General features: G+C 36.2%; 1 protein-coding gene and 1 pseudogene across 1 annotated transcript; one reads left to right on the top strand and one right to left on the bottom strand.

Annotated features, from left to right (window-relative positions):
- Positions 1-189,954: 189,954 nt before the first annotated feature.
- LOC116758356 lies at positions 189,955-191,679 on the bottom strand (annotated as a pseudogene).
- A 128,559-nt stretch (positions 191,680-320,238) lies between these two features.
- Positions 320,239-321,881, top strand: LOC116758355 (DPEP2 neighbor protein-like). The gene is made up of 2 exons (XM_032641178.1): positions 320,239-320,305; positions 321,433-321,881. The coding sequence occupies exons 1-2, from the start codon at positions 320,239-320,241 to the stop codon at positions 321,879-321,881; spliced, it is 516 nt and encodes a 171-aa protein (XP_032497069.1).
- The last annotated feature ends 254,835 nt before the right edge of the window (positions 321,882-576,716 follow it).

The following is a 576,716-nucleotide window of genomic DNA, read 5'->3' as shown; positions in this document are numbered from 1 at the left end:
CAATCTTTGCCTCAGTCTTCATATGAATTTTCACATGGACTTCTTCTCCCTTTTCTGTCTCTTATAAGGACATTCTCATTGGATTTAGGACTTGCTCTAATTCTGTATGGTCTTATATGGATCCTTACCTTAATTATATCCACAAAGACCCTATTTACAAATAAGGTCACATTCTGAGGATCCAGGCAGACATTAATTTGGGGGGGGGGGCACTGTTCAACCCACTGCAGTTCCATCATATCCTATGGGCTTCAAGAGATGCCTAACAGATATAGTCCAATTGGAGAATACCAAAAGTTGGCTTATGTGTTTCCTTTTATTTAGAATAGTGGCAAGTAAGTGGGGACATATTTTGAAAACCCTACTTATTCCATTTTGGGAAGCAAAGGCTACAGACATCAGTACTTTATTTGGTTGATGTGAACCACTATATGTAGAACACTTTTCTCTGTTTCAAAGAAATACCATTAAAAGCCTGATTTTCCTGGGTAAGAAAAGAAATTCCATGATTATTCAATATTATTTTTTAAATCTTGTTTCACTATAGTTATAATATCATGCTAATATAGAAGGAATCCCCTAATTGGGACTGATAAGTATTGAAGGGTAGGGAAACTGATAGGTGAGCTGAGAGCTCACCCCTTGATTTTATCACAAAATGTCCTGAAAACCTTGGATGAAAGAAATTTACTTGGCCTGACAAATACAAAACTTTTGTGTGGGTTATAGACCTTTAAGCTGATTGCTCTCCAGTATGTTTGATTTATTATAAATCTGTGGAGCAGTTTAGAATGGGTAAACACCAATTAATTCAGTTTACTTCCTGAACTCAACAGAGCTGGATGGACTTCAGGTTACTGTTACAAGACACTTAAACAAAGATGAGAGAGATGAAACAATACGTCAGAAATCAAGTTTTCTGACTGCAAATGTTAAGAATTTCAACAATATTCCTCATATACCATCACACTGCTACTGTCAAAAAAAAAAAAGAAAAGAAAAGAAAGGGTAGGTAAAAGAATAGATATCCATACATCATTCATTATCTCAATTTAAATTTTGACAGGAGAATTTTGCACACATAAGTAGGAAATGGTAAAAATACTCATATAATTTTTCACACTTAACAGATGGCTTGGATACATGTGCCACCCATAAGAATATGAAAATATGAAGATAAACATTTAAAATATATATTCTGAAACAAAAATGTAAATAAAGAAATATTTATATGTGAAAATTATATATATATATATATATATATATACACACACACATATTCCCAAGTGAACATAAATTGTTTAGATATTCTCACAGTACTTATTTGTTTGCATAAAATTACAGTCTGAGAGCACAGGACATTGGAGGAAATATGGTAGGGTGAAAAAAATTATGTCATTGAAGAATTTAAAACGGCAATAGAAGCCAGATAGAGTAGGATAAAAACTAGAGAAAGTGAAACCAATGATTTCAACAATAGGTTTGGGAAATCACACCCAAATCAAAATGAGACAAAAAGAAATAAAATGTTCTTAGAGAAGAATGTAGATATGAATGGCTGAAACACAGAACCAAAACTCAGGTATAAAAGAGACAGAGACAATGGTCATAGATATACTAAAGGAAATTTCACTGATGTATGTATTAGTCTATATTTTAAAAGAGCTAACCAAATAATAAGTGAAATAAAGATATACACTGTGAAATTATCAAATTTATTCTTTTTTAAAAAATGCAATAATCATTAAAACAGAATAACCAGGCAAGCCACTATATCTCCTTCAAAGGAGAAAATTCTCTCTCTCTCTCTCTCTCTCTCTCTCTCTATCTATATATATATATATATATATATATAGATAGAGAGAGAGAGAGAGAGAGAGAGAGAGAGTTCTAAATATAGCTCCCAAGTTGTCATCCACATTTAAAAGCCACAAAAATATTTTCTTTTAAACTGTGGTATAATTCACATAACATAAACTTTACATTTATCAATAGAATCCATTTATCAATAGAATCCTTTTTTCTTCTCTTGTGTTTTGTGGTTTCTAAGCTTTTCTTATAATGTCAGTAACAAATAGCTTGTCAATTCAGACAAGTTTAGGTGCTGTTAATATAAAAAAATACATGCCTGATTTAGAGGGTAGTGAGTTATGCACATAGTTTCAAGGATATGGATGTGATCCACTTGGTAAAGCATAAGAGTGTCAATTAATTCTACTTCTAGAAATCATGAAAGTTTCCAGAAAACTACTAGGTTAAAGAGGAATTTTGACAACTTAATTTTTAAATATTCTATATAAATATTATACATTTGTTTTACTGATTCAGTTATTTAAAAATGCATATAGTAAACACAAATTCCATTTCTTTATATCTCTTAACAATTCTGCTGCCCAGAGATAACCACTTACTTTAATGTGAATTGAGGAGAATTTTAAGTGGCTTATGACATTTCAGTTTGAAGACTAATGTACATCAATAACACCAGAGATACGTTAAAATGTATAAGGACTGAGATTGGGGGAGAGGAAAAAGAAGGTTAATGAGAAGGATCAGAACTCCTCCTTGTGGAACAAACTTTGAAGTGATTTCGCTCTCAGGAATAATGATGCTAGGCTTCTAAAATGAATTTCAAAACTAATATATATTGTAAAATACACCCTTGCTTATAATTCAAGGTTTTTTTTTTCAACTAAATCAATCTGTTTTTAGTTTTACATCCTTTATTTTGTTTTCCTATTTGAGACAAAGGAATCACATAATCATGTTTCAAAGATTTCTAGAAATCTCTTTAATCAAATGAATTATAGGTTTATTTCCATTATCCTAAGATGTAATAATTTTACAGATTAATAATTATAAATGTCGGACATCATGTATAAACAAAAAAATTAGTATTTTGTTCTATTGTTTAAAAATATAATTTTCGGCTAAATTTACCCTCAGTCATTTTTTCCAATGGGTTGTTCTGAATAATTGCAGAGAATTGTATGTGCATACTGTTTCATTTGCAAAGAACTAGTTAACAGTATGATTAAGCTAAAGGAAATTTTAGAAGCTTTTTTAAGGAAAAAATGAAACACATTGTTGAATAGAAGGAATGGGAATAAAAGAGAAAATATAAATGTGTAGAATAAGGTAAAAAATACACATTGACTTTATTTATAATGTATTGTGTGGTTGAAAGTAGAAATAGAATTAAAATACATGATAATCAATTTGAAAGCAGCACAATAATTTGTGTTGGACAAATTCATTCACTGAGAGCAACCAGCCAAGCTGGGAAAAAATTAAGATAAAATAAGTTTGATGGTACAAAAGAACAGCAAAGACGTATTGTAATTATCATTCCCAGAGAGTAAGGAAGCTAGGCAAAATGAGTCAGACATTTGGAAACACTTTTCCTATTGAAGTATTTTTCCAATTTACTTAAAAAAAAAAAAAAAGTGTTCCTGAGATGAGAAGCTAAGCAGAAATCTGATGCTGACCATCTGAGGGTCCAAAGTATACTTTCATCATACCACGAGACAGATAGAATAAAAATTAGAGGCTGTCATGTTATAGAGGCTCTGGTAAACTTTAATTCAGGATTTTCTACTAGAATCCAAAATACTATAATCCAAGAAGTAATGCTAAACTGGAGATAAACCAGCTGTCACTAAAAATAAATCTGAAGCATTTAATTTCTGAGAGGATTAAGGTAATCTAATCCTAACCTAGCCTGAAAATCAAATCCTATCTAGAACTTATCTACAGAGATACCAATGAGCTATAGAATTTTTATCTACATATTAGTCCAAAAACTCAACAGGAACATTTCCAGATAAGATACAGTAGTTTGTGGCAGGGTAATTCTACTGTTACAGCAAATAGTAAAGCCAGATAAATTACAAAATCATATTTTTAAAGGTATCAGAGGCATTTGTAGGCAATAAGGCCTAGATGAGCTACAATTCAGAGAAAAGAAAACTGCTTTGAGATGAATTGAGGATGGCCGGCTGTTTTGCTTTCCTTGGGACATTTGCTGGTTCTGCATGTGGACTGAGGATGAAGCTTGTCCCAAACAGATACATTTCACAAGGAGAAAGATAATCCAGCAATGCATTTTGCAGAAACTTGGGGCTAGAATGACATGTGAATCTTTCAGTGGCCTCAAATTTGAAGTTAATTCTGAGCTGTAGAGCTGCATACAAGGCTGGGAAACTAAGCCAAAAGCTTAACAATAAGAAAGTTCACTATCTTGCAGGCTCCCCCATTCTTAGGGGAAAATAGATACACATGGGGCGAGATCCTGTCTCAATCTTAAGTACTGTCTTCCTTAGAGATATTTATAAAATTTAAAATTGCATGGGCTAGAAAGCTCAAGGACTAACTTGGGATCCCAAGAATGGCTCAGACATATGGCTCAGACAGGACTGAGAGAAAAGAAGCTCCTAGACCTGAAAGAACCATGCAGAGAAAATAGGGATAAACTTGATGTAGACTGACTCTTTCTAAAAATTAATAAAAGAGATAATAAAATATGGCTAATAATGAGAAAAATGGACAACAAAAGCAGACCTACAAATGAAATTGATATTGAAGTTCAGAGGTAAATACTCAACCTACAACATAAAGAGATGATTGAATAAATAGTGTAAGAGACATGTGAGACACAGTCAAATGTGTTAACATACATGCTGTTCAAGTTATTTGGGTGAAGAGTGAGAGAGAGGAGAAAAAGCAATATTTGAAAATATAATGACTGAGCAGTTTTCTAAAATTGATCGAAGATGTAATACACAGATTCAAAAAGGCTCGACAAATTCAAAGCGGTATCAATACACACACACTCACACACACTACTTCTACACATAATAATAAAACTGCTGAAAACTAACACAGAGTGAAAATCTTGAAAATATACAGGCAAAGAAAAAAAATTACTGAATAAAGAAATATTTGATGTTGACATCTCAGTAGAAACAGTGGAATACGGAAAGCAGTGGTATGAAATATTTAATGTGCTAAAAACAAATAACAGCCAACCTAGCAATCTATACTGAGAAAAATATATTTAAAAATAAAGAGGAAAAATAGATGTTTTCAAATAAAGAAAAACAGGAAATGTGAAGCAAGCTTACCCATAAAGAAAGGACTTTATTCAGAGGATTTTCAAGAAACACCAGTGGAAGCATGGGTACATAGGAGAAAATGAAGAAAACTAAAAATGGTAAATAAATAGGCAAATATAAATAAGTATTGACTGAACAAACACAAATTATATTTATATTGCTCTTATGAGTTTAACCTTATGTTAAACTAAAGGCAATAAAGGTGCCAAGGTGGATATAATTTAATAATCTTAGCACTCTAGCAACAGTAGGAAAGATATAAATATGATTTTTATTAGACAGTAATAAAATAATGGTTGATGTTATAGCCCTTACATAATCACTTAAAGAAAAGTAAATGCATAAGTAATAATTTAATAGAAGTTTTAAAAATATATGTACATATATATAAGAAACATATATAATCACATATATATGTGTATGTATATATGATTAATTCAAAAGATAAGAGAAAAAAGGTAACATAGACCAAATCACACAAATGGGAATCAATAGTAGGAAGGTAAAATACAACTACATCAGTAATTACACTAATTGTAAATATATATTAAACTCCAAGAAAGATCCTCTACCTGAATTCTCTCAATTCCACTCCAAAATATAACTGTTAAAAATTCCTTTGTTTCCTTGTAGATAAATGTATATATAGATGAATACATATAATGTAATATAATATAATATAATGTAATATAATAATTTTCACTTACTGCACAACTTGTTTTTCTTTATTAGATAACATACAACCCTTGTCAGTATAAATGATCTATCTACATGTCTATATCTATATGTAAATCTACTGATATATAAAAATTATATATCATTTTGAAAAATTCTTGTTTAATTATTCCATAAGTATACACAAATATACATATCATAAAGATACAGATCAATGAATTACTGCAAAGTGACCAAACCTTTCGAGTTAACTTCAATTCAAAAAACCTAAGAAAAAGGCATGAAAAACATATGTAAAATTTAATTACCAAATGATAGTTGGAAATGAGCAAGAAGGAGAAATATTTTTTTATCTTGTTAAGGCAAGAGGAAGAACAAATTTTCAGGGAAAGATAATATAATTGCCTAGTCTGTTTTATATACTCTTACCATTAAGTTACCTTCAGCATTTTCTCAAGGATATGGTACATTATTGTATTGCCTCTCTTCACAACACTCTAGACACTCTGGCAGAGGGAATTCCAACCCAGCTGCACAAATCTGAATTGTTATTGATCTTGAAAGTAATAGAATTCAAATTCCTGTGAAGTATAAGTTTCAAACCTTGTCACCTTGGAGATGAATTGCCAATAAATTCAAGAGCAACTGAAAGTGGCTTGCTCCAGTTGATGAGAAGATCTTTATTTTCAGGGTGTGCTTTGAATGATTAAAGTTCTATTGTCTCATCTTCTGGTGCAAGGGGAATAGTCTAGGAAGGAGCCACATAATCTGCTGAGTAAATCAGCATAGACTGATTCAGTTAGTAGAGTGTTGTACTCATCCTTTTGGGCAGAGTCAGGATAGTCTTCTGATCCCAAAGAACTTGAAGTTTCTAAACTAGAAGAGGGGAAGCACTTGGCCTTGGGGACTATATCAGGTCACCTCTGTTGGGAGATCCAGCCCTCTCATCCCTCCAATGGAATTAATCTGTCGCTTTTAGTTTCCCTCACTTCTGTTGCCACAGTAAGTAGTTAACATCCCTACAGTTTAGTTCACCACTAAGAAGGCAACATTTTAACATTTTCTGACACAAATTGGCAAGATACGTAGCTGCTGGATTGGTTCCCGAGGATGTTAAACTCTGCAGATGCTCAAGTTCCTTAGATAAAATGGTGTAGTATTTGCATATAAACTACACACATTCTCCTATATACTCACTCTAAATCATCTCTAGATGACTTATAATAGCTATTACAATGTAAATGCTATGTAAATAGTTGTAAGTATAGTGTAAATGCTATGTACATAGTTGCTGGTGCAGAGCAAGTTCAAGTTTTATTTTTTGAAAGTTTCTGGAGGACTTCCCTGGTAGCACAGTGGTTAAGAATCCGCCTGCCAATGCAGGGAACATGGGATTGAGCCCTGGTCCGGGAAGATCCCACATGCTGCGGAGAGCAACTAAGCCCATGTGCCACAACTACTGAGCCTGTGCTCTAGAGCCCGTGAGCCACAACTACTGAGCTTGCATCCTACAACTACTGAAGCCAGCGCATCTAGAACCCGTGCTCCGCAACAAGAGAAGCCACCACAATGAGAAGCCTGTGCACCTCAACGAAGAGTAGCCCCCACTCACCACAACTAGACAAAAGCCCATGAGCAGCAGTGAAGACCCAACGCAGCCAAAATAAGTAAATACGTAAATAAATAAATTAAATTAAATAAAATATATATGTATATAAAAAAAAGAAACTTTCTGGAATTACACCACACCCCAATATTTTCAGTCTTCTCTTGGTTGAATCCACAGATGTGGAAAGGCAAATACAGAGGGCTGACTGTAATAGGAAATGTGTGGTAGAAAAATGAAAAAAAACACCAGCAGATAACTGAACATTCTATGTGTAAACAAAATGTCTTTGGGAGATATGCTACAGTACTTCTAGTATTTGGAATGCACTGTAGTTTAGTAGCAATATCCAATTCAATGAGCACTTTGTGCATACAGCCATATGCTGACCATGAAAATTACATACAAATAAATTGACATGATCTCTCACCTCAAGGAACTTGCACTCCACTGGTACAGGTAAGATATATTCAATCACAATTAAATCAAGTCTTAGTGTGAGAGCACAAACATGGGACTATCAGTTCTGAGTGAACAATTCTAGGAAGGCTTCACATATGAGATAAAATTCTAGGTGTCCTCTCTTGCCCCTCTTAAAATAAAGTAATGGGGAGGGCACTGGAGACAGAAAACTACATGAGTAAAATAAAAGCATGGACATCCTTTGGTCAGAAGATCAGAGAAAGGCAGAAAGGCAGAAAATCCTCCATGAATTCAGAGTGGGTATAAATAAAGTGGCAAAATATAAAAATAGAAAGGTAGATAAATATTTACTTGGGTATATTTTCTACCAGTCTTTCAAATTATTCTATAACAAGAACTAAGTTAAGTTTCTTTCCTAATAAATAATCATAGGACTGCCGAAAAAAAAAGAAATTGACTTTCCATTTAAGTTGAAATAAAAATACCAAACAGTATTAATAATGTCAGCTTGTTGCTATTGTAAAATCTAGTATTAGGTTCAACCATTTAAAATGACTAGCTTTAGTTTTATGAAAAACAGTTTAATGCCAAATCTTTATACCAATCAATTTAATGGTAATATTTCCATGTCATAGGCTTATGTGTTGCTTAATACACTAATTTATAAGTTCTCAGATATTTTTAACATCCGTAGACATTTTAGAATTTCTTTTTCTTCTAAATAAGTGGGTCCTAGAATTACATGTAAATTTACAGATAAATTTCCATATGTGCGAACTAAACAAATTTTGTATAAGGAAGTGGCTTTCAAACAGCATTGGGATTTTTAATGTGCATAGTTACTTAATATGGAGGTCAATTTAGGATCTGCCTTTGGAGAAGAAGAATATCAATTCATGCCAGGATGCACAACACATTCAAATGATAGAATCAATTAACTAGAAGACCTCATGACTCTGATGGTTTCTAACTCAAAAAAATTAAAAGTTCTATTATAAATCAGTGTCTTTCTTTACTTTTCTAAGGACACATGTCTTGTCATGAGATTATCACAGCTTTGAATTAGGCTAATAGTGCTGTTAATTTTGTCTTTGCTTGGCTTATACTTTGTTTTATGAAACTATGTATAACTGATTGCTTTCTACTTTGAAGCTCAAGATCAACTCATATTACTAATTGGTGTCTGGGATGAAAGTAGAAAATAAGATTTTCATTCATGAAAAGGCATTTCTTGTTTTGCTCTTAGTGAGAAGAAAAATTATTTCTCTTAGACAAATTTCCTTACAGAATTTTAAAAACTTTGAATTATTTAAAATACCAGAATTTTGTCATATTTGTGGGGTATTTGTTATGTTTTACCCTTCAAATCACAAACAAAATCTTATTTTACAATAAAAATTGAATAGTCACAATTTTCAGGACCTAATCAAAGGTGTCAAAAGAATAACACCTTCTCAACACTTTATTATGAAAAATTTCAAACAGAGAACAATGTGGACAGATTTTCACGATAAAAATAAGTATAGCTACTACGTATATATGACCATTAATATTTCACTATATTTGATTTATTACATTATCTCTCCAGTCATTCAAACCCTATCCATTTTATTTATTCTGATGCATTTCAAAGTACATTAAAGAGATCAATATTCTTTCCATTACTGAAAATTCTTTTTGAAGACTATAAGATTTTATATTAGAGGTTTATTCTTTTATAATTTGAAAGATGCCTTCTGTTTTCCATCATTTCTTTTCATCAGTCACTTATCTTACATTGCTCTTTGAAGGTAGTGCGTCTTTAGTGTTTAAATGCTTTGAAAGTTTTCTCTTTGAATTTTTATCTTTAGCATGTCTGTTATTGTGGATCTGATTATTGATTTCTTTTAATTTACATTACTTGTGTTTGTTGTAGATTTATGAATACGTAGCTTGACGTATTTTGTATGTTTTGGAAAATTATTCTGTATCTCTTCAAATATTGTTTCTGCCTCATTTCTTTGCTCTCCTTATGGCACCATAAATATACTTGGTCAAGCCTTTTGCCCATAAGATATAAGCCTTCTATGAATTTTCCCATCTTTTTTGCTGCCTCTGTATATTATCCTGGCTGTGTTTTTCTAACCAATTTTTCACTGTTCCTCTCCTCTGTTGTGTCTAGCTTACTTTTTGTTAAAATAAACTTATTTATTTATTTTTGGCTGCATTGGGTCTTTGTTGCTGCACACGGGCTTTCTCTAGTTGCAGCGAGCGGGAGCTACTCTTCATTGCGGTGCGCGGGCTTCTCATTGCGGTGGCTTCTCTTGTTGCAGAGCACGGGCTCTAGACGCGCGGGCTTCAGTAATTGTGGCCCACGGGCTCAGTAGTTGTGGCTTGAGGGCTCTAGAGCACAGGCTCAGTAGTTGTGACCCATGGGCTTAGTTGCTCCGTGGCATGTGGGATCTTCCCAGACTAGAGCTTGAACCTGTGTCGCCTGAATTAGCAGGCGGATTCTTTTTTTTTTTTTTTAACGTCTTTATTGGAGTATAATTGCTTTACAATGTTGTGTTAGTTTCTGCTGTACAACAAAGTGAATCAGCTATACGTATACATATATCCCCATATCCCTTCCTTCTTGCGTCTCCCTCCCACTCTCCCTATCCCACCCCTCTAGGTGGTCACAAAGCACGGAGCTGATCTCCCTGTGCTATGGGCAGACAGATTCTTAACCACTGCACCACCAGGGAAGTCCAGTGTCTAGCTTAATTTTAAACTCATCTGTTTAAAGTCTTTAATTTCAACTATTATGTTTTTTCAGTTTTTTTTTTTAAACGTAACATATTCTTTGGGAAGTTCTCAACTGTGCAGTACATTTTCATGGAACATTTAACTGTAGATACTTTAATATTCATTTGTGAAAATTGCAATAACTGGCTCATCTGTCTATGTATTGTCTTTTTTGTTTCCTCTCTCTTAGTTCAATTTGTCGTTCAATTTGTTACAGTTGTTACGTTTGGAAATTCATGATGGAAAAGTGGAAATTATTTATAAAAACTGGAAGTCTGTTTGATAATATATTCCTTGCGTGTGAGTTTATACTATTCTCCGGAAGACAGCATGAATGAGGTCATCACTTTAATCCAATTTAGAAAAAAAAAGTAAGCTATAGTTGGCCAGAGTTATTTTAAAGTCAGTGACCATCTCCTGTTTGTCCTCTCCAACCGAGAACTTGTTTTGTTTACTAGGGACTCTGCCTTGGTGAGCTCTCCATCTCACATGTTTTCCTCTGCGATATTAAAACCCACTGCTCATTTTTAGCAGCTTTTTGCCTGATGTCTTGACCTCTTTCCTGGTGCAAATTAAAACTTCAGTAAATGCCTCAAATGGCAGAAAATATGTGGTTCGGCTTACTTACTTGCACTTCTGTTGAAAATCTGTGCTCCCTACCTCCTGTGTATCTTGATAGCTCTAAGGTCTAATTTTTGTTTACCCAGCCCTGTGAGACAGCCAAAAGCTATGCTAACTTCTTTACTTCTTAGCTGAAATCCTCTCACTGAAATATTTTCATCAACTCTCCCTTTCTTAAGAATGGGCCTTTGGAATGGCATATTCCATCTCCCAAGTTGCCTTTTCTCTAGGATCTTCTATCCTTAAGTTCTGATTATCTCAAAAGCCCCCTATTGCCTTAAAGCATGATATTTTTGTTTTGTTTTGTATTCAGCTTTTATTTTCTTCTAAGAAATGTTCATTTTCTGCAAGAAAATGGAAGACCCAAGAATTTAATTTATAGGAAAAATATTGGTTCAAGAATGAATGGAGGTTTTATTGCTTTCTAGTGCTAAATTTGGACCTAGATTAGAATGGGCTGAACAAGATGGTATCTGTGTCAGATAGTCCCTTTCTTTCTGGCTCCAACCTAATCATGTACAGATAGGGATAGAAGCCAGAAGTTGAATGAGATACTTTCACTCCGTTTTTGACAACTGACACTATTCAGGAGTTAACAAAGAGGGGGAGTTTGCTGTATCTTAATAGAAAAACTATGTGGCTCTGGCACTGTGAGGTCTCAGTAGAAGATAGCATCACTTTTGCTACCCAATTATTTGTTTTAGCTTAGGTAGTACTGAGAACCAACATCCTGAGCCATGGCATCAGGGTTGTCCTGCAGGAAAACAGCAGCCATGGTAACAGCATAACTCAGGATTCAAGTGGTGTTTTAGACAGAAGGCCTGTAAGAGAGTACTGAAAACAAATGTATGATGAGAAAGTCCATGGGTACTTGAGAGATACAGTTTGGGATGCCAGCAGGCTAGTGGGGAATGAAGTGACCTGGAAAGTAGCAGGATTAGTGAAATGTTATGAGATGAAGATATATTCTATTTACATATTTTTAATTTTAATTTTTCTAATTTTGACTTAAAGTCTGTTTCATTCAAGCAGTGTATCATAAAATATATTGGTGGTCTCTGGACACACTCGTTTCCTCTTTAAATGCATTAGAATTTGTTTCATACTTTTTTTTAGTTATAATTTCTGTCTATATGATTAGCTCACAGGTCCTGCGGTTGGATGCTGCATGTATTCTTGTTCCATTGTTTCTCTAGCAAATTGCCACAAATTTAGTGACTTAAAACAACACAAATTTATTATCTTACAGCTTTGTAGCTCAGAAGTATCACTGGCCTAAAATCAAGGTGTCAGCAGGGCTGTGTTCCTTCTGGAAGTTCTAAATGGAAATGGATTTTCTTTCCTTTTCCAACTCTTAGAGGTCAACTTTTTGCCTTGCTTGGCTCATGGTCCTGTATCACTCTGACCTCTGCTTCCATTGTTACATGTCTTTCTCTGATCCTGACCCCTGTGACTCCCTCTTATAGGGATCCTTATGATTACATTGGCTTCCCAGATAATTAGCAATAATCTCTTCACCTCGAGATCCTTAATTCCATGAGCAAAGTTCCTTTTTCAATTTCAAGTAACATATTCACACATTTAGGGGATTAGGACATGAACATTCTTGGGAGGCCATTATTCTACCTACAACTTAGTATACAAGTTATTTTACATTCCTCTTAAATCAACTAATAAACCATTCTGAAGAGAATAAGGTGCTCAGAAGATATCAGTTGGCTCACTGGAACAATCTTTAAAGTCTAATACTTGGATACTTGGAAATTACTTAGAAAATATTCACTGAAATAGACTGATGGTTGTCAAATATTAACTACTAAATTCCTGAATAAATCATGAGCAATCATCAATGACCCATTTCATATAGGAATAATTGAATCATATTTGACATATTGAGAAATTATATCGCTAATGTGTCTATTAAAATAAGCATATAGAATATGTTCAGAGATGGAAGATTTCCAATTGAGCATAATAAGATTTTATTGTTTGTTCATACAGATCTATACTCTGGGCTAGATTGGTCCTTGAACTCTAGGCTTCAGAAACAGTCAGATCTATATGGTTTGGACAATCCTTATTATATTTCCTACTCAGTTCCTTCTGGTGAATTTTTCACATAGAAGTAGTGTAAAAGCTCATGGGACTATGCAATTATATATATATAGGGGCCACATGCATTGGCCCCAATCCTATGTTTAAATACATTTTATACCTTTAAATTTCAAGTATTTATCCCACTCATCATCTGGCTTCTTAAAAGAGGTCATGTACAGCAAAAAACTAGCACTCTTTTTGAAAAAGAGAACATATTTTACTTATCTAGTTACCTCATAAGACTGGGACCATTAATTTAACACCATATTTACCTTGATTGTATTTTGTTTAATGAAGTAGACTATTAACTTGGAACAATGAACATTGCAAACAGCAGATGATGAAACTTCTCATGTCCCTTAACAACTATAGGATTTGATATACTGTGTTTCCCAGTGCCAAAAACATAATAAGGAAAAACAACAATTATGTATTAAAACACAAGATTACATATTCATTAGAATGAAAACACACATTTAAAAGTGAAAATTATGTTTTTTATACTCATGGTCAAAACAGATTTCAATGTTATTGAGCAGGTCAAAAGTTTTTTCATGACAGAACATCAACTGTGTCTTGCTAGTGCTTAACTAGCAATAAGATAATAGCTGTGTTGCTTTAATGCCAAGCACCTGGTTGATTTATCTTTTCATTTTGTTTTAAAATATCCATAGAGTAAACATTTCAGAGGGGTAGGTCTACATTGTATAAAGCAAATAAAATTGTATCATAGAGTAAAAACATTTACAGTAATTAAAAAAAAAAATACAACTGTAGTATTGAGTGGAAAATAATCTTCCAGGGAGTTAAATGTTTTATCTACATTATTTTATTAAAACCTCACAATTAATACAACATATTAAAATCAGTTATTAAAATCTCCATTTCAAGATGAGAGTGCTGAGGTAAGGAAAGGTTAAGGAGTTTACCCAAGATAATCCTGGTTTTTTGTTGTTGTTGTTGTTTTTAATAATCAGACTTACAAACTGAATGTTGACAAAGCAAACCTTAACATTCCCCTCAGCTTGACTAAACTTCTGGCAGCCTTCTTCCTGCCTCTAGGCCCTGAATTCCCTTTTTTTAGAGTATTTACTTTAGGAAAACTTTCATTGTAACTTCTTTGCCTGCCCCTTTGAAATATATCTTTTTTTAAAGCCTCTTGTCATTTACAACCCAGGACTTTCTCAAGGACCTGGGAGCCATTCCCTTGAAGTATAACCATCAAGGAAGACAGTGCTCTGTCTCCCAGTCTCTACGGGAGGGTAGGAGCCTAACTTCATTGTGTGCCTTGCCCCAAGTTATAAAACTACCACCTGCCGTGAATATATAAAGTTTAATTTGCCTTTGGTTAAGGCCAGTTAGCAAACACAAATGACCTACAATCGCCCCCACCCCAACTCTTAGAAATCTTCCTCCTTGGAAGGAAATGAGTTCCAAGTGTGTCTGGCCTCTCTCCCTCATTGCATAAAGTCTTCCCTTACCTGTCTGACTTTGTCTTGTGTAATTTTTGCTTTGATGTCTTAAGGCCTCAGCTTCTGAATCATTAAGCCTATGCTTCTGATTTCAGAGGGGCAGCAGTGAGTGCCTGAAAAGAGATCTTAGTTCCCTGCCCAGGAATTGAAACTGGGTAGCCTGGATGAAAAACCAGGAATCCTAGCCACTAGTCCACCAGGGGCTAGAGGCTAGAAGCAAAGTTTCCCTGGCTTTTGCCCCATTTGAAAAATGAATTTCTCAAAGAGGCAAACTGTAAAAACAGGTACAAGTTTATTATCAGAGACACAGCATAACATGTGCGAGAGCACAGAGAGAAGCAGTTTGTTTATTTAAGACAGAAGCAAGGCAGAAATACACACCTGGAGAGAAAGGGTGCGGGCATCCTCCCTAATGAGGACTGCCCAGAGAGGTGATTTAAATTACTAATATAGAATAGTTCTTCCGGGTCTTTGTTACGTTTGGTCAATTATTTTGTTTCTTTTTCCACACCTGACCTGTCCTAGGGCCCTCCCCAACATGCGTGCGCAACTTTTTGCCAAGATGGATTCCAGCGCAGAGGCCTGTGGGAGGCTTGGCATCACCTCCATGGGGTGGCCCGCCCTCCTTTCTCTACCCCCAGGGAGCCTTCCTGCATAGGTGCAGACAGGGAGGTTTCCTTGACCTCAGGAGTGGTCATCTTATCTCTTTACTCCAGCAGAGCTCAGCTCCTGACATTAACTTTGTTCTTGGAGTGTCAGGGAAAACAAAGCTTCAGCTTTACTCTGCTTGACAAACTCCAGCTGCTCTGCCCAAGGGCCCATCTATCTCCTACCTCACTTCCGTTTCAGTATTATAGGAACAATTACCTTGCTTCTGGAAAAAATACGTATGTACGTATATATACCTTGCTGGAGTTTTTTTGTTTCTGTTTTTTGTTTTTTGTTGTTTTTGCTGTATACGGGCCTCTCACTGTTGTGGCCTCTCCCGTTGCGGAGCACAGGCTCCAGACGCGCAGGCTCAGCGGCCATGGCTCACGGGCCCAGCTGCTCCGCGGCATGTGGGATCTTCCCGGACCGGGGCACGAACCCGTGTCCCCTGCATCGGCAGGCAGACTCTCAACCACTGCGCCACCAGGGAAGCCCACCTTGCTGTTTTATTTTTGTTTTGTTTTGTTTTTTTTAACATCTTTATTGGGGTATAATTGCTTTACAATGGTGTGTTAGTTTCTGCTTTATAACAAAGTGAATCAGTTATACCTATACATATGTTCCCATATCTCTTCCCTCTTGCGTCTCCCTCCCTCCCACCCTCCCTATCCCACCCCTCCAGGCGGTCACAAAGCACCAAGCCGATATCCCTGTGCCATGCGGCTGCTTCCCACTAGCTATCTACCTTACGTTTGGTAGTGTATATATGTCCATGACTCTCTCTCGCCCTGTCACAGCTCATCCTTCCCCCTCCCCATATCTTCAAGTCCGTTCTCCAGTAGGTCTGTTTTTATTCCTGTCTTACCCCTAGGTTCTTCATGACATTTTTTTTCCCTTAAATTCCATATATGTGTTTTAGCATACGGTATTTGTCTTTTTCTTTCTGACTTCACTCTGTATGACAGACTCTAGGTCTATCCACCTCATTACAAATAGCTCAATTTTGTTTCTTTTTATGGCTGAGTAATATTCCATTGTATATATGTGCCACATCTTCTTTATCCATTCATCCGATGATGGGCACTTAGGTTGTTTCCATCTCTGGGCTATTGTGAATAGAGCTGCAATGAACATTTTGGTACATGACTCTTTTTGAATTTTGGTTTTCTCAGTGTATATGCCCAGCTGTGGGATTGCTGGGTAATATGGTAGTTCTATTTGTAGTTTTTTAAGGAACCTCCATACTGTTCTCCATAGTGGCTGAACCAATTCACATTCCCACCAGCAGTGCAAGAGGGTTCCCTTTTCTCCACACCCTCTCCAGCATTCATTGTTTCTAGAATTTTTGATGATGGCCATTCTGACTGGTGTGAGATGATATCTCATTGTAGTTTTGATTTGCATTTCTCTAATGATTAATGATGTTGAGCATGTTTTCATGTGTTTGTTGACAATCTGTATATCTTCTTCGGATAAATGTCTATTTAGGTCTTCTGCCCATTTTTGGATTGGGTTGTTTGTTTTTTTGTTATTGAGCTGCATGAGCTGCTTATAAATTTTGGAGATTAATCCTTTATCAGTTGCTTCATTGGCAAATATTTTCTCCCATTCTGAGGGTTGTCTTTTGGTCTTGTTTATGGTTTCCTTTGCTGTGCAAAAGCTTTGAAGATTCATTAGGTCCCATTTGTTTATTTTTGTTTTTATTTCCATTTCTGTACGAGGTGGGTCAGAAAGGATCTTGCTGTGATTTCTGTCATCGAGTGTTCTGCCTATGTCTTCCTCTAAGAGTTTGATAGTTTCTGTCCTTACATTTAGGTCTTTAATCCATTTTGAGCTTATTTTTGTGTATGGTGTTACATCGAAACTATTTTAGACTGAGACATGGAGTCATTTTCCTTTTTTTTTTCAAAGTTGCATATCTGTATCTGCATACACAATATTGTGTGTGTGTGTGTGTGTGTGTTTTCTGATTCCCAAATATATTATAAAATTCTGTTGATTTGCATGAGTGACATCTTTGCTTCTCTTCAATAACTGAACACCTTGCTTTTAGTCTGTCTGTACATGAAGAGACAAAATGGAATAACTACAAGGAGATAGGTTTAGCATAGATGCTAAAATAGAGCAGCAGGGATTAAAAGAGAAAGAAGTGTATATTTGCATTATGTGACAAGCAGTTTTTAAGCACTTTTCGGATATTTATTCTTTTATTTTTTCCAACAAACATATCACTAACTTACAACGTGAACATTGACCCACATTATACACTCTGGAAGAGAAAACTGAGACACAGGGAGGTTTCTAACTTATTTCAAAGGTAGGAAAAACAAGGCACAAGGAGGTTAGTAAATTCCTCAAGGCCAACGAGTTAATAACTCACACAGCTGGGATTTGAAATCCCAGCAGTTTACCTCTAGAATCTGACCATTTAATCTTTATGCCATTCTGTCTCTCTTTATCCCATACACACAGTACCTTCACCAAGTACCACGCAGAGACCACAAAACCTACTGAGACGTGCATCCATCTGATTCTGGAGTTTGTATGGAACTCTAATTGTCCTTGATTAGCTTAGAATAACTCAAAATAAATTGCAGACCTCTCTGAAAAATGAACTCTAAACTGAATTTTATCTACAGAGATAATTAAACCTCTAGTCAGAAGACAAGAACATGGTGAAGGATTCGTAGGATCTGGTTAGCGTTTCCATTGTGAAGGTGGGCCTGGACACACAGCTGCTGCTGGACTAAGTTGTTTCAGGGAGTTATTCCAAAATTGGGTATTGTAATAGTCTAACCCAGAGGTCACAAGGAGAACAAGTCAAATAGCATAAAAACACTCCTTAATTAGGATCATCTCAGTGGTTTACATTTTTATGGCTTCTTGAGACTATACAGATAATTTAACAAAACAGAATTGACAGTATGGATAATTTTCAGAAAGGTAGTCAAGAAATGCCATTTTTCTCCTCACATTAAGGTTAAACAAAGTTAATGGGGAAGACAACAAAGTCTTACTGTATAGCACAGAGAACTATAATCAATATCCTATGATAAACCATAATGAAAAAGAATATTTTAAAAATGAATGTGTATATATATATGTATAACTGAATCACTTTGCAGTACAGCAGTAATTAACACAACATTGTAAATCAACTCTACTTCAATAAAAAATTAATCATTCAAAGTTAATGGGGTACAGGCCAATATCACTGATGAACATAGATGCAAAAATCCTCAACAAAATACTAGCAAACAGAATCCAACAGCACATTAAAAGGATCATACACCATGATCAAGTGGGGTTTATTCCAGGAATGCAAGGATTCTTCAATATACGCAAGTCTATCAATGTGATAAACCATATTAACAAATTGAAGGAGAAAAACCATATGATCATCTCAATAGATGCAGAGAAAGCTTTCGACAAAATTCAACACCCATTTATGATAAAAACCCTCCAGAAGGTAGGCATAGAGGGAACTTTCCTAAACATAATAAAAGCCATATATGACAAGCCCACAGCAAACATCATCCTCAATGGTGAAAAACTGAAAGCATTTCCACTAAGATCAGGAACAAGACAAGGTTGCTCACTCTCACCACTCTTCAACATAGTTTTGGAAGTTTTAGCCACAGCAATCAGAGAAGAAAAGGAAATAAAAGGAATCCAAATCGGAAAAGAAGAAGTAAAGCTGTCACTGTTTGCAGATGACATGATACTATACATAGAGAATCCTAAAGATGCTACCAGAAAACTACTAGAGCTAATCAATGAATTTGGTAAAGTAGCAGGATACAAAATTAATGCACAGAAATCTCTGGCATTCCTATATACTAATGATGAAAAATCTGAAAGTGAAATCAAGAAAACACTCCCATTTACCATTGCAACAAAAAGAATAAAATATCTAGGAATAAACCTACCTAAGGAGACGAAAGACCTGTATGCAGAAAATTATAAGACACTGATGAAAGAAATTAAAGATGATACAAATAGATGGAGAGATATACCATGTTCTTGGATGGGAAGAATCAACATTGTGAAAATGACTCTACTACCCAAAGCAATCTACAGATTCAATGCAATCCCTATCAAACTACCACTGGCATTTTTCACAGAACTAGAACAAAAAATTTCGCAATTTGTATGGAAACACAAAAGACCCCGAATAGCCAAAGCAATCTTTTTTTTTTTTTTTTTAAACATCTTTATTGGGGTATAATTGCTTTACAATGGTGTGTTAGTTTCTGCTTTACAACAAAGTGAATCAGCTATACATATACATATGTTCCCATATGTCTTCCCTCTTGCGTCTCCCTCCCTCCCACTCTCCCCATCCCACCCTTCCAGGCTGTCACAAAGCACCGAGCTAATATCCCTGTGCCTTGCGGCTGCTTCCCCCCAGCTATCTACCTTACTACGTTTGTTAGTGTGTATATGTCCATGACTCTCTCTCGCCCTGTCAAAACTCACCCTTCCCCCTCCCCATATCCTTAAGTCCGTTCTCCAGTAGGTCTGCGTCTTTATTCCGATCTTACCCCTAGGTTTTTCATGACATTTTTTTCCCTTAAATTCCATATATATGTGTTAGCATACGGTATTTGTCTTTTTCTTTCTGACTTACTTCACTCTATATGACAGATTCTAGGTCTATCCATCTCATTACAAATAGCTCAATTTCATTTCTTTTTAAGGCTGAGTAATATTCCATTGTGTATATGTGCCACATCTTCTTTATCCATTCATCCGATGATGGGCGCTTAGGTTGTTTCCATGTCCTGGCTATTGTAAATAGAGCTGCAATGAACATTTTGGTACATGACTCTCTTTGAATTTTGGTTTTCTCAGGGTATATGCCAAGTAGTGGGATTGCTGGGTCATATGGTAATTCTATTTGTAGTTTTTTAAGGAACCTCCATACTGTTCTCCACAGTGGCTGAACCAATTCACATTCCCACCAGCAGTGCAAGAGTGTCCCCTTTTCTCCACACCCTCTCCAGCATTTATTGTTTCTTGATTTTTTGATGATGGCCATTCTGACTGGTGTGAGATGATATCTCATTGTAGTTTTGATTTGCATTTCTCTAATGATTAATGATGTTGAGCATTCTTTCATGTGTTTGTTGGCATTCTGTATATCTTCTTTGGAGAAATGTCTGTTTAGGTCTTCTGCCCATTTTTGGATGGGGTTGTTTGTTTTTTTGTTATTGAGCTGCATGAGCTGCTTGTAAATTTTGGAGATTAATCCTTTGTCAGTTGCTTCATTTGCAAATGTTTTCTCCCATTCTGAGGGTTGTCTTTTGGTCTTGGTTATGGTTTCCTTTGCTGTGCAAAAGCTTTGAAGTTTCATTAGGTCCCATTTGTTTATTTTTGTTTTTATTTCCATTACTCTAGGAGGTGAGTCAGAAAGGATCTTGCTGTGATTTATGTCATAGAGTGTTCTTCCTATGTTTTCTTCTAAGAGTTTGATAGTTTCTGGCCTTACATTTAGGTCTTTAATCCATTTTGAGCTTATTTTTGTGTATGGTGTTAGGGAGTGATCTAATCTCATACTTTTACATGTACCTGTCCAGTTTTCCCAGCACCATTTATTGAAGAGGCTGTCCTTTCTCCACTGTACATTCCTGCCTCCTTTATCAAAGATAAGGTGTCCATATGTGCGTGGGTTTATCTCTGGGCTTTCTATCCTGTTCCACTGATCTATCTTCCTGTTTTTGTGCCAGTACCATACTGTCTTGATTACTGTTGCTTTGTAATATAGTCTGAAGTCAGGGAGCCTTATTCCTCCAGCTCCTTTTTTCGTTCTCAAGATTGCTTTCGCTATTCGGGGTCTTTTGTGTTTCCATACAAATTGCGAAATTTTTTGTTCTAGTTCTGTGAAAAATGCCAGTGGTAGTTTGATAGGGATTGCATTGAATCTGTAGATTGCTTTGGGTAGTAGAGTCATTTTCACAATGTTGATTCTTCCCATCCAAGAACATGGTATATCTCTCCATCTATTTGTATCATCTTTAATTTCTTTCATCAGTGTCTTATAATTTTCTGCATACAGGTCTTTCGTCTCCTTAGGTAGGTTTATTCCTAGATATTTTATTCTTTTTGTTGCAATGGTAAATGGGAGTGTTTTCTTGATTTCACTTTCAGATTTTTCATCATTAGTATATAGGAATGCCAGAGATTTCTGTGCATTAATTTTGTATCCTGCTACTTTACCAAATTCATTGATTAGCTCTAGTAGTTTTCTGGTAGCATCTTTAGGATTCTCTATGTATAGTATCATGTCATCTGCAAACAGTGACAGCTTTACTTCTTCTTTTCCGATTTGGATTCCTTTTATTTCCTTTTCTTCTCTGATTGCTGTGGCTAAAACTTCCAAAACTATGTTGAATAAGAGTGGTGAGAGTGGGCAACCTTGTCTTGTTCCTGATCTTAGTGGAAATGCTTTCAGTTTTTCACCATTGAGGATGATGTTTGCTGTGGGCTTGTCATATATGGCTTTTATTATGTTTAGGAAAGTTCCCTCTATGCCTACTTTCTGGAGGGTTTTTATCATAAATGGGTGTTGAATTTTGTCGAAAGCTTTCTCTGCATCTATTGAGATGATCATATGGTTTTTCTCCTTCAATTTGTTAATATGGTTTATCACATTGATAGATTTGCGTATATTGAAGAATCCTTGCATTCCTGGAATAAACCCCACTTGATCATGGTGTATGATCCTTTTAATGTGCTGTTGGATTCTGTTTGCTAGTATTTTGTTGAGGATTTTTGCATCTATGTTCATCAGTGATATTGGCCTGTAGTTTTCTTTATTTGTGACATCCTTGTCTGGTTTTGGTATCAAGGTGATGGTGGCTTCGTAGAAGGAATTTGGGAGTGTTCCTCCCTCTGCTATATTTTGGAAGAGTTTGAGAAGGATAGGTGTTAGCGCTTCTCTAAATGTTTGATAGAATTCACCTGTGAAGCCATCTGGTCCTGGGCTTTTGTTTGTTGGAAGATTTTTAATGACAGTTTCAATTTCAGTGCTTGTGATTGGTCTGTTCATATTTTCTATTTCTTCCTGATTCAGTCTTGGCAGGTTGTGCATTTCTAGGAATTTGTCCATTTCTTCCAGATTGTCCATTTTATTGGCATAGTGTTGCTTGTAGTAATCTCTCATGATCTTTTTTATTTCTGCAGTGTCAGTTGTTACTTCTCCTTTTTCATTTCTAATTCTATTGATTTGAGTCTTCTCCCTTTTTTTCTTGATGAGTCTGGCTAGTGGTTTATCTATTTTGTTTATCTTCTCAAAGAACCAGCTTTTAGTTTTATTGATCTTTGCTATTGTTTCCTTCATTTCTTTTTCATTTATTTCTGATCTGATTTTTATGATTTCTTTCCTTCTGCTAGCTTTGGGGTTTTTTTGTTCTTCTTTCTCTAATTGCTTGAGGTGCAAGGTTAGGTTGTTTATTCGAGATGTTTCCTGCTTCTTAAGGTGGGCTTGTATTGCTATAAACTTCCCCCTTAGAACTGCTTTTGCTGCATCCCATAGGTTTTGGGTCGTTGTGTCTCCATTGTCATTTGTTTCTAGGTATTTTTTTATTTCCTCTTTGATTTCTTCAGTGATCACTTCATTATTAAGTAGTGTATTGTTTAGCCTCCATGTGTTTGTATTTTTTACAGATCTTTTCCTGTAATTGATATCTATTCTCATGGCGTTGTGGTCGGAAAAGATACTTGATACAATTTCAGTTTTCTTAAATTTACCAAGGCTTGATTTGTGACCCAAGATATGATCTATCCTGGAGAATGTTCCATGAGCACTTGAGAAAAATGTGTATTCTGTTGTTTTTGGATGGAGTGTCCTATAAATATCAATTAAGTCCATCTTGTTTAATGTATCATTTAAAGCTTGTGTTTCCTTATTTATTTTCATTTTGGATGATCTGTCCATGGGTGAAAGTGGGGTGTTAAAGTCCCCTACTATGAATGTGTTACTGTTGATCTCCCCTTTTATGGTTGTTAGTATTTGCCTTATGTATTGAGGTGCTCCTATGTTGGGTGCATAAATATTTACAATTGTTATATCTTCTTCTTGGATCGATCCCTTGATCATTATGTAGTGTCCTTCTTTGTCCCTTTTAATAGTCCTTATTTTAAAGTCTATTTTGTCTGATATGAGAATTGCTACTCCAGCTTTCTTTTGGTTTCCATTTGCATGGAATATCTTTTTCCATCCCCTTACTTTCAGTCTGTATGTGTCTCTAGTTCTGAAGTGGGTCTCTTGTAGACAGCATATATAAGGGTCTTGTTTTTGTATCCATTCAGCCAATCTGTGTCTTTTGGTGGGAGCATTTAGTCCATTTACATTTAAGGTAATTATTGATATGTATGTTCCTATTTCCATTTTATATATTGTTTTGGGTTCGCTACTATAGGTCATTTCCTTCTCTTGTGTTTCGTGTCTAGAGAAGTTCCTTTAGCATTTGTTGTAAGGCTGGTTTGGTGGTGCTGAACTCTCTCAGCTTTTGCTTGTCTGTAAAGGTTTTAATTTCTCCATCAAATGTGAATGAGATCCTTGCTGGGTAGAGTAGTCTTGGTTTCAGGCTATTCTCCTTCATCACTTTCAGTATGTCCTGCCACTCCCTTCTGGCTTGTAGGGTTTCTGCTGAGAGATCCGCTGTTAACCTTATGGGGATTCCCTTGTGTGTTATTTGTTGTTTTTCCCTTGCTGCTTTTAATATGCTTTCTTTGTATTTAATTTTTGACAGTTTGATTAATATGTGTCTTGGCGTGTTTCTCCTTGTATTTATCCTGTATGGGACCCTCTGTGCTTCCTGGACTTGATTAACTATTTCCTTTCCCATATTAGGGAAGTTTTCAACTATAATCTCTTCAAATATTTTCTCAGTCCCTTTCTTTCTTTCTTCTTCTTCTGGAACCCCTATAATTCGAAGGTTGGTGCGTTTCATGTTGTCCCAGAGGTCTCTGAGACTGTCCTCAGTTCTTTTCATTCTTTTTTCTTTATTCTGCTCTGCAGTAGTTATTTCCACTACTTTATCTTCCAGGTCACTTATCCGTTCTTCTGCCTCAGTTATTCTGCTATTGATCCTATCTAGAGTGATTTTAATTTCATTTATTGCATTGTTCATCGTTGCTTGTTTCATCTTTAGTTCTTGTAGGTCCTTGTTAACTGTTTCTTGCATTTTGTCCATTCTACTTCCAAGATTTCGGATCATCCTTACTATCATTATTCTGAATTCTTTTTCAGGTAGATTGCCTATTTCCTCTTCATTTGTTAGGTCTGGTGGGTTTTTATCTTGCTCCTTCATCTGCTGTGTGTTTTTCTGTCTTCTCATTTTGCTTATCTTACTGTGTTTGGGGTCTCCTTTTTGCAGGCTGCAGGTTCGTAGTTCCCGTTGTTTTTGATGTCTGTCTCCAGTGGCTAAGGTTGTTTCAGTGGGTTGTGTAGGCTTCCTGGTGGAGGGGACTAGTGCCTGTGTTGTGCTGGATGAGGCTGGATCTTGTCTCTCTAGTGGGCAGGTTCACGTCTGGTGGTGTGTTTTGGGGTGTCTGTGGCCTTATTATGATTTTAGGCAGCCTCTCTGCTAATGGGTGGGGTTGTGTTCCTGTTTTGCTAGTTGTTTGGCATAGGTTGTCCAGCACTGTGGCTTGCTGGTCGTTGAGTGAAGCTGGGTGCTGGTGTTAAGATGGAGGTCTCTGGGAGATTTCCGCTGTTTAATATTATGTGGAGCTGGGAGGTCTCTTGTTGACCAGTGACCTGAAGTTGGCTCTCCTACCTCAGAGGCAGAGCCCTGACTCCTGGCTGGAGCACCAAGAGCCTTTCATCCACACGGCTCAGAATAAAAGGGAGAAAAAGTAGGGAGAATTAGTAGAAGTATGAGGAAAGAAAGAAGGAAAGGAGGAAAGGAAGGAAGGAAGAAAGAAGCAAAGAAGGAAAGAAAGGAGGGAGGGAGGGAGGGAGGGAGGAAGGAAGGAAGGAGTGAAAGAAGGAAAAAAAGACAGAAAGAAAGATGATACAGTAAAAATAAAATAAAGTATAATATAGTTATTGAATTAAAAAATATTTAGGAAAAAAAAAAAGGGACGGATAGAACCTTAGGACAAATGTTGGAAGCAAAGCTATACAGAGAAAATCTTACACAGAAGCATACACATACACCTTCACAAAAAGAGGTAAAGGGGGAAAAATCATAAATCCTGCTCCCTGAGACCACCTCCTCAATTTGGGGTGATTCGTTGTCTAAAGGAGGGAGGGAAGGAAGGAAAGAAAGAACGAAGGTAAAGTATAATAAAGTTATTACAATTAAACTTAATTATTAAGAAAAAGAATTTTTAAAAAAAAGTCATGGACGGATAGAGCCCTAGGACAAATGGTGGAAGCTAGAGTATACAGACTAGATGTCACACAGGAGCATACACGTACACCTTCACAAAAAGAGGAAAAGGGAAAAAAATCATAGATTTCGCTCCTAAATTCCACCTCTTCAATTTGGGATCATTCCTTGTCTTTTCAGGTATTCCACAGATGCAGGGTATATCAAGTTGATTGTGGAGCTTTAATCCGCTGCTTCTGTGGCTGCTGGGAGAGATTTCCCTTTCTCTTCTTTGTTTTCACAGCTCCCAGGAGCTCAGCTTTGGATTTGGCCCTGCCTCTGCGTGTAGGTCGCTGGAGGGCGTCTGTTTTTTCGCTCAGACAGGACGGGGTTAAAGGAGCCGCTGATTCGGGGCCTCCGGCTCACTCAGGCCGGGGGTTGGGGGATGGGGGAAGGAGGGGCACTGCGTGCGGGGCCGGCCTGCGGCGGCAGAGGCAGCGTGACGTTGCGGCAGAGGCCGGCGTGACGTTGCACCAGCCTGAGGCCCGCCGTGCGCTGTCCCGGGGAAGTTGTCCCTGGATCCCGGGAACCTGGCAGTGGCGGGCTGCACAGGCTCCGCGGAAGAGGGATGTGGAGAGTGACCTGTGCTCGCACACAGGCCCCTTGGTGGCGGCAGCAGCAGCCTTAGCGTCTCCCGCCCGTCTCTGGGGTCCGCGGTTTTAGCCGCGGCTCGCGCCCATCTCTGGGGTTTGCGCTTTCAGCCGCGGCTCGCGCCCGTCTCGGGGGCTCGCGCCCTCAGCCGCGGCTCGCGCCCGTCTCTGGGGTTCGCGCTTTTAGCCGCGGCTCGCGCCCGTCTCTGGAGTTCCTTTAAGCAGCGCTCTTAAACCCCTCTCCTCGCGCACCAGGAGACAAAGAGGGAAGAAAAAGTCTCTTGCCTCTTCGGCGGTGCAGGCTTTTCCCCGAACTCCCTCCCGGCTAGTCGTGGTGCACTAACCCCTTCAGGCTATGTTCAAGCCGCCAACCCCAGTCCTCTCCCTGAGCTCCGTCCAAAACCAAAACCCGAGCCTCAGCTCGCAGCCCCGCCCGCCCCGGTGGGTGAGCAGCAAGCCTCTCGGGTTGGTGAGTGCTGGTCGGCACCGATCGTCTGTGCAGGAATCTCCCCGCTTTGCCCTCCGCACCCGTCGCTGTGCACTACTCCGCGGTCCCGAAACTCCCCCCTCTGCCTCCCGCAGTCTCCGCCCGCGGAGGGGCTTCCTAGTGTGTGGAAACTTTTCCTCCTTCACAGCTCCCTCCCACTGGTGCAGGTGCCGTGCCTATTCTTTTGTCTCTGTTTTTTCTTTTGCCCTACCCAGGTACGTGGGGAGTTTCTTGTCTTTTGGGAGGTCTGAGGTCTTCTGCCAGCCTTCAGTAGGAGTTCTGTAGGAGTTGTTCCACGTGTGGATGTATTTCTGGTGTATCCGTGGGGAGGAAGGCGATCTCCGCGTCTTACTCTTCCGCCATCTGGGTAGCGTCGCCAAAGCAATCTTGAGAACGAAAAAAGGAGCTGGAGGAATAAGGCTCCCTGACTTTAGACTATATTACAAAGCAACAGTAATCAAGACAGTATGGTACTGGCACAAAAACAGGAAGATAGATCAGTGGAACAGGATAGAAAGCCCAGAGATAAACCCACGCACATATGGACACCTTATCTTTGATAAAGGAGGCAGGAATGTACAGTGGAGAAAGGACAGCCTCTTCAATAAATGGTGCTGGGAAAACTGGACAGGTACATGTAAAAGTATGAGATTAGATCACTCCCTAACACCATACACAAAAATAAGCTCAAAATGGATTAAAGACCTAAATGTAAGGCCAGAAACTATCAAACTCTTAGAAGAAAACATAGGAAGAACACTCTATGACATAAATCACAGCAAGATCCTTTCTGACCCACCTCCTAGAGTAATGGAAATAAAAACAAAAATAAACAAATGGGACCTAATGAAACTTCAAAGCTTTTGCACAGCAAAGGAAACCATAACCAAGACCAAAAGACAACCCTCAGAATGGGAGAAAACATTTGCAAATGAAGCAACTGACAAAGGATTAATCTCCAAAATTTACAAGCAGCTCATGCAGCTCAATAACAAAAAAACAAACAACCCCATCCAAAACTGGGCAGAAGACCTAAATAGACATTTCTCCAAAGAAGATATACAGAATGCCAACAAACACATGAAAGAATGCTCAACATCATTAATCATTAGAGAAATGCAAATCAAAACTACAATGAGATATCATCTCACACCAGTCAGAATGGCCATCATCAAAAAATCTAGAAACAATAAATGCTGGAGAGGGTGTGGAGAAAAGGGGACACTCTTGCACTGCTGGTGGGAATGTGAATTGGTTCAGCCACTGTGGAGAACAGTATGGAGGTTCCTTAAAAAACTACAAATAGAATTACCATATGACCCAGCAATCCCACTACTTGGCATATACCCTGAGAAAACCAAAATTCAAAAAGAGTCATGTACCAAAATGTTCATTGCAGCTCTATTTACAATAGCCAGGACATGGAAACAACCTAAGCGCCCATCATCGGATGAATGGATAAAGAAGATGTGGCACATATACACAATGGAATATTACTCAGCCTTAAAAAGAAATGAAATTGAGCTATTTGTAATGAGATGGATAGACCTAGAGTCTGTCATACAGAGTGAAGTCAGAAAGAAAAAGACAAATACCGTATGCTAACACATATATATGGAATTTAAGGGAAAAAAATGTCATGAAGAACCTAGGGGTAAGATAGGAATAAAGATGCAGACCTACTGGAGAACGGACTTGAGGATATGGGGAGGGGGAAGGGTGAGTTTTGACAGGGCGAGAGAGAGTCATGGACATATACACACTAACAAACGTAGTAAGGTAGATAGCTGGGGGGAAGCAGCCGCAAGGCACAGGGATATTAGCTCGGTGCTTTGTGACAGCCTGGAAGTGTGGGATGGGGAGAGTGGGAGGGAGGGAGACGCAAGAGGGAAGACATATGGGAACATATGTATATGTATAGCTGATTCACTTTGTTATAAAGCAGAAACTAACACACCATTGTAAAGCAATTATACCCCAATAAAGATGTTTAAAAAAAAACAATACTACAGTATAAATAAAACAGTGGCTAATAAAGTTTCCAATTCTAATTCAAAAAAAAAAAAAAAAAAAAACAAAGTTAATGGGGAAAGACAAGATCCCTCATTCAATCTAAGTGCCACATAACCATAGATGCAGGAGATAGGACTCACATACTTTACATTAGGAAGTGAAAAACACTTAGGAGTTTCAAGCTGGCAGTAAATGCAGTATCTGTCAATGGTGTGATGTGCCAACCTTGCCCACCCACCAAAAAAAAAATAATAAATGCCATTATAGTAGGTGGGAATATTACATAAAAATAGGTACCACTCTACTCTGTACCAGTTACCAGAATATCCTTGGGATAACACAATCTTTAGAGAGAACTACTCTTTAAGAGCTGTATAGATAAAATGAAATTTATTCAATGGAAACCAGTTAGGTTGGACTTATGTAAAAACTGTTTAAGGAAGAAATTGAAAGACAGATAAAGTTAAGCCTGGGGAAGTACATTTGCAGAAAGAGGTCTAAGACTCTATAACTTAAATCATGACCTGGTAACTGGTTTTGGAAGCTCTAGAGAGAGAACATTTTTACAAGCAGAGCTACCTCAGAGAGGTGACTCAGTAATTAGCTTCTCAAGGTAGTCAAGCCTCACTTTACAACTTGAAGATATTGTATGGGATTAAATATTCAGGTGGAAAGTTAAATTAGATAAACTGTATGGTTCCCTTTTAACTTTTGATTCTATGATTCTGATAAGTGAATTTTTTGAATGATGTGACAATTTGTAACATGTAAGCTCTCAGTTGATGAGGGGAATGTGGAAAATTATACTCTTATCACTTTGAAGACATGGTGATAGCTGAATTTCAGCCCACTTGTAGTATCACTTGCATGTCTTGGATTCTAGGAGGATGAGGTAATCTTGATCGCTGTTTGTAGATTGTTCCTAATTTTTGTGCCTTGAAAGAAAACGAACAAAAAATACAGGATATAATTACATAAAATTTCAAGATAAACATCAAAGGAAAAACTGATGTTGGTAAAGCAGATACAGCAGTGGTGTATTAGAGGGGGTGTTTCCACCATGAAATGTCAATTCAAGGAGTCCTCACAGCTGGACTTTAACTTGATGGATTTACCAAGGCTCCCATGATCTTTATTCTTGTACTGGAATGAGATGACTAGGACCTAAGAGGATCCTAGGATCACAGGATCCACCCACACTCTTATACACATAGACTTTCATTCAATTGAAGTTCTTGGAAAGCCAAAATAGAAAGATGATGCATTTGTGGTGAGTAGAGAATTAGAGAAAATTCAGAAATGGGGGATAATCTAAACTTAATTTTCTAAGTTTGTCATGTCCTTCTCTTGAGACCATGTTTCTTTCAATTTAATAATATAGATAGTGGTTCTAGCAGGGTTAGCAAACTTTCTGTCTCATCCCATCTTCTATCTTCCTTAGATTGTTTTTATCTGTATGAAATTCCCATTTTATGGTCTAAGTCTTTAGAGATACAGCTTTATCAAGTTGAAGTTGCTTATACAGTATACCTTACTCCTGTATTCTCTCCCCTCTGGACATAGTTCATATTTCCTTAAAGCATTTTTAAAAGCCTAATTAAAGCATTTTTAAAAGCCTAATTATAGTTTCTTCTGTAGAATCTTAACTTTTCCCTTATTTTGGATTACAAATGTCTTAAGAGTTGGTATTACTAGGTTCCTAAGTTGTCAGTATAAGTACTTTCATCACTACATTAAAAAGGAATTAGTTAAAAAAATAAAAAGGAATTAGTTAATGCAATTTAAATCATTTTGTCCCAGGTTTGATTAGTTTAAATCTCAGAGGTCAACTCTATTTTCTTTATCTCTGAGGTCCTGTGAACCATCTCACTATTCCTTATGTACTGCTGACAAAGAGCAAGAGACAGTATGGAGTTCAACCAGAAACCCATTTGAAGAACTGTAGTAAGCCAACTGATTATTTCCATCACTTTGCTCCTGAAGGAAATATCTCAATCTCTCCAGTAAACATTTATTATATAGTGAATGAAGGAAAAAGAAACATTTTTATCACTCTGAGTTCTCTGATATATTTTTAATCAAGCTACCATAACAATCTAAAGTGAATCATAGAACCCTCAGGAACCTCTACTAAGAGGAGTAACCAAGGTGACTAAATTGCAGTCTTGGCCTAATATTTTTAAAGAAATAAAAAATCTTTCCACTTTTACCAGAAATTGCTTCAGTGGATAATGCATGTCCTTATTCTCCCTGCTAAGTCCCTGAATTTCTGCTTTGTGCAGGATAGGACCATTTTCTTCCTTAGTACTTCATCAAGGATTTTTTTTTTTTTTCCCAATTTGTTTTAAGATTCATATTATGTTTAGTATTAGATGATTTATTCAACTACACAAAATAATGCAGAGTAAATTTATAGATCAAATTCCCCTTTAACATTTTCCTTTTCATTTAATATTCACTGATGACTTTTGAGAGGGCCTGCAATATGCTTGACATAATATGGTTATACAATAGAGCTCACTAGTTAACATAGGAGCAGAAATGCTTAAATATAAGACTTGTATTGCCATTACATTAGTATAATATAAACACGGAGAGGAAAAGTAATCATATCAAGGTGAGCAGAGGCATGACAAGGAAGACTTCTAGATCAAGGAAACATTCTTTGAGGTGAGGCTTGCACTGAAAGGAGAGAATCAGAGGAAGGACTCTTGGTAGGGGGACTAGAAGATGTGAAGGCCCAGTGAAGTGAATAGCATGCATAGAAAATAATTGAATTGAAACTTTCTAGATATGACATTTTGTATTTTAAAATCAAATCCAGTCAAATGCAATAGATTTTTCACTTAGAATAGGATATATAATATACCATTTCTGGTAAGACAGGGAAGAATGAAGTAGACCAAGGAAACATATGGCAGATAAAGAAGATTTGGAGGTAGTTTCACACTTTTTCCACAAGCCCTAAATTGAGTTTAATGTCAAAGGTCAAAGGACAGTACAAGCACTTTTAGCCAGATTATTATTTGTCTGTTCTTTCTCCTCCTGCTGCATGTAACTGAATCAGAGAATCTCTTCCCCAGGAGCAAACCTCAGCTATCTAAAATAATTTGTCTGCTATGGTAACTAAATCTTCATGCCAAGGTGGTTTAATTATGTTAATTTGTGGATCAACAGTTGGGTTTTTACAGTTTGTTATATTAACTATTCTCTATTTATGCTCAAATCTCAGCTTTGCTAGTAATGGAACATGGTGCAAGTGACTTAGGTTTACAAAGCTCTAATTCCCTCATCAATAAATGGGAGCACATTATTTTATCTATTCAGAAATGCCTTTGATTATAAGATACTCCATCTTTTGCTGTACCTCAAAGAAAAACAAATCTACCAATTAAAATTAATTTTTAGTAAATTTTTATTTTATATTTATTGGAAAGAACTCTTTAATCCTTATTAGAGATTTTATTACTAAAACACTCATAGATATACAAAAAGAAAAATATAAGCAACTTATTGATTAAATTTCCTCAGTCTTTCACATTGAGTCAAATGTTTCCAACTGAATTTTCAACTCAGTGATTAATTTTCTTGTTTTTACATATAACTCCATCCTTCGTGCCATAAATAGCATTGGCAATATATCTCTTAATGTATAAAATATTTTAAAACATAATGGTACTGAGCTCTTAAATTGACTTTGAAATTAAGTTTAACATAGAAAAACTTTTTACTTCAACTTTAAAAATGTTTATAAACAATGTTTGATTCACCATCTCCCCTTTCCACAGTCCTTTGGTGCCTCAGAGTTAAAACAATGCTTCACTATTCACTGCTACTAGAATTTTCTTCCTGACTTTTTACTACAAATCTGCAAGTTTTGATATTGCTTTTTCTTGATAATTTTTAATGTTTAGGCATCAACAACTGCATCATAGCTGACCCCAGGCCTAATAAAATAGCAAACTATCATTGCTTGTAAGATCAACCCTGATTTTAGCGATCTTAAAATATGAAAGATACAAGCCTAAATATCTATGAAATAGTATTGATAACGTCTATCTCCCAATATGAATGGTAACTGAGATAACTTCATAAACAGAATATATTGAATACTTAGCAGACTATTTAGTACATAATAAGTACTTGTTATTGCCCAGTTAGAAAGCTGGTCAGCACTTGTTCAGGAATACTTGCCTTCTTCAGAAATCAAGATATTTGATTAACTCAAAGAATAGAGAATGATGAAGCTGTTATTTCATTTGATATTGAATCTGAGTCAGCATATAAGTAACAGATTTGACAGTGTAGTAATAAAAGTTAGAGTGTTTCTGATCAAATATTTAGTGTTCATATTAGTTTTTCCTAGCAGTAGATTCTAGAATTTCCCTAGCAAGATACAAGGGACTAATATTCATTTCAGTTATTAAGCTATCACCACCTTTCTTTGGTCTTGCACACATTTATTCCTCAAGCACGTGGCACAAACATAGTAGTGTGGGACACATGTGGGAACTAAGGAAGAGGGAAACAACAGTGCATTTTAATAACTTTATAATAACAGAGAGAAAACGAAGGCAAGTATAATTACACTGTTACCTCATAAGTGAGATATTTATTATAAAATAGTTACCATATATAAATATATTTGTATGCACTTTTTACAGTAGTTAAAACTTCAGGGCTTCCCTGGTGGCGCAGTGGTTGGGAGTCCGCCTGCCGATGCAGGGGACACGGGTTCGTGCCCGATCTGCGAAGATCCCAAATGCTGCAGAGCGGCTAGGCCCGTGAGCCATGGCCGCTGAGCCTGCGTGTCCGGAGCCTGTGCTCCGCAACCGGAGAGGCCACAACAGTGAGAGGCCCGCGTAACCGCAAACAAAACAAAACAAAACAAAAAAAACCGTTCAAATCTATCTAAATTGTTTTTTAAGATAACTATCTGGTTGAAGAAAACACCCATAAGAAAAATACCTCTTAATTTTCAAATTTCTAAAATCAAACATATATCAGAATATCTTCCTGACATTATGGAAAGAGGACCCTGAGCATTATCTAACATGCAAAGGATAACATATAGATACATTTTGCTAATTTGATATGTGTAAAATATCATTGGTGTTCATGCTATTCTTGTAAAGTTTTAACAAATAATTTTAACTTTAACAAATGTACTAAAAATCAGTAAGGGGGTCCTTCATATTTGGCCAATGACTCTGGTTTACCAGTGCTTCTGTCTGCAGGTATTATTCTTCATTTGGGGGAGTGATAGCAGAAAGGAACGAATATTATCAGTTATGAAATCTAGTATCTCTCTTTAGTGAGAGATAAAAGAAGAAAGGATCTAGTCTCTTCTAAACATACTAATGAGAGATGACCTGTCAAACTTACTGGCTAGGGAGATTTTATCTAATGAATGATTTCATGAGGATGAACCTGGTCTAAGTTGCTATTTTAAATTAACCAGGAATTTATGGATTTATAAATCCCCAGGAAAGCTTATACAAGCTATGGATTTGATGGGATATGTAAGAAATATAACATAAATGAAATAATGAGGTAAATATCACCTCACCTGGATCATTAGTGGTGTCCTATCTGAACCAGCATGCATCTGAATGTAGGAAAAAAAGACCTGAAGAGCAACATTGGTCTCAGAATGGTTCCATAATTTTATTTTTCCTGTGTTTTGACATTTCTCTGGACTTTGGATGACTAATACATTTGGTTCTAGGTAAGAGCTGTGATTACTGTGACTCTGATCTGGCAATTTAAGCCTTCTTTATTTTTTTAATTGAAGAATAGTTTATTTACAATATTGGGTTAGATTCATGTGTACAGCTAAGGGATTTTGTTTATTTATATATATGTATATAGAGAGAGAAATTCATATATATACAGATTATTTTCCATTATAGGTTATAACAAGATATTGAGTATAATTTCCTGCGCTATACAGTAAATCCAGCAAATCTATTTTATATATAGTAGTTTGTATCTGTTAGTCCCATACCCCCCTCCCTTTCCTCTTTGGTAACTACAAGTTTGTTTTCTATGTCTGTGAATCTATTTCTGTTTTGTATATAGACTCATTTGTAAGTATTATTTTTTTGATTCTACATATAAGTGATATATAATATTTGTCTCTGACTTACCTCACTAAGTATAATATTCCTCTAGGTCCATTCATGTCCACTGCAAATGGCAATATTTCATTCTTTTTTATGGCTGAATAATATTCCATTGTATATATATTTATACCAACATCTTCTTAAGCCAATTGTCTGCTGATGGGCACTTGGGGGTGTTTCCAGGTCTTAGCTTTGTAAATCGTGCTGCTATGAAAATTGGGGTGCACATATCATTTCGAAATAGAGTTGTCATCTTTTCCAGATATATACCCAGGAGTGGGATTGCTATATTCATATGGTAGCTCTATGTTTAGTTTTTAAGGAACCTCCATACTGTGTTGTATAATGGCTACACCAATTTACATTCCCAACCAACAGTGTAGAAGGGTTTCTTTTCCTCCACACCTTCCTCACCATTTATTATTTGTAGATGATGACCCTTTTAACTGGTATGAGGTGACACCTCATTGTGTTTTTTAAAATTTATTTTATTGGAGTATAGTTTGCTTTAAAATGCTGTGTTAGTTTTCTTACTGTACATCAAGGTGAATCAGCTATACATACATATATACCCCTCTCTTTTGGATTTCTTTCCCATTTAAGTAACCCAGAACACTGAGTACCCTGAGCTATACTGTAGGTTCTCATCTGTTATCTATTTTATACATGGAATCAACAGTGCATATATGTCAATCCCAATCTCCCAATTTATCCCACCCCACCCATTTACCCCTTGTGTTCATATGTTTTGTTCTCTACACCTGTGTCTCATTTCTGCTTTGCAAATAAGACCATCTATACCAATTTTTCTAGATTCCACATATATGCGTTAATATACGATATTTGTTTTTCTCTTTCTTACTTCACTCTGTATGGCACTCTCTAGGTCCATCCACATCTCTACAAATGACCCAATTTTGTTCCTTTATATAGCTGAGTAATATGCTATTGTATATATGTACCACATCTTCTTTATCCATTCCTCTGCTGATGGACGTTTAGGTTGTTCCATGTCTTGCCTATTGTAAATAGTGCTGCAGTGAACATTGGGGTGCATGTGTCTTTTTGAATTATGGTTTTCTCTGGGTATATGCCCAGTAGTGGGATTGCTGGGTCATATGGTAGTTTTATTTTTAGTTTTTTAAGGAACCTCCATACTGTTCTCCATAGTGGCTATATCAATTTACATTCCAACCAACAGTGCAAGAGGGTTCCCTTTGCTCCATTCTCTCTCCAGCATTTATCATTGGTAGATTTTTTAATGATGGCCATTTTCTGACCAGTGTGAGGTGATACCTCATTGTAGTTTTGATTTGCATTTCTCTAATAATTAGTGATGTTGAGCATGTGTTCATGTGTTTGTTGGCCCTCTGTGTGTATTCTTTGGAGAAATGTCTATTTAGGTCTCCAGACCATTTTTTGATTGGGTTGTTTGTTTTTTTTGATATTGAGCTGCAGGAGCTGCTTATATATTTTGGAGATTAATCCTTTGTCTGTTGCTTCGTTTGCAAATATTTTCTCCCATTCTGAGAGTTGTCTTTTCATCTTCTTTATGGTTTCTTTTGCTGTTCAAAAGATTTTAAGTTTAATTAGTTCCCATTTGTTTATTTTTGTTTTTATTTTCATTTCTGTAGGAAGTGGGTCAAAAAAGATCTTGCTGTGATTAATGTCAAGAGCATTCTGCCTATGTTTTCTTCTAAGAGTTTTATAGTGTCTGGCCTTACATTCAGGTCTTTAATCAATTTTGAATTTATTCTTGTGTATGGTGTTAGGGAGTGTTGTAATTTCATTCTTTTCCATGTAGCTGTCCAGTTTTCCCAGCATCCACCATCCACTCTTCAGCAAAACATTGCTTCTTCAGTGGTTCCACCTGTTCCTTGGATCATCATTTCTTGTCCACATTATATCTATTCACTTCCATGTCTTTTATATTAAAAAAAAAAGTTCTCCGACACTTTCCAGTTACTATCTTTTCTGCCCTCCACTGGTTAGAATGGGCATCATCAGAAAATCTACAAACAACAAATGCTGAAGAGGGTGTGGAAAAAAGGGAACCCGGGAACCCTCTTGCACTGTTGGTGGGAATGTACATTGATACAGCCACTATGAAGAACAGTATGGAGGTTCCTTATAAAACTAAAAATAAAACTACCATATGACCCAGCAATCCCACTACTGGGCATACACCCAAAGAAAACCATAATTCAAAAAGACACATGCACCCCAATGTTCACTGCAGCACTATTTACAATAGCCAGCTCATGGAAGCAACCTAAATGCCCACTGACAGACGAATGGATAAAGAAGATGTGGTGCATATATACAATGGAATATTACTCTGCCATAAAAAGGGATGAAATTGGGTCATTTGTAGAGACATGATGGATCTAGAGACTGTCATACAGAGTGAAGTAAGTCAGAAAGAGAAAAACAAATATCGTATAATAATGCATATATTTGGAATCTAGAAAAATGGTACAGATGAACCAGTTTGCAAGGCAGAAATAGAGACACAGATGTAGAGAACAAACGTATGAACACCAAGGGGGAAATGGGGGGGGTGGGATAAATTGGAAGATTGGGATTGACATATATACAACTAATATGTATAAAATAGATAACTAATAAGAACCTGCTCTATAAAAAATAGATAAAATAAAATTCAAAAAATTAAAATAAGCCTTAGGATTGGAAAAGAAATTATTCAATGGAAACTCCATATCAATTTTTCAGTTTATGGTGTCTTAGTGCTTCAGTAAGTCACGATTATATCTGAATTTTCTTCTTTTTCTACTCTACTAAAACTAAGTTTGCCATCTGGACAGCTGCTAGTGGGGTCATGTATCTGAAGAGTGTTTAAATTTACTGCCCCTTTTCTTAATTTACTTTTATATATTTTTAAATTCAGCTATGATACATTTGTCTTTGTACAGAATAGATATTCTGTGTGTAATATATATCCCAAGATGAGAGAGCATATTTGTATTGAAACTATAATATATAAATATTAATTCCAAAATGTAAAATATGTGATAATCTTTTTCACTTGCCCATAAGCATGTATATATGAGCAGCTCATGGATGAGGAAGTAATCAAAAGTTGTCAGGCTGGGTAATAGGGTCATCTCAATTCAGGATAATGTAATACCATCTATCATTTTACTTTCTGTGAAATAAAAGAATCCATTGAAAGGAAATGGATGGAGGAGGGATAGAAAAATACATTTTTTTTTCTGTTTCAAGACTTTATATTTAGAAAAGGACATAAGATAAAAGTTCATTTTTATTTTGCCTGAGCATTCATGTGAGACCCTAGGAACTTTCTAGTTGTGGTTTTGAATCAATGAAATTGAGTATATCAAAGCTCTGTGGGAAATGCCAGAAATATTGAACAAATTTAGATGAGTTGGTGGATTTTGAATATCAGGATCTACCTTGTCCATACCTCTGATCCTTTAGAACAGTAAGGGAATTTAAAAGAAGATATGGCTCATAAAACCTCCACTTTACTGTGGAGATGACCCTTATGGAATCTCATCAGTGCTAGCTATGCAACTTTGTTGGATTTTCATCTTTCTTGTATTACTTGAAGGTTTTCAGAGCTGAGGAAGAAAGTTAATCATTATTCTAGAGAAAGAAAGAAAGGAAGGAAGGAAGGAAGGAAGGAAGGAAGGAAGGAAGGGAGGGAGGGAGGGAGGATGGGAGGGAAAAAGAAAGGAAGAGAGATGAAGGGAGGAAGAAAGAAAAGAAAGATGGCCTCAAATTTTTGAAATCTGGTGATGCCCCATTGTTTATATTATTTATATGATTCTTACAAAGTTCATACAAAGTGGTATCGTTCACATTTTCCTTCCTTGGATTATTTTCCTGTTTGTGACATAAAGCAGACTTTGCTGTGAGTGCCATTAAGACGATTAACAAAAAGATAACTGAAACTGTCAAGGTCACAAAATGTGTCCAGGAAGCTAAAAAGGCTGAACTGATATTCTGTACAGTAGCTTCTTTATAACACCAACTACTCAAGGCTCAGGCCATGGTGGGAGAATAATTCTGGAATCAATGTCTCAGCTGACCCACTCTAGTCTTCTTTATGTCAACTACCTTAATTACATCCACAGGTGCTTTGCCCATTACATCTACAGGACATTTGCACAGTCAGAACATCTGCCAGGCATGCTTTTTTTTTCTCCTTTTCAATCATTAGTAATCAATGCCTTTGCATTTCAGCCCAAATAGCACATTCCTTCCATTACCTTTCCTCTATGTCCATGAAGAAGTCAAATTGCCCTACCATAACCTAGAACACTATGAATCTTACCTTTTTAAAACAGTCACAGTTCAAATATTACAATTCATATGTGGCTATTTCTTTAAAGTTTAGCTTTCTCTTTGGTTTATAAATTCTACATGTAGAGGAGAATGTTTTATTCTTCCTACCATGATGCATGACTAAAATATAGCCACCAAAATATTTTAAAAATATATAAATGAATCATCTGGAGAGGTAGCATTACAGCAGATTTGAGTGTGCCAAATGTAGCCAACCCACAAATCTGTATAACATAATCTCTGTTTCTATTCTCAGAAAATAAAATTTATTCCTATTTCTTTACATAGAATTTTATCCCATATAGTTTTCATTGACTAATTATATATTTTTTCAATAAAAAGAAAAATAGGACTGCTAAATAAACATACTGAAACCCACTTTTAAGTTGGCTTTCATTATGGTCATTTTTCTTGTAACATTTGTATTCCATCAACGTGAAATTTATTACCCCTCAGAATTTTGCAAAATAATGTTTATTAGAAGTCATTTAAACACCTGTGTTTGAGGTCTCTCTAGACCCCAAAGACAATACATTTTCCTCTTATTACAAAAGCTCAGGATATAAAGAAATGAGGACTCAAACCTACTAAGCAATAAAATTGACTTATCTTTTTTTTCGATAATACTTCTAAATCTTATTTTTCCCAAGGGATATTTTTGCTCAAAATAAATATGCAAAAGACATGAGCAAGAACTGAACCCTGTATGACAGATGAACTAGGACTCAGGGAGTAACAAGTCTGCAGGGGAAGCAGGAACATATGCGTAATATAAAAGTCCCTGACCTGCACCTCCAGCCTGTGGTCAAGATTAGATCACATTAACATTTGGCTCTCACCTGCTCAGTCTGGGCCTCAGCTTTCCCACCTCACCAAAATCCTCATTCTTTGTTGGTTATGTCAGGAAGATCTAGGGACTCAGAATCACAGAAGCTAAGAACAAGTCAGCTCACATTTCCTTTCTCTGGTCCAGTCATGAGCCGTGCCAATGATTACTGCCTTTGCTGAAAGTGTCTTGTGGAAGTTTTGCTCTGTAGAGTAAAACTAGTATGAGATGATAGCACAATTGGTAATGAGTCTCAAAAAACTTTTCATTAGTTCACCTCCTTGAGCTTCCAGTCATGATTTTCCTCTTCTAATGTGTCTCCAAATCAGTCTCTCAAGCTAAGTAGGGAAAAATGTTACCTTATTTGCCTTCTGCTTTCTTGTTTCTTCTTCTTGTGTTGATGGAAAAGTTTCCAACTTCTCCTTTTATCCTCCAAATCCCAAGTCTATCATGACAGCTGTGCAACCAGAATTAGAATATTAGGTTGGTGTCTGCTTGGACACTCTGCAGGAAGTCAGTCAGTGGCCAAAAAATCTATGAGCTACTGCAGAAAGAAATAGATGAGAACCACAGTCTTGGATACATAGGAAGTCTATGGATTTAGTCACTGGGTTTCAACTAATTACCTAATTTTTGATGCTAGGAAACAAAGTGGTATGAGCCTTATCAAAGGTGTGACCAATTACTGCTGGTAATCTAGACAAGGAGAGTGGTAACAGGCATAGACATCATCAATTTCACAGTCTGATTTTCTGAGATCTGGTGCCCAAACTTGCTTATTTGGGACTTCTTATTTGTGTTTTAAAAACATTTTTGATTATCTATGTTTTGAGATACTGCAGACCAGTAACCATGATATATGCATTTAATTCAGGCAAATTTAGTTGAATTTAATTCAGTATAAAACAAAAAAATATCATACCAAATACTAAGCATTAGGCACACGATTAAGACACTGAAGATGCAGAAATAAAAGGAATGTTATTATTGGATTTGGACATCTACTGAAGGTAAACTCAATAACTAGCGTAGTGTATCATATCTAGTTGATGAATGACCAGAAAGGAATACTTGAATTTGTGAATTGTGTGAATGAGTATCAGCCCATTTGTTTTGCTTAGACAGATTTGTATCAAAGCTATCTTAATGTCAGCTGTGAAGCTTCCATCTTGCTTTATATTACTTTTGCTAAGATACAATCATTTACAACTGAGTTGGAAGGGGATATAAGTTTATAAATAAATTGGATATTATTTCAAGCAAAATATTAGCATTCTGTCTGTAACATAAGTATAATATCATGCTTTTGTAGGTATAAGATGGCTGTACTCACACTTTTTCCAAGTTGTTCTGCTATGTTCTGTGGCTTCAAGCTAAGGAATGAACATCCAGAGATAAAGGGGATTTTTGTGCCAGATCCTATATTTCTTATTTCACTGATATCTAATAATCTGGTAATTATAAAGTGAAATTATCAGAGAAATGTAGTTTTACAAAATGTTCTTACCTTTACTTAAATATGTTCTATAAATTATAGCACATAATTCTTAAGGATAATGTTCTCCCCATGAGCAAAGTGATAATGATTGATCTAAAGAATTGTCATCTTGGGCCTCCCTGGTGGCGCAGTGGTTGAGACTCCGCCTGCCGATGCAGGGGACACGGGTTCGAGCCCCGGTCCGGGAAGATCCCACATGCTGCGGAGCGGCTGGGCCCGTGAGCCATGGCCGCTGAGGCTGCGCGTCCGGAGCCTGTGCTCCGCAACGGGAGAGGCCACAACAGTGAGAGGCCCGCGTACCGCAAAAAAAAAAGAATTGTCATCTTCACTAAAAGTCTTATTTCTAAAGGCAAACAGCTGAACCTAGATTTGAGCACTGTTGTCTAAAAAGGCTGAGTATTTTGCCAACTGAAAAACATGACTGGGATTTACATAACATTCCTCTCCAAGACCTAAAGGGCTTATTTGAATTTGGCTTATATTGAACAAATGTGCAAGTAAATCTCTATTTTTAACTTATCATTGTGACAGCATGTAGCAGTGTTTTCTTTTAAAACTATGTATTTACTGTAAAATGATACATTTTCCATTGTAAACAGTTGGAACAAACAAAAGTGTGCTGTTTGGATTTTGTAGCTAAGGTAACCAGTGTTAACATTGTGATAAATATTCTGTCAGACATTTTTTTACACACACACACACACACACACATACCCTTACATATGCTATCTTTATTTTTTAAAAAACATATTATCAGTACATATTGTTATGCAAAATTCATGTTCACTTCACATGTTGGATAAAATTTTCCATGTCAGAACATGTAAATTCGTTGTATTTATTTTAATTAGAACTTGATTATTTTGAAAAATCCATCTGTGTTCTTTCTGTGACCTACTGGGTAAGAAGTTGTAAAAGGGAGGGATTCAGGATCTACACTACTACTTTAAATAGGGAAGCCCTTTTTATGGCTGTTTTATATATTGGGGATTCTCATATAGTTTTATTTAAATAATTTTATTTCTAAAAGCTAATGTAAATCTAGGATCACTAAAATAATATTACTTTCAGAACAATGATATGTGGAAAAATAATGATTTTAGATTTCTTGGTATATGTTTGAATAAAGGACTTTTCCCATGATTTTTATACGTTTTTTCTTTTTCAAGACTTGAAATTCACTTCATAGAAAGGGAGAGAAAATGTTCTCTGGAGACCCAATTCATTTATTTTCCTTTGTGAAGAATCTGATGCTAAAATTAACTCTGCTGTAATCTTGCTGCTTCTGTCCTGTCTTCTGAGAATAAAGTATGAAAATGCATACATAAATATGGAATTCTTAGCTTCCTTTATACAATAATTTTTAAGCCTCAATTTCCATTCAATTTTAATTTTGATTTAATATAAAATTAATTTCTGTGTTTCAGAATAATAAATCACTGAATAAATGTAGGATGGCTGGCTGGATCCTGTGCATATTGTTGAGAGATTTATAGTGGATAATCTATTGAATCCTGTAATTTTTTTTTTGAAAACTTTTGTGGTTTGTGGTTTTTAAAAACTTTGCCCACATTTCTAAAGTGATTCATCTCTTTAGAAACTTTTTCTAACCCTATTTCTTTAAGTTTCATCATACTTAAAGATTAACCAGGTACAGGGCTTTCTACCATGAGATCTGTATTTTCCCTATGCTATAATCTATCTTTATCTTCTTAATTTCCCTTTTCCCAAATATCATCATCTCTTTTTGGTGATGCTGAACATACGCCGCTTCGTTAAAGTTGTTTCTCAACTTCCTGGAAGCTCCTTTTCCCCACTTCTTCATAGACATTGTTATCCTTTATGCCTCTGGTTTCCTGCCTTACCATTCACACTTTTGTTTGTTCCCATAGTCCTCTTCTATTTTCAGGTCAGTTGGCCACTTGGACCCAGTCAGTGGTAAATTCTTTTTCTGATCCTGACTATTGGCTAGGCTCCTTTCCTTTGCAATGAATTCCACCAAGAAATTTTATAAAAATTCCCAGGGGCCAAAGGAAAGGAATCTATGTGTGATGAAACCCTGATGCACTTCTAAGAAATGCTTCTGCTGACCATGAATAAACCTGTGCCTTACACATGGACACCTCTTTGGCTTCCTCTTACATCTGGAGAGGTTACTAGTCTTCTGTGTCTATGTGGCTCCATCTCTTTCCTCCAGTGACATCATTTGTCTGCCGTCTTTGCTCAGAAAAGTCCATCCCAGTGTTTCAATTACCCGACTTTCAGCCTCTATAGCTTCATCACTATTTTATCAGATGGTGTAGAAAGCAGTGCAGTCAGTGAGGAGAATAAAGAACTGAAGCTTTGGTGTATATATATTTTCCAACTTATAAAATATCTTTAGAGAGATTATAAAACTATATGTATATTACCATAATATTAAAAATAGATTTGAAAATCTTGGAAAATGACAAAAAAGAACCAGAGTAATAATAATGTCTGTATTGTGATTTGTACACATAAAAGCATGTAAAAATTTCATTCAACGTGAGTCCCACTCAGTGTTTATGCATGTATGTGCATATGTGTGTGTGATACATATGGGTGTTATATTTGAGCCCATGAATATTTTTTTTTCTTAGAATGAGACAGAAGTGGATCCATTATGTATATTCTACAGAGATATCATGGATTAAAGGCTTTTTGTTGAGTTGATGTGTGGAAACAATGCACATCCTGAAAATTGCACACAAATTACTAACACTTGGGAAACATGGCTTACAGGGTAAAATCCAAGTCTGTGGCACAGGTTGTGAGGTCGTTTCATAACTTTCTCTCAAAACTTGGCTACTTTACCTGTTTCAGTCCCTATCATTTTTCATCTTGCTGCCTACACTACTCCTTTATTATTTCCATTTTTTATATGTGTATGTGCTGTATACATACTATCATAATGCATTTGTATTTGGTCTACTTTTCTCTCACCTATTAGAACAAACTGAATTATTTGATGGCTAAGACTTTATCTTATTTATCTTTGTACTCTCAAGGTCTAGTACATAGTAAGAGCTCAGTAACATTTTAAAATATGAGCATACCATTATGATATACCCTGTACCCCCTAAAACAATACAGTAGCTGAAAATGTACAAGGCAATATGTATCCCTTAAATCACTTAAATCTGACACTCTACTTATCCAATTATCTTTAATAATATTATCATGTAACAAACTAAAAAGAGTGAGAGAAATGCTTAATCATTTAAAATCATGTTGAAAATGCCTATGTTGTAGTGCTCTATAAATTGCTGAGGATATGCTTGAATTTTATTCTTATTTAGACTAAGAATACAAGCTTAATGCCAAGTGAGTACACATAGAAAATTAAAAGGTATATATAGTATTGTGTTCACTGTCATATTGTTCAAGGTGATCATGCTTAGGTCATAGTAAATTTCCCAGTGAGAACCTACCTGAAATGTCATGAAAAGAGCTACATTTAGGCATAATACTTTCTATTATTTTATTTCCCCTTATATTGGGATATTATAATTTTGTACCATTGCCATTGCCTGAAAAATATTTGTTACTAATATTGTTTGTTTTCTATTGTCACAGTAACAAATTACCATAAATTTAGTGACTTAAACAATACAAATTTATTATCTACAGTTTTGTACTTCAGGAGTCTGACATGGTTCTCACTGGATAAAATCAAGATGCCAGCAGGGCTAAGTTCCTTTATTTGTATGCTCAAAAAAATAACCAACTTACTTGCCTTTTTTAGCTTCTAGAGGATGCCTACATTTCTAGGCTAGTAATCTTCTTTCTTCTCAAAGTCAGCAATATTAAATCTGTCTGACCATGACCAAGTGAGGTTTATCCCAAGATTACAAGGTAATCAAACAGATGCCTGAAAATCAATTTTTCATTGATTTTCAGTGCCTGAAAATCAAACAGATGCCTGAAAATCAATTAATGTAATACACAATATCAATAGGATAAAAGATAGAAACCACATGATAATTTCGGTTTTTTTGTTTGTTTTTTTTGCGGTATGCGGGCCTCTCACTGTTGCGGCCTCTCCCATTGCGGAGCACGGGCTCCGGACGCGCAGGCCCAGCGGCCACGGCTCACGGGCCCAGCCGCTCCGCGGCATGCGGGATCCTCCCGGACCGGGGCACGAACCTGCGCCCCCTGCATTGGCAGGCGGACTCCCAACCACTGCGCCACCAGGGAAGCCCCCCCACATGATAATTTCAATCAACACAGAAAAAAGTGAAAAATTCAATACATTCCTGACATATTTTAAGCTATTCTCTTTCATGTGTGATATGCTCTAGTCCAGGAATTTTATTGTGCATTAAAGTTGCTCTCAGTTTTTAAATGAGTACAAATTGTCAAAATAAGACATACCTTTATCAAAAGAAAACCTAGAAAAAAATGCAAATCATTAACCTCTACAGTAGTCATCCCAAGAAAATGTTGTTTCCCAAACCTAAGACATACTATAATTTAAAGTCACATTACTGCTTTTGGTAGTCAGTTACTCTATAACAGCTTAATGTATCCAAGAATAAAGGCATTCAGAAAAATCATTAAGAACAAAGATAAGATTTCTTGGGTCAGTCTAGCCAAGATATCAGACAACAGGTCTTTGATAGCTTTTTAGAATTCCAACTTTTTGGAAGTTCAACTTCTGAAACCAGATTGGGGAAAAAAAAAAAATCTTTCAGCCAGAGACCAGTTGTTGTGCCATATGTTTACAGAGTCTAGGTTAACACTCTACTTACCTGTAGCACCTCCTTTCTCATAGAATGCATCTTTGAATTTGATTTTCTAGAACTCACCCACGCTTACTGCATTTTATTGAAACCCCCTTTTCTTTTCTTTCATGTCCATGTACTTTTATTAGAGTTACTATGTATTTATTGTATTTTAAAAGTAATTTAATGGATATTAAAGATTCAAATATGGAGAAGAGCTTATGAGATTTTCTGCCCCACTTACCAGCACATCCCATTTTTACTTCCTAAGACAGCCACCTTTTTGACCCTTAACTATTTCTTCTGATAGGTCTATGATAGCAATGTTATTTCTGAAATAATTAATTTTGGATATTTAGATATTTTTTGTTTACTGCCTGCCATATTATATGAGGATTTCTCTCTCTTACACCAATAGCTCACCTACTTTGCTGGAAAGACCAACGGGTACATCACAATGATTATTATTTTGTTTTCACTGAGATTTTTATTTTGCAGGGAATTTTTATTTTGTAATGTTTTGTATTTTAATTGCATAATGGTGTATGTATCAAAAATTGTACATGAAACACATGTAAATGTTTAAGGAAACTGTTCCCTTCAATAAGCTTCATGAACTGAAAACCATCATACTTTGAATTCCTTTGTAAACCTCTCTGATTGCATATACCTCCTCTAAGAGGTAAGCAGTATCTTGAATTTTGTGTTAATTATTTTCTGGCTTTTATTTGTGATTTTACCATCAATAAATATATGCACTGTACATATAAATTTTATTTTGATGCTTTTAGATGTTAACATAGGAATTTTACCCTGCATACTTCACTTAACAAACATATGTGTTTAATAGTACTTTGACTCCATTCTTAAACCATAGAGGGATTTATGCTTTAATTGTATCTATGCCAGTTATTTGTTGTTGAATATCAGTCATTATAAATTTAGTTGCTTAAAAATTTTTAATATTTTATTATTATTCAGCCAGATAATTTCTTTTGTGATTTCTGATCCACATGCTATCAGACAGGTGGGGTCTGGAATCATTTGAAAGTTCATTCAATTGCATGTCTGGTGCCTTGGAAGGGCAAACTTAAAGAGCTTGGAACTGAAAGAGCTGGAGCTCTTTGGGCATCTCTCTGTCTCTAAGTGGTGTTTCCACATGTCCTCTCTAGCATGTCTGTGTCAAGGGAACCAGATTTTCTTAATTAAGTCTCAGGCTTCAAAGACATCTGTCCTTACACAGAGAATGTCAAGCCCAGACTGTATTGTCCTTTATGACGTAGCCTTGGAAATCAAGCAATGTCAATTCTGCTATATTAGAGGCAGTTACAAAAGTCCATCCATCATCAAGAGGAGAAGAAGTAGGCTCTACATAATGATAGTGAATAAAAAGGAAGACCTTATGGGGCCAAATATAGTTCCATAGCTATTTTGGAAAATATAATATGTCACAACTCTTCTTTTGGCCAAAAAAATTTACATCTCTCTTCCATCATCAGATTAAAATCAACCCTTCCCCAGGATACCTCATCTCTTTGCAACATCAAACTCAGTCTTGAGGTTCAGGATATCACAGTACAGATAAGGTTTATGTACAGTTAACTTTGTCAGCTAATTGATCTAAACACCTGTGAACTAAAGAAATACATTATCTGCATCCCTCCTCCCTACATACACACACAACCTACAATAGTGAAACAGTCATATGATAGCAATTATAGACCATTCCAATTAAAATAGTGAAAAAACAAGGTTCCAGATGTCACCAATCTATAGTAATTCCAAAATACAGTATTTTGGAATTTCCTTGAATAGGACTCTGTCCCATTGCTTGGGAATGATTTGCAACAGCTCTTAGCTTCAACCTCTGGATTCTTAAGTCATCCTTTGTTTTGCATAAGAAATAACAAGTATTTGAAGCTGGGTTGGCTTCTGTTAGTCATAATTCTAGGTTCCAAATACTTTTTCTGACTTTGCATGGTCTCTGTCCATTTTAGACCTAGTTGATGATGTTTGCCAATATAATTCTTTTTAAAGCATTGTGTGGTAACTATAAACCTTATTGCAGTTCACTTCATTAGACAAAAGCCCTCTCCCCAAATCTCTTCAAAATAAGCCTCTTCTGTCTAGAATTTCCTATAATGTAGCTATTGGCAGCATTCTTAAAATTCTTAGAAGTTCTGTTGTTTAACAGGAAAGATTTGTATGGCATGCTCTTAAGATGCTTAAATGGAGTTCTGTTTGTGACACCACCTTAAATCTTTCTGAGGTGTTAACAAAAGATTATAAAGTCACATCCTTGTCACACAACATATTTAAACCATTTCCCTTGACAGTGCACTGAATTTTATTTATGCCCAGAAGCTATGTCTCAATTTTAACAAAGAAAATAAGATAATCAAAATAAGAACCAGTTTTATTTTAGATTCATGCAGATCCTGGTGCCTTTATATTTACCAGTTATCTCACTAGCTTATCTCTCTTTTCTCATATTTTATTAGACAAGAAGACAGTCAGCAACTTCAACAGTCTGCCTAGAAATATCTTAGTTAGATCTCTTAGGTTAATAGGTACTTTTTCTTTTTTCCATGTCACTGCAGGTAATAGTGTTGCTAAACTTCCTGTTACTATAGGACAAAAGCCAGTTTCCTACAGCTCCTAATATCATTGTACTCACTTTCCTTTTAGCTCTCATTTATTGCCGCCTTAAGGGCCGTCAAGCTTTTGCCAAGTTTCTTTAAGGCCATTAACATTACTTCTCTATCAGGTACCAAAAGAGCTTCCAGTTACTATTGATATACAGCATACCAGCACAAACCTTAGTGAATCAAAACAACCACATATTTAATTATTATCTGTCATGATTTTGAAGATTGGCTGGGTTAGCTAGGTTGTTTTTAGATCCTCTCAGAAAGCTGCAGTCAGACAATGGCTGGGCCTGAAATCTCTCTCAATTACACATTAATTGTCCCAGCTAAGAAATTCAAAATGAGTTGAGGACAGGAATAATGGGGTCTGCTTGAGCACTTCTCTCGGTCTTTATGTGGTCTTTCTATATGATCTCTCCAGAGCCAGATAGAAACCACATCAACTTTTATAACCTAATATCAGAAGACATTAATTATAACATCCACCACATTCTATTTGTTGAAGCAGTCGCAAAGCCTGTCCAAGTTAAAGATGAGAAGAAATAGGAACCATGTCTTGACAAGGGAGTGGCAAAGTTTTAGAAGCGCATAGGGGTCCAGAAATATTTTTTGAAATACAATATGTCATACATCTAATCTGCTTCTAAATTATACACTATTGTCAAGATTTCATCAAAAATTTTTCTTCCTGGGTCATTTATCTTCCTTCTAAAGACCACCTTTAGAAGTATCTTTAGTAAACAACTGTCTGTTGGTAATGGACTCTCAGACTTAATTTGCCTGAAAATATTTATGTAATTCTCATACTTTAAAGAAAATGTGGTAAACATAAAATTCCAGAATCACAGTTATTTTTTCCTCAGAGCTTTGAAAATATTATTCTGCTGTATATTGGTATTCTATTATTTTGTTTGTTTGTTTGTTTATTTATTTATTTTTTTGCGGTATGCGGGCCTCTCACTGTTGTGGCCTCTCGCGTTGCGGAGCACAGGCTCTGGACGCGCAGGCTCAGTGGCCGTGGCTCACGGGCCCAGCCACTCCGCAGCATGTGGGATCTTCCCGGACCGGGGCACGAACCCGTGTCCCCTGCATCGGCAGGCAGACTCTCAACCACTGCGCCACCAGGGAAGCCCGGTGTTCTATTATTGATTTCTATATTGGTTTTTATTGCTGACCTTGAATAATCTATTGCCAGAAACTTTGGTTGCTCTTCTCTACTTATATGTTCCTCTCTTCATCTTTGCTATTCTATAATTTTGTTGTGAAGTGTCTAGATATCAATATCCTGTTTTAGAAAATTCTACTTTGAATTTATTGGGCTTCCTAAATGTATTAGTAGCTTTCATTAATTCTGGGAAACTTTCAGCCATTATCTCTTTTCATATTATCTTCCCCAAGTTGTTTTTAACTTCTACTTTAAATTTTCTCATTAGATTTATGTTACATTTTCTCACTCTATACTCCATATTGCAATTCTTCATTTCATATATTTTTCTTATCTTTGTGAAATGTATTACGGGTTATTTCTTGTGACTTCTGTGAGAAATTTCTTTTGATATTCCATATTTCTCTCTTCATCTGTTAAGCTTTAGTTCAACCAATTTAATCTGTTCATTGGATTCCAATATTAATGTATATTTTAGTATATTCTATATATTTACAGATTCCTAATTATTAATATACTTTATTTTTAAATATTTGTTCTTTTTCTGATATGCCTCTTCAATTTCAGTAGCCTCATATTATTGTATAATTCTTTTTTGTATTTTTAGTTATTAGCCATATTAAATGTATTTAATTTGTATATATGATAGGGGAGAGGTCATCTACTTTGCTGATCCATTTCAATAGATTTTTTTATTTGCTGACTCTCTCTCATGATTAGTTCCTTTAAGGGCTTAATGATACTTTTCTATAACCTCATTTTCCTGAAATTATTTAAAGCCAATGTCTTAAAGAGGGATTATATTTGTTTGTCATGCTTCTACAACTTTAACCACCATGAAAAGTTAACTAAATTTTCTGCTTATTTTTTTCGGGGTGGGGTTAATTATAAAAGTGCATAAATTCTAGACCCAAACCCACATGAGTAAAAGCCCTGAGTTTGGGAGTCTTCAAGTAGCATTCTTCTTCTTCCCCTCCTCTTACACCTCCTTCTTCTTTAACTCTTCCTTCTTCTCCATTTTACCCCCAAGGGTATCACTATATTAGGTGTCTCTGATTTTCACAGTTGCCTCTGATCTGCCCACCATCCTATTGGCCTCAGATTTTGTATCTTTTTATCCAGTTACACAAGCTTCCCACCTGCATTTTTTTTTTTTTTTTAAGAAGATGTTGGGGGCAGGAGTTTATTAATTAATTTATTTTTGCTGTGTTGGGTCTTCGTTTCTGTGCGAGGGCTTTCTCTAGTTGTGGCAAGCAGGGGCCACTCTTCATCGCGGTGTGTGGGCCTCCCACTATCGTGGCCTCTCTTGTTGCAGAGCACAGGCTCCAGACATGCAGGCTCTGTAGTTGTGGCTCATGGGCCTAGTTGCTCCGCGGCATGTGGGATCCTCCCAGACCAGGGCTCGAACCCGTTTTCCCTGCATTAGCAGGCAGATTCTCAACCACTGCGCCACCAGGGAAGCCCCCACCTGCATTTTAACTGTCCTGAGTTCAGTGATCCACCCACAGTAGATGCCCATCACTGTTTGCTAAAGTGTCTTTACTAAAGAGAGTCAAGCTCTAGGATCAGCCGAGGCCTCAAAGCCAAAAGCTGGATCCAGTTATAACCTAAACCCCTGACTGAATCTGTTTTGCCACTTTTGCCTTTCATGGAGCATCATCTCAAGCATGCATTTCAAAAGCAATATTTTCTATTATATGCTGCATTTTTAGGGATGCTATATTAGAATTGATTTATCTGAACATATAAATTATTATAGGATTAGAAGCACTAGTTTTGATATTTGAACCTTGTGTCTTTGGCAGTCCATTTTAATTCTGAATTTGATGAAGGCTCTAAAAACTTTAACTCCACCCCATTATATTAATATATATTTGGTATAGAAAACTTTTTAAGCTCATATCTTAGCTTTGCATTCACCACATTCCTAGTCTCCAACCTATGTATTCATATTATATTATATTATATATTATTGTAACACAGATCTTTCCATATGATCTATGGATAGGCCTTTGACTATCATTATCTTATTTATGGAAATTTGGGGGACTACAAATCCCTGTTTGTCATCCCCATATTTGCTTTTATAGAAGAATTACCTGTAGTAGTTTCTTACATTTAAGCTACATTTAGCTTTTTGAAGTTTTATGTCTTCAGGAGCCCAATGAAGACCAATATGGTTCCCTTCAGTAACCAATATCACCTTGAGGTCATCAAAAGCATTGCTGTGGGCCACATATTTTCCTGAAGTATGGCATATAGCCCTCATTTTCCACTTCTCTCTATCCCCCTCCATTTTTATTCAGGCAGCTTTCTTTAGTTTGTAACATTTAAGCCTGCTTATTATGCTGGCTTTTTTGCTTTTCTCCTTTGTGTAATGTTACCACTGCGATTGGATCAGAGCAGCGTGTCTTCATTTATTTTACATTTTGTTTATTTGCCTTTTTAAGGTCAAGCTATTTGTTTTGATTATGTACTTCTCTGTATTTGGATTTATGGATAGCCTCGAAAGCAAGAAAAATGAAGTAAATGAGGGTTCATTTGTTCAAAAAATTTGGCTCACTTCCACCTCCTAAAGCAGTATAATTCCACTCCGGAAGTATCTCCATTTATTCCTATTCCTCCCCTAGACTTTCTTCCATATGACTTATCTTTTCTGAGTTTCACTTAGAGACTTAATTTGATATATATGTTGGGGATGAAAGTCATGAATTGCCTTATCTACACACCAGCAGAAATAATTATCACCCTTGAATCTCACCTGATAAAGCTTGATATATTTTATCTATCTTTCAAATTTGTCATAAAGTTTTACATAACAATAGAATATTGCTATTCCAAATTTCTCAATTATTCCTGTTAACTCTTTTTTTTGTTTGTTTGTTTTTGCGGCACGCGGGCCTCTCGGTGCCGTGGCCTCTCTGGTCGCGGAGCACAGGCTCCGGATGTGCAGGCCCAGCGGCCATGGCTCATGGGCCCAGCTGCTCCACGGCACGTGGGATCCTCCCGGACTGGGGCACGAACCCGTGTCCCCAGCACCGGCAGGCGGACTCTCAACCACTGTGCCACCAGGGAAGCCCCCTGTTAACTCTTTAGTTACATTTTAAGAGGCAAACTCTCACTGTCCCCCTGGTTCTTGTTTACCTCTGGGGGTAAGTACTCCGTTTGATTTTTAAACTCTTATCTGTTTTCTTCCATTTAATCACTTTGGCTCCCAGAAACCCTAGTGACAATTGAATTAGCTTCCATTTTTTTGGTTCCATGTCAAATAGTAGTTGGTTTTAAATATACCTCATTATCTTTTTTGTTTTTGGTTCCCTTAACCTCTGAGATGTTTGTATTTTATTTTATTTTATTTTTTAATAGATTTTATTGGAGTATAATTGCTTCACAATACTGTGTTAACACAATACTCTGTTAGTTTCTGTTGTACACCAAAGTGAATCAGCCATATGCATACATATATCCCCATATCCCCTCCCTCTTGAACTTCCCTCCCATCCTCCCTATCCCACACCTCTTGGGCATCACAAAGCACCAAGCTGATGTCCTTGTGCTATGCTGCTGCTTCCCACTAGCTAACTGTTTTACGTTCGGTAGTGTATATATGTTGATGCTAATCTCACCTCCCCCCAGCTTCCCCCTCCCACCCTGTGTCCTCAAGTCCATTCTCTATGTCTTTATTCTGCCCTGCAACTGGGTACCATTTTTTTTTTATTCCATATATATGTGTTAGATATGATATTTGTTTTTCTCTTTCTGACTTACTTCACTTATCAAAAAATCTAGAAACAATAAATGCTGGAAAGGGTGTGCTGAAAAAGGAACCCTCCTGCACTGTTGGTGGGAATGTAAATTGATACAACTGCTATGGAAAATAGTATGGAGGTTCCTTAAAAAACTAAAAATGAGATGTTTATATTTTAAAAATGCTATTGGCTCACCAGATCAACTGACCTCTCTCATTCTTCCTTCTTTCCTTCTTTCCTCCCTCCATGCTTCTTTGTTTCTTTTTTTCTTTAATTAAAAAAATTTTTTTTTGGCCACACTGCATGGCTTGTGGGATCTTAGCTCCTTGACCAGAGAGTGAACCCAAGCCTTTGGCAGTGAAATGGAGTCCTAACCCCTGGACCACCAGGGAATACCCCCTCCCTGCTTCTTTCTGTCTTTCTATCCATCTTTCCTATCTTTTCTTTCTTTCTCTCTTTCTTTTTTGTATTCATTCTTTATTCTTACTTTTGATTCTAAGACTAGAGCATTTTTCATACTATTCTAGTTACTCATTGAGCAAACTTGATTCCTAGAGAGAGAGAATCACAGGCACAATATTTAAATTGCCCATTTTATATTTTGTGTTTGTAATTTCACTCAGGTTTATTTATTTCTCAATCAAAGAAAATAAATTATATTCTGTAAAATAAGAACAGTTGGTTCTCTTTATCTTTTCACTGACATAGCCCATCACTTTTGTGTTATTAAAATCATAATCAGTCCTGCAAAGGAGTTTATTAACACTAAACCAATCTTACAATAAATGTTAAATGGACTTCTCTAAGCAGAAAGAAAAGGTCACAGCTACAGATAAAAAATTATGAAAGAAAACAAAATCTCACTGGTAAAGGCAAACATTAATAAAGGTGGTGAATCAACCACATATAAAGCTAGCACAAAGGTTAAAAGACAAAAGTAGTAAAATCATCTATATCTACAATAAGTAGTTAAGGGATACAAAAATAAAAAGATGTAAACTATGATGTCAAAAATATAAAACATTATTGGGGAGTGTAAAAATGCAATGTTGTTAGAATGCATTCAAATTTAAGAGATTATCAGCCTATATATCTATATATAGATATATAAATAAATATAGGTATATAGTTATATATGACATATGAACCTTGTGATAACCATAAAACAGAAATCTATAACAGGTACACATACAAAAAAGAGAAAGAAATCCAAACATAGAACTAAAGATATTCATCCAATCACGAGGGAAGAAAGTAAGAGAAGAAAAAGGAAAAAAAGAAGAACTACAAAAACAACCAGAGAACAATTAACAAAAAGGCAGTAAGTACTTTAAATGTAAACAGACTAAACATTCCAATCAAAAGACAGGTTGGATGACAGTTAAATGCAAGACCCATATATATGCTGCCTACAAGAGACTCACATTAGATCCAAAGACACACACAGACTGAAAGTGAAGGGATGGAAAAAGAAATCCCATGCAAGTGGAAACAAAAAGAAATCTGGAATAGCAATACTTATATCAGATAAAATAGATATTGAAACAAAGATTTGTCTTAGCAATATCTTTTTGAATCTGTCTCTTTAAGCAAGGCCAACAAAAACACAAATAAACAAATGGGACTACACCAAACTAAAAATCTTTTACCCAGTGAAGGAACGACAAAACAAAAAGACAACCTACTGAATGCGAAAAGATATTTGCAAATAATATATCCAATAAGGGGTTAGCATCCAAAATATACAAAGAACTCCTGCAACTCAACCTTTAAAAAAAAACAACCTGATTAAAAAATGGGCAGATGGGACTTCCCTGGTGGTGCAGTGGTGGGGAGTCTGCCTCCCAGTTCAGGGGACACAGGCTCAATCTCTTGTCCGGGAGGATCCCACATGCTGCAGGGCAACTAAGCTCTTGCACCACAACTGATGGGGCCCGTGTGCCTGGAGCCTGTGCTCTGCAGTGGGAGAGGCCACTGCAACGGGAAGCATGCTGCAGCAGGGAGCGGCCCCCGCTCTCCGCAGCTAGAGAGAGGCCCGCGTGCAGCAGCAATAACCCAATGCAGTCAAAAATGAATAAATAAATAAATAAAATTTAAAAAGCGTGTAGAGAACCTGAATAGACATTTTTCCAAGGAAGACATAGAGATGACCAATATTCCCATGAAAAATGCTACATATCACTAATTATCAGGGAAATTCCAATCAAAACCACAATGACATATCACCTCATATCTGTCAGAATTGTTATTATGAAAACGACAGCAAATAACAAGTGTTGGTGAGGTTGTGGAATAAAAGGAACACTAGTATAGTGTTGGTGGAAATGTAACCTGGTATAGACATTATGGAAAATGGTATCAAGGTTCCTCAAAAAATTAAAAATAGGACTACCATCAGATCCAACAATTTCACTTCTGATTATATATTTCAGAGGAAATAAAAACACTAATTCAAAAGATGTATGCCCCTCTGTGTTCATCACAGCATTGTTTATAATAGCCAGGATATGGAAACAACCTAAGTGCCCATCAATAGATGAATGGATAAAGATGTGAGATATATATATATATATATATATAGTAATAACTTTGTATGGTAACAGATGCTTACTAGACTTATCATGGTGACCATTTTATAATGTATATAAGTGTCAAAACACTATATTATGCACTAGAAAATAATAATATATCAGTAACATTGTATGTCTACTATATTTAAGTTTTTTTAAAAGTCCTACAATCTCAGTCAGGGCTTAGGAGATTTTATTCTTTCTCCTGGCATTTGTACCTTGGTTTAAAAAAAGATAGAAATTTCCATCCTTTTGGAAATGCTGAGAAAAAAACTTCTATCTTGACCTCTTGTTTTCCAGTCATATTTATTTGGTTGTAAGATCCGGAGAAAAAATCGTCATGACACATATGTGTTGTAGCTTACTTTTGGGTCTATTTTTGGGTATCTTCCTGTTTTTTAGCCTGAAATCATTCTCCAGTGATTCATGGAGGAAAGCCCACTTGGGCTTTTTTTTCAGCAGTCTTTTTTTTTTTTTTTTTTTTTTTGCGGTACGCGGGCCTCTCACTGCTGTGGCCTCTCCCGTTGCGGAGCACAGGCTCCGGACACTCAGGCGGAGCGGCCATGGCTCACGGGCCCAGCTGCTCCGCGGCATGTGGATCTTTCCCGGACCGGGGCACGAACCTGTGTCCCTGCATTGGCAGGCAGACTCTCAAACACTGCGCCACCAGGAAGCCCCCTTTTCAGCAGTCTTGACTCTGCTCTGTGTATGTATATGTAGATAATTTCAATTCAATAGAGGAGCTGTTAAAAGTCCATTTTGTCCCTGAATCTGTTAAATTCTCCAGGTAAATCACAGCAACAACCATCTTGATCCTTAGATCCTTCCTCTGTTTCTCCATTTGGATCCCTAAGAACTCCCACAGAATCTTTTAAGAATGATAAAATCCTTTATAACATTAAATGTCTACAAAATCCCTTGAAAATCTATTATCATTATGGATTTGAATGATAACTAAATGTAGAAGTTATTCAAGTTGTTAAAGTTCTTTTAAAGAGAAGGAAAATGGGACTTGAAGAGGTGAAATAACCCACCAGAGTTTTACAGAGATGTCATGTTGCAGAGCTGAGGCAAGAACTAAGATCTGTTAATATAAAATTACACTCCAGGAAAATTACAAACCCTTAAAGTGCATTTAGGTAATTGAGCTGAAGAGTATGGTGCATTTAGACCTAAAAATCTGAACATTCACAGTTGATTCCTCAGGTGGTAGCTGTCAAGATGTTTGACACTGCCATTTTCAAGCTTCCTTGCTGCCAGTGAACCCAAGCTCTGTGTCTCCCTAGGCCAAGGACACTCATGCAAATGACCCACTTAGTGTAAGGAAGCAAACTTTTGACCATTGTTTTCAAAGAAAGGTGAAGAAATTTAAGTAGAGAAATGTGAGCTAATCACTGCTTTAGCTACGGGGAACAGCTAAGAGTTTTTCACAGTGTTAATGAGATTTTTAACACTGTTCTTCCTTTGTTATTTTTTCTTGCTTGTTCTACTTAGTAACTCTTTTTTAACCACATTAGAGAGGCTTGGAAATTACTTGATGAAACACCCATCTATTCTGGTAAATGTGCTTTCATGATTAGATTTCTGGCTGTGTAATTTTATTTTCATTGTACTCCATCCAGTGCAATAATCGGAAAGGTCATGAGAGTAGTTCTTTCTAGACCAACCAATGTACAAAGCTGACAAAATGCAGGAAGTGGATTTTTGTCATATGTCCCTGATACAAAAGAATCAGCAGTGCTGTTCTCTTTAGTAACAACAGTTAGTATAAGTTTATTCCAAAGAAACACATATGATAATTAATGATCTAGAGATGGTCAGAAATGTGCACAGAAATGAGAGTTTTTTATGATCAAAGCTGCATTTTGTCAAAAAGCTTAGCAACTTTTGTTTCTTCATGACCCAGTGTTTAGAAATGTGCAGTTGTCAAGGCAGCTGTACAGAGCATCTGCTAAATAAATCGTGCAGAGCCGAATGTGGGAAAGTAAATTGAAAACTCGATTCAGTTACCAAGGAATGAGTCCTGTGAGATTGTGGGAGCTCAGCTAAGCCGCCTCTGTAGGGCTTTTGTCTGATGATGGAGCTTGAACTTCACTGGGCAGGCAATTAGAAGCGATGATGGCTTGTAATGTGGGGTAGATCAAGGGCAGGCTGGAATCCACAAGCATGAGCTGGAATCTTACAAGATGTTAGGAAACTCTTAAGAGATGCAGAGCTGAGAGAACAATGCAAAGATGATATGTAGATACATATAAAGACAGGGAAATCACATACAAAAAATAAACTGGTCTCATTAATCTCAAACAGGGTTGGACTATTCTTATTTTTTTCATGTACTGTACACTAAGTGGTATATAAGACTAGAAATTCTAGAAGATACTACTGTTGGCTTGTTTTTTTGAAATAAATTGCTCTCTCTTAGGGGTCATTAGACAAGATCGAACTCTTGTGGGTGATTAATGAGTTTCTCTGAAAAAGTGGATATTTCTGCTGTTAATTATGTATTCTAGGAAGAGATCGGGGCCAAAACACAAGAACTGAGGAAGGTAGGAAGAAAAACACTCTCTTATAAAGCACTGACACTGACATTGACACTGGAGATAGAAAAAAATTTGACAAAATCTGTGAAGAGGCAGCCCTGTTCTCAACAGGATCACCATGGCAGTGGCACTGGATGTGTGGGCTTCAGTAGTCACTGTAAATTACTCCTCTTTTGTGTTATACTTCTTTCCTTATATTTAAATCTGTAATAATATCTCATCACAATTTACCATCAGGTCTTAGCTGTTATTGTGAGTAATTAAATCAAAGATCTGTGACCTACTTGGTACCAGCCTGAGGAAAGATAGGTGTCCAGGAACTTTAGAAAACAAGTCCCATGAAAAGAGCAAAGGCCTATGGAGAAAGTGTGCAGCAGCCATTGGAGCAGAGGGCCCCCTCCCCAGGACAGGTTTGTGACAGATGGGAGCATCCTCCTGTTAATCCAAGATGTACTTAACAGGTCGCTGTGGGAACATATAAGTAACCAGCAAAACAAGACTCCCCACAGTAAAGCAGGAGGAAAGAATGTAGTAATAATAGTTTAGTTTATGAAAAACAATAAAAAACCATTAAACTGATAAAATAATTGATATAAGATTCATATTATAAAAAACTGAGTCACTAAATTGTGTCATTCTAGAATTATTCATTTAAAATGAAAATTCATGTGCCAAAATGAAAGTATGACAGCTAAGCATGAACAAAAGATTTTTTTTAAAAGGAAAGCACAACACTAACTTCATATTTTGTGAGAACAGGAACAAATGTATTAAATCTCTTAACTGACATTAAAGGGGAAAGTATTTTAAATTCAGAGGAGACGATATTAGACTTTGCATCTGAGCCAATTTGTCCTCATTCTGACACTTCTTTGGGCATATGGATCCAAAAATCTAGACAAACTGCCCAGGGAGCCCTAAATTTTTTCCTGAAATGGACAAGGCAGCCTGCTGATGGCTAGATGCTTGTTTGAAACTGCTTGGATGCACAACAACTGTGATGCCTATGGGATATCACATCCTGAGTTTGTGTTTGCCAGCTATACTCAGCCTGTCTGAATAGGAGAAGATTAAACAAAGGTTTTCTTGCCTGGGCTTGTCTGACAAATCACATTCTTGGACTGATCTTCTTGTAGAAGCTGCAGTTATGTTTAGATCAAGGACTAAAAGCACCTATTCCCACCACAACAACCTTAGATTCAGTTGGGTAACTGTTGTGACAGTTCCTCTTTATTTGTCCATTCATCAAATATTTACTGAGTGCCTATGATGCTGTGCTGGCTACTGGGAATACAGATGGACAGATCCTCATTTGTCAAGGAACCCAGCCCAGTGATGAGGGAGGGAAGCAAACAATTACAATAGATCCATCAGTAAAACTGCTTGACCCTGAGCAACTGAGGGGTACTGTGTAATCCCACCAAGATGCTACCATTGTCTGCTGCTGTCACAGAAGGGGTTTTTATAATGTGGAGAGTGGGAATGAAAGTCTTTAGAGGGAAAAAAAATCAAGATGCTGATGTGTGATAGAGATTTTTTTTTCACATCGATCATGTTTAATATGTGGAATCGAGTTAGGAAGCTCAATTTTTTTTTTTTTTTTGGCTTGGGAGACAGCATAGGCATTAAACAGATTTTATAAAGCAGTGATAGGAAGTAAAAGTGGGCAGGCACCACTCCTCTCCCTAACACCCAAGGCAGATATTTCTAATAGAGCCCACATACATAATTTCGCCTTTCCAATAAACTGCTCCCAATCTGTCACCACCAGCCATCAGGCTCCCTGTGTGGAACAAAGCTTTTCTCTATTTCTCTTGAAGTAACTGTGCTTTCTGGTATGGTGGAAAGCGTCTGTCTTAGTTTTCAATCTCTCTGAAATGTTCTGGAAGAGAGATAACAGCATTATTCCAACAAGACCTTGAGCCAACTTTGGGTTTGGCTTTAAAATTTCCAGGGGCTATATTTGAGCTGTTACCTAGTGTCCTGTCAGTCTGTCCTAGCTGAGTGAGCTTAAGATTGAATTCCAAGTGAACCCTCTTTTGCTTTCAGCATTTCTCAGATAATAATAGGGTAATGGTATTTTTATCTCTATATATACGTAGTTCCAATATTCAAGGATTTTTTTTCCTCTAATCATATTTAATACTTGGTGCATGTATCATTCCTTAGAGACATGTTCCTTGATCACCCTGTGTGGTGAAATCATATTTTCTATCCTTTGTTCTGCCGTATTTTTATTCATAATACATGACTTTTTATACATTAACATCTTTTCCCTCTCGAATACAGCTCATGAGGGCAATAATTTTATGTCTTATTCACCATGTAACCTTAGTACCTACAATTAAACCTGTGAAATATTTAATGCTTAATTGAAATAAGAAACAATTGTGAGAGGCAAGCATGGCACAAGCATAATTTTGTTGAGAAAGCAAAATCAGAGGATCTCTTGGCTTGATTAAAGTACACACGGTAAACAGCAAAATCCCTGCACCTCTGCTATGGTGCCTCTAAAGCTTAAGTTTACGTGGTGCTTGTTAATAGCCTGTTCTCACTCAAATGAGGTTGATAAGTAGATACAACCAGAGAAAATCCAACAAAACCTAGAATTTAGAAAAAACTGTATGATATACAGAGAAATCTGAAAAGAACTCAGAGTCATTAACTTTTAAAAAGAGACTAGCACTTTTACGGCTAGCCATAACATGAGTGGTGCATGCAAGACCGTACAGGATTCATTAAAGCTCCTTGAAAGCTGAACAGCTCACAGAACTAATAAAAATTTCAGAAGATTTCTTTTATGCTCATCACTCATCAGTTAATTCTCCTAAATTATTTCGGTTCATCTTTTATTGCTTGACACCTACTATCACAACAATGCATTTAATTGACATTTTCCTTAATGAACATTCAAGAGAAGCACTTGAAAATGAATATTTTCTTTCAACTACCTTATTTTGTCCTTGCAAGTTTATTCCTGGTTTTCCTGTTTTAAAATAATTATGATCCCCATTTAAAGGAATTCTAAATTTCAATATTAAATTTGCTGTATTCTATGAAATAATAAAACAATAAAGGAAGACTTTCACAGATACTTAGGATTAATTTAGAATTTCACATGCCTGTTTTTATGAATATGTAATAAAGGTATATATGTTCCAGTTGCCTAAGTTACATAAATATTGTTAGTTGCTAAATTGCTTGACATGAGTTTTTGAATTTATGGCTTTACCAGAACTGTCAACAATTCAGTTTGGTTAAAAGCAGAATTTGTAATACAGCAACCTTGAGATCTCTAAGCAGCAAATAAAAAAAGTTCACCCTCTAACAGATATCTCCTCCGACCAAACTCAATAGCAACACAACCTTCCTCTAAAAGTGTCCAAACACAAAGCTAACACAATATGGGCTTAAGCTCATTGCAGGGACGCCAGAAATACTGTTTACCCAGAGTTCTTTCAATTTCATTTACTTTTTTAGAATTGAGAGAGGTGAGCAAATCACCAACAAGGCTAAAACTGTCTCCAATATATTCATTTCTACCCTTCTTTTGAACACTCAGAAAGGTAGTAAATTGCTCGGTAGTGAATTGTTTCCCAATTTCCCTGTGAACTGCTTTTTCAGACAGTGATACAAGCTCTATTTACAGCATACGCTGGACTTCAAATTTTCAGAATAGAGTAAGTCTTGAGTGTCCTTGTTCTCATATATTGATTACAACACAATGCCAAAACAAATTATGAAGTCAGCAAAATTTGTCCTGAGAATTTTTTTTAAAGTAGAGATTGGCCTATGTTCCTTCATGGAGTGGTGGATTTAGGCCAAATCTCTACTGGAAGAAAAGTTTGTGCTTCCACTACCTGAGTTCAGAGACCACTACAACTACTTAATAGGCATGTGAATCCAGGCAAGGTGCATAAGTTCTCTGTGCCACTGTTTTCTCCCTTGTAAAATGGAAATAATAATGTTTACTCATAGGATGGTATGCAAATCATTTCATAAATATGAAGTGCTTAAAATGGTGTGTTGCATTCTATACTTTTATGTGAGGATTTGCTATTACTGTTACTCAGTACACGCACACACATATACACATTAATGCTCTTTCATTACTATCAGCATGAATTGTGTTTGCTTTCCTCCTTTTAAAAAATGTTCCATTTCTTCCATTAATCTTGTTAATAATTAACTTGATATACTAATTGATGCAAATAGATTCTCAGATAAAGCCTTGATGTCTGTAAACCTTCCATGGTTCTCAGCTATTGAGACATTTAAACTACTCAGCCTAACTTGTAAAAGCCTTGGTACAATTGTTCCCTTTATTTTGTTCCTAGATATTTACCCACTCTCTAACTATGACAAAATTCCTTTCCTTAGGAGTTCTTCCACATCATATTCTCTATATTTTGGTTTTACTATTCCCTCTCCCATAAATATCTGTCTTATTCTTCCCTATCCTTAAGTGCCCAACTCAATTTCACTCTGGTCCTAAAGCCTTTCCAAAATTCCCAGTGATCTGATTTGTTTTATGTTTCATCATAGTTCCTTTTTTTGTTTCCTTTTTTAGTATATATCTTTTACATACCTTACTGTGGAAGGATTTACACACAGTGAAATGTATAAATCTTAAGTATGCAATGTGATGAGTTTTGATAAGTGCAGATACCCATATAACCCACACTCCTATCAATTCACAGAATATTTCCATCATCCCAGAAGGTTACCTGAGCCCCTGCTGTTCTCAGGCAACTTCTGTTCTATGTCCATCACTCTGGCTAGTTTTGCCTGTTTTAAAACTTCATAGGAATGGGATCCCTTTTGAGTAAGTATGTTGCCCTACGAGTTTAAAGCACTGTGCATATAGTCATAATCTAGAGGTTAGGCAGCACTTTAGATAAGAAATTGATAAGAATTTGAATTAGGAAAGAGGCAAGGGTTAAGGAAATACTAGAGGAGTTAAATTATAGGGCTCTAGGTAAAATATCTATCGGAGAAAATTCTGAGGGACTCAAAATTAAGGATGACTTATTGGCTAATTGAATTTTCAGTTATTGATTATATCACATGTTAATATAGATCCTCTTTATTTGCCACAAACTACTGAAGTATTACTGCTCCACACAGGCCTTATGAGAGTAGTATTTAAGAAAAGGAGGATTCAGCTCAGCAACTTGAACTGGAAAGAATGAGAGGTACAGGAGGCAAAGCACAGATGCTTTCCCAAGAACTCATCAGAAGCAGAGAATTAGAGGAAGATAAACACCCAAAGTTAGGAATTGTTAGGAAAAATTTCCAATTCAGTACCACATAAAATATTGGGTATTTAAGCCAATTTCAGTAGATACTGATGGTCCCAAGATATAAAATTAATAAAATCCTGGAAACTGACAACTGGTTTACCTCAAAAGATAGTTTTCTCACTAGTTGAGTCACATTTATCTTTATCCTGGTCACTCTGATTCTTGCTTTTCTGAATCATTCCACAATTTTACCCCAAACCCCTTTAAACTACTCTTCTTTCACTGCTGTGTTATTGTTTACACTGTGTTACTGATCTAGTTTCGATAGCACAAAGCCAGGTATAGCATAGTCTATCCATTTTTTAATCGAATCATATTGTAACTGTTATGTTTTGAAGGACAGCAGCTTCACTTAATGTTGCAATTTTAATCAAGTAAGGCAGACTGACTGTTTAAATAGTCATTTCTCACATTGCTCCCCTCATACACACTTTGTACTTAGGTGTCAGAATTTACCCTACATTTCAGATGTGCCTGTATTCACCCAGGAGTCATGAAAGATAAACTTAAGACCTTGAGAAAAACATTAAGCTGAGTCTGGAGAGTACTTACGATTTCTATTCAATGTCTGCCTAAAGCACTCCAAGGAAATTCCCATGAAAACAACTTGAATCGTGTGTAGAGACCTTATTGTATTAGGTTTCTACTGCTGTGTAACAAATGACCACAAACTTGTGGTTTAACACAACACTCATATGCTATCTCACAGTTCAATAGTTCAGAATTCCAGGTGGACTTGACTGCGTTCTCTGCTTAGGGTGTCAGTCGGCTGGGTTGGGTACTTATCTTGAGGCTCTGGGGAAGAATGTACTTCTAAGCTCATTCAGGTTGTTGGCAGAATTCAGTTCCATGTTCTTGCTGAGTGTTGACCTAGGACTGCTCTCACTCTCTAGCGACGGTTCCAGGTCCTTGCTTTGTGCCCCCTCCATCGGAGCAAAGCAGAAACTCCCTCATATTGAATCCCTTTATTCAGTCTGACTTCCCCTTCTGCTAGCACCCAAGGAAAATGCTCCACTGCTAAAGGGCTCCTGTGAAAGTTAGACCAACCTAGATATAACCTTCCTACCTCCTAGCTTACTCTCTTACTTATCTTACTTCCACCAAGATAATCTTACTAAACAGATTAGTAAATTTAATTGTATCTAAAAATCAGTTTTACTATATATGTAACATAATCACTGGAATAACACAAGATGGCAAAGTTAGTGGGGTCAAGTTTAGAATTCTGCCTACTACAAGTATTTGAAAGGGTCCAAGTTCCATAGCTTAATCCACAGTGTACATTATTTTATTGCCACTAAGTTGGTACTATTTGTTTACTATCTCTATAAGTAATTGGCATTTGCAACAGTATATCATGTTGGCAAAATACAGAAAATTTTCAAATTCCTTCTTGGTTAAATGTTTGGTGTATTGTGGGAATGAAAGAAATTTTTAAAAATTTAACATTTACAACCACAAACCCTAAATGTTTGAAGATTACACATAATCAGATTATGGCTAGTGATCACTTAGCTTGATTTTTAAATCAAGATTTCATTAAAAAATAAGTAAATGTTGACTATATTCAAGTAATCCACTTTGAAGTTCATGCATACATTTCTTTTTTAGAACCTTTGGGTGTATTTTAAACACAGTGTTTTGTATGCCCATTAAAGACTTCTTCCTTACTTCATTGCATACTTTATTTTCTATTTGAATCACAAACTATAGACTCTATAGTTAACTTTGAATAGTGGTTTGCATAATCCTGACACCAAACCCACCCACAACTAACAAATATATAACACAACCCAGAAAACTCTTATGAACAAGACTCAAATTCAACCCCAAAACAAGTAAAAGGGAAATTCCAAAAATATTTTGAGCCAAAATGACATTACTCATATGGATAGTTAAGTTCAGAAGTATATGTACATAGGAAAATTAACATAAATGCAGCAAGAACCTCCTTATCCAGTTGCTTTGAGCAATCTCAAACCTCTGAAAATACAGCCCCCAATAGAACATTTACTTATTCTTGCTGTTCCAAAAAAAAGGTCTAAATAGCAAACATGACAGAGTCCCTACTTTCAAAGAGTTCAAAGTTTAGCAGAAGAGGCACACATTATATAAATAATTAGGAAATTATTAATCATCAGTATAATAATGGTAATTATTTGATATGTATGATATGGGCTAGTTTTTTAAATTATCTGAGCCTCAATTTACATATCTGTGAAACAGGAATTACAAAACATATTTGGCAAAGTTTGTATTAGGACCACAGATAAAATGTATAAAATGTTTGATATATGGCAGTCACTCACTAAATAGGAAGTATTTAATAGAAAAACTATACTTGTAAAGAATTTCTATAATTGTAACAATTAATAAAGAATTGTTATAATTTTCAATTTTATAATAAATCTAATACTCCATATTTTACATTATCCAGAGCACATATAAATACATTCACTCTGCTGATCACTCTGGGCCATAGATTGAAAATTTTCCATGTAAGAAGCAGCCTAATCAAAACTGAAGCCTACAATATAGATCTTCTTTGTTGGTGAAGCTCATTAAAATCTGAAGAAATTTTAAAATGATTTCCTGTTTTGAGGATTTAGTTATATCTGGGTGATAAATATTGATCCATTCTTGTTTAACACTTTTTCATATGCACTATTGTAGACTCAATGTCATGTTCTTTTGTTTTCCTGTGTCTGGGTTCACGAAGTTTCTCCCTTAATAAAAATTTTTACTGAGGTCACAGAAATTAATTCAAACATGCTCTTACCAGTAATCTACCTAATATGTATAAAATTGCCATTTTCATGTCAGAACTTACATTAATGGAATATTTCAATAGTGAACCACTTGACCAGTCCCTTAATATATTTGAAATATGATTTGAAATCATCAGTTTCTTGCATTCAGAACATCCTGATACTGTGGACCAGCCTCTTCCAATTATTTCCTGAACATTGCTCTCTTTGGACTAATTTTCATTTTCTAAGGCTAGAACATATCACATCCAATAGACAGTTCAACAGTTTATTCATTTTACTTCAGGGCTAGCTTCTCTGGAAGTAATAGCTTCTTTCTTTAGGTGTCTATACTTTTCTTAAAGTCTTTTGGCATTGAGAAAGTACATTCCTGCCGCAATTCCATATTGTCTTGAATTTATCTATCAACCTCTCTATCTATCTGATAAGAATATATATAAATTATATTTTTAAAGGATATATATTTAAAGGATAAAGATTATAAACCGTATATATATTATATATGTATTTTTTATTTGTGAATATATATATATATATACATATATCTCCTTTAAATAGTCATCCCTCTGTATCCACAAGTTCTGCCCCTGCAGATTCAACTTACTGTGAATTAAAAATATTCATAAAAATTTCAGAAAGTTCCAAAAAGTAAAGCTTGAATTTGCCACGTACTGGCAATTTTACATAACAGTTTACATTGTATTCACAGCTATTTACACAGCATTTATATTTTATTAGTATTATAATTAATCTAGAGACAATTTAAAGTATATAGGAGTATGTGCATAAGTTATGCAAACACCCTGCCATTTCATATAAGGGACTTGAGTGTCCACAAATTTTAGTATCTGAGGGGATCCTGGAACCAAACCCTCATGGATATCGAGGGATGAATGTATTTAATACCTGCGTATATCATTATATACTTTTAAAAAGTTGTGGGAATGTAAATTGATACAACCACTATGGAAAACAGTATGGAGATTCCTTAAAAAACTAAAAATAGAACTACCATGTGAGCCAGCAATCTCACTACTGGGAATATACCCTGAGAAAACCATAATTCAAAAAGAAACATGTACCACAATGTTCGTGGCAGCACTATTTACAATGGCCAGGACATGGAAGCAACCTAAATGTCCATCAGCAGAGGAATGGATAAAGAAGATGTTGTACAGCTTTTTGTTTCCTGGTGTGCAAGGAGAGGGGAGTAAGAGCGCTGCTTAAAGGACTTCCAGAGACGGGCGCGAGTCGCAGCTAAAGGCGCAGACCTCAAAGACGGGCATGAGACGCTAAGGCTGCTACTGCCGCCACCAAGAAGCCTGTGTGCGAGCACAGGTCACTATCCACACCCCGCTTCCAGGGAGCCTGTGCAGCTCGCCACCTGCCAGGTCCCGGGATCCAGGGACAACTTCCCTGGGATAACGCACAGCGCGACTCAGGCTGGTGCAACGTCAGGCCGGCCTCTCCCGCCGTAGGCTCGCCCCTCACTCCGTACCCCTCCCTCCCCCTGGCCTGAATGAGCCAGAGTCCCCAAAGCAGCTGCTCCTTTAACCCCGTTCTGTCTGACTGAAGAACAGACGCCCTCCGGCAACCTACATGCATAGATGGGGTCAAATCCAAAGCTGAGCCCTGGGAGCTGTGAGAACAAAGAAGAGAAAGGGAAATCTCTCCCAGCAGCCTCAGAAACAGTGGATTAAAGCTCCACAAGCAACTTGATGTACCCTGCATCTGTGGAATACATGAATAGACAACGAATCATCCCAAATTGAGGAGGTGGACTTTGAGAGCAAGATTTATTATTTTTTCCCCTTTTCCTCTTTTTGTGAGTGTGTATGTTTCTGCGTCAGATTTTGTCTGTATAGCTTTGCTTCCACCATTTGTCCTAGAGTTCTGTCCGTCCGTTTTTTTTCTTTTAAAAAAACTATTTTTCTTAATAATTATTTTTATTTTAATAACTTTTTAAAATTTTATCTTTATTTTATTTTATCTTCTTTCATTCTTTCCTTCCTTCCCTCCTTCCTTCATGCCTCCCTCCCTGCCTCCCTCCTTTCTTTATCTTTCTTTCTTTCTTTCATCCTTCCTTCCTTCCTTTCTTTCTTCCTTCCTTCCTTTCTTCCTTCCTTCCTTTCTTCCTTTCTTTCTTTCTTTCTTTCTTTCTTTCTTTCCTTCTTTCCTTTCTTCTTTCCTTCCTTCCTTCCTTCCTTCCTTTCTTTCTTTCTTTCTACTTTTTCTCCCTTTTCTTCTGAGCTGTGTGGATGAAAGGCTCTTGGTGCTGCAGCCAGGAGCCAGTGCTGTGCCTCTGAGGTGGGAGAGCCAACTTCAGGACACTGGTCCACAAGGGACCTCCCAGCTCCACATAATATCACACGGCGAAAATCTCCCAGAGATCTCCATCTCAACATAAACGCCCAGCTTCACTCAATGATCAGTAAGCTACAGTGCTGGAAATGCTATACCAAACAACTAGCAAGACAGGAACACAACCCCACCCATTAGCAGGGAGGCTGCCTAAAATCATGATAAGTCCATATACACCCCAAAACACACCACGAGACATGGACCTGCTCACCAGAAAGACAAGATCCAGCCTCATCCACCAGAACACAGGCACTAGTCCCCTCCACCGGGAGGCCTAGACAACCCACTGAACCAACTTTAGCCACTGGGGACAGACAACAAAAACAACGGGAACTACACACCTGCAGCCTAAAAAAAGGAGACCCCAAACACAGTAAGTTAAGCAAAATGAGAAGACAGAAAAACACACAGCAGATGAAGGAGCAAGATCAAAACCCACCAGACCTAACAAATAAAGAAGAAATAAACAGTCTACCTGAAAGAGAATTCAGAATAATGATAGTAAAGATGATCCAAAATCTTGGAAATAGAATAGAGAATATGCAAGAAACATTTAACAAGGAACTAGAAGAACTAAACATGAAACAAGCAATGATGAACAACACAATATATGAAATTAAAAATACTCTAGATGGGATCAATAGCAGAATAACTGAGGCAGAAGAACAAATAAGTGACCTGGAAGATAAAATAGTGGAAATAACTAAATCAGAGCAGAATAAAGAAAAAAGAACGAAAAGAACTGAGGACAGTCTCAGAGACCTTTGGGACAACATTAAACGCACCAACATTCGAATTATAGGGGTTCCAGAAGAAGAAGAGAAAAAGAAAGGGACTAAGAAAATATTTGAAGAGATTATAGTTGAAAACTTCCCTAATGTGGGAAAGGAAATAGTTAATCAAGTCCAGGAAGCACAGAGATCCCATACAGGATAAATCCAAGGAGAAATACGCCAAGACACATATTAATCAAACTTTCAAAGATTAAATACAAAGAAAACATATTAAAAGCAGCAAGGGACAAATAACAAATAACACACAAGGGAATCCCCATAAGGTTAACAGCTAATGTTTCAGCAGAAACTCTGCAAGCCAGACGGGACTGGCAGGACATACTTAAAGTGATGAAGGAGAAAAACCTGCAACCAAGATTACTCTACCCAGCAAGAATCTCATTCAGATTTGATGGAGAAATTAAAACCTTTACAGACAAGCAAAAGCTGAGAGAGTTCAGCACCACCAAACCAGCTTTACAACAAATGCTGAAGGAACTACTCTAGGCAAGAAACACAAGAGAAGGAAAAGACCTACGATAACGAACCCAAAACAATTAAGAAAATGGGAATAGGAACATACATATCGATGATTACCTTAAATGTAAATGGACTAAATGCTCCCACCAAAACACACAGATTGGCTGAATGGATACAAAAACAAGACCCATATATATGCTGTCTAAAAGAGACCCACTTCAGACCTAGAGACACATACAGACTGAAAGTAAGGGGATGGAAAAAGAAATTCCATGCAAACGGAAACCAAAAGAAAGCTGGAGTAGCAATTCTCATGTCAGACAAAATAGACTTTAAAATAAAGACTATTAGAAGAGACAAAATAGGACACTACATAATGATCAAGGGATCAATCCAAGAAGAAGATATAACAGTTGTAAATATTTATGCACCCAACATAGGAGCACCTCAATACATAAGGCAAATACTAACAGCCATAAAAGGGGAAATCAACAGTAACACATTCATAATAGGAGACTTTAACACCCCACTTTCACCAATGGACAGATCTTCCAAAATGAAAATAAATAAGGAAACACAAGCTTTAAATGATACATTAAACAAGATAGACTTAATTGATATTTATAGGACATTACATCCAAAAACAACAGAATACACATTTTTCTCAAGTGCTCATGGAACATGCTCCAGGATAGATCATATCTTGGATCACAAATCAAGCCTTGGTAAATTTAAGAAAATTGAAATTGTATCAAGTATCTTTTCCGACCACAACACTATGAGACTAGATATCAATTACAGGAAAAATCTGTAAAAAATACAAACACATGGAGGCTAAACAATACACTACTTAATAACGAAGTGATCACTGAACAAATCAAAGAGGAAATCAAAAAATGCCTAGAAACAAATGACAGTAGAGACACGAGGACCCAAAACCTATGGGATGCAGCAAAAGCAGTTCTAAGAGGGAAGTTTATAGCAATACAGTGCTACCCTAAGAAACAGGAAACATCTCGAATAAACAACCTAACCTTGCACCTAAAGCAATTAGAGAAAGAAGAACAAAAAACCCCAAAGTTAGCAGAAGAAAAGAAATCATAAAGATCAGATGAGAAATAAATGAAAAAGAAATGAAGGTAACAATAGCAAAGATCAGTAAAACTAAAAGCTGGTTCCTTGAGAAGATAAACAAAATTGATAAACCATTAGCCAGACTCATCAAGAAAAAAAAGGGAGAAGACTCAAATCAATAGAATTAGAAATGAAAAAGGAGAAGTAACAACTGACACTGCAGAAATACAAAAGATCATGAGAGATTACTACAAGCAACTCTATGCCGATAAAATGGACAACCTGGAAGAAATGGACAAATTCTTAGAAATGCACAACCTGCCAAGACTGAATCAGAAAGAAGTAGAAAATATGAACAGACCAATCACAAGCACTGAAATTGAAACTGTGATTAAAAATCTTCCAACAAACAAAAGCCCAGGACCAGATGGCTTCACAGGTGAATTCTATCAAACATTTAGAGAAGAGCTAATACCTATCCTTCTCAAACTCTTCCAAAATATAGCAGAGGGAGGAACACTCCCAAACTCATTCTATGAGGCCACCATCACCCTGATACCAAAACCAGACAAGGATGTCACAAACAAAGAAAACTACAGGCCAATATCACTGATGAACATAGATGCAAAAATCCTCAACAAAATACTAGCAAACAGAATCCAACAGCACATTAAAAGGATCATGCACCATGATCAAGTGGGGTTTATTCCAGGAATGCAAGGATTCTTCAATATACGCAAATCTATCAATGTGATACACCATATTAACAAATTGAAGGAGAAAAAACATATGATCATCTCAATAGATGGCAGAGAAAGCTTTTGACAAAATTCAACACCCATTTATGATAAAAACCTTCCAGAAAGTAGGCATAGAGGGAACTTTCCTCATCCTATTAAAGGCCATATATGACAAGCCCACAGCCAACATCGTCCTCAATGGTGAAAAAATGAAAGCATTTCCACTAAGATCAGGAACAAGATAAGGTTGCCAACTCTCACCACTCTTATTCAGCATAGTTTTGGAAGTTTTATCTACAGCAATCAGAGAAGAAAAGGAAATAAAAGGAATCCAAATTGGAAAAGAAGTAAAGCTTTCACTGTTTGCAGATGACATGATACTGTCCATAGAGAATCCTAATGATGCTACCAGAAAACTACTAGAGCTAATCAATAAATTTGGTAAAGTAGCAGGATATAAAATTAATGCACAGAAATCTCTGGCATTATTATACACTAATGATGAAAAATCTGAAAGTGAAATCAAGAAAACACTCCCATTTACCATTGCAACAAGAAGAATAAAATATCTAGGAATAAACCTACCTAAGGAGACAAAAGACCTGTATGCAGAAAATTATAAGACACTGATGAAAGAAATTAAAGGTGATACAAATAGATGGAGAGATACACCTTGTTCTTGGATTGGAAGGATCAACATTGTGAAAATGACTCTACTACGCAAGGCAATCTACTGATTCAATGCATTCCCTATCAAACTACCACTGGCATTTTTCACAGAACTATAACAAATTTCACGATTTGTATGGAAACAAAAATGACCCGAAATAGCCAAAGCAATCTTGAGAACAAAAAATGAAGCTGGCGGAATCAGGCTCCCTGACTTCAGACTATAGTACAAAGCTACAGTAATCAAGACAGTATGGTACTGGCACAAAAATAGAAAGATCAGTTGAACAGGATAGAAAGCCCAGAGATAAACCCATGCACATATGGTCACCTTATCTTTGATAAAGGAGGCAGGAATGTCCAGTGGAGAAAGGACAGCCTCTTCAATAAGTGGTGCTGGGAAAACTGGACAGGTACATTTAAAAGTATGAGATTAGATCACTCCCTAACACCATACACAAAAATAAGCTGAAAATGGATTAAGGACCTAAATGTAAGGCCAGAAACTATCAAACTCTTAGAGGAAAACATAGCAGGACACTCTATGACATAAATCACAGCAAGATCCTTTTTGACCCACCTCCTAGAGAAATGGAAATAAAAACAAAAATAAACAAATGGGAACTAATGAAACTTCCAAGCTTTTGCACAGCAAAGGAAACCATAAACAAGACCAGAAGACAACCCTCAGAATGGGAGAAAATATTTGCCAGTGAAGCAACTGACAAAGGATCAATCTTCAAAATGTATAAGCAGCTCATGCAGCTCAATAACAGAAAACCAAACAACCCAATCCAAAAATGGGCAGAAGACCTAAGTAGACATTTCTCCAAAGAAGATGTACAGACTGCCAACAAACACATGAAAGAATGCTCAACATCATTAATCACTAGAGAAATGCAAATCAAAACTACAATGAGATATCATCTCACACCAGTCAGGATGGCCATCATCAAAAAATCTAGAAACAATAAATGCTGGAGAGGATGTGGAGAAAAGGGGACACTCTTGCACTGCTGGTGGGAATGTGAATTGGTACAGCCACTATGGAGAACAGTATGGAGGTTCCTTAAAAAACTACAAATAGAACTACCATATGACCCAGCAATCCCACTACTGGGCATATACCCTGAGAAAACCATAATTCAAAAAGAGTCATGTACCAAAATGTTCATTGCAGCTCTATTTACAATAGCTCAGAGATGGAAACAACCTAAGTGTTCATCATCAGATGAATGGATAGAGAAGATGTGGCACATATATACAATGGAATATTGCTCAGCCATAAAAAGAAATGAAGTTGAGGTATTTGTAGTGAGATGGATGGACCTAGAGTCTGTCATACAGAATGGAGTAAGTCAGAAAGAGAAAAACAATACTGTATGCCAACGCATATATATGGAATCTAAAAAAAAAAAAAAAAAAGGTACTGATGAACCTAGTTGCTGGGCAGTAATAAAGACATAGACATAGAGATGGACTTGAGAACACGGGTTGGGATGGGGAAGCTGGGGCAAAGTAAGAGTAGCATCGACATATATACACTACCGAATGTAAAATAGTTAGCTAGTGGGAAGTAGCAGCATAGCACAGGGAGATCAGCTCGGTGCTTTCTGATGGCCTAGAGGAGTGGGATAGGGAGCATGGGAGGGAGGCCCAAGAGGGAGGGGATATGGGGACACGTGTTTGCATATGGCTGACTCACTTTGGTGTACAGCAGAATCTAACACAGTATTGTGAAGCAATTATACTCTAATAAAGATCTATTAAAAAAAGATATATGTTTATATATAATGCATCATATATTTATAAATAAATATTTTATATATGTATATATATATTAAATATATGTGTATATTTTAAGAATTCCCTATGGACCCTCCCATAAATCAACATACGTTTCCATATAGTTCATATGTTAAGTAAAACTATCTTAAACACATCCTACCAATTTGAAACATATGTATAGATTATATAAATATGGTTTTGGTTGGTAGGTAGATAACAAAATTCCTCCTACCTTACAGGAGTTGCCAGTGACATCCATAAGGTAACAAGGTAACTTTACCTAAGTTGTTCCCCTTATATGATACAGAGAATGAATACTGCCTAAAATGTTAGGGGTCTCTGCCAGATTCTAAAAAACTACTTGAAAAGGCAAGAATAATGGAAAGTTTAAGATGACGAATAGGAAAATTGAACAAACTAGTTCAACCAGAGGATTTGAATGTATTTCTGGGAGCTAAGAGCTCTAAGTCAGGTGGGATCTGAGCTTTTTAGTACAACAGTGGGAGTATGAACCTAGAAGTAATTTTCGTTTAAAATGCCAAGAATATACAGCACTAATGCTAATTATCACAGCAGTGGTCATGGAAACTTTTCAATACAAAATTACAGCTCCACACACTGTAAAAAGTGTGAGTATAACTTACTGCTCCTACTTGCTCACAACTCCTCACTCTTTAACCCTTTTTAATCTGTTTCCAAATGTCCCTCTTGAGAAATGGTCATCTTGAGTTTTACTGTTGGTCATCTTTCTAGCAATTCAATTGAAAAAAAAGTTTATTGAGTACATTCTGTAATCTCAGGGCTCTGAATACAGAGTAGAAAAGGGCAAGAAAATTTGTTCCTAAAAAACAAACAAAATACTATTCAATGAGAAACATAATATCATATGATTTCACTTATACAGAACTCTAGCAAGTGCAAACTAATTTAGAGGAAGAGAACAGCTAAATGGTTGCCTGGCAGGAGGCTAGAAGGGGCCAGAGGGAGGAATTACAAAGAATCATTAGAACAGTTTTTCTGCTGATGGATATGTTAATTTTCTTTAAAATGGAGATTGTTTCATTGTGTTTACGTATGTTCACATTTTGTGCTGATTCATTGTCTGTCAATTATTCCTCAATAATAAAGCTGTAAAAAACATTATGGCCATGTGAATACATTTTCCAGGCCTTCTCTAGGGCTTTGGAAAAGCTCTGTTAAAGTGAACACTTCTGGAACTTTACTTCCTTAGATCTACTCTAAACCTATAATGTTTATGAGATACAGCTAGACTTATACTGAGCAGTGTCTTATTCCTCAAATGAGGTAAGAGTGTGATCATAAAGCCCTATGAGGACAGGGAGGTTTTTTTTTTTTTTTGTGGTACACGGGCCTCTCACTGTTGTGGCCTCTCCCGTTGCGGAGCACAGGCTCCGGACGCGCAGGCTCAGCGGCCATGGCTCACGGGCCCAGTCACTCCGCGGCATGTGGGATCTTCCCGGACCGGGGCACGAACCCGCATCCCCTGCATCGGCAGGCGGACTCTCAACCACTGCGCCACCAGCGAAGCCCGGACAGGGAGGTTTTAATGCTTGTGGCTGCACAACAGTGTTTATAACTCTGTGGCCAGAGAGAGTCAAATGTTTGATGGAATAAATCAGCTCATCTCTCATGATAATCAATAAGGGCTTGGTGATCAGAAATTCATCTGCTTATCATTAAACAGTTAAATTCCTCTAAAAGAATAGGTGCAGCTAAATGATTCATCACATCTTAAATATGAGAAAACCTAGAGATCCATTTTTACTAGTTCATTTTTTTTTCCTCGAACTTTTGAGAAAAGCAGGAGAAAGTGTGAGGAGTGAAGAAAAGAGGTATTTCTCAGGAGTAAGTGAAAAATGTGCTTGAAATAAAGATCACACCAACATCATGATCAAAGAGACTAGTGAGACCAAGGAATACACAGGCCTGGGCAGAGCAGAGCTGCACTGTCTGCTGCCGTCATGCTTACAGGACTTGCCCTCCTGGAGAAAGAGGCCAAAGTAGTCATCTAGTCAAGAATTCTTTTTTAGGGGCTTCCCTGGTGGCACAGTGGTTGAGAGTCCGCCTGCCAATGCAGGGGACGCGGGTTCGTGCCCGGGTCCGGGAAGATCCCACATACCGCGGAGTGGCTGGGCCCGTGGGCCATAGCGGCTGGGCCCGTGAGCCATGGCCGCTGAGCCTGCGCATCCGGGAGAGGCGGCAGCAGTGAGAAAAGAATTCTTTTTTACACAGGTGGAGAAACTGAGGTCCAGAGACTTAGCCAAGTTAACAAGTTCATACATTCCTGGTTCTTTTTATTGTATCATACTGCCTTTTATTTTTATCCAGGTTTAGTCTACACTTGGTTTCATTTTTTAATGTGTATGCATATATGTATGTGTATCATTCTAAGGAAAGAACAGAGGGAGCATGTCACCTATAGAAAATTGATCTCGTCACTTTGTCTTAACCAGTTATTTCAATTCTGTATGCAAAATACCAAGTGGGCAAGGGCAGGAGTGGTATGACCCTTGCTTAAACCTTAGGTCTTCCCCATATTCTCCAAGCTTTTCAACTCATTGGAGGATGAATCTGTAAGCTATTGCCAGCAGCCTGATAAACCTCAAAGACAAGGATGTTAGATCAGCTAGCCCAGCGAGTATTAGATTGAAAAATTTTCTGCATGTAATACTTCAAATGACATCCTTCTATTTCTATTTTATTAATCTTAATTCAGGTGAATTGTATTGTATGTCACTAAAAAGCCTTCTAGGAAGTACTCTGGATATAAATTATGAAGATGTACGTGGACTAGCCTGGGAGTCAAAAGTCTCATGTCAGTTTTAGCAGTCATTTGGTGTGTGACAAGAGGTTTTTGTTTAATGTCTTTGTGCTGTGAGCTTCATTCAAGATAATGAAACAGATGATCTGTATTAGCCCATCAACTTTGACATTCTGTAATCTAGCATAAAATGATAAATAGCCATCTTCTGTAGACTTATAGCAACGTAGAAGACCCTTTTCTCACTGCCCACTGCCCACATCCTATTCCCAAATTCTACTGCTCCGTCCACAGTCCTCCACTTCCACCCAACCAAATTCAAGCAGAAATGAATGTAGGACAGACTATTCTATGTTATGACCAAGGCTGGGACTCTTTTTGTATGAAACTTGTGGTATGTGTTGTTCTTTGATTATTTCCTTAATGACTTTTCAGGTCATTGAGGGGGTAGATCACAGTCACCTACCTGGCTGAATAAAAAAGTATATTTTCAGACTGTATTTGAAGGCCTTTAAAGAAATTTCTTTCTACTTGTTGTGAAATCATTTAAAGATAAGCCCTCATCATCACCACTGGAAGCCCTGTTACAAAACAGGAAAATATATTTAATCATTGGGAAATAATAGCTAAAAACATAGTTAATCAAGAATAAAAATTATTTTTGGCAAGAGACCACTCCAGCAGTTTCTTTTTTTTTCTCCCACAAATACTTAATCTATTTTTACAAAATATCTGAGAGAGTGTTCCATTATTTTGGTTAGCAAGATGAAGTTTGAATGTAGCATCTTGTTCTTTTTCTTAATGTTATTAATTCAACAAATTTATTGATGTCAAATATACATAGATATCATACTTAGGCACTAGACATACAAGGTTGAATAAAGCAGGTGTTTTTAGTTCAAGTTCAGTCTACAGTGAAAGAAGCAGGACTCTAAATAGAAAATTACCAAACACAATTAAGGCCAAAATAGAGGATTTCACAAGGTGTTACTGAGAACAGAGAACAGGGGGCAATTAATTCTGTTTGAGGAAGAAGGACAATTTCACAATGAAACTGGTTTTGTTGAATAAGAGATTTTCCCCATAAATAGTGGGAGTTTCCTTGGAGGGAAGAGCAGAGGAAGCATTCCAGATAGAACAACTGGAGCAGAGACATAAAGACGGGAAAGCCAATAGATACAGTTAGAGAATAAGTGATAATTTGATGTTGTTGGAACATAAGCCTAACCAAAAGAAGTATCATGGAAAAGCTAATGAATTAGATAGAGACAATGTCTTAAAAAATTTATATGTCAAACTAAGGAATATGGATATGGTGACCCATGCTAATTTTTAACACAAACTTCTGGACATAACATGGTTTTGTTTGCCCAGTGTCTGACTCCTTCCTTCTCCATTTTTTTCCTAATAAAATAATTACAATTTATTTTAAAGATCTCATTCCCTCCTATATTCAGTCAATATTATTTGGCTACAGATGACTCCACCCCTCCATCCCCCAACCAGGAACGAGAATGTAACCTAGGCCTGCAAGGCTGTGTATTCCTTCTCTTGACTACTGTCGTTAGTTCAAGAATGGATATGACCTGTGTTGGTCCACTAAAAATACATTTCAGAAACATCGCTGTGATGATTAAACAAGAGAAACTAAAGCCAGAGCCTAATCTGAAGCCATAAATGCCCCTGAGATTTTCAGTTTGTAAGGCAATTAAAAAAAACAAACAAACGTTTTGCTCAAGCTAGTTTGAATTGAGATTCTTTCATCTGCAACCAAAACAAACAGACAAAAGAACAAGGATTTAATATGGTTATATTTTATAACATAAGATATGATTTTATTTTAAATATAGACCACTGATATTCTGATGCTGGTTTACAGCAGAGTTTGGAGTGAGAGACTGAAGCCAGAAAGATCAAGTTAAAAGTTATTGTAACAGGAAAATACTGAAGATAATCTTGATTAATGCAGGGGTCCTCTAAATAAAGGTTGGTGCATTGCTTATTTTATTCTACCTTGAATCACTAGGTCTAAGCTCACTGCCTGGCACACACAGTATGCCTAATACATGGTTACTGATAGGAGGTCTGGGGAGTGGTGAGGAAAAAGTGGAATTTAGCAAAATGCATATATTTTTAGTGAAAACAACTGGTAGATGATAATAGTGTTACATAAACCAGAGAATGAGGAGAAGGAGTTAATAATATGGGAGTAGGATGGGTAAGTGGCTAATAAAAATTGAGTTTTGAACATCTGGGGATATGACAGGCAAAATTCTAAAACAATCCCCAAGATCCCTGCTCTCTGCTGTACGTACCCTATAAAATCCTTTTTCATGAGTGTGGGTGGGACCTGCGAATCTGATGTAATGTTACTCATGTGATTAGATTAAATTACCTGGCAAAGGTGGAGGATTTTTTTTAATGTAATTAATGTCCCAAATCAGTTAATTTTGAGTTAAGTAAAATAGACACCACCCTGGGTGGGCCTGGCCTAATCAGGTGAAACCCTCAAAGAGTGGGGCTTTTGCTGAAAAGGGAGAGGCTCCCTTACTGGCTTTGAAGAAATAAGCTTCCATGTGGCAAGAGAGCCACGTGACTACATGTGAGCACCTTCCATGTGCTAGGCTTTGGGCTTGGACCAGGGAACTCATGGTGGAATACAATGGGAAAGGGTTCCAGTCTCCATTTCCAGGGTCACTTCATTAATCTAGGCACTATTATTTTCCTAAGATAAGTACTGTAAAATTGAGTTTCTATTTATTTTATGACATTCTTCATATTTTAGTGTGTGTCCTAATTAACGAAAAAACCTTAAATTTGCTACTCAACTATGAGTCCCTTGAGGTCAATATTTATGCTTCATTCCTCTTGATACATCCCAGAGTCCCTCAGAAATACATGGCACTGTATAGATGATCAGTAAATGTTTGTGAAATGTAATGAAATTAGAAGCTTAAAGTAATAAGCATCTTTTACAGAAATATAGTTCATTATATATACGTGTATGTGTGCATATATCACACTTCTGTGTTTCTGTGTTCAGGCTTTAGCATCAAAATAGATCCAGAATACAAGCACTTCTCACTACCTGAAGCAGCAGCTTTCACAGGCCCATCTACATCCTCTCAGCACCCACCTGTACATGCTAAAGTCTAGTTATTACGAAAAATGTGAATCTCTCCCTAAGGACTATGGACTTGCTATAGTCAAGGAGCATTCTTGACCAGAGGAGGGCAAGCCAGAAATGTCCCTTCAAACAGCCCTCAACCACTGATTGACAAGAATTTGATAGAAATCTTTTTGCAGCTTTCTGACCCCTTAGCTGGAATAACTCTTCTCTATTCCAGTTGCCTACCTCTATCTCCCTTCTATTTGCCCTGAAATACTTACCTCAAAATCTGCTTCTGGAGAAACACAGATAAAGATTACATCTCTACTGCTACACTCTTGCCCAAACCACCAATATCTCTTATTTGGACGTTTAAAATAATTTTTGCAATTTTCTTCTTGCTTTCAAATTTGCAGCCCCTACAAAGTTTTCTGACTTCAGAAGATTAGAATGCAGTTAGAATGTTCCTTGCAAACTTGTCAGACCATGTCTCTTCCCTGATCAGAATGTTCATTACACCCCTCATTTATTGACATTAAAGAGTGTGGAAGGCCCTACAGGGTCCGACTCCTCTGTGGCCTCTCTTTCTCCTCCTCCTTCTGGCCACTCTGCGATGGTCACACTGCTCTCCATGTTGTCTTTCAACGGAGTGGGCACAGTCTTCCGCCAGTTCCATCAGCCAGGGATTTTGTGCTTTCACTATGACCTGAAATAGCCTTCCCATTTATATCTGATTGACTCTTTCCCTTGCCTATCTCAAGTTTTGTGCAAATGCTATCCTCTCAGTGAGGATAGCCCCCATCAGAATTTAATTTTTTGTGATTCATGGGTCACCATTGCAGTTCGTACCTTTTAATCTGCCTCAAAATATATACCTCCAGCCCAGAACTCTCTCCAATTCCATATCCACCAACTTTACTTTTCCATGTAGATGTCTAATAGACATTCAACTCAACACGTCCCAAACTGAACTGCTAATTTTACCCCCAAACCTGCTTTCCCTCTCAGCTGATGAAAATTCTATTAGCTCATTATTTAAAATATATTCACAAATTCACCACTCAGCAGCACACCCATTGTTACCGCCAGTTCAAGCCACCATCAGCTCTCATCTGGTCTCTCTATGACCTTTCTCTGGTTTCTTTGCTTCTGTGTCAAGAAAGAGTAGCCAGAGTGATGATTTTAAGACATAAGTCAAACTATTTACTTCACTTCTCAAAAACCTCAGTGTCTCTGAGTTTTACTCAGATTATGTAAATCAAAGTCCTTACAATGGCCCACAAGACCTTGTATTACTGATTTCCCCATTATCCTTCTGAACAATTTAGCAGTTTTGGTCTAGTTGCTCCCACTTCCTGGAATACACTGTTTTTTATTTCTTGGACTCTGGCAAAATCCCTCACCTTCTTCAAGTAATATTTACCCTGACAACCCTATATACTGCTGCTTCAAAATGTGTCTACTGTTAGCAATACCAACTCAGGTCCCCTCACCTTGTTTTCTATTTTTATTGTTTTTTTTTTTAATAGGACTTGTCACCTTTTAGCAATGACTATAATTTCATTTTTAACTTTTTAAATGTCTGCCTCCTCCCAATAGAATACAGAGGCTCTATGAAATTTGGAATCTATGCTTATTTTATTCTTCCGGTTATTCCAAGTAAGTTGAACAGGGAAGTAAGTAGTTCATGGAAGTAGTCAAAAAGATATGCTGCATAAATAAATTCACTACATTTTATGTGTTCATTTTGTTTAGTATATCTCTACCTACTAAAGCTGCCACACTGCGTAATATACATATTACAGTCTATGTGAATGACATCCTTGGTAAAGCTGTAGGCATAGCCTTTGAAGCCCAGTAAATTGTAACATACACAAAGGTAAAGATTGTTGTCTATTTTGTTCCCTACCATATCTTCAGATCCTAGAACAATGCCTGACATATAGTAGACATTCATTAAATTATTTAATAAATGAATAAATGAGTAAAATAATCCAATAAAAATATTAGGAGAGTGCAACTGGACCAAGGTAGATGCCTTAAACATTTTAAATATAGGTTTCCCCGACATTAGCACAGTGAATGAGACACTTAACTATATTCTGTCAAATAATAGATAAAATCAACACACAGAACTTAGTGATTATTTATGACTATAAACATAGGTGGAAGAGTAAAAAATCAAGAATAATAAGCTATAAATTTTATTTTTTTACATTCACATTCTTTCAAACTATACCCTATCATCTTTGACAGCCATAGGGGAAGGGGAAAGGAAAGGGAAGATCAAAGATGTAAAATGTCTATTGCTGCACACAGGTGGGGGATTGGAATAAGAAAGATTTCATAAGCCAGGGCCACAAAAAACAGGGTGAAACAGATTTTCATTACATGCTGGTTCTCTGATATAGTCTAGTAAATGCCATGTGGGTGAAGCAGTCATTTAGATATCTTCTGTCAAAAGTAAGAAATAAATACCCCCAAACTTGGAAATGACAAGAGAAGACTTCTGAACATTTCTGACAGGGAATGCAAGTATACTGTATTCACTTACATAGTCTCACACACACACACACACACACACGCACACTGCTCCAAACTCCTGGATCTGAATTTCTGTACTCTGAAGTAGGATGTTTAGGGTGGAGGTAGTAACAGAACCTTCAATACCTCTTGTTATTTATGATCAGATTCTACTCTGCAAAGAAGAATAACAGGGGCTATAAGTTTACAACTTCAGTCATCAGTGTGATGCTGGGAAAGACTTGACTACCAATTTTTACTTTTTTTTTTTTTTTTTTTTTTTTTTTTTTGCGGTGCGCGGACCTCTCACTGTTGCGGCCCCTCCCGCCGCGGAACACAGGCTCCGGACGCGCAGGCTCAGCGGCCATGGTTCACGGGCCCAGCCGCTCCGTGGCATGTGGGATCTTCCCGGACCGGGGCGCGAACCCGCGTCCCCTGCATCGGCAGGCGGACTCTCAACCACTGCGCCACCAGGGAAGCCCCTTGACTACCAGTTTTTAACTCTGCACCATTGATTGCCTAGGGCTGATGCTTGTCCACATTAATTTCTCCCAAAGACCCTATTTGTTTTAAAATTGTACAAATTTTCAAAGCTTAGGCATCATCTAGGACCAGCTGCTTTTTAGACTGTGATTGGGCTCGGTAGACTTCCAAGATAATTGACATGTTCATTTTTACTTGGCCACTAAGCATTACCCTGACAGGGAAACTGCTAACATTCTCAAAATAATGAAAAGAGCGAAACTCATAGAAAATAAATCAGATAATGATTCTGCTTAGTTGAACTTACTTATTAGTTGTGGGCGACATGCAGTAATTAATAAATGAGTAAATTGTGTTGTACATTAGAAGGTAAGTACTATGGAATAAAAGAAAAAAATAAGGGATATCAGAGATGTATGTGTAGGTGGTAGGCATTTTATAGGATTAAATTGGGTAGTTCTATTAAGTCAGATTCTCAAGAAGCTGATCCAGAGGTCCAGGCTAGTGTACAAATAATTTATTAATAATGTTTTCAAGAGAAAATGGTAATAGATTGGGGTAAGCAAGATAATAATGAGGAAGAAAACAAACAAAGGTTCAGTCTCAAGCAAATGATTGGCCTCAGCCTCATACTGTAGAGCTGCTCTGAAGTGTGTATCAGTTTCTATCTTAGCAAGAGAAAAGAGGACTGTGCTATTATACTTCCATATCAGACAGTCATTGGCTAAAGGCCACCTCTGGTGGAAATAAGGTGGAACATAAACTCCCGGGAACTTCTGGATCTGTGCAAAAGGTTAAGCAGCTTCAGTAACATAGGGACAATCCTCCAGAGTGTCCCAGATGCAGGTTTCAGGAGGAAAGCTGGGGAAAGGGCATACGGAAATAGTAAAATGAATATGAGGAGATCTGGGCAGAGTACCAATTGTCTGCAATAGTCATGGTAAATTTCATTGACAAAGTAGATTTGTGCAGACTTGAAAGTTAAGAGAGTTAGCCCAGCAGAAGTCAGAGGAGAGCATTTCAACAGTGGGGAAAGTCAAAGCAAAATCATTATTTAAATAAGTCCACAAATTCTTTGATACTTTCTTCAAAAATTATATTCCAATCCCCTTCCTCTTTAGCATGGACTGGACTTTGTAATTTGCTTCTAATGAATCTGTAAGACAGAAGTGATGGTATGTGACATCTGAAACTAGATCATAAAAAGCATTGAAGCTCATTCTTGGTCTCCTTCTCTTGGATTACTCTGACTGAAGCCAGCTGCCATGTGCTAAGGACATATCAAACCTCCCTAAGGCCCTCTGGTGAAGACTTAGGCCTCCTGCCTGTAGCCATGTGAGTGTGCCATCTTCAAGTATATCTTCCAGGTCCAGTCAGTCTTTCAGATGACTGCAGCCCTGGCCAACATATTGACTGCAAGATGATAGGAACCCCTCACTAGAGCTACCCACCTAAGCCACTCTCAAGTTCCTGATCCACAAAATCTGAGAGGTTTTGTAAATTTGTTGTTATAAGTCACTAAGTTTTGGGTTATTATGCCACAATGCATAAGTAATATAAGCCCTAAGTGGAGGACATACCTAGCATGTTCAAGAAACAAGATAGCTAGTTTGAAACAATAAAGACTAATTTAGTAGCAGGAAGACAGTTAAAATGCTCGATCATCCTCAGTTAGCTATTTGGCTTGGAGTAGATTTTTAAAAAACGTAATCACATACACAAAGTCAATTTTTCCATGTAAGTTGCATAGTCACAGGTTCTGGTGGGCCTGGACATTTTGGAGAGACCATTATTCTGTCTCCCTCAGTTGTTAACACTTATTTGTACAAGACAGGTCTTGCAAAATTAAGGTCTGTTAAAGCTACTTTCTGCAAAGGCAAGCAAAGCAATGGAGTTTCCTTTGCTTTTTTTTCCTTAATGCAGCTTCTTGAAATGACCTGGTATCAAGGTTCACTAGGATAGGATTAGAATGAACAGGGCTCAGCAGGCTTGTTGCTAATTTCCTTTGAGAAAGAATTGTGTAGAGAGTGGGGTTTGAATGTGTGAGCTTTGTTGGGGGGTTTATTTTTATTATCTACTTCACCTCTAATGACTAAAGTAACTGTCAAAGGCTGCCAGTCAGGAGACAGAATGAAATTATAAAAATCTGTCCTTTATTTATATTAGCAAAATCTCCATAAGATTCATCACAAGGTGGACCAGATGTGGAGGCACAACTTGAGGAAAGACTAAGTCCTGGTCCTGACAACTGGGACACAGTGTTGTTGTTTCCTGGTGTTAGAGCAGAGGCTCCTAAAGAGGAGAGGGAGTGGACAGAGGATAGGGGATGGCAGGAATTCTGGGAGAAGATAGGGTAGAGGAATATATGTATTTGAAAAATTACATGTGCTGTAAGAATATCATTTTATATCTGAGAAACTTAAAAAGGTACCATTGTTCTCATAATATAAATTACAAAATGCACAGCTCGGAAATTTTCATGAGTTGAGAATTTGGGGTTAAAATGGTTGGCAAACACTTCTTTAGAGAATGTGTATGCTTAATCAAATATATATATACATACATATATATATATAGTTTGATGAAAAGCTTTCATATGTGGTTACATTTGTCTTCTTTTAGTTATTAAGCATATTAGGAAAAGTTATAACACATTATTTTAAATAGAGCAGTGCTCCCGAGTCTCTGAGACAAGTGCATCAAGATAAAATGTTTTTATGTAAGAGACTGGCATTAAGACGGAAGAAAATGCATGAATTTGTCTTTAAAATTCTTATGCACTAAACCTGCATCCCATGCAGCTTGCACTTAGCGTGATGAAGGATTGTTGGTTATATGAATGTCATCAGTTGAAGGGATAAGAAAGGCAATTGTTAACGCATACTTAGAACATGTCATTAAGGCAGGTTTATTGAGGTATAATTTACATAGATAAAATTCAGCTTTTCTGGGAGCATTCTTCTAGGAACTTTGTCAAATGTATACAGTCATATAAACACTACTACAGAGAAGATATAGAATTATTTCCATCACCTCAAGAGTTCCCTTATGCTTCTTTGTAGTCTACTCCCTCTCCTTCCACCCTAGAAATCACTACTCTGTTTTGTTTCCCAACATTTCTGCCTTTTCCAAAATGTCTTATTAATGAAATTGTATCGTATGTAGCTTCTTTACCCAGCACAATGCTTTTGATATGAAATGTATACTATTGCTTACAGTTTATTCATATTTAACGCTGGGTACTTTAACATATGGAGGTATCTCAATAAGTTTAATAAAGCTGGGCAAAACTTCTGCATATGCCTTTTAAAAAATGGACATACAGTATACTGCATACATTTAAGAAATACAATTAAATATATTTGCCACTTGTATACACTCATGAAAACATTCCCAGTTGAGATTATGAACGTACATGTGACCCTCAAAAATTTCCCCATGCTCATTTGTAATACCTCTCTCCTGCCTCTACCTCACCTTCAAGCAATAACTATTTGCTATCTCTTACTACAGAAAAGGCTTCACTTTCAAGAATCTTGTATAAGTGGAATCACAGAGTATGTTGTACTTTTTAACTGGTATCTTTCACTCAGCATAATTATTTTTAAATTCATCCATGTTGTTGAATATGTGGTTCATTACTTTTATTTTATTTTATATTGCAATCTAGATATTTTAATGATTAACATTAGATAAACATCAGAACATTATTCCATATAACTGTAACCTGTATGTGCAAAGATATATTTGCTAGATTACATGAATTAATGGAAGTAATTTTATAAAAATGGCATCACTGTACAATCTACTGTTTTAGTGCTAAATTTAATTTTAATTTAATAACAGTAAATTTGAAGGAATTGTAGAATATTAGATAATTTTTCTTTACCACAAACAATACCAGTTTTCTGGGTTAGGGAAAAAACTATGAAAAACTAAGAAGTTATTGCTTTTAAACTACATTTTAATTTTGTTTTTTTTTGGATTAAAACAATAGAGACATATTCTTTCACAGTTCTGGAGGCCAGAGTCCAAAATCAAGGTGTTGGCAGAGCCATGTTCCCTCTCAAAGATACGGGCAGAATCCTCCCTTTTCTCTTCCTGTTTCTAGGGGCTCCTGGCAATTCTTAGCATTTCTTGGCTTATAGTGGCATCATTCTAATCTCCTCTAGTCAAAATGTTGGAGACGATGTGGAGAAATGGGAACCCTCGTACACTGTTGGTGGGAATGTAAACTGGTGCAGCCACTTTGGAAAAGAGCATGGAGAGTTCTCAGAAAAACTAAAAGCCATATATGACAGACCCACAGCAAACATTCTCAGTGGTGAAAAACTGAAAGCATTTCCTCTAAGATCAGGAAAAAGACAAGGATGTCCACTCTCGCCACTATTATTCAACATACTTTTGGAAGTCCTAGCCACAGCAATCAGAGAAGAAAAAGTAATAAAAGGAATACAAATTGGAAAAGAAAAAGTAAAACTGTCACTGTTTGCAGATGACATGATACTATACATAGAGAATCCTAAAGATGCCACCAGAAAACTACTAGAGCTAATCAATGAATTTGGTAAAGTAGCAGGATACAAAATTAATGCACAGAAATCTCTTGCATTCCTATACACTAACAACAAAAATTCAGAAAGAGAAATTAAGGAAACAGTCCCATTCATCACTGCAACAAAAAGAATAAAATACCTAGGAATAAACCTACCTAGGGAGACAAAAGACCTCTATGCAGAAAACTATAAGACACTGATGAAAGAAATTAGAGATGACACAAACATATGGAGAGATATACCGTATTCTTGGATTGGAAGAATCAATATGGTGAAAATGACTATACTACCCAAAGCAATCTACAGATTCAATGCAATCCCTATCAAATTACCAATGGCATTTTTTACAGAGCTAGAACAAAAAATCTTAAAATTTGTATGGAGACACAAAAGACCCCGAGTTGCCAAGGCAATCCTGAGGGAGAAAAATGGAGCTGGAGGAATCAGACTCCTTGACTTCACACTATACTACAAAGTTACAGTAATCAAGACAGTATTGTACTGGCACAAAAACAGAAATATAGATCAGTGGAACAGGATAGAAAGCCCAGAGATAAACCCATGCACCTATGGTGAACTAATCTATGACAAAGGAGACAAGGATATACAATGGAGAAAAGATAGCCTCTTCAATAAGTGGTGCTGGGAAAACTGGACAGCTACATGTAAAAGAATGAAATTAGAACACTCCCTAACACCATACCCAAAAATAAACTCAAAATGGATTAGAGACCTAAATGTAAGATTAGACAGTATAAAACTCTTAGAGGAAATCATAGGAAGAACACTGACATAAATCACAGCAAGATCTTTTTTGACCCACCTCCTAGAGTAGTGGAAATGAAAACAAAAAAAAAAACAACCCATCAAAAAATGGGCAGAAGACCTAAATAGACATTTCTCCAAAGAAGACGTACAGATGGCCAAGAAGCATATGTAAAGCTGCTCAACATCACTAATTATTAGAGAAATGCAAACCAAAACTACAATGAGTTATCACCTCACACTGGTTAGAATGGGCATTATCAGAAAATCTACAAACAACAAATGCTGGAGAGGGTGTGGAGAAAAGGGAACCCTGTTGCACTGTTGGTGGGAATGTAAATTGATACTGCCACTATAGAGAACAGTATGGAGCTTCCTTAAAAAAACTGAAAATAGAACTACTATACGACCCAGCAATCCCACTACTGGGCATATACCTTGAGAAAACCATTATTCAAAAACAGTCATGTAGCACTATGTTCATTGCAGCTCTATTTCCAATAGCCTGGTCATGGAAGCAACCTAAATGCCCATCGACAGATGAATGGATGAAGAAGATGTGGTACATATATACAATGGAATATTACTCAGCCATAATAAGGAATGAAATTGGGTCATTTGTAGAGACGTGGATGGATCTAGAGACTGTCATACAGAGTGAAGTAAGTCAGAAAGAGAAAAACAAATATTGTATACTAACGCATATAGTGGAACCTAGAAAGATGGTACAGATGAACTGGTTTGCAGGGCAGAAATAGTGACACAGATGTAGAGAACAAATGTGTGGATACCAAGGGGGGAAAGTGGCAGGGGGGTGGGGGGGTGGGATGAATTGGGCGATTGGGATTGACATGTATACAGTGATATGTATAAAATGGATAACTAATAAGAACCTGCTCTATAAAAAAAATAAAAATTCAAAAAGAAACACATGTTTGGGGCTCAAGGATTTGGCAACAGTAGCAATATGGATCTCCTTGGTTTTCCTGAAGTAACTCAAATCATTTGAAATTAAAGATGATCGTATAGACATCTATAAACAGTGATAAAATATGCATTCTTGTTTTACTTCTATTTCTGTCATCATGACTTCTGTGTTAGATGTCCTTTACTGATTTAATAATGTAGTACTACAGCTTCCAGCAAAATAGTCACCCCATGTATTTCTGAAGAAGCATGGGTTCCTTTTAATGAACAGACTTTTATTTCACTTCTGACCTCATTCAACATTTGTATTTTGATGACTGTGACTATTGGCTACACAGTCTCTTTCCAGTTTCCATACAGTAGAACAGTGTATAAGTAGACCTGCCTGGGTGTGAAGTGTCCAGATCATTTACTTCCCTTTTCTCCCCCTTTGCTGTTTCTGATGAATCTTAAATGGTGCTGTTTGAACCTCAACTTGTTTAGCAATCTTTTAAATGAAGTGCCTATTTTTGTCTTTTCCTCCTTAACTAGGCATTTCTCTACCACCAAATAACTCATACATTATTCCATAGAGATCTGTGCAAGGAGCTTCTTCAGACAAGAAGGTGACATTTTTAGATGTCCACTCTGACAGGTAGACGATGTCTTTGCTGTTGCTTTAAAGTTTTCCTGGACTGGGTGTTCTCAGAATCATTTTCTTCTCAGGAGCCTTAGTACACGCTCAAGTAGATTTGTTTGACTTTATCCACCAGTTTTCTAGAGGTTGCTGATCTTTAGGACTAGGAACAATGTAGGGTCAATACAAATACAAATAACAAACTCAGAGAAATAATTTCATTGTATGGATATATATGTATATGTTTACATTAGAGCCCAATTAAAGCCTAGTTGTGCATTGAGGCCACTTAGTCTGTTGACATGTAAAATGCATGCCTGAGAGCCACCAGTTTATGAAAAGTGTTTTAGAGAAAATGACTCTACATCAGGCCATTATAATGCTGACTAAAATATTCTAAAACATTAACTCAAGAACTTTGAGAAGTGACGGAAATTGGTGGAACAAGCACCAGGCTTCAGCTGCTCAGAAGATTTTTGATCCTGAATCTTAGTTCTGAACATAAATTATTTTATCACTTTTAGAAATTGGCAACATTTCTGGGTCTAAGCCTCCTCACCTAAAAAAGAATAACCCAGCATGCCTAATCTTCTCAGAGGAATAATAAATAGAAAATAGAAGTTAGAAGTTCTCTGTTAAGGGGAGGTGAAATTTTCCTTATAACAATGGCATAATACTAATGCATTGGCATCAATATACCAATATATGAACTAATATTAAAATGCAATTACATTATCTAATACTTAATATACATTTTATTAAATAATAATAATTTATATGAGGTTATAATAAAATGTATATTTTAGCACAGGTCACTGTGCTAGCGCAAGTTTTGATCTCAGAAAATAAAGACAGTATTAAAGGCTAAGTGGAGAATAGCTGGAATCTGAATGAGGAAAGTAACCATAATGATATGTTTAACAGCAAGTCCCTATCACACCATTGCCTTAACTCTTGGCAGATAAGCACCTCCTTTTTCTACATTTCCATACTTTTTGTCCTTATGAATATATTACCACTTACCTAGACCTCATTTTCCTCAGGTGTAAAATATAGGCAATTGGATTCCATCTTAAAGCCCTAAAGTATTTCTAAGAAATTCTGGTATTATAAGATATTTGGGAAATAAAAGTAGTCTTTGTTAAACAGTTTGGGAAACACTGATAATATGCCCCTATCTTAAAGCTACAATGTACATTTACATTCACATGCTAACAGACCTGAGAAGACTTGGAGTTAAAAAAAAAAAAAAAAAAGATCCTACTTTGTTTGCTTAACCTACCTTTTATCAAAGTAATGTCTAAGTATTTAAAGTCTTTCATCCACCCAGATCCCCTTCCTCTTACTATTTTAGTACAAATCTGCCTAACTTCAATCTGTCAGTACTTGCTTCATTTTGCCTGAGGGATTTTCTCTGTCCCTCCCACCAGTGTTTTGCGTGCCCATAAGGGGACCAGAAATACTGATAAATTAGCTCCACCTACACCCCAGCATCCCTCTGCAGGAGTTGATGTGCTGAGGTACTCTGGTTTCTCACACTCTGAGGTATAACACTGGCTTCCAGTTTCCCCAAGGACAAAGCTTAGAATCTGGCACCATAATGTACCCTTTTTGCTGACATTCTTCCTTGCCCTTCTTTTCTGATGTTTGCTTTGCATCCCAAATAAGCTGTTTCCTTCCACTCACGGTCTTCTTGGAGGAAGGGGAGAATCTAAGTTAAGACACATATTTGGAAATTAGTGTGCTACAGTATCTTAATGACTATTCCCAGCTCCATTTTTCAATGACCCAAATATACTGAGATTATTTCTGACAGATTCAGGACACAAGCTTCCAGTACCTGGCTTCTATGAGTCACTTACTAAATGTTTCCTGAATAAATCAATTTATCCAGAGGGCAATACCATAGGTCTTTGCAAAGGAAAAAGCATGAACTCAGAGGACAGCACTTTTAACCTTCCTATCTTTTGGGAGACAATGGACATACAGGCTCTGTCCTGGCTGTTTTTCCACCACCTCCCTGATCTGCCAGTGTCACTGAACTCTGTCTGTCCTGTAGCACTTACCTCCAGTAATGCAATGTCTCAGTACCCTTTCCTTCCCTCTTCACACTTTCAGCTTGTTGAATAAGAAATTCTTTTCCCCTCTATGTTCTTGCAATTCATCTTTGACAAATGGTGGAGAAGGAACTCTTTAAATCCAATATTAATGCCCTTTTTTGAGAGCCTACTATGTACACTATGGTAGACTATATCCATATGGTGCTCTCATTAGATCAATTAAATATTGATATGTGAAATAAAATCACATTTTATGGTAAGAAAAGAAATATTTAAACATAAAAAATTTTCTCTGGGGCTTCCCTGGTGGCGCAGTGGTTGAGAGTCTGCCTGCCGATGCAGGGGACGTGGGTTCGTGCCCTGGTCCAGGAGGATCCCACATGCCGCGGAGCGGCTGGGCCCGTGAGCCATGGCCGCTGAGCCTGTGCGTCCGGAGCCTGTGCTCCGCAACGGGAGAGGCCACAACAGTGAGAGGACCGCGTACCGTAAAAAAAAAAAAAAAAAAAAAAAGAATTCCCACGTGGGGGTGGGGAACATACAGTAGTCACTGCATGGTAGCAATGAAGGAATCCTGAAAGACAGGAGTTGTTAAGACCCCTACCCTTGATTATATACTCTCCCCAGTTACCACCCCTATCTCCCCTTCAGGCTTATTTGCCTCCAGAAATATCCAGGTAAAGTAGTTATGTTCAAATAACTTTCTTAAGTCATAATTTTAAAACTCGGATTCTCCTCACTCTTCTCCCTGTAATCTGAGACTGCTCTGCTTACTTATTCCTTCTTCCCTTTGCTAGTGACAGTCGTCTACACATTTTCTGAGATGATGCTTAAGTGAGTAGGCAGTTGGCCTAAGAGCTAGCTTAGCTGGTCAAGCTAGAAATATTAACCAGAAGACTTTGAAAGAAATGCTGAGAAACCATCTTATACATTTTGTTTGGGATAAATGAATAGTTAACTTTTCCAACCCTTTAAAGCACTGAAGTTCAGCACCCTAAGTCCGATGGCCACAGGGTAATCATCTACCTGTTTCCAAATTTTGTATTTTTTTCTGATAAAGCAATTATGTAAGTAAATTGTGACTTTAAGAATCTATTTGGGGGCTTCCCTGGTGGCGCAGTGGTTGAGAGTCCGCCTGCCGATGCAGGGGACACTGGTTCGTGCCCCGGTCCGGGAAGATCCCACATGCCGCGTAACGGCTGGGCCCGCGAGCCACGGCCGCCGAGCCTGCGCGTCCGGAGCCCGTGCTCCGCAACGGGAGAGATCACAACAGTGAGAGGCCCGCCCACCGCAAAACAAAAACAAAAACAAAAACAAAAAAAAAAAAAAAAACAAAAAAAAAAAAAAAAGAATCTATTTGTACCATAAGAAAACCTTCTGCTAATAATTAGGTTTTTCAGTGGAAATTGATATGAAATTTGCATATTTAGAGGAACTTTATAGTACTTCCTACAAGCTCAGTTGGTGAATGGTGCCAAGTAGTCCTGGCGAAATGTTTTCTTTCAGCTCAGTGCTCAGTTTGACTTTATATTGACTTGGCAATTTACAACTCTGTAAGGGCAGAGATTTACTTGCTGCTTTTTGTCTGTTGGAGATACAAATAATTTCTGTCCACTAGAACAGATAACCACAGAGATTGTATTTCATAGCGCTATTAGATGTTAAACTTTTTTGTATCTAACTCAGCATTCTTATCCTGTTTTTTAAATTGTCTCTATGTGCCTAAGTTTTTAGGTGGACTTTAGACTTGCTGAACATCTTAATGCCTCTATTTATTAATGAATTAACTAAAATCATTTTATATTCAAATGAGAGTCTTGATTTTACCTCTTAAAATTATAAGTTAACCTCTTATATTAATCTGTTTATTTACTAGTGCAAATTATTTCCACCAAATGCTTATAAATTGCTCACATTCAATATCAGTTGTTCCTATTGAACAACTAATTTTAATGAAAAGTTTAATAAAAACATACTGTAAGGTCAAAATTTTGCTCACTTCATTTTGAAACAGGATGGTTACTGTTTCTATGAGAATGCAGTACTCAAATATTCAGAGCTTTAAAGTATATCTAGATAATTTCAAATGTATTAGCATTTTGGAACTATTGGCCTAGATAGAATTTCAGCAGATTTTAACCCTACTGAAAAAATACTCTTAGAAAATGGTTATAAAATAAGCTTCAGAAAGATAATACTTAGTTTTTCACTTTGAATAAAGAATGGAAAAACATAGTATTTATTCTTAATGAAAGTCAAAGGTTAAAACTGAATCTTACTTTAAGACAAATTATGTTTCATTTAGAACAAGCAAAGCCATAAAAATAATCAGAACCAGTGAAATGCATCAAGTGCACTTCGATATATTTAAATACTCTCTTTGGCCACACATGACAGCACATTTGCTTTGGAAGTCTATAAAAGTTTTCTATTGGGGACGTAGGTTTCGATAGATTTGCCACTTTGCTAATTTGCTTAGGGGGAAAAAGTGAAGATCTCAGGAAATAGTATTTGTGAACAGAATTAGGTCAAAACAAGTTTCCTGCCTTTTAAAAAATTGTCTTTTTCTATATTTTATGATATACCATCTAACACCATCTTTATGTTTTATAATGTTTATCTACCGATTTACTGATAAAATTGGTGGGTGCTTAAAACATTTTTGCATAAATCATACATATTTCTTTTCTTTCAAAGAGCTAAAGGCATAATGATCTAAGAATAATAATGATAATAAATAATAATAATAAATTCTAAGAAATAATACAGAAAAGCTTTTAATATCTTTATCAGAAATAGAATTAGTGTTCTTAATGAATATTTAGATGATCAAATTGAAATAATTAAGTATTTTATAACCATTAAAGAAATGCTCTCTTTTTAATTGAAAAATTAACTATTATATAAGATAGGAAAGAAGACTTATTCTAATTCATATGTGTACATATGGTGTGCATTCTTGTTACACACCATAACATCCTACATATTTGAAAAACAATTCTGCTGTTAGAAGAGCGGGCACTTTTAAAATTCTTTGTTAGCATCTCAAAGTGTGGGAACCGTAGCTTCTTGATATTTTCTTTCCTTCCATTTTCGTACTTTTCTGCACTATCAATTATTCCCTTCATCAGTGGTTTGCAACAGGCTGTCTCTTTTTTTTCTGTGTAATATTCTTATATATGCCTATGCCCATGTTTATCTACTTCTTTCTAGATGGACATTTGGGTTGTTTTCACATTGGGATACTTAAGAAAAAGTTCTCATAAACATTAATATTATAAGCTTTTTGTGGACATTTGCACTGTCTCTTTCGAATGTTTACCTAAGAGTAGTATCACTTGGTTACTAGATACATGTAAGTTTAATTTTTTTATGAAGTAACATAGAATAGTCCCAAGCGTTTGCACCATATTGCACTCCCACCTGCAATGTATAGAGGTCCCAGTTGCTCCATATCTTTATCATCACTTGGATTTGTTATATGTTAAAGTTGAACCATTCTGGGAGATATGTAATAGTAGTTACTTGTGATTTTAGTTTGCGTTTCCTTGATGACTAGGGGTGCTTGGCACATTTTCATATGCTTCACGGCCATTTGGATATGTTTTGTGAAATGCCAGTTGAAGTCTTTTGCTTATCATTGTATTGGGATGTTTGTCTTTTTCTTATTCTGCTGTACAAGATATTCAGACTTGAAGGGTACAAGGCTTTTGTTGCATATATGTACTGAAAATATTTTCTTCCAGTTGTGACTTTTATTTGCTTATTGGTATCATTTGATGAGTGGAAGTTTTAAATTTACATATCTATATACCTGTATCTATCTGTTTTCTCTATATGTATACTACATATGTAGACATTCTGCAATAAATTGCCTTTTTTGTGCTTTAAACAGCCAATAGCCTTTTACTTTTTAATATTCTTTATATTTCCTCACATAGTTTTTGTTTCTAGTAATGTTTATTCTTCCTATAATTCCCTACTTTCATGTAGATTTATTTTCATCTTCCTGAAGAATTTCCCTCAATATTTATTGAATAGAAGAAGTACTATTGATAAATTCTTTCTGCTTCTCCTTGTCTTCAAAAAAATATATTTCCTTCTCAGATGTCTCTTTGTCTGAGCTGACTTTGAATGACCTCTGGAAGAGACTTAATTGATTCCTTACTTTAATAGAAAAGAGAGAAAAGAAGAGAGACACAATTAATATAATAAGACTGGAGAGCTATTACCATTGACTGCATACCGGGGTGTGAAGTTACCAGCTAGAAAAGAATTACTCAAGCCTTGCTAATAGAGTAAAATCTCTGTTCACCTCTGCTGCTCCTGACTGATTAATTCCTGCTTACTCGGAGCTAAGAGGTAACAAAAATTCTTTATGCGGCCTGAGTCTTTGTGAAAATTAAGAAAGACATGTTCTCTATTTGAACTTTAGAGTGGCCTTTTTGACAGGGAACACAGTAAAGAAGCGTATGTCAGAAGCACTTTTCCCCTTTGGGTTACAATGTTCTTATAAGCCTGGGCTTTGCTTCACTTGTTGAAAATGGAAAAAAAAAATCCACCAAATATTCTTTGCTCTACAAGTTTGCCATTTACAACAGATGCTTTCACAGGTAACTTTTTGTTTAAAAAAGAAAACTATATCACTATTTTTATGACACTTTTTATGTGTCATAACCTTACTGAAAAAGAAAAAAAGTTGCCCTGATTCCTGTCAGCTTGGCGATAATCTGGCTGCAGTGACTGTGCCATACAAAACCTAAACAATGTCAGAGAACTTCAACATAAGACATAGCCATTCTCTGACTGTAACAGACGGAGACAAAAACAAGACCACTCTGTAATTATGTCTGAACACAGACAAAAATAAGAACAAAATAGGTGGGGGAGATTAAGAGGTACAAACTTCCAGTTACAGAATAAAGGAGTCACGGGTGTGAAATGTACAGGGTGAGGAATACAGTCACTAACTATGTAATATCTTTGTAAGGATGATAACAGATGGTAACTACACGTACCATGGTGATCAGTTTGATATGTATAGAAGTATCGAATCATTGTGTTGTGTAACAGGAACTAACATAGTATTGTAGATCAATTATACTTCAAAAACAAACAAACGAACACATAGAAAAACAGATCAGATTTGTGGCTACCAAAGGCAATAGGTGGAGAGAGAGGGAATTCAAAAATGTAGTCAAAAGGTATAAACTTCTAGGTATAAGATAAATAAGTACTAGAGATGCAATGTACAACATGACAGGTATTGTACAACATGTTATGTGTGAAAGTTAAGAGAGTAAATCCTAGGAGTTCTCATCACAAGGAAATTCCTTTTTCTTTTTCTTTTATTTTGTATGTGTGTGAGATGATGTATGTTCACTAAATGTATGGTGGTAATTGTTTCATGATGCATGTAAGTCAAGTCATTATGCTCTACAACTTAAGTTTATACAGTACTGTATGTCAATTATATCTTTATAAAGCCAGAAGGAAGCAAATAATTATTGATAAGGAAACAAACAAAAAACAAGGATACATTTTAAAAAGACATCACTGAGAAAAGAAGAAAAGGAAACAAAATGAAAAATATAAAAGTCAACAGGTTTGGGGCTTCCCTGGTGGCGCAGTGGTTGGGAGTCCACCTGCCGATGCAGGGGACAGGGGTTCGAGCCCTGGTCCGGGAAGATCCCATATGCCATGGAGCAACTAGGCCCCGTGTGCCGCAACTACTGAGCCTGCGCTCTACAGCCCACAAGCCACAACTACTGAGCCCATGTGCCACAACTACTGGAGCCTGCGCGCCTAGAGCCCGAGCTCTACAACAGGAGAGGCCACTGCAATGAGAGGCCCGCGCACCGCAACGAAGAGTAGCCCCCACTCACTGCAGTTAGAAAAATGTCATGCGCAGCAGCGAAGACCCAACACAGCCAAAAATAAATAAAATAAATTTATTTAAAAAAAAAAAAAAAGTCAACAGGTTTAAAAGAATAGAAACAGACGTGCTAAACTCCAAATAATAGAAATCACAGAAAAAAAGAAAATTTAAAAAGAGAGGTAAATATCTGAAGAAATAATGTAGACTAATGTCCCAGATTTCTTAAAAGGTAACAGGCCTAAGGTTGAAAGTGCCTACAATGCCAAAGAGGAGAAAGAAAGAAAAATCCATACGTTATACTAAAATATAAGAATAAAGAAATAGAGAAAATTCTAACTGCTAAGAAAAAGGGATAAGAATCAAATAATTCAGAAAAAAAAAAAAAAAAGAAACTTTCTAATTTTTGTTAGAATGCCCCCTCTAGTTCTCATGAGACACGGACATGGGGTTTCTGTTTCCAGTGCCATGGAGTCAGCTCCTAATACATGACTCTCCCCAAAGTAATAACTATAAACTCTGAGCAAATGCAGAGTCTCTGGAGGATGAACAAGAGCAGTCAGATTTTGGCAGTGAGTCAAAACTTGGAATAGGGACTGGCACTGCATAAATTCCTCAATTTTTCAGCTTTAGCTTGAAGGCAACTGCATTTGCAGTGCAGTGCAGCTATATTCCTGATGGAAAACTCATCTTTGTGGTCTGAAGAACAAGAGAAGAGAGCTCAGGACAACCACAATTATTCTGTGTATAAACATTAGTTCTATGTATAAGCTCTACATAATTGACGGGCTGATTCCTGAAACATGCATATACCGGGCAGTCTCAATGCAACTTGTAATTAAGACCAAAAGAAATAAACAGATTAGAAATGTTATTCAATGCAGATAATATAGAGTTAGCAGTTTGAGTGTAACCTGATAAAACAAAAACATCAAGACTCTTTGGAAAAATATAACAGAACAAAGAATCTCAACAACAAAATATAAAACATGTCCAGAAATTGTCATTTTATTTATTTTTATTTTTTTATTGAAGTATAGTTGATTTACAATATTATATTAGTTTCAGGTATAAAACATAGTGATTAAATATTTTTATAGATTATGATTAACACATTGTACAGACTAGATTAAGTTATATTTCTATAAAAATTTTATTTATTTATTTTATTTAGTAGCATCTTACTTGGTTAGACTTAAACTCCAATCCCTCTCTCACTTATGCCAGGAAACATCTGAAATCTTTGCTCACTTCTCTCAGCTTCCAACTGCTGTCTTTGCCCAGTGCTCTGGAGTATCTTCCATGCACATATAGGTCAGTGTTTAGGGAAGCATTTGGAAAGGTTTACGTACAAATTCTGAAGCTTACACTTCCTGAGACTCCCTCCTTTCTAGGACTCTACTTTATGATTTTCTACAGATATACTAGTCTGGAAAATTGTCTTCTGACATATCCAGCCAGTAAAAATAAGCTTTCAATATCACCCTCAGACAAAAAACCAGAAATATTTAAATCTCACCCAGTGTCATTCCCATCTTTAAGAGTTGATTTCCTTCTAGTTTCTGAGTACTTTTGGTAAATCTACATTCCATTAGTTTGTAAAAAATAACATTTTATCTAAACTTCATAATTTTTATCTGTGTGAGTGTTAATTCAGCCAAGCTACTTCACAACTACAGGATGCTAAATTCTCATTGTGATACCATTATATATATTCCATTGCAGTCAGTGTAATTTTGTATACCTGTGGAGAGGCAGACACTTATTAGGGTCTATCTGACTGAGGTATATAGAGGAAAGTACAGTAGAAAACCAGGATATCAAACTATATTCAATAATTTTACTAGAATTTGTTTATTATACATTTATATATTCAGTGGTCTTCTGAACTTTCAGATTCTCATTGAAGACTAGAAAGTATCAAAAAGTTCTTTATATGCGGCTCAAACAATCTGGAATTTTTAAAAAACTCTTTTTAACTGTTGTCCATGACTTCCTGTCTCCATAACTGTGGTATGTTTCACAGTTTGTCTTGGAAAAATAAAAATTTATCATTTCATAGCCACTATGGCAAGCAGATCTGGGTTTAGGGGTTAGGAAGACAGAATAAAAACATAGGAGAAGGAAAATGGCTGCGTAATTCTAGATTTTAGAAGATTCTGGACACTACTGTTGGTTGTTTCCTTGTGGTTTTCCAAAGACTTTTAAAAAAAGTGGAGGTGGGGTGAGGAAGAGATTTTCTTTGGTGAAAAATGGAGGCTTATACTACTTTTAGCTCTATGGACCATGATATGCCAGCACTTACTCTCAGAAACAGTAATGTGCAAACACACCGTGCTAGCAGGTACAGCTCTAAGAACACACACAGGAATTTATGACACCAACTGATGCACTTCAGTCTATCTAGGTTTCTTTTTATAACAGAATATAAAAATAGTATCTCTTCTCTCTCTTTGAAGTCTTCCTGTGCTCTCTAAAGATATGATAATATGGTGTCAAGCTTAGTTTCTACAAATACAAGGGTGAATAAATAGTGCCCCTACATAAACCCAAACATTAGACAGGTCATGGCCAAAGAAGTCAAAAATAAGTAGCTGTTTGGTCCTTTCTATTTATTATTTATGATTTATGCATTAAGTCCACAGGAATCTGGAATCCATGTTTAAAAAAAAATTAGTCTGTGAAGATAAGGTACTAAGAAAAACTGTTAATATAATACCTTAATCAGTCATTGTTTAATCTGAAAAAGTCAACATTAGCAGACAATGATTTAAACATAAAAAATTACCAATCCTTTTCTATGGGAGCCAGCCTCTAAAAGGACTACCAATGATCCCCATCTCTTAATATGCATTCCCTTGTGTATATAATTCCCACACTTGGAATGCGGGCTGGACCTACTGACTTCTATTCAATATAGAATATAGCGCAAGTAATGAGATGTCACTTCTGAGACTGTGACGTTTTGTGTGCACGTTTCTCTCTCTTTTTCTCTCTGGAAATCCTCACTCTGAGAGTAACAGGCTAACATACTGTTAGCTACTGTGTGGAGGGACCCATGTGACATGAAACTTATGTCTCTGCCAATAGCCTATGAGAACCTCGAATGAGCTTGGGGGTAAATCTTCCCATATCATACCTTAAGACTATTGTAACTTTGGCTGACACTTTAGTTGCAGTTTTGTAAGTAACCCTGATCCAGAATTACAGCTAAGTCACACTCAGATTCCTGACCCAGAGAAACAACAATAAATGTTGTTTTAAGCCACAATATTTTGGGGTATTTGTTATATAGCAAATGCACTGTCTTACCAAGCATTCTCTAAGAGTTTTGTTAGTTGAACACTCCAATTCTCATAACTATCAATTTCCATTACATTATTATTTCTATTATATTAGAAGTTGAAAACTGAGACAGTGTAGTATGCTGAGACGTGTAGGGATAGTGGCAATAGAAAGGAAACAAACTCTTATTTAAATCCTGTCTCTGAAACTGACTCACTGTGTGTCACTGGGGAAACCACTATACGTTTTTGGATGTCAGTGTCTTCACCTCTAACACGAGGATAACAATAATAGCCTTTCTGTGACAATTGCATGTATTGTATCAGTGAAGTACCTATCACAGGGTCTTGTAGATATTTAACAAATTAAAGATGTTGGCACCTTCATTACTATCATCCTATAAATGCAAAGACAGCTAAGGAGAATGTGGAAAATGGTAAATGATGGTGACTGCTATGGTTCAAACCCAGTGTATTGCAAGTTAAAATGAGAGATTCTGAAGTCAGACTGAGTTTAATTTCTTTTATTATCTCTATGTAATTCAACAAGTGACTTGTTCAATTTAAACCTCTTTTCTCACCAGTAACTTGGTGGAAAATCATAATAGTATATACTTTTAAAATTTGTCATTAGAATTAAATGAAATAATGGATGACAAAACTCTTAGGACAACTAACTGCTCAAAAAATATTAGTTATTTTGAAGGTGATATATTGCATCAGATATTTGCTAGCCCTTGGCTTTTTTTTTTTTTAACCTGAAACTTTACTTATTACAAGCAATTACTTTCATCATAATAATTATCCCTGGCATTTTTAGTAGAATCTAGATCAGTGTATGCCTTAATTGACTATGGGGTTGTCTTATTTCTTCTCCTAAAAATAGTTAAAAATAAGGTAAGTTTATAACAAAACCATGTAATCCCACAGTAGCCACCTAATAAAGATATAATCACTATCTCTAAGGAGTTTGGCATGCTTCACAGCTTTTCTACAGAATTAAAAGAAGCTGTGTCTACCAATGTTTTAAAAGGTATCATCTGGGATTTTGTTTTTATTCATGTATAGTGACTCCAACAGAACAGAAGAAAAGATAGTTTATTACTCGCAGTTTCTAAGAGAAAGGGGCACAACATGGCCACGCAGAGCCTCACAAGAGAACACTGAGCCCAGTCAAAGGTGGAAAGAGATCCAGGGGAACTGCAAAAAAGCCTTTGTTGTGATTTTTATGGGAAGAAATGGGTGAGGTAGGGTAAGTGGGCTGGCAGGTTTTAGGAATGGTTAGTTTGAATAATTTCAGGGGACTGTGTGGTGTAGGGGCAGCCCCTAATTGCCTGATGCTTGGCCCCAGAGTGATTATGGAAGAAGAATTGTGTCTCATGAGTTTAAGAGCCTGATAACACAGGAGAGTGGGGGTTAGTTTGCATATTGGGAGAGTTGTTTGCTATCTCTAGGAAACTGCTAACCCTGGGAAAGGCAGTCCTTGCCTACTCAGGAAGACCTCAGATGCCAAAACATCAGATACAGAAACTAGAAAATGTGGTTAATACAGCCAAATGCTGTAGTACTGACTAATAAATGCACCCCATTCCCATCTACAGTGAGTTTCTATTAGAATTCCTTCTTCTCACCTTTCTTGATGTAGGTCTCTGGAACTGATCACATCTATCTCCTTTGAGAGGAACTGGAATGGTTCATTGCTAAGAACCACAGTATTTCTTCCTGACGTACTTTCCGCTGACTAAGAGTAATCAGCCAGTAATCAGACTGTTATTAATGCTTCCAGGTTTCCTTTCAATCTTATTAGCAAAGTCACATAATAAATGGGGAATCACATTTTCATTTTCTTCCAATTGTACAACTTCAGTTCATGCCCCAGTTTATTTATCCCAAATGTCTGTGACAATAAGTACATCTCCAAAGTTATTTTAAGTGATTGTAATTTATTACAAAGGTGAATGTAATATACTGAACACATACTATGTGCTACATCATATTCTTACTACATTAGCACACTAATTCATTTAATCTTCAAAACAACTCTGTGAGGTAAGATAAAGATTAGTTTTGTCTTACAGTTGAGAAACTTGAAGCACAGGGAGAATGTTACCCACCCAAGGTAACACTTCTAGCAATAAGTGGTATCTCAGAATTGAACCCAGACAATGGTTTGTTCTAGCTTGATTTTCCCATTTGGCTCTATCAAAAGTGAGTACAGATGAAATTCATATAAGAAAAGTGGAAATGGACCCCAGATAACCTCAATAGAAGTAAATTGGGTGCAATTTGGTGACCCAATACACATGTAACTCCTCTCCAGAGGTAGACCAAGAACATTTATGTGAAGCCTTATTGTCCAGCTGCATGGAGATGTATTTGAAGGTAAATGTATAAATAGAAATGAAAGTTCCATTGGCATATAATATTTTTGGTTGCATGCCATTGTTCCAAAAGGCATGAACCTGATAGTTTCAATGAGAACAATACATGTAAAGGTTTGGTCTGTAAAGGCCAAATTTTGCCAGATGCTTTGTGGGGCTTTTAAGTGCTGCTTTGGTGGGGATACTACTGAAGCCAACTGAAAGGCAATGCTAAAGTCTCACCATGATGAAAAAGGCTTGCTAATCTATCCAAATAGTGATGCTAATAAGAACTCTCTTCCAGAAGAGTGATTGTGGCTATCAGTCAGCCTGGGAGGTCAGTAAAGGTATAAGTAACTTGGCTAATCAAGTAATTACTTCAGTCAATAACCCTGGGAGAGGACTCGTCCTTTCACCAAAGGCTACTGGATATTTTAATTGCTATAGAATCTGAGTCTTTATTGTCTAGGGTGCTTGAGGTCCAGGTGAAGGGTGTATATCTATGGGAACATTAAAATACACCTAAATTATGATGGGGCATCATTGGACATTTTGGCCTTTACCCATTGTTCTATAATAGTCTGGTTACCAGAGACAAAAAGGAAACTAGTCAAAGATTGGATAGAGAATGTCACCTTTATAGAAATTAGATTGACAGCATTATCTAAGTATTACTGGGAAGCTGTGTCTTTAAAACACTATAATACATGAGCTATGGTTATGATCACAAACTATATGAAATAATATTCTACTGAACAATGGCTCCTAGTCACAATTCCAGTCACTGGGAATATGTGACCCATAGGAAAGGGTCAATTCTGTTAGGAAGAAATAGAGAATGGTGCTCTAGTTTTGTTAGATGGATGATACATTAAATATCATTTCAGTCTCTCTGCTATAGATCCAAGGTGTATTAAAGGGTTTGTAAGTTCACTAGTAGAATTTTTAAAAAATTATGTGATGATGTCCTCAGATGAGAAAATTAAAGAGGTTTTGGTTTGAAGTTCCCAAATAATATAATAACGATGGTAAGTGATTGGCCAGAAAAATTAATGAATTTGGTCTTAAAATTGAATTTCACAATTAAATGCCTCCACTAACACGTGAAATGGTACAAATGACTTTGAATGATGAAAAAAAGAGCAATTAAGTGATTAGGATAAGATCAAAAGATCCCTATAGGGATATTATAACAATTAACATGCTTTATAGAGGGAATCTCTATTCCCTTATTGGGTGATTTAAATCCTGGTGGTCATATGAGGTGTCAGTGGGCTTGTTATTATTATTTTTAATGAAAGATTGAAGTAAGATGAATTATTAAGAGGTACCTGAGTAATATTTGATAAGGATATATTGACTGGGGTTAGGCTAAAAGTGAAAGTTAAAATCAGGTCTATAGTCTATATTCACCTTCTGCAATGATGTTCAAGAAAAACAGAAGCATGCCTCAATAATATACTTCATAAACATGCTAATAACAGACTTCCTGGCAAACATAATAATGATATTTAAAATAGGAAAAATTATTATCATTAAGTGGTTTTAGTATGAAGTGCCTTGCTTATATACATTGCTTATTACAAATAAACTTGGAATGGATGGAATGGGGAATGGCTCTTTAGAAAATGTCATACAAGCTCTCTGACTTTTATAGTATAAAAGGAAGATATATTCCATGACAAAAAATCTCTCCCCTTTGTTAATAATGCCACAAATGGTCTTATGTTAAATTTGGACCAGGGAGAGTTTAAAGTAACAAGAAGCAACATTGACGGTTTCGAATTCTTGCTTTGCCTTTATCTGTGAGCCTCTGTGTCCTTGAAGTCATTAGCAAAGAATGATCTTGGGAAAGATCCCCGATTCTTATGAGTCTTACTGAAATATTGGGCCAATTGTGCCATCTAACCATTTCACTATTGAACCACAAAACAATGAGGTTTTACACTGCAAAGATTGACTACGTAGCACCATTTTCTACAGAGTACTTGGCACACAGTAAGATGCCTGAAAAGCATGAATTAACTGAATAAAATCCTATACCTTGCTTTTAAACAGGATGATGTGCCCTAATGCACTATCTGTCAATCTAGGTGGACATACTAGGTCACATCACTTCCTTCTTCAAGTCTCTTCCATATCATCTTTCCCTCTTTTGATCCTGTGTCCTACATGTTCTCCACTACACCATTTCGTGATTAATAATTTAAGATTTGTACTTTTTAATAAATGATTGTGCTATAGTCTTCCATCCCATCTCTTACAGTAATGTTTTTCAAATTTATTTTACAACTACCCTCTGTGAAAAATACCTTTCAAATAACTGACCCACAAAGAGAGACATGTATGTATCTGAACATGCATATTTGCTTATGAATTTAAAATATTCATAGAAAAATTCTTATCCTCAATACCATGAGTTATATTCTGGCATTTTCTATTTTATTTTACTTTCTCTGTAATTTTTAAAACTGGCCATAATGCTGAAATTTGATTTTATGATACGTTAACTGAGTCACAAATTACAGGTGGAAAATTACTGCCCTAAATCTGCTATTATAGTGCTAGTGACATATAGTTGCTGATTGAACATTATTGATGGATTATATATGAGACAATGTCATATTGTGGAAAATACAAAATAATAGATATTCTATTGTTGACATTCTTGTTGTTGTTCCTATGTCCGTCTGCCTCAAAGTGTCTGAAAATATATTCAAAATGCAGACACAGAATAATCAATGCTGATTTTCTCTAAAAAGTATTTTAAAATTGTGTATATTTGTATTATTAAAGTAATACAAGGAGGCCATTAGACTGAGGTGGTTCGAATGTTTGGGGAGCATGTCCTTCTGCCGCAAAGTTGATTGCTTGTTGATTGCTTTTTAAATGATGTCAGCCAGATTTCTCCAGTGTGAAGTTACTATTAGCTTCCATACTCTATTCTTTGGAAATATATCACTAAGTTCAGGCTATACTCAATGAGGGGGGTATTAGGCTTCACCACCTGAATGAGTGTGTATCTGCAGTTATGCTTTGAGAGTCTTCTGTAAGGAAGACTTGTCCCTTATCCACCCTTTGTACAATCAGTTATTTATTTATATCAATATAGGTTCATATTTCTGTTCTTTGATTATAATCCAATATTATCATCATTTTTTGTTGCTCAGATAATTCCAGTTTTGACTATTGGGAGCTCTTTCACGTTGGCTCTGTGTGCTTTTGACATGGCTCAATCTAAAGTGTTATTTTTATTTTACTGACTGCTATGAACTGAACTGTGTTCGCTCCAATATTCACATGCTGAAGTCCCAGCTTCCAATATGAATGTATTTGGAGAAACCAGGTAACAAAGGTAGAATGAGGTCATAAGTGTGGGCCCCTAATCCAATAGAACTAATATACTTATAAAAAGAAGAAGAGCCACCAGAGATCTCCCTCTCTCCACTCCTGCAGAGAAGAAAGGCCATGTGAGGACACATCAAGAAGGCCATCAAACCAGGAAGAGAGACTTCACAAGACGCCCACCCTGATAGCACGTTAATCTTGGACTTCTAGTCTCCAGGACTGTGAGAAAATAAATTTCTGTTATTTAAGCTACACAGTCTGTGATATTTTTGTTACAGCAGCCCAAGCAGACAAATGCATTTTGACCTTAGAACTTAACTGATTGACTCCACTCTGTGATAGCTCAAGAGCAGTGGTTATTAAACTCTGAGACTTACAAGCTTCCTTGAGAATCTGTTGAAGGTATGAACATTCTACCCAGAAGAAAAATGTACTCATACACATCTAAAATTCAATGAAAAATCACAGATGCCCAACCCCTTGAAACCTTTCTGTGAATCCCCTATAATTAATGTAGGAATCCACTATCAAGCCATAGACTCTTTCTTAAAAATAAAGAAAACAGACCAACAAACAAACAAAAAACAAAACCTGGCCGGTTGAAGTCCTTTAAACATTTAGAGTCTTTCTAGATGAGTTTCAAAAGGTAAATCACGGTTTGATTCATCTGATAGCTACTAATAAGGAGGTGTAAATACAATTTACGTCTATGTTATTTATATATTTAGACATGTTTATATCTTTTGGCATCAAACACAGTCAGAGAGGGAGAAAAGAGAAGGGTAGAAGAATTTAAGTCAGACTTCTGTTCAGCAGCAAATTGAGTTTCCTAGAGGAGCTCATGGATTAAATAGCTGCTGTGGTGTCTGGCTTCTCTCAGCTGCTGGTTTAATCAGACCCTAGATTATGAGACAATTCCAATAACCATGTGCCAGAGTCTGATCTCTAGTTAAATATTCCCACCTTGGGGAGTAATACAAATTCACTCCTCTGGAGAGAACAATTTTCTTTGCCCCCAGGTTAATTGTTATTATCATTTGCTTGGTCCAGACCCACTTAACACTTTAACAGGCCAATGTCAGTGACTTCATGAGCAATTGTGAGGATCAGTGGGAAGCCATTTCTGAACCACTCAGCTCCTGAAACGAAAGGATTTATGTATATGAAAAGTGATGGTTTCATTACTATAAAGGTGGCTTTGAAGATTTCCACATGTACAAGCAGAGGGATCATGCAGGCCTTATGCCTTTCATTTTCTCATTTAGTCTTTTCCTAACCAGATACGAGGTGCAGAATGACAGATCTGAAAACCACGCAGCATACCAGGATTGCCGAATCAATATAGCTCTATCAGTCACATACATGCTGCAGAAGGTTTATTTTATAAATCAAACAGTCATGGGTACATCCTCTACTAGTGAAATGTGGTTTTTATATAAACACACAAAGTTAATCAGAAGGCAACACATCTTGCCAAATTTATTTTCTCACTTTGCTTATATATCAAGACAAAAGAGTTGCTGTGGACTGTGTATGCCCCCTAAAATCCAGTGTCGAAGCCCTAATTCCCAATATGATTATATTTGGGGATAAAATGTAATTAAGTTTAGGTGAAATGATAAGAGTGGGGCCCTGATCTGATGGGGCTAATGCCCTTATAAGAAGAGAAAAAGGCAGCAGAGCTTCTTCTCTTTACAGTGTGAGGACACAGCAAGAAGGCAGCCATCCACAAACCCTACTGGTAACTTGGTCTTGGACTTTCCCAGCTCCAAAACTGTGAGAACATAAATTTATATTTTTGAAGCTACCCAATTTCTAGTATTCGGTTATGGCAGCTCAAGCAGACTAAGACAGAAGTAGATACAGTAATGGGGGAAGATAGAAGAGAAGAGACACGTAAGTTCTCTGTATTCATGGTCTCTGTATCTATCTTTACTCTGAAACAGAAGTGTTCAACATACACCTGGTAAAAAGCTTATGATGCAGTTAGGGTGGGAATTCAATAAGGGTGTGTAATGAGGAACAACAATAGGAAACAACCACGGCTGCCTCTTCCATTTTATCTTTAAGTATATCTACACTGAAATCTTTATATGAGGAGCTCAGTTTTTCTTACTTTCTGGTAATTGCCTTAACTGTCCGTTATATATACATATTTTTTTGAATTTTATTTTATTTATTTTTTATACAGCAGGTTCTTATTAGTTATTTTATACATATTAGTGTATATATGTCAATCTCAATCTCCTAATTCATCCCACCACCACCCTGCCCCCCACCACTTTCCCCCCTTGGAGTCCATACGTTTGTTCTCTACATCTGTGTCCCTATTTCTGCATTATCCATTATATATTTTTAACAACAAACATACCTCTAATAGTCAAAGGTCAGTCGTGAACTTAATTGTAACATTTTGTAAAATATATTCTTTCCTCCCACAACTCCTCAAATGTTATTTACTTGAAGACCTAATAATGCAGTACCTGATAATTATATCCAAGGTGATAAAAAATGTTATATCCAAAATGACTTAATTAAAATGCTTTCAGACTACCTCCAGCAGAGATAGCACAGAAATAAAACGTGAGACTTTCCAAGGTATCTTCTGAAAGAATACATAGGTTTCAAAGCACAAGTGTTTGCACAGGAGTTGTTTAAACAGGGAGATAATAAATGCCTAACGGATTCAACAAAAGACCTGTAGGCAAAGATGTTAATTGATAAAGTATCCTACACATACTTTATAGATTTTCCTGCAAATATATATATGTCCATTTAAAATATCACATCTGTTTGAAAACACTCTTTTAGATACTTGAATTACTGAAACCTCTGATATAACTGTATAGAGTTTGATTTTATACGTAATAGTTTGTACATCTTACCCCCCATCCCTATATGTCCCTGCCCCCTTCCCTCTCCCCACTGGTAACCACTAGTTTGTTCTCTGTATCTGTGAGTCTGTTCTTTTATGTTAGTGCTGTCATACAGTATTTATCTTTCTCTGTCTGACTTATTTCATTTAGCGTAATGCCCTCCAAGTCCATCCATGTTGCTGCAAATGGCAAAAATTCTTTTTTTTTAATATATAGATATATTAAATCTCTATATATGTCATCTGTTGATGGACACTTAGTTTGCTTCCATATCTTGGCAATTGTAAATAATGCTGCTATGAACATTGGGGTGCATGTATCTTTTAGAATTAGTGTTTTCATTTTTTTTTTTTTTTGGATATATATCCAGGAGTGGAATTGCTGGGTCATGTGATAGTTCTATTTTTAGTTTTTTGAGAAACTACCGTACTGTTTTCTCTAGTAGTTGTACCAATTTACATTCCCACCAGCAGTGTACAAGGGTTCCCTTTTCTCCATGTCCTCGCCAACATTTGTCATTTGTGTTCTTTTTGATGATAGCAATTTGGACAGGTGTGAGGTGATATTGTGGTTTTGATTTGCACTTCCCTGATAATTATTGATGTTGAGCATCTATTCATGTGCCTGTTGTCCATCTGCATTTCCTCTTTGAAAAAAATGTCTATTCAGTTCTTCTGCCCATTTTTTAATTGGGATATTTGTTATTTTGATGTTGAGTTATACGAGCTGTTTATATATGTTGGATATTAACCCCTTATCAGTCATATCATTTGCAAATATGTTCTCCCATTCAGCAGGTTGTTTACTTAGAGCCTTTCTTCTTGTTTTGCTAAAGTTTATTTAACACTCATTGCCTTATTGGCCTCAAGTCTCTCTGTATTTCTTTGGTACTTACTACCATCTTAGATACCAAGAAGCTTTCCAGAATTCCAGTTGATGTCATTGAATCTGCTTGTTCTAACTGTTGGACTAAATGCTGGCTATGTCCTAAAGGACTAAATGCAACATATATATGTGTGTGTGTGTGTGTGTTTATATATATAGATATATAAAAAACAATGTCATAAAGCAAACAAAACATCCAGGGCAAGTGTCCATACCAACAGGCATACTGATGTATATACAAACTCTAACTCTCACCAGCTGTGTGACTTGGACAGGCTAATTAATCTCTGAGTCTCAGTATTCTTATTTTAAAAGTGAGACTATAAACACCTTTTTTGAATAAAATTTACGTTTGTAATGCAAAATACCTTTTAGATAAAGATTTAGTGTTTGTTCTTTTAGTTAGTAAAATGCACTGATTGGTCATTTTTTTGTACGTTTTTTAAAAATTGGGGCATATTTGCTTTACAATGTTGTGCTAGTTTCTGCTGTACAACGAAGTGAATCAGCTGTATGTATACATATATACCCTCCCTCTTGGACCTCCCTCCCATCCCCCCTCATCCCAACCATCTAGGTCACACCACAGAACACCAAGCTGAGCTCCCTGCTATATAGCAGGTCCCCACTAGCTATCTATTCCACACATGGTAGTGTATATATGTCAATTCCAATCTCCCAGTTCATCCCACCCTCCCCTTCCCACCCCAGGTCCACACGTCTGTTCTCTACATCTGCATCTCTTATTGGTGCCCTGCAAATAGGTTCATCAGTACCATTTTTCTAGATTCCACATATATGCATTGACATATGATATTTGTTTTTCTCTTTCTAGCTTACTTCACTCTGTATGACAGTCTCTAAGTCCATCCACATCTCTACAAATGACCCCATTTTGTTCCTTTTTTATGGCTGAGTAATAATTCCATTGTATATATATACCACATCTTCTTTATCCATTCATCTGTCAATGGACATTTTGGTTGCTTCCATGTCCTGGCTATTGTAAACAGTGTTACAGTGAACATTGGGGTGCATGTGTCTTTTTGAATTATGGTTTTCTCAGGTTATGTGCCCAGTAGTGAAATTGCTGGGTCATATGGTAGTTCTATTTTTGTTTTTCTAAGGAACCTCCATAGGCCATTTTTGTGTAAATGTATACGTTGAATCTCAAGATGTGGAAGCTAATGAATAAATAAATGGATGGCTGATTTGATCTGTGAAAGAAGTAGGAAGAATTATATTTCTGTGAGGGAAGACAGGGAAAGTGAGGCACACCCTAAAGAGGTAGTATTGGATAGGGGTGGAAAGAAGGAGAAAGGGAAGAGTTGTAAGGAGGGAGAGAGACAACTCAACAAGTGGCAGAAGAGCAGGGCCAGGCAGAAAACTTGGGCCATGCAAAACTGCCTATAAGAGGGAGGGCTAATAAACATTCAGGTACAAATATATCTTTTAAGCTATTACATTTTACATCAGTTTCTGAACTATGCTGTTCCCTGATTATCCAATATTTCAGTAATTGTCATGTGTCTGTTGAGTGTTGGGAGCCATTAAAGGAAAGGGAGAGCTTCACTTTACTTTGGGGTTCATATGAGATATAGATAAAAGAATAGACAAGCAAAGTAACACAGAGGAGAGCAATCAAGCATAAATGGAAGGAAGAAATCTAAGCAGGAGTTTCTTAGGACAAAAGGAAGAGCTCAGAAAATTCTTAACGTTACTGATAAGAGGACACTAGATTTCTGTCTGCATATAGCATGGGATTGGGGATCAAGACAGTTTTAAAAATAAATTTTTTAAAAAGAAATTTGGATTATTGGGTATACCCAAGCTATATTTCTCTTAAAGAAATCATGTATGTGAAAATCACTTGGCATTCAGTAAATATTTTTTCACCTCTTTTTATATTTCCCTCTCAATATATAAAAATATATGGTAATTTTAAAAAGGATTGTCATCATCATTTCATTGTCAACATCACCATCATATCATTTTAACACAAACATTGAACATAACAGACACATGAGCCATATAGTCAAGTTTTGGGGGCCTCAAAATATGACTGTTTCTTCACCCATCTGAAAAGGGTTTGTCAAGGACAATTGGCTGTACGACTCACAAGGAAAAGGTCCCCGTGGTTTTAGGAGGTAGTCTCACCCTGAAGGTTACATGCTCTGGTCCACCTGCCCTCAGTACTTTCTAAAAAGGCCATCAGCAGCCTCAGGACACTTATTTATCTATTTATTTATTTTAGTATTGTTAGCACATGTGTCAGTTTAAAAGTTTTTTGGAATGTTAACTAGGAAGTTTATCATATTCCCATGTGAATATGTCATATTTATTTGGAATTTTGCATCAATATGATAAATTATTGAATGTATGTATGCACCGATTATATTAATAGCCACACTAAAAACATAAAAGATCCTTTTTTAAAGGTCCAGGTGGCATAACAAACACCTATTAATCAAGGTGAACAGTAGTAGCAATTGACATCATTTCAATCAGTGGAGGCCATCTGCAACATTTTAGTTGTAATTGTTTAGCTTCAGTCCCAAACTCATTGTTGTAAAAATGAGCAATTCACATGTTATCTTGTTACCAGGTTGCTACCTTCAAATGGTGTCCAACGGGCACAGCTGTTTATTACCATCCACAATGAATATCTGCTGTACATACTGAAACCTATAGCTTCACAATTGTTTAGCTTCATATCTTCAGAGAACACTCTACCTAGTTCTGGATGTCCTAAATTTTGTAAACTGACCCATTGGTCTTCAAATCCAGGTTGGGTTTGTTCTGGCAAATAATGACATGTTAGCTATAAAGAGATGGATTTGGAGAACTGTTAGGGAAAATAAAACATGACTAAAATCCCTCCCACAAATCCTCTTAAGATTTTTTTTCTACTAGTCCTTTCTTCCATCACCTCTTCTGCTGTTTTATTATATTCAAGGAAAAAGCATAACCTACTTTAACTATAAAAATTTAGGCAGAAGGAAATATATTTTTTAAAAAATATAAAGTTTTAAAGTAATCCTTGCCCTTGAAAATTAAAGCTTGGATGGGTGGCTTATATCAAAACTAAACTGATTTCACTTTTTCCTTCACAGAAGGAAGAAGTTAAAAACCTGACATTTTCCGAATATACAGTGATAACTTGTAAGTTCCATAGTGCAAATAAAACCTCACTGTGTCTACTATGTCAGAATAATTACCAACACATGGAATTACTGTAGTAGAGGTGTGCCCATCTAAAATTTTATACATACTGCCCAATTACCCTCTCTAAGTTTTGTATTACATTACCAGCAAACCAGAAGTGTTTGCAAGTTTCTATTTCTCCCAGCTTTTTAGCCATAACTGGCTGCCAATCCTCTTAACTTCGGCTAATCTGACCAGTAAAGAGCATATATGATTTATACTTTATTTTATAGTATAATAATCAGTGAGTTCAAGTATTTTTCATATATCTATTGCCCATTTGTGCTCATTTGCCATTTGAGTTTTTATTTTTATTTATATGTACCCATCTAACATTTTCACTACAATTTCAATTGAAAAGTAAATGTATCTTTTGTCTCTGTTTTGTCACATTAAAAGTCAAAGTATCCTATAAATATAGTGCATGAAAATTGTTCATTTGATAAAAGAGCAAATAAGTTTAAGCCCTATTATTAGCTTAATTCAAAATGATCTCTTTCATAGAAATATTATTATTCAACTTTCATTTTATAAGAAAATGCATATTATTTATGACTTTTATCAATATAAAGTTTATTCTTTCCATGTCAGGCAATGATCATATACTTCATTTAAGATGAAACACAAAATAATGTTATAACATGCAGAAAAAATATATTGTAGAGATTAAGGGTCAGACATTAAGATGTTCCCATTTCTACATCTGTGACTCTTATTTCTGTTTTGGAGATAAATTCATTTGTACCTTTTTTTAGATTCCACATATAAACGATATCATATGATATTTGTCTTTCACTGTCTGACTTACTTCCTTCAGTATGACAGTCTCTAGGTCTGTCCATGTTGCTGCACAGCTATAGAAAACAAACTTATGGTTACCAGGGAGAAAGGGGAGAAGGAATAAATTGGGATATTGGGATTGACATATACACCCTACTATATATAAAATAGGTAACTAATAAGGACTTATTCTATAGCACAGGGAACTCTATTCAATACTCTGTAATGGCCTATATGAGAAAGGAATCTAAAAACGAGTCGATATATGTATATGTATAGCTGATTCACTTTGCTGTACACCTGAGACTAACACAACATTGTAAATTAGCTATACTCCAATAAAAAAATTTTTTTAAAAAGATGTTCCCATTTTTGGTTGTGTAAAGAGTGATACAGTGAATATGAAAGTCAAATTTCTGCTTGTGTTGTTTTGTTTCATTTTCATGGTCAAAGGCAACACAAAACATCAAGGAGCAGTCAACAATAAAATGCTTGAAGCCAACTTATAGTACTTTGTACTTCTGCTTGAGAGCCTTGAGATGAAACTAGTTTAGTAACTTGTATAGTGTGGGCTAAAAACTGTAGATCCAGTACTAAAAATTTTCTAATTTTTCAAGAAGAGTAGATTGTCCTGAGATTCTATCAATTTTGAAAGGAGATATTGAAGAAATCACTGGGTTCAAGTGAATATAGAGACCACAAGGGAAAACAAAAGGCTTCTGAAGTAAGTGTGTATGGCTATAAATTTTTTTTCATATATCAATTCTTTCTAAGAATCTTTTCCCATTTACGTTATTACAGAATATTTAGTACAGTTCCCTGTACTATACAGTAGGTCCCTGTTGATTATCTATTTTATATACTGTAGTGTATATATATGTATACCACATCTTCTTTACCCATTCATCTGTCAATGGACATTTATGTTGCTTCCATGTCTTGCCTATTGTAAATAGCGCTGCAATGAACATTGGGGTGCATGTAGCCTTTCATATTATGGTTTTCTCTGGATATATGCCCAGTGGGATTGCTGGATCATATTGTAGCTGTGTTTTTAATTTTTTAAGGAACCCCCATACCGTTCTCCATAGTGGCTGCATCAATTTACATTCCACCAGCAGTGCAGGAGGGTTCCCTTTTCTTCACACCCTCTCCAGCCTTTATTGTTTATAGACTTTTTGATGATGACCATCCTGACCAGTGTGAGGTGATACCTCGCAGTAGTTTTGATTTGAATTTCTCTAATAATCAGCAATGCTGAGCATCTTTTCATGTGCTTTTTGGCCATCTGCATGTCTTCTTTGGAGAACTGTCTGTTTAGATCTTTTGCCCATTTTTTTATTGGTTTCTTTTTTTTTATTGTGCTGCATGAGCTATTTGTGTATTTTGAAGATTAATTCCTTGTTGGTCGCATCGTTTGCAAATATTTTCTCCCATTCTGTGGGTTGCCTTTTTGTTTTGTTTATGGTTTCCTTTGCTGTGCGAAAACCTTTTAAGTTTAATTAAGTCCCATTTGTTTATTTTTGTTTTATTTTCATTGGTCTAGGAGGTGGATCCTAAGAGATCTTGTGTGATTTATAAGAGTGCTCTGCCTATGTTTTCCTCAGAGTTTTATAGTGTCCGGTCTTACATTTAGGTCTTTAATCCATTTTGAGTTTATTTTTGTGTATGGTATTAGGGAGGGTTCTAATTTCATTCTTTTACATGTAACTGTCCACTTTTCCCAGCACCACTTGTTGAACAGACTGTCTTTTCTCCACTGTATATTCTTGCCTCCTTTATCATAGATTAATTGACCATAGGCACATGGATTTATTTCTGGGCTTTCTATCCTTTTCCATTGATCTATAAGTCTCTTTTTGTGCCAGTACCAGTATAAATTATGTTTAAATGACCTGATTGACATAATTTTACTGAAAATTTCAGAAGGTGCAATATATTGTTTTTCCTGTATATGATAATATTTTAATTGATGTGATAGAATTATTGTTCTAAAATCAACCCATGGAATCAATCTTTGTATTCTCAATTCCTGTTACTAGTACACACCATGGTTCCTGGGAAACCATAATCAAGAGAAAGTCCCATTTGGCTGGCTGAATTTCACTGGGCTTTATTGGTCCATGGAATACCCCATGCCATTGATAACAAGTTATGTGCTACTTGAGGAAACCCAACACAGAGAGATATTTTCTTACAAATTTATAAGCTCCAAAATTAGAACTTCCCAAGTCTGTATCCACTGTTTCCAATTCATCCTTCTATGTAAGTGAAAACTGTTCCCTTTTATCTAAGAGGAGTTACCTTGTTCTTCAATGTGTCTATAATGACAAGGCACATTCTTGCCCCTTGCTAATCCACAAGGGAGGAAACTGTATACTTTATCTTCCATTTTCTCCTTTAGGAGCAGATCCAGATTTATAGACCTGAAACTTTTACAACTGCTTATTCTCTTTTTAAGGAATTTTATGAATACTAAATAAAATATATTTTTAAGTGAGAAATGCCAAAACTATTACAATATTCAGAAAAACATAACATATTATTTTATTAATAAATTACCTGACATACCTCTTATACTAATCACATTAATTTATTGATGGATATTCACAGGAGCTTATCCCAGGAACACTTCAATTCAGGTTATTTCACTACAACCTGGTAATATTGCCTGCCTTTTTACTAGAATCACTCTATTTTATCAGGACAAGATGCATCAGATACTGTAAGATGGACTGGATAAAATACGACTTCACACACAGGTACACACACTGTGTATTGCAAGAAATACAGGGATTCTGATTAATTTTGTTTCAGGATATTCCAACAAAAGTATACTATGTTTATAATTGTATACGCTTCATCATCATCACTGGATATATTCTTAGCAAACCTGAACTTCCATGTTGAATGGGCCACCATGTGAATTAAATCCTCTGCTTCAAAGTTCACACTCTGGATGCTTATGGAATTTTCCATGTACCAGATTCTCTTTCTGTATATTTCAAACATTATTTCTTTTCTACTGCCCTCATATTTCCTGTGTTCAGACCTCTGAACCTGCACTTCAGGCCATGACACCAGGTGAGTTGACACCATGGACAATGGAACTCTGGTTCTGCTTCTATCTCTATCTCCATTTCTCACCTCAGGCCAGGCCCTAGCATCTCTCTGTCTCCAGTTATTTATGTGTAAGATGAAAAGTCTAGACTAGATATTCTTTAACATTAATCACTCTAATTACTGAAGTTTCTAAAATACTGGGGAGAAATTTATTAGGGGGTCAAGAAGTAGATATTTGGCTAAATTAGCTATAGTGGGACTCCTCTAATCCTCAGTTTGCTCATCTATAAAATAGTATCTCCAGGAACATTGCGAAGACTAGAGGAATTAATGTATATTAAATATGTAAACTGCTAAGAGTGCCCAAAATACAGTAAATGTTAGCTTTCTTACCAGATTTATTGCAACTTTTTATAGTGATTGTTAATCTTCTGAATCTCACAGACAAGTAAATATCTCCAAAATAGTTTTGGGGAGAGAAAAACAAGCTTTTTAAATTTTGATTTTTTCCAAGTAAAGACATTTAAAATTTATTAACTCCCGTCTACTGTCATCATCATTTCATAGGACAAAGGATATTTTAACACAAAGAGTGTAGGAGAAGACATTATCTCAGAATGAAAGGACATCCATTAAATTAACAAATCAGCTTAATTGAAGACTCTGGGGTACATTGTTTTTCTTTTCTTTTCTTTACTTTTTCTCAGACACATTAAACCCTCATCATAGAACAATTTATGAGGCACAACCCAGTGGATCCTTTGGCCATGCAAGTGTTAATATGTTAATAAAACTTATTTTGTGAAGTTTCAAAGTTTGATCTCCATGTCAAGTTCCTTGACATTTCTGTGGAGGACAGAAGGAACAGCAAGACTAGGGTCAGGCCATCAGCATAAAAACATCAAGGGCTCCAGCTGTGATGTAAGGAGGTTGAAACCCAGATATATTAGGGAGAATTAACAAGTGTCTACCTAACGGAAGCAGAATTTTGGATGTCACTGTGCTCATAAGCACTGGACCATCATATTACTGCCAAAAGAGCTAGAAGCCAGCATTTGGGAAGCCAAACTCCTAAGAAGTATTGGATTGTTTCCTATAGATACTAGATGAGATGCTATTTGGATGAGCCTCTAGAACAAATTCAATGGGAGGAAAATGCAAATGTATGTTGGACAGATGCACTTAGGTCTCTGAGTGGGAAAATGATTTTGTAAAGCGTATTTGCTGGGATGTGTAACTTTACGAAGGGGAAGGGGACTTCATAGAACATACTAAACTTCTTTCCCAGTACATCCTATAACTAGCTTGGGAACATTCCAAAGCTGCCTTTTAATTGTTTATGTTGAAACAAATGTCTAGGGAGCAACTGTTCCAAGCACTAAATGATACCACTGTTAAGCGGAGAATATGGCTTTGTGAAGGGCAATTAAAAGCTGCAACAATAAGTTATTCAAATGACAACGAAATCAACTCAGTGAATTATCACTTTGCAAACCACACTTGTTTTCTTCCCAAATGTTGCTAAAAACCTAACGTCCTATGTTTTATAAAGCAACTTTTCACATTTGCTTATTTCATAGTGAAAACAAAGGCATAAAATGATGTTTGCCAACCTCAGTAACCATTAATACGATCGATTTACCTACTATTTCAATATTATGATGCACAATTTAAAAAATGTCAGGAGTGAATAGTACATATATGATAGTGTCAACCAAACGTGAGAGAATAAGTCCTCACATTCTGTTCAAGTATGAAGTAGTATAGTATAATACATGCTTTAATTCTCTTTCACAAATATTTGGGAATAGGTCATCAAAGTGCTTTAGGTGGTCCCATCTATTAGGCAAAGCAAAACTCTAATAACCGTTCATTCAAAAACATGTATTGATTGTCTATTCTCTGCTAGGTAGGAACTGAGGAGTTACATCAATAAAATAAAAAAACATAGTTTCACCTCCCAGGGGCAATCACAGACTACATTATTTAACAGAATATAAGCAAGAAGACATTAATTAGAGTTGATGCATGACCAGGGGACTACGGGTACAGAGAGGCTAGATAGTTAAGCAGAGTCAGAATGGGTAGGTGATCAGGAAAGTCTTTTAGGAGATGATATTTGAGCTGGTTACAACATGAGAAAGGAAACTGTATATCATGTTACAGGTAGAAGGCAAGTTAAGTGTAAATGCACAGAGGAAAGAAAGCATGATGCTTTCAGAAAAATGCAGCCATTTTAGTATTCACTGTAGGAAGGCCCTATGAGAGGGTTGCTGAGAGAAGAAAAAAGTTGATAGGTAGGTGGATGCTGGATCTTGAAGGACTAGGGAACTTGAATTCTATTGTGAAAATGTTGGGTACATGCTTACCCTGCCCATTCGTCCCATCTGGACGACAGTCTGCAAAGACTAAATTTATACTTAGAAGAAAATGTGAAGAATTTTATTTTTGAGAGGGTTGGTAAGGCTTAGAGAACAGAGATGTCAGATTAACTTAGATATGGGCTCAGAAATGCAACACGAGGCCAGGTTACTAGGAGCAAAGGTATTCAATAAATCATTTGTGGTGCCTCGAAAAGATAATTTGATATGTGTCTTAGTCCATCCAGGCTGCTACAACAAAATACCACAGACTAGGTAGCTTATAAACAACAGAAATTTACTTCTTACAGCTCTAGAAGTTGGGAAGTCCAAGATCAAGCTTCCAGTCCTCGCCAGTCACACTCTGGTGAGGACGCTCTTCATAGCCAGGGCCTTCTTGCTGTGTCCTCATGGTGAAAGGGGACTAGGGAGCTCTGTGGGGTCTTTTATGAGAGCACTAATCCCCTTCACAAGGGATCCACTCTCAAGATCTAAGCACCTCCCAAAGGCCCCACTCCTAATACCATCACATTAGCATTAAGATTTCAACATATGCCTTTTGGGGGAACACAAGTATTCAAACTATAGCAATATGTCATTTAATTAAATATGCTATTATTTCTTATTTCAATAATCCTTTGCAAACTTCAGTGACATAATGCTTTATGGAAGGGAAACTTTGGGAAATAGGCAGTTAAGGGAAAAGTAACTGTGTTATTTGGGTTAATCTGGGTCTGAGAAAAGAGAACAGCTAAAGTAAAAGGATGAGACAACAGAGCAAGGTTGAATAAGAAAACATAAGCCCTTAGAACCCCGGAAATACTGTGGGAGATGGTGGTTAGACTCAGATATAAGGTTGTGGAACATTTCTTTTTTGGTTGTTTCTTTTTCCTATAGGCAACAAGGAGCAGATGAAAGGATGAAAGCAAAACTAAGCTTCAGAAAGATGAGTTTGGTAATCATGTTTAGGATGGGTTGAAAGGGAGAAAAAATTAGAGAAAGGAAAGAGATTTAGGAGGCATTTCAAGAATCACAAAGTTTTGATGATTTGCTTTAGACAAAAGGTCAGTGGAAAGAGAGAAGAGGAGAAGGTAGGAGAAATATTAGGAAGGTAGAATTTCTGGGACTTGAAGTTTGGCTATAGAAAACATAACAAAAAAAGGGATCAGGCATGACTCCCTAATGTTATTGCCAGTTGAAATCAAAAATTTAAAATACTAATCTTGGCATGGAATGGGGGTGACAATAAAGGGATGATGGGTCTTCTTTTGGATGAACTGACTTTTAAATGTCACTTGGAAATCCAGAAAAATAATACACATGCCAAGAAAGGTCAAATTTCAGTTGGCATAAGGTGGGTCATGTTAGACCTATTGAAAGAAGTGAAATGGTTTACCTAAAGGAGAATAGTGAACAAAGTTGGCATTGCTGGTCAGGTAAGGTATGTGTCTGAGGAAAGCAGATGCCAATGGGAAAAAAATGAATAATATGTAAATAAGAAAAGACAAACCAAGCTCTTTCTAACTAGAGCCAACAGAATGTATTCTGAGGTACTGAGAGATGAAGCCCAGTTCCATGGAAATGCACCACTATTACAGAAAGATATCTGATAGCAGAAAAAGGGGCAATTCAATTTCCATGAATTGTATGCTTGGCACCACTGAGCATTCCTAACAATAGATAACTGTGATATTGGGTTGACCAAAAATTTCGTTTGGGTTTTTCCATAAGATGTTATGGGATACAATGGTTGGCTTGAAGTAGAGAAACAAGAAAAAAGGAAAAAGAAAGAGGAACCAGGAAAAGAAGAGAAGACATAAAAGAAATTTAATAGTGCCAGATGAAATTCTTTCCTCCAGCCATGCAAAAGGGAGGTGAAGATTCCCTGATGCCCTTATGGCAGAAAAGGATCAAGGCTCATTATTTCCACATTTCTAAAGCTGCTTCCAGCTTCCCTGTGCTGCTTATATAGCAGCACTAAATTTGCTTAGAAGGCAAACATGTCAGATAGTTTTAAATCTTAAAAATGAATATCCCTTGATCATTATGTAATGTCCTTCTTTGTCTCTTACAATGGTCTTTATCTTAAAGTCTATCTTGTCTGACATGAAAATTGCTACTCCAATTTTCTTTTGATTTCCATTTGCATGGAATATCTTTTTCCATCCCCTCACTTTCAGTCTGTATGTGTCTCTAGGTCTGAAGTGGGTCTCTTGTAGACAGCATATATATGGGTCTTGTTTTTGTATCCATTCAGCCAGTCTATGTCTTTTGTTTGGAGCATTTAATCCATTTACATTTAATGTAGTTATCGATATGTATGATCCTATTCCCATTTTCTTAATTGTTCTGGGTTTGTTATTGTAGGTCTTTTCCTTGTCTTGTGTTTCCTGCCTAGAGAAGTTCCTTTAGCATTTGTTGTAAAGGTGGTTTGGTGGTGCTGAATTCTCTTAGCTTTTGCTTGTCTGTAAAGGTTTTAATTTCTCTGTCGAATCTGAATGAGATCCTTGCTGGGTAGAGTAATTTTGGTTGTAGATTTTTCCCTTTAGTCACTTTAAATATGTCCTGCCACCCCCTTCAGGCTTGCAGAGTTTCTGCTGAAATATCAGCTGTTAACCTTATGGGGATTCCCTTGAATGTTATTTGTTGCTTTTCCCTTGCTGCTTTTAATATTTTTTCTTTGTATTTAATTTTTGATAGTTTAATCAATATGAGTCTTGGCATGTTTCTCCTTGGATTTATCCTGTACGGGATTATCTGTGCTTCCTGGACTTGACTGGCTATTTCCTTTCCCATATTAGGGAAGTTTTCATCTATAATCTCTTCAAATATTTTCTCAGTCCCTTTCTTTTTCTTTTCTTCTGGGACCCCTATAATTAAAATGTTGGTGCATTTAATGTTGTCCCAGAGGTCTCTGAGACTGTCCTCAATTCTTTTTATTCTTTTTTCTTTATTCTGCTCTGCGGTAGTTATTTCCACTATTTTATCTGCCAGGTCACTTATCCGTTCTTCTGCCCCAGTTATTCTGCTCTTGATTCCTTCTAGAGAGTTTTTAATTTCATTTATTGTGTTGTTCATCATTGTTTCTTTGCTCTTTAGTTCTTCTAGGTCCTTGTTAAACGTTTCTTGTATTTTCTCCATTCTATTTCCAAGATTTTGGATCATCTTTACTCTCATTACTCTGAACTCTTTTTCAGGTAGTCTCCCTATTTCCTCTTCATTTCTTTGGTTTGGTGGGTTTTTACCTTGCTCCTTCATCTGCTTCATATTTCTCTGTCTTCTCATTTTGTTTAACTTACTGTTTTGGGGGTCTCCTTTTCACAAGCTGCAGGTTCGTAGTTCCCGTTATTTTTGGTGTCTGCCCCCAGTGGGTGAGGTTGGTTTAGTGGCTTGTGTAGGCTTCCTGGTGGAGGGAACTGGTGCCTGTGTTCTGGTGGGTGGGGCTGGATCTTGTCTTTCTGGTGGGCAGGGCCGCATCTGGTGGTGTGTTTTGGGGTGTTTGTGAACTTAGTATGACTTTAGGCAGCCTCTCTGCTAATGGGTGGGGTGTGTTCCTGTCTTGCTAGTTATTTGGCATGGGGCGTCCAGCACTAGAGCTTGCTGGCCATTAGGTGGAGCTGAGTCTTAGCACTGAGATGGAGATCTCTGGGAGAGCTCTTGCTGATTGATATTATGGGGGGCTGGGAGGTCTCTGGTGGTCCAATGTCCTGAACTCGACTCTCCCACCTCAGAGGTTTAGGCCTGACACCAGGCTGGAGCACCAAGACCCTGTCAGCCATACAGCTCAGAAGAAAAGGGGGAAAAAAAGAAAGAAAAAAATAATAATAAAATAAATTTTAAAATTATATTAAATTTAATAAATAATCATAATAAAAGAAGAGAGCAACCCAACCAACAAACAAATCCACCAGTGATAACAAGCACTAAAAACTAAACTAAGATAAGTATAAAAGTCAGAAAAAAATCAGTCACAGACAGCAAACCCCAAGTCTACAGTTGCTCCCAAAGTCCACCACCTCAATTTTGGGACAATTCTTTGTCTAATCAGGTATTCCCAAGGATGCAGGGTACATCAAGTTGATTGTGGGGATTTAATCTGCTGCTCCTGAGGCTGCACGGAGAAACTTCCCTTTCTCTTCTTTGTTTGCACAGCTCCTGGGGTTCAGCTTTGGTTTTGGCCCCACCTCTGCGTGTAGATCTCCCTCAGCATCTGTTCCTTTTGGGAGGTCTGAGGTCTTCTGCCGGCATTCAGTAGGTGTTCTGTAGGAGTTGTTCCACATGTAGATGTATTTTTGATGTATTTGTGGGGAGGAAGGTGATCTCCACATCTTATTCCTCTGCCATCTTGAAGGTCCCCCCCAAGGCACTCTTATCACTTAAGATTTTTGGTTGTTCATTAATATTTTTCAGTTTTTCTCAGCCCGATGCCATCTGCAATTTTGACATTAGTTTCCTCTAATTTGTATGACTATGGGATTGCTTTTTGATATTGGTGTTATTATTGTTTATTTTCCCCTTTAGAACATTTTTCCCCTGCCATTATTACTTTCTTTTTAAATTAGTTATTAATGCTTTGCAGATGTCCTCTAAACTCACGTATTATATAGTTTAACCAGAGTTGTTGACTGGCAGTATTACAGCTCGAAAATCCTGAAGTACACCAGAAGATTTCAGTTTTAGGGCTCATGGATTGCTGAAAGGCCAATTCTAGTCTGAGGGAACATTTTCAAAGTCATGGTGACACACAGGGTCACAAAATCTGGACTTCTTTTATGGTGTATTTTATATTTTTGACTAAATCTATTTATCACCTACTGTGTTTGCTCACTTGGCCCCCACACAGGTCCTTAGATTGTTGAGGTTAATTGTTCTTGAGACCTTGGACTGCAGGGGAGGGAGCAAATCAAGAAATCTGGTGACAGCAATTGAATCCTTTAAAGATATATGCTCTCTCTGTCTTCTCAGCCTTCACCAATTCTCCCGTCTCCCCAAGAAAATACCTACTACAATTTCGTTAACTTAGTAGGCATTCAATAAATGCACTTTTTTTTTTTCATTCAAGCAGCACTTATATATTTGGGGGTAGGGAGCTGAGAGATAAGTGTTTATTTTGGGAAAAAAACATGAATAAATAAGGAACTCCTCTTGGTCAGTGTTCATAATGACATTCAATATACTTATGGTACCTTGCACATTTCAAAGCAGATTTCCATAATTTATCGCCTTTTATCTCTACAAAAACTCCATATAAGGCCAGCTGAGGGGACTCAAAAGAGAGGTTAAGTAATTTTTATAAAGCCCTAAAAAAAGTGAGTATTGGAATAAAGGGCCTTTAACACTGTCTTAAGATATTGGCTCAAATATTTTTTTCTACTGTGTTCTGCTCCTTTCCCAAATTTCTTGACAGGATCCTTTTGGCTTCTTCATTAATTTTTTCGTCCATTATTTAGGATTTACATTAAAAGGCATTTTGGCTTCCAAACTTAGAAAGCAAGGGATTTTCTTTTTTGAAAATTAATCTTTCTCCTACATCTACTTCACTAATCATTCATTCAAATGGGAATCTATATCTGAGCGTAAACTTTCTTCTAGGTCATAAGAACAGATATCTTTATATAACTTTCTCTTTATTTCATCAGATTTGTATATAATGCTGGAAATTAAATCATCTCAGAAAACTACCAACATCCTTTTAGCTTTATGTTTGAATGTAAAATACAGTGATGGATTTCAATGAGTTTTCAACTGTTCCTCTCTTTCCTTCTTTGCCTGAGGGGAAAAGGACCAACACAAAAGTGGTTTTCCATTTGGAAATTTACATGTCTCTGAAATAAATTGTTCTGGATTACTTACGCTTTTCATAACTTTTTTGGTTAAAAAAAAATGACTTGGTGCTGGTGAGTTTGGATCCAATAGACACTCTTGGGTTGAAACAATGCTTATGGAGATTGTTTTTCTTCCTACAGCTCCAATCCCCATCTATGGGTCTCCTCTTTTTATGATATCACTGATAAATTTGAAAGATATATACAATGAACTCATGAAAGTTCTTTATCTATTATCTCTAATTATTAATATTTTGCCTTATTTGAGAAAGTATTATTTTTCATGAGCTCTGTTACTGAGATATGTAAGTACAGAGTCCCAGGAGAGTGTGAACCAGTCTCATCAGCCCAAGAAAAGAGACTGATGGTCTGTCTGCATACGGTGAGATTTCAACCCCAGAGAAAACCGAGGTCAGTGGAATCAACAACATAATCTCAAACTCAGTGTACTGAAAAGGACAGCTGTGCCAACAAGGAGAGATGAATGGAGCAGAAATGTGCTTGTTGACTCAACAGCCCCAGCTGTGCAAGGTGACATCTGATCCAAGAATCTGTTTGTAGCCCATTAAACAGGCAGGGCCCACAGAAAATCAAGAAAAGATGCAAATTGTTTCAAAAAGGCAGCAGGTGTTGCTTCTAACTTGCAACAATCATCAGGAAGTTTCATTTAAATTCATATGCCAACATGGGCAAGATTTTTCTCCTAATAGGCGATCACTTGACAATGAAGCAGAGTAGCTCAAGCTGAAATTTTCCTGGGATTCAATATTCAGTATTGTCTACAGATTGGCAAGAATTGCTGAAAGATTAAGGTAACAAAGAATATTGCATTTTTAGTGTATCACAGCATCAAATTCTTTTGTTAGGTCATTCAAAAATCTGAAACAAATGAAGTAAATTTTTATGATTTTATAACATGTAAAAATATGACTTGGTGATAAAGATCTGTGTTATCTCGTAGATTCATATTTTTTCCCTTGAGGAGTTATGAATTCAATGCTTTAGTTAAAATATGTGATTGTGAAAAAGAAACTGTGTCTGAAAACAACAATGCAAGTATAATCTATGAAAAATAAATTTTTATTTGTCATAGCCTAAAAGAGTAGAACTTACTTCTATAACATAAAAGAATATAGAAATTACTAGGAACATATTTAGGTTTCTGATAAAATTTTCTATTCATGATCCCTGGTAAATTAGGTTCTTGGAGCCAATTCCAATGTTGGGGTTGGGGGGATCTCCACACAAACAGCAAGCAATTCTCAGTACATCAGCAAGGTGTTCAAGAATTCAACTCAGTTCTGACAGTATCTACTCAGAGATAGCATCAGATTCCATAGGTTAAGGGTTCAGTCCACAAGACTGCCCCCCACCTCCACTTCACATCCTTGTCACAAGTCCAAGTTATTACTTGTTCTAACCAGCAGACTACAAATCAGAGGTTCCAAAGACCACCCCACCCCACCTCAGGATGCCAACTACAAGTCCAGGTTCTTTGTTACCTGTACTTCTGAACAACTAGCTACAGATCAGAGGCTCCCATGACCCCTCCCTTAAGTTTGATTAATTTGTTAGAATTGGCTCACAGAATGCAGAGAAATAGATTACTTGTTTATTATAAAAGGATACAACTCAGGAAAGGCAGATGGAAGTCATGCACAGAGCAATATATGAGGAAATGGCTCAGAGCTACTATGCTCTCTCTGAGCCACTCTCCCCAAATCTCCACCTGTTCACCAATTTGGAAGCTCTCCAGACATCCCCCTTTGGGTTTTTATAGAGGTTTTATTACATAGACAAGATTAAATAATTGGTCATTGGTGAATGATTTAACCTCTAGCCCCTCTCCCCTTCCAGGAAATCAAGTGGTGGAACTTAAAGTTCTACCTCTCTATTCAGTGTTGGTTTCCCTGGCAACCAGGCCCACCCTTAAATGCTCTCCAAAAGTCACCTTACCTCATTAACATAAACTCAGTCATGGAAAGGACTTATTATGAGTAACAAGTTATCCATTTCATTTTTACGGCTCTGAAGCAGATTTTAGAAGCTGAGAATAAGACTATATATTGTGACAAAGAATGCTTCCATTGCTCTTATCACTCAGGAAATTCTAAGGGTTTTAAAAGCTGTGAGCCAGGAACTGTGGAAGAGGACCAAGTATATATGTCCTATAAATCACAATATCACACCTGGTCGTATGGATTTTCAACTCAGTCTTCATTTAAACAGTACAGTTTCATGTCTCTCATCATAAGCTTAAGTAACCCGAATTTCTTTTTGAAAATAGTGTGAGTAAAAATAATGAAATTTGGAATCCTAATGTCAATGTTCTAGTGGTATTAAAGAGCACAGTAAACATGTACTAACTGAAATTGCTGCCTTCTTCAATTGATTTTTTTCTGGCTAACTGACAAAGTAAGACCATTTCAGTTACAATTTAGGCAGTGTGTACAGAATGTTAGTGAAACTTCTCACTTTACCACAGCACTCGAGAACAGACATTCTTTTATTTATTTATTTTTTTTACATCTTTATTGGAGTATAATTGCTTTACAATGGTGTGTTAGTTTCTGCTTTATAACAAACTGAATCAATTATACATATACATATGTTCCCATACCTCTTCCCTCTTGAGTCTCCCTCCCTCCCACCCTCCCTATCCCACCCCTCCAGGTGGTCACAAAGCACGGAGCTGATCTCCCTGTGCTATGCAGCTGCTTCCAACTGGCTATCTATTTTACTTATGGTAGTGTATATATGTCCATGCCACTCTCTCACTTTGTCACAGCTTACCCGTCCCCCTCCCCATATCCTCAAGCACATTCTCTAGTAGGTCTGTGTCTTTATTCCTGTCTTACCCCTATGTTCTTCTTCACAATATTTTTTTCTTAAATTCCATATATATGTGTGTTAGCATATGGTATTTGTCTTTCTCTTTCTGACTTACTTCACTCTGTATGACAGACTCTAGGTCCATCCACCTCATTACAAATAGCTCAATTTTGTTTCTTTTTATGGCTGAGTAATATTCCATTGTGTATATGTGCCACATCTTCTTTATCGATTCATCTAATGATGGACACTTAGGTTGTTTCCATCTCCTGGCTATTGTAAATAGAGCTGCAATGAACATTTTGGTACATGACTCTTTTTGAATTATGGTTTTCTCAGGGTATATGCCCAGTAGTGGGATTGCTGGGTCATATGGTAGTTCTATTTGTAGTTTTTTAAGGAACCTCCATACAGTTCTCCATAGTGGCTGAACCAATTCACATTCCCACCAGCAGTGCAAGAGGGTTCCCTTTTCTCCACACCCTCTCCAGCATTTATTGTTTCTAGATTTTTTGATGATGGCCTGATTCTGACTGGTGTGAGATGATATCTCATTGTAGTTTTGATTTGCATTTCTCTAGTGATTAATGATGTTGAGCATTCTTTCATGTGTTTGTTGGTAGTCTGTATACCTTCTTTGGAGAAATGTCTATTTAGGTCTTCTGCCCATTTTTGGATTGGGTTATTTCGTTTTTTGTTATTGAGCTGCATGAGCTGCTTATAAATTTTGAAGATTAATCCTTTGTCAGTTGCTTCATTGGCAAATATCTTCTCCCATTCTGAGTGTTGTCTTTTGGTCTTGTTTATGGTTTCCTTTGCTGTGCAAAAGCTTTGAAGTTTCATTAATCCCCATTTGTTTATTTTTGTTTTTATTTCCATTTCTAGAGGAGGTGGGTCAAAAAGGATCTTGCTGTGATTTATGTCATAGAGTGTTCTGCCTATGTTTTCTTCTAAGAGTTTGATAGTTTCTGGCCTTACATTTAGGTCTTCAATCCATTTTGAGCTGATTTTTGTGTGTGGTGTTAGGGAGTGATCTAATCTCATACATTTATATGTACCTGTCCAGTTTTCCCAGCACCACTTATTGAAGAGGCTGTCCTTTCTCCACTGTACATTTCTGCATCCTTTATCAAAGATAAGGTGACCATATGTGCGTGGGTTGATCTCTGACATTTCTATCCTGTTCCATTGATCTATATTTCTGTTTTTGTGCCAGTACCATACTGTCTTGATTACTGTAGTTTTGTAGTATAGTCTGAAGTCAGGGAGCCTGATTCCTCCAGCTCCGTTTTTCGTTCTCAAGATTGCTTTGGCTATTCAGGGTCTTTTGTGTTTCCATACAAATTGTGAACTTTTTTGTTCTAGTTCTGTGAAAATTGCCCGTGGTAGTTTGACAGGGATTGCATTGAATCTGTAGATTGCTTTGGGTAGTAGAGTCATTTTCACAATGTTGATTCTTCCAATTCAAGAACATGGTATATCTCTCCATCTATTTGTCTCATCTTTAATTTCTTTCATCAGTGTCTTATAATTTTCTGCATACAGGTCTTTTGTCTCTTTAGGTAGGTTTATTCCTAAATATTTTATTCTTTTTGTTGCAGTGGTAAATGGGAGTGTTTTCTTCATTTCACTTTCAGATTTTTCATCATTAATGTATAGGAATGCCAGAGATTTCTGTGCATTAATTTTGTATCCTGCAGCTTTACCAAATTCATTGATTAGCCCTAGTAGTTTTCTGGTAGCATCTTTAGGATTCTCTATGTATAGTATCATGCCATCTGCAAACAGTGACAGCTTTACTTCTTCTTTTCCGAGTTGGATTCCTTTTATTTCCTTTTCTTCTCTGATTGCTGTGGCTAAAACTTTCAAAACTAGGTTGAATAAGAGTAGTGAGAGTGGGCAACCTTGTCTTGTTCCTGATCTTAGTGGAAATGCTTTCAGTTTTTCACAATTGAGGATGATGTTGGCTGTGGGTTTGTCATATATGGCCTTTATTATGTTGAGGAAAGCTCCCTCTGTGCCTACTTTCTGGAGGATTTTTATCATAAATGGGTGTTGAATTTTTTCAAAAGCTTTCTCTGCATCTATTGAGATGACCATATGGTTTTTCTACTTCAACTTTTTAATATGGTATATCACATTGATTGATTTGCATCTATTGAAGAATCCTTGCATTCCTGGAATAAACCCCACTTGACCATGTTGTATGATCCTTTTAATGTGCTGTTGGATTCTGTTTGCTAGTATTTTGTTGAGGATTTTTGCATCTATGTTCATCAGTGATATTAGCCTGTAGTTTCCTTTCTTTGTGACATCCTTGTCTGGTTTTGGTATCAGGGTGATGGTGGCCTCGTTGAATGAGTCTGGGAATGTTCCTCCCTCTGCTATATTTTGGAAAAGTTTGAGAAGGATAGGTGTTAGCTCTTCTCTAAATGTTTGATAGAATTCACCTGTGAAGCCATCTGGTCCTGGGCTTTTGTTTGTTGGAAGATTTTTATTCACAGTTTCAATTTCAGTGCTTGTGATTGGTTCTGCTCATATTTTCTATTTCTTCCTGATTCAGTCTTGGCAGTTTGTGCATTTCTAGGAATTTGTTCATTTCTTCCAGGTTGTCCATTTTATCAGCATAGAGTTGATTGTAGTAATCTCTCATGATCCTTTCTACTTCTACAGTGTCAGTTGTTACTTCTCCTTTTTCATTTCTAATTCTATTGATTTGAGTCTTCTCCCTTTTTTTTCTTGATGAGTCTGGCTAATGGTTTATCAATTTTGTTTATCTTCTCAAGGAACCAGCTTTTAGTTTTCTTGATCTTTGCTATCGTTTCCTTCATTTCTTTTTCATTTATTTCTGATCTGATCTTTATGATTTCTTTCCTTCAGCTAACTTTGGGGTTTTTTGTTCTTCTTTCTCTAATTGCTATAGGTGCAAGGTAGGTTGTTTATTCGAGATGTTTCCTGTTTCTTAGGGTAGCATTGTATTGCTATAAACTTCCCTCTTAGAACTGCTTTTGCTGCATCCCATAGGTTTTGGGTCGTTGTGTCTCCATTGTCATTTGTTTCTAGGTATTTTTTGATTTCCTCTTTGATTTCTTCATTGATCACTTTGTTATTAAGTAGTGTATTGTTTAGCCTCCATGTGTTTGTATTTTTTACAGATCTTTTCCTGTCATCGCGTTGTGGTCAGAAAAGATACTTGATGCAATTTCAATTTTCTTAAATTTACCAAAGCTTGATTTGTGACCCAAGATATGATCTATTTTGGAGAATTTTCCATAAGCACTTGAGAAAAATATTGTATTTTGAGAAAAAAAATGTATTTTGTTATTTTTGGATGTAATGTCCTATAAATATCAATTAAGTACATCTTGTTTAATGTATCATTTAAAGCTTGTGTTTCCTTATTTATTTTTATTTTGGATGATCTGTCCATTGGTGAAAGTCGGGTGTTAAAGTCTCCTACTATGAATGTGTTACTGTAAATTTCCCCTTTTATGGCTGTTAGTATTTGCCTTATATATTGAGATGTTCCCATGTTGGGTGCATAAATATTTACAACTATTATATCTTCTTCTTGGATCAATTCCTTGATCATTATGTAGTGTCCATCTTTGTCTCTTCTAATAGTCTTTATTTTAAAGTCTATTTTGTCTGATATGAGAATTGCTACTCCAGCTTTCTTTTGGTTTCCATTTGCATGGAATATCTTTTTCCATCCCCTCAGTTTCAGTCTGTATGTGTCTCTAGGTCTGAAGTGGGTCTCTTGTAGACAGCATATATGCAGGTCTTGTTTTGGTATCCATTCAGCCAGTCTATGTCTTTTGGTTGGAGCATTCAATCCATTTACATTTAAGGTAATTATCAATATGTATGTTTCTATTCCCATTTTCTTAATTGTTTTGGGTTTGTTATTATAGGTCTTCTCCTTCTCTTGTGTTTCTTGCCTAGAGAAGATCCTTTAGCATTTGTTGTAAAGCTGGTTTGGTGGTGCTGAACTCTCTCAGCTTTTGCTTGTCTGTAAAGGTTTTAATTTCTCTGTCAAACCTGAATGAGATCCTTGCTGGGTAGACTAATCTTGGTTGTCGGTTTTTCTCCTTCATCACTTTAAATATGTCCTGTCAGTACCTTCTGGCTTGCAGAGTTTCTGCTGAAAGATCAGCTGTTAACCTTATGGGGATTCCCTAGTGTGTTATTTTTCCCTTGCCTCTTTTAATATGTTTTCTTTGTAATTTTTTTTTTTGACAGTTTGATTAATATGTGTCTTGGCATATTTTTCCATGGATTTATCCTGTATGGGACTCTCTGTGCTTCCTCGACTTGATTATCTATTTTCTTTCCCATATTAGGGAATTTTTATTTAATATGGAATATTTCCCATATTAGGGAATCGTTATTCTGAATTCTTTTTCAGGTAGACTGCCTATTTCCTCTTCATTTGTTAGGTCTGGTGGGTTTTTATCTTGCTCCTTCATCTGCTGTGTGTTTTTCTGTCTTCTCATTTTGCTTATCTTACTGTGTTTGGGGTCTCCTTTTTGCAGGTTGCAGTTTCATACTTCCCGTTGTTTTTGATCTCTGTCCCCAGTGGCTAAATTTGGTTCAGTGGGTTGTGTAGGCAGTGCCTGTGTTCTGGTGGATGAGGCTGGATCTTGTCTTTCTGGTGGGCAGGTCCACGTCTGCTTGTGTGTTTTGGGGTGTCTGTGGACTTATTATGATTTTAGGCAGCCTCTCTGCTAATAGGTGGGGTTGTGTTCGTGTGTTGCTAGTTGTTTGGCATAGGGTGTCCAGCACTGTAGCTTGCTGGTCGTTGAGTGAAGCTGGATGTTGGTTTTGAGACGGAGATCTCTGGGAGATTTTCGCCGTTTGATATTACATGGAGCTGGGAGGTCCCTTGTGGACCAGTATCCTGAAGTTTGCTCTCCTATCTCAGAGGCTCAGCACTGACTCCTGGCTGGAGCACCAAGAGCCTTTCATCCGCACGGCTCAGAGTAAAAGGGAGAAAAAGAAGAAAGAAAGAAAGGAAGGAAGGAAGGAAGGAAGGAAGGGAAAGAAAGAAAGAAAAAGAAAGGAAGGAAGGAAGGAAGAAAGGATAAAAGAAAAGAAAATAAAGTACGGTAAAATAAAATAAAGTTATTAAAATAAAAAATAATTATTAAAAAAATTTTTTTAAAGTAAAAACAAAAACGGACGGATAGAACCCTAGGACAAATCGTGAAAGCAAAGCTATACAGACAAAATCTCACACAGAAGCATACACATACACACTCACAAAAAGAGGCAAAGGGGAAAAAATAATAAATCTTGCTCTCAAAGTCCACCTCCTCAATTTGGGATGATTCGTTGTCTATTCAGGTATTCCACAGGTGCAGGTAAATCCAGTTGATTGTGGAGATTTAATCCACTGCTCCTGAGGCTGCTGGGAGAGATTTCCCTTTCTCTTCTGTGTTCTCACAGCTCCGGGGGTTCAGCTTTGGATTTGGCACCGCCTCTGCGTGTAGGTCACCTGAGGGCATCTGTTCTTCGCTCAGACAGGACGGGGTTAAAGGAGCCGCTGATTTAGGGGCTCTGGCTCACTCAGGCCAGTGGGGGAGGGAGGGGTTCGGAGTGTGGGGCGAGCCTGCGGCGTCAAAGGCCGGCCGTGAGGTGCGCTATGCGTTCTCCCGGGGAAGTTGTACCTGGATCCCTGGGACCCTAGCAGTGGTGGGCTGCACAGGCTCCGGGGAGGGGAGGTGTGGATAGTGACCTGTGGTCGCACACAGTCTTCTTGGTGGCGGCAGCAGCAGCCTTAGCGTCTCATGCCCGTCTCTGGGGTCCACGCTGATAGCCACGGCTTACGCCCATCTCTGGAGTTCCTTTAAGCAGCGCTCTTAATCCCCTCTCCTCGCGCACCAGGAAACAAAGAGGGAAGAAAAAGTCTCTTGCGTCTTCAGCAGGTCCAGACATTTCCCCGGACTCCCTCCCGGCTAGCTGTGGTGCACTAACCCCTTCAGGCTGTGTTCACGGCGCCAACCCCAGCCCTCTCCCTGCGCTCCGACATGAAGCCCAAGCCTCAGCTCCCAGTCCCCACCCGCCCCGGCGGGTGAGCAGACAAGCCTCTCGGGCTGGTGAGTGCTGGTCGGCACCGATCCTCTGTGCGGAAATATCTCCGCTTTGCCCACCGCACCCCTGTTGCTGCGCTCTCCTCCGCGGCCCCGAAGCTTCCCACCTCCGACACCAGCAGCCTCCGCCCACGAAGGGGCTTCTAGTGTGTGGAAACCTTTCCTCCTTCACAGCTCTCTCCCACTGGTGAAGGTCCTGTCCCTATTCTTTTGTCTCTGTTTTTTCTTTTTTCTTTTGCCCTACCCAGGTACGTGGGGAGTTTCTTGCCTTTTGGGAGGTCTGAGGTCTTCTGCCAGTGTTCAGTAGGTGTTCTGTAGGAGTTGTTCCATGAGTAGATGTATTTCTGATGTATCCGTGTGGAGGAAGGTGATCTCCGCATCTTATTCTTCCACCATCTTCCCCCTCTCCAAGAGCAGACGTTCTTAACACAGGATCCTTGCATAAGAATCAGGAGACCCATGAATTCGGATAAAGATATTTTTATATCTTTATTTTTACTAACCTTTAATTCATGTTTAGAATTTCGTTCCATTATTACAGCAAAAATCACAGCTGCATGAGCAGTATTATGATTCTATCCTCAATAGAAATCAGAGAAATTCTTATATAAAATATCTTTGCTGTAGCAGACACCTCAAAGTATCTTTTTTACATGTCATAACTTTGAAATTATAGTATTGATTCCATTGCTAGGTCTTCTTAATTAAAGTACTTTTTATAACTTCTGAAAGGGTTCTGCACCCAATTTCCAATGCCTGAGGGAGATTTCTCCATCACCAACAATTTTTCACACCAGCTGGGTGTCCTACAATTCAACTCAATTCTGAGTGTAAGGCTCAGTGGGGCAAGACTGTCCTCCAGTTCAGACCCCAACCAGAAGCCCAGGTTTTTACCTGTACTTCTGAATGACTGACTACAAATCAGAGGTTCCCATGGCCCCCTCCTCACTTTTGATTAATTTGCTAGAGCAGCTCACAGGACTCAGAGAAACATTTTACTTACTTGGTTACCAATTTATTAAAAAGACCATTAAAGGATACAATCATGAAGAGATATGTAGGGCAAGGTCCTAAATAAAGAAGTTTCTATCCTCATGGAGTTTGGGGCACAGTGCAGTGCCATATGGAAGTGTTCTGTTTCCTCAGCCTGGAAGCTCTCCAAACCCCCTCCTTTTAGGAATAATTAGAACCAGTGAGACTATTTTGGATTATGATCTGGAAATGAATTGAGAGTGATGGATTGCAAGGTAGTGTTGAAATTCGGGTCCTACAGATCATGATTGCCTTAGACTGGAGATACTTAAGAAAGCATTATAAAAGGCAATAGTATAAAAATTGATAAAACGAAAGGTAAAATATTAGGCTTTCAAAGATGACTCTAAGAAAATGACTGCAGAGTTTGTATGTTATGTGGGAAATCCCAAGAGGAAACATGCCTATGTGCAGTGTCAAAAGGAAAGATTCAGTGTTGGAAATTTAGTCACTAGTGTTGGCGCTTCTAAAATTTTTTTCCCTTGTCACTTTAAAGTTTCATCTGTTTTCTTAGAGGTCTCAGAAAAAGACTTTTGAATCTATATATTTTTTAGGATCTTCTAGTTGTTAGGCACCCTCTAGTTTAGCTCTTTGTATGATCTAACTCCTACTCATGTGTCTAGTTAGAAATTATACCCCAGTCTTGAAGGCTAAATGGTTTTCTCACATCCACAATATAGGATCTTAATTATACCTTAATTATATCTGCAAAATTCTGCGGATTGTAAGAGTAGCTTATGGGCAACAACTTGATGACCTTGAAGGATCTGCTCTCCTCCTTGCAAAGCACTTTCCCTAAGTCAGTGGAGGTTAAAACCTTTCATTTTAAAATTAGGGGAGTGAAATGTACAAAGTAAAATTTTAAACTTAATACCTTGCCATATCTATTTTTAATAAAGCTTTAAATCCAGCAAAGGAAATACATTTTCTAGCCTGGTACCTTAACTCTTTCCATAACTGTGTTACATGAGTTGATGGATGGTGTTCAGGGCTGGGACAGAGATTTACAGGTCATTATCTTAGATGAGATGAGTGAAACTAAAACTATGGGACTTGTGCTGGGTAAACAGCACAGACAAGAATGGATTCTTGCAGAAAAAGGCTGGCACAAAATGCAGGAAACAAAATATTAAAACAATAAGACCTTAATAAGCATCAGAGAAAATGAGGACAATTACTTTGATCATGGCCTTAACGCAATTGCTTTATTAAAGTGTTGGGTGGAAGGGAAGGAGGTTCATAGCACTTCAACCACAGGGTTCTAAGGAAAGGATAAGTGATATAAAAATAGATATTTTTTTTCTTTGAGAATTTGGCTGAGAGAAAGAGTTCAAACCATAGTTGTAAATGGTAATGAGATTTTAATACAGCCAGTATCTCAGAAATAATGAGATAATGATGGGAACCATTTTCCTTGAAATAAAATATAGAAAACAAAGAAGCAGGTCAATAAGCATTCTGAAATCAGTAAAGAAATTCAAAAAGTTAAATAAGAATATGACACAGATTTAAAGTACTGTTAATTTTGCTTCCACCAATAGATTTCTAAGTGGTATTCAATCACTAAAATGTTGGCGTAGTATTACAGAACAATCATATTAAGTTTGAAAACAATTGAATTTCAAATAAAAATTCAAAAAGAATTAACATTATTAATATTTATTTTATTTTATGTTGGATAATGTATCCAAAAAATTTAAAATGCAGACCTACCAGCTAAAAAATATATTATATTTTATAAAGTAAATCAAATATTTTAAGTCAGGGCTGCCCAATAGAAATATAATATGAGGAACATATATAATTGTAGACTTTCTAGTAACCACATATTAACAGTATAAAAAAATAAGAGGTGAAATCAATTTTAATATATTGTACTTAACCTAATATATCAAAATACTATCATTTCAATATTTAATCAATATAAAAGTATTTAATGAGATATTTTTTGCCCTTTTTTTCATAGGCTTTTGAAATCTAGTGTGTACTTTACATTTATAAGACATCTTATTTCAGACCAGCTGCAGTTCAGCTGCTTAGTAGCCATGTGTAGTTCTGTACTGGGAAGTACAGATTTAGATAATTTTTCATCTCAAATGGAATATTTTATTTCAAAGTGACCATTGTATAATTTAAGATTCTGAAGAATTTTAAAAGAAGTCACAATTACCTATGTGATTCAGTATTACATGTTTTAACTCTTTCCTATAAGAATTCTCTCTTTAATCTCTTCCTTTCTCCTGGCCTCCAATTGAGTTATTCTATTTGTTTAGACTGTTGAGATTTAGACCATTTTTACTTTCCTCTATAAACGTATTTCTCCAACAATATATTATTTTCTTTGTTTTACATGTAAATGTGTTAAATGTTCACACCATTCTTTATAAACCAGTTCCTCCAAACTAAATTCTTAACATAAATGTATTGTTCTTTGGACTTAACCAAAACCTCATCCTTGATGCCCATTAGGAAGGGATCAGAGGAGCTGCAGTCCTTGATTTATCACATTCTTTCTTCTTAATTGACTATGGCAGGTACAAAATGGTTGCCACACTTTTTCTCAGATATTGAGATACTGGTCTTTGGCTTCTCCCTCTGAATATAGTTAGGCCTTTGATTGTAGGTCTTTCACTGTCTATTGACTGGATTTTGTCACTAAGTCAATTTTGGAGGTTGCTTTGAAATCTACAAATGCTCATCTGTTGTCTTTATACAACAGATATAATACAAGTGCAATACAGAGATGTAACAAGTATGTACAGACACATACAACAGGTTTAATGTGATCAGGATGCTCTTTGTACCCCACTCAGAATGCTGTAGACATTTCTACTATCTATAGTCATTACACGTTGCTGTGTTAGAAGTGAAAGTCCAGCCATGTTTTCTTCCTCATTAAAGTTGATTAAATTGTACTTCTTTGGTTCTTTTCTGTTTGTTTTTCTTTTATGTTTGACATTCAACAATGTAACAAAGCATGGCTTGATTTTTTTCATTCTGGATCATTTTTTTCTGTCTAACACAAGCTAGTCCTTTAAATATTCAGATCCAATTCTTGTTTCAGGAAACCATTTTTTAATCATAATATCTTCTTTATCTTTCTAATATTATTTTTTATTAATTATATTTCTGTGGGAGTAATTTGGACCGTGTGTATCTTTCATTCTCTTTTCCACTGTTCTAAGTGAATTTTTTCTTCATTTAATGAAAAAACCAATCTTTTCTTCTACAGAAGAAACATGATTTTCAATCTTGAATTATCTCATCCATTTATATATGAGTTCTTGATAGATTTATTTTGTTCGTCAGTTTGTTTCTTTAGTTCTGCAATTTATATTTCTCTCTGTTGTTTCATCCTCAAGTCTTTGAGATCTTGTCATATTGAATTAATTTTCTCAGCAAGTTTTTCTACAGCAATTCTTTATGAGTCTGAAATGTTATACTCTTCTTAGAGGATTTAATTTTCTGTCTTAGTATTTTTTACTGTTCTTCTGCATGTAAACTACTTTTATTTGTTCCTAATTTTCTTTACCTAGATGATTTTTAAAAGAGATTTAATGTAATCTATTTTCTTTATTTATTATGTGGAAATCTTCTGTCACTCATTTTACCTTACCTGAAACCTGTTTGTCTTCTTCACCAAACTGTAATCTAAATGTCCTTTGTTTTTGTATGTGGGTGTAACCAAAGAGAGGGAGAACTCGGTAGGAATACTGTGATTACTTAATTGAAGGAAATGGTTCTAGGTTTGTTTGTTTGTTTGTTTGTTTTTCTATGACATTTTGGTAGAGGTTTTGTCAAATGTTCTCCATCAAATACGAATTATACATCCCACTTCTATGGGGGGATATTGTTGGAATTTGCACTATATTCCCAATTCAGCTTGTGGAACCAGGACACCTACTTACTTAAGAAGCAGTCGCAATTTTTTATTCATTTAAAAAATTTACCCTTATATAGTAGCTGTAATCACAAAAGATCACAAAAACATATGAAGAATTAAAAGAATTATTTTATATAGATTTAATTATTATTACAATATATATATATTGCCCATGTTTACAAGGTGAAATTTTACAGTGATTTTGCAAAATAATCATATGATCCTTGCCAAATTACATTATATTGAAACAAAACATAAAAAGCATAAAATCTCTTTTGCTTTCAGCCTAAATTCAGTTACTCTATGTTATAAAAATAGTAATGCAAAGAAAATTTAATGTTATATATGCACATGTGTAAGGAAGAGACATATATCTTCAGAAAGAAATGTTGACTAGATTCTATGATGTTGACATTGCTTACAAATGTTATAGATAAGGAAGTCAATTAAAAATCAAGATTAAAATGAATTAGCATCATTTAGTTCAAAGAAGAAATTAGAAATAAATATTCATTAGTTCTTTCAAAAATATACCTACTGAGCTTCCATCGCAAGTGCAGAAGTTTTCTAGATTCAAAGTATACAGCAGAAAATGAGGCAAAGTCTTACATGCTAGAGGAGGCGATAGACAATATATTGTTATAAGTAGACAAATAAATATGCAATACAACTGGAGACTCCATGAAGAAGAATGAGGTAGAACAAAGGATAGAGAGATATAGTTGGCTAATTGGGCGTGTTGCTTTTCAAAGAGACCTAAATGAATCGATTTGTGCATCTAATATATTTTATGAAATAGCTTGGGGAATGTAGTTCAAGCAAAATATTTCTAGTTTATTTTCATGAGAGTTAGATGTGTTGTGTCTATTCATAGGATTTGGCACTTATACAAGAGAAAATATTTCTGAGTATTTAGATAAATTTTGAATACACTCTCAACTAAATAATGGAAAATCATAGGACAATTGTATTGATGGTGTGAAAACAATGGCAGAAATTTAAAGGAGTGTCAGCTCATATTAAATCTGCTATTGAAATGTGTTCAGACAGTCATGGGGTGTTAGGTAGATAAGCATTAGTAAATTAAGGTGATGACAGCATTAACCAAAAACATGTCAAATTATGCCATACAAATGTAAATTGATTAAGTTTTTAAATTGCTGACATTCCAAATTCATTTTTAATGAAACAAGAAGTGGTTTACAGAATGTCCATTTTTATACTTAATTTCATTGGCTGTCCTGAGGGAAGGTGATGGTACAAATTTTTCTGAGACAAGAAATCACTATTTTTTCATGACAAAGAAAATTCATTATTGGAATACTTATCTGCTATAACATGATTTTACCAACTTGCATGCTTTGCTATTTTTAACAAGCTAAGTAAACTTGATTAGATAATTCTGTGTTGCAAAGATACCACCTTGAATTCAATTCTCATTGATGCAGAATTCAATGAGAAAATTCGAGCAAGGTTTGGGCTCATTTAACGATTTGACTTTTACAATTTTGAGTGCATTAATTTAAAAAATAAGCAATACAGTCTCAGAGATTTTTAAATTATATTCTTGGGAATGCAAAAATGTTATATGGTATATTTGGAGAGGTACATCCAACCTGAAAAATAAACTACAATTGCTGTTAATCTACTCAACTCCCTCTAAATGAAAAATTGACTAATTCAAGAAAGTACTTTCTACTTTAATTTTTTAAATAAATGGCATTTTATTTTTATTTTCATATTTCTGGCCCAAGCAAGCTGAGCATTGCTTGCTTAGACATTACATAAGTATTACATTCATAATATTTATGATTAGAATGCATTTTAGTATCCCATTTTACAATGGAAATATGATTCACAATGTCTGGTAATCCAGGTTTTCTAGATAGTATATATCCAATTTAAAATAGAGAAATAAATTGATATAAAATACAACTGTTATCTGGAATAGCCAGTTTAAAATTTTTATTAAAATTAAAATGATTTAAAAGTAAATTAGTAACTAGTTTTATAATAAGCAAATGTTAACATTTTATGGTATATAAACATTTAATTACATAGAAAAATGTCATTATTTAAATATTAGAGTCTCGCATGTAACTATATGTATGTGGAATAAATGATTCCTCAGCTAGAAATTTTGGAAATTACTATTATGAAAAATATAGAACCACTAAAGGGTTTTGCAAAGGATTATATTTGAATTTAGATAGCTCCTTAAGGCTGCACAGTGAAAAATCTAATAAGGTGGGTACAATGGGAAGCAGGAAGGACAATCCGAACCCTATTATAAAATTGCAGAACATAGTGATTAAAAAGCTAAATTTTGAAGGGTGGTAATAGAGATTGAGAAGAGGGAAATTACCCAGATGGATTCAGAATTATTTCGGGAATGAAATCAAGATGTTTTTATTAATTGGAAGTGAGGAACAAAAATATATTCTGTGCTATAATGATAAGGCTTCATTATTGCCAAGACTGGTCATATAATTAACCATGGGAAGAACCAGGACTAAGAACATATTCTTCTCACTAAATCGAAAAACATAGTAGCTGTTAGTCTCCTGGGAGGGGTGCAAGAGTAGTGTTAATATTCCTACCATCTCAGTGAAGATTTTGGTCTCACCTATAATTCTCTTTCTACCTCATGGCAGCAACACAGAGTCTATACAATGTCCCATTGAACTAGGAACACATATGGACTAAACAACTGATCCTGAAGCCTGAGGATTTACTGTAAGGGAAATGGAAGCAGGCCGACTAGGTGTACTGTCCTAACTTCATCATTAGTTGGCTAATTAATGACTAATCATTGGAGGGTACTCATCTAAGACTGAATATGCTCTATATCATTGTGTTGGTGCTTCTCGAATACTTCCAGTAATGGAGAATTCTGTTTCCTGTGACTACACACTTTAATTTGGATAATGCTAAACATTAGGATGCTCTCTCTTGATTCCAACTAGAATTACCTTACCTTTCAACAAGTAATGCTGGATTTATCTACAATCTGGGGCCACACAGAACAAATTCTAATTTCTCTTTGATTTTCTACTGCTTCCAAATATGCAGGCAATTTTCATACTTACATCCCTGACTAATAATTACTTCTGTAGCTTAAATATCCTTATTTCTAAGTCCCTGCATTGATTTCTCACATGATATGATTCTAATCCTGGCAATTGTCCCTTGAATGTGCTACAATGTGTCTGTAACTCTCAACTCTTGTAGCATTTTATGAAAAATTCAGACCTTCTATCCTACAGTCCCATGGTGCTTCTAGAGTAGAAGATGTTCCTTGGCTCTGCCTTGTGTTTCTGTCATGTCATTTGCTGGCAGCTGGGCATTCCTGCACAGTATCAAGTTGAAAACTTCAGATGAGGGCTGTAAGAACAGTATGATAGTCACTCATGGTCGGTTTTCCCTGGGAGCTTCAGTGGAACCCACTCAGGTGTTGCATACAATTATGCAGTGAAGGGTAAGTGCCACATCAGCTGCCATCCCCCTGTTCTCACTGCATCAAGAAGAGTGCACCACCCTCCCTCCCTCACTTGCAACCTTCCTTTTATGCACAGCTACCCAAACCAAATGGGAAAAACTGGAATAAATAGCTAAAATACTAGCATGTTTCTTTGTAAACCCACTCAAGCAGGGTTGAATATGCAACATTAAAACTCACGCCAGGTTTCAAGACAGCCAGATCAACAAGCACTTGAACACAGAAAACTAACTCAGAAAGGAAAACAGGTGGAAATCTTGGCTAGGTTATGTCACCTGATACATTTCATGATAGTTCTTTTTCATTAGAGTAGCACTAAGGTGGTGCGTATCATGAAGCAGCGAGCACCAGGAAGCGGACTTGAAATTCCCTTCATTATCTATGCCCTAAAAGTTAATTATTCTTGAATAGTTTCTCTAATTCCTCAAATCATTGACTGAGCAGGTTGCTCAATACCCAAGAAACGTATTTTAATTTTTGTTCTCTAGAAAAGTCTCATTTAAATGGAAGAAACAGACACTTACTGAACACCCCCAAGTACTAAGTACTATACTAATACACAGGCTATATTCAAGAACTTTAGCACTAGATCTTGAATATTTACTTGTGTGTTCTAATTTATTTCTCAGTAGTATTTCTATAGGCACCATTACCATTGTTTTATAGATAAAATAAACTGAGGCTGAGAAATCAAGCAATGTGCTCACAGTGAGAAAACCAACCCAGAGAGAAGTGGGATTTGACTCTCATCTGACTCAAAGCTGACACCTATGGTCTTGTCCACTTGTGCACTCTATTGTGACTCTGATTTCATACCTCCCATTAAACCGCTTTTCTGTCAGTGAAAGGCTACATCAATTTGATAGAACATGTGTTTGTCCGTACGTTTCTAACTATACATACAAACGATAAGCATTCAAGATAAAGTACTAAATTATCAAGTGTTTAAAAAAATTAGGAGTTTCTCTCTTGAATAAAAGGATCAATTTTTATGATACAGTGGCTTCCCTCTTCTATATTATCTAACTCCTACACAAGTATGAGGTCAATTTAAATTTCCTCTGGGTCTTGAATACCTAATCCATCTTTGGTTAACACCAAACAATTTAGTGCTGATAGTAATTGATTTTGTTTTGTTCATTTAGCTTTTACTGTACTCTGTTATTTTTTTGTGGAAAGCAATAGAAAAGAGGCCTTCCTCTTGAATATCTGATCAAACAGGCATTCAACAGATCTATCTGATCAAGGGGAAAAAAAAATCCAATTTCTAAAAGATTATCTTGCTTCTTAATGTTCATGAAAATGCATCTTGCAATACTCAAGTATTTTAACATTTTCGTGATGCCCCCTAGTAGAAAGAGAAGCAGTAATGACATCAACAGGACCTAAGCTGAATTCTGGCTTCAACATTTTCTGGTTGTATAACCTTTAGAAAGTATTTAAACATATATTTATATTCTGTCATCTGTAAACAGAGTTTCTTTCCATCATGAAGTTGGGTTGAAGACAAAGGCGGTGACATAAAAGGCAACTAGTATTGTCTCTTATTTGGTTTATTCTTGCCAGAACTAAGGAGTATAACTAACTTCAGGAATAAAAACTGCAGATGTTGTCAAATAATTCCTAACAAAAACAAAACACTTCTCACAAAAAAAAAAAAAAAAGAAAAGGACAAAAGTCAGCATATCAATTCTTATTGGGCCGAAGAGTTAGGAGTGATAAATATTTAAAGAAATTGAATTTTCATGCCCCTGATTCTAATGCTTTTTTCTATTTTCTCTCCCTTCCCTAAGTATGTTATTGGTCTAAATCTGCTTAGAAAAATGCTTTTGTGTTTGTTCCTTTTTGAGTATAACACTAGCTATTCTGAAGCCTGCTGACATTGTGTACAATAATGATTTGAATACTCAGCTCACTATTTTCCTACCTACCTATTGCCAATTTCATAATGAAAGAAGAAAATATGTTTTCAGAGGAAAAGAAAGTGAGAGAGAGGGTCAGGAGAACGGTGAGAAGCACACAGACAATAGCACTGTGAGGTTTTCAAGCATTTCCTCTGTTTTTCATTAAAGATGAAGAGCATGAGATAGTTCTCTTGAATATATTGGAAGCTATTTAACTCATTTATGTAAAGGCTTCTTATTATCAAATTGTTATTTTCATAATTGTAAGGAGTGGAGCGGAACTGGCCAGACTGCAGCCACTCACATTTCTTTGAAATGCAGATTCTGTAGTTTACAAAATCCTGAAATTAGGACACAGCTCCAGGGGTGGGAAGGTAAGATGGTGGGAGCTCTAACTCATGAACATTTGACTGCTGCAGTTGTTATGTTCAGATGTTTCCACAAATATTATTTTTCAAAACAAACAGAAACACACTGTTTTCAATAAATCTAATTAGCAAAGTGCCCGGTAATTGGCCTCTTAACAACTTGTTAATATTTTCCTTGAAGTAGTCCTCCAAAAAATTTAAAACATGCATTACTTGGCCATTTTAAATTCCATTAGGGATAAATTTTGGCACTTTGGTTACCATTATTTCTCAAGAGAGAATAAAGAAGCTATTATACAGAAAATTATAGAAGTATGCATAAACAATGAACTTGACCACCTACAATAAACACATATATTGTCTTAGAAAAAGTCTTTTCCACTTTCCCCTCTTTTTCTATCAATCCTGAGCAAATCAAGTCTTGCACATTACTTAAATTTCAGTCTCTTTAACCTTGTATAACAAAATGGATCATTGATTTTAGGAGGTAATATTGCACAGTGATTAAAAGTAGAAGCAAAACATACATGAGTTCAGTACTACATTCTGTACACATTAGTGGCATACCCTTGGACTAGCTACTTCATAATTTTGAACCTCAGATTCTATCTATAAACTCTGAAAATTATAACACTGTATTTATTCAATACAAGGTTTCGGGGATAAATGAAAGAGAACTGGCTTTCAGATCTTAGGCAGACACATAGTTAAGAGCTCAGTGACTACAGGCCCCTTCTTATTTATCTCCATTAAGCCCAGAATAAGTGGATTGAGCACATGTGTGATGCAGCAAGGTTACAGTGTCACCAAAGAAAAAAAGAAAATGAATCTAATATTTCATAGTTGTGTTTCAAATAAGTATCAAAGGTTGTAGCGATTACAAAAGTGTTTATTGTAAGTGAAAAAAGCCCAACCATGAGTGTATTTACATATGAGGGTATCATTTCCTTATATGATATGAGGTGTGTTACTACTGGCATCAGTGGTTCAGTTTCTCAATGACACCATCAGAGACTCAAGATTTTCTATTTTAAAGTTTCATTATTTTTGGCTTTTAAATTTGCTCCTCTGCATTTAGTCATGGGTGTTATATGACTATTTCTTTTCTAACCACCATATCCATGTTCAATATAGCACTAAGTGGCGTGTGGGTGCTATATGTGGGGGACAAATAATTCTGTTCTGATGATTTCCAATATCTCAGTAAAGACTTTGGTTGATGTTTTATTGTCTAGATCTGGCTCAAACTGTTACTTCCAGTAGTAATTGATAGCAAGTTTTTCACTGGGAAAATTGCTACTTTCAACAAATTAAAGCCTTTGTTCACAGGAAAAACATTCTCCACAAAGTGAGTATAGAGAGAACATACCTCAAAATAATAAAGGCCATATATGACAAACCTACAGCCAACAACATACTCAATGGTGAAAAGCTGAAAGCATTCCATCTAAGATAAGAAACAATACAGGGATGCCCTCTCTCAACATGTTTATTCAACATAGCATTGGAAATTCTAGTCACAAAAATCAGACCAAAAAAATAAATAAATTCCAATTGGAAAGGAAGAAGTAAAACTGTTGCTGTTTTCAGATGACATGATACTATACATAGAAAATCCTAAAGATGTCACCAAAAAAAAAAAAAAAAACATTAGAACTAATAAATAAATTCAGTAAAGTTGCAGGATATGAAATTAATATGCAGTAATCTGTTGTTTTTCTATACACTAACAATGGACTATCAGAAAAAGAAATTAAGAAAAAAATTCCATTTACAATTGCATCAGAAAGAATAAAATACCTAGGAATAAATCTAACCAAAGAGGTAAAGAACTTGTACTCAGAAAACTATAAGACATTGACAAAAGAAACTGAAGATGACACAAACAAATGGAAAGACATACCATGCCCATTGGTTGGAAAATTAATCTTGTTAAAATGATCATACTACTCAAGGCAATCTATAGATTCAATGGAATTCTTATCAAAATACTGATGTCAATTTTCATAGCAATAGAACAATTCTAAAATATGTATTGGAACACAAAAGACCCAGAATTGCCAAGATAATCTAGAGAAAGAAGAACAAAGCTAGAGTTATTATGCTTCCTGATTTCAAACTATACTACAAGGCTAAAATAATCAAAGCAGTATGATACTTGCACAAAAACAGACACAGAGATCAATGGAATAGAATAGAGAGCCCAGAAATAAACCCATACTTGCATGGTTACTTAATCTGTGACAAAGGAGACAAGAATACACAATGGGGAAAAGACAGCATCTTCAAAAAATGATGTTAGGAAAACTTGAAGGCAACATGCAAAATAATCAAACTGGACTAGTTTCTCACACTATAACCAAAAATAAACTCAAAGTGGATTAAAGCCTTAAATGTAAGACCTAAAACCATAAAACTCGTAGACAAGAACATAAGCAACTTGCTCTTGGACATGTCTTAGCATTGTTTTTTGGATGTCTTCTCAGTCAAGGGAAACAAAAGTAAAAATAAACAAATGGGGCTGCATCAGACTAAAAAGCTTTTTCATGGCAAAGAAAACTATCAACACAATTTAAAAGTCATGTACTGAATGGGAGAAAATATTTGTAAATGATATATCTGATAAAAGGTTAATACCCAAAATATAAAAAGAACTCATACAACTCATCATAAACAAACAAACAACTGGATTAAAAAATAGACAGAGGGGGCTTCCCTGGTGGCGCAGTGGTTGAGAATCTGCCTGCTAATGCAGGGGACATGGGTTCGAGCCCTGGTCTGGGAAGATCCCACATGCCGTGGAGCAACTAGGCCTGTGAGCCACAACTACTGAGCCTGTGCAACTGGAGCCTGTGCTCCGCAACAAGAGAGGCCACGACAGTGAGAGGCCCATGCACCACGATGAAGAGTGGCCCCAGCTTGCCACAACTAGAGAAAGCTCTTGCACAGAAACGAAGACCCAACACAGCCAAAAATAAAAATAAATAAATTAAAAGAAGGCTCAACATTAAAAAAAAAAATAGGCAGAGGTCTTGAGTAGATATTTTCCCAAAGAATACATATAGATGGCCAATAGGTACATGAAAAGATACACAACATAACTAATCACCACAGAACTACAAAATAAAAGCACAATGAGATGCCACCTCACACCTGACACAGTAGCTATCATCAGAAAGACAACAAATAACAAGTATTGGTGAGGATGTGGAGTAAAGGTAACCCTCATGCATTGCTATAAATTGATGCAGCCACTATGGAAAAATTATGAAGTTTCCTCAAAAAATTAAAAATAGAACTGCCAATATGATTCAGCAGTTTTACTTCTGATTATTTACCAGAAGGAAAAAACCCCACTAATTCAAAAAGATATATGGACCCCGATGTTCATTGCAGCATTTACAATAACCAAGATATGAAGCAACCTTAATGTCAATCAACAGACAAATGGATAAAGAAGTGGTATATGTATACAATGGCATATTAGCCATAAAACGGAATGAAATCTTGCCATTTGCAGCAACATGGATGGACATGAAGGGTATTATGCTAAGTGAAATAAGTCAGACAGAGAAAGACAAATACCACATGATCTCACTTATATGTGAAATCTAAAAAAGAAAACATACAAACAAAACAGACTGAAAATAGACTCATAGATACCAAAAACAAATTGGTGGTTGTCAAAGGGAGGGTGGCTTAAGGATTGGCAAAATAGGTGAAATGTGGCTAAAATTTACAAACCTCCATTTATATAATAAGTAAGTCACAGGGATGTAATTACAGCATAAGCAATGCCAACATATATTGTAATAACTTTGAATGAGATAGGTGGTTACTAGGCTTATTATCGTGATCATTTCATAATCTATGCAGATGTCAAATTATCATGTTGCACACCTGAAACTGACCTAACATTGTATATCAACTATATTTCAATTAAAGGAAAATAATTACTTCTCCTCCATAAAAGTAACAAAGAAGTGGCATAAACTGTCAGAATTAACTTTTTTGGAACTCTGGAAATTCACCAGTTTTGCAGCAGCCCAAGGATCACTTATTTTTTAAAAAAGATGAGAAAGATGTGAAATGATGATGAGAGAAGATGAGAAAGATGAGAAATGGCAGAAACTATGAATAACAACTCATGTAGAGAAAATACATGTAGACTAGAAGATGAAGGAGACTGATCAAAAAAGGAGAGAATAAGAAGCAGATTTAGTTACTTATTCCCACATGTGGCAAATCCTGAACATAAGCTCTAAGTAACCACCACTACTGAGGTGTCTCTGATTGCCTTGGAGCAGAAAAAAACCGTCAACCGCTATTCACCTGGAATCCTGTGTTTTCAGTTGAGGCTTCCATAAACTCAGCATGATTTCAGTTAACATGAGAAAGCCTAGACAAAATAGCTCAATAATATCTGACTGTGGATGAAGTCAAATAGGATTTAACTCACACAGAACTCAAACAGTAAAATGTGTGTTTCTAAAGGATTAGCCCATAAATGCATGAGGGTCACATTTAGCTGTTTCACTATAGTGTTAGGTTTATTTGCTTGATTCTGATTTAAACAAATCTCCAAACCCAGATAAAATTAAGTGATCACTAATGTCTTAACTAGTCATCTCCCAAGACTACACATCTTCAAGACATGTTATAAAACTTCACCTTACAAGTTACCATCTTGTAGAGAGAAAAATGAATCATTATTTTTATCTCATCTCATTAAAAACCGTATTACGATGAACTTCATAATCTTCCTTATATAGCAACTAGAACAATTTGCTGTTTTTAAAAGTTGATCACCTATCTGTGAAGAATGAAAAAGTTCATTTACTGAGTTTGTTCAGAGTAATTTGTTCCAGGTTCCAGTGACATATCCTACTGAGGAGTTCTAGAAATGTCTCATGTATCATTGAAATAACTCCCCATCTATCCAGGGTGACTAAATTGAAGAACATTCATTTGAATGATGTAAAAAAAAGTTCTGGCTAGAGCCTGTGCCTTTTATTTAATAATAGGAGGAGTTCAGAAGTCTAAATGATGATACTGTGTTTTCTCAAGATTTATTTTTACTGTGTCAAAAATTAACTTTAACTAGTTTTGAAACTCTTCTATCATGTCAACCAAACAGTTTATTTTATTATATTGCCTGAATTTAAATGGCAGATCCTCCAAACAAAAATAATATTAAACGTTAACACATATAGGACACTCTCCATGTCAGTTACAATTTTAATGCCTTTAATAATTAAAAAAATCCTTACGACATATACAGACAAGATAACTGACACATAAAGTATTAAGTAATTCATTCATGATCACATACCAAGTGAAAAGTGAAGTTGGGAAATTCACAGCTATAAATGCCTATGTTAAAAAAGAAGTATCTAATAGCAATAATGTACGCTAACATTTCAGAAAGTAACAAAAAGAAGAGCAAAACAAAATAGAAACCCAAAGTAAGAAGGAAAATAGTAAATATAAGAGCAAAAAGAAAAAAAGAAAAAAATTATTTATTTAAAAAGATAATAATATAGAAAATCAATGAAATTAGAAGTCAGTTTTTAAAAAGTTCAATTAAATTGATAAACCTTAGCTAGACTGACCAAAATAAAAAAGACAACATACAAGTCACTAAAACCAGCAATGAAAAAAGGGCCATACTAAAATCATTACCAAAATTTCAAATATTGTAAGAGAATGTTATGAACAACTTCATTTTAACACATGACACTACTTATATAATAGATAAATTCCTAGAAAAACATAACAGCTATCTGAAGAAGAAATAGATATTTTGAATAAAGAAATTAAATTTTTAATTAAAAATCTCCCTACAAATAAAAGTTCAAGCCTGGATTGTGTCACTGGTGAATTCTAACAAATATTTAAGGATGAGATAATATGAATCCCATATAAAATATATCAGAAGATTCAGGAGAAACCACTTTTTAAAATTTATATTAAGAGAACATGAAAATCCACAAAATAAGACAAAGTACAGCCCTATATACTTCATGAACATAGATACAAAAGCCCTTAAAAAAACATTAGCAGATCAAATCCAGCAACATATAAAAGGGATTACATACTATGACCAAGTAAAGTTGATCCCAGGAATGCAAGGTACATTTGACATCTGAATGTCAATTAATATATTGCAACCTATTAATAGAATAAAAGATAGAAAACACATGAAAATCTCAAATGACCCAGAAAAAAATGGAAAAAATCTCAACATCTATTCATAATAAATACTAGCAAGCCATTAGGTATAAACAGCAACTTTTTCAAACTAAAAAAAGAAACATCTACAGCAATCCTATAACTAACATCATGCTTAATAGTGAGAGACTGAATGTTTTCCCTCTAACTTCAGGGACAAAGCAATAATTTCTTCTCTTACAACTCCTGTTGAACGTTAGTACTAGAAGGTCTACCCAGTGTAAAATTATAAGTCATAAAAATTAGAAAGGAAAGGCAAAACATTCTTTATTCAAGGAAGACATAATCTTTTTTTTCTTTAACACCTTTATTAGAGCATAATTGCTTTACAATGTTCTGTTAGTTTCTGATGTAAACAAAGTGAATCAGCTATATGTATACATATATCCTCGTATCCCCTCCCTCTTAAGCCTCCCTCCCACCCTCCCTATCCCACCCCAATAGATGGTCACAAAGCACTGAGCTGATCTCCCTGTGCCATGCAGCTGCTTCCCACTAGCTATCTATTTTACACTTCGTAGTGTATATATGTCAATGCTACACTCTCACTTTGTCCCAGCTTACCTTCCCCCTCCTCATGTCCCCAAGTCCGTTCTCTACATCTGTGTCTTTAATCCTGTCCTGCCTCTAGGTTCATGAGAACCATCTTTCCTTTTTTAGATTCCATATATATGTGTTAGCATACGGTATTTGTTTTTCTCTTTCTGACTTACTTCACTCTGTATGACAGACTCTAGGTCCATCCACCTTACTACAAATAACTCAATTTTGTTTCCTTTTATGGCCGAATAAAATTCCATTGAATATATGTGCCACATCTTCTTTATCCATTCCTCTGTCGATGGACACTTAGGTTGCTTCCATGTCCTGGGTATTGCAAATAGTGTTGCAATGAACATTGTGGTACATGTCTCTTTTTGAATTATGGTTTTCTCAGGGTATATGCCCAGTACTGGGATTGCTGGGTCATATGGTAGTTCTAGTTTTAGTTTTTTAAGGAACCTCCATACTGTTCTCCATAGTGGCTGTATCAATTTACATTCCACCAACAATGTAAGGGGGTTTCCTTTTCTCCAAACCCTCTCCAGCATTTATTGTTTGTAGATTTTTTATGATGACCATTCTGACTGGTGTGACGTGATACCTCACTGTAGTTTTGATTTGCATTTCTCTAATGATTAGTGATGTTGATTATCCTTTCATATGCTTGTTGGAAATCTGTATATCTTCTTTGGAGAAATGTCTATTTAGGTCTTCTGCTCATTTTTGGATAGGGTTGTTTCTTTTTTTTGATATTGACCTGCATGAGCTGCTTGTATATTTTGGAGATTAATCCTTTGTCAGTTGCTTCATTTGCAAATATTTTCTCCCATTCTGAGGGTTGTCTTTTCATCTTGTTTATGTTTTCCTTTGCTGTGCAAAAGCTTTTAAATTTCATTAGGTACCATTTGTTTATTTTTGTTTTATTTTCATTTCTCTAGGAGGTGGGACAATTAGGATCTTGCTGTGATTTATGTCATAGAGTGTTCTGCCTGTGTTTTCCTCTAAGAGTTTGATAGTGTCTGGCCTTACATTTAGGTCTTTAATCCATTTTGAGTTTATTTTTGTGTATGGTGTTAGGAAGTATTCTAATTTCATTCTTTTACATGTAGCTATCCAATTTTCCCAGCACCACTTATTGAAGAGGCTGTCTTTTCTTCATTGTATATTTTGCCTCCTTTACCAAAGATAAGGTGACCATATGTGTGTGAGTTTATCTCTGGGCTTTCTGTCCTGTTCCATTGATCTATATTTCTGTTTTTGTTCCAGAAACATACTGTCATGATTACTGTATCTTTGTAGTATACTGTGAAGTCAGGGAGCCTGATTCCTCCAGCTACGTTTTTCTTACTCAAGATTGCTTTGGCTATTCGGGGTCTTTTGTGTTTCCATAAAAATTGCAAATTTTTTGGTTCTAGTTCTATGAAAAATGCCATTGGTAGTTTGATAGGGATTGGCTTGAATCTTTAGATTGCTTTGGGTAGTATAGACATATCACAATGTTGTTTCTTCCAATCCTAGAACATGGTATAGCTCTCCACCTGTTTGTATAATCTTTAATTTCTTTCATCAGTGTCTTCTAGTTTTTTGCATACAGGTGTTTTGTCTCCTTAAGTAGGTTTATTCCTAGGTATTTTATTCTTTTTGTTGCAGTGGTAAATGGGAGTGTTTCCTTAATTTCTCTTTCTGATTTTTCATCATTAATGTATAGGAATGCAAGAGATTTCTGTGCATTAATTTTGTTTCCTGCTGGCCTACCAAATAAATTGATTAGTTCTAATAGTTTTCTGGTAGCATCTTTAGGATTCTCTATGTATAGTATCATGTCATCTGCAAATAATGACAGTTTTCCGATTTGGATTCCTTTTATTTCTTTTTCTTTTCCGATTGCGATGGCTAAAACTTCCAAATCTGTATTGAATAATAGTGGTGAAAGTGGGAAGCCTTGTCTTGTTCCTGATCTTGAAGAAAATGTTTTCAGTTTTTCACCATTGAGAATGATGTTGGCTGTGGGTTTGTCATATATGACCTTTATTATGTTGAGGTAGGCTTCGTCTATACCTAGTTTCTGGAGAGTTTTTATCATAAATCGGTGTTGAATTCTGTCAAAAGCTTTTTCTGCATCTATTAAGATTATCATATGGTATTTATCCTTCAGTTTTTTAATATGGTGTATCACATTGATTGATTTGCATATATTGAAGAATCCTTGCATTCCTGGGATAAACCCCACTTGATCATGGTGTATGATCCTTTTAATGTGCTGCTGGATTCTGTTTGCTAGTATTTTGTTGAGGATTTTTTGTCTATTTTCATCAGGGACACTGGCCTGTAGTTTTCTTTTTTTGTGACACCTTTGTCTGGTTTTGGTATCAAGGTGATGGTGGCCTCGTAGATTGAGTTTGGAAGTATTCCTCCCTCTGCTATATTTGGGAAGAGTTTGAGAAGGATAGGTGTTAGCTCTTCTCTAAATGTTTGATAGAATTTGCCTGTGAAGCCATCTGGTCCTGGGCTTCTGTTTATTGGAAGATTTTTAATCACAATTTCAATTTCAGTGCTTGTGATTGGTCTGTTTATATTTTCTATTTCTTCCTGATTCAGTCTTGGCAGGTTGTGCATTTCTAAGAATTTGTCCATTTCTTCCAGGTTGTCCATTTTATTGGCATAGAGTTGCCTGTAGTAATCTCTCATGATCTTTTATATTTCTGCAATGTCACTTGTTACATCCCCTTTTTTATTTCTAATTCTGTTGATTTGAGTCTTCTCCCTTTTTTTCTTGATGAGTCTGGCTAATGGTTTATCAATTTTGTTTATCTTCTCAAAGAATCAGCTTTTAGTTTTATTGATCTTTGCTATTGTTTCTTTCATTTCTTTTTCATTTATTTGTGATCTGATCTTTATGATTTCTTTTCTGATCCACTGCTGACTTTGGAGGGTTTTTTTGTTCTTCTTTCTCTAATTGCTTTAGGTGTAAGGTTAGATTATTTGCAATTTTCTTTTTTTTTTTGAGGTAAGGTTATATTGCTATAAACATCCCTCTTAGAACTGCTTTTGCTGCATCCCATAGGTTGGGTTGTCATGTTTTCATTGTCATGTGTGTCTAGGTATTTTTTGATTTCCTCTTTGATTTCTTTAGTGATCTCTTGGTTATTTAATATTTATTTTGTAGCCTCCACGTGTTTGTATTTTTTACAGTTTTTTTCCTGTAATTGATATGTAGTCTCATAGCATTGTGGTCGGAAAAGATACTTGATATGATTTCAATTTTCTTAAATTTACCAAGGCTTCATTTGTGACCCAAAATATGATCTATCCTAGAGAATCTTCCATGAGCACTTAAGAAGAAAGTGCATTCTGGTTTTTTTTGCATGGAATATCCTATTAATATCAATTATGTCCATCTTGTTTAATGTGTCATTTAATGCTTATTATTCCTTATTTATTTTAATTTTGGATGATCTGTCCATTGGTGAAAGTGAGGTGTTAAAGTCCCCTGCTATTATTGTGTTACTGTCGATTTCCTCTTTTATGGCTGTTGTCATTTGCTTTATGTATTGAGGTGCTCCAATGTTGATATTTTCAATTGTTATATCTTCTTAGATTGATCCCTTAATCATTATGAAGTGTCCTTTGTCTCTTGTAATAGTCTTTATTTTAAAGTCTATTTTGTCTGATATGAGTATTGCTACTCCTGCTTTCTTTTGATTTCCACTTGAATGGAATATCTTTTCCCGTCCCCTCATTTTCAGTCTGTGTGTGTCCTTAGGTCTGAAGTAGGTCTCTTGTAGACAGCATATATACAGGTCTTGTTTTTGTAGCCATTCAGCCGTCTATGTCTTTTGGTTGGAGCATTTAATCCATTTACATTTAAGGTAATTATATGTATGTTCTTATTACATTTTCTTTCTTTTTTTTTTTTTTTCTTATTACATTTTCTTAATTGTTTTGGGTTTGTTTTTGTAGGTCTTTTCCTTCTCTTGTGTTTCCTGCCTAGAGAAGTTCCTTTAGCATTTGTTGTAAAGCTGGTTTGGTGGTGCTGAATTCTTTAGCTGTTGCTTGTCTGTAAAGGTTTTAATTTCTCTGTCAAATCTGAATGAGATCCTTGTTGGGTCAAGTAATCTTGGTTGTAGGTTTTTCTCTTTCATCACTTTAATATGTCATGCCACACCCTTCTGGCTTGCAGAGTTTCTACTGAATGATCAGCTGTTAACCTTATGGGGATTCCCTTGAATGTTATTTGTTGCTTTTCCCTTGCTGCTTTTAATATTATTCCTTTCTATTTAATTTTTGATAGTTTGATTAATATGTGTCTTGGCATGTTTCTCCTTGGATTTATCCTGTATGGGACTCTCTCCCCTTCCTGTACTTGACTGAATATTTCCTTTCCCATGTTAGGGAAGTTTTCATCTATAATCTCTTCAAATATTTTCTCAGACACTTTCTTTGTCTCCTCTTCTTCTATGACCACTGTAATTTGAATGTTGGTGCATTTAATGTTGTCCCAGAGGTCTCGGAGACTGTCTTCAATTCTTTTCATTCTTTTTTCTTTATTCTTCTCTGTGGTAGTTATCTCCACTATTTTATCTTCCAGGTCAATTATCCGTTCTTCTGCTTCAGTTATTCTGCTCTTGATTCCTTCTAGAGAGTTTATAATTTCATTTATTGTGTTGTTCATCATTGTTTCTTTGCTCTTTAGTTCTTCTAGGTCCTTGTTAAACGTTTCTTGTATTTTCTCCATTCTATTTCCAAGATTTTGGATCATCTTTACTCTCATTACTCTGAACTCTTTTTCAGGTAGTCTGCCTATTTCCTCTTCATTCCTTTGGTCTGGTGGGTTTTTACCTTGCTCCTTCATCTGCTGCATGTTTCTCTGTCTTCCCATTTTGCTTAACTTACTGTGTTTGGGGTCTCCTTTTCACAGGCTACAGGTTCATAGTTCCCGTTATTTTTGGTGTCTGCCCCCAGTAGGTGAGTTTGGTTCAGTGGCTTGTGTAGGCTTCCTGGTGGAGGGGACTAGTGCTTGTGTTCTGGTGGGTGGGACTGGATCTTGTATTTCTGGTGGGCAGGGCCATGTCTGGTGGTGTGTTTGGGATGTTTGTGAACTTAGTATGACTTTAAGCAGCCTCTCTGCTAATGAGTGGTGTTGTGTTCCTGTGTTGCTAGTTGTTTGGCATGGGGCGTCCAGCACTGAAGCTTGCTGACCATTAGGTGGAGCTGGGTCTTGGCATTGAGATGGAGATCTCTGGGAGAACTCTCCCTGATGGGGCTGGGAGATCTCTGGTGGTCCAGTGTCCTGAATTCAGCTCTTTCACCTCAGAGGCTCAGGCCTGACACCAGGGCAGAGCACCAAGATCCTGTCAGCCACGTGGCTCAGAAGAAAAGAGAGAAAAAAAGAAAAAATAATAATAAAATAAATTTTTTAAAAATATTAAAATAAAAAATAATAATAAGAGAGCACCCAAACCAATGAACAAATCCACCAATGATAACAAGTGCTAAGAACTAAACTAAGATAAACATAAAAATCAGAAAGAAATCAGTTGCAGACAGCAAACCCCAAGTCTACATCTGCTCCCAAAGTCCACCACCTCAATTTTGGGATGATTTGCTGTCTATTCAGGTATTCCACAGATGCAGGGTGCACGAAGTTGATTGTGGGGATTTAATCTGCTGCTCCTGAGGCTGCTGGGAGAGATTTCCCTTTCTCTTCTTTGTTTGCACAGCTCCTGGGGTTCAGCTTTGGTTTTGGCCCCACCTCTGTGTGTAGGTTGCCCTCAGGCATCTGTTCCCCGTCCAGACAGGAGGGGGTTAAAGCAGCGGCTGATTAGGGCTCTCTTGCTCACTCAGGCCAGGGAGAGGGTGGGATATGGTAGTCCTAACTGAAATGCAGGGCGGCAGTGGCCACCATGATGTTGCAACAGCCTGAGGTGCGCTGTGAGTTCTCCCAGGGAAGTTGTCCCTGGATCACAGGACGCTGGCAGTGGCAGGCTGCACAGGCTCCCAGGAGGGGAGGTGTGGATAGTGACCTGTGCTTGCACACAGGATTCTTGGTGACAGCAGCAGCATTAGTGTTTCATGCCCATCTCTGGGGAGCTGATAGCTGTGGTTCATGCCCATCTCTGGACCTCACTTAGGCAGTGCTCTGCCTCTGTGGGCACACGGGGAAGGAATCCCCTCTCCTTGTGCACACTAAAACAATGGTCTCTTGCCTCTTTGGCAGGTCCAGACTTTTTCTGGGACTCCGTCCTGGCTAGCTATGGTGCAGTAGCCCCCTCAAGCTGTCAAGGAAGTCATAATCTTATAAGCAAAAAATTTTAAGGACTCTACAAGAATATGAATATGTGAGTTTAGTGGTACTGCAGCATAAGAGATCAATATATAAAAATCATTCCGTTGTTATGTACCTAGAATAATGCATTCTGAAAATGAAATTAAGAAGGCAATTGGATTTGAAATAGCATCAAAACTAACATAATGCTCAAGAATAAATTTAGCAAATAAAGTGCAAGATTAGTACATGAAAAATTATAAAACATTGCTGAGAGAAATTAAACAAGATCTAACTAAACAGAGGTACATCACGTTCATGGATTGTAAGACTCATTGGATTGGGATTTTTGCAATTTGATATATAAACTCAATGCAATCCCTATGAAAATCCCAAAAGGCTACTTTGTACAAACTGACAAGTTGATCTTAAAATTAGCATATTATCACAGAAAGGGATATCAGTCACACCGAGGGGACATTTGGCAATGTCTGCAGGCATTTTGGCGTTCATGACTAGGTAGAGGCCAGGAATGAACCTAAGCATCCTATAATGTATAGGGTCACCTTCCATAAGAAAGTATTGGTCCCCAAATGCAAATAATGCTGAGTGTGAGAAACCCTGATTTAACAGCAGCAAAAAAATAGATTAATACCCACATTCCTTAAATTGGGGTATACTGTCCCACCAAAGCCAAAAGATCTAGTAATAGAGAAGAAAAAGAGCCTTTTCACCCTTGGAGAGTACCTAATGTATACTGCCAGCTCTGACTACATACAATCCCTCTCTTGCATATTTACATGTCTTAAAATTTTTCTTTTTTTCATGGACACTTTCTTCCAATGTTCAATTAACTGATCATGGTCACATCTTGCCAGCATGATAGCCATTTGCCTTTGCTAATAATCTGTCCTAAGGCATTAAATATAATTTTACAGAATCATATTCTCAGATAACAAAATTTCACATATTTCTTATATTTTGAAGGATTTGTCTGTAGCTTCTGTGTACTAAAATTTTATATTAGGAACATTTCTAAGTGGTTGACTTACTTTAGTATTATTATCTATACAGTGGTGATTTATCATATTTCTCCCTTTATGTTTATTAGGCAACAAATGCCCCAAAGTCTCTAATAGTTACTTACTTCAAATCTTTGAATTTCTGCACTTCTGTGCTTCTCAGAGACTAGATTGCTTTGGGAAGTTTTAGCGTCAGCATGTAATAGTATAATTGATCAACTGCACCTCAATTAAAAAGTACAAATTTGATTTTCTTGTAAAAAGCGATTATTTGTCTCTGAGGTAAAATAAAACTCATATTTAATGCATGTAGTTTATACAATGTGTTATTTTACTCTTCACATTTAGAAAATGTTGTATCTTAAGTTTGGATATTGCAATTCTGACAACTCCAACTTCTGGGTTTTTCCTCATACCACCAAGCAGTTCTCCAACACCAGCTGGATGTCTTACAATTCAACTCAGTTCTGACACTATCTACCTGGAGATAGCCTCAGTTCTCAAAGGTTTAGGGCTCAGTCCCACAAGACTGCCTCCCACCCTCACTTTTGATGCCAATTACATGTCCAGGTGGTCACCTGTGCTTCTGAACTACCAGTTTTAGATTAGAGGTTCCAACAACCCCCTCTCTGGGTTTGATTAATTTGCTCAAGTGGCTCCAGAACTCAGGAAACCAATTTACTTATTAGATTACCAATTTATTACCAAGGGCATAATTCAGGAACAGCCAAATGGAAGCAATAAATGCATTGGGCAAGGTATGTGGGAAGGAGCACAGAGCATCCATCTTCTCTGTGGCCACACTAGTCTCCCTGCATCTCCATGTATTCACCAACCCAGGAGCTCTCTGAACCTTCTCCTTTTGGATTTTTCTGGAGGCTTCATTACATAGACATGATTGATTATATCACTGGCCATTGTCATTGTTGATCTAGTCAACCTCCAGCCTCTCTCCCCTCCTTGGAGGTTGGAGTGGGTCTGAAAGTTCCAACTCTGTAATCATTTGGTTGGTTGATTTCCTTGGCAACTAGCTCCCATTCTTAAGTGCTTCCAAACCTCAGTCACCTCGTTAACATAAACTCAGGTGTGGTTCAAAGGTGTTTGTTATGAATATCAAGAAGCCTTTATCACTTAGGAAATTCCAAGGGTTTTAGGAGCTCTATGCCGGGAACAGGGATAAAGAACAGGCATGTATTTCTAATTATAAACCACAGCATTATATATATGAAAAATTCTTGCTTAGCCGACCAATTAATATTAAGGTCTGTAGCAAAATTTCATTTAGCACATTAAATAATATGATAAGGACTTCCTATGGTCTTTTGCACATGCCAACTTGGATTTTAAATCAAGCCTTGAATTTGTGAGCCATAACGAATTGAAATACGTACTCAGTACCATAATTTTCAGTTCATTTAAACATTTAGTTTCATTTAGTTCAAATCTAATTAAAATCCATCTTCTCTCCACCTCTATCATGTTATTACCTTGCCATCATTATATTAACAGTTGAGTTTTTCCACAGTAGTCTTTTCTTTACAAATAATTGAGTAAAATGCAGCAGGTTAGAAATTATGAAACTGGCTGTGCCATTTACAAAACCTGTAAGATTCATTGATTGCTGCTCTCCTGCATCATTCTATAGCTGGCTAAAATTTACCTTCATTGATGAAAGTCTACCAGGAGGCATGGCAATAGAAGGTATTGATGAAATGTCTATAGGGAGAAAATGCAATTGTGATGACTGTGAAATTCCACTTGGGAATCTGTTTTAAACTTCACAGTTGAGCGGTAATTCCATTTGTTTTCTCCTGCTTATAAACCAGTGTTTTAAACCATAGGTAATTGCCACAGGATACTGCAATGACAGTTTCCAAGTTGCTTTCCACAGATATGATTGGAGCAATAGAGACTCTTTCTTGCTACTCCTTATTTTAACTGAAACTTACCTTTCTCCAGGACTGTATCTTTCTGTCTTTTCCCGGTAAAGGATAATAATAGAAATAGCTGCCATTTGTTGAGGGATTACCAGTGTCCAGTCCTCTGCTCAGCATTTCATAGAATTGCCTTTTTTATCAGAACCATAATCTCCTAATTTTGATATTATCACCCCTATTTTATAGAATCTGATATTCAGAAGACTTTAATAAGTTGTTTGATGTTAGATACACAGTGTGTAGGAGCATTTGAGCTGTAATACTTGCTCTTAACTGCTAATTTTTCCTCTCCCTACATAACATAACCCCATTAAGTGGAGGAAACATCAGTATTCCCCAGGCCATTATTACCACTTCCTATTCACTATACCTCCACCTTCATGTGTAAAAATGATTTTTTGAATGGCATGTCATCCTGCTGTGCTTCTGTATATCATTATTTTATCAATATCATCCACAAATCTCCTGGTTTATTTCACTATCTATACTGAGCCTTTGTCCCTGGACTTGGATGATTTCAATATTCATGTTGACCATCTACTTTTTATCTTAATACTAACATCTCTTAATCACTTCTCCAATGCCCTGCACATCCACTCTTGCAAACTATACCCTGGGATGTGCCTAAACGTGGCCATTAACCCAAAATGCTTGATGTAGGAAATATTACACTCCAACATTGTACTCAAAACACAACCAATTGTTCATCTTTATTACTTTTACTTTTCTTCTTTTTTTTTTTTTTTTTTTTTTTTTTTTTGCAGTACACACGGGCCTCTCACTGATGTGGCCTCTCCCGTTGCGGAGCACAGGCTCCAGACGCGCAGGCCTAGTGGCCATGGCTTACGGGCCTATCCGCTCCGCGGCATGTGGGATCTTCCTGGACCGGGGCACGAACCCATGTCCCCTGCATCAGCAGGCGGACTCTCAACCACTGCGCCACCAGGGAAGCCCTTTACTTCTTTATTATCTTTCATGTCTCGACTTCTTTATTTTTATCTCAGTCTATTAAATCTGTTATTTTTTCAACCAGTATCTCAAAATAGCAAAATGATAACATCAAAAATAATTAATGCCATGTATTATTTTTTAACAACTATGTGCTAGGCACTTTATATGTTATCACAACTGTGGATTATAGAGGTACAGCAAAGCACCCAAATTCAAACAGGACATAAATTATATATTTAGAATAGAAAAACATGTCTACCTGTGTGATTCCAAAGTCATGTTCCTTTCACTGCACCATACGACCACAATAACAAAGACACAGTCCTTTAATTATCTGTCATCTTTTTGATCATATTTATTCTCACCTATCTTGCAGAGTTCAACCTCTGAGTCATTATTTACTCCAATGAAAATTGGTTCTAGGGGCTTCCCTGGTGGCGCAGTGGTTGAAAGTCCGCCTGCCGATGCAGGGGACACGGGTTCGTGCCCCGGTCCGGGAAGATCCCACATGCCGCGGAGCAGCTGGGCCCATGAGCCATGGCCGCTGAACCTGCGCGTCCAGAGCCTGTGCTCCGCAGCGGGAGAGGCTGCAACAGTGAGAGGCCCGCGTACAAAAAAAAAAATTGGTTCTAGGTGGGGGAGAGGATAGCAAATAATTAGATATTATAGTGGTTTTTCACCCTTCAAAAGGTATAATGTACATACAGAGTATATAATAATATTTAAATTTTATCAGGAGGGCAAGTAAAAGAAATCTAAAAAAGGCTACTTAGAGGGAGAAGAGAGGCGGAAAAACACTGCCATGGTCGTGTTTTCAAACTATAGCTATGAATCCAATATTGTGCTTGATCTCTCTGTATTATTCTAGTCAACTCTGTTCTCATTTATTTAAGCACTCCAAAGTTTATTATTCCTTCGATTCTTATATTTCTCAGCAAACAAGTAGATATAAGAACACACACATGGATGCACGTACATATCAAATGATCTTGTATCCTTCCTCATGGAGAAATTTGAAGTTTCAGGTGAGAGATTTCTCAATAGTCTGCCCCTCCTTACTTGTCAGCCTCTTATATGAACCTATACTCATGCTCACAGTATTCCTCCTTTCTCAGTAGAAAATGTATCTCTCTTCATTTGTATTCTGAAATGACACCTCAGTATCTTGCACCATCAAAGTATTTCTCTATTAATTATATCTTCTCTTTTCTTTCCAGTATCCACTGACTCATTGCACATGCTATGTACGCTTTGCCTGCAAGAAACAGAAAACACAACTATGAGTGACCTAAACAAATAGAGGTTTTCTTTACCTAACAGAAATTCTGGAAGTAAGCAGTTGCTGTCATTGGTTTAGTAGCTTAGCAATGTCAAAGGCTGTAGCTCCTTAATTGTTTTGGCCTTTGCCTCCTGGTGTAGATGCTGCAGCTTCATGAACCACATCATTTTAGAAGCCTCCTACAGACTTCTACTTTGGTCATACTGGCTAAAATGCATTGGCCTGATTTGTTTCATGTGGCCACTCATGCTGCTTTAGAGTCTGGAAGGGTGAATATTTAGTTTTTCAGGCCTCAGAGTAGGGGCAGAAAGAAAGAAGAAAGTTGAGAAAGAATATAGAGTTAGCTAACCTATAGTATCTAACGTAGCATTTCTATTTACTCTTGTGTCTTCTGTTTCATAAAAGAAAGGTTATGCAAAAGAGGACTGTGCCAGGTACAAAACTGTGATTTTCCCTGTGTGTTCAACCTCACATTTTTCTCTTCCTTGCATGATAGTCAGTCTCTAAGTCTTATCCTCTGCAGAGTTTGCCTGAACAACCCACTTTTCTATTTTCTGGATCCCTCTGTATGAGCATGTCTAGGACTCTCTCTAAAAGCATTCTGAATATTCCAGAGAGGAATACTTTCTAGATACCTCTGCCGTGACATAGGAATAATTATTTTCCTTCCTATCTTAACAACATCAACAAAAAGAAGTACCTTTAGTGCTAAGTAATCTTTCCTTGTTTTCTTTTCAGTTATGAGCATTTGTGTATCTTTATCCCTTTAATAATACTTAAATTTATTGTGATAGAGAAGAAATAAAAGTATGTTCAATATGCTATCCTTAACTAGATGTTTTATTAACATATATTGTTATTATTATTTCATTTATCTGTATCAATCAGAAGATGATGAGTCCTTGAAGGCAGAGACCCTCAATTAATGTTTTTCTTAAGTCTTTAGAAACAAACATGGTAATTAAATAGCACTCACTCAGTTATTGCAAGATGTGAAAGAAAGAAAGAGAATGAGAAAAGAAGGGAGGAAAGAAGGAAGAAAGAAGGGGAAGAAGGAAAAAAGGAATGCTTACAGATTGTAATACAAAGGCTTTACTTGGACTTCATAATTGGTATCTTTCAAACTTTGTGAATCATTAAAATATATTTCATCTCTGGCCATTAATTTCCTTCTTGACTAAATTTGAAATGATACTATCTGTTTACTGTATTGCAAATGGTACCTCCAAGATGAGATAAGAATATGAGCATGTTTATGAATTGTAAACAGTTACAAAATATTAGGAATTGTTACTTGACAAATTTTGTCCTTTGACAATTACTATATTGTGACATTGATATATTGATGAATAAAACCACATTCAATTTCAGTACACTAGGAATGGAGGGGAATACCTTTAACTTGATAAAGAACATCAAAAACTCCTATAGTTAACCATTTAATAGTGAGAAACTAAATGCTTTCTTGCTAAGATCAGGAACAAGACAAGGATGGCCCCTCTCACCACTCCCTTTAAACATCATATTGAATGTTCTAGCTAATAAGACAAGAAGAGGAAATTAAAGGTATGCTGACTGGGAAGAAGGAAATAAAATTGCTTTTCTTTGCAGATGACATGATTGTCTGTGTAAAAATCTGAAGGAGTCAACGAAAAATTCTGGAACTAATAAGCGATTATAGCAAGGTTGCAGGATATAAGGTTAGTATATAAAATCAAATCCCTTTCCTAAATACCAGCAATGAACAATTGGAAACTGAAATTAAAAACACAAGACCATTTACCTTAATGACTCCCAAAGTAGAATGCTTAGGTGTAAATCTAACAAGATATGTGTAAGATCCATATGAAGAAAACTATAGAACTTTGATGAACAAAATCAAAGATGACTAAATAAATGGAGAGCTATTTCATGCTCACAAATAGAAGACTCAATATTGTCTGAATGTCAGTTCTTCCCAACTTGATATATAGATTCAAGACAATACCAATCAAAATCCAAGGAGTTATTTTGTGGATATTGGCAGATGGTTTCTAAAATATATATGGAGAGGCAAAATACCAAGAATAACCAACATAATATTGGAGAAGAGCAAATTTGGAGGGACTAACACTACTAGACCTCAAGACTTAACTGTAAAGCTACAGTAATTAAAACAGTGGAGTATTAGGAGAAAGAATAGACAAACAGATTAATGGAACAGAATAGAGAGTTCAGAAATAGACCCACATAAACATAGTCAACTGTTCTCTGACAAAGGAGCAAAGATAATACAATGGACCAAAGATAGTCTTTTCAACAAACAGTGCTAGAACAACTGAGCATCCACATGCACAAAGGAAAAAAAAAAAGAAGATAGACACAGACCATACACATTTTACAAAATTAACTCAAAATAAATCAGAGACCTAAATGGAAACTCCTAGAATATCACATAGACAAAACCTAGATGACCTTGTGTTTGGTGATGGACTTTTAGATTTGACACCAAAAACTATTCATGAAAAAAAGAATTGATAAGCTGAACTTATTAAAATTAAAAATTTCTGCTGCATAAAAGGCACTGTCAAGTGAATGAAAAGACAAGCCACAGATAAGGAGAAAATATTTGCAAAAGACACATGAGATGAAAAACTATCATCTAAAATATACAAAGAACTCTTACAACTCAATAATAAGAAAATGAACAACCAGATTAAAAGATGGACCCAAAACTTTAATAGCCATCATACCAAAGAAGGTACATAGATGGCAAATAAACATATGGAAGTATGCTCCACATCATATGCCAATAGAAAATGAAAATTAAAACAAAAACGTACCACCAAACACTTAATAGAATGGCCAAAATCCAGAACACTGACAACACCAAAGATGTCAAATATGTGGAGAAACAGGAATTTCATTCATTGCTGGTGGGAATGCAAAATTCTACGGCCACTTTCAAAGACAGTGTGATAGTTTCTTACAAAATGAAATGTACTCTTATCATATGATCCTGATTGTGCTCCAGAGTATATATGCAAATGAACTGAAAATTTATATCCACAAAATACATGAACATGGATTTTATAGCAGTGTTATTTCTAATTCCAAAACTTTGAAGTAATCAAGATGCCCTGCAGTAAGTAAATGGATAAATACACTGTGATACATCCAGAAAATGGAATAGTATTCAGCACTGAAAAGATATGAGTTATTAGGCTATGAAGAAACATGGAGGAAATTAAATGCATAGCACTAAGTGAAAGAAGCCAATCTGAATAGGCACATGCTTTATGATTCAAGCTATTTGGCTTTCTGGTAAAGACAAAACTACAGAGAGAGTAAACAGATCAGTGATTTCCAGGGCGTGGGGGAAAGGGAAGGTCAAAAAGACCTAGAGTCTGTCCTACAGAGTGAAGTAAGTCAGAAAGAGGAAAACAAATACTGTATGCTAACACATATATATGGAATCTAAAAAAAAAAAAAGGTTCTGATGAACCTAGGGGCAGGACAGGAATAAAGACGCAGACGTAGAGAATGGACTTGAGGACACGGGGAGGGGGAAGGGTAAGCTGGGACTAAGTGAGAAAGTGGCATGGACATATATACACTACAAATGTGAAATAGATAGCTGGTGGGAAACAGCCACATAGCACAGGGAGATCAGCTCCGTGCTTTGTGACCACCTAGAGGGGTGGGATAGGGAGGGTGGGAGGGAGACGCAAGAGGGAGGGGATATGGGGATATATGTATATGTATAGCTGATTCACTTTGTTATAAAGCAGAAACTAACACACACACAGAAAGACCTCTAAAAAAAAAAAAAGACTAGTACAGAGGAGTTTTAGGGCAGTAAAACTATTCTGTACAATAATATAATGTTATATGCAATACATTATACATATTTCCAAACTCATAGACTGTACAACACCAAGAGTTAACTCTAATATGTGAACTACGGACTTTGAGCGATTATGATGGGTCAATGTCAGTTTATCATTGTAACAAAGGTCCCACTCTGGTGGGGGGTGTTGTTAGTGGAAGGGCTATACGCGTGTTGGGGGTGGGAGTATATGGGAAATCTCTATACCTTTCATTTAAGTTTGCTGTGAAACTAGAACTTCTCTAAAAAATATTTTATTTGAAAGTAATAACAGAAAACAGCATTCACCAAATACTTACCTCTTACCTGCCATGTCCCTGTTTGTGGTGCTGAAGACATAACAGTGATCACACAAACCCATCCTGGACCAAATGACACTGAGCTTATGTTATATTCTACTGGAGAGACATTGATTTCTTAACTCATTGTGATACTTTTTACTAAAGACTAACACCTTACATACTGTGCTTTATATGAGTCTGTTACATACGAAACTGGATGGGAAAAAAAAGAAGAGAGCAAAAATCAAACATTTTTAATGCTTGTTAGCATTACAGTGGCAAAACCTTAGTCCCCAAACCCTGGCTTTATTAAGTTTAAGTTTGATTAATCTTTTTAACCTTTATGAGTTTTATAAATATTTTCCTTCCTGAGTTTTATATTTAAGTTTTAATTATTTTACATTTTATATAAAATCTTATGTATTTTAAATATTATATTTATATGTTGATTATTCCAATATTTCTTAACAATGAGGAAAATAAAGTCTCAGCAAGATTAATAACATGCCCAAATTCAACATGCAATTGTAATAGATCTTGGAATCAACACACTGTCTCCCACTCTGCATGCCTACTTGCTTAATGTGTATGAGGCTTTCTTTATTGTGTTCTCAACATGCTCTTCCTTTATAAAAAGTAGGAGAAACCACAACATAATCAGTGAGATCACAAGCCACCCTATGCCATTAATTTAATATTTTTTCCCACAGAATTCAGGTTGATAAAGACAAGATAGGGAGACAAATTAAGAAGACAGTTTTCTATTAAAGTGCAGAGACTGTAACTCTTCTGTGTGAGCATGAAAATTGTAAACTGTTTTTAAAAAGCTACACCGTTAAAGATTGCTGCATAGATGCAGTAAAGAAAATAATAAGTGAATACAGAAACACAAAGCTTTCAAGAGTAAGAGTCTCAGAATTTTAACTATTGACAAAGAGAATTTTAACCTTTAAGCCAATTTTGATTTTGATTGTTGAATCCAGTATGCCATTTGTGTTCCAAGAATTCAGTATAGGATAAACTACTTTACAAATGGTTAGACGTTTTTTTCCAGATTTCAATGGAGAAAAGCAAATTGGATATTGAGACATACACAAACGCTCAGTTCCCTTAGAAGCTAAACAGAAAAGGATGTATTTGCAAGTCACTAGGAAGGCAGTGTGATATTGCTGAAAGAATAATGATATTGGAGTCAGAGAGACTCCAGCTCAAGTCTAGGGATTATGCACTCAAGAAAATTAGTTCATCTCTCTGAATTTTTATTTTTTCTTCAAAAGAATGATTTCAAAAGGTAAAATTTATAAAGAACCTATCAGAGGGCCTGATATATACTTTGCCTCCATGTATTAACTGTATCTATTCTTTTCTTTGTGACACCGTATGCTAAGCACTGGACAACAAACTCCTGCCTAAGAAACATGAATCTAGAAGGAAAGATACACACAAAATTAGGCAATTACAGTGTAGGGTGACAGCGATATAGATGGAAAAAATACATGGTGTTAGGAGAATACACAGGAGTATCTTCCAGATATGCCAGTGTCAGTAAAAACTTCCAGGAGGAGGCATGTCTACGCTGGATGAGGATGAAAAGAATTAGTCAGATGAAGACAAAAAAGCATTCTAAAGCTAGAGGAACTGGGAGTAGCCCAGAGTCAAGACATATTGCAGTAGCCCACTACTACTAGCCACTAAGAGTAGATCCTGGTGGATAAGAGATACAGAAGCTGGAGAGGAGAGTAGAGATCAAATTATCAAGATTAGAACCAACCCAAGTCTGATTCATCCATCATCTTTTGAGTTAGGAAAAGGTGGAAATTATGATATCAATCAATGAGAACAATAGCTGCTTTAGCACTGGAAGAGGGGCCAGGAAGACCCTGCTGGTCTAGGGTCTAACCCTTAGAAGCTGGGTCCTCGGATATTCTAGGAAGGTAGAATCAGGCTACTGTGGTGGGGCTCTTGAGGACTCAGCACCGTAGCTTCATGATGAAAAAATTTCAACATTTAGAAAACCATCATAATCTTTCTTTTGTGTACTAGCTAAATATCAGTTCTAGATTTAGGTTTAAAGACTGGTAAATTAAATCACAGCTTAAATTTATTTTTGCTCTGAAGTCATGTTAATGTGGGCTAATATTCTGCTCCTGTTCTGTGTGAGTGTGTGTGTGTGTGTGTGTGTGTGTGTGTGAGATTGTTCCACAGGATATACACTCCAGCTATCAATAAATAGATCAGGTTTTATTTAAAAATTACTTGTTTATTTGAATTAAACTGTAAATGAAATTTACAATTCCAAATTAAATTTATGATATTAAATTGGTGATTCTGGTACCATACAGACTGTGTCATCCAGCTAAACTGACCTACAGTTTACAGACAATCACATTTGTATAGAACCTTGCCATTTTTAAAAACACGTTCACACTATCAAATGTAATCCTCACAATATGGGGAAGAAAATGGATCAGGTTTTCAATAATTTACAAACACTCTTCAAGTTAACGTTCATTGCTGCAATATTTTCAGGAGCAAAAATGGGCAGGTATTATCAGTATCTCTACTTTGTAAATGAGGAACTGGAAACCTGTGAGATAAAATCTATCTTGACAGCTAAAATGAGTTTGGTATCTCTGGACTGAAAGATATGAAGAAATATATACAGGATTAAATTTTTTTAATTAAGGAATTTTCACAAATGTTCTCACTTCAGTCTTTATGAGTAAGTAAAAACCTAGAAATTACTTTCTTCCATGGTCTCTAAAGCATACCAATTTTGGAACCAGATTCTATCTCAAAAGTGGCTTTTCAGTACACCATTTTTACAAGGAGTTGAAGAAATTAGAATTTGGTTTTGGAATCAGTAACTAAAATATGTCTATTTAGTGAAAACTTGAAACTAGAATTCACAAAAATACTTTCGATATGACAGGAGGCAACAACAAGGTTGCAAATGAGAACAATAGAAGAATACGAGTAAAATAATGACCACTTTTAGTAAAACTTTTTCGAAACATTCGTTCAGTGAAACTTACTACTAACATTAATTGCACTAAATAATTATTGGCCTGAGGATACAGAAGATACCCTTGTACATATAGCACTATGTTTGGTATGGCACATACATATACAGAAGTATTATGGAAAATATTGTATTTCGGATTAGAGAGAACACCTTTAAAAGTAAAAAAATAAGAAGATTCACTAAATATGCCTTCTAGTTGAGTACATTTGGCCCGTTTCTTTGGAGGAATTGGTGCCTACAATACATTATATGTAAAAAAATATGATGTGTTGTAAAAAAGTAGAAATAACACAAGTGAAAAATAGAAGAAAAGGGAGAGAAAAAGAGGAAAGCAGAAAAAACTCATTGATTAGTCAGTAAGCAGAAGTTAAATGATTACATTGAAACTGACAAAGCAGTTAGTACATTAAATAACATAGCAGACAACCAAGGAAATTTTTTTTAATGGTATAAATACAAAAATTAGGACTAGAACAAAAATTCCCTAAATATCCCCCCAAAAAGTTTGTAAATTAAATAACAATGAATACACATTTTCTAGAGAAACATAGCAAATGTAACACAATGCACAAAATTACAAAATATTATGACTGAATTGAGATGAAACATATATGTTACAGAAATAAATAGTGTAATATACCCACTGAAAGATATTTTTCCGTTGGACTTACAAAGCAAGGTCCAACTATGCTCTGTACATAAGAGATACATCTAAAACAAAATGATTTAGAAAGTCTAATACTAAAGCTATGGACAAGGTGAGTGGAAAAAATGAGAAAGCATTGGTAGTGATCTTGATATCAGATACAGTAGAAAGTAGCCTAAATAATATAAGTGGGATAGCTCTTATAGATAAGTCAAACTTTATGCCCTAATAAGAGAGATATAACCTCTTCTTGGGTCCTCATGCAACACTCACAGAAAATGATCATATAATTGGCCACAAAGGAAATGTTGATTAGTTCCATGAAGTAGATGAATTACAGACAAAACCCAAATGTGAAAAACTTGAAAGTGCTCCTGAAATAACCAAAAGTTGACTTTAACAAATAGTAAAACATCCCTTCCTCTTAGAATGACTCATATTAAGAAGATATCACTTCTCCCTATGCTGACTTATAAATTTAATACAACTTTAAAAAATAAATAAAGATGTGATGTGCAATAAGATGGCTCAAAAGTTCATGTAGATAAACAGTCAAGAATAGCCAGTAAAACACTGAAAAAAGAAAACCTAAAAATAAGGATATAAAAATAAAAAAATAAAAATAAGGATATTAAAACAGACAAACCATATATTAAGACATATTACAGAGACTCTGTGATTAAACAGTGTAGTACTTGTCCATGAATAGAAAAATATACTAATTTCAATTGTATTAGTATAGATCTAATTTTATCTCTTTAAAAAAGGATACCCAGTTGTCTGGCCATCACTTATTTAAAATTCCATCTTTGTTCCTGTGATCTGAAATGCCACCTTTAGTATAACATACATAAGAATAAATTCAAAATGTGTCAGAGATCTAAATGTTAGAAATTGAAGTCATAAAAGCCCTAGGGGGATAATATAAGTAAAGAAAGTCTTTCTAAACTTGATTTAATATTCAGAGGCAATACAGTTTTGATAAATATGAATATATAATTTGTTTAATTCTATGCCCAGAAGAAGCACTATAAGCTACATCAAAAGACAATTGACAAAGGGAGAAGATCTTTGCAAAATATTTCCAAAAAATTGAGAAATAATGGACAAAAACATGGAAAAATAGAAAAATTCATGAATAGATAATTCACAACAAAGGAAATAAAATGGTCCTGACTCACATGAAAACACATTCAAATTCAGTTAAAGAAATTCAAATCAGAAAATTATTGATACACCATTTCTCACATATCAGATTGGCAAAAATTTTTTAAGTGGCTACGTATTCTATTGGAAACCAGTGAGCTAAGGAGCATTCTTATGCACTGCTGTTGGGAATAAAACCTGTTAACTCTTTCTCATGGGAAGTTTAGAAGCTACATATGCATTTGCCACTTGATCCAGCAATCCACTTCTTGGAGTGTATCCTGAAGATTCAACAATACAAACATATATATGTACTATCATTTATTATACAATTGTTTGTAATTGCAAAACTTTGCAAACAGCTAAATGTCCTACATAAGAGAGTGGTTGAGTAAACTATAATACATTTACACAATGGAGTATTATGCAGCTATATAAAAATGAAGGAGGAAGATCTCTACAAACTTATGTGAATGAACTTTAGCATATATTGTTAAATTAAAAAAATCAAAGTGCAAAATAGTATCTTTAATGTTTCCTTTCATGTAAGGAAGTACATGTATATGATATGATATGATATATATAACATACATGTGTGCAAAAAATTAAATAAATACAAGTAGGAAAACCCAGAAACTAAAAAAATATATTACCTACAGGGCATAGGTTGGAATGGGGTGAAAAAATGGGGAAATGGAAACAGGGTACACGATATGGGAGAAGTAATGCTTCCCTGATCATACATTTTTATATATTTTTACTTTTCAAACCATGATATAATTTGACATACTACCAAAATAAAGTACTTAAAACCAACCAGGAAGGAATTGGAAGATAAAATGAAATACAAGTGGCAACAAACAACACTAAATATATTGCATACTTATAACTCACTAGGGGACGGTGGGACAAATGAAGTTAATTTTAGAAACAGGATTTTGACAGAAATTCAAAATAACTGTACACGAATACTGTGCTCTAGTTGATAAATTTGTTTTTCACAGGAATATAGGTTAACAATTCTGAAACTGTGTATTCTAGGTTTGAAAAAAATAAATATATTGTATAGAACTTGCTATTCAGGAAAGAATTTACAAATAAAGAAAGAGGAAGACTTGAATGAACCTTTCAGTGTTGGATTAGAGTCAGAAATATGAGAATGTCATAGATACAGATATAGAAATAGTAAAAATATGTATATGAATAGTATAAATGTGTGTATTTCTGTGTTGATGGTATATTCGCTTCCCAGCTATGTTGCTTGAAAGGGTCTAAAAACAATGACATTCCAGTAGCAATGAACACAGAGAGTTTTGATTTCTAAATATCACTGATATAAGAGAGAACTCCTTGGGAAAATTGACAGATTGCAAGGTTGGGGCAAGGCAAGTACAACATAAGTCTATGTATTAATATTTTTGTGGCACAAGAAAGTGCTTAAAAAAATGTTCAGGCCATTTGAAATTACACAGAAGCCAGTGGTTGGATCTGGGACAATTTGAGCAAAATTATAAAGTAGAGTAATGGATTAAAACCCATTGAATAAAATAAATATTAGTGAGTCTATACTGGTAATTGAATTAATAAATGAGATAAAGGGACAGCCTTACTGAGAACTCAAACTAATAAATGCAGAACTCAAACTCAAACTAATTAGAACTCAAACTAATAAATGCAGAAGGACTAAAGGAAATTATCATTCAGCAAACACCAGAGTAATATTTATTGTAGAAAATGTTCATGAATGAATGCCAAAATTAGGGAGCAAACATCATGAGAAAAAGTGTATACTCATAGTTTTAAAGTATCTACTCCAACATATTTGTTCACTACGAAGGGAAAAATTGTAACCTTACAGGGGAGAAACCTGATTTACACCACCTCTCTTAAATAAGGGATCAAAACTAGCATCAATAAATTAGAAATTTAAATAGCATGAATCCTCTGATATTATGCGCCAAGAAGAGTTTATCATCACTCCCATGGCAATCTAGCCCAAAACATATCTGAATTTGAACATGAGAAAACATGAGACAAACCCAGATAGGTAGACATTGTACAAAGTAACTAGTCAGTACTCTTCAAAGATGTCAAGGTTATCAATGCAAACAAAGTCTGAGGACTGTCCCAGACTGAAAAAGACCAGAAAGACATGACAAACTAAATATTATCTGAGATCTTAAATTAGATCCTATATCAGAAAAAAAAAGACATTAATGGGACCACTCCTAAATTTGAGTACATTTGTAGATTACTTAATGTTACTATTACTTAATATTAGATTACTTAATAGAATTGTATCAAGGTAAGTTTCCTGATTTTGATATTTGTACTCTGGTTGTGTAAGTTATAATGTTTGGAGCATCTGGGTGAAATATCTAAGATACTTTACTGTATTTGCAACTTTTTTCTACGTCCAAAATTAGTTTTTATATAATAAGTAATAGCCAGAAACTAAACAAAAACTTGGAAGAGGACTTACAGATTCATCCATACTTCATTTTTTATTTATTCAGTGAAGAATTATTAAGGCTTATTATATGCTAGGAATTGTTCTCTGCTCTGCAAGTAGAGACATATGTACAATAAATAAAACAACTGCTTTCTTGGAGCTTCTGTACCATTTGAAGGGAGAAATTGTAAAGAAGGAAAATACAAAGTACTTTATATGATAAGTAAAAGTCCCTTTTAGATTTACAAACATAAAGAAAATAAAATAGACTGCTGGTGTGATTGCTATTAACACAACAGAGACAAGGAAAAGAGACACCTTTATAGCCAATCATTTTGTATGGCACTTCTGCAAATTAAACCAAACCAGACCACAAGAGGATCTGACAGGAAAGGAAAAATCTACCTCAATGAAGAAAATTAAAGCAACAGAACCTACAGGATGGATTTTTCATCTTAAAAGAATGTTTAAGCTATATTATTAGCTTTAAATTAAAAAATGACTTTGCTCTAAGAGCCATAAGATGTCTGTGATAAACTGTTTATATACAGGAAACTCAACATTGCAACATGCTTTTGAAGAAAAATTGGATTAGTTGATGAGGGAAATGCTTATTTCATTTACATGTTTATTTCCAACACAAAATATGTAAGACCCATACTCACCTAGCTGTACATGTTTTACAAACCGTTGATTCCCTTTAAAGGAAAATAAAACTATTTCATTCACAAGAAAATAACATTTCCAAGCCAACTTGAGGACTGCATACTAAATTATTTTTTGGAATGGGAAGACTAGTACCAATAGAGTTACTTCAAAGTTAGGTCATATTTAATAGAAAATATAGCATAACAAAATGATTTCACAGTGACAGCAAGGGTGGATTTGAAGTCAGAAATTTGAAGTCATTTTCCAAAAAAATGAAGCTCAGGAAATGTAAATTTGCTAATGTTCCAAAGTTGCAATTATTATCCTCCATTAAAACCTGTTTCTTCCCTTGCATTCCCTGTGTTTACTGATGGCCCCTCCCTCCGCAATTTGTCCAAGTCAGAAACTTTCTCCTTTTCCTTTTAGCTACTCTTTGACAGAAACTTGATTATCACATCTGCTCTACTATATTTTTAATTTACTAAGGCTTAAATTTCTTCTTCTTTTTTCTATTTCCATAACTGTTCTCCTTGGTTCAAACTCTCATCCTTCTTGTCTTAGACTATTCTTTTCTCCAAGTATATTTCTTTTCCTCAAATATCTTCACTACCTGAATCAATTCTCCATGGAGTGATCTTTTGAAAACAAATGTCGTTTCATGGATTCATCAAAGACTCAATATTTCCACAAGTCTAAATATAATGGCATCACAAAGACTGTACACTCTAAGACTTTTATATTCTTCATCTACTATGACTACCTTAACATCACAACCATAATTATTTGCCATTTCCCAAATATGTTATGTCCCTCATGAGAGTCAGTATATTTAATGGTTAAGAGTGTGGGCTCTCTAGGGAGAGACATCCTTGTTTAAGTTCTGTTTTGCCACTTATTAGCTGTGTAACTTAGGGTCCTCTTTGTGTGTCTTTATTTCTTTACCTGTAAAATATTGATAAATATGGTATTGACACCTTCAGCTATTGTAAAGAATAAAAGGGTTCATCCTTAAATATTTAATGACTGACATGAAATACAGTGATCTCTCAATAAATATTAGCTATGATAATGATGATGATGGTACTGAGGCTGATGCAGAAGCAAATCTCAATATTTTTGTAAATGTTTGTTTTCTTTTCCAGAAACATAATCTTTCCACTCTAGTTCTCTGCTTGGCAAACTCTGAGTCATATTTCATGGCATAGACATTTCACATAAATAAAACAAGTATTGCCTGAGTTTACAAATATCTACTACAGAGCATATCCTATTATATTGTGCATATTTACTTGCCTTTTTATGCATATGATATTTATATAGTATCAATTCGTGTATCTGTAAATTGAACATAATATTTTCTACATCATAGGATTTTATGGACACTTAATGAGATATCTATGTAAATTTCTTCCAAAAGTGCCTGGTACATTATGAGCAACGTTCAAGTGTTATTTGTTATTGTTGTTGTTTTATTTTCTAGATTTTGAGTTCCTTGGTGTGGAGGCTGTGCCTTACTTATTATCACATCTCCACTAACCAGAACACAAATAGCACTTAATAAGCATGATCTTACTAATATGCGGAACCTTAAAAAGTCAAACTCATAGAAATAGAGAATAGAATGTACATAACAGGGACGGGGATTGTGGGGTTGGAAGGATGTTGGTTAAAGGGTACAAAATTTCAGTTATAAGGTGAACAAATTTTGGAGACCTAATGTGTATCATAGTTAACTATAGTTATAATGTATTTTATATGTGAAATTTGCTAAGAGAGTAGATGTTAAGTGTTCTTAACCATACATGTACACCCACACCCACACACAAGGCAACTATGTGAGGGGATGGTTATGTTAATTAACTTGATTGTGGTAACCATTTTACAATATACGAATATCAAAACATTATGTTGGACACCTTAATCATATACTATTTTACTTCTCAGTCATATCCTAATGAAGCTAGGAAAAAAAGAGTTAAATAACTTGTAAATGAATGTTCTAATTGAGCAAGATTTAGAAAATTAAAACAAATTAAGGTTTTTTATTACATATATAGCCCTGCAAAGTCAAGATTTATAGACATTGGGGAACTTGTAGGTCAAATAAGGAATATTATTACAAACCATGAAATGTAACAAAATATTATAAAAAAGTATTCATTATTCCAAGTCCCAATGCCACTATCAGAAGTTAGTCTTCTGGTGTACCTCTTCAAAATACTCTAAAATTCTGAACACTTGAAAGCTCTGAATACAAGAAGACTGGTCCAGCCCGGAAGTAATAGTAACCAACTCAAAAATCATAAGAAGAATTCTGTGACCTTTGAATAATCTTTATTGGCTACACTAAACAAATGTCTCCATCCAAGACAGGATGCCTAGCAACATTCTTTCATTAAACAAACATCTATTGTGTGCCCACTCTGTGCCAAGCATTGTGCTAGGTGTTGGGACAGTGGCTAACAAAATGAACATACTTGTTTTACAAGGAGATCTGAGTCTATAGGGAAGATAGGCCTTAAATAAGAATAGCTCTCACATCTAAAGTCTTTCTCAAGGAAAGGCACTAAATATCAAGATATTTGTAGAAAGTATATGTTATTATCTGCCATTTATTACCTTTTAGTTGCTTCCCCATTTTATATTTTATTTCAATTCCATTTAGTCAAGTTTAGAGTCTTCAACAGAAAGCCATGCCGACAGCCTTTTAAGATGTCCTGTAGTTCCTGGAAATGTACTGTTAGGTGCCTTAGTGATGCTGTTGGTATATCAAATTCTTAATGACCTCTTACTGAACTTAGAGCAACAGGACAGATTTTACAGTGGAGTTCAAGCTCTACAAACACTAAGGGCTAATCAATGGTCCTTTAGTAGCTTGTCACAGTGTCAAGACATGGCACATGATAAACTCACTCTCTGTAGTTATACAGTGGCTCAGGCTGAATTTCCCAGGTGTCTGTTTGGAAGTCTGTCATTTGGCTCTGGGAAGCCAAATGGCAGCTGGAGAAAAGAGAAGCAGTGAGGCTGAGTAAGCAGGAGCATTTCATAAACGAAAGGTGAGACAAAGCATTTACATCCTCCGTCCATATTTTTATCAATTTCAACTTTAGAGCACGGGGAGAATTTAAGGGCTGTGGCTAATTATCCTCCTCCAACTTTAACCACAAAATAATAAAGTTCATTTAAAAAATATAATCACCACAATCCTGGAATATTTAAATAAATAAAGCCCCACAGTGTCTAAATCTTTTTTTCTGTTAGGGTAGAGACACATGTTTATGTGGGTTTGTTTGTATGTAACTGTATCTCACATCCCAGAATTACTCTTATGATCAAGGACTCACAGATCTGGCTAAGACACAGGGAAACTGTTTATAACCTTTCAGGTGCTGTCTCTACGTCTGGATTTTCTAGAAATGAACACAGTTCAGGTTTAGTGTTGTGCCCGTATTAATCTTTAAAATACGATTTGCATTTTTAAGATAGCAGTACCTTAGATTTCTATTGCACAGAGGTATTTTGAAATGAATCCAACAGAATATTTGTTATGATATATACTTGTTCCTCAATTCAATACCTACTTTCCTTGATTTGCACTTATTTATATCAGCAGAAACAAGGGTATAATCTGTAATCATGACTTGTGTCATTTATTTTTATTTTTTGACCATATAGATGGTTGTAACTTTATTTATTTAATTTTTATCTTATATTGGACTATAGTTGATTTACAATGTTGTGTTAGTTTCAGGTGTAGAGCAAAGTGATTCTGTTATACCTATACATGGATCTGTATCATTTAAAGAAAGCAAGATGTGATACAGGGAATTAGGGTTGTCATTTTATTCTTACTTTAGGTAGCTGAATAAACTTGGGCAAGACATTTCAGTTTTGAAGTCCTTATTGCTAGCACTTACTGTCCAGGAAAGAAGCCATTATTTTTAAAGTAGATGTGAATTAGATGTCCTCCCTGCAGCATTGTAACATTCATAGAGCATTTCCTATGAACAAAGCACTACCTATTCTTCATATTTTCCAAACACCCTTTCATTTAATATTAACACAATTTTTTGAAAGTGGTCTTCATTTAGTAGATATAAACATTGAGAATTAGGGAAGTTAATAGTTAGTTGAAGGTCACAGAGCTGTGATGTGATAGAACAGGATTTATACATGGATCTCTCTGCAGACTGAGTTTTCTGGTATCTTATGCCAATACTCAAACATCAGGGAAACATTTCATGACATGTGAACCCTAAAAATCTCAAGAAAAAGAAGTCCAGTGCATTTACATTTGAATCTCCTGTCCCACGTCTACAGGCAGAAACCTGTACCTTAGTGTGCAAGTGATTGGGAAAAGATTTGGGTTATTGGTGATGACAATTGCATGAAGACAATACAAGTAAAAGAAACATTCGTATCTTTATTACTTCCCAAGTTTAATAGGGTCTCTAAAATACTAAGGGACATTGACACATATTTCAGACTAGGGGAAGTCTCATAAGATCTTGCATTTTAAGAAAAATATAGAGGAAATGTAGCATATTCTAAATGAGGCGGGTGAAGAGAACTCATATGATGTCACATGCAGAACATTTGAAGGGACTGGGAGTTGTTTAGCCTAGGTAGGAAAAACTTATGAACTATGTTTGCCATATATGGGCATTGGAAGGGTAAGCAATCAGGAAAACAATCAAGCAATATCTTAAGCAATTAAAATATTAAATGGTAAGTTCAGCAGATAATTGCAAGCAAAACATGGAAGGATTTCCTAAGGATTAAAGTGGCCTAAAGATGAAATGTGCTATCATCTAAGAGGGAAATAACCAACCACAGAGGTCAGCTGACCATCTGGCACTGAAGGTCTGGCATGGATTCACTGATAAATTCAGACCTGGGGTGATGATATTGACATCAGATGTTAATTATAATCTTGGTATTTCTTCCTGGTTCAACTGTAGCACAGGCCTTTGGTGACTCTGTGTGCCTTTCTTTCCACTTGACTGCCTCAAGGACAAAGGAGAGACTGTCTCAACATCCTCATTCCTTTGTTGATGGTTGAAAAACATTTGTCTTAAATGAGGCCGATAAACCTTAGTTGAGAACCCAAACAGTATAAAAACAAATAAGCTTTGGCTATAAGCTATCTATCTAGATAAACTATTAAAAAATTTTTCAAAGACAACAATCTAGCTTGGCTGAATAAAAAACAATCATTTGGCCATTTGTGCAGACTCAAAGTTTTTATTATCATGACAACTTCTTATTTGTTCCTGACTTTTTTGTATTGGCAACAAGGCTATCTTTTTTTTTTTTTTGCGGTACGCGGGCCTCTCACTGTTGTGGCCTCTCCCGTTGCGGAGCACAGGCTCTGGATGCGCAGGCTCAGCGGCCATGGCTCACGGGCCCAGCCGCTCCGCGGCATGTGGGATCTTCCCGGACCGGGGCACAAACCCGTGTCCCCTGCATCGGCAGGCGGGCTCTCAACCACTGCGCCACCAGGGAAGCCCAACAAGTCTATCTTTGTTATTGTTTCTTTAGAGGCAGAAATATTCCATTGTGCTGTCAACAGCGGCAGCCTTCCCATATCCCATCAAGTTTCATTTTAGATGGACACAAACCAGATTGCTTCCTTACTGTGGCAAATCTCTTTTTCTGAAGATAGCATAGTAACCCCCCAGCCCCTACCCGGTGAGTTACCTTTAAAAAGACAACTTTGACTCTAACTCATTTAGCTCATTTTCAGGGACAGAGTGGCAGAATTTATTTTTCCTTCCATCAACGAAGGAGAGACGTGTACTTCAATGTCTAGTGTCTATCTGTCCTCACTTCCTCCCAACCCTACCCACATACATGCATACCTTCTTCATCGGAAATATCCCAAAATGTACTTAAATAAGTTACTCAAGCATCATCTTCTCTAAAAGTTATTGTTGCCACATTCTGCTTCTCCTTTACTTCTTGGGAGCCCTCTTCTGGGTTCATAAATCACTGGAAATAATGGGTCTTATTATTATCACTGAAATCATCAATTTACTTGTCTCTTACAAATACTGCCGCTGGGAGGCAGCAACTCTGGTTTTGCTCATTTTATTCTCAGAGTCTGGCCAGATACTCCTGTTCCTACAAAACAAGGAGTAGGTACTTGGTGAAAGTTTTTTAGCCAGGCAACAAATGTGTTAATACCGTTTCTTACAGTCTGAACTGTTTTCTGGAGTAAAGGTGGTAGGGAGTGCTAACCAAGTGTATACTGCAAGAAGAATATGTTATTTTGCTTCATGCAACATAGGATGTCTTGTCATGAAGCCCAGCCAGTCCTAGAATTCACGCAGTCTGCTGCTTTGACTAGATATGTGCTTTTTGTCAGAAGAAATAACTCCTTTTAGAGGCACATCATATCTCATCCTCTTTTTGAGTCAGTTACTATTTCGTTCTTAAATATGCCTGTATTTAAAGATCTTCAAAGCCACACCATCCAGCATATTATACATAGAGTCAGAAAGTTTGATACCTCTGAATATATGCTGACCCACAATCTGATTATAGAAAAAGTAAATGATGTTATATCATACCTGGGGGTATTTTGTGGCAATCATATGGAAAATTATGCAAGATATTCCCTTTGTGCAGTACACACAGCCTTAGTCTAATGCATCACAATGAAGTATAATAAAACACTTCAAGAACGCCTTCATTAATTACATATTATAAAAAATAATGACAATCATCTCCCACACTTTACCTAATGTCTCCATGTAATGAATCTTCAGTAATGGATGTGTGCCTGTCTTTGACAGCCTCTATTTTTCCTTCCTAATAGCCCTCTCATTTATTTTACTGCAACTATGTCTTCACTACTGGAAGTGTTTAAGACACACCCTGTAAATAGTAGTTACATCTTCCCCAAGACAAGCCTAACAGACCAGTTAGACCAATTAGATGCCCCTTTCTCAGAACTGGACAATTCAGTAGAAAACTGTTTGGTTTCCATTTCTTCTGAGCAGCAGTATATTAACTGGGTTGTTCCTGCTGTGAAATTGCCTTTTTGGTCCTAATCACCTAGTACCTGGATCTTGATGACTCTGAAGCCTACTTTTCTAGCCTTCTGTACTTTCTTTCATCTCCTCTTTCTGGGCTGTAAAGCAAGTTTCTCGTTTTCAACAGAACTAAGTGAAGAAAAATGCAAACAAAATAAAATATAAAATTGTACCAAATGAAAGAAGAATTGATGAAATTAGGATTAAAATATTCCCCTTTGTATTTATTCAGTGAGTTATATGGCTTTCATTAAATGTAATGTGCTCTCGGAGGTAGATGTACCTGAGCTGGCCTAACTACAAATTGATTTCTGACCTCAGGAAGTTTTTATAACATATGGAACAAAATATCAGGCCTAGTGGAGAGTAGGAAGCATCTACATAGATGGTGTAATGTATAGTAGAGGATATAATGTAACATTGTATGAAAGATCAGATACATTGCTATGAGAGTTCTGAAGAGAGAAAAATTAACTATGGCTTATGGGGCAGAAGTAGTCAGAATAATAAAGAAAAAACACACATTTAACTTGGAAACAGAAAAAATCAAAACTTTGTCGATGCCATGGGAAATGTGAGAAAAAGGATGTAAGTCAGGAAGTTTGAAGATGATTCAGTTAGTAGGTCATTTAGATGGGAAAGTCGACTAAGTACAATGGAACAGCAGAAAAATCATAAGATCAACTGCAGTTGAGATCATGGAAGGCTTTGAATGCATTTATTTGTAAAACAGCTGGGAGTCAACATGCTTTAGAATTAGTAGACTAACAGCTCTGTGGAGGATGGATAGGAGGCATGACAGAAGGGGAGGGTTCTACTGGGAGACCATCACCACTGCACCTCTGAGATTTACTGAGTGTGAGCTTGCCTTTAACATTCTGAACATGCTCAGTCCTATAAGTAAGGATCCCTTTTATTCTCTTATCCTCTTAATTTGTTTTCTTACGTAAGAAAAACAGAGTCTTTGGTAAATCATTCTATTTTAAAGTAACATTCAGATCTTACAGAGAAAATGTTAAAAGTCCATTTGAGTCTGCAGAAAACTGAAGAACAGGCATTGTTTGAATTTTACGCATCACTGATACGTATCTTCAATAGACTCTGTTCTTAAAAGCACAAAGAATTCTACTGAAAAACTGTTTCTTTTTTTCTCTCTCTAATTTTCTATCTCTTTTCCTACTCCTATTATTATTTGGCTGTGACTTTTAATAGAAATAATAGTTTTCCTCTTTACACACTAGGTAATAACTTGACCACCAACACATTTAGAGGGTTATTTATATTACACTTTCTCTTTCAATCCAGAGAATGACATTCAGATAAAGGTTTTCTTCCAGCTTTCTACCCCTGAATATAGAGACTGTGCTTTAAATGAGTTTCATTGAGTCATTCAGCATTCAGTAGAACATGTTCACAAATCAAGTCTGACTAGGAGAAACGCTTCCAGTTATCATTTTAAAAGTCATATGTAGAAAGCCATACCTAGAAAATGATAGCTGAGGCATTTTAAAAATTGAAGACATATTATAAAACCTGCTGGCTTCCTTAATAAGCACATATCATGCACTTGGACACAATGTTTTGCTCATCTCTTAAATAAGTAATTTCATTAAAAAACATTCTAATGTCAACAGTACTTTTGCTAGAGGTATGGTAATAAATCAAAACCTCAAATTCAATGTAAAAAGGTCCCCTAGATATTAGTAGGAGACAAGACAATGATAGGCCTGTTTAAATGTAACACTAAGAGATTCATGACACCAGGTATATTTGGCACTGCTATCAGACAGAGTGTAATCAAAAATTCCTGCAAAATCTCCCAGTTAAAATGCTTAGTCTTTGCTAAGTGCAAGGTTTATCAAATCACAGTGAGAAGTGCCGCTGGCTGAATGGTAACTGTGCACAGAGTTGCCCTGGTGGGATTCTCCGTTTCCTGCCGGCAAGGTACAGTGCTTTTTCCCAGCGGCTTTTTGTTAATCTACAAGGACTCAATAGTTGTATTACAAAACAGTAACAATTTGCTAAAATGGACTTAAATGAAAACTGGCAGCTATTTGTTTTTAGTTAAAGGCCAATGTGTCCTGGGCAACAGATGCCCAAATCTCTTTAGAGAGTACCTGGGAAATAAATATTTTTTAATGTTATACTTGTTATTTTTATTGCAAGTGACACTTGGCTTCTCCCAGAGTGCAGCCTGCTTTGTGGATGTTACTGCATTCATCTTCACAGCATGGTGAGCAGGTGTCAACTATGATTATCTTGGTTTTGCAGGTGGTAAGACAGAAACTCTGAGAAGTTACATGACTTGATCAAGGTCCTAAAAGGACCTGAAGCTGCAGCTGCCCTGGACCAATTAAGTTTCTTGTGTATTTAAACAAGGGGGACCTACTAATAGGAGACAGCAAAGGGAAAAGAGTATTTTTTAAACGGCTGCTTACCATAATTCTAGTTTATATAGTATCATTTTAATCTTAATAACACTGAAGATAAGGAAATTAAACTTTTAGAGAGAGCCAATGAAGTCCAACCTTGTGGAGCAAATTAAAAAACAGAGCCAAAATTTGAACCAAGATGATTCCTATGACTCTTCCCACTGTATTTTGAAGATTTTTTTACTGCTATGGCAGTTTATTTGTCTTTATTTGCCAAGGTACCGCATAGAAACAGCAATTATGATTGTTCTCTGGTTTTAAGAAGGTGAGAGAAGTAGGAGGTAACTGAATCCATCAATATCCAAATCTATCAATTTATACTCCCCCAGCCCAGAAAGGCAGCTTGCCTTAATTATTCTAAATATTTTCCTATGGCTTCCCTACTATTGTATATCATAGCTGGCATCTTGAAGTTGACAGAGGATCTTGTCCCTTAAACTAGATTTTACAGATGAGGAATCCATTTAAACGTTTATCCAAGGACCAGATGTCTAGAAAGAAATTCCTCTATCCAGATTCCTTCTGCTCTTGTTGGAGGAGACTCCAGAGGGAAAAGTTTGACAAGCAGATATTGTAAACAAACTTACTACCCACTTCTCACATACACAGCTCCAGATTAGCACCATCTATGGCTCACTCCTCTCACATTTTGATTTTAATTCCAAACGTTAGACTCCTAAGGCAGTGTGTGTTTGAACTTGAGCAGAGATCGTAGAATGACCCAAGATTGCACGTGTTGAATTATTACATAAAGCTTATAAGTTCTTATGTATTTGCTGCTCATTTAGTGCCAAACTTTTCCAAGGAAAGTATTCTTAATAGGAATCTTATATGAAATTTTAGATTTTGTGGGGTGTGTGTGTGTGTGTGTGTGTGTGTGTATGAAATCACAAGTAAAATCCTTTGCCTAAAAAGTTTTATTTGAGATATACAAAAAATAAAGTCATATAGTTAAGTCAAATAACCTCACACTGCCAAAAGGGGAAACATAAATTTTAATAACCCCAAACCAATAAATGTTATTTGTTTTACACTAACACAGTGAACTGAGACTGATTCAGATCATTCTCTGATGTCAAAGAAAGCTAGAAAAGGAACATAAATCACAGTTGCCCAAAACATCTTGATCATATTATATCTATTGCAGGGTCAATTTATATAATAAATGCTAATAATTCCCTAGAAATTTCACTCATTTTAATCCCAATAATAAGTGGATCACATCTAGCCAGTTTAATGTTTTCATAACTAATTTAATATGGGAATACTGATTAATGAGAATGGGTCAACCATGAAAATTTATAGTGGTTTATTGCTTATTTGAAATTGAAGTTGCAAGAGCTAAGATGTTATATTTACTAAATTAGGAGAGAGGGTTGGTCTAAATACATTAGAGAGAGAGAAAGAGACAGACAGATACAGAGACAAAGAGAGATAGTAAAAGAGAGACAGAAAAAGAGAGACAGAAGATTCTTGCTCAAGCTAGAAGATGATGTAAGTTTAAAAGAAAAATTATTTATGAAAAAGAAAACTCCTTAGGCAAGTGCCTTAAGACAAAGCAAATATCCTGTTTAAAATTTGGAACTAAAAACATTTCTAAATAAGAATCACAGAAGCACATCTGCTTCAGAAGCAAGTGGCAGAGTTAAGTAGTGTAATTTTTATTTAGAGTCCAAAATATGAGAACAAATTTTAAATTTAGTGCCTCTTCCTAATATGGTTGACTAGATCAGGGTTTAGTGACTGGTTTTCCCAGTTCTAAAGAATGAGGTGATGAGTAAGTTTCAAAGCAACAACTCCCTTCTAATGTTATTTCTGGGTTCATTTAAATCACTCATTTGAATCTCCATGAAAGTTATTTCAGAAAGAAATGGAAGAAAAATGACAGTTAATTTTACTGCATCGGCAGATTTGGAGAAAAAAATTCAGATGTTGCATATTTTAATATTAGTATTCATGTTTGGTCCTTTTCTTGGAGTTCTGAGTTTCCTTTTGAAATATCCTTCCCCCCCTCAAATTCTTTAAATTAGTTATAATAATTGATTTAAAGCCCTTGCTGCCATTTCCAATAGCTGGGTGATCTTTTGGTCTACTTCTATTATTTTCTTTTGAATCAGGTTACATTCTCCTACTTTATTCTATATCTGTTCATTTTTAATTATATTCAGAACACTGTGTATTTGAAAAGAATGGTTAGAGACTATTGTATGGATATTTCAAGAGAGTGCAAGCCCTTTCTTTTATCTGACAGTCAGGATATGAGCTAATCTTTCTAATTTCTGTAGGAGTTGAGTTATTCTGGGCTGTGTTGCAAGTCCAATTTTAACTGTGGTTAATACTCCAACTACCAACCAACCTAACAGCACAAGAGCTTCCTTCCTTTCTTTCTTTCGTCCTTACTCTTCCTTCCTTCTTTCCTTCCTCCCTTCCTTTATATTTTGTGCTAATATTTTTATTTTGGTATAATAAAAAATTTAGAGGAAAATTGTAAGGAAAGTAGAAGGCATTATTGTATACCTTTTAATTGGACTTAACCAATGGTTTATATTTGTTCCATTTGTTCTCTCTCTCTCTCTGATCGCGCGCTTTCTCTCCTCCCTTCCTCCTGGAAAATGTATTTATATTTTATATACATTTCTTTTCTATGAACACTTTGAGACCATTTCTTTTTTCTGAGCAATTTGTGAATATGTTGGAGTCACTGGGCCCCTTTACCTCTAAAAACTCACCTGTGCACTTCCAGACTGAGGACATGACTTCCATGACCACCTTACACTGCATTTATCACTGACCCAATATTGATTAAACACTATTCTCTAATCCATAGTCTTTTGTAACTACATGTTTTTCTGTCCACGATCCAATCATATACCAAGCATTGTGTTAAGTTTTCATGTGTCTGTAGTTGCCTAAAATATAAAGCAGTTTATCAACCTTTCTTTGTCTTTCCTGGCCTTGATATTTTTGCAGGGCAGTAGTTTCATAGACTATTTTAAAATTTCTGTTTGTCTATTTCATTTTTGTGTGGAAATTTTTTAAAAACAAACATCTTTTTATTGAAGTATAGTTGATTTACAGCATTGTGTTGTTTGTCTAGTTCTTATGGCAATATTTAGGTTACATATTCTTTGGCAGGAATATTAAAAAAAAAATAACATGGTGTCCTTTCCAATGAATCCTAGTAGGAGGACTGTGGCTAACTTTGTTAAGGTGATCTAGGCCAAGTTGCTTCATTATAAAATTACCATTTTTTCTTTGTAATTGTTTCAGTTGGAGTTTTCTGAGAAAGCAGGTAGGATTAGATGTTTAAGAGACTTTTGGGAAAATCATATTTGAGGAAAAAAATGGAAAGGGAGGCAGAGAAGGCAAGGAGAGGCCTCAGATCTAGACATGGGGGAGAAGGGGAAGGAAGGAGGCTGGGGAGGAAGGCTCTCAGCTGAAGCGTAGTCTAAGAAACCTTCCGCCAAGCCAATGGGTGGCCCTGGAGCCAGAGCTAGCCTTAGAGGAGCCAAGTGTTTTAGGGTCGGATAGTTCTTTGTTGTGGGGAGCCGTCCTCTGAACTGTAAAAGGCTTAGCAGCATCCTCGGCCTCTACCCACTAGCTGCCTGTAGCAGTCTCCCAGTTGTGATTACTGAAAAGTATCTTTAAACATCATCAATGTTACCTAAGGGATAAAATTACTTCTAGCCGAGAACCACTGCTTTATACATTTAGGTCTTCTATCTTCTGGTGAAAGTTCGTATCACTGAAGACCACTCGTTTTTCACATAAGATTTCCCCTAAAGTTGTCCTTTCTTGCTTGATGGGGTGTGATTTATTGCTAAAGCCTCGTCTACATTCCCTGGGCATAAAAATTCTCTACAACGAGTGAGTCCTCCTGTGTCTAATGAGGAGTGATTTCAGCTGAAAGCCTTCACCACACTTACTGCAAATATAAGCCTTCTCCCCCGAGTGTGTCCTCTGACGAGTGCTGAGGGTCACCTTATCAGTGAAGCCCCACTCACTCTCCCTGCATACATAGGGCTTCTCCCGTGAGTGTGTCCCCTGATGTCTTAGGAGGGCTGCTTTCTGGCCAAAGCCTCGCCCACACTCAGTGCACTCAAAGGACTTCTCCCTGGAGTGGGTCAGCTTGTGTCTGACTAGATTTGCTTTCTGGCTAAAACCTTGTCCACACTCAGTGCAAACATAAGACTTCTTCCCAGAGCGTGTCCTCTGATGACTGATGAGTTGTGACTTCTGTCGAAAGCCTTGCCCTCATTCCCCACACACAAAAGGCTTCTCTCCTGAGTGTGTCCTCTGATGTGCAATGAGAGTAGACTTAGGCCTAAATTCTCACCCACATTCCTGGCACATGTAACGCTTCTCTCCTGAGTGTGTCCTCTGGTGTGTGGTAAGGTTTGATTTATCACTGACGCCTTGCCCACACTCCAGACACACAAAAGGCTTCTCTCCAGAGTGTGTCCTCTTGTGTTTAACGAGATATGACTTCTGACTAAAGCTCTAGCCACATTCATTGCACAAATGAGGATTCTCCCCTGAATGAAATCTCTGGTGTTTCCCGAGAGTGGATTTATCTCAAAAAAGCCTCCCACAGTCCCCGCAGACGTAAGGCTTCTCCCACGAGTGAGTCCTCTGGTGTGTGATAAGGTTTGACTTAGCCCTGAAGCCTCACCAACACTCCTGGCACACAAAGGGCTTCTCCCCTGAGTGTGTTCGAAGGTGTCTGATGAGGGTTGACTTCTGGCTAAAGCTTCGCCCACAATCCTCACATGCAAAGGGCTTTCCCCCAGAGTGTGCCATCTTGTGTGTGACTAGGTTTGACTTCTGGCTGAAGGTTTGCCCACACTCTCTGCAGAGGTAAGGCTTCTCCCCCGTATGTGATCTCTTGTGTGTGATGAGAGTTGATTTATAGCTAAAGCTTCGGCCACACTCACTGCAGAAATAAGGCTTTCCTCCTAAGAGAGTCCTCTGACGACTAAAGAGAGTTGATTTCTGGTTAAAGCCGAGCCCACAATTTCCACAAATGACTACCTAAAATCCCGAGATTTCTACCCACTTTAATGCTTTGTCTGTTTCTAAAGGTTTTGGCTTCCCAGATGAGCTGAACCTTATCTCCATCACTGTCTTGCTTTCTCTTGAGCTTAATAGCTGTTCTTCAGATGGGCTGGAGAAAGTTCTTGAAGTAACTCTCTCCCTTGTCCTCCCACACAAAGATTGGGAGCCACCTTCTCTGTCTTCCCCTTCCACTCTGTCACCCCAGAAGCTTTCATAAGAGAATAGCTGCAGCTGCTGCTTCTGATCCGCTGGGCAGAGATCTGCTCTTTGGAGGGTTCCTGCAAACAAGCCTGGACAGATTGGAAGGTGATGACCATGCAGCACATGTTGATGTAATTGCTGACCACAGAAGACCAGAACGGAGGAGGAATAAGGTGGAATTTCTGGCTTTGGATCTGCTGAACAGGGGCTAGGCTGATGTCCTCTCTCCTCTTTCCAGGACTCTTCTCCATACTCCAGCGGAATGACAGGTGTTGGTTTGGAAAATGAAATTCCCAAGGAGACTAGGTTGCTGTAGTTTTGCAGCATCACTTCCCTGTACAGGGTCCTCTAAGCATGACTTAACAGCTGCCACTCTTCCTGGGTGAAGTCCACAGCCACATCATGGAATAACACGAATGTTTCTTCTCTCCTGGCTTTCAAGAGCCCCAAGGCCATTATTCTGGTCCCCTGAATGTTCTCCCTGGAGAAAGGTGAGGCTAAAGTCTCGGGGACACGCTTGCAAAGTCTATCCCGTGGCAAGTGTGACAATGGTAAGGGATGCCGAGTTAGAGGCAGCCTGCTATATCACCTATCTTTCTTTTAGAAGTTATATAATTTTAACTTTTCCATTAAGGGTATGCTCTGTCTCAACTTCATTTTTTGTGTTTGGTGTACGATAGAGGTCAGTTCATTTTTTTCCCATATAGATGTCAAGTTGTTCCAACATTTCTTCAAGAAGATTTTCTTTGCCTTTTGAATCGCATTGGCACTTTTGTTGAAACCAATGGGTTATACAAGTATGAATCGATTTCTTGACTCTCTTCTGATCTCTGCTCTGTTCTGCTAGCTGTATATGATTGTCTGCATTTGAGCTGGAAGACTTGGCTGAAGTTTCAGATAGATTTGCTTCATTACTGTTTTTGACCTCACAAAGTCCTTGAATCCAATCATTTGGAGAATGCCCAAGACTAGGTGACTTCTCTTTACTTACCAGGCTTTTTTTACCAGGTTTCTTAGTTAAACACGAGAGTGGCGAGTGTGGAGAGGTATAACTGCTTAGCTGAGTTGGAGTTCTTCCAACCTATAGTCCATTCCACTGGCCTGCCCTGTCCTCAGTCCTGGCATTGGAGTCTGAATCCAAACTTAGCAATGACCCCCAGATGGAGGTGGCAGCTGCCTTCCTCCTCTCTGAAGGGTTTGTTTCTCTATGGAATTCAGTTTATTTTGCTTCTTAAATCCACCACTCTGCTGTACCTTCGTAGAAAAGTGTGATTTTTATTTTATTTTGTCTGTTTTACTTGTTACATTGGAACAAAGCTTTTTTCTGTTCTTTTATAGTCTAACTGGCAGCAGAAGTATTGCTGGTGGAAAAAAAATAAAGGGAAAGTTTAGAATTGTGCATAAATAAAAGAACTTGCATATTCAATCTTTTGTGCTACCAGTTCTTTTTTCTTCTCTTTACCATGACTATCACAAATGGCTAGTTTTTGTCTTCAGCCATTAAAATGTATTCTTAAGTCTTTAGCACTGTCTAATATTTAACTTTAGCAATATTATTTTAGAATACAGTGTCTAAGTTTTACCTTCCTTTTGTGAGCTGGAGAAAAACGGGCTGAGATAGGTCCATGTGACAGTCAAAAGAACAGGAGTCACCGTAGCAACTTTTCCTCCTCGTATTTTTTTTTTTTTTTGATCATTGACTGTGTTATCCAAAAAGGCTTTCTCAGTGACCCTTGAGAAAGTCCTTTCCAGCAGAGACTAGGCACGCAGAAGGCCAGAGTTTGTTTGTTTCTCAATTTGAAAGGAACAGGATATTTACCATTTGAATAGAAAAGAGGGTGATGAATACAACATACTATGAATTGTAGAAATAAGATAAATTTTTAAAGTAAGTTAGAGAAGGTGTCTCTGTTGGTTTAAATGATGCAGTGAGACTTAAAAGGATGACTCAAGAAGCTCACAACAATAAAAATTAATCTGGACCTGACACTGGCTGTTGACTCACAAGTAAGCCTCAGTCTTGGATCCTAGGTGATAGCATTTGGACAGACCCGGTCAAACACAGTTTCACTGGATGTACAGATTGTTTGAAACAGTTTTTGTTTTTTCAAAGACAGTATTCACTGTGGTGCTCCTACTGTCTTTCAAGGTATGAAAGTCAAGTGAATAGATGAGCTGAAGAAAAAAAAGTCTTTTTATGTTCTTTTCCTGTTTTTCACTTCTTTACTCATGGTTACACCCCCGCCCCCTTGTGGTGTTTTACCATTCAGACTACACAGTGACAACACTCTTCACACAGAGGGGCATAATTAAATATTGAAAATAATAAAAAAAAAATGTTCTTTATATTTTATGTAGGAGCCAAGCCAGTAAGCATTCCTAGTACTAAATACTAGAGATCATTTTAGAATCTAAACGTTCACCCTAGAATCCTCTATGGGTATTATGAAAAAGTAAAATGTATCTTTTCAGCATTTGAGTTTCATAGAATTAATATGAGTTCAGCAAGATGATTCTCAAAATATCAGTGGTACTCAAGCTACAAACAAGAGGAAAGGAATAAAGGGAGTTCTGTGCTCTGGTAAGTTTGAGAATCATTTGGCTAATTCATCTTACACACGTTTCTTTATTAAAACTCTTCTCAGATGCTTTATGTCTAAGTTCACTCTCAAGCTACAAGGTAGGGGCATGGCATGTAGTGTTTCTGAAATTATTTGATTCAGAAATGCTTTTCCCAGGAATATCTTCAATTGCCTTGAAAACATCCGTCAGAAAAATCTGGTCTAATTTCAACAAACCTTATGATTTTTTCAAAAGATCTGGAATTCCTTTTATCCAAAAATAAAATAATTTGTCCAAAAGGAAATGCTTTATTGCATTCGTAGCTCCTTGAAGATTTTGATGATAATTGAAGCATTTATTTGATAAGAAGTAATCGGAGGAACTCAGAATTTATGGAGAAAAGTATACAGTAGAGCATTCATAAAAGACTGATCTTTGACCTTGGTTGGTATCATGGGAGGTAAATAATGAAATAGTGACATTTTCTTCCCATGTTCACAAAGTGCAACAAGCTTCATACCCTTGTCAGGATGTTTTGTGATAGTGCTGTGTTTCTGTGTTGTGAGTGAGTTTTAGAAACTTTAATGAATCTAAGCAGTGAATTCCACAAAGGAAAAGACCAGCTATTATAACTTTTGTTTTCCACACCTATAACTGTGCCTATAAAACAAAGAGGAGCGTCAAAATGAGCAGTATTTGAACCACTTCATCCAGTTTCCTTTCAAATCATTGTGTTTTGTATTCTACAATTCTGGTACTTAAATATTTATTAAGTGCCAAATATGGTCTGTCAGTAGGCTAAGTGCTAATAAGGACTCTTCTATTACCACTGCCCATTTATCAAGGAGCTCAAAATATTGGAGCACAATTTATTTCCTAATATGGAGGTAGTTTGAGTTTAATAACTTCAATTATGAGACCTAAACAACTGTGGAAAAGCTGCTGCTGCAACAGCTCTTAGGTTACTGAGGGCTCTCTGCTTGATCAAGAGAAATTAAGATATTTATTCACCTTTAACCACCTAGAGAGTAACATACCAGATGTATCATTACAGAATGGGTAAAGACTAGTGGTTTTCTTTGCAGGTGAACAATAATAAATGAATGTCAATTTTGGCACAAGACTTGAGGATCAAATATAAAGAGCAGGGCTTCCCTGGTGGCGCAGTGGTTGGGAGTCTGCCTGCCGATGCGGGGGGCACGGGTTCATGTCCCGGTCCGGGAGGATCCCGCGTGCCACGGAGCGGCTGGGCCCGTGAGCCGTGGCCTCTGGGCCTGCGCGTCCGGAGCCTGTGCTCCGCAACAGGAGAGGCCACGGCAGTGAAAGGCCCGCATACCGCAAAATAAAGAAATAATAAAGAGCAGCTTACATATATTTCAGGTACTGGAGGACATATGGATGTTGCACCAGAATTTCAGCTAGGGGACCAGAGTGATCGCTGGTGGGGCTGGTGAGAGATGAGGGTGTGGGACGAGGTGGAAGGTAGGTCAAATTGAAATGAATAAAAATGAAAGAAAGTAAAAATAAAGAATGAAACTAGTGTTCACGTTCTCATAACAGAATATCTGCAAAGGAATAGAGTTTACTAATATTTAAGGATGAGTCATAGGGATCCTGTACAAAGATCCTTGCAACACTAACACACAGTATCTTCCATGTGAAACCTATCCTAAATTTTCTATAAAAATATACATATATTTTATATAGACATAGACTAAATACTATTATTTTCTCCATCTGAGGGATGAGGAACTAAAACATGACGAGGTTAAGTTACTTTCCAGTCTTAGAGTAAAAGACAGGGCTAAAGATTCAAACAAAGCAATCTGGTTCCAGTGTCTGGACCTTCATCAAATGATGTACTATCTCTCTCAACATAAACCCTCTAATACGGGTCCAAACCACTATATAAGAAGAAACTGAGCCCATGCAGAGCAGAGAATAAGGGGACAGAGTAAACCATTTCTTAACAATTAGCTAAGAAATTTCAGCTTGTTTGATTGATTATGTGTTTGTTTTAAGTTTGAATTGACATAGTAATATCTTGTATCTGTAGGAACATATAATCTAGATACAGTGAGTATCTTTTAAGGAGGGTTGCTTACATGTTATTCTGCCAATTGTAGAATAAGGCCAGTAACCAAGAATGGAAGATGGCCTAGAGTAGGCCACAGAGGATTCTATGAAAGCACACTCAGTGCTCTTCATGCCATTATTGTCCTAGGCCCCCTTGATCAAATCAGAGAAATGGCCATATGTAGTCAGCCTTCTCAGCTGCTCTCACATCCTCACTACCTGTCAACCATAAATCTATGGGAAGAATTTGGGCTAGCTTCAAATATTCCTTTTCCACTTCCTCATGATTAAAGAAATAGATGGTCTTTGTATTTCCATCTTGTAAATTTACTGATAAATAATAGAAAATGACATTTAAGAAAATTTACACTGTATACCTTACTATAGTAGTAGAGTCAACCAAAACACTGAACCCATAGATTATCAATCTGTTACCTGCTACCTCATAACTTCATAACATTGCTTCATGTAGCCCTTATACAATAAATTATTTCATTATACAAAGTGAGTTAGTGTTCCTAATAGGAACCTTAAACTACTGCAAGAAACTGAATTCCAAAATTAAAATAAAATAAATTGGAGTATTAGAGCATTGGGCTAGTGTTAAGTACACTGGATTGACTTTCCTTGAAAATCTTTTGAATTCAGCCAAACTAAGTGGACAAAGTTTGGCATTTGCTTATTTCCCATCTTAAACCATCTTCACCCTCCCAGATGTATCTTCTTTCTTGAAGATGTCTCTGAATTCCTGCTCCTAGTTTTTAGTACTGATTCCCCACAGCTCCATGTTCTACACCAGGATAGACTATGACATTAACTGGTTCCAGTTGACCTTTTAAATTTTTTTATTTTTTTAACATCTCTATTGGAGTATAATTGCTTTACAATGTTGTGTTAGTTTCTGCTGTATAACAAAGTGAATCAGCTATATGTATACATGTACCGGTATATCCCCTCCCTCTTGTGTCTCCCTCCCACTCTCCCTAACCCACCCCTCTAGGTGGTCACAAAGCACCGAGCTGATCTCCCTGTGCTATGCAGCTGCTTCCCACTAGCTATCTATTTTACATTTTGGTAGAGTATATGCTAACACATATATACGGAATGTAAAAAAAAAAAAAAAGGTTCTGATTAACCTAGGGACAGGACAGGAATAAAGACGCAGACATAGAGAATGGACTTGAGGACACAGGGAGGGGGGACGAAGTGAGAGAGTAGCATTGACATATGTACACTACCAGTTGACCTTTTAATAGTCGACTTAGAAATGGCAACCAACACAGAGATATAATCACCAAGGAGGATTTGAGGGTAAAATATACTGAGATCTTGTGCTCTGAAATAGTACCACTTAGACACTCACTTATTCTTCTGCAACCCTGTAGCTCTAGAAGTCTCTGATTATGCCTTTTTGAAAACCTGTATTATTCCAAAAGACAAAACATGTATATTGCAGAAAATGTGGATACACAAAAAGAAAAAGCAAGGAGACACCCCAAATTCTTCCTACCTGGAGACATCCACTGCAAACCCCTTGGTGCATTGCTTTCCAGATCCTTTGATTTGAGAGTACATCTCTATCCTCTGAGATGTGACAGCTCTTTACATACTTAAACACAGTTATTTTGAGGTTGTCCTTCTTTAATTTCTTTCAAGCAAAATTAAAAACAAAAACAGAACAGAAACCTTTCTTCCTGGCATTGAATGGCTAGAACCATCCAAATACATCCCAATATCACTTTGCCAGTATAAAGAATAAGAGATGCTTTCTGTCATTCTGAAAAAAAAATTGATAAAGTTTTGTACACCCAGCATTTTTTCTTACTGAGCTTTGTCAAAACCAGGAGCTCAAGAGTGAGGCATATTAAAATAGCTTAGAGTGTTGACACATATTTAAAATTGGGCTCTGTATAATTGTTTGACAAGTAGCTTCTGGATAAAAGCACAACCAAAGTGAGGAGATTTCCACTTATGTTTTGCTTACCTTATATAGGGCAGTAAAATGAATTAGTTTAAAACTAATTAGTTTAAAACTAAAATGAATTAGTTTAAAACGAATTAGTTTAAAAACTACACTAAGAATTAGTTTAAAAACTACACTAAGAATTCCTGACAAATAAACATGGTAAGTTTCTTCATTTGCAAAATATGGTAAACTGATGAATACTTCTTTCTAATGAACACTATTCAATAAAAACAACTTGGGATAAAATCATGTAAGATGGTATGAAAGTCACATTTGAGAGGCTTATTAAAATATGTATATCTTCCAAGAGTGTACAGTGTTGAATAATTCATTAACTGTTTAACACATTTACACACTCTTAAAAACCATGCAAACTGTTTTATTACTGGACTTTTTTTCATTTTGCAAGTGGATTATATGTATTTTTCATCTGTGAGACTCCAATGTTTAAATGCAAATTAATTGACATTGAGGTCTTGCTAATTAAATCAGCAGAGGAGATTTTGCTGACACTATGCTAGGTGCTCAAATTAAGAGACTGTCTCATTGAATTAAACAGAGTACATTTATCATGGATAAGCTCTCAGCCTATTTATCTGATATGACAGTTAATGGGTAAGGAAAATAAATCTTCCCAATATTGTAGGCAACAGATGCACAGCTGTCTTACTTCTGTCTTATCTAGAAGTTTTGAAGCAAAGAGAGAAGACATAAAGACTGTTGTCCTTAAACTGAACAAGAATGTAATAAAACCTAAAGTTAGTTTCATTTCAATAAGTTGACTAGTGTTATTGAACTAAATAAAAAGTAGAAAAAATTTCAAGATATGTGCATATGTAACTTGTACTCATATGGCAGCTGAAATCATAAAACAGACATAAAATGGAAACAACTAGGCCATCCTGTGCTTCTTTTAAATATCATTAAATATGTCCATTCAGACATCCCGTCACCAACTTCTTTTAATATTTTTATTTATTCATATTTATTGAATTTCTATTTTACGCCAGCCACTATGCTAAGTGCTACGAACATAACTACGAGGAACAGCATATGTGTCTTGCCTCAAACCCTTCCTTGTAATGTATTTTATAGAAAATTTCTGAGAATTTAGTATATGAGTAGAATAGATATGAACTTATAACTTAGAATCTGTCTCTGTTAGGATATGTCTATTACTGACAGAAAAATGGTGCTTAAACAGTATCAGTGGCTCAGGCTTCCCTGGTGGCACAGTGGTTAAGAATCCGCCTGCCAGTGCAGGAGACTTGGGTTCGATCCCTGGTCCGGAAAGATCCCACATGCCGCGGAGCAACTAGCCCATGTGCCACAACTACTGAGCCTGTGCTCTAGGCCCCACAAGCCACAACTACTGAGCCCGCATGCCACAACTACTGAAGCCCGTGCCCCTAGAGCCCATGCTCCACAACAAGAGAAGCCACCGCAATGAGAAGCCCGTCCACCGCAATGAAGAGTAGCCCCCGCTTGCCGCAACTAGAGAAAGCCTGCGCAAAGCAACAAAGACCCAATACAGCCAAAAATAAAAATAAATAAAATAAATAAATTTTAAAAAACCAATATCAGTGGCTTAAATGAATACCACTAATAGCTTTCTAATTTTTTAACATATGCTTGAGAGATTTCTCAGGTTTTTTTTCTTTTTTTTAGAATAAAATAAATTAGTTTTGGAATTGACCACATTCATTATTGACCACATTCTTCATATTTTTTAAAGTAAACACTCGAAGTTGATTTTCTAAACTGCAATATTCCTAACATACAACTGATTTTCTTAAAAAAATAAATTATTTTCTTTTAAATGTATTTATCTACAGTTAGGATACATTTAGCTAACTTAATTCCACATGACTTTTTTGCTACTTAGTGTACTTTTTCAATACATCATGTAAGTGGCTTGTTTTACAAGCAAGGACCAAGAAAAAACAAATAGCCCCTAATGATCCTGTAATGATTTCAATACCACCATGATTTAGGGTTTGATCAAGGTCAGGAATATGGATTTGTAGGGCAAAGGAATCAAAGGCTAAAACCAGAGCAATTTGAGCATTTTTAGTAACCTTGCTCCTGTAGTTTTGCAGAAATATGCTTCTATGCCTGATAAAAATTGGGAATGGAAATATTAGTAAATTAACATTGCTAGTTGCCTTGGACTTCATGCAGGGACCTAAAATAAATTGTATCTTTCACCTGCAAGGGAATATTTCTCTCATTCTTGACATGTCTTCTTTGACAGTAAAACTAGTTCAGTCAACTAAGGTCAGTCTGGCAAAGAGAAAATATTTTATAAGACTTCTAGGAGAATAAAATGGAAAAGAAAGAAGTTCTTCATATGTCCATTATGATCCACTATATTTATGCAGCTTTCCCCAATTGTTCCACTCCCTACTTGTAGATATACAGATATTTGTGACCGTTATTAGATTCACAAAATAGTGAATTCTATTCCATTCCATTCCATTTCATTCCAGTTTTATCATGTGTCTGAGACCAGAGCAACTAAGGGAAGTTCTGTAACGTAGTGATTATCTGGCCTGAGCTTGATATTAGAAAACCTGGCTTCAAATCCTAGTTCTGCTCTTTTATAAATATAGATTCCTGGTTGCTACAAAATATATTGTTTCCCTTTATTTTAAAAAATTTTTTACTAGAATCCTGATATTTTCTGTAGTAGCAAAATGCTCAGATAAAAAGTTGTATTTTGGGCTTCCCTGGTGGCGCAGTGGTTGAGAGTCCGCCTGCCAATGCAGGGGACACGGGTTCGTGCCCCGGTCCGGGAAGATCCCACATGCCGCAGAGCGGCTGGGCCCGTGAGCCATGGCCGCTGAGCCTGCGCGTCCGGAGCCTGTGCTCCGCAACGGGAGAGGCCACAACAGTGAGAGGCCGCATACTGAAGAAAAAAAAAAAAAGTTGTATTTCCCAGCCTTCTTTGCAATTACATCTGACTATGTGATACATTCCTGGCTGCTGATACTTAAGTAGAAGTTTTTAGAAAGAGCTGGAGAAGGGATCTTAAAATGGGGACATGGACTCAGTTGTCAAGAAACTGCCAAATTCTGCCCTTTCCTTTTTCTGTCTGGAAGACTAAATTCTAGAATGTAAGCAATACTTTTTTGACTATGAAACAATGGGCACAGTAGTCATGGATGAGTTTATAGAAAAATCAAAGCCCCAAATCCTGATTTCAGCAGGGAGCCACGGTATTAGTCCCAAAATGCCTACTTCCAGACTTCTTTTTCTAATGATAACAAATGAAATCCTTATTTTAAGCTACTTCATTTATTCCTTTTAGCTGAATGCAGTGGTGAATTAATACATTAGCTTGATATTAAATCCAATCTGAATTTCAATTTAAAATTAGAAAAGTTTAATTCATGAAATAAGTAAACCAATAATTATTTTACTAAGTGAGAGAATCAAGTAAGAACAGAGAGGTAGAGGGCTTATCACAATGCCTGTCACAGAATTTGCAGTCTATGAATCACAATAATTATTGTTATGTGCTGTTTGAAAGGCAGTGATTTTGTTTCTTTTATTTTTTGTAATTGTTCCACTTGATATGTTACACCTGAGAAACGAATCAGGCAACTAAATATTTAATGACTCGATTTTAAGATAAGTATAATTATGTGTCTTCACATGTCTTTTTATTCTTAAATCTAACAATACAAATAACCATGAATATATAAGAATTATAAAGTAATTTTGCTGGATGCATTGGCAGGCATATATGATGCATTGCTTTTAAAGTTTGTTTTTCCAAAACTTGCTCTGTAATTTGGCCTTTGAGAAATCCCTAGTGAGTCTTCCTGTTTATCTCAAAATAATGAAAAAAAAAAGTTTATTAAAACTGGATAAGCTGTAGCTATCATGAAAGTGAAGGAAGGAAGGAAGGAAGGAAGGAAGGAAGAAAGAAAAAAGGAAGGAAGGAAGGAGGGAAGGAAGAAAGAAAGAAAGAGAATGGACGGTATGGAGGGAGGGAGGAAGGAGGGAAGGAAAAAGATTATGTTTACCATGACTTTTTTTTTTTTTTTTTTTTCCCGGTGCTCAGGCCTCTCACTGTTGTGGCCTCTCCCGTTGCGGAGCACAGGCTCCGGACGCGCAGGCTCAGCGGCCATGGCTCACGGGCTCAGCCGCTCCGCGGCATGGTGGGATCTTCCCGGACCGGGGCACGAACCCGTGACCCCTGCATCGTTAGGCAGACTCTCAACCACTGCGCCACCAGGGAAGCCCCTACCATGACTTTTAAATGAATATTTGGCTTCTTACAAGGCTCTAGAAAGGCACAAGTAGTGTCCATTAAGATAAACAAAGCATTAAGAAGAATTACTATAGTAAATGTATTAATGATTTGAAGACTCCTCAGAAAACAAATCAAACTGAAAAAAATGAGTCTGAAGTATGACTCTCACATGCTCTGTGAAGAGCTTCATCCTTGTACTTTCTGTGGTCTTTTCTCAACTTGAATCATTATTTTCTAGTGAGCAATTATATAATTATGTTTAAACAGCTATATTTTTCACTTACATTTCAAAGAAATCACGGAAGTTCAAAATAGAATGTTTATTACAATTCTTGTATTTAACATTTCAAACCAAACCATACCTCTGTGCAAATAACTAATCAACTACTTAATTAACTGCATTTGCCACCATTTTTTCTCCTTTTTCAGCTATGCCAATTCTTTCTCTAGATTTCACTCAAAAAGTTAATTCTCTGTTATCCACCAGAAAAACAAAAGTATTTTCCTGGTTTATTTGGTTGAACTGTTGTCATGTTTGATTTTTGCACTTTTAATTTTCACATTGTCAGTCACTTCCAAACAGCAGTTGGTGACATTGATTAGACACAGACTTATTCAGATGTGAATTCTCCCCACCAAATTCTCAAATTTTCCCAATTTGATACTTATTCTTCTTATCTAGACACCCAGTGCACAAAATCTAAAATGTGTCACTATAATCTTTATAATGTAAAATAAAGGTATTGGCTTACAGAGAAAATGAAAGCTAGTAGAGTCAAATGTGAGTTGATAGATTTGTAAAATACGGAAAAATTTTCAAAAGATATTAAGATAACTGTAGTATCTGCTTACCTAAAAATAGTGATGTGGGAACTGAACCTTTCTTCAACTATCTTGAAGGCATGAATTGTGCCTCATTCCTTTGGTATCCGCAGCACCTACATGGTGACTGACACTCAGTGGAAGCTTGACTTTAATTCCATCCCTTAGTTTGAAGGCATCCGTTTCTCTCACTGAACATCAACCCCTCTCTACCAGATTTTTCTGTATTCTGCTTGAAGGAGAAATTTTGAACTTTCCTCATGTATTTTTCAGGAGGAGAAAAGCCCACTGATATCAGGATTTCATCCTTAGAATCTCAGAACTGCTTGAAACCAAGAGGCTTTAATCACTTGCTGGTAACTCGGCATGAAAAGAATGCTCATTCACTTTAGACCTTCCTTACACTTATGGTGTCTGTTCTGAAACTTGTTCTCTTTCCTAAGCAGACAAAGATTATGGTCAAGTTTAGTGCCTTCAAATCCCCTGTTAGTATATAAAAATGTTATGCAGTTTCTTATTCACTTGTAGAGAGAGAGTTCCTATCTGACATCTAGTTTTACATGGACCATTCCATCTTTCCATTGTGACAATCAATTCTTACCCTATTTTCTCTAGTTATAGCAGTCTTTCAGAATTTTATACTCTAGCACTAACAGCTTATAAATACAACTAGAGCAAATAATTTTTCTGCTTCTTATCCAGAAATGGTTTTCTCACAGAGATTATGATTATTGTGAAATGTCATAAAGCTTTACAATTTTATATATTTTGATTTAAATTGTGGTCAACTATACCTTCAGACTTTTTGTGTGTTTATGTGTTTGTTTTTCTGCTGTTTTTATTCCTAGACAGTTATTCCAAATACACACACACACACACACACACACACACACACACTTTTGCCTGTAAGCATAATATCATGACTGTGTTCCCACCAAAATTCATTCTCCATATATGGGACTACTTTTCTCATGTTTCAACCCTGTCTTGACTTTTTTCCCTACCTTTCAGAAAAATACTAACTGTGTCCAATTTAGTATTATCATAAACTGATTATCATACTTTCAAAATCTTGTTGAAGTCTTTGAAATGAAGCCTGGCTTCTTCATAGATATACCAACTCAGGGCATTCTTGTATAAAAATTTTAAAGGCAAGTAATACAGGGCAGCAAGAGAAATAGAATGCAGGTTTTTTCCTATCTGAAGCCAAGAGATATCTCAGGTGCAAGAGCCCCTGTGTCTTTGCCTTGTACCACCGAGATCTATGCAAGGAATCTTAGTTTTGGGAGAAGCTCAAGCCAAGTTTTTTGAACTTAAGAGATCAGTTGCAAACCCATTTTCTCATTTGAGAAAATGAGAAAATAAATAAGACAGAGAGAGAGAGAGGGAGGAGTGGTTATGTTTGTGTACAGTAAGCACAGGAGGGATGCTCTAAGAGAAGAGGGTGGTTAGTGAGCTAAAATGAAACCTCAACGGGCCTGGTAAACAAGGTTAATGATAGAGATGAATGTTACTTAAATCAGGAGAGGGGTTTGGTATGGGCCGCTAATTTTCCAGGCTTCCCAAAGTCTTTCTAGCCACAGGAGAATGGTTGATGTAACCTAAACACAGTTCTCCATTAAAGCCTTTTTTCAGACTCAACTCTTCCTAGATGCATTCCTTCATCTCTCTCTAAATTTCACACTCTCTTTCATGCATCCATCCTATGCTGCCTCCCTTGTGAAGTCTTCCATTAAATTAACCGAGTAAATGCATTGCCTCCTTTCTCTGAATCTGTATAACTTTGCTTAGTTTTTTCCCCTTCCAATATAATATCTTGAACTGTATATATTTGTAAATTATCTTCCCCTCTCACTAGACTAGCTTCTTGAGGGCAGGTCTTAGTCATTTTAGAATCCCCTGTAATATGGTCATTCATAATTTATTAAATTAAACAACGCTGCTTAATTAGGCACAGGAAAATACTTTTTAAAAAGACAGATGTTATGGGTTTTCATTAGGACTTACATATAACAGAACATTATTTCATCAAACGTTTAACCCTTTTTGGGGGGAGGTTGGAAATTTATATAAGATTTTGTTTTTAAAATCATCTGATTCATATTGTCAGTTTTGCTGATGCTGCTGAAACTGTAATTTAGAATGTATTTTGTCAGTTGAAAGAGCACCATTCTCCACCGAGTAAACAGCTGAAACAGGAACTTGTAGATGGATTGAATGGGAGAACAAACTCAAAGAAAAGTAATCATATCTACTTTTAACCAGCATTTCCTTCTCAGGAAGATGAGGTTAGCCATATATATGAATGCATTTCTTTAATCTGAATGCTTTGGCTCAAAATAATTGAAAATAAGCATTCAACATATTTTGGGAACATGAAAAATATCGTTTTATTTTCTACTTAGATAGGACAATTCTTTTAGATAATGATTATTCCTTGCTGATTAGCAGAAGTTCAAGTTCCCTTACCAATAGCAAAAAAAAAACCCCAAAAATGTGTATTTCCACTCTCTACATGCACTAAAATTTATAATTATTGATCTGGTCTACACACACACACACACACACACACACTCCCCAATGTAAATACTGTATTTGTATCATCAAAGTTGAGAATTTATTGGTATAAAGGCAAGTATAGTTCATGTGTAAGAGTACTATACCAATAATAATTGAGGACTAAAAGTGCCAAGCCCTTTATAAGTTATATCTCATTTTTTAAAAATAACAATACAGAAATACATTTTCTTCTTCAATTTTGCAGACGAATAAAATCTGAGGCTAAGACTGCTGAGACAAATTCCTTAAGGACACACGGTGAGAAACAGGCAAAGTTAGAATGTGAATTCATATCATTATGACTTCAGAATCAAAGTTCTTTACCAATATCTGCCGCAACCTTGGGCTCAACAGCATCATGGGGTGAATAGAGGTGCTGCTCTATCCAAGCCTGTATTCTCCTTTAAAGCCTCCAGCTCCCCTTCAGTTTTCCTTTTCACCCTTTACTGTATCACAAAATCAGAGTTTTTTGAAAAGTCAAGAAATTACATTTTTAAAAGTCAAGATCCAATCAGATTGACATTCATTCTGTGATTATGTCCTTATTTAGTGCCTTTCTACTACTGAAGGTGGAATAAGCATAAAACCTGAAGAATCAGGGCCTATGACTTTATGCAGAAATAAATAAGTTTTTGCTTTTTTTTGATGAACAGATTTCAAGATTACATATTCCATGAGTTTGAAAGGATCTCAAAGAACCTAAAGTAGCTGACAATCTCTCAGTTCTTCTGAGCATATATCCCTGACAAGAGATGATCTAATAGAGATGGGGAACTTACTACTTATCAAAGCCTACAGTTTTTTACCCCTGGCTAGCAGAGGAATTCTAATTCTTACTGAGTACAAATTCATTTACCTAAACTTCTGCCATATGATCTTGATTATACCATCTTGAAGCCAGAAAGAACAGTTTTCAACTTTATGCTACGTGTAATCCTTCAGATATTTGAGACTAAGGCAACAACTTATTCCTCCTGTCATTTAATCTTTTTCAGGGTAGACATGCCTAGTTCCCACATTTATTTTTCAAAATGATACTTTCAAAATGCCCTCACTGTCCTGAATGGGTTCAGCTTTGGTTTTATTCTTAAAACTCATCAGCCAGAGCTGAATGGGATACTAAAGACGGACCTTTGGCGGCCAAGGGAGTCCCAATTTCTTTTCTGAGACACTGTTTTATCTATTAATTCCCAGTTGGATTATATTCGTTTTTGGTTTTTTTTTTTTTTGCAACTAAATTGCATTGAAGTGTAACTAAATCCACAGTTCACGTGCCTAAGGTGTTTTCAGTATACGCTACACGCAGAGCCACATCTTCTACCTTGGCTATTATTGCTGATTTTCTGACAAGATGCAAGACAAGGGAATTACTAGTCTATTAACATCCCTTTGGGTTCTGAATCTAATAATCCCTGATTGAAAGCAATGAACAGCCATGGCTGAGGCTTATGGGTTTTGGTACAGAACCCCAGATATCCTCCCAGACATTCATTAAATCAATAATAAGTGAGCAGTTAATTGGTAAAATATTTTAAAGGAACAAAGTCAAGATTTTTTTTTTGTCTTTTAGTGGAAAAAAAATAGGTATCAAAGTTTACTTACCAAGGATTTACGAACAGGCTGAATTGAAACTGAGGAGAAAACTTTAAAAAGAAAACTTTAAAAATAAATCCTATTAATAAAAATTAAATTGGTATTTTAAAGTTATATGCACAATATAGAGTACAATGTTTCTTTAGAAAACAATTTCACATTTTATTATTTCATCTTAAAAGTACACTTTGTAAAGTATTATTTTTAAATTATGAAACATAGTAAGGCATTTCAAAATAAGAAAAAAAAAGTCGCCATCCCATGACTAAACAAATCAGCCTATTCATTCTCTTGTTTTCTCTTAGTTTGGATCCAAATACATAAGCAATATAAATGTATATTTTTAAATATTGTCTTTATTTCTACAAATATATTTTGCAGAGTATGCCTGACATCATGTCATGCACACAGTTTTAGAACATTGGAAAAGTAAAGCAGCGTAGAAGAAAATAAAGCTTTCCCCACCAAATGATTTCAGTTTTCTGAAGTTACAATTCTCAATTTAGCTTTTCATGGTCTCCCTGTTGGCACTTTAGACTGGATACAGAAGCTAAAAGCTCAGCCATCAGCACCTGAGCATCACATTTACAAAGAAAAGCAAACATCAAACTTCCAGTCTTCTGTGCACTGCAGAACAAATGTGCCAGGAGGAAAAACAGTTGCCTGTGTGGCCTGCCCCAAACCTTTCTTCTTCAGAACTATAGAGAGAAATACTTTCAAAGTCTTTTGAGTCCCAAGGGAGCTAGAGGATACTCATGACTAGGGCAGTTTTAGCCATCTTTTCTCACACAGAGAGAAGGTGCCATTAAGGGAAATGTCCTGCTTAAATAACTCAAACATGAGAATGGATTTTTAGCACTTAAAAGGTGAAGGTGGGTGATGGTACAGAAAATGGTGTGGACATGGATATGATATAGCTCAGCTCACAACTGACATTTTCACTTGTTATGTCTCTGGGTATCTAACACAATGTACACTGAACGATAAATAAACCTTAAAAAAATAGGGAGAGGGAAGACTACTCTACATTTAAACAAAGGGTTTTTGAAAAATGATTCCTGCTCTAAATCATATCTGGGCTTATAGGGAAACTCTTCATAATATCCCACAGCTATAAGTGATCTAATTTGCCCAAAAGTCTCAATCTAAACATTAGGTCCATATTTAATATTTTCTATGAGACACTTGCTTCTTACAAGAATTTAAGAATTTAGAGGTTAACATCATACACTTAGACATAAAGGAAAGAAGACAAACTTCCAATCTTCTAATGATGATGAAACGTATATATTTTCTGTTTTGTTTTTCATGAGGTTCGTTCTAGTAATGGAGGTAATAAGAGTCTTTATTGAATGTGCACTATGAATGAAGCACTTCCTACACATTTTATCATTTATTCTTAATTATAAGTATTAAAGGTATAAATATTCCCATTTTGAATTTAGGTTGTTTGAAACAGGTAAAATAATTTGGCCAAAATCAAGTAGCTGATAAGTTTTAGAGCTGAAATTTGGATTCAGATACATCGATACTAACTCTCAAAACAATTTTGGCTCTGATATGTGAAAAATAAATACAAACGTGTACGCACACACACACACTACTTACATATTCAAACAGGGTTGGCAAACATTTTCTATGAAGTGAAAGTTTCTCTGTCATAGCAACTCAGTGTTCCCATCGAAATGTGAAAGCAGCCATGAACAATATGTAAACATAAGAATATGGCTGCGTTCTAAAAATACTTTATTTACAAAAAAGTTTGAAGGCCAGATTTGGTCTCTGAGTGGTAGTTTGCCTGTCCTTGGCTTAAAATATCATAAAAGAGTAATTAAAATATTAACATAATGTAAAAAGGAATAATTGTGTGATAGAGAAGCAAGAGAAAAGCAGTAGTTTTAGAAACAGAATAACAAAGTACCTAAACTCTTTGTAATATTTTACCTATGGATTATGCAGGTTTCAAGAGAGTGGCTGTAGTGCATTGAATTAAAAAGTAACAGGAACCCAACAGAGACAATATCCATAGTGAACTAAACTTAGAAGATGTCAGGGACATGTAACCAACATGAAGAAAAGAAATTTTAAAAGTTCTTGTGGTAAAAATGTAATTATTTAGAATCTAAAGAACCACAAAATTTCAACAAATGACTGCTTCATATTATGGCGGGGTCATAGGAGATATTGTCAAGTCACTATTAATATTCTTTCTCTCCAGACCAAGGTGAAGTAAAAGGGACTTTATTTATACTCTAACCTGAAGCAACTGAAAACCAAAATATGAAACAATGTTTTTTTAGACATTGAATATCATGTAGTGCAGAGAATAATCCCTGAGAGAGCAGACACTAAAGAAATAAGTCATGCAACTGTCCCAATTTATTGCCTGGAGCAAGTTCCAGGCTGCAACAGAGGTAGGGGAAACCTAGGTAGATCCTAGTGGTCTTGCTTAGTTGAGAAAGTCAGAACCGGGTGTCAAGGTCACTAGAGTTTGCTTTGCAGAATACCATAGAAGAGAAGGCTATACAGAGAGAGCTCCAGAGATCTTCAGAAAGGTCACCTTAGAGTCCTTAGCTGAGAAATGATCAGCAGGTAATGGTGAGGAAACCATCCCAGGCCAGTGAAACAACCAGTAAGAATTGTACAGTTGACTCTTGAACAACACAGGTTTGAATTGCATGGGTCCACTTGTATCAGACTTTTTTCAATAAATACGTGCTATAGTACCATAGGATCTACAGTTGATTGGATCCACAGAACCATGGATGGATATGAAGGGCTGACTGTAAAGTTATACACAGATTTTTGACTTTACAGAAAGTTGGCCCCCTTAGCACCGAGGTTGTTCAAGGATCAACTGCATTGCCACTTAATCTGAAACAAAACCAGAATCATAAATTATTATTTTTGCTACAAGCCAAAATGTAAAAAAACAAAAAAAACACCAAAACACCTCATGATTCACAAGGTATTAAGTTCAGTACTCAAAAGGGTTTTGACTCAGTAGTTTGACAAAATTAGTCCTAAACTCGTGGCTGGTCTCATGTAACAGATTTTAAAAACAAACCTCCAAAGCCTCAACATTTTTCAAAATAATTTAACTGTGACTCAGAACAAGACTGAGGATGTTTATAGGGTTATGAAAATACCCAAGACCAAGAAAACAAAATTCACAGCAGCTGTATGTAATGATCTGTATGTAAAGAAGCAGGCAATCCATAAGGAGGTGAAAATTTAATCAATGGAAACAGACCCAGAAATGACACAGATGACAGAACTAGTAAACAGAAAAATGAAAGCAATTATTATAACAACTATAACCTGAACTACATATAGTTCAAGAAGTTAGAGGAAAGACTGAACATGTTGAACAAAGAATATAAAAATATAAAAAATGATCTAAATCAAACTTCTAGAGATGGAAAAAATATTGTCTGAAATAGCAAATACAATAGATGATATTAAAAGCAGATCAGCCACTGTAGAAGAAAATGTTAGTGAACTTGAATACATAGCAATAGAAACTATTTAGAATGAAATACAGAGCAAAATAAGACTAGGAAAAAACCATAAACACAGCATTTTACATAACAGTTTACAGTATTTTACATAACAGCTTATTATTTCTGGAAAGCAAATCAATTTGAGGTAGTTCCTTCCAAAAATATCAAAAGAGCAAAAGGTAAATATAGGCAGGAGAGTAATATAAATATTTTGTAATCAGCTTTCATATTGACTTGGAATTTGCACTGTTTGTTTTTAAGGTTAAATTTATTCCAAACTACTTTGTCAGGATATTTATAATCTTTCAAAAAGAAAAATAGGGCATTTCTTTCATGTTTAGTTATTGAACTACTGAATTTTGCCAATAGAAATATTTTCAAATTTGAAATATTTTCAAATTCACTTGTTTTCAGCACTTAATTTTGATAACCTTTATGCTCTCAATAAATGCTGAGATATTATGAGTAACATCTGGTTATTTTTAGCAGGACAATAAATAATTTACTCCAGTTAGTTATTGAAAATTCCTGGAGCAATCTATGTAAAATGTTCTGAATATGAAATTGGCTCACAGAGCCAGTGGGAAAGATTTGCTTTTTTCCCCAAAAATGTTAATTCTAAAAAATAAATTCAAATATGGAATCATTGCTTCTTTCAAAAACAAAGATAAATATATATATATATATTTAAAAAATAAAAATTTAAAAAAAACAAAGATAAAAAGTTTCTCTTTTCTTCTTAAACCATCAAGAGGTATTGAACCTACAGTTAAGATAATAAATAAACATTTAATAAGTTTCCTTTTTTTAGGAAGCTATATTCTTTGCAAATATAATGTGGAAAAAGTGATCCAAAGTAGAAATGTCAATGTTATTGCTTTTAATAGACAGCTATATCTGAAAGTGAAAAATTTTAAAGTGTGGGCCAGGATAGAAATTATTTTCGTAAGAATAAATTATATTCATATTTAATCCATAGATACCCACAAAAATTAATAAAGATTGAAAAAGTAAAAGGAGTATTCAAGATGGCAGCATAGGAAAATCTCAAATTCACCTCCCATGGACACAACAAATTTACAACTACATATGGAATAATTCCCTTTGAAAGTAACCTCTGAACTGAATGAGCAGAGTCTCCACAACAAAGGGTAAAAAGACAGCATTGAGATGTATAGGAAAAACAGAGATATAGTCATGCTAAAGAAAAAAAACTACACACCAGCCTCAGCAATCCACACGTGGGAAAGATCACAAAGGTAGAGTTATTTCTCCTGAGGAGTGAGATATTCGAGCTCCACATAAGGCACCCCAACCCTTAAATCTGGCACAGGAGAGACGAGCCTCTATAATAGCTGGTATTGAAAACCAACAGGGAATAAGTCCAGGAAAACTACACAACTACAGGGAATGGAAAATCCACTCAAAGTGCGTGAGTAAGCATGCACTCACTTGACCTGAAAACCTGTGCAAAAACAATGAATTGAAAAGCACATGGACCATAGGTAAAGGAGATCCACTTACTAATCTTGAAGCATCTGACAAAGAGGAAGGAACCAGTTGGGATGCTCCCTGGAGACTGAGATGATGACAGGAGCCATTTTAAAATCTCTAACTTGCTACTACCTGTGCTGGTGGTCACTATTTTGGAACTTTCCATCTAACCTGTTACTGCCAGTGGACACACCCTAGTGAGAGCTTTGCTCCCTCCCAGGTCTTGACCAGGCTTCACAGTTGGCCAGGTGATAACCCTTGCCACTAGTGCCTGGCAGCCATTGAAGCCAGGCCTGCAGCCTTTCCAGGGGTCAGCCCCACCCCCCAGCACACAGCAGCAGCCCTGACACAACAGGAGAACATATACAGCCCACATAAGGGCCAGCCCTTGAACTCCTGGCTCTGGTGGCCAAGTGGGTTTGCACTTCTGAGCCCCATAGGACATCTCCTATATAAGGCCACTCCATCAAGACTGGGAGAGGTAGCTGACTTATAAAAGAGGTAGCTTACAGAAAAAAATATAGAGAATTAGGCAAAATGAGGAGACAGAGGAATATGTTTGAATCAAAAGAATAAGATAAAAACTGAGAAAAAAAATAAATGAAATGTAGATAAGCAATCTTTTTCATAAAGAGTTCAAAGTAAGGTTTATAAGCATACTTACCAAACTCGGGAGAAGAAGGGACAAACACAGTGAGAACTTCAACAACAAGATAGAAGATATTTTAAAAATACCGAACAGAAGTTATAACTGAACTGAAAAATACACTACAGAGGTTCAACAACAGATTAGATGAGGTAGAAGAACAAGTCAGTGAGCTGGAAGACAAAGAAATGGAACTCACCCAGACAGACCAACAAAATAAAATATAAAGAACTAAAAATTATTTTTTTTAAATGAAGATATCTTAAGGGACCTTTTTGACAACATCAAGTGGAATAACATTCACATTATAGGGGTTCCCGAAGAGAGGGATAAAAAGCCAGAAAATTATTTGGAAAAATAGTGGCTAAAAATTTCCCTAATGTGGGGGAGGAAACAGGTATCCAGAACCAGGAAGGCCAGAGAGTTCTGAATAAGATGAACCCAGAAGGACACATACCAGGACACATTACAAATAAAGTGGTAAAAGTTAAAGATAAATAAGAATGCTAAGTGCAGCAAGAGAAAAACAATGTGTTACATACAAAGGAAACACCATAAAGCTATCAGCATATTTTTCAGCAGAAATCTTACAGGCCAGAATAGAGTGGCCTAACATATTCAAAGTGCCAAAAGAAAAATACTTCCAACCAAGAATTCTCTACCCAGTGAGGTTATCATTCAGAATTGAAGGAAATATTAAGAATTTCCCAGCTAATCAAAAGATTAAAAAGTTCACCAACATTAAACTGGCTCTACAAGAAATGTTAATGGGACTTCCTTAAGCTGAAAAGAAATGCCACTAATTAGTAGAAGGAAAACATACAAAAATAAAAGTCTCACTGGAAAAAGTAAATATATAATAGGTTTAGATCAATCACTTATAAAGCAGGCATGAAGGTAAAGAGACAAAAGCAGTAAAATTAACTAAAAATTCCAACAATTATTTAAGGGATGCATAAAAAGATCTAAATGTGTTATCAAAATTATAAAACATAGAGGAGTAAATAGTTTTTAAAAATCTCCACATATTTGGAAATTAAAAATCAAATCCAAAATTTGTTTTATTTACAAAATATCCAAACTTCTATTAAGATTGACAAGATTGATTTTAAAAATCAGTGAAGATACAAATGAGTATTATTGTACTTTGATCAACAATTGTGTAGTATCTAGAAAAATCAAGAGGTGCATTTATTTTTTGCTCTTTTTTGTGTGTGTGCCTGTGTATTGATCTCATTTGCACCCGGTTGGGCATCTTCCCAAGGGCAGTTATCCCAGAATGAGTGTCAAACCTACATCATAAAGGCTACTGTCACTGTGACCGTGGATGTCTGCAAACTCAATCTACTGTGTTCTTTCCTTCTAAGAGGGCTCAGAGGGCACTGGTTTGGGCCCTGGTATAGGAGAGGGAGGATGACAAGGAGGTACGACAAGTAAGCCTAGTCTTACTATTATGGAGTGAATTGTTTCCCATCAAAATTCACATATTCAAGTCCTAATCCTTAGTACCTCAGAACATGACCTTATTTGGTCTGGGAGTTCAGTGGAGAAAATGTGCAATGTTTTTTAGGTTTGTACTCCAGAAAGTATCTTGAATATGTGCACAACGGAGAACATCTTTGTTGAAGCACTGCTGATAATAGAGAAGAAGCAAGAAATGTTTAACTATTCATTCATAAGGGAATTAATAAATATTTTCATAAAATCTGTTTAAGTATATGAATGCAGATAAGAATATGTTTCATGAGTGTAATGTACAGAGAAAATGGAAATTGAAAATCATATAACAGGATGGTAAATGATGTGATAAAAATATAAGATAGCATGAAAAAATTAAACACACAGACCATAATATATTCCATCCTTCATAGAAATAAGATATATTTTTCACATTGACATCTCTGAATTCTGAGATTTTAAGTCATAATTTAATTTCAGAGTGTTTTTATTTTAGGTAGTACATGACATGATGGTATATCTTATATTTGGTGTGTTATATTTGATAAAATAATATATTTATGCATATATACATGTAGATTAATAGTGGGGAAACATACATGTCTGTGATAAACATATATTTCAGGATACTAGTTCCCTCTAAGGAAAAGAAGATATATTTAGAAATAATAGTAGCAAACAGAATAGAAATTCAGTATCTCATTCTTTGTTATACAATTTCTGTATTTTCTCTGTGCTTGACAAATCTCAAAATGTTTTAAAATGAAAGCGTTAGAGGTAGAAACCTAGGACTAATGAAAAATCAAGAAGGCATATTTCTCATCATGAAAGTTAAAGTACTGAATAGTAAATTAAATAATTATTATTAGCAAAGAGGTAGCATACCAGTTTGTCAGAGGAATGAATAAAACATAAAGATTCAGACTAAAGCCGAATGACTAATTGTTATTATTTACCTTCTTCCCATACCAAACATGGAGTCATATGTCATCATTATAGAATAAACCTCTGTGATAAAAGAACAAGTTTGAAATTTGTTTTGATTGAAGATAATCATGGATATTGTGTATCATTTCCAAGGTTTATGTGTGTGTGTGTATACATAAATATTGCGAAATCTTGCTAAACAATTGACATTTTTACTTTTTTTTTTTTTTTTTTTTTTTTGTGGCACGCGGGCCTCTCACTGCTGTGGGCTCTCCCACTGTGGAGCATAGGCTCCGGACGTGCAGTCTCAGCGGCCGTGGCTCACGTGCCCAGCTGCTCCGCGGCATGTGGGATCTTCCTGGACCGGGGCACGAACCCACGTCCCCTTCATCGGCAGGAGGACTCTCAACCACTGCACCACCAGGGAAGCCTAACATTTTTGCTTTTAATTCACAGTTTCAAGATGTGGAGAATTTCCAAATAAGACTCTTTTTTTTTATAAGTCTCATGGTCCTAAAGGAAATTAAATAACTAAAAATAATTGAATGCTTATCTTTCGTATATTTTGATACCTCTAGCAAGGATTAGAATATGGAGCGCTTGCACCCAGATAAGTCTGGGTTAGTGTCAGCCTGTTGTTTCTAAAACAGAAATATCAAATGGAGGTGGAAACTGTTTGGCTGCATACTTTTGGTGATGGAGAGAATGCAAGTTGGACGAATTAAGTATAAATTGTTGATTACATATATACACTGGTGGTTCTTGCTATCTGAGTGACAAATGTGTAGGCAAAAAGGTTCAAAAAGACCAGTGCAGATTCCGTGGACAAGTTCTTTGTCTTCAATATAGTTTTGCTTTTTCAGTTTTTGCCTCTGCACATTTAGGCTGGAGATGAGGGCCTTATCTATAAAGGATATAATAATAGCAATACCTATCTCACAGGTTGTTGTTAAAATTAAATGTGAAGTATGTAGGACAGTGTGGAGTATAACATGTACTGAACAAATATTAGTTACACTTAGCGAAGGAATGAAAGGTCATTAAACCCTTTAAAGCACCTTTTTCCCCAGATGTTTCCACCAAATTACCTATTTCCTGAGATTTTCTTATTACTCTTTCTTTTTCTTTTATGGTAATGACATTTGAAAATTAAAATAATCTGGAGACAGAGTATTTAAAGAAGTAATTAAGTTAAAATGGGATCTTTAGGGTGGCTTATAATCCAATATGTCTAGTGTCCTGAAAACAGAGGAAATTAGGACACAAAGGGAGTATCGCGTGAAGGAAGAGGGAGAAGAAAGCAATCTACAAGCCAAGAAGAGAGGACTCAGAACAAAAACCCTATCAATAATTTGATCTCAGACTTCTATTTTCTAGAATTGTAAGAATATAAATTTCTGTTGTTTAGGCCACCCAGTCTGTGGAATTGTTATGGCAGTCAGAAAATTAATATAGTAGATAACTTTAAAAACTACTACTGAATGGGATGCAGTTATAAGGCCATTTTTTAAAGTTTTTATTGGAGTGTAGTTGACATATTGTTGTGTTGGTTTCAGGTGTACAGCAAGGTGTATCAGTTATACATATATCCACTCTTTTTTAGAGATTCTTTTCCCATATACGCCATTACAGAGTATTGTGTAGGGTTCCCTGTGCTATACAGTAGGTCCTTATTATCTCTTTTATATACAGCAGTGGCTAAAAAGAATGAGTCAAGTAAAAGATTTACAAAGCCTAACCTGTTTCATTGTTTGACATATACAAAGAACAATTTATAAGGCAACCATTCTCTCCTGCTCATCCAGCACCTTTCAAAAGTGGAAGCTCTGATTGAGGGGGGACAAGATGGCAGAGTAGGAAGACCCTGGGCTTGTCTCCTCCCACAGACACACCAAAACTACAACTACATATGGAACAACTGTCTCTGAGAATGACCTGAAGACTAGCGAAAAGATTTTACACAGCTAAGGATAGAAAGAAGAAGCCACGCTGAGATGAGTAGGAGAGGCTGAGATACGGTCTGACCAGGACCCACACCCCTAGTGTGGTGACCCAAACAGGAGAGGGAGCTCTGTCTCCAAATACAGTCACATCTGAGGTACTGAGGTCAGGTCTTCAACATATAAATTTGTTGGGAAGGCACAATTCTACCAATAACACCTTGCTAAGAAAATCATATCTTTTTGTTTTGCATGTGCTTTTAGTTTGCTGAGGCTTGTTCCCAGCTAATAAAATTAGAAATGCTGAATATCAATTGTATTTGCCTACAGTTACTTGGTTAGATTATTCCAAAATGGGATAAAAGAGCTACAGCACTGCCAGAACTTGGCTTGAAGGCTTGTCTTTGCAGCACATTTCCATTTCCTAAACTAGGATAAGAGCACAATCATTTTTTAAATCATTGTGGTATTTAACACTGACATTTCTTTTCCAGAAGATTATTAATTTACTTAAAAGGGTTTTTATACAGGGAAAAAAAAAAAAACCAAAACCAGTAGTTTCTCACTTATACACTGTATAATGTGATATAATCTATGGCAGAAGTCATGCCTTCCTTTTAATTTCTATTCCAGCTACCCTAACCTAGACACTATTTATAACCCTCCTGATCAATGATCAGTCTTTTAGCTTACTGCAATCAATCTGTCAAGAAGAGAGACAGCATTCCTGTCTTTAATGCCTTGCAGTGCAAATACTGTAAGGTCAGGGTTGTAGTGGCAGAGGATTGAAGACATATTTAGGAGGTAAAATCAATAAGACTTGTTGACTGAATAGATGGAGTTGGGCACAGAATAGGAAAAGTGTCAAGGTTAACTCCAGGTTTAAATGTGAAGACATTTATTGGATCATTTTCCTTGCTCTGAGTGAAAGCCTTTTTCCCCTAAATGAACTGGAAGTTACTTTTGCACAAAGACTATAGCATAGATTTATTTAATCCCCTAAAGCTCTCTGCTTATAATAGGCACTCAATTCATGTTGGATTAATGAGCAACGCATACAATTCAGGGACTGCGGTAGTTAAAATAATGGTGCTCCAAAGAAGTCAAGGTTCTAATCCCCAGAACCTATGAATACGTTACCTTACATGCAGAAGAGACTTTGCAGCTAAGGATCATGAGATGGGAAAATTATCCTGGATGATAATCACAAGGGTCCTAAAAAGTGGAGAAGGATGCAGAAGAGACAGACGGTGATATGATTACAGAAGAATTTAGATTGATGTGATTTGAGAACTCAACTCCATAGTTGTTGGCTTTGAAGATGGAGGAAGAGGGCATTGAACAAGGAATGTAAGCAGCCTCGAGAACCTGGAAAGGGCAAGGAAACAGATTTTCCCCTCAAGCCTTCAGAAAGGAATGTTTCCGTGCCAGCATTAGTGAGACACATTTCAGACTTCTGAACTACAGAACTATAAGATAATAATAAATTTGTGGTGTTTTAAGCCATCAAGTTTGCAGTAATTTAGCCATAGAAAGCTAATGCAGGGAATAATGAAGTCTTCCAGTGATCCAAGCATTCTCCCTGCAATTAGCCAATCGTTTCAATCTATTGACTAATACCAAGGCTTAAGTACTCACCTTTATGGCTTATCGAATTATTATACTAAATCTCCAAGGAATCATGCATCTTAATTTTAGTCTATTTTAATTCCCAGAGTTTTTAACGAGCCAAATTTAATAATGTATATTTTACTTTTATTTTTCTTTCTCATAGTGGCACAATGGAAAAAAAATAAAATGTGTAATTGATGGACAAAACAAGAAAAGCCAAGAAAACTAGTTTATGTGCTTGAAAAATATAAGTTGCATTCTGAATTACCTGAGTAATATTCCATGATACATATTGTGAATAAATAGTTTGTCAGTGTCATAATTCTTTTATAGATAAGTACTTATATTTTATATGCATTTATTTATTCATATATGTATTTTAAAACTTATTTGACGCCTTGAAATTTGAAGATTTTAAAAAATCAAATAAAAAACTATTTTTTAATATGTTGATTGTAAACATCCAAAAAAACTTATTACAAGTCTGTGTTCCAAAGCCTGGAAATACAGATGTATGGATTACTTATTATTTTGGAATTCGTAACAAATCATTTAAAACAATTTTTTGTTGAGCAAAGGAAGAAAAATGGGTCCCAGTTTTATTTCAGAGATTGAATGATAGGTTGAGCTAATTCCAATGGTATTTTTAGTCATCAGTTATAGAGATACGCAGGACCTTACCTTGTGAAGAAATTGAAATCTAATTACAACCTGGTTCCTTGCCTCTAGGTGACGCAGCCCTCTGGGTAGTAAAGACCGGTTATTCCAACAATGACTGAATCACAATGGTCACTCTGTTTTCAGCGATTGTACATCGGTGAAAAACATTTGATTCTTGTTCTGTACTAACAGATTTGGTAGGTAAGTTGAATCCTATAATCTATTAACAAGTGATCTTTATTACAAATGTTAAAATGGGATTGTGGTAGTTCAGCAAGATGTTATCATTAGAGGGAACCACATAAAGGGTACATGGTGTTTCTGACTTATTTCCCAAACTACATGTGAAGATATAATTATCTCAAATTTTTTAAAAAAAGTTTAACTTAACAAAAAATGGGATTGGAACAGAGTCTCTATGTGATCTTATTTAGGTATGACATTTCAAACTAACTAAATTTGACCTTTGATCCTCCTATTTCACAAGTGGCATGCTTGCAGAATGAAAAACAGCTGGAATCCAGAGAAAGCCTACATGCAAACCCCACAAGGGTAACCTCTAGTAAATGGAGTAAAACCTTTGGTAAATGCATGGTTTTACTCAGCAAGTTATAGCACAGATGGCAGAATGAAAAGTTACTATATTTACAGAGGGGCATCTGTTAAATTACATTTAACTGGATCTACAGAGTAAAAATTTTCTTTCCTCACAACCTGTACCAAATTATTGTCAATTCTCTTCACTCCATTTAGCGTCTCTGTGTACTTGGCACATTTCTGAGTTTTCATCATGAAGAGCCTTAATTGTAAAATACATAGAAATGATTTTCACAGATTCATTAAACTGAGGTAGAAAAAGTATTGAGCCAGGGCTGAGAGTGGTCACTGTCCCCATGGTGCTGTTGACTGTGCAATAATCCAGGCAGGGATTGGGGTGCATGGCATCTTAGGAGATGTATACCTGCCTGTGTGTAGTATGCCTTCCTCCCCATATCTTATTGTCACTGAAAGTAGAAATTTAGAGTCAGCAGAATTTTGAGTGGCTGAATGCCTGAAGATTTGAGGCATGTAGATCTGATGTTTTTCAGCAATGATTCTAGATTATCAGAGAGTTAAAGAGAATAGAGCCTGGCCTACGATAGTTTCTCATACTTTTTACTGTATGCATGAAAAAAAAAAAAAAACAGCTGCAACTTTAACTCAAATCAAGAACTTTTTTTCTCAAAGTGATGAAATCTCAATCTCTGGCTATCCAAGAAGGGATAAATTTGAAATGGAAAAAAATGATACCTTTGTGTTAATATTAGCAATGCAGAATTCCATAGTCCTGGAATTTACCTTATTTGCTGTAAATACTTAACTAGAGTAAAGTTGATATGCTTTTATGGATTGGGTAATTTTTTTTTGTATTCTTAAATAAATGAAAAGAAAATCTAATTCAATGGTTTGAATTGCTACTTAAAGACTATGTACATCAAAACTACCTGGTAAGCATTTTAACAATTCATTTTCCCCAGTGATTATTCCTCTAAATGTTTGGATTTATTAGATTTGGGTTGGACCACATTATCTGTATTTTGAAATACTCAACAGATAATTCCAATATGCTGCTAGGTTTGAGGATCACTGCTTTAGTTCTACCTTCAAATGTATTCGTTACTTCAATGGCTTAGAATGTCCTTCGATCAGATCACATGAACTGATCTTGTGACAAAGGTCTACAAAGTACAGTGTTTGGTTTTGGTCCTGTTATGGAGTCATCGAATCAGAAAGTTGCTACTACTGCCCCAGACCAGGAAATTACCAACAGTGGTCACAGTATATTACTGCACTGAAGTAGGTAACTCACAGAGGAATAGCCAGATCTCTGACCAAAATGCCATGCATCTGCCTGCTGCAGCCAGAAAAGCTTTCCTACAGCACTGAAAATCTTATATGAGCTCCTTTCACTGGTGGTATCTAATCAGAATTCTCTGACAAGACATTCTGGGAAATGAAGTTTCCTATTTTGCCAGAACAAAAATTGCACCAAGCAAAAAGGGCTTTATTCAAAGCAATTTCAAGAGAGGAAAGAGACTAGAGCTCAGTCTGAATTCAGCTCCATTGAAACCAGGGGCGGGAGAACTCTTATACAGAGAGGTGAGGAGAACACAGGCCATGTGTGTTTCCTAACTGGCTTCACTCAAAGGAAAAGTAAGCATATTGTCTTTGACAAAAGATAGTTTTACAACTGGAGCAAGATACCCACTGAAAGTTAGGCCTCTACCCTCTCACAGGGACTGGGAGATAGTGGCAGTATCTTCCTTGATGACCACATTTCAAAGGGATGCCTCCCAGGTCCTTGAGAAAGACATCCCTTGCCCGAAAAACCGGAGAGACTTTCAAAAGATTTAAATCTTAAATGGGCAGAGAAATGGTTTATAATGACAAGCTTTTCTAAAGTAAATGCTCTAAGAAAATGGAGGTCAGTGTCCTAGAGTTACAAAGAGGCGTGTCCAAAGCTTAGTCAAGTTGAGAGAAATGTTAAAATCTTCTTGGACAAATAAATAAAATACATAAAAGGATAAGCATTGTGCTGATTTCCAACTGCTTATCTCGCCCCCTTCCTTACCATCAAGGACAAGGATTCTAAAATCTTTCGTGATAAATTTTTCCCTCAAGGACTCATTAAAACACTCAGCCTCTCGCATACACACACACACAACTATTTGTCGTGTACTTACTACACAAAACACATTTTATAGTGTATGGTGGAATAGATATACTCAAAGTACAGTCATTATTAAGCTTTTTTTGAATACTATTAAAAGCAATTACTGATGATTATATTCCACTTTAAAGAGAGAAATGTTTTAAGAACATGTAATTAAAATGTTTAATTTCAAAGGTGGCACAAGGCCTAGGTTTGAATTCCAACTACATTACTTACTAACTTGTGTTAAGACACTTAATACTTTTTTTTTTTTTGCCACACATAGAATTTTAAAGAAAATTAATCATAAGCACAAAAGAAACTCTGAGGTGTGCAGAGGTCTGTTGCAATGGGAGTTTAACGCATCATGTAATATGAATAGATCAACCATAATCTTTCTTAATGATTTCAGAAATCCATTTTTTGTTTGTTTTTTTTGTTTTGTTTTGTTAACATCTTTATTGGAGTATAATTGCTTTACAATGGTGTATTACTTTCTGCTTTATAACAAAGTGAATCAGTTATACGTATACATATATCCCCATATCTCTTCCCTCTTGCATCTCCCTCCCTCCCACCCTCCCTATCCCACCCCTCTAGGTGATCACAAAGCACCGAGCTGATCTCCCTGTGCTATGCGGCTGCTTCCCACTAGCTATCTATTTTACATTTGGTAGTGTACATATGTCCATGCCACTCTCTCACTTTGTCACAGCTTACCCTTCCCCCATCCCCGTATCCTCAAGTCCATTCTCTACTAGGTCTGCCTCTTTATTCCCGTCTTGCCCCTAGGTTCTTTATAACCATTTTTTTTTTTTAGATTCCATATATATGTGTTAGCATACAGTATTTGTTTTTCTCTTTCAGACTTACTTCGCTCTGTATGACAGACTCTCAGTCCATCCACCTCACTACAAATAGCTCAATTTCATTTCTTTTTATAGCTGAGTAATATTCCATTGAATATATGTACCACATCTTCTTTATCCATTCCTCTGTCAGTGGACACTTAGGTTGCTTCCATGTCCTGGCTATTGTAAATAGAACTGCAGTGAACATTGTGGTACATGACTCTTTTTGAATTATGGTTTTCTCAGGGTGTATGCCCAGTAGTGGGATTGCTGGGTCATATGGTAATTCTATTTGTAGTTTTTTAAGGAACCTCCATACTGTTCTCCATAGTGGCTGTATCAATTTACATTCCCACCAACAGTGCAAGAGGGTTCCCTTTTCTCCACACCCTCTCCAGCATTTATTGTTTGTAGATTTTTTGATGATGGCTATTCTGACTGGTGTGAGATGATATCTCATTGTAGATTTGATTTGCATTTCTCTAATGATTAGTGATGTTGAGCATTCTTTCATGTGTTTGTTGGCAATCGGTATATCTTCTTTGGAGAAATGTCTATTTAGATCTTCTGCCCATTTTTGGATTGGGTTGTTTGTTTTTTTGATATTGAGCTGCATGAGCTGCTTGTAAATTTTGGAGATTAATCCTTTGTCGGTTGCTTCATTTGCAAATATTTTCTCCCATTCTGAGGGTTGTCTTTTGGTCTTGTTTATGGTTTCCTTTTGCTGTGCAAAAGCTTTTAAGTTTCATTAGGTCCCATTTGTTTGTTTTTGTTTTTATTTCCATTTCTCTAGGAGGTGGGTCAAAAAGGATCTTGCTGTGATTTATGTCATAGAGTGTTCTGTCTATGTTTTCCTCTAAGAGTATGATAGTGTCTGGCCTTACATTTAGGTCTTTAATCCATTTTGAGTTTATTTTTGTGTATGGTGTTAGAAGTGTTCTAATTTCATTCTTTTACATGTAGCTGTCCAGTTTTCCCAGCACCACTTATTGAAGAGGCTGTCTTTTCTGTACTGTATATTCTTGCCTCCTTTATCAAAGATAAGGTGACCATATGTGCGTGGGTTTATCTCTGGGCTTTCTATCCTGTTCCATTGACCTATATTTCTGTTTTTGTGCCAGTACCATACTGTCTTGATTACTGTAGCTTTGTAGTATAGTCTGAAGTTAGGGATTCCTCCAGGTCCATTTTTCTTTCTCAAGATTGCTTTGGCTATTTGGGGTCTTTTGTGTTTCCATATAAATTGTGAAATTTTTTGTTCTAGTTCTGTGAAGACACTTAACATTTTTGAGTCCAGTTTTCTTTCATACATGTTGTCAATTGGATTAAATTAGAATATATGGAAAAGTGTCTGGTACACAATTGGTTCCAGCTAAAAACTAGTTTTTATTCTTTTTTTTATGGAAAATGCCAATTATAATTGGTTTTGAAGGGTGAATATAATTTTAAACTGAGCTATGTTGGGCTTTCTATTTAAGTTTAAATAATAGACAATTTAGATTCTACTTTCTTCAGCTGAGGTTTAATAAACTAAAAAAGAATCTGTTCAAAGTTTGGTAATTTTGGTTGCATTCTCCTTTTTATTGATCTCTATCACTCTTTGCAGATTGGAATTTTAATTTTGAAGGTACCATATGTTTGAAAGTTAAATTTGTTAAATGTGGAATATTAATTGATTATTATTCTCCAAAAGAGAAATAAAAAGTCTAGATATTGACCATCTTTTCATTGGGATAACAAATGCTGATCATTTTAAATAAAAATACTTAAATTTAACCTAGTCTAGCTCTTACTTTGGGTTAAATCCAAAATAATTCTGTCATGGAAAAGCTGTCATTTACCCCAAATATGTACTTTCTTTAATTATAAATAATAAATGCAGAGTGGAAATAATAAATAAAACCCTTTCAAACAATATTAACCTTGATAAGTTGTCTTGTTTTAAATTTATTTGCAATACAGATACAGGAGTTTTGCAAAGGATGGATTGAATATTGACTCTGGTAGAGTAGGAGAGAAAACTGTTAGATACAATTTTAAGTATTAAACAAATATTAAAAGAAGTTTAGTGTATAAGCAGGACCAGCCAAACGATTATAAGACATGATGAAAAGAACATTATTTTGGGAATTAGACACAGGATTACAGAGCAACTGTATAACCATTAATAATAATAGTACTGATAAAAGCAGCCCTTGCTAGCGCGTGTTGAGTATTTGCAATGTTCCCAGAATTGAGTATTGCTCTATAGTTTTATATGTATTACTTCAAATTTATTTTCAGCTATGTGATCTCAAGCAATTTTCAGCTTTCTTGGTGTTGAGTTTCTCACCTGAAAAATGGGGCATTGATCGGACTGGATGGCTCTTTCCAAGATATCAAATGCTCAAGTGCTTATTCTTTCTGCTGAATTTCTCATGACTGTCTAGGCAAATATATCCCTAATTCTTCCAATTCCCTATTTATATATATATATGTATATATATATTTCATAATCCAGCTTAACATATCTTAATTATATCAGTTAGCATAATTTATTTATTTTTTATTAATAAATTTATTTATTTATTTATGACATTACTCGACAGGAAGCTAGTCACAAGCACAAGCCCATCACACAGCAAATATTCTTTATTTGCATTTTCATTGCTTTTGGGCTTCTTCTAGCTATCCTTTCAGGCTTTCCTCTGAACTTCTTCTTTTGACCTATAATAATAGGTTTTTCTCCTCTTCTTTCAAGGTTCAACACATTTGCACTGGAAATAAGAGTTATCTTTCTATAAAGTTTAATTCTAAACCTGGTTGCTGAAGCAGGCATGCTGCTATAACCTCACTTGATTCTTATTATCCCTGGAATGGAAATGTAGAATGCAAATCAAAATAAGGTAGGTGACTTATTTGATTGGAACCATTTTACAGATGAGAAGATTGAGGCCTACTTGTGGAAGGGTGCATGATGTGTGTAGCTAGAACACAGAGTGTTGGTAATGAGTTGAGGGTTTTTTGGCTGGAAGGGTAGATCTGAGCCAGAATATGGGGATCCTACAATGTCTTGCTAGAAGTTTACACAGAAACGCTTACAGTATATTAGATATTTCAGGAGATCTCAGGCTTAAAAGAAGCCAAGTGGGGAAGTGCTAGATTTGAGGGAAAAAGATATGGACTAGGAACCTGTTCTTCCTAGATTCTGTACCTCTGTCTCCAATACTGTCTTCGTTTTGCTACTGTTGTAGTTTAGTGCTGCTCTGAGGCTACAACTCCTGCCCCATCCCTGAATTTATCCCTTTTTGCTTCAGTCTATTTCTGTTCTGTTGAAACTCTTTTCCTGGCTAGTTTTGTCAAAATCAAGGGACTAAATTTCTCAAAGGAAATATTTTGCCATAAGAGGAGCAAATGACTGCCATCCTGGTAGAGTAATATTAGGACAGTCAACATTGGGTGGGGCATATACTATAGTGGCTTTCAAGTGTGTTCTGTGTCCGTACTTTAAAGTACTATTCAAGAAAAGCAAGCTTTAAATCAATGTAAAGTTGTAGCAAATGTAGCTTATAAGAATATGAAGTAGATATCATTGACTTATAGGAATATTCAAGTTATTATTTAGTAGAATGAAAAATTCAGAAAATTATCTATGATATAATCACAGTTGTATAAAAGAATGGCAAAAAACTTACGTGTTTATATGTGTGTATATGGATATGTATACGCATATTGTTTGTAAGTGATCACAAGAACACGGAAAATAAGAAAGTTTTATACATACCAGCAGGTCTACATGGGTTACCTGAGGGCATATAGGACTGATGTGTATGGAGAGGAGGGTGAGGGAGGAAATTCATAAGAGCTATAAAGAAAAAGACTGTGGTAGAAAACAAGATCATTTATATTTAGTTTCTTTATATTGGGTTTGCCAAAAAGTTCGTTCAGGTTTTTTGTAAAATGAAAATCCCGAACGAACTTTTTGGCCAGCCCCAATACTTTAGCACACATTTATACATACGCACACATGCATAAAGAAACCAATAACGGGGCTTCCCTGGTGGCGCAGCGGTTGAGAGTCCGCCTGCCGATGCAGGGGATGCGGGTTCGTGCCCTGGTCCGGAAAGACCCCACATGCCGCGGAGCGGCTGGGCCCGTGAGCCATGGCCGCTGAGCCTGTGCATCCGGAGCCTGTGCTCCGCAACGGGAGAGGCCACAACAGTGAGAGGCCCGCGTACCGCAAAAAAAATAAAAAGAAACCAATAGCATATTAAAGAAAGGAAAAAGAAATAGTCTGGTAAGAGTGTAGAACACATATTTGAAAGGTCAGAATGATTAACAGGGAATTTACTTAAGAGGCTATTACAGTGATCCAAGCTGGAGATGGTGTTTGCTTTAATTAGGAAGCCGGTGGTACAGTTAGAAAGAAGTGAACAAACCAGTTAAAGTTTAGGAAGGCAAATCAATAAGACTCAGGACTGGCTTATATAAGAAAGGTGTCAAAGAAGAGTTACATTTCTGGTTTGTGCATTTTGATTATGAAGGAGAGAATATTAGAAAGAAAAAGGCATAAAAGATGGGAGTTCAATTTAACATATGTTTCTTTTATATAAGTGCTTTTGAGACTTTCAAATGGAAATGTCAAGTGGACTACTGAATGAATCTATCTAGGGCTGAAAATTTAGCTCTGGGTTGAAAATTTACATTCATGAGTGATCTGTATATAGTGATAATTTAAGCCATGGACAGAGATGGGAGTGCCTAGGGAGATAGTATATAATGAGAGAAGAATATTACTGAATGAGCTTGAATAATATTTCATAACAGGTAGAGTAAATCTGCAAAAGAAATAAGAAAGACTAGCTAGAGAGTTTAGATAAAATAAGGAGGAAATTTATAACAAGGGCGCTAAGTAAAGTATTTCATGCAGAAGAAATATTCTATAATATCAAATATGACCAAAAAGTAATGAAGGAAGACTGAAAATACCTGTTGCATTTATCAACATGTAGGGCCCTGATAACCTTGTCAGAGCTCATTCAATGGAACCATAAGTGTGGAAATGGACTCAGAGTCGGTTCTTATAATCCTGAGGTTAGGGAATGAAAGTATAACTATGCATATTTATTTCCAGTTGTGTAATTGAGGAGATAGTACAGCAGCTGATGGGGGTCATGAAAGCACTAGTGGGTCTCTTCTCTTCTAGGAAGGACTTATCACTTTCTGAAATTTTGTTCATCTAGATTTGTGTCCTCAGCTCCTTTATGAGTTAAAAATATGATGTTATAACTTTTGTGTCCATTCACTAAATGCTGAACAGTGCACAGGGGTCTGAAAGAATTCCCCCCAGAGGAACACCAGGCCTTCACTGAAGGACTTCAGTGGCCCTTCAAAATCTGGAAAAGAGCTGTAGAGTGGAGAGATATGTCCCAAGATGCAGAACACTGAGAATGGGTCTGAAGAGCAAATAGAACTCTACAGGAACCCCACACACAAAAAAAAAACACTAAAAGTAAAGCTGGAAAACAGAGATCTCATAGAATTGGTGAGATCTCTTATAGCTGGTGGCTGAGATATAAAGCATAAGGTATGGGAATGTATGGGCTCCTCTAGTCTTGAGAGCCTAGCAAGGGACATGTATGAATTCTGCTCTGAAAAATTTACACAAAAGAACACAGTAAAATGTCATATAAGATATACAAAGAAGCAAGAAAATGTGACACAATCAAGTGAAAAAAGTCCACGTAATCAGACCTACAGGTGGTCAGATATTAGAATTACCAGAAAAGAACTTTAAAATAACTATGATAGGAGTTCTGTTTACGATTCAGGTGCAGAGTCACAAATGAGTATTACTCTCTCCAAAACACTAGAAAAAAACTGGGTAAGCTACCAAGTTGTAGTTTTAAAACATGAAACAGAGAGCTGAGGAAACAAAGATACTCAGTTTAATCAAACTTCAGAAACTAACAAGCCATACACAGGAGAGAAGAGACCAACAGTTCCCTTCTTCCACGACAGAACAGTTTGAAGAAGAATATGCCATAGATAGGGGTAAGTACAATCCAGACAAATATTTAGCCAACTTTTATGACCCCTTGGGAGCTGGCATAAACTTTAGAATTCTGTTACAAAGAAGCTCTGGACCCATGTACCAACTCTTTTCATTGGACCGTAATTGAAAATGGGTGTCGTACACCAAATATTATCACAGTATAAAGCTACGAGTGCTTTCTCACCCTCTTACAACCAGTGTGACTGTAATCGCTGTGTACCCTAATAATAAGCTTGAAGTGGTTAAATATTAAAACCCCAAGTAGCAGAAAAATATGAGTTTAATGATGCTTCAAGGTGTCCATGACTGCCTATTTGAGGATTATTTCCAACTCATATCCAAGCTGGAAGTCATTCTCGCTCCCGAAATGAGCCAAGTACAAACCATAGTTCACTCTACCCACCACAGCACCATCAAAGGCTGTTTTGGAAAGACATCAGGCATCTGGATAGGGACAAAGGCACACAACAGATGGCATCTTTCAGAGAAAGATGAGCAGACGTGAACAAAAATGCAAGATGCCATTCACAAATAACTATTGTCAGGGTTTTTTTCTGGGCATATTGAATAAAAAATAATAGTCTTAAATTTGAGTTGGTGATTAGGCTGCAATTAAAGATTGAGGAAATGCTGACAAGATGTAAATTTTAATATGCTTGTTAGTAAACAACTTAATGAAGAGGTCTGTCCTTCGATCAGAATCAGGTGTGTGGGCTTCCCTGGTGGCGCAGTGGTTGAGAGTCCACCTGCCGATGCAGGGGACATGGGTTCGTGCCCCGGTCCGGGAAGATCCCACATGCCGCAGAGCGGCTGGGCCCGTGAGCCATGGCCGCTGAGCCTGCACGTCCGGAGCCCATGCTCCGCAATGGGAGAGGCCACAGCAGTGAGAGGCCCGCGTACCGCAAAAAAAAAAAAAAAAAAAAAATCAGGTGTGGGACAAGGACAACGGAGAGTCCAAACTGGATAATCAGACAGGATAGACTCACGTCCCTCAGGTACTCTATCAACCATATTCATTTCCTCTAAGGGAGAAAGTGCAAAGTAACATTAGAAATTGTACAATTAGGTTTGCCATATTAAATTATGTTTAATTTTACTCTGTTAACTGTATATATATATATATATCACATTCAAATAGGTTAAAAATTCCTACTAAACATTTATAAGTTAGAGCCTTACATATTTTTTCATATTCTATAATTCGCTATGAATGTTTAGTGGGGTTTATACAGTGTAGGTCTCTTTATATAAAAACATTCTCTGTATTAAAATATCCAGTACTTTTTCTTTTCAGAATGAACTAGATATAAATGCACAACAGTAAAGCAGTATTTGGCAGCTTACTTTTGAAACTTTTTGATGAAAACAAAAAGATTTGCTAGGATAGTTGAATCCACATTTCATAATGCACACTGCTTAGTGTTTATTATATATATCAATATATCATGGCTTACAGCAGATATGCAATTTGTTTTGATACTGACTTCCAATTCCAATTCACTGGAAAACAAGTTAAATTTCTTAACCAGCTTGGTTAAGGGAAGACTTTCTGGTTTATACTTTATCTCACATTTGCATTTGAAGTTGCAAACGCAACTTTTTTTTGCCTTGTACTTTTCTTGCTAGGATGTTTTCTGCTGGTGTCCCATTAGTTTTGTTAATCGTGGAATGTTTTCAGTCTTTGCTTAGCACTTTCATTCTGTGAAGTGTTGGTGAGCCATTAGCTATGAGAATTATCTGCTGTTTTATTTGCTTGCTGTGAGATGGAATGGGTAGGACAGGGACTCTGGTCCCTTCTCCTTCATTCTAGTTCTCACATCAATTTGAAATACAATATGTGATGTTCACGTGGCCCAGCTTAGTTACTCATTCCAAGGGACTTAGTATTTGTCTACTGGTACCAGTAAGGATATGCTCGTGGTGATTCTGGAGCTTGGCTCCTTTCAAGTTCTATTAGTTTTCCATGTGATGACAGACCCCAAGCCCTTCTGAAGATCCTCTGTTCTCTTCAGTTGCCACTACCCCATCTTACATTGATAAATGGTTCTCCTCAATGAAACATAAGATCCCAAATTGAGTGGCCCTTCCTCTTCCCCAGAAGCCTGTCATGAGCCTTGGATGGTGTGTGTAAGCTGTTAGGATGTTGTTTACTCTAAGCCCCAAATCTCCCTCAGCCTTACCCCAGAACCTAGCTCTTGCCAACTGTCAGAAAAATCATACTGCCTGATGTTATCATTTTCTACTTTCTCTTTATTCAGATAACCTCCTCTCCTCTAATTACCCAAATCTCAATTGTGCATAAGTAAACATCCAGGGAGCTGATGCAGTTAGTTTCATGTGCTATGGAAACAATACATTCAGTATGTGTATTTTTAGTATATTTTTCTAATCTATACACATTTCCCATTTTTCGTTCCCCAACCATAATTCTATTCTCACATCTTCGGTCTCTGTGTATGCTATGAATATTCAATATTGTCTCAATATACAGACCATTAACTATTAAAAAGTAACAAAGCAAAGCTAGGGTTTCTTTTCTGAGCCAATAAGACATAGCATGAAAAGAGCCCCAGGGGTTTTCCTTAGTGCCAGCAAAATGCTGCCTAAAACAGTGGCATCTGGCAGTATTTACGTATTTTTCCAAAAGAAACATTCACTGAACATGTACTAACTTACTGATTTGAATCTCTGCAGCAACTTTTTGCACAGAACCAGTTTATTTCAGCACATATGTTCCTTGCAAGGTATCAATGGGGAGGAGAGAGATCAACAAGTCCCATTATTTCTATAGAGCTTTTCATTTTTCCATTAGAGCAATTCTGAGTGGATCGAAACTCATATATTGAGAGATTACCAAGTAGTTTAGAATTAAGGGTATAGATCCTGAGAGACTGACTGAATCCAAGAGGGAATCTGAGAAAACAGGATTCCACCAAATCTATTAGCTTCTCTACTGCAGGGCAGAGCAGAGAGATGTAAAGGTATTATCTAGCGGCGTGCTGGTTAGAGGCCTTGTAGAAGGTAAAGAGAATGAAATAAGATTTAAAATAACTCCGACAGGATAAATATGTTTCACAAAGCAAGACAACAACAACGAGTGTTATTCTCCCTGACTCTTAAGGAATATTAAACTATCCTGGTTTGTGATCCTCAGAAAGCATATTATCCTATGCCCCCGTATATTATAATACCTACTTAGTTATATTTTTACAGTAAACGAAGTGCCAGCCATGACGATGGGTTGTTCTCAATGGCCGCACTTATTTTGAAAAGACCTTGAGTGCTCACAAGAAAATTTTATTCTCACATTTTTCAACTTACAGATCTTGCAAGAAATGAGAGAATATTTCCAAAATCATACATAATTTATCTGGAGGGGAATGTCACCTTGACTTTTCAAATAAAAGTGTTGTGTTTGGGGGGAGAAAGACCTAGAAATTGTTTTCTTATTTTCACAAATGTCATCTCTTATAGAGATAAAATTAACATTCAGCTTTGTTTCGGCAACAGGAAAGAATAAAAGACAAAGAGGAAAAACACATCTTTTTCTTTTTAATAAAATTCCATATTATTATTTTTTTAATTACACAAAATTTTACTCATTTCTTATGGTAAAGGTTAGGATACCAGACCATTTTCTGGTAAAATATCTGCTCTAAAACAAAGATGTTTTCTCAAGGTTTATTCCTTTATTTTCGGCAAACTTTTAACTTCTTTGTTGTTTCTGGATAACACTGAATCTTTGTTTTAATTAAAAATAATTTTTATGCAAATAAGTGAATGGTTGCATACTTTAAAAAATAAAAACTATGTTTCTGAAAAGCAAAGTTTACACAAAATGGCATATTTTAGACTAATAAATACATAGTCTTCATTCCTTTCAATCATTCTGTGACATTTCACATAGAAAATTCTAGATCATGTCTTTTTAGATGTAGGGCACAACTAACTACTTACCTTTGTGGAAGTATAATAGCTTGGCCATTTCAGCCCAGTGCTAAATAAGTCAGATAACATATTTCACTTTCAGAGCTCCTTGCGTGATTAGCTACAACATAGTTCTCTCTGTGCCCAATCTTGCCTCTTTACCCTTCGTTCTACGGTGTTGATCTCTAAAGAGTTCCTTAATAAACATCCACAGTCTATGCTCAACTCTGAGAGACTGCTTTTTGGAGAACCCAAACTGTGACAGCATCTATTCTTAACAGCTCAGAATACAGATGGCATTTAGCTCTAAGGACACGGGACATGAGCTGTGATTGCTTTTTGTTTCGTGTACTTTTATTCTGCCTCCTGGGAAGTGGCTCCAATAAGAAGCTAAAAGTCAGAAACAAAAGAAACAAATGACTGAAAAATTGAACAGCTGAATAAATTCCTTTTGGAGATATAAAAACCATTTAAGCTACATCTTACTTAAATGGGTTGAGAATTCTTTTTCTCAAAGCTCTTGAAATAATGAAAAGTTGCATTAAAATGTGTTCCTTTTGTCATGCCAAATGTCACTAAAATGCTTTATAAGGAGGCCACTGATTCTTGTTCAGCACAAGACTACTTGTGGGGTACATCAATGATGAGGTTTTCTCTCTTAAAGCCTTTGTAAATATGAAGATCCACAGAGATACAATAATAATAAGAACAATTGTGATTAAAATAATAATAGTGATAAAAGAGAGTAAGAGAGATTTGGTAGAAATTTTGATTTTTAACACTTGAGTAACATTTTACCCATGGGGAACTCTTCTTAGAAATTGATCAATGGGATGGCTGTTCTTGGAACTAATGAGTTGAGGCAGCTCTAGAATGGTGGATAGTGGTAGTTGCTGGGCAACGTTATCCATGACTGATAATCTCTGGGCCTCTTGTCTTAACACCTTGCTTGGGGAGAATGAGGGAAAACCTACTTTTAAATCATGTGGCTTTAGGGCTCAGAAGAAACATTGAGAACATAACTTAAGGTGTTAAAGGGTTATCAAAGAGAAAAACTAGGTAGAATATAATGTCTATATTTTATTCTCAGGCTGTAGGTGATTTACACAAAAACAAAAACAGGCAAATACAATGCATACCTATGCAGCCCTTTGTTATATTTTAAATATCAGGTATTATTAAGGTCCTAACATATGAGCTGAGATAATAACATTTATTTTTTTATTTCTAGGTTATTCTCACTGAGCTTCATGTTTTTTAAGCCATAGTATAATAATTGTTTCATGCAATTCCTAAATTTGAATAATAGTGTAGTGATAATTCTTTTCATTTAGTGAGCTAGTACTTAATTGTAGGATCTAATTTTCTGGAAGAGAAATGGCTGCGAAATGAATTTTGAGAAATATTACTGTTCTAGTTTTGCATGACTCAAGATAATGGCTACTTTTTTTTTTTTTTTTTTTACCGGTACGCAGGCCTCTCACTGCTGTGGCCTCTCCCGTTGCGGAGCACAGGCTCCAGACGCGCAGGCTCAGCGGCCATGGCTCATGGGCCCAGCTGCTCCGCGGCATATGGGATCTTCCCGGACCGGGGCACGAGCCCGTGTCCCCTGCATAGGCAGGCGGACTCTCAACCACTGCGCCACCAGGGAAGCCAAGATAATGGCTACTTTTACAGGATCTGTATTGACCACAGTCCCACAACGCTGGAAGAGATGGAGTCAGAAAATTTGGAGCTATGGAGGTAAGTAAATAATGATACCTGGTTAGTAGCCAATTATCTGACTCATATTTTGTAAATAAAAGTATTTTCTTTTATGGTGTGAGGGCACTCTGCTTTGCCACTGAAAATTCCATGTCCCTGTAATGCCATCTCAAAGTATGAGACTCAGGAATATGAAGCAGTTTGTTAAATGTGGTTTGCACTCAAGGGCAGTGAGGATGCTATTGGAACAACTCTGTTTATTAGCTTGTTTTCCTGGAATTGAGGAGCTGATGAATAAGGAGGCATGGCATGACAAGTAGTAGAAAAACAGCCAGCAACAGTTACTGAGCGTTACCCTTCAAGAGTGTTCTCCAGAGTATTTATTTGTAAGGAGTATTAGGCAAACATTAGAGTTCGTATTTTGTTGGGGTCTCATTTATTTTCATCCTCAGATAAACTTACATGTGAATTAGTTTTGCTTTTAGGTATTTAAAAGTCTCATAACAAAGCCAACGCCTTTGCTTATAGTGGAGTAGCTCTGTGTTGACATTAGAAGGGAAAATTGCCAGAAGGAATTAGCACATTAATTAGGGGGAAAAAAATCTACATTGCCAAAGAATCTTTCTGAATATATGTTTTCCGCGTAGAAGAAGAGATTTAAACCGAGAATTTGTCTACATAAACAGATAGTTTGGAAGGATATGGCATTGGTTACCTAGGTAGCACCAATCTTTATTTCTAACCCTTGATAAAAGGTCAGTGTGAACATGGGGAGCATGATTTTATTTTGACAGACTGCATGGTGGTCTGTTCTAACAATTCTCTGCATAATCAGAATTTCAAATGCTCTTGGTAGTGTTTTCAAATGTAGTATGTTGTATTGTACTCAACACTGCTATGGATGAGGTTCAGTCTCCAAGGAAGTAGCTTACATTTGCAGTGTTGAAATTAAATTATTTTTATTCCTGCAGGGAAAACTAATTCTAGGTAGCCAGTAAGCATGCAGCTCACTTGGCTCAATCCATTATTCAAAAAGCATAGAAAGACATAGGAAAAACTAGTTTGAATTTGACATTGTCATAAATTGTAACTACATTTAGGAAGTTAGTATCCTTCTATATGAAATATTGCGAACACATACAGATATAAACCCATATTCATATAAAAATCATACTTCAAGGAGACACCAAGTTAGTATTTTCAAAAATATGATTGTGTCTGAATTTCTGATGTGAAGATAGATGTACATCTTTGTTTTGACAAACAGTTTACCACACCTTCAGACTTGGGGCTGCTGGTGTTGACAATAGCTCCTACCAGGGAAGGCATTGTCTAGGAAACTCTCATTTTAATAAAATTTGAAAAGAGGAATAGAACATTCAATGGAGAAAGCAAGGTAATGCATAATATATAAAAGGGTACAGAACTTAGTAGGTAGGACCCTACATTTTCACAATCTTGTTTCAATTGTGGGTTTATAATTCTTATAGTAGGAGTTTCTGGGAAGAATTCCCATTTTTGTAAGACCTGAGCCCTCCAAGCAAATGCCAATCTTTCATAGAACTTTATCACTTTGGTGGCCAGACTGTGCCATAAAATTATTGAATTATATGGGCCTTATTAGTAACTAGATAATTACTAGCTAATAATATATTAGTTCAAATTTAGTTTCAAATGCTATGTTTGAATTGTTAACATGTGATAGGCTTTTAGCCATATACTTTGAAATGTAGAGAGGATTACTTGTACATTGGAAACTCAACTCATAACTACCTGATTACTACTGATAGAAGCCACAAATGTATACACTTTTAAAAATATATATCACTGTAAAATATTTCATATACAGTCTTCCCTTCACATCCTTGGGTGGAGACCCCGCGGATATAGAGGGCTGAATATGGGACTTGAGCATCCATGGATTTTGGTATCTGCAGAAATCCTGGAACCAATCCCCCCTGGATTCTAAGGGACAACTGTATACATGAAATCTATTCATGAACTGGGTCTTTTGCTTAACTTCTAAAACTTAGTGGGAAAACTGTGAAATAAAATTTTGCCAATCTAGGAACTACAATTGGAAGAAGAGACCTAATTAAAACATGTTGAGGTAAATTGCTTAAGGCCACACAGCCAGTAAGTGGCAAGGCAAAGATGAAACCAGGCCTGACTGATATACTTACTGCCTGAGCTTTATTCACTTTGCGAATTTGTTGTTAAAACACGCTGAATATGTAGCAACGTTTAATGTTTACCATTTAATAAGCAAATATTTGTGTATTAATTATTATTATTTATGTTTAATTTGTTTTGAATCTTTTTTTTCTTATGGACTCGAAGTTTTTCTAATTTTTTCCCCACTCTTATTTGGGAAACATACATTTTATTGCTAGTCCTTCAGTGGTTACTCCTACTTTTGTAACACATATCTTAATTAATTTTTCTAGAAAGTATAAAATTGTTGATTATAAGACAAGAACACTATCACTCTATATTTACAGGCTAAACCTACTGCCCATTCCTACTTGCAACTTCACTAGTTTTTAAATTTAATTGTTCTGCTTGTATAGAGTTGGTGTGTTACAGCATATTGGGGTGACATAGTATACTCGTGACAAATCAAGGGCTAAAAGGTCCATTGACCCACTTAGATATTTTCACACAATATAATAATGGACAAGTGGAAATATTAATTTGATTTATACAGATACAGAGAGAAAACATAATTATCTGTTTACTTACATGTTTATATCTATCTACTTATCTATCTATTCTCTAAATTGTTAATGTTCTTTATCTGAAAAAATATGTAACTAGTTAGATGGGTAGTTTGATTTGTTAAGTCCAAATAATGTTTCAACAGTTTGGGAAGTTAACACTTTTTCCTAAGAATGACACACTTTGTTAACACTTAATATTCACCATGTTAACATCCATTTTGCATTACCCATCTGCTGTAGAGTAACTAGGAGCTACATAAAAGAGAAAGCAGTCATACTCCTGATAAATATTTAAAGTTAATACATTCACTGACTCCCTGTTCCACTTGCTACCCTCTTCCTATTATGCACCCACTCTTCCCTTGGGTGATTTACATATTTAGTTTACATATTTCAGTTTGACTACAAGTATATAAATACTTCAACATTAATTTTTAAAATTATGGGTTCAGGAAAACTAAACACACATTTTACTTCACATCTGATATAACTTCAAAACTGAGATTGATTTAATTCACCTTTTGAAGGGAAATTTTTGGAGGTGCATATTTAGATCATTGGGTAGTGACTACTAGGTCAAATTATCTAACTAAGGGATTGTGTTGAGGGAGGGAAGTTTTGAATCTTTAAATGACTGGGAATTCACAGAGCTTGAATATTATACATATGAATGCAATTCTAAGAAGATGTGATTTGTTTTAAACTTCAAAAAATGTGACAGTAGTGAAGCTCTCTGACTTACACAGTCTATCACTTCCAACTATGCTTCATGAATCTTCTCAATGCAGTTCTGTATAATTTGCATGCATGTTTTTGACTAATACAATGGAAATAATTTGAATGGAATAATTCTGAGGAATTACATTGAATCCCCAAATATTTATAACCTCAGAGCATTATTCTTAGTGCTGAGGAAGTTGTACTGTAGAAAAAGTGTTAACAAGGAAAACTTTATTTTAATGATTAATGGCATGGAATAGAATGGTAAAGTTCTTGCATCCAAACCAGTTCCATGACTTACTGGCTGTGAGATTACAGATAGATTAATTCAAGCTCTTTAACTCTTTTTCCTCGTCTGTAAAATGGGTATAACAATAATATGTACCTCAGAGTTGTTACGAAGAACAGATAATTTAAAATGTGTAAAGCCTTTTAAAAGTGCTTAGGTAGGTGTAAGGATGAGATAACAATTCTAGGGGACAGCATTCACCGTGTGAATGTTATGTGATTAGTGACACAACATAGTATGGATATGGTGACCTTCACAGTTTACACAGCAGACATAAACAAGGTAAACAAGAAGTAGTTATAGCAATTACTACCATTGGGATAAAATCAGGAAAACGATATGTCCTGGTTTGCTCAGGATGAGGCTGATTTGTGCCTACCATCATGGCATCATTGTCACAAGGTCACCTTTCACTCTCAGAAGTGTCCCAATGTGTACATTAAATTGTAGAGTCATTATATTCAAAGGAGCATATTTATGGCAAACCTTTCATTTGGATGAAACTTACTCATACTTGTCTTTTGAACTTTAATCAAGAGGATGTTATGTCTACCCAAATATATATATATATATATGACATCAGGCACTTTAAAATCTGCATGGCCCATTCACGAGTACAATTTTCCACAACCAGGGAAACCAAAATGGTTCAGAAGAAGCACTATGTTTGCTGAGCCTCTGCCACATGCCACCATATGGTCTTTACTGATGGCATTTCTCTGTTGTCCTGCATTCTTAAATATGCTTATCCTGGAGGATTCCAAAAAGAAACTAAGTCTTCTTTTATTCTTGTTGTCCAAGGTCTTTCTGTGCTTCATGCAGACTTGAGGAAAAAACAAGGAAGGAAAACAAACAAGCAAACAAAAAACTATTGCTTCAAAGGCCTCAGATCTTATCCCTGAGGCAGAGCTCAAAAATAGACCATAGAAACCTGCACTGCAAGCAGTTCACTTGCTCCCCCCATGCAAACTTCTCTTTCAGATTGCTACTTGGTGAGGTTATCATCTCATCTGTAACCAAATCAACTCTAAATTCTGATTTAGTCTAATCAAATTCTATTAAATCACTTCTAACACATTTTGAAATAAGTAACTATATTAAGTTCAACTCCAGATACGTTTATTGGTCAGACACCTGTGCCAAGCAAAGCGCTAAAGGCTACTGAGGAGGTAAAACGTTCACAGAGCCGGGAGTCATGTTGTCACAGAGCTTTCAGTGGGGTGGAGTGGGAAGATAGAAATTAAACACTTTTACAAACAAATGTAAAATTACAAATGTGATCATTGTTGGAGCAGAAAGATTGATGGTGTAATAAAGAAAATTAGGCAAAAAGTGCCTCCTCTTCATTGAGAGGATACGTAAGAGAAGGGAAGTTTGACAGGATAATAGAAGCTGAGATTCCATGAGGAGAAAGTTGTAAGTGGTTGGGTGAAGGACCTTGGAAGGTGGTAGAGCAGTTTTCCACCTAGAGGAGTCAAGAAGACCTTGTGGCAAGAAGATAAAGTACAGTACACTTCTAGAACTAGGGGGAAAATGGGTTCATGTGAGAAAAAATTGTAACCCAAAAGTTTCAAAGATTTGTTAAGAAATATAAACATTACACCGAGTTCCAGACAACTTAGAGGCATTAGATTCTGCCTCTCTGAGACTGTTCTCCCGCTTTATTAAGTGATGATTCTAATCCTTCATCTATGTCACAGGATTGTGACGTGACTCAAATCAGACAATTTATGTAACGATGTTTTATAAACTCTAAAATATATATACGGTGACATATGATCCAAAACTATGATCCAATAAATTGATAGTGCTTTTGAAGGCAGAATTTGTTCAATTCTGAAAGGTAATAACTTGACTTCAATAACAGATCAAAATTAATGCCATCTATAGGGCTGTGTGTACATGAGTAATTCATTCTGCTAATGAATTAGAAAGGTTTGGGTGGTACTTCCCCCAATATAGACTCCACTGTAAATGACAGAAAGGTTCCAATTTTCAACTACATATTAAAATAATATGGGTTTTGAATTCAGACAGATCTGTGTATAAAGGTCAGATCTGTCACTTACTTCCTAGGTATGAGAATTTAGGGGTTTTTTTCTTTTATTTTTAACTCTATTAGCTCTCTGTTTTTCCATCTATAAATGAGGATAATGCAAAATTTTCAGGGCTGTTCTGAGTATAAAGTATTGCATATAAAAATTAATTAACATGGGACGTGGCCAACAGGGTATGCTCAGTAAATTTTAGCTGTGAATTTTTGCCTGTCATTTTTGTACTCTGCATTTGCAAATAAACAATCCCAACTCTATAGCAATTCTGTAAGCATTTGGCATGTGTCACATTGAATCTAGCTGATTTTTTACTCCTGGGGATATAAATATTTTATTAATTGGAAGTATTTATATTCAATTGTAACAGAGACTTCAAAAATAATTTCTGTGTTTTCAAGCCTTCTACTCAGATGCCATTATCTTCCCATTAAACATTCAGGAAGCAAATAAACATAAAAAGACATAATAAGCACATGAAAGAGGCTCAGTAGGAGAATTAGTGTTAAATCTAGTAAATTGACATAGAGAACATTTATGCTACATATTAAGATGGAATACAAATAATCTACCCCCTTGTGTGTGATTTCTTTATATACTAATTAGATTATTTCTACATATGGAAAGCACGTAGTCTTTATACCACACGTAAAAAGACCAAATAAAATTCTGGGTGACTTGAGATTTGATTCAATGAATGTATTCCTCTAGGCCACATTTTTTGAGTCATGCAATATAGTACCATCTAGAATGTACTATATTCTTTGGAAAAGGACTTTGGTGTTACTTGCCCATTTTAAGATGTACGACTGAGATCCAAACTGTCTTGGGAAAAGAGAGTAAATAAGTAATCAACCAAGTAGAATTATAATATTTAACTCCATTTACTATCTTATTTTATTAAACTTCTTTCTAGTGTTACCATATTCAAAATATTCTCAACCCATGCTTTCGAAGTTACTTATCTTTTGTTTTTGAGCTGCATTTCTCCACATAGCACTACATTTATAAATGAATAAAACTGCATAACATGCATATTTCTATGGGCTTAATTTTAAGAGAGTTATTATTTATTACAGAAAAGTCCAGTATTTTATATCATTTTTTCTTAATCTTTAGTAGTCTCTGTTCCAAGGCCATTTCAATGTGTTTATGGATTAATATAATTTCTCTATAATTTTCCAGGGCTTAGCCCATAGTTTTAGTGTGCCCTTATATTACAGACTTTCATAAATGTCTTGTTAAAATGTAATCAAAGTTGAATATAAAATTTTAACCAACTTTTACTTTTAGGTATGTATATAAAATTGTAGAGCATACCAATAAGGGCTGAAATAAAACAGAGAAATAAGACAGTTGATTTGTTAAGGAGACAGAGTTAAGTACCGAATACTTCCTTTTGATTTTTGCCATAACAATGTTGCTTGCATAATACATATTTTTAATAAAAAGCTATCAATGTAAACAGAGGTAATATACTGCATTGTTTCTCCACTCTCTGGAGTTTAACTAATATTAGATTGCTCTAGGCCCTGGGGAGATGGAGAATTAAATGACAAGACCAGTAGGGGACATATAAGCCATCAGCAAAAGGTTTTTGAGTAGCTACTCACTGAGCCAGGCACAGTAGGGGATACAGAGTGTTAATAAAATTATTTCCTTCCCTCAAGACAGTTAAGTACATAGAATAATAGCAGTCTTGATTACTTTAAAGCCATTGTGTAGGTCATTTGCCGATACTAATTATCAATAGATTGATGCTGTAACATTTGATTTCCCTGAAAGATTAGGTAGTAATGATCATGCAGAGTTCAAGTTACCAAAACATGATATAATAAAAAATGCAAAAATTTTCCACACTTTTTATGAAAATCATATTAAAAATCTAGAATTTTGTCAGCCTTCTGTGAAATAATACCTGGTAATAATAAAATATGCAGAAGACCTAGTAGAAGAGAAAAGAGAAATTGGAGCAGAAAAAGAACTCTCCATTAGATTATCATATAAGAAATACTAAAGGAAATTCTTCATTCTCAAGAGATATGTTGACAGATGGAGACTCAGATTTATAGAATGAAGAATGCTGGAAATGACTTGTGCAAAAGAAAAATTATATATTGATAGTAATGGGAGACAGGTTTCTCATTGTTGGAGAAGAGAGTTACAAATATCAGAAGGAGGAAATCTAGAGTGTACTCTGTAGTGTTGATTTATAACAGAGATGTAAGTATGCACTCAGGATACTGAATATCTAGATATGCAGATACAGATATAAAACATAGATATATAAAGATATAGGTATAAAATACAGATATATACCTGTTTATAAATACATGCAAATAGATGTGAATATATGCAATATGCCTATGGAATGTGTATATATATTTCCTCCATATCTGTTTACTTAGAAAGCCCAAAAGCCATGACACCCCAGTAGGAATAAGCACACCTATTATTCAAATCTTTGTTTCTAAACCCATTCTTTACTAAAGGAAACTAGGACTCCTCCTAGTAAATGCATATCTCAAGATTGGGATGAAAAAATATATTTAAGATGAGCCTGAAACATCTTCTCATGTAATAAAGTACTCAAAGAATAATAAAAATGACAAGGGAATGAGACTGAAAGTATTTACAGTGGCTAAATACAGGTCACTTTAAGCATCAAAACATAATTTTAAAGTGTTAAGAAATTTACAGTGTCAAAATACTCTCACAGATTACTTTTCAATAACAGAGAAAAATGTAATTTACAGTGAAGAATCTTAGAAGATACCACTATGACCAAGTGACGAAACATCATCAATACTGTGATAAATTTATTTCTGTGCTATTTCCTACCAAAACAGTTTAACTTGAATCTAATTAAGGGGAAATATGAGACAAATCCAAATTGAGAGACATTCTAAAAATAATTGGCCTGGACTTTTCAAATGTATCAATGTTAAGAAAGACAGAGCAAAGCTAAAGATTTTTCCAGATCAAAGGAGATTAAAGGAATATAGCAGTTAAATACAACACATGAGCCTGGATTGGATTCTGGTTTGAGGGGGGGAAAAAGGTCATTTCTGGGATTAGTGAGGAAATCTGAATATAGACTGTGGATACTAGTTGGAGATAAAAGTATTATATCAATGCCAGGTTTCCCGATTTTGAGAACTGACCTGCAGAATGTAAGAAAATATATTTCGTTCATAGGAAATATAAACTGATATATTTAAGGCTAATGGAACCAAATTCATTAAAGTCACTTTCAAATGGGAGAAAGAGAGAGAGGGTCACAACAAATGAGGCAAATGTAAAAGTTTTGTGAATTTGAGGGCTTCCCTGGTGGCGCAGTGGTTGAGAGTCCGCCTGCCGATGCAGGGGACACGGGTTCGTGCCCCGGTCTGGGAGGATCCCGCGTGCCGCGGAGCGGCTGGGCCCATGAGCCATGGCCGCTGAGCCTGCGTGTCCGGAGCCTGTGCTCCGCAGGGGGAGAGGCCACAACAGTGAGAGGCCCACGTACAGCTTAAATTAAAAAAAAAAATTTTGTGAATTTGATAAAGTGTATAGCAGAGTTCTTTGTATTATTCAATAATTTGATTGCATACAAGAGACAAGAAAAGAAATAAAGGGAAAAGCAGAAAACAGAAATTAATTAGGTAAAAATGCAAAAAGTATATCCCTAAGTAAGAAAACACTGTTCTGAAAATACAACAAAATGAAGCTACCATTAGCTAAGTTAATCAAGAAAAAGGAGAAAGTAAAAAAATACAAAATAAGAAATCATAAGTATAAATTACCATTGACACAGGAGGGCTTTTAAAATTCATGAGGCTACTTTACAATTCTTTATGAAAACCTAGATGAAAGAGAATCTCTTAGTTAAATATAATTTTAAAATCCACTATCAAACTTAAACCACTAGGGGCAGAATGTCTAAGCAAATTGATATCTGTAAAAGTAGACAATGTTATCAAAAGACTTTCCGCCGAATCTCCAGGCCAAATGGCTTAAAAGCAAATGCTTCCAAATCTTCAAAGACCAGATTGTCTCAAGGTTACAGGAATTATTCCAGAGCACAGGAAATGAAGAACAACTTCCATTTTTGGAAGCAAATATAACACTGAAATCTAAACCTAATAAATGTACTACAAAATATTATAGACTATCACTTAAAGATATCAAAAACAAAAGTTAATTAAAATTTTAGCAATCAAAATCTAAAACCACATCAAAAATAACAATGCCAATGTGGATTTATTTCAGAAAATGGTCCATATTAGAAACCTATAATATAAATCACTTTATTAATAGATCTGAGGATAAAAGTCATATAATTATCTCTACACATGAAGAAAACCCTTTGGCAAAATTCAGCACCTGTCTCTGACAAAAACCTGTAAGAAAATGGAATTTGTTAACATAGTTTTAATACAAATATAGATAGGTACACCTTTGAACTATGTGTAGCATCTTACTCAGTGGGAAACACTACAGCCATAAGCAAGGCATATGGTTTGTTACCATCTCCTTTATATAATTTAACACTGTAATAGATGAAAGAGCAAATGCAGTGAAACAAAAGACATCATTGAAGATATAATAAATTGAAAAAAGAAAGCAAAGCAATCTTTATTTGTAGATATTAAGGTAGTATATCTGGAAAGCATTAAGCATCAATGAAAAAATAAAACAATTTAGTAAGGTTTCAGGGTATTAAATTAGCATACAGGAATCAAATGCTTTCATAAACTTAACAACAATTTATATGGTATAACGGTAGAGAAAATGCCATGTACAATAACCACAAAGATGATGAAATATGTAGGGATTAACTTTAAAACTAATGTGAAAAATCTATTATGAAGAAAAGCATAAAACACTCATAAAAGATACTAATTAGACTTGAACAAATGGAACGGCATCTCTTGTTTTCAGATAGATTCAACATAATAAGTAAGTCATTTGCCCCTAAGTCAGGTTATAAATTTAAGATGATTTTCCCCTCAAAAGCAAACAAGCAAGTTCTTTTAATGATATTAGACAGGCTGATAGTAATATTAATATGAAAAATAAATATTCAAGAATATCTATAGAAATATTGAAAATAAAAACTACGTTGGGTGAGCAGTCCTTTTGGATATTAAAACGTACCATGAAGACCCTATAATTACACAATGTGATAATTAAGCATGATTAGACAGACACCTGTGGCATCAAGTCAGCTATAAAAATACAGACATAAGTAGGGAACACAGTATACAATACTATGATATGATAAAGGTGGCCTCTGAAATCACCAGGCTCTTTCTTTCCACATCTATGAAATGATAAAAATAGTACTTGCCCCTCCCAGTCCGGATTGTTGTGAGAATTGAATGATGTATTTTAGAGCAAGTCACCTGAAAATAATAAATTATTATCATAATTATTATTATGAATTGGAAAACCTCAGCAGGAAGTCCTCTTGCATTTTCTGCATTTCACAAACTCATTGGACACCACAACAAAATTATCTGTGCCATAGTCCACAAAGTAAACTATGGCTTTCTGCAGGATAGATTAGCTAACAGGTTACAATAAACCAGCGTTGATGATCTTGGTGAAACTGACATTGCAGTATCTTCTAGATTTTTGAAAATATTCTTTCTATTCAAATAGAGAAACCCTTTAGTGAAAGTGCCTTTGTTTACCATAAAACTAAATGGGATGCATTTTTTCCTCACAGGTAGTCTTCTTGGACTGCCATAACAAAACACTGTACACTGGGTGGCTTAAGAGAAACTGGTTTCCTAACAGTTCTGGAAGCTGAAAATTTGAGATTGGGGTGCCAGCATGGTTGGGTTCTGGTAAGAGCTCTCTTTCTGGCTTGCAGGTGGCCACCTTCTCTCTGTTTCCTCACATGGCACAGAGAGGGGACATGCTCTCTGGTGTCTTATAAGGGCACTAGTGTTATCACGAGGACCTCAACCTCATGACTTCATCTAAATCTAATTACCTCCCAAAGACCCCATCTCCTAATGTTATCACATTGGGCATTAGGTTTCAACGTATAAATTTGGGGAAGATAAAATTCAGTACATAGCATAGTCTATTGGAAATCCTCCACATACTAACAAAACTGGTAAAAAACTGGGACAAAAGGATGGATGTAAGGATGCCTCATCAACTTTTCATAAATCAAGGTTATAACACACCACTGTAAAGCAATTATACTCCAACAAAGATGTTACAAAAAAAGGTTAAAAAGTGTTTCTTCCTTTGACAAACAGAAGAAAATAGATATCATTTTCCCTAAAGATCAATTTTGATAGAGTATATTTTAATGCCATCCTATCAACAATTTTGTATTAATTTTGACCCTTTATGTACATTGTTTTTGAAAATATCTTCTTAATTTATAGTATGGGTAGCTCAGAATATTAAACATGCTATACTGCAAAATAATATTTGTCTCATTACTTTTGATTATATTTGCATCCCTATGGTTAATCCAATAGAAATCCACCTCACCACAAATTCCCGGTGTCTACAAAAGTTCTTTCCTCTTCATGCCATTAGAGAAATCCATTTTTTAAATCTCCACCTAAATATTCATTTTCTTATCAACAAAATTGCTCACATAACTTTCAGAAATATGCTAATTATTTGATTCATTATCTACATTTTAGAAATCTCATGTGCATATAAATGAATTTCATTCATTTTTTCACTATTTTCTTGTTGAGAATAATAGAGAGAAGAAATTAAAATTTACTGAGTTTTAATGTCAGAAAAAGAGCATGAAGCAAACCTAAGCTTCACAAAGGGTCAAATCTTTTCAAAGATACGCTACGTCGTGAGCCTGACTCATACTTACATCGTTAAATTTGTTTCATTATAATGATTAAATATAAAACTGGAAGATTTGGTATTATTGATATTATTGATGTATACTAAAATATATGCTACTTATCACATCGGGTGTATTTTTACTTTTCTTACTGCTGGTAAAATAATTCTCATGAATCATGCCTTTTATTGTATAAAATATATCCAAAATTCAATTTGCTTAATGTAAAAGTGTTCAGTATTCTGGAAAAATGGTATTTGCATAAAGACTGAACAAGCTAGACTTCTATCATGAGCTACATAACCCCTAATAACAGTGAATACAAGGATTTACTTACGGCATATAGTTCATATGCTTTTGCAATTTAATAAGAGTATTGAATATCTTAAAGCTTTTGAGTAAATGCTATTTTTAAAGTGTTATAGAAGATTGTAATGTAGTTTACTTAATTGTCTTTCAAGTATCAATTTTCTGCATCTTGCTTAAACAGAACCAAAATGAAGAGTTTTTTTAATATCATCAATGCAAGTTCAGTGATGGCTACCACCAAACTTCTTATATATGTAGGAAAGATGAGTCATGTTTTAGAAAGGGTTCAGAACTAGCTTGAATAAACCAAAAAGTAAAATAGAAAACAGGAATCTTTCACATTTATACAATCTAAAGGGTCACCACATTTTATGCATATTTAAAAAGCCAAGTATCTGTATTGAGATTATATTTATGCACTATATTTGAGTACCTTTTCTGAAGGACAATAGCTTTGCAAGAGAATGAAGCATCTAATTTCCTATTTTACCCTTAAACTGCTCTCTTGAAGTCACTACTCAGGTGGCCAGGAGATCTAATTATACTCAGACAGTACCTGTGTCCCAGTCCCTAACTGTCACCCTCTAACCTTAACTGAGGAACATTCCTTTGTCTTTTGTGACATCACATCCACTAATTTAATAGAAAGAGATGTTCAGAGCAGATGAAATTACTAGATTAAATGCTTTTCTGCTGTTTTTATTTTTTTCCTTTAAACACTCTTCTGTTTTTTCCTTGGCATTTCTAAGGACCTCCCCCCATTCATGAGGATATTAGATAATTTAGATGTTGGCTTCTTGATACCTTTATAAATTGAGCCAAAATTGAAGATCTCAAGGATCAGGAGCACGAAAATTTTACCATACTATGTGACAGTCCTTCGGGATATTTTGGCTGAAACCCGATCGGTGGGTGATGCCCAATGACTAGTATTGGATTTGTGGCTCTAAAGCGTAATTGCTACTACCTGGAAGTTATACAAGGATTTGCTACCTTGGTAAACTGACTTCACGCAATGTCCTTTTTGACATATCAGTTTTCCCTCTTGGATGAAAGAAATCACTGGATAAATTAATTCAAGAAGGAGAAAAACTGAGCCTCAGTTGGGAACCAGGAGCCTAACTACTCATGAGGAATTCTGAACCGGGGTCTTCTCTTTGAGGGGATCATGTGATATTTTAGGGAAAGAGTCTTAAGAAAGCTGTGGCTACATCCATGAACTCCTTTCTTGAGTATTACTATTCTCAAATATTACTAAAAACATCTGAGAAATAAACAAACAATAAAATTAGAAAGTTGGGCTAATCACCCACATCTGGTTCTGTAGATGCTTTAGACTGAGCATGAGATCTTGTTATGTAGCTTAATATGGGCACTCTTGGCTCTTGATTTGGAAATGTACTACAGACTCCAATTATAATCTTCCTTGTATTATTTGTCCACATTGCAATGTTCAGATGTGTTATCTCGAGAGTCTTAAATTCTGTTGTGAAATTACTGCTGTACCATCATGTGATCCAACAAACGACCTTCAAACAAACAGAACGAAAAAACCTGGGATCTTACAACTACCCCTGGAAAATGTACATACGTGAATATCACACAATAAATATCTGTGAAGATCTGGATTGATCACATTCTCAGCTGTTAATGGTCTGTTCTTTAGATCAAGATGAAGAATGATCATGGGAGGAATTGGGGGTAGAATTGATGGGAAGGGGCATTGGAAGCAGGGAGACACTTAGAACCTAAATCATCTACCCTTATATAGTTTGCTATGTACATTAACACAACTTCACTGTTCTAAAAAAAATCTTGCCCTTTGTCTGGTAAGAGCAACAATGGAAATTATTATTCTTTTAGGAAATTTTAGCAAACCTATTTAAACAAACATCAGACAACTTTACTTTTCAATAGATAGCAGCAAATAACAATCTCTCAGAGTTGCTGGAAAATCTCACCTTGAAAGTCTCACCACACTGAGTCTACCAATTCAAAATTATTAAATCAGGAGGCTTACAAATCCTAATCATGCCCCTGCATGAAAGACCTGCCTTAAACATGACCCCTAACAAAAGCTTCATAAATATGCCAAACTTGCTCTCATCTCATTCTGAGATGCTACTAAGACTGTTAAATAATTGACCCCATTTACGCTATAAGTGATGCATTGAGCTTTACTTACCAACAGCTTATTTTGGTGGTAATTTTGAGAACTTAGCATTTGACATATTCCAAGGTAGATCATTTATGGAAAACTAAAGGAATGTAAATTTTAAAAATATACAGTTGAAATATGTTTTCTAACAGTGGATTGTATGCTTCTTCATGAATATATAGCAAGAAAAAGTTAAATGTTGAATAAACTATCTTTTTTTAATTTTTCACTTTTGTAAAGTTTTGAATAAAATTTGGTCAGCCTCAGGGAAATACGTTTAGTGTTTGTTTCTACATATTTATATAATTAAAATCATTTAAGTCTATTAATAGACTTTTCAAAGCCAACTTATTCTCACATATTTGGGTCCTACCCAAAGACAAGAAAATGGTTTTGTTAAATGATGAAAATTAACTCATTTCAGTAATAATAAAAAGGAGAGTCTATAAAATTCTAAATGTACAAATAAAAGGAGAAAGGAATTTTGGTGCCTACTCAAAAGCCTTACTTATTTGAAATGAAGGAATTAAAATGTAAATGAAAGCACTTTAAACACAAAATGCTACAAAAATAAACTTCAGATATGCAAGCTAGCTATTGCTATTTCTCAAATTACAAATTTCTGTTTCAGCATCACGCTGGGTCCTGAGACTGCGGCAGTAGATAATAATGTGTTAGAGTGAAGGAAAAGAGGTTGATAGCAAAATAGACTGTCCTCCCAAAAAGTGAAAGGACATCAAACTTAATTTACTCATTTGTTTTGAGCCCAGAAGCTGTTACGTGTGTACTTTCAGGATCTAGGGAAAAAAATATTGAGGGTAGTGAGATACTCCTGTGACCACATTAACTCCAAATATGTACAGAAGTCTATGCTGGCTTATTTGGTCATGAGAACTTACTAAAGGTTCTTAGCCACTGAAGGAAAATTATTTCAAAGTTTTTTTTTTTTTTCTCAAAATGTTTGTTTCAGAGATTATACAGTCTATATACTCTATACATTCTTGTGTGGCTATACTTTAGATATCTTTTACTTTTAGATAACACTGTGTATAATTAAAGCTATACAAAATGAGTCTTAAATATGTTGTAAGTAAATAAAATTAAATATTCCAGGATATTAAGCCCATGATTTTGTCAAGGAACTGAGCTAATATTGTCATTAAAATGATCAAGCCATTGTCTTCATTTTATGAAAAGTTTAATGAGTTCCTAGTAAAGTATTATCTCATGCAAATAGGTGATTTAGTTTATTTATACGATGCAATGAATGTCACTAAAGTTGAACATTTTTGTGGCCTTTATTGAATCAAAATAATTATATAAGGCAAAACTGTCCAAATGATGAACTAAAATTTTCCCCTAGATTTGCTGATCAAGTTTAATTCACACAAGGGAAATATCAGCAAACGTGAGCATTTTATATAGAGTCTATTGAAACTTCTTTTAGCTACTTAATTAAAGAAAAGCTGAACAGTATGGAGATAAACACATTGACATTATATGCCTCCGCTTCTCTTGAGGGCACTGAAGTACTTATCTCTAGAACACAAATTGCAGCAGTTAGAATTCTGTTAAAAATGAACTAATACTAACTAAAAGTTCAGATATGACAGATGTGAGAAATGAAAGAATTGAACAATATTTAACTAGGCCAACAAATCCCAATGCTTAATTGCCAGTGTATTGTTCTATTAACAATGAGTCAAAGATTCATCACACAAATAAATCCCTGTAAAATGAGGCCACATCTGTAAATGATGATTTGATAACTTGCCATATTAAAACCATTTTCTCTAATTTAAAGTTATTTCTGTGAGCCTAAATTTAACGGAAGGAAAAATTGGTATCTCACACATGATCCTCATCTCTAAATTACTGAAATTATACACAGGAGAATTACAAAGAATTCGGTTTTAAATATGCAAAATGACAATGTAGAGAAATTGCACTCTGTTAAAGACATGACTAAAGCTTGTCACATTGAGAATGTCAAGAGACAGCCTGGTGCCCTATTCCTCGGATCACAAAAAGGAATTTAGAAAAGGACATATATATTTTAAGCATCTAATGAACCCTTTCACTTCCTTTTACAGATACTCTTACTGAAGCTCATGGAGTCACAAACCACAGGGATACCAGAAAATTAATGGCACTCTTGGGATTGATCTTAGCCTTCTGAGACCCTTACAGATAAGTTTCCACTAGGTCATGTAACCTCACAAGCTGAGAAAGTTTTACATACGCTATTGTCAATATCCGTGCTTTCTCTTTCAGTTGAATATCATGGTACATCATGTTCACCTTCCTTCACACCCCATAGGTTGGTTCTCATTAGAAGTAAAAGCAATAATTGAGAACTTTATTCTCACGAAGAACAATATTACAAAGTTTCAAGATCTCATTCCGTTACAGAAATGCTGACACATCTGTGAAAATTATATAATTAAGACTAACCTCAGCAGTTTCCAAAATAGATTTCAAGAACATGATAATTGTAATAATTGTATGATTAACAAATATCCAAAAATATTGGCAATGCAAGACAAATGGTTAACATTTTAAGGTGCAAAAGTATTAAATGATAGTGAATTTGCTTCGTTTCTCTGGGTCCTTATGTTTAAAATCATTAAGTTGGTCTAAATGTTTTCTAACTTTCCCTTGGTATATCAGTTGGTTCACGATTTATCCCCTAAATTAAAAATTTAATGAGAACAGCACTAACTTTACCAGGTTTGTTGACATTGAGCTGTTGTATATTTTGTGATATCACATGTTACTCCTGCTGTTTATTTCCATTTCCTTTATAATTCAAAGAAAAGTAAGAGAAAAGTGAAATAAAACTAGATTCAGTTTGCTGTTAAACTGGTTTACCAATCAATGGAAATCAATTTAGCTTCTATTACAAGCAGCAACAAACATCCACACATTTCTCTGGATTTAACTTTTCTGAGAGAAAATCTGGTGTTCAGAAATTTGTTGCTACCACAGATGTAATCCTTTTTTAATTTGACTATCACAGATATATTCGTGGGAAGCAAAGTTTACCCCTTGGAGTAATACAAGTTGTATTCATGTGTGTGTCGCTTCATGAATAAAGAGAACACTTTGCTTCAGAAACCCATGAGTTTGAAGCAAAAACCCATTGTAACAAAAGTTAAATTGTTGCATTAACATTCTCTGTCTTATTCATTGCTGAGCATAAATAGAAAACTAAATGATTATTTGTGATAACAGTTGAAAATCATCCTCAGTAAAAGAACAAAGTTGCTCATTACATGACACACTTCAGATATAACTGGATGATCTTGTATTTCTGACTACTGTGTAGTTTTACATGACTCCTGTTGTGTAATTCTTTAGAATTATTTAAAAAGACACAACACTTTAGAACATCTTGGCGGAATAGTAAATAGTAATATCTTTTGAAGATTTTAATTCAATCTTCTAAAATACTTGGTCATCATTATTAGTATTATAGGTTTTGTTAAAGCCAATCGTATTAATAATAGCACTTAATGCACTAGTGCATGAAATGGCAGTCATATTATCGGGTAAACAAAATTATCACAAAATTAATATGTTAAATAATAGACTAATATTTTCTTGGCTTTCCCAATAAAAGTAGTCCTTGTCCAAATTTCAGATGCTGTAATGGATCAAAGAATAAATCAAGGACTTAGTTTCAGGTAAGTCTACATATTTTTTTTCTTTTTTATTAGACTTGCTATGCCACTTGCCTATTTTTCCAGCTTTATTGAGATATAATTGAAATATGACATTGTATAATTTTAAGGTATACTATGTAGAGATTTGGTATATTTATATATTGTGAAATGATTACCACCATAAGCTTAGTTGACACATTAATCACTTCACATAATTACAAATCTTTTGTAGTGAAAACTTTTAAGATCTGTTCCCTTAGCTACTCTCAAATATACAACACAGTATTATTAACTATAGTCATCTTGTACATTACACCCTAATAACACATACATACTAAAAAAGGAAGTTTGTAACCTTTGACTATATTCATTCATTTCCCCCACAGAGGAACTAATCACTATGTGAAGAGCAGAAGAGTGGATGAAACAAGTTTATGTAGACTAGAAATTTTCAAGAGAATCAATTTTGTATTCTCATTTTTCTGCTCAATTTTTTCTTTCTTTATAGGCTTTTTTTTTTTTTTTTTTTTTTTTTTTTGCGGTACGCAAAGGGCCTCTCACTGTTGTGGCCTCTCCCATTGCGGAGCACAGGCTCCAGACGCGCAGGCTCAGCGGCCATGGCTCACGGGCCCAGCCGCTCCGCGGCATGTGGGATCTTCCCGGACCGGGGCACGAACCTGTGTCCCCTGCATCGGCAGGCGGACTCTCAACCACTGCGCCACCAGGGAAGCCCCTATAGGCTATTTTTGATTAGAAAAATTCAGGTCTTTCTTAGTAGGATTATGGGATCTATATTATTATTTTAACAGGAAAAATAGACATATTGCTAGAACTAATCAGTCTAAGGAGATGATAAAGACTTGTTTAGAAAACACCTCCACCATTCCAAATTAGATTTACTATCATGATAGTTATCATTTTCGATTCACAAATAATCCTTTTATGAACTATATTTATTCTGTTCATTTTTCAACTACTATCATATATCTGATCTAACTTTATTGGTTTCCTCACAGGGATTGAACTAAGTTTTATTTGTTTATTACTTTTTTTAGAATTTGAAAAGTTCCACTCTAATATAGCATTTCTTTAGTGCAGTGGTTCTCAAAGTGTGATCCCCCCAGGTGGCAGGAACAGAGTTAGAAACTCAAATTCTTAGGCTCTACCCAGCAAACTGAATCAGAAACTCTGGGATAGGGGGCCAGCAATCTGCAGTTTAACAAGCTCTCCAGGTGATTCTGATGCATGTTCAACTTTGAGAACCACTACAAATAATTCATCCATACACACAAAAATACTCTGAGAAACAATATGGGGGTGTTTATGAAATTTAAAACTCCTTTAACTTAGTGCATTGATATAAATGAGGGAAAAGGAAAACAATAATTTGTGTTGATACTTATGTTGGGGAAACATAAGCTTATCCAAATTCAAGAGAACTTCAAAAATAATTTAATGATAGTAAGGTCATCAGCAGACAAAATAAATAAACAAAATTCTAGAAGACCCATAGTTTATGAAGGAGTGAGAAAAGATTAAGCAAGGAAATGGAGAAGGTTTTAAGTTAGGGTAGTTCTACAGGAAAATACACGTGAGAGGGGAGTCAGGTTACGCTCCATTCCTGGAAGAACTTCATGCTTAGATAACTCACAGGATGAGAGTAAGATATGGATTTGAAAGAGGGAGGCAATTTAAAGATCTTCATATGAAATGATTGACTTTCAATCCATTTTTCCCATTTCTTAAGAATATATGAGCCCATATGTGTCTCATATATTGTTTTAAATATTAAGTCAATGCCACATCCTATAAGCATTCTATAATTCTGAACTCATGTGTCATTTTAGTATGCTTCTATTATAACTTTTCCATAGTCCAATAATTATTTTCTTCCATGCTTATTTTCCCTAATGCTCCATGAAGTACAAAATATGTGTTTTAATTATTTATTTCCTCCTATCCTAGCACAGTGGTTAAGATTTAAATGGTATTTAATAATTCTTCAATGAAAGTGGGAAGAACAAAGCGAATGTAGAAAGGATGAGTACGTGTTTACAAAACAGACAAGACAGAGCCTGTGTATATACTTACTGCTCTCAAGTGAGAACAAAAAATGCCAATAGCCATTGTCAATTCAAGGTCTTGCAAGGTCTGTAGAGTGGAACGTAGGATTCAGCCCATTTAATAGTGACCAAGTGACTTAGACCCACAAGTTAAAAAAGTAAGCCCGGGCAGACAATGTTAGCAACATAAGATTAGGTATTTAAATAAATGTACATGGGTGTATTAAACATACGTACATACACATGCACATATATGCATATTTCTAGTTCTCCTTTCTTCTTGTGACTACTCTAACTGAAGTCATAATCGTTTCTACAGCCACTAACTGTGGAAAATAAATTAAAGGCCATAATCAGCAGTTGCAGATATGAATACAATAAATAGAAGCTAATTGTAATACAAATATCCTTGTATAAAGGCTGAGAATAACAGATGGCAACATGATCTCTAGGATTTATTTCTACTGAAAAGCAAATCCTAACGGTGCATCTCCTGGACATCTTCTTTTTTCATACTAAATGGGATTAAGCAAATTTCATTAGCTGATTATATCAGTCTCTAAAAAAAAAAGAAAGGATAGGAATGTACTTTATGCATTTTTTGATGAACTTTGATTTTAACAGGCCATTCATAAGCAAAATACAAGTGCACTTATGTTTTAGAACTTGCGTATGTATATCTATCCTAATCCGTCCTATTTTTTCTATCCATTTAAATTGCTTAACCAGGAGTGAAAGAATTCTAAGTTCTTTCTAGTGTGGATCATTCATCACTTTTCTATTAATGATAATAGGATAATTCATAACAATCAAAGAAAAAATATACTACTCATTTTTTTATCTTTTGCATTTAAAAATAAAAACCACTTTTAAATTTAGTATAGCTCAAAATTTTTCCAAAATTGAAAAATCTGTTTAAAATTGTACATGTATATCATAATGAAATATGTATATTTAGTTTCTCTGCTTCTATGTGTGTATGTGTATAGGTAAATAGATAGATGATTGATAGATTTCTCTCTGCCTCTATGTGTGTACACATACCCAGACACACACACACACACACACACACACACACACACAGACACAAATGAAGAAGGAAGGAAGAAATAAAGCCTGATGCGGGAAAAAGAGAAAAAAAGAGAGAGAGGAAGGAGGAGAGAGAAAAGTGAAAAGGAGATCTCTTTTTTATAGTACTGCAGAACGGGAGAATTTGGTTACTGGCAGAGATTCTAGAGTGAATCTTCTCATCATACAGAGAAGGACGTTGAAACTTTGAAGCTTAAATAATTTGTCCAGGGACTTGCAGAGTCAGTGGCAGTCCAGGTGCAGGAAGCTTCTTTGTTTTTAGCTTCCATTCTGCATCCACAAAGATGAAGTTACATTTTTTTATGTGTGCATCAGTTTGTTTTTCTGGAACAGTACTATTTAATTACTGTCTACCTAGTCTGTATTTATCAATTGTTGAAGTCATTAACAGTAATATCAATGTCATATTCCATAAAGTCTCTCAGTTGCATCACTGTACAAGCCACATTCTGACTTGAATTGGAAAAAAATTACTTAATTTCTGTAATTTTCAAAAAAGCCTTTATTAGCCATTTTCAAAATATGACTGATTTTTAAAAAAAATCATAAATGATCAGATCTGTCAGTTTAAATGTTTCCTATGTTAGAATCCCACTTTAGTTTTAAATGTTTATTTTTAAGCTCTATCTCTCTTTTCATAAGTGCTCCTTTTGTTTTATTTTGAAGTGATACTGGGTCTCAAGATATTGGACCGGCTTCACCAGAGAACATTTTCAAGGTCTCTTGAAACTGTATCCCCTGGATAAAATTATTATTACTGGATACATTTGTGTATAATAAGGGGAGACAGATGTATATGGCATCTGACAGTAGTAATTCCTTGAACTCAAAGTTGTATCATTTTCCAGATTTAAATTATAGGAAGGAGAGATGGACAGCCAGCTAATAAATGGCCTGTTCTTGCATTTATTGTCCTACAAATCACAGTGAACTCATAAATAATTTAAATTTATAATTCTTGGAGTGATAGCTAAATTATCATTTATTTATCCATTTGTTACTAATACAGTTGTTATATGTACTATACAATTCAGACAAGAACAAAAATGCATAAAGTACAAAAGTAGTGCAGGTTCAAAAGAAAATTACATTGCTATATTTTATGCCTGAAATAAAATGATAAATAAGTTAATTAATATTTGGGTACATATGACATAAAATATCTCAACTTGCTTTACAGAAACACCTCTGTACATCCAAAGCATTCACACTTGAAAAACATGTTACTAGTCTCTGTTTATCTGCCCCAGGAAATTTGTCTTTTATTATTAGCTGATTAAAAAGCAATGTGTGTAGTATATAGTACTTACTGTAAAAGAAAAAGTAAATAATTTGAGGGCATGTATTAACAAACTCAAACTTAAATTCTAATATCTGTTTATATCAACCATTTAAATTTTATATCTTTTAATCTTTATCTCTTTGTCTTTTAATTTTCATGAAAATCATATGTGCCAAATAATGACCATATGCTAGTGAACAATTTCTTTATTAGAGCTCTGTGGCCTCTTTAAATTCATTAATATAATATTTTCACATAGACAGCAATTCCTGCATTATTTGTATGTCCGACTGTATCAAATTCATATAGAATTACCCATTATGAAGTCATCATGATGTCTTGGTGTTGGTCTGTTTGGGTTCATCTTGTTTCAGATCCTTTGTGCTTCCTGTACCTAAATATCTGTTGCCTTCTTTAGGTCTGGGAAGTTTTCAGCCATAATTTCCTCAAATACATTTTCGATCCCCTTCTCTCTCTTTTCTCCTTCTGGGACCCCTCTAATGCAAATGTGTGGGGTATGTTTAATGTTATCTCAGAGATCTCTTAAACTGTTTTCATTTTTTTTAATTTGTTTTGCTTTTTGCTATTCTGAATGGGTGATTTCCATTATTCTATCTTCCAGATCACTTACATGTTCTTCTATATCACTTAGTCTACTAATCATTCCTTCTAGTGTTTTTTTTTTAATTTCAGTTCATGAATTCTTCATTTTTGATTTTTTAAAAAATATTTTCTACTTCCTTGTTAAAATTCTCACTGTGTTCATCTATTCTTTCCTTTAATTCAGTTAACATTTTTATTACCAATGCTTTGAATTCTTTACCTTTTAAATTGTTTATTTTTGTTTGATTATTTTTTAGAGGTTTTCTCTTGTTCTTTCAATTGAGAGCAGTTCCTCTGCATATTTATTTTGCTTAACTTTCTCTGCCTCTATAAATTTAGTTGAAACTTTTACCTATTGCAGTCTTGAAAAGGTGTTTTTATGTGAGAGCATCCCTGTGCTGACTGCATGTGTCCAGTGGTTTTGGTGGGACAGCTGGATTTGACATGTATTCAAGTCATGTCTTTCCTCAGTCTGTGCTGGCAGCTATCACCTTGGTAGGAGATGGGGCTGGTGATGAAGGGGCTAGAGCTGGAACTGGGTGGGATGCAGGGCTTCCCCTCTGCTCAGTGGCCATTGCTGCCATATCAGGTGTGTGTCTAATCCCTAGTTGCTGGATCAGAAGCCCTGATGGTTGGGCCTGGGCTGGCTCTGTTCCCTTTAAGTGTGTGCCTTTCCCTCTCCCAGCACCTGAATCCTTGCCTCAGAGGGAACAAGTGTTGAAGTACATGTGGGCTCTTTGCTTGCATTGGCCCTAGACAGAATTGACCTGTCCTCCCATGGCCGGGTTTTCTCCCCAGTCGTGGCAGCCCTAGATCCTGTGTTGTATTGTGCAGGCTGAAGCATTTGCTCGGCCATGGCTGGAGCTTGTGCCAAGGCAGTCATGGGGAATCTGGCAGCCACTAGAGCAGTCCTCTAACCACCCTCTCTGCCCTGCCCCTAGGGCAAGCTAGTGTGTGTGTGCTCCTCACAGGCAGAGTCCAGGCTTCCCGCAGCCTTCTTGTTAATCCCAGCAGTCCTCCAAGCAGCCAAGGAGGCTCCTCTCCCCTGTAGGACCCCACTACTGGGGTGCCCAATCTGTGACTCTTGCTCCTTATTCCCTGGGGCAAGTCTCTGTCCATGTATTCTCCCTTTTTCTCTGAGTCCCCTCCAAGGGGCACAGGTCCTGACCCAGTTCCTTTTCTTCCCTTCCTAACCAATTACATGTGGATCTTTTTTTTACAGCCATGGCTGTTCAGGAGTCTTTCCGCCAGTTTCCAGTTAGTTTTCAGTAAGAATTATTCCACGTGTAGATGTATTTTTGTTGTGTACATGGGGGGAGGTGAGTTCCATGTCCTCCTACACTGCCATCTTGATCTATATGTCTGTCTCTTCCCCATCTTCTTGCTATGACTAAGCTAATCTTCATGAACTGCTTTTTACAAACTATTTCTCTTGAAATAATTAGTCTTGCAGATGTTAATAGAATTCTAGGATTCAGTAATTTTGTGAAACACTACCTGGTAATGTTTTTTTTTTTAGTTTTTATTGAATTTGTTACAATATTGTTTCTGCTTTATGTTCTGGTTTTTTGGCCATGTGGAATCTTAGTTCCCCGACCAGGGATCAAACCCAAATCCCCTGCACTGGAAGGTGAAGTCTTAACTACTGGACCACCAGGGAAGTCCCTACCTGGTAATTCTTTATCCTAGAGTTTAACATTGTACAATCTCCTGTTATGGGTATGAGAAATCCTTCAGTGAAGATGCCGATTTATCTTTGTCTAACTTCACATTTCTGAAACTCTTTCTCAATCCTTGTCTTGAAAATCTGTTAGCATTGTCTTGGATTTGAAGACATCAATACGAAAACATATAGCTTATTTTGCATTTTATTGATCTCATAGGAGAAGAGAATGAATGGCATTAAAAAGTTTCAAAATATTTGTGCTATTAGAGATGAAATATTTGAAAATATAAACTTATGAAGAAGTAAATGCTTCAGTTGCTATTACTATTTATGTTGAAATCTCATAGTATTTGATGCATAAATTTTTAAGTTGCAAATAAAACAAGTATAGAAATAAATATGCCTATTGGCTTCTAAAGTTACTAATAAAAATTTGACTATATATGAAAGATTAAAGAAAATAGCAGCTAATGACTGCATAAAGCAAATGAATCTGCAGAGCCATTAATCTGTATTCTACTTATGCTTTTGTTTTTCTTTGTGATAATTTACTAGCTTCTACGTGATCATAGTTTACAATTTTCTATCAGTACAGAGAATTGAAAGAAAAGCACAGCAAATGCAAGGCACAATAAATTTAAGCTGTGTATTTTTAGTTTTTTAAGGAACCTCCATACTGTTCTCCATAGTGGCTGTATCAATTTACATTCCCACCAACAGTGCAAGAGGGTTCCCTTTTCGCCACACCCTCTCCAGCATTTATTGTTTGTAGATTTTTTGATGATGGCCATTCTGACTGGTGTGAGATGATATCTCATTGTAGTTTTGACTTGCATTTCTCTAATGATTAATGACGTTGAGCATTCTTTCATGTGTTTGTTGGTGATCTGTATATCTTCTTTGGAGAAATGTAGGGGGAAGGGTAAACTGGGACAAAGTGAGAGAGTGGCATGGACATATATACACTACCAAATGTAAAATAGATAGCTAATGGGAAGCAACTGCATGGCACAGGGAGATCAGCTCAGTGCTTTGTGACCACCTAGAGGGGTGGGATAGGGAGGGTGGGAGGGAGACGCAAGAGGGAGGAGATATGGGGATATATATATATATATGTATAGCTGATTCACTTTGTTATAAAGCAGAAACTAACACACCATTGTAAAGCAATTATACGCCAATAAAGATGTTAAAAAAATTTAAGCTGTCTTACGTAGAGTGTAGGAAACAATAAATAATTATGAATTCAAATTATAAAATGTAAGTACATTTTTATTTAGCAATTCATTTTCAATGTGAGTAAAACAGTCTGCCTAATAAAAAAACATTGCCTGAGACAGGTGTAAACAGCTCCTAGCTCAGTACACAAATGTAGCATTTGTGTTCGACAAACATGTTTAAGATTTTGAAAGAGTTTTCTAATTAATGGACTTCTGTTTGTAAAAATAGCAAAAGCATTGTCTTCAAAAAGGTGATAGCTCAATTTCAGGAACTAAAATAGTTTGTCTCTTAATCTTTTCACAATGCTTATATACACAGTGTTTATTGATGTTGACAGTTAGACTTTAATTGGAACTTACAAAAAATCTTCCTCTTCATATAGTAAATAAAGTTCTTTCATAGCTCTGTTAAGAGTTGTAGGTAAACCTATACAAGTCTTTCAGTTAATTATTCTTGATTGCCTCATATTTTTGAAGTGTCCATGTTCTAAGAATGATAGACAGAAATGAATACTGTGTATTTGCTTGTCCCTCCAAAATAAGTTTCCTAATCTGCCTAATTAAACTTTCATTTTTATTAAATCAATGAAACAATCATCTATCAATTTTCTTTGGAATATCTTCATAATAATGAGCTATTACAAAATTTTAAAAGCTTTTTTCATTGTGAATTATACACCCAGACATACACGCCAGAAGCACAATTTTTTTTTGTAAAGAAAAACGATCAATTCTTTATCTCAAATATCAGCATTCAGAATATACAATAAATATTTAAAATATTAACAGTAAGTATTTTTATGTATTGATTCAGTGTGAAACCTTACATAGGGTACCAAATTTGTTGGTAAAATGAAGGTAATAATCCTTTTTTTTTTTTTTTTTTTTTTTTTTGCGGTACGCAGGCCTCTCACTTTTATGGCCTCTCCTGTTGCGGAGCACAAGCTCCGGACGCACAGGCTCAGCGGCCATAGCTCACGGGCCCAGCTGCTCCGCGGCATGTGGGATCTTCCCGGACCGGGGCACGAACCCGTATCCCCTGCATCGGCAGGCGGACTCTCAACCACTGCACCACCAGGGAAGCCCGAAGGTAATAATTCTTAATTCAAAGGACATTTATGTGGAGAAGATAGGGTCCATACACAACATATCAAAGTGCCTAATACATACAGGGGCTCAATTAATGCTAGTTTCCTTTCCCCTTCTAATGCATTGCATAATTTTGAAAATAAACTGCTCATGATTTTTTTCCCACATCCCTTCTTTGCATGTTAATAGTGGCTTTGATCTTATTACCCATTTTGGACAGTTATTGCAACTACAGAATTACAAGCCATTTAATCAATTCAGGTAATCATCTGGATGAGTTGTGTACAGGATTCTTATAAAATAAATAACTGACTTTGACTTGATTTTTTTGTTAGTGAGAGGATCAAAATGCCTCAGAAGTAATTCAGGATTCCAATACCACTGATTTGGCATTTAAATTAGGTGAGAATTCAGGTACAGGATGCTCTGACACAGAGGAGATTTTGCATTGTAAAATGCAAGTTCCGTTAGAAAACTTGTGTTAGAAGAGACTCCACAAACACGGTCTGGCCAGGATTTTTTCAAATGCTTTCCATTCTTTCACTGTCAATTCAAATCCCACATTTTTTTCAATTTTAGATGGTGAAAAAGAGGATGCCCTGCAGGGATTTAGAGGAAGAAAATGGGAGAGTGGAAATGGGCAAAGATCCTTCTAAATGAGATGACCTCAGGTCTCAGTTCACTCTTCCCTTCACTCTCCCTTCTTCCCCAAATACTTTGATGGAGGATTGGTCAATAGTAAGGCTGGAAGGGGAAGCAAGTAACCAGAACAAAAAGGATATAAAGGATCTTGTTCATTACATTAAAGAACACAGAATTTCTAACAATGAGATGAAGGGTTTATAAGCAATAGACTTACATAATCAAAATCGTGCTTTAGGAAGTCCACTTTTTATGGAGAGAGGAAAATGGTTTGAAGAGGACGATACTGGGGAATCAGAGAGAGGTTACCACACTAACACAAGGATTAATGTCAGTTGCCTGCCCTTAGTGGCATGATGTATGGAAAAACAGTGTCACCAATTGATGTTTAGGTCAAAGAGGTAAATGGTTGTTTAGGTGGGGCTTTTGGTAAACCTTTGGCTTTTTAGAAAAAAAAGAGAAAGACATAAACTGTTGGCAGCTCTTTTACCTGCATTCTTCTGAGGGAATGAAGACTTCCCTGGAGGCATAGGAATTAAGCTGAGATCATGATGATATAACAGATACACTTAGGATGGCAGATCTTAAAGATGGGAGGAGTCTGATTTCCCAATGTCAGTGTTGAGCCATTGTGTCAGTGCTGACTGCCTACTTCCTGATTTTTAGTGATGTGAGACCAACTAAACCCCCATTTGTCTATGTCACTATAACTGGGCTTTTGTTTCTTATAGCTGAAATGATTTGATACAATCATCTAGATGTTTGATTGTACCATTCCTTGACATGAGGAAGACAGGAGAAGCAATGCCTAGCTTCACCTCTGTATGCTACACCAGAATGAGTCTAAATACACTTTCTGTAGAATGGTAATTTAGGAAGAAGAGGAATGGATGGTTTTTCAGTGCCAAGCTTGTTCATACCAGCTCATGAAAGCTTATTTTAAATTTTGGGGAATATTGTAAGTTGTTAGTAAAATGCAGTCATTGTTAAAACTTAAATTTTATTAAGTTATATTAGAAACAAATACAATAAATACTTAAAATGCATCACCTTCACATTATTTTACTCTCTTTTACTGCTCTCTGTTGAGGTTATGCACATCTATGGAATATATATGGTAGACATATAGTGAGCTGCTTGCCACCTCTTCCCAGCTCCACATTCAGTGACACCACATTGCTGGCTTGAAATTGGTCAGGGAGGGAGTATTTACACCATGGAAATCAGAAGAAACTAAATATCAGAGACTGCTTTATTGGTTTTTTTTTTCTGATTGTCTCTATTTAAGAAACAAAATGTTAATAATACAGATTAAATTAAAAATTATGTTGCATCTATAGCATTACATGATGAATAGCACACAAAATTGAGGAAATATTCTTTCAGAATTTGAACACTACTATCCAATTCAGCAAAGCAGTCACTCCTATCATTGACAAATGGGTGAACTTCTGACACGTTTTAGTTGTTTCTTAGTTGTTTCATTTTCATCTTACTTGTTAACAAACAAAAATATCAACCATCGATTCATGTCAGAACTACACACACAGAATTGGTTGTTAAACCTTTACCAACATGCTACTGTTTCCTTTCCACAGTTAAACTTTACAGGCTGAAATTTGATAAGTGTTGCAATCCACATAGACTTTACAATTTTTCTTTTTACTAGACTGTGTTTCAAAGAATGAAACGCCTTCAGGAAATTTACACTGCAGTCTGTAAACAATAAGATGGCCTCCATTTACATTTGTCAGTGTTGGATAGACAAGCTGACATTCAGGTTTATTCTCCTTAGAAGTGGAGATCCATGTTTCTACAAACCATCCTTTTTCTGCATAGTGTTAGGCCCTGTGAATTGTAGAGACGATTGTAATTATTAATGTATATGTCCTGAAATCAATAATTTAATCAATTTTATTTACCCTATACCAATCTTAGCTTCACACTTTGGAACATGTCTTGAACTCACCACCCTTTTGCCTGAGCCTGAACTTTTTTTATAGCTTAAATCATTCAAGATTGTTTTCTACTTCTGCTGTACAATGTGAGGTTCTGAGAGAGGTTGCTGATTTTTTTTAATCTTGGAAGTGATACTATTTTTGAAATCGGGAAGGTAAAGCAGAAGAGAATAGAGATAGCAAGAGCATGGCAGAGAGAATATCAAAGAGGAAACCATAGTAAATATATATATATATATATATATATGTATGTATATATATATATATTTTTTGTGGAAGCCCCTAGAGTATTAAAAAAAAAGTTTAGGAAACCTGGAGGATAACTGCTTTTCTAGTAGGGTAAACCTCATGTTTATTATCACATTGTGGCTGGAAACAGAAATCTTGTTTATTAACTTTTACATTTAAAAATTGTATTTATTCTGTTGTCGCAGACATTTTTGCATGTGTGCCTGTGTGTGTGTGCTCTAGTGGTATCTCAATAAGAGTCTCAATTTCTGGTTCTCTTTTAACTCTTCCATCAGTTCTTTTTCAAGGAAACCACCTGGTCTATATCAGTTTCCATCATCAGAGTCTGAGTCTTTTACATCAATATTTTGGTGTTCATTGTTTTCTTTCACTTTTGCCTATCCCTGATTTTAAGTGATTCAGTGTTCTTTCAACCCCAGAACAAATCAGGCCATTAACGTTTCTCTCAGCAGGCAGTGGATGACATAAGGCATTCATAAGTAGATGAAGCAAAAATAACAAAATTATAGCAAGTGTTGAACTTAGTCGTAGACACATGGGTATTCACTATATTTTTCTTAGAAGAGCTCTGAAAATTTTTTTTAAAGATTTTGGAAAACTATAGCATCACTTATTTACTCTCTTACTGTCTTCTGGGATATGTATATATAGGTGCCCATTGTTACCGATCAGCACTTCAATTAAGAATCCAAACAATGCCTTTAAAAAACAAGTTTTAAAAAAAAGTAGCAATTTCTATTGTGATTTATGAATGAATGATCAGAAAAGGATTGCAGGATTAAACCTTTATCCTTCTTCTTAGAAATGGAATAGAGCTTCTTTGCCCTCAGGTTTCTGGGAGTGCAAGCAACTGTTTAGATTCAAGTGTATGGTGGAGAGCAACCTCTGACAGCAGCCCGTTGCTGCCTCACCCAGAGAAAATGGCAAAGAAGCAGAATTAAGCACAACCACTTTGGACAAACTCTGGGTGCAAGCAGGTGTAATCTGACTCTAAAGGACCTCACAGGTTCTACTTTCTGAGGCTTCCTCAAGGACTCAAATTTTTCTCTCTGAGACTTGAAGAGAGGCCCTCTCTGCTGCCTCCTCCTGGCTTGATCTAGACTTGCAGGTCCTGTCACTGGATGCGAACCCTCTACCTCAAATACATGGATTACTCCACCAGCTTGACTTCCTTCAAGTGGTAGCTTTCCAGATTGGAACTGAAAAAGGGGGAGGGGTCAGAGATGTATCTTCAAACCAGTATATTCCCAATATTCCCTGAATTTTCTAGAAACATTTTACAACTGATTTATGTTTTTCTCTATTATAAAGAATATCTTATGAACCCAATGTGTTTTTTAAAACGTTATCTTTCTCAATATTATTATTTTTACTACAATGATTATGATTACAGTTTCCTTACGCAGATGCTCCTCGGAATATTTACCACAGTCCAACCCAAGAGAAAATAGAAAATCGCTGACAATATTTTAAAATTAACTCCCTTTACCTGTCTTTAGTGTTTGAAAGCAGTTGCCTGAAGCTCTTGAAAAGGGAAAGTGCGATAAGTGAGTAATAGCTAAAGAAGTAATCTTATTTAAAACTGAGGAAGCTAACTGAAGTTATTTGTCTCTTAGATTTCTGAATATTTCTTTTGTGTTACAATAAACAACATATTCACAGGGATGGAAAACCAACAGATTCTTGTATTGTGTTCATAAAAACAGTACAAGGATATTGGATTTTGAGGCAAAGATCCTAATGTACAAGAGAGACTAAAGTCATCATACCTTTGAAGTTTCACTGATTTAAAGTGTCTACTAAGTTTTCACATTCTCTCCATTAAGTAAGTAAATGAACAAGTCAGCCAATATGACTTCATGGTACAATTTCTGTACTTCAGGGTAAATAAAGTCTTTCTACTCATAGGCACCATTAATTTCCTAATCAATAATTCCTTTAATCATTATTTGAGTTGGTAACATAAAATAAAATTTAACCTTTTATTTTATTTGAAAATTTTCATTTCAAGCAGTTATTATATACCAAGACACTTAAAATAATATGAAGTTTAATGTTTTTCAAAAATTCATTCTTAAGGCTTCCCTGGTGACGCAGTGGTTGAGAGTCTGCCTACCGATGCAGGGGACACGGGTTCGTGCCCCGGTCCAGGAAGATCCCACGTGCCACAGAGCGGCTGGGCCTGTGAGCCATGGCCGCCGAACCTGCACATCCAGAGCCGGGAGAGGCCACAACAGTGAGAGGCCCAGTACCGAAAAAAAAAAAAATTCATTCTTTTCAAGAACAATTCAAACTTTTAGAAGTCTTTACCTCTTCATTTTTTGCTTGGAATTCTTTTCAAGTATGTTTACATATATATATATATATATATATATATATATATATATATATATATATATATATATATATATATAGGCAGACATATTAGAGATAATCTGGTGCAGTACTTCTCAAAATTTACCATGCGTAAGGATCACCTAAGGATCTTGGTAAATGTAGATCCTAATTCAGTAGGTCTGAGATGGAGCTTCGGATTCAGCATTTCCAACCAGTTCCCAGGAGATTCTCATTCTGCTAATTGTCAGAACATACCATGAATAGCAAGGATTGATTTAGTAGAGTAATTCTCTACCTTGGGGACACACTCAAATTACCAGGGGAGTCTTTTTAATTGGATCTCAGGTGCATAGTATTAAATTTAAAATAACCCGTGGTTCAAGACGTGATAATATCATCAATCCAATTTTGGTCCATTATTATTAATTTATTCCTGAACTCACCACTCAACCCAAGGACTAGAACAGTGCTTATTATTTACACTTGTATATGTAATGCCTCCCTTATGCCAATTCCTCCAGTCCTCAGAGAGAATCACCATTTTGAATTTTGTGTTTAATCACTCTTTTGCTGTTTTTCTCTTACACACACACCCCTAAACAATTATTTAAATTTGCCAATTTAAAACCTAAAGTTGTAATCCCATTAAAAATAACCTCTAGGTTCTTGCATTTTTTGACTTATATTATGCTCTAGTTTCATCCCTGTTGATTGATGTAGTTCATTCTCTCATATTGCTATAACATTCATTGTGTGCATAGAACACAACTTGGTCATGTTCTCTCTTGCTAACATGTGGATTATGCCTAGATAGTTTTTTTACTATTAAATTAGTTCTGCTATGAATATTCCTGAAAATATCTATGTGCAGATTTCTTAGGAGTTGAACTGCTAAATTCTAGAATACATGCATGTTCAACTTTAAAAATTAATGCCAAATTATTTTCCAAAGCGGATGATGAACTTACACTACCAGCAGAACTGTATAATATACTGAGTTGAACCACAAACTAGCCAATGCTCATTTTTTTCAGATAGTTTAATTAATCTCATGGAGCTATTTAAAAATTGCGTCTGATTATGGTCTCAGTTTTCATTTCCCTAGTTTTTAGGGAGATTGAGTATCTCACTTTGTGTTTCCTTTTTAATTAAATGTTAATTTTTATATCTGCTTTATTTTCTTAGCACTTTTTAAAATAAAATTTCACTTCATATGTTTGTGACATTAATTCTTTGTTAGTGATAGGTGTATCAAATACTTCCTGTTTATAGCTTGGACTTGTAGTTGCTCTAAGATGTATTTTGGGGACACGTACTTAACTTTAATGTAGTCAAATACAATAAGCAATAATTTTTGTTAGCACTTTTTTAATCTTATTTGAGAAATTATTTGCTCATCCATCTAAATTTTAATATAAACTTGTCAACTAAGTCCCCCCAAAATGCTGTTGGCATCTTCATTCAAATACCATTCAGTCTATAAGTTACTTGGGGAGAAAGGCTAATAATGATTGTATCAGTCAGGTTAAACTAGATTTTGCCCAAGAAATAAGGATACCAACACAACAAAATTTCATTTTTCTGCTGTAGGCTCAGATATCTCTTCAGGGCTACTGACCTCTACCAGGGATTCAGAATTCTTGGCTGCATTAATCTTGTGGCATCTAGACCTTAAGATGAGGTTTCAGGGTTTATCAGAGCAAGAAAGTAAGTAAATAAAATGAGAATAGAAAATTGAAGACCAGTGCTTAAGCATCTGATCCCCAAAATGATACATGTCACCTCTTGTCTTTCACAGTATCTTGTCACATAGATCTATCCAACGTTAAAAGGGAAGGAAAATAGCATTCTGTATTTTCGGTAACTGGGGAAAAAAGGAAATATTAATGAACACCAGTACTATCTAATAGTATCATATTAAGGTATACTATAAATAAGTATGGTTTATGACCATTAATTTTTGTTTCTCTTTAATATCATTCTTTAAATTAAATCAGAATTTCTGCAGGTTTGGGCTAGGTATTGATAATTTTATATTTTTATTTCAAGTTATTGAAATGTGTACTGGTGAGACATAAGAAATGCTAGTACAGATGTGTAACTATGGAATGGCAATTTGAGGCACTCCATGAACGTTTATCCCAACAAAGCAGCTGTAAATGGTGAAAAACAGTAATGACAATAACGACAATGCAACAAAGTCTCTGGAAATTACCCTATGGGCATATAGCAAATAAAGAAGCATTTACTCAAGAAAAATAGTGAATCTAGTTAAGAACAGAGAATTATGCTAGTTGAGTCACAACATGTTCCTTCTTCCCTGGCTCACTGTAATGTAAGTTCCACCCTACCCAGGAATTGACAAGAAGATGGAACTCTGGCCTCTCCCAGCTACTGGTTAAGAGCTATGGTATCTCCCCAGGAAGGACATATTGCCATCATTTCTCATCCTCCCCTCTCCTTTCAGAAGTTAAATTCCAGGCAAGTGAGAGTAAAAAGTTGGGTCTCCCCTTCCTCCACTCTGCCCCCACTGGTAAGGTAGAGCCTCTACCCTAGTCAACTGAAAATACTTGGGCCTCCAATTTCCCTTTCTCCAGTTTGCTCGTAGGGTAGAGATCCCCACCATGAGAAGTAAGCCAAGAAAACCACACACTACTGCTCTTGCCCAGCTCCCTGTTTTGTAAAGCTAGTGTCAATCCAAAACAGAGGACCACTATTTCTGTCCCCAACTCCACAGCAGTGGCAGAGATTTTGCAGGGGGAAGGAGGCTAACCATAAGAACAGAGAGATTCAAAGCCTTCCCAAGGGAACTGACTTTATTTGCAACAGAGTATGAGGAATTTAAGGGCATTCTCAGAAACGATGGAAATTTTGGCAGTAAGCAATTAAGAGGAGGCTTGTAGCTTTATGAGAGTCACAAGTTAAACCCAACTAATTGACCAGGAGAACTGGGGAAGGAAACAACTAAGAACTCACCTAGAGTTAGTATAAACAAACAAAACAAAAAAACGCCTTAAAAACTGGCTTCAAAACCATCCCTGCAAAGCAGCCAGATTTAATGGGATCAGAAAGTGGGACACTTTTTATCCCTCCAGACCATGGTAGAAAACAGTAAATCAATCAGCTGGCAATGAGGGGAAGCTAACAAGTGGGTATAATACTGATGGAGGCAGGCATCTCAACAGAGGGATCAGGGGAAGGGAAACAAAATGAGCCCTCCTGCTAAAACCTCAGATGTCTGTGTGCATGCCCAAAGGCTGCATTCTCTAAGGAGCAACCTCAGAGGCTGCGCAATGCCTGGGAAACAGACTGCTAAAATAGTCCAGCAAAGTCAGTAAACAAATCAGTAAGCAAACAAAAAAATAAGCCACGAGGAGGGCAGTGGAGTATCCAGAGTTGCCACAATGTGCTATGAAAAGTGACCAGTATGACCAAGTCATCGGAAGAAAGCAAGCAACAGAAAAGAATGTTTCATAAAAGAGAGATCAGAGATGAACCCTTGGGTGGCGATGAGGGAGTCACAAGCTACATTAATGAGGACAGTTGCTCTGTAGAGTCACTTGGAGCCACAGAGACCTTTACACACATGGAAAAAGAATCCTGGTTGCATGTGCTATTCTGTGGTTATTTGTGTAATGAGACATAACAGCCTATCATAATTAATGCAGCATCCTCTGTAATGGCCTATATGGGAAAAGAATCTAAAAAAAGAGTGGATATATGTATTTGTATGACAGATTCACTTTGCTATATACCTGAAACTAAAACAACATTGCAAATCAATTATGACCCAATAAAAATTTTAAAAAACAATTTAAATTAATGAAAAAAAAGAGCAAGGAAAAAAAATTTGATAGCAAAAGTAGCAAATTTCTTAATCTCTTTTACAAGATTCACATAAATGCATAGAAATTATGATTAAAACCATTCTGGGGATCTAAATGTTTACAGGAAAGTATTTAGATTACTTTTCTGCTTAATAGTGTTAAATTTGGGATTGTTTTCCTTATTTCACTATTTCTCTGTGTCTGAGAGACATTTCATAAGGACACATGGTTTGTCAGTTTGCTAACCCATCTATTATCTGCAGGATTATAAGTGGCACCCATGATTTCATTTAGTATACATTTAAACTGTTCATTCCTTTGTTATTGGTTTTATTAATTTGATTACTTTGATCTTTAATTCATTCATTCATTCAACAATCTTGATTGTTCATCATTCATGTGTCAGATGCTATTTTAAGTCCTGAGAATATAAATATAGCAATAAATTAACTATCACTTACTAAATCCCTTCTTTGTATTTGAAACAGTTTGAATGTAATCACCAGAAATTATACTATCAACTAGATTATTATTTGGATTTTTTGGCTATGGAATCTAAGACACAAGAAATAAAGTAACTTACATAAATTCATACAACAAACAAGGAACAGAAGTAAGATTCATATGCATGCCTGAATTTGAATTCCATACCCATTTTTTTATGCTTATAGTGACATGCAACCCTGATTGCAGAAGACACCAATCCTGAATTATACCTGCTATCCTACTGTAATTATTAAAAGTGTTGCCTTTGATGATTAATACTGGATGGTTTGAAAGTTAAAATACGTTACACTAGCTATCAAAGTCATTATTTATAGGGTAGAAAAAGAGTGTGGATGAGTTCAGAGATATTCTAAAGAGTGATTAGTGCGAAAATAAAGAGGAAGTTCAAGAGAGCTTTCTATCTCATCTTTATATTTTGTTGCACACCAGATTGACAAAAAACTTCAATTAAAAAAATTTAGAAGTTTCCTATGCAGAAGTTCCTTGACAATCAAATAATATCCACAAAGTCAAAAACTGAGCAATTTTGCTATTGAAAGCACACACAAATGGAGTTAATAGTGGTAAATCATTCATGATTTTTCCCATCTTATTTATACACTGAATTATGCAAGAGTCCCCAGATGCTGAGGTCGTCTGGATATGTAGAAATGTACAGGATATTGACTGCAAAGAGGAATATCCCTGCTAAATAAGCATAATCAATCCCTGAACATTGCATTTAGTAAATTTATGAGCCAACAAATGTATCAAGAATGCAGCAAAGTAGAATTTTTTCGGTGAATACAGACGTTACTCAGAGGATCAGTTTGTTAAATTCTACATCAATTCCACAGCACTCTGGGATTCATTAGTGTTTTATAGAAAAAGAATGAAATTTACATATTTGTGTCACTGAGATATTGGAAGTTTTTTTTATTTTGAAGTAAATTCAATAGTTAGTCCTTCCTCTTATAAGATACACAATGAGGGTTGTGTTCCAGCAGAGGAAGTATCCTATTCTAGGAACCTCTATTGTAAAGATTTCTAATCCCTTTCCTTTAAAAAACACAAAATACAAAACATTCTTAATAATTATTATTGAAATCATATCATGTTATCCCCAGACACTAGTTGAATTTATGAGACAAAATGCTAAAAACTGATGAATTAACTTTGTTACCATTTTCTACAGTTTGTAGTTAGTGAAATACTTATGAAATAAAGATAATATGATCAAAGGTAAGAAAAAATCTCTTTAAGTTATTTTTTAAATCTATATTTTATATTTATTCCAATTCTTCTTATACCTAGCCTAAAAATACAAATAAATAATATTATATTTTTCCAATTTAGAATTTATAGTTTTCCTAATACAGATCACAATCTAAAAAATGTTTTCAATCTTCTATATAAATGAACAAATGAACAGATAAATAAATAGAAGTCAGAATTGTCAAGTGTAAAAGCACAGACAAATATGGGTTCATATCTTTGAACTTCTAAATAGTAACAAAGTCACCTGGGGAAGTTGTTTAATACCTTAAATTGTCAGTTTTCTCATGTATAAAAGGGGGATATTATTTCCCTTTCAGAGCTGTTAGAAAAATGGAAGGTAATTCAAGAAAAACACTTAGTACAACTCCAGGCACACAATAGCTGCACAATAAAGTTTTTGTTTTATGTTTAATAAATGAATTTTTGAGTAATGTATGTGTCCTAGAAAGGATATTAGACATTATTAGAAACTAATTAATAAAGCATGCATATATAATTTGAGTGTCAATTTGCCAGATACTTGTTATAGTATTCATTTAATTTTAACAATTTTAAAGACTATTATTAAAGCTGTTTTATAGATGCATAAATTAAGTTGCAAAGAAAATGCTCTGTAATTATTAAATATTGAAGACATAATGTGTATCCAGATTATTTTAATTAATGCTTTCTTTTCAATCTACCTTTGCTACATTCAATGTGTCCTCAAGACACTTTGATTTTAGTTGACCTGAGAGACAATATACACAAAATATTACATTTACAGTAAGTGTGATCTGCTTCATAAAACATGTAGATGAAAAGAAAATGCTATCAGAAATCATAGCAAAGAAATATAATGTCCGGTTGGGGGAGAGTTATTTATTCAAAACTATTTTTCTGTTGTCTCCTACGTGCCAGGAAACTCTTTTAGATTTTAGAAATACATCACTAAACCAAAATCCTCACATACAGCTAAATTCTGTGGTATATAAACATACTAACAAAAAAAGATAATTTTAAGTAATGATAATTCTTATAGAGACAAGGTGATATGACAGAAAGTGATTATGTCAAAAGGCAGGGAGTGAGCAGCTTACATTTAAAAAGGTGGTTGGGGAAGGTCTCCCTGGAGGTGTATTATCACAAAGACTTAATGATGTGCACACCCGAGGGAAGAGCAGTCTAGGCAGAGGGAAGAGAAGTTCAAGGATCCTTGTGGGAGAAAAAAAAAATCTGTTTTAGAATAAAAAGAGACAGGATAATTTAACTGTAGCAATAGAAAAAAAGAGAGAGATGAGGGCAGAGAGATGGCATGCTGAGCCATTTTTTAAAAGACCTTACCAGTCATCCTAAGTTGAGATATTAATATATGTGAAATGGAAGTGAGGTAGAGAAAGACATGACTTGGTTTGATTTTTAAAAAGTCAGGTCGGTTGTTGCACAGAGAATGGACTAGGGGTATGTGTCAGATAGCAGTCTCAAAAGTGAATGCTTTTAGTATAGAAGAGAAAGATGATCATGAATTGGACCTGGGTGGTAATGGAGATGGAAGGAGTAAGTGGACTTCAGATAGCTGAAGATATATTTTGGAGGTAAAATATCTACAGAACTTGCTGATGGGCTTGTGGAGAGAGTGACAGGGAGGGATACTCAAATATGAATGCTGGGTTTTACCTTGAGCAGCCAAGCAGAGAATTTTGGCAGCTTCTTGAGAGATGTGGCATTTATTTTGAATTTAGAAAGATGAAATGGATTCACAGTGGTCAAAATGTGTGTATTCCACAGGAAGAAGGGTGGTATGAAGTAAAGGCATCTGGGCAAGAAGGTAAAAGTGTATGTTTTTAAATTAAGCAAGACAGTTTTTCATCAATATATCATTATAAGATGCCTTAGGAGTTGATACATTTATTCAGCTTTCCTGGTACTGAAGGATAAATTACCAGGGAGTTTTTTTAATGAGAATTCCTTGCTTTCAAAACACCACAATCAGCTGTTTGGTCTGTTGTTCAGATACCTGTTTATTAATGCTAATACTTACAATAGTTAATATTGTTAACTCATAAGATTTCAATTACTGTACTAAGCACATTAAAACAACAGGGAAACAGGCTTAGAAAATTAATAACTCAAGGTACATGTTAGAACTGATATTTTTTTTTTTTTTTTTTTTTTTTTTATGCGTTACGCGGGCCTCTCACTGTTGTGGCCTCTCCCGTTGCGGAGGACAGGCTCCGGACGCGCAGGCCCAGCGGCCATGGCTCGCGGGCCCAGCCGCTCCGCGGCACGTGGGATCTTCCCAGACCGGGGCACGAACCCGCGTCCCCTGCATCGGCAGGCGGACTCTCAACCACTGCGCCACCAGGGAAGCCCCAGAACTGATATTTTGATGTTACAATCTAAATTTTTCATTACTGTATTTAATAAGAACAAAATACAACCTGAGTTTTGCAAGTGACTCTGGCAACAGAACTGAGAAAACTGGAGCATCCTGAGGAAGAGACTGGTGCCAAAGATTCTAGTTAAGATGACTCAGTGACGTGATAGATACTTTACTTAACTTCATTGTGGCAATTATTTCACAGTGTTTACATATATCAAAAAATCACGCTGTACACCTTCAATATTTGTCACTTCTACCTCAATAAAGCTGTATAAAACATTAAAAATTATGTGTATTTATATGAGAAAAATGAGGGGATGAACATACCAATAAGGGAACAAAGTTAAGGAAAACAGATATATGCCAGGGGGCCAGATATGAGATTTGTACACTTGCAGGGCTTGAGATTATTATATGATATAATTAACATATCGTAAAATAGAGTCAAGCAGGGCTGGACACTATACACTGATTAACATCACATGATAGAATCATGACCCAGACTGAGCTTATTTAACCTCAGAAGGTATTTATCTAATCTGTAAACTGAAATGAATGATTCTGGATAATGCACTATTCTAACCTTTATTTTAGTCTGAGGACGTGTATGAACACACCCTCTGCCTCTGTATACGGGAGGCAGGGTGAAGGAAGCTGTCTGTTAACAATGAAAAATAAGTGCATTTACAAGAAGTCCTTTGAGTTTCAGGTTGAGCACACCTCCAACGAGCTGGAGCTTCTCCTTACACTTTGGCTCATTTCCCTAAGCTTGTTTAATGTTGTGGGAAGTAAAAGACTGAAATACTCAGCTGGGGATCTTTGCCATGCATCAGAGCACAAGACATTTCTCACACTCTGGGTAATTATTTAATATAACCATTTCTGTAGCTATCATTAAGGGGGAAAAAAACCCTGAAAATCAGTTATTTTGCTACAGAAGAAAAGTACTACTGTGCCCATATACACAAACCCAATTACTAAGAATATGTTAAATTAGAATTTGATAAGAATGATAATATATAAAATAATCCCACAAAATAAAATCAAAGCCTTTGTCCCGGGAATTCACCTATTTGCTGATCATAAGCAACACCAACACAAAAACGGACCGATTTTTCATAATTATTTTTATGTTCATATTAGAAAGATTGATGTCCTATAGAGTTATGAAAACTGATTCCTGGTCCTACATAGATTTAAAATGACCACTGTAAATTCTTTATTTTTACTTGTAATTTATTTATTCTTTCTGTGCTTCAATTTTTTTTTTCTAATGCTAAACTTAAGAGAATGAAAATCAGCTCTACTGGTAATCAGATTGTGACATTTCTAACAGGATATCAACAAGGTTTCAAATTGGACAGGGCAAGGGAAAACAGAAAATAATGTTTCTAAGAGGATATAACTAAAATGACAAACACATTCTTCTGAGTGACTGCTGTTTTCTCACTAGTGATGTTCCCATATCATGTCATTCTTTCTTTCTCCCAAGCAACAGTCCCTGCTGCTTCTCACTATTTAATCCAGAGCTAGTCTCTGCTTTCCTAATCCCTCTTTAGAATTATTAAACCCAAATTCACAGCAGTAAAACCCAGTTCCTTCTACTGGAAAACAAAAGCTCCACTGAAATATGTTGTTCTCCCCTCGCTACAGAAAAATTTTTATAGCCTCTCTCTCTAACACAGTTTCTGGGGGTCAGGAATCTGGAAACAGCTCATTTGGGTAGTTTTGGCTCATTGTCTGTAGACCAGGGCTACAATCATCTCAGTACCTGACTGGCGCTGGGGAGACTCCTTCCAAGCTCACGTATGTGGTTCTTGGCAGGTCTCAGTCCCTTACTGGCTATTGGTTAGTTGCTTTAGTAACCTAACATGTGAACATCATCATAGAGCTGTTCCAAACACAGCAGCTTCATTTTCCCAGAGGAAGTGTTGAGAGAGAGGGAGGGATAAAGAGGGAGAAGAAAGAGGGAGAGAGAGAAAGAGAGAGCAAGAGAGAAGCTGGAGTCTCTTTTATAACCTAATATCAGAAGATATATATCATCACCACTGGCATATGCTACTGGTTACACAGAATAACTGTAGTACAATATGGGAGAGGATGGCACAAGTGTGTGAATACCAGAGACAGGGGTCGTCTGGAACCATCCTGGAGCTGGCTATTAGTCTGCCTTCTGGTCCACAATGATTCATGTTCTTCTCATGTACAATAAACACTCAGTCCCTTCCAAGGCCCAGAAACTTCTCTTTAAGTGAGACCTGAGGTCCAGATGAGGCTCCTCAGAGATAGCTCATTAAATATGGCTGCTTGAGTACAGGCGTCCAAACTGTGAACCTAACAAAATTATCTTTCCCAGACACTTAACATACAATAATAGAACAGTCATAAAATAATCACTCTACATGTTACCTTTTAAAAGGGGAGAAAATAGTACACATCAAGGAGTTACCAGTCCCTGGCAATTCTGAGATAAGTTTTGGCAATTGTTGGATGTTTTCTGATTAGGTCTCAAGTACTGGACGATATTCTTCATGGCTATTGGTGCTGCATATGGGCTCTTGATTCCACTATTGGAGTCATCCTTCTGTTTTTTATGAAAGGTAGTACATTCTTCCAATCTCAGTTTTATTCCTGCTGGAAGAATTTAGGGAGACTAAAGGCCTCTTTTTAATTTTTCACTTGTTCTTTTTCCTTTCAGTCCAAGCTGGAATCACTTCAAAACATATCATTCTTTTAAAGCTTTGTGGGTTGCCTGTGAGTCTTATCAATGTCCACTTCATATGGAAAAAGCCACACTCACATATCCATTTGATATAAGCTCCTTTTCATTTCTGGCCTCTGCTGAGAAGGTTGAGTGATAAAATCTTTAACACTGTGGGAAGCTCTGTTGTCTGATAGACAGGGACTACAAAGCAGATCCTTCATCTTTTTAGAAGGACGTTTGTTTAACTGAATAGTACTCTGAGACCTTAAGAAATGATTTTATAGTTACATTGGCCCCTCATATCAATAAAGTTTTCCAGTGGTCTGAAGAATAGGAAATTCATTTTTAGCTCATACTTTTGTAGCCCTTTATGAACTTGTCTATATTCATTTCCTAGAAAGAGACATGGTCTTCACTTTTTTCAAATAAAGAGTACCATTGTGGAAAATATCCATATAAAATCAAGGCACTTTATTGCAGTCAATAAAAAAAGACACTAACAAAGGAAACACAATTTTGTATTTAATCATTTGGATTTTTTTTCAGAACTTGCTATTGGATTTTGTATTGCTGAATCTGTAAATAAAATGCAAAAGCTGTAATAGTTTAAGAATAGAAAATTTAATATTAAAACAATATGTTTATTCTGAAATCTTGATAATGCAGATGCTGGGCTCAGAGCACTTCCCTTTTAGGGAGATTTTGATGGGGTTATGAAGATGGAACATGGATATACATAAGAAAGATCAGTATATAAAATGGTTGACTATAGGAAATACACTGTCCTAAGTCATCCAGCCTTTGCTACTCATTTGTTATTTTCCTGTTTATATCTTTTGGCTTTAGCCCCACATATAGCCACAATTTGTTCAGTTCTCTCAGATTTTGTCATTTCACATTCATTTTCTCACTCATTAAACAACTGTCACCCTATGCACAAATACACTTTGACTTCTTCAAATCACTGTTATCATTGTCTTCATGGCTTTACATCATTTTGAACCACATGTCATGCCTGATTTTGGTTTTAGCCTTCTATCTTAGTGCTAAGAGCATTCACCAATGTTATTTCACAGACCAGATAAAATAAGACATGGCACTGTAGGGCCATTGCCCAGCCTACTCACAGGCACACACGGGAACTTTACTGTTTGGTGACATTTTTATGATCTGAAGTATCTGTCACTGCTTACAACATTACCCCCTAAGCTCAAAATCAGCCTGGATCCTTGTGCTTCCCAGAAGTAGTTCTGTTCTGCACCAGTTACTCTCCAAATTAATCTGTCCACGACAAGTCGGCCTTGCTCATGACAGTGCTATCATTAGTTTTTCAGCTGAAGGAAAGAACAGAGACGTTCATTGACAGATTTTTCAAAACATAATTTTACACACATTTTGAGACTTAACTGTACATTCTGACCTTTATTTAGCCCATTTTTATGAGAAATGCTGAATCTACCAATCAATATTCTACCACATTGGACATAACAGGGGCCCAAATAGTTACTTAATGAATAGTGACCTAACTAAACTTTTGATAAAATCTTATTGGAAAGATGGAGAAATCTAATTATTATGTGGGTTATTTCAAAGTGAGACTAAGAACCTGAAACAAAGCTTGTTCTGTTATCCTTATATCTTCACAGGGCTTTAAACTTGAGTTTTCAGAAACAATGAGAGGTTTTAGTAAAATATTTAAGTCTATCTTTCATGTAGGTGATATAGTGGTCACCATGTACTCTTAGTTCTAGATGCAAAAGTAAAAGCCTAATTGACAGTTGACTAATTTTTCTGCATTGAGTCAAACATAGATAAAAGTCCTCTTAGTAAATCATTAAAGTTTATTTTCTTCACTGTACAGAACATGTATGCTCTTTTTAACTTTACTGTGCTCTGTCACTCCCCACCTTCACAATATGCTTCAGTGGCTCCACATTGCTTATTTAGATGTATACATGTACCTTAACATAACAAATCCATTCTCCACGGCATTGAGGTGCAGACATAGACTACATTTCACACACTCTTTTTTCAATTTTGTAGGTCCATGAGACTAAATTCTAGCTGTTGGGGGAGTGTCAAGGCCTGAGTTTTTGTGGAGACACAAGTCCCTGAATAACCAATTGGAGGAGAATGGCTTTGAAGATCTGAACTCATCCACTTCGAATTGAGTTTCCAGAAGGTATAAAAAAGGAAGACCTGGGAAGTCTTACAGAGGTGTTGTAAATATAAGAACTTCCTGACCATGAGGTTCAACCAAGAGTAGAAATGACTCCTGTATAGGGAAGTGAAATTTTCATGCTGAAAGGTGTTCAAGCAAAATCTAAATGACTATTTCTTAAACATACTGAGATAGTTTCCTGCTTACAGGGAAAGATGGTAACATGTTAGCTATAAGTTCTTTTATGATTCCACATTCTGATAATGTATCCTGGTTCAAAGGAATTTTCAGACTCCCGCAAAGTCTACTTTCAGTCCACTCCTGTAGCCAAAAGCCCGTGGTTCACCCTCCGTTTCTACTGGTTATGTGCCTCTCATGCTATGTAGTTTTCTGAGCAGTATTTGATCATCCTGTGTTGGGTGGTTCTTCTTCTGACCTGTTTGTGTAATGCCTGTTCAAGACTCATGGCTGCCTTTATTATTTATCACCTCTTATAAATCTCTTTTGATTCTGATTTCTGCAAAATTTCCTCACTCATCCAGTGCAGTTGAAGATCTGACCCATATGATTCTCCATAAGTCTTCCATTAAGTTTTAAGATGTCAGCCAATCTCATTTCTGGTGAAGACCTTCTTCCTGGTTAGTAGATGGCAGCCTTCTAACTGTGTCCTCATAAATCAGGGAGAGAGGTCTGATGTCTCTTTCTCTTCTTATAGTGTATTAATACCATTATGAGGGCCCTATTTTCATGACTTCATCTAAACCTAATTATCTCCAATGGTCTCATCTCCAAATACCATCACATTATGGATTAGGGAATCAACATATGGATTTTGTGGGAACACAGTTCGTTTCATAGAAGAAACTAAGCAAGATATATCTATAAGATTATTCCATGATAAAACTGTCATCATGGCAGCAATTAAACTGTTCCAAGTTTACGTAAGCCTCACCAATCTCTTTATTACTAAGTATGCCCAGAATCACAATGAACAATGACTATTCAAAAAGCAGAATTTCTGTGATTACAAAAAAAGACATCATTTTCAAAACAGACATATTGAAAATTTTAGTGTCTTTTGAAAACCTTGAAAATGTGAAAAGAAAATTGCAAATTCCTTGTTTACATGTCTCTCTCCAGTCTATTCTCCACAAAGCATCCAGAATTATCCTTTTAAAATTTAAATATTATAACACCTTCGCTGTAAACCCTCCAGAGACTTGTCATCATCTGTAGATTAAAATTCAAATTTTAAATCATAACTTAAAAAGTCCATGAGATCAGATCCTATTACTTTGTTCTCATTTTCTCCCACACTCCTTACTGAAGCTACACTGGCCTCCTTACTGCTCCTCAAACACGCCAACCATGTTGTATCCCAGGGTCCTTGCACTTTGCACTTCACCTATTGGGAAGGCTATTTCCTCAGGAATTCTAATATCTTACCTCTTCCTATTATTTAGATTTCCACCAAAATGTCACCTCCTCAGACACCTGCCCTTATCACCCTATATAAAGTAACAATTGCCCTCCTTCGCACTGCTCTCTATACTTATCTGCTTTATTTTCCCCAAGTACTTCTTGGTCACTAACTGCTGTATTATCTATTTATTTAATGTCTATATCTTCCATAGAATATAGGCTTCAAAAAAGAGAGGAAATTATTTTATTTACTTCTGCATTCACTTCTGCATTCTCAGTGCTAGGAAAAGTGACTAGAATGCAGTGAGAACTTAAGTAAATTACATTATTGTACTCAATACTTGACTCCACCCTTTATGTGCAGGCTTTGCCATATGATTTTGCAGTTTCTCCCTCTAGAGATGGAATATATTTTCCTTCTGCACTGATGTTGAGTGTAGCTCTATGACTGGTTTCTGCAAGTGAAAGGCAGATGGAAGTGGCAGTGTGTCAAGTCTAAATCTTATCAAGGCATGCAGTGTTCTCTCCCCACTAATCTCACATGCACTTCTACCATCTCTGGGAGAAGAATATGCTCATTCTGGTCCAGAAAGGACGAACGATGCATAAAGCACACTGAAATGCAACTTGTAACTTATAGGCGAGACCCAAAGAGCCTAGCAGAGATAAGCCAACCCCCAGCTGACCACAGATGCACCAACAAGAACAAATTATTTATTATTGTTTTAAGTATTGAGTTCGGGAGAAGTTTCTTATGGCTCACTATTGTGGCAATAACTGAATAAAACAATAATCGGTAAATATTTTAATGCCAATCAATCAAGTTTTCAAGATACTCTTAAAGCTTAATAATCTCTCCTCTGTTTTATTATTTTGTTTTACATAGCTCAACTAATTCATTAAATAAACAGCTTGAAGAGCCCTAAGCAAACACAATATAAATGATATCTGGAAATAAAGTGATTATTGTAAGTCTACAAGTACTCTAAAAAAAATTTTTATTTATTTATTTATTTTTGCGGTACACGGGCCTCTCGCTGTTGTGGCCTCTCCCGTTGCAGAGCACAGGCTCCGGACACGCAGGCTCAGCGGCCATGGCTCACGTACCCAGCTGCTCCGCGGCATGTGGGATCTTCCCAGACCGGGGCACGAACCCGTGTCCCCTGCATCGGCAGGCAGACTCTCAACCACTGTGCCACCAGGGAAGCCCCTACAAGTACTTTTTTAACTTCATAACTTAAAAGTTAATATCTCTAAAGAAGAAAACATAGATAATAATATTGTATTTATTGGGTGGAAAAAACCTTTTTTTGGCATTGTGCATTTGGAGCAGTGACATCCTATACAAGGAAGAGAGTACACAAGACAGTGAGGGGCACATCAGGTGGGGATGAGAAGGCTCTTCAAAGTGAAGAATCACATCAAGTTAGTGGTTCTCAAAATATAGTGTAGATTAGAGTCATCGAGTGGGCTTCTTAAGAACACAGGTTGCTTGGACCAAATCCCTGATTTCTGATTCTGTATGTCTGGGATGAGGCCCTGGACTATGCTTTTTCAGTGTTCCCAGTTGACATGAATGCAGTGCAGCTGTCTTGGGAACCACACTTTGACAATCAATCACTGACTTCTGAGGTCTGCTCTTTGAAAGATAAGTAGAAAAGCCTGAATATCTTTTTGCTGAATGTAGAAATGAAATTAATGATAGCCCTACTTTTTAAGATATATATATATGTGTGTATATATATATATTTATATGCCTTCTTTATATTTTCTCCTTCCTCTTCATCATGAATTGATGTTACTGAATCACTCAGCCAGTAAAAATTTTTGACAAGCCAATTTTGCCCTGTAAAATTACTAAAGTAAGCTGTCATATTGGCATGAAATTAATGCGTAGGATCTCTTCAAAAATGGAAGGATGAAGCAGTAAGGATTTAAGTTAAAAATTACACAGTGAAAATTGAAATAGTAATATAAAGTCCAGGGCTGACCTAAAAAATATTTTATTCATGAGGACTTCAAACTTACTAGTTTGCATAGCTCTGGCAATGTGATGTTATAGCGTAAGGCTTCCATATCATTGATTGTGTACTAAGAAAGGAACAAAGGAAGGAAGGAACAAATGCCATTTTAGGATGTATGAGAAGTACATAGGATTAAATACTACCCTGCTCTGTACTAGATATCAGAAAATCAATGGGATATCACACTCATTTCAGAGTTTTATATTTTAAGATCAAAACAGGAAAAGTTAATTTCTTCAAAGGAGCAAAGCTAGTCTGGGAGTAGAGTTGAAACCGTTAATAAACAACACTTTAAAAAATAAATGCATTCAGTCTGAAAACTTCTGTTCACTGACAGAAAGGGCTTTCGGGAAGAGGGAGGGATTGGATTCTAGAGGTAGCTGAGCCATTACTTTACAACCATTGAATCAAGACATTTAATTCCGTGAAAGCTGCAGGCAAACGCTAATTCTGAGAATATTTATGACTCTCTACTAACATTTACTCTTATGATGCTGTCAAAACAAAATAGTTTTATGAAGTGGCATTTTGTTACATTTAAAAGAGTCACTTGAAGCTCTCGGTTGAGAGTGAAGTCACAGTGTTTACTTTCTGAGGAAATTGTTAAAAGCTGAATGTTAAGAGCTGAACAAACATATAATCAAGACATAATAATCCCGCCCATCAGTGTTTTCGATTCTACCCATCTCTGTGTGATCCTTTTTATACTGTGTTGTGGAGCAGGTATTCAGCTAGTTCTTAGGTTCCCTTCAGAGGGAATTAATCTGTATGTACCTATTTGTTGTTCTGTGGGAGGAGGTAAGTTCAGGATCTTCTTACGCTGCCATCTTGAACTCAGTAAATGTATGGGAGCCACATAAAATATGAAACCTCCATTTCTTTTTCTTAATACATTTAAACTTTCATACAATGTTTTGCTTCAGGGTTCCTGATCAAAGCTGAAAAATTCAGAGTAAAGTTCCAGACTAAATAATCTTTTATATTATATGTAATAATGATTTGCTTTAGAGCTACTGTGTGTTGGATACAACGCTAAGCTCAGGAATTTATAAAAGAGCCCACAAGTTACTGAAAGAGGCAGACATACATGAATATAAGGACAACAGGGAGGCAAATAGTATCTTGGTTGGAGGGAGAAACAAATGTGAGACAAGAAACGCTTTGTACCCTGAGAAAAACATAATTCAAAAAGAAACATGTACCACAATGTTCATTGCAGCACTATTTACAATAGCCAGGACATGAAAGCAACCTAAGTGTCCATCAACAGATGAATGGATAAAGAAGATGTGGCACATATATACAATGGAATATTACTCAGCTATAAAAAGAAACGAAACAGAGTTATTTGTAGTGAGGTGGATGGACCTAGAGTCTGTCATACAGCGTGAAGTCAGAAAGAGAAAAACATACACCATATGCTAACACATATATATGGAATCTAAAAAAAAAAAAGGTTCTGAAGAACCTAGGGACAGGACAAGAATAAAGACGCAGATGTTAAGAATGGACTTGAGGACATGGGGAGGGGGAAGGGTAAGCTGGGACAAAGTGAGAGAGTAGCATTGACAAATATACACTACCAAATGTAAGAAAGAGAGCTAGTGGGAAGCAGCCACATAGCACAGGGAGATCAGCTCAGTGCTTTGTTACCACCTAGAGGGGTGGGATAGGGAGGGTGGGAGGGAGACGCAAGAGGAAGGAGATATGGGGTATATGTATATGTATAGCTGATTCACTTTGTTAGACAGCAGAAACTAACACACCATTGTAAAGCAATTATACTCCAATAAAGATGTTAAAAATAAAAGAAACGCTTTGTAGAAGAATACATATTTAGTGGAGCTGAGTCTTGGATATGGGAATGGAAGCAGGAAAAGAGATTCCTGGCCCAGGGTCCAAGATACATAAAAGGACAAACAAATGAAAGAGAACAAGTTGTTTATAAAATAATAGTTTAATTTGTTGTAAACACTTTTAAATATAAAAATACACATATGTGAAAGAGTCAATAAAGTTCATTGATCATTCATTTCTTGTAAGAAGATAGATTCAAGGAATTCACAGGAGGAAGAGAAGATTTGCTTTTTCTGCTCTCTCAAGGCTTTCATAGGTTCCACATTCAACTGAGTTGAATGCCCAGTGCCAAAGAAGAAGATAACCACTGCTAACCCAGCATGTTCCTTTGTCTGCTTTTATCACCCTGCTGCAGAGTAACTGAGTCACAGGATTTCTTCCCCACGGACATACCTGAGGCTTCTCAAATGACTTGTTTTGATATACATATAAATCCTCCTTCCAAGGTAGTTTCAATATAACAATTTATGAAGCAAAAAATAGATATTTATGCTTTTTTGAAATTATTTAACCAGTCTATGTCTTTTTGGATCCAAGCTTCCTGGGCAAGTAGCTTAGCCTCATCTTCCTCATATGTAAACTGAAACTACTGTAGTTTTTCTATCTAAGACAATGTTGAGTTTAAAGCATTCCATTACTTTTTTTTTTTAATTAAGAAATAGAAAACACTAGTTTTAAATTATGTCACATTTTAAAATTAATTATATTTTATTGTACACATGTTGAAAGTATTTATTTTAGCCCAGAATCTATATCACTCTTAGATATACCAAAAAAACTAGAAAATAGAAGCAAAATACATTAGTTCAATTATTCCTAAAATTTGTTAGCATTTAGAGCCTTATTCCGAAATACTCTTCTGTTCGTAGACATCAATATCCTTACTTGTCCACACAATGTCATCCTTTATGTCATCAAGATCACTGGAGACACAGCATTTTTAAAAAGTAATACTTTTTTTAAAAAATGGCACTGGTATCTTACATTGCCCTTGAAATTATGTGAAGCTAGCCTATCTTTGACTCTACTTTTAGGTTTGTTAATGACACATTTTATAATCCTCAGTGTGGTTTTGAAAGTGCTTTAAGGAGTTCTGAAATCACTCAACCAGTGTGTCAGGTAGAATAGTGATCAGGTATTAAGGGGTTAGGTATTAAGTACGTTTGGTAAAGGCATCAGGCTATGTTCTTTGACATTGCACATTAAACATCGCCATGTTATAGGCTTTCATAAGTCCTAAGGTAAAGAAACATTGAACTTCTTTTAAATAAACATTTCTCAAATTTAGTTGTCCGAAACCCCTTGTCTGGGGTTGTGATGCGTGTGTTGCGTTTGAATATTTATGTGAACATTTAGTAAAGCCAGAGCCTTGAGAAGTCTGGAAATGTCTGAGGTACATGGCAGGGCTTATAAAATCTTCTCCTCTTAGGAATCCGTGATCTGAAAATTCTCTGCTCTCCATCATCATATCCAAACTTTTTTTAAAATCTGGTGCTCCATATTCTCCAGGCTCCGGGAGACGTTGAATTATAAGGATGAACACAGTCTATCAATAGCCAAGATGAAAGAGCACAAGCTCATTTCTAACACCACTTTTGATGTTCCAGGGGCAAGCAGAAGAGGAAGACAGACATAACCAAAATTTTCTAACTGGGTAAATGCTATTCATGTTATATTCAACATATACAGGAGAAAAATAAATCCTACTATATGAAAATTTGAAGATGCTTCACCAGGACAAACTTGTTCTGTGTTCACAGGCTGTTAAATTATCTGTTACGTTAAGTTACTTATTACTGGGGCAGGACACAAGGATTTAGGCATCTGTTAATATTGTATTCAAGTCCTTGGCCTTCAAATTGCTCACTGTATTTGACATTGAATAAAGTAGCAAAACTTTTTGAGCTTTATTTTTCTCATCTATGTAATGGAGTCAATTATAATACCCACTATTTAAGGATAAAGATTAAATTACTAAATTCACATAAAATGTTTAGCCTCATCTTTGTGCATCTTTGGTTTTGCATAATAGTTGCTATTGTTATTTATTTCAGGAATTTAAATTGGCTCTATTGGGCATTTTTGTAGAAAGGATCTACTTTTATTCAGTCACTCAACAATGACTCTATTTAGTTAGAGTACTACTGTTAGATATTTTTTGGCAAATTAAAAAGTATATGGTGCCTGCCTTTATTGAGCTTAGATGTTACCCTGTGCTATTTCTTTGTCTGTGTTCAAATATATTTTCCTTTTGTTTATTTTTTTATTTGTATATTGTGCAGACGGAGGAATTGCACAGTAGGTGATGAAAATTTGATCACCCTTTCTGAGATGTCAAGGGGAAGAATGATGAGCAGACAGGCTTCTTTGGGAAGAGAATATATGAAGTGATGTCAGTTCATATTTAATTCATTCCTAGAAGTGTCAGGTAGCATGCATTTAGATATAGAATAGGACCAGTATAAATGTTAAAAATCAAACATAGTGTTGCTCATAATGTCAAAATTTGGCAAAATACTCTCTGACCATATATATGAAATTAATTAAATCAATATGGCATATTTATGCAATGATATATTAATGGGACTGAATAACATATGCTTAACCATGTTGGTTCTTGAGTCAACTGTTTAAATTTGATTTCTGGTTCCAGCACGTACACCTGAGTGACATAAGGTAAGTTAATGAACTCTCTAGTCTTTGTTTTTGTCATCCTGAATAAAAGGTCTCTTATTCATAAGATATAAGTAAAGAAAAAATCCAGAAAATCAAACCATGTGCTTGGCACAATATTCTACACATAGAAGGCAATATCCTTGGCACAAGAGCCTATACATAGTAGGATAATATCCTTCAATATTATATTAAATCACAAGGAATCTTCACTCTATTGTCTAAATAGGTTCTGAAGAGCATAGATATGGCTATTAATAAGGAAATATTTGGTATAACTCTTTCTCAACTTTTGTAAAAGTTACAGGAGATTTCAATTTTCTGTGTTCATCTCAGGATATAATAATGTTAAGAATAAATCTTTGGTGCTATATTTTTATCCATGTACTTTTCAATGTGTTTATTAAGATCTCCAGTGCCTCCTAAATGAAAGTGTCAGTTATATAAAATTCTAATATGCATAGTCTTAATAACATACCTTTTTCTTTATACTGAGAGCTTTGAGTCATCTTAAATCATTAAATGTAAATATTTGCTTGGAAAGATATATAGGAAATACTATTTCTTGATATTCTTAAGTTTTGAAATCAAAGACAACACATGTATAAACATCTTCCTGTATTTATGGAAGAGTGAGACTAAGAATTATCTGTCATGAAATGAAATAATATCTACTTTACAGATATTACTACTAATTTGAAATGAATATAATGCTATATTAGTCTGTTTAGCCTGCTATGATAAAATACCACTGAGTGGGTGGCTTTAACAACAAGAAGTTTCTTTCTCACAGTTCTGGAGCCTGGGAAGTTCAAGATCAAGGCGCTAGATGATTTGGTTTCTGGTAAGAGCTCTCTTCCTGGCTTGTAGATGGCTGCCGTCCTTCTGTGGCCTCACATGGTAGAAAGAAAAAGCTTTGGTGTCTCTTCCTTTTCTTATAAGGACATCAGCCCTATTGGATTAGGACCTCACTCTTATGGCCTGATTTAACCTTAGTTACTTCCTTATAGGCCCTATCTCAAAATACAGTTACATTGGGGATTAGGGCTTTAACATGTGAATTTGGGGGGACACAATTCAGTGCATAGCAAATGCTACTGGTATCCCTTTACTTTGTGTACAGTCTTTATTATTTTTATTAGTGAAAGTCCTTAAAATTCTTGTAGGCAGAATAATAATCCCCAATGATTGCCACACCCTAATCCCTAGAAAATGCAAATGTATTACCTTAGATGAAAAGAGTCACTTTGTATATGTGATTAACATTAAGGATCTTGAGATGGAAATATTGTTGTGGATTATCCAAGTGGGATCAATCTAATAATTTTAATCCTTGAAAGCAGAGAAAATATCCGGGAGGTAGTCAGGCAGAGAGAGATGTGACCACGGAATAATGGTCAGAGAAAGAGATGCCACCTTGTGAACTTTAAAGATGAAAGAAGGTGGCCTGAAACTAAGGAATCTGGGAAGCCTTTAACTGCAGCCTCTTCAAAGACTCTGACATACAGAAAGGTGTCTATAGAAGAGCCATCTGCCAATGTAATCTATGAAGAGCATATGTTTATCCTTTAAGGTCTCCATTTATTTTCCTGTGTTGCCTCAATAACTTTGGACATGCAATGAGATATTATAGAGTCTGGGTTTCTCCTCCAAATCCAGTATGATAGAGGACACATACCAAGAATGAAAAAGATTTACTTTATCTCCTACAGAAAAGGATAAAGAGAACATTGGTCATCATTTAAAGTATTGTGTGAAACAGATAAAGAAATGCTGTAACACTTAAAATTATGGAACAACTTTGACTTTACCCCTGCACCAGCCAATGAGAAATCTAGAATCTATAAGACCTTGAGTTTGATTGTTAATATCCTAAAGACAAAGCTAAAATACAAACAGAAATACACACACACACACACACACACACACACACACACACACACGACAATAGCGATGACAATAAAAACTATCAAAATCAACATCATAAAACAAAAAAATTAAATAAAGCTAAGAGAATGGTTTTTTTGGGGGCCAACAAATTTCATAAGTTCAACTATATAATAAATTCAGGTAAAACTTATTTCAGCCTCTTGGTAAAGGTTGCTTTCCAAAATAAAGAAGTTGAATGTGAAAAATTAAATAAATTTTGTTTGTTAAATTCTAACTAGAAACCTTGGTTTCAATGCTGTATAACTTCTGGTGAAAAGTTATCAAATGCACACTACGATGTATAATGGCTTTTTATAGCTGCTTTTTTCTGCAATTCAAGATTGATTAATTACTGTCAGAATTTAAGTAGATATTAATGAGGGCATGTGTAAAAGAAAAAAAACACACAAGACCTCTAAGGTTTGAATTGATTATGTAAGGACATTATTTCTTGGGCCTCTGTGCACCATGAAAGGGTAGACACAAAGATTTCTAATATACCAATATACGATAAAATAAAGACCTTTGGCTAATAGTATTTACCTTACTAAAAAAAAAAAAAACCTCTCCACCTTTCTAGTCTCCTCAGTTGATAATGATTCCATCTCTAGTTCTTCAGTAAAGGAAGCATTGCTTATACATAAAAATTACTATGTATACAATTATGTAATAAAAATTATTCTCACCAGTCAAGTTTAACCATGCGTGCTCTAAGTTCTTTTTAAACTGCTTAAGGTAATGACAGTGATGTACATTGGATAAAAATGATATTCATTAGATAGGGAATGAGGTAATTTCATGAAAAAATTTATTAGTCATATTTAATAGGAACAATTTAATAAGAGCATTTTACTCATGAAGGGGACACAGAGGACAAAGAAAACAGGTAAGTAAGATACCTGGGAGAGGTTGAGGTTCTAACAGCTGGGAGCAAATAGACAGGTACTTTATCACATTATATTTATAGTTAACTGAGTAGATTAGGTAAAACAATCATGTAAGGATAAGTCTACCATTTGCTCAGCTGCTTGCAAGCTGCCAAGTATGATTGAATATCCTGCCTACTTTTGTTCAGGTATGATGATCAGGGACCTCTATGATTACACAATGCTGACCACACCATCAGAGAGGTCTTATGCTCCTCAGCTTTTTAACCCCCTTCCCTCCCTTAGCATGAATAAAGGTGGTTAAGAGAGAGAACACAATACACAGCTTAGAAAATAACAACAACAACACATGTCTCTAGCTTTTTTTCCTCCTTTTTCCCTTTAAATGGCCTAGGAGAAAAAATTTCTCTAAGAAAAAACACACTAGAAAATCCTGATTCAAAGTTTGAAATGAAACTAGAATCTGTCAACTCACAATATTCAAGAAACAAATGAATCAGTACCATTATCTTAAAAATTGTGGATGTGTATATTATGCAAAGAAAGAACTAAAATAAATGTTATCTGTATTAGTAAACCAAGTTTCACAGTGAAATATGCAATAAATAGCAAACAAATATAATATTTAAACAATATATTGGCTCACGGGAAAACTACCTTAAAATATAGTAGACACAAACTATAGTTGGTAGGAAAAAAAAAGCAGAATTATAAACTGAGAAAGTTTGAATTGGGAGAACATTAGAGATCTTCTACTTTAGAGATTTTGCCTGGTAGGTGAAGGAATCTACTGATGATGGGTTAATTAGTCTATGGCAGGCATTGTTCTAAGCATAGTAATTTTAGTGTCGTCTTTAAACTTCACACAACTATGAGGTAGATTTTATAATTATACCCATGTTGAAGATGAGGAAAATCAGATACAAACTGGCTAAGTAAAAAGTCAAATATTAACCAGAATATTAATTCAGTTGGTCTGATTTCAGGCAATTTTGATTTAACTATTCAGGAGGCTGAACTTACTAAGTGACTTGCCCAAACCCAAAAAATGACTTCAGTAACATATTGGAAATATTTTTATGCCCAAGTGAACAGGAAGAATGGCATTCTGCCTGTTAAAGAATTCAAAGAAACAAATTATTAAAAATGGCTAATGTCATGATCTCTAAATCCTATATATCTAACAATATTTTGTATGCCATGAGTTTTCAATAATCACTATCAGAAAGCAGTTCTAGGCATTTGCATTGTTGAAAGGATTATTTCATTTTAGTGTTATTAATTTAATAGAAACACACTCTCTAGTGAAGGCAATCAATACTGCATAGTATTAACTTTTCTGAGAGCAGATGAAAAACCACACAAAATTCAACTTAATTCACATTAGGTTACATCCAAGATCCTTTTGCTAAATATATATTTAAAAATAAAATATTTTATCACCTAGCATTTTATAACCCAGAAATATTATTATGAACAAATATTTATTTTTCTATGGAGTGGAAAGAAAGCTTATGCTTTCAGTGATGGGCTTATACTGATGTAATCTCTTATTTATTACTAAATCAAGATTAGGGAAAACAATTTGATCCCATAACTGTAACAGGGAGGAACAAACCTGACTCCATATTGGATCTATTCCTTTAGCTTTAACCCTTCTGCTCTGTTGCCTGTGCTTAGTCATTCAGGCTCTGCACCTTTGCAAAGGAAATGTTGCCTGCAGCCTGAAATATACATGATAGCCCATTCTCAAGGCTCTGATCTTTAAAGGTATAATACTTTTCCATTCATATAGAAATTAAAAGTTGCAGAACAGAAAATAATAAATGTCCTGCTGGAGGTTTACAGGAACATTGTGACCAGACCTACATGGACAGCTGTAAGAACAAAGAATTCCTGCAACAACCAACAACACATCCCCTTTCAGTACAAAAGAAGCCTGAATTCTAACTTTGGTAAGATGATTCTTTGGGACATTAGTCTACCATCTTCTCAGTCTGTTGGCTTTCCAAATAAAGTTGCTATTCCTTGCCCCACCAACTCGTCTCTCCGTTTATTGACCTGTTGCGTGGTGAGCAGTACGAACTTAGACTTGGTAACACTATGTGCCGGAGACTTATTATAATAACTTTATTTCTCCCTCTTACAACATTGCCATGTCTGGTGAATAATATTACTTAAAAAATCAACTGTTATTTAGTGATATTACAAGTATTTAAAGTGAAGTCTCTTTGGCTCTAAAGCCCTTCCTATTAATAACATATGAAACAGCCCAGATTTGGTTGAACCTAAAATTATACTGCTAAATTATACTCTAAAAATGTTAAAGCTAAATATTTAATTCTTTCCATAACCTTGAAAAAGAGAGTTCCATTTGTGATATGAACAACTGATCATTCTTTTTTATGAGATTTTTTTTTCTGATTATGTCCAATAATAGGGTTTACCATATATGTATCAAAGATGCCCTTTAGAGGCTTCCCTGGCGGTGCAGTGGTTGAGAGTCCGCCTGCCGATGCAGGGGATACGGTTTCGTGCCCTGGTCTGGGAAGATCCCACATGCCGCAGAGCGGCTGGTCTCATGAGACATGGCCGCTGAGCCTGCGCGTCCGGAGCCTGTGCTCCGCAACGGGAGAGGCCACAGCAGTGAGAGGCCCGAGTACCGCAAAACAAACAAACAAACAAACAAAATAAAAACAAAAAAAAAATGCCCTTTAGGATTTTTAATTATAACTGATACTTCTTTAATTTTATTTATTATCCCTTTTCAGAAATGCTCTGCGTTACCTTCTATAGATATTTTCTTTCCATTTTTATTACAATATATTGACATATAATAAAATGCATGGATTTTAACAATGCAGTTTTATGAGCTTAACAAATGTATAATACACCAGGGTAATAATCACTAAAAACAGCACCAAAATATTTCCATCACCCTAGAAATTTTCCTCATAGCCATTTTCAGTAATTCTCACTGTAAAATAGACAATCACTATTCAGATTTCTATCACTGTAGATTAATTTTTCCTGTTCTAGAACTGCATACAAATATGTACTATTTTATATGTGGCTTCATTTGCTCACCATAATATTTTTGAGATCTATCACAGTGTTGTATACTTTATTCATTTTTATTATTGAGTATTATTGCATAGAATAAATATATCCCAACTATTTATTCATTTACCTATTGATGGGCATTTAGGTTGTTTTCAATTTGGGGCTATTATAAATAAAACTGCTTTGAACATTCCAGTATGAGTCTTTTTATGGTCATATATATTTATTTCTCTTGGATAAAAGAAGTAGTCATCAAATTGTCTGGTTCTTTGTATTTAAAGTTCAATTTTTGTACACATACTACTTGACCCTTAATTTTTAAACAATTCCTACAATCTCTTTTAACTTATATTTTAAAAATTTTTAATAAAATTGTGTGTATATCTTCCATCTGCTACTTATTTTCTATATGTTCAGTTTGTATTTTGATTATTTTTTTCCTTTCTTGACATTTTTTGATTTAATTCTATGTATTTATATTAATTCATCCTATCTCCTGTATTGGCTTTTTATCTATAGTGCTGTGTTTGTGAAATAAAGACATTTTCAAACAAGTGAAATTTTTAACTTATCACCGGCAAACATATAGTACAAAAACTGATAAAGGAAGCTCTTCAAGTTAAAGGGAAAAGGCCCCATGTGTAATCTTAGATGTACAGAAATAGAGAGCAATAGGAATGCTAAATATGTGGGTATAAACAAAAGGTCACTTTTCTTTATCTTCTCATATACTTTAATTAACTGTAACTAAAAATGTAGCAATGTACATGGAATTTTTAGTGTATATGGATTTGAAATATATGACAGCAATAACACAAACTGTTAGAGGATGTATAAGTACATTTTACTGTTGTCAATTTTTCTGTTTTAATGTGAACTGGCATAATATTAATTCATGATTGATTTTAGAAGGTTTAGAATGCATAGTGTATAAACTCAGAAGCTCACACACACGCACACACAAACACAGCATTGTAGATAAAAAGCAAATAGAAGAGGTAAGATGGAAAAAAATATTTTTGTATTGTTTGGTTTGGTTTTTACTATATAAATGTAACTGAAGCTACCCTACTGACTCTACTTGAGACTCTACTTTGGTCACAAGACTTGATTTTATTTGCTTACTGGTGTATAGTATGTGATTTAGTGCCCCACTCTGTTCCCCTTTATTGGGCCGTCACAACCATTCCACAGCTGCTTAGTGAGTTTTGGCTGATAAAGTTTCTTAGGTATCCTAGCTCTCTGAAGAATTTCCCTTGGCTCTTAGGAGCATCCTTGGCTAGGAAGATATACAGTGCATGGCCAATGAATTTCTGATGACTGTAAAAAAGAAAAGGCTTCCACCCCATGCCTCAATGGTATGTGTGTCAAGGAGTCCATAGCTCAGAAAAGACCACAGAGACTGATAGGGACAGAGTAAAGGGACAAAGTAGGTAATTAAATAGTTAATACTACTAGAGGATTATAAGTAAAGAAAAAAGTATGGGAGACCCCTGTAAGTTAATGATCACTCAAGAAAGCAGATTTGCTTAACCACAAAACCATGCAGGCTTGCCTAGCAACAAAACCATGCAACAGAAGCATGAGACATGCCCCAACAATAAAACAATGGTGGCATGAGACCCACATAACTGCCCAGTGAGCTCAGTCAATGATTCTTAGGACATACTTCTCTGGGCACATTAAAGACAAAAATACGAGAAAAGGGGGACATTATACTGAAACCTGAAATGATTTGCCATTTTTAACATATGTTACTACCTTTTTGCTCATTTCCATTGCGCCATGACGGTCCCGGCTTGATCATGTCGGGACAAGAAAACTCCCCCGCCTGACGTGGAGGAGGAACTGATGATGGAAGCATGATATCTACTCAAGAATGAGGAAGAAGGTGGTCTTTTCCCCTCCCCACTTTTCCTTTGATTATAAAACTGTAGCCCATTAAGTTCTCACAGCATGACACCTTCTCATGTGCCCACTTGTAAGCTTCACAAGCATCCTATTCTAATAAATCACTTCTTATCTATCACTTTACCTCTTGTTGAATTCTTTCTGTGCTGAGACATAAAGAACCAGAAATCCTTGGAGCCCCCTGAAATGCCACCTAGTGGTTTCAAGACCACATCCTGTATTGTGAGATAATATAATAAACTTGTATTAAATAGCCAAGTCTGAATACACATTGGCAGGGGGTTGTGTCTATTTAAAAACTGAAGCTATAATAATGACAGTTATATTTCTAACATGCCTCACTTTAAGAAATATTGCATAATAAAAACAATTATTTCTATCTGGGTAAAATTCTAAATAGGAATAACAGTATTTTCCTACGAAAATTTTGGGATTTTTTATTAAAGCTGTAAATGAATAGCAATCAATTGTAATATCACTAAGCAAATATACATTTCATACCTTAACATTTTACTCAACCTTAAAGGCTTTCTTTTCTTATTACTCTTCTTCATCTCCAGAATAGCCCCTGTTTTTTCTTAAAGCAATCCTATCATCCTTCTACCTTCATTACCTTTGTTATGATCAGCAAACATAAAGTCAGTCAAACAGAATGGCAGAAAAGCTATATCCACTGTGCCTGCTATTCAAGTTTACATAAACTAGTAACTAAGTATTTCATGATGTTATAACTTATGATTGTCTATTTAATGAATAAAAAAATGTCTCCAGTGTATATTGTAATCTGGACAGAATTATAACTAGTAAGATAAACAACATGATGATCTCATGGGTTTTCATTCATATCAATCATAAAACAATCTAAGGAAGAACACTGAGTAAAATCAGCAATAAATAAACATTATTTGAATAGACAACACTTTTAAGTATAACCTGCAAAAGCAAACTGCAATTTGAAAAAATAAAAATAACATAATAAATGTCGATGAACATTTAAAGTTTTTTAAAGTATAACACTGAAAGAAGCAAGTACAAAGGAAATATGTTTTCTAATACGTGTTAAGAATTTGTGCAAGTCAAAAGTCATAGATAGTTAATATCAAGATGAAATTGGAAAATTCTTGTCATAAATAAATACTATATAGAGTAAAATTATAATTTTCCAAATAGTTTAGATAAATCATTTAAAATACATTGAAACCAAAATAGATAAATATGCAAAGGATATGAAGCAGAAACTTCACAAAAGCCTTTAATACATACATATTGATTATCATTATCTTTAATATTAAAAAAGTGATAAGAATTAAAAACAATATATTATTTACTCAATTTTAAATATACAGTGACATAATCAACTTGCATTTTTGCCTTTAAAAACATTGAGCTAGGCTGTTGTGAGGTGAATGGCTGGAAAAGGGCATGACTGGGATCAGTAAGACCAGTTAGATGCAGACCTTTTATTGGCTTACGGTGTGAAAGCAGAGATAGATCTGTGGCTTTATTCCTGTCCTGCCCCTAGGTTCTTCAGAACTTTTTTTTTTTTTTTTTAAGATTCCATATGTATGTGTTACCATACGGTATTTGTTTTTCTCTTTCTGACTTACTTCACTCTGTATGACAGTCTCTAGGCCCATCCACCTCATTACAAATAACTCAGTTTCTTTTATGGCTGAGAAATATTCCATTGAATATATGTGCCACGTCTTCTTTATCCATTCATCCATCGATGGACATTTAGGTTGATTCCATCTCCTGGCTATTGTAAATAGAGCTGCAATGAACATTTTGGTACATGACTCTTTTTGAATTATGGTTTTCTCAGGGCATATGCCCAGTAGTGGGATTGCTGGGTCATATGGTAGTTCTATTTTTAGTTTCTTAAGGAACCTCCATACTGTTCTCCATAGTGGCTATATCAATTTACATTCCCACCAATAGTGCAAGAGGGTTCCCTTTTCTCCACACCCCCTCCAAAATTTATAGTTTGTAGACTTTTTGATGATTGCCATTCTGGCCAGTGTGAGGTGATACCTCATTGTAGTTTTGATTTGCATTTCTCTAATGATTAGTGATGTTAAGCATCCTTTCATGTGTTTGTTGGCAATTTATATATCTTCTTTGGAGAAATGTCTATTTGGGTCTTCTGCCTATTTTTGGATTGGATTCTTTGTTTTTTTTGATATTGAGCTGCATGAGCTGCTTGTATATTTTGGAGATTAATCCTCTGTCAGTTGCTTCATTTGCAAATATTTTCTCCCCTTCTGAGGGTTATCTTTTCGTCTTGTTTATGGTTTCCTTTGCTGTGCAAAAGCTTTTAAGTTTCATTAGGTCCCATTGGTTTATTTTTGTTTTTATTTCCACTTCTCTAGGAGGTGGGTCAAAAAGGATCTTGCTGTGATTTATGTCATAGCGTGTTCTGCCTATGTTTTCCTCTAAGAGTTTTATAGTGTCTGGCCTTACATTTAGGTCTTTAATCGATTTTGAGGGTTTTTTTGTGCATGGTGTTAGGGAGTGTTCTAATTTCCTTCTTTTACCTGTAGCTGTCCACCTTTCCCAGCACCACTTACTGAAGAGGCTGTTTTTTCTCCCTTGTATATTCTTGCCTCCTTTATCAAAGATAAGGTGACCATATGTGCATGGGTTTATCTCTGGGCTTTCTATCCTGTTCCATTGATCTATATTTCTGTTTTTGTGCCAGTACCATATTGTCTTGATTACTGTAGCTTTGTAGTATTTTCTGAAGTGTAGGAGCCTGATTCCTCTGACTCCATTTTTCTTTCTCAAGACAGCTTTGGCTATTCGGGGTCTTTTGTGTTTCCCTACAAATTGTGATTTTTTTTTCTAGTTCTGTGAAAAATGTCATGGGTAGCCTGATAGGGATTGCACTGAATCTGTAGATTGCTTTGGGTAGTACAGTCATTTTCACAATGTTGATTCTTCCAATCCAAGAACATGGTATGTCTCTCCATCTGTTTTTATCATCTTTAATTTCTTTCATCAGTGTCTTATAGTTTTCTGCATACAGGTCTTTTGTCTCCATAGGTAGGTTCATTCCTAGGTATTTTATTCTTTTTGTTGCAATGTTAAATAGGAGTGTTTCCTTACTTTCTCTTTCAGATTTCTCATCATTAGTGTATAGGAATGCAAGAGATTTCTGTGCATCAATTTTATATTCTGCTCGTTTACCAAATTCATTGATTAGCTCTAGTAGTTTTCCGGTAGCATGTTTAGGATTCTCCATGTATAGTATCATGTCATCTGCAAACAGTGACAATTTTAATTCTTCTTTTCCGATTTGGGTTCCATTTATTTATTTTCTCCTCTGATTGCTGTGGCTAAAATTTCCAAAACAATGTTGAATAATAGTGGTGAGAGTGGGCAACCTTGTCTTGTTCCTGATCTTAGTGGAAATGGTTTCAGTGTTTCACCATTGAGAACGATGTTGGCTGTGGGTTTGTCATATATGGCCTTTATTAGGTTGAGGTAAGTTCCTTCTGTGCCTACTTTCTGGAGGGTTTTTATCATAAATGGGTGTTGAATTTTCTCAAAAGCTTTTTCTGCCTCTATTGAGATGATCATATGGCTTTTATCCTTCAATTTGTTACTATGGTGTATCACATTGATTGATTTGCATATATTGAAGAATCCATGCTTTCCTTGGATAAGCCCCACTTGATCATGGTGTATGATCCTTTTAATGTGCTGTTGGATTCTGTCTGCTAGTATTTTGTTGAGGATTTTTGCATCTATGTTCATCAGTGATATTGGCCTATAGTTTTTTTTTGTGACATCTTTGTCTAGTTTTGGTATCAGGGTGATTGTGGCCTCGTAGAATGAGTTTAGGAGTGTTCCTCCCTCTGCTATATGTTGGAAGAGTTTGAGAAAGTTTTCTCTGAATGTTTGATAGAATTCGCCTGTGAAGCCATCTGGTCCTGGGCTTTTGTTTGTTGGAAGATTTTTAATCACAGTTTCAATTTCAGTGCTTGTGATTGGTCTGTTTATATTTTCTATTTCTTCCTTGTTCAGTCTTGGAAGTTTGTACTTTTCTAAGAATTTGTCCATTTCTTCCAGGTTGTCCATTTTATTGGCATATAGTTCCTTGTAGTGATCTCTTATGATCCTATGTTTTCTGCATTGTCAGTTGTTACTTCTCCTTTTTCATTTCTAATTCTGTTGATTTGAGTCTTCTCCCTTTTTTTCTTGATGAGTCTGGTTTATCAATTTTGTTTATCTTCTCAAAGAATCACCTTTAGTTTTATTGATCTTTGCTATTGTTCCTTTCTTTTCTTTTTCACTTATTTCTGATATGATCTTTATGATTTCTTTCCTTCTGCTAACTTTGGGGTTTTTTTGTTCTTCTTACTCCAATTGCTTTAGATGTAAGGTTCGGTTGTTTATTTAGGTGTTTCTGTTTCTTGAGGTAGGATTGTATTGCTATAAACTTCCCTCTTAAAACTGCCTTTACTTCATGCCATAGGTTTGGGTCATCGTATTTTCATTGTCATTTGTTTCTAGGTATTTTTTTATTTCTTCTTTGATTTCTTCAGTGATCTCTTGGTTATTTAGTAGTGTGTTGTTTAGCCTCCATGTGTTTCTATTTTTTACAGATGTTTTCCAGTAGTTGATATCTAGTCTCAGTGTTGTGGTCAGAAAAGATACTTGATTCAATTTCAATTTTCTTAAATTTACCAAGGCTTGATTTGTGACCCAAGATATGATCTATCCTGGAGAATGTTCCATGAGCACTTGAGAAGAAAGTGTATTCTGTTGTTTTTGGATGGAATGTCCTATAAATATCAATTATGTCCATTTTGTTTAATGCATCATTTTAAGCTTGTGTTTCCTTATTTATTTTCATTTTGGATGATCTGTCCACTCGTGAAAGTGGGGTGTTAAAGTTCCCTAGTATGATTGTGTTACTGTCAATTCCTCCTTTTATGGCTGTTAACATTTGCCTTATGTATTGAGGTGGAGCTACAACATTTTAAAATCCAATTTTCATTTTCTAATGAAAGTTAAATTTAATCAATTCTTCTAAAATGTCTAATACATTTAAAGTCTATTATAATTGGTATCCTTTATAAAAGAGGTCACACTTTTATGAACCACACATAATTACAGTGATAATTATAAGAATAGCAATTGATAATTTTACAGTAGAATATTAATAATTATAATGAAGCACAGCTACTTTTTAAAATACAGTTTTAACGTATGAATTTATATTAGTCCTAATTGTTATTTCACTTCTTTGTATCTCTGTTTATCCAGTCAAAATTATGTTTCATTGTTCAGAGAATTGGTGTTTTCAGATATGGTATCACAAGGTGGCTATATGCAAAGCACTTTCTAATAGAAAGCAGTATATCAGAATCCTAGTGTCTGCTCTATTATTAACTAGATTAGCAATGATAGATGTAATTTTGCCATTTAGGGTTTCAGGTTCCCGATTTTTTCTAGATTATGCATTGTCAAGGGAGTAATATTACACCCAGTGGGGTGAATATTGTTTCTTGGGAGCCTAAAAATCTTACTCTATTCATGTATAAAGCACAGTTGTACATATAGTATATAAACTGATATACTGTGTGTCTGCAGTGTTAAAATTTCATTGATGGACAATTAGAAAATAATATGCCCGAAATGGCTTTTTAAGAGGAAGATAATAAATAAAAGGTTGAGAAACACTGTTCCAGTTGATCCATAATATCTCTTCCATCTCTTACTAGTTTTATTTGTGAGTCTTTGAAACAGTGTTATTAAAGATATTCATAGCTGCATTAATGTCTTATTTAATTAGTTATTTCCTTTCAGAACCAGCTTCATGTATAGGAAGGGGTGAATACATATTTTTATGATAACTTATTTTCTAGAGACTCTCTTATCATTACTATCTTCTACTAGGAGTGATACAAGCTTGACATTCCATACTCTACTGTCTCTCTTTAGTTTAGGTTTTTAATCTGCCTACATCTAAATTTAACCAAGAACTATTGTTGACATCCTAAAGGGATTTTTAAAAAAAACCTAAATCAAGAGCAGGTTATCAAGGGGGGCAGGGGAGAAGATGGTGAGTAGCAGCAACCATAACAAATGAAGCAATGGTAAGAGAATTTACTGTTGTAAATGTGACTCTTCTATAAGGGTCGGGGTTCTATCCTGATATATATTTATCTTTTCCTGCAAGGACTACAGGGGTTATTGCAAGTTGTAAAGGAGAAGCCATATTTTGCGTCAATCAATGGGCTAAAGTGGTTGTTAGGCAGAGCCCACGCCTGTAGAACACTCAGTAAGCAGCCAGGAGAGAGCTAGTCTCCTTCCTAGTCTAGATCAATGGCTACAAAGTGGAGAATAAGAAGAAAATTTTATACCTTTTATTTATAAGCATTTTTTCTAATTTAAAAAAGTGCCTGTATTAGTCAGGGTTCTTCAGAAAAAAAGAATCACAGAACCAACCAATAGGAGGTTGCAGTTATGGAGTCTAAGTCTCAAGATCTACAGTCAGCAAATTGGAGACCCAAGACTGTTGATGAGGTAGCTCCAATTGGAGTCTGAGTCTGAAGGCAAAAGAAGACTGATGTTCCAGGTCAAAGATACCGAGACAGAGAAAGAGAAGTCTCCCTTATTTATTCAGTCTTTTGTTCTTTTCAGCCCTTCAACAAATTGGATGACCCTCACACTGGGAAAGGCAATCTGCTTTACTCAAATCTACCAAATCAAACGTGAATCTCATCCTGAAACACCCTCACAGACACACTCAGGAACAACGTTTAACCAAGGATCTGAGCAACCCCTGGTCTAGTCAAGTTGACACAAAAAAATAAGTATTACAGTGCCTATGGAATTACTAAAATATTATATTATTGCAAATCCCAGATGCCAGTTCCTCTACTTTTTCTGTTTGTTTTGTTTTTTTCCCTACTAGTCTATGATTTCAAGATGTGAAATGACCAGTCTTTTTTTCTACCCTCTTGCACTCTCATTCAGAGAGGAAAAAGATTATGTGCCTATAACTCCCATATCATAGAAATTATATAAGTTGATAATCTTAATGTGAAATCATCATTAAAAATACAGTTGGAAATTTTCCAATCAGAGTCACCCCTGCCTTATATTTAATACAACAGCTCTTTTATCAGGGAACAAGTTTGTCATTAGTAACTTTATCCTACATTCACAGAAAAGAGACTTGTTATCTGACAGATGTTTGGTGGCAAATGTGATACAAATTGAAACTGTCCCTGTAATTTTTGGAGAGATGCTTCTTCCCATGAGCCATGGATTTTGATTGATTTTAGGAACTACCATATGCTGTAACAGCCTTAATACTGAGTCTGAGTGATGGATAGTACTGTGTAGACAGGTGCGTTTTGGCAGATGAAAATTGTCCCTGGGGTTTGCACAGAATTCCACAGTGGTACCTAATGATCCTGCTGCTTTCACTATTTGAGTTTAACTTAAATTGAGAAGAGTGTGAATACGTATATATTTTCAAGTTATCTGTGACAATATTGAGCAACGGTTCCTTTTTTAAAAAATATATATTAAATGGAAGATAATACAAATTCATTGCAAACAGCCAAAACAATAAAGATATTTATGTTTGAATTCTGTAGCTCCCTTCCATGAGGTAACCACTGTTAATGGCTATTCTTTTTTGTTGTTTTTCTTCTTCTTCTTTTTTATTAATTTTTATTGGAGTATCGTTGTTTTACAATGTAGTGTTAGTTTCTTGCTGTACAGCAAAGTGAATCTGTAATATGTATACATATACCCCCTCTTTCTTGGATTTCCTTCCCATTTAAGTTTGTTAATAGCTATTCTTGATTTTTTTCCTCTAGGCACACTCCCACATAACACACTACACACTTTTTAAAAAAATTTCTCATGTTATAAATTGTTCTGTATAATTTTTTCACTTTACTATATACTATAAAAAACTTTCATATTTGCATATGTAAATCCACATTATTTATTTTAACTGGTGCTTAATATTTTTGAAAAATCGAACTCTGAATTTTGCTTGACCTATGATTGTGAGGGAGGCTTCTCACCACCACTTTAATGCAGATCCCTGTTTTTAGCTGTTTTACATCTAGGGTGCTTTATATCTAGAACTCACATAAAAAGTATATTGCTAAAGGCAGATTGTAAACCAAGAGCCACTAAATAATATTACTCACCAGAACACTGATTTTAAAAACACTATGATGTTATACATTTCATATAGCTGTTTGAATAAATGCCTTCACAGCTATTTTTTACAAGCCTTTAAAATGTACTTCTCAAAAATAGAAGATAAAATCATATTGAGACCTCTTTATTTTTCTTTCTACCTGGAATGCTAGTTTACTCCTTCATTACCTTTAAGTCTTTGTTCAATGTCACCTTTTCAATAATGCATACCTGAATCACTAGACTTAAAAAGGTAACTCCTCCTGGTATTCCAAAACCCTTTACTCTTTTTTTTTACTCATTTTGTCATGGTGATCATACCCATATAATATACTGTCTTACTTATTATACTGTTGCCTAGCTATTCCCATTATAATGCAACTATACAACGACAAGATTGATTTGTGTGTGTTTCTTTTATTTACTGATATATGAACAGCACAAATGAGTACCTGATATATAACAGGTATTCATATTGTTTATTTAACAGTATATTATTCAATACATAATTGGATAAAAAAATGAATAAAAAAAGTGAGATTCTCCACAATTTCTTCTTTGGCCCTGGATGTAGTTTAAAACAAGATTAAAAAATATTTTAGTGATTTATGGGGATTAAAGATGAAACCTAACTTTTGGGGTTGTTTTACTATTCTAACCAACTTCAGAACCTTTTGTGTGCATACGTCTCAGAAGTTTTCAAAAGAGACATGCACAAGCAGTTAGTATTAGCAGACTGCTTCATGAGGGTCAAAATAGGACTATCTTAGTACAATGCTTATCTGCTCCCCTGCTGGGACCAGCAAGAACCTTGGTTAAGCATAGGTATGTAGGTCAAAATCAAAAGTATAAGAGGCGACAAAATGTAAGGGATCTAGGGGGTAAAATTCCTTCTGTCTTCCTGCATTTCTACCTTGGTTCATAAAATAGAGATTTCTATCCTCTTAGAAATATTGGGAGGAAACTTTAACTTTTCTCTGCCTATTCACTCTTCTTACCTGATTGGCAACACTTAGAAGATTATCATTGTAAACATGCACTCTACCTTTTGAGTCTCTCTTTGGGATCTGCCCTTTTTTACGCTGAGCCCATCCTCCACTTGTCCATGAGATGGGCCCACTCTGTGATGCCTTCACTCCCAGAGAAGCTGCAAATGCTTCAGGTGCTCTGTATGTCAGTGGGAGAATGATTTCAATTCAGTAGCGATACTATAAAATGCAAATTTTGTTAGGAAGTCCAAGCTGGGTTCTCTAACTCAATTTTAGTAACAAGTAGCTTGATTCCTATCTTATTTGTCTGCATGGTTTTAAACTGGCATCCCTCAGAAACACAGAAGAATGGTTTCTAGGAAAAACAAAACTTTCTTATATATAATAAAAACTGCACATGTATTTTTAACGTAAAATACAACTAAGCAATTTCAAATTCTATTATGTTTCCAGATTTCCATAATAAACCAGTTTCAGTAGAAAGGCAAGTTGTTACTAACTGAATTTTAAGAGGAGGAAATGAGACAAAGTGGCATTTTTTGGACAAAATTTACATTACTGCTAAATTTTAAAGGAAAGACTAGAACACAAGTATTCCAATAAAATTTTGAAATACCAGATACTTGGAAACCATTCAAATGCATTTAGTTATCTGACCTGAGGATAATGGTGACATTAGTACTGGGGTGGTGAGCATCTGTAGTCAATTCCACAGATGGCGGCTGTCAAGACTTTTGACACTTTGGCCATTTCCCAGTCTCTTGCTGCTGGCAGTCTCAAGGCTCTATGTCTCTACAGACCAAATTCATTCATGTAAATAACCCACTTTAAATAAATGAAACATCTGACCATAACATTAGTACGAAATATGAAGAAGATGAACTAGAAAATTGTGGGCTAATTATCTGTCCCACTGTCTAAGCAGTAAGGAGAATTTCAGTCTTAATGAGTTTTAACTCCGTTTTTTTCTTAATTTTGTCTTGCTTGTTCAACATTAGTTCCATCTTCACCTTGTTAGAAATTTGGAACTGCTTGATGAAACACTTATCCATTCTGGTTAAAGTGCTTCCATGATTTGTTTTCTGACTTTGCTATCTTTTGTTTGTAGTCTACATCTAGATCAATATTCAGAGACATCAGGGTTTCTAGGTCAGGCAATGCAGAAAGCTGACATAATACTGAAAATGTAGTTAACCACATATCTCTAATATTAGAACCCTCAGTGATGCTCTTGACTTTTGTTAAGGTACCAATTATACAAACAAAACACATGTTAAGTACTGGTCTGAAATTGACTAAAACTGAACAGCAATATCACATTTACTATGACTAATTAGTTGAACAGAGCAATGTTTTGAAATGAATAGCAAGTTTTCACTTTGCTTAGGAACTTTTGTCTTCATGGCTCAATGATTATGAAAGTGTAGTTGTCAAGGCAACTGTGCAGAACATCTGCTAAGTAAATAGTACAGTTTCAAATGTGTGAAAGCAAATGAAAAATCCAATCGAGGAATATCTACACCATGGATAAAAGCAACTGTTTTGCTGTTTGCAGCATCCTGGTTGTCACTGTAAAATAATAGTTGTATGTATATGAACAGACCATGCAAATAATACATCCTTACCTTGGTACCTTTATTTTATTTTTTATATCTGCTATGCTCTCTTCAAGAAATATCCTACTCAGTGATACCACCTTACCTCCAAAGGGTTCCTTTCTCTACCAAAATACTGTGCATCACAGAAAGCCAGGCTAAATGACATCTCAGTGGTCCTTAGGCCTTCTTCCTATTTGAACAACATTTTCTAACATTGCTATGATAATTTTTAGCACATTGCTTTATATAAAGATTAATGATATTTGATTTCCCAGGAAGCTAAATATTCTTTGAAATATCCTTAATTTTGATCGCAGCACAATGGTGGCACAAAGCAGGTATCAACTGGCAATTTGATACAAAATAGCTGTCTTGTTCTTATGAACTTTTCAAATGTATTCAATCATACAGATATTCAATTACGCTGATATTATTCCAAATGTAGAAAAGATTGACATAACCAATAATTGTGCTAACGGTCCAATGAGTTAGTCTGTGGAAGCTGATTAGATTATATTGAAATTTTAAAATTCCCAAGAATACATGGCACTAAGAAAAAGAAGGCATTAGTTGGTTAAATCAAAGAGAAAGTGTTGGATTACAAGTGAGATGGCTCTTAAGAGACAGTGATTAGCATAGGTGAGCCAACAGAATAAGTAATGTTATTAAATTATTGAGAAAACAATTTGTTCATATTTTGGACTGTTCTTATTTGGTGCTATTTATAATTTAGGATTGCATTATAATAACATATAAAACATTTTTTTCTTTTTGATGTTCCTTTTATTTAGAGCTATCAAAAACTATTTATAGATGGTGTTATATAAAGTTATCACTCTAGAGAGTAAGGTGATAATTATTGTGAAGACAAAATATTTTTGATTTTTTAAAAATAAGAATAATTTTCTAACCCTCAATTCTTACTGTGTACTGTTAAGATTTGTTTACAAATATAAAAGGTATTTTTGTTTATTCTAAGATAAAGTCTTAAAAGTCAAATATATAATTACTTGGGAAATCATATTTTTCTCTCAGAGATTTTAAATTCCTAATTTTTCAACATTTATGATAATTTATAATTGTATTTTAAACAGAATAATTTATTCCAATATTCACATTTTGTTTGTATTTAATTTGGTAAATATTCACACATTAAGGTATCTATAACAGCCTCAATGTACCTCAATTATTATTAAATTGTTGTTATTCTGTATGTGTTAATCAACATGTGCTGCTAATTGCATGGCAACTAAATGCAGTAAGTGAGGATTTTTTTGTGTGCCAAAACTGAGTAAAAACTTTTTCTAATATAAATCTATTACTAGATAAAAACTATAATTTTGGCATGACATCTTAGATTTAAATGTGCATTCCTTTCTTAAAAATATAATGTTGCAGAACTAGAAATGTAAAAGGAGAAGTAACAACTGACACTGCAGAAATACAAAGGATCATGAGCAACTACTACAAGCAACTATATGCCAATAAAACGGACAACCTGGAAGAAATGGACAAATTCTTAGAAAAGTACAAACTTCCAAGACTAAACAAGGAGGAAATAGAAAATATGAACAGACCAATCACAAGCACTGAAATTGAAACTGTGATTAAAAATCTTCCAACAAACAAAAGCCCAGGACCAGATAGCTTCACAGGTGAATGCTATCAAACATTTAGAGAAGAGCTAACACCTATCCTTCTCAAACTCTTCCATAATATAGCAAAGGGAGGAACACTCCCAAACTCATTCTACGAGGCCACCATCATCACCCTGATACCAAAACCAGACAAAGAGGTCACACACACAAAAAACTACAGGCCAATATCACTGATGAATATAGATGCAAAAATCCTCAACAAAATACTAGCAGACAGAATCCAACAGCACATTAAAAGGATCATAGGGCTTCCCTGGTGGCGCAGTGGTTGAGAGTCCGCCTGCCAATGCACGGGACACAGGTTCGTGCCCAGGTCCGGGAAGATCCCACATGCCATGGAGCGGCTGGGCCCATGAGCCATGGCCGCTGAGACTGTGCGTCCAGAGCCTGTTGCTCCGCAATGGGAGAGGCCACAACAGTGAGAGGCCCGCGTACCGCAAAAAAAAAAAAAAAAAAAGGATTATATACCACAATTAATGGGTTTATCTGAGGAAAGCAAGGATTCTTTAATATATGCAAATCAATCAATGTGATACACCATATTAACAAATTGAAGGATAAAAGTCATATGATCATCTCAATAGATGCAGAAAAAGCTTTTGACAAAATTCAGCACCCATTTATGATAAAAGTATCCAGAAAGTGGGCACAGAGGGAACCTACCTTAACATAATAAAGGTCATGTATGACAAACCCACAGCCAGCACTGTTCTCAATGGTGAAACACTGAAACCATTTCCTCTAAGATCAGGAACAAGACAAGGTTGCCCACTCTCACAACTATTATTCAAAAAAGTTTCAGAAGTTTTAGCCACAGCAATCAGAGAAGAAAAAGAAATAAAAGGAATCCAAATCGGAAAAGAAGAAGTAAAACTGTCACTGTTTGCAGATGCCATGATACTATACATAGAGAATCCTAAACATGCTACCAGAAAACTACTAGAGCTAATCAATTAATTTGGTCTAATAGGATACAAAATTAATGCACTGAAATCTCTTGCATTCCTATACACTAATGATGAAAATCTGAAAGAGAAATTAAGGAAACACTCCCACTTACCCCTGCAACAAAAAAAATAAAATACCTAGGAGTAAACTTTCCTAAGGAGACAAAAGACCTGTATGCCGAAAACTATAAAACACTGATGAAAGAAATTAAAGATGATACAAACAGATGGAGAGATCTACCATTTTCTTGTATTGGAAGAATCAACATTGTGAAAATTACTATGCTACCCAAAGCAATCTACAGATTTAGTGCAATCCTTATCAAGCTACCAATGACATTTTTCACAGAACTAGAACAAAAAATTTTACAATTTGTATAGAAACACAAGAGGCACTGAATAGAGAAAGCAATCTTGAGAAAGAAAAATGGAGCTGCAGGAATCAGGCACATCGGACTATATTACAAAGCTACAGTCATCAAGACAGTATGGTACTGGCATAAAAACAGAAATATAGATCAATGGAACAGGATAGAAAATCCAGAGATAAACCTATGCACTTATGGTCACCTAATCTTTGACAAAGGAGGAAAGAATATATAATGGAGAAAAGACAGTCTCTTCAATAAGTGATGCTTTTCAATAATACTGGACAGCTACATGTAAAAAAATGAAATTAGAACATTTTCTAACACCATACACAAAAATAAACTCAAAGTGGATTAAAGTCCTAAGTGTTAAGACCAGGTACTATAAAACTCTTAGAGGAAAACATAGGCAGGACGCTCTCTGCCATAAATCACAGCAAGATCTTTTTTGATCCAACTCCTAGAGTAATGAAAATAAAAACAAAAATAAACAAATTGAACCTAATTAAACTTAAAAGCTTTTGCATAGCAAAGGAAACCACAAATAAAACGAAAAGAAAATCCACAGAATGGGAGAAAATATTTGCAAACAAAGCAACTGACAAGGGATTAATCTCCAAAATACATAAACAGCTCATGTAGCTCAATATCACAAAAACGAACAACCCAATCCAAAAAGAGGTGGAAGACCTAAGTAGACATTTCTCCAAAGAATACATTCAGATGGCCAAGAGGCACATGAAAAGATGCTCAACATCACTAATTATTAGAGAAATGCAACTCAAAACTGCAATGAGATATCACTTCACACTGGTCAGAATGGCCGTCATTAAAAAATCTACAAACAATAAATGCTGGAGAGGGTGTGCAGAAAAGGGAACCCTCCTACACTGTTGGTGGGAATATAACTTGGTACAGCCACTATGGAGAACAGTATGGAGGTTCCTTAAAAAATTTTACGATAAATTATAATTTGAACTTTTGCAAAAGTAAAACATCTACTCAGGGAGTGCTACCATTAAGAAAATAAACAGCCAAGCCCCAGTGGGAGAAACTACTTATAAACATACATCTAAGAAAGGACTTGTCTGCTCCTCAATAATACAAAGACAAGCAACACAATAAAAATGGGAAAAATTCAACTGATACTCAGAAAGGATGATGTATAAATGGCCAATAAGCACATGATTTCATGTTCAACGTCATTAGTCATCAGGAAAATGCAAAGTAAAATCACATCTACCTGAATAACTAAAATGAAAACTATTAATGACACCAAATGTTGGTGCTGAGGAAGAGCGTGGCAAAATATGACCCATGGGCCAAATTTTTCTGCTGCTTTTTTTAAAAATAAATAAAGTATTATTAGAACACAGCCATTTTCATCTCCTTATGTATTTTCTGTGGCTGCTTTCACACTACTATAGCAGAATTGAGTAATAGCAACTGAAACTATATGTCTCACAAAGACTAAAATATTTATTAGTTAGCCCTTTACAGAAAAATAATTTGCTGACCCATGACATAATAGTATTGGAACTCTCATAACAGTCTTTTTGTTTGGCAAGTAAAATGATACAAACACTTTGGAAAACTATTTTATAATTTCTTAAAAAGCTATATCTACCCTACAACTCAGCAATGTCCTCCTAGCTATTTATTCAAGACAGATGAAAACATATATCCACATTAAACCTTGTGCAAGAATGTTCATTGAAACATTATATATTATAGCCAAAAATTACAAACAGCCTAGGTGTCCATTAACAGGAGATTGGACAAAGAATTGTGGCATTTTCATACAATGGAATACTTCTCAAAAATATAAAAGAACAAACTACAGAAATATGTATTAATCTCAAAAACCTAACTTTGTGTGAAAGAAAGCAAACACAAAATAAAATCCATATTTATATGAGTTCTAGAAAAAGCAAATTTAGATATGGTGATAGAATTCATATCACTGGTTGCTTCGATGTAGCAAAGGATTACCTTGCACAGGGCACAAGCTAATTCTCTGGAGTGATGGAAATATTAATGATGGAGATTGCATAAACCTAAGAATTTGTGAAAACTAAATTGTGTACTTAAAATTAGATTCTTTTACTTCATGTTTTTATACATAAATAAATAAATAAGTCAGGTGGCTATTCTAGCCAGATTGGGAATAATATTTTCTAGCTGGATATCTGAATGTCTAATTTAAATTCTATTACTATGAGGAGAGGGAGAATAAATTTAGATGGACAGATAACAGTCTGTACCACATTGATAAGTGGTTACCTACTGGCGGGAGTCCAGATGCTGGTGTAGTAGAGGAACACCTAGGAAATTCAAGTTATTGGTAATTATCCAGTTGTTGGGTTAACTGATGAGTTTATGGGAGTTTGGTAGAATATAAATTAAAAATATAATAATAATTTACCAAAGGGCTAAAAAGACAGTATAAATTAAAAAGAGATTGAGAGGAAACATCACATAAAAATAAATATATTCATAGCATTCACAGCATACTGAAATTAAGTTAATCTAAACATTTGAAAATGCAAGTTAAAACATAGTAAGAATTCTTTCTTATCTTTCATATTTTCATCAATTAAGAGATTGATGGTACCCATTAAAAAAGGCATGAAGAATCAGGAATAAGCTGACACCATTCATGATGAAACAGCTCACAATTCAACAGGAACCCCCATTGGAATGGGATTGAAACTATGGGCTTATTTGAAATTGTAAATCACTCTAATTACTGTTGGGTTGTACTTCTCATTGATCATTTCTATACCTGTGGTTCATTCTTATCACAATTTACCATCTGGTTTCAGCTATTATTGTGGGTAATTAAAGCAAAGATCTGTGACCACACTTGGGACAAAGCAGTAAAGAGAACAGCAGCAGACTGAGGGAAGACATGTGTCCAGGAATTTCAGGAGGCAAAGGGCACTGAAAAGAGCAGAGCCCTGTGGAGAGAGGGCAGCAGCCATTTGGAGCTGCAGATCCTGTATCCAGGAGCAATTTGTGACAGATGAGAGTGTCTTCCTGCTAATTCAATATATGCTTTGTATGTATTGTGGGAAGAAATAAGTAAATAACAAAACAAGTATCCTCACAGTAAAGTAGGATGAAAAATTGAATGATTTTATTTGCTATGTTAACATATACATTATCTTAAATTTATTAAAGGGATGATTCATTTCACAATGGTTCATTTTAAAATTATAATTCAAGCGCAGAAAAGCAAGTTTAGCAACTGAAACAAGAGAGTTGAAAATATTTTCTAAATTAATTTCTTAGTTTGCGAGAAAAGGCAAAACATATATGAAATGAAAAATAATTTTCAATGAATAAGGGATGGCATTGCGCTTTGCGTAAAAGCCAATTTATGCACCCAAATAAATCCCTGTGTTTTTAGATCCCTCAGTTTGTGGGCTCAGGGATCTAAATAAAGTTCCCTGCATTTGTTCCAAAATAGGGACAGGGAATTGCTAACCACCGGATGTTTGTCTGAAACCTCTTAGAAGCACAGAACTGTGAAATCAGTGGGGTTCGTATCCTGAGTGTGTGTTTTGACCAGCTACACTTCACTGGTTTCCTCGTTTGGACTTTTCTGACAAAGCACATGCTTGGACTGGATCTTCTCTCTGAAGCTGTAGTGAGCTTTTTGAAAATAACTTGAAAGTACTCCCCTATATATTCATCAGGATAGCTATTATGAAATCTGATCTTTGGTTGCTCATTCATCAAATATGTATGGAGCATTGATTTTGAAATATATCACAAAAATAGTCCATGATTTTTAAAAAAAAATTTCTTGGAAGCAACATGGGCATTAAGCTGATTTTATAGAACACGGATGGTGAGTACGTAACTGGTGGGCCTCCACCCAGCACAGAAACTCTAACATGGACAAGCACATTCCTCCTCACTGAGGCACAGCCACAGCCTGTCGCTTGAGCTATCTAGACAAGTTGGCATAAGGGAAGAAGACAATTTCCATCCTCACATAGAAACTGTTTTTTGTGGCATAATTGGAAAGAATGTCAGAGATAGTCGTCCTAATTTTTCTATAGCGTCTCTGATATATTCTGGAATCCAGAGAACAAAATTAGTCCAACAAATCCCCTGATAGGACTTTTGGGACTATATTTGGGGCTGTCATAGCAGGGACCATCAGCCTATCAAGGCTGACATCTATCAGGCTTTTTTAAGCTAAACAGTAGAAAAGTGGTATCTGTGTGTATGTATGTGTGTATACATACATACATACATAAGTATATTGTGTACATCTATTATATATGTGCCCATATATATGCACATATGTGTATTTGTGTGTTAGCAATTGGCAAAGCTCTTCTCTGCCTGTAGTTATATTTCATCCTCACTTTTTTGAAAACTTTATTCACATGCCACTTCCTCAGAGAGGAATTACCTTTCTTGATCCCCTTACATGAGATAGCACTCTCTATTCATATGCCCCACTTTATTTTTCTTCATAATGATTCTCATTATGCATTCATTCATTTATTTCATTGCCTGTATTTTTCTCTAAAATGTGCTCTCCATGCGGGGGGCGGGGGGTATTTTTCTGTATTTTTTTCACCATTATGTCCCCAAAACCTAGAGTCATACCTGTCATAGGTTTGATACTCAGTGAACTTTGTTATATGAAATATATTGTGGGCAGTATGGCACATTCCCTATTTTGTTGATGGTAAAGCACATTCAAAACATGACTTGCTTAAGGTACACAGCAAAGAAGTAAAATAATCTCTTAAACTTTGCTGCTTCTATCTTGGCACCCCCAAAGCTTAAAGCTGATTTGTACTAGTTGGTTGCTTTTACTCCTGAAAGCAGTACCGGAAAGGAAAATTGAAGTGGAAAAAAGAAAGATTCAGTGGTGTTACCTTGAAAAGAAGACTAATATTTTCATGGTCAACCATAATACGAATAATATAGATAAACTCCCTATGGGTGTGTCCTCAATCCATTTACCTAAATCAGAAGTTTGGGATTAACATATACACACTACTATACATAAAAGAGATAATCAACAAGGACCTACTGTATAGCACAGGGAACTCTACTCAAAATTCCATAATAACCTATATGGGAAAAGAATCTGAAGAAAGAATATATGTGTATATGTGTATATGTACAATTGAATAACTTTGCTGTATACCTGAAATTAACACATTGAAAATCAACTATACTATAATAGAAAATAAAAATTAAATTAAAAAAGAAAAAAGAAAGTTTATTAACTCAAGATTGTAATAAAGCAGAAATTTTGGAAGCTTTGCTTTATGCCACTCTGCCTAGCACATGTTATACACTTCTTTCAAATCATTTGAGTTTATGGTTTAATTGCTAGCCCCTGCCGTCACTACAATCCACTTAATTGTCACTCTAATTAATTTGCCTTTAAGAAAGATAAGTAAAACTAGATATATATTCCAATTTTCTACTACCTTTTTCTGTCTTTTCAAGTTTTTCACACCTTTTTTTCTCCTTTATGATAACTATGGATCTTATTTAAATGGAAGTTCTCAAATGTTAATATCAGGTCGGCCGCCTTCTGTGCAATCACAGATTGAGAGTAGAATGCCAGAAGATATATTTAGGATCTATGTAGAATGGCAAATATATTCATTTTTATAAGTAAGCCGTATTTGTGAGAATGCTACTTTTCAGTTGACTACAATGTTTTTTCTCCCACTGCGGAGCACAGGCTCCGGACGCACAGGCTCAGCGGCCGTGGCTCACGGGCCCAGCCACTCTGCAGCATGTGGGATCTTCCCAGACCGGGGCACGAACCCGCGTCCCCTGCAATGGCACGCATACTCTCAACCACTGTGCCACCAGGGAAGCCCCAATTCATACTAAATTTTAAGCAGATTTAGCTGACATATGTTGATTTTGCTTACCCAGCATTTGTCCCCTCTCTCTCACTATGCCTTTTTATGCTTCTAATTATTGCACCACAGTTATCTTTTGGAGACCCAAATTTTCCCCATTTACAGTCAACATGGTTCAGATGGAGAAGACGACTCTGGACCTTTGCTCCAAGAGTGGGCATGTGAACTGTGCCTGTCAGCCGTAATACTCCACCTTCATGGCAACAGTGAATCACTGAGGGATAAGTAAAAAGCATTTGCTTGTCCAGTGAGAATTTGATAGAGGGATCATTGAACAGAGCATAAAGGAGAGAAAGTCTGAGTAATGACTGATTCATCCATACCTAAATCCAGAAATAAACCTGAAATTTTTAGTTTGAGTTGAATTTCTTTCATGTGCAACTAAAAAAAAAAGTCCTTATAAAAACATCATATAGTAACAAATATTTTTTGCATATATATTTTATAGAGATAGCTATCATTCTGACACCAAAAGGATTGATTTCCATAAAGGAGATTGGAGAAAGGGACATCAGATAATTAGTACTAGGGAAGATGGGATGAGAGCCTAATTTAGGGCAGTGTCCCTGGTATCGGGGGATGGAGACCTTGCCTGTTGTACTGTTCTTTCTCGTGTTATCAGCTCCTGGCTCAAGTCCTAGCACATAGGTGGTACTCAGCATTTACTGAACGAATGGCAGGCAAGGTTATGAATTCGACATAGAGAAGCTTATGAGTTGTATGGGTAATGGTGAAGAAGAATAAAGAACTGAGTATGAGGGCTTCCCTGGTGGCGCAGTGGTTGAGAGCTGATGCAGGGGATACGGGTTTGTGCCCCAGTCCGCGAGGATCCCACATGCCGCGGAGCGGCTGGGCCCCGTGAGCCATGGCCACTGAGCCTGCGCGTCCAGAGCCTGTGCTCCGCAACGGGAGAAGCCACAACAGTGAGAGGCCCGCGTACCGCAAAAAAAGAAACAAAACAAACAAACAAAAAAAACTGAGTATGATATTTCTAGTGAGGACCAATGGATCGATAATTAAGGGCATTATTTAAGCTGAGGGAAGAGGAGAGGAAGCTAAAAGGGGTAGGATGGCACAGTGGCAAATGAAGAATACAGTTTTGCATATACAAGAGTCTTATCTTGTTGCTTGGCTACAGTTGCCTAAGTTCAAGGCTATGTTTCATTCTTCTTGGCATCCCCAGGAGTTTCTAGGGAAATGCATGGCAATTGAAAAAATTAAACAAATATTTGTTTAAAAAATGACAGAGACTTCTGAAGTTAGGAGGATCTTATTAGGCATCCTACTCAGAATGGAGTTAATTAAACATATATATCTCACTTTTCCTTTTAAGATTGAGCTTTTGCTTTAAACTGTATCTAAAAGCACTACACTTATTACTGAAAAATGTACTCCCCTACCATCCTTGTCTCTTTCACCCTGTTCTATATTTTTCTAAAGCATCTTCTAATATAAAATTTAATTTACCTCTTAAGCTTTACATTATTTTATTGTCTATATCTTCCAATTAGATTGTACAATTTATGAAACTGGTACCTTTGTTTATTTTATTCTTTGAGGTATTCCAAGTAACTAGAACAGAGACTAGTCTGTGGTAAATACTCAATGGTACTTGTGGAATAAATGAATCAAGTCGGTGTCATTTATTTATTTATTGAGGGTCTGTACTTACTAAGGTTCCAACCCTGCCTGCCTCCAGTGGGCACTCTCCGCATGATAGTCCATTTGAAGAGCATCCCTTGGAGTTACGCAGAACACAACTGTCAGGGTTCTAAGGAGATACTCTGCACGGCCACAAAATTTTAAGCTCTGTGAAAATAGGAATGTGTGCCTGTTTTGTTCTCTGCTATATCCTCAGATCTTAGAACTACTTCTTTTTTTTTTTTTTATGTTTTAGTTTAAATTTTATTTCCTGCCCCCAAACATCCATTAAGCCCCCAGGAGAAGGAAAAGGGGATGTGACTAGCAATATAGAGAAATTTTCTTCACAACAATGGCCATGGCAAGCTTAGGCACTTGTGGTGAAACCTCTCTGGGAAGTACTGGCAGAGGAATAAAAGGCAAACTGACACAGAAGTTATTGCTTGGTGTGCATTTCCAGGCTCTGCCTTCTTTCTCATCTCTTGGTGGCAGGTGGAGGAAGAGGAGAAAAGGTTAAACTTTTTTATAAACTGGCAGAATAAGCTTATAACATCCTCTCACTATCTCTGCATAGGTTCTAGTCTCTGCAGCATTATATAAGCTTTGCCCTAAGTAATGAACAGTTGAAAGTCAAATGTAATACTTCACCAAACAACTTAAAAATGCTTGCGCACTGGAAAGGATTAAGTTGCAGAGAACACAAATGGACCCAGAGCAACCTTTGCCAAAAGAGAATATTGTGCTAAATGTACAGTCATAGCTCTTTTCCATATGAAGAAACAGTCAGAAGGATAAAAGAACTTGGTCAAAATCACACAAGTAAGTAGGACAGAATCTGGTCTGTCTGTCCTAAGGGTTGTGTTCTTTAACCACCAGGCTAGCTTTTCTCAAATCTGATTCATGCATAGAATAACTATACACCTCTGTTTGCCTTGAATATTCCCTGTTTATACGTATGCCTGCTGCAGTTTTTAATATTGCCCACTTTGACTCCCAAAAGCAACCGAGAATAGACAATAATTTGGTCACTCTATCCATGGACCACTGTGGTGGGACTGCCCAGGAAGCTTATTAAAAGTGCAGCTTCCTGAGCCCTACTCCAGATCTAGATAAGTTTTCTGAGGGTTGGCTCAAGAATCCAGGTACAAGTCTTTTTAAGTGGTTTGTGGAACCCCCCAGGTGAGTCTCTCGCTCTCTTAAGTTAATAAACCATTTATTCTGCCTCCCCCAGATGCCCAGCCAGGTCCTGTTAAGGTAGGAGTCCCCACACCACATCAGAGGGATGCTCCCAGCCAAGTAATCTCTGGAGCCTTAGAGAATCTGAATGGTCTCATGCTGGCCCACCTGCCATGACAAACCTCCTCCAGAGCACTCCCCTTCACATTTTACCTTCTACCACTCCCAAAGGCAGTCGGCTCCAATGGGGCCTGACTTCGTCTGTCCTAACATGCACCCGCTGATTCAAGCAGTTTAGGAATAGAAGGTGCTGTGGTTCTCCACCAGGGTGGCCCGACCTCTAATAAAACGGTAGTCCATGCAGTCTCTACCTCCTGGGCACATCCCCTCCGCAACAGCCCCAGTAAACGAAGGTCCCATCTTTGCTTTTGCAAGGTCGGCAATAGGGAGACCCCTCCTAAAGAAGGTTCTCTCTCATTGCTACACTATCCAAGACTGCCCCAAATGTTCCTTCCTGTGGGCCTGATCAGGCTAAGGGCAGAGTTGTCTCTTTCCTTCTCTGAGTCGGACCAAGTTGTCTTACTAACACCTCTTGACAGTGTTGACCATGTTTTTCACGGGGGCTGCTGCTGAGCCTTTATCTCATCCTTTCATGGGGGAGAGAGAGAGGATTATAATGATTTTTACTCCTAGGGCAGAGGGGAGTGTAATGATTATGTTATCATAATATCATTTGTATTATGTCCTTTTGCCATGAGTTTGTTTTGAATTTCATGTGAAAATGGGCCCACCATTCCCACTTTGTGAGGTCATTCAGCACCCTCACTTTGCACCTTTAACAGCTCTCTCAGCAGCACTTGGGAATGTGTGAAATGGCATGAGCTTGTCCTCACATTCCTATCAGCTGTGAATCCGGAGCCCCGACACGAACCTAACCATTGAGCAGAACACCTCTCCACTACCTGTGTAACACTGGGTAGGCCCCTTAACATCTTGGTTTTTTTAAGCCCTCAGGTGTAAAAATGTGAGGGTTCTATGAATTTATATTTGGGGCAGGACAAGGTCGAGAAGAGTGTATCTTTGCTTTTATTCTTCCAAACTGGAATGTCCTCCCTCTCTTCCCCATGGGTCCAAATCTCACTTGTCCTTCAGGCCCACTGCCAAGGAGCCTTGCCTGATTCCTCAGTCCACACTAATCTTTGCCTCTTAGGGTCAGTGCCATACAACCTAGCTGTCTCTTACGTTAATCTTGCCTCTCAAGCCAATCTCAGAATGTGGGTCTCTCTTGCCCTCCTGGGGCCCCTGGGGCTGTGCCAGCCCACCTGCATGCCCCACGTGGGGTGTCTACTAGACTAGGGCATGGGTGGGGAGGCCCAGGTGTGAGAGGCCAGGCAGAGTACCTCTGCCTGCATCCTGCTCTCTTCCACAAAACTGCCCTTCCTCCTGAAGTCTGCCCCCCAAGTCACAGGTTCCTTATTATAACCTCACTGGGTAGTGATGACCTCACAGGCCTTTTCACAGTTTCCATGGCAGCGTAACTATGGAAACGTGCTGCCCTCAGAGAAACTTCCCTACCAGTTCTCCACCAGATACCAATCTCTTTGGTTGTCTGAGAGAGAATGTCTGACCGGATCGTCTATATTTACTCAAACCTGTGCTCTGTTCCCTGGCTGGGCAGTGCAGCAGGTACACCGAGACCGGGCATCTGTAGAAGAGGCATGGTGTACACACAACCTCCCCTGGCTGCCACATGTTCCTGTGGGGCTTGCCCACTATGTAAACCTCAGCACTTTCCCAGCTGTAAGTAATACCAGTGACCTGGGACACCTTCAGGGTCCCACAGTGCTCACTGCTGAGGACAAGTGAAAGGTCATCCCTGGACTAGTGTGCAGGAAGCTTCAGATCTTTATAAATGTAGCCTTCTGCTTTGGGCTACAGGATGCTTCCATTCAGACCCTTTCCTGATTGGCCTCTTAGCAAAAGACAAGTGCATTTTTGTTGGCAAATGGTAAACGGAGCAGTTTAAGGAAGAGGGCCACTCTTAAACCGCACCTTCAAACCCAGGTACCTCTGTGCTGTCATGTAGACATCTATATCAGTCCCCTCAGACACATCCCATACTGAGCTGCTGAGTACTAGGGGAGAGGGTGGTGCCATATTGATGGGAAGACCGGAAAAACCAAAGGGGGTGATGAAGTGCTAGTGAGACTGGAGGGCTGAGGAGATGGTGTCCCAGGAGGCTGGGTGGATGTGAGCCTACACTTGGTACCCAGAACCCGGTTCTGAGTCTCCTGATCACTCTGCCTCAGTATTTGGCCTTGTTCTAATCAAGATAAAAGTATCAGAGGGCTAGAGTTCAGTGTAGTTGAAACAGGCGGTATAAATGGGGCCCAAGAGGGATTGCCAAGGTGGGAGGGGTTCTTAACCAATTTATATTAGATTATTTTTTTCCAAACCTTGAAAGGCATTTCCGTTAAAGCCTCAGAAGTGACAGACTGCAAGAAATGCTTTCTCTGTTGTGGAAGGGAGAGATGGAGAGGATCATGGATGCAATTACTTTCGGGTTCTACTGTTTCCCCTGGAAACAGTGAAGAGACTTCCTCATCTGCTGCAGCCCTAGGCTCTAGGGATTGCTTTTGCAGCCAGTGACCCTTCTCTAGGGACTCATAGAGGTGATGGGCTAAGGCTGTGTTTTGGATGTCAAGTAGATTAAAGGTCTTCGGCGAGAAACTGGGAGAGACATGAGAGAGGGAAATTCTGGCAGGAGACTGTGCACAGCAGAAGTGACTGATCAGTTCTGATTTTCTTTGCAGCAGCAGTGGCTCCTGTTTCTCCTCCTACACCTAGTCACTACCATGTCCTCAACCGAGGGTGTGGAGAAACGCAGTTGGGCTGGCATGGGGAGACATACTGCCTGGTTGGTGGCTACCGGGCCTACAGGGCTGTTTCTCTGGCCACGCCAGCAAAGGTGGAAGCAGAGAAGCCAGTCCCCAGACGTGCTCCCAAGAGAGAGTGCGCTCTGGAAGAGTCGGGCGAAGACCTGCGTTGCACCAGACCCAAAATCCAGCGATTGCAGCATTCAAGCAGTTTAGAAATACAAGGTGCTTTGATTCTCAAGCAGGGTGGCCCCACCTCTGGGCACATCCCCTCTGCAACAGCCCCAGTAAAGGGTCCCATCTTTGCTTTTTCAAGGCCAGCAAGGAGTCTTAGAGTCTTAGAACTACTTCTAAGTAGGAGAGTCTCAGAACGAAGGGAGTCTTAGAACTACTTCTGAAACACAATTGATACTTGTTAAATTATTATTTAGTAATAAATGAATGAATGAATGAATAATTGAGTCAAAACTCCATTATAAAATAATAGAAGGATGCAACTTCTCTGGGGCTCAGATTTGGTACATGTGAGACTAACTATTAGCAGAGTGAAACAGACACTAGAAAAGTCACCTATGTTTTTTTCAGTCAAATAATAGTCAAAATCAGCACAGCAAAAATAAGAGCTTATTATTCAGTTGAAAGAGTAATAACCAAGAACATCTAGCTATAAGTTGAATATTCATTTTTTCCCTCATTCACTGAAAGTATACTTAACTCTAGCAGCCATAGGTGATGGAGGAAAAAACGGGAAAATAAAATTTATAAAATGCTTATTTCTGAGCACAGATGGAGATCAAAACTAGAGAAATTCTATAAGCAAAATCCACGAGAAACAGAATGCAATAGATTTGCATTCTATGTTAACTCCTTGATATACTCTAGTGATTGCCAAAGAAGGTTTTGGGTAAGACTGACAGCTGCTTTGATTTCCTCTTTCAACTGTAATGAATAAACATAGAAAAATATTTGGTATGCCAAGGAAAAACTTCTAGAAAGGAAAAGGAATGAACTAACTATGACACAAAGGTATATGTGGGCTCACACACAAACACATACTGTAACAAACTATTTAAATGTAATGCCTGGATTTTGAATAAGATAGGGCCTTAATTTTCTGTTCATGCTTACTCATGAGAAGGTTGCACATTCATGAGCAGGTTGCATTCAGTGAAGAAAAGTAACAGGGGCTGCAAGTTTCTGTTTCTGAAACTTAATGACATGATGGAAAAGAGTTGTGGCTTCCAGCTTTGTAGTCCACATCACTGATGGGCCATGGATATTAGTCTATATCATACCCTGACAAACAGTACATTTATTTTCAAGTTGTAAAACTGTTCAGAGCCTGGGCATAAGCTAGGCATCAGCCTCTTTTCAAGCTGTTGTTGGGTTCATGATCCTTCTATAGTAAATGGCATGCTAAATGTGAAGCATCTCCCTTACAGGAAAATTTCTAACATTCCTGCAGTAGACAGGATGGCTCCCCAAAGATGCTCATGCCCTAATCCCTACAATCTGTGACTATGTAATATTATATTACAAAAAGAACTTTGCAGATGTAATTAAGGTTATGGATTTAAAATGGAAAAAAATATCCTGGATTAGTCTGTGAAGCTAATGTAATTCCATGAACCTTCAGAACTTTCATCAGAACTTTCTGCAACTGAGGTTGAAGAGGTAAAATGCAGAAAGCATAAATCAGAGAGATTAGAAGTGTGAAAAGCTGTCAGTGGACACACCCTCACTGACACGAACATGGAGAGAGCAATGTAACAAGGAATGCAAGCCGCTTACAGAGTTGAGAGAGGCATCTTGCAGACAGCCAGCAAGAAAACAAGAACCTCAACCCTACAGTTCAAAGAAATGAATGTTTAGTAACAACCTGAATAAGCATAAAGTAGATTGTCTCTGGAGCTGACAGTTAAGAACCCAGGACAGAGAATATCTACATTTTGTCCTTGTGAGAATCAGAGCAAGGCAACCAGCTGAGCTCTTCCTGGAATTCTGAGCTGTAGCACTATGGTATGTTGTTTTAAGTTCTTAATTTGTGGCAATTCATTATAGTAGTAATAGTAAAGTAGAATAAATAGAAAGAAAAATTTAAATATAATGGAAGATTTAAGTACTATCATACCAACAACTACAGAAAATGTAAATGGCCTAAATATACTGATATAAAGAGAGATTGGCAGAGTTGATTAAATACACAAACCAACTATATGAGTCTATAAGAAACTCATTTCAAATACAACAATATATTCCAGTTAAAAGTAAAAGAATTAAAAATATATACCATGTAACCATTAATTAAAATAAAGCAGTATTGGCTGTATCAATAGCAGATAAAGTAGAATTCAGAGAAAAGTACCTGAGAAAGAGGCATTATATCAAAATAAAAGGTATAATCCATTGGTTAGGCATAGCAATCTTAAATGTATAAGCAACAACAATAGAGCTACAAAATATGTGAAGCAAAAACTGATAGAAATGAAAGGAGAAATATAAAAATACTTAAAGTTGGAGATTTTAATACCTCTCTCTTAATGATTGACAGAACAGCTAGACAGAAAATCAACAAGGATATAAAGGACTCACAATCCCATCAACAAACAGGATCTAATTAACATTTATAGAACCCAACATTCAACAATAACAGAATGCACATTCTTTTCTAGTGTACACAGAACATATACCAAGATAGATGATATCTTGGGCCATAAAACAAATATTAACACTTTTTAAAAATTGAAAGCTTACAGGGTAGATTCTCCAATCTGTATGGATTCAAACTGGAAATCAGTGACAGAAGGAAACAGGGAAATCTCCAAATATTTAGAAATTAAAGTGTTATTATTACTTCTAAATAATTCATAGGACAAAGAGCTATTCTCAATGGAAATCAAAAAACACATTGAACTGAACAAAATGAAAATGTAACATGACAAAATTTTTGGATGTATCTAAAGCTGTTCTGAGAGGGAAATTTATAGCACTAAATGAATAGAACAGTAGAAAAGAGGAAAAGTCTCTAATCGATGATCTATGACAAAAACCTAGTCAAAGAAGAGCAAAATAAATCCAAAATAAGAATAGGAAGGAAATAGTAAATGTAAGAGCAGAAATCATTCAAATTGCAAACAGAAAATCAACAGAGAAAATCAATGAAATGAAGTATTGAAATTATTAATAAAATTGACAAACCTTTAACAAGATTGAGAAAGAAAAATAGAGAAGAGCAAATGACTAATAAAGAATGAAAGAGAAGATATCACTGAAGAGTCTGCAGATATCAAAAGATAATAAGTGTATATAACAAACAGCTCTACTTGCCTCATTTAACAAATTAGATGAAACAGAACATTTCTTGAAAAATACAAAGTCCCACAACTCATGCAATATGGAATAGATTATTTTCATAGCCCTGTAACTATTAAGGAAATCAAATTTGTCTCCCCAGAAAAGAAATCTCTAAACACAGATGGTTTCATTGGAGAATTCTTCTAAACATTTGAAGAAGAATTAGCATGAATTTTACACAACCTCTTCCAGAAAACAGAAGAGATGGGAACAATTGCTAGTTCATTTTATGAAGCTAGTATTTCCTTGATAACAGAACCAGATGAAGATAGTACTAAGAAGGAAACTACAAACCAATATCACTCATGAATTTAGACACAAAACTACTGATATTTAACAAAACATTTACTAATAGAATTCAGTGATATATAAAGATAATTATACAAGATGGCCAAGTGAGATTTATTCCAGAATTTCAAGGGTGTTTCAACATACAAAAATCAATCAATGTAATCCATCATATTAATACAGAAAAAAGCATTTGACAATTCAACATCCCTTCATGAATAAAATCCTCAGAACTATAGGAATGGAGTGCGACTTCCTCAACTTGATAAAGAACATCTACAAAAAAATCTAATCCTAACATTATACTTAATGATTAAACTGAATGCTTTCTCCCTAAGATCAGAAACCAGGCCATGACTTTGGTTCTCTCCACTCTTTCTTCTTTTCTTTAATTAAAAAAAAAATTTAAATTTATAATTATTATTATTTTTGGCCATGCCACTCGGCATGTGGGATCTTACTTTCCCAGCCAGAGATCGAACCCCTGCCCCCTGCATTGGAAGCACGGAGTCCTACCCACTGGACCGCAAGGGAATTCTGGTTCTCACCACTCTAAATCAAAACAGTGCTGGAAGTTCTAGCCAATATAATGAGGAAATAAAAGGCCTACATATTAGAAAAATAGAAATAAAACTTACTATTTTCAGATGACATGACTGCCTATGTGGAATATCCCAAGGAATCTAAAATAAAAGAAAATCCAAACAGTATTTTCATATACTAGCAATGAACATGTGGGCATAAATGATAAAAATATAATACCATATACAATCACTCAAAAATGAAACGTATAAATCAAACAAAATCTCTATAAGACCTATATGTTAAAAACTATGAAACACTGATGGAAGAAATCAAATCCTATCTAAATAAATAAACATGTCATATTCATGGACTGGAAGACTCAACATAGTAAAGATGTGAATTATCCAAAAATTGGCATGCAGACTTAATACAATTTCTACCAAAATTTCAGCAAGGTTTTTTGTGTACATATAGACAAGTTTATATTAAAATGTATATGGAAAGACATAGGCCCTAAAATAGATGAAACAATTCTGAAAATGAAGAATAAAGTGGTAGAAATCAGTTTATTTGATTTCAAATATCTATCATAATTAAGACTGCATGATATTAACAGAAGATACACACATAGATCAATGGAATAGAACAGAGAAAGAAACACAAGAAAATATGCCCAACTAATTTTTGACAGAGATGCAAAAGGAACAAAATAGAAGAAAGATAGCATTTTTAACAAATTTGTAAGTAATTTTCTGGAGCATATGGCCATCTGTAGGCAAAAGCAAAAGGAAAAAAAAAAACAACAACCCTTAAGTCTTACACCTGATAAATTAACTCAAAATGAATTACTTTTAGGAAAAAATATACAAAAACTAAGAAATTTTTTCAGGTGTTAGGGTTAAGAGTTTTTAGACTTGATACCAAAAACATGATGCCTAAAAAGAAAAATTGTTATATGGACCTTCATCAAATCAAAATATTTACTCTATTAAGGCCTTAAGAAGATGAAAAGATGACTAAAGACTGGAAGAAAATATTTGTATACCATATATCTGAAAAAAAATTGGAACTAGACTGTAAAGACTCTCAAAGCTCAATAGTTTTCAAAAAGGTAAATGAAAATTAAATTGGAAACTGAGCAAAATTAACGATGTGGTATCTCCAGAAAGGTTTCAAAGATATTTGTCTTTGTCCAGGTTACACAGAAGCAGATGCTGAGATGATGGTTAGCCTATAAGAAGCTGGTTGGAAAATGGGGTTAGCAAAACGAGGAAGAGGAATAAACCCTGTTAATTCAAGGCCAAGTCCAAGCTTTAGTCTGATCCTGAAAGGGAGCTCAGGAGTATAAATTATGCTTCAAAGTTTGTCCCACTCAAGGCAGAAAGCTGGGATTTTATAATTCTGCACCAGTCATCCATTGGCCAACAGCACACGGGAGGGGAGAAGTAAAGCCCCAGGAACTTCTGAGTCTCTGCATTTATGACAAAGTGGCTCCAGGAGCCCAGAGTAGCCTCAAAGAGTGTCCCAGGTACAGATGTTAAGTAAGAGGAAAAGCACACCATGACTTGGAACAGTACACATGAAATGATAAAGGGAATCAGTGAATTTTTGGATAGAACACCAAACTGTGTCCACTACAGTGGCCATGGTAGGCTCATGGACAAGGTAAGATTTGGGCAAAAAGATGATGGGAATGAGGCACCGTTAAGTCCTAAAAGTATTTAGATTATGTTTGGCATATGTATGCTAAACCAACAAACAAAGAGCCATTAGTACACTTAGCAAACGTCTCACCATGTGAGAATCTATGAGGTGCCATGTGATGAATATCTAAGAACCTGTTTGTTTATTCTCTGTTTGCTCAGGTCCTGATGCCCAAACTCTATGATTTCTACGGTGTGAGACATGGCCATTGTGGTTCTTTTTGAGTCGCATCCTCCTGACAGCACCCTTAGTTAAAAAATATTATAAAATACATTAAAAATTTTAAAAGTTAACACTAAATAATCAATTCCCCTAAACTGGTTTAACTAAGTAACTTCAAATTTAAGTTATTTAACTTAGTCATATCATTTCTATAATATGAACATTATCCTGATTTTTACCAGTAAGAAAATAGAATTTTAGAGAGGATATAAAATTAACCTCAACTGAGAGACACAGCAGCTAATCACTAACTAGAGTCAGGCTTGAACTCCCAGCAAAACTCTCTTCTTACTCACTTCAAGGGACTGTCTCCAGCTAATTCTGAAATTCGAGGCATCACATAGCTGTGGGAGTGCTAATTTTCTTTGGCAGGAGCAGTAGGATTTATTTCCTTTCTGTGGCACCACTCCCTCCACCTCTCACTCAAGAGATGTTTCCCAACAGAGATGGGTTCTTAGCTCTTAGATCTCTGCTGAGGACTTTTCTCTCCAATTGACTCACTCGTGCCTTTCCACATGGCAGAATTTCCCACAATGCCATTGAACCTCCACAGGTTACCTTGCTGTCACACTTTTTTTCTCCCCAACAGGAATACATACTTTCTTTTCTCTTCTGAGTATCTCACAATTTAGCCATGAAAATGGCATCAAGGACACTCTTGGCTTGTTTTACCAAGGTTCTTCTCAACTCCCATGTGCCAACTTTCCCTGAGCTCATTTGCAAAGGATGATGCATGCAAAAATGAGTTATATCCAGCAAAGGAAACAAGGATAGTTAAGAGAAAAGAGGGAAGTATTAGTTCTCAGCGGAGATATTTAATATTAGATTATCATTTTGTAACTGGGAAACAAGTATGCTATCCATTGTCAAAATAATACTAACCTAATAGCTGGGGAACACAGCCATTGCTTTAATATTACAAATAGAGAATAGATAGTTCTGAGAAATTTTCATAAATGGAAAATGCAAAGTTAAAAACGTTGAAAGCAGTGCTTTAAGAATGTGCATCCTTAATTAATTGAATGAATACCAAAATAAATCATTTGGTTAAAAGCTGTCATAATTGATTACATGTGCCTGCTCTTAATTCCTTAGAATAATAGGAAAAGTTACAGTGGCATCGTTTCAAACACCACAGCATTGCACAACAGTGGTCTTGTGACAAGCACAGCAAGATGTAATCAGGCTTTTCCTTTAAGAGAAAGGAAATGTACGATGAAAAAACCATGAGTCTCCAAATCTCCTATACACATTTAGCATGGTGAATCATTGTTGACTGTATTAATGCAGTCAACTAAATGGATAAGAAAGGCAATTCTGTAATACATGCCTGAGATATGTCTTTTGGAAGAGCTTGATTTTCAGCAATGGGTTACAACCGTATATACTGAAACAATTTCCTACAATTATCAGCAAAATTGAATGTTCATTTCAGATTTTTTAGTTTGGACCAAGAGTAAAGTATAGCACGGTATAAGACTATGCTATGGTGTGAGACTGGCAGGGTTTGAATGCTATTTATGCTACTTGTCAGCTCTGTCATCTTAGTGAAGTTTTGTGAGCTTTCCCAACCTTAGTTTCCTTGTATGTAAAATAGGAAAGTAATAGTACATGCCTTCTAAGGTTGTTGTGAAAATTAATTGAGATAATCCAAACAGAATAATTAGTACAGTGCCATGATGAGTAAAGCTCTCAAAAATGTTAACTGCTATAATTACCTGCTCTCTTTTCCCCTCTGCATACATCTCAACTATGCCAACAACATGAAGATCATATTGCACTTTGTATTTTGTCTCACCCTCTGTGAGCAACATTGCTCTTAAATGAGCAGCCCTGGATCAGAGACTACAAGTTATAAATTATAGGTCCTCCATTTACTACTAGATCAGAATGGGAAAGTTATTTAGCCTCTTTTTAGTTTTCTCATTGATTTTAATAGACTATTTTTAGAACAGTTTTAGTTTTACAGAAAAATCAAATAGATAACGTGATTCTCTTTATCTGCCTGTCTCTCCAGTTTTAGGGGCAGCAATTTTCCTTGTGACCTCAGTTACCTGATTGATCTAGAGGAGTTGCTGCTTTTCAGTTTGCTTTTTTCTTGTTGTGAGGATGGGAGTGATGATGTCCAAGCTCCTTTACATGTCGCAAAGGAAACTGAAAATCTCCCATTTGTTTTAACCTCTTGGAGCTCTATGCCATTCTTTACAGACTTGGAGCCGGCTCCCTAGGAATCATTCACACCACTGGACTCAGGTCAGGCACAGCCTTGATGCCGACCATTCCCAGTGGTGTTAAAGATCTGTGGTATCCACCAGAACTGATACCCAAGCCCTTACATTTGTCAGGCTCTCCAGGAAGCCAAGAGAATTAATCCCTGTTGAAAGTGTGTCCTAAGCGCTCAATTTAAGTAATAAAAGCAGTAGACTAGAAATGGTCAATCTACGGTAGAGATGCAGCCTCAGAATCCTTCTTAACTCAGTACTCTAAGGAGTCACTATCAAACCATTTGCTTTGGCTCATAAGACTGAGCCGGTTTTCCATTCCTATGCAAGAGCAGTCCCCAACCTTTTTGGCACCAGGCACCAGTTTTGTGGAAGGAAATTTTTCCACGGACGGAGGGTGGGGGGATGGCCCAGGCAGTAATGCGAGCGATGGGAAGCGGCAGATGAAGCTTCACTCGCTCGCCTGCTGCTCACCTCCTGCTGTGCAGCCTGGTTCCTAACAGGCCAAGGACCGGTACCGGGGGTTGAGGACCCCTGCTATATAAGACAGTATAAAGAAACAGAGCATGTTAATATAAGCATTCATCCCCCAAAATGTTGCAGCCCAGGAGGCAAATTGAATGCAACTAGAGCACAGTACAAAGCACTCGTTTTCTTCAGAATAACACTAGGCTCAGGAAGAGATGAACTTCTAAATCTTAATAGCTGAATACAAGAGGACTTTTTATTCACACAAAGTTCAAGTTGTGCATTCCTAGACAGCAGAGACTCTCCACCAAGCATGTTTTAGGAACTCAGGTTTCTGCCTTCATGTGGGTCTTCCATCTTCCTAAGTTGCCATGTTCATTAACAACAGGGGAGAAGGGAAAAGAGCTTGAAAGGTCACACTTTGGAGAGTTTGGGAGACAGATGGACTGAATGTGGAAATTAGCTCTACTCCTCATTACTTGTATAGATTTGATGAAGTGATTTAAATTTTCTGAAGCTATTTTGTCTCTAAAATTAGTGCAATAATACCTAACTCAAAGCCGACAACTGAAATTAAAGAATGTGTCTAAAGTTGCTAAAAGGGGTGTAACACTCAATAACCATTCAACAAACACTAGCATTCTTCTCCTTTTACTTTTTAGTATAGTTTTTCACTAGATTGTATAGATTGCATATATAGATGTATGTGTCTACAAACATACACACGTAAATACATATAGGTAACTTTCTGTATGTATTATAATTCAGAGCTTTTCATGTGGTTACTTAATAGCTTTTCAAAGCACCTTCAGATCCCTTCAATCTCAAAAATGTAAAAAAGAAAATAGGTGATCAGTTCGAAGCAAGTATACTGAAAAATGAAACTAATTTTTGTAAGTGAAAAATGATTATTTGTGATTTTCTAAAGCTCTACTGAGTATATCACATTATAGTCTGGGAGGGTTATAAGGGAGAGAAAGGAACTGTACTGGTTTCTGAAGGATGGAGAAGATCCAGATACATAGCAGGTGGGGAGAAAAAGTCTTTCAGGGACTTAAAATTAGCCCTGTTCGCAGCAAAAACATTTAGAATTGAATGTGCCAACTGCAGCCTGCCTGGTGCTACCCAAGACAGAGGCAAAAATTACACCCTCATTACTCATCTAATATATTCAAATTCCATAAAAGAAAATGACTTGTTACTTGTCAGTAGCTGTTTTGATTATTTTTATTCATTCTGGTTCACATGTGAGCAGCTCTCTGGATACTTGATAGGACAGTATAAAGTCACTGAGCTCTTGTTCTTTATGAATAATCTTTTTATTCCCTGGACAGTCATTTTATAAAAGCAAGACTCATTACAGTACAGTACTTAATTCCAAACAAGTTTTCCATTACAGTTTCTGGGGTGTAAGTTCTGCTCAACCATCAGTTTAGGGCTATTCGCTGTGCCTCTTCTGTCTCCAATTAAATCATGCATAGGGAACTATTTGGTGCATAACTTAAATCCCATGATGCAAATGTTGACAAGTCTCAGTTCCAGGTCTGATGTTTATAGCTAAGGAGGAAATCTGTCACATGAGGGAGAATTTCCATGCTGAGAATGTGCTGTGATAGAGTGGGTATAACATAGACATGGGAATAAAAACTTCCAGGGTGAAAAGAGCTCTCTCGCACATTAACTTGGACACTTAACTCCTTTATTGGCTCAGTTTCCTTATATATAAAGCAGTGATATACGGATACCTAATATAAAGCTAATTGAGCTCATAATGAGCCTTTGATAATATTGATAAATATTGTTTGTATGTGGTAAAGCAAGTTGACATACAAGTTCAGTTTGGTAAACAGATATTAAGTGGTTATTATGTACCAAACACTATGTCTAAACTTGGAAATACACAGAAGAAAGAAATCATGGTTTCTGCACTAAGAATTCTTATAGTCTAGACATGAATTCAGTAACAGATAATTTCAATTTATCACGGGAAGGACCATTGTAACGATTAACACCTGGCTGCACAACTAGTAAGTGGTATACAGAGGCAATAGGTCTAAGCCATCTAACTTCACAGCTCCGGGGTTAACCACGGCACTGCTCTGCAGTAAGAGAGATGCTACTCATGTGCTAGGACACTAGCAGATGTAAAACTCACCCAATCTTACTATTAGGAAGACTATAGAATATATTTATTATATATATTTTTAAAAACTAGAATGAGTCTCATATAAAGAAGAAGAGAGGGGGGAAACTGCAGGCAGAAAAAAAGAGAAATGAGAAAACCAAGGAAGCTGGAAATAGGAAGGTGTGTTCTAGAAAGCTCAATGAGGTGTCTGAGGTGGGAATGTATGTTTCCTGTTGCTGCTGTAACAAATCCAGCATCTCAGAACAACACAAATTTACTGTCTCACAGTTCTGCAGATCAGAGTGTGGGTGTGGTATGGCTCAGAAGGGTCAACTGCTTAGAATTCACAGTGCTGAAATCAGGGGGTCAGCAGAGTTGCATTCCTTTCTGAGTCTTTGGGGATAAATCTGCATCCAAGTTCATTCAGATTGTTGCTCAAATTCAGTTTCTTGCTGTTAAAGGACTGAGGTCCCTGTTTCCCTGCTGGTTGTCAGCCAGGGGCCAGTCTTTGCTTCTAGAGGGTGCCCACATTTTTTCTCATCCTTCCCATTTGCCCTTCCCTCCTCTACTCCTTAAAGTTGCTTAAAACTGTATCTGGAACATGGTAAATACTCTAAAAATGTCACCTGTTTTTATTTATTTATTTACTGTAATACTGTATGAACAAATTACTAGGGAAGCCCAAAGGAGGAAATAATGACTCAGATGGCTGAAATAAATGAAGAAAAATAAATAATTGACATTTATGTAATAAATAGATAAGGAAAACCCCATGTGATGGGATCAAAATAGACAAAAACACTTATTTTCAAAAGAATGAATAGGGCTTCCCTGGTGGCACAGTGGTTGAGAGTCTGCCTGCCGATGTAGGGGACACGGGTTCGTGCCCTGGTCCGGGAAGATCCCACATGCCGCGGAGCGGCTAGGCCCGTAAGCCATGGCTGCTGAGCCTGCGCGTCCGGAGCCTGTGCTCTGCAACGGGAGAGGCCACAACAGTGAGAGGCCCGCGTACCGCAAAATATAAAAAAGAATTAATGGTGCAGGGAATGGATTCTTTTTTATTCTTGAAGTTCACAAGATGTCTTGTGGAAGTAGGAAAAAAAGGTTGAAAAGAAAAATCAATAAGATACATTGAGATCAAATTTTGACGGTTCACATCAAGGCATCCATAGAAACCACATAGGGTCTATTTTGTTGAATAAGTAATATAACTGAATGGCAGGGCATATATTTGTATACAGAAGCAGGCTGTAGGAAAAAGAAAAACAGTGCAAATTCTTTAGGTACAGATTTCATACTACGTAATAAAGAGCTATCAAAGATTTATTGCAAATAGTTATATAATAAGGAATTGATTTTATCAATAAACTTTTAAAAAAATACACTGAAATTTATTTTGAGTTTCTTCTGGAGTTAATATCCCTGGATACTTATTATGACACTGATTTACTCTATTATTAAAGATAAATCATTTAATGTCTTGGAATGTTTATTTACATTAAGAGCTTAAAATATTAAATAACCTGCTTGATCTTTTTGGTAATGTGATTCTATAATGTCCAAGGTAATAAAGGACTGAAATGTCTCTTAATGATTATTACCTAATTAGAAACACCAAGTTTAGCCTGCCTGGATGGGATAAGATATGGCTCAGAGCCCTGAAAGGTCATCAAACCACAAACCTCACCTGCTCATAGTTTGCATTTTTGTAATAGAGTAAATATATGTTCCATTACTCTTGTAAACAAAGAGTTGAGTTGTCAATTCCCTTGAAAGTAACGCTGCAATAGGTCACACTACATTTTAAATGACTTTGCTGCTTCTGACACAGAATTATTATTCACTTTACTTTTTTCTCATTAACATACCCCATAAACTTGGATGTGAAGAGGGAATCTCACTGATAGTGCCTCTGTGTTGCACAACTGTGGCTGTTATAACGATGTGAGAAACAGACTAATCCCAACTCTAATTCTGGGACTGAGACCTAAGGAGATGCAGTCTCTTAAGTAGTTAGATGGCCATGCTACAACTAAAGACTTTGTTCTTTTCTTCAATGCCTCTGAAAAAATTTGTACATTTACAAACTTAAAATGACAGTTTATTATTGAAAAATGTTATTTTCTTATAGGTATACTTTAAGCAATAAAATCACATTCATATATAATCATGGTAATAGACATTCTTTAATTTGTTTTAAAAGGTCTAATATTTTATGTCTTGATGACAACCAACAAACTTCCCATTGAGCTAGTGAAACAAACAAATTGTGTATTACAGTCTGCTGATACAGAATGTTAGGGAGTTAGTCTAGAAAAAGTAAATGCCATGAAGTGGGGTAGGAACAATTCCATCTTATAATTTAAAAAAAATTTTTGAAGAAAAAATCTAATATTAACTTCTAATTTCATATATATATGTTATATATATATAAAACATAATTGTCAGACTATCCAAGAGAACTTCTAAGTAAAAAAATTTACAAATTATATTTTGACAGTTGGTTCATCACTGTCTAGAGGGAAAGACATAGTATAATGAGCAAAAGACAATTAAACTTGTCTGAGAAAATGAGAAAAAGTTCTAGGGACCCAGCAACAGCTGTGATGAGAGAAGAGACAAAGTATTCTACTTAAGAATTTGCAAATGCAACATCAAAAATAGCAACAGAATACATTTTACAAGGATACTGGGAAAAATGGTATTTAATATATACTTATGTACTTAATAGGGAGAAAAAGTTTAGAATGATATAGATTTATATTCCTAAACTTCAAAATCATAAGGTAAAATCTGCAGTTATGAAATAGATCATCTTGCTACCACTTTGTTACTATCTCACAAAAATCACAAAATATATTCTAGGGTTCAAGTTATTTAATAAAGGAATGTTATATATTTATATCTATAATGTTAATAAATAAACATAGCTATTTATAAATTTTTTCTTTAAAATGAAACAAGTTTGAAATTCCAAATAACTTATCAGATGGAGAGTGAATAAACATGCTTATGACTCATTCATTTATTCATCAGATACTTTAAAATTTGCATTCAAATCAAAGCAGTGATTAAACAGAGGAAGCATAAGTTTCCCAGATGTTGAAAGGTAATTGATATGGACTGAACTGTGTTCCCCCAAAATTCACATGTTGAAGCCCTAATCCCCAGTGTAAATATATATGAGATATATTTAAGTAATTAACAAGGGTTGAATGGGGTCATACAAACAGGGCCCCAATTCGATAAGTTTGTTTTCCTTATAAGAAAAGAACAAGAGACCAGAACACTCATATGAGGACACACCGAGAAAGCAAATTCATATGCAAGCCAGGAAGAGAGCTCTCACCAGAGACTGAATTCTGCCTGAAACTTGATCTTGGATTTACCAATCTCCAGAATTGTGAGAAAATAAATTTATGTGGTTAAGCCCCATTGTCTCTGGTATTTTGTAATGGCAGTCTGAGAAGACTAATAGAGCAACCATCATGAGGTAATTTAAATGTGATAATAACTCTTTAAAATCATACCAAGATGACATACCTGCCTCTGTAAGCTGAAATAAACAACTTTTTACAATTTAAAAATCAATAAAAATAGAAAATATAGTGATGACTATATCTAATATAGCTTTAAAATTTTACTTGAATTTCTTATAATCTATTTATGTGGAGATGTACTTATAGGTAATAACCTATATACAGCTATTTAATAAAAGATGTACAATACATAAAATAGAAAAAAATTCAGTTGATTATTTTTTACATTACAAAATGTAAAATTTCACACAAGCAATAGAGGAAGTTTGGGATTATTTATTATAGGAATCAGCATTATACTTGAATTTCCTTAGCTTCAGCTAATTACAAAATCTTAGTAACAGTATATTTTTTAATTAAAGTACTTCCTTATGTCAACAAATGTACTAACATGTTTAGGCACTTCCCAACTCTTACACGTTATATATGACTACTAGGTTGCTTGTTCATGAAAGAGAAGTCTTATGGAAATCCCTGTGGGTATTTGATAATATGCTCTCTGGAAACAGATTATTCCTGAAAACATGTATGTCTTTCATCTGATCTCCAATTAATTACTTTCAAACATCTTTCAAATACACATCCTTTAGGTAAGTGTGGTATTATCTGTCACTAGAAAGGTTGTGAATGCAATTATTCATCCATTTTATTGTAAATCATGACTTGTACTCTTCTTGAACTTTCCATGTCTATAAAAATAGAATACACGTTTCAATTATGAAATCATTTAAGGTATAAGCAGTGTATCATATACTCCTTCCCTACCCTCCATGAGAAGGTTCTTCCTGAGCACTCTGCCTTCTAAAGTGTTAGTGAACGTAATTATCTGAAAGTTACATTTCCCCCGGACATTTACTTTTCAAAACAAAGCAAAAGCTTTAGTTACCGATTCTTATAGTGGCAAAACATACACTTCTTTAGGGATGTCTCAATATCTGGAGTAGGAAACAGGAAGCCTGTCACTCTTAAAAATCTGCCACTGCAACGTGAAATCATCTGGGTCTATGTACATGTTGTCCCTAACACTTTCATAACTTTGCTGAGTTTACCTTCCTGACCCCAATTCAGATTACACTTCTTTAATTCAATTTATGTGTGCATCATGGGGTAAATTTGGCATCCTCCTGTGGACCTCATTCTTGAAAGCCTGTTACAGTCCAATTATCACAATCTAACTCCTTCCTTGGACGCTGATATTTGGAGATATGAAGTCCCATATTGTTAAGAGTTTTAGGGAACCAGCTCCACTTGGCTGGCAACACATGGTCATTCTTTGCCTTTACCTGAGTGAGCTCGCTTTAACCCTCATGTAAGGTGGGTTATAGCCTCAAACCTCTCCTTTGAGAATTTTGTCCAGATCAACAAGGCCCATTCATGGCTTTTCTTCTAAATAGGAGCAAGTGTGCATTTGACCAGCCTCCCTGAATCATTTTGTTGTAATTCTAAACAACTATCTTGAGCTTTGAGAATTAGTTGGCAGACTGGCAGCTATCTTGAGAAAAGGATGATATTGGTTGAGGTGGGTAGGAGTGATTGGCTGGAAGGTGAACTCTGGCACATACCTATTCTTTCATTGCAACAATAGGGACATTTGAGAACCTGTCACAAACTAACTGAAGAAAAGGAGCTGGTTATCTAGCCTTGAAGTGCACAGAGTTAAAGAGAAATCAATAACAAATACACAGTTAAATAAAGTCAATTAAACAACAACAAACATCCCATCTTTATTCCATGAAAGCTCTGTGATTGTAAATTAGATGCCACTTTAACTTGCCCTTGTAGACAAGAGCAACGTTTTTTTAACTGATGATACAATTATATAATATGTACAGCATATCAGTTAGAATATGTTCAGTTATAGGTAACCCAAAATTCAAGTGCAAATATTCTTAAACCATGAAGTGAATCTTCTGGTTCATGTATCTGGCAATGACAGAGATAGGGTAAGTTTCATTGTGGTTTTGATCTAATTATGTCATTAAAGGCCCAGTTTCTTTTTTTCTGTTCTATCTTACTAATGCTATCATATTTGAGGACTAGCTCTGCATTTGATTCCACAGTGGCTGCCTTCAGCTTTGCTGTCCAAATCTATGGACAGTAAGCTTCTCTTTTCTACCCCAGGAACAGAAATTCCAGTTTTCATCCATTTAGGTACCTGCAGATGAACAAGTCCTTACGGTGGTGGAATAGCATGCCACGGTTGACACAGACCTAGATAATATTTTCTAATTGTTTAGGCCAATCAGGGCCCAGTGCTTAGAGCTGAGCATGCACCTTTTCCACATTCCCTACAAGATAGAAGAGGACGGGTAGGCCACCAACTCTTCACAATATACCATATGTACACATAGTTGGTGTTACTAAAAACATTTGTTGAGAGAAATAAATGAATTTATTAAACTGAAGGCTGTTAATATAATTGGACTTTACTATCTTTTCCTGCTTAGTGAGAGATGAGTGGATAATTTTGATACTCTGTTAACACTTCTGTTGCAAATGAAAACTGTATGAAGGTACCAGATTCAGAACCAGAAAACTGGAAGTTGAGTTCCGTGGCTGACTCTTAGTAACATCATGGGCAAAGTAATTCATTCTTCAACTTCTATTTCAACCTCCCTAAAATGAGAAAATCAGAGTTCATACCAAAAGTGGGGGAGAAGGGAAGAAACTGATTTCTATGTATACACTGGTCTTTTTGTTAAACAATTTTAAATGCACCTTACTTTGAAGTAAATATACAATTTAAATTTAACAAATAACTAGTTCTTTGGTCAACTCTTTTACAAATAATGTGCCCTCATTATCTGCTTAAAATTTTTTGTTGCACGTGAATCATATTATCTCCTAACAAACAGAACAATTTTCCTGCAGCAATAAGTTATATCTTGTATTGAGTAAAACATGGTTAAAAGTATGTTCACTTCCACTTTTCAAAAATAGACTTCTAACTTCAATATTATAGCAACTTTGATTATATATGTCCTTGAGTGAGAACAGGTAGTTCTGAAGAGAAAGGAGCCTTCAGACATTTTAGAGAACATGGAAGAATTTTCACCTGTTACATAAAATATCTCAGATTGATAGGAAGAGAATTTACTATGTCCACAAATACAGTAAGATGGCAAAGGCATTCTGACTCACAATTCATGCCTCTACAGAGTTAAAAGTGCTGTAGATTTTGATTTACAAATTTTGAATTTTAATCTATACGTTTACAAATACGTAAAACAACAAACTAAGATGCAGTAAGCACAATTATATTTCATAGATCCCTTCTTTTAGGCATGCTGGTTAAGTGTACAGTCTCTGAATCATAAAGAAAAGATTTGAATCCTAGCACACTATCTCTGAATGTCTTTGAGAAATTGATGCTTTACTCAGTATAGCACATGAAGATAATAGGATATACTTCATAAGGTTGTGATTAGGTTTAATTATATCTAGATATAGATAGCGCTATATGCCCTGTTATATAGTAGGATGCATCAAATAAATAATTAGTAATTGTAGTTTTACTGTCTGATAAACAAATAAAAGTGTTAGAAAAGCTTTTCTCTAAAAAGTAGGAAATAAGGCAAAGTGACTTTGAAGTTAATCTATATGACAAGTTAGTTTCCTTGACACCTGAAAATCAATTCACTTTTATATTATCGAGCTCTGATTTTTAACTTATTCACTGGGCACGAGTCATGCTATGGGAGATTTGAAAAGTGCTAAGAAAAGCCTCATTCTTTCAAGGAGCTCAGAATCTGATCTGGAAGCTACGCTTTCCCTGAAACAAATATCATGCTTAATAGAGGCAAGGTGTTTTGGAGAAATCAATTCTGACTGAATGATTTGTCATTAATAATTTCAACAACACAAAGCCATCGATTGATAGATTTCTGTCTTTAAACCATTCCTCTCTTAAGGACTGTTTTCTATTTACAAGGAAATAAATATAGGAAGGCCAGTGAAGACTTTCTGATAGTTATAAAAGCTTTTGTGCATCCTATTTTGGAGGAAGTTTATTTCTGGCATATTTCATTGCATTTGCTGTTTAAAAAGAAAAAGAAGAAAACATTTAAACATTCTTTATTTGAACTATTTTTTTTGCACTTTTTAATACAAAATTAATTCCAAATAATTTTTAAATTCATTTCACATCAAAAAAATGGCTGATAGATAAAAGGAGTTTAAAAGTACATTTTTAAGAACATATCTAAGCAAATTACTTAAAATCATTTTTTTAAGCACAGATGATAGACTTGGGCTGCTGTGGACCCAGTCTCAATCCCTGTCTCATGAATGTTATGATAAATTATTAAAACTATATTGTGTTTTAAAGATAATTCCATTTTGAAGTTGAAGCACTCAGCCCAGAAGGAATGGAAAACCGATGCTTGATAGTCTTAGAAGCTGAAGCAGTTTCTCCCCACAAACCTCTAGAAAAACTGCTTTTTGGAAGAAAAACTTATGATTTTACACTTGCTTGTATGATTCCTCTTCAAAATGTCATCAAGAGAGATGCCATTTTGCAACAGAATGTATTCTCTTTTGATCCCTGGATAGAGTTCTAAAAGGCCCATTTTGAAGCTTTCTCAATTTTATAAGTTAGAATGTTGTGGCGTTTGTAAACCAACATTAGACAGAAAAAGCTCCTTTTCCTCTTTTGCTCAGTTCCATCAAGATTATCCTCTCCTGCAAGACCAGTCCAAAAAAAGTGAGAATACATCAAATGTGATCTAGCTTGATGTGAGTATCTATACTTCTATGAATACCTAGAAGACTAATTATAGAGAATGATATTGTATTTGCAGAAATTTAATAAATTGATTAATATTTAACGTAAAATGGCTTTTATTATATTTTGATGCTGAAATTATTTTCCCAAGAATATGCTAATCCAGTAAGATATAGAAAGTAAACAATGCCATTCCCTTAGGATTCAAACTGATTTAATCTGTAGTTAGTGAATTAATAATGCAGTGATGTCAGAGAACTTTAATAAATGCCTTTCCAACAAAAGCATATACAAAAGTAACACTAATGCCAGAGAAATGCATGCTGTTGGTTTGACTTTAAGCGCTGGGTATCAAAATATTGAGCAGCCAAATATTGCCATTATGGGAATACTTATCAGCTTGAAATTGTTTTGCCAAGACTGATTACAAGTGCTGTTTGTAGCTTCAGTTTAAGGGACAGATACCCAAGGAACTTAACACCCAAACTGAATAATTCACCCCATCTTTAGCAAATTGCAGTTGATTTGGCATACACAGCAGGAATATCTTAATGCAAATGTGGCCTCTACTATTTTCCTAAGGCATCCCTAATTAGAAATGATATTATTATAATATTAATAAAGGAAAACTGGGATAATCATTTCATCTTCATTTCTGCAGAGCAAATATTTTATTTTACAGTCTCAACAGAGTGATGCTATGTTACACTCCAACTCCAGCCCTGAGAGATACCACTTCAAAAGAGTAAAATCCACAAGACTAGAATAATAAAGAAGTAACTAGACTATTCAAATCCACCAAGCCATGAAGTCAATTGAGGCACCTCTCTGCTATTAAATGACAAAGAATGTCTTTTGTTGTTGTCATTGTTGTTATTCTTCTTCATGAGGTAATACACCTGTTTTCCTTCAGTTCCAGGCCCCCATCTTTGTAGCCTCTGATTGGAAAAGAAAGATGCTTCTTTTATTTTCAGCTCAGTTAAGAATAATCTTGGTGAAAGGATCCTGATTGGGATGTGGGAGGAGAGGCAGTCTGATTATTTTAACTAGGGTAGAACTTTCAGAGAGAAAAAATACCCAATTTAAAAGTTCTTCGTACAATGCCTGCTGTATAGTAGTGCTTAATACATGTTAAGAAACTATTAACATTGGCTCTCAATATGGGTAGGGAGAGTACAGCCATGTGTGGAACTGGCAATCAGAAATTTTAGGTTTTAATCCCAGTTCTGATGTTGGGAATGTAATTTGGGGAAATTGCATTGCCCCTCAGAACTTCACATTTTCATTTGTAAAATCACCTCAAAAGATACCCCATACTCACTGGGGTTCTCTCCTGAGTGAGATAAATATTGCCTTTATTGCCCATTCTAGTCAATAAATGTCAATTCAACCCCCTTTCCCTTTTCTGAGTTTTGGGGTATCAGCCCAATTCTGACAAAAGTGGTATAACCTTGGGAATTCACCAAAACTCTGTTTCCCCACCCATCTAAGGATATTGTTATCCCGTCCTGATAAAACTGCTTTTTAGAAAAAATGTAACAGTGCATTTAATAATACTTTATGAAGTTAAAAGCCCTTTTTAGATGCAAGGGCTTACCATAGTAGGTGGAAATTGTTCCAGTTTTCCTTTGTCACTAGAGACCTTTTAAAAAGCTAACGATAACTCAGGCAGCAACTGGGAACCAAGAACTAAAAAAAATGCATTCCAAGTGCATATAACTTGATACTATCTTGGTGCTATCTGAGATTAATAATGGATTCTAATGTCATTATGTAAATTATTAATGCTATAGAAGTAGATGGTTAATGTGATTGAACCTATTCGGTAAGGAATAGAAATGACTGGGAATAAGTATGATCATAGCTAAAGTCTGCAGATGCTACTTCTGCTGGAGTCTGAGAAAGCTTTCTTCTAAAATGCTATGTGCTGGAACGCTTTCAAATGCAGCTGATCTCTTCATTCATTTTATATTTCTATTCACATGATAAATTAATATCTTTCTTTTCATCACATCTATGTAAAACTAGGAAAACTTATTCTTCACAAATAATACTAATCCCCCCCAAAAGAAAAACTTTTCAAAAAAAAGAGACTACCAGCTACAACAAGGGAGATTCTAGAAATAAGTTATGTAAATAGGACCATGGGGGAACATAAGATTTTAACAGCATCAGGATTTAATGATAATCACAAGGACTTATATTTTTAAGGTCTATAAGGAAGAAAGAAGAACATATACTGAAGGGAAAATGTTCAAAGTCACATAAGTCACATTTCACGATAAACTGTTATTGAGTAAATGTATCTCTCATTTGAAGAATTCTCTGCAAAGAGAATAAAAAGTGCACTGGTTGAAAGCACTAAATGATTTAGTACAGAAGAGACTCTAGAAGAAAAGTGATACTTAGCATTGAAATATTATGGCCAAGGTTGATGAATAATGGCAGAAAAGCAAGCTGCCTTCTCTCTTTTTGAATGATTTATTTTATAAAGCATTCTTTTAGGTAAGTCTTTCTGCCACTGATTGACTATGCAGGCATCACATATAATAAATAGGCTGTCCTTCTGTATATTTGCTAATTTGGTTACTTCAACTATACATGTTACTGCTCAGCTTTTCTGAAAATGACCTATATTTAGAAATTTAAAATGGGGATTTTGGATACAAGAGACAACCAGATATGTGTGTTCTTGTAGCGGGGAGGAGTATTTGATAAGTTCACCACACATCTCTGACCAGCTTGGAGTCTGCAGGTTCATTCAGGAGAGACTTGAAAATGCCCAAGCTCTGTACCAATCCCAGAAGACTGGGTGATAGCTGACACACATAGGAGAGACCGGAGGGGCCCTGCTAGAAAGTGAAAACTGGAGTAGACTCATATCCTGCCTGAACTTTGAAGGTGCACCCAACACACATAGAGTTACATCAGTAGTGTGGAATCTTTATTGGGTCAAGGTGTGTTTGAACTCAATCTCTGACCAGTCCTTGGCTTACAAAAAATTATGCTGACACTTGGGAACAACCTCTAAAAAAAAAAAAGGTAAAAAAGAAAAACGAAAACTCTGGAAACCCCAGAGGCAGCATGATGTAGGGGAAACAGATTCCATAGATGAGATCTGGGCCAGGTGGGTTATTTACAAAGACAAGAAAAGATAGCAACAAAGCAGCAATGATAGCCTCATGTAAAAAGCAACCAAAATCTAGAACTGCTGTGACATACAATCTAAAATGACTAGTTTTCAACAGCACCTATGCAACATACAAAGAGAAAATGCAGATCTACAAATAGGGGGAAAATAGCAATATGGTGGAGGGCTGAGCCCTTAACTTGTGAGATCTATGCCAATTCTGGGTAGTCAGTGTCAGAATTGAATAGAATTGAATTTCAGTACATCCAGATAGGATGGAGACACAGTACTACTAAATAAAGCTTGGAGAAGTATCAAGATGAAAATGATGTTTTCTAAATATTCACTGGACAAATTTAAAAGCTGTGTTAGAAGTGGAAAGTGGAAGTCAAGATCTAGAAAAGCAAAAGTTAGTTTAAACATAAATATGAGATAATCAAGGCCTGAATCCCCTACATCTTAGATACCGATTTAGATCCTGTAGGACACATCTTTCTTTACATTATCCACTTGTGCTATCCAAGCCACCATGATAACTGCTTTTGCATGAACACAGACTAATACTACCTATGTCTCACACCTAGTGGTTTGTTGTTCCAGCTCCTATGAGCTCCTAGAGCTGAGAGTTAAATATCCGGGAACATTGAGGGCCAGTTGTTAAATCATCAGTAGCTTGAAATTGGCTTTGGGGAGGTGTTTCTGTAACACAGTTAAGGCAAATGCAATCAATGCTATACTTCAGGGCTTTCTTCTTTTCTTTTTCTTTCTATACTTTCACTTCTTTCTCTCCTTCCTTCCTTCCTTCCTTCCTTCCTCCCTCCCTCCCTCTTTCCTTCCTACCTTCCTTCCTTCTCCCTCTCTGTCTCTCTCTCTCTTGTCCTTCCTTTATTTGGAAAGCCAGTTTATCAGCCTCCCACAGCTCACACCTCTCATCTTATGTTTTGCTTCTTTGCCTCCCAGCTGCTGAGAAACATGAGAAACTACGAGTCCAGCTCTGTGGATGAACAACTTGGAACAACAACTTTGCCAGTGCCTATAGGGGTGAACATTTTACCAACGGGAAACAAAATCTAGTGGATGCATTATTTTATTCACTTGAATAGGTTTTCCTAAAATGCAATACACATATCCCTTCCTTAAAACCATAATTTGATCTTGAAAACAACAGCAATAAGTAAAACATATCTTAAACAGAAACATTTTTCATTAATTGCAATTGGCAAAATTATGATGCTGTTCAATTCAATATATTACCATATTTTTAGATAAAAACATAGCATTTGAAAAATAATGAATATAGTTTATATCAATAATAGCAACAAATGGGAAATGAATAAAGTTTTACATATAGGGAAATGTAATGAAGATTTATTTTATTTTCCAAGGAAGAAAAGAAGACTTGATAGTGGGTGGTTATTAGTGAAAGACAGATACAAAGGAGTGCATTTTTTAGCAAATTTTTTTCTTTGGTTTGTTTACTTGACCAAATGTCAAGCTTATTGGAACTCATGGTCTACACTGCACTCAAGAAATACAGCTATACAGAGACACCACTTTTAGGGCAAAACAAAGACTAAATACAGGATATATCAAAACACGTGGAAATAGTGCATAAGATGACAGAATGCACAGATCTAGAAGAGGCGACCTCGCTGTCTGTTCAGTTGGCATATGTATGTGAAGCAAAATATCTTAATCTTATTCAAATATGGTACACAATTCAAATTTATTTTCTATTGATATTCTCATACTAGAAACTACTATATCGAGTACGTTTGTGATTGTGTTACTGCCTGAAACCATAATGTCAAAATCCTAATTCTCATAGTACAGACACACCTCATTTTGTTGCACTTCACAGATAATTGAACTTTTTTAAAAAATTGAAGGTTTGTGGCAATCCTGTGTCAAACAAGTCTGTCAGCGCCATTTTTCCAACAACATTTGCTCATTCTGTGTCTCTCTGTCACATTTTGGTAATTCTGACAATATTTCAAACTTTTTCATTATAATTTTACTTGATACGGTGATCTATGATCAGTGATCCTTGATGTTACTATTGCAAAATTATTATGACTGGCTGAAGGCTCAGGTGATGGTTAGCATTTTTTCAACAATAAAGTACTTTTTATTTTTTTTAAGTACTTTTTAATTAAGGTATGGACATTATTTTTTTAGACATGATGTCATTGCACTTAATAGACCACAGTATAAACATAAATTTTATAACAAATTTCTTTTGCATCAGGAAATCAAAAACTTCACGTTATTCGCTATATTTCAATATTCACTTTATTGCAGTGGTTCGGAATTAAAACCAAAATATCTCCGAGGTGTGCCTGTATTTCTTTATTAGATTGTATGAAGAAGTTGTTAAATTGGAAACAAAAATCACCCAAATAGCAGCATACTCTACAAGCGCTATCATGGGGAACAGTAACTAAACATTTACTTAACAGCCACTGCATGAACTAAGTGCGTAACCTGGTTTCCACTGCATGAACTAAGTGTGTAGTTTGGGTTATCTGAAGACAAGCCCGTGAGATTGAGCCAACACCAATACTTGACCCAAGCGGTATCCAGGTCTCCTCATATTTCCTCTCCCTCATTTCCTGATTCACTTTTCCTTCCCTCATTTCTACTTTCTTGGAATTATGCTCTCCATTAAAGTATTAGCAATAAACTTTGTTCCTGGTCAGTTTTCTGAGAACTTGACAAGAAGTCTTGATCTAATATAATTAAAACATATTAATGTTTTATTTGGAGTCAGTTTGGTAAATAATTTATTCTCTAAGTATCAATGTCATAAATACTTGGTTTAAAGGTGTTTTTAAGAAATAAAGAGGAAAGATAAGAAAAACTGATTCTCTTAACATTATTAAAAACAAGTGAGCTATATCTATATACATATCTATAAATTTGTGAGTATTTTACTGCCTGAAACTATTCTGTCTGGATTGTGAGACTGAAATAGGGCAGCTTTGTCTAGGAGCTGACCTAACACTCAAAGCTAGACCATGGTGTCCTCCTGTAGAACAAAATAATCTCACAGGTCAACATCAGAAAATGCCGCTGTGATCACAATGGAAAAAGATAAATTCACTCTCTCTAGACCACACCAGCTTAGTGTCAGTGCACAAACAAATTGACAAAATCTACAGATATGTTATTCACAAATTTGTTTCTCTACAATGAGGAAGTGCCTGGCAAAATGCCACCTTTTTTCCTGTACCTTTAAAACCCTGAACACTGCTTGCCAAGAAAGTCAGTGATCTGGGCTTCCCTGGTGGTGCAGTGGTTGAGAATCTGCCTGCTGATGCAGGGGACACGGGTTCGAGTCCTGGTCTGGGAAGTTCCCACATGCTGCGGAGCACCTAGCCCCGTGAGCCACAATAAAAAAAAAAAAAAAAAAAAAAAAAAAAGTCAGTGATCTTAGATGAGGGTTCCCTGCAGAGCTACAGTAGGAGTAAAGCTTTCCTTCTAGTTTCCAGCTTAATCTCAATGTTTTGAGAGACGTGTGTGTGGGTGTGTGTGTGCACGCACATGCCCACATGCATGCCATTTGAAAGTGATCAAAGCTTGAGTTACTTCAAGTCCCCAGGTACAGTGTAGCCCCAGGAAACAACATTTATCAAATGTATTCTTTTCAGAAAAGAAGTTAGGGCACTTCCAAAAAGTAAATCAAACTTCAAACTCAAATACACAACCAGAACTGCTACTATAACCAGTCAGATAAATCTCCCCTAGATATAGAAAGTTCTGCACTGGATTGCTCAATCCTCCCTGGTCTCTGATCTTAGCCAAGTAGAGGGAGAGAAAAATAAATAATCAGAACTGTATTTCTTTATTTCCTGTGATAAAAGTATAATCCTCTTAACACACAATTTCCCATCAGCTGTGCTGGATTAATTTGCTTTCTTAAATGGACTGGGTTGGCAGAGAAGAAAGGTGATGGACACAAAGCCACGTAAAGTACTGCAAAATAAAATCAACAGCTCTTACAGAAAGGAAATGAAAAATATCATTTTGTAGTACCCTACTCCTATGTCTGACCAGCACCAATATTCTCCTTCTATAGATGATACATTTTCACCATTGGTGAGTCAGATTTATTTATTTATTTATTTTTGCGGTACGCGGACCTCTCACTGTTGTGACCTCTCCTGTTGCAGAGCACAGGCTCCGGACGCGCAGGCTCAGCGGCCATGGCTCAGGGGCCCAGCTGCTCCGCGGCATGTGGGATCTTCCCGGACCGGGGCACACACCCGTGTCCCCTGCATCGGCAGGTGGACTCTCAACCACTGCGCCACCAGGGAAGCCCAGTCAGATTATTTTTTAAAAAACAATAAAAATTACAATGCATTGCATTTTCCACTTCCAGACGTGATGTTAGGAGGTAAGGTACACTCAAGGACCTTCCCTTTAGTCGAAAAAGAAATCAATAATGATTACCTATGTCAAGGAGTCCAAAGAGGGACAATACAAATAAGTGGTTGTGTTGGGCAGTGAATGGGCATGTTGGGAGGTGACAGGGGTGAGTGTGGCTTGGGATACAGTGGTTGAGAGTATTGACCCCAGAATTGGGCTTCCTGATTTGCAATCCTTGTCTCTCCTGCCATTTGCATCACCTTGAACAAGTTACATGCTTTCATGGAGCTTATTCTAATAAGGAAAGAGACAAAAACAAGCAATAAAATAATAAGTAAATCATAAAAAATTTTAAGTACAGAGCAACATAAGAGGGTGGAGAGTCAAGGTTGGGGGGCTGGGTTGCAACAATAAAGAAGATAGCCATTAGTTATTGAAAAGGCACTCATTGAAAAGTGACATTAGGATAAAGCATTCCAGATAGAGGAAACGGGCAGTGTAAAAGCAGTTAAAGTGGCAGCAGTACCTAGCGTATTCAAGGAGAAAACCTCATGGAATTTATTATAACTAAAGCTTAGTGAGTGAAGGGGGATTTGTAGGAGGTAAAGTCAGGGAGACCATGGACAGCCAAGTCTTATATGACTATTTCAGACATTATAAGAACATGGGAAGCCATTTTAGGGCTTTGAATAGGAAGACATTACGTCCTTTTAGCAAAATTAGAAGGGAAATCTGAGTCATCAACTGGTGGCTAACTTGAAGAATTCTGATCATAGATCACTTTGTAATTCTTAGAATACAACTTCAAAAGGGTTTAAAGCATTAAATATCATTGCTATAAATACATCCTTTTTATCTCATCTATATAATTACATGAACAAATTTTCTCTATAAAAATATTAAAATTTCTAATATTTTCATTCAAAACTGTCTCTAACAATAAGCAAAAGTCAGGTTAATTGCAAACCTAATTAATTGCAAAAAAAAAACAAAGTAAAGAAAACAGCAACAACAAAAAAACCCCCAAAAAACTTAGTAGCTGCATCCAATTCCTAGAAATCTCAATATTTATAGTCTAAACTACAGATTTAAAGAGCAGCAGCTAAATTTCAGGGCAGCACAAACTAAGGAAACTCAACTTTGGGATCTGTTTAAAGTGAATGAAATTAAGGTCTGACATGGAGCAAACACATCTAGCTGCTACTAATGAAGGGAAAAATAAAATGACTTGGCAGGTACCATTACTTTCAAATTCTACAGAAGCCACCAAAGGAGAGTGAAGTGGAATTTCAAATATCTGAAAAATCGTCAAATGGCATTGTTGATGTGATCTTCTGCAGTATGGACCCACATACATGATTTCTTTCAATACTCATAATAATACATTTTCAGTACACATACAAGTCTTTTTGTCAAGAGATAGAATTACTGCTGCACATATCTACCCTTGAAACTTGGCAGTGGGTGCTGCCCCATTAAAATCACAAGAGCTGAGAAGGAGAATTTTTTTCTTCATCTAAAATTATGTTCTATCTACAGAAGGAGGGTAAGGAACACTGGGCAAGAAGATGAACAATACTAAGTATTCACTACCTGTGATCATAAATCTAAGATTTATATATATATGGTATATTTATATATCTTGATCATATATATGTGTGTTGATTATATATATGTATATATATATAATCTTGATCATATACTATATATCTTATTCACATGTAGTAGACACTTAGTATTTTATATATGTTTTATAAGTTATATGTATGTATCTGTATGCAAAGGTTTGTGTGTACGTGTGTGTGTGTAGTTTTAACCGCATTTCTTACTGACATAAAAATATTCATTTAACAAGTATTTGGTGGCTGACTCTTGGTTTTGTTTTACTTATGATTTCAGCTTTGAAGTCTGTAGCATGTGAGGCAAGTATGAGTGATTCAATTTGATGAGATATATGGCTCTGTCAATGTGATTTTGACTTCTTAGGTTTTCTGGTCTGGCCATATGGAGCAAATGTCACAATCAACAACCATATGCTTGGTTTTATTTCAGGACTTTATGGAAGAATAATTGAGGAAAGTGTACAAATGTCCCCAGCAATGAAGACATAAAATAGCATGTATCAATATTCTCTGTAGCACTAGTCCAACATTGTGGATCCTTCCATGACACACTGCCTGCATTTAAATAAAGCCAAGACAGTACGTTAAAAGTGAAAAATAGGCAAAAACTAGGAAAGCTGGTAAAAATTATCTTTCAACATTTTTCATTACAAAAATTTAGATTGGAAAAGCTTAAATAAGTTAGAGAATGCCCTTAAATATGTTAGACACAACCAAATAGCTTGGTTGTTTATAACAGGTATTAACACCAACACTTGGCACTTACAATGCTTGATAAACAATCTATTTAAAATTGTCAGAATTTTAAATTCTGTTGTCAGTTTGTTGTTTTTTCTTTTTTTTTTTCAGTACGCGGGCCTTTCACTGTTGTGGCCTCTCCCGTTGCGGAGCACAGGCTCCGGACACGCAGGCTCAGCGGCCATGGCTCAGGGGCCCAGCCGCTCTGCGGCATGTGGGATCTTCCCGGTGTGGGATCTTCCCGGACCGGGGCACGAGCCCGTGTCCCCCGCATCGGCAGGCGGACTCTCAACCACTGCGCCACCAGGGAAGCCCAGAAGATTAGTTTTGATCTTCAAATGTTTACATGGATTAGATAGTGCTGTATTTTAAATTAACTGTACAGAGTAAATGTAAGGTGCCATTTGTTGCTGGAGAAAATGTAATATTTGGGGGGTGGGAGGAGTAGAATTAGAGAGCACTGGACAGGAAATCAGAAGATTAGATCACCTCTTTCCCAGCTACTTTTGACCTTGACTTCATTCCTGGTTTGCAATTTTCTCATGTTTTTCTTTTAAAATGTTCATCTGATTTCAAGTTCTGTCTCAGATACCTACTGGCTATGTGACCTCAGGCAACTTTTACAACATTCCTGAGCTGAGTTTTTTGGTCAGTAAAATTGAGATAAATATTCCTACTCTGTAACATTTTGGTGGAGACCCTATACGTGAAAACTATTATGGAACCAATAAAATATTTTATAGAAATTTGTCTTAATAAAAAGCATAGTCAGATGTTGCCTCTTCTGAGAAAGCTTCTTTGAAGTCAAGGTTGTGTGAAGGCTCGGAGTCCTTCCATATCACCCTCTGCTTACCCCTCGTGGGAAAGATAAAAAATACATGTTTGGAATCTGTTAGAGTAGATCATGAAGAACAATAATATAATGTATAAATACGTCTGCGTGGTAAAAGCTCTATGTGTCAGATAGAGGGACAGAATTAAAATAACTCAAGTTTTATTTTTCATCTTTACAATCACTTTGTCTAGTTTTATTTAAAATATATTTTAAATGGAGGAATATGTATACAGTTGAATGCAACGTAGAAGAAAAGAACAAGAACAGAGGAGTGTATTGTAAAGAAAAGTAAGGGCCATTGCCCAGGTTCTTAAACCAATTAGTTTGTATAAATTACTCTAGGGCTATGTATTCAAAAGAAAACCCACCTGGGAGGAAGGAGTTCAGTTTAGACACAAGTGGTCAGGAATGCTTAAACTAGGGCTGCGGTGAGAATGAAGATGGAGGTGGTAGGTTGGATGAAATAAATATGTAGGAGACAAAGTCTGCAGGTCTTGATGAGAAGGAAGGAAGAAGCAAGAGTAATAGATGACTCTCAGATTTATAAGTTGAGTGGCTTAGAAGTTGAGGATCCTAGGAAATAAAGAAGAATGATATGGAGGGAGGAAAATGAATCAGCGTCATGGAATTTGCTTTCGAGGTACTCAAAGGAATCCTGGGAAACGGATACATATTTGGGAGGTATCTAATATTGGCAGAAGTCGAAATCATGAAAATGATAATAAGCTCACCTTGATTTTTTAAAAAATGAAAGTATATCAAGGACTGAGTCCCATGGAACAGTAAAGTTTAAAAAACGAGAGAATAAAGGAAATCCAGGAAGAAAATCAAAGCTGGATTGTGAGAGAGATTCTAATGAAATTGCTTATTTGTACCTAAGATTCCTCTTATAGATTCAGTATCTGCAACAGTATCAACAGTAACTGCTCTAGGCTAAGCAAGCTTGCTGTCTGCACTGCTGGATGTTTAAAATTCATATATCAACCCTCTGAAGCCATAAAACCAATTTCTGAATTTGTAGTCTCCCTGTGACAAAGGAGAGAAAATGTCTTGGGCAATGAAGACCTACGGTCCTGTAATTCTCCCCAAGAAGAAAAGACTTCTGATATAAGGTTGAACCATAACAGAATTCAAGTTATAATTCTTAAACCCCGAAAGTGCTTCCAAAATCTCATACAGGTTCATTTCCCAAGATAGTTTGCTGATACACATCTCTCCATCTAAGATAGATTACTTTTTTTTTCCCCCAACAGAACATGAACAGCAGGTCAGTTAAATTTGGGATTATTTTTAGATATAAAATACAGAGACAACTCCAGACTGACTTTGTGCGTGAATATATCTAAAAAAATTTTATTCTGATCTGTTTTCCAAAGTTGATAAGGATGATGAAGATTACTGTTTATGCTGATATGTCAAGAAGAAAGTAATAAAATTTGAGTAGAGGTAAAAGTTTTTCCTTTCTGTGGTTTCAGAGGAATCTTTACCACAACAGGTTTTGAAGTGGTACAGATGGACTCTGATTAAAATCTCCATTAAATTTTTAAACTGAGTGATGGTGAACAAATTACTTGACCTCTCTGTGAACACCTTACTCCTCGAAAAGAATGATAGAAATGCTGAGCATACTTGATCTGTGATGAGCACAGAAGATAATAAGTGTAAACTTGTCGTGCAAACGTAATGGAATCTACAAATGAGAAAGGCATTTCCTACTATACACAGGTTCCTAATAGAAAGTAGTCAATGTCATTGTAGAAAATACATCTCAGATGATTTATTTTCAAACTGAATTGAAAAGCTATTGTCAGAAAACTCTAGCAAAATGAAATTGTATTTTGTAACCTTCAAGTCAGAGTCCTGGTTTAGCAAGATGTGCTGTGGGCATTAACCGACATTGTTGTTAGTTATGATTAAGTATCAAACATTCTTATCCAGACCTCAACGAGAATAGACTGATACTAAACCTGCGATTGGAAAGAAGCAGAAGTCACCCATATCAGACAGGATAAAGCATTTGATCATTTTTGGAGTTTGGACAATGTTCACGCATTTTGTCTGCATTCAGACCTAATTACAGAGTGTTCTTATTTATTTCTTGATTCATCATAATCACAGAGTGGTCTTGTTTGATGCTGACATTCTGTGAGATTACATTCAACAGGAAAACACTGTTGACTAGCTGTGGATGTCAACCCAGCTCCCACCCGTGAGAAACTTTTTTTGTGTGTGTTTGTTTTCCTCAGTTACATGACGCTGTATTATTTGATCCTAATTTTCTCTCTGATGGCTTCTCCTTATACCTTTTTTGCTTTCACTATGCCCTGCCATACTGGCTTTCTTTTCTGTCACTTAAACAAGCCAAATATATTTCCGGTCAGCACGTCTGAACTTGATATAACTTATACATAAAGTTCACCTCTCCTGGATCAGCCCATAGCTGTCTTCTTCTCATTATTCAGTTTGCAACTCAAACATTACCTCCTGGAGAGGCCCTGCCAGTCTCTCTTTCCACATTAATCCATTTTTTCTTCTTTATAGTATTTATCTGTAGTTGGGATTTTCCTATGTATTAATTTATTTAAAGTTGATCTTTCACCAATCTGAGGGCTGGGCTATCTGTTCTCGTCATCACTGTATCCATAGCAGCAATATCACTATGCAGACAGTAGAACAATGATAAATATTTGCTGAATCATTTTTATAATTCTTTAGGGTCAATCACAGAATATTCTGTATAGTATAAATGTTCAAAAATATAATCCAGAAGTGAATGAGAGTTTGATTAATTTTATATGTAAATTATACTAAATAACTAGTTGAAATAACATTAGTTAAACTGTACATAGTACAGGTGATACTGAGGTCTGCAGGACTTTGCTTCTGGTCTTTATTGACTGCTGAATGAGTCTCTTTCTGGTTTTTCTTAAATGTTAATCTGATTTTGAAAAATATATTCTAAATTTCAAAGGTTGTTAAAGTCATTTACCTTTTCTTTTTTAAATTTTTGTAATCTTAGGAAGCCTTAGAGGTCATCTATACCTGGTCTAATGCACTGATTTAACTAAGCTAAATGATTGGAAAACTAAGGCCCACAAAATGAGTGGCAGAATCTTTTTACTGTTAGATCTTAAAACTTGGTTTCTTTCACATGATTTAGTGTCATTTTTATATACAATATAGCCTCCATTCAGATAACTTCCCTACATTTCAATGAAAATAGAAAACTTTAAATAGAATAGCTGACCTATATAACACATTGATAGAAAACATCTTAAAAATAACTTAGATAAAGCAGAAGAAATAGAAAATATATTCTTTAAATTAATGATGATGGTTACAGATATATTCATACTCTTATTCCAATTTCCTTCTCCAAAATACTAATTGAACACACAAACTTAAAAAAATGGATCACAATAGAAATTGTTGACTAAACATAGTACTCTTAAAAATATAGCATGAATATTGTACCAATAAAAAATTTTAATTAAATAGTGTACACTGGTTGAGATTTAATTTGTTAGTAGAGACTATGCAAAAAGTTTGATTTTACCCCTTAAAAAGATGCTTAAGGTAAAATTTTCCCTCAGTGTTTTGGAAAGCGTCCCATAATTTTCATATTGACAAGTTCCTAAAGCATATTAAAATTAAAATTGCAGCTCCAGTAGATACAACTGTATCCTTGGTGATCAAAATGAGCAAAGGAGAAGAGCTCTGCATCCAAATGACTCATTTTTATGATTTCTAGATATGTAAGCCATTAGATTGGCAAAACAAATCAAGGTGACCATACACATCTATACTCTGCTTGCTGAAAGGTAAGACTAGACAATCTGGATGGTATTTTGCATCAGTTAATGACATATGAAGATCATAAAGGCAGGTGAACTGCTTCTGCTGTATTGCTTGTTCTTGAAATTATTTTAGATATTTGAGGAGAAAGAGTCATGAATAGGAATAAAATGTTATATTTTATCCATAATGATGCACATGGCCAAATCTTTAGTATTCATCTGAATCATGTTGGGGCAACCCATCCATGATTGATCTACTTTTCTATTAAAAGGCAGCAAGAAAAGCTTTTTTGCATATATTAAATTCCATTTTAAAGTTAACTGATTTCAAAATGGGGCATATGAAGAATCATGCTCCAGTGGGACACACTGAGGTATGTCCAAAAAAGTGACCAGAATGCTAAACAGACTCAGAACCACCTATGAAGATCACCTAAGGGAAAAGAGACAATCACCTTGGGCAGCTGTACTAATATTTTCAGCTAGATGTAAATTTCATAGTTACTTGCTCTGGTGTTTTTCAGTGTCACTGCCCGTGAAACCTAGACTTCCACTGAGGTCCCTGAGGGTTTCCAAGAAGGCTGAAGGGGAAGCCAAGTAGTCAGCTTCTCAGCTTTTCACTCTCTCTCCATCCACAACTCATCTGCTTGTGTGTAGTTTATTCATGAGAGTATCACATGGGATTTTTGTTTAACAAGTCCACTACTAAAAAATCTAAATTATTAAATATTTGAATCTAGGACAAACCTTCCATATACAGATAAGAAAATAATGTAAGATGTTAAATCATATGAAACTAGGAAACTTTGAGTTGAATGAAATGTAAAATAAATAAGGAAAGAAATCAGATGTGCTCAAATGTCTGGAAAACCTATGCCTAAGGATTAGGGGTAAAAGTTTTTTGTTTTTTTTTTTTATATCATAATTTAAGCTGTCCCAAATGGAAAGTGAGCTGCCCTCAGAAGCAGCACTTTTCCTCAGTTGTGAAGCTATTAAGGCAGAATCTGGAAATCCACTTTTTAAAAAAATTTTATTTTATGTTGGAGTATAGTTGATTTACAATGTTGTGTTAGTTTCAGGTGTACAGCAAAGTGCTTCAGTTACACCTATACCTATATCTATTCTTTTTCAAATTCTTTTCCCATTTAGGTTATTACAGAATATTGGGCATAGTTCCTTGTGCTATACAGCAGGTCCTTGTTGGTTATCTATTTTAAACATAGTAGTGTATATATGTCAATCCCAAACTCCTAATTTATCCTTCCCTCACCCCCCACCTTTCCCCTTTGGTAACCATACATTTGTTTTCTAAGTCTGTGAGTCTGTTACTTTTGATGGTGATATAGAGAAGACGAACACACCAGGTGGAGAGTTAGAAGTGGTGACCTTCAGAATGTTTTTAGCTCTGAGAATCTTGGCTTTATCATATACAGTGAAGTAAACTATGCCAGATACCCCGAGGTTATGGAAGATTATGACTAAAGTTTGTTTGAGATGTCTTGTTAAATACAATTGTCCTTGTGTTCCTGTCCATTTAGCCAATTAGAATTCTCATCTTGTGAATTCCTCTATTTCCTTACACAGCCCACTGTGAAAGAACACACCCATTTCATAAAAATGTTTCCTTATATTTCTTCCTGCTCAAATATTATGTTAATACAGTAAATAGATGTCGGCTCAAATACGCTCTCTAAATGATTATTATTGCCTGCCTAGAGGGTTGTGTTAAATAAGATGCTGAAGTCTAGTTTTAAGTCAAAGAGAAAGTGGAGGCACTTAATCCCAGGTCCATGCTATCCTTGGTATAAAATCACAAACAAATAAATGGGTGAATTTACCTGAGTGATATAAACAAAGCGACACGTACAGCAAATAGCTTAGAAAAACTGTAAATTGCCTTTATCATCCATTTAACTATTTGGCCATAGGATCTGAAGTTTAATTATGTGTAGAAATCCCTAGGACGTTATTGTTAGGCTGCTATTTAATCCCAGAATTTTTTTCCAGAATGACGTGATTCAACAGCTTCTGCGATATTTTTAAGAAGCCATGTATAGGAAGACTATTTCAACTACAGTTTTTTCTACTACCAAAAATATCATGTAATGATTTTCAAATTTTTCATATCATCATTTTAAAAGCCTTATTTTATCTTCATAAATACATTTTAAAAAGCAAACTGCGTTGATTATGTTTTTACTTCAAACCTTACCCTACGTCTTGCCTCATTTATTATATTATGTACATAGTAATAGAAGTACAAACCAGAAATAATTGGGTCTATTTTGTTTTTTAAGAACAGATGAAATTTAATCTTGAAAGCTATTTGGAATTACTTTGCCATTTCTGAATTTAAAAAGGGGGATCATTTTTTTTTCCTGGGGCAAACATAGAATAACAGTAAAATTGGGAAGGAGAACTCTGGTTCTAAATTCCTTTTAGTATGCAAATCATGGAGGGCCTATATTCTTTTCACAGTTCCTCACGTAGGAAACCTTGCTCTGAGAGTAAAGAGAGTGCCACAGGAAAGCTAAAAGCTGAAACCTGCAGACCTGTAACTGTGAAGTAGTTTGATATCTGATCCATGCTAGGAACTTCAGAAGGGAATATATCCGCTGCCTGGCTGTTCATATATTAGACTTGCTGGTTCTGAGAGAAGTTTAGTGTTTCAGCTAAGAAGCAACTTCACTTTATCTTAATATTAAAAAGATGCTGTGATTTTCAAGTACATTAATGCTTTTCCTTTTCGTTTTTACAAAACTAAAAAGAAAATTATTTTTTTCGTGGTAGAAAAGCAGCATCTCAATTATACAGAGACTACTGAACTTGACAAAGTTCAACCTCAGAGAGCAAACTCATTTTCCTATACTACAGTGATGAGTTCTTATGGCAAAGAGAAACACTGTTCTAGTATTTGGTTAACTTTCAAGTAATTTGTAACCAGAAAACATTACCGTGTGATAAAGGGTAGATTAAAATGAAATAAATAAATCAATACAATAAATCCACAATATTCCAAGTGTATCATCTCTGAATCAGAAATGTCTGGAAAATAAGCAAAGCCACTTAAATGAATCAAAAGGTTACAGGAGACTTTATTATGTAATGGAAATGTTCATTCTTCCACAGTTTTCAAACCCTTGAGAATCTCTTATACTCCTCGTGATTCTTACTGGGCTGCAAATCCAGAGTCCTTAACTCTTGGTGCTGGGAAAACTGGACAGCTACATGTAAAAGAATGAAATTAGAACACTCCTTAACACCATACACAAAAATAAACTCAAAATGGATTAAAGACCTAAATGTAAGACCAGACACTATAAAACTCTTAGAGGAAAACATAGGAAGAACACTCTTTGACATAAATCACAGCAAGATTTTTTTGATCCACCTCCTAGAGAAATGAAAATAAAAACAAAAATAAACAAATGGGACCTAATGAAACTCAAAAACTTTTGCACAGCAAAGGAAACCATAAACAAGACGAAAAGACAACCCTCAGAACGGAAGAAAATATTTGCAAATGAATCAACAGACAAAGGATTAATCTCCAAAATATATAAACAGCTCATGCAACTCAGTATCAAAATAACAAACAACCCAATCAAAAGATGGGAAGAAGACCTAAATAGACATTTCTCCAAAGAAGACATACAGATGGCCAAGAGGCACATGAATCACCAATTATTAGAGAAATGCAAATCAAAAGTACAATGAGGTATCACCTCACACCAGTTAGAATGGGCATCATCAAAAAAATCTACAAACAACAAATGCTGGAGAGGGTATGGAGACAGGGGAACCCTCTTGCACTGTTGGTGGGAATGTAAATTGTTACAGCCACTATGGAGAACAGTATGGAGGTTCCTTAAAAAACTAAAAGTAGAATTACCATATGACCCAGCAATCCCACTACTGGGCATATACCCAGAGAAAACCATAATTCAAAAAGACACATGCACCCCAATATTCATTGCCTCACTATTTACAATAGCCAGGTCATGGAAGCAACCTAAATGTCCATCGGCAGATGAATGGATAAAGAAGATATGGTACATATATACAATGGAATATTAGCCAGCCATATAAAGGAATGAAATTGGGTCATTTGTAGAGATGTGGATGGACCTAGAGACTGTCATATGGAGTGAAGTAAGTCAGAAAGAGGAAAACAAATATCATATATTAAAGCATATATGTGAAATCTAGAAAAATGGTACAGATGAACCATTTTGCAAGGCAGAAATAGAGATACAGATGTAGAGAACAACGTATGGACACCAAGGGGGGATGGAGGGGTGGGATGAAGTGGGAGGTTGGGATTGACATATATACACTAATATGTATCAAACAGATAACTAATGAAAACTTGCTGTATAGCACAGAGAACTCCACTTCATTCTACAGTAGAAACTAACACAACATTGTAAAACAGCTATAACCCAATTAAAAAAAAAAAAGCATGGATAAGAGCTCTGGAGTCCTGCCTACCTATGTTTACATCCCAGATCGCAAATTTACTAGTGTGTATCTTGATTCTGTCTCTAGCATTTCTTCCTCATTTTCCAGTTTTAGCTTATCCTTTTAAATCCAAGTGGCTGAGGCAGGACCCAGGGTTCTAAGGAGGAACTGCTCAATACAGAATAGAAAGGAAGACTGCTTCCAAATCATTAAGTATAAATCTAGTATTCCTTTTTAATTACACTTAGCTTTGCCTTCCATGGCCTAATTTATTAGTTTTTTTCTTCTTTTTTTCCTTTAGTCAGTTCTTCCTTCTATATTTGAATTTTTGCTTGCTCTACTGGAGTTCCATTATTTGGCTGTTTAATATGGGTGAATTCTTTAGTATTTTAAACTGTGAGCTCACTCCATCCAACACTTTGTCAGGTAAGATTGGCTTGATCTTGATTCCTTTATTCAAGTTATCAACCAGGATTTGGAAAAGAACCTGCTTCAAATGATGACTCAGATGTTACATTCTGCCAGATGTGGTAAATATCTTGTATTGGAAGTTTACTTTGTGCCAGATACTTTGAAGAGATGATTTCATTTAATTCTCCCAAGGACTCTATGAAGTGGATAATAGTATCCCCATTAGTCAGATGGGTAAAATGAGGCCCAGGAATACACTTAAGTACAAGAGCCAGCCTTGGAGATGACACATCTTTCACAACAGGCAATGTTTCCAATCAACTCAGGACACTGATTCTCTTCTTCTCTTCTTTTCGTCTATTATTCCCTTCTCTCTTCTTTCACTACCTAGTGTTTCCTTTTTCTCTTTCCTTATATTATTTTGGAAACTAAGGAGACAATCAGGAATTGGGCAGAGACCTTGCTTTCAAGTAATTTATAGGCTCATCCTTCAGTTAATCACAGTACTCTGTGGGCATTTAACATTCATCAAATACTGTATTTTAAATATGCAATGAACTAAATATATGAACATCTAGCTAGCCTAAAGAGAGGATCCGTTCCCCCAACCCATTATTCTAGTTATAATATAATAAAGAATATCCTCTCATTTTTTTATAGTACACTCTTCTTTTAGGACTCTAACAAGTCAGCTCTCATTTAGAGCTACTTGTTTTTCTATAATCTGATACCTTTATCTTATATTACAAAGATTATAGGACATATTTTACCCTTTAAATAATGGTGGTACATTGTAGGATTTTCAGAATTTGGTGGGGAGAATATACTTTAGTACAGTTGACGTCTGGTGGACAATTTTAAAAATTGCTTTTTGGAAGTAATTGACAGCAGTAAAAGAAAAAAAAATGCAAAGTTCACACATGAAAACAAGTCAACCAAATAAACCAAGAAAAATATTTCCTTGCCCAATAAATCATAGAGAATTAACTTCTTGAGTGAAACTGGAAAAAAATGGCATGAATGAAGGAGAAAAGGAATGTAGTAAATAGAGTTAATCAAGCAGTTAACTTAGTTATTTGCACAGGGGGATTCTTTTGAAGTGTTAAATATTAACATTGTAATGAACTTTCTATTTTGAAGTTCCATGATTTCTTAGAAATGTAAATTAAAGGAATACAATTATGCACAAGCAACTTAATTATATATTAAATCAGAAGAAATGAATTGCTCTGTTGAGGAAAACTCCCCTAAACAAAATAAATAAGTAAAATATCACTTTAAAGAGGATCTAAGGTTTAGTGCTTTGTGTTTTTATTTCCTCAGTTGGATGGATTTTACTTAGTCTTTTCTAAATTATTAACACATTTGCTATGGTAACTGCTTTTAAGTCACTGTTTATCTGAAACAATTCAGCTGTCTAAATTAACATCAGCTATGCCTTTTTAGAGCCTTGTAAAAATAAACTCATCTAACTTTATTCATTTATAAGGTATGAAATATCTGATTGTACTCTTATTTTTTCACATTTCACTTTCATTAAAGCTTTACTACATCCTACTTTGAAGTCTACATTCCTCTCTGTATTTTTGAGGTGAGTAGCAATGTCGCTCAGGAGACTTCTCAAGGGCATAGATTCATAGCAATTTTGGCAAACTGTGCCTTATAATTTCTATGATTCCTGATCAATTGTATTGTTAGAGTTACAAATACAAAGAGATATGAAGACACCTGACTATCTCTATCCTAAAATAAAGTCAAATGTTAAATTGCTGATTTGTTCTCTCAAATATAACATTAAAACTGGGCTGGGGGAAAGAAACCTTGCCACTCAAATAGTACATAACTTTAATAATTGCAATCTATTGGGTGTAAATTCTCTGCCAAGAATTGTGCTGATCACTTTATATGTATATTTTTATATAATCCTTCCAGAATATCAATTGAAATTATTGTGAATAAATTAATAATTTGCATTTTAAACTAAATTGGTGACCAATTATCTAAACAGCCAAATAGTATAATATTTAACAGAAACACAGGATAGCCTAATTAATATAACATATGTCTATTTAGTACAGTTTAAGCTATCTTGAATACCTGATGTTTAATTATGTTTTAATATAATCTACATGTGTTTGTGTATTTGTCTTTCTAATCCTTTTCCTTTCTTTTTCTTTTTTCATTTCTAGGAGACACATTCACTTACACAGAATGAACTTACTTTAGGTTTTATTATTCTGCTTCCATTTAAGGACAATATTGCTTATTTTATTTTTAAAATCTTTATTGGAGTATAGTTGATTTAAAATATTGTGTTACTTTCTGCTGTACAGCACAGTGAATCAGTTATACATATACATATATCTACTCTTTTTTAGAATCTTTTCCCATGTAGGTCATTACAGAGTATCGAGTAGAGTTCCCTGTGCTATACAGTAGGTCCTAATTAGTTATGTATTTTATATATAGTATTATGTGTATGTCAATCCCAATCTCCCAATTTATCCCTCCCCACCTTCCCCCCTTGTAACCATAAGATTATTTTCTACATCTGTAACTCTATTTCTGTTTTGTATATAAGTTCATTTGTACCATTTTTTTAGATTCCACTCATAAGCAATATCATATATTTGTCCTCCTCTGGTCTGAATTACTTCACTCAGTATGACTGTCTCTAGGTCCATCCATGTAGCTGCATGAGACAACATTGTTTAAATCTTTTCCATTTGTTTCAAAATTTGTAGATCAGACAATTAGAAGCAATACAGCTATATAACTGTGGCTTACAATACTGGAGAGATTCATTTTCTTCTCTGTTGCCTGTTCTATCAAATAAGTAGACTAAGAGTTTATGATTAATACTCTTAGTGCTGTAGTGAGACACCTTAATTTGAGCACAAAGCATAGTGTTAGCTAAAGCTCTTTCTCATGATTTAGGTCACAAAAGCCCCAAGTTAATAAAACTTCAGTTAAACTTCTGGAGTCTCCAAGTTGAAAAAATGTAATCCTTTTGCAAAATTAGAACAACAACAAAAAAAGCCCAGTAATGACCTGTCATTGCTGGCAAATCTACAGAATTTAATAAACTTTTCTATTAACTTTCATATATATGATATTACTTTATTCTATGTTTTGTTATTGAAAAGTGCTTGTTAGCAAAATGATGAGCTTTGACAAATGAATACAACTGTGTAACCACCCTATAACAAAGATATAGAACAGTTCTAATATTTTCCTTATATCTTATGGATGTGTTCTGTTACACAATAGATACTAGGCAAAGTTTTCTTAACCCCAAAGGAGTAAAAATAATGTATAAGTCTAGGCTGGATACAATCAATAGAATTATATTGGGATAGGGGTTGCAAAGAGAGAACATCAGTGTAGACTAACCATACATGGACAATCTTCAGGTTTGACCTAGTTGGAAGGGAAAATAATGGTAATAGGAACAGGACCAGCTATGCTTCATGGAATCTTCTGCAGCTAAATCTTGGCCATTCTCTTTTCTTGATTACTTGCCTTCCTTAGTGTCTGACATAATAAGGTCAAACTTTGAGTTGGCCTCATTAAGCGTGGCTAACTAAGCTTACACTGTACATACCAGCACAGACCTATTGCTAACATGTCTCATGATTAAAATAAACTAAAAATCAAATAAAATTATAATTTTTTAGTAAATAACCAAGAGCAGTTTTTTTTTTTTTTTTTTTTTTTTTTTTTAAATTTACTTTTGGCTGTGTTGGGTCTTCGTTTCTGTGCAAGGGCTTTCCTCTAGTTGCGGCAAGCGGGGGCCACTCTTCATCGCGGTGCGCGGGCCTCTCACTATCGCGGCCTCTCTTGTTGTGGAGCACAGGCTCTAGAGCACAGGCTCAGTAGCTGTGGCTCACAGGCCTAGCTGCTCCGTGGCATGTGGGATCTTCCCAGACCAGGGCTCGAACCCGTGTCCCCTGCATTGGCAGGTGGATTCTCAACCACTGCGCCACCAGGGAAGCCCCCAAGAGCAGTTTTAATCCATCCCCTCCATTTTCACACCATTCACAGGCTTTGCTCTTCTTACACTGTTTCAGAGGGTTTTATTTTTCATTTTTCCAGATTTTTTGAGATATAATTAACAAATAACACCTTAATTGTTTGATATATGTATATATTGTGAAATGATTACCACAGTAGAGTTAGTTAACATCCATCACCTCCCACAGTCACGATTTTTTGTGTGTGTGTGGTGAGAACATTAACTTTCTTAACAAATTTCAAGTATATAATCAGTATTTTTAACTGTAATCACCATGATGTATGTTAGATGTCCAGAATGTACTCATTTTATAACTGAAATTTCATAACCTTTGACCTACATCTCCCAATTTTCCCCACCCCCTAGCCCCTGTCAACCACTAATCTACTCTGTGTTTCTATGAGTTTGCCTCTTTTAGATTCCACATATAAGTGGGATCATATAATGTTTGTCTTCCTCTGTCTGACTTATTTCACTTAGCATAATACCCACAAGTTTCATCCATGTTGTCAAAAATGGCAGAATTTCCTTTTTTATGGTTGAATAATATTCAAACTCCACAAGGTGGATCATTAAAATAGTTTTATGAGTGTGTCCCATTTTTACATTGAATTAGCAATTTACCATAAGCAGTGATATTTCCATGAGATTAACAATAATATTAATGGATATTCTAATGGATATTTGTGGGTTAATTTAAATACAGCTTTGAGAATAACAAAGGAATTCCTTTTTTTTAATTTAAAAAGAGTTTATAAAGCTACAATGCCTTATTAAAGGGAAATAAATGACTTGTGTTGGTGAGAAAAACTTTTTCTCTCCCCTTCTAGTTTCTTTTGGCTGGTCTAAGAATTAAATTTATATGAGACAGATAAACAGGAAAAAAAATTAATTACATACCTATGGGGGCTCTATAAGAATATGAGACCTCCAGACAGCCAGGCAATTGCTATCTGCTATCTGATCTGCTATCTGATCAAAGGAGAAATGGGTAGGAATCTGGTATTTCAAAGGTGAGAAAGATAATTCACAGGGAGGTGGGAAGAGCAAATGTTTGGTAACCAAATGATTGCCCTGCCATGCAGATAATTATTTTTTATGTTAAAAAAAGTTATCTTTGGTAATAGCTCTCCTCCTGATGCAGGTACCCTATCTAAATTCTTTTAGACAGTTAAAGGGGAGGTAAAAAGAAAAACTTCCTGAGTCTTCTGTTTTTCAAGATTACCCAGCCCAAAAGAATCCTCATGCCAAAGAGACACATTGTTGGGTGGCAAATTTTGCTCTCCTACACTTGGAAGGAAGGAAACTTGCTTTCTGTTCTGTCTCCAATAACTTTGGATCAGACACTTTAAGTTATGAGGAATATATTCCAGCCCTTTGCTGCATGCTAACTCCATGTTCAGATGCACCTTACTGCTTAGAGGACTGGCTCAGTTAAAAATAAATACTTCTAGACAAAAGAGGCAGATTTTAAATGATAATAATAATGATAATAACAGTTCATTATTTGTTATTTTTGAGTTTTTCTGTACCAAGCACTTTGCTACAAGCATTTTAACATGAATTGTATAATTCAAGCTTCAAACTGTCTGAAGACAGAATTTGAGAAAACTAAGGATTAGAGAAATAAGTGATTTTTCTCCAAGTCCAAAGCCAAAAGAAAGATGCAGAGCCTGGCCTCACACCCAAGTTTGTCTTGGCTCCAATTCCTCATAATAATTGCATTTTCATCCTCCCCAGTCTTCTGCTGGAGCTCCTGTAACAAACAGCCCCATCATTGGTTTCTTCCACTTGTTGGTAGGGAATACACCCTGCTCAGCTCTTAGTTCTTGTGGCTGACTTGGACACTGATGATTGACTTCACCATTTGTCCAACAATTTTACCCTGATCTTTTACCTTGAGCAGCTAAATGACCCCTCTTGAAACCCTAAGGCTCACAATGCCACAGCCAATGGACAACCCAACTGAGTCTCCTTTTGTGAAATTGCCCTGTAGATTTTTGGTGATTCCCAATCACCATTCATCTCTACAGATACTCCTGAATGTTCTGCACCTGCCTTCAAGATCCCACTATCCTCAACAGTCCCCTGGAGTCACTTGTTGCCTCCAGGGAACAACCAGAAGATATAGCCTCAGTGTGTGACCTTCATTTGTAAATTGACATGACTACTATCTATGTCCCTTCTTGAAGCTGCTGTGAGAATGAGTGAAATGATGTATGTGAAAGCTCTTTAAAATTTTTAGCACCTTTAATTTCCTCCTCTCTCAACTGAAGAGAATTGAACTAGATAATATCTAAGGTTCCAATGGCTCAGTGATTCTATTATATGTAATTTATAAGCTTGCCATGCAAATTCCTGATTTGGACTTCAATAGCTTAGTTTATGCTGAGGCAGACTCTAGTAAGCATTATGTAAACTGATGAGTGCTTAGAATAAACTTAAAAGAATTCAGAAGACTAACCTGTCAAGCTCTTATTTAAATTACCTTATTTTAAAGGTCTTCTGATTTTCTTTAAACTAGTCTAAATAGGTAATTTTAACTCACTTTTCAAAAGATTAGGTCACTGAAAAGTATTAGATAATAGAAAATTTATTTTATTTGCTTAGTCTGAGCTGTACCTATTGTGTCAAAAAATTTTCAATTTGTCTATTAAGGATATTGTAAAAAGGCTTTTTCAGTTCATCTGACCTGAACATTTTTAATTCAAACACAAGTTTGGGGCATTAAATTTCAGCAGTAATGTTCACAACTGAATTAGAGTTAAATAAAACCAAATATCTTCTAACATTTTGGTATTTCAGTCATGCTTTCAACCTGTAAAACATTATAGTTTGGTTTATGTGCAAACAAAATTGTTTCCTTTTTTGATTTATAAGTATAAAAACTTACCTTTTGATTCAGCATACTTAACATTCCTTTTTCCATTATGAAATATGAAAATTTTATAGAAATTTTTACAGTAGAATCATCTTACCACTTCTTTCAAATAAACAGGTACAGGTATGAAAGGTTAGCAAAATGTAAGATACTTGGAAGTCAAAGGTCTTTGTACAATCTGTATCACCATTCTTAACTGTGATAGAAGTGATGATCTTCCCACAAATATATAAATATATATATATGTAAAAACATATGTATGTTTCACCAATTATTAATATTTAATTGCTTATTTTCAACTGAGAAAGAGGTAGTTAATTTTTATTGAACTTTTTAATGGAACTTTGGTTTCTAATGGCTCTGTTGTCACCTTTGCTTTATGAAAGATGAAATTTACTGGCTACTAATTGCTTCATATTTAGAACAATTCTCATTGGTGTCAATCTCAGAATAAAGTGCTGTTTAAAAGATACTCAATTACACAATGAAATCTTATATGTATGATTTTAACTCAGAATCTATGTTTCATTAATGTAAGAGTGCAAGTAGAGAGGAATTCAAAGTACATCACAACCTTTTTGGCACCAGGGACCAGTTTCATGGAAGATAATTTTTCCATGGACCAGGGCAGGGGGGATGGTTTCAGGATGATTCAAGCACGTTACATTTATTGTGCACTTTATTTCTATTATTATTACTTGTAATATATAATGAAATAATTATACAACTCACCATAATGCAGAATCAGTGGGGGCCCGGAGCTTGTTTTCCTGCAACTAAATGGTCCCATCTGGGGGTGATGGGAGACAGTGACACCGAAGTGCGTTGCTTATGTCCAGTCTACTCCGTAGTCTCGTTTTGGTTGCTGTCACGGCAGAAAACCCTGCTTCACAAAGACAGGATGCTGGAAGTGGAAGCAGGCTTTTCAGTGCTTTTGTGACAATCTCAGGCTATTCCACCTTGACTTTAATCCAGAACGTATGGAGATTTGAAGTTACCTCAAACATACTTTTAAGACCACCGTCATTTGTGATCTCAAGCAGTTGATCCTCTTCTAGCATGGAAAGTCAAAGTCATTCACCTGGCTTATTCCCAAATGGGTCACAGATCCATTCCTTCTCAGTTTGGGGGTCTTTTGTGGTGGGGAAGTAATGCTCAAACTCTTTTGAAAGCTGAGGTAGGTGATCGTGCACCAGCTGGGAGAAAGAAGGCCCTGGCTCAGTCTCTTTCAAAATCTCTGCTAATGTTTGAAACATGTCAAAAATCCCAATGTTCACTCGTCGCCCCCATAATTCCAGCTTGGCTTTGAATGCAGCCAACTTATCTGCCGACTTGAACACAGTTGTCGTTCTCCCCTGAAGTGACAGATTGAGTTCGTTGAGCAGGTTGAATATGTCGCACAAGTAAGCAAGTTTTGCGACCCATTCTGTGTCACTGAAATGTGCTGTGACTGTTTTTCTAAAAGAAATCTCTGGAGCAGCTCTCATAACTCAGAAACTCTGGCCAGTGATCTACCTCTAGAAAGCCATCTCACTTCTGTGTATAAGAGAAGACGTGTGTGCTCTGCATCCAGCTCCTCACAGAGCTGCGTGAACAGACGTGAGTTAAGGGCATGTTCTTTAATGTGGTTGATAATTTTCATCACATCCTGCAAAACGTTGTTAAGTTCAGGTGACATTTTTCGGCTAGCCAGCACTTCTCTATGGATGACACACTGTGTAGACTCACAGTCAGGAGCGACCTCTTTGACCCGAGTAGTAAAACCAGGAAGCCATCCAGTCATGGCATCTGCTCCATCCATGCATATTCCCACACAAAATGACCAATTCAGTTTTCCAGATATGTAATAATTCAAGAAGACTTGAATAGTTCTGCAGCTGTCGTGTTGGTTGGCAACAAAAGTGCACACAACATATCTTCATGCACATCCTCCTGAAAAATACATCACACAAAAACAAGCATTGTTGCCTTGTTGTCAACATCGGTAGACTTGTCAACCTGGATTGTGTACCACGGTGACTCATTAATCCTCTCTAACGCTGACACTGAGGAAGTCACAGAATGCCAGTATGTCTGTGCTGGCATCTGTGAAGCAGGGATAATAAGAGTTGACAACAGCACACTGTACTGTGAAGACAAATACAATAACATCCACAAGGCAGGTTGTGTTCAGGATAAGACAGGAGCCACATGCAATAAAAGGTAATGGCAACAATAGCATATTAAACTTTTATTTCCAAGATATTCACTAAATAGATTTGGACACCGGTTGCCCAGGACACGTTGTCCTTTAATGGAAACAAATACCTGCCAGTATTCATTAAAGTCCAGGTTAGCAAAGGATGAGCGCATTTTAATATACCTGTTGCATCCTGTATAGATTAACAAGAAGCCATTGGGAAAATGAACGCTGTGATAATGATGCTGGCAGGAGATTAGAAAAGCAAAACAAACGAAAACAAGAAACTTCTGAGGCCCATTCGGCGCAGTTACCTTTTAGCTGACAGCACATTTTACTCTGAATTTATTGGCTTTACCCTAAGCAAACTTTAACCATCTTAAGTGGGAGATTGTGCCAGCATCTTTAGATGTCACTTTGCCTGGCAAGAGGTGTTCTTAATACATCATGCCATAGGACTCTTGCTGTTACACTCAATCAGATCTACTCTTTTCATAGGACTTGGTAATTAGAATTTGTGCAACATTTCATGCTTGATTTGATATTTAGATTTCTCAACATTCCCCCAGAGAAGTATTGGCAGGAATAAAATGCTTTTAAATGAAATTTTTTGCTTAAAACAATGCGTGAAAAATCATGTGACATGCTGATTAAAGGCACAATTTTTATGCTATTTCTTTAGTTTTAGAAATGCCTCAGCTTTCATTGCTCAACATGGCTGTCTACATTATAAATGACCATAAATATATCAGGAAGCCTTTCTCCTGGACCTACTTAGTGCCAGGTTTTCTGAATGCTAAGCTGTTACAGAAGACACACTTGCAGCACAATCTGTGTGACCCGACTAAAGCAATGCAGGTGTACTGGGAGACTTTTTTCTGGGTGTCACTCTCTGGATTGAAAGAGACTATAATGTAAGTGACCTTCTAAATAGGTTGGCTGTGAAAGTATTAGCTGGTGTGAGGAGAGGTAGTAAAATATTCCTTTTAAAAGTTGGAACAACATAATAACAGAGTTAGAAAAAGGGGACTAAAATTGGAGAGAAAAGAAGCCAGTCTTTCAGGAGAATGTTTGCTTCCTTTCAGAACAGAATCTTTTACAAACATGTGTCAGTAATCCACCAAGTCAAACAATGACCATTGTTCAATGTCTTACAGACTCAATGGGTCTTTTTTTCCCTAAAAAGTTATGGCATTGCTTTCAAATACTGTACTTTGTCTTTAGAGTCTGGTTTTCTTGTTTAGAAAAATTAATGACAAGTGAAAATGAAAGGTAATAGTAAAAAGTAGAATCCTATTATGAGGCTTGGCATGTTCAGAGTTTTAAATGGCTACCTGATTCTCGGTGAATATTCGGGGACAGTGGTGATGCTTTCCCAGTAAGACTCTTGGCTTCTCTCATGCCTCCTGTCCATCCATCAGGAAACTGTAAGGCTAATCCTAAAGCATGTCTGACTTCCAGTATTTTCTAATAAATGTATTTGAGACCTTCCTTGATCAAGTCCCTAAAATACTTTACAGCTTCATTTCACTGCTCTTAAGTTTACCTAATGTTTCAGCCTAAATAATTGACTAACACTTCCCTGCATTTTCTTAAGTCTGCCCTATCTCTTTGACATGAGTTGATACAACTATGTCATGTTTTTCCTCATGCCAAGCTTTTTCACCAATGTGACTGACCCAAAAGGTAAGTCATTCTTTTATCCTTGGAAGAAGAAGTGACATCAAGTAAACAGAAGAGTGGAAGTTTGTCTTTATTATTTCACACATAATGGAAGTTACTGTCCCACTGACAGAGGTAGAATGCTGGAAAGAGGATTGGTTACTCCCATATTGTCATGACCAATAGGCAAAGAGCAACATTTATTTATAGGTCTTCATCTCTTGATTTATGCATTCAGACATTTATTGCAACCTTAGAATATGCCAGAAACTGTACAGGTGTCAGAGCAAAAGAATAGGCCTGCAGCTGTTCTCAGATTTCTCATAGTCTGTGTGTGGAACATGCAATTAAATAGACAACTGCAATTACTGTCACTGTGATACAATAAATTCATAAGCCAAAGTACTAAATATCTGACTCAACTTATATATACTAGTGTAATTAATGCTAGCTGCTATAACAACTCCAAAGTTTCTGTGACATAATGTAATAAAGGTTTATTTTAAATTACATAATAGTCTAGTGAGGGTTGGATTCTCCTAAGGCAGTGACTCTAAGACTTAAGCATGTGGCCTGGAATGGTCACCATGGAAAGGGAAGAGAGATTGATTGTGGACAAGATATTTTACTGCCATGTCTGCCAATTCCAATGGCATGATTCCAACTTCAAGGAAGGCTGGGGATTACAGTCTTATTTTTTTCCTGTGAATATAAAATATGCCAGCTTTTATCCTTTGGGAAAATAATAGACCTTAATCTAAGTCCTGAAGGAAAAGTTTAGCACAAAGGCAGAAGTGGAATAGGCATTCTAGTCAGAGAGGATAGAGCATGTACAGACTCACAAGGGCATGCAAGATGGGACATTAGTCTACTTTAAAAGTGTTCCTTATTCCAGTTTAAACTAACCTCTAATAATTTTTCTGCACTTGCTTTAAAAAATATCCACAATAAGAACAGGAATGTTCATTTTTACTGTAAGGAGTCATAACAACTTACAAAGTATTTACTTTTCTCAATAAATAAAGTCAAAACACTTATTATCTAGGGGCGTCACTTGTATAATGTTAGACCAATTCAGTTCCGAATATTTTAAAGAAAACAATAGCATTTAATTCCAAATTATGTGGTTAGTAGGCTCTTTCAGGAAGGGTCTGAGTTTCTCAACATAACATCCCAGATGAGCAAATTGTTGTCCAGTCACCTTGGTATGCTTAAATTTTCTAACATAAGCAGCGCATTTAGTTATTGGTTTACAGCCTTATCTTCTTAGGCAAGAATTACCTGGAATAAAGATGTTCACATAAATGGTTTTAGTTCTGAGTTCTGATGGTTAAGCAATGTGAAGGCAGGTAGTCTCAAGTATCAGGAAAAAGAAATTCTATAGGAAAATGCTATGTAAATTAAAATTTAACAAATAAAAGTCAATTATTCTTTCCTACTAATAAGTAGGTATAATAACAATGAGAAAGCACTCCTCCACCACTCCATGTCTTAAGGCACTTAGCAATTGCTACTTTGTGTTAATGAGGAGTATGTTATTTATTCTACTAGGGTTTGAGGTCATTGGAGGCAAGAACTCTAATTCATCAGTTTATTCCACATTGCGGCCAACACACTGGTCTTGTAGGAAGTAGGTATGATCCAGGCACTGTGATAACTGGTAAGAATATAATGCTGAGAATATAGGAGTAGTCCTTATTTTTTCTGAATTTAGAATTTAGAGGCAAATATATATGCATGTGTTATTGTTATTACAAAAAGAAACAGAAAAAATGGGGAGGGGCTAACAGTAACAACAAAATATCCTTTGCTATATCTTTTACAAATGTGCATTTGTTTTTGTCACTTACAGAGTTATAAAAGTAGAAACAATTTGATAACATTTTGCTTTCAACTGTAGTCTCCCAGAGGTTAATCTTGAGATAAGAAATTGGGCACAAGGAGTTTATATACAAGATGGAGCAATTACCAGTAGGAAAATGGAAAGTGAGATATGGGAGAAAAAACAGAAAATAAAAGGTACATTATTAATATGGTACCACAAAAAAGTCAAAATTCTACATTTTTCTTTCAAGAAATAAGTTAGAAATTAGAGCATGTGATAGTCTCAAACATGTGTTCAAGTAAAAGTTCCAATTATAATATTAATACATTTAGTTCAATTTTTATGCAGAATTTTAAAAGTCACTTGATGGTAGAGAAGGTCTTTTTTGATCCTGCTATGGCATGATTCAGATTAAATTCTATCTACATCATGAACATCTAAAACTCAATTTACAGTTGACATTCCAGATATGTTCAATACTACTTGGGATAGAATGTCAATCTTGCTATTATTAGTCAGAACTTAGTGGGAGAAATTTAGGGAGGAGAGTTGTCATGTCTGTTTTACATCAATGCCAAATTTGCAGTCCAGACCTTGGGATGATCAATAACAAAAATGTTCAACAATAAGTTTTTACCACTGTTGAATAAAAGTGTGAATGACTTTTGAGCCCTAATTTTAACAATTGCAAATGGCTTTGCTGTTCAGTATTCCCAGCAGAGTTAGGAGAAGGAAATATTCTGGACTCTTTTATCTCTTCCCATCCAATCTTCTCAACAGTTCGATCTACCCCTGAAAACTTTCCACTCCCACTGTCTTGACCACAGTAATGCAAGACTACATCACCTCTTTCTTGAATGATTCCAGTTACTCATCTCAGATTTCATTCTTGCTACCATGCAATGCAATTTTCATGCATCAAATACAGTGAATTTCTTAAAATTATAAATCTCATCATATCATTCCTTTCTCCTTTAAAATCCTCCAAGGGTTTTCCATCACTTGTAGTATAAAATTTAAATCCTTTTTTCTGTGCAACAAGGCCCTGACAGGGCTACTTATCTCTGAGACTTCAACTCCTATCGCTCTCCACCTATCCCCTTCCACTCCCGCCACGCTGACCTTCTTTCTACTTCTCAAACACCATGCTTCTTCCTAGCTTGTCTCTGCACTGTCATGTCTCTAGACTGGGAAAACTCTTTCCTCAGAGTTTCATGTCACTGTCTCCATCTGCTTCAAAGAGGCTTTATCTGACTAACACTCTAGTCTCTCTTCTCTGCCTCTGTGTCATTATTACTAATCATATCATCATTATTTTCTGTGTTTTTTTCAAATTGAAAATGAATTTGCATTTACCATCTTATTGTCTTTATTTGCTTCTTTATTATTTGATTCTTCAAATGATACACAAGCTCTAAGAGAGCAAAAATCTTATCTGCACTGGGTCCATCATGAGCAAATAGAACAATACATGGTGCACAATAATACACAATGATTATTTACTGTATGTGTAAATAAATGAACGAAATAATGAATGAATCAGTTCTCTTCCAGCTTTAGGCATCAACATTAAAGCACCTCATTAAGAAAAGATTTTGAAAAAATCATCTTTGAATCACACTTAATAAGCAATGGCTTATTAAGATTCCTTTGAATTATTATTGGAAACTTATATTCTTCAAGGTGCCAACTCCTCCAATAAAACTTGCCCTGACCCCTCAGCAAACATTGTGTTTACCTTCCCTGAACATTCTTATATTTGAATTATTCAAATTATTCTTCTTCCTGATTTTAATTACTTAGTAATTTGAAACAAAAACTCTTCCACATGTATGGGCCATATTTTCTGTCCTAGATTATCAGCTCTGGAGGACAGAGACTTTATCTTGCATGCTTTTACAGAACTTGGCTCAGTGCTTTGCACATACAATTCTTTCTAAATAAATGAGACATTTGTGCTTGTTTACATTTCATCATATTTTGTAAAATGCTAGAATCCTATGACTAGACTGTATAAAATGTATCCCAATTGTGTATATAATACTATTATATCGGTAGTAATTCTTGCAGAGATATGGAGTACATTTTGAAGAAATTATGGCTAAAAAGTAAACATTAGTTTATGTTTTGTTTTTGTTTTTTTTTCTAATTTAGAAAATGTCATTACCTCCTGTCTAGCTAAAATACTTTGTAAATTCTAGTTTAGGGTTTAACTAGATAGACACATTGCAATTGATGAGTCCAATAATAAATTTTAATCTTCTGTAATTCCAAACAGCCTACCGAAATAAAGGCTTTTAGGAGAAGAAACTAGTTCTACCACTTGAACACTTTAGAGAATTTGGGAGGGCATAATGTCTAACATTCTTAATTCTTTTTAATTCAACTTGAAACTTTAGAGAATTTGGAAGGGCATAATGTCTAACATTCTTAATTCTTTTTAATTCAACTTGTAGAATATCTTAGCAGTAAAATTCTATATTTGCCTATGGTTGTTTGTATTTTTAATTTTGAAGTAGCACATATTATTTTTAAGTCATCAAGGTAAATAATATCTCACTAGCTCTCAGTTTTCTCACTTCCAGGTATAGGTCATGTTAATCCTTGCCTCTTTGGCTCCTGGAGGTATAGGAGCTGGTAGAAATTGACTTTCAGAGCATGTGTAACCGAGTTCCTGCTTTATCCACCTCACTGTGTCATTGTGAGGATTACATCTGATAATGCGAAAGTGATTTAAAATTGGAAAAGTCTTATACTACTGGTACTTTCTCTGAATTGTGGGTCATTTTAGATTGATGACACAGTCTTAACGGTGCCAGAATCGCTGACCTTTGGATCAGTTAATTCTATTAAATTAAATAATGTGGTTTGTTTCAACATTTAATCCAATTGCTCACGGCTGGAATATAGAGTGTTCTCGAGCACTTGCATGCACATATGCATGTGCGCACACACACACACGCACACACACAGAGATTAGGGGGGATATTAACCTACTACAAAGTAAGTTCAAGGTGAAAAATTAATATAAATGATGATGACAACTTTATTTACCATTTGTTTAACCGGACCCAGGGCTGAAGTTTAGATGGTACACATGACATGGACACACCAGTTATTAAATACCATATGTTTCCTTTTGATTTTAAAAATAGTCACTGCTTCATCTCACCCCTTACCACCACCTCAAACTCCATTAACAAGCAGCTGTTACTCTGATTTGTTGGTGTCTTGATAAATATTTTAATGCTCACTTTTTCCTAACTGTATATGTAGAAAAAGAGTGAAAGATAAAAGAAATGTGGGTTGCACCTAATCTTGCTTAATCTTTACAGAGAAGAAAAAGAAAGGCAATGAACTTCTTAATCAGGTCTTTTCTTCTCTTTCTGGCCTCCGCATTTCTTATTCTCCCGCTCCCTTCTCTGGAAATGGGCTTTACTGGGCTAATGCAGTATACCTTAACTCTGAGTCTATTTCTCTAGTCTGAAATATTTTCCAGACTGCTCAGGTAAATTACTATTATTCATCCTTGACATGTAAGATGGAAGTATTGCCCTTCCCAAATGCCTTATTACACCCCAGACAGGGAGGGTGACACTCCATATTTTTAGTCCAGTAAAGCATTTATCACTGTGCACCATAATGCATTGCCTGTTACTTCTTCTTTATCCTCCAAGACTGATCTTTCCTTAGGAGAAAGACTGCGTTCTCCAGTGCTTAAGGATATAGTCTGCAGACGAATGAATATATTGTTTTAATATGTTGAGATTTAGTATATGTGCTGAACATTTTATAAACTTGATTTTGGTTAATTCTTATCTTAGACACATGCACATTCTGATTCGGAGCGATGCTGAACTGCTCAAGATTACACAGAACTACTGTTTGGATTTGAGTGAAGTTTGTCTGATTCCAGAATCCTTATCTTTGCAGCGACATCACACTGCATTTGTAGTGATGAATAAATCTTTTCATTCCCATTGAGCCTTACAGCCCGTGGGCATTTGTGGTTCACTGAGCAGTTTCTGACTTGGTTTTCTTCAGGGAGAATTGAGAATTTTTAAAACCATTTGTAAAGAAGTTTATCCCATATGAATTTTTGTAACATAGATTCGGTTCTGTATCCAGCAGTCAAATTCAAAATCCACAGAGGTTTGGGACTCTCCATGCCATTTGTTTAAAAGATTCTTATGCTTGAATGCTTTGTGCTCCAGTAATCTCTTTCTTTTGCTCTTTACTGGGTCTATGACATTTTTCTAATATTTTACTCTTTGAAAACATTTTACAATTCCCATTATTTGTATAAATATGTTGTATAATATTATTATTTGCACAATGTATTGCATAATAGAGTGCTATGGTAACTGCTTTCCTAACTTTTCTCCTTGTTTGGTCTTAAACTTCATCAACTTATCAAAAAATTTTTTTAAGTAACTTGAGTCTAGTGTGATTTGTAAATTATTTGCTTAAATTGGTATTTCTTCTGCTCTTTCTAAGGATATGAGCTTGGGCTTCCCTGGTGGCGCAGTGATTGAGAGTCCGCCTGCCGATGCTGGGGACATGAGTTCGTGCCCCCGTTCGGAAAGATCCCACATGCCGCGGAGTGGCTGGGCCCGTGAGCCCTGGCCGCTGAGCCTGTGTGTCCGGAGCCTGTGCTCCGCAGCGGGAGAGGCTGCAACAGTGAGAAGCCCACGTACCGCAAAAACAAAAAACAAAAAACAAAATAAAGATATGAGCTTGTTTTTCAATAGAAAAGGTCCGTACACTTTAGGCAGGGGGGTGTGCCTGCCTCATATGTGTGAGCAGCCGGGACCAAGGGCTGCTTAGTCCTCAGTTCAGATCCTAACCAACTACCTGCTAGGAGCATATCTTGGGTATGCTACTTAAAGTTTTCATCATTAGTTCACTCATATGTTAAGAGGAAATAGGAATAATCATCATCTTATTGGGTTGGCAGTAGAAATACATGTACCCAGCCCTGAAGGAATCTTAGTAAATTTGATTTTTGTATTTCTCAAACATTATATTCATATTTTATATATTTATATATTATAAATAATATAAAAGTTCTTTTTAAAATAAACATTTCAGTTTAGAAATAAAAACCAATATAAAATTTTTAAGAAAATATTGACAATGCTAGTGAATTATCTAATTTTTGCTCATTTCCATTCCATCAAGTGGTTTGTGGGAAAGAATTCACAGGTTTTTCACTATGAATGTATTTTTAAAAAAGGCGAGAGAGCAGCAAAACTCATCCTGATCTCATTATAAAATAAAACTATGAAAAGTCAAGGAAGAAAATGTTTATAACAATTCAAAAGTGTTCCAAAAGCTTAACTGAGTCAAAAGTACTTAATAAATGAAGAGTTTTAGGAGTAAGGCAGTGCTGTTAATTTTAACTATAAATGAAACGCAGTTTAATTGTGTTGTCTGTATTTTTACCATTAAGTTTGGCATAGTACAGACTCATAAAGAAGCAAAGAAAGAAATTTGTTAGTTTTTGATGAAAAGGAGTACAGAGGGCTAAGGGACAGGCATACTCTGGTAGGCAGACTAACAGCCTCCCAGCAATGCCCACATTCTGATCTCTGGAATCTGTGAATATGTTACCTTACATAGAAAAGAAGTAAGGTTATAGATGGAATTAAGATTTCTGATCAGCTGACTCCAAATAGAGTATTCTGGATTATCAGAGTGAACCAATATGTAGTTACAGCATCCTCATAAGTGAAAAACAGAGGCAGGAGAGTCAGTGTCAAACCAGAGAGATGGCAGTGTGTGTGAGAAGGACTTACCCTCATATTACTGCTTTGAAGATGGAGGAATGGGGCCATGAGCCAAGGAATGTGGCAGCATCTCAAAGTTGGGCAGGGAAACAGACTGTCCTCTAGAGCCCCCAAAAAGAACAACCCTGGCTAGATCTGGATTTTAACCTGTGAAGTGTGCCAGATTTTTGGCTATGAAAGATAATCAATTTTTGTTGTTCTGAAGAATAAGTCTATGGTATTTGTTATAGCAGCAAACGGAAAATGAATACACCTGCCTTGTATCACTTACCAGAAGGTATGCTTCATGCTTCAGACTGATCTAATGGTCACTGCTATATTTCTGCTACCAAGAGAAGTGTCTGGTACATAGTAATATGCAATAACCATTTGATGAATGTTCATTAATTTGTCAGTTTCTTTCAAAAGGACTGACATATTAGTAGGTTTAGATTGATTAATTAATCCTTTTGTCAGATTCTACATAATGATTATCCAAAGAAAAGTGTGTCAGATAACTGCAAGCATTTTGTAATTCATAAAGCATGTTTATATCTATTATATGACTTTATCTTAAAACAGAACATGAAGTACCCAGAATGGCTAGTATTATTTTTAATTTAAAGATAGAGAAACTAAGATCTGAGATAAATAAATTTCACTGCTTCACAGGGTTGGTAAAGGGGCAATACTGCACTCCAAGCCTACTAGTTGAATTTCAAATCCTTGTGAGCATTTAGTCTTTAATTAATTAATTTTTCCATTCACATTCATTAATAATTGCATATTCAAGAACTGTGCATGATACTAGGGAACTGAAATAAAATAGATAAATTAGTTCTGTTCCCATAATTCAAAATGTAGCAGCAAATACAGGCATAAAAATGATCAACCAATGTAACAAGACAAAACTTTCAATTAAAGAAGGCAGATTCAACACATTTAAAAATTTCTTTCTAAATACAGTGTTACAATGATAGTAGAGAAAAAAGTGTGAAAACTAACAACTGCAAAGCAAATTTAAGAGGACTGATTGGCATACATGATTGTTCCAACAAGTGTTGTCATATAGAAGTGGGTGAGGAGTGGTAACTCCTTTGAGGTGGTCACAGCTCCAAGAGTCCACAGAGATGGATCCAGAAATTAGGGAATTCGATTGCCAGCAAACCCCTGCAAAGGGTAAAGCCTGAAGCAGTATGGGTACTACAGAGGAGGAACAAGACACAGGCTGAATACAGGGCCACTAACTGACAATCCAGATCTGGCACATTCTTTGAATAACCCACCTCTTTTAAATATAGAAGACACTAAAGTACACATATGTGCCTTGACAGACACTATAGGTTCACTAACTAGTACACTTTCCCACCTCCCTTCTTCCTTTCTGTCTTCATTATTTGGCCTTGAAAAACTATGTACTCACCCTCCCAATCGCTAAAGCATCTTTGACAGGTTTGCAAAACCAACTGACAAGTAAATTCTTGCCAATAAGATCAGGGTGGAAGTCTGCTGAGAGCTTTCTAAAAAGGTGTGATGCATGGAACTGCAGCAGCATATCTACATGAGAGGATGGGCTGAGAGAATTAAGAATACATTGTCCCTGACATTTCTAAGCTATTAAATCCGTGATACAAGTTTCTAGTTCCAGATTTTCTGCTACGTAAAAAAAAGTGACTCCTATTTTCTTAAGCCATCAATAGAAATGTTCTCTGTTACTTGCAGGCAAAAATTATTCCTAAAAATTACATACACATAGATTTAGTGGAGCTAAAAAGATATATGTACATGGAATTACAGAAGAGAGGAAAATGTTGAGGTCAAGGTCCTGAGGGGTTGACACCTGGAACTCAGGTAGAGAGATTAGCTTTGTACAAGAAGCTGGTGGACATCTTTTCTACCAAAACAGGAAGGATAGCTGTGAAGATACATATAGCTTCAAATAAGAGGTAAGGGGGGATAGCACGCTGAGAAATCTTTTGTCTGAAAACATGAATTATCTCTGTAAAGTAGGATGCAAAGTTATCTGCTTTGAGTGCATGTGAATAGGCATGTGCCATTTGTCTGATGATAGGTACTTGGTTGGTGGAGTGTTTGTAAGGGAAAGTCAAGTTTGCAGTCACAGCTGAGGTGGCTAGGAATGGAAGCTGACTGTAGTTACACAGCCCTGGAGACTCACCATAACTGTATGGTGACGACTCAGAGGAAGAGCTTTGCACATAAGAGAGCTGAGAGTGATCGATGATCATAGGTACATGTCAGCTGAGTCGGTGCTAGTGAGGCAGATATAATAAAAAGAACAAGGGCTTTGGAGTGACACTGGCAGATCTGTTTTCTCATCTTAGCTATGTCTCTTGTTAACTATATGGCATTGGATGGTCTGCTTTACTTCTCTGAGACTCAGTTTACAAAACATATAAAGTGCTGTCTGCACTGCATGATGAATAATAGCTAAACAATGATAAATTATATTAATGGTGTTATTATTACTCCTATTATTAATAGTAAATCATCATTGACAAGTAAGTGATAATCTAAGAGAGTTAGTAGGCTGGGAGATTAAGATAAGGCAATATTGATGAGGTAATGAACAAGAATAGTTAAGGAGTAAGAGAGACGTATCATGTCTGATAGAGATGACAGTAATTCAGAGTTTTGAAAACAGTAACAGAAAAGGGTATCCCAGACTCAGGTTTATCAAATAAATACCAGAAACCAGGGAGCTGGTTCCTCTGTCTCCCAGCAGGAACACAGGGCTTAACGACAGCTTCTGCTGACAGAGACAGGAACCTCGCTAATGGGCACATCCCCAGCATCTCCCTGGAAACCAAGCTGTGTATAGAGCTTCACTTTGGTCCAAAGGATGTCAGACTTAATGTTTCATGCATGAAGCATCTGGGGAAAATTACAAAGTCCAGGTGCCTCCCTAAGTGTGATTTTCTGGAGTGAATGTGAGAGTCTTTTGAGAAGCCATTAAGAAAGGTTGAGATCAGAGTATAAAATAGGTTGTCAACATAAATACTGAAATCATCCAAGGCCACAATCAAAGTCACAACAGGTGTAAAGGGATATCAATGAAGAAGTGTGCAGAATAGCAAAATTAAATGAGATTCAAAGAACGTATTTGAATATGAAAATAAAGGTGATGAACAGGGAGCAGCAACAATGACTTGGGAAATTTCAATGTTTCCCCCTGGCTGGTTTTAGGGTAGGTGGGGAGTGGTAACATCAGTAGTAAAGAAACAGGGTTGTATGGACCAAATCCTTCCATATTCTAGTTTTGAAACCTTGAGCAGGATATTTCTTGAGTCTCAGGTTCTTCAACTGTAAAATGAAAATAGTTATGTCGACTTCAGAAAGTTATTGTCTTGCTACATGAGGTAATTTCTATTGAAGACTGAGCAGAAGACCTCACACATGCAGCACTTTTCATTACTCTCCAAAAGGGAAAGCTGAAAATGCATGTGGTCCTGGGAAGAGAAAGGTTTCAGTTAAGATAAAGCATATCAGGAAAAAACCTCTATTTTCCAGATTTTGTCATCACATCACCTGGAAAGAAATTCAAGGTCTGTCACTTCAGTTTCCTCCAGCAATCAGCGGGCTTTAAAATATTGGCTTACAAGCAATAGAAAACAAATGGAACTACATCTCAACTGTGAAGTCTTAAAACAGATTCCCAATTAGAATTTCACAGTGAATTGCAATTACATTTTTTGCCTTTAGACATTACATCACTGCACTCTATAGTCTTGCCTCCTGGACGACTTTCATCAATGAGAAGATAAACTTTTAGCTAGTTATAAGGGTGAGTCAAGAGACCAGCAATCAATGAAGCACTCAGACTTTGTAAATGACACGGCAGTTACATGATCCCTAACCTTTACTGCACTATAGATTTTTGTTAGGAAAAATAAATAAAAGAATGTAGAGAGAAGATGACAACTTTTTCTTAACTCTGATAAATATTACATTAATTGTTTTCGATCATCTTTAATGTGGCTTGAGTTTTAAGCCTTGATTCATCCTAGATTGTGGCCGAAAAAACACTGGAACTATTCACCATGTTATATGAAATAACATGAGTTGGATTGTACCATATAATGCAGACGCATTAAGAGATATTAAGATATCATAATTTTAGTGCTCTGCTAAGGCTGGAATTTGTTTTCCTACCCATACAGGTGAAATATTATTCTTTTTAATGAGTAACAAAATGACACATATCAAAGTTGATATGCTATTACTGTGAGAGTTTTACTTCAAAGACAAATTATTACTTTTTTGAGGAAGAAAACTAAATATATACTTTTACTTTAGATACAGTCTGTTATTATGACAATTATTATTTTTTAACATCTTTTTGCAGTATAATTGCTTTAGAGTGGTGTGTTAGTTTCTGCTGTATAACAAAGTGATTGAGTTATACGTATACATATATCACCATATCCACTGCCTCTTGCATCTCCCTACCACCCTCCCTATCCCACCCCTCTAGGTGGACATAAGGCACCGAGCTGATCTCCCTGTGCTATGCGGATGCTTCCCACTAGCTATCTATTTTACATTTGGTAGTGTACATATATCCATGCCACTCTCTCACTTCATCCCAGCTTACCCTTCTGCCTCCCCATGTCCTCAAGTCCATTCTCTATGTCTGCATTTTTATTCCTGTTCTGCCCCTAGGTCTTTAAGAACCTTTTGTTTTTTATTATTATTCCATATATATATGTTAGTATATGGTATTTGTTTTTCTCTTTTGGACTTACTGTCATACTTATTCTGTATGACAGTCTCTAGGTCCATCCACCTCACCACAAATAACTCAGTTTTGTTCCTTTTTATAGCTGAGCAATATTCCATTGTATATATGTGCCACAACTTCTTTACCCATTCATCTGTCGATGGACACTTAGGTTGCTTCCATGTCCTGGCTGTCGTAAACAGACCTGCAGTGAACATTGTGGTACATGACTCTTTTTGAATTATGGTTTTCTCAGGGTATATGTCCAGTAGTGGGATTGCTGGGTGGTATGGTAGTTCTATTTTTAGTTTTTTAAGGAACCTCCATACTGTTCTCCACAGTGGCTGTATCAATTTACGTTCCCACCAACAGTGCAAGAGGGTTTCCTTTTCTCTACACCCTCTCCAGCATTTATTGTTTGTAAATTTTTTCATGATGGCCATTCTGAACAGTGTGAGGTGATACCCCATTGTGGTTTTGATTTGCATTTCTCTAATGATTAGTGATGTTGAGCATCCTTTCATGTGTTTGTTGGCAATCTGTATATCTTCTTTGGAGAAATGTCTATTTCGGTCTTCTGCCCATTTTTGGATTGGGTTGTTTGTTTTTTGATATTGAGCTGCATGAGCTGCTTGTATATTTTGGAGATTAATCCTTTGTCAGTTGCTTCATTTGCAAATATTTTCTCCCATTCTGAGGGTTGCCTTTTCATCTTGTTTATGGTTTCCTTTGTGTCCAAAAGCTTTTAAGTTTCATTAGGTCCCATTGGTTTATTTTTGTTTTTATTTCCATTTCTCAAGGAGGTGGATAAAAAAGGATCTTGCTGTGATTTGTATCATAGAGTATTCTGCCTATGTTTTCCTCTAAAAGTTTTATAGTGTCTGGCCTTACATTTAGGTCTTTAATCCATTTTGAGTTTATTTTTGTGAATGGTGTTAGGGAATGTTCCAATTTCATCTTTTACATGTAGTCCAGTTTTCCCAGCACCACTTATTGAAGAGACTGTCTTTTCTCCGTTATATATTCTTGCTTCCTTTATCAAAGATAAGATGACCATATGTGCGTGGGTTTTTCTCTGGGCTTTCTATCCTGTTCCACTGATCTATATTTCTGTTTACATGCCAGTACCATACTGTCTTGATTACTGTAGTTTTGTACTATAGTCTGAAGTCAGGAGGCCTGATTCCTCCAGCTCTGTTTATCTTTCTCAAGATTGCTTTGGCTATTCTGGGTCTTTTGTGTTCCCACACAAATTGTGAAATTTTTTGTTCTCGTTCTGTGAAAAATATCATTGGTAGTCTGATAGGGATTGCACTGAATCTATAGACTGCTTTGGGTAGTATAGTCATTTTCACAATGTTGATTCTTCCAGTCCAAAATATGGTGTATCTCTCCATCTGTTTGTATTGTCTTTAATTTCTTTCATCAGTGTCTTCTAGTTTTCTGCATACACGTCTTCTGTCTCCTTAGGTAGGTTTATCCCTAGGTATTTTATTCTTTTTGCTGCAATGGTAAATGTGACTGTTTCCTTAATTTCTCTTTCAATTTTTCATCATTAGTGTATGGGAATACAAGAGATTTCTGTGCATTAATTTTGTATCCAGCTACTTGACCAAATTCATTGATTAGCTCTAGTAGTTTTCTGGTAGCATCTTTAGGATTCTCAATGTACAGTATCATATCATCTGCAAACAGTGACAGCTTTACTTCTTCTTTTCCAATTTGGGTTCCAATAATTTCTTTTTCTTCTGTGATTGCTGTGGCTAAAACTTTCAAAACTATGTTGAATAATAGTGGTGAGAGTGGACAACCTTGTCTTGTTCCTGATCTTAGTGGAAATGGTTTCACTGTTTCACCATTGAGAACAATGTTGGCTGTGGGTTTGGCATATATGGCCTTTATTATGTTGAGATAAGTTCTCTCTATTCCCACTTTTTGGAGGATCTTTATCATAAATGGGTGTTGAATTTTGTCAAAAGCTTTTTCTGCATCTATTGAGATGATCATATGGTTTTTCTTCTTCAATTTGTTAGTATGGTGTATCACATTGATTGATTTGTGTATATTGAAGAATCCTTGCATTCCTGGGATAAACCCCACTTGATCATGGTGTATGGTCCTTTTAATGTGCTGTTGGATTTTGTTTGCTAGTATTTTGTTGAGGATTTTTGCATCTATGGTCAGCAGAGATGTTGGCTTGTAGTTTTCTTTTTTTGTGACATCTTTGTCTACTTTTGGTCTCAGGGTGATGGTGGCCTCATAGAATGAGTTTGGGAGTGTTCCTCCCTCTGTTATATTATGGAAGAGTTTGAGAAGGATAGGTGTTAGCTCTTCTCTAAATGTTTGATAGGATTCACCTGTGAAGCCATCTGGTCCTGGGCTTTTGTTTGTTGGAAGATTTTTTTTTTTGGTACGCAGGCCTCTCACTGCTGTGGCCTCTCCCTTTTAGGAGCACAGGCTCTGGACGCACAGGCTCACTGGCTATGGCTCACGGGCTCAGCCACTCCGCGGCATGTGGGATCTTCCTGGACTGGGGCACGAACCCATGTCCCCTGCATCGGCAGGCGGACTCTCAACCACTCTGCCACCAGGGAAACCCAGTGTCAGTTTTTACTTCTCCTTTTTCATTTCTAATTCTATTGATTTGAGTCTTCTCCTTTTTTTTCTTGATGAGTCTGGCTAATGGTTTATCAGTTTTGTTTACCTTCTCAAAGAACCAGCTTTTAGTCTTATTGATCTTTGTTATTGTTTCCTTCATTTCTTTTTCATTTATTTCTGATCTGATCTTTATGATTTCTTTTCTTCTGCTAACTTTGGGTTTTTTTTGTTTTTCTTTCTCTAATTGCTTTAGGTGTAAGGTTAGGTTGTTTATTTGAGATGCTTCTTGTTTCTTGAGGTAGGATTGTGTTGCTATAAACTTCCCTCTTAGAACTGTTTTTGCTGCATGCCATAGGTTTGGGGTCATTGTGTTTTCATTGTCATTTGTTTCTAGGTGTTTTTTGATTTCAACTTTGGTTTCTCCAGGGATCTCTTGGTTATTTAGTAGTATATTATTTAGCCTCCATGTGTTTGTATTTTTTGCAGATTTTTTCCTGTAACTGATATTTAGTCTCATAGCATTGTGGTCAGAAAGTATACTTGGTATGATTTCAATTTTCTAAAATTTACCAAGGCTTGATTTGTGACCCAGGATATGATCTATCCTGGAGAATGTTCCATGAGTACTTGAGACGAAAGTGTATTCTGTTGTTTTTGGATGGAATGTCCTATTAATATCAATTAAGTCCATCTTGTTTAATGTGTCATTTAAAGCTTGTGTTTCCTTATTCACTTTAATTTTGGATGATCTGTCCATTGGTGAAAGTTGGGTGTTAAAGTCCTCTACTATTACTGTGTTACTGTCAATTTCCCCTTTTATGGCTGTTAGCATTTGCCTTATGTATTCAGCTGCTCCTATGTTCGGTGCATAAATATTTACAATTGTTATATCTTCTTCTTGGATTGATCCCTTGATCATTATGTATTGTCCTTCTTTATCTGATTTAACAGTCTTTCTTTTAAAGTCTATTTTGTCTGATATGAGAATTGCTACCCCAGCTTTCTTTTGATTTCCATTTGCATGGAATATCTTTTTTCATCCCCTCACTTTCAGTCTGTATGTGTCCCTAGGTCTGATGTGGTTCTCTTGTAGACAGCATATATGCAGGTCTTGTTTTTGTATCCAATCGGCCAGTCTATGTCTTTTGGTTGGAGCATTTAATCCATTTACATTTAAGGTGATTATTGATATGTATGTTCCTATTACTAATTTCTTAATTAGTTTGGGTTTGTTTTTGTAGGTCTTTTCCTTCTCTTGTGTTTCCTGCCTAGAGAAGTTCCTTTAGCATTTTTTGAAAAACTGGCTTGGTGGTGCTGAACTCCCTTAGCTTTTGCTTGTCTGTAAAGGTTTTAATTTCTCTATCGAATCTGAATGAGTTCCTTGCTGGGTAGAGTAATCTTGGTTGTAGGTTTTCCCCTTTCATCACTTTAAATATGTGCTGCCACTCCCTTCTGGCTTGCAGCGTTCCTCTGAAAGATCAGCTGTTAAGCTTATGGGGATTCCCTTGTATATTATTTGTTGCTTTTCCCTGTTGCTTTTAATATTTTTTCTTTTATTTAATTTTTGATAGTTTGATTAATATGTGTCTTAGTGTGTTTCTCCTTGGATTTATCCCCTATGGGACTCTCTGTGCTTCCTTGACTTGATTGACTATTTCCTTTCCCATATTAGCGAAGTTTTAACTATAATCTCTTCCAATATTTTCTCAGTCCCTTTTTTTTTCTCTTCTTCTCCTGGGACACCTATAATTCAAATGTTGGTGCGCTTAATGTTGTCCCAGAGGTCTGAGACTGTCCTCAATTCTTTTCATTCTTTTTTCTTTATTCTGCTCTGTGGTAGTTATTTCCACTATTTTATCTTCCCAGGCCATTCTTCTGCCTCAGTTATTCTGCTACTGATTCTTCTAGAGAGTTTTTAATTTCATTGAGTGTGTTGTTCATCATTGTTTGTTTGCTCTTTAGTTCCTCTAGGTCCTTATTAAACGTTTCTTGTATTTTCTCTATTGTATTTCCAAGTTTTTGGATCATCTTTACTATCATTACTCTGAATTCTTTTTCAGGTAGACTGCATATTTCCTCTTCATTTGTTTGGTCTGGTGGGTGTTTACCTTGCTCCTTCATCTGCTATGTATTTCTCTGTCTTCTCATTTTGCTCAGCTTACTGTGTTTGGGGTCTCCTTTTCACAGGCTGTAGGTCATAGTTCCCATTGTTTTTGGTGTCTGTCCCCAGTGGATAAGTTTTGTTCAGTGGGCTGTGTAGGCTTCCTGGTAGAGGGGACTGGTGCCTGTGTCCTGGTGGATGAGGCTGGATCTTTTCTTTCTGGTGGGCAGGACTGCCTCCGATGGTGTGTTTTGGGGTGTCTGTGAACTTAGTAAGATTTTAGGCAGCCTCTCTGCTAAAGGTTGTGGTTGTGTTCCTGTCTTGCTAGTTGTTTGGCATAGGGTGTCCAGCACTGTAGTTTGCTCATTGTTGAGTGGAGCTTGGTGTTTGCGTTGAGACAGAGATCTCTGGGAGAGGTCTCGCCAACTGACATTACATGGGGCCAGTAGGTCTCTGTTGGACCAATGTCCTGAACTCAGCTCTCCCACCTAAGGGGCTCAGGCCTGACACCCACCTGGAGCTCCAAGACCCTGTCAGGCATACAGCTCAGAAGTAGAGGGAGAAAAATAAATAAAATAAAATAAAATATATATTATTTAAAATTAAAAAATTAAAAGTTGTAAAAAAAAGAAAGAAGAGAGCAACCAAACAAAAAAAACAAATCCACCTATAACAAGGGCTAAAAACTATACTGAAAAAAAAAATGGACAGACAGAACCCTAGGACAAATGGTAAAAGCAAAGCTATACAGACAAAATCACACAAAGAAGCATACACATACACACTCAGAAAAAGAGAAAAAGGAAAAAACTATATATTAAAAAAAAAAAGGGAAGAGACCAACCAAATCAATAAACAAATGTACCAGTGATAATAAGCTCTCAATACTAAACTAAGATAAACATGAAACCAGAAAGAAATTATATGCAGAAAGCAAACCCCAAGTCTACAGTTGCTCCCAAATCCACCGCCTCAATTTTGGGATGATGCAGGGTACATCAAGTTGATTGTGGAGATTTAATCAGCTGCTCCTGAGGCTGCTGGGAGAGATTTCCCTTTCTCTTCTTTGTTCGCAAAGCTCCTGATTTGGCAGAGGCCAGCATGACATTGCGACAGGGCTGCACAGGCTCCCAGGAGGGGAGGTGTGGATAGTGACCTGTGCTTGCACACAAGATTCTTGTTGGCTGCACCAGCAACCTTAGTGTTTTTTGCCCGTCTCTGGTGTCCAAGCTGATAGCTGCAGCTTGCGCCCATCTCTGGAGCCCGTTTAGGCAGTGTTCTGAATCCCCTCTCCTAGCACACCCCAAAACAATGGTCTCTTGTCTCTTAGGCAGTTCCAGAATTTTTCCTGGACTCTGTCCCAGCTAGCTGTGGTGCACTAGCCCCCTTCAGGCTGTGTTCACGCAGCCAACCCCAGTCTTCCCCTTGGGATCAGACCTCCGAAGCCCAAGCCTCAGCTCCCAGCCCCGACCTGTCCCGGCGGGTGAGCAGATAAGTCTCTTGGGCTGGTGAGTGCTGGTCGGCACTGATCATCTGTGCAGGAATCTCTCCACTTTGCCCTCTGCACCCCTGTTGCTGTGCTCTCCTCAGTGGCTCCAAAGAGTCCCCCCCACAACCCCCCATCTCCTCCAGTGAAGAGGCTTCCTAGTGTGTGGAAACTTTTCCTCCTTCACAGCTCCTTCCCAGAGGTGCAGGTCCCATCCCTATTCTTTTGTCTGTGTTTTTCCTTTTTTCTTTTGCACTACCCAGGTACATGGGGAGTTTCTTGCCTTTTGGAAAGTCTGAGGTCTTCTGCCAATACCCAGTAGGTGTTCTGTAGGAGTTGTTCCACATGTAGACGTATTTTTGATGTATTTGTGCAGAGGAAAATGATCTCCACATCTTACTCTTCCACCATCTTGAAGGTCCCCCTCGACAATTTTTTTTAAATTATTTATTTATTTATTTATTTTTGCGGTACGCAGGCCTCTCACTGCTGTGGCCTCTCCCGTTGTGGAGCACAGGCTCTGGATGCGCAGACTCAGTGGCCATGGCTCACGGGCCCAGCCGCTCCACGGCATGTGGGATCTTCCCAGACCAGGGCACGAACCCGTGTCCCCTGCATCAGCAGGTGGACTCTCAACCACTGCGCCACCAGGGAAGCCCTCAACAATTATTTTTTATTTAAGTTTTGCGAGACACGCTGATCGCTGAGAAGGCTAACATTTTGTTTGGTAAACAATTGTAAAAGTTATTCCAGACAGAACTTTGAAAAACAGAGGATCTTATAGCCCTTAATTGAATAGAATTGGAGGATGTTTTTGGTCTCGTTATTCAACTAACCTAAGGGAGAAAGAAAATAAATCAGTTCTTTTGTGGATAGGTATGACAAAGTAAATCACTCTATCAAAGTTTTCTTTCTTTTTTTTTTTTCCTTCCCTCTCCCCATAACCTCAAGTCCATTCTCTAGTAGGTCTGTGTCTTTATTCCCATCTTGCCCCTCAAGTTTTCTTATTACAAGTTGTTAATATAGAGGTACCACAGACAGCTACTCGATATTTAAATATTTAAAAAATAGAGTTTAAAAAAATAGACTTTCGTTTTTGGGAGTTATATTTACAGAAACATTTGGGAGAGAATATAGAATATTCCCGTGTACCCCAACAAACCTCCTCTAGTTTTCCCTGTTATTAATATCTTGCATTAGTGTAGTATATTTGCTAAAATTGGTGAGCCAGTATTGATACATAATTATTAACCAAAATCCACAGTTCAAATTAGAGTTCACTCTTCATGTTGCACATTCCTTAGGTTTTGACAAATTTATAATGATGTATCTACCATTACAGTATCTTACAGAATAGTTCCACTGCTTTAAAAATCCCTAGTGCCCCACCTAATCATCCTTCCTACCATTTTTCCTTCAAATTCAGAGCAACTACTGATCTTTTTACTGTCTCCATAGTTTTGACTTTTCCAGGATGTTAAATACTTGGAATGATAAAATCTGTAGCCTTGTCAGATTGGCTTCTTTCACTCAGTAACATACATTTAAGTTTCCTCTATGTCTTTTCATGACTTGATAGCTAACTTCTTTTTCTTGCTTAATAATATTCTATTGTATGGGTGGGCCACAATTTGTTTATCCAATAATTTATTGAAGGGCATCTTGGTTGCATAATTTTGGCAATTATGAATAAAGCTGCCATAAACATTCATTTTCAGGTTTTTATGTAGTTATAAATCTTTAGCTCCTGTGGTTAAATTCCTTGGAGCATGATTGCTGTATCATATGGTAAAAGTATATTTTGTTTTGTCAGAAACTGCTAAACTGTTTTCAAAGTAGCTGTGCCATTTTGCATTCTGATCAGCAATGAATAAGAGTTCCTGTTGCTCCACATCTTCACCAGCATTTGGAGTTATCAGTGTTTTGGATTTTCACTATTTTAAACAGGTGTGTAATGGAATCTCATTGTTTTAATTTGCAATTTCCTAATGACATACAATGTTGAGCATCTTTTCATATGCTTATTAGCCATCTGTGTATCCTATTTGGTGAGACAGATCTTTTGCTCATCTATTAATTGGGGAGCACAAATATTTTTGGTGCCCAAACCTGGGAGGATTAAAATTTTAAATTAATATTTGATGCCTCAGGACTGACATAAGCAAAGGCAAGTCTAATGATGCCCAGGGCAGAATATTTGACCACAGGTAGATGACTGAGTATTGGAAGTCTGTGTCAATGAAAGAAAATGCTTCAGTGATGGGATGATATGAATGAGAGCTGTGTTACAGGGCTCATTCAAGTGCTGTGAGGTGTTAAGGAGACTTGTTCTCAAGTACATTCCAACTGTTGGGAGGAAGACATTAACCCATTTTTCTCTTGCTGCAATCAAATATTTAAATGTTTATTATTTAACTTACTCCTGCTCTAATCAAGAACCCTATGTTAAACATTCTTTCATTTGTTTGACAAATATTTATTAAGTGACTACTATGGTTAAGCACTGTTTTAGGTTCAGAAAATGCAGTGATGAATCACACATATATCCCTCAACTCAAGGAACTTACATTAAATTTGGATGAGTCCAACAATAAGCAGGTATGTCCATAAATAAATAAGACAGTTTCAGAAGAAGATAATTTTCTTTCTTTTTTTTTTTTTTTTTTGGCGGTACACGGGCCTCTCACAGTTGTGGCCTCTCCAGTTGCGGAGCACAGGCTCCGGACGCACAGGCTCAGCGGCCATGGCTCATGGGCCCAGCCACTCCGCGGCATGTGGGATCCTCCCGGACCGGGGCACGAATCCGTGTCCCCTGCATCGGCAGGCAGACTCTCAACCACTGCACCACCAGGGAAACCCAGAAGAAGATAATTTTAAAAAGGAAAATGAATAAAATAAAATAGGATTAACGAGACAGAGGCTGGTTGGAAGAGGCATCTGATCAGAGAAGGCATCTCTGAGGAGGGGGCATTTGAACCAAATGCTGAAGAGGAATCAGGCACGGAAAGGTGATGGTGATAGGTGGAGACTTGGGCTAGAAGAGCACTTTCCAAAACTGGGAGGAACATGTATGAAAACCATGAAGTAGGGATAATCTAAGCATATTTGAGAAAAATAAGAAAAGCCAGTGTAGGTAGGGTGTGATGAGTAAACTGAGTGACTGGGGACAATTTCTCTACTGGCACTTTGCCCAACTGATGGATCTTTTTTAAGAAAACAAACTAAAGCACATAAAGAATTTCAGTTGCAAAATAAAATCTTCTCATACTAGCACTAAATTCAAACTTCAGAATAAACTAACAATGAAAAGTTCATGGTAGCACTTTGCCATAGGCAATTGGATATTAAAACAATAAATACTAAACCATAAAATGAGTATCTGGATGTCTAACTGGATTCCAATGTTTCCCTAAATGACTATTATGGCAGACACTAAAATATTACCCAACAGCTACTTCTCACCTTTCCTAGTATAACCTTGAATTTGTTGGAGGCAGCAAAGTCCCAGCTTGCTCTTTCAGTACCCCTTGCAACTGAGGAAAACCATATGACACAGCCAATACCAGTAAGTCATCAACAAATTTTATGGGAAGCTGTGGAAAATTTGTTGATTTCCTGGTGAAAGAGCATGGAACAGAAGGGACTGCCTCCACTTCTACACCCCTCTTCCTCCCTTGAAGATTTTCTTGATGGATCCATCTGTAACAGCCAGCTATCTTGCAATCATTAGGCAACGAACCAGGTTTTCTGATAACAGCGCTGTGCAGCTGAACTTAGGCAAGCAACAGCACATCTCCCAAACTCTGGTTAGGTAAGAAAGCAGTACCTGGCTTCAAGATGAGTTGAGCTTTCTGTCACTCACAAACAAACACATTCCTAATTGCTACAACTATTTGATGCTTTTTGAAAATCAAATATCAAACAGTCACTTTTACTTTTTTTTTTTTTTTAATTTTGATACGCACTGTGCTTGTGTTCGTGTGGTTACTCTGAGTTCCATGAACATAAACAGGAGGAGGCAACGTTCATTGAGATCTTATCAGGAGCCGGATGAAGGTCTAAAAGCTAGATGTACTCTTTACTTCAGCAACACTGTGCAGCTGGGGCATTAACATTCACATTTTGTCTCATGAGTGACAGAGTTAGGATCTAAATCCAGGTTCCAGGGCCTTGGCTGTAAATATTCTGTGGGACTCTCTCCTAGACTTAAGGAGCCATTTCAGTACACAAGATTGAATGGACCAAGCTAATGAGATTTTATGTACAAATTCTGATTCCTTCAGAGTTGATGGAAAAAAGATAAATGTAGAGTGACTCTCTCCATAGCAATATACATGCTTACTGTATATATTCAAGTTCAGTATTTATACATACATATTTATCATTGTCCATATAATAGTTAGTTACTAGTTTCTCAGGAGAAAAATGAAATAAAATAACAATCCCAATGAAATGGCAAGTGTTAGCCTCACTGGAATTACAAATGGCTAAATAATACATTTTTTTTTCTTTTAGGAAGCTATTTTAAGAAAAACACCGACAGAGTGTTAAGAGAACAAATTAGAAGGCAACGTGGTTATTGAACAGTGTGTGTGCTTCCGTATGTTTTGCAAACTGAAATTTGAGAAAACATTTGTGCAGTCACCTCAGCTATCAAATGCTTTTCTTGAGGTAAATGTTCCCTGTTGTTATAGCATAATTACAGAGCCCAGTGTACCTGTACTCAAGAATCTTATAACAATCTGCATTTCAAAGGAAACTAAGAGCCCAGCAACCTGCCCGTTCAAGCTCATACACTATTCAAAGAAGGAATTTGATAGTAAAAACTCTAAAACCATAAGATAATTGATAAATATAATAAATTTAAAAGAATTGTCTCATGTTTTACATGTTATTCTGTTACATGGGTTATAAAAGGATGACATTTCTTTAACCATTAATATTTATGAAATTTCCCATGAGTATATGAATGCAATTAATAATAGCATTAGTACTAGCTGTACTTCTAAGATTTCCTACTATTTCTGGTACCAATACCAGTTGATGGTGTTTTAGCAGTTCAATATTTCAAATACACAAAATATAAAATATCTAAACTCTTATCGAGACAACCTGGACAGATTTCACACAATCTTAGCATTCAAACCAATTCATCAAGTGTGTTAGATTTACAGCCTACTCCATGGAGGTCTCTGCTTGATCTTCACTCTCAGAGAGATGTCCCTTACACCCTGAATAAAATAGCAACCAGCTCCCAACTCCTCACCTTTTGTCTAATTTATCTTCAGAGAACCTAAAGTTACATAGATGTTTATTTACATGCTTATTGTCTATCACCCCTCCGGAATGTAAGACTTTGCCCCTTCTCGGCTAACTTAGGACCTAGAACAGGGTTGGGTTTACAGTGGTTGTTCATTAAATGCTTGCTGAAATAACTAATGAATGTACATTCATGATTTTTTACTATGAACTAATTATTCAACAATGATACTGACAATGTATACTGATACTGGCTGACTCATCTAACATTTATGTCAATGTGAACATCATAAGATCTAATGAGCATTTTTTCCTGAAGAAATCCCTTCTTCCTCATGTGTGATATCATAGCTTACTTTTGACAACACTACAAGCACATTTATCAAATTAAATGCTTTTTCATAACTATTTTGACAACACAAGTCATTGATGCTATACTGAAAGAAACAAACAGTATGTCATTATATTTTATTCAAATATAATGTAACTTAGGAAGGACTATATAATTATTATACAGGATTCCATTCTAAAAATTCACCATGAGGACTGGGGCAATATTTACCAGCATGATAGTTAAACACAGGTGAAACATAATTATCTTTGTCCTTTCTTATCATTTTGCAACCAAAATCTAACAAATTACTTTTTCCTATTAAGGAAAAGCAGAAAAAGTGATTAACAAAAAACTTTCTGATGGGAGCATTTACTCCTCCTTGAAACTGGAAATGGATGTATGATGCAAATTACAAGAGTGTCTCTCCATAGAGTGGGATATAAACACTATTCGATATGGAACATTTAACAGAATACGTAATAAAATATCAGAGGAGAAAACAGAATTTATTCATTAAAAGAGGGGTTTCGCATAGCCACACCTGAGCTCTTACTCCTCTGCACTGAATCCTGACCCAGAAAAATGGGCCCTCAAGTTAGGACTCAGAAGAAAAGTCACTTTTAGTCAAGTCTGATCATCAGCCTCATGTACTAGATCACTCCCTCTTGACTTGTTTCAAGTTTCACAATTTACAACAGCTATCCTTTCCAATTTATTGTTAGCTGTTGTGACCATTTCCTAGTTTTATTAAAAATGAGTAGTGATTTCATATTTTGCCTGTTTTTGAAATGTATTTACTTGGTTTTTCTTTTGATTGTTTCAGAGATGACAACGGAAGTTGAAATCTCTTTGCTCTGGTATACTGAACCAGAGGATCATGGGCCTCATTTAATTTAAATTAACACTTTAAAAGAAAACATGATTTGTTTATAAAATATATTGAAAATTCCATTGTTTATTGTGACTATTTTCACACCCATATCTATATCTATAAATAATATAAAGTGGAAGTTGTCTGTATGGTACTGCATTTAAATAAAACACACATGAAAATGAACTCTTTTGAGCATTTTAAAATGTATCTATTATTGTCTTTGCTAATTTTGTTTTTATGTGTTATATAACAAAATAGCAAGGTGAGAGCAAGGGTATCTTGTCACAAATAACCCATTGCAAATCTTCTTTCTATTCACAGAAATAAAATATCCAATTAGATGTAGAGGAAAGAGAAACTTCCTGCACTGTTAGAAGGAATGTAAATTGGTACAACCACTATGGAAAACAATATGGTGATTTCTCAAAAAATTAAAATAGAACTACCATATATGATCCAGCAATACCACTCCTGGGTATTTTTCCAAAGAAAACAAAAACATTAATTAGAAAAGATATATGCATCCTTATGCTATTCCAGCATTACTTACTTTGTCCTAGATATTGAAGCAATCTAACTGTCTATCAACAGATGAATGGATAAACAAGATGTGGTACACACACACACACACACACACACACTATATATATATATATGCACACAAACACACACACACACACATATATATATAATGAAATATTACTCGGCCATAAAAAAGATTGAAATCTTGCCATTTGGGACAACACGGGTGGACACAGAGGGTATTATGTTAAGTGAAATAAGTCAGACAGAGAAAGATAAATATGTATGATTTCACTCATGTGTGGAATCTAAAAAACAAAATGAATGAACAAACATAACAAAACATAAACAGTGTTATAGATACAGAGAACAAACGAATGTTTGCCAGAGGGGAGAGCGGTGGGGGAAAGAAACTAATAGGTGAGGGAGATCAAGAAGTACAAACTTCCAGTCTCAAAATAAATGAGTCATGAGTATGAAAGGTACAGTGTGAGGATTATAGTCAATAAATATGTAATATATGTAATATCTTTGTATGGTGACATATCATAACTAGACGTATCCTGGAGGCCAGTTTGAAATGTATAGAAATATATAATCACTATGTTGTACAACAGGAACTAACATAATGTTGTAGGTCAATTATATTTCAAAACCAAACAAGCAAACAAACTCATAAGAAAAGAAATCAGATTTGTGCTTACCAGAGGCAGTGGGTGTCTGGTGATGGGAGAGAGAATTGGAGGAGGGCAGTCTAAAGGTACAAACTTCCATCTGTAACATAAATAAGTACCAGGGATGTAATATACAACATGCTGAATATAATCAACACTGCTGTATGTTATATGCGAAAATTAAGACAGTAAATCCTGAGTTCTCATCATAAGAAAATTTTTCTTCTATTTCTTTAATTTTTTACCTATATGAGATGATGGATGTTTACTAAACTTTTTGGTGCACATAAATCAAATCATTACACTGTATGCCTTAAACTTATACAGTGCTGTATGTCAATTATATCTCAGTAAAAGTGGAAGAAAACATAATCTAAAAAAAGATGTTTTATACATACACACACACACAATGGACTACTACATAGTCATAAAAAGAATTAAATCTTGACAATTGTGACAACATGGATGGACCTTGGGGGTATTATGATAAATGAAATCAGTCAGACAAAGACAAATGCTGTATGATTTCACTCATATGTGGAATCTATAAAACAAAACAAACGAACAAACAAAACAAAATGAAACTCATAGATACAGAAAATAGATTTATTGTTTACAGAAGGAGGGAGTATTGGAGGGTGGGTGATATGGGTGAAGGGGATCAAGAGGTACTAACTTCCAGTTATAAAATAAATAAGTCATGGGGATATAATATACAGCATAGTGACTATAGTTAATAATATTTTCTTGCAACTTGGAAAGTTGCTTAAAAAAAGTAAATTTTAAAAGTTCTCATCACAAAAAAAGAAACAAATTTTGTAACTCTGCATGGTGACAGATGGTAACTAGACTTATGGTGGTCATTTCACAATGTATACAAATGTCAAATTATGATGTTGTAAAACTAAAACAAATAGAATGTTATATGTTATTACATTTCAGTAAAACAAATATCATTAATAATTTTATATGGCTTATATCTGTAATTATGTTTTCTATATGTTGTCTTATATAAAACATACTATTAAAACTAAAATCGCCTGTTCTTTTTATTTTTATAAAAATTTAAAATTATATATGTCGCCCACATTTGTTCTGGTTTGATATTTGTTTTGTATAGAGTGTGAGGGTAAAGAAGAAAAAAGCTGCAATGACTGACCTATGAAACACCTCTTTACTTAGAGGTAGGGTATTAATTTCTGAAACCCAAGTAAATACGGTATTTCAAGAAGTAGAGAATAATCAAATGTATAAAATGATGATTATGAGTCAAATAAGATTAGAATGGAGAAATGGACATTGGTTCTAGTGATTCTGAGGTCATTGCCGACTTTGACAAGAATTAGTTCAGAAGAACCATGGGGATGAAATCTAGATTGGAGTGAGCTCAAGAGAGGTGGGAGGAATGAAACTGAAGAACTCTTAAAATGGATCAGAGAAATCCGACTGGAGCTCAACGAATATGTGGGATTAAGACAGGTGTTAATATTTTATGTCTGCATGTTGATAGGAAAAAGTGTTAAGTAGAAGAGACAAAAGATTATTCCTGTAGTGATACGTCAGAGAGAGAACAAGAAACTGTCTTCATGAATTTACTGACTTAATTTTGATATTTACCTACTTGAATTTGAAGAAATACTGAAGAGAAACAAACTTTTAACAATTAATAGTAAGTTTCTGAATATTTGCATTTAGGGGAAAAAAGCATGAGCTTTGAAGTCCTTTGTCTGAATCACAGTATGAAAAATTCCTTTGTCTGAATCACAGCTCTACTACTCATTAATTATGTGTCACTGGACAAACAGTAGGTAGGGAATCGAACAATTGAACAAGCAGACAGAGGCAGGCCTAAAATAGGAGATCAGATATTTCATCCATAGTAACTGAAAAAAAAGATGGAACATATAGGAATAGAAGCAAATTTGTTGCTAAATCTTGTGGTAGGAAGATACAGTGTTCTCTTCAGTGACTTCTTAATATTCCATTTTATGTCTGATATATCTTTTAGCTAATTGCCACTTTTTACTACAAGAATGCTGTGCTAAATAGCCTTCCAGCTAAAGTTATATCTGCATATTTAATAATTTTATTAAGATAAACTACAAGAAATTACAGTGTGAGAAAATATATATTTATATAACTTTTAATACAATGTTAAAGAGTTCAAGAAAAATTTAAGATTTAATTCTCACTAAGTGTGCATAAAAGTGCCTTTTCCAGGAACCCTTACAAACAATGGTTATCATGATTAAAGAGCTACTTCTGTAAAAAGAATTTAAATACTGTAAAAATATTTTGGTTGCTTCTTATTTTTATTTATTTTTTTGCGGTACGCAGGCCTCTCACTGCTGTGGCCTCTCCCGTTGCGGAGCACAGGCTCCGGATGCGCAGGCCTAGCGGCCATGGCTCACGGGCCCAGCCGCTCCGCGGCATGTGGGATCTTCCTGGACCAGGGTACAAACCTATGTCCCCTGCATCGGCAGGCGGACTCTCAACCACTGCGCCACCGAGGAAGCCCTTTTGGTTGCTTTTTAAATTGAGAATTTGATGAAATTCCTGAAGCTTCTTCCCAGAAAAGGAAAAGTGCATTCAAAAATTTGTATTCAATATCAGAAGGTGCTGTGACTTCAATCTTAACCCACCTTTTCTCATTTTGATATATTGGGATACTAGGATGAAAATAAAATAAACTAAAAAACATTTTAAAAGTCACTCCTATATGATATTGTATATGAGGTATGTGAAATTAAGCACAAAAATAGACAAAGAAATAAAAAGCATGGTTAGTAATTTATGTGAATATCTATCACTGCATTCTAAAACTAGTGGTAATAACCAGTGGAAAAGAAAAATTTGTTGTTTGACCTCTGTTTCAGTTTCACAGTGGTATAATTAGGGTATAGATCTGTGTCGCACCAACAGAGGCCTTTGTCAGAAGGCAAAGCAAAGATGGGTCTTTGTAAATATATATGGGTATTAGAATTGTAATTATGCATAATTTCAGTTACCTCATGCACTTGAATAAACTCAAAAGAGTCTTGAGAAACAGTTGTCTGTCCATGTACTGAGACAGTATTTTAGAGTTCTCTAATTAATTAGAGGCACAGTGACTATTTTGAATTATGAACTTGGAAATGAAGTGAGAATGACAATGAATTGCTAAGCAGTGTTAAACATTCCAGGTCTAGTGATTATAATCTCTTTAGATAGAGGGACTTAAAGTATTTTAATAGGTAATAGTATAAATATTGGTAAAGTAGAAATTAAAATATTGCACATTTCAAGGCATATCATGAAAAAATGAGTGCTACGTATGGTGGTAAATTGCTGGGGTTGTATGTACTGTAGAGAATATCAAGAGGAAACATTTACATATTCTGAAATGCTGGAGGATAGGTTCAGTGTTTAGAATGAAATGCCCAGCACCTGTCAACTGGAGTTGGTTGCATCTAAGACATTGTTTTACTTGTGGTATTTTAATGTAATTTTCCTATGTTTTCTTAGATATCTCTGAGATGGGGACAGAAAAATAGCATTTTTGAGTGCCTCCTTATTACTAGGCATCCTTTGGGTTGACCTTTACATATATCTGTTAACTCTTCCTCTCGTTGAGATTGATTCCCATCTTGCAAATGAAGAAACCAAGGCTCTAGAAGATTAAGCGATTTTTCCCACTGTAGACAATTAATTGGTGATGCTAATACCTGAACAAAGTAGCACAACTGACAATTCAAGAAAACTTTGTCAAAATCCAAAGTTCATCCTCATTTTTTAAGCCATGAAGGTTTAACACAGGCACCTAACTTTATTTTGAGATTCTACTCAGTCTCTACACTAAGATGGGTGAACTTCAACTGGAACATAATATCCCTAAACTATGTTTGAACTTTACAGGACATTGGCATTTAAATCTCTAACTGGGGACATGTATACTAACTCAAAACATAGTTCACTACTGCTATTAAAATAAAGTCTGAGCATCATTGTTGCCTATTTTCTTGTATAGTCATATGTCCTTCATATCATAGCTCCAGACACGCTGAATTACTTCTAGTCACCTGAGCATGCCATGGTCTCACCAACCTATCCTGTTCCCAAGGCCTGAAACACTCCCCTCTCCAACATCAAACAGATCCTTCTACCAACTGCTATTCACTCATTTCTTATTGACTTTTCTACACAAAATCTTCTCTGACATTTATAAACCGAGATTTTTGTCCCTCTTTTTTGTTCCTCTAATATTCCAAACGCACCCTTTTGTGTCATTTAATATCCTGCGTTTTAATTGTCTGCTTGCCTCTCTTTCTCACTAGACTTCAAACACTTCGAAAGGTAGAAGCATCACTTAGCCATTAACGCATTCTACTTTGTTGAGGCCTTAACACTGACATGTAAATTAAGTATATTTTAATTATATTAATATACAGTACATATATAACTAAGTGAATGGAGCAAATCTATTTGCCTGCCAAAAGAAAAATATAAAGAAATGAACCCTTTTTATCAATGGCTCCACTGTATTAAACTCCAGCTCATCTAGATTTAATACCTCAGAATCATTAATTAAGAATGACTGATGCAAAAGAATCATAAAAAAGAAAAATAATTTAAATGAGAATAACTCTAATATTCATAATACTGAAATAAAATGATAATTATTGTTAGCATAATGATACAGTTATTACAGTTTTCTGTGCATACATGTATTTGGAAAGTTATGATCATAACTTAAATCCAATTTTATGTTCTGATTTTTTAATGTTATAGTATTTACCCATACTAAAAGCTGTTTAGAGAGGGCTTTAAGTTAAATGAAGTGACTAGGGGCAGGGAGGATCCACAGATTATGCACTTGCAAAACCCTGAGTTGGATAGTAGGAGAGAAAAAATATTTTTTCTTCCACCCTTCTGAATTCTTACATACATGGGAGACACCCAGGGAAGAATGAGTAACTCTCTAAGGTGGCTTAGAATTCTGGCTTAAATATCATCTTAACAGGCAAAGAGGAAGGGAAATGTAGGCTTCTTAGGGGATAGTAAATGTTTTTTGAAAATGAATAGACCTTTAAAAGAATAGATGAAAGATGTGACAGCTTGTGACAAAGTTTGTCTGGGTGTGGTGTCTACTTCTGGTCCCTTCTCTTGTTTTGAGTCTATCTTCCCTGGTTGATGAAACTCCAGGGGAGAGAATCTGTATCAACTGAGCTCCTTTTGTAGAATCTGTTTTTAGGCAGATAAGGGGAGTCCGGAGAAAGCCTCTCTCTGAATTTGCTGTTTTTCAAGAGCTCAAAATAATTAATGAGGCGAAGTGGCATATTTTAGGTGGCATATTCTGTTACCCTTCAGTATTACTGAGACTAATAATTTGTATTCTCCTCTGCAGTTCAAATTTGTGTTTATACAACACTGTATGTAAAGGAGAGGCTCACAAACGGAAATGAAAATTTCTTGTAAGCTATGTTTCTACTTAAAGTCTGAGATTGTCTATTTTTTTAATTGAGAAAATGTTTTATTTCTTTTTTTTTTTAACGGTAGGTCCTTGTTGGTTGTCTATTTTATGCCATCTTTACCAGCACTGAGTCACTTGCTTTTTGAACAACACAAACAAAAATCTTATGAAAAGTATTAAGAATCATAAAGCAAAGATTTTAGAGGGAACGATACATAAACTGTTATTTCCAAAGGGGAAAAAATATTTCAGTGTTGTCAGTAAAGATAAATATGGCTGAGTGGCTGAAAATCCCCTTGAAATCAGTCTTTATGTTTAGATTCAAACATGATAAATATCTGTGCCTTCTGGAGATGAATTACCTTGCTAGCATTATATAGTAAGTTGTGTGCCTGAAAAAAGAAGTGAGCTAAGTGAATCTGTCCCTCATCTGAAGTGTGGTTTCCCTGAAATTGATTTACATTTGAATGAAAACAAGGGAATTATGCACAGAAGGATTCATTATAAAAAGAATCTCTCGCCCTCAGCATTTGAAAAGCAAAATCCTTTTAAGTATTATTCTTAAATAAGTAATGAGGCATTTATTGTAATTCAAAACCAAACAACATCCTGTGTTAGAACTGGGGAAAAGGGCAGAGTGAGGTGCAAAGAACTGATGTCATGTGACTGTTTCTGGGACTTGCTCCACTGCTCACTTGCCTTAAGGCTTTAAACAGTCAACCAACCTCACTGAACCCCTGCATCTGTGTATATGTGAAGTTTACATGAAGAAAAAAAAAAGAGAATGTATGGAAACATGCTTTGAAAACTAGAAATTTCTATATGAATATTAGTGTAATTACTAACATTGTCTAAAAGGAGTCCCTTGCTGTTTATCTATCTCTACAAAATAAGCAGGAATATCAGTCTCCAAATTATATAGGTGCTGCTTGGATATATAAAGTGAAGCATGTGCCTGTGAAGTTAAGGTATGATACTAGGCACTTTGTACACTGTGGGTGGGGTGGCAGGATGTAGACAGTGTGCACTTTCAAAGAGCTGATTTGCATTCCTGAGATTTCTGACTTCCCCTCTTCTCTGCAGTCCCAAGAACAATGAATTCCCTTGACAAAGATTCTTTGCTTGATCAAACTTTAGACAGGCTTGAACTTTCTCCTAGGTCCATCTGTGCACCTCCTCATAAAATCCAGTTTTAGCAGGAAGCCTGCTAAGACTGTTAAACAGAGGCCCCTGGCCCTTGATATCTAATCATCCTGGATATTTGAAGAGGTTCGTCATCCTCCACTACACCTCACACCCCCAGCACACACCCCGTCCCCTGCCAGGTGATATCTGATAACCTTGGCCAATCTTTAGCAAGAATTCTATTAGGTTGGTTTAGCCAGAGTACCCCCATGACTTAGACATTTCCTCCTAGTAATTTTCCATACTCTAAGCCCCATCCTGATTCTTGGCTATAAATTCTGACTTGCCCATATTGTATTTGAGCCCAGTTCTGTACTGAAGTCTCTTTTCCCCTATTGCAGTATTCCTGAATAAATCTGTTTTTACCACTTTAATTACTATCCAACTCTAGCTTTTCTTTGGCACCATTCAATCCAAGGATCTGTTTGGGGTCAAGTGAACAAACACACCAGGTAATAAACAGGCTTAGTCAAAAACATGCAATACAGCATGTGAGCAGCCTGGAATTTATGGACACCTGAAAATGAGCGATGCCTTTGGAAGTGTTCCTAATCAAAACAGGAGAACAGAATTGGCTTCTTAGCAACAAGCTCAAGCCTCTGACTGCTTTTAGAAGTTTTTGAGCAATTAATACTCCTATGAGTAACTACAGTGAAAAAGAATAAGAAATTATTGGTATGAAGGGGACTGCAAAGCATCTATTAGAGGAAGAGTCTGCCCCACCCAAACTAGAGGTGGGCATCAGATGGCAGAGCATCCGAATAAACGTACTATGAAGAAAAACGTAACAGAACAGCAGTGGATAAAATATTTGGGAAGTACTGTACTATGTGCTAAGGGTCTGAATGGAAAATAAATCCTCCCCTAAAAGAGCCCATCGTGCAGGTTTTATTCCTTTATTAAAGAAAAACACTGGATCTTCTTGCCTCTTTAATTACTGTTTTCAGCCTGCCTGAACTTGACAGGGATCTTTCTGTTGCAGCAAATTAATGCAAGTCAATACACTTTAGAGAAAAAATGGAATTTCTTGACTCTCATTGAAAAGACCATGTATGGACTTCAAGTATGAAAATCTTCAGGTGTAGTTGAATGCAGGAAGTCAGACAATATCCTCTGGAGGTATGGTTGTGGACTTATGACTGGGAGAATCAGTAGCCTCCTGACTAGTTTCTCTGCATTCATCTTGCCATGTCTTGATGATAATAACAAGAGTGATCAGGTCACACTGTAAGTTAGATTTTGTCACTTTTTGGATGAAAATTCTACAATATTTTTCCATATTATTCAAAGTTGAAATCAAGGTAATTAAAAAGTCAGACAATACTCCATATAATTTGGCCTTTTATTACTGGTTTAGTCTATCTCATCATTTTTTACTCTGGATAACAGAAATTGCATTTGTGTAACAAAAGTCGAACTGCCCACATAGATATATAGATTGTGTGTGTGTGTGGGGTAGATATAGACATAAAGATTAGATATTGGTGTAGATATAGAAATAGACATAAATACTTGCTAATGCATTGGCTAAACTTCAGAATCTGACCCCTTATAATCAAAAGAAACCAAAGATTATAATTCTTCATTTCATGGCTATTACTTCTCCAACAATCTCATTTTCCAGGTTAAAATCCTTGAAACTACCTTAGAATTAATAATCCTGTCTCAGGCTTCCCTGGTGGCGCAGTGGTTGAGAGTCCACCTGCCGATGCAGGGGACACGGGTTCGTGCCCCGGTCCGGGAAGATCCCACATGCCGCAGAGCGGCTGGTCCCGTGAGCCACGGCTGCTGAGCCTGCGCGTCCAGAGCCTCTGCTCCGCAAAGGGAGAGGCCACAACAGTGAGAGGCCTGCATACCGCCAAGAAAAAAAAAAAAAAAAATAATCCTGTCTCTAAGATTTTATAGAGGAAGTATATAAGTCTTAGAAGGTAAATACCACCTGAAAGCTTAAAGTATAATTTAGTATCAGATCCAGAATTAAATTCAAAGTTGAATGATTTCCATTAGGCAATACTGTGTCTTCAGGCATATGTCCCAAATCAACAATGAATGGAACAAATGAATTATCTGTTCAGAATGACCTCTATCACCATGGGCCGTATACTTAAATTGATTATATTTTCCCAAAGTGCCCTAAATTTTCATTTACATTATACTTATTTGTGAACATCAATATATGATATCCATGTATGAAGTCAAATTTTAAAAATCAAAGAAAAGAATATGAATATTTGATAACAGTAACAGCCTGAATTAGAAACCACAAAAAATCCATAATGATTAGAATCTTCATTATTATACATAACTTTGTTATGAAATTGAGCAATAAGTCAAACAAAAAATTATATTGGCTTTGTCAATTTATTCACCTTTCTGAAAACATTTTCTACATTCTGCTCTAAAATAAACAAGGTCACTAGATGCTCTATTCTGGGATCAATACACCTTATTCAACACATTTAGCTATTTGATCTACCAACCTGTACGAAACAAGCATGGGAGTGATTGAGTTTTTATTTGACTAAATGAATGCTAAAACAATTGGTGGTAATAGTAATACAAAGAAGATAAGAGAGGAGGAGAAGAAGACAGAACAAAAGAAGAGGGAGAATTAGGAATAACAATTTAGAGACTACTACTTACCATGTGCCATAACCAATGGTAACCATTGCAGACATAGCTCATCTCCTCTTCACAATAATCTTATTTTTGTTAACTTAGTTTTAACTATGGCAAAACTAAGGCTCAAGGATTATACAAATAACTTTTCAAAGTCAATAAAATATTAAATGAGAAAACCAGAATTCAAACATACAACTGCTTGTCTCCTAAAACAAACTCCTAACCTCCATACTATACAGCTTTATTTCTTCATTACTGCATTATATTTATGTACTCTAACCTAGTAAATGATAGCAACTTAAGTGGAAAGTGATGCTATAAAATGAAAATGTTCCTTATTATGATCTTTTTTTTTTTTTTTTTTTTTTGCGGTATGTGGGCCTCTCACTGCTGTGGCCTCTCCCGCTGCGGAGCACAGGTTCTGGACGCGCAGACTCAGCGGCCATGGCTTACGGGCCCAGCCACTCCGCGGCATGTGGGATCCTCCTGGACCAGGGCACGAACCCGTGTCCCCTGCATCGGCAGGCGGACTCCCAACCACTGTGCCACCAGGGATGCCCTTATTATGATCTTTGACTTATAAATCTAAGCTTAATAAAAGATCAAAATACCGTATTTGGAAAACTCTAAATTTTAACTCTGCTTAGATTTTAAATTGAGATTAATATATTTTACTTTCCTATATAGCCAGAAGGAAAGCATCTCTATGTATAATTTTGTGAAACGGTTTTTATGATTTGGCCAAGTAAACCACTAATCTCAATGTCTGAACTAATTTATCCTGTTTTCAATTTCATTGTACCTCTGCTGTTTCTGCATTTATTCAAGTCCCTAAATTGACAACTTTAGTTTGAATTTCAATTTTTTAAGATCAAAGATAAAACATAGATCCTATTGACTATTTTGAAGAGGGCACATATCTTAATATACTAATGTCATTCTATAAATTCAGATTATTATTGACATAGAATAAAACTTAAAATGAACCAAGACAGAGATTAAATTTGCTTCAGTAAATTAAAGTTAGATTAAATGAATGACTAATGTAACTGACTGTAGGTATTACCACTATCTTTATCATAATTTACAGATAAAAGGTTCTTTTTCTTCTACATTTCCAGTGATTAGGATGAATGAATTCAGGTTAATTATCAGGGGGTGGACTGGGGTGGTATGCATTATGGTTTATAGAACTGTTTCCCCTTAAGCATGCCTAATGAGAAAGGAAAATTAAACACACTTTTCAAAAATGCATTTATTCAATGATATTAATCCAAATAAAGAGTACATACAATTGAATAATTTAAAATTAAATTCTGTAGATGTGATTTTTTTTACAGTTTTCACTAGGTCTGCATTGATAATAACCCTTTCCTCTATCTCCACTATTCAAACTAGATTTAGTTCAGCTGTAAGCCAAGGCAATCCGTGTTTTGATATATCTATAAGGAGTGAAATAGAGAGCCTATGACTCATGATGTATCTGGCTCAAGCTATTTGTCTATCAGCTGCTGCCAGATTCCTCGTCTACCTTCTGCTCTTTTACTGCCTCGTCTACCCGGCAAGCGGCTGTTGTTATTTTATTTTTCAGAGAAGATAACCTAGGTGTTTCTGATCATAACTGATCTCACTCCTTGATTCCTTACCTAATGAAGAAAATAAAATCTAGTTCTCCTCTCCTGCTTTTTCTAGAATTAATCATAGGCTCAAAATAATTAAAATTAATTATAGGTTACTTCTATTTAAGTGAAGTCTTTATCTGATCTCTCACAGACTGTTGCAACTCTCCACCACTTATGTTTTACATATATATATGAGCATATTTGATTTCCTCATCACTTATCCATATTAAAGTGCTCAAATAGTACTGTCAATTAGGCAATTATTATTCAAGATTAGATAAATCTATTCTAAGGCAGAGAATACGTTACATTTCCTGTTGCAACATACTTTCACACACGTTTAAATAGAGCATAGGAGATATCTGAGTTGAACTCTGAAGTGACTACACACAAACATATATGCATGTGCGTACACACACACTATTAACGGGAGACTGGCAGATATATATATATATATATATATATATATATATACTACATGTGTCAGTATATGAGGCAAGTTACATATAGTCTGCAAGTTACATATAGTCTATGTTCTACTAAATTGAGAGCATAATGTCAAAATCTCCACTATATTCTGTCTACCTATCATATACTTTGTCTTTTATAAGTGCTCTTAGAACAAACAGATATGTACATTGTTCATCTCTTTTTTAACCTGAAAAACTTCTATTTTTTCCTTTGTATTTGACTTCAGTTTTTAAAGTTCTCATATGGGCAGTACCTAGTATATTACATAATTCTTATGCTTTGTCTTTTTAATTTCTTTTTCAACAACTATATGTTCGATAATCGTCCAGTTGCTGTGCTTGGTGCTGAATGAGATACAAACAGAAGACTGATGAATCAGGGACCTGCCATCCAGAAATTCATGATTCCACACTGCCCATCAAAAAGGTTTAATGTAACTCCAGTTTCATTTGGCTGAAACTCAGGTTTTTATACAAAAATTATCTTTTTGAAGAAATGGTGTAATTTGCTTTAAATAATTTATATCCTTAACTTTTTATTTGCATATCTGATTTTCTTTTAACTAAAAAACTTACCAGTTATTCTTCATTATTAGAAAGGAATAAAAGATCTATGAATCATCATTTTAGTCTTCCCAAATTAAAGTTGTAACATTTAAGGAGTCATTTACTAATTGGAAGCATGTAACTACCGTTCACTTTTTTTCTCTGTGATCCAAATTCCAAATCGTAAAACAGCAAAGTTGAAGTGAGCAGGTTCTTTAATGTTGCAAATGTCACTTTCCATGTTAGTCTCTTTTTTAAGCATGAATGGATAAGACCTTCCTTTTTAAACCACTGATTCCTTGAGTACTTCGAAGCAGAACCTGCCTATTCTGATATATTCTTTCTCTTTTTCCTTACCCTATATCTTCTCCTGTGCATAGAAAAGTGTATTTAGCCATCAGAATCTATAATTCTATTCTCCTCTCTTGTCAAGGACATTCAACTTTGTATGAGGCTAACAGTAGTATAAAAAAGACAACTGCCACTGCCATTTACTTTGTATATACTTCATGTGAAGCACTGATAGATATTTGCGGTATGTTATTTCTAATCTTCACAACAGTCACACCTGGTAAATATCATGGTCCCTGTTTTACTTCTGCTTTTACAGAAAAGCACAAAAAAGACTACAGAGGTTAAACAACTTGCCTAAGGTTACATAGGCAGTATCATAGACTGGATATAAACTCAGGCTACCTGATTTCGAGATCCATTCCATTTCCATTAAGCAGCAGCGTCATTTTCTTATGTCTTCATTCCTGTCCTTCACCTTTAACATTCACTATCTAATCTCTAATCTTTTTAAGTAACTTATTTCTATTTATCTATATCCATGTATCTACATATCTATGTGTCACCTCTTGGATTTATTCAGTAAAAATGTTCAGTAAAATATGTTCCTTGGATGAGAAAGAAGTTTGCTGTTAGACTCAGGTTCTATGACCTGCATTTATAATTTCTTGTACCCAGATTTTTCACCCCAAAACATTGGCTCCATCCTTCCTGGACTGATGATCCAGTATCTAGATTCACAGTCTTTAATCTGAGTGGTAGATTCTTCTAGATTTCTATCATTGGCTACTCACTCAGATACACTAGAGTGCCTCAACTTTGGTCCTCACAACACCCTGCTTCAACAGTTCCTTCCTGTTGAAAAGCAGATTGGAACAATGGCAAGATGTCATCGATCCACGATGGTGGATGCTATGATTCAGCAAAAGTTTCTGATTCCCATGTTAATGTTAGACCTACACCAGACCGGGAAGTATTGTTTGCTTTTGTCTTTTTTATATTATTGCTCCTTTGTTAACTATTGAGAGTTAACCTGTCTAAGATTCAAAGTACAGCCTTTACAATATAGAGCCTTTCTGCCTTGTAGAGACATTATCAATTACATCTTTATTTGTTTTAAGTATCATTTTTCTTATTTGTTGTTAAACAACTATGGCTATCCCTGTGGAGCTCAACGCTTTCTAATCACTTCCTTTATACTCTCTGCCTATGCCCGACCCCTACAAATGTCTGTAGATGACCTCTCCTCCTGGATTGGTGGTAATGAGTAGGGCTTATAGATATTCCTGACTCTGCTAATAAAAAGAAAAATCTTATTAAGTATTAATTTTTATCTGCTAATAAAAAAAAATCTTATTAAGTATGCTGTCCTGAAGAAATTTCCCATTACTTAGAAGTCTCCCTGCTGTGTCTCCATTTGCTCTCTCCCACTCCTCAATAAACAAACCATAGATAGTAGCAACCGTTCTAACATGTTTCACCCGCTCCATTGATAGTTTAACTGTTTCAAACCTGGCTATGGGTGCATTATATTTACATAATTTATCTTTTTTGTTCTCAGGGAACCATTAATCACCTATTATTAGAAATAATAGGAAAGTCCATTTTTTTTAACACTCAGTTTGAGAGAAAAGTAAATTCTATTTTACTTTATATATATATATGTATAACTGATTCACTTTGTTATAAAGCAGAAACTAACACCATTGTAAAGCAATTATACTCCAATAAAGATGTAATAAAATATATATATATTTTACTTAATTTTGGTCTTAAGATTCTCATGTCAAGTAGTGGCCACCTGAAAAGAATACTTAGCATATGTGAAGTTTTCTATTGGTTAGTCAATAAAAGTTTGAATCTATCAATAGAGCCTGGCTCTGTTAGCCTTTCCAGATCCTTTAATTATCTTACAGAGAGTTTGAGAAGAGAGCATTATTACACTTAGACCCAACAGAAGGCATAAAGATGGGGATAGATGCGCGCATTTCAATTGACCTTCATGTATAGAGAGAAAGATTCTGAGCCAACACATTGCACTTTTTAAGTATTTCCAGTAATAGATAGTGAATATGCACAGAATTATGCTCTTCTTTCTGTTGAACAGGGTGTTGCCCACAGTGTGTATGTTAAGAATGGTTGGGACTGAGCCCATGGAAATGAAATTAGGAGAAACTACTAACTTTAATAAAGTTCAGATTTCCAATCTCAAAGTGTGCTCTACTCATTTGAGATAATACTCACAAATATTTTGATAGACATCATTTCTGTAGTGAAGCAAGAACTACAGTGCTTTAAAGAATGATAGACAACTTAACAGACCATGTTCTTAGAAAAATGAAGAGTATCATCATGTTGTTTGATTAGTTTTGCTTAATTTCCTCATCTATAAAATGGGAATTTTATTCTCTGTTCTACCTTTCTCAGAGAGGTTTTTTTGTTTTGTTTTGTTTTGGGTTTTTTTTGCGGTATGTGGGCCTCTCACTGTTGTGGCCTCTCCCACTGCAGAGCACAGGCTCCAGACGCACAGGCCCAGCGGCCATGGCTCACGGGCCCAGCCACTCCATGGCATGTGGGATCTTCCCGGACCGGGGCATGAACCTGTGTCCCCTGCAGTGGCAGGCGGACTCTCAACCACTGCGCCACCAGGGAAGCCCCTCTCAGAGAGGTTTTTTTCAAAAATCAAATGTATCAAGATCAAAGTACACTGAGCTATAGAAATATATGGTGCAATCTTATTAATAAAATAAGATGAAAAAAATATCATTGATTTGAACCCTGTGTTAGTTTAGAAGCAGTTTCATAATATTCCAGAATTTTAAAGTTTGAATGACTTTTTCAGATCATTTGACATGGCTAATTTTCTTATTTTTGACATGGAAGATTTTGGGCAGTGTGAGGTTAAAAATTATTCAAATTAACCCAGACAAAAATTTAATTCTTCAAACCCTGAGCCCAATTACTCTCTAGAATATTCCCATTTATTCAAAACAGCCTATAAATTATTGTTTCCAGACCATGGTATAAAATATTGTTTCCAAACTTCACACACACACACACACATCTTAATAATAAAAACAAAGTTTTTATAAACAGAGTGATGTTATTTCCTATTTTTTAAATTATCTTCTGCTATATAAAACTGGTGTCCAATCCTCAAAGTAATTTTTAAAAAATATTCTCTTTTTTTTTTCAGTTATTTGTCTTTCCTCTCTCTCTCTCTCTCTCTCTCTCTCTGTCTCCTTTCTTCTCCTGGGAAAATATGTTACAAGATCAGTGACTTAATATTTACTTTTACAACTGTACATATTACCAATTATTCCTTAACTCCAGCTGAGATGTACTGCATAAACATAGAAAATAAAAATAACATGAATAAAATAAGTAATCATTATTATAATTGCATTACAGGTAAATGTAGAATCTTTCCATCTTACAGAGCACTTTCATGAACTTAATCACATTTCAATATCATGACTACTATATAAGTTAGAATTTATTACTCAGTGCTTTACCGATCAGGGAGGTAAGTAAAGTTTGAAAAAATTTTGACTTAGCATAGATCTGAAACTTAACAGTTGGTACTGACCAGATATCAGAACTGTGACTAAAGCCTGAGCACTTTCTAGGGCTCCCCACTGCTGCTCTTTCAATATCTTAGTGTGTTTGTACCCTTCTCCTCTGACTATACAAGTAAGTCTCTTATGTAATTTAGACTTACTGTGCTTGAATTTAGTTAGCAAGATATGGACAAATGCAGAGCACGCAAATATCTCATAAGAATATGAATGCATCATCAGTCCTCTTATCCAAGCAACTTCAAAATTGGTTCTTTTAAGAAACCTGACATTTGTCTTCTGAAATAACCTGAAACAAATGTAGTACTTTAGTGTTCTCTACTACTCAGAGACATTTCATCTCTTCATCATGATATATTATACCCTTCCTCTAACCCTTTGCAATTCATTCTTTTAATTGATCAAGGTTATTTAGGTTGCTTATAAAATGTCACATCAGCTACAATTATACATTAGTTTTGGAATACACAACTCTGTGAGCACGCACGCGCCTCTGTGTGTGTGTGTGTGTGTATGTGTGTGAAGGGTTGGGAGAAGTGTTAAAGCAAGAGCAAGAGGTAAAAAGTGAGAAAGTAAAGGGAAACCTATGTTAACTCTAACTGGAGAGTAATGGCTAGTCCTGATGGGTTATATTTGATTGTGGTAAAATCTGGCTGAACTTCAGTGAGCCAAATTCAGGAAAAGTTTTTGAAATGAAATAGTCTTAATGCACATTGTACTTATGCTACTAACCCTAAGCCCATCTTCCTCCCATTAAGCCTACTCCATACAGTGAAGATGCTCCTATCTATTCATAGCTCATTCCAATTCTGATCATCTAGTGTCTCAATTACACCTAGTTTCTTAATTTCATGTTGCCAATATATTAAAAAAAAAACCTTTCGAGACTCATACCATAAAATCCACAAAAGAAACTAATATAGTTTAAGAGCTCCACTGACTAACTTTTCTTAGACATCTGCTAGAACATCTTTAATGGAGATCCTGGTAAAATTTGACAACATGCTATTGAATTGTACTTTCTCCTTCATTTACTAATTTTAAGATTTTTAATGCCATCATTATTTGTGAAGACAAATCCCTGTCTCTGACCGGATGTTATGTAAAATATAATGTAAGAAGGGTATCTAAAAACAGAGGCAATTTCCCAAATATGATAATCCATAAATATTTTTTTAAAATATTTTTCTTGGCACTGCACCAATAACCACTGAAACACCAAGGTGTTTCAAAATTTTTTCTGAAAAATTGTGGCTTTTAGCTAGATTTTATCTTCGATGCCAGAGTTTCTTTAATTACTTCGAAGGACTTACAATCTTTTCAACCAGAGGCTTGTGTCAGGGGTGCCCTAAGTTCCCATTCATATTGAGGGTAAGTATAAAAGTAGAGTGAACAAGGGAGAATCAGTCTAGAGGCTTCAGATGGAAAGACTATATCTTTTCTCTGAAAGCCATGTTAATGAGCTGCGGGAGCCTGGGTATATCTATTTTGTCCCTGTTGCATTTCTCCTTCCCCAATTCCATTAGGAGACATGCCATGAGGAAGTTTCCTAGAGCTTAGAGATAAGACAAATAAGCTGCATTTCTAACTTCTGGAGGTGATGTCATAATGCATTTCCCCATAGGAATGGTCAAGAGTGGTCAACCCAGTAATAGCAGCATAGGGAGTACATGTAGAATAAATAGACATGTTTTGGCTGAGGCAAGTCTTCCCATCATATTAGTATATTAGTATCTATTAGTATTAGTATTAGATATTAGAATATTAGATATTAGTATATAATATTAGATATTAGATTAGTATTAGATATTAGTATTAGATAATACTATTAGTATTAGATATTAGATATTAGTATCTCTAAGGGAAATGTGTTTCTACCAAGGGGTAGAAATTTCACCCATAGCAGAGGAAGCTGTTTCGGCACCAGAGGCAATGAGTCCTTATCATCATCACCATCATCACCATCATGACTAATTTAATGGACCTGTGCTACATTTCAGGCACTGTTCCAAGTAATTTATATACATTAACTCAGTTAATCATCACCACATTCACAAGAAGTACAAAATATATTATCTCCATATCACAGAAAGGGAAACTGAGAAACAAAGTAGGGAAGTAACAGCAAAAGTTTCCATAGATAGTAATCAAGTAATTAGTGCATTCAGAGTTCAAGATATGCCATCTGACTCAAGAATGTATCTCTTAATAACTAAACTCTCTTGTCTCACTGTAGTGGTTCTAGAATCAGACAGAAGTGGCTTAAAGTATTAGATCTATCATTCATTAGTTTGGGCATTATGGTCATGTAACAGACATACTAAATCTCAGTTCTTTTTTTTTTCCATAACATGGAGCAAATAATAATACCTATCTTACAAAGATGTCATAAATTTTAAATGAAAGGACTGTGAAAATGCTTCACACAATGACTGAGAATGAGATTTAACCTTCAGAGAATAAAACAATACTTCAGTGATTAGTGTGCACGTGTGTCTGTGCAAGTGTGTGAATGTCACAAGAAGCATTCATCAAATTTGATGTTTCCTTAGAGATTAATTTAGGCACTCTGAAAATCTTCTTGATTGATTAGCAGCCAAGGAAGCTTTTAATTTAAGTGCTTGCTTAATTAATTTAGCTAATGGGTTAAACAATGCCTGAGGGCATAAGAAGTAAGGTGGGTCAGGTGTCCAGATTATTGGCATCCTTGATTTTTCTCCAGAACACTAAAACCTCTTTTTTTCCCTTTTGTTCTTACTTCCCATTTCTTATTCCCCCAGACTCTTTTTAATTTTCCTTTTATCATAAGGATGAAGAGGTTTATCAGAGTCGGAATCCAGAAAGCAGTGAACGAGCCAAGTCTCCTCCCCACCCCCTCTCCATAAACACACTTGAAGGCCTGAAGGTAATAACCCTGAAAGATTCTCCCCGCGCTGCAGATTTCCTGCCAAGGGTTTGTTGGGATATTATTGTAAAGGAGATTTGGGGCATCTTCCTGCCTTATCAACATAGAAGAATCCTTGACTCTGTCACATTGTATTATTTTGCAATGTTTGGTTCACACTATCAATTTGACAAAGATTACAAAGCCAATCACATCTGTGACATTATATGACCATCAAAAACTGCTGAATGGCTCAAACCCAGGACAACATGTTCAGGCAGGGGTTACTGGATTCACCAGATTGGCATGAATGGAGAAGGGGCAACCTTAGCATTTTCTATTCAACTCATCAATGACTCTGAGAATGTTAGCCTGTAGTTGGCTTTTATGATCGTATTCTCAGACATCTGGAATTCCTTGATCCAGATGCAAGACTGAGCAGTGCCTGAAAATACTGTGCTACTTTACGTTTAAAAGGTTTTGAAAATTTTGTAAATTACTCTAATGGTACTTAGAATTTCCCAAAATATGAGATTAACAAAAAGTACATTGATTTCTCTAAACATTTTACATCAGAAAATTTTTATTTTCAACTTTGCTTTTCCTGAAATACCTACCACCACCCTTTCTTTAAAAATCTGTTCTATCAAAGCATTTTTTGGTTAAATCTATTTTGTGGTTAGAATTTTACTCTCAAATATATAACCTAAATCCAATTATCTATTTTGTATGTATTTGCTCCCACAACCAATATGATCTACAGTAAAAGGGATGAGTGGATCTACCGAGGTTCTTCTTTGTTTCAGGCTAGTTTGTGAAGTTAGGTCTTTTTTTAGCCTAACTCTAAAATACAAATTTGCTAGAAGGACTTTTCTTTATAAACCTATTTCTCCTGAAAAATTATGTAGCATAAAATATCAGCCTGCTAAAGCAATGTAAAACTAATCAAATCAAAGAGCCACTGGCCAGAGAATTTTTAGAAATAAGTTTTCTTAATCATGGCTGATAAGTGAATTAGTTAGATCTCTACTTTAGGAATAGAACTGCCTACCTCCAAAGAGCTCGTGCTCTGTGCTTTTCCAACTTTCTGGACAAACTCCAAAAGGCATCTTTTATTCAGAGCTTCCAATTGTGTGTGCTTATCAGTAATTATAATTACTAGCTATTGGTTTCTCATTATGATCCAGAAACTATATGTTATAGATTGAATTTTGTGCCCTCAAACTTCACAAGGTGAAGCTCTAACCGTCAGTGTGCGTGTACTTGGAGATAGAGCCTTTAGGAAGTAGTTAAGGTAAAAGATATCATAAGGTTTGGGACCTTAATTCAATAGGACCCGTGTCCTTAAAAGAAGAGGAAGAGACACCAGAGATGGCTATGTACAGAGAAAGTCCACATGAGGACACAGTGAGAAGACAGCCATCTGCAGGATAGGAAGAGAGGTCTCATCAGAATCTAACCCTGCCAGTACTTGGATCTTGGACTTCCAGCCCCAAGAACTATGAGAAAATAAATTTCTATTGTTTAAGCCATCTAGTCTGGTATTTTGTTATGGCAGCCTTAGCAGACTAATACATTAGGTCAAGAATTTAGATGCCTTACCTATTTTGATATTTACAAAGACACTGAAGAAAGTGTAATTACTGCCAGTTTATTTATAATGAGGCTTAGACATTAAGGATTCCAGGATCACACAACTAATGAGGAACAAATCTGGACAATTCTTATACTTAACCATCCACCACTGCATAAGAGGGACCAGGAAAGAGGGGACTTGGATGTTTATTAATAGGAATTGACCAAAATGACCACAGTATTCCCCTCAGTTTGACTGAACTTTAGACAGCTTCTATCCTGATGATAGACCTCGACCTTTTTCTTCTTAGAGCATTTACTTTAGAAAACTTGCAATTGTATATCCTTTCTCTACACTTTTGAAATGTATATAAATCTTCTCCCAGCCTCTTATCAGTTTTACAATCAAGGACATGTCTTGACAAGGGCTTCAGAAACATTTTTTTGAAATGTAAACATTGAAAGAAATAGTGCTCCTATCTCCCAATCTCTGTGGAAGGTAGGAATCTAACTTGGATGGGCACCAATTAGCAAATATACATGCCTAATCATAGCAAAAAAAAAAAAAAAAAAAAAATGCAAACTCAGGAATAACTCAGTACACTCTTCACATCCTGTTGACTAATCTTCCCCTAACATCATCCAGTACTTTCCACTAGCTCACTCCAGTACTTAAGAACAATCCCAACTTCTGTTTCAGCAGACTTGCATTCATTCTTTCTCCCCTATTGCAATAGTCTTGAATAACATCTTCCCCACCTGTTAAATTATCCAGTGCAATTTCTGCTTTAAAAGACTTTAAAAGGACCCAGGAACCTAACATCTAGGATGGAATGTCAGCAAAATTTAACTTTTTAAAATATAGGAAGAAGAGAGTGACACAATGGAAAGAGCCTGGGACACAGAAACCTGGAAGTTGTGTTCAGAGGCTGTCAGATGTCAGAAGTAATCGTTCAGATATTTGGGTCATTGAAAAGTAGAGCAGGAAGCACCTAGTTTTCAAAATGTGTGTCTCAGTTTGAGATCCCCGGAGATATACCCTAAGGCAAGGATTCAAGGGCAAATAGCTAGTGTAACGTGAAAGAAATACCAGCAGTGGAGAAGTGAGACTAGGAGAAAAGGCAGCCAATAAAGATTACTTCAAGCCAGCTACTACTGGGGTGAGTGGAGGTTAACGTCTCATGGGAAACTTTGGAAGTTTTACATACGACAATAAATGTGAGGGACCTGGAGTATTTGTGCACCAGCTCTTGTCAGACACTGTTAGAGGGTTGAGGATGTTAATTCCCAGTACTTCTTTCTTGCAAGGTAGGCAGGTAAAGCCCTCTCTTGGGGGAGCATGTAGGGGGAGGAGAAAACATCCTCAGAAAAAGCGATGCAAGTGCTCTCCCTGGAGAAGCTTAAACTAAGATTGCAAAGGTGATAGGATATGTTTGGGACACCTGCAGAGTCAACTACACTGTGTTAATCCATGTGACTTCTAGAAGAGAATTACATGGTCAAAACTTGTGGATAAAAACTGGGTTAATCAAACATAAATTGGCTTCTTGACTTCATGACTTCTTAGATTATTTTATGATGTGAATGTCAAGATGAGAACAGTTTATTTAAATTTTTAAACCATTTTGGCTGATACATCTTATAGGACTAGTATTCCGCTTAACACACTTTGGGAATCACCAGTATAATCCATTTACTGAGTATTACAAATAAGGAAAATTAGGTCTTTATTGGTGATATCTAAAAGTGCAGCAATGTTGACCCAGGAGATTAGTATATCTGCCAATAGTTTAGGACAGTAAGAGTTCAGAATATGTGATAGGAGTTTCTAGTTATATATTATATTGTTGATACCTTCTTAATCCTATCTATTCTCCTAGTAGCCTTTACTATAGTGGCTCTGTTTTCTGAGACCAGAGTTTGAGGCATAGAAATATAATTCCAAAGCTGTTTATTCACAGCAGTATATATCTTATAATACAGATTAAAAATATTATCGTATATATTTTGTTATTTTAAAAACAAGCTATACTAAGCATTATTTAATAATTGGTATTTTAATATTAGTTAACATATTGGTATACTAAGACCAATACATTTGTCTTATGTGAGTATTATGAAAATTCTACCACAAGTCAAAAGAAAACTTGTCACTCTGTTTTCCATCCAGATGGAATCTACGGATTGATTAAGCATTCGACACTCTTTCTATTTATCAGGTGAGTAAACAGAGGCTTGAAAGGTTGGCATACTCTAAGAGGCATAGAATGATGTAGAGTCAGCACCCAGATTTAGTCAGATTTCATATTCTGACCTTCTGACTTTAGCTCTGGTGCTTGCCCATAAAATCTTCTTGCCATCTCACAATCATTCAGGTAATGCTTTGGCCTATTTTGGCTGGAGTTATATCCTGCTGGTGAGCTCCAGGCATAAGTTTATTACTTTTAGCATGGTTTATAAAAATTTCACAATGCGAAGGAGAGACTGCAATGAAAGGAAAACTACATATCCTCAACTTGCAACTGGTCAATATGATAAAATATATTCTATACTATATCCCTAGATTATTTTCCTGATTTTGTTATTAGCATTATATGTAGTTCAGAAAGATTAAGCCTAAGATGTTTCCAATGCTGGAGGTCAGCTATCTTAGGAAAACTGGTAGACTATGTCAATCAGAAATCTTTATGTGTGAGGAAGCTTCTGAAAAGGAACTCATCCTAAAAGAAACAGGAATCTTCCCAGACAAGCTCTGACTACTGAAGAGCCTTAGTTGTTTGTTCAGAGGGATCATTTAGAACAGGGGTCCCCAACCTCTGCGCCACCCAGCAGGAGGTGAGCGGCAGGCGAGCGAGGGAAGCTTCATCGGTATTTACAGCAGCTCCCCAAACATCGCTCGCATTACCGCCTGAGCTCCGCTTCCCGTCAGCATTATGGTGAGTTGTAGAATTATTTCATTATATATTACAATGTAAGAATAATAGAAATAAAGTGCACAATAAATGTAATGCTCTTGAATCATCCCAAAACCATCCCCCCCGCCACCCCGGCCACCACGTCTGTGGAAAAACTGTCTTCCACGAAACCGGTCCCTGGTGCCAAAAAGGCTGGGGACCGCTGATTTAGAACACTGAGTGGATTTCTCACTGAGAGAAATCTAAGAAATGAAACTAAGAAATGAAAATATCCATTTTCTTTAAAACTTTATTCAATACACTGGGGGAAAAAAACACCACTGCTTTAATATCTCTGAGAAGGAACACATAACAAAAAGAGAGGTGGTTCAGACACTTCATTATTAGGGCTTCGTTTGGTTGTGGGCCCTTGAGATGTCCTCTGTATGAGCTTAGTGACTACTCTAGAGAAAGAAGCTGAAGTCAGAAGAGATATAAAAGTGCAGTCATCATATGACACCTAAATCATTCCAGAAATACGTTAAGGGGAGATTATTTAAGAACCTGGGTCCTGCATTATCACATTTGCTGGAAGAATCATGAAACAGAAGTTATGATCGTAATAACTGTAATAAAAACATTGGTGCCTGTTTATAGACCTTTAATTTTATAATGTACTTTGACTATTTATCATCATTTTCAATTTCGAGTCAGTTACGTTGCCCTCGGAAGAAAGCTGATGATTATTTTGGTACTGTTGACATATCTTTGAGCTCAATTATCTCAATTTTTTTAAATATAAAGGAAGTAAATTCCAAATAAATGTTTAGTTCATATCTGCTGCACGGTCACTTACATATTACCATGTATCATAATATGCTTCTGATTGGATGTGCAATCTGCTTGATTTTGAATGTTGGCAAATTTTAATACTTATCATAACCATAACTGGTATATGGTTTTATGTCTTGATAAAACTGATACCAAGAAAATTTATTTTTCAAGAACAGATATTCTTCAAATTGGTAGTGTGAAAATTCAAACTTAATTTCAGATTTTCAATTCTAATATTAAATTCTTCCATGCAAGTGATAAGATTTACAATGCAAAATTTACCCTCTACAAACCATGGTTACCTGAAGTCCTTTTTTAGAATTACTGTATAATCAGCATTTTAAGAGTCGGTCTACTTGCATTGGCTTGAAATTTAATGGTATTAACATGTAAGTTAGTTTTTGTAATTGCTAGAAATCCATAGGAAGTTGAAGATTTTCATTCCTCAGCACTGCTTTGATGAGCACCCATTGCCACACATCGCAGTTGCCAACTTTAAGTTTAAAAATAAAATAAAATTTTAAAAGTTATACATATATGTTTTAGTGGAGATTCTATTTTTTGGTAATAGCTGATATATAGCCAATACATGAAATAACTTTAATACAAAAGTATGTACTTGGCACGTTATGATTTAATATTATATTTGACGTTAAAGGGACCTTAATGTGTATAGCTATAATATTTTATTTGAAAACTGTGCTCACGGAAGCCCACATCAAAAGGAACACATTAATATAGTTCCTTTAATTTATAGAAAGCATAAGCAGTTTCCTTTCTTTTTTTCTTTCTTCCCTCCCCTCCTTTCCCTCCTTTTTTTTTTCTTTCCCTTCCTCCCCATCCCTTACCAGTCTATGCATCAAAACATGTTAATAGAGTGCATTGTTCAAAAAGCTTAAAAACTTTGGATTCAGGTAACTAAAACTTAAAACAACGTGACTTTTTTCAGATTGAGTTTGCTGCTTCCTTTGAGGAGGAAGAACAAAGTAAAGATAGACAGTTCCACCATAAAATTAATGGGGGGAAAAAAGTCCAGTGTTTTGTAAACTAAAGAGATGACAGTTGAAAGAATTACAAGGGTGGAAAATATATCACCTCAGGGATAAAATATTAAGGAGACAAATTTCTCTATGAAGTCAAAAGTTTTCCAGGACTTACTGCGTTGTCTTGAAAATATTATGGCTTAACATAGAGATAAGAGGAGCTTTTTAGAGTTATTTTATTTCTGTTAGGAGGAAAAACAATGTATGTTTTAGGTGATGTGGTCACGGTTTAAAATCTACTTACTTAAATCCTTTGGATAGAGGAAGGACAAATCCTAAATAAAAATTACTGGGTCATTCACATCCTTTAATATACCTAAAGTATTAAGCATGATTTAAAAGATGAAGCACAGTGTTTATTACCACATGAAACTGTGTTGATATTTCAGCCCTATTGCTTACTATCCTAAAGACCTTAAAGCTAACCTAAATCATATTTCAAATAAAGGAAGATTTTATATATATGCATACATGGGTATTGTATGCATATGTATCTACGCATGTGTGTATGTACCTATAAAATAAAAATATAGATATTTTCTTGGACAAGCAGCTTAGGTTATTTATCTGTAAAATGGGAATAGGAAATCCTTACCCTACAGGAGTGTCATTATGAAAAAGGACTAGAACAATTTTGACCACATCATGAGTTATTGTTTCAGCATCCCATTCTTATCAGAGCATTTGATCTGAACCTACCTACCTAGATTCTAAGACTATCTTTTCCTTCTTGCCCATAGCTCATTGGCTGCTTTGAATGGAAGGACTCCCAGATATGCTCAAGGCATAGAAATAGATTAAATAAGATCAACCCAGCCAATTTTTAAAGTAGGGGGAAAATAAATAATAGAAACAACTCGTGTGTACTCATTAACTTATTAGAAAATTTATTTCCAAGTGTCAAACTCACTACTAATTATTGTTTACTCAAGAAGAAAAGTTATATAACTCATTCTTTCTTTTATTTTTAAAATTTTTTCTGTGGAAGGAGACAAGCTCCAGAGTTTTGTTCATGGTAAAATAGTTGTCCACCCTCAGGAGGAACCTAATTAAAAATTAATTACAATGACAGGGAAAAACAAGAACTTAACCCAATATTTCAAAATCCTCAATAGATGATATTCACTTTTTTTAAGTTAAGGGAAATAATGGTGATCTCATGATCATCATTTCATGATACTGCAACAACAGAGTGGAGTCCAGAGTTTTTCTCTACCAAGATATGAGTGTCTGCATTTAACCTGTATACGACTGCAGAGGTGCAGCTGATCACAAGGCAGTTAAGCTCTGAGTAACTGACAGCCTTTTATTCTTTAATTAAGGTAACTAGAATACATTTACCTTTTTAGACTTCAGAATTTGGGAATTATATTTATAAACAGTCAAGAAGTCAAAGGAGAAAATCAATCAGCACGTAGTAAAAAGTGACCAATTTTATTTTTAAAATTGGTAAGAATCAGTATTTAAAACTAAAAATAGAACTACCATATAACCCAGCAATCTCACTACTGGGCAAATACCCTGAGAAAACCATAATTCAAAAAGACACATGCACCCCAATGTTCACTGCAGCACTATTTACAAAAGCCAGATCATGGAAGCAACCTAAATGCCCATCAACAGACAAATGGATAAAGAAGATGTGGTACATATATACAATGGAATATTACTCAGCCATAAAAAGGAAAGAAATTGGGTCATATGTAGAGACATGGATGGACCTAGACACTGTCATACAGAGTGAAGTAAGTCAGAAAGAGAAAAACAAATATCGTATATTAATGCATATATATGGATTCTAGAAAAATGGTACAGATGAAGCAGTTTGCAAGGCAGAAATAGAGACACAGATGTAGAGAACAAACATACGGACATGAAGGGGGGAAGCGGAAGCGGGGTGGTGGTGGGATGAATTGGGAGATTGGGATTGACATATATATATATATACACTAATATGTATAAAATAGATAACTAGTAAGAACCTGCTGTATTAAAAAATAAAATAAAATTCAAAAAAAAGAATCAATATTGAATATTGGCAATTATATATACTCAAGCCTAATACATGAAATACACACAAATCTTCTCATAGGTCCATGGCATGAGAACAACCATTCTTCCGTGATAAGGTTTTTTTAAATTCCATGAATACATTCTACAAAATTCTAGGTCATTCTATTAAGCATAAAATGCATAGCCTTTTATTCATTCGTTATTGACAGATAACCATGTGCCAGACCATTGACAAAACAGACAACATCCTTGTCCCCATGGTGCTTAAATTCTAATGTGCGAGAAAATAAATAAGAAAAATAAATAAAATATATATTAAGTATTATAAGTAGTAATAAGAGCTAAGGGGAAAAACAAGGCAGGGAAGGGGGATGAAGTATGAAGGAATAATGGTTCCAATTTTAAAGCGGGTAGTTTGGGAAGGCCTCAAACAAAATTGAGGACCTGAAGGATGGGAGAGATGAAGTCATGTAAATGTCTATAAGATATCACTCCAGGCAGACTGAACCATAAATGGAAAGGTCCTGAGGCAGGGGTTTGCCTCACATATGAAGTAGTCAAGTGTGGACAGAAAGGGATGGACTAGAGGGAATGTAGGAAAGAAAATTCCCATGGGCAGTGGTAGGGCCAGATCAAATAGAGTCTTTTGCACATAGTAATGACTTCAACTTTTAAGTGAGAAGCAAAGGCACTGAAGGGTTTATGCGAAGGTGTAAGATACTGTCACGTTTTAACAGAATGACTTTGGCTACTATGTTGGCAATCGATTATGAAGGCAAAATAGAATCAGGATGACAAGTTAGAAGGCTGTTACAATTTTTCAGGCAAGAGTTTCAGTTGTTTGGACCGATGAGGCAGTGGAGATGATGAGAATAGATGAAATACAAATAGACTGTAAAATGTAGCTGGCAGAATTCAGTCAAAGACCCAATCTGGGGCCTGAGTAAGGGCAAGGCATTAAGGATGACTCCGAGATTTCGACCTGAGCCGCAGGAAGAACAGAGTTTCAATTAGCTACTTGTAGAAGACTATAGGAGGAGCAGAATTGCAATAGAAAGAGTATAAGTAGCTCAATGTGAGTCTACTAATTTTGAGAGATTTATTAGTCATCTAAGAATTGTATAAGCAGTTCCATATGTGGGTCTGGAATTCAGGGAAGAGAGCTAGGTTTGACATATATATTCATCAGCAGAGACTAGATGAGATGGCCTAAACAAAAAATGATAAAATATAAAATTATATGAGGACAGATAGAACATTGGATAATGGATAATGTAAAAGCCCTTTTATAGAGGAAACATTTCTGCCAAACATATTGTGGATATTTCTTTGATACTGAACGTCACCTTGAGATTCTTGTTTACAGAAAAGCACAGGTCAGAAGATAATCTTACAAAGAAATAGGAATAAACTGCCTACCTTGAAGAAATACCACTTCTGTTCCCCTTTTCTCGTCTAAGCTCATTGTTCACAGGTAAACTAAGACTCTAAGAACTCAAGCTGTATCATGTATCAATAAACTTCAAGTTACAGCCTGTCATGCAGCCATTTGATGTTTGCTCTTACAAGCAACAAGCTGACTTTGGAGCTGAACGTCTGTTTTGACCAATCCAGTGAGTCACATAACCTTTCTTTACCTTTTTAAAATAGGGATAAATTGTTCTATGGCCCATTTCATTGAGCTGATGTGACTATCTGTGAGATTATGTCTGCAAAGCAATTTGCATGTCTCTCTCTCACACACACACACAAATGTTAGATATATTCAGAGCAAGTTGCTTCATTCTCTGGTCCAGAATCTAAAGAGGAAATCCATGATATTGGATTTTTCCTGAATATTTACATGGGTTGGGTAAAAGGGAAAATTATTTGTTACCTGGGAAAAGGAGACATATATGTTATGATTGCCCAAAGACAGTTGTATCCTTCTCTCAAAGAAGTCTCCAATGACTAGGTAATGATTTCTTAAGCATTCACTAGGTACAAGCATCTCTTAAAGATGCACATGAAATCCTCAAAAGCGTAAGAACACTGAATCTGTGAAAGCACCTCTCTCCCTTGTGTCCCGGCTTGTGACTCTAATATACATCTAGCTGCTCAGATTATAAATCTAGAATTCATTCTAGGCTTTATTTATCATCTTCAATACATCCCCAAATCCTCTCCACTCTTTCTATTCACTCCTTGTCCTTTTAAATTCATGGCTTCTGCTTTACTCTAGGCATCCACCATTCTCTTACCTTGGCTATTTTGAGTTTCTCATCTGATCTTCTTGCCTTTTGTCATATGTTTCTCCATTTCTTACTCCACATGCATAGTCCCACTTGGTCTGTCCTCTAATCTTTCCATCCAATCCTATACCCTGAAGTTGTAAAACTCCTAGAAGAAAACAGAAGAAAAATTTCGTGACATTAATCTTGGCAAGGATTTCACAGATATAACATCATAAGCACATGTGTCCAGAGCACAAATAGACAAGGTGGGACTGCATCAAACTAAAAAGCTTCTGCACTTCAAAGGAAACAAACAATAGAGTGAAAGCCAACCTACAGAATGGAGAAAATAATTATAAACCATATATTGGATAATGGGTTAATATCCAAAATATATAATAAATTTCTACAACTCAATAACAAAAAGGTAATTACCAAATTAAAAATGGGCTAGGGGGCTTCCCTGGTGGCTCAGTGGTTGAGAGTCCACCTGCCGATGCAGGGGACACGGGTTTGTGCCCCGGTCCTGGAGGATCCCACATGCTGCAGAGCGGCTGGACCCGTGAGCCATGGCCGCTGAGCCTGCGCATCCGGAACCTGTGCTCCACAACGGGAGAGGCCACAACAGTGAGAGGCCCGCGTACCGCAAAAAAAAAAAAAAAAAAAAAAAAAGGGCTAGGACTTGAATAGAAATTTTTCCAAGAATACATATGGCCAATGGGTATATTAAAATATGTCAGGTGTCGGTGAGGATATGAAGAAATTGGAACACTTGATCACTCAGTGTGAATGCAAAAAGGTACAGCCACAATGGAAAACAGTACGGAGGTCCCTCAAAACATTAAGAAAAATGGGAGTTCCCTGGCAGTCCAGTTGTTAAGACTCTGTGCTTCCACTGCAGGGGGTGTGGGTTCGATCCCTGGTCAGGGAACTAAGATCCTGCATGCCAAGCAGTGTGGCCAAAAAATAAAAATAAACATAAATAAGTAAATGGTGCTGGGAAAAATGGATAGCTACATGCAAAAGAATAAAACTGGACCCCTATATTACACCATACACAAAAATTAACTTAAAATGAATTAAAGACTTAAGAAAAAAATTTACCATATGATTCTGCAATATGATTCAGAATCCTAAATATATTATCCATCCTCTTCAACCCCAGTTTCCAAAACCCAGGAACAGTCACTTTCAAGTAATTTAGTTCTTTTTTCTTGCTATTTACTTCCATATTTCTAAATAATATTTATACCATCATTAAGTATTTGATACTATACACTGACTTCCAAGAATGTTGAATGAGAATTTAGTTCTCTTGTACAACCTTCTTAATGTCTATTCCAACCCTCTTAAACTTGCTTCCTCTATTTTTTCAATATAACAATTTTACAATTTTTTGTCAAATCATTATTTCATATTCCCATTACTGTAACCATGTAACTATTTTTCACAGCTGAGCCACATAGAGAACTCTGATTATATTTTCTGTTTCATTCAACTTTTGTATTACATGAAGTTAATTATTGTCTTTTAATTTCTTAAAATTTCTTTTGTTTCTTCAGTATACCTATATCTAATATATCTGAAAGTGTCTGATACATAGTGACTTCTTATAACAAAACAAGCTTTTGGACCTCACTTTACCATTTATAAAGCATTTTGTGCATGTTATCAAATTTGTGGCTCACAATGAACACATTCATCATGTAGAGCAGATCTGTTCTATAGATAAAGAGATTAAAGCATAGATGCATTAAAGTAAATTGTCCAAGGTCTGAAACCTGCAAATGACAGAAACATTTCTGACACTGGAGTTCCTGAGGCCAAATCTTTTGTCATATCCACTGTAACACATTTGATTCTCAGCATGGGATTCTTCCGTTTTCTGGCAAATTTCCTCATTAGCTACAAGTGTCAGCACTGGTCTCTAAGGTTTTTCATCATCTGCACTTAATACGTTGGGGAATTCATGTGATGCACCAAATAATTCTCTGTATGTGATTGTACTGGCAACATAAGAGGGTCAGCGAATATCCCTCCTTTGATGCTTGAGCACACCTTATACCCTAGAAATTATAATGGACAATTTGATTGGAAATGAGATGAAGGACTGTAATGGTTCTCACTATATAAAATTACTTCCCTGGGAATAGAAAGATTATTCATGAAGAGCAAGAGCTCAGTGACTTTACATTATCCTATCAAGTATTCAGAGAGCTGATTACAATTGGATTAGAATGAATAAAAGTAATTAAAGCAGTTCCTGATAAGTATGAAGTCACTTTCTTCTTTAGAATTTGAATACATTTGCTGAACAGGAAGGGAAAAATTTTGCCTCTATCACTGGGAAAACACAGTTTTGCCAGAATTGGCTTGTTCAACTTGTCTCCACAGCATGAATGTGTTCCCTACATGAGCTTCTCCAATCCTGTCTATTTAGATCTTGTCCATCCTTCAAGACCTAGTGTTTGTTCTTAATTCACTTTATAGACTTTGCCAAACACAAGCAGTATAGACTATGAGACCTAATAGACCTAATAGATCTGGTAGGCAACCTTAGTAACTCCAAACCAGCAATTTTATATGTTTCAAGGTAATATACTTTCTATTACCCTTTCCAAACTTTTGGAATTCAAGATATTTGGAAATTTATTAAGTAACCATCCCCTAATCTCAAACTGTCTAATCTCTAAAGTATAACACATATATAAAATTATCTACTTGTGTGTCTGTGTGTATATACATATATGTATATGTGTGTATATATGTACATATATACATATATATGTACAGTCTTTGAAATGAAATATTATTAATTAATGAGAGGGGGAAGAAAATCCTTATTTATGTACCAAGCCCTATCTTAGGAGCTCTATTCATATTCTTTTATTTCAGCCTCACAGCCTTCAGAACCGGGCATCATTGCATTTATTATAAAGAGAAGACAGGTTCAGAAAAGTCAAATAATTTGATCAAATGAGTGCAAGTAATAAACAGTTTATCCAGATCTCAGCTTCTAGTCCATCTGTCTACAAAAATCCTTCCTATTTGTATTATACTTTGCCACTACTTATTTAATTCTTCTCACATGTATTTTCATGTAATAAACAATATAAATTAATTTAGAACATATAACTTATTACATACCTATTTGTGTCCTCAGAGGGTAAAACATTTATTTAACTATTAGGACAAAATAATGCCATCCCCTGTGCCCGGCATCAACATTAAATCTATGAGATTAGCCATACGCACAAACTGTGAAACATGGGTCAGTATTATATTTATTTTCTGAGAATGTGAATCCTGTAATATATGGCATAAGTGAAACTAAAAACAAAATAATTGTCATTCTGTGGCAAGATTTCCAATGATTGTTCCAGATTATGTCATTTCGATCATAATGCTTTGCCTGTGATGTCCCTGTGCCTGTGTTGAGGGGATGTTTACACTACAGAGGAGTGAGCCCTTGACTTTCCACATATAGGGTCTTTCTGGCCAACAGCTTCTCAAAGAAAATTTATAGATTTCTCGACTCCATCTTTAATCTTTTCCATCTTTCAGAATTGCTGTTCTCCTTTTTAAATCCAACTAGGGGAAAAATGTGGAAGCAAGAACTTTAGGCCTGCAGGGAACCTGAGAGCTCAATCACTTAGCCTATTATGGGCAGTGATAAGCTCATTTTTCAGACACTGGAGATTTCTTCATACAAATCCCAGTAACTGCATCTTGGGGCTTTCTGAGTATGCTAACATTAGTAATTAGTAGTAATACAGCAGCCCATGAGGAGATTTGGGACTTGTAAAGGGCTTTTGATGCTCCTAGGACTCTATTGCTAAATGCCATGCTACTCAAATTGAATTGGTTTGATTCTAAACATGGTTGTGACAATAATGAAAATAATAACACTTACAGTGAATTAAATGCCTACTATGCAGTTTATGTGCATTGTCATTTATCCTAACCACAGGCTTGTGTGGATTAATTCCTGGGGGGCCAACATCCACCTTTTCCTCTTTCACTTTTGAATAATAGCCTTTCTATCTTTCTTCCTTTAACCTTTAACTTAACAATTAGCCCACAAGTTGATAGGAGAACCATTAGACTTAGCTAATTAAATAGTATAGTATTCTAATTGCAACTAAAATTATTACTCATTAATCAAACAACTTGCTGCAGAGGACACTGATATTCTATTCTCAGAGTAAACCATTTGAAACCAGAATGTTGGATAAAAAAATTTAAACCAGCCAGAAGCTACACTCCATGCTCTGGCATGGCTGATACTAAAATTCGGAGTTGAAATTAAACACAGAAACTTCCAGTCTAGATAAGATGATACAAATTTATCTCTCCCTATTCCTTCTCACAAAATATAACTATAAACCAGAGAAATAAAGAAAGAAGTCAACAAAAGGCAATTCTGAGAGGTAAAAAGAGTAATGCAAATTTGTTGAATACTCCAGAATAGAGAAGCAACATAGCAACATGGCAACTTACAACCCCCAATCTTAAAGAAAAAGATGATCCAGATCCAGTGTTTACTGATCCCAAAACTAGCATTAAAAGACCACCCAGGTACATTCAGTCCTCCCTGGGACTGGACAAAAGTCTCCCTGACAATATCAAGCTGAATCAAATCCCAAATTTGGTGAAAGGCATAAACTCACAGATTAAAAAACTAAGCAACCGGGGCTTCCCTGGTGGTGCAGTGGTTGAGAGTCCACCTGCCGATGCAGGGGACACGGGTTCGTGCCCTGGTCTGGGAGGATGCCACATGACGTGGAGCGGCTAGGCCCATGAGCGTGAGCCATGGCCACTGAGCCTGTGCATCCGGAGTCTGTGCTCCGCAGCAGGGGAGGCCACAACAGTGAGAGGCCCGCATACTGCAAAAAAAAAAAAAAAAAAATCCCTAAGCAACCACAAATAGGACAAACCCAAATGAATCTAGGTCAAGACAAAGAAAAAAAATACCTTTAAGAATGTTTTTTGTGTGTTCTCTGTTCTGTTCTATTAACATATGTGTTTGTCTCTCTGCAAGTACTGCAACTGTCTTGATTACTGTAGTTATCAAATAAGTCTTCAAACTGTAGAATGATTCTTTTATTTTTAAAAATTGTCTTAGCTATTTTAGGGGTTATGTTGGAATTACACCCATAAAAATATGATTTTGACAAAGGTGCAAAAGTAATTCAATTAAAGGATGTTTTTCCATCAAATGCTGCTGGAACACTTGGGTATCTTTGGGGAAAACGGAGACCAGGACTACCTAAACCTAATACCTATACAATAATTGGCTAAAACATGAATTATGGACTTAAAAGTAAATTATGAATAATAAATATTTTAGAAAAAAGAGCAGATTTTTTGGATCTGTGGTAAGGCCAAAAGTTCTTAGAATTGACACCAAAAGCACAATCAATATATGAAAAAATTGACAAATTATAACCTATCAAACTAAAAACATTTGTTCTGAGAAGGCCCACGTGAGGATTATGAAAAGACAAGCTACTTACAATATTTGAAACTGCCTTTCCAACAAAGAAACTAGTATCTAGAATATATAAAGAACTCTCATAACTCAACAGTAAAAAACAAACAGTTCAATTAAAATGGATAAGAAAAGATTTGAACAGACATTTCATCAAAGAAGATACACAGATGACAAATGAACACAAGAAAAGTTGTTCAACATAATTTACCACTTAGCCATTATGAAAATGCAAATTAAAACTATAAGGAGATATCACTACAATCCTGTCAGAAGGGCTAAAATATAAAATAATGACAACACCAAATGCTGGTGAGAATATTCATTATTCATACATTGCTAGTAGAAATGTAAAACAGTAGAGCCTTGTTGGAAAACAGTTTGGCATTTTTTGTGTGTTTTTTTTTTTTTTTTAATAAACATGCAACCACCATATAACCCAGAAATCAAACTCTTAGACATTTACCCAAGGAAATAAAAACATATGTCCACACAAAACATGTATAAGAAGGTTCACAGTAGTTTTATTCGTGATAGTACTAAATAGAAACAACTTAGATGTCCCTCAATAGGTGAGTGGCTAAACAAGTGGGAGAATACCCTTGTCATGGAATACTATTCAGCAAAACAAGGAACAAACTACTGATACACACTACTTGTGTCAATCTCCAACAAATCAAGACAAATGAAAAATGCCAATCCCAAAACGTTACATGCTGTATAATCAGTTTCTGGACGATAGAAATGGAGACTAGATTACCGATGGCTAGAAGTGAAGGATAGTTGTAGGTGTAGTTATAAAGGGGGGGAACACAGGGTGATAAAAAATGTTTCATATCAAAATCGATAGCCTGGCTGTGATAGCATTCTATAGTTTTGCAAAATAGGGAAAAATGGGTAAAGAGTACAAGTAATATAGCTGCACTGTTTCCTACAAATTCATATAAATGTGAAATTATCTCAAAATTAATAAAAATGATTTAATTCAATAGAGCAATTAAAACAAATATTTGACAATTTTAAAAAGTGTTTCTGTTTTAATGCATTTTTGAATTATTACCCATGATTCAGAGTGATGAGTATCTTAGAAACAAGTTGAGCTAGTTGAAGCAACACTGAATTTTGATTCATTTGGTTTAAACCACAAGGTAGAATAATCATGTCACTGATAAAGTCCCTAGAAAAGACAGCTCCAGTGTTGCTTAAGTCAATGGCCCATTAGTGTCATCAAGGACCCAGGACTTTTTCATCTTTCTCCTCTCCCATCTTCAGTATGTCACTTGGTCCTCCTGTTGATCATAAGGTTTTTATTAAATTCAGGGTATCACAGGCCAACACAACTTTTCTCGGTAAAAGAAAATTGTCTTTCATTGTTTCTCTTTAATTGGTGAGAAAACATTTCCCCAAAGTCTCTTCTAGCAGACTTTCTGCCACATCACAGAAAAAAAAAAAGATTGTCCTATTTGCTTGAACTAATCAGTATTTCCCTGAGTTTCATAAGAGAGGTGTGACACAAACAAAATACAAGCTTTGTAAGAAAACAAGTATATGCCAAAATTTTGCACAGCACCTAGAGTCTGCTACAAGTAATAAAAACCAGCAGCATCCTTTCTTCATTTGCAGGGAAGTGCTGTTATATAATAGAAAGAAGATTAACTAGGAGTTGTGAGTTTTAGTCCAAACTTAATTTCGAATCTCTGCATGACATCGGCTAAATCCCATCCCTTCTCTGGCCTTCAGTTTTATGATAATTAAAATGAAGAAGCTGGATTATTCTTCCTTCTAGCTGTGATATATTCTGTGACTGTAATGCAGTTAGACTTTTTTTTTTTTTTTTTTTTTTAAACATCTTTATTGGGGTATAATTGCTTTATAATGGTGTGTTAGTTTCTGCTTTACAACAAAGTGAATCAGCTATACATATACATATGTTCCCATATGTCTTCCCTCTTGCGTCTCCCTCCCTCCCACTCTCCCCATCCCACCCTTCCAGGCTGTCACAAAGCACCGAGCTAATATCCCTGTGCCTTGCGGCTGCTTCCCCCCAGCTATCTACCTTACTACGTTTGTTAGTGTGTATATGTCCATGACTCTCTCTCGCCCTGTCAAAACTCACCCTTCCCCCTCCCCATACCCTTAAGTCCGTTCTCCAGTAGGTCTGCGTCTTTATTCCTATCTTACCCCTAGGTTCTTCATGACATTTTTTTCCCTTAAATTCCATATATATGTGTTAGCATACGGTATTTGTCTTTTTCTTTCTGACTTACTTCACTCTGTATGACAGATTCTAGGTCTATCCATCTCATTACAAATAGCTCAATTTCATTTCTTTTTAAGGCTGAGTAATATTCCATTGTGTATATGTGCCACATCTTCTTTATCCATTCATCCGATGATGGGCGCTTAGGTTGTTTCCATGTCCTGGCTATTGTAAATAGAGCTGCAATGAACATTTTGGTACATGACTCTCTTTGAATTTTGGTTTTCTCAGGGTATATGCCAAGTAGTGGGATTGCTGGGTCATATGGTAATTCTATTTGTAGTTTTTTAAGGAACCTCCATACTGTTCTCCACAGTGGCTGAACCAATTCACATTCCCACCAGCAGTGCAAGAGTGTCCCCTTTTCTCCACACCCTCTCCAGCATTTATTGTTTCTTGATTTTTTGATGATGGCCATTCTGACTGGTGTGAGATGATATCTCATTGTAGTTTTGATTTGCATTTCTCTAATGATTAATGATGTTGAGCATTCTTTCATGTGTTTGTTGGCATTCTGTATATCTTCTTTGGAGAAATGTCTATTTAGGTCTTCTGCCCATTTTTGGATGGGGTTGTTTGTTTTTTTGTTATTGAGCTGCATGAGCTGCTTGTAAATTTTGGAGATTAATCCTTTGTCAGTTGCTTCATTTGCAAATGTTTTCTCCCATTCTGAGGGTTGTCTTTTGGTCTTGGTTATGGTTTCCTTTGCTGTGCAAAAGCTTTGAAGTTTCATTAGGTCCCATTTGTTTATTTTTGTTTTTATTTCCATTACTCTAGGAGGTGGGTCAGAAAGGATCTTGCTGTGATTTATGTCATAGAGTGTTCTTCCTATGTTTTCTTCTAAGAGTTTGATAGTTTCTGGCCTTACATTTAGGTCTTTAATCCATTTTGAGCTTATTTTTGTGTATGGTGTTAGGGAGTGATCTAATCTCATACTTTTACATGTACCTGTCCAGTTTTCCCAGCACCATTTATTGAAGAGGCTGTCCTTTCTCCACTGTACATTCCTGCCTCCTTTATCAAAGATAAGGTGTCCATATGTGCGTGGGTTTATCTCTGGGCTTTCTATCCTGTTCCACTGATCTGTCTTTCTGTTTTTGTGCCAGTACCATACTGTCTTGATTACTGTTGCTTTGTAATATAGTCTGAAGTCAGGGAGCCTTATTCCTCCAGCTCCTTTTTTCGTTCTCAAGATTGCTTTGGCTATTCGGGGTCTTTTGTGTTTCCATACAAATTGCGAAATTTTTTGTTCTAGTTCTGTGAAAAATGCCAGTGGTAGTTTGATAGGGATTGCATTGAATCTGTAGATTGCTTTGGGTAGTAGAGTCATTTTCACAATGTTGATTCTTCCCATCCAAGAACATGGTATATCTCTCCATCTATTTGTATCATCTTTAATTTCTTTCATCAGTGTCTTATAATTTTCTGCATACAGGTCTTTCGTATCCTTAGGTAGGTTTATTCCTAGATATTTTATTCTTTTTGTTGCAATGGTAAATGGGAGTGTTTTCTTGATTTCACTTTCAGATTTTTCATCATTAGTATATAGGAATGCCAGAGATTTCTGTGCATTAATTTTGTATCCTGCTACTTTACCAAATTCATTGATTAGCTCTAGTAGTTTTCTGGTAGCATCTTTAGGATTCTCTATGTATAGTATCATGTCATCTGCAAACAGTGACAGCTTTACTTCTTCTTTTCCGATTTGGATTCCTTTTATTTCCTTTTCTTCTCTGATTGCTGTGGCTAAAACTTCCAAAACTATGTTGAATAAGAGTGGTGAGAGTGGGCAACCTTGTCTTGTTCCTGATCTTAGTGGAAATGCTTTCAGTTTTTCACCATTGAGGATGATGTTTGCTGTGGGCTTGTCATATATGGCTTTTATTATGTTTAGGAAAGTTCCCTCTATGCCTACTTTCTGGAGGGTTTTTATCATAAATGGGTGTTGAATTTTGTCGAAAGCTTTCTCTGCATCTATTGAGATGATCATATGGTTTTTCTCCTTCAATTTGTTAATATGGTTTATCACATTGATAGATTTGCGTATATTGAAGAATCCTTGCATTCCTGGAATAAACCCCACTTGATCATGGTGTATGATCCTTTTAATGTGCTGTTGGATTCTGTTTGCTAGTATTTTGTTGAGGATTTTTGCATCTATGTTCATCAGTGATATTGGCCTGTAGTTTTCTTTCTTTGTGACATCCTTGTCTGGTTTTGGTATCAAGGTGATGGTGGCTTCGTAGAAGGAATTTGGGAGTGTTCCTCCCTCTGCTATATTTTGGAAGAGTTTGAGAAGGATAGGTGTTAGCTCTTCTCTAAACGTTTGATAGAATTCACCTGTGAAGCCATCTGGTCCTGGGCTTTTGTTTGTTGGAAGGTTTTTAATCACAGTTTCAATTTCAGTGCTTGTGATTGGTCTGTTCATATTTTCTATTTCTTCCTGATTCAGTCTTGGCAGGTTGTGCATTTCTAAGAATTTGTCCATTTCTTCCAGATTGTCCATTTTATTGGCATAGAGTTGCTTGTAGTAATCTCTCATGATTTTTTTTATTTCTGCAGTGTCAGTTGTTACTTCTCCTTTTTCATTTCTAATTCTATTGATTTGAGTCTTCTCCCTTTTTTTCTTGATGAGTCTGGCTAGTGGTTTATCTATTTTGTTTATCTTCTCAAAGAACCAGCTTTTAGTTTTATTGATCTTTGCTATTGTTTCCTTCATTTCTTTTTCATTTATTTCTGATCTGATTTTTATGATTTCTTTCCTTCTGCTAGCTTTGGGGTTTTTTTGTTCTTCTTTCTCTAATTGCTTGAGGTGCAAGGTTAGGTTGTTTATTCGAGATGTTTCCTGCTTCTTAAGGTGGGCTTGTATTGCTATAAACTTCCCCCTTAGAACTGCTTTTGCTGCATCCCATAGGTTTTGGGTCGTTGTGTCTCCATTGTCATTTGTTTCTAGGTATTTTTTTATTTCCTCTTTGATTTCTTCAGTGATCACTTCATTATTAAGTAGTGTATTGTTTAGCCTCCATGTGTTTGTATTTTTTACAGATCTTTTCCTGTAATTGATATCTAGTCTCATGGCGTTGTGGTCGGAAAAGATACTTGATACAATTTCAGTTTTCTTAAATTTACCAAGGCTTGATTTGTGACCCAAGATATGATCTATCCTGGAGAATGTTCCATGAGCACTTGAGAAAAATGTGTATTCTGTTGTTTTTGGATGGAGTGTCCTATAAACATCAATTAAGTCCATCTTGTTTAATGTATCATTTAAAGCTTGTGTTTCCTTATTTATTTTCATTTTGGATGATCTGTCCATGGGTGAAAGTGGGGTGTTAAAGTCCCCTACTATGAATGTGTTACTGTTGATCTCCCCTTTTATGGTTGTTAGTATTTGCCTTATGTATTGAGGTGCTCCTATGTTGGGTGCATAAATATTTACAATTGTTATATCTTCTTCTTGGATCGATCCCTTGATCATTATGTAGTGTCCTTCTTTGTCCCTTTTAATAGTCCTTATTTTAAAGTCTATTTTGTCTGATATGAGAATTGCTACTCCAGCTTTCTTTTGGTTTCCATTTGCATGGAATATCTTTTTCCATCCCCTTACTTTCAGTCTGTATGTGTCTCTAGTTCTGAAGTGGGTCTCTTGTAGACAGCATATATAAGGGTCTTGTTTTTGTATCCATTCAGCCAATCTGTGTCTTTTGGTGGGAGCATTTAGTCCATTTACATTTAAGGTAATTATCGATATGTATGTTCCTATTTCCATTTTATATATTGTTTTGGGTTCGCTACTATAGGTCATTTCCTTCTCTTGTGTTTCGTGTCTAGAGAAGTTCCTTTAGCATTTGTTGTAAAGCTGGTTTGGTGGTGCTGAACTCTCTCAGCTTTTGCTTGTCTGTAAAGGTTTTAATTTCTCCATCAAATGTGAATGAGATCCTTGCTGGGTAGAGTAGTCTTGGTTGCAGGCTATTCTCCTTCATCACTTTCAGTATGTCCTGCCACTCCCTTCTGGCTTGTAGGGTTTCTGCTGAGAGATCCGCTGTTAACCTTATGGGGATTCCCTTGTGTGTTATTTGTTGTTTTTCCCTTGCTGCTTTTAATATGCTTTCTTTGTATTTAATTTTTGACAGTTTGATTAATATGTGTCTTGGCGTGTTTCTCCTTGTATTTATCCTGTATGGGACCCTCTGTGCTTCCTGGACTTGATTAACTATTTCCTTTCCCATATTAGGGAAGTTTTCAACTATAATCTCTTCAAATATTTTCTCAGTCCCTTTCTTTCTTTCTTCTTCTTCTGGAACCCCTATAATTCGAATGTTGGTGCGTTTCATGTTGTCCCAGACGTCTCTGAGACTGTCCTCAGTTCTTTTCATTCTTTTTTCTTTATTCTGCTCTGCAGTAGTTATTTCCACTACTTTATCTTCCAGGTCACTTATCCGTTCTTCTGCCTCAGTTATTCTGCTATTGGTCCTATCTAGAGTGATTTTAATTTCATTTATTGCATTGTTCATCGTTGCTTGTTTCATCTTTAGTTCTTGTAGGTCCTTGTTAACTGTTTCTTGCATTTTGTCCATTCTACTTCCAAGATTTCGGATCATCCTTACTATCATTATTCTGAATTCTTTTTCAGGTAGGTTGCCTATTTCCTCTTCATTTGTTAGGTCTGGTGGGTTTTTATCTTGCTCCTTCATCTGCTGTGTGTTTTTCTGTCTTCTCATTTTGCTTATCTTACTGTGTTTGGGGTCTCCTTTTTGCAGGCTGCACGTTCGTAGTTCCCGTTGTTTTTGATGTCTGTCTCCAGTGGCTAAGGTTGTTTCAGTGGGTTGTGTAGGCTTCCTGGTGGAGGGGACTAGTGCCTGTGTTGTGCTGGATGAGGCTGGATCTTGTCTCTCTAGTGGGCAGGTTCACGTCTGGTGGTGTGTTTTGGGGTGTCTGTGGCCTTATTATGATTTTAGGCAGCCTCTCTGCTAATGGGTGGGGTTGTGTTCCTGTTTTGCTAGTTGTTTGGCATAGGTTGTCCAGCACTGTGGCTTGCTAGTCGTTGAGTGAAGCTGGGTGCTGGTGTTAAGATGGAGGTCTCTGGGAGATTTCCGCTGTTTAATATTATGTGGAGCTGGGAGGTCTCTTGTTGACCAGTGACCTGAAGTTGGCTCTCCTACCTTAGAGGCAGAGCCCTGACTCCTGGCTGGAGCACCAAGAGCCTTTCATCCACACGGCTCAGAATAAAAGGGAGAAAAAGTAGAGAGAATTAGTAGAAGTATGAGGAAAGAAAGAAGGAAAGGAGGAAAGGAAGGAAGGAAGAAAGAAGCAAAGAAGGAAAGAAAGGAGGGAGGGAGGGAGGAAGGAAGGAAGGAAGGAGGGAAAGAAGGAAAAAAAGACAGAAAGAAAGATGATACAGTAAAAATAAAATAAAGTATAATATAGTTATTGAATTAAAAAATATTTAGAAAAAAAAAAAGGGACGGATAGAACCTTAGGACAAATGTTGGAAGCAAAGCTATACAGAGAAAATCTTACACAGAAGCATACACATACACCTTCACAAAAAGAGGTAAAGGGGGAAAAATCATAAATCCTGCTCCCTGAGACCACCTCCTCAATTTGGGGTGATTCGTTGTCTAAAGGAGGGAGGGAAGGAAGGAAAGAAAGAACGAAGGTAAAGTATAATAAGGTTATTACAATTAAACTTAATTATTAAGAAAAAGAATTTTTAAAAAAAAGTCATGGACGGATAGAGCCCTAGGACAAATGGTGGAAGCTAGAGTATACAGACTAGATGTCACACAGGAGCATACACGTACACCTTCACAAAAAGAGGAAAAGGGAAAAAAATCATAGATTTCGCTCCTAAATTCCACCTCTTCAATTTGGGATCATTCCTTGTCTATTCAGGTATTCCACAGATGCAGGGTATATCAAGTTGATTGTGGAGCTTTAATCCGCTGCTTCTGTGGCTGCTGGGAGAGATTTCCCTTTCTCTTCTTTGTTTTCACAGCTCACAGGAGCTCAGCTTTGGATTTGGCCCTGCCTCTGCGTGTAGGTCGCTGGAGGGCGTCTGTTTTTTCCGCTCAGACAGGACGGGGTTAAAGGAGCCGCTGATTCGGGGCCTCCGGCTCACTCAGGCCGGGGGTTGGGGGATGGGGGTAGGAGGGGCACTACGTGCGGGGCGGGCCTGCGGCTGCAGAGGCAGCGTGACGTTGCGGCAGAGGCAGGCGTGACGTTGCACCAGCCTGAGGCCCGCCGTGCGCTGTCCCGGGGAAGTTGTCCCTGGATCCCGGGAACCTGGCAGTGGCGGGCTGCACAGGCTCCGCGGAAGAGGGGTGTGGAGAGTGACCTGTGCTCGCACACAGGCCCCTTGGTGGCGGCAGCAGCAGCCTTAGCGTCTCCCGCCCGTCTCTGGGGTCCGCGGTTTTAGCCGCGGCTCGCGCCCGTCTCGGGGGCTCGCGCCCTCAGCCGCGGCTCGCGCCCGTCTCTGGGGTTTGCGCTTTCAGCCGCGGCTCGCGCCCGTCTCGGGGGCTCGCGCCCTCAGCCGCGGCTCGCGCCCGTCTCTGGGGTTCGCGCTTTTAGCCGCGGCTCGCGCCCGTCTCTGGAGTTCCTTTAAGCAGCGCTCTTAGACCCCTCTCCTCGCGCACCAGGAGACAAAGAGGGAAGAAAAAGTCTCTTGCCTCTTCGGCCGGTGCAGGCTTTTCCCCGAACTCCCTCCCGGCTAGTCGTGGTGCACTAACCCCTTCAGGCTATGTTCAAGCCGCCAACCCCAGTCCTCTCCCTGAGCTCCGTCCAAAACCAAAACCTTAGCCTCAGCTCGCAGCCCCGCCCGCCCCGGTGGGTGAGCAGCAAGCCTCTCGGGTTGGTGAGTGCTGGTCGGCACCGATCTTCTGTGCAGGAATCTCCCCGCTTTGCCCTCCGCACCCGTCGCTGTGCACTACTCCGCGGTCCCGAAACTCCCCCCTCCGCCTCCCGCAGTCTCCGCCCGCGGAGGGGCTTCCTAGTGTGTGGAAACTTTTCCTCCTTCACAGCTCCCTCCCACTGGTGCAGGTGCCGTCCTTATTCTTTTGTCTCTGTTTTTTCTTTTGCCCTACCCAGTTACGTGGGGAGTTTCTTGCCTTTTGGGAGGTCTGAGGTCTTCTGCCAGCCTTCAGTAGGAGTTCTGTAGGAGTTGTTCCACGTGTGGATGTATTTCTGGTGTATCCGTGGGGAGGAAGGCGATCTCCGCGTCTTACTCTTCCGCCATCTTCAAGGTCCCCCCTCCAGTTAGACTTTTATATACTTTAAACACACCATACATGAGCCAGTTCAAAGTCATAGTCTAATGTTAGGATCCCAGTGACTGTCTCACAGAAATTTAATTTCTTCCTCAGTGCTATCTTAAGCCCCTATCATCAGACTTATCATACCGAAGTGTGACTTAATGTACATATTTGTCTTCCTGCCTTAGACGAGAATTATTTTAAGGAAAGAGCCACATTTATTCACTGTTATATCCACAGTGCTCAGACTTGCATAGGGCAGAGAGTAGGCAGCCAATAAACATAAATTATCTCTTAATGTACCATCATCAGATTGGTTGTCGTGATACTCAGTAAGTAATAATAACAACTACAACAATAATAATAGTTCCAAGGTTTTGAAGCTAGGGCATAAATCAGAAGGAAAGTGATAAATGCTTCATTAAAAAATTCAGATCTTTTGTACGTTGTTTTCCCTAAGCATGACTATTTCTGTGTTTGTATTAGTTAAAAGAAAGGTTCTTATTTTAATATAATTTTAATGTAACTTATAAGGAAGGATATGATACACTAAACTAATTAATTATTTACTCAAAATGAGGATAATCTATATTAATTTAAAATATGTAGAGTGTGTGGGGTTTTTTTTTGCATACTATTTAGATACTGTTCAGAGATCTCCAGATGCATCAGTGATCAAAACATTCAAAGATTTCTGTTCTCATTAGATCATATTCTAGTGTAGACAGACAAAATGTAACCACATTTGAAGAGAGAGGGAAGTGGGTGAAACAATTGATTTAAAGAGAGTGGGATGGACTTCCCTGGTGGCGCAGTGGTTAAGAATCCACCTGCCAATGCAGGGGACACGGGTTCGAGCCCTGGTCTGGGAGGATCCCGCATGCTGCGGAGCGACTGGGCCCGTGAGCCACAACTACTGAGCCTGTGCGTCTGGAGCCTATGCTCCACAATAAGGGAGGCCGCGATAGTGAGGCCCACGCACCGCGATGAAGAGTGGGCCCCGCTTGTCACAACTAGAGAAAGCGCTCGCACAGAAACAAAGACCCAACACAGCAAAAATAAATAAATTAATTAATAAACTCCTACCCCCAACATATTCTAAAAAAAAAAAAGAAAGGGGACATAATTGTCACTGTGTGACAAGTGATTCATGAATCATTTAAGTTTTACAAAAATCTTCTCAAAATATTATTATAATTTTTATTTTACAATCAAGAAATCCGAAACTCAGAGAAGCTGAATGACTTTCCCAAACTTATCCAGCAGTAAACAGGGAATCCTGAACTCAAACCCTGGACATTCTCATTCAAAGTGGATTGCACATTCTAGAGGAAGATTGCTTCCTCTACAGGGCAAGATGAAACATGTTCTCTGTGTCCTTGGCAAAGACAAGATATATGCAAAAGATTATGAAACATTTAACATTTATTGAGAACTTTATTGCTTTACAAGCTGGACTAAAGCATTCTTAGAATATCTAAAATTTACATATGAGGAAACTGAGACTTGGAAAACTGAGTGACTTCACCAAGATCATACAGAAAGCGAGTTAGGGAAATAGGATTCATACCCAGGCAGTCTCACTCCAGAGCAAAAGTCTTAATCCTATGCTATACTGTACTCCTGGTATTAAAATGGGGGAAAAAAAAAAAGTAAGTTTTCAGTTTTGTCGATAATAGCAGGAAATTATTCCAATATATACAGATGTAATCCATTGTTAAACATCATGCTCTCCAAAAAGACATATTCCAGACGTCTCACACAATTGCCTTTCTTATCTGTACAATTGAATCTGTTAATATAATCAATATTCACTTTGCTAATTGCAAGGTGCAAAAGGTGCTAATTTAATATACAAGGATTTTAAAGCCTCATGGCTTTTCTTTATTTATGCCTTTCTCTTACAGGAAAATCCTGATTACATCTAGCTGCATATGTCACAAGTTCATTGTTGAACAATGCTGTGATTTTTTTTTTTTTTTCCTATTGGGGTATAGTTGATTTACCATGTTGTGTTAGTTTCAGGTGTACAGCAAAGTGAATCTGTTATACATATATCCACTGTATTTTAGATTCTTTTCCCATAAAGGCCATTACAGACTACTGAGTACAGTTCCCTGTGCTATGCAGTAGGTCCTTATTAGTTGCTGTGATATTTTAAATGATATATAATAAATTGTCCTATTTTACTAGAAAATTGAGAGGAGACAAATTGAGAGGAGAAAATTGAGAGGAGACAATTATGGTAGATATGAATCAAAGGATTTATTCAGTATTTTTAAGTTCACAGATTCTCTAAAGCAATGCTCTAATCCTTCATGCACTACCACCCTCCTGGCATGTAGATGTGCTCACCAACCCAGAAGCTTCCCAAATCGTGTACTACAGGGATTTTTGTGGAGGCTGATTTTTCACTCAAATTTCTCTGAGCAAGGCTGTTTTTTAATGTTTCTCACACATAAAATAATGTTAAAACATTAGACATAATTTTTCAAATCCATGCATATCCCCACCTGAGAATTCCTATCATCCTGTCATACTTTCTTTTATCCTCCTCGCCTCTACTTTAGATCCCTGTCGAAATATCTGGGCAATTCTTCTAACAGCCTTGTTGCTCCCCTGTCTCTTCTCTCACATCACCTTCCTCTCCCTGCTTCCTTTCAACCCTGCCCATTACACCTGCTCATCGTGATATGGGCTTTTAAGAGTCATCCAGTATTTGAGCATCTTAACCAATGTAAAAGAAAACATATGTTGCTACAATTTCATTCTGTCCTTTGATGGATAAAGGTGTTACTTTAACTGTTAAAGGGGAAATAAAAATAAAAACAAGAATGACAAAAGTCAAGTTTTCAAACCCCATCTTCTTTGTTATTCTTTTGCCAAGGAAATTGGCAACATTCTTGCTGAGGCTGGTTAATTCTAAACAGACTCCAGTACACCTCACAGGCTGCAAAAAACTAACAATCAACATTAAGACCTGCAGAGGAAAATCCCTTTGTTTGCTTTTTCAGAAACCCCTTTCCCTGTCTGTCTTTTTGAGAAATAGATGCCTCTGTAAAATATGCACTATTCTATGCAAATAACAAATAATCCCATGGAATGTTGGTTTAAGAATGCTGGGATGAACATCCATAAAACAGGATGAAGGAGGGTCTGAGATGTCCATCTCATGGCTGAAATGTGTGAGAAAGACCTGGAATGGGGTAAAGTCATATGCTCCTTTGGCGGAGAAGGAAAGGGCAATAAGAAGGCAACTTGTGAGGTATAGGTGGCATTATGGGAAGTTCTGCCACAGTGAAAAAGGTAAGTGAACCAGGAAGAAAAGGCCTCAGCAGAAGTCTGGAAGTGACAGTCCACTTGTGTGGGGAAACACTTCTTGAGGTAGCAGGGCTGAAAGTGGGCACTGACAGATAAAAAAGTAAATATTACTGCTTCCTCTAAGAAAAGTAGGTCTGCTCACACTGCTTCATGAGCCCTGGGATTTCAGAATACACTGGAGTTAGTTACATGAAGTGATTAAACAGCAGTTTTTGCTGGGAGTTCAAGCACAGCTCTGTTCAGTTACTGGTTGCGTGTTTTAGCTCATTTATGCTTTTATACTCTCTAATCTCAGTTCCTTTATTTGTAAAATAGCGGTTATTATACCTAATGCATAGGGTTGATATAAGGATTAAATTAAATCATATATGGGCATTGCATACTACTGTAATGACCACATGAGGACTGATCATTAAATAATCATTTTTTTAAATCATTAAACAAGGATGTTGCTTCGAGAAGGTGCCTATAGGATAACTGCCATGGTCATGACCTTTAGAAGTGCAGAAACTGAAGTATTCAGGTATTAGAAACTGAGAAAATAAAGAAAACTAACATTAAGCATTTTACTTAGATATTCATCATATGATAGAGTATCCATAATTATAGGATAAAACACTAATAGTAGCAATTAATAATAATCGTTAATGGTTTTGAAACACACATCATGTTATAGGCATTGTTCTATTTTATTTTCCAATGATTAAAGACAGCATATTTTCCTGTTTTTGCAACAAGGTTACCAAAAGAGAAAAAGAAGGTTTGTATTTGAATAGCTTCATGACAGATGAGAATTCCCTAAAGGCCTTTAAGATTTGTATGAAAATATAGATGGCCTTTTGGCTAGGGAGGCAATTGTGACCTGTCTTCATATAATTGAGAGCAAAGAACAATAAATTTCACAGGTTTCGTGTACAAAGGGCTGTGAACTAGAAAAACATCTGTACTAGATTTGTTCCTGCTTGGAGCTGGTGCGGGGAATTGACTGAGAAATAGAAGTTGGGAGTCACAGGGAGGTCAGTGAGAAATGGTTTCTCTCTCTACAGAAGGTAGCCATGCATCTTTATAGATCAATCACAGCATGACAAAGTTGAATGGGATATCGTTTTGATAATGAAACGCCCACCCCATTAGTGAGGGCGGGATTCCCATCCTAGGGTTATGAAGGTGTCCAAACACATGACACCTGACACCGGACAGAAGAGGCAAACGGTGTTTTATGAGTCCCATATATCCGTAGCCCAGGGGATGAGGACACTGCCAGCATGCCGGGCCACCTAGTGGTTGCCCTTAGGAACAGAATGATAACAGGAGCTGTGGAGGCAGGCTCTGCAGTACCAAGAGGATGCTGTGACCTCTGGTTTCGAGGTGAGGGCGGGCTTGGCTTCTTTAGAAATCCTGCAGGCTGGCAGGAACTGAAACCCACTACTCACAGATAAGCAAGGACTGTACCTGGCCCCTTTGATGAGTAAGGTTGTTTGGGGAGGGGATCTTACATGTGGGAGCAGAATGGGGAGGGAAACTTGTGGTTAGGATATTTGAGGTCCTTCTGGCCTTACCAAATAGAGTAATAGCCACCTTTAATTTCAGGTCTTACACCTCAGAGTTTAGGAACTTAGAGCCCAGAGACATTGAGTATTAATGTCACAAAACCAGCAAGTGGCAACGCTGAGATATGAGGTCTCTGACTCCTCGTCCTACTTGTGTATTAGCTCATAATTTATTTACCACTTGCTCTCTAAAGGGATTTGTAGTGACATACCATAAAATATACATGAACAATAAGATTACTAAAACATAGAGTGCTGACATTTGAGAAATGACATGGTATAAAATATTTTTCCTCTTCATACCGTGAAACTAACTGAGGAAAGTTCCAAAGACCCACACTTGCATAGACCTTTCCTAAGGCCCCAGAAGGTGCTCTAAATGTGTTTACAAGGTCATGATTTTGTCAAATTTACAAAACATAAAATATTTTAACCACAATTAGATTACGACTGCTTTCTATTTCCACTGCAGCTTCTGATACCACACCACTTACAGTTGTTATTCACAGTTATGAGATACAGCTAAGGGAAGGTTGATCTAGAGATACATTTAGTTTGGGTTTAGTGAGATATTGTGTACATAGTCATATGTATGCATAATTACTTTAGCTGTCCGATATAAAGATGACTCCTTGGACTTTCACTCACTGTGCTAAAAAACCTGGCAAAAATCACATCAAGATGAAGGGCCAAAATTTTCCCACAGTATAAATATGTCCTACAGTATGTGGCATGTGGGTGACAGAGACAGGGTTTGAAATATATAGGGCTAGAACTTTAGGGTTTTGATGACCTTTTATGTTTTATGGTGCATATTTGAAAGAAACTTGATGGAAGTTTTCACAAAATTAACAACAATCCTAAAGATTTCCAAGACATTATTAACAATGAGTTTTAAAGCTGAAAGTTTAAAGCTGAAAGTAACTTTTCTAGACTATCAATTTAGTACCTACCTATGTTTTCCAGAACTGTATGTTTTCTATAATAAAGTTACATTTTCCATCTTTATGTTGATTGATACCTTATCGCCCTGGAAATGGTTGGCTGAATATCTTCAAAATCATTAAAATTCACTTGGGATTTGAGATGATTTGACATAAAATACACATTTGGGGATGGGAAATGTATATTTAAAATTTTAGAGGTACTCCAATGGGATATTGAATATGGTTATGTGTCTGTGTTTGTGTGTATATGCCACATCATTTTCAAGAGTTTAATGAGTTGGTTTCAAAAATATACATTCAATTTTTCCCAAATGAAAGGGCTATATTTATTAAATATGGAAAATTGCTCCTAATTTTTTTCTATGAATATGCATAAATATTTTACCAGACTAAACATCATCATGGATAGAAAAAAATTTGAGAGCCTCTGGAACTGGGGACAGGGGCATGCCCTCTCAAAAGCAAAAGAAAAAAGTCAAGGGTTGTCCACCCAAAGAGAAAGCTTGTCATTACCCTTAGGATCTAAAACTAAGGTCATTGCCTGGACTGAGAACTGATGATTGGAAGTGGTGAGTTCTAGCATCAGCAGGTGAGATAACGTCCAGAGACAGCACTCTCAGCCCAATAATTGGAAGAAACAGGCCAATAGTTTCAAACCTCAATGGATTAAGAAACAAAAACTTTTTTAAAGTATGATTCAAAATCTATTAGATTACAGTAAAATATTATAGGGTAAAAATTTTCCCAATAATCTAAAATCCTGACATCAAAAGGGGAACTGAAAGTATAAACTTAGACCAATGGTTAAGGTCGCATTTCCAAGAGAAAATCTTTATTTATGGAGAAAGTTTTAAAATCCAGATATTAAAAAGAAAAGAAAGAAAGAAAAATCCATGACAGGCAAATACAATGCAGTGTAAATTCATAGAATACTAAAGAAGAAGAATTAATGTTCATTGTTCAGGTTTCACTAATTTATTCAAAGTAGGAATTTATTTTCAAATTTCTTAAGCTCCACTCTAATATAGAAGAAAATCTATATTGTATGCCATAATTTTGATCAAGTTCCTTCTCATATGGAAAATTTTCATAATGTGAGCAGCAGTGAGAATATTTCTATATGTGCTCTGGAAAATAGAGCAACAAATGTGGTAATATATAGGAAATTAACATTTGTCATAAAATTGAAAGTCATTGCAGCTCTACATTAATCATTACAATAATACAAAAGCATTCAAATATACTTGATTTATTTTACTGTTTTTATTAAACAGTATCTAATGGTCCTATGCTAATAACTCCTATTTACTGAGTAGCTATAATCTGTACCAATCATTTACACATACTATCCTCACCCCTAATTAACAAAACAACTCAAAACCAAAACCAAACAAATAAAACCTTGAAAAGAATGTCTTCTAGTTCCTATTTTACAAAGAAGAAAATTGAGAGATCCAAAGTTCAACACCTAGGGTCACACAGATAGTGAAAGCAACAGATGAGATCCACCTCCACTCTTTTGTATCCCCATCTCCTTGGCCTTGTCTGCCTCCTCCCTGTAATTCATAAACCTAAGTAGAAGAGTTCTGCCATTTCCTCCATCCTCCAGCAGAGCATGTAGGAATTTCTCCTCAATGCTGTCTTCAAAATTTTCCTTCATAGGGAATACAATCCAGGAAAACCTCCTTGTCCTAATAAAGAGATGGTATAGTATTTTCATAACCATATCATTCTACAAAATTGAAAGTAAAGCATTTTTGTCTTTTCAGGAAACCAATGAAAAGGCAAAAAACAAACACTTGAATCAGTCTTTCAAAATTCTCACTTGTTAAATTATAATTTTTCAATAAGTTAGAGCCTCAGAAAAGATTTTTGACATAAAACACTCCAGAATCATTCATACAAATTACATTTTACACTATTTCCTCTAATTCAAAGGAATTAATTCTAATTCCTCTAATTCCAAGGCTCCCAGATGTTTACTAAATTAAGTGTAAACACCTAACCTCAACAGTGAAATTGCTGAACAATCTGTCCCTACCCTGCCTCCCGAGACTTATTTCACACATCTCCCTTCCATGCAATCTGTGTGTCAGTCAAAATGTTCCTAAAGATATCTAAAATGTCTCACTTTTTTTTTTTGCATTTGTTTTTGGTGGCCCCTCTTCCTGAAATTCCAATTTATTTTTCCACATCTCTTTTCCTGCTACCAGTTTGTTTAGGTTTAATATTATCCCATCCTTTAAAAGCCTCCTCAAAATTACCTCTTTTTTGAAATTGTTCTTAACTGGACTCTTCACCTGCATATTACCACCTCCTCCTTTATACTATGTTGGTATTATTCACTTTTTATACATAAAATAAATATTTGTACTACTATATACTAATATATCCCCAAATTAAACATAATTATATTCAAAATAACATTTTTTAATTTAGAAAATTTATTTGTCAGAATAAACTAAGTTATACTACAGAAACAAGATGAATTTCAGTAGGTTAAAAATAAAAATTGTAGTCTTTCTCATGTTACAAGATAAAAAAAATATCGTGGTGAAAAGACTATGGAATTTGAAGCTCAAATTCTGCCTCTATAGCTTAATAACTGTGACTTTTTTAGGTAGCATGATCTGACTATTCTTGGTATCAGTTTCAACATCTATAAATGCAAGCTGTAAATCTTAATTTGCATGACTGTTGTGAGCATTGGAACTAATGTGTGAAATGAACCCAATACTGTGCCTAGTTTATCTACTCAATGAATAGTGAAAGCTGTTATTATTACTAACCATTCTTACCACTTTTCTCATCCTAACTGGCAAATGGAATCATTTTAAAGGCACACCATTTTAAAAAATTTTATACATGTCTTACAGACATCTTTCTAATGTAATTCACAAAACAAATGAAGTTATGAAAATCAAAATAACTTAAACCTATAACTTAAACTTTATAGTGTGCAGAAAGCTTCCACATACAATGTGACATTTAAAATTCATTATGCCTTAAAACCAACCTGTTAAAAACATATCAGTAAAATCTCTTTTAGAGAAGAGAAAAATATAGCATTGTGGTAAGCAGAATATTTATTCCCAAAGATGTCTGTGCGACATGATATAGAATCTGTGAATATGTTAGGTTACATGGCAAAGGGGATTAAAAATTGTACAATGAAGTAAGGTTGCTAATCAGTTGGTCTTAAAATAGGGAAATATTCCCAGATTATCCAGGTGTGTCCCATGTAACCACAAGAGTCCTTAAAAATGGAAGAAGTAATCAGAAGAGAGAGCCAGAGAGATCCAGCAAGAGCAGGAGTTGGCCCAACATTTCTGAGTTTGAAGATGGAGGAAGGGGCTCATGATACAAAGAAAGTAGTGACCTCTAGAAGCTGAAAAAGGCAAGGCTCCTTCTAGAGCTTCCAAAAGACACCGTCCTGCCAAGACCTTAATTTTAGCCCAGTGTGATACTTCAGAATTGTAACATAAATGTATATGCTTTAAGACACTAAATTTGTGATAATTTGTTGTAGTATAAATAGAAAATAAATACAAATTTTGTTACCTGGAATGGCGTGCTTCTGTAACAGATACTTAGAAATGTAGAAGTGGTTTTGGAATTGGACAATAGGCAGAGGCTGGAAGAATTCTGAGGAGCATAATAGAAAAATCCTACATTGCCTTAACTAGACTGTAAATAGGAATACAGATATGAATGACTCTGCTAGTGAGGTCTCAGGAAGAAATGAGTAGCATGATGGAGAAAACATACATCATCTTAGAGAATGCCTAAATTGTCATGAAGAGACTGTCAATAAGAAGATGTACACTAAAGGTGTTGCTGGTATTACTCAGATGAAAAGGAGAAACATGTTATTAAAAACTGGAGAAAAGGGATCCATGTATACAGTGGCAAAAAGCTAACTTGACCTGGCTCCTGCAGTTATGTGGAAAGCAGAATTTGTAAATGAAGAACTTGGATATTAGCTGAGATTTCCAAGCAAAGTTTTGAAGATATAACATGGTTTCTTCTTTCTGCTTATAACAAAAAGCAAGAGGAAAGTGAAAGATTGAGGAAAGAACTGCAAAGCAAAAAAAGAACAAGGACTTGAAGATTTGGAAAATTCTCAGCCTATTCATATTACCAAAGATGATATAATTAAGAAACATACTGTTAGGAAAACCTGCTCTAGAGGAAAAAAAAAAAAAGCTGAGCATATGGCTGGACAATCTTTGACTAATACCCCAGAAAGACCAAATGGCAAGAGTATTTAGTTATAGAAAGGGCATTTTGAAAAGACTAGCATATGACTCATAGATCTCCTCAGCTACCTTAGTAAAAGCCAAAAATAGAGAAGGGACTATCTAGGAAAAGCCTGTGGCAAAATCTCTTAGCTAATAGGTAGGAAACCCTCAAGGTTCTTGAGAATATTATCCCAGCAGAAACATGACCTACTGGACCGAAGGGGGCAGAGAGAAGATAAAATAAAAGAAGGCTAACAGATCCTCAAAATTTGACAGGCAAGAAACATGCCAATAAAACTACTCAACTGCAACTCCATGCTACCATTCATAAAAAAGGAAGGATGACCCAGAGGATGGAGCCATAATTCTAGAAGGTAGAACCAAGATGACAGAGGATTACTCCCAGACCTTGAAAGCCAAGAGAGTATTTTTGGCTAGATTATTCAAGTGGTACAACTATAATCACAATATTTTTAAAGTGGAAAAGAAAGAAGGAATATGAAGATCAAAGAAAAAATTGTGACAACATTAGAAAGATTGGATAAATGCTTTATTGCTAGCTTAGAAAATGGAAGGGGGCCATTAGCTAATGAAAGTTGGACCTACAGAAGCTGGAATAGGCAAGACTCTTCCTAAAGCATTCAGAAAAACAATGTAGCCCTGCTAGCAACTTACTTTTAGCCCTGTGAGTCTCTTATCAGACTTCTGACCTCCAGAACTAAAAGATAATAACTTGCATTATTTAAGCCTCTCAAGTTGTGACAATTTATTACAACAGCAATAGGAAACTATTACAAGCATAGAGTGACTAATATGCACAAAAATATACAGTTAAGAGCAGAACTAATTCTAAATCTAAGGTTTTCCACTTCAATCAAATGCTCTATTTTGTTGGTATAAATCCTTTTATTCATATTGTTCTTACTGTTGTAATCTTTTAAAGGAGACACTGATTTGGATTGAAATTCTCTTTAGTAGCATGATAGTATCAATTATTGTAGTGTTTTTGTTTTTCTGTTTTGTTTTGTTTTGTTTTGCGGTACGTGGGCCTCTCACTGTTGTGGCCTCTCCCATTGCGGAGCACAGGCTCCGGACGCACAGGCTCAGCAGCCATGGCTCAAGGGCCCAGCCGCTCCGCGGCACGTGGGATCCTCCCAGACCGGGGCTTGAACCCACATTCCCTGCATCAGCAGGCAGACCCTCAACCACTGCGCCACCAGGGAAGCCCTATTGTAGTGTTTTTAAGGAAAATTAAAGAATCCTAAGGTTTCTGAGGAAACTTCTTTGAGGTCTATCAGGCTTGGTGTTTGAAGTGGTCATGAATGACAAGAAGTACCACCTCTTATTTCTTTACTACGAAGTCCTCTACCTTCTAATCACCATAAGAGCCGCCCTGCATTTACGTGTTTCATTTGCTTGCACTTCCAGGTAAGATTTTAAACAAATGGTAAGTCACAGACATAAGAATAAAAGTTGAAAATGTATGGAATTATTGAGCTAAGCTACAGTTCTGTCTCTTTTCTACATTGTTATGAGTAGTCTGCTGTCATTTACTTTATTGTCAGATGCCTGACTCCAATAGATCTCTTCTAGCCATATTCTTTCTAGCTTCAATTTTTGAACTTCTATAGACCAGGATACTACATAACGATACTCACTGCATAAGATTAAAGTTCTGGGTGAAAGCCTACCCGCAAAAGGCATGTATTTGTCAGAGTTTTCACACACATGCTAAATAAATTCATTGATTATTTTCTAAATATTTCTTTAATGTGTCTGTCCTGTGGGAGCAGGAAAATTGTCCGTCGTATTTGGTAACTTAGACTCTGTGTCTGGCACAGGAAGAATAAATAAGCAGTTCCTTTTGGCTGGATTCTCCAGAGGGATGATATTGCTAAAGCAGCAATTGTAAAATGTGTTCTTTATACACATTTAACTCTACTTAACATGAGTGTCTGTGTGTATCAATATACCTGAACTTATACTCCCTAGGTGTAATGTGTCTTTCACAAGCTATGTTCTTACAAATTATGTTGTTATTGCTCATATTTTAAGAATCTTTCCTTTGGGTTTGTTTTGGAGTTCAAGCACATCCTTAAGACCTTCCTCAGCTGTGGCACATCGTTGTCATTTGGGTGTAGATGTGATATTAGGATTGGGTAATTAGGATAGGTAATGCATAAAAAATGAATGTAAAATACAGTGAGGAAAATAATTTTCCTGGTTTTCTATAACCTGGTGCTTAAACCAATCTCAGAGAGTCCTGAAACAAATAAGTGTATAACCTTCCAAGGCAGATGACTTGCATATAGGCACAACTCACGTGGCTGTTGTTAGTTATATAATTTTGATTAAAAATTTAATTAAGAGGTTTCCACACATGATCTGAATTTGTGTGATCTCCATAGATTTAGAGTCCCTAGTGGCCAGTGTTGAATAGTTTAGATTTCCTTCTTTCCAAATTCAGGAAAGTTCTCCTTCAGCAGCACACTAAGCATATAGCCAAGAGGGATTTGAAAATTTCTTTATTTTGACAAGATGATGTACTTTGGGGAAGGCTGAATTACTTATACATATTAAACAGATATTACCAATTCAGTGACAGCAAGATAAGGTATAATATGTGCTAAGTTATTCAACTCGGAATTTCATTATGCTTTCTGTAAAGACGGTAAGAGTATCATCTTATGTGAAACTTCCTTGAGGTGCTCTAGGCAGACTTTGAATAGAATACCAGATTAAGCATTCTCTAGGTCCAGCCTGTTTCTTCTCAACATCAAGGGTTTGTTTTGCACGCTTCACTGAACAGATATAGGCACGACTGCAATGAAGGGTACACTCTAAAAAATAGGGAGAAAATGCACATCGTGTGAGGGGGATGAGAAGTGCCTGCTTGTATCGGTCTCTCCTGTCTGACTGAATTTTCAACATTAGGTGAAGTCATTGTCTCTAAAATCCTACAGTTAATATGTAACTCAACTCAAATATTTATATACTGCCTGCTCTGTGCCAGGCACTATGCTAATACAGCAGGTTCCTTAGGAGAGACTTAAGATAGACACTGTATAACAGAGACAATTGCTATCTGTCACCCTAGACTACCCTCTACCATGACTTTGTCTGAAGTTCTTTCATTCATAACCGACATATATAAAAGAACATTCACCACCTGGTTTCAACAAGATGTTCTAAAACAGTCAAGTCTAGGCTATGGTAACAGCAGAAAAGATTTTACCTGAAAAAAATGGTGGGGATTTACTGAAAAGGAGCTCAAGACAACTTTTTGGAGTAAAGGAAATGTCCTATATCTGTAGGAAGTATGTTTCATAGGTATAATGCATTTGTCAAAACTCTTTGAACTGTAAACTTAAGCATTTCTCTGTAGGTAAATTATACCTCAAAAAGTATTCTTTTAAAGAAAGAGATATGAAATCAAACCAAAAAGTAACTGAGGCAGGAAGAAAGTAATTTTGACTAGAGAATTAGAGAAAAGTTTCATAATAAAAGTAAATTTTGAGTTGGTCACTAAAGGGAAAGATTTAGACAGATATTGATAATAGAGGACATAGTAAGAACAAAATGTGACTAAAGTGCAGAGGAGCTTCAGGGAAAAGGGAGTCTGTTTTTGTTAGATAGTAGAGTCACTATTTGAGCACAGGAATGACGTGGAAAGATTTCACTGAATACTCTAAGCACTAGGCTAATCAGTGTGAACTGTGTCACATTTACACGCAGCCTTCACCAGAGAATCTCTTGTCATGCATTAGATTATCTAGCACATCAAACTAATGATTAATGAGAGAAATTTTTTAAAAAAGGAAGCAAAGAAGCCACAAATTCATGTTAATGGAAGTGAGTGTGTGTGTGTGAGTGTGTGTGTGTGTGTACAGGGACTAGAGTGGTAGCAAATATCTACATAGCAGGTAAATACTCTGTGCTAGGTCCTGTGCAAAGCACTTTTCATTTATTTAATAATTTAAGCAAATCAATCACCCTAGGCTTCTATTATAATCTCCATTTGAAAGGGGAGGAAACTAAGGTACAGAGAGATTAAGCAAACTGTTCAAAGTCATATGTCTAGGAAGTAGTCATCCAGATTTTAATTCCAGGCAGCTTGAGCATAAATGTTCATGGTCTAAACCAAGACACTATACCATCGTTCCAAAAAGAGGCACAAGCCAATCCCTTAAAGAGGAGTGAAAAATGGAAAGGGAAATTAGGATAAATTTTGTATGGGGGCTCTGCTGAAATCCTTGCATTTGAACAATGATACTCTGGTTCCCTCCAGAAGTATTCTGTTCTGAATCTTTTGGTGTTGGCATGCACTGCAGATAGGGCATGTATCACCATTTAGTCTGAAAAGTGGTCTATAGGGGGAAGTAAGGAAACAATTCACTACAAGATATGCCCCTTTCTGAGTGTTTGAAAGAGGATGGGAACTCATGCATCCGAGATATTTTTAGTCTTGTGGCAACTTGCCCCGCTCTTCCAGGCCTAAGAGAAGTAAGTGAAATTGAAAGAGTGCTGGGTGAAAAGCATACCTGGGTGTCATTACAAAGAGCTTAAAGTCATATGATCGTCCCTTGATGTCCACAGGGGATTGGTTCTAAGAACACCTCCCCCAACCCCCATGGATGGTCAAATCCCTTATAAAAAGGGACGTGTTAGAGTCGACCTTCAGTATCCATGGGTTCCGCATCCACGGATTCAGGCAACCCTGGATCCAAATCCATGCAGAACCTGCAAATATGAAGGACCAACTGTATTGTGTTAGAATTGTGTTTTGTGCAGTTTTAGAAGGGGTAGATGAAAACAATTAAGTGTGGTCTCTGTTGATGAACCTTTCAAAGTTCCCCTTCAGTTTATCTCAAGGTCGCTGCTTTGAAAAGCGGGTAAGACACTGACTGCTTTTGAGCAAATCCTTGAGGGTTCTGATAGTGACATATATTTTTTTAAATCATCCAAGCACATTATCCATATATTTACATTTTATGTTTAGTGAAGTAGAAAGTCAGGTAACATTCTCAGAAGTATTACACCATCATAGAAATACATGTATACCATTCTGTGTGGATTCTAACAAAATATCTTCAAGCATCCATCTAAAAATCTACAGCCACATAGAAAGCAGCAAACTTAATACTGACTTTTGAAAGCTCTTTCTGAAACAGAAGCCATAATTATCATAAAGAGGGAAAACTTCTAATAAATTTGGAAGGACAATTGAAGATATTAGCTAGAAAATGTATATATTTTTATTTGCCTCTATGAAAGGCACATTAATGACAATGGAAATGTAATGGAATTCTGTGACTTTGGGTGTTATGAAAGTAAACCATAAACTGACATGGTTTGGGAGATATGTCTGACAGATGCTTAGCAAGAGGCTTTCCTTAAAAACCTCCAAAAGATGTGCTGTAGAGAATCCTGAGCTACTGACCTTTCTAAACTTGAACAGGTTTCAAGCATCTAGGGCATGCCGAAAGGTTGTCTACCTTGCTCATGTTATGCCTGGCCATAAACATGTTAGTATCCTTTCACAGGTTAATGACTCTAAATTGTTTTCAGACTCCTCTGCATATTAAATTGTATTTTCCAAATATCAAGCATAATTGAACTTGGGTTCAAAATTAATCTTTAGAGGTGTCCAGATAGAAGCCAGTAAAGGCAAATATATTGTGTTGCTTATTGGCTCTGTACCTGAAGCAAATCAAGAAGCCCTACTAAATTTGCTTCCTCATGACCAAAGGTACCATATCTTTCTTGCAGGACTGTTTCAAATTATAATATATTTTGAGCACTGAATATGTACCAGATACAATTCCAGGTACTGGGTATACAGTGGTGAATAAGATAAAATTTTTTTCCCTTGTGAAATGCACATTTTCCTTGTGGAAAAGAAAGAAAATAAATGAATAAAACAAATACCTAAAATATCAGATAATACAGTGAAAAGTAAATCAGGCAAGAGAATGGATCCTGGGGTGATCCAAAAAGGTCCTCTGAAGAAATAACATATGAGCAGTGTCCTCAATACAATGAGTATCAAATGTTATTACAGATGTAAAATATTTGAAAATGATAAACATTTTATATGTACAGACAATAAGACTATATTCCTTCCATTTAGCTGAGAAATGATGAGAGCAAAAGATTTACTTGAAATTCAATCTTAACCTCAGTCAGCTAGGATAGATTGACAGGAGACTAGGAAGTAGCCCAAATTATAGCCCCCAGAAATTATTAGGAACAAATTAAAAGTCAGCTCAAGGGATTGCTGCAAAGTGCGATACTCTAGATTCAAAATATTTCAGAGACTGAGAACTAAAATGCATTTTCTCTGACATTTTCTCCTCTATGCAGGAAAGTGTAGTAAACTTAAGAGGAATGGATAAAAATTGTGATCCCACAGGCCAACTGTGACAGTCTGAACCTGTGCACTGAGAAGGGCAAAGAGGCCTTACCTGGTGGCGCAGTGGTTAAGAATCCACCTGCCAATGCAGGGGACACGGGTTCGATCCCTGGTCCAGGAGGATCCCACATGCTGCAGACCAACTAAGCCCATGTGCCACAACTACTGAGCCTGCACTCTAGAGCCCACAAGCCACAACTACTGAGCCTGCACACACATGCTCTATGACCCATGTGCTGCAACTACTGAGCCCACGTGCTTCAACTACTGAAGCCCGCGTGCCTAGAGCCCGTGCTCCGCAACAAGAGAAGCCACCGCAATGAGAAGCCCGCGCACCACAACAGAGTAGCCCCTGCTCGCCATAACTAGAGAAAGCCCGCGCGCAGCCAAAAATAAATTTTAAAAAGAAGGGCAAAGATATATAATTATTAAAAATGTCTGCCCTGCATGTGGAGTGAGGAGTAGAGGCCACCCTGCTTTTTAAATCATGTCATTGCCTATACATCTTTATGAGAGACCACAAAATCTTAAGCCTTTTTTCTCCCAATTTCCAAATATATTTTAGAAAACATTGTCTATTGTGAAAAAAAATTTTATGTCTTTTAACCATCCCTTTTTTCCTATAAAAAATACTGCCTCTTCCATCCTGCTTTTTATAGTTACAATAAAGCCTCTTGCGTGACAGGAATAGATAATGGCACCTTCTTAACGGGACCAACAATGACTTCAGTTACTGATGGTCATGCAGCTTTGATAAGGATATTTGGCTTCCTCCCAGCATAGGTGCTCCAAAGGCTAGTGTTTCAAACCTGGCAAAGGCTGAATCACCTTTTATGACAGCCTCAACAATCACAGAATATCCCATCCACTGTAGTTAAAGGCCTGTCAAGACTCAAGGAGAGGGAGATGGATTCCACCGCTTGATGGAGGTATATCAACAATGTTCTTTAAATGAAGATATTAGAAGTTAGAAAATGTATCTATTTTTACTTGCTTCTATGAAATGCATATTAATTACATGGGAATTTAAAAAGATGTTGTGATTTGGGGTATTATGAAAATAAACCATAAACATATATGTATATTGTGTTTATATAACAAATCTCCTCATACATACGCATGTATCTATGTATGAGGAGATTTATTTATAAAAATTAGCTCGTGTGGTTTTGGGGGCCTAGAAGTCCACGATCTGACATCTGCAAGTTGGAGAACCAGGAAATCTGGTGGTATAATTCAACCTGAGTCCAAAGGCCTGAGAATTGGGGGCTGATGGTGTATGTCCTGTACTAAGTGAGAAAACAAGAGATCCAGGAGCACCAATGTCCAAACGCAGGAAAGTATGGCTGTCTCAGTTGAAGCAGAGAGAGAGAATTTGCACTTCCTCTGCCTTGTTGTTCTATTCAGGCCCTCAGCAGACTGGACGATGCCCACCTGCATTGGTGAGGATGATCTTCTTTCAGGCTACTTTTTCAAATGCTAAACTCTTCCAGAGATAACCTCATAGACACACCAGCAATAATGTTTTACCAGCTACCTGGGCATTCCTTTGCCCTGTCAAATTGACATGTAAAATTAGCTATCACAATACATTATAGGATTTAATTATGATTGTTTTGTTATATTTGGGAGGAAAGAATGAGCGGGATGATATTACTACATGTAGCTTTCATTTTGAGAATAATTCAATACTAAGTATAATGATCCTCTAAGGTACTAGTATTGTTTCTCCTTTCCAATCAAAAAATACAGGTTAGAAAACTCAGAAACCAATTTTAGGCTCAAATCACAGAAATTCTACTACTGCTGTGCTCCATTTTTTATCCCTTGTTCAAAAATTTCTACTTTATTAAACTTCTAGTAACATTTTAAATTTCCATTAAAGGTGGAATAAATATTTTTAATAAATATTGACTGAATATTTTAATGTTCTCAGCATTGATCTACTGGACATATTTCTGGAAAAACTCTGTGATGGTCTATGTAGATTCAAATTCAGAGGTTAAAGCAGATATTTCTCTTAAGTATTCACATTTTAAAATATGTAGCTGTTTCACTGATGTAGCTAAAATGTATTTTATTAAACTCTTCTTTCCGTAAGAAGTTGTAAAAACTCAATTACAAAGAAACTAATATTTTCAGCCCTTAATGAGTTATACTAAAAGACCATAAAAAATGTAGTATCATTTTTGTCTTTAAATAGGCTTCAAATGGTTGTAAAACTACATTTACCATCAAAGCAATATCATCTAAGTTGAGGACTTTAAGAGGCACTTGACGTTTTGTGGATAGTCAACTGAAGAGACATGATTAACTATGAAGTATGATTTTCTAAAGAACTATTAAAAAGAGCAAGGCATTTGACTTTATTATGCCAATTTTGTTAAAAATCAGTCTGAAAGCTTAATGCTCAGCTCAACTCTTGCAAAAATGAAAATGGATATTTCAGATATCACATCAAAACTGGAGTGGATTAAAAAAAACAGGATCAATAATTACATTGCATTCTTTAGTCACATGCAAGAGGGAACGCTTCCTAAGGAAGAAACATTTGAGCGCATTCTCAAATAACGAGAAAAAATTTAACGACTGCGGGTAACATTTCAGGTACAGTAGACACCAGGATAAGCATCCTTCTTTAACACACATTTCACTTACTATGGAAATTAGCACTGAGAGTTTTTTGAAATCAACTCAATCAGAACAAGTAATCAAAATCTGACTGTGAAATGTGAGACATGAAAAGCCAAACTGAAGAGGAACGGAGCTTTGTAAAGCCAGAGTGGCAGAAAAAAATAAAATTTCAATATTCATAATTCACATTAGAAAAGATATTATAATCTGTGATATTAAACAGAAATTATTCCCTATGATAATTACATGATTATAGATAGATAGATAGACAGATGATAGAGAATTGACAAAATAAGGAAACTTACTGAATATGGTGGTAGATAAAAAACAAAGTTTAAAAAGCACCTGTTTAGCAGAAATTTTAAATTGAAGAAAAATAAGTTTGGAATATACCTTAAAGTTTACTCCCACTCAATATTGCATTTCAATCCAATCTCTAATTGTCCTGAAAAATTGTAACTGAGGTTTTAATGTCGTCAATCTGGGGCAAAGTATCTCCTTCCAATTCCAAGGGAGGCAGTCTGAGCCTAGCTGAATATGTACAGTTTTCTCAACTCTTCTCCATGTGCTACGGTATCTCTCTACTTTTTGAGAAGCTCAGTGGTGGCTGTCCTCTGCAGGCCAGGGTTAAAGATAAGAGAAGCTGCCATGGATCTGTTCTTGGTAATGTCAATGGGAACAAGGCCAAAAGGGGAACCAGGAAGGTGGCAGAGATGAAGGTGGTACTTTGACCTGCAGGGACCTTGTGGCTTGGTCATTCAATTTTTCTTTTGCTTCTGTTTTCTTTCTTTGACCTTTTTGTTCTATTTTCTGGGAAATTTCCTCAACCAGTTTTACAACACTTCTATTGGATTTTTCATTCATGTATTTATTTAATTTCCGCAGGTTTTCTTTTCCATTATGGAAATTTGACTTATCTGTTTATTTTCATTAATGCAATATATTTTCTTCTCTGAGGATAAATAGTTTGTAATTTTGCTCTAATTTATATTTAAGAACTTGGATTATTGTCAAATTATTCTTACTTTGAATTTCAGCATCACAGTCCCCAGTTGTGTGACTGAGCTTGGGAGAGTCACCTAACCTCTTTAAATCTTACTCTTCTCAATTGGAAATTTAATAATGATACTCCTCCACTGTTTATTAGACTAAATTAAACAAAAGGCACAGTGCCTTGAATATACCTAGCATATGTTTAATGTGTATGTGCATGCATGTGTTTGTGTGTGTTGTGTGTGTCTGAAGCCTGGAGGGACTGGGAGAAAGTGGCGGTGAAGGTAGCATAGACATAAACAAAGCAGACATTAATAAGAATAACAGGGCTTCCCTGGTGGCGCAGTGGTTGAGAGTCCGCCTGCCGATGCAGGGGACACGGGTTCGTGCCCCGGTCCGGGAAGATCCCACATGCCGCGGAGCGGCTGAGCCCGTGAGCCATGGCCGCTGAGCCTGCACGTCCGGAGCCTGTGCTCCGCAATGGGAGAGGCCACAACAGTGAGAGGCCCGCGTACCACAAAAAAAAAAAAAAAAAAAAAAAAAAAAATAACAAATAAATGTAATAAAATTTAGGTAAATGAAAAATTGTATCATATCATGTTGATCTTTTTTATTATTTTTGATGGTGGAGGTTGTTCAAATCTGGTTCTTACTTTGTGGCAAGAATAAAATGTAGGCCCTTCTTTTCCTGGAATCATCCACTTAATAAAAAAGGAGGGGTTATGCTAGGATTCTCCTAGAGTCCAGGAAGAATATTAAGTATTTTTCTTTTTTTTTTTTCAAGTGGACAAACAGATCATGTGAAGCACAAAACACATGAATTCTGCCCCATATAAAGTGATCTCCTCTAAGAATTTTTTCAGTTATTGAGACTTTCAATGAGTTAATATCTTTTGCAAGAATCAGAAGCATATGTTTTAGTCTTTCCTGTATCACCTAAGAACCTTTTCCCACTTTAGTGCAATTTGTTGTCCCTAATTTCTTCAGTGATGTTCAATTCTCTGCATATTGAACATGAGCTTTTTTCTACTCAACGATGCTTCTGATTAAATTTTAACTTTCATGGTTGAAATAGTGTATTAATTTCATATTTAACTACAAATATTTTCCATTAATGGACTCTGTGATAAAGCAAATAATAATTATTGAAAATATATTTGTTATGGCCATATTTATGATTATTAGTCCATAGTTTTGTTTTGCTTCACAATTGGCTACTCCTGCATACAAACTCAATTTTTATTTTCAATATATCTGACCGACTTTGTTCTTAAAAGCTTAATTCCTGTTTTACATATTTAATTGCTTTATATAACAACCTTAGTTGCAAAACTATGAGATCAGAATAAGAACTAAAAAGATTTGACATATTGATGGCATTAAAAATAGATATAAAGTCCATTAACTAACATTTATTGAATGTTTGCTAGGATCAAGATATTGCTATAAGCACTTTATAGGATCCATTTTATGTACTCCCTAGGTTCCAGTCACTTATTTCTTTCCTATAATATACTCAAGGTGATAGTGATTACTGCAAAACCATTTCAAAAAGTGAAAATGCTGATTTTCATTTGTTATTCACTTTTTAGAAACAACCATGGGGCTACTTTTCCATATTATGAAACTAGTACTGTATTTTTGTCAGTGTGGCCAAAATGTATTGTATCTACTAGGAGAGTCTATGCTTAAATAGCAAACAACACTGAAGTCATAGAGGCTAACATAACCAAAGTTTACATCTTAAAGTCATTTTGTCTAATATTAATACAGTCACACCCATTTCATTTGAGGAATGGTTTACATGAAATTTTTTTTTCTACAGTTAACTTTCAGCTTATTTGTGTTTTTTAACTAAAACGTATTTCTTATATACAGATCTGAAAGTTGGATTCCCCCACCCCCCATTCTCCCAATCTCTACCTTTGATTTCAGTGTGTAATCCACTTACATACAGTAGAGTTACTGATAAGGTAGGGTTTTCTTCTGTCATTTTGCTATTTCTTTTCTACTGTCATATCTTTTATGTTCCTTTATTTCTTCATTGCTGCCTTATTTTGTGTTAAACAGATATTTCCTTTTTCACCATTTTAATTTCCTTAGGTTTTTTTGGGGGGGGCTATATTTTTAACATTCTTTATGGTTGCCCTAGGATTACAGTTTACTTCTTAAAACTATCTAGATTGAATTAATACTAACTTAATCTTAATAGCATACTGACAATTCTCAAAGATAGCTCCAATTCCTCCCCAATCCTTTGTGCTATTGTTGAGATAGAAACTGCATGTTTAGACATCATAAACCCATTCACAATATTTCATAATTATTGATTTATGCAGTTGTCTTTTAAATCAAATAAGAAGATAGTTTCAAGCAAATGTATACTTACACTGTTTTTACATTTGCCTGTGTGGTTACCTTTAACCAGTGCTCTTTATTTCTTTGTGTGGATTTAAGTTACCATCTACTGTCCTTCCATTTCACCATTTAGTATCTTTTGTAGGAAAGGTATTCTACTGACAAATGTCCTCAGATGTTATCTGAAAATGTCTTAATTTCTTCTACTTATTTAAAGATCCTTCTGCTGCATATAAAATTCTTGATTGGCCGTCTTTTTTTCTTTCTTGACTTTGAAAATTCCATACCACTGGCTTCTGGCCATGATTTCTGATGGGAAGTTGGTTATTATTTTAAAGAAGGATCCTTTGTATGTATTGAGTTACCTCTCTCTTACTATATGCAAGAATTTTTCTTTATCTTTGTCTTTTGAAAGTTAGACTATGATGTCTTTACATGTGGATCTATTTGAGTTTAACAAACTTGAAATTCATTGAGCTTATTCTATGTGAAGAATGATGTTTTTCATCTAACTTGAGAAGTTTTCAGCCATTATTTATTCATCATTTATTCATATATATGTCTTTTTTGGTGTGGGGGGTACATTTCACTCTTCTCCTTCTGGGACTCCCGTTATTGTTGAAATTCTTGTTGGTGTTGCACATTTCTCTGAGTCACTAATCATTAATATTTATTCTCTATAAGTTGTGCTCCTCAGACTGCGTATCTCAGTTCACCTATCTGCAAGTTTGCTGATTCTTCTGCCAGTTTGCGTCTGCTGTTAAACCTCACTAGTGAATTTTTCATTTATGTTACTTTTCAACTCCAAAATTTCTATTTGATTCTTTTTACAAAAAATAGCTTATTTCTCTTTATTGACATGCTCTCTTTGGTGGGAGATTACTTTCATATTTTTCTTTAATTCCTTAGGCAGTTTCCTTTAGTTTTTTGAATATATTGCTAATAGCAGATTTAAAGTGTATGTATGATAATTCCAATATCTATGCCCTCTAAAGGAGAGTTTCTGTTCACTGTTGTTGTTTTTCTCCTGTGTATGGGCCATAGTGTCCTATTTCTTTGTGTGTCACATGTTTTTTTGTTTGGTTTTTGAAAACTGGACACTTTAGATAATGTAAAGTGGCAGCTCTAAAAATCAGATCCCCATGATTTGTTGTTGTTTGTGTGTGTGTGTGTGTGTGTGTGTGTGTGTGTGTGTGTTCTGTTTCTTTAAAAACTTTACAGGGCTTCCCTGGTGGCGCAGTGGTTGAGAGTCCGCCTGCCGATGCAGGGGACACGGGTTCGTGCCCCGTTCCGGGAAGATCCCACATGCCGCGGAGCGGCTGCGCCCGTGCGCCATGGCCGCTGAGCCTGCGCGTCCGGAGCCTGTGCTCCGCAACGGGAGAGGCCACGGCAGTGAGAGGCCCGCGTACGCAAAAAAAAAAAAAATAAAATAAAAAAATAAATAAATAAAAACTTTACAGAACAAACTCTGAAAAATCTGTATTCCCTATGGTATGTGGCCACTAAGGTGTCTACTCAGTCAGTTTAGTGGTCAGCCAATGATTGGTCAGAGATTTTCTTAAATTTGAACTAGTAAGTTTTCCACCCACTGCTGAGGGAGTCTGTGTGTATGTTGGCACAAGCCTTCAACACTTAGGCAGTTCTTCTATCTTAGCCTTCAGTTTCTCCCTGCACAGAATATAAAGATCAGGCAAAGACAATGGATTAGGGCACTCCCAAATATTCCTTGGATCCTCAGGAATATGTCAGAACTTTTCAAAACCCCCTATGGGCATCTCCTATTCTAGAGCTTCCTTTTAATATTTTGTCTGGGGTCTTGTTTGGCCCAACTGATATTTCAGCCTTAAGCAACTGTGCTCTTAAACAACTTTGGCTGATTGCAGTGTGGGGACAAAGATTTCCTGGGAAGGAATTTTAAATCAGATTAAATAACAATACTCTGTGAATAGGGCTTTTTCTGGGAGTTGCAAGACAGGTCAAATAGTAACCATGTTCTTGGAATAGAACTTTTTGAAGAGCTCCAAACCCAGTTTGCCTCCTTTAGTGGCTAAAAGGCTGTTGTTTTTCTCTCTACTATGAGGCTGCTGGTTTTCATGGCTATTGTGGAGCTGGAAAGAGAGTAATGGGATTAGTCCAAGTTAAAACACCACCAATCCTACTCTTTATACTAAGATTCACTCATTTTTTTCCTGAGGAAATTTTTCTTAGACTTTATAAGCCTTTGGTTAATATCCAGAATTCTGAAATGGTTTATCCTATCAATTTTGCCAATATTTCCATTTTTTTATGGGAAAGTGGATTTACGGCACTTATCACTCTGCCGTTTTGGGAGTCCTGCTAAAAGTTTACTTCTTGCTTATGCTACATGTGGGTTGGCCAATGTAGGTTGATAAAAGTCCATCTTAATCTGTGCTTCAACAATCACTAAGGAAGGGAGGAAAGAATGCAGCAAATCATGATACAACTCCTAAAGGTTCGATGTAGAACTGACACACATCAATTATGCCAGTATTTCCATATTCATTGACCTAGGCGAATAACATGGCTCTGCCTAACTTCAAAGGTAAAAAAGCATAGGCAATGCCTGTGTGTACCCTGCATGCTGAAAGCTGGAAATATATGATAAATGGCAATACTGGCTACCACATTTATAAGACTTATTTTTATCAATAATTGAACTTTATAACTTAATATTTTCCAGGACCTAAACACATTCAGTTATTTATAACTATCTTAGTTTCCTATCCCAGCTGTAATATATTACTACAAACTTAGTGGCTCAAAAAATACAAAGTTATTACTTTAACATTCTGGAAATCATAAGTCTAAAATGGCTTTCACTTGGGCTACAGTTAAAGTGTCAGCAGATCTGCATTTCTTCTGGAAGTTCAAGGTGAGAATCCATTCCCTTGTCTTTTTTGGCTTATAATTACTTTTGTTCCCACTTGAATAATTAAGGATAAACTCTCCATCTCAAGATCTTTACATTAATCATGACTGCAGAATTTCTTTTGTTATGTAAGATAACATATTCACAAATTTCAAGGATTAGGAGGTGGACATATTTGGGGAACCATTTTTCTGGTTACCAAAACAACCATATCTGAGCTAATACTATCTCCCCAAATGGCTCAAAAGTTTTATATCTAAATTTGTTTTGCAAATAATTTTATGATAGACGAGAGAAAATATCTCACTGGAAAATTAAATGATGGACTGAAATCTCAATATTTTCATTAACCATGTCAATATTACTAGACTTAGATCAATTTCTGTAAAACTGGATAATACTAACTCTTCGAGTCATTAATATGTATCTATCATTGAATTTTATTACTCAAAATAGTTCACTAAGTCATAAATATTTTAACAGATGCAAAATCTTTCATATTAGTCCCAACTTCTAATATACTAACACAAGAGCACTGGTTTATATTCTAACTTAGCACTTTACAGTCTTCTATCACAAACACAAACATATTTTACAAAGATATAATCTCATAAAAGTTAATTTTATATTTATTTTATTTCTATATAAATGTTACACTTAAATATTTTATGAGTGACACATATATTTAATGGCTGAATAATGCATCTTCAACATGATTATATAGTAATTTACTGGAACATTATCTTGAAAGTTTTGTGCATAAATTTATTTGATAAATAGAACTATAATAAATACCCTCTACTATATGCTTTCCACCTTTATCTGACTAATTCCTTAAGATAAGTCCCTAAGAATGGATCACTGCATAATTTGAAGATAACCATGGTTCTGAAGCAAAGATTATATTTTATCCAATTCTATACATCCTATTTTCATTAATAACTGATTCTTGATATAACTGAATGAATGAATGTACTGGAAAAAGTATTTTTATAGCTCTTGAAATTGGTTTTCAAAAGTTATTTTTAAAAATATTGAATGTATTATTATCATTTCTGTTCATTTGATCACATTCAGAACTTCCTAGTAAAACTTTCAGGGGTAATGAGGGAAACTCAACCTTTAAAACAAACAGCTATCCCAAACTTATTATCTCACTTTTTACAAGCATGAATAATTTTTAGGTTTAACATGATAGTTTAATAATCTTAATAGCCCTTTTCAATAAGCTAAAACATTTCTTAGAAGTGAAAAAGTATAATTTTTCAGTTTTTTTCACCCATTCATTCATTTCATAAACATTTTGCGACATTTCATATATCCCAGATACTATCACAGATATTGGACATACAACAGCAAATGGCTTAGTATGTTATTCTATCATAAAGCTCATATTATTGGAAATGAGGTAACAAAGGACAGCATTTCAATATTTACCATCAAGTCCAGAGTTGGAGGACAGAGGTGGAAAGGCATCTCAAACTGAACGAATAATGAGTGCAGGTGCATGAAGTTGTTAAAGTGCAAGTGGCTCCCTGGAGTTTCTTATGATCCATAATGTCTAGAGCATGGGGTGCATGGGAATTGAGAGAGTGGAATTTAGAAAGCTCCAATGACTCTGGCTCTGCCTTCAACTTCCCTATTTAAATTTGGGCACTAAGTTTTTGCCCTCTTTACTTTTTCTTCATAAGTTGTTAGTAGGAATTATTAGTTGACTTCTTAAATGCTCAACTCTCATTATCATAATTAATTGTCCAGGGGGCCCAGGAAGCCCAAGACTTGCCAAGGTGAAAACTGGAGACCTCAAATATCATCCCAGAATTTATGGGTTTCAGATCAGTCAAACCTGGCGTCTTCAGACCTATACTCTGCTGTGCTCATCCTTATTCATTCAATAATTTAATAAGGATTTAATGAATGTCCTTTTCTCCTTCTGATAATCCTATTTGAAACCTTATATATTTGTTCCAAATCTCTGGATTTTATGAAGACTTAAGATGCAAGAAGTAATTTTTCCCTCAGATTCTCCACAAATAAGGTTCTCAAAAATGAGGCCCAATACCCATCTAAAACAGGTGAGGTTGCCTAGCAACCATCTCCCTCCACCACCCAGGAACTGCTGAGTGCATCAGTTCCAAGAGCAACTAACTCACAGATCAAAAATTAAGATAGGAAATGAAAACAAAAGGAGGAAATCTTAGTGCAGCACTCCAAAAGGTAAAACAGAATCCGGATATTAAAAGGCAAAATTACCACAAAAGGCCTCTCCTCATTTCCTTTTCTTTGCTGAAACACACAAATACAGAGACCTTAAAAGAGAAAACTTCATCATTAGCAACCTCACAGATGTTTTTGGGCTAACAATGAGGACTCATGACCCAGGAGAGGCCATGTGTTGATACAGGACTGAAGAGAGCAGTCTAGCCGTCCCCACTCCCATTTTGTATGGAATGGAAAATAGGAATGTAGAATAAATAATGCAAACACAGGAAACAAATAAAATATTTTAGAAAACAGAAAGTTAGAGATAGTGACTTAGCTAATGTGACAGGGTTAGGAGCCTAGCTGTATTAGGACCTTCAACTCTGGATGAGAACATTACTCAAGTGGTATCCTACAGTAGAAAGAACACACCGTTTGGAGGAGGGTAAACTGAGTGGGTTTTCTAGTCCCCCCACTTCTTACATGATCTTGCACAAGATGCTTGTTGATTTTGAGGTTTTATTTGCTCATCAATTAAATGTGGATAATTCCTTAAGCAGTTGTAGTTAACATGAACTAATCTGTGCAAATAAAATTATCTAACTCCTCTTGGCACATGCTAAATACAGATATTTGTCTTTATTAACATTAAGAATTGAGATCTCCATTAGATAATTGTTGCTTTTTTTGCAGCCATTAAAATCCCTTGACAGGATTCTAGGTAAATACTCCCTAGGGCAATACAAATAGTCAGTGTATCATGTATTGGGCACCAGTTACAATTTTGGGAATTCCAGCTCAATGCATAGAAGAATTTGAGCATGATACAATATAATATGTAATGAAATGTCAAATTCCATGAGACTGAATATATTTCTCATGGAAATTAAGGAACAAAGATACCTTGTTAACAATAATATTACAGCTTTCATTTATTACTTAATTAAAATGCACATCAAATATATTTAAAGAACATATTTAACCTGGTAATGACACATTAGAAAGATATCTTTAAGGACATAATTAGCAATATGATTTTAATGAGAAAACTGCATAAAATATCTTACAAATTTACACTGAGTAAACCAAAAAGTTTCATTTGCATATATTCTGTAAACATACTTTAACTTCAACTCATATTTGCATACTGTTTGCAAAAGAAACAATTTGGACAGATTCAAACCCAAAATCTATTTAAAATCCAGCCATTCATATCTTTCATTCATTATGAGAGTCAAACTCCTTCCAAAGTAACAAAGATAAGCTAAGGGCTTAAGATAAAGATAAGGGCTTAAGATTCTGCACATGTGCAATAGCTAAATATAAATTTAAGTATGAAACTTCTTAATTGCAAATCAAAATAAAAAACATGGGAGAAACCATATAGGGTCTTTAGAGAAGCAAACAAGGTTATGTTCCAGCACTTAGAGGTAAAAGGAATGTTTAATCTTGAGCTTCACCTGGAGTAATGATTTTTAGAAACTCTTTTTGTCAGGCATTTTTTTTTTTTTTTTTTTTTTTTTTTTTTTTTTTTTTTTTGCAGTACGCGGGCCTCTCACTGTTGTGGCCTCTCCCGTTGCGGAGCACAGGCTCCGGATGCGCAGGCCCAGTGGCCATGGCTCACGGGCCCAGCTGCTCCGCGGCATGTGGGATCTTCCCGGACCGGGGCACGAACCCGTGTCCCCTGCATTGGCAGGCAGACTCTCAACCACTGCGCCACCAGGGAAGCCCTGTCAGGCATTTTTGAGATTAGCTTATCCCTTGAGTATAGTAATAATAATCATAATTGCAAACATTTAATAGGGCCTTACTATAATCAGGTCCTGTGTTAATAATGTTACTAACTTATTTAACCCTCACGACTGATCTATGAGGTAGATAATATTATTATTGCCATTTAATGATGATTGAACAGAGCCACAGAGGTAAAGTAAATTGACCATAGTCACTTAGCTTAATGAGTAGGGTTGACCTGATTTTCAACCTACCTATTAGTGAATTTGAGAAATGATCACTAACAGTAAAAGTAAAATATAATACTTAAAAAATATATTCACAGGTAATCTCTAACTTGTTTGCTTGCTACTTCCAATCTTCTCAGGGCAAAACCTTTTTCCCCTTAATCATATAATAAAGCAGTTAAGAAACTGTTTCAGTTACCTAGGGCTGAATAATAAAACATCTCTAAATGTAGTGGGTTAAAACAACTACAATTTAATATTTTTCAGAACTCTGTGTGTTGGTTGAGCTTTGCCAAGAAGTTCTTTGGCTTCACATGTCACTGCCTGGAGGTACTCACTCATGGCAGGAGTGGCCTGGAAATTCTAAGACGGTATCACTGCCCATGTTCATGCATGTGATCTCTCCACACTAGAGGCTAGGCATCTTTACAACATGGTGGCCAGTCATTCATTTTCTTATATAGTGACTGGCTGGCTTTAAAAGGAAGCGAAAGCTACCAGTCATCTTCAGACCTGGACTCAGGAGGGCTGAGACCAGTCACCATTCAGAAGAGTCATCTTCTGATCCGTCCACTCCCACCATATTCTATTAGTCAAAGCAAGTTACAAAGCCAGTCCAGATTTAAGGAAAAGGAAAATAAATTCACTCTTTGAATAAGTAGGGAGGGAAAACACTGTTGATAATCATTTTCTGAGACTCTGTGTCACAGACACTAGTCTATATGTTTTTTTTCATTTCCCTTCATCTGACTACTATCTTTAAAGTAATGTTTAAAATAATTAAAACAGACATCAGAGGAAAGAATGGAGAGATAAAGGACTAAAGGAGTCTAAATAACACAGACATTAATATTTTAATGAAGAATTTAAATGAAATTTGTAAAACCCTTTTTTTTATGCTTATATGGGAGGGAGCAAGGGAATATTCTATGTAATGGAAGAGTTTGGGCAAAGGCCTGCAGGAAAGAAATGACAATGGAGTTTGGAGGACTGCTTGCAAGTCAGTAAGACTGAAAAACAAGATGCAAAAACAGTCTATTCAGAATACGAATGAAAAGATAAAAAGGGGAAAAAGTATGGATGTCTTTGAATGACAGTTTGAGCAGTTAAAGTTGACATTTTTGCCTGGAGTCATCCTGGGCTCACTTTTTTAAACACAATAGAATAGCATAACCAAGGGAGAATTGGGAAGAAGGTGCTTTGACTCAGTCGGAGATGCCCAGTTCTTGTCAAATGTTTGATCTGTTTTTGAACATACATTTCCATGGTCTTGAAATGTGATGACAGAGTTTTGGACAAGCATGTCTGTGATATTGCCAAACTTGAATTCCTCTAGTGCAAGATGACTTAGAAAAGTGTCACGCACAGAGAAAGGTTTTAAAACCTTCAGAGAATAAAAATGTGCAATGTAATTCTAAAAAGAATCCTACTCCCAGTTTTATAACATAAAAGTCTACCCAAGCAAAATTACATGTGGATGTCAATTATCTAACAAATGTTGATAGGTCAATCAACTAATATAAATAATGAATGGCCTACTTCTTTACTGAAGTGATGACAGGATGCACCGCTGTACCCCACTCCCGCCCGGTACATCACATGCTCTCCATAACTGCATGAATTAATGGCAGCTGTGCACATATCACCAAACACAAGAACTTTGATAAAAAGCAGATTGATTCAATTGTTTGACCCAATTCTATGGTTCTTACTGCTTGAAGAATGAAGTCAGTGATCTGAAACAATTGAAAATAAAGAAAAAAACCTGAAGCTTTTGAAATATAACTTAGATTGTGGTTTATTTATATAACATATATATATATACATATATATATATATGTATTGCTTGTTCTGTGTCTGATACAATTCTAAATTATGTTTATAAATATAAATAACAACCCTCTGAGGAAGGTACTATTATTATCACCATTATCCCCATTATACAAGTGAGGAAACTGAGGAACAGAGAGTTTGAGGAATTTGTGCAAAGTCACACATAGTTAATAGCAGGACCAGGTTTCAAATCCACAGATCTGGGCTCCCAAGCCCGCACTCCTATCTGCTACACTACTTATTTTTCAAAGTTTCTTCTTAGTTTCCTTTCAAAAAAAGCGTCAAATATGATATCTTTCATTTATCCAACAAAATGTATTGAGTGCTTACATTATGCCAGGCACTTTTCTGAGTGGCAGAGACACAGTGGCAAACTAAAGGCAGTCAAAAATCACTGCTCTCGGGCTTCCCTGGTGGCGCAGTGGTTGAAAGTCCGCCTGCCAATGCAGAGGACACGGGTTCGTGCCCGGGTCCGGGAAGATCCCACATGCCACAAAGCAGCTAGGCCCGTGAGCCATGGCCGCTGAGCCTAAGCGTCCGGAGCCTGTGCTCCACAATGGGAGAGGCCACAACAGTGAGAGGTCTGCAAACCACAAATAAATAAATAAATAAATAAATCACTGCTCTCTTAGAACATGTGTTCTAGTTGGACAAGACAAGGAATAAATAAATAATCCTGCCATATGCAGAAATATGGATGAATCTTGAGGACATTTGCTAAGTGAAATAAGCCAGTCAAAGAAGGACAAATACAGCAGGTATATAAAATAGTCAGAAACACTGAAGCAGAGAGTTGAATGGTGGTTTCCAGGGACCGGGGCAAGAGGAAATGGGGGGTGGGTAGCAATTAAATAGGTATAAAGTTTCAGAAATGCATGATGATTAAGCTCTAGAGTTCTGTTTTACAACATTGTGCCTATAGTTAATAATACTGCACTGTACACCTAAAAATGTATGGGGGTAGATCTCATGTTAAATGTTCCTAACACACACACACACACACACACACACACACACACACACACAGTGTCATCAATACAAAGAAAAAGTAAATAATTAATTAATTAATTAATAAGCCAGTTCATTTAACAGCAGCATGAGCTCCAGGAAGGACTTAAAACAAGGTCATGTATTATGGGGGTGGACCCCTTCATATTAATTGGCCAGGAAAAGTCTTTCTGAAGAGGTGACAGTTTAGTTGAAACCTAAGTAATGAGGAAAAGCCAAACATCTGAAAAGTTAGGGAGGAAGGTTCCAGGCAGAAGGAACAGCAGGTGCAAAGACCCTGAGATGGAATGGACCTGATCTGGTCAGGAACAAAAAAGAAGTGTAGTTAGAATGTAGAAGGTGAAGGGGATGGAGACAGAAGCAGGCAATAGACCATGTTAAACACTATAAGCAATGATAAGGGAGATTGGATCTTATTCTAAGAATATGGGCAAACCATGAGGAGGGTTTTAAGTAGGTGAACCATTTGAGGAAATTTGTTATTATTTTTACCTGTCTGGTGATTAGTGTTAAAAGTCAAGAAGTCAGAAAGTTTATCAAAGTTAAGGGCATGCCATTCAACTCTCTCCACTGTTAACTTTTAAGATACTATTTAAAGTATTTTATATATATGTATATACATATATATGTGTGTATATATATGTATGTGTGTATATATATATAGATAGATAGATAGATAGATAGATAGATAGATATGAGATAGATATATATATATATCTCCTTCCTGGCAATGCCCTAAGGACTATTTTGCTTTTTCAAAAACATGGCTATCTGTTATTCAAAAAATATGAGCCACTTTCCTCATGGGATAGATGAGGTGCTGTTACACTGAATTTTTTTTCTCAGTTTTACAACATCTTTATTTAATTGTTGTTTTTGGAATATAATACTATAGCTTCAGTATTTTGCTAAATCAGGTTTCAACTATGTTTGCCATGTTTTTCTACAGCAAATGGGTATCTCACAAGATATGCTAATTCAGAATTTTTAAAAAATTTTTTGAGGTTAACTATACTTTATTCAAGACAAACATACTCCAAAATCCTCAACTCTAAATATAAAATAGGTAACATAATCTAATCAAGAATATGTTAAAAATAACATAACTCCAGATGCATGTAAATGAAGTAATTAAAATGCAAAATAAAAAAGCAATTCTGAAATTATGTTAATGTTCACATGTTTATACATTGCTTTCTGAAATCTATGTATGTTTTTGCTTCCTCCTCTCCTATTTATACCTTTTTTGAAAGAAGCTTTAGTAGTATTTTTCAAACAACTTGCAAAAATGCATTACCTAACCAGTGAACACACAAAAAATATATTAGGAAAGAAACAGACAGCATGATTTTCTCTTTCAATAAAGACTTGGTTTCTCTGTGTTTGAAAAGTATCTGCAATTGTATCATTGCAATTTAAGAAAGATGCAGTTGAGATTGGAATGGTGAATAGAAGGCTAACAAATGATCAGAGAATGAATCTAATTTTATTCAAAAAGAGAGGAAAAAAACGTAGACTAAATACTTGGGCTTTTTAGTATTGAATAGAACCAGATGAAGATCTAAGGGATTATTAGGGCTGATTGTAAAAGAAATGAATACTATTAGCTAATATTTCTATATTACTTTGAAATTTACAGAGTAGTTTCATGACTTTATATCAATCTATTCTCATAATTATAGTAGGTTGATATTGTTCTGCCAGTTTTATAGGTAAGACAACTAGAGCTTGAGAGAAGTGAATTTAGTAGGAAAGACAACATGGTTAGTGATGGGGCATGGGCCTGAACTGAAAACTTGTATTTTAAATCCAAAATTCCATCAATTACATTGATAGCAAATAAGAAAATATGGACTCTTCTCCTTAATCTAAGATCCTTTTTCTGTAGTTTCTACTTTTGCTATTAAATGTTTTACAGGGAAATAGAAAATTTTCTGAGATTTCTTTATGATTAATTTACCTTTATGAAGGTAAACTGTATATACCAAAGAATTCTTACAATTTTACAAGATGTCTGAATAACTGACAAGACTGACATCTATCTTTTACACCTATTATTTTTATATTTATTGATTTTCATATTTTACATCTCTTTTATAGGTTATTTTTAAATCAAAATCATTATTTATATATGTATTATATAACATATATGTATGTTTATATATACTGTCTCTTTTTTGTCCATTCATCTATAGATGGACACTTAGGATGTTTCCATATCTTGACTAAGGGGTAATGCTGCAATGAACATGGGAGTTCACCAAATGGAAGGTGTTGGTCAAAAGATACAAACTTCCAGTTCTAAGATGAATACATTTCAGAATTTAATATGCAGTATGGGGATTACAGTTAATAACAGTATATTATATACTTGAAATTTGCTAAGAAAGTAGGTCTAAATGTTCTCACCACAAAAATGAAATGGTAATTATGTGAGGTGATGATGGAGATGTTAATTAACCCCTACTGTTAGTTGGGTTTTTCAATATATACATTTTGCAATATATAAGTGTATCAAATAATCACATTGTATACCTTAAACTTACACAATGTTATATGTCAATTATATCTCAATAAACATTGAGATATACTGTTTATTATTATAGGGAAAAAACATTCCTAGCACACATTTGGTGCTCCATAAATATTTCTTGAATATCGGAATATGTAGAATAAAGGAACAGTTCTTTGTGTGCAAAGAATTGTGTTCTGCATTATTCATGTTATAAATGAGGAAACGAAAGCTTAGGAAGTTGAGTAATTTTCCCAACAACATATATTCAATAAATTGATGCTGGAGCCAGGAATCAGCTCCCCCCCCAAAAAAAATCATTTACTATTTTTAAAGTTAAATATCACCTGCATTATCAAAAATTTTAAAAAAGGGCAAGTCAGAAAAAGAGAAGTTCCTTTAGATAAATAGAGGGTACTAGTTACAAACATACTGGGAAAACTGAAAGAAGGAATTCAGAGACAACTCACAGTCTGACAATTGCAGGAGGCTGCTGTAACCACTGCGGCCAGAGGAACAAAGGAAGATGAGTATGTTACACTGTGCTGGAAGCTGAGGCTGTTCTGGGAGCAGGAGCCATGCTGGCTGGTCATCCATGAAGTACAAATAAGGATATAGAAGAAAAGTAATTGGTGGAAGAAACTGTAAGCAACTGTGTGTAATATTTTATTTTTAAGTAGTTAAATTGTTTATTTAGTCAACGTGCTTTGAAATTGCCTAAATATTTATTAAAGTGTTAAATTACCTTTTAGGTGTTTGAAATATTCAATCTGCATTTCTACTCATTATAAATTATTAAAATATAAAAGTACCCAATTTAAGCATTCCTATAAATGGAGAACAGGCATTTAATTTTAAATATCTCTAAGCCCGTTATTTTAACATTCTTTTATTAAAAAACTACACATCAAAGAAGCAACATCTGTAGATGTGACAAGTGGAGTGCAGAAGTTGACAAACAGCTGCAATTCTGGAAAGCAGAGCAATGTGTTACCTGTTATAATGAACTAAAATTAAGCAAAAATGGATGAACTCTACTGGTTTCTGGATAGCAAAAGAATATGGAGAGGACAGACAGCAGAAGCAAGAAGAACAACAATCCCGCAGCCTGTGGAACAAAAACTACATTCACACAAAGACAGACAAGATGAAAATGCAGAGGGCTATGTACCAGATGAAGGAACAAGATAAAACACCAGAAAAAACAATTAAAGGAAGTGGACATAGGCAACCTTCCAGAAAAAGAATTCAGAATAATGATAGTGAAGATGATCCAATACCTCGGAAAAAGGATCGAGGTAAAGATCGAGAAGATGCAAGAAATGTTTAACAAAGATCTAGAAGAATTAAAGAACAAACAAACACAGATGAACAATACAATAACTGAAATGAAAACTAAACTAGAAGGAATCCATAGCAAAATAACTGAGGCAGAAGAACGGATAAGTGACCTGGAAGACAGAATGGTGGAATTCACTGCTGCGGAACAGAATAAAGAAAAAAGAATGAAAAGAAATGAAGATGGCCTAAGAGACCTCTGGGACAACATTAAACGTAACAACATTCACATTATGGGGCCCCAGAAGGAGAAGAGAGAGAGAAAGGATCAAAGAAAATATGTGAAGAGATTATAGTCAAAAACTTTCCTAACATGGGAAAGGAAATAGCCACCCAAGTCCAGGAAGTGCAGCGAGTCCCATACAGGAAAAACCCAGGGAGAAACATGCTGAGACACATAGTAATCAAACTGGCAAAAATTATTGAAAGCAGCAAGGGAAAAATGACAAATAATATACAAAGGAACTCCCATAAGGTTAACAGCTGATTTCACAGCAGAAACTCTACAAGCATGATATACTTAAAGTGATGAAAGGGAAGAACCTACAACCAAGATTATTCTACCTGGCAAGGATCTCATTCAGATTTGATGGAGAAATCAAAAGCTTTACAGACAAGCAAAAGCTAAAAGAATTCAGCACCACCAAACCAGTTCTACAACAAATGCTAAAGGAATGTCTCTAAGTGGGAAACACAAGAGAAGAAAAGGACCTACCAAAACAAACCCAAAACAATTAAGAAAATGGTCATAGGAACATACATATCGATAATTACCTTAAACATGATGGATTAAATGCTCCAACCAAAGGACACAGGCTTGCTGAATGGATACAAAAACAAGACCCATATATATGCTGTCTACAAGAGCCCCACTTCAGACATAGGGACACATACAGACTGAAAGTGAGGGGATGGAAAAAGATATTCCATGCAAATGGAAATCAAAAGAAAGCTGGAGTAGCAATACTCATATCAGATAAAATAGATTTTAAAATAAAGAATGTAACAAGAGACAAGGAAGGACACTACATAACGATCAAGGGATCAATCCAAGAAGAAGATATAACAATTATAAATATATATACACCCAACATAGGAGCACCTCAATACATAAGGCAACTGCTAAGAGGAAATTGACAGTAACACAATAATAGTGGGGGACTTTAACACCTCACTTACACCAATGGACAGACCATCCAAAATGAAAATAAATAAGGAAACAGAAGTTTTAAATGATACAATAGACCAGATAGATTTAATTGACATTTATAAGACATTCCATCCAAAAAACAGCAGATTACACTTTCTTCTCAAGTGTGCATGGAACATTCTCCAGGATAGATCACACCTTGGGTCACAAATCAAGCCTCAGTAAATTTAAGAAAACTGAAATCATATCAAGCATCTTTTCTGACCAGAAAGCTATGAGATTAGAAATGAATAACAGGGAAAAACACGAAATAAAACCACAAACACATGGAGGCTAAACAACATGTTACTAAATAGCCAAGAGATCACTGAAGAAATCAAAGAGGAAATCAAAAAATACCTTGAGACAAATGACAATGAAAACATGACGATCAAAACCTATGGGATACAGCAAAAGCAGTTCTAAGAGGGAAGTTTATAGCTATACAAGCCTACCTCAAGAAACAAGAAAAACCTCAAATAAACAATCTAACTTAAACCTAAAGGAACTAGAGAAAGAGGAACAAACAAAACCCAAAGTTAGCAGAAGGAAAGAAATCACGAAGATCAGAGCAGAAATAAATGAAATAGAAACAAAGAAAACAGCAAAGATCAATAAAACTAAAAGCTGTTTCTTTGAGAAGATAAACAAAATTGATAAACTATTAGCCGGAATAATCAAGAAAAAGAGGGAGAGGACTCAAATCAATAAAATTAGAAATGAAATAGGAGAAGTTACAACACACACCGCAGAAATACAAAGCATCCTAAGAGACTACTACAAGCAACTCTATGCCAATAAAATGGAGAACCTGGAAGACATGGACAAATTCTTAGGAAGGTATAACCTTCCAAGACTGAACCAGGAAGAAATAGAAAATATGAACAGACCAATCACAAGCACTGAAATTGAAACTGTGATTAACAATCTTCCAACAAACAAAAGTCCAGGACCAGATGGTTTCACAGGTGAATTCTATCAAACATTTAGAGAAGAGCTAACACCCATCCTTCTCAAACTCTCCCAAAAAATTGCAAAGGAACACTCCCAAACTCATTCTATGAGGCCACCATCACCCTGATAGCAAAACCAGATAAAGAGAGTACAAAAAAATAAAATTACAGACCAATATCACTGATGAATATAGATGCAAAAATCCTCAACAAAATACTAGCAGACAGAATCCAACAACACATTAAAAGGATCATACACCATGATCAAGTGGGATTTATCCCAGGGATGCAAGGATTCTTCAATATACGCAAATCAATCAATGTGATACACCATACTAACAAACTGAAGAAGAAAAACCATATGACCAACTCAATAGATGCAGAAAAAGCTTTTGACAAAATTCAACACCCATTTATGATAAAAACTCTCCAGAAAGTGGGCACAGAGGGAACCTACCTCAACATAATAAAGGCCATATATGACAAACCCACAGCAAACAACATTTTCAATGGTGAAAAACTGAAAGCATTTCTTCTAAGATAAGGAACAAGACAAGGATGTCCACTCTCACCACTATTATTCAACATAGTTTTGGAAGTCCTAGCCACGGCAATCAGAGAAGAAAAAGAAATAAAAGGAATACAAATTGGAAAAGAAGAAGTAAAACTGTCACTGCAGATGACATGATACTCTACATAGAGAATCCTAAAAATGCCACCAGAAAACTACTAGAGCTAATCAATGAATTTGGTAAAGTTGCAGGATACAAAATTAATGCACAGAAATCTCTTGCATTCCTATACACTAATGATGAAATTCTGAAAGAGAAATTAAGGAAACACTCCCATTTACCATTGCAACAAAAAGAATAAAATACCTAGGAATAAACCTACCTAGGGAGACAAAAGACCTGTATGCAGAAAACTATAAGACACTAACGAAAGAAATTAAAGATGATACACAGATGGAGAGATATACCACGTTCTTGGATTGGAAGAATCAATATTGTGAAAATGACTATACTACCCAAAGCAATCTACAGATTCAATGCAATCCCTATCAAATTACCAATGGCATTTTTTATGGAACTAGAACAAAAAATCTTAAAATTTGTATGGAGACATAAAAGACCCCAAATAGCCAAAGTAGTCTTGAGGGAAAAAAACATAGAGCAGGAGGAATCAGACTCCCCGACTTCAGACTATACTACAAAGCTACAGTAATCAAGACAGTATGGTACTGGCACAAAAACAGAAATATAGATCAATGGAACAAAAACATAGATCAATGGAACAAGATAGAAAGTCCAGAGATAAACCCACACACCTATGGTCAAGTAATCTATGACAAAGGAGGCAAGGATATAGAACAGAGAAAAGATGGTCTCTTCAATAAGTGGTGCTAGGAAAACTGGACAGCCACATGTAAAAGAATGAAATTAGAACATTCCCTAACACCATACATAAAAAGAAACTCAAAATGGATTAGAGACCTAAATGTAAGGCCGGATACTATAAAACTCTTAGAGGGAAACATAGGAAGAACATTCTTTGAGATAAATCACAGCAAGATCTTTTTTGATCCACCTCCTAGAGTAATGGAAATAAAAACAAAAATAAACAAATGGGATCTAATGAAACTTAAAAGCTTTTGCACAGCAAAGGAAACCATAAACAAGTCGAAAAGACAACACTCAGAATGGGAGAAAATGTTTGCATACGAATCAACAGACAAAGGATTAATCTCCAAAATATACAAGCAGCTCATGCAGCTCAATATTAAAAAAACAAACAACCCAATCCAAAAATGGTCAGAAGACCTAAATAGACATTTCTCCAAAGAAGACCTACAGATGACCAAGAAGCACATGAAAAGCTGCTCAACATCACTAATTATTAGAGAAATGCAAATCAGAACTACAATTAGGTTATCACCTCACACCAGTTAGAACGGGCATCAACAGAAAATCTACAAACAACAGATGCCGGAGACGATTTGGTGAAAAGGGAACCCTCTTGTACTGTTGGTGGGAATGTAAATTGATACAGCCACTATGGAGAACAGTATGGAAGTTCCTTAAAAAACTAAGAATAGAATTACCAGATAATCCAGCAATCCCACTACTGGGCATATACCCAGAGAAAACCATAATTCAAAAAGACACATGCACCCCAATGTTCATTGCAGCACTCTTTACAATAGCCAGGTCATGGAAGCAACCTAAATGCCCATCAACAGACAAATGGATAAAGAAGTTGTAGTACATATATACAATGGAATATTACTCAGTCATAAAAAGGAATGAAATTGGGTCATTTGTTGAGACATGGATGGATCTAGAGACTGTCATACAGGGTGAAGTAAGTCAGAAAGAGAAAAACAAGTATCGTATATTAACTCATGTATGTGGAACCTAGAAAAATGGTACAGATGAACTGGTTTGCAGGGCAGAAGTTGAGACACAGATGTAGAGAACAAATGTATGGACACCAAGGTGATAGCCGTGCCAGGGTGGGGATGGTGGTGTGCTGAATCGGGTGATTGGGATTGAGATGTATACAGTGATGTGTATAAAACTGATGACTAATAAGAACCTGCTGTATAAAAAAATAAATGAAATAAAATTTAAAAATTAAAAAAAAAGAATATGAATTTGTCATTTCAATGATGCATGGCTTCATCTAAGTATAAGAAGTAAGAGTCTTAGCTATTTTTAAGTGGTAGAGATGATTTAGCAAGTCCTGGGAAATTGCTACTAGAATTCAAAGTAAAACATTTGAATAACCCCACTTTAGTGACAAATGAGAAATTAATTTAGCCTTGCAAAGAACTGTGCAAAACTGTTAAGCCATCAGATTTCTTTCCAGCATAGATTTGGATTGAATAGACTCATAATTAATTCTATCACTGCTTTCTCCTCTTGTTTACTTCATGATCAATAATAATATCTACTTATAACAAATATATAGGAAATCCATGAAGAAGCAAACAATGAACAAAGAAAAAGATACAGAAATTTTCACTTTGTACTTGTTTTCTCACTTGTATAATAAAGGGTGGGGAACCCTGATATTACCTCTCTCACACACACACAGGTCTATTGAAAAGACTATATTAATTTATATATGCCAATCTGAACAGAGGATCTCACATAGTATAAGCACTGTGTAATTGTTACTTAGCATTGAACACTTCATCAGGATTTCTTCTTTTAAACTTCTGAGTCATAACAGCCTCTTGAGTATTATTTCCAATAGAAAGTACCAAGATATAGGACTCAAAAGTGTGTTCAGCTCAAGATATAACCTGGGAGATTATTTTTGTTTGCTTTGGATAAATTTCTAATTCAAGTTTATCATCCAATGATTTCTTCTTTCTCCTACTTGTGGAGTATTCTCCACTCCATCACATTCATCCCATCAATACTAATGAACAAAATTTTGTTATTGGAGACTCTGATTGTGTAGGATATGGTTAATGGTGTTTTTAAGAGTATTTCATCTTTCTGTTTTTTCTTCTCTTTCTTAATAGGGTTCTTTTAATCATCAAGTCTAATTTAAATAATTTTGTGATTTTTAAATTTTTTCTTAGAGTAATCAACCTAACATATTTTTCCTGGGGCAGAGCTCATTCAACAGTAATTTGGTTTCTAAAATAATATGATTTGATCTTGTTTCTTACCAAAGACAGTATAGACAGTATACAGTCAAGATAGATGGATTAAGTTGCATGATATTTCTCATGGAGATTTTTCTTCCTCTGAATTCATAGTCCTATTGTCTGTTCATTTTTGTTAACAATTAAAAATGTCATGTCTTACCTTGTAGCTTGCAGTTTCAAAACCTTGCTAGTTAAATTATAATGTTTATATATTGGTTATTCTCAATTAGATAACTTCTGGATGCATTCACACAGTCTTTTATGTTTTTGTATTATAGAGAGTACCTAGAATAGTGCTTAGGAGAAGTGTTAACATAATGCTTCAATTGGATTTTCACATTTTTCCAATCTATTTTTAATTCATTCATTTTTAAGATCTAATCCAAGTAAAATCTCCACTTCTCAAGTTGTTTCAAAATAACTATGTGTTATTGACATTATTTTCTGAGTGAGAACAAATTTTTTTAAAGTAAATCAGAGATTTTCAACTCTTCTGTATAACTCACATATCTTCAAGCTATTCTCAAAGGAGGAGTGTTGACTGAAAGCTCAGTTGCTAACAAAATTCAAAAATCTTGTCTTTTTTGGAGAGATGCAATCTTATTTCATTACTTATTTTAAAATAAACCAGAAGTAATTTATTCTCTCTTTATCATGTGCTTTTAAATCATTTATTTCTACATTGTAAATGTAATCTCTATTCCACCTTTATTACTTTTGCTACTTAAAGCAAACAATTTGTTTAACTGTAAATAGGAGTTAATTGATTTACAAAGCTTGAATTATTGTAATCCCTAATAGAGATAAGGCCCTTTTTCTAGCAATGCCTGCATTTCTCTGCATAAAGTCTTTAGTTTCACAAAAAATTATAAAAATCCCTAAATATTTTATACAAAAATTATAATCATAAAACATAAAAGAGAATGCACAGATAGGTAGTGATGAAATGCTCATGCTTATAATATATCATAGGGTTTTATCACAGAAAGAAAAAGAATGAATAGGAAAAGACTCATTAAAGTTACAGCTGCCACTCATTTTGGACTAGAATCCTGCCAATATGAAGGCAAGCACAAATAGAACATAGAAGCAATCCATGGGGGAAAGACCTACCTGAACACATTAGAATACATAGTTAAATTCCTAATTTCAAGTAATTTGAAGTGTTTTCTCCCCAAAGCATACAATATAAAGATTTAGTCATTTTTCTGATGAGCATAGGAATAGACACACTGAGAATTTTCACTTTAGACTTTCCAAGTGTCTTCCTTTTCTAATCAGACTGCAACAAATAATAATGTATATGTGATGTTTCCATAAAACCAAAGTACTGAAAGTACTATACTTAAAATATTTTATCTGAAACCAATTCCAAACATATTAAAATAAAAATATTCAAGACCATAATTTATATTTATTATATATAACTTTTTATATAAAATGTTCTAAATTTGAGTTTTTCAAGAGCAGAGTCTGTGCCACATTCATCTTTGTTCCCTAAGTATATCTTATGGGGAGAATAAATCATAGCACATCAAAGTTGTCACTGACTTTTATGGTTAGAAACAGTGTTAGAGATAAAATGTTCATGATCTCTAGTCTCTGTTGTTGACATTTTCAAAAACACTTCTTCATCTTTTTTTCATCTTTAGCATAAATAATCCCAGGCCCCTTGAAACTTAGTTTTCTACTATCTGATCGACTTTGAACCTTTGGACTGTTTGTGCCACTGACAAGTTCAAAGAGCATGCCACTGAATAAAATATTCAAGAAAGATATGATTTTGAGTTACGCTATCCTTTTCTTGATCCATTCATGTTAATACTCTCAGTTGGGATGTTGAATGTTGAAACTGATTTTTCTCAGTTCCTTCTTTTTTTTTTTTTTTGCGGTACATGGGCCTCTCACTGTTGTGACCTCTCCCACTGCGGAGCACAGGCTCCGGATGCGCAGGCCCAGTGGCCATGGCTCACGGGCCCAGCCGCTCTGCGGCACATGGGATCTTCCCGGACCAGGGCATGAACCCATGTCCCCTGCATCGGCAGGCGGACTCTCAACCACTGCGCCACCAGGGAAGCCCTCTTCTTTTCTTTTTAACATCTTTATTGAAGTATAATTGCTTTACAATGGTGTGTTAGTTTCTGCTTTATAACAAATGAATCAGCTATACATATACATATATCCCCATAACCCTTCCCTCTTGTGTCTCCCTCCCTCCCACCCTCCCTATCCCACCTTGATCCCCAGATAATCTCTACAAATACATGTGAAATGAATATACATTCAATAAATAGATAAAAACCCTAAACACTCCAGTTCTCTATTTGACAATCTTTTAAAACTTTCTTCATCTGATAAAGATTCTCTCCTTCAAAGTAGAGAAACAGAGCACATTAGAGAGATAGCGTATTCATTTGTCCCAGAGCATCAATAGCCCTCATGTAATTCTTCCAGGAACAAGCTCATTTGTCCCTTCTATAACAAAGTACAGCTTCCTTTGGGGAAAACATAGATCTCCAACTGTGATGAAATCAAGGAAGCTTTTAATGTGAATAACAACAGTTAGACAATTAAGTCCAGAACAATGGAGACAAATCAGTCACAGAACTAGAATTGTTCACTTAGGGCAGCACAGACCTGAAAGAGAAGCAGGAGAAAATAAGCAGTGGAATGAAGGTACAGCATCTAGGAGAGAGAAGTTCCTCTTCTTTCTTTCTGAATATCACCTGCTCGTTTTATATCTTCTTCTCACAACATTGCTTGCTTCAGGCCTGAGACTTGCAAAAGTTTCTAGATGATTGTATGACTATAAGTTCAAAGTACTTAGCATAGCATTCTATGATCTTGATATTCTGGCTCCAGCCTATCTTCCTGCCCAGAACCCCAAGCACTCAGCAGCACCCTGGGCATTATTGCTAAATAGCAAAAGCATCATTTCCCAAATTTTTAACATCAATTCCTTTGTTTCTCATTCAAACATCCCTCCACATGGAAGAATTTTCTACTCTGATCTGTGCCCATTCAAAGCTTTTCTGAAATACATGAACCAGTATATACCACCAGTATATGGAATGTTGGGGAAAAGTTTGTTCCAGTTGTTTTTTTCTTTTTTGGCTACTTTGAAGTTTAAGTGAACCATGCTCAAATGACCACCAAGTCTGTCTTTATAAAATTGTATGTCATGCCTGTATTGTAAATGATTATGGGGGAGAAAATGAAGTTAACATTGCTGATGATCCCCAGGAAAAAAAAAAATCAGCTGCCTGATTCAGACAGCTAAAACCAAGTATTAACTTCAATATAAAAATGCAAATATGTAAATATATTTTTTATTTTTTAATGCAAAAACAAAAAATTTTAAATTTAGAAATTATGGAAATTTTTAAAAAGATGAATTTCTTTAGGATACAAATAGAATAGGCCATTTAGAAAACATTACAATTAATTCTACAAATATTTACTAAGCTCTTACTATGTATCAAAGACTGCCAAGTGCTTTATAGGAATCATCTCATTTAATCCTCATGATCAGTGAACTAGATGACAGAGTAGTGAAAATCACACATGCAGAAGAGAAAAAAGAATTTAAAAATTAGGACAGTTTAAGATACCACTGAAACAGTATCAAGCATACTAATATTCACACTATGGGGGTCCCAGAAGGAGAAGAAAGAGGGAGAAAGGTGCAGAGAAAAAATATGACAACATAATAGCTGAAAACCTCCCAACCTAAGAAAGGACACAGACATCCAGGTCTAGAATCACAGAACTCTCAAATAGGATCAACGCAAAGAGGAACACACAGAGAAAAACTGTAATTAAAATGGTGAAAGATAAAGAGAAAATATTTAAAGCAGGAAGGAAGAAGCAACAAGTTATGTGCAAAGGAACTCCTGTAAGACTATCAGCTAACTTTTCAGAAGAAATTCTGCAGGCCAGGAGGCAGTGGCCAGATATATTTAAAGTGATGAAAAGAAAAAATCTACAACCAAGAATATCTAGCAAGACTTTCACTCAAATTTGAAGGAGAGATCAAAAGTTTTATAGACAAGCAAAAGCTAAAAGAGTTCAGCACTACCAAACCAGCTTTACATGAAATGTTAAAGGGACTTCTCTAAGCGATAAGGCCAAAACTAGAAATACAAAAATTGCAAAAGGAAAAATCTCATTGGTAAAGGCAAATATACAGTAAAGGCAGTAGATCAACCACTTATAAAGCTAGTAAGAAGGTTAAAAGACAAAAGTGAATTGCCATTAAAAAGAGGGGAACCATCATATTTAGTTGGTACCTGCTCTGTCAGACAATGTGAAAAAACATTATAATTTAAAAAAAATTTTTTAAATGAAAAAAATTTATTCTTATGCAAGCCTTTGAAATGAGGTATAAATCATTATTTTTTTCATGTAGGAAAAACCTGAAGGAAAAAATGTTAAGCGTTAATGCATATTAGTAAATAATGGAACTGGAATTCAAACTGAGTGTTATGGGTTACATTGCATGCCCTCTAAAATTCATAAGCTAAAGAACAGAACTTTATTTGGAAATAGGGTCATTGCAGATGTAATTAGTTAAGGTGATGTTACACTGGAGCAAAGTGGGTCCCTAAATCAATATGACTATTATCCTTATACAAAGAAGAGATGTGGACACAGAGACCGAAGAAATGTGCATGCAGAAAAGATGATGTGAAGGGATACAGAATGCCATGTAAACATGAAAGCAGACATTGGGTTAATGTGCCTACATGCCAAAGGATGCCAACGATTTCTAGCAAACCACCAGAAGCCAGGAGAGACACATAGAACAGCTATGAGCTTTAGAGGGAACTAATCGTGCCAACATCTTGATCTTGGTCTTCTAACCTCCAGAACTGTGAAAAAATAAATTTCTGTTGCTTAAGCCTCCCAGTCTGTAATACTTTGTTACAGCAGCCCTAGTAAACTATCACACCCAGGTCTCTAAAGTTCACAGTTTCCACATGTCTAATTATTTTCTCTCAAATCACTTCCCTTTTAAACTTTGTAGCATAAACATTTTCATAGAATAGAACTCAATAGACAGTGTGACTGAGTCCTGAACATATCTAGTTTCACAGAAAATGAGTCAGTAAATACTTATTATTGAAAGGATTCTAGAAAAGAGAAGTTTGTAGCAAAGGTACCTAAAAACTCCTTGTCCTTAATACCAAGGAAGGGAGCTCTGTCATCTTTTCTGCACTCTTGATCATTATTATCCTTTTAGAGTTGTCCTTTGTGTAAAGGGTCTAGAAACCCTGGAGCTAGATTTTCCAGAATTCACTGATGCATGATTCCAGTTTAGAATTTACCAATAACAGGCACTCTCAGAAGATCTGGAAAGCTGACAGGAAAGCAGGAGCTTTCTTGCTATAGAAATGGCAGGACTGCCATAGATTTTACCAGACCTGGCATTTTGCATTAGCTTCCGGGTCCTCCCCGTGAATCTCATCTTCTTCAGATCTGGAGGACACTCTGAAATACCCTTTCATTACTTGTTTGGCAGCAGCAACATTTAGATCCTATTACTGAGACTAACAGCTACTGGTGCTCATTCTGACTATTCCACCAGCCCTTTAAAGCTGTTCCTGTGCTAAATCTCTTCTTACTTGAACATTCTAGAGTGGTTTCCATTTTCTTGACTAAATCCTGACTGTTAAGGTGACAAGCGATGTGTAGAATAGATTTTTTTTTTCCTGGTGAGCTTCCACTTTGCGAATCTTTTCACTATGCACCCAAAAATAGGATGCAATTTCAAGAGATGGAAATACATTATTTTTCTTACACTTAGTGGGCATTTTAACTGAGAAAGATTCCACTTTGACACCCAAAGGTGAGCCTCAACCTCACCTCACTTCCTACTTGAGGGAATTAAAAAAGAAAAAATAACTCCAACTACGATGACTTCATGGAAGCACGTGTGTCCAGCCAATCCATTTTAGACTCTGTATCAGCTCCTTACATATAATGCTTGGCTCTTTTTTCTTATGGTGGCAAATGTACTTTGCTTGAACTCACATTAGCTCTCTTCAGGTTTCCTTGCAAATATATACACTTGTGTTTTTTACATTCTCATCCTTTTTCTCTTCCCAATCTCAAATTCCCTGTTGTCAATTAATTCTAGACAATTTCCCAATCAATATGTTAAAGCATGTTTTCAAAGGGGAGGATAAAGATCCATTAAATACCCAGCTGAAAATCTCAACTTAGTTACCACATTAAAGTAACTAAGCACGTAATTGATTTTTGAGCCTGCCTTTGAGAAAGACATTTGTAGTAAAATCAACATGTGAATAAAAGAAAAAGGAACCCATTTTGTCTCCTATATTCAAATAGGACAGTTTTATTTACTGGGGTGTGACCTATGCAGACCTCTGAAGTGAATCATTTCTTCTTTATGGATATTCTAAAATAAAAATAGACCTTTAACTGTCCTAACAGATAATGTACAGATTTCAAGCATTATTTTAAAAGAATATTGTTTGGCATAGCAACTGTTGTTGTTTTTGAAAGGAGCTGGTGTTATTTACCTGCAGTTAAAGAGATTACCATGGTTTACTTTTAATCTCAAAAAAGGAGAACAAACTTTTATAGTATAACGTACTTTATTTCATGATTTATGGAAATCTAATTCATTAGATCATTTTCTCTCTATGAAATAGTTCATTTAAATTCTGACTTAATAAGTCTGATTTATTCTCTTTTCCCTTCACCTTCTTGAAAAAAGGTCTGGAATTGCAAAAGTAAAATATAGTCACCTCTATAACTTCAAAAATAAAACCATTTTGCTTAGAAGGACTTTGATAGATTTTCCTCTGGATTCAAATAAGCTCTGACAGTTAATGAAACTAATTCGATAGTGAACAGATCAGGGAATGACACAGAAAATTTGAAATATTGGTGGTATGGAGGTGAACATCTAAAATTAATTTTACTTCACATAAGGAAATGGCAATTTAAAAAATATTTCCTTTAAGTCTTAAAAAAAAAGTGTTTGATCTAAGCAGAGCAAATACATAATCTACATGCATTCTCTTTATACACTACAATACCCAGGTGTCTAGGGTTCATTTCTTTGTATAGCCTCAACATAAGAAATACCATCATAGGTGTAAGGAAATCAGTCAATTTCTCTGATTTAAATTTTATTTACTTACTAAATATATTATCTTCTTTAAATATCTTTGTTCATCAGGTTATACACTTTTAAAATGAAAGAAAATGTACTCTAAGCCCACACTTTTGACTTGCCAACTTCAATAAGTTATTAATTGAAACAAAACTTCTTCCCCTACCCTACTTTTCTATCTTACCTATGAAGATTGAGGTTACAAAATATTAGAGCAGGAATTTGAGTTAATTCCAGGAAATATACATTGTAATTATTCTCAAGAAACACAAAGTAATATAATGAAATGGAATTTTGTTTAAAGAAATACAGAACTAATTTTCTATTGACAGAAATAAAAATTTAAATGATTTTTCTGATGTCACTATGAAAATAAGTATTGATGTAGTAAATGTGGTCCTTTGCTTTTAGATGCCTTAGTATTTTTCTATCTGTTGTACCCATAACCTTCCGAAGAGAAAACTTCTTGTCACCACACTGAAGTATAGATAAATAAGACCTGATTCGTAGGAAATATAAGACAAAAAGAAATAACTTGACCTGTGAAAATTACTGATCAATTACAACCCTAAACTAAATATAATTCCTTTACTAATTCAAAACCTTTAAAAATATTATTAACTAATTCCTGAGTTAGTATTTCTGTACTTGAGTAGGCATAGATTTGCTGACCATTCGGTAACTCTTACTTGTTCCATAATCCATTTTCATGCTAATAAGTAATGTTAGTTTTTTCATCATTATTTCTTATAATAAAACAAGATGAAATAATGGTTAATTAAAAGAAATATTTAGTCAGAGAAGCCTGGTTTTATATCCTGGTTTCTCCATTTACTTAACTGTATAATGTTGGAAAAGTTATTTAATTTCTCTGAGACTTAGTTTCTTTGCCATTAAAATGGGATAATTAGACATATGAGAGGTAAGTTTAAAAAATAAATGAGGTAAATGGAAAGGTCTCAGCTTGGGGCCTGGCACATATAAGTGTTCCACAAAAGGAAACAAAATAAATTGCAAGAATACCTGTTGCTCAGCTGGGTCTATATTCTCTTTAATCTTATTTAAAGTGATGTTTCAAATAAGTTTCCTTTGTATAACATGTTAGATTTAACACCTAAGTGTTCTTACTCTTTGTAAACTTGCTTTCAAAGTGATTATCCAGGATTCCTTAATTAAATGTATCTTTCTTCTTCCCTTCCTCCCTTCCTTCCTCCCTCCCTCCCTCCCTCCCTCCCTCCCTTCCTTCCTTCTTTCCTTCTTTCCTTCCTTCCTTCCCTCCCTCCCTCCCTCCCACCCTTCCTTCCTTCCTTTCTCTATATCTTTCATATATGTCTGTGTGTATATATATATATATATATATATTATATATAGTGAGTCCCCTGCCACAAAAGCCATCCCAGCCAGCAGTGGCAAGTGATGTTGCCAGAACACCATAGTGATGGATGAGTTGACAGATTGAGCTAGAGCAATGATTCCCAATCTTGCAACACGTTAGGCTTACCTAGTGAACTTTAAGAAATTCACATAACTTGGCCCAACTTACACCTAATAAATTCAAATGTGTAGTGAGCGTAATACATGAATATGGATTGTTAAGAATTTCCCTGTGTGATTCTGATCTATTTGGTCTGTAAACAACATTTCAGCACAACTGGACTAGATAGGTTTTTATTAGTTACACATTCTGTATTGCTAAAAATTAACACAGAAAATCAGTTTTCTTGCTCCCATCTGACTTCCTACTGACCAAAAAGGCAATTGGATTCTAGCCCTCGGCCAAAACAAACTCTTTATTTGAATTCAGACTGCAATTACATTTTTATTCACTCACTCAAGTATATAATAGGTCCCAGGCAGTTTCCCTTCAACTCTCTGACATCCTAGATTAATTGCTTTTCAAATTCTTTCTCATACTCTAAGAACGTCCAAAGTTCTTGTGTGTTCAGTTCATAAAAAAACAGAATACTTCAAATGATTCCTTCAACTCCAAAATTTTATTTTCAATGATATAACAAATGTGAGTGAGGAGGACAACCTACTCACAAGCTGGAGCCTTGCCTCTCCTGGGACATCTCTAAGCATGACAGATGGCTTGGGCCCTGCCCGAATTACCACACACTACCTCTCCTTCTGGACCACGCAGCAGAAGGCAACACGAAGACAGTAGCTATTCTCATCCCTGGCTCAGTACTGCATCTAGCTCACCTAAATATATCTGTGAAAATCATTCCTAGATTGTTTCAGTTAAGAATATTCATGAGGAAAATTCAGAAGCACACGAAGATCTCAGAAATGCTAAATGAAATGGAGAACATTTGCCAAGAGCAGTGTAACTTCTGAGAGGGAAACATTTTAGTCTAAGGGATGAGGTTAAATGTAACATAACAGATAACTCAGTAAATAAAATAAGTACTTGATTATTCAGTCATCTGTGTCTCAACTGGCCTAGTATAAATCATTAACAAGCGGACTCTTTATAAAGAACTAGTCTCACAGGGGTGGTATTTATGCTGTTGTATCTGTCCGAGGGTTCCATCTATTATTTACTCAGCTAGCAAACAACTTGAAAAACAGCAAAATCAAGAGTCAAAATACTTTGTTACAGAATTCCTTGCCTCAATAATTTTAGAAAGAAGCTCTCTGCTTCCCCAACACTCTTTCCAAAACACCTGTAATAAGAACCTTCCACCAATGGTAAATAGACTTCACCTCACATGCCAACATCAAATAATTGATAGCAAGTATTTGGAGTACAGTGCTGTGAAGAACAGTGAAGTCATGGTCAGACTTTTTAGTAATGAGTGCCCAGATAGGATGGTGATGTCTGCTGTGGGCCAGCGACAGGGCTGGACTTAGGTCAGCCTTGCCCAGGAGTCAGCATTATTGTGTTACATTATAATGAGCTGTTTATATGCCTGTCACCCTTATGGATATATACGATTTCAGGAGAGGGATTATATTTTATTTATCTTTGTACCATCAATAGCCAACACAGCAGAATTACTTAATGGCCGTTTGATGAATGGCTGAAAGGCAAGAAATCGAGTGGTAATGTGGGTAGATTGCTGTTCTTTCCAAAGGTAAAATCAAGTATCTCTATATGTGATGACTTGACTACAACTCACACCCTCTCCACTATTTCACTCAAACTAGCCTTCTACCTCAAAGGAACACTATTCACTCAACCGTAATTTTTTTGAAAATGACCTTTTGTGATTTCTACTCAAGTACTTATTATATTTCCAGTCCTTTGGCTCCTCAAGTTTACTATTATCCTATAAATACTTCTTTCTATCTTTATCTTATATTTTTAATTTTAACAACGTCCTCCAAGGTCAAGGTGCCAAACATTTAAAGACAACACACATACACATACTCAGACATATATATTTTTAAAAGCAAATTATCAAGATATCTTAGTTTTAAAAAATAACATTTACTTCCAATATATGTATTTATCATATAATTTTAGAATTCAAATAATTTACAGGTGACTGCACTTTTAGTAGGTAAATTGGCATTATCTTTTCTTGCTTCTTCCAACAACAGCACATTTTTTCCACTAATGTCACTATTAAGAAGAAAAAAAAAAGTAGATCCTACTTACTACTTATTTTCAGCTTGCTAACAATTCTAGAAAAAGGAGTTAAAATTGAGTATAATGAAGATGTAAGATTCTTTGGAGATTTCTTAAAGTCACGCTTATCACCATGGGTGTGAGCAATTACAACTTGGTATTTTTCAGTGAGATTGAAATAATTAGATAATAACACAGAGGCCACTGGTCCCTGGACAACCACACGAAAACTGAATGAGTTTTTTTTTTTCTTTTTCCAAGCAGTTACTCATTGATCCAGCATTTACTGATTACCTGCTATAAGAGAAGCATTTGGGAGAGATATAAGTATATGCTATAGCCTGTCTTCATAAGGAATTTCCAGTCCATCTGTGGAAAGGGTATTCACACAGAGAAAAGGAAAAAATATGGAAGTGTAAAATAAGAGCCACCATCTAATAACCTTGAAGTCATCTTTGGCATTGTCCTCTCTTTTGTGTGCCCTGAGGCCCATTCAATCACTGACCAAATCTTGTTGAGTCTTCCTGCAAAATATTTCTCTAATCAATCCACTTCTGTCCAGGTTGGCTGTCAGCTATCTTATTCAAAACAGTTATCTCTAGGAACGCATCTCAAGATCCCTTCCTGCTCAGCCTCTGCTCCCTCTAATTCATTTTCACAGTATGGGTTATGCTCTTAAAAACCCATTTGAACCTGTTGCCAAAATCCCATCAATAGCCTTCTATTTCTCTTGAAAAACAAAAATTAAAATCCCTTTTCCATCTAGCCCTCACCTCCCCATGAGCCTCAACCTTGTAACTCTCACGTTCATTCCCTGAGATTTAGTTACCCTATCTTTGTAGTTTTTATAACTACATTGTTTTGAGGGCAGGGAGATTGTTACTTTTTTCTTACATCCCTCATAGAAGTTAAACAATATCTAGTGCATGGCGGTTGTTGGAGAAATACTTACTAAATATTAAAAAATAGTCAGAAGGACAGTGGAAGGCTTGAAATTAAAACTACAGGAGTAGAAGAAATATACATTTTTGCCCAACTGTATCCCAGGTATTATACATGCATTATCTCAGTTAACCTTACAAATACTTCCTCAGAGACAGGCAATTTTGTAGATGATGAAACTGCTTTTATAAAGTTTAAATAACTTGTCCAAGATCACAAAATAGTACTGAGTCAAAGAGCTGGGATTCAAACCCAGGTTTCTATGACTTGCTCTGCTATAATATTATATCTGAGTTATTTTCATTTTAGCCCAAAGGAAGTGGGGAGCCAGATGTTTGAACCAGGGAATAAGAGGTTTAATGATTTGCATATTCAGTGCAATTGTATTGAAACAGGAATAACAGTTAGCATTTCAAATATGTAGTGATAATTGTCCCTCAAAGAGTAATTTTACAATAGAAAACAAGAGAATGTAAGAAGATTTTTGGAAAACAAATAGCAGAGTTAAGGCTAATATAAGCTTTGTTCTCCAAACACTCCAAAATGCTAGCATTCAAATTTCATCATGTCATCTAGGACTTCACTAGTAAGATTCATTTCCTTTCTTCATGCATTACATTTAAGTCTGTGAAATCTAGATTGTAAAATGTGTTCCATCTCAAAAGGAAATAACCTTGTGTTTGTCTTATTAAACATTCTAAAACGTTTCCTTGAAAGCTAAAACTTCCAAGATAGGAGTGTTTTTCAGGCCCATTTAATACACTTACGTGCTTTAAACACTGGTATACTATTTTGATCTTCTACCTCACTCCACTCACTGTGACTTGACTAACCTCAAAGAAAAGAGGTCTGTACATATTACTAAAATATCCCATTAACAATTCACTTCCGAAGACAAATGTAAATGTCAGTACTTGGCATTACATGACTTTTCTGATGGTCACTTTCTCTTAGATACACATCTGTTAAAAAAAAAAAAAAGGAAAGAAAACTTTCTACATATATGCTTTCTTTGTATAGAAATTATAGATAATATTTATTGAGTGTTTACACTTTGCTAAATATTTCACATGCATCATCTTCTTTAACATTCATACTAACCTTACAAGCTAGACATCATTACTATCTGTGTTTTGTAGGTAATTTGAGATGCAGAAAGGTTGAGGAGCAAATTTAGTAAATCTGTCTATGAGGGAGTGTGTACTTAACCCTTAAGCTACTGCTTTCCATAACAATGTATAAAGGAAGGGCACTTCATGGATGCCTGACTCTTCATTAAATTGAAATTCTAGAATGGCTAAGGACTCCTTTACTCAAGAGACTCCATTTTTTTAATGGAAAATAAGAAATGAATTTTATTTTATAATTCTAACCACAGCCTCCTCTCCCCAGTTCACTTCTCCAAGAACAATTAAGATTTATCCTATCTATACTTCCTGAATGCCTAATATCTGCAGATTATCTAGTGTTAGGGAACTATGGATCCCATGATTAACAGAATTAAGAGGTATCAGGAAGAAGTTCTGAGCAAGACATGACCTCCCTGAACTTGCAAAAGTTTGACTATATAAAGATACATGTGCTTTTCTGAATCTGGAGTTCATGGCTTTCATCACCTTTTCCAGGGCTCAGAGATAGCCCAAAGAGTTGACCATTACTATCCTGGAGGAAATAGACCAAAGAAGTCTACTCTTTAGGATTCCCAGGTTAGGCAAGTCTTCTTGTCCATATATACCGCAAAGAACTCATTAAAACTTAGGGCTTCCATGTGGATGGGAAGTTCAAACTCTATCATGTTGAAAAGTGCAAGTTTTCCTAGAGTCCATGCTGTATAAATGAGGACACCAGAATTTGGGTCCAGCTATTCTTATAACTTTTTCCACCATGCACCATGTAGACCCAACTAACTCAACATCCACATTTTCTTTTTTTTTATAAATTTTATTTATTTATTTATTTATTTATTTATTTGGCTGTGTTGGGTCCTCGTCTCTGTGTGAGGGCTTTCTCTAGTTTTGGCGAGCAGGGGCCACTCTTCATCGCGGCGCTCGGGCCTCTCACCGTCGCGGCGTCTCTTGTTGCAGAGCACAGGCTCCAGGTGCGCAGGCTCAGTAGTTGTGGCTCATGGGCCCAGTTGCTCCGTGGCATGTGGGATCTTCCCAGACCAGGGCTCGAACCCGTGTCCCCTGCATTGGCAGGAAGATTCTCAACCACTGCGCCACCAGGGGAGCCCAATATCCACATTTTCTAGGAATGATAGGAGTGACAGGAAAACCTCTGGTATCAGCAGAGACAGGGTTTTTTTTGGCTGCACTGTGCAGCATGCAGATCTTAGTTCCCCGACCAGGGACTGAACCTGGTCTCCCTGCAGTGGAAGAACGGAGTCCTAAGCACTGGACTGCCAGGGAATTCCCCTTTATTTCAGAGATCAATTCAGGGTCAAACTGTTCCTTGCTTGGAAGATCAATGTTAAAGAAAACTTGAAGGTATTAGCCTGTAATGTGTGCTCTTTAAAAATGAGATTTTTTTTTTCAATCCTTAGGGACAGAGATAACAGGCACAATGTTTTTTAAAATTTTCTACATTAGAATTATTATTTCATTCATCAGTATTCTTATATTTATTTAGTACATTGGTCACCATGTAAGTGAATAATTTTTCCGAGGTGAACTGCCTGGGAATTGGTGCATAGTCTCAACCTGCATCCTTAAGGGACAGATGAGGAGCAATGGGTGATGCTGTTTTAAACCAGGTTGCCTAGATTCCACTTTCAGATCTATGTCCATTAAGCTCTCTGCCTCTCTCCTTCCTCCTGCCTCTTTGTGTCAAAGTAAACAGAGAATGTCAGGAGCAGGAGTATGAAACTTACCATAGAAATATGCAAATCTCTTTCGAAGTACACCTATTACTCTCACTGTCAGGGTGTCTCATCAGAATGACTAAATCTGCAGCCTGGAAGCATTATTTGGGGTACTTGAAATAAGTAGAGCATTACCCATGAAAAATGGTCATGGACATATTTTTAGTAGCTTGTCAATTCTATTTATTATCTATCATGAGGCACTTTAATACATGAGGCCTTTTAAAGAGGCCTCTTTATGCAATATTGCTTCTCCTTGAAAGGAAAAGTATTCCTATCTATTTCTTCCCCAAATTTATAGCTATGTAAAAAGTAAAACTGAATATAAAAATCTACTATTTAAAAGTCTTTGATAGCTCTCTTTAGTCAGCACGAAGGTACCCAAACAGTAAAATTAGCATATAAGGCCCTAGTTTTTACACTTTAGAAGTTTTCATAATGTCTCTACTATGGGCACACCATTACCCAAGGAAAGAGGAGATTGTGTGGTCAAGGGGAGGGGGCCACCTTGCACCCTTCTAGATCATCCCAGAATCCCTGGGTTCATCTAGTTTTCTGGCCAGATGACCCTGAACCTTCTTCCAAGAACTACAATGGCCTTTTCCCAATCTTCCTTCTTTCCAGAGTGAACTCTGTCACTGATGAGTATATCTCTAGTCTTAATGAATGTCCAAGATGTTCCAGTTTGTGGGGACGTGGCAGAGCTGTGGACTGGGGTCTCCACACACATGAGCAACAGGCCCCTTCTGGTGCAAGGTGAAACCAGATGCGGAAAGAAAAGAAGGGTAAACTGTGGACCAGCTCTCTTTTTGTTGGGTCATTCTGTTGAAATCCACTAAATCCAGTATTTCTAGATTACAGCCTGATCTGCCAGGTCAGTATGAAATTATATATATCGTGTCAGAAGATACATGTTTCATTTAACACTTAGTTTGACTTAGAATTTCTAAAACTTTAACCACATGATATATGGGCCTCTGTGTGTACTTTTCCCTGGGTCCCATTTAAGAGCAGGCCTACCTCCTGATCAAACCCTGATTTCCTACCTAATGCCACCTTTTTTCAACACTGTCACTTCTATTAGAATGTGAACTTGAAACATACTTAAGTACAGACAATTTCTCCAGCACAGTATTCTGTTTTCATGGTGGTGTTCTACCAGATGCATTTGCCTTAGTGAGTGGTATTCACTGTTCTTTTCCATGTCCCCAAACTCCAATCAACCCTGTCAAAGAGGCAAGTACTTCTTTCAAGAGCAGATCTAATATACCTCCTTGATGATTCTTTTCCCTCAACCCTCCTGATTTCACTATCTGAGGTGTACTTAGGTACTTCTTCCTCTATGTTGATAATTGCTCAATAGTTTCATCTGGTAAACTCATTTGTAGTTGTTAGTCATTAAAGACAACTACATGTTTTGAGATATTCTTCTAATACGAAAATCTATCTAAAATATCTTCTCATTGAATGGATCCATAAAAGGGTCCAGAAACAAATAAGATTCACAAGGTAGGTCTTTACTGGGGAAGAGAGTGTCAGGGGTTATATGGAGAGAGTGCTGATAGCCCATCAGCCTAAAACACAGACAGTAATTCAATGAGGTGAAACACAAGTAAAATAAGTACAATATATCTTACGGGTTTTTGAATATTAAATATATTCATTCTCTTGTTTTTATACTCCTAGGTTTATGAGCACTTAGACTTTTAAGTATCAAACATAATTCATACTCATCAGTAAATCTTACCACAGAAAAAATTGCATTACTCACACCCAGAGTAGAGACAAGGACAGTATTGAGTCAAGGTGAGATATATCTATATATTAATATCTATCTATCTATCATCTATCTATTTAGTATTATGTTACTCCTTCATTTCTCCCATTTTTAACACACAAATTTGAATGATTTTTTTTATTTTATAAAATCACAAATTTCAGAAGGCTTTATTGGTAAGACTTGCACAGTGCCCTTGAGAAAATTCTTGTTGAAATGTTGGCATACTTAGTGCCTGCATGAAATAGGAATATGTCTGTTTTGCTGCCTTTCCTCACATTCTATCAATTTATATTTTACAAATGAGAAAATAAAGGCTTGAATAAATTAGGTAACTTGCTTCGGCCCCATCACCTAGGAAATGGTAAACCAGGTTTTGAACCCTGGCCAGCTGATTACAGAACTTGTACTTTGAACCTCCATCTTCACATGGCCTTCTTCCCTATGTGTCTCACTTCATGTCCTCTTGTCTTACACAGATGACAGTCACTGGATTTAGGGACCAACTGAAATCTGGGATGATTTTATTCCAAATTCTTTAATTAATTACATCTGCAAAGACCCTATTTCCAAATAAGATCAATTCTGGGGTTCTAAGCAGCAGATTCTATTTCAGCCAAAGTCTCTGGGAACGGATCATAGTTCAGAGTCAATAAATATTGTGTCCCACTTATTCAGTTGCTTCCCTCATCCATAAAATGAGGATGATAATAGCACAATCCTCTAGGGATATTATGAGGACAAAAGAATTAATTCATTAATTCCGTATTTCATTTACATAGAGTCTGTTTCACAGTAAATGATTAATACCTAAAGTTAATTTTTTTTAAGTGTGGAGGCTGAATTGAGATTTTTCAGCAGCACAGTATAGCAAAAGGATTAGAGAAGCCCTGAGAAGTGTCCATGTTCTGTCTCTACTGCCTGCTCTTCAATATGTCAGAGACTCTGATCTTCAGCTTCCTTACCTGAAAAATGGCCATAATACAATCTGCCTCATCCTTGTTACATAAGTTTCAGCTGTTACAACAGTGTCAATTTCAGAATTAATGTAACAGCAAATGAAATTGGATGTGAAATAATTATAAACTATAAAGCATAATATGAATCTAAAGTAGGCTTTTTTAGTAATAAATATGACAAATGAGTCTTAATCTTCATAGCCATGACCTTGACCAGCTTCTCAAATTCCTGAAACATATTTAAAGTTCTCATGAAATTGTCTTCCAAGTCAATTTACCATCCATGCTTGGAACTCACTATCACTCTTTTAAATAACAAGACATGTCAGAAGAAGAAAAAGCAGAAGCTAATATACATTTGAATACTTAATAGTCATCTATTATCAAAAAGTTAATTATATATATAACACAATCCCTAAAATAACCTATGAGATTGGTGCTATGATTATACCTATTTAAAGATGAGACTATTAAGTGAGATGAGTGAGGTTACCTTTAGCAAGGTGTTAGAGCTAATAAGTGATAATGTTAGAGTTTTACCCCAGCTTTTTTTTCTGACTCCAAAATTCATATTCCTAACCACAACAACAGGCAAATTTCTCTCCTTCTAGACCAGTCTTCCTGCTCTCTAGCTTCTTTGTTTGTCAAGTCAATGGAAGCTCTGCCAGTATTAATGTGAGTTGGGTAAATGATGGGCTATGGCAGATAACTGGAGGTTGGGACATAGCTTGAAGTCTGAGCCCCATGGAATACATTCTAAACAGATTAAATTCATATATTTAACTTCAACACATTTTTCAAGAGCTGAAATTCACAGGCTCTAATGGATGATAAATTTCTTTGAAGTTCTTTGTCTTCCTCCTTCTCCCTTTCTTCTCCTTCTTACTTCTCTCTCCTACTCATCACTCTCTCACCTGTCTCCCTCTCATACCAATTTTTTAAAACTACTTCACAATATTTACTTTTTATAAAAAATAAAATTTTATATAACATAGCACTGATTAAAATTTGCACTATGGTGCAAATGGTGTCCTGTGGCTTTGAGTACCCCTGCACATTGCCATGCATCTTTGAGTATGTTTTGAACACAGGTTGAAAAGCACAGCATTTGGATAGTCTAAAGTTTATCTGTGGAACAGTCTGACCCTCGGAAAGTTACAGTACAAATGTGTTGCTTCAGATTTTAATAAAATTGCTTTAACTGAACTAGCTGAACTATCCCCTCAAAAGAAATTACTGTAGAACATTCACTGAAATATTTATTGAGGATATATTCCACTACAGTAGATGATGCCCCTTTATAAGACCTCCTAAGAAAAATTTTCTTTGGACCTTAACACCAGGAAAATTTCTAATCTAACCTTATACTAAAGTCGTAAGTAAAAAGCAACACACCTTCTGGCATGTGTCTGATATGTAGGCCTTACATGGATGTCAAGTTATTATTTTTTTTTTACATAAAATGTCTCATTGTTTTACTTTGATTATGTTAGAGAATATATATCTCCATAAACCAATTCAAATAATTTTCCAAATGAAGCCAAGATATTTATAAAAATGAAATAAAGAAATGCTCTCAGCCTGACCTAACCTATTCTACATACTAGTTATTCACTTATGTACTCTAAAACATTGTAAAATCCCTGAGACCAAAATCTGTGTCCCTTTCATATGGTATTCAACCCATTGTCTTTGATAGTGTTATTTTACATAGTGGTTGCTCAACAGACATTTTCAAAATAGGTGTGTTGGTTACAGATGAAAAATACAAATAACAGTACCCATACAAGTGAAAGTCTGCAGGGGAAATATTACAACAATAGAAAAGAATGTATGCATGTGCCAACTTATTAATATTGGTCACTATATTCTTCAGATGCCAAAAGAGTTTTGAAAGGGGACATATGAACAAAGATATTCTGTCAATTTAAATCTAATGAGAAGTATTTCTCTAAATGTCATGTCAAATTTTTATAATCAGGTTTCATCTGCTTGTACTTTTCTGACACCCTGAAATGGATTTATTTTGTTTCTATATTTGTTTGGTTTTTGTTGTTTGAAGTAGTTATGGAACATCTACTTCAAAAAGTCACTGCATCTGAGAACACTGTGTATTATTTCAGAAGCTAGCAACAATTAAAAAAAAATCCATTAGGCATCCTTTCTCCTCTCAGACCATTAAGCTTGGCTGGTTTGCCCACCAGTTCATAAGAGTGAGCTGTGCATGACCCCAGAATTATTTTAAATCACTTCCCTACTCCACAACCAACAATCACCAGGAAGTATACTTTAGCTCTGTGTGCTACATTCACAACTCTGATTCTTTTCATTTGTTAAATTGAGTTTCAGTAAATCTTAAAATACCTATTATAACTCCAAAACTAGTTTAAAAAAAAAAAAGGAAAAATGAAGAGCTATAACAGTAATCTGTAGTAGGTATGTTTTGTTTTTACTATAGTGGCTTTTCTGTTGTTAGTTGGAGTCTGAAAAACCAAAGTTTGGCTGCCAAAAACACATCTATCTGAAAAAGACAGGAGCTTCTGTTACCTCTACATACAAGAAAGGCTCTCAAGGCTTCATCACACATTTTCATCTTTCATTTAAAAGTGGAAATGATAGTTATTTTTATGCTGCAAAATCATTTTAAATTGTTGATTTTCTTTTAACCTCCATAAAAGAATTTTTCTTTATCAAAATCAAATGTTATTCATCTTCTTTCTAATTATCAGTTCCTTTTTTAAAAGTCAAATCATGGTAAATACAAATTATCAGCTTCCTGACATACTCAGATCTTTTTCTAAAAGTTTAAATGTAAACCTTGTATGACAAAGGACAAATCAATATCAAATGTTTGCCATTCAAAATCCTCCCTGATGTTTCTACTCATATAAAAATATAAAAGAATGAAAGTGTTGTGGAAAACCTACAGCAAAGTAGTATTTCTATGGAAAATATTAACTAGGAGAGTTTATTCTCATTTCTTTTTCAGCTCTGAGCTAGCAGCAATGGCCTATTCCTTAAATGACTTGTTCTCCCCTTTTGTTTGAAAATGATGTGGAGGTTACTCCTCCTCATGAACGTTTAAATCCCAACTCTGCTACTGACCCATTAGGACAAAAACTTAAATCAGAACATAACCCAGCCAGGGACATACTGGGTCTGACAGGGGAAAAAAAAGGGACTATACTCTTACCAGAGTCATATGACTTAGCAGGGAGAGCATACAGGTATTGGACTTGCTTCTGAGGGTGTGAGATCAAGGGGAGTGAAATACTAAATTGACTATGGGAAGTCTATCTATTTGGAGAGCACTCTCCCATTTACCATTCTGGCAAGACAAGGGAGGGGTTGCAAGCATGCTAGTAAGATGGTGCCTAAAAGGAAGGAGACTCTGATGGTCCATACTATGTGAGATAGAAATGCTGGAATTGTGATGACAGATGGTATCAACAGAAGAAAAGGATTAAAGCCTCAGAGAAGTGGGTATGCTAGGGGGAATCTATGATGCAATTCTTATATCACCACTAGCTCAAGTGTCTTTCAGATTATTCCCACTGCATTCTTATAACACAGGTGCAGACTTGTATCACTTCACGCCATCACTCATCACATCATACTGTTATTGTTGGTTTATTTTTATAAAATAAAATTGATTTATCCACTAGATGGATGAATCCTTGAGGCTATGAACTCTGCTTTATGCTCATCTATCTTCAATACAGAAAAATGCCTGACATATGATAAGAAGCTAGAATGAGAATAAGACAGATTTATATTAATAGAACACTTACTATTTGTCCACTGCTATGGACTGAATGTTTGTGTTTCCCCAAATTTGTATGTTGAATTCTTAACCTTCAGTGAGATGGTATTAAAAGATGAGGTCTTTGGGAAGTAATTAGGTCACAAGGGTGAAGCCCTCATAAATGGGATTAGTGTCTTTATAAGAAGAGATAAAATAGAGCTTACTTTCTCTCTCTCCTTTCAGCCATCTGAGGACACAGCAAGAAATTAGGCATCTGCACACCAGGGAGTGGACTCTGTCAACACCTTGATCTTGGACTTCCCAGCCTCTAGAACTGTAAGAAAGAAATGTTTGCTGTTTAATCACTCAGTCTAACTTATATTTGTTACACCAGCCCAAACTAAGACACCAACCATTGGGCTAAATGCTGGAAGACAATATAATTTAGTCCTTAAATCCCTGATAAGTATGTATTATGTTATTTCTAGTTTACAGATGAAGAAATTGAGACTTAAAGGGGAAAATCCATTTGCCCATGGTTACATTGCTCCTAAATTGTAGAAAAGGTATTTGAACTCAGGCAATGTGACTTCAGAAAGAGGTGTGTTGCCTTCTCAGTTAATAGGTATTCAATTCACTGTTCGGTGAATTAAATAGTTGACATAAAATATTAAATTTAAATATGGAAATAAAATTCCTGTGAGCAAAATAAGAATCTCTTTATTGGAAGAAGACAACCATCTCTAAGCAATCTATAGACCCATAATTTTTTTTTAATGAATGTATTGTAGTTTAGATTTAAATAATTAAAAACATGAAGATACAGTGGTTATAACGAAAGGCTGTGATTTTACAATTATAATATATTGTAATATATTACATGTGTTATAAATATTATAATTCTATAATTAACCAAAATATTTTGAGAAGGAGAGATGAGACAAACACACAGACAAAACCTAAAACACTAAAAAGAAGTAGATATAGATTTATTGGAAACAAGAGGCTGTTACATGGTGAGTGGATTTGGTATTAACATTTTACTGAGCACTACAGTAGGTTTAAGCACTTGAAACTATTATATTTAATTCTTAAAATATACATTGTGATAATATTCTTACTCCAAATGTGTAAATGAAAACAGTGATACTTAGCATATTGTCTATGCTTGATAAAAATGTGATGCCACATTTTTTCTAAATTCTATTCTATTCATAGTATTTCTGAACATGTCTAAAATTTGCGTTATTTTAAAATTCCAAGATGGCTAAAATGTTTAAACTTAAAAGCATACATTCATGCTTTTAATAAATTTAACTGAAAGGTTAGCCTTTTCATAAAGTATCAGATTAAGATTCAAGTCAATAGAAACTAGAAACAAACTCTCTGTCTCAAATTTATCTTTACCACAATTAGAATACTTCATATCTTTAAATGCTGTATGTTCACCTTTTGACTGATGACTCTCAAAAGAAGTTGGAGATTCAAAGCAAATCTATATGTTTTCTAGTTTGGGCACAACAGTCAGCATGAAGACCATTAAACTATGAATAACTAAAACCATTTAATGTTTAAAAGCAAGCACATCTTTACATATATGTAAAATTAATATGTTACAACAACCTTACTAATAATTTACACTGTTGAATCATTTAAACATTGAGCAACCATTATCCAAGGTAAATTCTGTTTCAAAATTAGGCTTTTCCTCCCAAAATAGCCATAAATGACTGTATAACATTTTATCTCTAGTGAATTATGATTAAATTTTAATCTTAGAGTGTCAGTAATCTGAATACCATATTTTGAAGACTATGTACAGCTTTAGAGACCATTTTGTGAATGTTTCCACTCATTTTAGTGTAAATGAACAATTATAGAAACTTTAAGGAGACATTGCCATCTTCCATTATCTAAATTCAAGAATCACATCTACTGTTTCTTGGCTTTGAGTAGTGTTAAAAACTTTTTTTTTTTTTTTAAGAAATAAAGGAATATTGGAGAAAAGAAAATTGTCATCTCTTATTTTCACACCCAAAGCAATTTCCAAAAAGAATACAGTGGATGTGTATGTTAATTTACCATTTTAACCTCTGTACACATTTTATTGTGAAGATAAAATTAATTCATCATGTATTGGTCATTCTGGGTAGAAGATTGTTTTAGAGAAAAATAAAGTGAATGCATGCTTTTGACTGATGATATCATACTAGTCCCAGTGTTAACTATGAAGTTAAGTGCTCAGTACTTTTGTACAATTAGGGCATATAACAAACATTTATCAACTACAAGAATGGATTAATTTATAATGGCAAATATGAAGTGATACTTCCCAGTTTCTTGGATTAATGGTTATGAAAAACAATGTAAATTTATTATATTGGAATATTTATACCTTCAAGATTACAAAGCCAAGACAAACACAGCATCACTCACTGTCAAAGAAAAATAAATACGTACTAAAGAACAATAAAAATGCAAAAAGGCTCTAATTTTTTTTTTTTTTTTTTGCGGTACGTGGGCCTCTCACTGTTGTGGCCTCTCCTGTTGCGGAGCACAGGCTCCAGACGCACAGGCTCAGAGGCCATGGCTCACGAGCCCAGCCGCTCCGCAGCATGTGGGTTCTTCCGGGACCGGGGCACGAACCCGTGTCCCCTGCATCAGCAGGCGGACTCTCAACCACTGCGCCACCAGGGAAGCCCAAAAAGGCTCTAATTTTTAATCTTATGATGTATATTTCTAGAGCTATATATTTTTTACTTCTTTATACTCTATTATTTAACAATCTGCTACCCTTATTTTGTGCCAAGCATTGGAATAATACTTTTGCACATTATCTTACTGATTTTTTCAACTCTTTATGATAAAGACATTATTAAAATTCCCATTTTACAACTAAGAAAACAATTTTAGTTCTTTAACAATTAGCTATCAAGTATTTTCTGTGTGCCAGGAGCTCTTTTAAGCACTCCATAAATATCAACTCAATTCTCAAAGCAATCCTTTTAGTTAGAGATCATTATTACCCACATTTGCAGATGAGGAAACTGAGAGAAAGAGAGATTATATAATATTCCCAATTTCACAACTGTTAAGTCATGAAGCGGATACTCAAGCGCAGGCACTCTGGCTCTAAACTAAAGAACACACAACTGATAACTGAGAAGAAGAAAGATTTAAAGGTTAAGTCTACCTACAATACCAAGCTGGGAACTAGGCCAGTGTGGCTCCTGATCTGGAGCTTGCGCTTCGGAGGAACTTTGCCTTCTCCTGACATGCACTGCTCCATGGGCCACAAGGTCATGAGGCCGAGAGATGAACACTCCCAGAAATTCAGCTCCCCTCAACCATGTACACACTTCCAATGTGGGCAACCCTAAACCTGAAGAGTGATCAAGAGCAGCTCTGCAGGGATGCGCAGGCTGAGATAGTCACTCAGACTCCCTTGCTACAGGATGGAGAAGAGACTTAGCAAAGGTAAGCGGACTGCAGCCTGGGGGCCAAGGTCTAGAGGCCAGTGGTTTAGACTCTCTGGGATGTCCTATTTTTATTCAGAACGCTACACTGATTGAATATTTAAAATAAAAACCTGAGCTTCCAGGTAATCAAGAAGGCACATTTTTCAAAATAGAAGCAAAAGAAATATTGTATTTAATAATTTATAACTCTTTACAGTTTTAAATTTTATAACTTTTTTTTTTTTTTTTTTTGCGGTACCCGGGCCTCTCACCACTGTGGCCTCTCCCGTTGTGGAGCACAAGCTCCGGACGCGCAGGCTCAGCGGCCATGGCTCACGGACCCAGTCGCTCCGCGGCATGTGGGATCTCCCGGACCAGGGCACGAAACCGTGTCCCCTGCATCGGCAGGCGGACTCGCAACCACTGCGCCACCAGGGAAGCCCTAAATTTTATAACTTTTAAACATCTAGACATAGCTTATTAGTACCACCGTTGGTACTACTTATCTAGAACCCTATAAATATAAGGAGTAGAACTGTCTATCTAATTCCAAAAAATGCACATTCCTATGCCTTATGTTCTACTATTTTTTTTTTGAAGGGATGAAAAATGTGTGGCCCAAAATGGCAGAGCATATGATTGTAGTGTTCATGAGGTGAAAGGCAGAAGTATTTCCCCTCAACTGCATTTTACTTTTTTATTTTGCAGGTCTTTATGAATTGTAGCTGCACAATAGATGTTTATAGAATTGATGAAATGCAGAGGAATCCTAAAGATTCAGAATGGGATCCAAGAATTATATACAAAGAAACATTAGGCAATTATGATACCAATACCTGGCAGTGCATCTAAAAGTGGTAACTTAGGAATTTACTTCAACCTGTACAGTCTCTATTCTGCTTCCATCACTTTTTTAACCATTTATGATTAAGGGTAAAGAAACTGCATAAAACACAATTGGCACTGAATTTCAAGTTACCTGACTGATTTCAAGTGTTGATGTAAAATTTTGACAGCTGAATTGCCCTTCCTACCCATTTTTCTGTTACTACAGTATAATGACAGGGATCATAAGTTTTCCTAGATATTCTATCATGTTAACAATTCATCTCATTCAATGTCTCACAGGTAAAAATGAGTACATCATTTGATCTGAAAAATGTTTCTAATTTCTAACAAAACATAACTTCAGGAGAAAATCAATATTACATTAGCTTTGAGGTTAATAGCAACATATAAAGAATAGAAGACAAACATAGCAAGAATATCCAGAAAAAAAGAGGAAGAAAACAATCTTACAAGGTCAAAATTCCTTGCCAAAACAGAACACCCAAACCAGAAAGAATTAATCTTTTTTATTAAATGTTAATATATGTTTGGAAAAATGAGCTTTGAAAGGCCTACTCACACATGACTAAAAATGATGAACTACTGTACATAGCAAAACTAGCAGATGAAAGCACTAATCTTTGTGACAGGAAAAGCTAATACATAAAAAGTCAAAATTTTAATATCTCATTGAAAGTTTTCTATTTGGTCATTTTTAATAGCTTTTCTAGTAGAAGAACATTATTTTATGAAGGTGAAATGGAAATACTGAACATATCTTGCTCTCTTAAAACTTTCTCAGTTTTACATAGGGAGAAGCCAACTGGAATGCGTAATCAGATTTCAGCTTTTTCTGTCCTTAATGTCTATTTTATTAGCATGACAATATTACATGCAACGTTCAGCTATCTAGTTAGATAACTTTTTATGGATAGGAAGTATGCATATCTTCTTAAGTTTCAGTCTTTTGCAATTCATAGTTCTGTGGTAAGTTAGAGGTATTTTTTTTAAGAATTACTGTGGCACAGAAACCCAAGGGGAGAAGATAATCAACAAAGCTGCCCACACAACAACAACAAAACCCATCTTCTTGGGAAAGGAGAAAATGCAATCTAGTAGTTGAATGGTTTTCTATACTATCCCCATAATGCTTAAGTTTAGATAGATATTACAGAGCCTGCATTTTCAGGTGGATATTATGTAAATACAGACCAACGCCAGAAGAAAACCACAGGTGTATGCAATAAGAAAACAGCACTCTGCTTCTCAAACATTTAGGAAAACAGATGGTGGTAAAATTGCAACACAGATCTCTAAAAGAACTATTTTCTTACTGTAGTATGTTGTAATCTCTGATTATAAAATGTTAGAATTGGCTGAAATGTGAGGAAAATAATTTTTTTGCTATAACTCTAAAATATTTTAGCTAACATTTTTTCCAATTGAATCAACAGATTTCATAACTATTTAGTATTAACACAACAATTCAAACTATTGGTAGATGTTGTAATCAAAGGTCTATTTGAGAAACATTGTGTTTCAACCCAAACTTATCAATAATCACATTAAATATAAGTGGTCTGCCCAGTCCAACTAAGTCAGAGATTGACAAACTGGATACAAAAAAAATCAAGGCTCAACTTGATGATGTCGATAGGAAACCTCCTTTTTTATATATTAAAGATTCAACATTTATTTTATCACAAAAGTCCAGCAAATAAAAGATCCATGTGACGAATCCAGTTACACACAAGACACATTTAAAACCTGGTTAAATACAAAGATTCATAGATTCATATAGGCTAATGAAAAAGGATGGGAAAAGGTACACAATGTAATTATAATTCATATAACAGTGGGTAAAAAACTATTATATAACCATAGGATATTTGATAGTTTAATGTGAAGAACAATGTTAGCAATGTTTCTTTCCACTGGTGAAAACTCTTTTTAACTTAAATATAACCTTAAAAAAATATAATTTAAGAGTATTAAAAAGAATACTAAGTGGACAAGTAAGGATTATAAGTAGCTATATGCCACTTAAGGTTTGTTTTTGCCTCCAAAAAGGTTTAAAGTCAACTAGCCTTTAATTCTGCCAAGAATTTCTAGAGGTCTTAAAATTATGCAATTAAAATCATGCCTCGGAGGACCTTGAAGATGGCGGAAGAGTAAGACGCGGAGATCGCCTTCCTCCCCACGGATACACCAGAAATACATCCACACGTGGAACAACTCCTACAGAACTCCTACTGAAGGCTGGCAGAAGACCTCAGACCTCCCAAAAGGCAAGAAACTCCCCACGTAACTGGGTAGGGCAAAAGAAAAAACAGAGACAAAAGAATAAGGACGGCACCTGCGCCAGTGGGAGGGAGCTGTGAAGGAGGAAAAGTTTCCACACACTAGGAAGCCCCTCCGCGGGCGGAGACTGCGGGAGGCGGAGGGGAGAGTTTCGGGACCGCGGAGTAGTGCACAGCGACGGGTGCGGAGGGCAAAGCGGGGAGATTCCTGCACAGACGATCGGTGCTGACCGGCACTCACCAGCCCGAGTGGCTTGTCTGCTCACACGCCGGGGCGGGCGCGGCTGCGAGCTGAGGCTCGGGTTTTGGTTTTGGACGGAGCTCAGGGAGAGGACTGGGGTTGGCGGCTTGAACATAGCCTGAAGGGGTTAGTGCACCACGACTAGCCGGGAGGGAGTTCGGGGAAAAGCCTGCACCTGCCGAAGAGGCAAGAGACTTTTTCTTCCCTCTTTGTTTCCTGGTGCGCGAGGAGAGGGGTTTAAGAGCGCTGCTTAAAGGATCTCCAGAGAAGGGCGCGAGCCGCGGCTAAAAGCGCGAACCCCAGAGATGGGCGCGAGCCGCGGCTGAGGGCGCGAGCCCCCGAGACGGGCGCGAGCCGCGGCTGAAAGCGCAAACCCCAGAGACGGGCGCGAGCCGCGGCTAAAACCGCGGACCCCAGAGACGGGCGGGAGACGCTAAGGCTGCTGCTGCCGCCACCAAGGGGCCTGTGTGCGAGCACAGGTCACTCTCCACACCCCTCTTCCGCGGAGCCTGTGCAGCCCGCCACTGCCAGGTTCCCGGGATCCAGGGACAACTTCCCCGGGAGTACGCACGGCGGGTCTCAGGCTGGTGCAACATCACGCCGGCCTCTGCCGCAACGTCACGCTGCCTCTGCAGCTGCAGGCCCGCCCCGCACGTAGTGCAACTCCTACCCCCATCCCCCAACCCCCGGCCTGAGTGAGCCGGAGGCCCCGAATCAGCGGCTCCTTTAACCCCGTCCTGTCTGAGCGAAAAAGCAGACGCCCTCCAGCGACCTACACGCAGAGGCAGGGCCAAATCCAAAGCTGAGCTCCTGTGAGCTGTGAGAACAAAGAAGAGAAAGGGAAATCTCTCCCAGCAGCCACAGAAGCAGCGGATTAAAGCTCCACAATCAACTTGATATATACCCTGCATCTGTGGAATACCTGAATAGACAAGGAATGATCCCAAATTGAAGAGGTGGAATTTAGGAGCGAGATCTATGATTTTTTTCCCTTTTCCTCTTTTTGTGAATGTGTACGTGTATGCTTCTGTGTGAGATCCTGTCTGTATACTCTTGCTTCCACCATTTGTCCTAGGGCTCTATCCGTCCATGACTTTTTTTTAAAAAATTCTTTTTCTTAATAATTAAGTTTAATTGTGATAACTTTATTATACTTTACCTTCGTTCTTTCTTTCTTTCCTTCCTTCCTTCCCTCCTTTAGACAACGAATCACCCCAAATTGAGGAGGTGGTCTCAGGGAGCAGGATTTATGATTTTTCCCCCTTTACCTCTTTTTGTGAAGGTGTATGTGTATGCTTCTGTGTAAGATTTTCTCTGTATAGCTTTGCTTCCAACATTTGTCCTAAGGTTCTATCCGTCCCTTTTTTTTTTTTTTTCTAAATATTTTTTAATTCAATAACTATATTATACTTTATTTTATTTTTACTGTATCATCTTTCTTTCTGTCTTTTTTCCTTCTTTCCCTCCTTCCTTCCTTCCTCCCTCCCTCCCTCCTTTCTTTCCTTCTTTGCTTCTTTCTTCCTTCCTTCCTTTCCTCCTTTCCTTCTTTCTTTACTCATACTTCTACTAATTCTCTCTACTTTTTCTCCCTTTTATTCTGAGCTGTGTGGATGAAAGGCTCTTGGTGCTCCAGCCAGGAGTCAGGGCTCTGCCTCTGAGGTAGGAGAGCCAACTTCAGGTCACTGGTCAACAAGAGACCTCCCAGCTCCACATAATATTAAACGGTGGAAATATCCCAGAGACCTCCATCTTAACACCAGCACCCAGCTTCACTCAACGACCAGCAAGCCACAGTGCTGGACAACCTATGCCAAACAACTAGCAAAACAGGAACACAACCCCACCCATTAGCAGAGAGGCTGCCTAAAATCATAATAAGGCCACAGACACCCCAAAACACACCACCAGACGTGAACCTGCCCACTAGAGAGACAAGATCCAGCCTCATCCAGCACAACACAGGCACTAGTCCCCTCCACCAGGAAGCCTACACAACCCACTGAAACAACCTTAGCCACTGGAGACAGACATCAAAAACAACGGGAACTACGAAAGTGCAGCCTGCAAAAAGGAGACCCCAAACACAGTAAGATAAGCAAAATGAGAAGACAGAAAAACACACAGCAGATGAAGGAGCAAGATAAAAACCCACCAGACCTAACAAATGAAGAGGAAATAGGCAACCTACCTGAAAAAGAATTCAGAATAATGATAGTAAGGATGATCCGAAATCTTGGAAGTAGAATGGACAAAATGCAAGAAACAGTTAACAAGGACCTACAAGAACTAAAGATGAAACAAGCAACGATGAACAATGCAATAAATGAAATTAAAATCACTCTAGATAGGACCAATAGCAGAATAACTGAGGCAGAAGAACGGATAAGTGACCTGGAAGATAAAGTAGTGGAAATAACTACTGCAGAGCAGAATAAAGAAAAAAGAATGAAAAGAACTGAGGACAGTCTCAGAGACGTCTGGGACAACATGAAACGCACCAACATTCGAATTATAGGGGTTCCAGAAGAAGAAGAAAGAAAGAAAGGGACTGAGAAAATATTTGAAGAGATTATAGTTGAAAACTTCCCTAATATGGGAAAGGAAATAGTTAATCAAGTCCAGGAAGCACAGAGGGTCCCATACAGGATAAATACAAGGAGAAACACGCCAAGACACATATTAATCAAACTGTCAAAAATTAAATACAAAGAAAGCATATTAAAAGCAGCAAGGGAAAAACAACAAATAACACACAAGGGAATCCCCATAAGGTTAACAGCGGATCTCTCAGCAGAAACCCTACAAGCCAGAAGGGAGTGGCAGGACATACTGAAAGTGATGAAGGAGAATAGCCTGCAACCAAGACTACTCTACCCAGCAAGGATCTCATTCACATTTGATGGAGAAATTAAAACCTTTACAGACAAGCAAAAGCTGAGAGAGTTCAGCACCACCAAACCAGCTTTACAACAAATGCTAAAGGAACTTCTCTAGACACGAAACACAAGAGAAGGAAATGACCTATAGTAGCGAACCCAAAACAATATATAAAATGGAAATAGGAACATACATATCGATAATTACCTTAAATGTAAATGGACTAAATGCTCCCACCAAAAGACACAGATTGGCTGAATGGATACAAAAACAAGACCCTTATATATGCTGTCTACAAGAGACCCACTTCAGAACTAGAGACACATACAGACTGAAAGTAAGGGGATGGAAAAAGATATTCCATGCAAATGGAAACCAAAAGAAAGCTGGAGTAGCAATTCTCATATCAGACAAAATAGACTTTAAAATAAGGACTATTAAAAGGGACAAAGAAGGACACTACATAATGATCAAGGGATCGATCCAAGAAGAAGATATAACAATTGTAAATATTTATGCACCCAACATAGGAGCACCTCAATACATAAGGCAAATACTAACAACCATAAAAGGGGAGATCAACAGTAACACATTCATAGTAGGGGACTTTAACACCCCACTTTCACCCATGGACAGATCATCCAAAATGAAAATAAATAAGGAAACACAAGCTTTAAATGATACATTAAACAAGATGGACTTAATTGATATTTATAGGACACTCCATCCAAAAACAACAGAATACACATTTTTCTCAAGTGCTCATGGAACATTCTCCAGGATAGATCATATCTTGGGTCACAAATCAAGCCTTGGTAAATTTAAGAAAACTGAAATTGTATCAAGTATCTTTTCCGACCACAACGCCATGAGACTAGATATCAATTACAGGAAAAGATCTGTAAAAAATACAAACACATGGAGGCTAAACAATACACTACTTAATAATGAAGTGATCACTGAAGAAATCAAAGAGGAAATAAAAGAATACCTAGAAACAAATGACAATGGAGACACAACGACCCAAAACCTATGGGATGCAGCAAAAGCAGTTCTAAGGGGGAAGTTTATAGCAATACAAGCCCACCTTAAGAAGCAGGAAACATCTCGAATAAACAACCTAACCTTGCACCTCAAGCAATTAGAGAAAGAAGAACAAAAAAACCCCAAAGCTAGCAGAAGGAAAGAAATCATAAAAATCAGATCAGAAATAAATGAAAAAGAAATGAAGGAAACAATAGCAAAGATCAATAAAACTAAAAGCTGGTTCTTTGAGAAGATAAACAAAATAGATAAACCACTAGCCAGACTCATCAAGAAAAAAAGGGAGAAGACTCAAATCAATAGAATTAGAAATGAAAAAGGAGAAGTAACAACTGACACTGCAGAAATAAAAAAAATCATGAGAGATTACTACAAGCAACTCTATGCCAATAAAATGGACAATCTGGAAGAAATGGACAAATTCTTAGAAATGCACAACCTGCCAAGACTGAATCAGGAAGAAATAGAAAATATGAACAGACCAATCACAAACACTGAAATTGAAACTGTGATTAAAAACCTTCCAACAAACAAAAGCCCAGGACCAGATGGCTTCACAGGTGAATTCTATCAAACGTTTAGAGAAGAGCTAACACCTATCCTTCTCAAACTCTTCCAAAATATAGCAGAGGGAGGAACACTCCCAAATTCCTTCTACGAAGCCACCATCACCTTGATACCAAAACCAGACAAGGATGTCACAAAGAAAGAAAACTACAGGCCAATATCACTGATGAACATAGATGCAAAAATCCTCAACAAAATACTAGCAAACAGAATCCAACAGCACATTAAAAGGATCATACACCATGATCAAGTGGGGTTTATTCCAGGAATGCAAGGATTCTTCAATATACGCAAATCTATCAATGTGATAAACCATATTAACAAATTGAAGGAGAAAAACCATATGATCATCTCAAGAGATGCAGAGAAAGCTTTCGACAAAATTCAACACCCATTTATGATAAAAACCCTCCAGAAAGTAGGCATAGAGGGAACTTTCCTCAACATAATAAAGGCCATATATGACAAGCCCACAGCAAACATCATCCTCAATGGTGAAAAACTGAAAGCATTTCCACTAAGATCAGGAACAAGACAAGGTTGCCCACTCTCACCACTCTTATTCAACATAGTTTTGGAAGTTTTAGCCACAGCAATCAGAGAAGAAAAGGAAATAAAAGGAATCCAAATCGGAAAAGAAGAAGTAAAGCTGTCACTGTTTGCAGATGACATGATACTATACATAGAGAATCCTAAAGATGCTACCAGAAAACTACTAGAGCTAATCAATGAATTTGGTAAAGTAGCAGGATACAAAATTAATGCACAGAAATCTCTGGCATTCCTATATACTAATGATGAAAAATCTGAAAGTGAAATCAAGAAAACACTCCCATTTACCATTGCAACAAAAAGAATAAAATATCTAGGAATAAACCTACCTAAGGATACGAAAGACCTGTATGCAGAAAATTATAAGACACTGATGAAAGAAATTAAAGATGATACAAATAGATGGAGAGATATATCATGTTCTTGGATGGGAAGAATCAATATTGTGAAAATGACTCTACTACCCAAAGCAATCTACAGATTCAATGCAATCCCTATCAAACTACCACTGGCATTTTTCACAGAACTAGAACAAAAAATTTCGCAATTTGTATGGAAACACAAAAGACCCCGAATAGCCAAAGCAATCTTGAGAACGAAAAAAGGAGCTGGAGGAATAAGGCTCCCTGACTTCAGACTATATTACAAAGCAACAGTAATCAAGACAGTATGGTACTGGCACAAAAACAGAAAGATAGATCAGTGGAACAGGATAGAAAGCCCAGAGATAAACCCACGCACATATGGACACCTTATCTTTGATAAAGGAGGCAGGAATGTACAGTGGAGAAAGGACAGCCTCTTCAATAAATGGTGCTGGGAAAACTGGACAGGTACATGTAAAAGTATGAGATTAGATCACTCCCTAACACCATACACAAAAATAAGCTCAAAATGGATTAAAGACCTAAATGTAAGGCCAGAAACTATCAAACTCTTAGAAGAAAACATAGGAAGAACACTCTATGACATAAATCACAGCAAGATCCTTTCTGACCCACCTCCTAGAGTAATGGAAATAAAAACAAAAATAAACAAATGGGACCTAATGAAACTTCAAAGCTTTTGCACAGCAAAGGAAACCATAACCAAGACCAAAAGACAACCCTCAGAATGGGAGAAAACATTTGCAAATGAAGCAACTGACAAAGGATTAATCTCCAAAATTTACAAGCAGCTCATGCAGCTCAATAACAAAAAAACAAACAACCCCATCCAAAAATGGGCAGAAGACCTAAATAGACATTTCTCCAAAGAAGATATACAGAATGCCAACAAACACATGAAAGAATGCTCAACATCATTAATCATTAGAGAAATGCAAATCAAAACTACAATGAGATATCATCTCACACCAGTCAGAATGGCCATCATCAATAAATCTAGAAACAATAAATGCTGGAGAGGGTGTGGAGAAAAGGGGACACTCTTGCACTGCTGGTGGGAATGTGAATTGGTTCAGCCACTGTGGAGAACAGTATGGAGGTTCCTTAAAAAACTACAAATAGAATTACCATATGACCCAGCAATCCCACTACTTGGCATATACCCTGAGAAAACCAAAATTCAAAGAGAGTCATGTACCAAAATGTTCATTGCAGCTCTATTTACAATAGCCAGGACATGGAAACAACCTAAGCGCCCATCATCGGATGAATGGATAAAGAAGATGTGGCACATATACACAATGGAATATTACTCAGCCTTAAAAAGAAATGAAATTGAGCTATTTGTAATGAGATGGATAGACCTAGAGTCTGTCATACAGAGTGAAGTAAGTCAGAAAGAAAAAGACAAATACCGTATGCTAACACATATATATGGAATTTAAGGGAAAAAAATGTCATGAAGAACCTAGGGGTAAGATAGAAATAAAGACGCAGACCTACTGGAGAACGGACTTGAGGGTATGGGGAGGGGGAGGGGTGAGTTTTGACAGGGCGAGAGAGAGTCATGGACATATACACACTAACAAACGTAGTAAGGTAGATAGCTGGGGGGAAGCAGCCGCAAGGCACAGGGATATTAGCTCGGTGCTTTGTGACAGCCTGGAAGGGTGGGATGGGGAGAGTGGGAGGGAGGGAGACGCAAGAGGGAAGACATATGGGAACATATGTATATGTATAGCTGATTCACTTTGTTATAAAGCAGAAACTAACACACCATTGTAAAGCAATTATACCCCAATAAAGATGTTAAAAAAAAAAAAAAAAAAGTGAAAAATCATGCCTCAAAATTATCCATCTGAATATGAGGAGTCCATATATCCACTGATTCCCACCCTTAATTTGTCCATTGTTGCAGCATGAGGTTCCTCACAATTTCAGTTTCCTCACAATTAGGCAGGAGTCAGATGTCCCATATCCAGCATCAGAGAACCCCGGAAGTAAGAATTCATGGTATATCTGAGGTGAGAGCCTACCAGGTAATCCCTACATGAAGCTGGTTGTCATATCAATGCTTGAAGTAAAAGAAAGGTCAAGAGGATATGAGATGGGGCTCTAGATCTGTGCAAATCAAATGCCTAATAGACATCTCAATCTTCACATGTCTAAAATCTGTACTATTATTTTTCTCCACATCAATATAAATTCTTTCTACAGTTCTATCTTCATAAACAGCAACTCCATCCTAACATTTGCTCAAGATAAAATGGCAACAACTTTAATTAAAGTAGGCATATTATGTGAGCCAGGCCGTTTTGAAGTAGAAAAAACTGAGGAAATGTGCTATCACTGCATATAAACCAGGTCATATTTACACCCGTGTCAAAACAATTCCCTATGAGAAACTATGACAAAAAACATAATTGCTTTCTATCCCTCCATATGCTGAGGTGTATATTCACTCTTTAGTATTTAGAGATCATTGGAGACTATCTCTTTCAGGACATTACTGGATTTGGAGAATGAATTAGAAAACTACATAGTAATTCAAGACTCATAGAAGTTCTATGTGGTAGACCACTAGAGATAGTGTCGAAGTAAGAATGAGAATAACACGTAACCTACAAACAAATATATAAACTTGATATAATTTTCACAGCATATATTTTTCATCATTTCCTGCAAATAATATGAAAATATATGATGAAAATATAAAATATTAAAATAATATTTACTAATGAAAGTTGGTGTTTCATGTATTTCAGACAATTTAGCATTATTTGATTCAAAACCTGTTAAAAGTTGTCTCAAATCTCATTTACAATCAAATTTCATTTCTTTTCTAGTATTTGCACCACTAAGCTACGCAATTACAACTAAATATGGGTGAGTGATTCATTCATTATTCAATGATTTAAGGACAAAGCCTTTATTAATATTTAAGTCCCCTTCTCAACAATGACCTCCTTTTTTTTTCTTTTTGGCGGTACACGGGCCTCTCACCATTGTGGCCTCTCCCGTTGCGGAGCACAGGCTCCGGATGCGCAGGCTCAGCAGCCATGGCTCTCGGGCCCAGCTGCTCCACAGCATGTGGGATCTTCCCGGACCGCACAAACCCATGTCCCCTGCATCGGCAGGCGGACTCTCAACCACTGCGCCACCAGAGAAACCCTGACCTCCTTTTAAGTTACTGGAATTTTTAAAATTTATGTTTTCCAAAGAAGTTTTATGTAATGCATTATTAAATTAAAAGGCAAACTACATATTTATATAATTAATATTTAACTTCAAATCACATGTATGTAAGTAAAGTAGAAAATTTACTTAATTAAGCTTAATTTGTCATTAAGTTTATAAAATAAAACTATTCTCAACGTTTAGCATTCAATGTTTATTTTGTGGCCAATGTAAAAAATTTATATCTTGTTTCTTGTATATTTCATCTAACCCTGCAAATATACAGATTTAAGAGTAATATGAATTAATTAACATTGCAAAATGTTTCCTATATAGTCAAGTGCAAGTGTTCAGAACATAATATAAATTTGTGAATAACTCTGGAAACACAAACTGGAGGATGGAGAGAAACAAGAAGTGCTCAGCACTGCTTGCAAATAGTTTTTAATTATGCAGGAATTGATTGCATTCATGCCACCGGAAAGAGCAGATTTGACAAGTTAATTTTTCTTTTCTCTGTGTAAGCATTAATGTCTCTCAAATACTCCCTGCACTCCTTCTAGCAGTGACACTTCCCAGAAATCTTCACAACATTCACATATAATCATCCTTTGTTTTGAAGACATTAGACAAGTGTTTTCCTGGTGCCTGATCAAAGGAGACATTTAGGGTCATAAAAGCTGTGTGGATACAGAATTTAGGATACCCCTAAATTCTTACATTTGTTTTTTGTGCTTGTGATATATGAGCAGGACTCCTCCTGTCCAGTTCTTAGGATGTTTTCATTGTGGGCACTGGAGATTTTTGTAGACATGTGAGATTTCTTTGTCACACAAAACTACCCTTTGCATTTCAGCCTTCTAAAATTTCTAATCCCTACCTACCTAATAGGGTGACACCTACGAATCCTTGTGTGAACCAGATAGCCTTTTACACATCTCCTAAATTTCTCCTAGGTGATGATATTTCTTCCATTGTTCCACACTGCCCTATAGTCAGACAGGTGAGTGGTGAGAACTGGCACAATTTAAATGGAGGTAGGTCTGACTTCACTTGGACCTATAGGCTTGTGAGATCTAGATCTAGCAGCATTTGGTTCATAGCCCTATAAATGAGAATATTTGGACAGCAAAGTTCTGCTGCATAGCCTGGTAGGCTTAATTGTTTTTTTTTTTTTTTACTAAGTAATAATTTATCCAAAGAATTACAAACTATAAGTAGCTCGTACACCTTTCTTCATATTTCTGCACCAGCTGATCTACATCGACCAATAGGAAGGATTAGTATAAAAACATCCAAGTCCTGGAACGTGGCAAGTATACACCCACCGCATTCCAGTGACATATGAGACAAATCATTCAATCTCAGCATGTCAGCCTTTTTTCCTGCTGAACAAGATGGGTCTTCTCTGTCCTTCTCAACCACTCAACTAGTTGAGCTGACTTGGTTCATAAGATAAAATCTATTTGCCTTCCTCAGTGCATATAAAGGCTAGTAAACTATTAATGAGGCCAAAATTTAATTACATGTTGTGGATAGGCTCATTTTTATAATCTTCAAAATTTCCACAAATGGTAAAGTATAATTCTAGACACACTTGAATCACTACAATGTGGATAAAGAATAGCAACAACAAAGGCTTTACTGCCTAGCAATAAAAATGCCTCGACTGATCTCACAGATATACATTTAGTTAGCCAGCCTCCTATAAAAATGCCTTTCTGAAAGATTATTTATAGCAAAATTGTTGATAGGATAAAGAATATTCAGAATAGGATAAAGGGTCAGAAGCACACTTGGCTAAAAGCATATTTTTTTTCTTCCTAAGCTTGTGAATCTCTTCACATATAAAACAAGTAGAAACAAGAATTTGAAAATCTTCTTCAAAAACCTCTAAAACTTGATTTTTTTGATTCTTTATTTAATGATGAAGTACATATTTAATAAAGGAAATAAAAATTGTGAGATGGATATTCTAAGTCAAAAAAAATTTTAGGGACTTTCACCTATACTGACATTGGGCCAGACTCTTGCATTACATCTGCAAACAATAATATCTTTTATATACTGTAGACACATCCAAAATCATACAATTTTAACATTTTAAAATATGTATACATATTTTAAGGAAAAATTGCTAAAATAGCACAGCAATAGTGACATACAGATTTATAGTTGTTGGTCCTGTAACTCTTCTATGACAAATTCATCATAGAGAAATAATTGAACAGAAAATACACACTCAAGTGCACACACACACGCACACACACACACATATATACATGTGCAAGATCATATAATAAGATATTCTTTACTATAAAAATATAAAGATCATAGATAGCAGATGGATAGGAAACAACACAAATTTTTAAAAGAGGGGATGGCTCAGTAAATTATGGAATAGCAGCAGAGAATAAGGTTGGAATTCATGATTATAGACTCTCTCAAGAGGAGAAATGCTTATTATATTATTTCAAAAGCAGAAAAGCCTTGTGCATAGTGACTACAATTCTATAAAATGTGTATGCACGTGGATAGTAAACAGAAGTTCATATGTGACAATAAAAATAATTTTAGTTGGATGGAAAATGTAATCTGCTTCTTGTCTCTATATATCTATAATTTATTATATGTCTTCTTAATAATAAATTAAACTACTTCATTGTACAAATCTTAAAAACTAGTATGTCAATTAAAAGCATGTGTAAAGAGAGAAAGAAAGACTATACACTACTATCAAAAAGTGGCACACTTCAGGTTATTTCTATGTTGGTGTCATTATATTCTTGGTAACAGTTTACAATTAAATAAATATTCAGAGTGCCTTGATTGGAGACCAGTATGCAAAACATAGTCTTGTTAATAAAGTAAATATATTGGAATGATAAGATTTACAAAAATTTGACTTAAGAAAAAAGGATTTGCTTATAATGTCATACAGCCAATAGTATGACAGCAAAACAAAGTACACCATAAAATATTAGCTAAAGATATGAAAAACAATCTTAGCTACTTTTATCCACTCTGTCCCAGCATTCTATAAACTGAGAGAATATTAAGCAATAATCTTTCCACAGAACTTTGTGAAACAGCTTTTATCTGTGCAAAAGTGGAATGTGATGTTCAGAAATCACTCTAGCTCTGGGAAATAAAAATATTAAAATTCAGAGAAGGGGAAAATGCAATTAAATATCTGTACAACTGCATGAAGAGAGAATCTGAGAACTCAATGAAAGCTCAAAATCCTCTCTAAATATCTAGTTATACTCAATCATTTTCTCCCCCTTGCTGTTTCTGCAGTTGCTGAAGAAACAGCGTATCATCATGGTGCTAGTGACTATGTCTTAATCATTTGTAATCCCTGTGGTTGCACAAAATCGAGTCATATAAACCGAGAAATTCTGCATTGCTGAAAGAAAGTAGGTCACAGATAGAGGCAGATCTATAGTCTAGATCACATAGCCTAAAGCCCCAAATTAGATGAGGAATACAAAGGAAGATAAATATTGTTCTATTTCCCATTTACGTCAAATTTAACCCCATCGCAAAAGAGAATGGAAATAATTATTGAGCATTCACTGGAGTCTTGAATTTCTACCTCATTTTTCTTGCATTTCATAGGCAGAAAACTGTGCTCAGTTGTTTAACTTGTCAAGGTTGGTTTTGCTCTGAGTAGACAGAATTGTCTATCTCTTTCCTAATTATGTTTCTCTCCCTCTCGCTTCCTCTTCCTTCTTTTTTATCACCTTTAACTAAAAAATGCAAAGATAAGAGTATATAAAATCAATTAAATTAATAGAATAAGACTACTGATTAATCTTTAATTACTATGAGACCCAATACTAATAAATAAATCTCCTGCATCCCTGAGATTTAGTGGACAAAGCCAGAAAGTTAGCAACTCCTTAATATTTTATTAGCAAACAATAGGTACCAATGGCATGAGACATAGGATATATGTTGCAACATGTTCTTTCTGTGGCAAAGCATATTCTAACTGTGTAATGTAGTTATGTACGCAGATAGGAAGCAAAATAAAAGACATAAAATATTCTTAAATCACAGAGGATCATTTGTCTCTCCATATATCTATTTATTCCAACCAGATGAATATAGCAGCTGAGTCCACAATATATCTCAGGTGCATATATTTGATAAATCCTTGCCAGATGCAACATGGTTATACATTTCCTTAATCATTAATAATTTAATCTGGAGGAGATAATGGGTTTTTCTTTCATTGTAGAAATGGGGAGAATGACATGATTAATTATGTACATTCACATCTATTCCATTAGAATCATAATCCTGGAATAACTCTATATGTCAATTAGTTCAACTCTTTTCTCTATAAATAAAAAAACAGAAGCCCAAAACATTTTGCCCACCATCCAGTCACAAAGTATTAAATATCTACATTAACTATCTTTGTGGTTGAGACACTAAAAAGGGTTGTTATATGCAAATATTTTCTAGGAAGCATAATGTGTGCATAATTAAAGCTAATTTGAGCTAATACCTTAGCTGAAAGGTAAGCATAATTTAAGCTAATATCTTTGCTTAAATTGATCAAATGAGTTACAGTCAACCAGACAATTAATGGAGACAATATGGAATACAAGCATTCTAAGGAGAAAAGCAAACGGAACATCACTATCTGAAACATACATCACTGACAAGAGAATTTGCCTAAGAAGCTTATACTCATGTATGTTGCTTGCTATAGCAGAAAGACTCCACGCACAAAGAAAAGAACATCACCCAGAAGGAAAAATAAAGATCAGAATGGTCAGTGAAGATAAACTTTGCAATTTTTATGTGGGAATAAGGTTAAGGCACCTGTAAACTTATATAAAAAATTTTGGTAAAGACAACATTTCCCTACTGTCAGTGTCTTTTAGACTCTTGAGAACCCTCCTGTTTTCCATTAAGTTTGTATATCAACCACAGGAGTTTAAGGACTCTGCATGAGTCTGAATCCAAAAGACATTTCCAGTTGTATGTTTGTTTGTTTTTAGTATTGGTCATCATTAAACTTGTAAGGACCTTGAGTCAAAATTCAATTTATGACTTCTGGTCCTCTGAAGACGGTGCAGACCCATATCTCCCAGCTTTTCCTCTTTATAACTATAAAACATGCAAATAATAAGAGAGAACCAAAGGAGGAATCTGAAAGGGATAAGGAGAAGTTGCACTGGATGAAAATCCAGGATTAAACAACTCAGTGGCAGGGCACCTTATAGCTCTCTATACAACAGAAGACCCACATCAGTGTTTCCAGATTCCCAACCTAGCAGCAAAAGGAAACTCAAGTAGGTTCACTGCTCCCCCAAAACAAAAAAGGGAAATCACCAATAAAAGAAAGCAGGGCAAGTGTTCATTTGTACTGGGCCTGAGAATCCCCATACCACCAAGAGCTACAAGAGTGAAGGGTAGAATCAAGCAGAGGGAATTGGTCAAAGCAAAGAAAAACTAAAGAATTTTTCACTAACAAACCTACTCTAAAGGATTGATAGAATGAATTTTAAGTAGAAAAGAAATGATTTAAAAAAAGAATCCTGGGGCTTTCCTGGTGGCGCAGTGGTTGGGAGTCCGCCTGCCGATGCAGGGGACACGGGTTCGTGCCCTGGTCCGGGAGGATCCCACATGCCGCGGAGCGGCTGGGCCCGTGGGCCATGGCCGCTGAGCCTGCGCGTCCGGAGCCTGTGCTCCGCAACGGGAGAGGCCACAACGGTGAGAGGCCCACGTACCGCAAAAAAAAAAAAAAAAGAATCCTGAAGCATCAGGAAAGAGGAAGAAACAACAGAGCAAACATAGGAGTAGAAGCAATACACTATGCTTTCCCTTTACGAGTTTTATAAATCATATTTCATAGTTGAAACAAAATTTACTACTCAAGACAATGGCATTTAAAAGTGGAGGAAGATAAAAAGCTCCAAATGAAAGTGAAGTTTTCACATTTCACTTAAGTGATAAAATGTTAGCACCAGTACACTGTTATAAGTCACAAATACATATTGTAATAGCCAGAGCAACCACTGTGAAATGTATACGAAGAGATATACTCAAAAACATTATAACTAAATAAAGATGGAATCTGAATAAACTTTAAAGTAGCCTGCAGAAAATAAGAAAGGAAACAGAGTAAGAAGAGCTACAAGAAACAAAACAAAAAAATTAAATGGTAGAATTAATAACTATCATGGTATATCAATAACTACCTTAAATGCAAATGATTTAAGTACATCAATCAAAAGACAAAAATGGCAGAGTGGATAAATCACACACAGACACACACACACATACACACAACCCTACTACGTGCTACTCACAAGAAACTCACTTGAAATACAACACAGGTAAGTTGAAATAAAAGGATAGAAAAACAAAACAAAACAAACAAAAAAAAGAAATAGAAGAATGGAAAAAGACCATGCAAAGATGAATTAAAATTTTAAAAAGCTGTATTAATAGCATATAAAGAGGACATCAGAGCAAAGAAAGTTATTAGATATAAAGACAGAGTTTAAATAATGATAAAATAATCTATCAGAAAGACATAATGGTTCTAAATATATACACAGCAAAGAGCAGAGCCTCAAAATACACAAGACAAAAACTGATAGAACTTGTGGTACTTGAACAACTGCTCCCCAAAATATCCATGTCCCAATCCCAGAACCTGTGAATATGTCACTTAACATAGTAAAAGTGAGTTTACAGATGTGATTAAATTAAAGATCTAAGATGTGACATAGATTATTGCATATTACCCATGAGAGCTTAATCTAACAATTGTCCTTATAAAGAGAGGGGTGAAATGGTGAAACTCAATGGTCTTTGCCTAGTAATTAGAATAAAACAAGAGTGTCTATTTCCATTACTCTTATTCAATATAATACTGGGAGCTCCAGCCACTATAATAAGGCAGAAGAAAAAAATAAAAGGCATACAGAATTGTAAGTAAGATATAGAATTGTCTCAGCCACGGATAACATCATACTCAGTAGTGAAAAGCTGAAAGGTTTTCTTCTAAGATTAGGAGCAAAACAAGATGCCCACTCTCATCACTTTTATTCAACATTGTACTGGGAATTCTAGCCAGACCAATTAAGTGAAAAAAGAGATAAAAGTCATCCAAGTTAGAAAAGAAGAGGTAAAATTGGAGTAATATCTAGAATATATAAAGAACCCTTAAAATTCAACAGTAAAAAAAATATTAATGGACAAAAAACATGAATAGGCATTTCATCAAAGAAGACATACAGATGGCAAATAAGCACATGAAAGATAGTCAATATAATTTGCCACTGGGGAAATGTAAATTAAAAGCACAATGAGATATCGCTATTCACTGACCAGAATGGCTGAAAGTAAAAAATGATGACAAATATTGGCAAGGATGTAGAGAAGCTCTATCATCATACATTGCTGGTGGGAATGTAGAAATCAAACAACTACTCTGGAAAACAGGATAGCAGTTTATTACAAAAGAAACATACAATTACCATATTACAACAATTGTATTATGGGGCATTCATCCCAGAGAAACAAAATATTATGTTCACAATAATAATAAGATGACAGTAAGCATAATAATAACTGATGTTTATTGAGCAACTTTCATGTACAAGGTATTATTGGAGTGTTTTAAAGGCACTAATTAATTTCATCTTCACAACAATTGTATGAGGTGGGGTCTATTATCCCCATTTTATAGATGAGGAAAATTTGAGAAAGGCTACAGAGCTAATGAGCCAGAATTTGAACTGAGGCAGAAGAGGATCAGAGCTCACATAGACAATGATTTATATTGTCTTCCTTTGATTGATTCAAAGTATTTCTATTTCTCCCTGAGGTTGAAAATAAATGTTCCCATCACTCACTTCAGTACTATCTAGACAAGTATACGGGCTGTGAGTAAAAGAACTGAACAAATTGCTCCTCAAGGGGCAAACCATGGTGAGAAATTCAAAGAGTCACACACCCATAGAATATTCCAGTATAGGGACATGAGCACAGGCTGTGCAGTTAAGCAGGCCTGAGTTCAAATTTGAGCTTCATTCTTAGCAGTTGTAGAATCTGCATTATTCAGGACTATTTCAGTGGCAGTTGTTAGAAAATCAACTTTTTAATAAAGAAAATTGAATGGAAAGATATTGATGCTTCACAGAAAGTAGGAGACAAAGATACTAGGTCTGACTCAGGAATCTCAGGGACTGAAATAGGGGATTTGATACTATTGGAATGGTCGTTTCTCTCCATCTTTTATTCTTTTGCCTCTCTTTATCTCGCATCCCACAACATGGAATGGACAGAGGAAACCAGTGGTCCCGAGCCTTGGAATTCATGGCCAAAAGGTAAATGTGAGCCATTCTTTATTCTCCAACAAAAATATCCAGTGAAATGATTCCAAATACCCCATTCTTTTCTAGCCAATCAATCAATTACTGGGGGCCAAAGGGTATACCTCTACTTTCAGAGAGGGGGAACCCATCTCCAGAAGGATGGGAATAGAGGGAATTGGCCAAGTAGGTAAACACAATAGCTACCATGTGGTTAGTTTTTTTTTAAATTTGAAGTCATATAATTCTATACCCCACAAATTAAAATACATATAAAGTAACTAGCATACTAAGATGCTGAACAGATGTTAGTTTCTTTATGTCCCTCCTTCCTTTCCCAGAAATACTAGGCAGATGTTCATAAAGGCTGAGGAATCTCTAGATGAGAAAGAGTAGAAAGATGGAACTGTGTGTCTTTTCTTCTGCTCTTCTAGGGCTTAACATAAGTACCTTGTACCAAGAGTGCTACTGGAAGTAGACCATGAAACCTCGTTTTCTGGAGCTTTTCTCCAAGCCTTCTGTCTGTATTCCCATATCAGTTTATACAAGGACAATTAGAGTGCCATCATACTGATTATAGTTATTGACTTGCATGTCTTTCCCCCTTGATAGAAAGTGAACTTCTGGAAGGTAGAAAGGCTCTGACTGGCATCTGAGAAGTGTTCCATAAAACAATGAATGAATGAGTTCAGGAGTCATGAGTTTATGGCCATGGTTCAGTTCTTATTGAATTAAATATAGACTGAAATCATACTGAGACTTACAATGTGTCAGGCATGGTCCAAAGTGCACTGTATCTGTCATCTTATTGGAACTCTACAATTCTGTAAGTTTTTAAAATATTTTTATTCCTCTCCTCCTCCCACCTTTGTGTTTTGTAGATGCAGAAATTGAGGGTTAGAGGGTCAAGTGATACTTTCCCCAAACCATCCATTTAGAGCCAGGATCCTGGTCCTTTATTCAGCATGATTTTTGTATGGATGTCACATACTTCTCACAGAGAAGTGTATATATAGATAGGAAGCAGTGTATTCAGCCAGGGACTTTGTCGTTAAACACCATCTGTAGTTTACTGACCTAGGAGCATCTGTCAGGATTAGGTGACTTTTTTTTTTTTTTTTTTTCTGCCTGGCAGGAGCTGCTAGATATCCGAGGGCTATGAGGTAGCTGTCATGCTATTACTATATCTATCACTTGTTAGCTGGTGATTTTTACTGAAATACATGTCTGTATGAAAGCAGTTTTTTTACTGATCCTATTATCTCCTTCCTAAGGAGCAGGTCTAAACTTGTGTTACGGAGCCTGTCTTGTAGCATTTTGTTCTGGGTCCTTACAACTCAGCATTCAGCTCCTGACCTCAGCTGAGGAAGAGGAAATGTCAGACTTGAACACAGAATCTGCTGATCACAGTGAAATAAAACCCGCAAGAGTCTCTCCCGCCCAGAGGCTAGAAGGTTCTTATTCCTCCAGAGGGCTTCTATCTCCTAATAGCTGACGTGCACAAACTCTCAGAAGTGAGAAACAAATAAACCTGGACTCCACAGTTTTATATTTGTAATGCGAAATATGCCTCTCTAACAATGGGCATGTCTTAGTCCCTGAACCAGGATACCCCTTTCCAGAAGGAAAATATCTAGATAAGCAGAATTTTCTTCAGAAGATTACTTGGTAAATCCAGAATCATAATGGATTATAGGTAATATTTCCCTAAGTTCAAAAAGCACTGGTCAACTCCTCCTAGACTTTCACAGACAACAACACTCTAGAGAATGTTCTTGGATTTTGTTTTGTTATCTTGTTTCTTTCCCCAGTGTATTCTCCCTTTTGCAGTACTAAACAGACGTATTGACAAAATTTCTTCTCCACTCTATTTTTCTAAGAAGCCCACTCTGCTTCTGTTCACTGGTTCCTTCTTAAAACAGGCAATGGCATGATAATGCTACATTCTATTTTAGAGTGGACTTCACATTACCTTTCAAATGACCCAGTGACCATGGCCCACAGTAAGATATTAATTTTATATCATGACCCAGTTTCATATATATGTGTCCATGTATATGTGTATGTGTATCTTTATATAAATATTAATCTTTACCTATATGTATATAAATTGATTTCATGATCCATGATAGGTCATGACCCTCAGTTTGAAAACAACTCTCTAGAGGAAAAGCCTTGGATTACCTCCCAATGTGCTAATTTTGTTAGATTTATCAAATTTTAAGGACGCCCTTTTGTGGCAGATCAAGATAGAGTCTGTCAGCCTAATGTTGTTGAATTCCAAAATACAACTGAATGGTAAAGGCAGTAGAAACAGCTGGTAACCTTAAGACATTCTCCCCATTGTCAACTAGAAAAAAAAATGCTCAGTGTAAGAGTTGTGGGTTGAGTTTTATTTAGTGTCTTACTCAGGACTACAGCCTGGAAGACAGCCTGTCAGATAGCTCTGAGGAACTACTCCAAAGAGGTAGGTGGAGAGGCCAGTATATACGTGGTTTTGGCTAGGGAAGCCATGCATTCAAGCATACATCTCAGTAAAAGGCTACTGCTGGTCATGAGGATCAGATATCTCAGCTAATGATTTTAATCCTTTCTATGAATGGGATGATGCAAGAATCTGGATTCATTGAAAGTTTTCCTGAAATATATCCAACTATCTAAGTGCTGGTTTTGTGCAGAGTGCCTTTTCCAGTTCTTTGTCCTGAATTCCTTTCAGGGCACACTGTAGGTCAGTGACTGCGGTGGCTAATGACTTGATCCTTGTAGAACTGGAATGGCGGGCAACATTTTTTTGTTTTCACCATGCTCCTCTATCAACTACATGTTAATAACAACTCCCCACCCACCAACGCACTGCTTACCAAAAATGTCTTCAGACATTGCCAAAAGTCTCCTGAGGGGCAAAATCGCCAGGTAAATGCCTTTTGCCACATTGCAAGCCCACAGATTCCTAGCATTTCTCTTTTCCTTTTATTTCTGCTTGTAGCAAGTTAATCCTTTCCTGAGTTCATCATTTTCTTGTAGTACTTCACCATTTGCAACTAATACCAAATCCTATACTCTGATTTCCAATTTACATACTAGAGCTATAAGTTCATCAGACATGCAGCCTAGTTTCTGTTTTACAGAATGTGAGACTCATTCTCCTTACAGCCCTGGCTTATAATAAATCCTCACCTATGCAATACTCAATGACAATGTTTGGACATCTAATACAAGAGTTACTAACATCGTAAGAGCCAGGTAGCAGTGACCAAAGTAGAATCAATCTGAGTACAGATCAAATGTGGTGTGAGTTGCCAGTTGAATTCTGTGTGATAGACCACATTTGATGTATTTATTTTAAAATGAACCACATTTTACTGAATGAAAGCTCTCTGTGCAACTGTTGCAGAAGCAAGTTGATCCTTGCTTGAAGCAACTGTGGAGAAGGAAGACATTTTCCTCTACCCTCTAGGTTCTTCTGGTTGGTCTAAGAATTAAATCTACATGAGACAGATTAACAGGAAATCAAACAAGCTTAATAACATATATACAAGGCAAAGACCCAGGAAAACTGAGTAACTTGCCAAAATGGCTGGAGCCCTTACCTTAAATATCATCTTCAGCTAAAGACAAAGAGAATGCTGAGGTTAGTGGTTTGGGACTTCAAAGGGCAGGAAGGCAATTCACATGGAGATGGAAAAGCACATGTTTGGTAAGCAAATGTTTGCTAGGCCACGCAGAGAGGATGGGACACAGAGTAGACCCTGATCTCTAGGCCCTGAGGAGGTTGCCCTACCACACCTAGCCCAGATTTTCTGCAGATACCTCTGGTGACAGCTCTATTCCAGGAACAGGCCCTGTATGTAAATTCTTTTAGGCAGTAAGGGGGAAGTCAAAAATCCTTCCTGAATCTTTTAGGCCTTGATTGTTTTCAGCTCAAAGTAATCTGCATGGCAAAGAGACTCATTTTAGGAGGGGAAATTTTGCTCCCCACACAGCATGAGCAGATCTCTATATCTTAATCCCCAAACTAAGATGTAAACTAATAAAATAGTTGCAAGTGTTGGGGCCCAGAGTAGGTCACCCCGAAACGTGCCTCAATGATATATTATTTTGAATTACTTTGATACTTAACAAATGGCCAAGGCCAGAGGGGTCCTCTAACCCTCCTTTCTGTCTCCCTGAAAGCAGGAAATAAATCTCTCATGTGAAAGATGTACTCCCTATATCAGGAGGTAAAAGGAGACCCTTATTGCAAAGATAGGGAATTTGGCCAAGAAGTCTAAGTAAACAAAGAAAAACAAAAAGGTTTGCGCACCACTCAGTTCTACAAGGATTAAGTCTTTAGCCACTGGGTTTGCTGACTGACAAAGCACCCTGAGGGAATTCAGGATGAAAAACAAGATGAGGCACTCCCTGCTTTGGAAAAACAGTCCCCATAGATAGTTAGATGTATATCTCAGGAAGAATTTTTTTTTTAACATCTTTATTGGAGTATAATTGCTTTACAATGGTGTGTTAGTTTCTGCTTTATAACAAAGTGAATCAGCTGTACATATACATATATCCCCATATCTCTTCCCTCTTGTGTCTCCCTCCCTCCCACCCTCCCTATCCCACCCCTCTAGGTGGTCACAAAGCACCGAACTGATATCCCTGTGCTATGCGCCTGCTTCCCACTAGCTTTCTATTTTACATTTGGTAGTGTATACATGTCCATGCCACTCTCGCTTCGTCCCAGCTTACCCTTCCACCTCCCCATGTCCTCAAGTCCATTCTTTACGTCTGTGTCTTTATTCCTGTCCTGCTCCTAGGTTCTTCAGAACCACTTTTTTTTTTTTTAAGATTCCATATATATGTGTTAGCATATGGTGTTTGTTTTTCTCTTTCTGACTTGCTTCGCTCTGTATGTCAGACTCTGGCCAGACTCTAGGTCCATCCACCTTACTACAAATAACTCAATTTCATTTCTTTTTATGGCTGAGTAATATTCCATTGTATATATGTGCCACATCTTGTTTATCCATTCATCTGTCAATGGACACTTAGGTTGCTTCTCTCAGGAAGAATTTTAATGAAAATGAACCCAGATTCTTGCATCTTCCCATACCTAGAAAAGCACTAAAACCATTAACTTGAGACACCTGTTCTTTGTAACTAGCAGTAATCTTTTACCAAGGTGTATGCTTGACTGCACATACTTCCTAGCCAAAAATCGTATATAAGCTGGCTTCTCTCCTACATCTTCAGAGCAGTTCCTCCGAGCTAAAGAGAGGCTGTCTCCTAAACTATAGTCTTCAATAAAGTATACATTTAAACTCACAACTTTTCTTTAAGTTGACACCTATATAAACAAACCAATATTATCCTCAGCACAAACTGTTTAGATTCTTCACTAACTGGGCAACTAAGTTTCTTTGTCCTTCCTTTCAATTCCTCTAAAATTTATTGATTCTTTGTCTAAAAATTAGACCACTTCTGACATCCTATTTCTATGAGATGCCATGTGCATGAATTAAAATCTGTTTCTTTTTCTCCGGTTCATCTATCTTGTGTCAATTTTATTATTGGTCCAGCCCCAAGAACTCAGGAGGAGTAGAGGGGGAAAATTCTCTCTCCCCAAGTGTTTCTTAGTATAAGAGGAAGTTTGAGAGAGATGTTTTGAAAGTCTGGATTATGGAATTTCTGGGCTACATTAATGATGAATGGGAACAAAAGGATGGAATAGAAAAGGTGGTGGGATAATAGAAATTTGAACCATATAACTGTAGTAACTCTAAGAAAAATGTCAAGAAGTGAAATGGCAACATTCCATCTTATAAGTTGAGAGTTATTCTATAGAATTTTGAAGAAAAAATATTGATTGTAATTTTAAAAAACACATGGGGATTTAGTTATCAATAAACACAAAATATTGTTTCAACACCAACATCACCAATTTTTTTTTTTTTTGCAGTATGCGGGCCGCTCACTGTTGTGGGCTCTCCCGTTGCGGAGCACAGGCTCTGGACACACAGGCTCAGCGGCCATGGCTCACGGGCCCAGCCGCTCTGCGGCACGCAGGATCTTCCCGGACCGGGGCACGAACCCATGTCTCCTGCATCGGCAGGCAGACTCTCAACCACTGCGCCACCAGGGAAGCCCTCACCAACTAATTTTTGAGGATTGCCTTATCAGCGTCTGGAGGGATACTACCGTATACTGTATGGGATGGACAGAGGGACATTGGCTCTGTCTGGTCACAATGAGAAGCCATTGAACCTTCATGAGTAGAACAAAACAGCACAGATGTGGTCTCCTGACTTTTATCTCCCATCAAAGTTTAGACCTAAAGGCTTTATCTCCTTTGGGATAACTTTGGGACAGAAGGGGCTCCAAAAAAATTTCATCAGTGTGCTCTACACACTTAGGTGTAATTAAACTTAATTGTTAGAAATTTACATTTCTAACATTTGCATTTGCATTTCAAGATGTATCAGGCACATTTGCATTTCAAGATGTATCAAAATCTCTAGTCAATGATTTTTAGCGAGGCAAACAAGCGCACGCACGTGCACACGCACACACACCAAGGAATGTTCAGAGTGTGTTTTCAGAGAGGAAATTCTTTAAAAACTGTAAACTAGCAGGTTACCCTGAATGCATGATGCCCCTCTTCATTCACTTGGTTGCCTTACCCCTCCCTGTCCAATCCAGTGTTGCCACAACTAAATGGGTGAAAAGAAATACCTAATTCAGATAGGAAAATTAGGCAAAAAGAGGGAATGAGAGAGAGAGGGAGGAAGGAAGAGAGAAGAAGAGTGAGCGTGGCATGAGGATCAAATACTGGGAAGAGAAGAGCTCATATCAAAAGTCAGCCCAAAGAAACATAATGGCTGGTGTGAGGCTGAGGTCCCCTCAAAAACGACTTAGTGTGGCACAATGTGATTTGCAAATTCATATATATATATACACACACTATATATATATATATATATATATATATATATATATATATATACATACATACATATATATTCTGTGTATCACTACTAGATTTTACATCTCTTTGTTGACTGGATTCTTGAAAGCCTGATGCAGCTGAATTTTCACAATCTTAATATTTTGAATCTGATATTTTGAAATTGTCATGTCTCCCTTCCTTCCATGCCCCCTGCCCCCTGTAGGTGTTGATATCTTTAGGGGAAAATCAGCCATTCTTTTACGTTGGCTCCTTTTAACCTTTTTAAAGGTGGCTTATGGCCTTAACTGTCTACTTCACTTGATCATTTTGTCCAGTACAGCATGGCTCATTCTTGGCTTTTCTTCTAAATAGGAGGAAGTATGCATTTGACTGGCTTCAATCGATCATTTTGTCATTTCAAACAACCAAACTAGCTTCGGGTTGTAATTTGCAGGCTGGCAAATATCTTGAGAGGAGTCTGCTTTCACCTGAGTTTAGTGAGAATGACTGGCAGGAAGTAGGGCTCCTGTATAACTCTGCTCCTTAAAATCAGGGCAGAAAGAGCAGTTGGGAATTTTATCACCACCTTCAACAACTAATTTGAAAAAAAATTTTTTAAAAGCTGCTACTTATCAAGTGTACCACTACAAAGAATCAAAAGGAAAAAAATCAATAAAAGATACACTCTTAAAATCACATCCATCATCTTCACACGATGAAAACTCTGTGACTGTGAATTAGACAGTACTTTAAGATGCCTTTGTAAACAAGAATAACTACTTTTTTCCCTAAGCCAAGAAATAATAACATACCATTATCAGTAGCAAGTAACAGAATAGAAATTTGCAAGTGCACAGATAAGACAGACTTTAGATTTAGTTAGATTCAACATGCATCTTACATCAGCAACGACCCAGTTTGTTTCTTTCTGCTCTGTATTCATCAGTGTCAAATTACACTAAGCTTTGCTCTTTAGGTTCCATGATGATTACCTTTAGCTTCTGAAACAACACACTTCATTGTCCATATCCCAAGAGACTGCAAGATTCCCTTCTATATCCATTGAACAGAAATCTCTGTCTTTACCTTGTTGGGCCCCAGTACCTCAATGGCATATTGATTATTTTGAATTAAAGTTACTTAAGAAACGGAGGATGCAAGAGGGACACTTTGACCCTCCTCTCTCCCTCCCTTAAAGCAAGAAATAAATCTTCCTGTGAAAGGTGCCCTCTCTGTACCAGGAGGTACAAGGACATTCTTATCTCCAGAGACAGGGAATTCAGAGCCAAGAAGCCTATGTAAACAAATTTTGCTACTTCTTTACTAATTTATTATCCAAGCTCAAACTTTGCTTCAATTCTTTACTAATTAACCACCTAAACTTAAGTTTCTTTGTCCTGTCAATTCCTCTCAAATATATTCTTTTTCTGAAAATATGTAAAAGCTGACTTCTTTGGCCACTTCTTAGCCCCCGTTTCTATGAGACCTCTGTGTTCACAAATTAAAATATGTTTCTTTGCCTCCCATTAATCTGTTTTGTGCTAATTTTATGATTAGTCCAGCCACAAGAACTCAAGAGAGGCAGGGGGGCAATTTACCCCCCTCCCTGACAACTTGATTGGTAGACTTAAGTGGCCATTCCTGAGCCTCCATCATTGCGGCTGGTGATTGCCAGGCACTGATATACATAAGCCTAGGTTGTTAAGGTTTCCCTGAAACACTAGCACGGGCAAGGCAGAAGGGGACCTTGCTAATTGGAGAGGCTCATCAGGGCCCAATACCCGGATATACAGGCAGAATCAGTCCTATCTACTATTAGATTACTACAAAATACAAGAGAGTAAGGTGGGTACGCTTATCACATATTAGGAATGTGCAGACATGCCCTGATTTTTATCAGGTGACTACATTGATTACTTAAATTGAAAGCAGTTCCATTTCCGCCACTAGGTAGCATTATCAGCAAAAAATTTCATAAATGAACTTTTATTTTCTTATCTCTGAAGTGAAATATTGCCTTCCTTAAAGCATTTTGGTGAGTATCAAAGGAGACAATATATCCAAGAAACCATCAATGGAAAAAGAGATGCTTTTAGGAGCCTGCTTTTTAAAAGTATACAGGCACCATTTTGTAAGGTTATTTTCAATATATTGTATCTTTAAATTTTATTAAAATTGAAACATTTCCATAACAAATAATCTCACTTTTAATGACAAAATTTTTAAATCGTAACGACTGGAAACTAGTGCAATGTAACAGGACATAATATTTAAATTAGATTTGAAAGGACATTTTCTTCCTAAGTGCTGTGTGAAAAAAAATTTAAGAAATAGCCTTTAAATTTTATTTCCAGTTAGAAATGGATACTTCTGGAGAAGCACAGGATGATTAAATAAATGACTGCATTAGAAACACATTTGGAAAAACTTGTAGACTATGGGTTCCATCTATTTTTTACAAGTGTCCTATTATATTTTTGGTGTGGCTAATGGTGGACTCCAGTAGGGCTCACGCCAAGGAGTATTTCCCAGAACATCTGCTGCCAGTGTCCTTGTCCCTTGGTGAGCCACAGGTGCCCCCCGCCTCTGCAGGAGACCCTCCAACACTAGCAGATACACCAGAAATACAACTACATGTGGAACAACTCCTACAGAATACCTACTGAACACTGGCAGAAGACCTCAGACCTCCCAAAAGGCAAGAAACTCCCCACGTACCTGGGTAGGGCAAAAGAAAAATGAATAAACAGAGACAAAAGAATAGGGACAGGACCTGCACCAGTGGGAGGGAGCTGTGAAGGAGGAAAGGTTTCCACACACTAGAAGCCCCTTCGCGGGCGGAGACTGCGGGTGGCAGAGGTGGGGAGCTTTGGGGCCGCAGAGGAGAGCGCAGCAACAGGGGTACGGAGGGCAAAGTGGAGAGATTCCTGTACAGAGGATCAGTGCTGACCGGCACTCACCAGCCCGAGAGGCTTGTCTGCTCACCCACCGGGGCAGGCGGGGCTGCGAGCTGAGGCTTGGGCTTCGGTCGGAGCGCAGGGAGAGGACTGGGGTTGGCGGCGTGAACACAGCCTGCAGGGGGTTGGTGCACCACAGCGAGCTGGGAGGGAGTCCAGGAAAAAGTCTGGACCTGCCAAAGAGGCAAGAGACATTTTCTTCCCTCTGTGTTTCCCGGTGCGCGAAGAGAGGGGATTAAGAACGTTGCTTAAAGGAGCTCCAGAGACAGGCGCGAGCCGCGGCTAACAGCGCAGACCCCAGAGATGGGCATGAGACGCTAAGACCGCTGCTGCTGCCACCAAGAAGCCTGTGTGCGAGCACAGGTCACTATCCCCACCGCCCTTCCGGGGAGCCTGTGCAGCCCACCACTGCCAGGGTCCCGGGATCCAGGGACAACTTCCCCGGAAGAACTCACGGCACGCCTCAGGCTGGTGCAACGTCACGGCAGCCTCTGCTGCCACAGGCTCGCCCCGCACTCCGTATCCCTCCCTCACCCCGGCCTGAGTGAGCCAGAGCCCCCGAATCAGCGGCTCCTTTAACCCCGTCCTGTCTGAGCGAACAACAGACGCCCTCCGGTGACCTACACGCAGAGGCGGGGCCAGATCCAAAGCTGAGCCCCGGGAGCTGTGAGAACAAAGAAGAGAAAGGGAAATCTCTCCCAGCAGCCTCAGAAGCAGCGGATTAAAGCTCCACAATCAACTTGATGTACCCGCATCTGTGGAATACCTGAATAGACAACGAATCATCCCAAATTGAGGAGGTGGACTTTGAGAGCAAGATTTATGATTTTTTTCCCCCTTTTCCTCTTTTTATGAGTGTGTATGTGTATGCTTCTGTGTGAGATTTTGTCTGTATAGCTTTACTTTCACCATTTGTCCTAGGGTTCTTACCATCCATTTTCTTTTTTCTTTAAAAAAACTTTTTTCCTTAATAATTTTTTATTTTAATAACTTATTTTATCTTACTTTATTTTCTTTCTCTTTCTTTCTCTCCCTCCCTTCCTTCCTTTCTTCCTTCCTTCCTTCCTTCCTTCCCTTCCTTCCTTCCTTTCTTCCTTCCTTCCTTCATTCATTCATTCCTTTTCTCCCTTTTATTCTGAGATGTTTGGATGAAAGGCTATTGGTGCTGCAGCAAGGAGTCAGTGCTGTGCCTCTGAGGAGGGAGAGCCAACTTCAGGACACTGGTCCACAAGAGACCTCCCAGCTCCACATAATATCAAATGGCAAAAATCTCCCAGAGATCTCCATCTCAACACCAGCACCAAGCTTCACTCAACGACCAGCAAGCTACAGTGCTGGACACCCTATGCCAAACAACTAGCAAGACAGGAACACAACACCACCCATTAGCAGAGAGGCTGCCTAAAATTATAATAAGTCCACAGACACCCCAGAACACACAACAAGATGTGGATCTGCCCACCATAAAGACAAGATCCAGCCTCATCCACCAGAACACAGGCACTAGTCCCCTCCACCAAGAAGCCTACATAACCCACTGAACCAACTTTAGCCATTGGGGACAGACACCAAAAACAATGGGAACTACAAACTGCAGCCTGCAAAAAAGGAGACCCCAAACACAGTAAGATAAGCAAAATGAGAAGACAGAAAAACACAGAGCAGATGAAGGAGCAAGATCAAAACCCACCAGACCTAACAAATGAAGAGGAAATAGGCAGGCTACCTGAAAAAGAATTCAGAATAATGATAGTAAAGATGATCCAAAATCTTGGAAATAGAATAGACAAAATGCAAGAAACACTTAACAAGGACCTAGAAGAACTAAAGATGAAACAAGCAATGATGAACAAAACAATAAATGAAATTAAAAATACTCTACATGGGATCAATAGCAGAATAACTGAGGCAGAAGAACGGATAAGTGACCTGGAAGATAAAATAGTGGAAATAACTACTGCAGAGCAGAAGAAAGAAAAAAGAATGAAAAGAACTGAGGACAGTCTCAGAGACCTCTGGGACAACATGAAACGCACCAACATTCGAATTATAGGGGTTCCAGAAGAAGAAGAGAAAAAGAAAGGGACTGAGAAAATATTTGAAGAGATTATAGTTGAAAACTTCCTAATATGGGAAAGGAACTAGTTAATCAAGTCCAGGAAGCACAGAGAGTCCCATACAAGATAAATCTAAGGAGAAATACGCCAAGACACATACTAATCAAACTGTCAAAAATTAAATGCAAAGAAAACATATTAAAAGTAGCAAGAGGGCTTCCCTGGTGGCGCAGTGGTTGAGAGTCCGCCTGCCGATGCAGGCAACACGGGCTCACGCCCCGGTCCGGGAGGATCCCACGTGCCGCGGAGCGGCTGCGCCGGTGAGCCATGGCTGCTGAGCCTGCGCTCCGCAACCGGGGGAGGCCACCACAGTGAGAGGCCCGCGTACCGAAAAAAGAAAAAAAAAAAAAAAAAAAAAAGTAGCAAGGGAAAAACAACAAATAACACACAAGGGAATCTCCATAAGGTTAATAGCTAATGTTTCAGCAGAAACTCTGCAAGGCAGAAGGGACTGGTAGAATATACTTAAAGTGATGAAAGAGAAAAACCTACAACCAAGATTACTCTACCCAGCAAGGATCTCATTCAGATTTGATGGAGAAATTAAAACCTTTACAGACAAGCAAAAGCTGAGACAGTTCAGCACCACCAAACCAGCTTTACAACAAATGCTAAAGGAACGTCTCTAGGCAAGAAGCACAAGAGAAGGCTTCCCTGGTGGCGCAGTGGTTGAGAGTCCGCCTGCCGATGCAGGGTACATGGGTTTGTGTCCTGGTCCGGGAAAATCCCACAGGCCGCGGAGCAGCTGGGCCTGTGAGCCATGGCCGCCAAGCCTGTGCGTCCAGAGCCTGAGCTCCACGACGGGAGAGGCCACAAAAGTGAGAGGCCCGCGTAACATACACACAAAAAAAGAAACACAAGAGAAGGAAAAGACCTACAATAACAAACCCAAAACAATTAAGAAAATGGAAATTGGAACATACATATCGATCATTACCTTAAATGTAAATGGATTAAATGCTCCCACCAAAAGACAAAGACTGGCTGAATGGATACAAAAACAAGACCCATATATATGCTGTCTACAAGAGACCCACTTCAGACCTAGAGACACATACAGACTGAAAGTAAGGTGACGGAAAAAGATGTTCCATGCAAATGGAAACCAAAAGAAAGCTGGAGTAGCAATTCTCATATCAGACAAAATAGACTTTAAAATAAAGACTATTAGAAGAGACAAAGAAGGACACTACATAATCATCAAGCGATCGAACCAAGAAGATGATATAACAATTGTAAATATTTATGCACCCAACATAGGAGCACCTCAATACATAAGACAAATACTAACAGCCATAAAAGGGGACATCGACAGTAATACATTCATAGTAGGGGACTTTAACACCCCACTTTCACCAATGGACAGATCATCCAAAGTGAAAATAAATAAGGAAACACAAGCTTTAAATGATACATTAAACAAGATGGACTTAATCGATATTTATAGGACATTCCAACCAAAAACAACAGAATACACATTTTTCTCAAGTGCTCATGGAACATTCTTCAGGATAGATCATACCTTGGGTCACAAATCAAGCCTTGGTAAATTTAAGAAAATTGAAATTGTATCAAGTATCTTTTCTGACTACAATGCTATGAGACTAGATATCAATCACAGGAAAAGATCTGTAAAAAATACAAACACATGGAGGCTAAACAATACACTACTTAATAACGAAGCGATCACTGAAGAAATCGAAGAGGAAATTAAAAAATACCTAGAAACAAATGACAATGGAGACACAATGACCCAAAACCTATGGGATGCAGCAGCAAAAGCAGTTCTAAGAGGAAAGTTTATAGCAATACAATCCTACCTTAAGAAACAGGAAACATCTCGAATGAACAACCTAATCTTGCACCTAAAGTAATTAGAGAAAGAAGAAAAAAAAAAAAAAACCCAAAGGTAGCAGAAGGAAAGAAATCATAAAGATCAGATCAGAAATAAATGAAAAAGAAATGAAGGAAACTATAGCAAAGATCAGTAAAACTAAAAGCTGGTTCTTTAAGAAGATAAACGAAATTGATAAAACATTAGCCAGACTCATCAAGAAAAAAAGGGAGAACACTCAAATCAATAGAATTAGAAATGAAAAGGAAGTAACAACTGAAACCGCAGAAATACAAAAGATCATGAGAGATTACTACAAGCAACTCTATGCCAATAAAATGGACAACCTGGAAGAAATGGACAAATTCTTAGAAATGCACAAGTGCCAAGACTGAATCAGGAAGAAATAGAAAATATGAACAGACCAATCACAGCACTGAAATTGAAACTGTGATTAAATATCTTCCAACAAACAAAAGCCCAGGACCAGACGGCTTCACAGGCGAATTCTATCAAACATTTAGAGAAGACCTAACACCTATCCTTCTCAAACTCTTCCAAAATATAGCAGAGGGAGGAACACTCCCAAATTCATTCTACGAGGCCACCATCACCCTGATACCAAAACCAGACAAGGATGTCACAAAGAAAGAAAACTACAGGCCAATATCACTGATGAACATAGATGCAAAAATCCTCAACAAAATACTAGCAAACAGAATCCAACAGCACATTAAAAGGATCATACACCATGATCAAGTGGGGTTTATTCCAGGAATGCAAGGATTCTTCAGTATACGCAAATCAATCAATGTGATACACCATATTAACAAACTGAAGGAGAAAAACCATATGATCATCTCAACAGATGCAGAGAAAGCTTTCGACAAAATTCAACATCCATTTATGATAAAAACCCTGCAGAAAGTAGGCATAGAGGGAACTTTCCTCAACAAAATAAAGGCCATATATGACAAACCCACAGCCAACATCGTCCTCAATGGTGAAAAACTGAAAGCATTTCCACTAAGAACAGGAACAAGACAAGGTTGCCCACTCTCAGCACTCTTATTCAACATGGTTTTGGAAGGTTTAGCCACAGCAATCAGAGAAGAAAAGGAAATAACAGGAATCCAAATCAGAAAAGAAGAAGTAAAGCTGTAACTGTTTGCAGATGACATGACACTATACACAGAGAATCCTAAAGATGCTACCAGAAAATTACTAGAGCTAATCAATGAATTTGGTAAAGTAGCAGGATACAAAATTAATGCACAAGAAATCTCTGGCATTCCTACACACTAATGATGAAAAATCTGAAAGCGAAATCAAGAAAACACTCCCATTTACCACTGCAACAAAAAGAATAAAATATCTAGGAATAAACCTACCTAAGGAGACAAAAGACCTGTATGCAGAAAATTATAAGACACTGATGAAAGAAATTAAAGATGATACAAATAGACGGAGAGATATACCATGTTCTTGTATTGGAAGAATCAACATTGTGAAAATGACTATACTACCCAAAGCAATCTACAGATTCAATGCATTCCCTATCAAACTACCACTGGCATTTTTCACAGAACTAGAACAAAAAATTTCACAATTTGTATAGAAACACAAAAGACCCCGAATAACCAAAGCAATCTTGAGAAGGAAAACCAGAGCTGGAGGAATCAGGCTCCCTGACTTCAGACTATAATACAAAGCTACAGTAATCAAGACAGTATGGTACTGGCACAAAAACAGAAAGATAGATCAATGTAACAGGATAGAAAGCCCACAGATAAACCCACCCACATATGGTCATCTTATCTTTGATAAAGGAGGCAGGAATGCTCAGTGGAGAAAGGACAGCCTCTTCAATAAGTGGTGCTGGCAAAACTGGACAGGTACATGTAAAAGTATGAGATTAGAACACTCCCTAACACCATACACAAAAATAAGCTCAAAATGGATTAAAGACCTAAATGTAAGGCCAGAAACTATCAAACTCTTAGAGGAAAACATAGGCAGAACACTCAATGACATAAATCACAGCAAGATCCTTTTTGACCCACCTCCTAGAGAAATGGAAATAAAAGCAAAAATAAACAAATGGGACCTAATGAAACTTCAAAGCTTTTGCACAGCAAAGGAAACCATAAACAAGACCAAAAGACAACCGTCAGAATGGGAGAAAATATTTGCAAATGAAGCAACTGACAAAGGATTAATCGCCAAAATTTATAAGCAGCTCATGCAGCTCAATAACAAAAAGACAAACAACCCAATCCAAAAATGGCCAGAAGACCTAAATAGGCACTTCTCCAAAGAAGATATACAGACTGCCAACAAACGCATGAAAGAATGCTCAACATCATTAATCATTAGAGAAATGCAAATCAAAACTACAATGAGATATCACCTCACACGAGTCAGAATGGCCATCATCCAAAAATCTAGAAACAATAAATGCTGGAGAGGGTGTGGAGAAAAGGGAACCCTCTTGCACTGCTGGTGGGAATGTGAATTGGTACAGCCACTATGGAGAACAGTATGGAGGCTCCTTAAAAAACTACAAATAGAACTACCATATGACCCAGCAATCCCACTACTGGGCATGTACCCTGAGAAAACCATAATTCAAAGAGTCATGTACCAAAATGTTCATTGCAGCTCTATCTACAATAGCCTAGAGATGGAAACAACCTAAGTGTCCATCATCAGATGAATGGATAAAGAAGATGTGGCACATATATACAATGGAATATTACTCTGCCATAAAAAAAAATGAAACTGAGTTATTTGTAATGAGGTGGATGGACCTAGAGTCTGTCATACAGAGTGAAGTAAGTCAGAAAGAGAAAGACAAATACCGTATGCTAACACATATATATGGAATCTAAGAAAAAAGAAATGTCATGAAGAACCTAGGGGTAAGATGGGAATAAAGACACAGACCTACTAGGGAACGGACTTAAGGATATGGGGAGGGGGAAGGGTAAGCTGTGACAAAGTGAGAGAGTGGCATGGACATATATACACTGCCAAACATAAAATAGCTTGTGGGAAGCAGCCGCATAGCACAGGGAGATCAGCTTAGTGCTTTGTGACCACCTGGATGGATGGTATAGGGAGGGTGGGAGGGAGGAAGACACAAGAGGGAGGAGATATGGGAACATATGTATATGTATAGCTGATTCACTTTGTTATAAAGCAGAAACTAACACACCATTTTAAAGCAATTATACTCCAATAAAGATGTAAAAAAAAAAAAAAAGATTGGAAAATCCGAAACAAAATGTTTCCAAAACAAAATGTTGTCTTAGAGGATAGATTTACAACCATTGTAATTGTAAGTTTATACTTATTAGTTCCAAGAACGAGTCAAATCTTTTAAAAAAATAAGTGAGAAGGTATTAACTTCCAAATCCCTCCGCACACACTACAGTCTTGTTAACCTATGTGTGTGTGTACATATATATGTATATATAAATAAAACTATGTGTGTGTATATATATGTATGCGGACACATGCCTATATATAAATTTTAGCTAAATAGTTCATTTATACTTAATCTTTATAGAGTAAATAACCCTTTAATATTACTATTTATTAATGACACATTTGCCATATCTGCCCCTTTAAAAAATACTAGCATTATTCTGGTCTTCCAGTCAATAAGAATGAAATTGTAATACTTATTATTCATGATATGCCAGAACAATCTGAAACTTTATTAGGATGTTTATCCATAAAGAATCTAAACAGATTACTTTTTATGGAGCAAAATATTTATACCCTGTGTTGAATATGTAATTGGTAAATGCATATGCACACTTCCATATTTCATAATTAGACTTCCATCTTAATTTCACAGCAACGTGATTGCTAATGATTCTGGGAATTAACTTAGTAAGAGCAGGCAGTTCTAGGGACAGAGAGCTTGATTAATTTGAGGACGTAGAACAGTTTTATCTTTGTCTGAGATGTTTATGATTGATATAATAGCCTTGGAAAGAAAACATGCTTTAAAAGTCTAGAAAACAGCAACTCATTAAGCTTCCTATAATTATATGGCAAATGTACAATGGTTCATAATCTGGGAAGCTAATGTTGGCCTTATCAGAATTGAAAGTACTTTAAAATGGCATAGATAGGGCTTCCCTGGTGGCGCAGTGGTTGAGAGTCCGCCTGCCGGTGCAGGGGACGTGGGTTCGTGCCCTGGTCACGGAAGTTCCCACGTGACGCAGAGCGGCTGGGTCCGTGAGCCATGGCCGCTGAGCCTGCGCGTCCGGAGCCTGTGCTCCGCAATGGGAGAGACCACGACAATGAGAGGCCCACGTACTGCAAAAAAAAAAATGGCATAGATAAAATAAAGTAAATATAATTACACTACATAGACTTTTTAACTTTTTTTTTTTTTTTTTTTTTGCGGTACATGAGCCTCTCACTGCTGTGGCCTCTCCCGCTGCGGAGCACAGGCTCCGGACGCGCAGGCACAGCGGCCATGGCCCACGGGCCCAGCCGCTCTGCGGCATGTGGGATCCCCCCGGACCGGGGCACGAACCCACGTCTCCTGCATCGGCAGGCGGACTCCCAACCACTGCGCCACCAGGGAAGCCCTACATAGACTTTTTTAGGCATGTTGGCTAAAATTTTTAATCATAAAGAATAGGTTTGAATCCTAGCAGTAATTCTTATTAGCTATATGAATTTCAGAACCTCCCTGAGCTTCTATTTCCTCCACTACAAACAGAAGATAATGAGATCTATTTTATAGCAGTGTAGTGAGAATAAAATAACATAATGTATATCAGCCTCTCAGTGCTTACCCGGAATGTCATAAATGCACAAAGAGATGGCAGTTTCTGTTTTAATTTATTAAATAAATACAAGTACTAAGGAAGACATTTGTGATACAGTCAGAAATAAGACAAAATAGTCATGTGAAATCTGTACTCCAAACTACTTTCTTTTTAATATTAAAAATCATTTAAGTTATACACATACATAAATATGTATATATAATTATCATATATAACCTTACTTTTCTACTATTCTTTAGGACCATATTACCTATGGGAGATTTGAAAAATAATAAAAAGTGCTTTCCATCAAGGAGTTCACACTCTCACATTCTCATTTGGAAGCTACATTTTTACATAAAAACACAAATACAAAATAGAACTATAATATAGGTCCAGAGTTGAGAGAGATCCATTCTAACTGAACAGTCTGAATACGGTACACATTTTTAACAACACAAAATTAGACAGTTGAAAGATTTCAGTGATTGATCCACTCTTGTACTGAAGACTGTTCTATTTATGAAGAGATTCAATATGCGGGCTGGGGGGGAGCAGTGTTTTCTTCTAAATAAGAGCTTCAGGGAATCTTATCCTTTAAGTACATTTATTTCAGGACATTTGACTGCATTTGCTGTTCAAAAGTGAAAATAAAAACCTTTTAAACTAAAAGCTTATATACATAAAGTTTCACCATATAAAAGAGATCATACAGTATTTAGAAATCAAAGCTGCCGTGAGGTATCATGTCACTCTGGTCAGAATGGCCATAATAAATGCTGGAGAAGGTGTCAAGAAAAAGGAACCCTCCTACACTGTTGGTGGGAATGTAAATTGTATAGCCTCTATGGAGAACAGTATGGAGGCTCCTTAAAACACTAAAAATACAGGTACTATATGATCTTGCAATCCCACTCCTGGACATATATCTGGGAAAAACCATAATTCGAAAAGGTACACACACCTCAATGTTCATTGCAGCACTATTTACAATAGCCAAGACATGAAAGCAACCTAAATGTCTAAACAGATGTCTAAACCTAAATGTCTATCAACAGATGAATGGATAAAGAAGATGTTGTATATGTATACAATGGAATATTACTCAGCCGTAAAGAAAGAATGAAATAATGCCATTTGCAGCAACATGGATGGACCCAGAGATTCTCACACTGAGTGAAGTAAGCCAGACAGAGAAAGACAAGTATCATATGATATAACTTATATGTGGGATCTAGAAAAAATAATGCAAATGAACTTATATACAAAACAGAAATAGAGCCACAGACATAGAAAACAAACTTTTGGTTATCAAAGGGGAAAGAAGGAGAGGAGAAATAAATTAGGAGACTGGGATTAACATATACAGACTACTATATATAAAACAGGTAACTGAAAAGGACCTACTGTACAGCACAGGGAACTATACTTCATATTCAGTAATAAGTTATAAGGAACAAGAATCTGAAAAAAATATATATGTATGGATAACTGAAACATTTTGCTGTATACCTGAGAATAACACAACATTGTAAATCAGCTATATTAAATAAAAAAAAAAAGAAATTGAGGTCTTTAGAAGCTGGGCTTTCCTGCATGTGAGGGCAGGTCTATTTCTAGCTAAACATTCTGGCCATCCTTGGTGGGTCCCAAACTGCCATATTTGTCTTCCTCATTTCTTGAACCTTAAAAGCAGAAATGACTTTCTAGTTGATGTACAATGTTGTGTTACTTTCTGCTGTGCAGCAAAGTGAATCAGTTATACATATAAGTACAATCCACTGTCTTCTAGACTCCATTCCCGCATTGGTCATTACACAGCACTGAATAGAGTTCCCCGTGCTATACAGTAGGTTCTTATTAGTTATCTTTTATATATAGTAGTGTGCATATGTCAACCCCAATCTCCCAATTTAACCCCCCACCTTTCCCTCCTGGTAACCGTAAGTTTGTTTTCTACATCTGTGACTCAGTTTCTGTTTTGTAAATAGGTTCATTTGCACCATTTTTTTAGATTCCACATATAAGTGATATATGAAGAAATGAGTCAATTTTAACATAGTAAAATTCAGTAGTGTTTTCCTAGGTTGTTTGTTTTATTCATGCCTTTTTAAAAGAAATTTATCTTCATCATGAAGTAATAAAAATTCTTTATTCTTACAGAGTTTTGTGTTGTTGTTGTTATTTTGGTGGGAAGGAGGGACACATTTATATCTCTAACCCATTTAGATATTCTGTCTTTAGATTTCAGTAATTTCTCTTTAAGTATATTCATCTTTCTCCACTGAGTGGAGACCACCTTAATCCAATCAGGAAATGAGTCCAACGTGAGTGGGCTTCTGTGTGGGATTCTACCTATGGTTTGTCCCTCTTCTTAGAGTATAGCCTTCTGGGACTTTTAGCAGAGGGACTCGTCCATCCACCAGGACGCCTCCCCTGAAGTCCTGAACTCAAGTATCTGTCTCTACAATGCACTGAAGTTCTCTTTTCTGGGGTTTTTCCAAATTTGCACTGCAGTCTTCCACCCAAAGCAGGTTAAGAATGCAGAAAATGTCTTGAAGGCATAATTGGCTGTGTATTTAAGTCCATGTAAGCCTCCAATTTTGTTACTCCCACCCAGCAAAACTGCTAAAATTTCTGTTACTTCTCTTGCCCTTTACCAGTCTTCTGCTTCCATAAAGCTTGGATTCTCAGACTCTTGCCCCAGCCCAGAATCAATAAATGCCCCTATAAAGAAGCAACCTCATAAGGATGGTTAACATCTCAAGGTTCTCTTCTCTGGAAACTTAGCCTCTCTTGTATTCTTCACATCAACATTAAACAAACTATTTTTTAATTTATCCTGGCTTTCTAGTTGTTCTCCACCAGATATATGGTCTACCACAACCAGTTTTGTTCTACACAGAAATGGATATCCTGTGTTGAATGTTATCAGATTACTGCTCTAAGTTTACTGAAAAAAACAGCATGTATTTTCTTACTTAATCTGGAGGATTGGGTTTTTTTAATTGTCAATTACCTTTACATTTCCTAGATAAATCCATGTTTGTTATTAATTTTAATGCATCTATCTTTATTATTTTCTTTTTTCTAAATGTACTGAGTTTAGTTATTCTTACATCTTAAGTTGGAAGCTTACCTCATGAAGCTTTACCCTTTCCTCTTTTTAGTATAAATACTCAAATCTAAAATTATATCATAAACAATTTTTAATAAATTTTATTATGCTTTAGGAAGAAAATGAGTTCATTTGTATTGAGTCTAATTGGTGACAGTCAAAACCATAAAAACCATAAACTCACCTGGAGAAAGAAAAATGTAGACTATTCAAAGATAAGCTAAGGATCAAGTCCCAGGGGATACCAGAGTACTAGATGAAGAGAGAAAGAAAATCTTGAAAGTAGACCAGAGCATTACATTGAGAGAGAAACAACAGTACAACAATTATCACCCTGTGTAACTGATTTTCCAAGTCTGATTTTCCTTTTGTATCCCTGGAAGCTAAAATGTGACTGAGTTTTTTTTTTGTTTTTTTTTTTTTTTTGAGGGGATATAAACCATGTTTTTATTTTAAAAACCTCAGCATTAAGGATGAATTAGACCTTCCTTGAATCCAGTACTTAGTACAATGCTTGGTATGTAATATAAACTTAATAATTATTACATAAATGAATAAATATTCTGTAGAAATTAGACATACTCAAAAGTATAGATTTAGGACAATAATAACTAGAGCCAATCTCAATTATAATATGGATTCAGCTATGACTTAAGTCAAAGTTCACAGTGTAGATTATTTTCAGTAAATGCCTGCTTATTCCCACTAGTCTCTATTTCTCTGAATCACAGCATTTTATGGAAGATGGACTCAGGGGAAATGAATGTTTTTCTGATATTATTTATCCAGGTGGGGATATGGGTGCTACAAACATTTCTCCCTCAGCCCAAAAATGGGACTCAGTACTGTCCCCTAAGTGAGGCTGCTGTCTATACTGCTTGAGTGTTACAATTTATGTATCAACACTCTAAAGCCATAAAATCAATTCAGTATTTGAGTTGCCTCGTGACTGTGAAGACAGAATATCATGGGCGATGAAGGCTTAAGGTCCTATAACTTCACAAGAAAACTCTTGAGAGGCAGATCTGTACTATAATTAAGGATGTAACACTTCACTTCTCTATTGGTAGTGGTTTCCAAAATCTCACTTAGTTTCATTTTCCAAGAAGTGGTTCTCTGATGCACTCAGAAAGTTAGACACGTTTTTCTGCTTGCAGAAAAAGGCCAATCATCAATGGGGTTATTTATGGGAACTTGATACTCCAGTACAACTGAATTGTTAAGACAGCCTAAGCAAAGTTTATTCTGATGATTCATTTCCTTGGGTGAAAAACTATGGTAGTCTGTTATTTTATTCTAGTACATCTAAGAGGAGTAATAAAAAATTTAGCTGGTATACAGGTTTATACAGGTATTTTTTTAAAAAAGAAAAAGTCTTTTCTTACATAGAAAAAGGATCTTTCTTTGCACAGCTTTTCTCAAGAACGCATAAGTTTTGGAATGATAGAGACTGAATATGAATGCCATCTCCACTATATCAGTTACTAAGCAACCTTGAGCAAGTTACTTGGCCTCTCTGAGCCCAATTCTTCCACTTTAAAACAAGAGAATGGTAAAAATGACTAGCACACTTGGTTTCTTGATGGGGATATGAGATAATGAATGCAATTTGTTATGCAAATAAAAATGCATTCTACAAATTATTAATGTAATTTCCTAGTAAGCTCTTTTGCTTATAACCAAGTAGCCATGTGTCCTTGTTCTATATGCAGCTTAAATCACAGTCTTCCAAACTAAGCAAGATAGCAATTGTTAGAAACCTCCACCCCTACCCCCCACTGGAGTAAGAGTTCTGTTTTAAAGAAAGCATGGTATCATTTTTGCCCCAAATGACATATCCTTCCTAAGTGCGTTGATTTGTATGTATCTAGTTATATTTGGTGTGAATTTTACTGTTGCCCAAGGGGCTGATATCCAGTTTACTTATGTTCCTGTGCACTTATTTTAGAAGCAGGGAATGTTAAGGCAGTATTTCCTGTATGAATATTTCAAGTATCAACCTCATTCAAAATAGAAACTTAAAGGACTGATGTTTAAACTTGTATCCTCTTTTTAATAAAGTTCACAAAAGATGCATTTCCTACAAATAATATTTTTTTAAAAATTGGACTACAAGGAACTCGGCACTGAAAATTGCTTTGTAAATTTCTTGACTTTAAGAAGAGGAATATGAGCTGAACTTTCTAGACAGAAATTTCCAGAGACCAGTCTATCTTTGACCTTTGGGTTCTTTTATTCACCTCAAATTTTACTGAACCACAATTTTGTGCCAAGCACTGGAACAAGAGTGTCCAGTGGCAGGAGGGCTTGTTTATGATTTAGGATAGCCAGAAATGTGACATGGCTCAGTTTCCTTGTCTCTACAACAGGTGATATCATTTCTTATTCACTAGGCTAATTTTTGTGAGGAACAAATGAACTACTGTGTAACGGGGTGTTTTATAAGCATTAATTTAACCAGGATAGTTTGCCAGAATCTCAAAAACATACCATACCTTAAAGAATATTGGTTTGTACATTTTCCCAGCTATATGGAGATATAATAGACACACAACGTTGTGTAAGTGTATAGTGTACAATGTGTGGACTTGACACATTTATATACTGTTACACCTCCATCTCATCACTTAATTACCTTTATTTTTTAGAACACTTAAGATCTACTCTCTTAGCCACATTCAAGCATATAGTAAAGTACTATTAGCTATAATCACCATTGCTGTACTTTAGATCCCCAGAGTTTGTTAATTTTGACTTATTTCAGTAGGTAAAGGTGGTTCTGTTTTTGAGAACTGCATATGCAAAACATTATTGTGTAGGAGAGATTTGTCATTTCATTTGTCTAAGTTATTTTTCAAATAACAATTGAGTTCTCCATTCTCATGAGCAATTTGGAAAACACAACGAAAAATAAAATCCTCTTTTTGCCAATCCCACCATTCTTCGAAACACTGTTTAAACAGGTTAGAGGCACCTGCCTGTGACTCTAAGCATCTTTCCCAGTGAATTCGGTCTCACCTCCCGCTGAGTAAACAAGCAGATTCAATTACTGGCAGATGAGATGTCACTCCCTGCCCCTACACTACCCTTCCCCATCCTTTGGCAAAGGGAGGAAAAAAATGATCAGCCTCTGGCAGCTGTAAAGCAGGGTCATCAGACCGCGGCCAGTTTACCAGAGCGCACGGGGCCATCGCTGGGCATCCACTCCATCTCCACCTCCAGCACCAGTGACAACAAGCCCCCTGGGCTCCTCCGGAGCGGAGGCACCCAGCAATCTCTGACAGGCTCACCTCGCGGGTGGCATCACTTCTGGAGCTCACTGCCAGCTCCCAGAGCCTGCCCTCGCGAGGCATCCTTCCGTTTGTCCATCTCTTTCTGTCCGCTGCTGGAGGCGCTCATGGCCAGCCAGGGACAAAACCCGGCACCAAGAAGTGACAGGATCCAGAGGAGGAGAGAGAGTGAGGCAAGGAGAGAAGGAGGACCCTAGCAGGCAACAAGCATGAAATTCAGCCCAGCGCACTACTTGCTGCCTTCTGCCGGCGCTGGTTCTCAGCGCTGATCCTCAGCACCAGGTGAGTCCAAGACCATGAATGACCTGAGCCAAAGGACGCTGCCGGTAGGTTGGTCCTACCGTAGGTCCCCTGTGGGGCCCAAGGACAGACACTTCAGCTGTTTGCATCTTCCACCTCAAATCCGGGCCTTTGGGGGAACAGAGCCCATTTTATCTGCCCCAGCCCGTTATGAGAAAAGTCAGTACTCTTTCCAGTGAGAGATCCAAACTTTCCCTTCCAAAGACGTGTTTCTGAATTACGGGTTGTTTTTTTTTTCAAATTACGGTTTTCCCTGGATATATGCCCATAATTCAAAAAGATACACGCACCCCAATGTTCACTGCAGCACTATTTACAATAGCCAAGACACAGAAGCAACCTACGGAATAGATAAAGAAGATGTGGTACATATGTACGATGGAATATTACTCAGCCATTAAAGAGAACAAAATAATGCCATTTGCAGCAACATGGATGGACCTAGAGATTCTCAAACTGAGAGAAGTAAGTCAGACAGAGAAAGACAAACATATGATATCACTTATATGTGGAATCTAAAAAAAGGCTACAAATGAACTTATCTACAAAACAAAAATAGAGTTACAGACATAGAAAATAAACTTACAGTTACCAGGGGGTAAGTGACGGAGGGATAAACTGGAAGATTTGGATTGACATATACATACTGCTATACATAAAATAGATAACTAATAAGGACCTACTGTATAGCACAGGGAACTCTACTCAACACTGTAATGGCCTATATGGGAAAAGAAACTTAAAAAAGAGTGGATATATGTATATGTATAACTGATTCATTTTCCTGTACACCTGAAACTAATACAACATTGTAAATCAAGTATACCCCCAAAGAATAACTTAAAAAAGAAAAATTTTTTTAGCTTTTTAAAATTTTTTATCAGTTTTTTTTTTACATCTTTATTGGAGTATAATTGCTTTACAATGGTGTGTTAGTTTCTGCTTTATAACAAAGTGAATCAGTTATACATATACATATGTTCCCATATCTCCTCCCTCTTGCATCTCCCTCCTTCACACCCTCCCTATCCCACCCCTCTAGGTGGTCACAAAGCACCGAACTGATATCCCTGTGCTATGCGCCTGCTTCCCACTAGCTATCTATTTTACATTTGGTAGTGTATATATGTCCATGCCACTCTCGCTTTGTCACAGCTTACCCTTCCTCCTCCCCATTTCCTCAAGTCCATTCTTTAGTAGGTCTGTGTCTTTATTCCTGTCTTACCCCTAGGTTCTTTATGACATTTTTTTTTCTTAAATTCCATATATATGTGTTAGCATACAGTATTTGTTTTTCTCTTTCTGACTTACTTCACTCTGTATGACAGACTCTAGGTCCATCCACCTCATTACAAATAGCTCAATTTCGTTTCTTTTTATGGCTGAGTAATATTCCACTGTATATATGTGCCACATCTTCTTTATCCATTCATCCGATGATGGACACTTAGGTTGTTTCCATCTCTAGGCTATTGTAGATAGAGCTGCAATGAACATTTTGGTACATGACTCTTTCTGAATTATGGTTTTCTCAGGGTATATGCCCAGTAGTGGGATTGCTGGGTCATATGGTAGTTCTATTTGTAGTTTTTTAAGGAACCTCCATACTGTTCTCCATAGTGGCTGTACCAATTCACATTCCCACCAGCAGTGCAAGAGGGTTCCCTTTTCTTCACACCCTCTCCAGCATTTATTGTTTCTAGATTTTTTGATGATGGCCATTCTGACTGGTGTGAGGTGATATCTCATTGTAATTTTAATTTGCATTTCTCTAATAATTAATGATGTTGAGCATTCTTTCATGTGATTGTTGGCAGTCTGTATATCTTCTTTGGAGAAATGTTTATTTAGGTCTTCTGGCCATTTTTGGATTGGGTTGTTTGGATTTTTGTTATTGAGCTGCATGAGCTGCTTATAAAATTTGGAGATTAATCCTTTGTCAGTTGCTTCATTTGCAAATATTTTCTCGCATTCTGAGGGTTGTCTTTTGGTCTTGTTTATGGTTTCCTTTGCTATGCAAAAGCTTTGAAGTTTCATTAGGTCCCATTTGTTTATTTTTGTTTTTATTTCCATTTCTCTAGGAGGTGGGTCAAAAAGGATCTTGCTGTGATTTCTGTCATCGAGTGTTCTGCCTATGTTTTCCTCTAAGAGTTTGATAGTTTCTGGCCTTACATTTAGGTCTTTAATCCATTTTGAGCTTATTTTTGTGTATGGTGTTAGGGAGTGATCTAATCTCACACTTTTACATGTACCTGTCCAGTTTTGCCAGCACCACTTATTGAAGAGGCTGTCCTTTCTCCACTGTACATTCCTGCCTCCTTTATCAAAGATAAGATGACCATATGTGCGTGGGTTTATCTCTGGGCTTTCTATCCTGCTCCATTGATCTATCTTTCTGTTTTTGTGCCAGTACCATACTGTCTTGATTACTGTAGCTTTGTAGTATAGTTTGAAGTCAGGCAGCCTGATTCCTCCAACTCTGTTTGGAAACAACCTAAGTGTCCATCATCGGATGAATGGATAAAGAAGATGTGGCACATATATACAATGGAATATTACTCAGCCATAAAAAGAAACGAAATTGAGCTATTTGTAATGAGGTGGATGGACCTAGACTCTGTCAAACAGAATAAAGTCAGTCAGAAAGAGAAAGACAAATACCGTATGCTAACAAGAGTAAAGTAAGTCAGAAAGAGAAAGACAAATACTGTATGCTAACACATATATATGGAATTAAAGAAAAAAATAAAAAATGTCATGAAGAAACTAGGGGTAAAACAGGAATAAAGACACAGACCTACTAGAGAATGGACTTAAGGAAATGGGGAGGGGGAAGGGTAAGCTGTGACAAAGCGAGAGAGTGGCATGGACATATATACACTACAAAACGTAAAACAGATAGCTAGTGGGAAGCAGCCGCATAGCACAGGGAAATCAGTTCGGTGCTTTGTGACCACCTAGAGGGGTGGGATAGGGAGGTTGGGAGGGAGGGGGACACAAGAGGGAAGAGTTATGGGAACATATGTATATGTATAACTGATTCAGTTTGTTATAAAGCAGAAACTAACACACCATTGTAAGCCAATTATACTCCAATAAAGATGAAAAAAAAAAGTGTCGTCCTAACCCCGTCATCTACAATTTAGATAGGCTATAGATAAGAGCATTGACTTCTAGGCTCAAATACTGTCTATGCAACTTACTAGTTTTTTGACCTTGAGCAAGTCATTTTAACCTCTATGTGCTTTACCTTCTTCATCAACAAAATGGAGAAAATACTATTATTGCTTTCTGTATAGAGTTGTTGTATGGATTATGTATGGAACGACCTTAAAACAATGAAAGCTATTTTTTTCTCCCTTAAAGTCCTTCCCCCTTTCTAACTGATGTTGTCCTCAACTTAACGAGGTACAATTCAACACCTGGTGCTTTAACTGACTTGAGATATTCAGAGAAGTTTTCATGCTAAGACAGGAGGTTGACTTGGTCCCAGCCCACAAGGGCTCTTGTTTCATGATAAAGAAAGACAGAAAGACACTTATTTTTTGTTAGATTAATCCATATCTCTATCTCAGTGCCTAATATAGTGCTTGGGACACGGTAAATACTCAACAAATATTTGTTGAATCAATAAATAGATAAACAATATATAATGGTTAGTTATTATGATGTTGCAGGCAACAACTGCGAGGATAGGTGTGTGCCCTTTGCATTGACCTCAAATACCTCCCGTTTTCTCAAAGCTACTCAATCTCTGGGAACATGAGCCCTGTAACCCCTTCCTAGCAGTCTGAGATACCCTTAGGAATACTAAGTCAGGATCATAGAGGAATAAAGAATAAATGGCCAAAACATTTTATACCATGTAGTTCCTCATATGAAGTTCCTCTATTTTTATTTTGATAATTACTTTGTTCATGGATGCCTTATTGAATGTCATAACCTTTAGGAAGTAGGCACAACATAATTTATGAATGAACATTCAAGAAGAGCAATAGCAAGACTACAGGGTCAGGAGTCAAAAAGACACATATCAAAACTCTGCCTGTCACTTGCTGTGTGACATTGGGGTGTGTTATCGATCTGGGTTTTTGGACTCTTTAATCAATAGAAATTGAGAAGAGGTCAGATGAGAAATTCAGGCAAGATTCTACTGGGACTTGTGCTGCAGCAGGAGGGAATGAAAACAAGTAACAGGTTCCCTTGCTCACTCTCTGGGGAAGCAGGGGGTGGGCGAGGGGGGCCAAAGCGAGCAGGTCCCTTAAATGGGGTGAGGGTAGGGGGGGACGCATGGGTTGGGCCACAGGGGTGACTTAGGTGGTCTGCCCAACCCCTTGGTGGTGGTGTGTGCAGGGATCATGCACAGGACCCTGCTTTTGTTCCCAAAGTGGCAGCTGGGTTTTTTGTCTTTTTTGCTCATAATTTGCCCCAACTGCGCATGCATGCAGGTATGTTTAGTCCCTTATAGTTTCTTTGTATCTGTTGTCCAGGTGCAAGTACTGCAGCCAAGAGTCCCAGGTCCCAGGTCCCAGCCTGTCTCAGTAACTGCTTAAGGCCTATGAGCTCCAGGTTCCTAAAATCAGAATAATGTCATAGGTGATATCTAATATCCTATTCAATTTTAACAGCCTTTAACCTAGATTAAAAAGAAAAAATCTTTCTGTTTTTTTACAGCAACCTAGTAGTTCCTCTTCTCACAACCCACTACACAGGCGCTTCCCTCTCCCTTCTCTTCTTTCCTCCAACCCTCATCTTCCCCCATTCCTTCAAGGGAGGACAAAAATAGCAGTCTCTTTTACTACATGGCCAGGGATTGGCCCTCTGTGAAAGAAACTTGTAATAATTGTTTGTCTTTGGACGTCCTTTAATAGTTTTGGGGTCAGTGAGGAGTTGGATCACAATTGCTATCTGGTCAAATAGCACTCTATATTTTCCTAACAACCTTAAAGGCCTTTAGGAGAATCTATTTCTATTTGTTTAAGCTATTTCAACAAAGGCCCTTTTAAACTTTTCACAACTCTGTCACAACAACAGGAAAATATGTTGTATCTAAACGTTGGGAAATAACAGGTACCAACTTAGGGAACCGTGAATGAGATTTATTGTTAGTAGTATCCAGGGTAGTTTTATTTCTCCACACACATCAGACTCACCTATCAAAAAAAGAAAAATTGAAAATGAGTCTTATCATTACAATCTGTTAAGATAAAGTTGAAAGTTACATCATTCCTTTATTTCAGATTTATTAATTCAATAAACGTCACTGAAATAAAAAATGTTCAGACATCATGCTATGTGATAGAGCCTGCCTAGAAATGAAGCCAACATCTTGCAGAGCAAAGCTAATAATGGAGAGAGACTGAGCGTTGCTTTTTCATTTGAAGACTTGGGTAAGATTTGAAGATTTGCTTTGTCTTTCTTAAAGCCCAAAATATGCCTGGACTCTTCAGTCGTGTGTATCAAACAATTAGGATTTTCGGTTAAGCCAATTTGAATTATTTGTATTATCTGCAACTAAAAAGTACTAAAATAAATCAAGGGTGTAACGTGATCAGGTGTATATTTTATGTATGGTTCACTGTCACTCTGATGCCAGAATAGAGATTAGATTGCAGTGGAGAGATTGGGGACAAGAAGATTAATAAAAAGCTATTATACAGGAGAATTATAATGAGAGTCTAATGTAAAGCAACTGCTCTGAGAATGGAGAAATTTTAATGAAAGAAGGAGAAATTTCCAGTTTTAATTCTTCTTATATGCATAGCTTCCTACGCAGAGCATGGCACACAAATTATGCTCAATACGTGTTTAATGAGTGAATACACATGGGGAAGTATTTAAAAGAAGTTTCTGGTGGGGGAGTACAGGTGGTGGAGGCTGGTGAGGGAATGCTTATGAAGTAGTGAAGGAAACTGGCTGGATGGTATTAGTATTGCTGAAGCTTGAATATGAGAAGTAGCTGTTGGTTAGGAGGTAGGGCTGCAAACTAGCAAAGAAAGAATGCAGTTCTGCACACTCTGAAGACCTTGATCTTTGGCTTTTAATGTCTTTCATTACTCTTCTATGTCTTGCCCTTAAAGAATAATGAGGCAGAATCCCATATCCACCTATTTAAAATCTTACTCAATCTTTCAGGACTCTTAAGAAAAGTCTTGATATGGGTAAAATTTTAATTCGTAGACATAAAGCCTTCTACAAGTGCCCAGCTTGAGCACATACCCTCTTATCTTAATTCCAATAAAGGCTCTTCAATTTGTTTTAAGGAATTCCCTGATCACTCATATTCCCACATTTCTTGAATTGCATGCTTTGGTATCTTTTCTCCCCTGCCTAACTGGAGACCTAGATCTCTTTTTATCTCTCTTGATCATCTTAAGACAATGCCTGGAACTTTATAGATTCTCAGCTAATATTTATTGAGAAAATAAAACTTAGAAATATAAAGTTCTCCTGAATTCCTTTGTGCTGAGCAAACATGAATATCTCACTTCTATTTATATGAGTACACTCTAGCTTTAAAAATATATCTAGAGTCCCAATACTTCGTTGCCCTTGACTGCTACCCTCCACTGTCTCGTGCAAGACACCATCACCTCTTTCTTGGATTGCTGTATTAGTTTCCTAATTTCTCTTCCTCTTGTACCCTTGCCATCCTATAGGCCATAGTCAGCACACAGCCCAAAATGACCCTTAGAATGTGAGTTGATTATGCCACAACTTTCTCAAAACACTGCAATATCTTTCTATTTCATTCAACATAAATCCGCAATCTTTGTAACAGCTTACAAGGCACTATACGATTTGACCCACAATTACCTCTCTGACTTTTATCTCCTATCAGTCTCTTCCATGCTTACTCTACTCCAGACACATTCGGATCCAAAAACCTCTTCCAAACTCTAAACTTATACACCTAACTTGCTACTCAATCTCTCCCCTTTGATATTTAACATCTATTACTGATGCTGAATTCCTCATCTTCCATCAAAACGTATACACTTTCACAGTTGTCATTCAGTTGATGGCAACATTTCTGAAAACTTATTTGGGCCAAAACTTTGAAGCCATCCCTTATTTTTCTCTATTGTCCAGACCATTCATGAAATTCTATAGGAAATTCTGTTGAATTCATTAAAAACCTATTCAGAATCTTACCACTTGGTTCCTCCACTGTTACCAACCTGGCCCAAGCCTACAACAAGGAATACTGACTAGGGTTGTTCGATTTCCTTCTTACTAGTTTATATTTAATACTAAAATATTTTTAAATGCCATTGAATATTGCATTTGTCTTGGAAAACAGATGTTTCTTTATGGAAGTAGTGCATGCAAATATCCAATATCTACTTCCCCAAACAAAAGGATGCAAAAACTGAAAACTCAAGAGAACTGGAAGAGATATGTAAAATGGTTGCTAACATCTGTAAAGAAGGGAAACAAGTATTGGCCATGAACACTAAGCAGGCAAAAGAGAATCAGTCCTGCCTTTAAGAAGGACATGTGGATTCCTAGGAATAAGCTCTGTTTTGGGAGGTAGGTAGAAGGAAAGAATTATTGACTCCTACCTCTGACACAAAAATGCTTGAGATCTGGAAAAATAAACTTTGGAGACTTTAATTAATCCATTTTGGTTGACAAAGATATCAGCAATATAGCAAAATGGCTAAACCAAGGGCCTTAAAAACAGGTAAAATTGATTCTGTGTGCAATCCCATCTCTTATTAGCTGAGTGCTCTGGGGTAAATTATAAAAGGTTTCTAAGTCTCAGTTTTTGTGCTTATAAAATAAAATAGAAATGACTGTATCAGCTCCATAGAATTGTGAGCATTAAATTAAATCCAACATATCCAACATGTTATGTAAAGAGCTTGGCACGGCACAGTTCTGGCGTAGAGAGAGTGCTCAATAAATTGTAGGCATTGTTACTGCTATTAATTACTGCTCCTCGGAGAGCATGAGATGCTTCTATATCCTTCCCCCAAGCAGGATAACCCAGGCTTATGTCTGTTCCTATTACCTCCAAAGTAAAGGAAATGAGAAGATAAAAAGACCGTTCGAGTTGTTAAATAATCTCCTTCAGCAATTCTCAATTCATTAATAACACATGAACAGAATTCCATGACCCCCCTGTACTTTCTCTCTCTCAAGGCCACACTGAAAGAAAGAAGAAAAGAGAGAAAGGAGAGAGAACACAGCGTTCCTTGTCTTCATGTATTTTATTTATATTTTCCCTTCCTAAAACCTAATTATTTTTTTTAGTCTAATTAACCCCTGTAGAGGGTTTTGGAGGCAGCTGACCAAAGAGAAGCATCTATTTTTAAAGAAGCAATTTTTGTTCTCCTTTTCAGAGCACTAAAGCAACTTTCTAAATTCAGGGCTTATGACAACGACTACCTGTCACTGCAGAAACAAAATCAAGCAATGTGTCCATGCCCAGGACTAATCCCGAATAAATCTCTCACTTCTAAATAGATTTAAACTTCAAGCAGAGTACGCTTCAGACACACAGACTGCTGGCCAACTTTTTATTGTCAACTAATCCAGCACCTGCTTGATCCTACGTTAAGTCCTTTTTTTGTCTAAGGTTTATCACTCACCTGAGCAATTAAGAAGCCCTTACTATTGAAATACTTGTATTGGTACATTCTTACAACAATTCTCTGAGTAACAGTTTAATGATTATTAAAATTTTAATGAAAATGAGAATGAATGTAATGATTATTAACGTATTGCACTTTACTTCCAACTGGGTGGTCATGAGAGTTCTTACTAGAGATGGTGACATTTAACCTGAAAACTTGATGACAAGAAAGGCACTAGTAATGCAAAGTTCAGGCAGATATGAGCTGTGTTTCAAGAACTTTAAAAAAGCTAGTGTGGATAAAATATAGAGGGGAACAGGAAGAGTGATAGGAAATGGTGCCGAAGTAGGCAGGGCTAAATCACTAGGGACAATCTAAGGAGAATGAATTTTGACAAGGAGACCAGTTGGGAACATGTTACATTTGTGAGCATGAAAGATGACTGTGCCTTGGTCTAAGGTGGTCATATTGGAGATTTAAAAAAAAAAAAAAGATTTGGGATGCGTTTCCAGGTAGAATCATTAGGATTAATAGACTGGAACGGGAAGGGTGAGACAAAGTGAGGGATTAAGGATGACACCCAGATTTAGGACTTAACAACTACATGGACAGTGATGCAGTCTGCAGAGACACAGAAGACTGAGTGAGAAGCAGATTTAGGATACTGCATTGTGGCCATATTCACTATGCTACCTCCCAGCATTTTGTAGGATAACTGAAATATGGATACATTATCTACATCATGAATTCATATATTTAGCTAACTTAAAACAACATTAATTCAATGGTTTGAGTGTAAAACTATGAAATACATTTATCTCCATATCAACACAGTGAGAGGCAGGATTTCAAGCTGATTAAGGTATACACTCTCTAATGAGGTTTCCTTCTTTCCACATTTTGCTCTGCTTTCCTTAGTGACCTTGAGCTTTATCTCTTTATTCACCAGATTTATCATCCATAAAATAAGAATATTAATTGAATATGTCCCTTTGGGTAGGATTAAATATGTAAATACCTGAAATCTCAGAACAGTGCCTGACGTAAAGAAGGTGCTCAAAAATATTATTTTTAATGACAAATTTCTTACCATGCGAGCATCTCTGCACTGTCATATAAAGAGTGAAGAGGATAATGTTCTTTCTTTGGGTTTATTCTCTATTTTCTCAGGTGACAGTACCTAAGGGCTTTACGCCCTGCTCATCTTCTGACAGTTTTCCTATGATCACCTTTTCTAGACAACATCTTCATTGAATGATAAAAAACCTAGAACTGAATGATTAATTCCCACATGCTAGTAAGGCATGTTAATACACCATTTAAATTAATTTATCTCATTAATCCTATGAAATAGGTTTTATAAACCCCATTTCCCTCTCTCTCTCTCTCTCTCTCACACACACACACACACACACACACACACACACACACACACACACACACTAGAAGTTTAGAGAAGAGGATACAGAACTGACTCAAGCAGTAAGTGACTGGAGCTGAGACTAAACTCAGAATTAGATGACTGCAAAACTGTGCTGTTATCATGTGGCCACCTCCAGTGAATTCAGAAATCTCACATAGCAATGGAGAAGCAGATACTCTCAAGGGGACAGGAATATTTGCCTCTTCTCTCTATCCATCACAACAGCCACATCCTCCTTCATGAGATGTTTCCCCAAGCATACCTGTCACTTCCAAACCTATGCTAAGGCCTTTTCTCTCAGCCACCTCACTCTGTCTTCTCCCCTGTGTCAGAATTTCCCACAATGGCTCCCACATCTCATATATTGACTTCTTAGTTACCTGTTACCTTTTTCTTCTCTCCTGACAGGAGCATGTTGTTTCACCTCTTTCTAGGTGTTTTTCATGCATCTCAGCTATGAGACTAATATCAGGGACCAAGCCCTAGAGTTGCTTTGCAGACGATCCTCCTGGCATCCATGAGCCCACGTTCACTGAACACCGATGGAATCTCTTAAGCACAAAGCCACAGTCACTAATGTTTATTTGTACAGAATAGTGCTTGCAAAACTGAGGTTTAGAAAAGCTATTTTCTGCAAAGGCAGACAGAGGAAATGAGTTTTCTTTTCTTGCTTGCTTGCTTTTTTTTTCTCTGCAGCTTCCTGAAAACAGATGTAATTGAGGTTCAATAGAACCTCAGTGAATAAACCTAATTACTAATTTTCTTGGAGAAAGAAGAGCAAATTGGATAGCGTTTTAATTCTTGAGCTTTGTTGTCTTTCCTTGCCCCCTCACCCCAGTACTTCTAATGAATAAGATAACTTTTTTCAAGGCTACTTATCAGAGGACAGAATGAAGTTATGGAAACATAAGCTCTATTTTTATGAGCAAAATTTTTAAATACTGGAGGACTTTAAAAAGATTCATCACAGGCTTCCCTGGTGGCGCAGTGGTTGACAGTCCACCTGCTGATGCAGGGAACGCGGGTTCGTGCCCAGGTCCGGGAGGATCCCACATGCCGCGGAGCGGCTGGGCCCGTAAGCCATGGCCGCTGAGCTTGCGCGTCTGGAGCCTGTGCTCTGCGGCAGGAGAGGCCCTCGTACAGCAAAAAAAAAAAAAAAAAAAAAAAAAAGATTCATCACATGGAGAGCAGGTGTAAGAGGGCAGAGTTGAGGGAGGTGGGAAAGGAGTTTTAGGGAACAATGTGACTGTTAACAGGAGTACTGGTGTTAGAATAAGTATTCTAAAAGACAGAGAGAGGAGAGAAAAGTAGGATAATGGAAATTTGGAAGTGGAGTAGGGTAGAGTGACATATACGTAACTTTAAAGATCATATGCAATATTACAATATCATTTTATATCTGGAAAAATTATTGTGATTCTCATTGTGCAAATGACAGAATGAAGAACTCAGAGAAAGCTTGACTGATGGTGCATAATTTAAATAAAAATTGAGAAACACTGCTTTAGAGGATCTATGTGCTTAGTTAATTAAATGAATATATAAATAAATCATTTGATTAAAAGTTGCTGTAGAGTACCTTAAAATAATAAACTTGCAGACAAAACAGATAATAGGTCAGAACAAATTCCAAATCTTCTGTAGTTATGAACAGTTTTCACACTTGGATTTTATTTTGGTGTTAGAATGACACTCAGAGGGATTTAAAAGAATGTTGATAAGGTTAAAGATATTTCAGGCATAAGCAAAATGACATGGAATTAGAATGATAAACAGAAAATCTAAAAAATATAAAAACACCACCAAATACACTAGGAGAAAAAGCAGCAGGAACTCAGCAGAATCTCATTTGCTCGTGTCACACATCCTATTACTACGCATTGAAGCAGCAAGAGGTAGATTATTTTGTTTCTCAAGAAAATTGTCATTCTCCTTAGGGAAGTCTCCGGAAACATCCAGTATGCATAGCCATAACACACTCTGCATGACAGAATATGGTGGCACGGTTTAATGATTTTATCACTAGGGTGTTTTTATCATTTAATAAGACAACTTGTTCATAATGTATTATAATATAGCATGGATGCTGGGGGGAGGTCAAAGGGTAGAAGTATAATTTTTTGTGTTTTCTGAAGCTGACTCTGGCTGGTTTGTGTGTCTTTGTTTCTGCGTGGAGGTATAGAAGCTTGTTTTCCGTTCTGCCAAAACAAATTACTTAGGAGATGGAAATATATCAATTGCCTTATCTCTCCTCAAGTAGCTCATGGTTGCCCAAAGGAATCCATGTAGTTACACAAATACAAACAAGAGGGAGAATAAGAAAGAAAAACACCATATGGGCCAGATCACTTCCAAAAATGCTGGGAAATGAATGTGGAATGCTTGTACGGAGGAAATATTTGAACTAAGCCTTAAAGAGTTCTTGACAGACTTGGGGACATAGAGAGCAGAATATCCCAAGTAGATGAAAGAAACTGCCTTAAAGTACATGGGCAAGCAAACTCAGACTGGATGAGGAACATTAAGTAAATGAGGTTACTAGAATTGAGTGTCTAATGCCTTTAATACTTGACATCTTTGCCTTGAAATATTTCTATCCACAGATTTTTTTGTAATATCAAGTATAAACTTCTACACTGAAAAATCAATTTTCTCTGCAAAAAAATATGGTAAATTTTATCATCACTCTATTTTATTGCCAATTAATATTGTTTGTATCAGGCTATATTTAAATAGAAAATCCTAGAGTTGTTTTTATTATTTTTAAAGATCCTACTCTTAAAATATTGGACACACACATATTTTATTATGCGACTATACAATAAGTTTTAATAAAAGAAGAGTCCTCAAACATAAAATCTATAAAAAATTTCTAAATGAATTCAGTGATTCTCCAAAGAGTTATATATATTGAAATTATTCAATATTGACCTTACTTTATAATGAATATTTATGAATAAAGTGAAGTATTGACTATGAATAAAGCAAGTGAAGTCAATAATAGAATAATTTTTATTTATTTCTCACAAAGAATTGGGTGATTTGACCCCACTTTTCAAAGAAGCAATCTGGTGATCAATATTTCTCATAAAGCAAGACAGAAAGGAAATCTATATAGAAAAACTTTTAAACCCACTTAGAAACAAATTACTGTGATTTTAACCAAAGTATGTCTTTCATAAAAAAAATACACTTTTTTTTTTTTTGCGTTACATGGGTCTCTCACTGCTGTGGCCTCTCCCGTTGCGGAGCACAGGCTCCGGACGCGCAGGCTCAGCAGCCATGGCTCACGGGCCCAGCCGCTCCGCGGCATGTGGGATCTTCCCGGACCGGGTTACGAACCCACGTCCGGTGCATCAGCAGGTGGACTCTCAACCACTACGCCACCAGGGGAGCCCAAAAACTACATTCTCTTGACTGATGTCTTTAATTACTTCAAAAAAAAAAATTAAACTTCAAGAAACTTGTATGAAGGAGACAGTGAGCTTTGGATAAAATTAATGAAGCAAATAATCATACATTACATTGAGTTCACATGCTGCCAATCCTAACTTGTAATTACGTTGCCTTAAACAAAATGAGCAAAAGTACCAAAAATAAACCACCAGAGTAGAGAATTAATCAACTGGCTTCTCCCAAGAATAAAAAGCAACTCAGTGGATCTAGAGGTCTGAGTATTTTTTCTTGAGGTAAGTTCTTAACTAAATGCAGCAAATGTGGCTGCTTGACAAGGAGAACAGATTTCAGCACATTTTATAATTGGGCAATACTGATAGGTACAAGTAACTAACTTGCTAATCAAACTAAAGTCAACCTTACTGTATTCTAGAGCCCTTATTAAGCACTATAGAGGCAGAGAAGAAAGAAAGAGTCGTTGGTCAGAGCTAAGAGGCATACGGTGTTTCCAATTGCACCTATAGTTACCAGCATACATGTAATATTTAACAAACTTTGGTTGAGTATCTACTTTGAACCAGGAACTTTGTTGGGCATTATAAATTAAAAAGAAAAAAAAAAAGTAGAAGATAACCCCTACCCTCCAGGAGCTAGAAAATCTACAAGTTGTGGATTTATAACCTGAAGTGTTTTGGGGGCTAGCCTAGAATGGGTAGCACTCTGGCTTCTTTCCAGGGCCCCGTCAAGTCTAGAGCAGGCTCACCCATATGTAAGTAAGTCACAGCTGGGACTCCGACCTTCACGTTGTTCCTGTGAAATGCCTTGTGTAAAGTAGGACTCTATATTGACTATATTCAAAACTACTCAAAAAAAAAAAAAAAAAAGTAAACCTTCTAAAATGGTTCCATCCATCAAAGGGTTGCCATGAGTATCTTGCTCTAGACTGGTAAAGCCAATAAAGGCTTTGGGGGCACTTTGACCCCCCTTTCTATACAACTCTTTTTTTTGCCTGATATATTTATATCATATGTTATGCCAGGCTGCTCTACTAGGATGAAATCTCCAAAAAAATATTTTTTATTCTTCAATTTCTAACAGTTCCTACCATACCACAGGTGTCTAATAATTGCTCAGTGAATACCAGAGTAAATGCATGAATGAATGACTTAGACTTCATCTAATACATTGAATGGTAAGATCTCATTTGCCTCTTCAAGCATCCTCCAAAAGGAGTATGTTATAAATCCATTGGGGCTCCACTTTGCAGGAGGGATGGAAGGAATATGCTTTTGGTTACGTAGTTCCTGTAACTATCATGTAGAAAGCACAGATCCAGAAGGTGAGTGGAGATTATGATTCTTTGGGCAAACAGGGATCTCTTCAGGTACCAGAAACCTACAGGATTCCTGGCTCCTGGAGCTAAAGGGGCCTGGATTAAGAAGCAGAGTGGGGAAGGAGAAGAAACCAGAACCAAGATAAAGGATGAGGTGCAGTAATTTATAAAAGCCACAGAAAGTGAGGGTAAATGAGCTGAATGTGAATGAACACAGTTGCACTGACAGGAAAAAGGGTTTAAGCAGGGAAGTTAGCATAACTAGCATAGTGTTATGGATTGAATTGCAACCCTGATACGTATATACTGAAGTCCTAATTTCCAATACCAGCAAATGTGACCTGATTTGGAAATAGGATGTCTGCAGGTATAATCAAATTAAGAAAAATCATTAAGGTGGCCCTCATCCAAGTTGACTGGTGTCCTTATAAGAAGAGAGAACCACCATGTGAAGACTAACACTCAGGGAAAAGGCATACAGTGACAGAGGCATATACTGGAGTGATGCAGCTGCAGGCTGAGAAACACCCAGGATGGACAGACACCCCTAGGAGCTAGGAAAATGGAAGGAAGGATTGTCCTCTACAGGTTTCAGAGAGAGCATGGCCCTGTTGATACCATGATATTGGGCTTTTAACCTCTAGAACTGAAAAAATAAATGTTTGGTCTTTATTTTTTTTAATTTATTTTTGGCTGTGTCGGGTCTTCGCTGCGGGTGGGCGAGCGGGGGCTACTCTTCATTGTGGTGTGTGGGCTTCTCATTGCGGTGGCTTCTCTTGTTGCAGAGCACCGGCTCTAGGTGCACGGGCTTCAGTAGTTGTGGCACATGGGCTCAGTAGTTGTGGCTCATGGGCTCTAGAGTGCAGGCTCAGTAGTTGTGGCACAGGGGCTTAGTTGCTCCGTGGCATGTGGGATCTTCCTGGACCAAGGCCCGAACCCGTGTCCTCTGCATTGGCAGGTGGACTCCCAACCACTGTGCCACCAGGGAAGCCCCTGTCTGTTGTTTTAAGCCAACGAGTTTGTGGCACTTTGCACAGTGACCTTAAGAAACTAATGCAAGTAGCAGTAACAGCAGGGAAACAAGTGGAGGAAACAATGGCATGTCTCCTTAGATTGCTTATGCAAACTAAGTAAGCCATGTGAACTGCCCCAAGCTGTTGTCAGAAGGGTGTTATCAGGCCCTACACAAAATAATTGCTTGTACTTTCTAGTTAAACTTGGCTGTACTGCAACCTGTTGACATGAGGAAGAAGGGATAGCTGTTTTAAGCTCTCATATGCATTAATTAGTGGTCCATCATTTATTAGTATTTATATTTGAAAGCCTTTAAACATGCTAGGCTCTGGAGTTTTAAAGATTAGCTCAGAAAGACCATCTGCAAAGTTGTAATGCATTTTATTAATTGCTATATGAAAAGATACAAGATAGATGGTGGAGGCAGATACACACTGTGGGAAAGAGCTTTTGTTTGGAATAACACAGACCTTGGCTCCAATCTTTGTTCTGAAACTTACTAGTTCTGTGTTGCAAGAGTGAGTTATTTACTTAATTCTTTAATTCTCCATGTCCTCATTTACAAAAGAGTGATAATATTTACCTTGTAGAATTTTGGGTGGAATTAAATGTGCATATATATAGAATTATATATATATAATAATTCTCTCTATATATGTATACATATATATATATATAGTTCTAGAATGCCATGAAGTGTTCAATAAACAGAAGCTCTTATCATTGATATTCATAATATGAAATATAAAATAGATGTTTAAAATATAGGGAAAGGAGCAATTACATTTGAATGAAAGTATATTTGGATAGGTTTCAAGAAGAAAGTAGCTACCAAATCTCTATCTCTTAGCAAAAGAGCTACAGAAGAACTTCTCAGAAAAGCAAGAAGTCCAGGTATTCCAGGAAGAAAAAGCTTGATGTGCAGTTTTGTCTCCCGATGCCCATTCCCACGTGCTATAGACATAGCAGACATAGTAAGCATCTACCTAATATGTGAATGTGCTCTCTGAGCTTGTGTTGCAATTAGATTAAGTCAATGAGAGCAGGTGCTGATCAGTAAATCTGGCAGAGGTGATGTAAGCTACTTCCGGTTCTGCTCCTTGAAGACAGCCTATGTGAAACTCCAGCTCTCTTTTCACTTGCCAGGATGATCTGGAAGTCTATATGCTGAGATGGTTGGATTACAAGTTTGATGGAGCCTGTATCCGTGTGTCTCAGAATGGAGGAGACACTTCACTAGCATGCATTAGGCCGCACATGAACCATTAAAAAACAACTAGTGTGTGTGCTAAGCCACTGAGATCTCAAGAGTGTGTTGCAGAGTTAACATTACTTCTTCTGACGAACGAAAACAGCCTCGCTATAATCCCTCTTCCTTACCCTCAATGCTGAACATGTAACTTTCCCATTCAACAGCTGCACAGAGTTGGACAAAACTGTCTCCAAGTTAAGAGTGATTATAACCCAGCCATTATACTCTGGGATAAGATGAAACTAAATGATCATCTACGTAAATACCTACACTCTATCTTTTCATGAGTGGCAAATAATTCAGTCCTTCAATGGCCAACATCAGAGGATTTTTTCCCCCCAGTAATTCATTAACTCCTAAGCGTTAATGGCAAGGTTTTCAATAACAAAGATGGATCATGAATAGAAAATAGGCACACATCACAATATATTCAAAATAATTAAACTGTTATGGCTTTTGAGGGCATTGAAGCTATTAAAATATAATTTTTTAAAAGTTTGGAATGAAATAAGAATGTGATTTCCATGGACATAATTTGAAATAGTCCAAGTATTTATTCACTATGTGCAATTACTTGTAAATACAAATTAGAGGGAGATGTGGCACAGCTAAAGAATAGTAAAATTAGATTTATGAAACTTTTCCTAACGTGCAGACAAAAAAATTAAAGTGTCTAATCACTCTGTTCATTACAATTCTTATAAATCTATACTAACCAGGGAAATGTGAATAACTCAGGATAGCCATGATTAACTCAGAAAGTAAAACCAAGTAAAAATAAAAGTTTGTGCTAATAATGCTTCACGAGAAGATTAAATGATTGAACTAGACATCATCCATCTGGGAAAATAGAAGCCATCATTCATACAGAGATAATTTAATACTGGTACCAGTTAGCGGGAGCAGGTCATGGGTGATGATAAATCTGAGAATAAACAAGCAATTGACCAACACAACTTTTATGAACTGTTGAGGGGAGTGGAATCCAATGTTGCTGACCACTAACACTATGTAGATGTGTACCTTTTAAAAAACTTTCAGCAGTTCTGAGAATTATACATACATTATTTTAACATCTTTCAGATGAATAAACTATGAACCAAAGAACTAAGTGATATGCCCAAGTGACAGCTGGGTTTGAACTGTCTGACTCCACAAAGAAAATTCCATCTACTGTTTTGCAGTAAGTAGGGTAGTGGGAGGGGCTAGAACAAATTTGGAGACTCTCCCTAACTCTGAGTTTCCATGATAGTATCAACAATAGCCTTCATTAAATAATCAATTAGTAGCACTATCCTAGGCTGTAATACTATATCCTTAGCAACACAAAGTCTGTAGTAAAATGAATTTCCGCTACGGGTGATAGAGCGCATTCTGTAAATGGAGGAGGCAACTTGCTTAAATAACAAAGGAAAACCCCATGTCCTTTTTTATGATAAGTCTGCGCTGTCAGTTCCAGAAAGTACAAAATGTTGCGTTCTCTCAATTAAGTTTTTGACATTTTATACTCTGCTTGTCTCTTTTCTCAACTCAAAGTTGTAAATAAATATCTTCTATAAGAAGATCTGAAGACAGATTATATTAATTGTCTGAAATTAAATTTATGGTTAAGGGATTTTTAAGAAAGCTTATTTGCTCAGCATTCCTGACAAGAGGTCTGTGTCAAAGAGATCAGTAGATCTGCAAACTAGGGCTTACCCATAAGACACTGAATTAATACTAGGGTTCAATAACCTCCTAAATCCACAGAAATTCTAAAAGCGTCTCTGAGTAATGGTCAACTTCCAAGGAGTAATGACAGGCTTCAGTGAAATTTTACAGAATTGGACTCTAAGTCAAAATCTCTTATTCCTGAAACATTTTTCTACAACAGAGGGTATAGACTGCTCTTTCTTTTGAGTTACCTGGTGGGATTTTTTTCTGCACAAAAAGAGAGTTAGTTTTATAGTTTAACATATCTCTGACTCCATGCCCCTTTTTCTTTCTTAATTTGCTACTTCTATCAGTTGACTGGAGCTCTCAGGCATCAGGTTCCATATGTACATAAGTTATTCGAGAATAGTGGGGCCAATGACCTGTAAGGAACCAGCTCCCTCATTAGAGAAATGAAAAATGGGTTAACAATAGTTAACTTTCTTTGTACACAATTACTGGATATTTAGGGATATGCTTCCCAACATCTACTTCTGGGTGTTCTATTAACTATACCACAATCCCCTCTTTAAGCATTTTGGTCAAAAATAAATTCTAATTAAATGTAATATTAGAAAAAATAAATTTTGTTGTTGTCAGGTAAACTTCTCTATTGATCTATCATCATTCTTTAACCTAAGTTTCCATTGTGTCTTTCTGTAACATCTCTACTGTTGGGTTTTCTTCTTTCATTTTTATTATCCTCTCTTTTACACTTCCTTAATCTCTTTGGCTGTGTTATAATTAGTTCTATAAATTGTTTTTAAAGGGTTTTCTTTAGTGGCTATAATACAAAACATATCCTATACTAATTCACAGTGCATCCTTCAATGTCTGCAATGGAGATGCTTATTAGTATAAGTAAACATATTTTAAACTGCTGTGTTTTGGATTTGGGGGGTACTGGCCAAAAATGTTTTTTTTTTACTTTTTAATATATTTATTGTTACATGTCTCACTAAAGAAAGTAGTTTACATTTGAAGGCAGAAACATATTTACAAAAGCTATAAAATTACATACAACTGCAACTTGTATCTTTTCAAAATAAGTAACTTTATTTTAAGGAGTTTTAAGGAGTTCAAAAGTAGTGTGGCTATGTTTTATTCATTTTTAAAATGGCTGCTTTGATAAATTATAGATGCCAGTTTTCCCAAATGCACTGAAATATTTTCTTACAAGCATCTTTCAGCCAAGACATATGCACACACACCCTCGCCAGCAAACTTGCTCAGAAATCTAGTGGAATGATACCTTTACATCATGCCTTTGAAGTCAACTCCACTTGGGCAGAATAATAAGTTAAGACTACAATTTTGGATCCCCAAAGAACAGAACATTATATATTGGATAATTTAAAGTCTGACCTTTCAACAAAATGGGTTTTAAGGCAACCAAGCTGTAAAGGACTCAAATGACATGTCTCACTATTCTCTAACTGCTAAGTAATCCCCGAGTAAGTGGCACTCCTGGGACACACTCATATACAAGACTTTAACTTACTTACCCATCCAATGAAAGTGAGAAAAATGCTCCTTCTTGAACTTTTCAACACTCCTTATTCTAGTGAACTATTAATGCAATGTTGTAGAAACTGGTTTAATTAACAGGCAAGAGCAGCAACAACTAGTAGTTCTCCAGCTTGCTTACGGTGACTGAAAAAGTTCCATAGCAATCAGATTTCTTCCCCGAGTCTGAGAAACGCTCATGAATGCAGTGCCAACACATTTGGAACAACTGCTCACAAGGACTTTCACTGAAACGTAAGGTTTATGAGCCTAGGCTGGACTAAATGAAGTAGTTACCACTGGCAGCTAAATTACAATGTTTGATCATTGCTGAGGTAGGAAATGAAAGACTAAGCTAGACAAAGAGGGTTGAGTATAAAGCCTGAAGGATAAGACAATAAATGGTAAGAAAAGCCAAGAAGGTCGCAAGTCAAGAACTTGAAGAACTGAGTGGGGAGGAATAGAAGTGGGGTTTCGGCATGACTTTGGAGGCTATATATATGGGGTTTTGTGGTATGAGTGAGTCTGCACGCCTGAAGAGTTCAGGACCAAGGCAGACGATCACTTAGAATCACTAAAGTACTCAAGGGTTCTTCCCATTAGCAAGTCCCTGTGGTCTGTGACACAGCCCTTCTTAGTGTCATCTCTCCTAGCTGCTGTCAAACCCTGTCATTGCATATGAAACTAATGACACTAGAAATGCTCCCAGAAAACCAGAGAGAAGAACAATATCCTATTAAGAGAATGTTCTACTACTGCTATTACTCTTTAGTTCTGGATGCTCCATTTATCCAGGTGAAACTCCTCCATCATTATCTAGCTGCAGGACATGCTCCATAACTTCTCTTGAGTCTCCTCATTTGAAAAATGGAAATGATACAATCTACTACCAAAAAAAAAAAAGCTCAGTGTAAGGAGTGGTGTATAAAAGATTCTAAAAACATGAATTATTTTTTCCTCTGTCCATGAGGCTAATTCATATGGAACTAAAAATTAGAAGGTGAAAATAAATTGTAAAGGAAAATATAGAGAAAGGAATTACTGAAGATGCTAAATGATGATGCATGATTAAAAAGAAACAGAATGGAAGAATAAAGGAATGTGACATTATGACAAAGAAAACATAGAAACTAAATAGAAATACATAGGAAAACAGAATGATAAAGAAATAATTAAATGGAAAAACGAGAAGCAGACACGACAGAGCAAAGGAAATGCAAAATCAAAGGCTCTCTCTTGTATAAGGGGCCTCTGTAGGGATGATTTGATTTATTGTATACCTTAACTTGTTTGATAAAATTCATCTAAAAATGCATACTTCTAGAACACAGAAATGAGGTATCTGAAACGTGGAATTAGAAGGGAAAAGGAGCAAGAAAACGGAGCAAAAAATCGACCAAAAAGTTACTTAGAAACTAACTCCATGATGAAAGTAAATTCTAAAGTGCATGAGGTTTGCAGCTGCAGGGAATTCCAAGGTGACTCAGAAAATGCACTGTAGATTTGTTCAAGTTATAGAATCTTTGTAACAATTCTCAAATAGTTACAAGTATCCAGAGGGAAGATACACCATAGAGTTTTCAGATGTTCAGTTTTAGGATCTTATCCCCAGGACAGTGCTCCATTCTATTCCATTTTTAATTGAAAATCAACAACCCAGAGCTGTATCAAAATCTTTCCATCATTGACGTTTCCACTTTCCTTCAGTAGTGCATGAAAAATGAACTTGAAATAGGTACTGCTTACTTCAGCACAGCTCAGCAACTTGCAAACTACCAAAGTATTTCAGAAAGAGCAAACTTCTAGAAACAAAACTGTAAGGTATTTAGATAGGGAATATTTATATGTGAGATGGTGAATATAGAGAAAATGATTGTTCAGGACATTCAATAAAATAATAGTAGCTCTCACTAAATAAGCTATTATTATGTGCCAAGTTTTTTTTTCCCCAAAAGAACTTTATATTCATTTCTTAATTTCATACAGTAATTCCACAAGAAGCCACAACAATATGAACAAGGGACGATTAACTCACTTTGGAGAATTAAGAATAAAGAACAGACTATTATGGTTAGCAAAAATACGCTGCAAAGCAAAATGCCATGAGAGAGGACGCTAATCTTACATGTTGTAAGCAGTTTTGAATGCTATGTGGACTTAGAGCTCTGCTGCTAAAAAATTAGATCCAATCTTTAATATTTCAATACAACAGATGTCTATTTTTTACTCATACAGTTCAAACAAGTGTGACTCAGATGAACAAGGTTGTTCTTCATGTGGTTATTCAACGATTTATGACTCCATCAATACTCAGCCTTGTCACTCCCACTCAATTCTATCAGTCAGAACTAAGGCATATGGTCCACCTAATTAAAAGGAAAGTTGGAAATGCAATCTAGCTGTGCACCAGAGTGCAAGGGAGAATGGATTTATTATGTTAAAGTGCATGTATGTGACTCAATAAGCAACGCGGAACTCTTGAAGTTTGTTTTCAAACTGGAAGTTACAGGGGCAATGTAAAGTCAGAGATGACATCTGTGTTCTGCAGAGTGAACCAAAAGAGCTGATTGTGTTTTATGAAGATCTTTTTCTCTGTCGATCTCAGTGTAGAAAATATTGACCAAATGCCAGTTGGGTTCTCCCTCTTTTCCCTGAACCAATTAGCCTATAGTGACTATCATAAAACTGGCATCAAATAATTAAATATTTTTGTAAAACTTCCACTGTCACTGCTCCTGAGAAGCTAATTTTGAGTCCTTTTTCAACACAAGCACAACTGCTCTGGCTTTATTTTAGATTCTAAGTTTCATGTTGAAATGGAAAGCAAAGGAATTAGCTCTTCCCTGTGACATGCTAAAGGATACAAGAGCAGAGAAGAATCCAATCCTACTGATTAGTGATTGGATTTTTTAACCTGTATCACATTTTGACAATTGCTTTTTCTGTAACTTCTTTTAAAAAATGGGTTAAACTTACTATGTTTTTCAAGATATGATTTACCCATCTGTAAATATTTGGATACATCTCCAATCTGGCTCTTAAAAAGCCTTCAGTATCCTTCAAAGATATTCAAGAAATGAATGTATTTGTCCATAAGAATATAGATAAATTGTAGGGGATCATAGAATAATAAACCTAATTATATAATAAACTTCAGCTCTCCCCTCAATGCAAAATGAGAAACTTTGGCACCATTGCTGACAAGCAGATGTGTCAGAAGGCTTAATGTGAGGGAA

Source organism: Phocoena sinus, chromosome 8 (assembly GCF_008692025.1).
Source record: "Phocoena sinus isolate mPhoSin1 chromosome 8, mPhoSin1.pri, whole genome shotgun sequence".
Lineage (NCBI taxonomy): Eukaryota > Metazoa > Chordata > Mammalia > Artiodactyla > Phocoenidae > Phocoena > Phocoena sinus.
The sequence above is the reverse complement of the archived record's forward strand: the minus strand, read 5'-3'. Positions and strand labels throughout refer to the sequence as shown.

Bases quoted from the DNA above. Each gene is read 5' to 3' on its own strand.
- LOC116758355 (XM_032641178.1), top strand. From the start codon at position 320,239: ATGTCTGACCGGATCGTCTATATTTACTCAAACCTGTGCTCTGTTCCC. The intron at 320,306-321,432 runs GTACACCGAGAC...TTTTCTTTGCAG, and splicing joins CTGGCTGGGCAGTGCAGCAG to CAGCAGTGGCTCCTGTTTCT.